We start from the raw sequence: 576,716 nt of genomic DNA, 5'->3' as shown, positions 1-576,716 counted from the left end.
ATACAAAAATTATACAATTGTTCTACAGTTACAGTTTTACAAATTAAAATAAAACATTATAATATATGCAGTGTTAAATAATTACAAAGTGTAAGACTAACAAGGGAGGTTGTCTAAGTGTCCCCTCCGATTTCCATGAAACTTGGCAGTATAGTGGGGCCCAAAGGAAGAATTAGGTGTTTCTTTGTTTCAGCTAAAAAACGGTTTTAGGGGGCAAAACCCCCTCAAATGTCAAGATGAGGACAAATTGAAGTGAGGATCTGACCCCTGTGTCTTTCCGATTTCCATGAAACTTGGCAAGTGTATAGTGGGGCCCAATGGAAGAAATACGTGTTTTCTTGTTTCAGATAAAAAACGGTTTTAGGGGGCAAAACCCCCTCAAATGTCAAGATGAGGACAAATTGAAGGGAGGATCTGACCCTGTGTCCCCTCCGATTTCCATGATACTTGGCAGGTGTGTGTATAAACGGGCCCAAATGAAGAAATACGTGTTTTTTTTGTTTTAGCTAAAGAACGGTTTTAGGGCGCAAAACCCCCTCAAATGTCAAGATGAGGACAAATTGAAGTGAGGATCTGACCCCTGTGTCCCACCCATTTCCATAAAACTTTGGCAGGTGTATAGTGGGGCCCAATGGAAGAAATAAGTGTTTTTTGTTTCAGCTAAAAAACGGTTTTAGGGGGCAAAACCCCCTCAAATGTCAAGATGAGGACAAATTGAAGTGAGGATCGGACCCCTGTGTCCCCCTCCGATTTCCATGATACTTGGTAGGTGTGTGTATAAACGGGCCCAAATGAAGAAATACGTGTTTTTTTTGTTTCGGCTAAAAAACGATTTTAGGGGGCAACCCCCCTCAAATGTCAATATGAGGACAAATTTAAGTGGGCATTTGATTTATGTGTCCCCCCCGATTTCCATGAAACTTGGCAGGTGTATAGTGGGGCCCAAAGGAAGAAATACATGTTTTTTTTTTTGTTTCAACTAAAAAACGGTTTTACAGGGCGAAACCCACTGAATTGTCAAGATGAGGACAAATTGATGTGGAGATCTGACCCCTGTGTCCCCCTCAGATTTCCATGAAACTTGGCAGGTGTGTGTATAAACGGGCCCAAATGAAGAAATACGTGTTTTTTTGTTTCGGCAAAAAATTTGTTCTAGGGGGCAACCTCCTCTCAAATGTCAAGATGAGGACAAATTGAAGTGGGGATCTGACCCCTGTGTTCCCCTCCGATTTCCATGAAACGTGGCAGGTGTATAGAGGGGCCCGAAGGAAGAATTACGTGTTTTTTTGTTTGAGCTAAAAACTGTTTCAGGGGGCAAAATCCCCTCAAATGTCAAGATGAGGACAAATTGAAGTAAGGATCTGACCCCTGTGTCCTCCTCCGATTTTCATGAAACTTGGCAGGTGTATAGAGGGACCCAAAGGAAGAAATACGTGTTTTTTTGTTTCGGCTAAAAGACTGTTTTAGGGGGCAAAACCCGCCTCAAATGTCAAGATTAGGACAAATTGCCGTGGGAATCATCTGACCCCTGTGTCCCCCTCCGATTCCCATGAAATTTGACAGGTGTATAGAGAGGCCCTATGCCCCCTGTTTCTTCCTATGCCATATTTTCGTGGTTTCGGGGTCAGATCCCCACTTCAATTTCTCCTCATCTTGACATTTGAGGGGGGGGGGGCTCTATACACCTGCCAAGTTTCATGGAAATCGGAGGGGGAGACTTAGACCTCCCTAGTAAGTGTATTAATTAATTACAAATCGCGCACGCGCGCACACACACTATATATATATATGTGTGTGTATGTATATTATATATATATGTATATTAGCAGGTAACAATATGTTATAAGCACATTCTTACTTTCCAAAGAAGCGCATGTGGGATGGCAAAACGGATCCGGATCCGGATCCGAAAATTCCGGATCCGGATCCAAAAGTACCGGATCCGGATCCGAAAGTACCTGATCCGGATCTGAAAGTACCGGATCCGAAAGTTTTGGATCCGGATCCGAAAATTCTGGATCCGGATCCGAAAGTTCCGGATCTGGATCCGAAAGATCTGGATCCGGATCCGAAAGTTCTCGATCCGGATCCGAAAAATTTTAGGATCCGGATCCTAAGGATCCGGAACCAACCGGATCCGCGAGGATCCGGATCTGGCCATCCCTAGCACAAACAACCCATTCATTTATGCAAGCACAATATCGAAATTCTTACTTATAAAATCTGAAAAATCGTCAATCTAACAAGTAGACTCCTGCACTGAAATGAAGGCGGCTCCAAACCTGACCATAAAGCTTAGGTATCAATAAAGAGCCTGAAACAGGTATGTCAGCAGGTTCACCACGACTCCAGGCATGTTAGAACGTACGCGACAAAGTTTTCTTGCAATGCTGTCATGCCTGCATCGATGCTGGGAGGATGCAATTTTGAACAACTGCTGGACCTACCTACAGGTAAAGTGGGACCAGACCCACTGTGGTAGTTTCGCATCCTGGTAAAAAGGACTGTATAGAACCTTCTACCTTCCAACAACGGTTTTGATTTATAACACTTGACTGGAGCATTTTCTGACTGAGGTCATTTATCCCTTATGTCCAAAAACAAACGGGTGCAGTCCACTAGCGCACAAAAATGTGAAAGTGTGCGGTCGTGGTATATGAAAGCTGCCACGAGCGCATAACATCCAATGCTGCGTTACCACATCTATGATTGTGTAATGGCTAGGTTAGGTTAGGTTAGGTTCGACTATGTCTCTGGAGTCTGTTGGTGTCTTCTGCAGCGATACATTGTCCGTCTTACGAGGCGGCCAAATTCTTTATGAGATAGTAAGGTTATTTAAATGGAATAGGGTGTTATGAATATAGCCATTCACATAATATGCCAACTTATAAGGGCCCAGCCGGGGTCCCTTGAAAGGCAAAAACAGTTGACACAACGCGGCAACATCGTCATGGATTTTGTGCGCTCGTGGTATACATTTTTAACTAGAAGGGCACGCAGCCTTTTGTTTGTGCGCTCCCGACCTACTGCAAACAAACAACATATCTACTAGTTTCTCAAGGTCGCGTCCTCTTTCCTTTTGAGGGGTTGCGCTACAAGTTTGTGGGTTGCATACCTTTCATGTCAGAATGGTTTTGGAACCCTTGAAACTTCTGAACGGGGCGTTTCAGGACAGGGGTTTCTTATCTCATATTGATGCTTTTGTCCCCTTCCATCAACCCTGAAAGTTTGTAACAAGATCACGGAAGCACCCTGTATATTACAACTCGAGACGAGAGTGAGACACTACCAAGAATCATCTTGTCTCGTCCGAAATAACTTGCATGAAAGGAAGAACATGTTCAAGGACTTCTTTCAGCAATGACAATATAACAGGTAAGTGATAAGGGATTCCGTGATTGCGGGCACATGTATCCGTGCGCGCGAAACAGGTGCACACACACACACAAAGTTTATTCGAGCCAGTTTCGAAATCAATTTAAACCAAATGAAACAAAAACTTGCCGTAATTCGAACGGTGTTCGTTTATGGCAGTCTTTGAGTGCCTGCGCGTCCCTTCGCAAGTGAAGGACCCCGTACACGCGCGTGAGTATGTGTGCACAGCGCTGCTTTTAACATTCAAATGAACCACGGTGCATGCTAGACGGGCACCTTGCAAGCATCACGCACGTACACACACGGTTTTTGCTCTCTCCAGTGAAAAAGTTCCCAGAAAGGGAAATATATGTGTGGTTGAGGATATTACCATTGGAACGTCTTGTTATGGATTAAAAATTAGCATCAAAGGAACACTACTATTATTACTAGGGGAGGATTATTTACACTAAAATGGCAAAATAGTCAATAAAAAGCCGAATATACTTAAATATGCACTACATTTAACTCATTTGACTGACTGATTTGTTGTTTAAAGTCCACTTTATGCACAGTAAGGCTAATTGGGACTGGACCTACAGTTGAAAGTGGAATCCGAATCACTATGTGTGGTGTTGCCCACGAGACGAGACTTTGGCCTGTCTCGTCTCGAAAATATTATTTTGTCTCGTGACACATGGTCAATCTCGTCTCGTCTCGAATTTTTAAAAGCCTGTCCCGTCTCGTCTCGTGGACAACACTAACTATGTGCCTCCACCAGGTATCGAACCCGGGACCCCTTGAATACAGAACCTACAGTTGAAAGTGGAATCCGAATCACTATGTGCCTTTACTGGGTATCGAACCCGGGACCCCCTTGATTGCAAAGTGACGACACACTAAATTTTAAAAACATAGGGAAAAAGGCATAAACAGACTTCCCGTCAAAAGAGCAGACGACATTAGGGGACAGTGTCCGCAAAACCCAACCACGTCGACGAACCGGCCTCTGTATGTAATGGCCTTCTCCCTTTACTAGCGCGATGTGGCTTGAAGTAGAATACGTATGCAACATGGAAGGTTGGCGCTGCAATGCGTTGTGTGTTGCCTAGCTTTACGGCGATAAACCGACTTCAATAGCAACTTTTCAATAGGAAGTTCTTCTATCGCTGTAGAGTTAGGCAACACACATAACGCATTGCAGCAAAGAAAGTATTTCAGGATATAGGTGACCCATTAAACCCGTGGCCCGCAGAGCCCTTTTCCGTAGCCTGTGCCCGTTTGAAAGATTAAGTACTTAACGTGAAAAACGGATTAAGCAAATAGGAGATGGAAGCGTTTTAGAGTTCTCAATACCGCAGTATAGCTTCGTGGCCCCCGGCCGTCATTGAAAATGTTGATGTGGCCCGCAGTGTTTGACGAGTTGAAGACCCTTGCATTAGGCCCTTCTAGACTCTATCCCCGGAGTCTGTGGAGAAGGGGAGATTGAGTGGACGCAGAGAAGCAGTACACGGTGCTGCGAAGTCTGTTAGCTGCAGTCGCTTCCGCCCCTCCACGCAACTCCATTCTCTCTCACGTGTTCACTGGTGGAGCCGTCTCGCGTCACTACTTGCGCAGGGACTTCTTTTCCTTGTCTTGCTCCAGAGACTCCGGGGACAGAGTGCTGTACTGCGTGGTTGCATGCATTGAGGAGGAAACCCACTCCAAGGGTTCGAAGCGTCGAAACAAGGTGTCAAAAAATTACAAAGAAAAGTTATGATCTCTGTAAGCTACGTGCAGTGCAAAGATACGCTGTGCATATTTCGTCTCGATTGATTTCCTTATTTTACTTCGCTATTCTGCCACTTTTAGCTAATCGCGACGATGAAGATGATTGATATGATGAAACTGATGATGGGACACTCACAAAGAACACCCATGCGGGATTAGAACCGACAACCCCTGACGTCGGTAGCTAACCACTCCGCCACGAAGGCCGATTCGTCTCGGTACCATCCCTAATTCAAATACAACTTTCCATAATGCACAGCTTCGATGCCATCGCCTTGTAATCAAGGGGTCCTGGGTTCGATACCCGGTGGACGCACATATTGGTTCGGATTCCACTTTAAACTGTAGATCCAGTCCCGATTAGCCTTACTGTGCATAAAATGTACTTAAACCCCAACTCAATCAAGCATAGCTTCGTATTTTGGTACAGGTTTAGAACGTTTCCTAAACACTTCTTTCATCTGTAAAAACAGAGTTGCAGGTAGTTAGGAAAAAAAGAAAGAGATGCAGAAGTATTTTCATTTCAGAAAATGTCATTACAAATTGTTGTAGGAAGACTACAGTGCATAAAAGCACCCATGGACTGCATAGTGTAATGGAACGGTCGTGCTTCCAATATGTACACGGTCACTGAATTCGCTCCCAAGGACCTTCTTGAATATGTACTCACGATAGAGGCACGCACAAACAAGTGCACACAAGTTAAAATGAGAGGTCTTGTCGCTTTCAAAGTACACGAAAATTCAAATGAAGGGTCTTCGTGTTCTTACACAAATTACCATATTACAACTTTCCAACATCTCGTCATAAAATGTAATGATGTCATTTCTTAATATGCGTGGAGTCGTGTGTGCTCCCCTGCTTAGCTGGACTGTCTCAGCTGCTTGGGACTTGGCTGTTGTAGTACGAGTCAGGTTCGCCAGAGGATTTTGTGCGGATGGACTCAAGGGCGGATGGTTTCAAGTTGACTCCGCTACGCTATTGATGGCTACAGCGTACCGCACCTCCACCACGTATCGCAATGTTATAACTGCGATGGGATCGAACAAGAACCTTTAGATTGAGTTCATCATTCATCTTTCAGATGGTCATCACTAGGGCACAGGACTTTATGTCCCATAAAACTGTAAAATATGTGTGTAATTATGTCATATAAATTGGAAAATATGTCATGAAAAATTACAAATATGTCAGAAAAAATGCAGAAATATTCCTAGTAAAGTCAAAAATATGTACAACAGTACTCTCGAATTTCTCCCATACCCGATAGAGTAGATTTGATTTGAATTTAAAATTTTGGGTACGTCAGCACTAAGGCTATTTTGTACCCGTCACATTATACGGGGTCCGGCCCCTTAACGTTACACATAACAACTCTAACGTTGCAGAACTAAAATCATAAAATATTCTGACTTTCGTTAAAACCTGAGGCTGTGAAGGAGCACTCAGCACAAATAAGGACAACACACAGGACAACACAAACAAAATTATACTGGCCATGGGGCCAATCGCCAGAGCCTCGTTAGTCTGCAGTCCAGGGTGTACTACGTGGAAGTGAGGTTGACTATTGGGTGCACTACGTGGAAGCAGCACCCCTTACACCCCCCGATAGAGTAGAGTAGGGGCTGTAATGTACCGAATGTTATTTTTACTTTTGACTGATTTTTTTGAAAAGCAAAAAAGGCAAAGAAATGAGAACGAAACTTCTTTACTTCCCGTGCAACAATGAGAGAACATTTTTCCTCAATAATGTTTGCATTGGCTATGAATTGTCGGCGGGATAAAAAAGAGTGGGGTATTATTCTTTCTGTACTAAGAAAAGATGGCATCTTTCTTCCTCCGTAATTTCCATATCCTGCCATCGACAATATGAACTATCCGTTGTGCTAAAGCTACGAAGAAAATATTATGAAATAACCGATTATGTGCGAGAGAATTACGAAATTATACAGAAATATGTCTTATTACAACAAAATTGAAGAAATATGTTGTAAAAACGCGAAATTGGTGGAATATGTCAAAATATGATTTGTCAAGTTTGTCTATATCGGCTGATTTTCATCCGATATGTAAAGATATCACCCCAATAATAGATCCGAAGCCAAATGAAAAATATGTTATAAGATAAAGTCCCGGGCCCTAGTCATCACTCGCTTGGCCTAAATGTGAATTATGCAAGAGGTTACATTTAAAGGAGTGGCGATAGAATTAACTTAAGTTAGATGTGGGTTTTGTACTCTCCATGACTGAACCGATATGGATGTTGGTAAGTAGAGGATAATACTTGCCTCATAAATAGATGAAGGTTATTTCCACACTTGTCCTCTCAATTGCCACTTGCCTGACCTTCCTGTCAGAATCCAATCTGTTCACGCACCATTGTCCAATAATCGCTTCCCTTCTCTCTCACAATCTGCCGTCCTTACTCTCTCTCGTATTCTCGCCAATTGATCTCGCTCCCTCACGATTCCAACGCTCATTCCCTAGCCGTCTCTCAAGTCAATCACCTAACGTTTGCTTAATTGCTTATTCTGCATTCCTTTCTCTGCTTCCTGCTATGTTAAGAATAACTTAAAACTTGTAACTTCTTACCCAATACCTTGGGTACGATACGACAGAGATTATTTCAGTTTCTCTCTTTAAGCTTTAATTCATATTTCTTTAAAAAAAATTCTCTCTCTATCTTCTCAGCTACTCTCTTTCTCTGCTTCTACCAGCCTTTCTTCTTCTCTCTTTTCAGGATCTTTCTTCTTTTGTTTATTTCTACTTCAGCTTCTCTCCATCTCTTCTATGCTTCCTTCTTTGATTCTTTCTTCTTTCTCTTTAATTTCTCTTCCTTTGCCCTTCTGCTTCTCTCTCAAGATCTCTCTTTTAGCCTGTTTCTTCCTCAGCTTCACTCTCTCCTCTGCACATATTTCCCTTTCTTTCTCTGCTTCTCTTCCTCTTTTCTTTTGGTTTATCTTTATCTTTTCTCTTCTTCTGTTTGTTTCTTTTTCATTTGCCTCTCTCCTTTATGTTTGTTTCTTTCTCCCTCTGCTTCTATCTTTCTCTTATATCTTTGTCTTCTTCCTTCACCCTCTGTTTAGCTTTTTCTTCCCCCCTTCCTTTCTTCTTCGGACTATCTCTTTTTCTATGTCTCATCTTTCTCTCTGCTTTTCTACTAGCTCTTTTGAAGCCAGATCTTACACTCGTAGCAATCTAGTTTTACGAATGAAACTCGGCCCTCTTGGTATTGGCAGCCTTTTTTATATTACGAAGAAAACGCAATCCCATTTCAAGATTTGCCATTTGATAGCTTATAGGCGTCCCAAGTTCTTTCCCGGTATTTTAACATTTCAGTGGTCTGAATTTCACTTTAATCTCTTTGTTTATATATTATTAACCTCTCTTTCTTTTGTTCATTTCCTTCCTTCTTCCTCTAATTAGCCGATTGTACATGTTCTAACACCTTAACCCTTCCCATTAAGAAATTTAAATAAGTTTCAGGAATTTTGTATGTGAAAAATATACGATTACGTAAAAGTATGAAAACAATTGTTCCCATCCAGTCATTCAAATACGTGCACTAAGAGCTGCTGTTATAACGTATCCAATAAATATTTTCATTTTCTTTTGTGTTATGTCTATCCAGAAAAAAATTCAATCAAGGAAGGTGGGTGCAAGGGTTAGGTTAGGTAAATTTAGGGCTAAAATTGCCATGAAGTAGATTTTTGTAAAAAATCGGGGTTTATCAAGAATTTCAGAGGGTGTTTTAGTTACAATCAAACTTAGGAAATAAAAGTAAAAATTTACAACAATTTTTATGGATATATGAGAGTTCCATATGCCCAATAATTATTGGTACGTTACAAATTTTGATGGAAGATTAACGTAGATAGTTTCGCGTAAATATACGTGTAGCGAATTGTAGCTAATATTTACGTTTCCTTGGTTACATTGAATAATAATGACAGCAGACTAGAGAATGTCAAATTTTAGTACTTTTACGTTACCGTATTCAATCTTATACAGATGATCATTATAATCAGAAGAAGTAGTTATAAACCAGCCAGATTCGAATGTGGAATCAAACAATAGCTGCGTCTAGTTCGTTGCACTTTTTGACACTAGGTGTAGTGTAGTGCAGGTGTATTCCAGTGTCAGGGTGGTGCAAGGAAATGACGTTCAACCAAGTAGACGAAAGGCGGTGTTAAGTTCAGGATTCAACAAATGCCTGTCTGCTGCTTCAAACTTTCATTTGGTTAGTTTGTACGCACCACGTGACCCTACACCAGTGATGTGCGTCTACGTGTAAACAACGATAGTCTACATTCTACACGTAGACTATTTTATACATGTAGATTACGTAATCTATGTAAACAACATGGCGAAAGGTGATAACTTAGCAAAGGGCGCTGTGGAAGTAAAATAAAATTATACTGCATATCAGTTGCTGATGTGTGAGGAGAACATTTCATACTCTTTCTTCCAAATTCGAACAATTTCTCACCTAGGAGGAAACCTAATATAAAAAATATTCCAGTGTTTTATGGGGAAAATGCCACTTTTGCCTCACGACTGCCATCTGTTGTTGTTTTTTGCATACTATTTATCTTCTTCCATAGTTGATAATAGAAGAGAAGAGAAATTTTGTTGTAAATAGGATTCTTTTTATTTCCTAAGGAACCAATATAGTTGAAAATGTCACTTTCCTTTCATGAAACCCTTGAAAATTAATATTAAGGCACTTTAGATTGTCTACGTAGTCTATGTAAACTACAACCCAATGTAATCTACGCGTAGATTACGTGTAGACAAACTTATAGTCTACGTCACATCACTGCCCTACACCCAGTGCCGAATCTACAATCCGTAAAACCCCGCAGTGCGTGGGGACCCGGAGACAAGTAAGTTTTTTGGGGGTCCTCAGCCATTGACATAGTAGAGGGTTCGCGGATATAAAAAATAAACGTAGTTACTCAGGTGTACATAAATGAATACAATATATACAGATAAAGTTAAAGTTCCCTATGCATATAGCACCGTGCCATGAAGGCACATTTAGGGAATGGGGGGGGGTAGGTCCCCACATATTTTCGATGTCGGCCATCTTGGAGGTGATATGTGATCAGCACCACGCTGCGGCCGCCTTTAGCCCCCATACCAATTGATTTGAGGCTGGGTGGGCCCTAGAGCCGCTTTATTCCGACCTTAGATCACCCAACCCGGGTTTCTCGCGTGGCAGTCAGACTAGAATCAAATTAGGCTAGAATTTCACGGGAAATGCCGGGGTAAAGATTCTTTCAACCAATCTTTAATCAGGAAAAAGTTACGACTGCGTGATTGTAACAAATGTACCTATCATTTTCCATGGTTGTGAGAAAACAGAGTGCTATGTATATATCACATAATCAACCCCCTTCCCATTTAAAATTTTTGAGTTGGGTGGGTGTAGGTAGAAGGGGGCCTTTGGTAATATTTTGCGGGGGGGGGTTAATGCTTGTAGATCCGGCACTGCCTACACCACAGATTACACAGCTCCAGAACGTAGTGCAAACGGTGCACACACCAAACACACTACTTGACACCAAACCAACGAAGTAGACGAGTCGGTGTTGCACCGTGTAACCAACCAACTAGCGAGTGCAGAGAGAGTCAAAAAGTGCAGCGAACTAGACGAGGCTATAAAGATTACTCACTAGAGTGGAATCAGAGAGTCTGTGATTACGTCACGAACTCGGGATTCGCAATTCGAAATCAGATTCCAGCATTTGTTTCTATCCTAAACGAAACATTTGCATAACGACTAGGTGTGACTTCACATGTCCGATCTCTGAAAACCATAACTTATAAGGAGGGAAGGATGCAATATCTTCGCCACTGAACTTGGCGTCAAATGAAGAAGTCGCTCAAGAGTCTCCCATTACTCAACCCGAACAAGACACCTGTTGCAATCGTCCCACAAGAACCTTCTGGTCTCGCATCAGATAAAACGCACGCAAACTCCAACACCACTGGCAACGAGTGTCTGGTCCTTTTTTCTCTCTCTTTCGGAAACAGTTATCTTCCTTTGTTCAAGGTGTTGGCTAATGCAACCGTTAAATGGAAGCATCACATTCATTTTCCCCTTCAAGATTATACGCCAATTACTTATCTAACTTTAAAAAATGCTTGTGAAATATGAAAGAGGGCAACAACAAATTGCCACGTATGCATGGGCGTATTTAAAGGGGGTTTCGACGGGTCCAACCCCCCCATCCCGCCCGCCCTTAGGTTCAGTAAAGATACCAGATTATCTGTTCTATCCGCTATGCGCAGAGACTTGTTCGTAAAAATTTCTTCAGTTCTCATAAATTACAATCGTATAGAACGGGATACGGATTGGAAATAAATTAATTCCACACACCAGATGGGACTGCAAAGTAAATGTCTGCAATTTCCTGATAGTTTCGGAATTTCTCTGGAAAATACTCAGAAAACTCTTGATATTTCACAAATTCTATAATGTCACATGTAATTTCTGCCCGAAGCAGCTGCTTGTGAACTTTAGAGCGAACATTATAATTTCATTAGAAGTTCCCGATATGGTTTGTTACCATTCAATATTTAAGTATTCCTCAGGTTCTAATTTTTTATTAATTTGAAATTTCCCAACTGTCGAAAGTCGATAAACCATTTTCCATAATTGAGATCGGAATGGGAAACTTGACCCTATTGGAGATTGTAACCGCATCTGGGTTAGCTTCAGCTATTAGTACTTCTATTCTCTCTGGGTTGAGTGGGTGTGGACTTAGAAAAAAAATAGTTGAAGGATATGATGGTGCTGATGTAATGGGTGATAGAATTAAGGGGGTGAGATAGATTCATAATTTCAGAGAAGTGTCCAAAAGCAATTTTTGTACATTTTAACCCTGGCAATTGCCCATTTCTGTGGAATTTCTGCGATATTGAGACTGTCAAATAAGTTATATTTTTTTCCCTCGAGTCTTCTCAAGGGAGCAGGCCCCCGTCGTTGGTCCCGGGATCGAAACCCGAAATAGGGCATGGGCATTTGTGGGTGTCCATTCATCAATTTCATCATTTCATCGCTCATCCCGATCTTCGGAAATTAGCCAAAAGGGGCACAAAAAGCGAAGTAAAATAATGCAAATAAATCAATCAATCTTCTCAAAGTAACGTAGTTTTAAAAAAATGCAGTGCAAGATAGCTAGGGAAGTACTGTAAGGTTCTCAAGTTGTTTGACACAAGATGGACAGAAAAGTATCAATACTCAGTAGGGTGACTTGTGAAATCGTATACACTAATAGTAGAAACTTTACTGTTGTCCATTTTTGGACCATTATGAGTAGAAATGGACCCAAGTTTCTCTGAACACAGTCAACACATTGAAAAATTGCAACAACTTATTCCAATATGAAATGCCTATTCCTCATTCATTGGAACAGTGTGTCCAAATGTTGAATGGCCTGGTTGATATTTTTTTAAATTTTCAAATCTGAATGAAAAATGTGGCAAACAGTAATTGAAAAGACATGTCCAGGGTCTGCATCGTAGGCAGTAGAAAATTGTGACAAGCTCTTGTACTCAAATATGCACAAATTGTTGGTGATCTTGGCTACACTGCCAGTTTCATCTTCAACACCCGAGAGGATTTGTTTAACATTAAGGAGGTTGAAATAATGTCCTCGCAATTCAGTGGGAGATCCTCCACTAATGGACCCTGCACTGTTAAGTGTACATACATACGAATATTAAAATAACACCGATGTTGTTATTTTCAATTTGTAGCAAGGAGGACAAGACTAATTCTAGCATTGTAATTCATTTTTAAAAAGAAGCTGGGATTAGCTTTTTCGAAAGCATTTTCTGCGCATTTTATGTAGAAAAGTTAGAAGTTCGTAGCTGAACTTAATTTAATAAATGTGTGACCTTTCATGTGGTGGCAGAGTGGATTTTGACAGGCAGATCATACCTAATGACGCTATACGCCCCGGATTTTCAGGGACAATCCCGGGATGGTATAATTTGTCCCGGTGTTCCGAATAGTTTCTTCGAGATGCACACATGTCCTGGAATCGGGTGGGAAAGAAGAAATGATTAAGACTCCTACTTTCCTGAACTTTTTTTTTATAAATTACTTTGGACGTAATTTTAAAATGCTTATTTTACAAAATAATCTAACTCTACATTGAAACACTCCCTCTCCATTACACAATAGTTAACGAGATACAGACGCTACTTCAAACATCTTTGACTTCACGATGGCGCCGCCGTCTGCTAGCAGTGCTGAATTTCAGTTATATAGTAACGTGCTTACTATAAGGAGTCAGTGCTTGGGTGCCTATCTGTTCAGTCCGCAGTTTTCAAATAAAGTCCCCACACAATGTGTGATGTAAATGACAATTATGTTGTGTGTATGTATATATAGTATATATATATATATATATATATATATATATATACACACACACACACACACACACACACACACACACACACACACACACACACACACAAACATTTGTCGGGTCCAGTCCCCCCCTTCCCTAACAACCTACTGGTCAGTAGTGTCCCGGATTGTCACTTATGAAATATAGGAACCCTAATTGAACCAAACGTTGAACCCCCCCTACGTGAGCTATATATACGCCCATGCACGTATGTACAGATACATTAAAGCAAGGCAGGTGGACGATGGTTAGCATAGCACCATGAGGCCAGAAGTCCCGATTTCGATTTCGGTGCTGGTGCGGTGCATACAAACGTAAAAACTAAATGCACAGATCCGACCATGCTAAGTTGGCACTATAGTTTTTGCAAACCTTACATTTTGCTTGCAGTACAGTTAACGTAGGTTCCCCTTGCACATTATAATTCAGCTCACAAGAACATCCAAGGCGGACAGAACGGTCGATGATTGATGTGAACAAAAATCTGGCAGATAAACGCGGCACATTAAGAAGTGCCAGAAAGCCTACGCTACAATTTTCCAAGCGTTGATAAGGCGCAGAACCGACTAACTACTCCCGAGCGGTAGTGTCAATGTCCAGGGGCAAGTTTCCGAAAAGCAGACACTTTCTTGCTACCCGTCGCAGGTTAAATCACTATAATCTCGAGTGCTGTGTTAACAAAAGAACATTAGATAAAAACGGCCATTAGGCACGTCAGGGTTTACTTGACGTGATGTCAGTGTTGCGCGGATTTTACGAAAAGATAATGAAGGTGAAATTTATGACACTATGTTTGTGGTACGTAGCACATATTGCAAGATCATGCAGTAGGTACACCAGAGTATCATACACAGCTAATTACCTTTTGAAAAAAGGAATAACTGTCTAATTAATCTGGACACTATCACCATGTTTAATACCATATTACGATATTACGTTTTTTGCTTCCATACTTAGCCTAGTCTTCAATAATTACTATATTATGGGCACACACCTGTCGCTTAGTCAATTTTACTACTCTTTTTATTAAGCAAAAAGTTAGACAAATTGTTATTAAATATGGTGAGAACCTATCAAAAGGTGTCAAGAATTGCTTACAAACGAAATTACTATCATGTTCCTGTTAGAATGAGGTCTACCTCAGCATGATTAACCATTATAATTTGACTACCAACTATATTTTGTGTTACTTTTTGTATGTGTGTGAATTGCTTATTAGAATGTGAGTGGCTAAAGATATGAAGTTAAAATTTTTTCGCGGAAATAAGTATTTACGAATGTACAGCCGTTTAAAGTTGAGATATTGTAGTTTGAAATTATTTAGTCAAAATTTCCCACAGATTCCGGGCTCCGCCCCTGGGGTTATTGACCTACCGCCCCCTACCGCTACCGCGGCCCCGCCTTTATCTATAGAGTCCCTTTTAATGGCATGTTAGAAATTGGCCGGAGTCACCTGCCCCCAACACTATTTCTCACTGTTTTCCGCATTGACACATGAAGATACCAAAAATTAAGGCTAAAATTAAACCTAAGAAGGTAACTTACCTATTTTTACGAAGGCCAGGCACTGAATTGCGGGTCGAAGTTAAATTTGTACGTCCAAAAATGAAGTAACTCCTACGTTGAAAGTCCTTGTTGTTCTTTTCCACAGAATACCACCCTCCACTCCCTTCCCATCATAAAAATAAGAAGTCGCAAATTATCCCATCCCACAAGTCATTTAGAAAATACAACCCTCCCCTTTACGGCCTGCAGTTGCCAAAAAGAAATAATTAATTCTAATTTCTGAAGTCGTATAAATGAAATCCAATGTCTGAAATGTCCAATCCGCCAATATATCACACAAATAACATATCGCAATCGCAAATGTTCCCATTGCACAAGTCAATCATAAGAAGAAAAAGAAAAAAATCAGACGTGCGCCTGTGACATGAATCCATGATCCGAAATCTTCAGACTTGAGCATGTTACATGAATCCCTCATCCGCCATCATAGAAGCACTGAAAAACCTTTTTGACGTTACACAAGGAATTTTAATTTTAAAAAAACGTAAGTTTTTTTTAGCACGTAGATCTAAAAAATTAACTTCCGCGCTATTTGTAAACACTGTTTGTTATGAGGAACTAAATATTTTCACGAAAATATTTGAAATGTACCTGAAATCGAGGGTGTAGAAAGGGATACCGGAGCCAAATTGTGCTTGAAATTTGTGGCGAAATTATATTAAATGACTCGCACAAGTAATTGTGCATGTACGTTATGCATATAAATATAACGGAGAGATTGATTTATTGTTGATCATTATTTTACATTAGTTGGGAGAAAATCATGTTAATCGAGTTTCAAATATAAAATAAATGCTCATAAACACATACTTTAATTCAGCTTGAAATTAGGTATCACTTACTAAATGAGCGAACTTAAGATTCTGTAATTGTACTGATTGTTCAGTAATGTATATATAAATTAATTAATATTCCCAACAAGGTAACTTACACTCAACCGCCCTACAAAATATTTCGTAGCTAGCCAAGTTTGCTTATTCCAACGATAATGTGAATTTTCGATTTGCTCGAAATCTTTCGTGTGTGCTAATATATTTGGTTTTACTAGACAATAATAAATTAAAGGATAATATATCGAAATGGAATTCTGTTATCGAAATACCTGCAAATCTTTTACATAACAAGCAGGAATAAAATGTGTATTGCTGGCTCTAAGCGAAATATCGAAACAGATCTGGATGAAAACAATCCAAAATTAAAACACAATGATAGTCCTACTACATTGATAGACTTACTTTAAAAAATTGGTTACATATAATGTTTTATCGAACTACTTAGTAAACGTGTTTCACCAACATAATTGATTGAGAAATATGGAAACATAGGCTTTTTATCGTTAGACTAACCAGGAGCACAATCTGCTTCTCAAATAGCACAAGCGAAGCTAATTTCTGATTGTCATGTTTGTCTTTACACATTACTCCCATGCAAATACATATACTTATGTACTTACTTCGTCACTGCTGCGAAAGTAAATATAACTGTAGAACCCTTACTTTGCATACGCATGCACATACAACTTGATTTTTTTTCCTTCTTCCAAATGTCCAAGGTGGAGTGGGTTCGTCCAGGATATTCAACGTACATGATTCGATGACGTCATTAGTTCTTTGTTATATTCTGACGTAATTGAATATTGTAATTTTAAAAGTTTAATATAATTAATTTCCAACATATGCATCAATTTGCGTTGAACAATACTTGCAGTGTTGTACAAATTTGTGAAGCCCTCCAATCCAAGATATATAAAAATTCCCATAAACATAAATCATAAAAGCATCCGAGGGTCAACCTTGTATTATAAATCTACCTCACCAAACGTCACTATTGTAGCAGATGTGCCAAGCCGATTTGGTGAAAACCCAAACCTGTCACAACATCACTTGATTAAAATATCATGAAAATTAAATTGTTTGCTATTTATCACAACAAAAGTATATTTTGAAGTACAAGAAATCAATGCATTAAATGCACCGAGTATAAATTTCGTTCATGATTTTCTTTAAAGCTTGCGCTATCCTGAGAGAAACACCGACTATTTTCCCATTTGAACGTTATTTCAGTCGTTCACCGCCAGCGTGTCGGCCGTTCGGCGGACTCTTCATGCAACAGGTCCCGGCAAATTGCGTTCAGGAAGTCCGTAACAGAAACCGCTTGTTTTGTAATGTTTCCACTTTTCACAATTACAGTTACAATTACAATAGAAATAAGCACGTACCTTGTCGCAAGGATGCTGTGTGTGTGTGGAAAAGGTGTCCTCCCAAATACAAATATTTCTGGCACCTTATTTCTGACAGAAAATCTTAGATTAGACATCGTTACTTTATCGTCAGTTGTCAGAAAGGGAAGACAGCATCCCGGCGCATAAAGCAAACCGAAAGCGTAAAATGATATTTAAAAGTAATAATAATGATGATCACTAACCTCCTGTGTTATAAGAGATGTTGAAAATGACCTCCTTTAACAGCAATACAACACGTTTCTTAGGTTCAAGAGATCCTGTCTATCGTAATTCCCTGACCACTTTTCTGCAAGAATTCGTTTTCACGTAATTATCGTATATAAAAACTCTCTGTTCAAGACTATATTTGTTTAACGACATAACTAATGAATGAATAACAATTAACACACAATAAAGCACTGGCCATGAGTAGCACATTACAATAACACAGTATAAGCAACACGTGTACTGATAAACGCAAACAGAACTGAACATGAACGTACACTGACGTCTGGTAGCCGACAGTGTTGCTAACCATTTTTCGGCAATGTCCCTACAGACGTAGTCAAAATGTCCCTACAACTGACCAAATGTCCCTACGGCAAGTAAAGCGACTAAAAAAATTATCACCTCATGAGCATGCAAAACAGAAGATAAAATATACACATTTACTTACCAAATCTTTCTGCTCGGTGCTTCCACAATTAATGAAGGAGCGAATTTACATTTGCCTATCCTAACTTAACCTAACCGTACCTGGAAGCGGCCCCGGCGCCTACCCAGCGTCGAATAACATGGGTACCTGGGGGAAACCCTGGGGGGTAAAGGCGGTCAGAGGCGTGATGCTGATCACATCACCCCCACTCACGACCGGATCAAGAAAGTGTGGGGCGTTACCCTCACACCCCCTATACGCCTTCATGGCGAGGTGCTATGCACAGGGGAACACTTAACCTTTTTTGTACCTGAATGGTTCGTGGGGCTATCCGTCAATGGTTTGTTGGGCTACCCGTTTTTCGAGCCCAAATTTTAACTATGTTTGCCTTGCCTAACCTAACTTAACCTAACCTTACCGAGAATGCTCAGTGGGGCTATTCCTGAATGGTTTTGCGGTAATTGTGATTACGAACCGATAAAAAATATTTTTTTCGTAGCACTTTAACATCATCGAAGACGCCATTTTAGTATCCTGCAATTTTATGATTGATGTAATGTTGCCAAATTTACCTGTAATCAAATCAGTTCTTCTACATCGTGATTGTCGCTGTCACATGTAAGCACGTTCTTTGGGCAATATACTGAAATGAATAAGTTTATTAATTAGCCCTCCTGCACACTCCACCTAACAATCTGTATAACATTAACAACTTTTTTACTGTTCTCTTCCGCTATTCTTACACAATCCATGCTCTCCAAGTATGAAATCAACAGAGTGGCAACGCTGTAGACAGCGTAACTAATTGTAATTTGTTCATATCAACAAATATGGCTACCATACTTGTATACGGAGAATCATTGCGAGAATTGAAATGCTTATTTTACAACTTCTACACGTTAATTAACATTTTTTCCCCCTCACCCCAACATGTTAACTTGAGATAAATCATCACGAATAATTATTTCGTGAGTATAAGACGTAGCATAGAAATTACAGAAGGGTTCGGTATTGTAAATTCTTGCCTTAATGAATAATAGGGGTGTGCGGGACAGAATTTTTTGGGTCGGGACGGGATCGGGACGGTAATTTTTTTAAATCCCGACATTCGGGACTGAAAAATTTGCAATTTCCCGACCAAGTCGGAAAATTTTCGGGACGGGAAATGTTCGAAATTTCCCGAAGCACTGGAAATCTCGAATTTTACAAGTCATTTTCACTTTAAGTGATTGTTTTTGCAATTCTAGAATAAAAACTTACAATTTTCGATAAGTTCCAGAAACTTACAAGGCAGAAAACGTCGGGAATTAACGACTTTTTAAAGTAAAGGATCCCGCACACACCTAATGAATAACGTTGAGTCGTTTACTGTTGATTATGTTATTTGAAGTCATACATGCTGCTGCTGTGCAGAGATAGATGTTGGTTGGTGATGCTGTATTTCCTGCAGTCTTTAACAATTCTGGTCCCATTTTATTTCCCTTTTTTGTTTTTGTATCACTGAACATTGAAAATATTCTTTCCGTTTCCGCTTTAGAATGTGGCAATGTTAGCACTATTTTCGCGAGAGTGGAAATGTTTTCAAAAAGGAACTTGCCTTGAAAGTTTTTGGTAACCGATAACATGTTCCAAAATTCTGATGGAGATTTGTTAGTTAGTTCTTTTTTCTCCTCTTCGCTAAAGTATCCAGATAAACTAATTCATAAAATGTCATTTACCAAGATTGAAAAAAGTACCTACGTTTTCCCTCATTTGGCAAAATCTGTCCCTACGTTCCTACGCGGGCGAAATTTAGTGAAAAGTCCCTATGCTTAGGGACATGTCCCTACGGTTGGCATCACTGCCGACACGTGCAGTATGAATCGCCCTCTCGCGGCTGACAACTCACCCAACCCCCGATAAGCTGCCGGCGCTGTCGCGACAACTGAGGATAAAGTAGCGATGTCTAATCTAAGATTTTCTGTCAGAAATAAGGTGCCAGAAATATTTGTATTTGGGAGGACACCTTTTCCACACACACACAGCATCCTTGCGACAAGGTACGTGCTTATTTCAATTGTAATTGTAACTGTAATTGTGAAAAGTGGAAACATTACAAAACAAGCGGTTTCTGTTACGGACTTCCTGTAATGCAATTTGCCGGGACCTGTTGCATGAAGAGTCCGCCGAACGGCCGTCACTCTGGCGGTAAACGACTGAAATAACCTCCCTGTAGAAACTGCACACCAAATTTCCGAGCCAAGGTAAACCATCGCATCTTGATACAAAGAATATTGAGGTAGAAGAATATGTGAGTGTGAAAAAGGGTTCTGTCAAATGTATAAGCTCTATGGTACGCAATGCTGCCATCTGTATGTAATTGGTTAAAACACACTCAACTTTGCAGCGTTTTTATATTTTTCCAAACATGATTACTGCAGAAACTCTTGGCAACATTTAACCCAGCAATTTCAAATGATTCTTTAGTCAAAAAGGTACTCTTGAGGCTAGAAATTACTTTAAAAGCAGGTTTTGTACGCGAACGAAACCTTCTGTGTCTTGGAAATAGCCGAAAAGAAAATAACCAAGGAAGCGAAATACTTAATTGAAGGCGGAATTCAACGACAAAAGAAGCCTCAGACACACCAGGAGTCTGTTTTGAAGAAAACGTCAACCTATTAGAGCTAATTATGTACTGTCTTAATTACAATAATTGCTATCACGAAGTTTGCTTTCCTCATGTACAATTTCATCTTTTGGTCCTGGAGAGGAGTGGCGATGCACCTTCATCACGTTTCAATTTCTCAGTCTGCCTGACATTTCTGCAAGAATTTTTACGTACTACACCTAGCGAAAAATTAACATTATAGATACTGATAAAACCGTGTAGGCCTATATTGAAAACTCGGGCCTTTGTTCGCACAAAACTATTTCCTTGTTATTTCCAACTCTGATTAATCAAAGTACGCGTAGCTAAAATTGAGAATAAATTTCATTGTAAATAGGGGCAAATTTCGCGTCGTGGGCCTATCAGACCCTCTCTTCGGGATATGCGTTCCGACATGACACTCATATCTGAAATAATGTTCAAGTTCAATTGGTTGGTAATGATGGTAATTTTTGTAATTATTTAAATTACTACATAACTGCATGCACACAAACAAAAGAAAGCGTTGATGCGACATTAATAGTATATGTATGTTTTTTCGAGGTTTAGTGAATGATAAAATACATGTGTGTGACACTCGTGCAATAACTATTATAATTAATGTACAACTATAACTACACATAAATAAACAACAAAGGAAGCAGTGATTCAATAACAAAATGTTTTTTTAATTTTAGTGATAAAAAAGTGTGTGTAAGTAAGTAGGCCTAAGTTTCTCGTAAGCTAGGGTTAATAAAAACCCATAATTATAAATTAACAAGTAATTTCTTACCTTGTACACGTCTACATTTTCTTGCTTATCTAGGTAGACACTTTTATACTAATACTAAACACTAGAAACCTTCCCCAGAGACTAATAAAATAAATTGAATGCCACGTAAACTGGGACATTTTTTAATAATTTGGTTCTAGTGAAATCCATTCGACTAAAAAAAACTTGACGTTCTTTATAAGTCTAAAACGGTTGGATGAAATAATCTAATCTAATATATAAAAATGGATGTACGTGTGTGTTTGTTCCGCCATAACTCTCGAACGCCTGGAGCAATTTCAACCAAACTTGGTATACATATCACTTGCAATATGGAAAGAAATACTGTGTGGGTAAGACACTCCTGGCACCCCTAGGGGTGGGGTGGGAAGGGGGTGACATGTAAAAATGATCGAAAACGACCGGTATTAGTGTGGAATCCATAGTTTTCGGGGTCGCTAAGATGAATAGTGACACTCCCAATGCCGTTCAACTCAAAGTTCATTTTACACTATAGTTAGAATTCATTATTTTCCTGTCTAATAGATAAATAAATACCCGGCAACGCCGGGCAATCAGCTAGTTTGAAATAAACGAATAGCACCTATCTATAGTAGGTCTTCGAACTGATCAACTACGAAAAACTTGTTCGAAAAAAGCTAGGCCCCACTGCGCCATATATGGGTAATGGTAAGATTATGAGATCGAGAATGTTGTGGCTTCCAGATGGGTTACGCTCGTGCTTAATAAAGTGCAAATTATTCTCGTGGAAGCATTCCACATTCCTTCTTCTTCTTCCTTTTATTGAACTTGAACAAAAGATAACGACGAGCTGCATACTGAGGGGACAGTGGAAGTTGGCGAGTGGCTGGGAGAGATTCTGTTGAACTTCTCGCTTCCGTCGCGATAACATCTCCCCTGTTCACTCGATTAATCACGGCCTATTAAGCGGTCGGACACTAATAACCTAGCGGCTGTGTTCTTTGTGAAAGATCGGATGTACGAGAGAAGCTCAGAGGAAAGTTTTGGCTTCGGCTTTGCTTAGCCAAGCCGCCTCTCGGATCTGACATGCTCATTTACAGAACAACCCCCTCGCGGTAGCAGCCTCAAGAATCGCCGCTCGCATGCTACACGGCTTTCAACATCGAACGAGCGGGCACGTTAACATGCCCTGACTTGCCGACGAAAGAATTATTTTTTCTGAAAAGAATACTTTCTTTTTTGTCGACAAACGTTAACGTGAAACCATCCGATCTTTCTATTCCAACAAAACAAGTCTCTACGTTGACAATTGTCCACAACCTAATGGTAAGATTTTTATGTATCTTTTTATTTTACGACACTCTTCTGCCCCTTTATGGCTAATCGCGACAATGAGGAAGAATGGTGATTGGATGAAATTGATGAAGTGGCACTAATAAAGGAATCCACGACGGGACTCGAACCTGGAGCACTAGTGAGGTTTGCATTTGCTTCGGTTTCTGCATAAATACATTTTTTCAGATGATTTATAACTTGTAACTCATAGCCTGTAAAATCAGATATACCAAAGTGTACACCAAATAAAATACCATTGACACAAACAAAGATTTCACTTAAAGGAAATTAAATCTTAAATTAGATTCGTATATGCCAAGAAGGATTGGAATTGCCATCTCTCAAGCTTCCCGTTATTGTAAAACCTTTCTAACTCTGTCATTATACTCTGCATAATATCAAGTTCAGTTATTCTCTCCTTTTCTTTGCATTTGCTTAGTTTACGCAGCTTTCCTCCCTCTCTACGTTGATCGCGAGGATGAGAATGAATGGTCAAGTGATGAAATTAATGTTAGAACAAGCACAAGTTGTAGGTTGGGGTGCGTAAGTATTTCAAAGCAAATTTGTCCATCACCATGCTTATTCTCCTTGTTTTACCCAATGAGAGCCTCAAGAATTGAAACAAAACGACAACGAAACTACTCACAATCTCTGCACTAGCATAAGTAAACACAGAGTCTTTAATAATACGTAGGATGCAAGATAAAAATAAATGAATATAGTCATGAACAATTTTGCCGAGTAAAACTTGTGCAACCCACTGTACAGTGGTATCTATGACTATTACCGTGCAAATTGTCCATCACCATGTTCGTCCACTTTATTTGACCCAATAAGAGCTTCAAGAATTAAAAGAAAACTCAAAAAAAGCTGTTTACAACTTTTGCACCAGCATACATAATAATCCATCGCTTAAAAACACATAGGATGTAAAAGATAAATTAATGAAGATAGTCATGGACAATTTGCCGAGCAATACTAGTGGATCCCACTGTACATGCAGGTGAGGGAACCAAGGAACGTTGATTGGTTGACGAGATAACATCAACTTGGAGGTGTGTGGGAGAAATATAACAATGATCTTTTTTTACTAAACTGAGCATGTCAAATAATATATTAATGAAACTTATGGACTAATTTTTAAAGTTAATCTGCCCGATTTTTCACACAGTTTTACAATTGTATTGTTCAAAACATTGGCGGCCAGACGTAGGCTGCTTATACTGCAATAGAATGTAGCGCATGCGCAAACCTTCTAACAATGCTCATTGTATGGGTAGGTTTTTCTGGTCTGATACTATATGCCCCTGGCTGACACTTTTGGAAAATAGCCTGTGGCAAGGAAAAAGGTAAAAGGTAAAGTGTTCCCCTGTGCTTAGCACCACGCCATGAAGGCGTATAGGGGGTGTGGGGGTAACGCCCCACACTTTCTTGATCCGGTCGTGAGTGGGGGTGATGTGATCAGCATCACGCCCCTGACCGCCTTTACCCCCCAGGGTTTCCCCCAGGTACCCATGTTATTCGACGCTGGGTGGGCGCCGGGGCCGCTTTCACCGTTAGAAAAGTTCCCGGATTTGAACCGGCCGGGGATCGAACCCGGGACCTTTAGCATGGTAGTCAGACGCGTTACCGACTGAGCCACCGCGGCCAGGAAATATAACAGTTTTTCTCCACCTAACAAATTGTATTGGTTCGTCAAAGAAGAAATTGAAAATATGTTCCATTACTGATTGTGAGTTAGCAATATAGACATATAAAGAAAGAAAAGAAGGGGAGATGGAATGAATAAACGAAAGGATGGTCTGAAGAGGGAGTGGCGAGAAGACCGATAATGACGTTGCTTTGAATTTGGAAATTATACAGTGCTTCTCGAGGCTCGAGAAAGGAGTGGATAACGATCTATCTCTCTGGTCAGCACTATAGTTGCCCGGTCAGGTGCGATGGAGTCATTAGAAGCATTCAGTTCTCCTTACAGCCAGGGTGTGGGGAGGAATGAGAAGGGGGAACGAAAACAAAAGATAGAGAAGTAAAAAAAGACAAGCGACTTGGAGGATGTCCAAGATGCCCGCCCCTTATGTACCGGCGGCAAAGATCTCTTTGTCCTTTGATGCTCAATTCGGTTTGAATTAACCCCCGCTCGCCACAGTTTGTCAGAGCGAGTCTTTCATTCCTCCCGCCGGCTGTCAAGCGGCCCTTCGCTTTCGATTACGCCGGCCGAGAGGTTGCGGCTACTGTGCTGCATCGGCAGTCATAATTCATCAACAGTCGCCCCCTTAAAGAGAAACCAACGCCCCTGAGTTACGCATCCAGACACTGAAGGTACTCGCCTACTTTGGGCAAAGCTCCGTGCCTTGCGGCGTATTGTTGAGGAAAGCACAGCAAAATGCTGACTGTTTCAGGGCATTTCTTTTTCATGCCGTAAAAGAACAATGCTAACAAGGATAACATGCATGCTACCTTTAGTACAGATTTTACTACGATTGTGAACAAAGAAGTTACTGGATAGAACCCTTGAGCATATTGCAATACATCAAAGAGGAAAGGAACCTGGTGGTAATATGTGAAATGCCATAATAATCCCCAAGCTAGTTTTAGACATAAATTACTACTACTAGTCAGTGGCGAACACTCCATTGACTCAGGGGTGTAAATGTTAACCTCTCTTCCACCTGGACTGTACCTAGGTAGTTGGCAGACTAACGAGTCTCTGGCGTCTGTACTCTCAACCAGTATAATCGTTTGTGGGGCTTGTGTCGTGTCCCGTCCATGGGTGTTCGTGAAATTGTGATGTCCTTTCATCCATTTCGAGGATCTCCGTGGCGGAGTGGTTAGCACAGCGCGTTATAACAAGGATCCCGGGTTCGAATCCGGGCCTGGGAATAGGTGTTCCTTGTGAGTGTCCATTCATCTAGTTTATCATATCATTCATCCTCATCTTCGCAATTAGCCAAAAGTGGCAGAAAATCGAAGTAATATAAAACAAGTCAATCAAAGCTGAATTACTGAATAGAGCCCTTGTGTTATTGCAACACATCAAAGAGTAGTTTTGTTTGTTGAGTTATGAGTCCACTTTTTTGCACATATAGGCTAATTGGGACTGGAGCCACAGTTGAAAGTGAGATCCGAACCATTATGGTTTCCTATCAGGTAACGAACCCGAGAGCCCTCGATTACAAGGCGACTACGTTACCACTAGGTAATCGGCGAGGCTCATCGAACCAGGGACCTTTTGATTACAAGACGACGACGTTAACATTACGCCATGGGGGAGGCACATCATAGTGAGTGTGAAAAGAAGGATAAAGTGTTATACATACATGAAATATGAAGGGGTGGGCGTGTGTGTTCTGTAGCTCCCGCTACCACTCTTTCATAGTTTCGCCACTGCAACTAACCAAAGAGATGGAAGATCTTCAAACCAACATAGTCCTCGTTGTCTCATCCAGTCAATTATATTTTCTTCCATCTTTATCCCTAACGCTCTCATAAGCGGTTTCAAGAGATTGGGCCTAATTTCAAACTGATTATATACAACACTTACTTATTAATGCTAATGTTAAAATACCGAACCAATGAACTGATTACATATAGTATGTATGCACAAATCAATTGTTACCTACGTTTTTGCCACTCCCTATTTTAATATTATTTATTCGATTTGAAGGCACGAAATAAAAATAACAGTATACTAGACACTATCTGGAAAGTTTGTCAAATATTATATGAATAAACGAATAAATCGCTTCCCTAGGTTTGCGTGGAACATTACTTCAACTTGTAGTGTTCAATATCTTCCGTAGCATCTGTGCGAAACATTCCGAAAGCAGAGTTAAATTTTTAGATTTTGCAATGACATGGTTTGATTCCCAAATGCTGCAATATTTTACTGTAAGTTGCGTGTTAGGAACATGGGAACTCCCATCGTGTACAATTCTTAAGACATTGGTCACAGCCAGTGCGTTCTAAAAGCCTCCACAAAAGCATCAAGATTCCACGATCAGCAGCGCCACAGGTGGCAAGCTCATTAAGTGATGTTTGCAGCCTACGTTCAGTGACGTCGCAGCCAACTTAAAAATTCAGAACAGAAAGAGGATTTCCTCATCTCGTGGCTTAATGCGTTGCGTGCTCACGATAATGATTTCGAAATGGATAATTAATTTGTTTTCCCTAACAGCATAAAAGGGCGAAGTTTAATCCTTACGATGGCTAAAATATTTATGGTGTTCTACACGGCTGATGTCAAACAAAAGAAACACCGAAAATGAAGTCGTAAGGATGTACGAACTTCTAGTAGGTCGGAGATAAGATGCAGAAAGGAAACATTTATAAGTGTAAAGCTCGATTATGTTTTGTATTCATACATAAGAGAGATACGTCACGCACACGAAATACAAGTAACCTTGAGCGGAGTGGACCACAGATGAGAACCTATTTTTTTTGTCCCTTTTCGCAGTTCTTTTCTCTGCTTGCTATACGTGAGCTACACAGATTGATTAAATATGGTTTCTGGGCTACATTTTACAGACGTTCTCCGTAATTCTCTTTCATTATGTTGAACTTGAACGATTTCGAATCCCGAGACCTTGATACGAACCTTTTTTTTTACATACCGTATTTTACCTGTTAAGCACTTGTAGTTTCTAATATATTGACAACATACATCGTAGAGAAATCATTTTATACTTAAGTCAGACGGTGCTTACGTTCGTCTTCACTTCCAGATTGACCTCTAGCTTCCTTAGTTCAAGATCGTGCGAGAGCTTTCTCGTCATCAGTTCCCGGCAGAATTAGAAACCGTCTTTAATCCATCCTTAATCCAATCAGAATTGGGAAACACACTGGCCAACTGAAGACAGGAAAAAGATAAAGAGCAATAGATGTTTGACTGTTTATTTCAAGGCAGCTGCTTTTTACTAAGTGACTGAGAGGAACAATTTATTCATTGAATGAAGAGTCTGCTCATTATTGTTTCACATAAATAGTCCATATGTCTAAATTTCCTATTGTGGTACTGATATTTTATTTCTACAGTAGCATACGAATATTTTGAACTGAAGAGTCACATATTGGCTACAATATGTAAACTGTGCTGTGTATAACACTTCATGAAATAAATCTGTAGTATTGCAATGATACAATATGGTTGTTTTTAAATTTTAAATACTGCCTCATTGCTTTCGAAGTAAATCTTACAAGAAGTATTTTATGACTACAGAGATGTCAATGTAATATACATGTTATAAGCTTAATGTAAACACGATAGTTTTCGAATTTTGAATATTATTGTGTAGTTTAGTTTTGTGTAGTTTATTGACTAGTTCGTATTGGGAAATAAGTTTCAAAACCCTTGTCATAATATACGGGTAAAGGTAATGAAACTTTATACTAGTGTTTCTCCTAAGTCGTATATCAAGTTGAAATAAAAAAATATACATACTCACATACACTGATACGGGCTGGCTATAAATGCTGCATTTTTCAAGTGTCAACCTTATTATTAATTTCGTTGTGGTGTTCAAAAGTTACTAGAATCTAAACTTGTAAAGTGGATATCGTAGTTGTGCAGCCTCTGTGCAGCCTTCGCGAACTGAGGATGTAAAAATTCTTAAGGTCGATCTGGAAGTGAAGACGGACCTAAGTACCGTGTGACAGTGGTTTAATCTTTTGGCTACATGATATTAGAAACCATGACCAGCGCCGTCCGTTTTTTAAATTTCTGCTCGAAGCTTGCCAGGAAAAATCGTAAGCGGCTAGCGACAGCCTTAGCAACTTGGGAGATATATGCTAACAGCAGCAAACCTGACCTCCCTAACCTACCCATGTATATGGATAGGTTAGGCAGGTCAGGTTTGGTGCTGTTAGCATGCATTTCCAAGTTGGTAAGGTTGTCGCTGGCCGCTCGTGGAAAAATCACATAGAAAGTAGAACGCTGTAAACATGAACGCGACAGGAAAATGCAATCGACAGAATATGCACCGGAGCGGAGGCGTCATAATCATCAGGTAAAAATACATAATTCGTGTGAAACAACAAATTTCAGGAGAGAACTGCAGTGTCGCATCCTGGTGTTCATGCACTGCAGTTATTACCGCGATGCACGAACTCTTCCGAAGCGAGTCGTGGGAGCCGATGATTATCTCGATAATCGTGGCTCGAGCAGTGATTGAACTGTCAGTGTTTGTTCAAACAACCGCACGACGAGAGTGATGGCAACACATTTCCTCCTTCTGGGACAAAGAGGTTGACCCGTTGCATGTACGATTCCAGAATAGCTAATCTTGTTCTGAGTAGATGTGAACTTTCATATTGGTATGATGGAGATCGTGATGGGATTCTCCCTCATTCTTTGCGGAACGATTGGAAAGCGACTTCGATCTTGACTTTATTGCCTCCAATAATAGTGTGGTAACGAAGTAAGGTTTTAGCAAGCGGGGAAGATATTTTCTGTGCAAAATGTACGTCAGTTTTGAAGGCAAAATGGATAAATGGAGATCCGCAGCATGAACTGCTACCTGCTAGATGAAAATGCCAAAGGATGGAAAAAGTGGCGTCTACATAGAATGTAGTTCTGGTGAGCTAAATTATGGGACAAATTTGTTGTACGTACCTATTAATATTCGACGCTCATTATTTCTCTCATAGTTGTACCAGTTTCTCCAAGTCTATATCTTTCTCTTTTAAACCTTGTTTCATTCCATCCTCTTTCGTTTATCTTGTTTCCTCTTTTCTCCCTGTTTCTCTATTTCCCTTTGCTCTTCTTTATTTTTCTTTCTCTCTCTCGCTCTCTCTCTCTCTTTCTCTCTCTCTGCCTTTTCTTCCTACTTTCTCTCTGTTCCTTTCATTTACTCTCTTCCTTCCCTCTGATTCCTTCTACCTGTTCCTTCACTTTCTCTGCTTCTCTATGCCTGTTATTTTTCACTACATTTCTCTTCCTATTTCTTTCCCTCCCTCTACTTCTTTCATTCTGTTTATTTTTCTATATTCCTTTTGTATCTCTATTTTTCTTTTCCTCTTTCTTTGTTATTCCGTGCTTCTTTCTTCCACCATTTTCTTTCCCTTACTTTCTTCCTCTGTCTCTATGTGTGAGAGTATGATTTTTCCTCTACTATACAATGATACTGAAAACATATCATAGTGAGCTGAATTCATTTTGAGATGGGCTAGAGCTCGCTCCCGGCCACTTGGCAATGCCCTTGGGTAGAAATTACTGAAACTGAATCCTAGTTATCGTAAAGTCAACTAAATCCTGAAATAAAATAGTTCATTGCGTATTCAAATCTCCAATCCAACATAATATAAAGGACCAATCCAACCACTCACTCACTGACTCGCCACTTCCTTCACTGTTTCCGTGGAGGAAGCCCCGGATGCAAAACAATGCTCCCCCACGAAATTGCCTGGATACAACGAGAAAATTTAAAAAATATATGACTCACCCCCTTTTTAAGGGTGAAAATGTCCAACGTCCCTCTCGAAGGGTGAAATCAGACATTTTTCTATCATATTTTTTTGCTAGAGATCAACAACACAGATGATTCAATTCCTAGTTTGAAAACGTGCATCAAACAAGAGCGCATCAAATATCTACATAGAAAAATGTCAGTCCAGAGATTACATAAACAGTTATGTACAATTTACTACTCAAAGTACGAAAACAGCTACATCGTGGCTATTTCAATGATTTGTTTAGATATGTAACACTGTCATGTATGGCATCTTTGTTGCTGACCATCGAAGCGGACATTGCTAGGCAACTTAAAGAAAGGTTATTTCCATCCAGAAAAGTACGGTAAGTGAGAGATACTTGAAAGTTTCGTATTTCAGAATTTATTACATAGGCAAGGTATGAATTTGTAAGGAATGGCAGAAAACAATTATTTTTCAATTATTTAAAAAAATGTCAAAATGACAAGAGAAGTAAATATTGCTTTATCAATTTGGTGTTGGTGCTGAATTCGTTTATAAAAAACATCTAACTATTTTGAAACGGATAGTACTTACCCAGTTTATTAAGAAAATAGACAAATATATTTTAAGTATTTGTACAATATTAGAGCATTTATGCACATAACGTTACGTTCTAAACTGTTCAAATAAGAAAACGTACGTACTCACTCGTTTCTCTTCCTCCAATCGCAGCTCGAATCTTTAATGTTGCCTGACATCGCCTCGGAACAGTAATCCGTACTAAAAAATGTATATCGTGACTATTTTTCTGTTCACTTTCGAGAGCAGAGGAGGCTCGATTCTAAACGAAAGTAGAAGCTAAGTTTTTTTGGTCCATATTACATTTAACCCCTGTTATTATGAACAGGGACAATTGGCAAATTAAGAGATTTACATATGTTACTAAGCTGTATTGTTCTTGCTTCCTTTCTACGTTAGACGTCATTACTTGTTTTTGTTACGTTAATTACACGAATGCGGCAGCTGCTGTATCCTATAACAGTTCATTTTGTTTAATTTCTGTAATTAAAATAATCAACTTTTCCTGCTGCTGTCTATAGCAAAGCTTCAAATTGTTTTTTGCTTCATGACAGTATCTTGATATTGTCTGGTAAGAGGCCCGTCTTGGAATGCTATATTTGCTTGTACGATGTTTGATGGACAAACATGGAGTACAGTTAGGCCACCACATGCTATTAGCTATTAGGTCCGTGAATGCGGTAGTGTGGCAGTTACATCTCATTTTTTATCGTATCTTTCTTTTGTTATGTGCAACACACACAATTAAATTAATTATGTGTATTCATACAATTTTGTTTCTAAACTTCTTTAAAATACAATACAATCAACAACAAGTTACTATGACAACAATATAAATTTGAAATAATGGCCGATTCAGCTAATGACTGCATACTTAAAAAAATTATGACACGTTTCTAATTACTCACGTTTCTTCATCTGTTTTTGGACACTACAAAGTACTAGACAATTCTGTGAAATCAGTTCATTATGAATATTTTAATCCAATCTCATGTCTAGAATCTTAAATTTTGTGTGTGAATTTTTTGCTGGAATGCCTCACATTCAATATATAAGATCTCATCACCCCCTACAAAAATTTCTGGCGACGCCAATACTCTCTGGTCTAAGAATCGATTTACTCATTCGATTAATACGAGCAAATTGAATGAATCATTTGATCCAAGAATGAAGAACCGCGTAAAACATTAAGGACATCAATTCAACTAAAGTTATGGAGAGTTCAATCAGATTTCTTTCCTTCTGAAGGAATCATTTTACTTATCAAGAATTTGGATCTTCAGAAATAGAACATATTTGCTTTCTCAATCACTAACAAATCATTTCTTATACTGAAATATCTTAAGACAATCATATAACATTCGTGTTCAAAAGTTGGCAGCCCTGTCCACATTATTTCTTCATCAAGAAACACCAAAAAACTAACATTTTTTCTTTCCCTTTGGTCTGGCAACATTGCATTAGAGCCAAAGCACGACTTCTGAGCTGCCTATTTGAAGTAATTTGCAGCGTCTATTTAAATTGCATACTGAAGGTACGATTGCACTGATCTCAGCACCATCCCTTAGCCTATTTTTTCACACACTACTTTTTCTGCGCACAGAATACTCTCCCCGCTTCTCGTCCTCTTCCTTGGTGTGAAACAAAATAACGAGTCACCAGACAAATTAGAGGTTTAACTTCAGGTTTGAGACACAAGAAAACGGCGGAAAAAGAAGACTTTGGCAATTAAGAGAACCACTTTCGGTTCGCAGGCGTGCACAAAGTGACCACTCATTGAGTTGCTGCACGTACCAGGTCATATTTTTTTTTGTTTGCTCTGTTGCGTGATGCAGCTCTTGTGTCGAACTGCGTGTAGACCACGCAAAGACTGAGGGAAAAAACTAGTAGACAATGAATCCTAATAAGACTAAATGATCCACTGCCTTTTTCCGAAGCAATGACAAAAATTCAAGGTCGATTTCTATAAATAAACATTTCCTTTGGTTCAGATTATATTAATGAAAGAAAAATATAAAGATTAAGCACGTTGGAACTGCGATCCTTGCGTATGGTCAAATAAGAGTCTAAGGCAATGTTTGGAAAGTTAGTTTTTAAAAGTAAGAGTTACAGTTACTTGGCTCAAAAAGTAACTCGTTTATAGTTACTACAAAAGTAACTATAGTTTTGTAGTCAGCCTACTACAAAAGTAACTAGGTTAGTTACAGGTACTACAAAAGTAAGTCAGTTACAGTTACTGGTACTACAAAAGTAAGTCAGTTACAGTTACTGGTACTACAAAAGTAAGTCAGTTACAGTTACTGGTACTACAAAAGTAAGTCAGTTACAGTTACTGGTATTACAAAAGTAAGTCGGTTACAGTTACTGATACTACAAAAGTAAGTCGGTTACAGTTACTGGTACTACAAAAGTAAGTCGGTTATAGTTACTGGTACTACAAAAGTAACTCGGATAAATTTATTGGTACTACAAAAGTAACTAAGTTCTTTTTATAGTTACTTTTTTCTGGATCTTTGGAAACAAACTACAATGAATGATCATTAATTTGAATATTATTGCTTCTCATAAAAAGAACTGCGGTAGCTCAGTTGATAGAGCATCTAGCTACCATGGGGAAGAACCGATTCGAATCCCGGGCAGCTGATGTGGACCAGGAATTTTTCATGTTATATCCCTGTTTCTGCACGGCTCTGTGGCCTACCTAACCCAGCAAGTGGGTACCCGGGGGGTAAAGGCGGCCGGGCGTTATGGTGATCACATCATCCCAACTATGGCCGAGATCAAGAATATGTTGAGCTCTATACCTCCACATCACATGGCATGTGTGTACACGCACAGGGGTACCTTTACCTTTATTGTTTCTTATAAAATCATATTTATTGGTATTTGGACGGTTCAGTGCAGTTTCATTTGTTTGTTACAAGACAAACAAATAAGCTTATGACGATTTATGTTCCTGGTATATAAGACTTCGTATGTTCGTATTACTACAAGTAATGATGGAGAAAAGGGTCAGCTCTGCTTGAACGATCATTCAATTATTTTATTTTCTGTATACGTAAATACATTTACCTTCAACACCTAGATCCTGAAATACTGGATTCCTTGAAAGGCGTTATGCGTGCTGCCTATATTTACGGCGATAAGTGGATTTTAATAGCACATTTTCAATGTCAACTTCTACCACCTCCGTAGTGTCAGGCAACACACATGACGTCTTGTAAGGAAGCGAGTATTTCAAGATCTCGGTGCCCCATTTGTATTGTCGATGACTGTACAATATCGACGCTTTCCCCAAACACATCATGTGTTCGGGGACTGCAGACAGATGATAGACAAATACACCACTTTTTAGGACGAAGACAGATGCAGTCTCTGAAACGTAGATACGAAAATAAACTTAAGGCACTGGTTAAAAGTCCAACAATTCAACATGAATCAATCACCACAAATAATAAAAGTTTCTAATCCTGCCTGGATATATTAGCCAGCATTGACTGTTAACACTCAGAGCAAAGTAAGAAGTCAATAGTGAGTATCCAATTTCGATACTTACTGGAATATCCTCGAACTAGTTTCTGGTGAAATCTTTAAAACGGACGTTTCCTACACAACAGAAAAAAAAACGTTCTACTCTTGACAGGCGTTGCTTTTCATTTTTGCGGTTGAAGGATAATTTGCTTAAGAAGTTTAAGCATCAAATCTCACTTTTTAGCCCTCTTCTTTACAGTCGGGGAATCTTACGACCATCATAAAAACATTACGCCAAATACTACTTCAGCTGGAAGTAATTAAAGGACAACAATTACTGCTCATCTCATTCTTATTGTTGACCATGCCTGTTTAAACCATGGTAACAACAGAGCAACGACTGCCCAAGACAATGGCTCTGAAATAAACAGAATGACCTCAATCTTCACCTGAACTGTTCACAGCAAAAACCGAAGCTGCAAGATTGGTGCTGTGAAGCCTAAAGTTTATAAGCATGAAGAAGATTGCCCGCGCAATTTCGGCCCCGGGTTTGAGCCAGACTGGGTGACTTCGAGGAGAACCATAAAACGTGAACGTCGTAAAGCTACGCTATCATAAAGCCCTAATGTTTGGATAGTTTTCACTCCTTTTTTCCCCAAGCAATTTACTGTTTCATCATCTGATTTTCTTTCTTTCTCCTGCAAGGTCGTTACTTGAGCTTATGGTTCAAAGCACAAGTGATAATTCCAAAACTATTCTTGCTCGTAGGAAATTTTATTTCGACTTCTTAAAGGGACATAAATAATTCCTTGCAAAAACCTTATACAGCTGTGGACAGCTTCGAGTTGACAATAAAGCATGAAATTAAAAAGTTCTTGCACATTAAGGATCGAAGAAGCAAGGTCATCCTTTAATGTCGCAAATTTCAAAATACTGAGTGCATCAATTTGTCCACTATCACAGGATCTTTAGAAGCATGGTTTGTTGGCATTTGAAATTTAGAATTTTCACTATTTATCTCATTTTCACAACAAAATTTAGCAACTTAAATGCTAAATCCGATTTTGTTACACATTCCGGAATACGACAAAAATGTACATGTTTCTCATAAGATTGCATCATTTGCAAGGAATTTAAAAGCAAAAAGATGCATAACAACAGTAGCATCCACAATAATACATTACAGATTCAAGTAGCGCCATTGGTACAGTGGGATCCATGAGTATTACCGTGCAAATTGTCCATCACCATGTTCGTACACTTTATTTCATCCAATAAGAGCTTCAAGAATTAAAAGAAAACTCAAAACAAGCTGTTGGCAACTTCTGCACCAGCGTACTCCATCGTTTAAAAACACACAGGATGTAAGAGAAAAATTAATGAAAATAGTCATGGACAATTTGCCAAGAATTACTAGTGGATCCCACTGTACATCCATTGAAATATTTTCATTTTTCCCATTTTAAATAAACACAGACATCTATTTCCAGACCGGCAAACAGGAATTCAAATATGCTGTGACATGTATTCGAGATCGAGTGTGCAGCAGGAGTTCGTTTATCTCTGCACACAAATGAAACTTTGTTTTAAATTCACAGAACATTGCTAAAATATAAAGAAATATTGACTGTAATTTACTAATCAGAACCGATCAGGTTCATTGATTGATTTATTTTATTTCGTTTTTCTGGAACTTTTGGCTAATCGCGAAGATTAGGTTGAAAGGTGATGCGATAAAATTGGTGACGGGATAATAGCAAACGTATGTGAATCCGGGCGCCAGAGCCTCGTTGGTCTGCAAAATGCAGTGCAAGCGGGTGTACTACGTGGAAGAGAAGTTGTCATTTGTATGTGTTTATAAAAGGTCTCTCCTTATACCTCCTAACCGAGAGGTGGTGGGATCCATGAGTATTACCGTGCAAATTGTCCATCACCATGTTCGTGGACTTTGTTTGACCCAATAAGAGCTTCAACAATGAAAAGAAACTCAAAACAAGTTGTTGACAACTTCTGCACCAGCATACATAAAAATCCATCGCTTATGAACACACAAGATGTAAGAGAAAAATTAATGAAAATAGTCATGGACAATTTGCACGGTAATACTCATAGATCCTACGTATGTCTGCGAAATACAGTTGTCTAATAGAATGTATTGAGAACACAGACCCCAAGTACTGTACATTGGAAATGTCAATTGACCAAATAATTTAAGGTTGGACAACTCAAACATGGCTGACGAGTGCATACTGGTCTGTTAACTTTACATCCTGTAAACTCTTGTTTCCAACAGACGTTTATGTCCTCTGCCAATACTTTCTGTTGATTTGTCAGTCATAAATTTCACACACTCCTTGCTATGTAACCAATCTAATGCTGAGATCAGTGGTTGAGAGATTTCGAAGCTTAGGAAAAACTTGCTAGTACATATTTTGTCTTAAAATTTCATTTCATGCGGGTAAGGGAAACATGGTTTCAATTAAAGGAAACACATTTCAAAGTGTGTTGAATCAATTTGAGTCTTCTTGATTATATAGGCTACAAAACAGATCAAGCTAATCGCATTTGTTTGATATTAGACTATGTTATTTGTTTTTTTCTCATTTTACTTCGCTCTTCAGCTTTCTTATTTTTTTGGCTTGGGGAAGTTGCGACCTATTATTGGCCGTGAAGAACACAGACCATTGGCGGCGAAAAAAACACGTGATCTGCTTACCCAGCTGCAAGTTGCAAAAATAGTAAGGCAAGATTTCGCTTCAAATTGCATCATCAAGAGACGATCGACTTCAGCTTTTCCGTCGCTCTAACATTTCTACACATGTTGGTACGCTTAGAACGGCGAAAAGCTGGAAACAGACAGTCGTGTCAAACGATTTCTGTTAGAAGGCAAAGGAACGCATGCTCAGTTTGCCGATGCAGCTACAACCAATCGGAAGGTGCGTCGACTATTTCCGTCACAAGTGACGTCGAAAATCGAATTGCTTACCCCAATGAATACACTAAATCCTATTTAGATATTATAAAACAACAGAAATTAACTTTTAACTTCACAACAATGTTTGTTATCGTCGAAATTCAATGCGCTTTGACATTCTTGCCTACTTATTTATTCCGCCGCTCTAAGACTCGTTGCTCCAAACGTAACCAATCGGGTCTTGAGGAGAACGAACATTTTTAAGTGACATGGTTGGCAAAACTGAAGCGGAATTTCCTCGAGCACTTACTAAGAACTCAAATGCCTGGACACTTGATGGGGATCACGAGCATGTTGCGAGTGTGTGTGTAAGGAGAGGGGAAGGGTGAGGGGAGATTGGACTTCTTGTCTGTAAACTGTGATTATTCCTGGCTGAGAGGAGCATCTCGCGTGTTGACCGGGTGGCATTCCTGGCTTCTCGGCGCACGACATTCGATGCTACCTCGCTTACGCTTCTATCAGATGTATCCTCTTTTTCATGCATGCGCGGGGAAGGAAAAAAAATACGATCCCCCGGGCCACGAGGAAAACGATTAACAAGATTTTAGCTACAAAATACAGAAGACTACCTTTTCTTTTTTATCCACACAAACTCAATTACTTAAAAGGTGTACGTATTAACATTTTATTATTATCTTAGTGATGCTTGGAGACGAAAATCGTTTCGTATCACGGTACAGAAATGTGTGAGTGACCAAATTTCAATAACTTAGGTCTATACTCTATCCAAGAACACTCCCCCCCCCATATTTCTTAGCAACACGAAATGCAGAAGTTTGAATGATTGAATTAGGTTATTTTACGTCGCTTTCCTGCAAGTTTTGGCTAATCGCGACGATGAGGATGAGTGACATGATGAAATTGATGAAGAGAGAATAACAAAGAATACCCGGGATGCCTGGCGTCGTAGCGCGATGTGATTTTCATTACCTATATGAAAACTGGCATATCCTCAAATTCGAAGTAATGTTGCGGTAAACTATAAGTATCTTCTATATACGTCATATTGTCCTCTACATGCTGTGCAGGTTTGTCCGTTATGTCCGGCGACAATAGAGGCATGTGTGTTTGTGCAGTCATGGACACTTGTCGGTTGTAGCAAAAGTTTGATTAATTGATTGGTTGGTTGATTTGGTTTTACATGGCTTTTGTGCCTCTTTTGGGTAAAAGCGAAGATGAGGATGTTTGATAATATGATGAAATTCATGAAGGGATACTCACAAAGAACACCCATGCCGGGATTCGGACTCAGGACACCTGACGTCGTAGCGCACTGTGCAGGCCCGGATTTCCCAATAGGCCTCATAGGCCCGGGCCTACAGCCCCACTTTGGTAGGGGCGGCACGGTTGTTTGTTCTGAATTTATATGGAATACCTAATTCTCGGATTGCCTCTTTTTTTCTCCGGACACACGAATGGAATGACTTAATGTAGTTGTATTGTAAATATAAGTTAACGAAGAATATTTCTTAAGAGAGATAGGCTAGCAGGGCTCGCAACTACTACTAATTTGTTGTTTTAATTACCGACGTTGTTGTTTCGAATGTACAGTATTGTGCTGAGCCGGGTCGGCGATTGCGGCAAGAACGTGGAGCCTGCCGCTTGCTTTTGAAAGACAACACCGGCTTGGCTGCGTTCCTTGTTACTACCGGCATTGGCCGCATATCAAAAGCATGTGATTCGCGTTGAATTGTTGAGTATTAAACTGTCGGCGCAAGCATTATTAAAGGGGTTTCGCGTTGTACTTAAATAAAGTAAAAATAAAAGTCTTCTCTGAAAGACAAGGTAAATGTTAAAATGTAATTTATATAATTTATGTCATATCGCTTTGTTACATTTTTTGTATGTAACTATCATTTAATTAATACTGCATGCCGTTAATAGTAAAATTAGTAATACAGAAAATAATGATTTTTTTTCATTCTTGATAAACGGTATGGAGCGGCAAAGAGGTAAATCAGGCCCTGGCACTGTGCTAACCACTCAACCACGGAGGTCGGTATTAGCAGAAGCGTCCGTGACTGTACTAAGTACTAAGCGAGTGCTAGTAGATAATCTACTGACTAGTAATAAATTTATGACGTAATATCATTTTAGGATCCAAAATGCTACAAGGATTGTAATTATAAAATTATAGCATTTGTTGACCTCCGTGATACAGTTAACAAGGTCAGCGCTCTGAGAAATGCGCATTTATTAACGACATGTCATTGGATCAGATTGTCAATGTCATTACACAACTTTATTGCAAATAAACATCTCTAACTAGAATTTCCGTGAATCATACTTCTCTCGAGGCAGAATGCGTTAACTCGGCCAAATGAAATAAAATAGGATAATGATAATAGCAATAAATAAGCAGGTAGACGTCATACAGGAATGTATAAACACGAGTAAATGTCCATTTGAGAACAGGATATTAAAATTAGCGTCAATCACTGTAATTTCATCTTGTCCTGAAAAACTAACATTGACCAGCGTTTTCACCAACGAGGACTGCAAAAATGAAACAAAAATAAACTAACCATGGGTTGTTGAGCGAGCGAGTGGGGGATAAAAAAACAAAACACTGGTAGCGAGTCAAAGCTACTGAAGCTTAGTGTGCTCAGTTCCCTACCTGCCAAACACACAGTAGCACTCAGACTGGTCGAAATGTGTTATTTTTGCAGTTTAATTACTAACTAGGTTTGAGATACGATCCCCATTACACTCGAAAGCAATTATCTACGTTCGCGGTTTAGAAAAATATTTGAAAGTGTAAAGGAACTTGCTTAATTACTTGCTATTTCTGACGTTGTAAAAAAAAACAAGAAAGGCTGGTTTTTTAAATCACGCATCATGAAGCCTTGTTTTCAAGAAACATACACACAGACTATAAACACACACACCCAGCAAACCAAGGGAAAAGATCGGTATCGTTAACATAAGCATAAATTTGCATTCTCTTAAAAGGGTCTTTTTTCTTCATTGTGTTCCGTGTGCAAGGGCAAAATGTTTATGGACGTGGCGTACACAAGTGTGTCGTTTTTCTTTTCTTTACGCCTATGGGTAACTTCACGATGTTTTACGTGCGGTTAGACACAACGATTGTATCAGAATTGATGAAACCGGTGTTATTCACCTTCCTGCGTAAGCATTGGCCTTTCGTCACATTTGTCCTCTTCTGCAGTGTGAAGAGAGGGAAAGGCGAAATTACAAACGATATTGTTGGCTTACGTTTCACAGCTCACATGGCCGACAATTTATGGAACTAATTTTTCATTTCTGCTAACAAAGACAGGTAAATGATTCTTTGTTTAGTGGTCTCATCGTTTAAGTCTCATTCTGACAATGAAAGTAACGTTTATTAATGACATCCTTTTCATGATAAGGGACGTAGCACTACATTGGCAAAAACTTACCATGAAGAGCCAGAATTTCAATCCCGGGGCCAGATGGCACCACCATCAGCTCATAATATAATATATAGGCAAATGATGTTACTCGTCTTGTATGTTCTTCTTTGCAATCCTCACATCAAAAGCTCATAAATAGGGTTCGGAAGTTGATGACCTAAAAAATCTCAAAAAATGGTCTATAGATTGTACTTAAAATTATTTAAAAGATAACCTAAAATTTCCAAAAATGAACCAGAAATAATTTTCGGTCTTCAAATGAAAGTGTTTTCTTCATAAATTACAAGAGAGTAGTTGAAAAATTCGATAAAGCCCGTTGTTTGGTGGTATAAACCACCTCTTTATTTTTACTTCAAGGCTATACATAGAGTATACACAGCTATATTTTTCTTTGTAAGTCATTAACCTCCTTTCAGAGTGGGCCTTGCACGATACAGTAGTAGATTATTTTAATTGAAATCATTGGCAATATATGAAATAATTAATTGTGGTAAATTTATTTTTTCTCCATCAAACTTAAAATACGTACTTTGAGTGAATCCGTTGAGGTTTCCCTGCTGGCCACAATTTTCATTTTAATATGTGGTTTTAAAGTAAAATGTACGCGAAACACAACTGTATTTTCAGATGCTGAAAATAATATTGTGCTCTTGCATTGACAATATTTTCAATTAATGGCATACTTGCTAAAAATACCATGTTAGGAAATATAAAATTGTAAGTAATGTTAGCAAATGAATGGAAAATTTCGCGAATCAACAGAGAAAGAGCAAAACGAAATCTAAAAATGCTAAAAAAAAGAAAAGAAACGCAACAAAAACAGCAAGAAATACTGGAAAATGACATAAAATAAAGCGAAAAATGAAAAAAAGAAAAAAGAAGAGAAAAAGAAATTCAATATCAAAACAATGTTTTCTGGTTGTAACAAGGAAAACCGACTACTCTCAGGTTTAGTATTGTCTCCAAGGTCCAGAAAAAAGACTATTTTTCATCAACTTTTTTACGAGTGATAGAAGAACCCTTCTGCGACGTCCACGCCCGACTCTATGTCTAGGTTCACAACCTTCGCAAATTAGTGGACTGACAAGTGTATCTAATGATAGCTCAACCCAACAAACATCTGACTGGTTGTGAGAGGCAAAAACCGATCAAACATAAAATGTCGACTTCTTTTCAACTAGTAAATGTGAAGATCTCAAATTTTCACAACTAAAGATCAAACAAATAATCAAATAAATTCAAGATCAACATCAAAACTATCACGGGGGTTTTGTTTAAATTTAAGTTTCAGCAACTTTGATACTCTTCCTTAGAGTTATGAAGTTTGGTCTTTTTTTTTCCTTATGCTTGATGCGTAGAAATTCTTGATGAAACACTTCTTTCACACAACTGTCGTGCTACCAGAATTTTCCCCTATGATGCATGGCAAGGTTATTAAGCAATATGTACATAAGAATCTCTAATATATGCATTACATGATACAGTCCGATACACATAGGTGTAGACCTGATCTACTTATTCTACATTTAGATGGAGTACTTAAGTAATTGATAGTATGTGAAGTTATATTTAGTTGCATATTCTTGAAGATCAAGACGCGGTATTTTGTGGATATGTCTTCTTGGCTCCCTTTGACCTATATTTTCCCTATTTTAATGGGGCAATATCATCGAAACCATTCGTGCTATAAATACGAAATTTGGCGAGTTGAAAGAAATGTGAATTATCATCTATAAATGCCATATTCATATTCTCAAGCAAATCGTCGATTTGATGCTAGAGTCAACAATCGAAAAAGTGTATACGTATCGATTTCTTAGAAGGAAACAAAATTATTGGACAGAGATAACTACCAATTACTAACTTAACGTGATAAACAGGATCTCGATCTGATTGTCTCGATCTACAGCAGTGAAACAATCGATATAACCTTCGATATCTCAGATGAAAATAAAACTACCGACATGTGCCGAAACATGTACAAAATGTCAACTTAATTCTAAAAAAAAAACCTATCGGAATGTTTCGTCCTTATGTCTACTCATGTTAACAGTTGAACTATTAGATATCTCCTGATTGCTTGAAAACTACTACAACACATGAATAACAATTATGACCTTGGTAAATCCTTCACGAATATACAGTATATACAATCAGGAGCTTAGGCTAGCTAACCTATCTCCAAAGCCTGATATCGATTAGAAATTGTGAATAAAATTGTTCAACAAGGATATGATGATGATTCTGGAGTAAGCAACCTGATTTCTTACAGTGTGTAACGTTACTGCCGTTGGCATGGCAACGTGGCTTCCTTGAAGACGCCGAGACCGAACAATGTGGGTGTGTCTAACCATCTAGACACGGCGTTTACACGGGCCTAGTCTTCTCCAAGCCTAGGGCAACGTGCTATAGTGAGATCACAAGATCTTGAAATCAGTATGTGTTACTGTGACTGTATAAGGAAGTTCCGTGGTCGGCTTTGGGCTCGGGCTAAGGGACGTTCGCTGGTTCGAGTCTAAGCTTTCCATTGTTCCTATCCGGTGCAAGTTCAATCCAGTTTTTTCAATCCTTACCGATTTCCTTTAGATCCATCTTAACGTTATCCCTCCATCTTCGTCTTGGCCTTCCTACAGCTCTCTTACCATCAGGTTTCCCAACATGAATCCTGTAAACTCTTCTCCCTTCCTTCTTTACACACACACACACACACACACACACACACACACACATTTATATATACAGGGTGTCATTTTAATGGCGCCCACGGACCACAGATTCGTATAGAGGACATCAAAACAAACAACTTTTCTCAGTAACATTTTTCTCGTTGGTGCGTCGATTCGACGCTACAGCCGTTCAAAAAAGACCGTTTTGCCGCCTGGATGCTGGCAACCCAACACAACATTTCATCGTATCTGTGACGTCATTTCCTGCGGCGAAACAGCACACGGCAGGGCTACAAGTAACACGCAAATTTTGTGAAAAATGACAACTGCCAACCACATTATTAGCTGTAAAACGAAGTGTGCGAGAAACGCGTCCAGTAGAACGAACATCATAGCCTACTAGTCAGAAGATCAGCAGTCATTTCCGGGGAAGGGAGAAGTGCACCAACGATATGAGAATGGTAAAAAAACGTATTCAAAATGAAGTGTCAATATCGGATTTTGTCTCAGCCTACGTATCAAATATCAACAACAGTAGATTTTATTGGACTTACAGCTTACATGTGGCTGTTTACGCCCAGCTACATGTCAAATATTTGCAAATCTCGTTGCAAGGTTGATATCTACAGGTTTGTATTGTGTCCAGATGCCTTGTGGTACTTTTGTGCTGATAACGGAAGTATTCGAGGTTCACATTGTTACATCACTGCTAAAACACGTACAACCACAGTAGCAATGTAATTATGAATCAGTAACAAATATACTGTCCTGTTCACAGTTGCAAACTAATACATGTGTATCCGATGCATAGATAGACACAGTCGTCGGAGAGCTTGTATCACTACTACTTATATCCCTGTATTTTCAACCATTTGCGCCACTTGCCTCATAATGCACTGAATATACATTATATTAACCTATGTGTTGCTTTTTATTTACTTATTTACATTTTACTTGGGATTACCGCTAAGCAGTTTTTCCCATATCTATATGTGTTGCTTACCTTTGGAATTTTGAGTTCTTTCATTTCTATTTTGTTATTTGTTCAGTGTGTCACAGGCAACTAGTATCAGAAGGACGAAGTGGATAAGACTAAATTGTAGATGCCAATTTGGTAACTAGATTTGCAAATATTTGACATGTAAGCTGAGACAAAATTCGATATGACCACTTCCACTTGAATTCTATTTTCTTTCTACTATTTTTCGTATCGTTTGTTTACTTCCTGTTAGGTTACAGAACGTGTTTTTCTCGTTTTGTGTTACGGTACATAATGTGGCTGATTGTAGCTATGTTATTTTTCACAGAGTATGTGTGTTCCTGGCAACCCTGGAACGCATCGCTTCACGACGGGATATGACGTCACAAATGCAATCAAATGTTGTGTTGGTTGCCAGCATTCAGGCGGCAAACCGGGCTTTTTTGAACAACTGTAGCGCCGAAACGACTCGCCAACGAGAAAAATGTTACTGAGAAAAATTGTTTGATTTGATGTCCTCTATACGTTTCCGTGGTCCGCGGGCGCCATTAAAATGACACCCTGTATAGAATTCAACTGGAAGTGGTCATATCGAATTTTGTCTCAGCTTACATGTCAAAGATTTGCAAATCTAGTTACCAAGTTCACATCTACAATTTAGTCTATCCACTTCGTCCTTCTGATACTAGCTGTCTGAGACACACTGAACAGATGACAAAATAGAAATGAAAGAACTCAAAATTCCAAAGGCAAGCAACAGATATTATAATGTATATTCAGAGCATTATGAGGCAAGTGGCAAAAATGATTGAAAATACAGGGATATAAATAGTAGTAACACAAGCTCTAAGACGACTATGTGTTTATCTACGCACCGGATACACATATAATAGTTTGCAAATGTGAACAGGGCAGTATATTCGGTACTATTCATCATTAGATTATTACTGTTGTTGTACTTGTTTTAGCCGTAATGTAACAACGTGAACCTCGGATACTTCCGTTATCAGCACAAAAGTACCGCATGGCATCTGGACACACCTGTAGATATCAACCTTACAACGAGATTTGCAAATATTTGACATGTAGTTGGGAGTAAACAGCCACGTGTAAGCTGTAAGTCCAATAAAATTTATTGTTGTTGATATTTTAGATGTAGGCTGAGAAAAAATCCGAAATTGACATCTCATTTTAAATACGTTTTTTACCATTTCTCACGTCGTTGGTTCACTTCCCCCTTCCCCTGAGATGACTGCTGATCTTCTGGCTGGCAGGCTATGATGTTCGGTCTGCTGGACGCGTTTCTCGCTTCGTTTTACAGCTAATAATGTGGTTGGTAGTTTGTCATTTTTCACAAAATTTGTGTGTTCCTTGCAACCCTGTCGTGCGCGGTTTCGCCGCAGGATATGACGTCACAGGTACGATCAAATGTTGTGTTGGGTTGCCAGCATCCAGGCGGCAAAACGAGCTTTTTTGAACGACTGTAGCGTCGAATCGACGCACCAACGAGAAAAATGTTACTGAAAAAAGTTGTTTGTTTTGATGTCCTCTATACGAATTTGTGGTCCGTGGGCGCAATTAAAATGACACCCTGTATATATATATATACACACACACACACACACACACACACACACACACACACACACACACACACACACACACACACACACACACACACACACACACACACACATATTTTAGTATATTGTAGTAACTGAAATTATGCAGATATCTGTTATGTCTGAAAAAGTTGCAAGTAAATGTAAATTCCATTTAGGCAAAGCTTTCAAATAGCCGAGTCTGGAACGAGATCGTGAGTCTCAACCTCGTCTCGATATCAGAAAGATCTGTCTCGTTTCTGGTCTCGACAAGTCCTCGAAGGGCCTGAACTCGTTCTCGTCTCGGTATCATCATTAACAGGCATAAATTGTTGAGAAGTTTGTATGAATATGTTAATTCAAAGCTTGTGCACATTATAATGTTAGCCTCTGAATAGGTGCTCTTGGCAAAAACGTGAAAAAGTTTACAAAAAAAAAAAAGAGCAACACATGTTTAGTTCGCTGCTTAGCCTGGCATCAAGGGGAACGGCCAGGTTAAGTACAGAGTAAGTGAAGAAGAAACACTGGAATAAGTTGAAAAGTTTCTTGTTTTCTCACCGAACGACATTCGTACTGAAAGCAGCGACGCTGTTCCGAAAGGTGCGCTGAAGTTCACGTGCAAACTACATGCAGATACGCATAACGAGTAAAATATTCTGATAAGCATCTCCACTGGAACTCAACCATGTTCAGCTAAGATTATTCCTTCCGATATAATTTTTCTCCTTCTCTCTTAATTTGAACCCCAAGCGTGAAATGTTCGTGTAGTTAAAAAAGAAGAAGAAGACTTGATACTCCAATTATGCTAGATATTTCTTTTGTAGCCTGTGTATAACAAGGACTTGAGATCAAACGAGGATGAGCTGATGGTTCTGTTTCAGCGATGCGTATCTGAACGTGCCATAGAAATTTATACACGCCTAATTGAAAAAGAATATTTCTTAATTTTTTTAAAATGAAAAAAGACTGTTTAGTAGATAAGATTAATTACACCTGATTAACTGATGATGATTTTCACGCGATTTGATATGTGATGTTCTGCAGTGTTTCCTGTACATTAAAAAAAGTAGAAAAATACTGTCACGGCTATGATAATAAGAACTTTACTTTTTTGTAATAGATGAAAACTTTTGTAAATTTGGAATGTGTAATGCAATTTCTTCTTCTCGAAGTGCTCAACATTGAGGTTAGCTTGAAGCTATCTTTCATTTTGAAAATATTTGCTCCCCCTTACCTCCGTTATTTTCCTACTAACTTATTTTGTTCTTTCTTGATCTCTACCAGTGTGATTTTTCTTTCAACTACTGTTTTCGTTACCTGCCCCCTACCTCCTTGGTCCCCGGACTCAAGCCATGACATGGCCAATCCTATATCTCTTGTCGAGGCCATCTTACCTCACTAATTTGCGCCACCGTACGCGTTTGAAACTCAGGTCGATTTAAAAGAAAATAATGAAACGTTTCTTGACATCATGATTATTGGATGACGTATTATGCCGACTTCAAGTATGGTTATGGACTAACCTGCTGGTACCAGGGTCTGGGAGAGATTATCGACTTTGGGTACAGTGGGATCCATGAACATTACCGTGCAAATTGTCCATCACCATGTTCGCGTGCACTTTATTACCCAATAAGAGCTTCAAGAATTAAAATAAAACTCAGAAACAAGCTGTTGACAACTTCTGCACCAGCATACATAAAAATCCATCGCTTAAAAACATATAGGATGTAAGAGAAAAATTAATGAAAATAGTCATGGACAATTTGCATGATAATGCTCATGGATCCCACTGTAAAATGTTTCACCAGGGGGCTTTCACTTGATGCTATTTGCCGAACAGAAACTGTTCTACTGTTTATATTAACAAAATATTAACATAATGAACGATGCACAAGTGGTTCATCGGAAATGAATAGGAACACTAATTTAGAAACTTTTATTAACTTTCCATAGTTCTTGCTTTTAACCTTCAACATTTTCTGCTTATTGTTTAGTTCATAATATGAAATATGTCTAAATTAATTGCTTATTCTAATAATGCTCAAATTGTGGTCACATAAGGCGCCGGTACTTCAGACTAACAAACATCGTCAATTTTGGTTAAATGCCAAGCGTATATGGTATACCCCAGGTTCCGCACTCAACTATTATTAGCCTATCTTTCTTGTATCGATTTGCCAAAATTAAAGTTAGCCTACTTGTAACCTTCTGGGAGCCGTTCGAAGCAACGGATTGTGCTGAAACCTGGTACAGGGCCTATTGAGATCACGGGGAAGCAAATGCTGACGGAGATGGCGCTGAAATAACATCAACATATGCATGAGTGTATTTATGTCATTACTGCAGTGTTCAATATGCTCTCTGTCCACGTGAATAACCCTTTGGAAGCGTAAGACAGTGTGATCAATGGTCGCACGAAGCATTTCCCGGGATGTTGTTCACTGTGGACCAGATTTCAGCGCCCTGGTGGTGAAAATTGAAACTATTTTTTGTCAGCATTTGCTTCGAACGGCCTACAGAGGGCTCTGAGTAGTGCAACATTTATTGTGACTACCTGGTATGTACAGTGGGATCCATGAGTATTACCGTGCAAATTGTCCATCACTATGTTCCTGCACTTTATTTGATACAATAAGAGGTTCAAGAATTAAATGAAAACTCAAAACAAGCTGTTGACAACTTCTGCACCAGCATACTAACAATCCATCGCTTAAAAACACACAGGATGTAAGAGGAAAGTTAATGAAAATAGTCATGGACAATTTGCACGGTAATACTCATGGATCCTACTGTACATCTCATTACGTTATTTTTCATTGTTGATATCCTGATATAAATTATTTCTGTATTTAGGATTTCTTACAAAGTAAAAACAAAATAATGACCACAGGGGATCAAACATCGCAGAAACTCATTTCAACTTCATGATGAAGCACTGCATATCTGACAAAATTAATGCTATTATTGCACTGAACGCTGCGATTGCAATTTTTGCAAGTACAATAGTCGTGCATAGAAGGCAGAAGAATGAGGTTACGATGCTTCTTTTCCTTTTCTCTTCCCCCAGAAACTATCCGACACGCATTTTATTGCCTCTCAAAAGTTTCAAGGAACCTAGAATCACTACGAGCTTTCTAATTGTCTCGGCTGGTTTGTGTGGTTCACGACCATCCACGCAAACCATTGTTTTGTAACGGTTTTAGGAAAGTAGTTGCACCGGAAGCGATCACGAATTTATCCACTTCTTAATAATGTTCTGTTCAAGTATTGTTGCAGCCATCACGAAAGTTGCCGAAACAAAGCGATTTTCTTTTCCTGGTTAATGAACAGCCAAACTGATCAGGACTGGAGGCGATTTCGTTTGAAAGATGACAGGCGATGCGATGCTCTTGTTTTTATGATACGTTTGTTCGTGAGTTTACTTCAGGGCCGCGGGAAATATTAATATAGGCTGTCGGCATCCGCAAGCATAGAGATACAACAAATGGATAATGTTTAGAGAATGAATGCGGAAACCAGTCAACTATTGTGCGTACACTTATGTAATGTAGGTGAGCCAAAGGTGGCCCTATATTTGTCCGGTTATGAATCTGGTCGAGCTCCAATTCAAGTTAAGCGTCTAGGCCAGGGGTGCCCATCCCCCGCAAGGCCCATGACGCACTCCCCCCAAAAGGTAGAACATCCGCTCCCGTTTATGCCGAATTAATTACTCAAATTATTTTTATCACACAAAATTTGCGAAAATATATAATATAGATCGACCACAAGGAAAAAAACCTTGGGACGAAAAGTTCCCGCGCAGCTTTCCCTTCTTCCCTCCACCTCGGGCCATAAGGAAGCATGGTCCACTCTCCCCCTCCTCTACTCGCGGGAGTACCGCCCAAAGGAGTCCCGGGTCTGCGCAGGTTGTTTTGCTCGTGGTTCCACTATACCAGAGGTTCAACAAAAATTTTAGTGTGGGCCGGGGGGCAAGTACCAGGATGAACGTACCAATAATAATAATAACATTAATAATGGCTTCATTACTATTATTAATAAGTAGTTGTATTTGTGATACAACCAGTGCGAGAAAGTATGAACCCCCCTCTGGCAGATTTGCCTACACTTAAAACAGGCTCAACATGCCCATATGAGCTTTTTGCTCAAGTGTGGAACCCTGCCTAATCCAAGATTTTTGTAAAAATGCCCTCGGGAATTTCCTGAGAAAGTATGACCCCCCTCAGATTGATTTGCCTACACTTATAAAAGGCACTTCTGTGAGATTGTTGTCCATAATCCTGTCAAAAATATGCCCCTCTTCATATTTTTTTTGACCACACCTAAAACTACGCCACACATACACACACACACACACACACATATTTACTTCCGGTTTAAGTTCAATTGGGCACCAGGCTCAACTTGCATATTTAATATTAAAATAATGTAATGCTTCTAGAATTGTTCTGTGACTCTCTCATTTCTTACATCATAAAGATAAGATTTTTCCCCTATGAGAATAACACTACATATGGTGTCATCAGGTAATGCCTCATGGAATTCACAGATAATTTTAATGTTTGTCCTGTCATTCACCACAACTTGTTTTCTTTTTGAAGTGTTGATTACAAACATGGGTCTCTGTGCTTTGAATTCATCTGGTGTGTAATACATGTCAGTATTGCCAGTAGTGACCCTTTTGTATGCTGTAAATGCTTCATATAATTTAAGGAAATCATCCTTGGAAATGTCTAAATTATAATTTTCTCTAGGAAATACCTCATTTCTGCCATTTTTAAGATATATGTTCTTGATGTTGCAGTTATCAAATCTACTTGAATTTTTTTCCTGATTATTGTGTCTTCCATTCTGAAACAATACCACCACAAAATCCGGCATGTCATATTGTATACTGGAGAATGAATTTGTAGCATCAAACTCATAATAAGTACCAGATGCGGGCTTCTGTACACATTGATATGTATAAAATTGTAAAGGTACTTGTGGATTTTTTATTATATCTGCTTTGTATTTAAGAGCATAACTGGCCTCATATTCAACAACTGGGATTCTTAACTCCATAGTCTGAATAATGCATTTGCCTTCATCAGGTAGGGTATTGGGCAAAGCTTCCCCTGTAGAGTTTAATGTGCTGTACCTCATCAAAGCATTATTATCATTGGCAGCTCTTCTAAATGTGATTCTTAAACCACCCTTCCACATAATATCTTTGTAATCTGAGAAGAATCCTGGCAACAGGCGCATAGGGAACAGCACTGTGTGGCTCTTAGATATAATTTTATCACCAGCTTCAAATCCACCTATTTTGTAGTAAGAAGCCTCGGTTTTGGATAATTTTAGTGTGGCCAAAGCTGTGGAGGTAATGCCGGGATAATCCACTCTGTTTATAACAACACCATGCTTTCTGATCTCAATTTCAGAGAACAGATGCGGCACAAAATTATCTACCAATCTTATATTTGAATTTGCCGGATAATCTGTTCCATCGAGCTTTACAACATCAAATTTGATGTATAGATCTGCTCTGTGGGGGTGTATAAAGCCATCCCCTACATCAAGATCAACCTCAATTTCTGTGTTGGGTTGATTTAAATTTGCAAATGTCCTCCTGTTTGGAGGGAATGATTGTAGCTCATAACTCTCAATATTTTCCATTTTCTTCTTGTATGTATTTTTATTTAAATATTAATCTCTATGATAGCAGTTGTTGTGGCTCCAGCAAAATCAACTAATTCTTTTTTTTCATTAGTGACCATCAATTCAATATTATCTATTCTATTATGGCACACAGGAAAATATAATGTTGGGGATGGAGTGTAGATGATTGGCTCCATAAATTCAGAATTAGGTTTGAATGTTGCAATGATGCCAGTTTGTTTGTGAGTGCCTATACCATTTGATTTTGTGATTATACCCTCAGCCACATTACAGTGAATATTCAGAGTCTCTATGGCTAAGAATTTAGGTATATTAATAGCAGTGTGTTTGATGGCCGCTTCTAGTTTTGTGTTGTTCTCAAAGCCTAACAGCTCTCCTATAGTACCCAGATCCACTGTTTCTGTAGCAGATACAATCTCTACTCTGTGAGTGACAGAATTTTGAGTTAATACTATACCTCTGGGTAATTGAGCATTTAGAGTGGACAGATTATACTGCCCTGGAGTGATGACAATTTTTTGAACCCCTACTGCAATTGTATTGTTGTGGTGTGTAATATTAGGGATCAAGTACATGCCATAAAATGCTCTGAGAGCTATTGTTTTGGGATACACTATATCATCATGCAATTTGAGTTTCAATATTGAATTTTGGCTGGTGACATGGAATACCCCCATGATGTTTTAAATACCACAAGGCTTTTTGAAAATTTTCAATTGATGGTTTATTTATTTGAGACATATATCTGAGAACAGATAAACACAAATGTCCGCAATTAACATCTTTGAAGTTTTGAACACGGGCATTATTGTAATAAAGATTAGTTGAATTTAGATATTTTATTAAATTTTCAGGAGGAACACCTCCAAATGAATCAAACACAAATGCCTCATTGTTTAAATATTTAAGATAACAAATCCAGTGAGTGCCCTGATTTTTGTACTTATCCAAATTAACAATACCACACTCTTTGTTGAGTGGTTGTTCTGGTAAAGAATCAGACATGTACACACCTCTAAAATTTTTGATGCCCAGTGGCTTGATTAAAGCTTCAATATCTTGGTTTGTAAGTGGCTCTTGTTTTTTTTAAACTTATTCATGGCTCTCTTAACACCTTTGCCCTGTTTCTCCATGGCCAAGTTATGGCGCTTCAATTCATCTAATTCTGCCCTATTTTTCTTGGCATCTATTACTGTTTTTGCTATGGCAGCTGATCCCCCAGCCAAGCTCCCAACAGCCCCAAGTGCTGCTAAGATGGCAGGGATAGTAAATATGAAACCCCCCACATGTGATTTTTTTCTTGATTGCTGTAATTTTTTTAATTGGGGGGTACTAAGCAACAATTTCATACCATGGCCCTTGGCAATACAAGAATTTTTTTTCTTGCGCTGCTTTTTGGTTAAAAGGCTATCAATAGTTTTAAGAGATTTAAGACCTGCATAAGGTATTTGATACATAACACCCTTGGCCTTCATTGTAGGTTTATTATATACATATTCACAACCCCCACCCCAGTTTTTGTTTGGTGTTCATAGCTATGGTGGTCCCCAATGCTGCTATTTTTTCACTCAAAGAAGCATCTTTGCTTACAAATCTACCAAATGCAGCCTCTTCTAATTTCTTGTCTGCAACATGTCTCTTGTCAAGATCAGAATGTGTGTTGTATGCTATGTCATGGTCTCTACAAGCAGCATCTAGGGGATTTACACCAGGATCGCCTCTGTTTAATCTATGATCCAATTTTGTGCCGGGACCACAATACTGATAGCCTGGAATATGTAGTTCAAATGGCAGCTTGTTTATAATGTCATTAACCAGCCCCCGACCCTCAGAAATATTCCAAAATTTAGGTGGTAGAGTATTAATAATTTTTATAAGATATCCAATCCCCTTAGGGTCATTCACTATAAAATTAGATAATTTGGTGCTTATCATGTCCATAATTCCAACCTTTTCATTGTAAAAATTGTTGTTGCCAGCATTTTCCTCCCCAGCTATCACCAATAACCTATCTACAAGTTTCCTGACATCATCAACCCAGACAAATTCTTTAGGCAGGGTGTTGTATTGTTTGATTCCACTGCCAGTCTTGATCTGTGACCATATGGGCTTGATTAAATTGTTGTATTTTGCTCCACTGCTAGACTTGACTCTTTTTTGTGTGGGATCATTGTTCTGGTATAGAGCATCTGATTTTATTAATATTTCTTTGTAGTGCTCATAATCTTGATCTGTATAGCTGCCAGGCCTTTTCCTAGTCATCAGTTCCCACAACCCAGGTGTGCCGGGGTACTTAACAAAAGCACCTTTTTCTCCGAGACGAGATTCTGAATAAACAATCAGATCATCCCCCATAAATGTTACTCTGAAATTGCCAATTCTATGTATGATACTACCATCAAGCTCTGTGTCAGCATATAAGCCAAACACCTCATCTTTATTGTCTTTAGGTGTGGTTAAATATTTTTGAGCAAGAAGACCCAATTCAATAGGATCCTGTGTAGCTTCAATTCTTCGAGGAGCAACAGGACTAGGTGTATGAATACTGGAAAGTGGGGTGATTGGATAATCTAATATGTTCCTTGCAGCTACAGGTACAAGCTCTGTGATCAAATTTTGATTTTGCTCTGTAACAGTTTTGATATTTTTACCTAATTCACTAATAGCATCAATAATAGGTTGTTCTGTTTGTTTGTGTTGTTCATAAATTCGGCGGTTCTCTGATTTCCATCCCTTAAATCTTTTTACAAGATAATCTCTTAATTTAAGATCATCAATAATTGGCCTTTTCATGTTTATTTATATATGTTTCAATGTCTAGAAAATTGTTGATTTTATTTCTGTATTTGCCACTACTGGGTTTTCTTGTCATATCAATTGTGACAAACCCATAACTGTCCTGGTTCCAGCACCTGCTGCAAAACTTGGAAAAATTATTGTAGCTCAAGTCCCCACCTACATATTCATCATGTATGTGTTTGAGGTTGGTATGATCTTGATGAAACACACATATAAAATTGCTGTTGTCTCGGATCAGCTGCTTCGGAATTTTTGAAAAAGTCTGTGCCAGGTAGAAACAATCTATGTTTTTGTGTCGGCCCTGTGTAAAGAAATTTCTAACCTTGTTTTGATTATCCAGTATAATGTCATCAAACACAACAACAGAATTATCGAGACATTCATGGAGTGGCTTAACATCTGGTTCAAAAGTGGCAATATCCAATCCATCATATAGCTTCATCAGCTGCTGATATTTTAATTGTTCCAAGCTCTTAGAAAAAACATACAAGTGCCTGTTTTTCCAGTCTAACCAGTTGGGTGCCAATAAAAAATTATCAACCATTAGTGTAGTTTTACCACAAGCAGATGGCCCAACAATAAGACACCTAATATTATCAGGCAGCAAGTTGCCATTTCTCTTATTCTGTTGTTCAGGTTCTGGCAGCCTTTTTATAACATCCCAGGTGCTCATATTATCACTTTGTCTGCATCGATCCAGCTGTGTTCTGGGAGTCCTAGCCATTTGACAAGTAACTTGTTGCCTTTTCTGCGGATGATTTTTTCTATAAGATATGTGTCAGGCTGTTTAGTTTTGCTGAGCTCTTGTTCATAGAATCTGCCTTTGACAATTTCTCCTCGATGATCTTTTATTATATATGTGTTAAGGGTCCCGGGTTTAACTTGAACCACTGTAAATAATTCAGTGCTCCAGTTTCTTGTAAAGCCTCTTTTGAATAAGTGCTTATATTTGCTGATTCTTACTTGATCACCCACCCTGTATTTGGCCTTTCTTGTTGTTGGCTGGTATCTAGGATAATAAACAGTCCTGATCAATTTTTGCTCATTAGATGAAGTTACTTCAGAGGGTTTCATGTTGATTGTGGAATGGACCGAGTTGTTATATTTATGTAGAAGTTCTGGAAGAATATTAAGCCATTTATAATTACCTTGAAGTGTAAATTGTTTATACATAAGATTTTTTAGGGTTTTGTTGAATCTCTCTACAATTGAGGCTTTGAGATCACTGTAACTCGAGTAATGTTGTATTGCCTGGCTTTTAATAAATTGTTGAAACACTGAATTATAGAATTCTTTGCCATTATCTGTTTGCAAATAGCGCGGTGATCTTCCACTCTGATTGATGATTGTTCTGATGGCTTCTGTAACACATGTTCCAGTCTTGGATTTGAGTGGCACAGCCCAGGCAAATTTTGAAAATGTATCTATTACAGTGAGTAGATACTTGTAGCCCTTGTTGATTTTGTCTAAGTTTTTCAGCTGTCCACTTGCCATTTCAATCAAGTCGCTCTGCCATAAATCATCTATGCCTTTTGTGACTACTGGCAGTCTCTTATAATTATGTCTGGCTTGTCTGTGTAATTCATCAACAATAATTTCTCTAGACATAATATGAAAACAAGAATATTGCAACTATGGGGTGTTCCGCAGCTGATACTACAGGATTTTCTAAATATAATTTGTCCCCTATTTGTATTTTAAATTCCAGAGAGCCATCATCTTCAACATAAGATGTTTCTAATGTATTGGGATCTGTAAAATCCTCCAATTCTACACTGGTGATTTTCACTTTGTTATCAGCATTTGTTATTGATAAGGTGGGGTAGTGGTGTGCCTGTGGTTGAAGCCAATATTTGATCTTGATTGGTCTCAATGTGCCCCCAACAAAAAATTGGTAATAAAATTGTGCAGGGGACAGCATATATATTTTGCCACCTGGTGTAAATGGTGAATCATATTCTTTGTTGGGGATGCTGTACAATTCAAGAATTACTGTATGTTTTGGATTCTCGATTATGCCTGTTATTTCCTTTTCTGCTGTAAGCAATCTGCTTGTTACAGATTCAAGGTGCTCATTGATGGTCCTAACAACATCATCATGGCCTGGCTTCATCTTTATGTCCACAATAAGTTTCTTGTATTGTTGCACAATCTCTTGAAGCTGGGTGGCAAAAACAGACAGAGCATTTGCTTGATTGGATTCCATGGTTCCTAGCTGTTGCTTGATATTAGCTACAATTTGTTGCAAATTTTCAACAACTGCCAATTTTGAATTTTGAGCAGTAAGATCATGGACCTGTCTTCTGATATCCTCAAACAGGGCATGCAGTTCATTAATATGTTGATTGGTTGGTAGAGTGGCCACTGTCTGAGTAAGTTGTTTGATCTCTGTCTGGATATTCTTGATATCTTCTGATTTCAATATGCGATTCACTGCTCTCTTAATATTTTTAAGTTCCTGTGATGTAGGCAGATTTGTTACAGTATTTTGAAAAGATTCAAGTGCCAATTTCACATTATTTAATTCAGAAGCATCAGCCACATTTTGCATAGCATTTTGGAGCAGGGCTATATCTGCCTGAGTGGGTGTGGATTGTTGTAAAATTTCAAGTTTTGTTTGAATATCATCAATCAAATGATGAAAATGAGATAGTTCAGATTCAGTGTTGAGGTTTTCAAGCTTTGTGATTTGGTGCTGGACACTAACAAGAGTATCTACAATACCGGGCAGGCGAGATTCTTGTACATTTGCCAAATCACTTTGCACTGCTGCTATTGTACCTTCAAGATGGGTTATGGTACTTTGAATTTTTCCAAAATCTTCATATGTTTCAAGTTGCAGCTTAATATTTGCCACACTCCGAGTTATTGCACTCAAAGCATCAGAAGATGGCAAATTGTTCATAAAATTTTCAAGTGTCTCAATTTTTTCTTTAACCTCGGCTATGGCATTGTGCAGAGGATCCAGATTAGGTATTTGGAGGGATTGAATCTGTTCTTTTAGAGTGGAAATCACTAGATCAAAATCTTCTTGTGATTTTATGCTTTTGACAATTGTTTGGAGCTGTGCCTGGACATTATTTATTTGCTCTTCCAATTGTTGTTTCAATTGCTCAGAATTGGTGGCCTGGGTCTTAAATTTGGCTTGAAGAGCTGCTACAGCTTCTTCTAAACTTTGAAAATTATCTAATGTTGCCAGATCAGTATATTTTTGAAGCAACAATTTGAGTTCAGAATCAATTTTAAGAAGAGGGTCCATGCATTGTGATTGTAAATTTGTAATTTCTAGTTGAAGACTGGCATTGAGTGTGGTTTGTAAAGCTTGTAAATCACTTCTTAATTTCTTGACTCTGACATCAAGCATCAGAATCTCATCACTGTGATCTTCATGCCTTGTATGGCCAAATATATCATTAGGCATTTTGTTTTAGTGGTTATTTATTATTGAATATCTGATTCTTAATTCTATAAAAAAAGGTATAAGCTTGTCATATGATCCCGGGACCTCAATATATAAGCAGTCACCAGCAGAAACAGTATAAACAGTGCCAGAAATCATGTTTGAGTGCTTAATTCTATAAATATTTCTCCCTATTGAAATCTTAACATTACCCTCAGGGGTTGTAATAAATTGCAATTGCCCACCTACAGGTAATTGGTAATGATTTAAATTATTGTTAAATATGTACAACGTTTTACCTGTTTCATCATCAACATCTGTAAGTATGCTGTTCAGATGAATAATTAACAAGCCACTCAGTTTAGATATTATATCAGAAGAGGGTTGTGGTGTTGGCAGGTCCATAATAGCCTGTTTTTTGAACCCAAATAAGTTCATAGGCATGTTTATTTATTTCAAATCATGCTCTGTAATTGGGCATTGATTGCCATTTTTCAAATCACAATGCCCCCAAGGTAAAGTATGTATGCCACATGATAAAATGCATCTCTTATCATCATGTGGGTCCAGAGCCACTTTTCTTACAATATTGCTAGTCAATAAGTGATCCACACTCTGAATTCTGGATTCTGATGTTTTGATTGTGCTACATGATTTGAGGCAATTTTTGTAATCTTCAAATTGGAGCTCATTTTCAACAGTTACTCTGCCAATGCCCTTGGCTTTTTTGGCAACAACACCACTACATGTTTCAAAACTGTACATCTTGGCCCTTAACCCAGCAAATGCCACAATAACATCACCAAGTGTCTCATCTTTTAACTTGCCAGGCACCTTTTTGTTGTGGTGTTTAATTTTTGAATGTTCAGTGGTATCAAAATATTTAAACAATTCAGGCTGTGCTATATCTTGATAAACATCTTCTGTTTGAATATCAAGAACAAAACTATCTGTGTTCATGTACATCAGTTTTACACGATCCTTATAAAAAGGCTTCAACACATTATAAAACAATTTTAACATGTGTAATTTGGCCAATTCCAATATCACAGCCCCTACATAAATAGGCTTATCAAACTTAATCTTTGTTTTTTTCATGTTGAAAAGTGCCATATTCTCATCATAAATTCTTCTGTAATTGAAGTTGGGCTTTGCAACCAATTTTTTGCTCAGGCTGGGGTCAGTAATTATTTTAACATCGGTATGTTTTCTAACATTTTCAATAGTTTTGCCATATACAGAATTGACCATCAATTTAAACAAGGCCTTATCAAATTGGCTCATTGCTGATGTTCGAAGCTCTGTATTTGTATCAATATAAGGCTTCAACCATTTAGAGTGCCTGAACCTCAAAACTTTGCCAACTTTGGTCACTTGAACACCATGATTCATCAGGAACTGGAGGTTTTTGTAATATATGACATATCCCTGTTTTGGCTCCAGTGTCATCATGAGCTTCTTCTGTTTAGAGCCAGGTGAGCACTTAACCTCGGGAATTGGGGGTAGATCAGAAAATGTGTTGTGTAAATCATCAGGATTTGTCAGATCAACCTCTAAGAAGAGGCCATAGTCACTGTCATCAAAATCCTGAAGATCTTCAATATTAAAATCTTCAACCCACTCAAGCCCTGCATATGGCAGTTTATCCATCATAGCATAACCATACAGGCTATTAGCATCCACATACAGTATATAATTTGATGGCCGTGTTGGATCATAATCAGGCATATATTTGTTATTTGCTCTGGCATATCTCTGAGAACATTGCACCATGCCTCCTCTTATACATTGCTCCATAAACAAGTACATATCTTGATCTTGGATTAGATCCAATTGCATTTTAGTGTTTAAAAACATTGCAGCCCATGCTAGACCTGGGGCACTGTAAAAATACATTGGGTCCAGCTCATAATTTTGCATTGATGATTTTCTGAATGCTTGAAGTATATCAGCTAAGAGAGTCACATCAAGTTTTAAATAAGCCATGTGATAATCACCAAATGTCTGGCATTTTAAATTGTTCCACATCAATTGGGCATGGTGATAATCTTCATCAGTGATTCCAGATCCTCTGACTTTGCTGTAAAATGCTTGTTGTGGTGGCAGAGAACACTCATCAAATTTAGAAAAATCTGTAACATAATCATATGGATATACACCCTTCCGCCTAATTAATTTCAGGTCCTGATTTGGAAACATGGTACATGTGATTTTGAATTGATCATCAGATAATTGAGTGGCCAGTGTAGCCAGGCTAGCTGATAAAATTCTGTAGGAATCAAGAAATCTTAAATGAATAGGAACACCATTAACTTTAATTATTTTGCTAATGGCAATATATTTCTCATCATTTTCTGCTAAAATATTTAAATTCTCCTTGTCAAACCCCTCGTACCTGATCAAATGATGAAAATCATAATTGGATGCTCCATGGCAAAATATGGGGATAAATTTTGGTCTCTTGATCTTAATATTACAGCTTTTACACAGGGCCATTAAGAATTTACCATCTGTATGAGAATGGTGTTTCACCTTGATATTTGTATCTGAAAATTCAGAATCACATACCGGGCATTTTTCTGCATTGTTGAAATCTTCAATCTGTTTCTCTGTTAAAGGCAACATAGGTTTTGATTTTAATAAGATATTAGATGCTATGTCATGGCACTCATTTTCTATTCTATGTGCAAATTTTTTGATGGCATCTGGTCCCATGTATGAATCTTTTTTACTAACAACACCATCCTGTACAACCACATAATAAAAGCTGGAAGGTTCATGTAGCTGGTATGGTGTAATTGAAGATTCTTCAGGATCTGGATTGCAGAATGCAAGAGGTTTGAGGTTTGATTCAAAATCACAGACAATATATGCTGGGTGTTCCAACAAGGCTTCAAACTTTTTGAATTTTGCTTTTTCACTTGGATTAGGCATCACCATATGAACAGGTTTATAATTTCCACAGTATTTCAGATGCTCAATTAACTTGTTTTTAGCAATTTCTGCATTCTGTTCACAAACACCATTCACCATTTTTCTACCATCAAATACAGACAAACATCTTCTGCACAACTTGAATATTGTATGAGTTTTGTCTAGTTGTGTTCTCACCAAAGCTTCAAGACTGTGTATCAGAGTGTAATGATATGTGCCTTCCCCATTAATTAAGAGCAGATCAATCGGAATTGCAAATTCATCATCAAGTGTGCTGATTCTGAGAGGATCTATCAAGCAATTGTCACGGCCAGTAGAACAAATAAATACATTAATAGATAATTGTTTGCCATTGATGTGCCTGGCCTTTTTTTCAAATTTATCAATATTCTGAACAGACATTGGATATTCTAAACCCTCCATTGCCTCATCAAAATCATTTTCATGTTGTTTATAATAAGTTATTCTCTCAGGATGCCTTGAAACTGGATACAAAGCAGCTAAAATACACCACAAAAAGCATTTCTCGTAATTATTTTTTATATTAACCACGGCTGTTTTGTTTTTGATATTGGCAGGTAATGGCACATAAGTGGAACCTTGTAATGGGTTGAATTCAGAAATATTAACATATAACTTGTGTGGAGAACCGCATAGGCTCCATCCAGACTCTTTTGCTGCAAATTCAGAGTGTTTAATATTTAATTGATCTATCAAACTGCTTATTATTTTGTCTGAATTTGCATTTGAATATACCGGTACAGTTTCTGTTATGTGGGGCTGTGTAAATTTTGTGCCATTTGGCTTCTTATATTGTGTAAACAATTTGAGGGACAGCTTATAAGAGCCATTTTGTGTATTTAGAATTGCCTGCACATCAGGATTTACACTGTTCAAAAAATTCTTAATGCCACATTTTTGCTTTGATACAAGCCGGTAATCCCTTAATTGGCCTTTAAAACTGCTATGAATAGGTGCATTGCGCGGCTGCTTTGCTGGCCTAGCATTAACAGGTGTTTCATGCTTCCTTTTCAGAGCAGATGTAGATGGTTGTGGGGGCAATGTTGATGACTGTGCAGAGCAAGTACCTTTATGTTTATATGTGAAATATTCCAGATTATATTTTCTATGGCATTTAGGGCATATTTTTGTGGGAGTTCTGCTTTTGTCTGGATTACAAATCTTTTGATGCTTAGCCCAATTGGGGCTGGATATATATTTTTTGCATTGATTACAATATTTTTGATTTGGCATTTTTGTTGTTGTTTATTATATACAATTTCTTGGGATTCAAATCAAAATTCTATGCTTAATAAATAAATATCAGTTGGGTTCAGCAGTGTGCTTTGTATGTGTGTGTGTGTATGTGTGTTAATATTTTTTGGCTTTGGTATTTATATAAAATTTCTTGGGAATCAAATCAAAATTCTATGCTTAATAAAAAATATCAGTTGGGTTCAGTGCAGACAAAAAAAACTGCATAGCTCTATGTCAATTAGTTCTTGAGATATTAATTATTTTGTATTTAGGAACCACTTTGGCCCCCCCTGCCAAAAATTGGCTTTTATTGCATCAGTGTATATTGTTTCTATGACCTTACTTGGGTTATTCCGCCAAATTATATGCTTTCAAGTCTCCTATACTTTGGTGGAGCCTGTTCAGGTTCTATCCCCCGCGATGTGGGTTCCACTGCCGATCCAGCAATGGTGAAGAATCTGCACTGTGCTCTGGTTTATATAGGTTTATAGAGCCAATAGAAACCCTGCTTATTTAAACCAATCAGAAAACACCACATCATCACATTATGTCATAACCATTTAATCAATTAATATTATACAACATGATGCAATAGAAGTGTACCGGGAAGTAAATATGTATGGATGTAGGGGGGTGGGGGTGGGTGGGGGTGGGGGTGGGTGGGGGTGGGTGGGGGTGCATCTTGGCTTAGTTTTAAGTGCTGTGTTCAAAATAAAAATATAGTGGCTGGTAGCTGTATCCAAGCCCTATTATAATTTTTGTTTCTGCATTCTGTCACTAATTTTGATCCTAGAATAATTATATTTATGGGGGTGACTCTGCATGGCCCCCAGAGCAACATACTGAAATTTTGAAAAAATCGATTATTTTATTTTTGCAATTTTCACTAGTTTTGATCCTAGGCCAGTAATATTTTATGGGGGTGAGTCTGCATAGCCCCCAGAGCAACATACTCAAATTTTGAAAAAATCGATAATTTTTTGAATTTTGATTATCTCTGGAACCATGAATCCTAGAGACATGAGGTTTGTTGCTTTGGCCTGGGCATGGCAAGATGCAACTTTTTGATCTCTATAATTTTTCAAAAATCTCTTGTTGTCCTCTAGATCTTGAATAACTTGCCTATTTTTCAAGATATCAGCATGGGGGTTGCATATTTGAAGTTTAGAAGTTTTGTGAAAAAATCGATATTTTTTTGGATTTTGATTATCTCTGGAACCATGAATCCTAGAGACATGGGGTTTGTTGCTTTGGCCTGGGCATGGCAAGATGCAACTTTTTGATCTCTATAATTTTTCAAAAATCTCTTGTTGTTCTCTAGATCTTGAATAACTTGCCTATTTTTCAAGATAGAGGCATGGGGGTTGCATATTTGAAATCTAGAGGCTGTTTAGAAGTTTTGTTAAAAAATCGATAATTTTTTGAATTTAAGATTTTTCAAAAACTATCAGTACTGGAGACTTGAAATTTTGTAGGCATATTCTAGGCATGATTCTCTACATTTTTTGTCTCTATAATTTTCCTGATATATGCAATATTTAAGCTGTAAATGCCTAATTTTTATAAATAGAATTTTCTGAAAAATGCAATATTAGCAAAATTGTTAATATTTTGAAATCTATACATGCTAGGGCACTATAGCAGTTACTATACTTAAGATATCATACAATATCAAAAAAAGGCATATTTTTGACAGGTTTATGGACAACAATCTCACAGAAGTGCCTTTTATAAGTGTAGGCAAATCAATCTGAGGGGGGTCATACTTTCTCAGGAAATTCCCGAGGGCATTTTCACAAAAATCTTGGATTAGACGGGGTTCCACACTTGAGCAAAAATCTCATATGGGCATGTTGAGCAAGTTTTAAGTGTAGGCAAATCTGCCAGAGGGGGGTTCATACTTTCTCGCACTGGTTGTATCACAAATACAACTACTTTAATATTATTACTACCAGTAGTAGTAGTAGTAGTATCAAAGACGTTATTATCCTCGTAAATTACGCAAAAAGGGGGTAGAAATCTGTGCTAAAGCATTTGTTTGAAACAAACGATTTGAAATGTTTTTTCAACACCGTGAATTTCACATTAGCTAATAATGGAAATCAAGCACACAAACTGTATTTTTGAATGGCAGAAAATGAATGATACATGTATTCCAAAGATGCATGTGTAACTTTCATGTATATACAACACATGTTTTAACTTACACATATGCAACATGGAGCGACATAAAATAGAAAATACATATGCAACAAGTTAACACTAAACTGTGTACGTATTCAAAGCTTATTCAATACAAATATACAACACATATTATTTAAATACATTACATTACAGAAAAGAAGAGGAATGCGAGCGAAGCGAGCAAGAAAATTTTTAGATCCAATTTTTGCAACTGAAAACAATAATGATTTAATACGGTGCAAATAATTTCACTGGACGCCATTGCATTCTCTCTTTTACAACTTCTTTTTTAGATCGTTCGGCGCCCATGGCCGGCTCCCGCCGCCTCTATCTACAGCTCTGAACTTGACGAAAACGAAAAACGCAGATAATGCGAGCGAAGCAAGGAAGAAAATTTTACAAAATGAATTTATATTTGCATAAAATTTGAAATCGAAGGGGTAATTGCTCCTCTGTGCCCCCCTGCAGGTGCCCTTGGCCGTAAATGTTTGTCCCTCCTCTTGCTAGACTAGAATTGACTTCCGCCGAAGGTTGGGGGAGGGGGCAATGACTCCCTGCCCCCTGTGGTTGCGTCACTGTATAATACAGACATAGGCTATTTAAACAATATATGTATACTTTAGATACTTTAGGCTCACTGCCAGGCCCGGATTTCCCAATGGCCCTCATAGGCCCGGGCCTAGAGCGGCACTTTAGTAGGGGCGGCACGATTGTTTGTTCTGAATTTATAAGGAATACCTAATTCTCGGATTTCCTCTCTTTTCCTCCGGACACACGAATGGAATGACTTAAAGTAGTTGTATTGTAAATATAAGTTAAGGAAGAATATTTCTTAAGAGAGATAGGCTAGCAGGGCTTGGAACTAGTTTACTAATTTGTTGTTTTAATTACAGACGTTGTTGTTTCGAATGTACAGTAGTGTGCTGGAATTTAGGTAAAAATGGCAACGGAAAAAATGGCAAAGTGAAAATGGCAAGCGGAAAAAATGGCAAAGGGAAAAAATGGTAACGGTTGAAATGGCAAGAATAGAAATGGGAAATGCAATATATTCTGATTTTATGTGAAAATTGAGAAATTATGTCTAGCGTTGCATCATTTGTAATTAAATATAATATAATTTTTATGTCTTAACACTGTCTTTGAAGAGATAAATTGTATTTGATGTTCCCAAAAATTATTATTATGCCGTTTAAATTCTTCATTCTTTAATGTGGTAGAACTTGCGGCTCCTATAAAATTACTATAAAATCACATTTTAATGAAAGGTGACGTTTGTGAATAATTTCAAGCATGTGAAATGAAACTTGGAGGGTAGCATAGCAGGTGTTTTAATTTTGACTGAAAACAAGTTTACATCTTGCGCGCACCTGCTGACCAATCACACGTGTTTAATACAAGTATGACTTCACCCCAACCCTTATCTACCCCCAGCACTAATTTGTGTCACTCGTTCCGCTCAGGGAGACGAACTTGTTTACTTCTTCGAAATGGAAATTGTTAGATCCCAGAAAGGTGGTGAGAAGCTCTTCTTCCTAGGATACGCGTATACAAAACAGTCTGATCTGAAGAATGTTATAAGGTGGAGGTGTGCTGACAGGGACAAATTCAAGTGTCGAGGAATGTTAAAAACAAATTCATGTAAACAAAATCCTGTGTGTTCCTATGACCATACGCATCCACCTGATTACGATGCTGTAAATATAGCGAAGTGTCGTAATGATATGAAGAATCGAGCTAAACTCACGGCCGGTGTACCATCGCAAATATATGCAGAGATTCTTCAAGGGCAAGAAGATTGTGTTCGTGCACGACTACCTCGGGAAGATACCTGTAAACGTACTATGAGAAATCAACGTCCGTGCAATCCAAGTGATCCAAGAACACTAGAAGATTTGATTTTGGACGGTAAGAGAACATTTTATTTATTTATTTATTGTAATTTCCAAGTTTCCTTGCTCCGTGTTTTATGTCTAGGCACTCTGAGGGACAGTTCGTGGAGTGGGATGCTGCATCTTACGTTTCCATTTATGACTTTATGTAGTAATTTCATATCTGCAGCGTATCTACTTGATTTTGGACACTTTCAATATACTTCAAGCTTGCCTGTTTTCTGATTATATTTCTTTATGCATTGTTTGTCTGTTAGAATATAAAGTCAGAGATTTAACGTATTTTCTTCTGTTCTTTCAGAGGAGTGGAAATTGACGAGCGGAGGAAGCAATGAAAAATTTCTCATCTACGATAATGGTGCTGACTGAAAGTCGGATCCTAATATTTGGTACGAGGGAATGTCTGGAGCTTCTTTCAAAATCCGACACTTGGTTCATGGATGAAAATTTCGCCGTTGCACCACGACTGTTCAGCCAACTGTATGTTATACTGGTTCCATTGGGAGAGAGTTCTGTTTCTGTTGTCTACGCACTACTGCAAAATAAAACACAGGCAACTTACGAGGAGCTATTTGAGGTAAACATTCATTCCATTTTAATGTAGTCAGGTCAACATAAATAGGTAATTTCAGAAGTTAGTCAAGAGTTTACTTTATGACTAGGAACACAGTCCTTTCTTAGATGATTAACAGATTCCTCATTAATCATTTTTCTATCGAAAATATGTCTTCTTGGCATTATGTTCAAAAAGTTTATTAATTCGCTCTTTTTGTTTAAAATATGTTCTTGATTATAACAAAAAATCTCTGTTATGTTTCTTTAAAAAAAACGCAAATGTTTTTTCTTGATTTTATTAATTTAATAGCAAATACAATATTGAAAGGGAATTTACAGGACAACTATTTTCTCTTTGCAGGCTTTACTGAGCAAGTGTCAGAGCTTCGGTTGCCATCTCTCCCCAGTGAGCGTTGTCTGTGATTTCTAAATTGCAGTTCATAATGCAGTGCACAACAAGTTTGGACATAGTGTTGCCATAAATGGGTGTTTCTTTCATTTGCGACAGAGTACTTGGCGAAAAATACAAGAACTTGGGCTCTCGACCATGTATAAAGAGAAGGAGCAGTTTTCTTTATTTTGTTGTCAAATTGATTCTCTGGCTTTTTTGCCATGTCCAGATGCGATCTCCGGCTTGAAGTACCTTAAAGAAATTGCTCCTTCTGAGGCCGAAGAAGTGGTAGACTACTTTGACGCGACTTGTGTATCGGGAAGTTTCAGAAGAGTTGAAACACATGTTGACAACTCGTTGAGGCTCAGAAGCGTCCCTCCACGCTTCCCTCCTCATACTTGGAACACTCACGAGGCAACGCTAACAAACAACCCTCGTACAAATAACATCTGCGAGGGATGGAACAATAAGTTTTCGCATTTGGTGGGCTACAAGCATCCTACAGTGTGGAAGTTAATCAGGTGCATCCAACAAGAAAATGCAGCAGTGAAAGCGGTTATTCTGCAGGCTGAGAGAGGACAACTGCCAAAGAAGAAAACCAGGAGAATATATGGTGATACATATTGTTAGTTAAATAATTGTAAAGTGACGAAACCTATGGTGAATATATACTATCTTTGTTACATACTGCATCAATGTTTTTCTTCCTTCCGAATTACATATGATTTGCTTGTAACAATTATTTATATTTCCCTAGTTTTGGAACCCAAACGCAACCACTGGATATGTACAATAAATAAGAATTGTTGCTGTAAACCAAGTGAAAGTTTCAGAATACGTGCCTATGACTTTTGCCTTTGTGGGTACATGCAGTCGTTCGCATTCTAAAAAGGAAGAAGAATAAGTCTGTAGTAGTCGTATTCTGATACTTTGTTACGTTCATGCAATCATGTAAGATTGATTTCGAACTGTACCACGAACATTTTATTAGGATTGGTAACCTTATTCGGTAATATAGTGTATAAATTATCATAAATTAATTTCACACGTATCAGGTATTGCATTCTTAAGAACCTGATGAATACTCTTTACAATTTACATGTGAATTAATTATATCAATTATTTATCATTTGCTTTTTGTTTCTTCTTGTCGGCATTTTTACTTTCGCCATTCTCACTTTTGCCATTTTTTCCGTTGCCATTTTTACCGGACACCGTGTGCTGAGCCGGGTCGGCGATTGCGGCAAGAACGTGGAGCCTGCCGCTTGCTTTTGAAAGACAACACCGGCTTGGCTGCGTTCCAGGAACGCCGTTCCTTGTTACTGCCGGCATTGGCCGCATATCAAAAGCATGTCATTCGCTTTGAATTGTTGAGAATTAAACTGTCGCGCAAACATTATTAAAGAGGTTTCGCATTGTACTATTCTACTGTTAGTTACTCGAGAATATTATTCAAAAAGTAGGTGGTGTGTCGCATCTCGCGTGTGTCAGTGTCCGACGTGCGTTTGTTGGGGTAAGTTTGAAACGTCACTACGCTCATTATGAGTGATCAAAGAGTAAGACTCAGTGGGTCACAATACAAAAAGAGAAAAGCGGAGAAAGATGAAAAGCAGGAAGCATTTCTGAAGAAGGTTCCGAAAATCAGTTCTTTCTTTTATACAGAATGTAATCAGGAAAAAATTGAGGAAAGTGCCGTTGATGAGCCCAGTGTGTGTTCTGTCAATTCTGTTCCGCATCCAATGAACGTCAGGCATCGGCATCAGTCATCAGTTGAGGATCATGTAATGATTCTTCAGTTGCAATGACGAACTCTGGTAAACTTGAAACTGGTGGCAGTGTTAGCGTAAGTGTTACTGAAAAAATGTAATTTATGTAATATCGCTTTGTTACATTTTTTGTATGTAACTATCATTTAATTAATACTGCATGCCGTTTATAGTAAAAATATTAATACAGAAAATAATGATTTTTTTCCATTCTTAATAAACGGTATGAGGGCGGCAGAGCTTGTTTGGACTAGGGGCGGCAAAGAGATAAATCCAGCCCTGCTCACTGTCATTGTTAGTCAACCTTATTCTACACAGTTTGTCTGCTCGACTAACCTTGTATTAATGCGAATACCACGCCCCCTCTCCATCCAAACCGATTCTAAAGGCATAAGAGGTGATGTTTCATTTCAACCCTATCGCTGACATCATCCACATGTAGGTAGAAAAACTGTACATAATAATCAAAACTAAAAATCAATAACAAGTCAATCAAACGATACGATCCCCCACATTTTTGTGTGAAGATATATAGAATTGGTATAAAATTTTATCCCCCCCCAAAAAAAATCCCCCTTTGGGCACCCCTGTTCTAGGGCAATTTACAAATCTCTAAGGAGATATAAATTTTTGAAATTAAAAGAAATAACTCCTATAGCTTAACTAATTAATTAACCACATGTACCAAATGAATATTTTGTAACACTGCTTGTCACTTAAAAAGAATAAAGAATACAAAACCGTTACATCTGTTCCCAAGATGGCCCACTGCTTATAGTTGGCTTAGAAAATGATGCTTGTGCTAAGAAAACAAATATTTATTTATTCATGTTTATTCACGAATAGTTGTCTGCACAGTCCCTATGACGCAAGGAAACCAACTGTGTCGGTTTGCCAGTAGCTATTATCCCCAAGAAGTGTAATCAAATATCTAATTAAATGTTCTGAGAATTTCAAAGCTTCTAATTTTACCGCCTTATAATAAACGAGTTCGTCTAGTAGTAATGAGGTTACAATTCCAGATTAAGATGTTGATTAGATTATCAGGCAAGAAATTTCATCAAGGTATGAGTAAATAAAGCTTGTCGGATAGTTTCCGAAAGATTTTTTCTTGCATCATTTTCAGGAATTGCAACAGCACTATTTCTGTCTCGCTTGTTCTTATTGCGTTTTTTCCTTTTCGTTATTTAGTGTTGCTTTTCTTCCATTTTCGGCTACTCGCGGCGATGAAGAGAGAAACAAAAATAACACCCATGCTCAGGCCAAATTCGAACCCGGGGCCCACGCATTCTAACGAATTGTGATAACTACTTCGTCACAAACGTCAAAAATGCGTTTCTTTTATAAAATAAATTTCAGGAATATTTGACATTTACATTACTTTGATTGTAGACGTGGAAATTCCAGTTAATTAATATTTCCGCTGAAATCTTTCCGTTAGCCCTTTTCTTTGAGTCTGAGAGACCAAACATTTCCTGCATATGGTTAAATTGATTGATAGTAAGCAACACTGCTGCTTTCCGAACACTTACTTCGGTTGTACTTCCGGCCACGTTGCTGGACTTCAACTCAAACAATTGTGCCACTTTTTGTGAACATAGGTGTACTTCACTATTGTGCCACTTTTGGCTAATCGCGAAGAAGAGGGTGATATAATGGAATTCATGAAGGGACACTCACAAAGGAACACTCATGCCCAGTCCGGAATTAGAACCAAAGACCTCTGGCGTCGTAGCTCTCTGTACGTACAAGCCATACGATTTTATTTCTTATTTTCACATAAATTACATATCATATAGATTCTCAAATTCATATCCGCCATAAGCGTAAATTCGAGAAAAAGAAACATTATATTTTCCGAGACATGGAAGAGAACAATAGGTACTTTGAATTTTTTTTTTAATTTGAATTTAAAATTTTGGCTATTTTGCACCCGTCACATTATACGGGGGCCAGCCTCTTATCATTACAAATAACAACTCTAACGTTGCGTAACTAAAAATCTTAAAATCTTCTGACTTCTGTTAAAAGCTGAGGCTGTAAACGAGCACTCAGCACACGCAAGGACAAGAAACATGACAACACACACAAAATTATACTGGCCATAGTGCCAGTCGCCAGAGCCTCGTTAGTCTTCAGTCCAGGGTGTACTGCGTGGAAGTGAGGTTGACTTTTGGGCGCTACGTGGAAGGTACCCCTTACACCCCCAACAATAGGTACAGTGGGATACATGCGTAATACCGTACAAATTGTCCATCACCATGTTCGTGCACTTTGTTTGACCCAATAAGAGTTTCAAGAATTAAAAGAAAACTCAAAACAAGCTGTTGACAACTTCTTCACCAGAATACATATAAATCCATCGGTTAAAAACACATAGGATGTAAGAGAAAAATTAATTAAAATAGTCATGGACAATTTGCACGGTAAAACTCATTGATCCCACTGTACAGAAGTAACATTTATAATTTTCAAAGCAATATTAAATATTGTATACTGCTCCCTCACCAACAGCACATACAAGATATATGACTGTGAATATCAAGCTTATGATGATTACATGCTTCTTAAGGAAGGATGGCAATACTGTTGACGTCACAATACGATTGTGTTACTGTAAGACAGTTCCATATTGTCATGCATAACTTTACAGAAATTTATTTCCTCTAAACGAGCCGACATACCTTTTCTGTAAACCTAAATCAAGCTTAAAAACAGGGCATTTACCAGCTCGCCAGCCCTTGTACATTTATTTTCTCATGTGATCGACACCTTCCTTCTGCAAGTTTTGGCGTTGGTCTGGGTTTAACAATGGGAGGAAGAAACGGATTGAATTAAGAAAGAAGCAGGAGAAAGCAGGGCTATGATATATTGTTAACAACCTGGGCCCAGCTCAAACCAGCAATCTTGTTGCAAATTTGATGCAATAAAGACTTCGGTACGTACTCACTCTTGGATTTAAAGTGGACGTTTATGATCCGGTTAAATCGCTGCCTGATGACCGCTCACTACTTTTCTGTCTCAGGTAATTGGTCATTTGCGAACCAAGGTAGAAAAAAAATACAGCGGAAAAAGCATTTCACTTCCCAGGTTCCTTCAGTCGAACCAAGATGCGAGTGTATAATTCTGCAATGTGGATGGTTAACCAGATTTGAAACACTTGAATACAAGTGATGTTCTTTTAGCTAACAAGCTTGAATGAGAATGTTTGACGGGAGTAAAGATCTTCAGTGAACGTTAGTGTTCAGAGGTGAGGTTGAGAATAGGGTCATGGGCGGGGCCTCACAATTGAACCATTGAAAAATCGAAGCAAGGTTTATTAAGGTTTAAACATTCACATGCGAACTCAGACCAAAGACATTGTACGCAATAGCACAGACTAGACTACGCAATACCGCTATATCTTTAGAAATAGCCTGAACGTCATAATACGTCAAAATTGATTTGTCTCAGACATTACATTTTCTCCAGGGGAATATATGTTGTGTTTTTCACATAACGAACAGCTAGTATAGACTCTTACTTTGAAAGGGGGGAGGAGGCAAAGGACTTTCTGTCACTTCAAAGTATCTCAATATTTACTCCAAGTTAACAATTTTTATTTTCAAGGACAGGGAGAAATGCAGGATATATAAAAATATTGGAAAAATTTTCTTCCTCTAAATTATCTATTCGTTTAAAAAATATTCTCAGTAATGTTACTCATACAGAAGGTGCTGGCCTCAATGAAGTCCAGGCAGTTATTTAAGTCTGTACATTCTTCCATCAACAAATACAATTTCAACGATAGCACAATTTTATAAAGTCTCTGACTTCTGTGGGAATATGGCGGAATGCATAAATATTAGCACGCAAATTGCCCATACCTATTTGTACATATTTAGGACATTTTAAATGATTGTAATGATACTGGTGCTTCGTTTGCATTTTGTTTCGATTCTTGAACTCACATCGATCAATACAAAGTGGATGAACATGAACGATGGGCAATTTGGCTGGTAATATTTATACATCCTACTTTACAACAAAGTGAATCACCATGGTGGGGTAAAATTTGTCCGTAATATTATGTTGCACTCGAGTTTACCATAGATTACTGTGCATGTAATACTTTGCCGTAGAAACTGTCTCTCATTTCGAACGCTCCGCCAGATGGCAGATCCATCGATTAAACGAATCATAATAACTGATTTATGAAGTACATTCAGTGGGGATTTTAGAATGGAGTTTCTAATATTAGCTTGTATATCGCATTAGAAAGTTACTGTAGCACTAAAAAGTTTGATTAAAGAGTAAATATTCGTTTGCTTGATAAATTAATGAGGTTAATGTGATTGACTGCCTGTTGTGAATGAGCTGATAGATGCCTCTAGTCAACGTCTCACACAAGTTACATATATTACTTAAGAGTTTGGAATCCAGTTTATTCTTGGGGGTTCTACAAATTTCGGAATACTCCGTACTTACTTGCGGCGCCACTTGCAGCACACGAATCCCTATAATCAGCAGGATCAAGCAATGCTTCTTGTTTGTGCAGAGACCAAGGGCGTATCCCTAAGCTACAATTGACCTTTCTACCCGTCCTGTCATAAGAAACGTTGGGGGACAGTTAATGAAGCCATTAAACTAGATCAGAGAACAGATGCAAGCAGTAACCACAGTCCACAAGCAACAATCGACACACTGCCCCGTGGTTAATTGACAACAATTAAGCTGGTGACATCCTAACAATGGTGTACAGTGCCTGTTCTTCTCATCACGCAATATAACGATCAGCAAAAATGTTTGTGTTCTTTCCGTAATCAAACATCTCCCACGACATCTTCTTGCTTCATTCTTCGAATCTCACTTTTCTTATTTTTTCCCCCGAGTTTCTTGTTTCGAGTTGTAGCAAAAAGCGTAGTGATGAAAGGATTTTTCGTCCGGTGCTAATTATTATGTAATTACTTCGTGATCAACACAACTGGTGGAAGACGTTCGACGAAAATTGACACGGTGAAAAAGTGTTACACTTTCAGCAGTGCGGAAAATATCATGATGTTCTGAGGCAATGTATTTACTGCTTCTTCCCCCTCTTTTGTAGCACCTTCTCTAGAATTTTACCTAGGTACGTTATCCATTGTATTTTACGATGATAGGCACCCATGATAAGAAGGGATTTATTGCTTTTGATCGAAAAATGTCAGAAGAAACTCCGATAAAGTAACTTTGAATGTTATAATGTAAGTTTGATTTCTTTAATGATAAAAGAGTCTCAACATAAGCGGATATTTGATGGTTTCGGCTACTGAAGCTAAGAGGGAAACAATCAAGTGCTATTGTACTTTTTATTCACAGATTTCCTTCTTGCACATGAGCCAAGCAATGGATTATAAACTTTTAGAGGAAGCAAATAGGACTAAAATACACGAAACGACAGCGAAGAAAAACGACATTAAAAAGGTCAAAAATGATTTTAAAAATGCAACAATGGAGTGTGGATATACAGTAGAGCGTCGATTATCCGAACGTCGGTCAACCGAACGACCGCTTAACCGAACTGTGTACTCGCTCACTTTCAGATATCTGTAATGAAAAAAGTACGTGACTTAGCTGCTCGTAAGCGTGTATGCTTGCTTAGACAGACCAAAATAAAGGATTTTTTTAAACGTTAATTTTGTGTACTGTGTGTATTGTTCATGCAAAATGCGTATGTAATATGTACATATTTTTGTTTAATAAACTGTACCACATACTATATATTCCTACTAAAGTTGCCTTTGTACGTTACTTTGTAATACATACTTAAAGAGATGCCTGTTTTTATGAATAAATTTACTGTACAGTACTTCTTTTTGGCAAATAAACATGTACAGTTCGATTATCCGAACAAACCAGTTTTCCGAACACCCATGTCCCCCAATTACTTCGGATAATCGACGCTCTACTGTATATGAAACAAGGGTTTTTACATTCAAAGAGGACCATAAATTACAGTGTTTGAAAATAAAATCTTACGAAAGATATTTTGACCTGAAAAAGATGAAACAACAGGAGAGTGGAGAAGGTTGCATAATACTGGGTCTCATAATCTATATTCATCCCCTGATGTTATAATAGAAGACTTCCCATGTGGTATGCATGGGAGAGGACAGAAATGCTTACAGGATCCTTGTTGGGAAACCTGATGGTAAGAGGCCTGTGGGAAGGTCAAGACGAAAATGGAATGACAATATTAAGGTGGACCTGAAAGAAATTGGTTAGGCGATAGTCAAGAGTATAGACTGAGCTTGAATATATAGAAAGAACATAATAAGTACCTACTTTAGAAAGACAAATATCCGGCCTGATTTCCACCACTCACATGACAAATTGTAATCATGAAAATGCACAGACATAAGTAACACCTTAATGGATCGGAACGAATAAAAATAATGTGAACAACAAATTTTCAAAAACTCAATATGCTGACCAAAGCAGAAATTTATTTTATTATAAAACATAAACTAAACGTAACGTTTCAACTTTCTAGCAAGGTCTTCTTCAGACTCTGCACCAAGTACAAATGTACATTGGTCAGCATATTGAGTTTTTCATATCATGGAAACAAGGCTTAATGGTGTTAAAATTTTCAATGAAAAGGGGATTTTTTTTTTTTTTTTTACAAAGTTATCAAAACTGCAGAGAAACTTGAAGATATCCGACTCACAGATTCAAGGACGTTTCAAGATGCGAGTTTCAAAGGTGTTATTGGTTTCTTCCCGACATAGGTAGGCACAGCTTCGCCATCAAATGTACTTCAGCTGGCAAACCGTTTCTGCTATACCTAGGTACATACTTCTACCTCATTGATTCATTCACAGCGCATGTCGCTTGTCGTTTGTTTTTAGTTTCGTCAGAACTAGCTCAGCACGCGTGTAAGTGGCTCAGTGCTACCTTGTTAAACGATCGTAAAATTTCCTTCAGACCTTACACACGTCCGCTATCCTCTTAAGAGAAATTACCAACAATTGCTACCTTCCACCGATCGAAAAGAAGTGTGTAATGGCTCGAAATCATGTTGTCTCCTGCCAGCAATAAAATAAAGTACATTATTACACTAACTAGGCCTTTCGTCATTAACTTTCTCTTTGCAACAGCGTATATGTTAAGCTTAATGTCGTTGATTGGTATATTGCTGCTTCTTGTGGGGGGCAAAATGATACAACCTGATTTTGGGCGGCATCGACTCGGAGGAAAATTACAGTTTTCGATAAACGCCCTTCACATTTGAAAAACTGGCAAATTGCTAGTCTTGATCATTTCAGGCTAAAAGTATTTATTAAAAACACACTGAAGACAAACTGTCCATAAGGGTGGCTCAACCAACAAGTATGAAATAGGAATCTTTATGTACCAACCTGGATATAGTTTTCAGACTCTAGAACCCGAATCAAGATGAATATGGAAGTAGGGGCCCATATATGGAAGGGGGAGGATCCACAGCGCCGGAGCTATCAAGGTGGCCACGCAAGTGACTAAATAATAATGATAATCCTTTAAAATGTCTTTGTTTCAATGATATGTTTGACTGATTTCGTTTATTTTACTTCGCTTTTCTGCCTGTTTTGGCCAATCGCGAAGATGAGGATGAGTGATGAAATTGATGAAGGAACACTCAAAAAGAACAACCATGCCCAGGCCTAAGAGCGAACCCGGGACTCCTGACGCCCTAGTCTGCTGCGTTAATCTTTCCGCCAGAGAAGTAGGCTGTGTTTCCCTTTGTTTGAACTGTTGTTTTAAGTTCACTTTAAGCATGGAAAGTCTAATTCAGACTGGGACTACAGTTTAAAGTGGGATCCGAACCACTAAGTGCCTCCACTGGGTATCGAACCCGGGACAGTATGATTACAAAGCGACGACGTTACCACTATGCCATCGGGGAGGCATGTTTCCATTTGTATGTTAGTACCTGAGCAAAGAATCCATTATCAAGGAAAAAATAGAATATTGATAGTGAGCTATTTACAAGCAGTCGTGTGGCCTCCCCGATGGCGTAGTGGTAAAGTCGTCGCCTTCTAATCAAGGGGTCTCTGGTTCGATACCTGGTGGAGGCACACGGTTGTTCGGATCCCACGTTAAACTGTAGGTCCAGTCCCGATTTGCCTATCTGTGAATAAAGTAAATTTCAAACAATATCTCAAATAAACAAGTAATCCTTTACCTTATTTGACCCGTCAGACAGCTGTGTCACTTTTACTTTACTTTCCAACAAAGTAACTCGGTAAATTTCCAGGAATGAATAATAAAAACAAAATCTCCCACACCATATAAGTTGGCTTGAACCTGAAGGTTTAATTTGAACATTAACTGAGATGCGTTCCAGCGTGTTTATGATGCAACACTGACATGTAGACCTAAAAGTTTAAAAGTAATTCCATTTTCTATCAACCTCTAAAAGCTTTTTAAGGTATATATTTTTACATCTGCCTACCATTTGGGGGCTGAGAATGCTTTAGTGAACAGTCCCTCTATTTCCGGTGCAGCATCACCGATTTAGGCAAAGGATTTGGAAGTATAACACCTGCCAATATATCTCCAGCACCTGCTATATGGGTTAACATTGTGTGTTTATTAGGAAAAACCCGACGCGGTATTAGTGCTGTACAGAATAGGACACGGAACGTTACCGATAACTTCAAAAGTTGCTTCACCTGCCGAGTCACTAGCGCCTCTGTGGCGGAAATCCAAAACGTCCATATTGAACACTTAAACCGCGACCATTTTGGTAGATACGGAGAGCCAATTAGCACCGGCCGTGGCACAACTGTTGTACAAACTGTCCAGGACTAAAGAGCAGAAATTCGTTCACAATCCCACATCATTTTGTACGTTACCTACACCAGAAGTAACAAAGCACTCATTTCCTTTTCGTTTGTTCGCCTGTTTCCGATAAACATTCTACGCAATGAAAGAAATGAAGGACGTGTCAAACAATCAACAGTGGGATGGTGCCAGTGAATGTACAATGGGGAAAGACGAACGTTGTGCGACAACAGAATGACATATGTGCTCTAGTGTCCATTCGTCTAATTGCCTCCATTCTTGACGACACGTTGTCATCCGGTATTACACAGGGTGTATCGGAACACAGGACGCGCTGAGTAATATATAGACACAATAAACGAGCAAATATTAGCTGCCGTGAAGCCTCAGTGTGTGTATGAAGTCCTTTATTGACGAAAACGCTGGGCGGATGTTTTGTGATGCTCGACGGGTTCTTGAGAAAGAGGTATCCCACAAAGCACCCTTGACTTACAGGAGTGTCCCAATGCTTGTCTTCCCTGTTCCAGAACAACGGACAGGATGATACATGGTTGAATAACGCGAGAATTTTCATTCGAATCAATAAACACCCAGTTGGATCTGGAGCATTGTCTGCTTGCAGACACTTGGTTGAAGTGTTGCAAACTCGTAGTGGTGAAAAATATCCATGCATTGCGAGATACGAACATTTCCACACACAATCACACAATTGGTTCACTCTAAAAGTGAACGTTGGATGTTTCAGAGGCTAGAAAAGAGCATGCATAAGCTAAAATGAACTCGCTATCTTCCCTTTCCCCGTTTATCTATGACAATCTACCATCGCGCAAAGCAAAGGTTGAGTAACTGTATGCCAGTCATGGGCGTCCCCATGGAAAGGACCGATGTGCGCAACCTCTTCCGATATCATGAGCGAGATATACAAGGGTGTGTTAAATGAAAACCTAAATTTGTTTTTGTTTTGTATCTAGTAGATTTCTGTATGTAGGGTTGCACAAGTTTGCTACACTTTAGCAAAAACCTATTGCTGATCTATACATATTTCCAAGTGCCTGTGTACCTCAAGAAGAATAAGTCTTTGGGGTCCACCCTTCTGCCTCCGAACTGAGGCCATTTTTGTACTTTCTCCTCCATTAGTAAACTTGCTGGTGTGGTAAGCATGCACAGAGATATTGCATTTTCATTTGCCGAGAAATTTCTGAAAATTATAGGCTGACAGAGGACAAGAAACCACCACTCTACTGGTGCAAGTGTGTAGAGGAGGCTCCATCTTTAAAATGACGAGAATGGCGTTTTGAACATAACTTGATTAGTGTTGCAGCCTTGAGGTTGTATTGTAAATAACAGTTGATAATAATAACCCGTGGCTCGACAGGCCTTGAAGGGCCTAGGCCGATCTCCCGACTGCCAGTGTCACTCCCACAAGTCTACCTAGAGCTGTGGAGATCTTCAACCGGCAATGGGGGTGACGTGGGGTCAGCACGTCGAACCCCCAGCCGTTATAGAAGATTTCCGAGACCGGGTTACGATACTTACTCGTAGCTCCCCAATTTCCTCACGATGGTGGGTTGCCACCGGTCCCATACACAGGCCGAGAACCTAGAGACTGAACCCAGGCGGACTCGAACCCATGCCGTCCCGCAGTCGGAGTTCAAAGCACAGCACCTTAGACCGTACCGCCACGGAGGAGGACAATAACAATTGATACTTCATGTAAAACTGAGCAATATTCTCCCCTGCAATTTTTATTGGAGGTTTTCATTCATTTGACTCTCCTAGTTTATTTGAGGAACTTTTGAAATGTATTTCATAGAATTTACAATATAAGAATGCTGTATGCCGACCTCTGTTGCGGAGTGGTCAGCACAGTGCTTCACTGTTCCAGGGGTCCCGGGTTCGAATTCCACTCTGGGCACGAGTGCTGCATCTACATTTGTGCATTCCCGTACTATGGATTTCCCCTCATCGTGACGTAGACGACAGTATTGTCTATAGACAACAACACTGCATGTTTTCTGAGAGAAGTTCAACGTTCTTCAAGCGTTGCAAGAGCAATAGTGCAGACCAATGCGGTATAGGCTACTCTTGAATTCTTATTATTTCCGTATATTATAAACATTACTCGCACACACACACAGACTTGAATATTCTATGAACCTTTAACGCAGGATAAATGAAATCATCAAAATAAAGTCCTGGGATACTGGTCACTATGGTACTGGGTATAGGCGTGTCTATGATGATCTTGGAATTATTTACAGGCCAGAATGTTTATCCTTGTACAGTTCCCGCCACTGTTGTCAGGGCTGTTAAAGGTCCAGGAATTGTAAATAAAATCAACAAACGTAAATTCTGGACCCTTTATCTGTAAAGTATTTCAATTCGGTCCAGGAACCTTTTCCTTTTGGATGAATTTAAATACGGTCCAGGGACCTTTTTTCCGGATGAATTTAAATACGGTCCAGGAACTTTTCCGGATGAATTTAAATACGTCCAGGAAATTTTCTCCGGATAAATTTAAATACGTTCCAGGAACTTCTCTTTTTTCGGATGAATTTAAATATGGTCCAGGAACTTCTCTTCTTTTGGATGAATTTAAATATGGTGCAGGGACTTCTGTTTTTTCGGATGAATTTAAATATGGTCCAGGAACTTCTCTTTCTTAGGATGAATTTAAATATGGTGCAGGGACTTCTGTTTTTTCGGATGAATTTAAATATGGTGCAGGGACTTTTCTTTTTCCGGATGAATTTAAATATGGTCCAGGAACTTCTCTTTTTTCGGATGAATTTAAATATGGTCCAGGAACTTCTCTTTTTTCGGATGAATTTAAATATGGTCCAGGAACTTCTCTTTTTCCGGATGAATTTAAATATGGTCCAGGAACTTCTCTTTTTTCGGATGAATTTAAATACGGTCCAGGAACTTCTCTTTTTTCGGATGAATTTAAATATGGTGCAGGGACTTTTGTTTTTCCGGATGAATTTAAATATGGTCCAGGAACTTCTGTTTTTCCGGATGTATTTAAATACGGTCCAGGAACTTTTTTTTCCGGATGAATTTAAATATGGTCCAGGAACTTCTCTTTTTCCGGATGAATTTAAATATGGTGACGGGACTTCTCTTTTTTCGGATGAATTTAAATATGGTGCAGGGACTTTTGTTTTTCCGGATGAATTTAAATATGGTCCAGGAACTTCTCTTTTTCCGGATGAATTTAAATATGGTCCAGGAACTTTTCTCCGCATGAATTTAAAAACGGTCCAGGAAATTTTCTCCGGATAAATTTAAATATGTTCCAGGAACTTCTCTTTTTTCGGATGAATTTAAATATGGTGCAGGGACTTTTATTTTTTCGGATGAATTTAAATATGGTCCAGGAAATTCTGTTTTTCCGGATGAATTTAAATATGGTGCAGGGGCTTTTGTTTTTCCGGATGAATTTAAATATGGTCCAGGAACTTCTCTTTTTTCGGATGAATTTAAATATGGTGCAGGGACTTTTGTTTTTCCGGATGAATTTAAATATGGTCCAGGAACTTCTCTTTTTCCGGATGAATTTAAATATGGTCCAGGAACTTCTCTTTTTTCCGATGAATTTAAATATGGTGCAGGGACTTTTCTTTTTCCGGATGAATTTAAATATGGTCCAGGAACTTCTCTTTTTTCGGATGAATTTAAATATGGTGCAGGGACTTTTCTTTTTTCGGATGAATTTAAATACGGTCCAGGAACTTCACTTTTTCCGGATGAATTTAAATATGGTCCAGGAACTTCTCTTTTTTCGGATGAATTTAAATATGGTGCAGGGACTTTTGTTTTTCCGGATGAATTTAAATATGGTCCAGGAACTTTTTTTTCCGGATGAATTTAAATACGGTCCAGGAACTTCTCTTTTTCCGGATGAATTTAAATATGGTCCAGGAACTTCTCTCTTTTCGGATGAATTTAAATATGGTGCAGGGACTTTTGTTTTTCCGGATGAATTTAAATATGGTCCAGGAACTTCTCTTTTTCCGGATGAATTTAAATATGGTCCAGGAACTTCTCTTTTTTCGGATGAATTTAAATATGGTGCAGGGACTTTTCTTTTTCCGGATGAATTTAAATATGGTCCAGGAACTTCTGTTTTTCCGGATGAATTTAAATACGGTCCAGGAACTTTTTTTTCCGGATGAATTTAAATATGGTCCAGGAACTCCTCTTTTTCCGGATGAATATAAATATGGTGCAGGGACTTCTCTTTTTTCGGATGAATTTAAATATGGTGCAGGGACTTTTGTTTTTCCGGATGAATTTAAATATGGTCTAGGAACTTCTCTTTTTTCGGATTAATTTAAATATGGTGCAGGGACTTTTGTTTTTCCGGATGAATTTAAATATGGTCCAGGAACTTCTCTTTTTCCGGATGAATTTAAATATGGTCCAGGAACTTCTCTTTTTTCGGATGAATTTAAATATGGTGCAGGGACTTTTGCTTTTCCGGATGAATTTAAATATGGTCCAGGAACTTTTTTTTCCGGATGAATTTAAATACGGTCCAGGAACTTCTCTTTTTTCGGATGAATTTAAATATGGTGCAGGGACTTTTATTTTTTCGGATGAATTTAAATGTGGTTCAGGAACTTCTGTTTTTCCGGATGAATTTAAATACGGTCCAGGAACTTTTTTTTCCGGATGAATTTAAATATGGTCCAGGAACTTCTCTTTTTCCGGATGAATTTAAATATGGTGCAGGGACTTCTCTTTTTTCGGATAAATTTAAATATGGTGCAGGGACTTTTGTTTTTCCGGATGAATTTAAATATGGTCCAGGAACTTCTCTTTTTTCGGATGAATTTAAATATGGTGCAGGGACTTTTTTTTCCGGATGAATTTAAATATGGTCCAGGAACTTCTCTTTTTTCGGATGAATTTAAATATGGTGCAGGGACTTTTGTTTTTCCGGATGAATTTAAATATGGTCCAGGAACTTCTCTTTTTCCGGATGAATTTAAATATGGTCCAGGAAATTCTCTTTTTTCGGATGAATTTAAATATGGTGCAGGGACTTTTCTTTTTCCGGATGAATTTAAATATGGTCCAGGAACTTCTGTTTTTCCGGATGAATTTAAATACGGTCCAGGAACTTTTTTTCCGGATGAATTTAAATATGGTCCAGGAACTTCTCTTTTTTCGGATGAATTTAAATATGGTGTAGGGACTTTTGTTTTTCCGGATGAATTTAAATATGGTCCAGGAACTTCTCTTTTTTCGGATGAATTTAAATATGGTGCAGGGACTTTTGTTTTTCCGGATGAATTTAAATATGGTCCAGGAACTTCTCTTTTTCCGGATGAATTTAAATATGGTCCAGGAACTTCTCTTTTTTCGGATGAATTTAAATATGGTGCAGGGACTTTTGTTTTTCCGGATGAATTTAAATATGGTCCAGGAACTTCTCTTTTTTCGGATGAATTTAAATATGGTGCAGGAACTTCTCTTTTTCCGGATGAATTTAAATATGGTCCAGGAACTTCTCTTTTTTCGGATGAATTTAAATATGGTGCAGGGACTTTTGTTTTTCCGGATGAATTTAAATATGGTCCAGGAACTTCTCTTTTTTCGGATGAATTTAAATATGGTGCAGGGACTTTTGTTTTTCCGGATGAATTTAAATATGGTCCAGGAACTTCTCTTTTTCCGGATGAATTTAAATATGGTCCAGGAACTTCTCTTTTTTCGGATGAATTTAAATATGGTCCAGGAACTTCTCTTTTTTCGGATGAATTTAAATATGGTGCAGGGACTTTTGTTTTTCCGGATGAATTTAAATATGGTCCAGGAACTTTGTTTTTCCGGATGAATTTAAATACGGTCCAGGAACTTCTCTTTTTTCGGATGAATTTAAATATGGTGCAGGGACTTTTCTTTTTCCGGATGAATTTAAATATGGTCCAGGAACTTCTGTTTTTCCGGATGAATTTAAATATGGTGCAGGGACTTCTCTTTTTCCGGATGAATTTAAATACGGTCCAGGAACTTCTCTTTTTCCGGATGAATTTAAATATGGTGCAGGGACTTTTCTTTTTCCGGATGAATTTAAATATGGTCCAGGAACTTCTCTTTTTTCGGATGAATTTAAATATGGTGCAGGAACTTCTCTTTTTTCCGATGAATTTAAATATGGTCCAGGAACTTTTTTTTTCCGGATGAATTTAAATATGGTCCAGGAACTTCTCTTTTTCCGGATGAATTTAAATATGGTCCAGGAACTTCTCTTTTTTCGGATGAATTTAAATATGGTCCAGGAACTTCTCTTTTTTCGGATGAATTTAAATATGGTGCAGGGACTTTTGTTTTTCCGGATGAATTTAAATATGGTCCAGGAACTTCTTTTTTTCCGGATGAATTTAAATATGGTCCAGGAACTTCTCTTTTTTCGGATGAATTTAAATATGGTCCAGGAACTTTTTTTTTCGGATGAATTTAAATACGGTCCAGGAACTTCTCTTTTTTCGGATGAATTTAAATACGGTCCAGGAACCCTTTTTCGAATGAAACAATACGCAACTTGGACAAAATTTAAATTATGCGAGAAGAAAGGTTTCGGTTCTGTTGCGGAACCCAGTAGAACCTATTAGAATGTATGCGTTCCTAGACCTTTAACAACCCTAGATGCTGTTGCCAAATGAATGTTTCGCGACAGTGCGTTTTGTAGCACAGACCCTTCGAAAGAGCAAGAACATAATAGTTATCCAAGACCTTAGAGTGCAAATTCCTTTCCTCTCTCTATATGAAATGACTGACTGCTACCCACTTGTTGGTTGCCTCCCCTCCACTGTAAATGTGCCAACTATACGGGGGTGTGTAGCTCGATGAGTGTCAACAACCTCAGTTCCGAAGTAAAAGCTGCAGGGGTAACATCGCTCTCCCGTTACAACGTTGCCAAGCGTACGTCTGATTTTGTCAACTCTACACCCCCCCCCCCTTCCGGTTTTACAGTACGTTTTGGCGATAGCCCCGTTCGGCGGGCCAGACAACTTCAAGTCGGCTTAAAGATCTTGCACGTTTAGCGTTCGGTGGACAGAAGTTGACGTCACGTCTTACAGAGTGAAAGCGTCCGGCTTACAGCCATCTTGCAGTCGGAGGAAGTCAAGTAAAAGTTGACTCGTTTCGTCTGCACAAGATCTTGCAAGATATATACGATTAGGGATAATGTTATTGCGGAGATGGCTATACTTATACTTGGCGATGTCTGACAACATTCTTTGTACTCAAGAAAAATAAATGATACTTTGAAAATGTTGAAATATTCTTTTGAAGTGAGAGAAGTTCATTGTTTTATATGAAGACCACGTTCACTGAATATCTTGTCTGCTTCAAATAACGAAGAGCGTGACTTCGACACAAGATTTGAACAATACAATCTAGGTACTTTAATGAATGCTAAGAAGTATATATCCATAATGAGACCTAACGTGGTAACATTTTTTTCTATTCTGAACAAATATTTTGATTGAACTCGGAATATTATGAAGCTGGATAAGAAAATGAACTCAAAATTGATTTTAATTACTTAAATACAATTAATCGTATGACCAAAGATAATATTTACCCCCTTTCCGAGAATAGTAGCTACTTTTTTCATTCTTTCCTAAATATATTTATTCTCCGTAATTTTCCCCTTTGCAGCTTGTATGCTAGTTGTTGCATTGACTAGTTTCATCACGACTTTTTTATCGGAATTTGGTAGTCACGTGTTTCCTCTCAGATGCATCTTGCAGTTGTCTGGCTCGCCGAATGGGGCTATTAACATTGTTTCGTCCCGCCAGCAACTTTCGGTGCCTTGTGACACAAAAATGCCCGATGTCAGTCGAAGAGATTTCGACTGACCGCTGATTCGTTGGTTCCCTGCCGCGCCAGCTGGAAACACGACCAGTATAAGGGTTCAAATTTCCCTCGCAAAGGAAATGGCGCGCTCTGCTTGGCTGAGAGCAAATCACGTGCTGTCTCCAGCGCTCCTCTCAGTGGGTGGAAGCACCCTCACTGTGCAGAGCAGATAGTAAAGCACCTAGTGGCAGGAACCGTACCAGCTGCGTGACAAAGTAATATGTTACTAACGCGTCAAGCTAAATCACTAGCGCTTTTAGAAGTAAAGTAAGTTGTGGTCCTTCCTCTTATTTTTCAGTAACTTCTCCACCACTGCCTTGGTGAAACTAAAGTGCTTTTGGAAACCCTGCCAACCTGTACGCATCGGCGACCAGATCTAACGCATTTCCTCAATGGTCTTTGTGGCGCAGCGCGACAGAAGGATCTGCCCAACGAACAAAGAGGTACAACACGCTTCAGCAACCACCGAGCGAGACTGTCGCAGAACAAGAGGCCATTAACGAAGGCATTCCATTCTGCTGGACGAGAGGAAGTTCCAGGCAAGCAGTGGGAGGAACCCAGTGGGAATGGAGAAGGGCAACTGGAGACTTGTTGACAATTTACAATTGTTTGAACAAAGCACGAGCAAAACTGAAACTTGCAACCTGAGCGTCGCCAGAATTTTTTTGTAGGGGAGGGAGGCCAGGACATTAATAAAAATAATAATATATTCATAATAACAATAGTATCATGCTTGTTATCATTATAACATAATAACTATTATAATCTAATAAAAATAAACCGGTTTTATTCCAAGCTATTATTATAAAAATATTTAAAAGTAAGGGGAAATTTTAGTCGCCATGGTGTTTATATAATTTTTTATTTTGAAAACTGGGAAACTATTTATTCTTTGTATTAAATAGCAGTATATGAAAAACATATACTGTTCCCTATATTTTACACTCAATATTTTCGATTTAACGCGCTTTTTACTTCATTATTCTGTTCGAAAACTAAATAACTGGACTGTATTTCTGTCACTAACTATAAAAATAAGAAGCTTCCTGATTTTTTTGTAACTTGAAATGTACGATACTAATTTTCAGGGGGGGCTCGACCCCCCTCCGAAGCCCATGCAGATAACTATACCCTACTTATTACAGAGAGCTCCAGTTCCAACATTGAAACTTAAAACATTGAAAGCAGCAAAGGAGGGAAGTTTGGAAGTTAGATACCTACAGACTGAGAAACCAAGTGTTAGGTAGCAGGCCCGTAGCCAGAATTGATCTCCAGGGGGGAGGGGGGGGCTCCCGAGTTATCAGGGGGAGCTTTGTAAATCAAGTTAATTTTTCAAAAGTTTAACAGTGTTAAATGAAGGTAAATTATGTGTGTGGTGGGGAGGGGGTCATTTAGTTACATAGAGTTCAGAAATATCCCACAAATACTACATTTTCTATATCTTTTAAAATATCACTTGAGGTTTTAATTGGCTGCTACTGAAATCATCCCTTACTGCACACTCCATACTACTTTTGATGATACAGATATTTATATCACACAAGAAAAGATGGACAATATTCAATCATAGTGCCTACCGTACATTCCACTCCCTGGCCGAAACAATAAAACTCCCCTTCGTTCCCAAAACTTGGGAGCTGTTAACCTTTGACGCAGATGCGGAGGGAATTTGCATAATGACATGAAAGTTCACAGATTTCTGTATAAATGGGAGATCGCAACAGGGGCAACGAAGGTACAGATAGAAACTTCCTGAAGTCTAGAGAGGAGAATCTCCTAAATTCTTGACGCTACTTAAGACTTCTTATAAATAAGATGAACGAATGTAATAGCTGCTGTTCATGCACCCTGAATTTATCTTTCACCAAAGTTGTGAGCAAAATAATTTCTGCTGTCTACATTTTCACTTTTCACTGGAAACAAATTACACAAAATAGTTTTAACTAATGTCAAGGGAGGGGGCTGACCTCAGTGCCAGGGGGGCTGACGGTAGTTCCATGGGGGGGGCTCAGTCCCCTCTGGCCCATGCCTGGCTACAGGCCTGCAGGTAAGAGAGTCAAATCCAACATACCTAATGAAATAACAATGTATACAATTACTAACATTAATAAATTTAATACTGCTAACCAAACTTTCATCATTTTCTTTAACGAAATACGAGAGTGGTTCAGCATGCTCTGCCCCTGACATAGAAGGAACCCTCGTAGGAAAACCAAATCACTGTCACTTTTCAACATAGTCCCCTGCAACATTAACACACTTTTCCAATCGGCCTTCCAGTGCTTCAGTCCCAGCAGAAAAAAATTATTTTGGTTGGTCCTGCAACCAAGCATTCACAACATCCATAACCTCGGAATCACTGGCAAAATGTTTTCCACGAAGGTGTTTCTTCATGTTCGGGAACAGGTGGAAGACACTGGGGGCCAGATATGGAGAATAAGGGGCATGAGGGACAATTTCGAACCCTGCTGCATGAATTGCAGCCACCGCAACTTGGGAGGTGTGGGCGGGAGCATTGTCACAATGGAACAACAAACCACGGGCGAACATTCCGCGGCGTTTCTCCTTGATGGCAGTTCGTAATTCTTCAATTAGGGTTGCAAAATAAACACCTGTGATTGTCTTTCCCTGTTGGAGATAATCTATCAAAAGGATTCCTTCTGCATCCCAGAACACAGATGCCATCACTCTGCCCTTTGATGGTTGAACCTTGAATTTCTTTGGGGGTGTTTCCATTGCATGCTTTGGCGTTTACTTTCGGGATCGAAGTGGTGAACCCACGTTTCATCCATTGTAACAAATCTCTTCAGAAACTTTGGCTTGTCAGCCTTTATTGTCCGCAACAGGTTCTGACTTGTCACACGACGTGTCCTCTTTTGGTTGACCGTCAGCATTCTCGGGACCCAATGTGCAGAGATATTTTCCATTAACAAATGATGAAAAATTGAATGCACACTGCCAGTTGAGATGCCACATGTGTCTGCTATATGGCGGACAGTCACTCGCCGGTCTGCCAAAATCATGTCATGCACTTTTGTAATCATTTCTGCTGTGGTCACCGTTGCAGATGAGCCACCACCATGCTCATCTTCACAGGTCTGCCGACCACATTTAAATTCACGGCACCATCTCTTCACTGGATCATATGAGGGGCTAGAGTCTCCAAGAGTTCCCACCGTATCTGCATGGATGTCTTTCGGTGTTAGATTTTTCTTGAGTAAATATTTTATCACTGCTCGGACCTCAGATTTTTCCATTGTATCACATGTGGCTACACTTCTTACTGATCATCAACGTGTAACAAAGAGAGAAATTGTTGTAAATTCTTGAAACTTTGTGGATATTAGTCTAAAGAATGAACAATGTTACATATAAAATTACAGGTCTCTACTATCAATGGAAATGGGTCAGGGGCGGAGCATGCTGAACCACCCTCGTATTGTTGTATACACACAGATAAATCCAAAAATAACGTGGAAATTTTATCATTATACCTAACATACCTATTCTAACACAAAAGTAAAATTACTAACAACACTGTAATCACGTTCACGTAAGAAACACAAATGATAACAGCACCCAGCCAGATCGGTACTGCTACCTGTTAGCATCAGACACATACGATAATCCTTTTATAATATGAACTGAAACAACGTAACCACATGCAACTTGCTTTCCAATATTCTTCTGTAAGCCATAACACACAAAATATTTTATAAGCAACACTCCAAATACCAATGCACAATACATAATTCCCCACATATAAATCATATCGCGACGAAGTTGGCAGTCAACGTAATTATGTAATAAGGTAGGTGAGCCAAAGGTGGCCATAGTTCCCAAGGTGGCCCACTTCACGAAAATCATGTTAGTATTTAACAAAGTTAACAAATGGCACCACATCAATGTATCCAGTCCCCCTCTGGTGCACTATGCAGAAAAAGAATTGTGTAGGACTGTCAGCAGCCATTTTAGGTAAGTTATTGTGTCAGGAATCGAGTAGATTAGTTGTCGCTGTTATTTTAAGTTAAGCATAAGATATGTGTGTGTGTGTACTACGTCCCTGAAATTAACGAATGTTAATATTTTATACATATTTTGAAAGCTCGTTTAATTATCTTTTTGATCACATAGTTACATTGTTAAAATATTTTTGTGTCAAAGCAACGATACCTATTTTTGTTGAAAAACGTAGTCCAGAGGCGAGTTCCTAAGGTGATCCATGGGCCACCTTGGGAACAGGTTGCACTCGCCTGTGGAATTTACACTATTTTAACATTAAAATACGTTTTATTGTTAAAGATTACATGATAATGTAAAATTTGCACAGACTTTCATGAATCACTAAGTGTTTTTAATATGTTGGTTTTGTATTTTATATACTTCAGTGACGATTTTTTTTTCGGAAGTGTTTCTTTTATTTATTTCGAAGACAATTAGAAGGGTGGAATTAGCTAAAATTTTGCTCCAACCTGGAATTAAATACTACAGATTTTTTTTCCCAGGAGTGTTCCCCAATCTTAGGACAACTCAAATCCAAAATGCCAAGAGATGGAAGCTTGGGAAATTCATTCTACATACGAGGGTTGGTCAATAAGTAACCACTCCGCCACGGAGGTCGGTTATGCATCGTTACTTTATATAATGCATGTCACCAATCAAAAATTTGAGACTAACAATTTCTCTAATAAATTATAAAAAAATGAATAAACATGTTTTCTTGAGCACAAGCAAAATTTTCTACGAAACTATAAGCAGTGGGCCACCTTTGGTACCCATGGGTCACCTTGGGTACATATGTAACGGTTTTGTAATTATTATTTTTAAAGTTACAAGCAATTTTACAAAAAAACATTATATGGTACATGTGGTAAATTAGTTATAAGAGTTATTTCTTAAAATTTCATAAATTTCTCTCTCATTGGTGATTTGTAAATTGCCCTAGAAGCTTAACTATGGCCACCTTTGGCTCACCTATCTTACATAGTAAGTGGATGCACATGTATTGCTCGGCAAATTGTCCATGACTATTTTCATCAAATTTTGTCTTTCATTCTACTTGTTTCTAATGGAGTTAAGTATACTGGCGCAGAGGTTCTCGTGAACTTATTTGGCGTTTTGTTTAAATTCATGAAGCTCTTATCTCGTAAAACAAACAATAAGCATGGCGATGGGCAATTTGCTTGTTAATACTTATGCATCCCACTCTACCAGCATAAAAGCATTAATTACTTCATGATAACACATCTCGCGAGTTGAAAGAAATATAATATTCGTAAATCATGCAATGTTTTTAACCTTTTAGCTGTGTTACGGAGGATTAAGAATACCATAAGAAGTTATATTGGCATACTGTCTAAGAACGATAAAACACATGGATTACAATTACAAACGTACCTGGTGCTTTAACAGAAGCTCCACATTGTTTCTTGCAAACCAAACGGGGGAACATGGATAACTTCGATACCGAAGCAAACTTGAAATCCAGCAGACAATCTGTGAAACCAGTTTGCTGCGAAGGGGACATCAATAAATTCTAAGAGAAAAATCGAGTATCGAAAATGGTTGACAACCCTTACAGGGTCCCGTTCTGAAGATAACTTCCGAAATCAAAGACTCGGGGGAAAAGTATTCGCCCAGCTTGCTTGATTATGTTAAAGAGCTCTTCCTGCAACCGATCTCCCTTCCACTTGATAAAGTGTTTCGGGCGCAGTCCTTATCTCAATCAGAGTCTTGTCTTGAACTTCGAGCTAAGTGGGAGCAGGTAGAAACGTACAACGGAAAAGAAAAGCGATAGGTCGAATGGAGTTCTTGCCAAATTAGCAGATGTTTCATTGGAACAGAGAATGCTCGAGAAGTGTGCAGTGTGGCTGAGTAAATGATTCAGTGATGTAGTCGTGCACGAGGTGGAAATTACGTTAAGCGGGGAATGTTTACTCAAGCCATGGTGAATTTTGCCGCCCCGTGCAATTTTACTTCTTGCCGCCCCCACCCCAAAATACGTACAAAGAAAACTTAATGTATGAACAACTAAGCTTGTTATCCGTGGCAATTCCACATGGTATAACCAATTTTTAACATAATTGCGCTCTTTTTCTCGTTTGCGTTTACGATATTCTGCACCCGATAGTTTTTTCCTTTAATCAGACATACCCTAGTTTACAATTACAAATACCACAAATAATTTTTAAATCTCTTACGACGACTTGACAAACCATTTTTTTTAATGACAGCACAAATACACAAGTCTCTCAATACATTCTCACGCTCAAACGCGTTCTCAAACAGACATACACTAACTGCACTACCGTTACACCGTCAAGATCGTAAATGAGGTGCACCCAGCAACGACAAAAACAGCTGATATTCGTACTTACTATTGCGTCTTGCGCGATTCGGCAATACCAATCATCACCACCTTTCGCGATCAACACGTTAAAGAACAATGCAGCTCTATTTCAGACTACCGAATGGCGCGCGATCAAACAATAGATAGCGTTGTAGCTTGGCACCGCACACGCATAGTAGACGTTGCTTAGCACTTTCAAAGACGAAACAATGATAGTTGCTTTTGTAAGAGGACAACTAATATATACTTTCGGCACCGCTTTCTCTCCCAGTTACTCTTTGCTTTTCTTATCAGTTTCTGCTTTGTATTTGTAATGGATTTAATTTGAATTTTCTCCGCTCCAAGAAGACCATTCTGCCTCAAATAATGCAGCTTCTATTTTTTATACATTTTGCCGCCCCCTTGAGCTTGCCGCCCCGTGCAAATGCACGTGTTGCACGTACGGTAGAGCTGGCCCTGGTGATAGCCCTTAACTTGTGAGGTGCTTATACTGGGACATACTTTGTGAGGTACGTCTCTCAGACCGCTCTGAATTTTTTCACCCCTGCCTAAACAATTTAACTTCCTGATATTGAAGAATAATACATTATGGGTATTAGTGACTGATTTGACTGCAATTAGTGCCAGAATGTAAGTTATATAGCTACTATATTGACTAGCTATCTCATCTACAAAAATTATTATAAATGTGAACATATTCATTTCACTTGCCGTACTGTCAAAAAATACACAAAAAATAACCTTTTACGATATATGTGGCAACTAGTAAGTGCAATTTAACTACTGAAAGCAAAAAGTGTTCAAAAATATTTTTGGTTTTTCTAATTCTAATAGACGACTGAGCGTCACTCGCCATAACGCTCCTTGTGAGGTACGTCAGGCAGACCGCACTTGGCAATAAAAAAAAAGCTTCACGCGATAAGCTGGCGAGAAACTGATCTTGTGAGGAGGGCCAAGGACACTATTGCGTAAGGTAGACGGAAGGTGGCGACACTAGCTTGAACGAAAGGCGGTAATCTGAAACTTCCAGAACCTCAAGCGGTCTGTGAGACAGCACCTCACAAGTTAAGGGATAGGTAGAGAGGATATGACCGATGTACCAATTTCCATTTACCATTACCATCGGTCTTTCTGCGCACTTCCCCAAGATCTCATTTTTCTGCTCTCTGAGAAAATGACAGCAGTCTCATTTTTTTGTTTATAAGGATGCATGTATAGTTTGTGACAATGAAATAAAGGAGGGTATGCCTCACAGACGACGCTAAAAGGGGGGATATTTAGACTCAATATACAATGGCACATATTCCATGTTGTTTTGTGAATAATTTCTTGTAAACTCAGATGAACACATACTTCGTAAATACGCAGTATCCATTCAAGAGTAAGTTTAAAAAGAGTACTTAATTGAAATTGTAATGAATCAGCGGCAATGAAACTTATTTTCCTTCTTAAGGTTGTCTGTTATTTCTTCTAACATATTTTTAATGTGTACATTTTACTAATTTGGCTGCAAATCGCAACAGTCGAGACAAATATAGAGTAAGCTACTATTCTGCTGTTGAGAACCAAACGATCCGATTTTCTTTCGGTACAAGTTAAGAAATTTTCAGGCCAAATACTCTGTAAGAAAGTATTCACTGCGCATGCGCGACTAATAGACCGAAAGCTCCCTAGAATAGATCAACCACGTCACTTTGTCTTAACTCTAACTTACCAGTGATTTATCTTTCAAAATAACGGGATAATTTGCTGAACATTATACTCACGTACACCCACCGGCAAAAGAAATGAGACCTAGATACTGGGATAATATGGTGAACATTATACTCACGTACACCCACCGGCAAAAGAAATGAGACCTAGATCCTGAAATACTGGCTTCCCTGCAATACTAAGTTATAGGAAGTTCTGCTATAACAGCAAAGTTAAGCAACACACATAACGTATTGCACGGAACCCAGTATTTCAGGATCTAGATCTCCCATTTTTATTGCTGGTGGCTGTACATCATACGACCATATAAACAGACAATAAACACTGAATGCCGGACCCTGTGGCCGAGAGGTTAGCACATCGCGCTGCCACGCCAAGGGTCTCGGGTTCGAATCCTACTCGGACTTGGTTGTTTGTGAATGTCCATTCATCCATTTCATCATTCATCCCCATCTTCGCAAATTAGCCAAGAGGCACAAAATGCGAAGTAAAATAAACTAAATCAATCAATAAACACTGAATGTTCTCTTACAATAACTTTTGTGTATTGCCCATCTGCCACCCATCTGAATGAATTTTCAGTAATCTAATCCACAACACATTCACAGAAAATCGTGTGGGGGGAGCGGAAATACTTATATCCGGCCCTGTCTATATGTTAACATCAAACAAAAGTAATGAATTTTAAATATTAGTTCTATGTACACCAGGAGCATATATTCTAGGCTAGCTAGGCTATTTGCGAAGCATAGAGAATAAAATACAGGAGGAAAATCGATCAGAAATTGTAAATAAAATTATTCATATCAGTGAAATGATGACGGTGATTCTGGAGTTGGCAACCTGATTTCTTGTGAGTTGGTAACCTGATTTCATATGAGTTGGCAACCTGATTTCTTATGAGTTGGCAACCTGATTTCTTAGGAGTTGGTAAACATATTTCTATTCATAGCCTAGGACCACGTGACATAGTGAGATTGCCCAGATCTTGGACCCAGTATACGTCACTGATATACACCCTAATTTTTGAAGAACGAGAAACACTACTAATATACACATGAAAATTCCCGTAGGATGAATACTTGGGAAATATATTTTTGTAAGAAAATGACCGATTCGTTACAAAGCTTTATGGCGTGTTTTAAGAAAGTCGCGCAAACCTAACTTTTATGACTTTTAACATCAAAACTTGGAGAGATATTTACATTATGAAGAGTTTTCCAGTGATGTACGTATTCTTAAATACCTTCAATCCATGAAGGAAATTCTAGAAATAATAGTTCAATTCGTGATTTTTTCTTTTTTCAGAGTGCTGATTGTGGGAAGAAAGTGGGATGACAAACAATCACAGGGTTACAATTTGCAGTTTCATGACTGGAGCCATGCTATTTCGTGGTTTGCGAGCAATGGAGGAAATGAATAGTACTTAGAGTAGGATTGAATATCAATTTTACAGAAGTGGAAACGTGATATTTTAGGGGCATATAATCTCGACAGCATGAAAAATCATAATATGAATAATTCGCATTCATCTCCTCCACAAAATAAAAGTGTGTTTACTTTAATGTACAGAAATGGATGGTAGCATCCCCTCACACTAAATAGGGCCCAACCGCGTTCCCCTATACAAGGTAGTATACAAGGTACAAAGTTTGCCAAAAGCTCGACAGAACTTGCACAAAAGCTGGCTTGGCCAGACAAGGACATTTTCCATCAGCAATGCTCAACACCTGCATCGACATGGCCTAGCTTGTGATAGTATCTGAAACAAAGGGTAATTGACTCCAATTTCCATACACGTTTAACTAAGTATTCTTGTCTTACGCGGTTTCCTTTTAACGCCTTTTTTGATAAATTGTCGTTGACGTGTTCCGGAAATTAATATTGGACGTTCAGTTCATTACCAAACGCGCGTTTCTCGTCTGTTTTTCTCGCTCAAGATGGTTATCTGTGTCTCTTCCCAGGTATTCTCGAGTCCCGTGTCAAGTATTATTATCCTGTTCCTTTTGCACACATACCTTGTAAAAAAAAAAAGAAAAAAAAAAACATAAGAAAACTGTTCGATCTACGTATATGGAATAGATAGTAAACTCTTAAGTGAGGATCTCACAATAAGACCACATTTGATACATGTTGGGATTTTCATATTTTCTTCAGACTGATGGATTAAATCATGAAATTTCCATTGAATTTTTTCGAGTTGTTGCAATACTTACGGCGATTTATCCACACACCCGTAACACGCCACGAAAATTTCTTCGACACAACTCCCCCCCCCCCCTACAATTACTCACAAAGGCCCAATTTTCGTCTATTTTGACTCTAAATTTACTCTTACAACTTATATTCTTCCAGTTGGAAAATTCTGAACAAACCCCTCTAGAAATAATGTTTTGAAGTTAAAAGAATCTGTTTCTTCACCTTTCCAAAATTTTACTTTCTGTGATCTAGCAGCAATACTTCCCGTCAAATTTTCCTGAACAAAAGACTGTCATTTCCAGCCTTTTGCCGCTCTGTCCTATTCAGAGCTCCATGATACAGACAATTATGTACAGGATTGAAACAGGTCTTACTTTGTGAAATTCTTGCTTATGTATCACGTGTGTCTTGTTGTTATGCAAGCATTATCTTCACGGAAGAGATACCGTAGTTAGTCTGGTTTGTGAAATGAAGTGTGTGTTCTCTCACTTGCTCATGACCAGTCTGAAGCTACACGAACACCAACAACCACCACCTAAGAAAGGAACAAAAAAGTCTGATGTTTCTTGTGTGAAATGCACCCATAATGCCCTTGTGCTTGCGAATTAGCTTTTCAATTCCCCAACTTGTCTCTTACCTTATCTTGTCTATTGTTCGTCCCTTTTTAAGGGAAAACAGATCACATGCTACTTATCGCAATTACACACGCCCGGATCATGCAACTGTTGTTTCCTATACTAATTGCTCATCTACCTTATTCCCTTTCCCACGTCTTCTCTTATTGTTATGCTAATTTTCCGGCTTCTGTAGTGCTGTGTTAATTAGGCAATTTCGACCTTTATTAAACAAGACGAAAGTGGAGTTCAGATAACGCTGTTTCATCGAAAATGACCACCAAGCGTTGAAGATGTAATTCACAGAGGTGAAACCAAGGTTATTAGAAGTATAGGTTGGGCCAATCCGTTGTTTACTCGTAATGACGAAACGACGGTAAGAGGTGAATGTATCCATGAAATGAATTCCAAATCTATGCGCTAGTGTTGCACTATGCAGATAGGAAACCATGCCAGAAACTGAACACACGAAATCGAGTTCACAAATGAGCATTTCCACCCATTTACATTTTGTGGCTTCAGACAAATTGAAAATAAATATAGATATGTACTTATTGTTATGCGGGACAGAATATTTTTGATCGGAACGGGAATTTTTTTTAAATCCCGTCATTCGGGACGGGAAATATTCGCAATTTCTCGACTAGTCGGGAAATCTCAAATTCTCATTTTCGCCTTAAGTTATTTTCTTTGCATTTCTGGAATGAAAACTAACAATTTCCGATAAGTTCCAGACACTTGCAATGTAGAAAACGTCAAGAATTAATACCGTTTTAAAATGACCATTCGGTATTTCTCGACTGCTCGGGATCCAGAAATTTAGGGAAGTCATTTGCTGAAGTCGTGATAGGGACGGAATTTTTCTTTCCTATCCCGGTCCCGACTTTCCGAGATACCGCACACCACTTGTTATTATTATTTATTTTAGTTCAGCACAAGATACATCTTCCAAGTACGTTGAACATAATATATACGTTTTTCAAAAGGATTCTTCGGTCACCGAGCTTTGGATTCGTGTGGAAACGCTAACGTGAATCATGCTAATGCTAGAACCTGCAGTGCGCATTTCTGCCCAGAAGATTATGTATGTAATCTGAAAAGTCAACTTTTAGGTTTACATCAAAGAAAGATCCTTAAGCAAGATACCTTCGACTCCTTATTATGAGCAGGAATGTAGGGAGTATAATCCTGGTAAATACTTCGCCTACCATTTCTTTGCCATTGGTGTACAATTCTCTTTCGCTTTTTCCCTAGATATTCACATAAAGCAATAAAAATACAAACTGCTAACTTTTCATTCCATTTTGGTTATTTATTAAACGGTACGTGTTTGTATTTATATTTGATAAATTTACTTTGCTCTTCCGGCCATTTAAGTCAATTGAGATTATGAAGAAGTGATAAAATAGATGAATGGCCAATCACAGTTCCCCTTACTTACAAGACCGACCACAAGAAAAAGAACCTTCCTCCTCTTCCGTTCAACTCGGACTATAAGAGAGCATGCTCCACTCTCCCCCTCCCCTCCACACTGGAGTACGGTGCACAGGAGTCGCGAGTCTGCGCAGGTTTCTTTGCTTGTGGTTCCACTATAATAGTAATATAAAATTGTACACTCACCTCACTTAGTTCTCCGGCAGTTTGTTTCTTTATACATCATATTTGGAGAAGATACAATTCAATCTATAGTTGTACGTACACTGTATATAACACACCTTATTACTGACTTCCTTGACCCTGGATGTACAGGGTCAAGGAAAACAAAGAAATGAGCATAATTTTCTCTTCGGTGAAGATGTTGTACCTAAACCAAAAAAAACAACTCAAATAATGAATTCGACAATGTAAATTGATGAGATTTAGTAAATCATTTGATGAAGTGAACTAATTCTGAGTGGACTAATCGCAAAGGACATAATCAGCTCAGATCCTATTACTTCTTCATGGTATGTGACGTAAAGTTCCCGCCCAACCGTTTGACGGCGTTAGTGGTTATCGCATCTCCTTTTCCATAGCCTGTAGTACACATCCTCATCTAGACATTGTTCTTGTTCTGTCGTTTTGTCATTTCACGTGACTTCACATTAAAGTGATGCATTCACTTGGCCGGTTACACGTCATCGCACGCAAAAACTTCAACCGTTACCATGGTTTTGGGCCAAGGCTGGGTGAAACCGTCCGAAATATTCGACGTGCAAGGCTAGATGGCGGTAAGTCGATTTCTCAAAATGAATCATATTACAATGACAACACTATTATGCTATTCATTTTTCACATGTGTGTTCTAATTTGTCTTGAATTATCGCTGGAAAGCCTTAAATGAATAAGATGCATTTCAGAACAGCCGTTTCCTGAAAATTTGCCAGAACCCACAATCCACAATACGTAATAAACTGGCAACAGTGGAATCAGTGCCGGATCTACAAATCTTGCCCCCCCCCCCCGCTAAATATTACCAAAGGCCCCCTATTTACCTTTACACACCCTCACACACACACATGCTGTGTGTGTGTGTGTGTGTGTGTGTGTATATATAAATATATATGCTGTTGCTGAGATGTGTCAACTGTCGTCATTTCACATTGCTATCTAGATTACTTAGATTACAAAGCTAACCGCCTATGAACAAAACGATTGCGGCTGTTTTAAGAGTTCACTGGATTTTTTTTTTACGGTTAATCTTTTAAATTGCATATTTACTTTTCTAGAATGAAGTATGTGTAATTTGTTTAAGCAAGCGTAAAAGAGGGCTTCAATATGATTATATCCTCGGTGCACAACCCTACAGGTAATTCTGCTGGCGGTCATGCTTATGGGCCCCATGAAGTGTAATATCCTTCAAGGTGGGTCCCGGACAGAAAAAGGTTGAGAACCACTGGCTTAGGGGGAACCACATTCGTGTGTTCCAAGTAGACGCCCGCCATATTAATTTGAACTCATTTTTTTAAAAATGGAAAGGGGGGTGATGTTGTATATATTTGACACTGTTTTCTCACACTTGCAAAATGATACATTTGTTACAATCATGCAGTCGTAACTTTTACCTGATTAAATGTGAATGTGAAGAAACCTTCACCACTGCTTTTCTCGTGAAATTCTAGCCTCATTTGATTCTACCACACGGGAAACACGGGCTGGGTGCCTAAGACCGGAATTTTTCCGGCTTTGTCCCCGCATAAAGCGGCTGTAGGATCCACCCAGCCTTAAACCAAATGGTACCCGGGGGATAAACGCGGCCGCAGCGTGGTGCTGATCACAAGATGGCCGAAATCGAAAATAGGTGGGGCCCTACCCCCACATATCCTAAATGTGCCTTCATGGCACGGTGCTATATGCACAGGGAACTTTACCTTCACCTGTATATATTGTATTCGTTTCTGTACCCCTGAGTAACTGAGTTTATTTTTTACATACGCATATACGAACCCTTTACTATGTCAATGGCTGAGGGCCCCCTAAATGCTTACTTGTCTCTGCCCCCCGCACTGCGGGGTTTTGCGGATTGTAGATCCGGTACTGACAAGGGAGGTTGTCTAAGTGTCCCCCCTCCGATTTCCATGAAACTTGGCAGGTGTATAGAGGGGCCCAAGGGAACAAATACGTGTTTTTTGTTTCGGCTAAAAAACTGTTCTAGGGGCAAACCTGCCCCCCTCAAATGTCAAAATGAGGACAAATTGAAGTGGTGATTTGACCCCTGTGTCCCCCCCCCCCCGATTTCCATGAAACTTGGCAGGTGCATAGAGGGGCCCAAAGGAAGAAATACGTGGTTTTTTTCGGCTAAAAACTGTTTTAGGGGGCAAAACCCGCCTCAAATGTCATGATGAAAACAAATTGACGTGGGGATCTGACCACTGTGGCCCCCTCCGATTTCCATGAAATTTGGCATGTATATAGAGGGCCCCTATGTCCCCTGTTTCTTCCTATGCCATATTTACGTGGTTTCGTGGTCAGATCCCCACTTCAATTTCTCCTCATCTTGACTTTTGAGTGGGGGGGGGGGGTTGCTCCCTAAAACAGTTTTTTAGCTGAAACACAATAACACGTACGTCTTCCTTCGGGAAGAAGAATTTTAGGATTTTAGGATCCGGACCTGAAAAATTTTTGGATCCGGATCTGGCCATCCCTACTCCATACACCTGCCAAATTCATGGAAATCGGAGGGGGACACTTAGATAACCTCCCTTGTGAGTGGAATTCCCTTACACAAAAATGATGTGACAGACCCACCTATACGTCCACCAGTACGACGACCAGTCGCGCAACAAATTAGGTAATGACATCACAGCTGTATTTAAGGTTTCGTAACGCATAAATAAAACATTTCTCTAGCTCATTCATAGTAATAAATTATTTGTTAACTTTTTCAAAGAAAACATGTTTACTGAGTTCGGATTCTAATCACATGTGACAAAAATAAATCAATTAAAAGCATCTAGAAAGTTAATAGCATTGTTGCACCAGCAAGAGGTTACAAATAATATATATTGCTCTGATTATACGAACATTAACATGTCTGGCCTTATAGTACAAGGTTGTAGCACAGCTTTCATCTAATAACCGGACATGGGGCAGTTTGCTAATTTGCAAAATTATTAAAAAGGAAGTGCAAGGGCAGAAACTGGTTGGTGGAACGTGCGTGCAAGGGAATATGCTGTAAATCGCTAGAGGCAATTTGTTTCTAAAGAAACAAAGAGGTGAAAGAAAAGAAGACAGGAAAAAAACATAGCAAAGGGGTCACATTGCTCATGTGTGCCACGAGGGACGCAATTACCTGCAATCTACAGTTTAATTATGACCAAGTAATTACACCTGCGATGCATATGTAGGATCGAGCGAATTGGAGGATAATGGATATCCCAATGCAGCTTACATGTTCACACTGAGCGCGTGTCTGCTCACTTGTAAACCGAGGGAGTAAACAACCGACGTGCTGAATAAATACGACAATATGTGTAAGGGCAAAAGTGATGGCGGTGGTACGTTTTCTCTGTCAAGAAATAACCATCTACATTTCGTATATAATCTCGCTCGTCCATAATTATAACTTAGATCTGGTACAGATGCTCTGAAAACATGCATACACGCCAGTATTGATGAGCTCTTTCCCTCCAAAACCACATTGTGACGACCAAAGTAAATAACGTAACGCCTTTTTCCTGTAGGATTATCGGATAAAAAAGTTCCTATAGTATTCTCTCCGTCGCCTTGCTTTTGTCCTTCAATTTTCAGTAAGTTTTTGAGTCTTGATTGTGCGTATTCATCAATTGGTTTTACAGGGCACAGAGCATAGTTATGTTACCTTCTTTAATTATTTTGATAAATTCAACAGTACACATGCTAACATGAAATATTTTATTATAATGCAATAATCGCAATTCGAATCCTGGCGTGGTCATGAGCGATCCTTTCTGATGCCCATCAACTTCGTCTCACCATTGCCGCTATTAGCCTAAAGATGAGAAAATCGACGCAAAATAAAAAAGTAGATGATGTGATTGATTCCCCCTACTAAAACCCAGGTAATCTCGGCAACAAAGGTAAATTTCCAATGCATTTCTGGGAAATCATGATATTTATCGAACTGTTTTGTGTAATTTATGCAAGTGTGGAGGTGCTGTGCTGGAGTTAACCCTGCTCAGCACTTAAATATCACCATACATTTTCATTGCACATTTTACCCTACACAAGTTAGGTGTTGTACAGTGGAGGCTTCCATTCTCGAGTAGTAATATTTTTATATTCCATCTACGAATATGTTGTATGTCTATGGCATGAAGGACAATTTGAAGATCAATTTGGCCACTGAGATTCTGTACAAAGAACCATCATATCTGAAGCATGTCAAATATCCATGAAGTGCTTACAGAGCAGTTTTTGCTCATTGAGCGGAGTGATCATTTAAATACTTTCTTGTGACTTGTTCACTGATCAAGCAACAATACTCTGTGCATTTCTTACAGCATGATTTCCTTTATGCAATACAATCCATAATGAGTGTTACTTGAATTTCTTTAACAACTGCGAATTTCAAACCATAAATAGCAAATACTTCTCTCTCAGGAGACAACTTGACATTTACCGTAGGGAAAAGAATCATGCAACAAATATTCTGCATCGTAATTCTTTGCTATGCTTGTAAGCAGTGCTTACTGAGCAATCACTTTGTTCACTGAGCACTCGAAAATGACGCGCTTCTGGTGATCAGTTTAAAACATTTTTGACGGACATGCAAGCTATGGAAAACCGGTTCTTACCAGTTGCGAAGTTCACATCCTGATCTTCAAGTGCAAAATGGTTAAGTCGAAGTGGGAACAGAGACGGAAAAGTAATTGCTGGAACCAGGGGTCATCACGACGCACCCCGCCCCTAACGCACATATCTTATTCTAAGACGCCACGACATTCGACAAATGACAGTGTCGGGATTAATGTTTGTTGGGATCGAACCGCACGACACTCTTTCACAGATTCCTCTGAGCTTGCAGATATTGTAGATTCTCGCATTTTTGCCCTGCGGCTTGCCTTGTTCTGTTCTCCCAATTGCTTTGCGAGTTTTCACCTTTGCTTCTTGGCATATTTCTGTACAAGAACAGTGTTGGCAGACGTCTTGTTTTTCTTTCTTTTTTCTTTTTCAAGGACGTCCATTTTCTACAATCTGTTTTTATGTCCTGTGAAAGTTGATATTATTGTAACACAACATATCTCTCCAATTTTGTCCAGAATAAAATTTGCCCATTTTCTGGGCCATTGAAGTGGCCTGCATAACTGGTAAATAGGAAATGTGCTAAATGTCATGCCTAACCTAACACAACCTAACCAAACCGTATGTTTTTCCTCCTCACGTAAAATAAACTGTTTGGACTTCTAAACTTGTTCCCGTGCATGACAGATATAATGTACATTAGAATATGTAAAATATATCACTGTTGTGTGTAATTGTAATATAATTAAGCCTTCTTTCCATATTTAAAAACACTAAGTTGCTGACCAAGGCAGTTTATTAAGATAAAAACATTTAACAGGTAACGTTTCGACCCTGTATCAGGGTCTTCCTCAGACGAAGTCAAATTTTACCTAAAATGAGTTTTTTTTTCATTTTCTGCCACTTTTAGCTAATCGAGAAGATGAAGAGTGATGTGATGTAATTGATGAAGAAACACAAAAAAAAAAAACACCGCGATACGAACCCGCGACCCTGATAACTGCAAAAGTAACTATTAATTTCGTTAGCAGTTACCTGAGAAAGTAACCGAGATATAAGTTACTCGTTAAAAAGAACAAACTAGTTCGTTAGTCGAATAAAGTAATTGTTACAAGTAAATCGTTAATTTCTTTATTGTCTTGCTTTATTTTACGTCGCTTTTCTGGAATTTTTGGCTAATCGCGAAGATGAGGATGAGTGATGAACATCTATGCCCCCAACCGGATTCGAACCCAGGTCCCCTCGCGTCGTAGCGCGTTGCAAACTTGTTAATTTCATTGTAATAGGCACGTATGTGTGTATACGAGTATTATTTGTACTGTACAGTGGGATCCATGAGTATTACCGTGCAAATTGTCCATGACTATTTTCATTAATTTTTCTCTTACATCCTGTGTGTTTTTTAAGCGATGGATTTTTATGTAGACTGGTGCAGAAGTTGTCAACAGCTTGATTTGAGTTTCCATTCTTGAAGCTCTTATTGGTTCAAATAAAGTGCACGAACATGCACTTTATTTGAACATTCCCTGAAGATGAGAGTGACGTTAGCTCTCGAAAGCTCGGAAGCCTTTCCGGAAATCACCTGGCTGATTGGCCGAGAAAACCTCTTCAATGGTGATGGATAATTTGCACGGTAATACTCATGGATCCCACTGTACTGTGAAAACCATATATGACTGCTCGACTTGGAAAAGCAAAGATGTGATCGTGAGTACAAAGCTGGGAGGTACAGGAAACTGGAGATCCATACATCATTAAAGGCACTTGTCTTGTTTTCCCATGGTCTTCTGCCTATTGGCAGTCGTGTCGACATAAATCTGCCTTGTTTTCACTTCGAGAAGAGGAAGAAAGTGGATCTGACAGTTGGTACTCATCAGAGAAAAAAAAGTAGCCAATGAGGCTTCGCTGTGCCTTCTGGAGACATAGTCGTGGAGACAATAGCAGAGTTGGGTTGTTTAGGGAAGGTGAGGTTGCGAGAATCGAGTGTAACGATCCCTCACAGGTAGAAGAATTTTTTTCTTCGTCTTCACCAGCAACGCGTCCCATAACCGTAAAAATCAGCAAACAATCGTGATCAGGAGACAGAATTGGCCTCATGTTCCACAAGTTTTGGATTAGTTCCTCCTTCCAGCCAATTTTTGTTTCCCTGAAGAAACCAGCGACATCATCCTTCAGAGAGAAAGGAAGCAGGCCACCAATCATAAGGCACGAAGTCGTCCAATCACGCGAGAGTGATTTGTGCGTAGGTGAGACCGATCCTTTGAACCGTGAATCCTACACTCAACATCACAATGCGGAATTTACCTCAAAAGGAACAACGAAATGGAAAAAAAATAATCATAATTGCCTTCAAGTCTCGCTAAGCCGTAGAGAGATGACACATGTATGACAATTATAACTAGCAGGGGACATTCGTTAAGGGTGTGCCGACTGTTGAAAAGTCCAGTTGAACCAATCGGAAAGAGCACCCTAAATGATATCATACGAACTACTTAACCTGACGTACCAGAACAAGGTAAAATTAGGCGCACAGCTGCAAACGTTCCCTCCCCAACTGTAATCTTATACGACCAGGATCAGAAAACAGTGTAGGCTAATCACCCGAACATCTGGCACCGTAATGAGAATAATAATTGGAAAAAGTGTTCTTGGCATGGTTGCACTCATGGATTAATGAAAAATCCTTCCTACTTCCAGTTAATCTTTGAAAACACATTCTGTTGTTGCTCGCAGGCAAAATCATGCACGCAGCAGACTTCTGTAAGACGATTACACGTTCATAGTTGTATGGCACATCGAACAATTTTGTGATAATTGTTATCTCGTGTTGCAAGTCTGACTAGTTCGGGTGTTCTCTACTTGGGCGCTGAAATCGACTTGCCTAAAGAGTGTTGGTTCAGGAGTGGCGTTGACAAACGAATTGAATTTTAACTGTCATTCTCCCTAAAGGAAGGACCCATAAGGTATGTACTTCCATTTTCTTACTTTAGCTAAATCCATCAAAATTCCTTTGACGTACATAATTGCTGTAAAACAAGACAATATAATTGTTTTCATAACTACCGCGTATAGTATCCATAATGCTTCAAGATCATGATAGTCCATGAAACCCTTCAATTTAGGTTACACTTTTGTGTCAAACGGAAGACATTAGATATTAGAAGCTGAAAAGGTGTAGGAGTGAATGTAAACATGAAGATAAAATCGAGTAGACGAAATAATACGTAAACACATTGTACACCCAATGGCAAAAGAAATCATAGGCGAATTATCCATCACTATTCTCCTCCAGTCGCTTTTCCACAATGTGATTGATGATTATTAAAAAAAAGTGTAAATAAAGATGGACAATTTGCTTAATATTATCTTTGCCGTTGACTGCACATTACAACACAAATCGAGTTTGTTTCTGGTATACATTATCTATCAGTTTTACGAATTTTTCAAGTTACAATACATGCTGTCCATCCCAATCAACAACTAAGCCATTTTATAACATATTTATTACATTGTTTTTGAAAGAATATTGTTAATTGCATAGTGTCAAAGGTGCTTGATATCTACTCTTACATAAGTCTTGTAAGAACTGTTCTCTGTAGATTTGATGAAGTTGGCATTGAAATATAATATGGTTGGTGATACAATATATTCACGACACGTACAGTGGGGTGTACAAATATTGCTCAGAAAATGGCCCATGACTATTTCTTGCATCCGACGTGCTTTTACAGGAACAGATTATTGCTTATACAGGTGCAGAGGTTATCGGCAACTTGTCTGACTTTGGTTTTCAGTTCTTGAAGCTCTCGTTGGTTAAACCAAAGAGAATAAACATGGTGATGGGCAATTTGCTTGGTAATACTTATGCATGAGACATTACAAAATGGTGAACGCACTAAGTTCTTGTAAAGGTGAGCTGGAGCGATTGTATGATTTAACCTGCAGCGCAAGATAGTCGTGAGCGAACTCCGGGAGACTCGAATATGCTTGAACCAGCATTCTTGTGGAATTCGTTCCCGTATGAAATAGCATGCTTTACCACATTGAAGCATTACCTTCTCTATCTGAAAGCCTGATGGCTTGCTCTGGTCACGTGACTAAACGTCAGCAACTGGAGGCGAGATAGCCGCCATGTTTGATTTGCTTCTTGGGAATCAATGTTGGACCTCTTTAGTGAATGTGGACTTGTAATGAAAATTTATGAACTGTATTCGAGTTTACATGACGTGTAAATATGCTTAAATGTACAAAAGGTATGGTGTATAAGTGTTGTGTGCTCAATTGCAGGGGCAATTATGATGAAAAAGGTAAGAGTAACGTTCACATTTCTTCAAGATGTTGAGGAAATGAGAAATGTGTAGGGCAATTCCATGTGATTCCTACGAAAAAATGCAAGTTAAGTAACAAAGGTTTCATACTCATAAATAAATAACAGAAATAGTTCATGATGTAAAGATTTCATGTGTCCGGAATAGTCATCTAATGCGAGTATACTCCTAGATTTGTCAATTTTAATCTCTTGTCAACAAGTTTTTTAGAAATATCAAATAATTTATCTAAATCTGAATTACAACGTTAAGATGCGTTGTTGCTTATGATTGCAAAATAATTTGTTTCTAGATTTAGTCAACGTTAAAATATTACGGTCATGTCTACCAAAGCAGTTGTTAGTGTAACTGTTATGCAAGCATTCGATAAAATATTCATATAATTTACACAAATTTTCAGTTTCAAAGTATGCTTAATGAATGAAAGCTGCTATACAACTTGGCCAAATTGATACATGTGTACACTTACATTCCTATTTTACTCCGCTTTTATGCTTCTTTAGGCTAATCGAAGGATAATGGAAGATACGAATATGTTATGAATTCAAATACAAGGGTACGATGTGTAACAAGAACTTTGATGAAATATTCGTGTGTAAAATTATCCAAGAATATATTACTTATGTTTCAAACACAAATGTTTCACACAGAAAGCATTTTATTACCTAGCTATGTTAATATGAACTACAAGTGTAACACATTTTATAAAATTGTTTCATGTGAACTGTTATTCTATTTTTTGTCTTTGTGAAGCTTCGATGTTCGTAAATTTGATTATTAAATCAGTGTTAATGTTTCATAATTCACTAACATTCTTCACGATTTTTTTAACAGAGTGTAAACACAGTGTAAGGAAATATTCCGAATGTTTATTTACCAAATGAACGCTAAGATCGAAATATTAACCTTTTATTTTCAATAAAAATGTTGAAACTCTGTCACATATCCTACTAACGCACAATGAAAAGATTTAATTTGTTTATTATATTTCGTTCAATAAAGTCAAAAGGGTCGAAATTACAATGTGACAAGTGATTTAGGTTTAGTCTTTATTCTTTATTCACATAAATGTAACATTGCCCTTGTACCAATTTCTTTCACATTTGATGAGAGGTTATAGAAATTAAGTTTTTGTATTGAGATTGTATAGCTACACAGAATATCTGCATTATCTGGTTGATTAATTTTGGGTAAAGTTAAAGAAAATTTAATTGATTAGGTATCTTGGCAAGTTTATGGTCGACCTAACATGCGGGATTTTGATTTAATTCATTGATTTTTACATACAAAAGTTCATACAGAAGCTGTAACGAGTTTTACTGTTGCTGACAAATATTCCGGATAATATTTTTCAATGAAATACAATGTTTAATTTTTTCCGCCAGGAAGTTTCTAACGGTTTTCAACTCTTTCTTTGTGCTATGGTAGGAATTTTTGTTATGGCCATAGTGACTTCCTGAATGAAAATTTTAGTGTAAATATTCAATATTCTACTATTTTCGTCGGAAGGGTAAATGTCAAAATTTAACATCATAAAAGAAATAAATATACCTTAATTCTCTTCAATAAAAATACGACAATGGGTTTACACGACCATTAAGACGATCGCCTACAGATGATGACGTGCTGACTAAGCGCTGCGGCCTGAACCTCGAGATGGTCTTGATTGAAGACCAGTTTTGTCCACAGATATTGCCAGGCATAAAACAATATCTTTTTAAATATATGATTCCAAAACTACCGACAGAAACTTTATTGTAAGAGGTCGTTGTATTGCTTGATTGGCTGCGTATTTTCTCAAAGTATCGTACATAGGATCCCCTTCTATGAAATAATGTTCCAGGGGATATTCCATATCCCAATGCCATTAGTTTCCGAGTCAATATTCCTACATTCTGTGTGACAGAGAATCTAGATTGGACACAGTCAAGGTTGGCCCTGTGCGGAGCATATAACAATTATTTTTAGAAGCCTGAAGAAATGAAATCGTTCTCTGTACGGGTGTTCCTTAGTCTGAAGGATAGTGTTCTACATCATCACAATACAAATATTATTATATATTTCGTATTATTACCTAAAAGCAAGAACACTTTGAAGGTTAAACTCCAGATCTATAAGAGACTAATAACAGTTTCTAAATAGAACAGCCATTTTGTATCCTGTTAGCTAATATGTGTTCTTAACTAATTTTGGCATGCTGATTTCGGATTTGTCACTCATTTTTCTCCATCACGTACCATTTTTGAGATACGCGTGACGTCATATTTGGTATAATATGGTTAATGTATGCACCGCTGAATTCCGTTTTTCTTGTAATCTGGCAACACTGCAAACTGTTTGCGTGCCAAATCATCATGTATACCTTCAGTCGTGTCTTATGTGTTGGTATGGGAGGCTTATTGTAACCCTGATTGCTACAATAAAATATATTATTATATATCGTAATAAATAAACATGCAGTTTACAGCGTTTGATTTGTGCAGTGATACAGTGTACTGTGCTGTGATAAACTATGTCGACTAAAAGAACCCCTTATCTGTGTATATCACCCTAACACCTTCTGTTACATTTGTAACCAGTGAGCTCCAAAATTGCAATGTAAAAACATCACAGATTGTGTAAAGATAGTGTACCGACTGTACTTTGATTGTCGCTGGGAGATCAAGACGGCCCATGTGTCTCACATGCTACATGTCATAGTTGTGCTGTAACACTAAGAGAATCGTTGAATGGTATTCACTCAATACCTTTTCATATATCTATGATATTTATTTATTTATTTCCCTTCAACAGAGACAAATCTCCAATTACAGAAAGGTAATATCAAAATATTACATTTTCATTTACAACTTGTATGTACACACGTACACATTCTCCCTCCTTCCTCCTTTACACACACACATATTCACAAACATACACAGATAATACATAATATATATATATATATATATATATATATATATATATATATATATATATACATATATACACATATAGACATCTTGGTGACAGATCAGGTTTACTGCTTAACTGTGACAACAGAAATTATCATATATTTACACATTTCATCTGAATTACACAAAACAAGTATCACAAACACTGGTACAATATATCATTACAACAAACTTCAATATGACAAATCCAATTCTCATAATAAATACATTATTAAGAGAGATACCCCTTTAACATATTCATAAATTTGGTTCGTGTCATGCCGAAATCTAAGTCCACCAAATGATTTGAGATCTTGTTATATTGAAGTGTCATTTTTTGTATTGGTGAACCTTTATACATTTCTGTTCTTGGGATTTTGTATGAGAGTAAACGTCTATTACGTAAATGACCCTGTCTTACATTAAACCATATTCTCTCTAGTATAGAACTACTATCAATATGTCCATTTATTATTTTATACAGAAACATTTGTTGAGAAATTTCACGTCTATTTGACAGGCTTACAAAATCAAATTCATTTAATAAATCATTGTATGGTATTTTAAGAATTATTGGCGATATTCGATACTTCTTATAATATAAAAATCTGAGAAATTTCTTCTGTATACGTTCAATCATATTTTTCTGGGACTCACAGTTTGGCGCCCATACGGAACAAGCATATTCTAATTTGCTTCTAACTAAACATTTGTAGAGCATACACAAAGAGCATATATCATTTAAACTTTTAGCATTTCTTATTAGAAATCCAAGATTCCTGTAGGCATTCTGGGTAATGCAAGAAATATGCTCACTAAAAGTCATATTATGGGTAATAATTACTCCTAGGTCTTTGATTGAATACACTCTTTTTACAAATTCGCCGTTAATAACATACTTATCATTTCGCACATTATTTCGTGCTCTAGTAAATATCATGTATGAACATTTCTTAATATTAAACTTGATATCATTCTCTACACTCCACCTATGAACCATGTTTATATCAGTCTGTAATTTCCTAGTATCCGTAATATCCCTAATTTCTCTATATATTTTAACATCATCTGCGTACACTAAACACTTTGAAAATTTGATTGTACCTGGTAAATCATTAATATAAATTGCAAAGAATAGAGGACCCAGATTTGAACCTTGTGGAACCCCAGATTTAACATCATAAAGAAAAGACTTCGCTTGTTTATAAGTTACATATTGTTTTCGATTAATAATGTAAGATTTGAAAAGATTTACATATTGTGTTGAGAATCCAAAACTTGCAAGTTTTCTTAGAAGAATATTATGATTAATTCTGTCAAAAGCTTTTGCGAAATCTATATATATTGCATGTACACTAAGTCTCTCGTGGAACGCATCATGTATATCTTGGACAAAATTTATCAGATTTGTTTGCGTTGATCTACTTGGAAAGAAACCATGTTGATTGTCACTTAAGAAACATTTTACATGATTAAATATGCGATTGTATAGGATAGACTCGAATACTTTCGCCGGTGCACAGAGAATCGATATGGGCCTGTAATTTTCTATTTTTGAACTTTCACCAGATTTTAAGATGGGGCATACACGCGTTTCCTTCCAGATATCAGGGAACATTTGTGTTTTCATTATTAAGTTATAAATTCTAAGTAGAGGATACATCAATACCTCAGAGCATCCTTTCAAAATGTAAGGTGGTATTTCATCTGGGCCGCTAGATCGTTTGCCTTTTAACTGTTTTGTAGCACTTTCATATTCTTTCTGACTAACTGGCGAAATTGCTAATGTGTATGATATAATGGACTCAGTGCGTTCGTCCATTATACATGGTTCAGATGTTTCAGCATATACGGACCTAAAATATTTAGCAAAACCATCAGAAATATCTTTTGCAGATTTGAGAGAATTTTCTTCAAAATTCATTGTGCTGTTACCAGCACCATTATTACTTTTCTTATTTCTAATAAAACTCCAAAACTCTTTAGTATTTGATTTCAAATTGCTTTCCAATTCCTTTATGTAGTTGTAATAGGCACTACTTATCATTGTTTTTACCTGCTTTCTAGTTTGCCGAAACAATGACTTATATCCTATTCTAAATTTTATATTTTTTCTGTAATACTCTTTTAACTTTATCAATTTAATTATATCATTATTAAACCAACATGGGTATTTATTTGTTGTCTTTCGTCTTCTTTTTGGGACTGTGGCAAGAAATACTTCATGAACTCTATTACAAAAAAAATTAACCGCCTGATTTACATCAGTCATATTATCTAATGCAGACCAATCTACCACTCCAAGCAAATGATACATCTGCATGAAATTGGCTTTTTTAAAATTGTAAGAATAATAAGCTTCATTTGGCCTGAACCAAGGGACCACTTGACAAATTGTTATTTTTGTTGCACTGTAATGCGTAACTATATATTGATGAATAAAAGCATGTGTAATATGCCGATGTGCTCTTCGAATTGAAGTCGGTACCACATAGTGAGGGATTCCCAATTCCTAAATCACTATCCACCCCAGTGGAATTGAACATTTCTCGTTACCAGGAAGGTTCTTTCAAATATATAATAGTGTCAGATGGAAAGAGATAGGCAGGTTAGTTTTTTGCACGATAAATTTCAAGTATTTTGTATTTTTATTTCATTTGAAAATTAATTGAATAACATCCCCAGATGTCGGCGCACCTGGCACTGACACGACCAATGTTGCCAGTACAGTTAGATTTTTTTTTAAAAAAAACAAAACATTTTTTTATGAATATGGCATAATTAACTCCATAAATCGTCTGTAATGCACAGAATTACTTTCACATCCTCTAATATGCTTTCATTGCACGGTACTACATGCACGGGGAACTTGGCCTTTTTTTTTTACTTCCTATGCATAGAATGCATAAAAATGTATCGTTCTTTTATCAATTCGATAAATACCCTTTGACCATCGACACACATACAAAAAATATTGCAAGCGACTCCATATCTGTATTTTATCCATGTTTCTCTTTCCTTCGTACAATATTATTTTTACGCCTTACAAGCTTTTATTCCATATTGAACGTTCATGCAGAGAATTATATTAATGTTTAATGTTTATAGAATATCCATATAGATAATATTAATAACTAATACAAGGTTCATGTCTTTATCGTTTTTTGTACAAAAGTTAAGAACGTTCAAATTCTCGGTCATGTGACTTTTGGAATACCCTGTATATCTCGGAAATGTGACGTGATACACAAATTTTGAGATTTTCTCTGAATGTCTCGCACCGAAATTGGTAAAGAACACGTTATTTCATCCGGGATACAGAAAAAAGAGTTGAAATTTGTTCCCTAGTGTTATTGTACAGTTTCATATCCGATGTGCCACTGGTGCGACATTCATTATATTTAGTTGCAAAACTGCGTGTGTTCAATATCAAACTATTATTTTACATAAGTGGCAATTTTAAATCATAACCAATAACATAAATCCTGTTTTGCTTACATTTCATTGTAGACGAGGGGATAAAATGGAAGGTATTAGCTTAATTGTAGAAATATTAAATTTCATTTGTTTATATTTTATTACCAAGGTGAAAATTTTATTTTAAATTTTGACACTGTAGAGAACAGTGCATATTAACTATTTTTGCCCGAAATATTTGAACACAAATTTTATGTAGATCTATCTTTTTTAAAAAATACGATTTCAGATAGTTTCGATATTTTCAAGTATGCCAAAACAATCCAAAAGTCAGGAAAAGCATATTAGTTGCTAAATTAGAATGGTAACACGATTAAGTCTTCTTTCCGTGACAGAGAAAAACACTACATATGCTGACCAACGCAGTCTATATTTCAGTAAAAAAAAAACCACTTAACAGCGTTACGTTTCAACCATTTATCAGGATCTTCCTTAGACTTGAAACCGATATTTCAGGTTTCTGTAGCAATTGAAAGAGATTCTCAATTGAAACAGATTTTTTAAAGTATGGTTTCAAGTCTGAGGAAGACCGTGATAGATGGTTGAAACTTCACGTTGTTAGATATTGTTTATTTACTGAAATATAGACTCGTCATATGTAGTGTTTATATCCTTAATTGGAAGTACTAGCGTTCTATAAACTCGAAATAAACCGTACGCAATCAATTATTTTTCTTTCCGGATGGGCACCCCAAATGCGCGAAGCCTCAAGTGCCCCTTCCTACACTCAGAAAACTAAATGCGTCATATCGATTGATGCACCAGAATGCATCGATTGATGCACTAAAGTCTGTTTTATGGCTTCTTCAAAGCATCAGATTCACATTTGATGCATTTGGGTGCATTTTTGTATGTAATGAAAGAAACACCAAAGTGCATCATTTGATTCAAGTGTGGATTTCTCTCAGTCGAGATGCACTTCAATGCATCAGTTGATGCGTTTTGATGCACCTTCCTGCATCTTTTTTGATGATGCACTTAAACGTTTTGTCTGAGCTACATACACTCTGTAGCTCAGACCAAACGTTTCAGTGCATCATCCAAAAAGATGCAGGAAGGTGCATCAAGGAACATCAACTAATGCATTGAAGTGCATCTCGACTGAGAGAAATCCTCACTTCAATCAAATGATGCACTTTGGTGTTTGTTTCACGACATACAAAAATGCACCCAAATGCAACAAATGTGAATCTGATGCTTTGGTGAAGCCACAAAACACACTTTAGTGCATCAATCGATATGATGCATTTAGTTTTCTGTATGTAGGGTACCCAGTTAACAGGGAGAGGGGTCAAAACTGAAAAGATTTACTGGATCGAGAGCAATCCTTAGAACAGTATAAACAAGCAGACATTGGGCAACAGATGTTAAGAAAGAATGACACTGTATACACCGTGAAAAAACTAGCGCAATTTGAAAACTGGTTTAGGATCGCACTTCAATCTGATAGTGTCAAAAGATACCGACACGAGAATAAATTAGGCACTCGTAATAGAAATACACTCGCACGATAGCTGTGTTAAGAGATCAAGATCCCGATGCCAGAGGGAGATAGAAGCGTATATTGTGGAGGGAATAAAGGAAGAATAATTAATCGTAATGTTGAACAGGAGTGCGGAAATGGTGAGCTCAGGGACACAAAGGGTGCGCTGATAAAATCTCGAGATGTCATTCAATTTACGCCTGTCTTTATGAATTATGATCGCCTCCTTGTGCTTAAAGAGAGCGGCACGCAACGGGCTAAGGTATAGATGGCGAACTGAAAGCTTAGGTTCTTCACTATCTTGGGTTGATGTGCGAGTCGGAATCAGAAGAGATCCATGCAGAGGTGGCAACTTAAGATAAATTTTGGGGGGCAAGGTAAATTTTGGGGGGACTAGATCGGCATAAAACAATACTTTATGTATATATACATAAAATGTGTCTTACGTAAATTTGGGGGGGGCTAAATTGCCTCCCCCCCCAAGTCGGCGCCTATGCATACGGGCCAGTGGTGAATCCAGCCACTTTCCTTCGGGGAAGGGGGGATTTGCCAACAATTACTAATAGTTTTAAATTGTCCCTTACTTCTGATATGTAATTAAATTAGGTTCAATTAACTATCATTTTAAGAATGATGATATCAGAATCAATAAAATAATATTATAGCATGTAACAATTGACATTTACGTTTAGGTTTTGTACAGTGGGATCGACTAGTATTGCTCGGAAAATTGTCCATGACTATTTTCATTTTTTTTCATACATCCTGTGTGTCTTCAAGCGATGGATTTTTATGTATGATGGTGCAGAAGTTGTCATCAGCTTGTTTTGAGTTTTCTTTTAATTCTTGAAGCTCTTCTTGGGTCAATTAAAGTGCACGAAGATGGCGATGGACAATTTGCACGGTAATACTCATGGATCCTACTGTACAGCATATCTGAGGATGGTATCATCAATGGAACCTTCTGTGGGTTCCTCGTCCCCTTCACACAAGCTTGAAGCGTATCCTGATCCATCCTATTTCTTAATTTAGCAGTTATCAAAACGGATGATACTTTAAGTGCGTCCATTATTTTGACTTTTAATTATAAAAATGACCGAATCAATGCTTAATACTACAATAAACAACAACAACACAAAACGTTCTACGTTAAAGTGAATGAAAAAGCCAAAAGTAAAGATGGTTGCCAAATTTCTTAGCTATTATCTTAAAGCCGCCCCTGAATTCATCACTCATCATTAGAGTACCGTTTACAATAGCCACTGTTATTCCAAGCATAAAAACAATGTAAAACAGAGCAATAAAAAGGTATAAAACATACAGTATTTCTTCGAATTAAGGCGTACATTTTTTTTCTGGTTTTGAATGTCGAAAATGTAAGTGCGCCTTGATTTCGATGGCGTCTTGGAAATGTATAAATATACGACGGTATTAGTGTAAATATACAATGTAGTATTTGCCAATTTCAATACGAAAGTTTGTCTCCATGTTTTACCGAAATGCCGGTATTGTTAAAAATCACCCTCAATGAAATTGACTTGTGGTAGTATTGTTAACGGTAAGTAACAATATTACAATAATATAACAACAAAGTAAATGTAATATATATATGGTATTGTTCTAATATAGTAATGGTATTTCCGGTATGTACAGTGGGATCCATGAGTATTACCGTGCAAATTGTCCATGACTATTTTGACAATTTTTTTCTTCCATCCTGTGTGTGTTTTTTTCGATGAATTTTTATGTAGTATGCTGGTGCAGAAGTTGTCAACAGCTTTTAATTCTTGAAGCTCTTATTGGGTCAAATAAGTGTACGAATATGGTGATGGACAATTTACACGGTAATACTCATGGATCCCACTGTACATTCACCGGCAATAAAAAAATGGACACCTAGTTCCTGAAATACACGCTTCCCTGCAAGGCGCTATGTGTGTTGCCTAACTAAGAACTTGACATTGAAAATTTGCTATTACAATCTGCATGTCGCCGTATAGTTAGGCAACACACATAATGCAAAATGTTCCTATTTTATTGCCGGTGACTGTATATCTAATTGAACGTAAATATTTTTTTCTCTAAAGCTGAAGCAATAATGGTACGCCTTATATTCGATGGCGTCTTGCATTCGAAGAAATACAGTTATGTTACTTTGCTGGAAAATGGTTAGTATTTGACATTTACATTTTTTAAAAATCTTTTATTTTAACTAGTTAAACCATTATAAACGATTTTCAGATTAAAAATAGCACGTCATACAATTACACAACAATCATGACAATAAGTTCAAATGGGGAATTGTACATACAAGTTGTAAAATAGAAATATTTTAAATTATGTGATTAGATTTGTTCACATTTCGTAACATGCTGCAATAAATCAATTTAAGAACGAATAAAAATAAGCTGTATTAAATAACAAAAATCTTTTGAAGTTAGGGACCGTCAGCATATTTTCTCGTCATTATAGTACCCTATCCACACCTGAAACTCGCAAATGTCGCCACTGCCTGGGTTTTTCAACCTTTAGCCCTTCTTTTTATCAGACATTCTTGGTTTACATAATGACGTTCAACAGTCCTGTACGACCTTCAGAATGTGAAAGGAGAATAGTTACGGCCATATATTTTTGTAATTTGGTTTTCATTCAATGGGGCTGGCATAAAGCATTTGGTAACTCCAGAGAGAAGTATTATAATAAATAATATTTAGTGCTTTAAATGCAGTTTCTCAAGTAATTGTGCCCTGTATGACGTTTAACTGAAGTAATATAACAATCTCTCGTTTCATAAATTAAGTCTTTCAATGTGCAAGAACAAGTTTCAAAATATATATTATTACTGAAATGAATTATTATGCGAGTTTGTAGCCTGTCTTTCGTTTCCCACTACACTAAGTTAAATACATATACTGTATATATATATATATACAGGGTGACTGGTAATTAGATGTATTCCCTGAAAGGGGTTAAAGTAGAGACAATTTGCAATAAATTTGACCATATGATACCCCGTCCGAAAATTAGTAGTTTTCGAGATAATCGAATTTCTTTTGTTTCTTTAAAAAATGACAGTAGATAGAAAAAGAGAGTTCAACGCCCGAAAATGAGGCTCGGTGAGGCTCGCCTTAATGGATTTCTCTCGTAAGGCATGAGCCTCATTTTCTGGCAGTGTTGCCAGCTCCTTACTCGAAAAAATCACCAAGGTTTTTTTTTTGGGGGTTTAACCTAGCCTAAAGCAAGGAGCTGGCAATCTTGCTTGAGGCTCGCCTTAATGGATTGCTCTCGTAAGGCACGAGTCTTATTTTCTGGCAGTGTTGCCAATATTTTACTCGAAAAAATCACCAAGGTTGTTTTTGGGGTTTAACCTAGCCTAAAGCAAGGAGCTGGCAACGTTGCTTGAGACTTGCGTTACAGTGCATAAAGCAAGGAGCTGGCAACGTTGCTTGAGGCTTGCGTTACAGCGCATAAAGCAAGGTTGCCAACCTACTGGTACTTTTGCCATAGCCTTTTACAAAAAAGAGAGAGAGGAGAGAGAGAGGAGAGAGAGAGGAGAGAGAGAGAGAGGAGAGAGAGAGGGAAGAGTTAAACAACCGACAGCTGCCAACTCCCACTCTAACCTAACCTAACCTAACCTAACCTAACCTAACCTAACCTAACCTAACCTAACCAGGTCTAACCTAGCCTAAAGCAAGGAGCTGGCAAGTTTACTTAAGACTTGCCTTAGTGCATAAAGCAAGGTTGCCAACCTACCGGTATTTTTGCCATAGCCTTTTACAAAAAAGAGAGAGAAGAAGAGAGAGGGAAGAGTTAAACAACCGACAGCCCACCTACAGCTTTTTTTTGTCTAACCTAGCCTAAAGCAAGGGGCTGGCAATTTGCTTGAGGTTTGCTTTACAGTGCATAAAGCAATTTTTGCCAACCTGCATATACTAAACAAAGAGAGTCGGCACCGCCGTAAAAGAGAGAGAGATGGGTGGATGGCAACGCAGTATGTGTGTGCGTGTGTGTGTGTATAATATGTAGCATTATTAACTAGAGTGTGTTGGCAATTTACTTACAACTAAGAAAAATAGAGATGGCAACGTTGGTGTAAGATGAAGAGAGAGAGAGATTTATGGCTGGCAACAGTAATGAGCGAATACACCATATCGTAATTTTCCAACTCCGACAATGTTTGTATATCGTGATTTTTGTAAACCTCTCTTGGGGGAACGATGTGTCACACACACACACGCGTGCGCGTGTATTGTGACGCAAGCAAACAGACAAAATAATAATAATTGTTGTTTTTTAGGATTCCTGGCCCCCTGGCGTGGTGCCCAACCAAAAAAAACGTAAAGGTTTTCCCGTACGGCCTTCGAACGTAAAATTGATTGACGTGCGGGCGAATCTCTTCCGGAATGTTTTTCAATTCGTACATCTGACCATACATGCTATTCATCATCAATTTAGCCGTGTTCTGTTTGGCGTCTATTTCGAGCAGTTTGCCCGGTGGTAAAGTCTTATTGTTTTTAAATTTTTTGATTTTTTACGCAAGGCCATGATCTTGCGTATGCACGTGGCGTTTAGCGTGTCTCGTGAAAAATACACGTGAAGATCAGCTTCCGTACAGCCGGCTGGATTTGTAACGCCGCGATAAACATTAACTTCCGTACCGGGCAGAATGCCTGTTCCGGCGGCGTGGAATTCGTGCCACTCCTAAGTTCATGTTGAAAGGGGAGAGGCCAGCTGCTATTTTGGCCATGCACATGCCCCCTTAACTTGCCCCGTAGGACACGTTCTGTTCTCTTACGAGAATTAATATAGTTTGTCATAGAACCCTCCAATTTATGACTTAGCAAAAAATCTGTTTGGTGATTCATCACGTACACCTATACGTGAGTAAAAGTATGAATAGAACCTATGTTCGGAAATCCAAAATGGCGACCGGAAGTGGGGTTATCTTGGAAACGGTAAAACTTAGCAAGAATCTGTTTGCGGATTCGTCATGTACACCTATACGTGAGTAAAAGTATGAATAGAACCTATGTTCGGAAATCCAAAATGGCGACCGGAAGTGGGGTTATCTTGGAAACGGTAAAACTTAGGAGAAATCTGTTTGCGGATTCATCACGTACGCCTATATGTGAGAAAAAGTATGAATAGAACCTATGTTCGGAAATCCAAAATGGCGACCGGAAGTGGCGTTATCTTGGAAACGGCAAGACTTAGGAGAAATCTGTTTGGTGATTCGTCACGTACACCTATATGTGAGAAAAAGTATGAATAGAACCTATGCTCGGAAATCCAAAATGGCGACCGGAAGTGGGATTATCTTGGAAACGGTAAGACTTAGGAGAAATCTGTTTGCGGATTCATCACGTACACCTATATGTGAGAAAAAGTATGAATAGAACCTATGCTCGGAAATCCAAAATGGCGACCGGAAGTGGCGTTATCTTGGAAACGGCGAGACTTAGGAGAAATCTGTTTGCGGATTCATCACGTACGCCTATATGTGAGAAAAAGTATGAATAGAACCTATGCTCGGAAATTCAAAATGGCGACCGGAAGTGGCGTTATCTTGGAAACGGTAAGACTTAGGAGAAATCTGTTTGCGGATTCATCACGTACGCCTATATGTGAGTAAAAGTATGAATAGAACCTATGTTCGGAAATCCAAAATGGCGACCGGAAGTGGGGTTATCTAGGAAACGGTAAAACTTAGGAAAAATCTGTTTGCGGATTCATCACGTACGCCTATACGTGAGAAAAAGTATGAATAGAACCTATGTTCGGAAATCCAAAATGGCGACCGGAAGTGGCGTTATCTTGGAAACGGCAAGACTTAGGAGAAATCTGTTTGCAGATTCGTCACGTACACCTATACGTGAGTAAAAGTATGAATAGAACCTATGCTCGGAAATCCAAAATGGCGACCGGAAGTGGCATTATCTTGGAAACGGTAAGACTTAGGAGAAATCTGTTTGCGGATTCATCACGTACACCTATATGTGAGAAAAAGTATGAATAGAACCTATGCTCGGAAATCCAAAATGGCGACCGGAAGTGGCGTTATCTTGGAAACGGCGAGACTTAGGAGAAATCTGTTTGCGGATTCATCACGTACGCCTATACGTGAGTAAAATATGAATAGAACCTATGCTCGGAAATCGAAAATGGTGAGTGGAAATAGGGTTATCTTGGAAACGGCAAGACTTAGAAAAAATATGTTTGCTGATTCATCATGTACGTCTATACGTGAGTAAAAATATGAATAGAACCTATGTTCGGAAATTTGAACGAAGCGAACAGAGAGATCGAATACGACGTGGACGTAGGCGATGGGTTTGTTCATCCTCACAGAGCGGACCTCTACCTTCAATTCGACGTGGTGAAGAAGGAAAGCGGAGACGCGTTTCCCGCAGCAGCAAATTTGATACTCGTGGACAACTTCGTGCCTCACCTGTTCTCGCAGGTGGAGGTGAGGAAACACAACACCGTCATCAACAGAATAGATTATCCAGGCATCATGTCGACGGCGGTGGGAACGTTGAAATTATCCAAAACGGACGCAGCATACTATCAGGCAGGAGGATTTGAAGCGGGAACCAAAATATCGACGAGAAGTCACACGGTGCTTTTTCCCATGTGTTTGCTTCCGGGATTCTTCTCGGACTACAAGGAGATCATGTGGAAGAGAGGACTGAGGGTTACGTTTCGAAGAGCTGCCAACAACAGCGACGTACTGATGCACTGATGCGACGCAGTTCAACAACATACAGTTCGACATGCCAGATTTCATCGTAGTGCTTTTTCAGACCGGGAGGGACAAAAATCAGGAAAAAGATTCCAGGAAGTTCGACGACTGCAAGATCAAGAATGTTTATCCGAAGAACAGTAGAAACGAAGTGTTCCCGCACGAGAATTACAACCTCGACGTGACCAAAGACGATTACCTCAAATTTTACGAAGCGTTCTCGGCTTACAAACGCGTGACCGAGGGAAGCGTGGACATGTACTACACGCCCAGCGAATTCAAAGCATGGAGACCCATGACCGTCATCAACACATCTAAGAGAAAGAAGGTTGTGGTCAACGATCGAACCAACATCAAGATCGTCTGCGAGTTTCACGATGCCTTGCCCGAGGATATCCTATGTAGTGGAACGTGGAGAGAAATTTTGGTGATTTTTTCGAGTAAGATGTTGGCAACACTGCGAGAAAATAAGGCTTATGCCTTACAAGAGCAAACTATTAAGGCGAGCCTCACCGAGCCTCATTTTCGGTCGCAGAATTCTCCATTTGGGTCTACTAATGTTGCCAACTCACTAGGCCGTATCAATATTGCGCGCTCAAGCATGATTTAATTTTATTATATTTTCAGATTGACCACAAAACAAGGTGTTGACAGGCAGTGTGTATATATATTGTAAGAAGATGTTTTATTATCAACCTCCACTTCTTGCAGTACATCCTGGACACAGCGTTGCAGGTTAACAAAGGATTTTTGGTTAGTATATATTTTTTTTCTTAAAACTGTTCGGTTACTCGCTCGTTCCTGGCATCATACACAAAAGTTTTCTCCGCGATGAGGATGACGCTACACAGAGTGTCGGCAGGCAAGGCATCGTGGAACTCGCACACAATCTTGATGTTGGTGCGATCGTTAACAACCACCTGCTTTCTTTTAGATGTGTTGATGAGGAACATGGGTCTGCGAGCTATGAACTCGTTTGGATTGTAGTACACGTCCACGTTACCGGAAGTCACTCGTTTGTAAGCTGTGTACGCCTCGTACAGTTTCAGGTAGTCCTCTTCTGCGATGTTTAGGTTGTAGTTCTCACGTGGGAAAACTTCGTTCCTTCCATTTTTGAGGTAAATGTTCTTAATCTTGCAGTTGTCGAACTGGCTTGAATTTTTCTCCTGATTGTTACCTCTTCCTGTCTGGAAGAGTACGACTGCAAACTCGGGCATGTCGTACCGAATGTTGTTGAATTGCGTGGTTACGTCAAATTCGAAATGATTGCCGGAAGCAGGTTTTTGCACACACTGGTAGCCATAAAACTGAATGGACACTTGAGGATTCTTCAGGATGTCGGCTTTGTACTTGAGAGCATAGTTTGATTCGTATTCTACCACTGGCACGCGCAGCTCCATGGACCTTACAATACACTTGGCAGCGTCGGGTAGTGTGTTGGGAAGCAAGGTAGCCCCGTCCGGGCCCAAAGTGCTGTATCGCATCAGTGCGTTGTTGTCGTTGGCAGCTCTGCGAAAAGTAACACGCAAACCACCCTTCCACATGATCTCCTTGTAGTCCGAGAAAAAACCGGGCAGCAGACGCATGGGAAACAGTACTGTGTGACTTTGAGTTTTGATTTTTGTACCTGCTTCGAATCCCCCTGCCTGGTAGTATGCTGCATCGGTCTTGGAGAGTTTTAGTGTTCCCACGGCAGTCGAGGTAATCCCGGGGTAGTCAACCCTATCGATGACGGTGCCGTGCTTTCTAACTTCCACCTGCGAGAATAGGTACGGCACAAAATTATCTACGAGTCTTAGGTTTGCGTTGGCAAGAAATGCTTCGCCGTTGTCTCTCTTCACTACATCAAACTTGACGTACAAATCAGCTCTGTGAGGGTGAATGAATCCATCCCCGACGTCCACATCGTATTCTATCTCTCGATTCGCTTCGTTAAGGTTGGCAAACGTGCGACGGTTGGGAGGGAAGGACTGCAACTCGTAACTTTCGATTTGCTCCATGATGGCTATTTATTATATGTTAATCTCCACGACGGCAGTGGTCGCGCCTCCTGCAAAATCAACCACCTCCCTCTTTTTGTTTGTCACTGCTAATTCTATGTTGTCTATGCGATTACGATATACAGGAAAGTATATCGGTGGGGAGGGTGTGTAGATAATTGGCTCCATGAACTCAGAGTTTGGTTTGAACGTAACGATAATACCTGTCTGCTTGTGACTCCCTGGGATGCCGTCAGAGGATTTGGTGATCATATCTTGATTATTTTTTACAGAGCAGTTCGGGTAGGTTGTTATTTATAGACCCCACCCCAATTTTTTTTTGTTTTGTGTTCATGGCGATGGTCGTACCTAATGCGGCGACCCGTTCGCCCAGCGAGACGTCTCTGCTGACGAGTCTCCCGAAAGCTGCGTGCTCTAATTTTCTGTCAGCATCATGACGTACATCGAGATCGGTATTGGTATTGTAGGCAATATCGTGATTCTTGCATGCAGCATCCAGGGGATTCACACCCTTGTCGCCTTTTTTTAGTCGCTGTTTGAGTTTGGTACCGGGACCGCCGTACTGGTAACCTGGCAAGTGCATCTTGAAGGGTAGCTTGTTGATGATGTCGTTCACGAGACCTCGACCTTCGGCCACGTTCCAAAATTTCGGAGGTAGGGTGTTGATGATTTTGATGAGGTACCCTATGCCTTTGTCGTCATTCACAATGAAGTTGGCAAGCTTGGAGCTAACCATGTCCACAATTCCTACCTTCTCGTTGCGAAAGTTGCTGTTGCCTGCATTCTCCTCTCCTGCAATAACCAACAACCTGTCTATGAGCTTGCGCACGTCGTCAACCCACACAAACTCTTTGGGCAGGTTGTTGTAGAGTTTGACGCCGCTGCCTGTTTTGACCTGGTTCCATATCGGCTTGATGAGGTTCTTGTATTTTTCGCCGCTGCTAGATTTGACGCGATTCTGCGTAGCGTCGTTGTTTTGGTACAAGGCATCCGTCATGATCAAAATTTCCTTGTAACTTTGGTAATCTTCGTCTGTGTAATCTCTTGGCTGCTTTTTTGGTGATGAGTTCCCACAGTCCAACCGTGCCGGGATACCTGTTCCAGCTGTTTTTCTCACCCAAATTGACTTTCACGTTGTCACCCTCGAACGTGACTTTCGATTTTCCGATTTTCCAAACCACGCCCTCGTTGAGTTCCAACGTTGGGTACAATCCGAAAACCTCGTCTTTCTCGAACTAAACTCAACGGCCTGTTGATCAATCAATTTTCGGAACGTTGCTCTTCTTGCTGGAACAGTGACGATTTCGGATTCGCGACGATCGACATGACGAGGAAACCCAACGACGGAAAATACAAAAACAAAATTAACGACTTTCTAAACGTTGCAACGTTGTGAGAAACGTTTTCAGGTTGTTGGTTATTGCAGGAGAGGAGAATGCAGGCAACAGCAACTTTCGCAACGAGAAGGTAGGAATTGTGGACATGGTTAGCTCCAAGCTTGCCAACTTCATTGTGAATGACGACAAAGGCATAGGGTACCTCATCAAAATCATCAACACCCTACCTCCGAAATTTTGGAACGTGGCCGAAGGTCGAGGTCTCGTGAACGACATCATCAACAAGCTACCCTTCAAGATGCACTTGCCAGGTTACCAGTACGGCGGTCCCGGTACCAAACTCAAACAGCGACTAAAAAAAGGCGACAAGGGTGTGAATCCCCTGGATGCTGCATGCAAGAATCACGATATTGCCTACAATACCAATACCGATCTCGATGTACGTCATGATGCTGACAGAAAATTAGAGCACGCAGCTTTCGGGAGACTCGTCAGCAGAGACGTCTCGCTGGGCGAACGGGTCGCCGCATTAGGTACGACCATCGCCATGAACACAAAACAAAAAAAAATTGGGGTGGGGTCTATAAATAACAACCTACCCGAACTGCTCTGTAAAAAATAATCAAGATATGATCACCAAATCCTCTGACGACATCCCAGGGAGTCACAAGCAGACAGGTATTATCGTTACGTTCAAACCAAACTCTGAGTTCATGGAGCCAATTATCTACACACCCTCCCCACCGATATACTTTCCTGTATATCGTAATCGCATAGACAACATAGAATTAGCAGTGACAAACAAAAAGAGGGAGGTGGTTGATTTTGCAGGAGGCGCGACCACTGCCGTCGTGGAGATTAACATATAATAAATAGCCATCATGGAGCAAATCGAAAGTTACGAGTTGCAGTCCTTCCCTCCCAACCGTCGCACGTTTGCCAACCTTAACGAAGCGAATCGAGAGATAGAATACGATGTGGACGTCGGGGATGGATTCATTCACCCTCACAGAGCTGATTTGTACGTCAAGTTTGATGTAGTGAAGAGAGACAACGGCGAAGCATTTCTTGCCAACGCAAACCTAAGACTCGTAGATAATTTTGTGCCGTACCTATTCTCGCAGGTGGAAGTTAGAAAGCACGGCACCGTCATCGATAGGGTTGACTACCCCGGGATTACCTCGACTGCCGTGGGAACACTAAAACTCTCCAAGACCGATGCAGCATACTACCAGGCAGGGGGATTCGAAGCAGGTACAAAAATCAAAACTCAAAGTCACACAGTACTGTTTCCCATGCGTCTGCTGCCCGGTTTTTTCTCGGACTACAAGGAGATCATGTGGAAGGGTGGTTTGCGTGTTACTTTTCGCAGAGCTGCCAACGACAACAACGCACTGATGCGATACAGCACTTTGGGCCCGGACGGGGCTACCTTGCTTCCCAACACACTACCCGACGCTGCCAAGTGTATTGTAAGGTCCATGGAGCTGCGCGTGCCAGTGGTAGAATACGAATCAAACTATGCTCTCAAGTACAAAGCCGACATCCTGAAGAATCCTCAAGTGTCCATTCAGTTTTATGGCTACCAGTGTGTGCAAAAACCTGCTTCCGGCAATCATTTCGAATTTGACGTAACCACGCAATTCAACAACATTCGGTACGACATGCCCGAGTTTGCAGTCGTACTCTTCCAGACAGGAAGAGGTAACAATCAGGAGAAAAATTCAAGCCAGTTCGACAACTGCAAGATTAAGAACATTTACCTCAAAAATGGAAGGAACGAAGTTTTCCCACGTGAGAACTACAACCTAAACATCGCAGAAGAGGACTACCTGAAACTGTACGAGGCGTACACAGCTTACAAACGAGTGACTTCCGGTAACGTGGACGTGTACTACAATCCAAACGAGTTCATAGCTCGCAGACCCATGTTCCTCATCAACACATCTAAAAGAAAGCAGGTGGTTGTTAACGATCGCACCAACATCAAGATTGTGTGCGAGTTCCACGATGCCTTGCCTGCCGACACTCTGTGTAGCGTCATCCTCATCGCGGAGAAAACTTTTGTGTATGATGCCAGGAACGAGCGAGTAACCGAACAGTTTTAAGAAAAAAAATATATACTAACCAAAAATCCTTTGTTAACCTGCAACGCTGTGTCCAGGATGTACTGCAAGAAGTGGAGGTTGATAATAAAACATCTTCTTACAATATATATACACACTGCCTGTCAACACCTTGTTTTGTGGTCAATCTGAAAATATAATAAAATTAAATCATGCTTGAGCGCGCAATATTGATACGGCCTAGTGAGTTGGCAACATTAGTAGACCCAAATGGAGAATTCTGCGACCGAAAATGAGGCTCGGTGAGGCTCGCCTTAATAGTTTGCTCTTGTAAGGCATAAGCCTTATTTTCTCGCAGTGTTGCCAACATCTTACTCGAAAAAATCACCAAAATTTCTCTCCACGTTCCACTACATAGGATATCCTCGGGCAAGGCATCGTGAAACTCGCAGACGATCTTGATGTTGGTTCGATCGTTGACCACAACCTTCTTTCTCTTAGATGTGTTGATGACGGTCATGGGTCTCCATGCTTTGAATTCGCTGGGCGTGTAGTACATGTCCACGCTTCCCTCGGTCACGCGTTTGTAAGCCGAGAACGCTTCGTAAAATTTGAGGTAATCGTCTTTGGTCACGTCGAGGTTGTAATTCTCGTGCGGGAACACTTCGTTTCTACTGTTCTTCGGATAAACATTCTTGATCTTGCAGTCGTCGAACTTCCTGGAATCTTTTTCCTGATTTTTGTCCCTCCCGGTCTGAAAAAGCACTACGATGAAATCTGGCATGTCGAACTGTATGTTGTTGAACTGCGTCGCATCAGTGCATCAGTACGTCGCTGTTGTTGGCAGCTCTTCGAAACGTAACCCTCAGTCCTCTCTTCCACATGATCTCCTTGTAGTCCGAGAAGAATCCCGGAAGCAAACACATGGGAAAAAGCACCGTGTGACTTCTCGTCGATATTTTGGTTCCCGCTTCAAATCCTCCTGCCTGATAGTATGCTGCGTCCGTTTTGGATAATTTCAACGTTCCCACCGCCGTCGACATGATGCCTGGATAATCTATTCTGTTGATGACGGTGTTGTGTTTCCTCACCTCCACCTGCGAGAACAGGTGAGGCACGAAGTTGTCCACGAGTATCAAATTTGCTGCTGCGGGAAACGCGTCTCCGCTTTCCTTCTTCACCACGTCGAATTGAAGGTAGAGGTCCGCTCTGTGAGGATGAACAAACCCATCGCCTACGTCCACGTCGTATTCGATCTCTCTGTTCGCTTCGTTCAAATTTCCGAACATAGGTTCTATTCATATTTTTACTCACGTATAGACGTACATGATGAATCAGCAAACATATTTTTTCTAAGTCTTGCCGTTTCCAAGATAACCCTATTTCCACTCACCATTTTCGATTTCCGAGCATAGGTTCTATTCATATTTTACTCACGTATAGGCGTACGTGATGAATCCGCAAACAGATTTCTCCTAAGTCTCGCCGTTTCCAAGATAACGCCACTTCCGGTCGCCATTTTGGATTTCCGAGCATAGGTTCTATTCATACTTTTTCTCACATATAGGTGTACGTGATGAATCCGCAAACAGATTTCTCCTAAGTCTTACCGTTTCCAAGATAATGCCACTTCCGGTCGCCATTTTGGATTTCCGAGCATAGGTTCTATTCATACTTTTACTCACGTATAGGTGTACGTGACGAATCTGCAAACAGATTTCTCCTAAGTCTTGCCGTTTCCAAGATAACGCCACTTCCGGTCGCCATTTTGGATTTCCGAACATAGGTTCTATTCATACTTTTTCTCACGTATAGGCGTACGTGATGAATCCGCAAACAGATTTTTCCTAAGTTTTACCGTTTCCTAGATAACCCCACTTCCGGTCGCCATTTTGGATTTCCGAACATAGGTTCTATTCATACTTTTACTCACATATAGGCGTACGTGATGAATCCGCAAACAGATTTCTCCTAAGTCTTACCGTTTCCAAGATAACGCCACTTCCGGTCGCCATTTTGAATTTCCGAGCATAGGTTCTATTCATACTTTTTCTCACATATAGGCGTACGTGATGAATCCGCAAACAGATTTCTCCTAAGTCTCGCCGTTTCCAAGATAACGCCACTTCCGGTCGCCATTTTGGATTTCCGAGCATAGGTTCTATTCATACTTTTTCTCACATATAGGTGTACGTGATGAATCCGCAAACAGATTTCTCCTAAGTCTTACCGTTTCCAAGATAATCCCACTTCCGGTCGCCATTTTGGATTTCCGAGCATAGGTTCTATTCATACTTTTTCTCACATATAGGTGTACGTGACGAATCACCAAACAGATTTCTCCTAAGTCTTGCCGTTTCCAAGATAACGCCACTTCCGGTCGCCATTTTGGATTTCCGAACATAGGTTCTATTCATACTTTTTCTCACATATAGGCGTACGTGATGAATCCGCAAACAGATTTCTCCTAAGTTTTACCGTTTCCAAGATAACCCCACTTCCGGTCGCCATTTTGGATTTCCGAACATAGGTTCTATTCATACTTTTACTCACGTATAGGTGTACATGACGAATCCGCAAACAGATTCTTGCTAAGTTTTACCGTTTCCAAGATAACCCCACTTCCGGTCGCCATTTTGGATTTCCGAACATAGGTTCTATTCATACTTTTACTCACGTATAGGTGTACGTGATGAATCACCAAACAGATTTTTTGCTAAGTCATAAATTGGAGGGTTCTATGACAAACTATATTAATTCTCGTAAGAGAACAGAACGTGTCCTACGGGGCAAGTTAAGGGGGCATGTGCATGGCCAAAATAGCAGCTCACGTCTCCCCTTTCAACATGAACTTGGGAGTGGCACGAATTCCACGCCGCCGGAACAGGCATTCTGCCCGGTACGGAAGTTAATGTTTATCGCGGCGTTACAAATCCAGCCGGCTGTACGGAAGCTGATCTTCACGTGTATTTTTCACGAGACACGCTAAACGCCACGTGCATACGCAAGATCATGGCCTTGCGTAAAAAATCAAAAAATTTAAAAACAATAAGACTTTACCACCGGGCAAACTGCTCGAAATAGACGCCAAACAGAACACGGCTAAATTGATGATGAATAGCAAGTATGGTCAGATGTACGAATTGAAAAACATTCCGGAAGAGATTCGCCCGCACGTCAATCAATTTTACGTTCGAAGGCCGTACGGGAAAACCTTTACGTTTTTTTTGGTTGGGCACCACGCCAGGGGGCCAGGAATCCTAAAAAACAACAATTATTATTATTTTGTCTGTTTGCTTGCGTCACAATACACGCGCACGCGTGTGTGTGTGTGACACATCGTTCCCCCGAGAGAGGTTTACAAAAATCACGATATACAAACATTGTCGGAGTTGGAAAATTACGATATGGTGTATTCGCTCATTACTGTTGCCAGCCATAAATCTCTCTCTCTCTTCATCTTACACCAACGTTGCCATCTCTATTTTTCTTAGTTGTAAGTAAATTGCCAACACACTCTAGTTAATAATGCTACATATTATACACACACACACGCACACACATACTGCGTTGCCATCCACCCATCTCTCTCTCTTTTACGGCGGTGCCGGCTCTCTTTGTTTAGTATATGCAGGTTGGCAAAAATTGCTTTATGCACTGTAAAGCAAACCTCAAGCAAATTGCCAGCCCCTTGCTTTAGGCTAGGTTAGACAAAAAAAAGCTGTAGGTGGGCTGTCGGTTGTTTAACTCTTCCCTCTCTCTTCTTCTCTCTCTTTTTTGTAAAAGGCTATGGCAAAAATACCGGTAGGTTGGCAACCTTGCTTTATGCACTAATGCAAGTCTTAAGTAAACTTGCCAGCTCCTTGCTTTAGGCTAGGTTAGACCTGGTTAGGTTAGGTTAGGTTAGGTTAGGTTAGGTTAGGTTAGGTTAGAGTGGGTGTTGGCAGCTGTCGGTTGTTTAACTCTTCCCTCTCTCTCTCCTCTCTCTCTCTCTCCTCTCTCTCTCCTCTCTCTCTTTTTTGTAAAAGGCTATGGCAAAAGTACCAGTAGGTTGGCAACCTTGCTTTATGCGCTGTAACGCAAGCCTCAAGCAACGTTGCCAGCTCCTTGCTTTATGCACTGTAACGCAAGTCTCAAGCAACGTTGCCAGCTCCTTGCTTTAGGCTAGGTTAAACCCCAAAAACAACCTTGGTGATTTTTTCGAGTAAAATATTGGCAACACTGCCAGAAAATAAGACTCGTGCCTTACGAGAGCAATCCATTAAGGCGAGCCTCAAGCAAGATTGCCAGCTCCTTGCTTTAGGCTAGGTTAAACCCCCAAAAAAAAAACCTTGGTGATTTTTTCGAGTAAGGAGCTGGCAACACTGCCAGAAAATGAGGCTCATGCCTTACGAGAGAAATCCATTAAGGCGAGCCTCACCGAGCCTCATTTTCGGGCGTTGAACTCTCTTTTTCTATCTACTAATGACAATTTTCCACATAAAAATATGAATTGAGAAGAAACTGCTCATCGTATGGAACTTATTTCAGCATTTTCTGATAGCTAACAAATAAGTGGTTCGTTGAAAAAAAAAAGTTTTTCCCAAATAACAATCACACGTAAGTGCCGGGTGGATCTAAACTTACAAGTGATGATAAAAAAATGCACTCTTAGTTTACTTGGCAACGTATTAATAACAAAAATGGTATGACACGAAGCGTACAAATTACTTAAATTACTTCCTTGTGTCATCAGCTATCCAACAAGGTACAAATGTTGCTAACACTCACATTTGTGTACAAGAAATAATACTTCCTTCATCTTCAGTTGAATGGAATCAATGAACAAAACAATTAAGGACCATTACACGTCTTGCTCAAAGTGGGCACCTCCGTTACGAATGCAGGCACGCAGGATTTTACGGACATTTGGTCTCGTAACTCGTGATGTGATTGTGTCCTTGATGTGTTGACCAGCTGTTAAGATCCTCTCCCTGAGCTCTTCTTGCGAGTTTACCGGTGTCTTGTCATGTGGCTCCAAATGTAAACGTCGCAAGGCGTCAAATCTATTGGGGGATCGAGCTGGGCAGCCATCATGCTGGTAAATCATGTCACGTCTTGTAGCTAGAGGCACATCGTCCAATAACATTGCCATCCCATTGCTCAAAAAATGTTCATAAGTGATGCCATTTAAGATTTGGGGCAGGAAAAATGGCTCGATCTAATGTTTGTTGATGACGCCCATCCATACTTCTGCCTGTGCGTGCAACAGTGGCTGGATGAAAATTACCCAAAGAAATGGATTGGCCGAGGCTGCCCGATTCCCTGGCCGGCTCGATGCCCCGATCGATTCGACGCCTTGCGACTTTTACATTTGGAGGCACATGAAAGACTTAATTTATAAGACACCGGTAAACTCGCAAGAAGAGCTCATGGAGAGGATCTTAACAGCTGGTCAACACATCAAGGACACAATCACATCACGAGTTACGAGACCAAATGTCCGTAAAAACCTGCGTGCCTGCATTCGTAACGGAGGTGCCCACTTGAGCAAGACGTGTAATGGTCCTTAATTGTTTTGTTCATTGATTCCATTCAACTGAAAATGAATGAAGTATTATTTCTTGTACACAAATGTGAATGTTAGCAACATTTGTACCTTGTTGGATAGCTGATGACACAAGGAAGTAGTTTAAGTAATTTGTACGCTTCGTGTCATACCATTTTTGTTATTAATACGTTGCCAAGTAAACTAAGAGTGCATTTTTTTATCATCACTTGTAAGTTTAGATCCACCCGGCACTTACGTGTGATTGTTATTTGGGAAAAAACTTTTTTTTTCAACGAACCACTTATTTGTTAGCTATCAGAAAATGCTGAAATAAGTTCCATACGATGAGCAGTTTCTTCTCAATTCATATTTTTATGTGGAAAATTGTCATTTTTTAAAGAAACAAAAGAAATTCGATTATCTCGAAAACTACTAATTTTCGGACGGGGTATCATATGGTCAAATTTATTGCAAATTGTCTCTACTTTAACCCCTTTCAGGGAATACATCTAATTACCAGTCACCCTGTATATATATATGTTTGAACATTCCTATTTTACGACGATTTTCTTACTCGAGGCTAAACGCGACAATGAACATGAATGATGATTAAATTAACTCCATTGAGACACATGTACAAAGGAGCACAATTCCCAGCACTGTATTATTCGAACCTGGAACATTCGGTGGGCGACCACCCACCCGAACACATACACACACCAAGCCAATCGTTACAAGAATGCATATTTTTTTTACTCCTTATACACATTCAAGTGATGCAGTTTGATACACAAAAATGCATCAAATTGTCTTCGGATGTGTGGTCAGAGTGTACTTGTATATTTTTCGATAAGATTGATTGATTTGATTTATTTTACTACGGTTTTTGTGCCACTTGTGGCTAATTTGCGAAGATGGGGATGAGTGATGATATTGATGAATCGACACTCACAAACATCCATGCCGAGGCAGGGATTCGAACCGGGGACCCTTGGCGTCGTAGGGCGATGTGCTAACCACTCCGCCACGGAGGCCGGTACTTCTCGATAACAGGCGCGGATTCACCTTAAATTATAAGCCATTCGGGTAATCATGTATAGTTGAAGTCCTGACTCGAACGCCAGTTTGGTATCTTTGACACAGCTTGAGAGGAAGCTGACCGGTTTCCAGCTAGCACATGTTTTTCTTCTTCTTCTTCTTCTTCTGAGAAGCACTGTTTTACTTTTAGCTGCAGTGTTTAGACATCCATTCATTCACTGCAACGTTATACTCCCAAAGTCCTCACCGCAACCTCACGTTAAGAAATCTGTAAAGAAACTGAAAGGCCAACATCTCATTATCTCCATGTGGACTTGACAAGAGCTGCCAGTTACTTAAACGGACGCTATTGGTGGAAAAGGTTTGAGAGGAGCATATACTGGACGTGACGGATGGTTGTTTTGCTCCTGTAACAGAAGGAACTGATCTTTCGGAACTTTCTTTGAAGTAAAGTGGCGTTCGAATCAGGACTTCAACTATAATGGTTTCAGTTAAAACTATGCAGTTAATCATTTAAATATGCTAGTCATAACAACAAAAAGTATCTTTCAAGGCAAATAGGCTACATATCTGGTAAGGTGTAACTTCAAGTTTACCAGGACCGAAACGACACAACATTCCGGTCTGATCTATACATCAGAGGCGTACATTCGGGGCTATCTAGTCTATCTGCGAAGCCCAGGCTCAGTGAATAAAATACAGGAAAAAATATCTATCAGAAAATGTGCAAAAAATTGTTCATTTCAATAAGAAGATGAACCTGATTTCTTATGAGTTGGAAACTTTGCCCGTTTTCTTTGAATTCGCGAGACGGCTGGCCCAGCGCTGGCGGGCAACTCCACGGAGGTGACTGGTAAGCTTGACAGGCACCCGATCAATGTTGCAAACCAATTTTTCCCAGCATGCAATTTCCACAGGATCGGGGAATTTTGTGGCCAAACTGTTACAGGGGAGAGAACAGGGTTGCATATGGCGGGGGGAAAACCCTCTGGACTTCCTCAACAGTCTGGGTCAATGTTGCAAACAATTTTTTTCTAGCATGTAATTTTCCCAGGAATGGGGAATTTTGAAGCCAAATTATCGCAGGCAAGGGGAAAGTGTGTCATATGGCAGGGACAAGAACATCATTGAACGTTTGCAGAGGAGTTGAAAAGGAGGTCGTTGACCTTCAAACAACTAGAGATACAGTGGGGAGTAGAAAATTGTTGGCTGAGCGGGAATGGTTTACCGAAATGACAAGGACAAGTTCTAGTCTAGATCGCGTCGAGTGGTCTTGGTGCGTGGAATTTATTTAGAGGCAGCGTATGAATACAGTTGTGAGTGGATTGTATTTTTGTGAATGATATGTGCTGTGTTGTGTAGTGAACTGAAATGAGGGATATAATTAACAAGCTGTCTTTTCGGCTTACGAATGACGATAAGCTCCAAATCATTGTGGATTTTTCTTGTATGTCCACTTTATGAACAGATAAGCTAATGGGGATCGGACCTACAGTTAAAGTGGTATCTAAACCACCATGTATCGCACCCGGGATCCCTTAGTTTCAAGGCAACGACGTTGTTACTGCGGTAACAAGGAGTACCCGAACTTAAAATCGTGAAAATAGGTAGGTTGAAATTTTATTTTTATTCTACATAATATTTCACAATATGTGCCTCTTATTTATGCAAATTAGAATGAAATTCTTGAAATCCTTTCCTTGCTGACAGTGTAAATTTCCATGTTTTATTTATGAGGTATATATTTTTAATCAGTCACATCACTTCAACCTGCCACCCCAAATGAATTAAAGAAACAAAAACACCCCACCAGCAATTTTTTGTTCATTCGAACACTATGATATGGTTCGATAGCCCAGGTTCTTAGCCCAGTATACGCCACTGCTATACATGCCTGAGACGAATACAACAAACTTTTACAAGGACAGCTCTAACATTATCTTCCGGGGAAATCTTTCAAATGTACGTTAACAATGAGACTTGCATTCAGTACATTAATACACCGAGATTCGATATTTACTGCAATTACACGAATAAATATGCCATTCTGGAAGTTGATCAAACACGCACAAGGAAAAAGCAACTCGATAAATCACAAGGAGACAGGCAAGGAACATACCGAGCTGTTTAACACAGTCTTTATTCACGGCGCTACCTTTGTACGGGCTGTCGTCGTGATATTGTTCGACACACTATTTCATTCACATGTGCAAAAGTATCGCTGAGAATGCTTATGTTGTAGCACACGAAACATAAAAATTCTCGAATTTGCTTTGAGTATCCTGTCATACATTTCCTTTCGTATGTTAGGAAAGAAAAACTGCATCACGTCGTGCTCAGAATCCTGTGTGTAAATCATCGAAAACGGTTGTGGAATATGCATTAACACACCATCATAACAATCTGCTGATCGTGTAAATATGCAATTATATGCACTAGAAAGCAGTTTATCTGCATTTGCAACAGCGTGAAGCACGCTTGAACCTAGCTCCACTTGTCGGAACAAATAAGAACATATGAATGTTTATGAATCACAAGCTTGCGACAAAGTTAGATTTCTCGGCACGTTTTTATACGCGGTTTAAAGAAAGAGTATACGCTCATTGCGGAAGAGTTACGTGAATATTTCTAGGATGGTCCGCAAATTAGTCCTCTAACTCAGGGGCGTAGGTAGGCTGGGGCAGCCGGGGTGTTGCTCCGAGGCCCCGAAAGGCCAGCACCACTGACATCATAAATTACAGTAATTAAAAACCCTGTCTAACTTGTACGATTGGACTATTGACAGAAAATATCCTTCGTTCGAATCGTTGATTGGTACGGGGCCTTGAGCGAGTGTCTCAGAGGGTGGGTGGAGTGATAGGCTCCAGTTTCCCTAACTCTGCAATAATGATGCACACTTTCTTTTTTATTCTACTGCCGTTTGGTAACACTGCTGAGCTTTGCTCCCAGTCAACCTTTTTGGAGCAGTCCACTGTTGATTCCTTGTAGAATTCACATTTCAGTGGATCACTACTGTGTGTGACTGTTGACAGGATCATTTTCGAGCATTATAATTACGTGTTTCTAAAAATCTGTTAAAAAAGTATGAAGTGCGGTGTGGTATTTGTAGGGGGGATTCCCCTCTCTGGATACTTGTGCCCCCCCTCTCTGTTTGATAAATGTTATTCCTGGGGGGGATAGTCTTTGGGGGGGGAACAAGAAATTATTGGCATTTTAGTTACTTTTTCCTACTTCGCCATTCAATTGCAACATTTTCTGTCAGACAACTGGAAGCTCAATTTGGCGAACACAGATGTGGCGCCATGCGCTGCTCTATTCCTGGAACTGTCAAACAAGTGGCCAGGGTTGAAGATCACTTCCCCTCTTTCATTTTCATTGTCCACGAGTTTGGCAGGAAAATGCATGTGAAAGTTAAAATTTGGTTGTCACGTGACTCGAACTTGTCACCTCAGAACGTCTCTATTTGTATGAGTGGAACAATAGTACACGAAGATAGCCTACATGGAATTTTTGACGTAAGCGCGATAGCCCTTTACGAAGTCATTTTTTTAAAGAACAGTGTACTTTTTTCTAATAATGAGTTAGATTTCATTGTGAAACTAGAATGTTAGTGCAAAAAGTGAGCATTACGAGTTCCAGACTCTGCTATGTCAGTAATCTGTCTTCAAAATTAACGAAATCTGATAAAGCTGATGGCAGTGAAGGCTGTGTTGATCAAAGAATCGGTTTTGAAAATTTGCAAGTGCATCTTGGATAAGGAGGTAGTAGTAAAGTGTTGAGTCTCTTTCTTTGTTACCCATGAAAGATTTAACAAATATAAAATTACGTGGCCATGCTTTCATTCCCTACCTAACAAATTTTCAGAATTAACAAGCGAATAGAATTTGTGTTAAGCTCCTGGGTCATGAGACGCAGGTTAATGAGTAATTTTTATGATTTCGCAAATGTAGCTAACAGTAATTTAGCAAAGTAGTATTGGGTGCTATTTTTATGTGGTAGAAAACTTTTTGATTCTGCCTCCCCCCAAAAGTTATGCCCAAGTTTGATTCAGATCCCCAAAATTTAGGTCTCAGACTAAATTTCTGGCGGTGGGTGTCAAAATCTCACTTCAAAAACTGTAGGCAAAGTCCCGATTAGCTGTTCTGATCATAAAGTGGATTTGGCCATTTCATTCTGTCGAGATACAAATTTACATCGTCAATTTTTCATCAATTATTATTAAAAATATGTTTTGTTCAAAGGTTTTTGAAAAAAGTTCAGTGACATAAAACGAAGTGCGGAGTGAACCCCGATACCAATTAAAATTGTCACCTTGTAATAAAGTGGTCCCGGGTTCGATACCAGGTGGAGGCACAGAGTGGTTCGGTTCCCACTTGAAAACTGTAGGTCCAGTCTCGATTAGCCTTACTGTGCATAAAGGTGGAATTAAAACACCAAATCAAACAATCATATAATATATATATAAATGCATACATGTGTAATATATATATATATATATATTATATTATATTATTACATATATATTATATCGGGTCACGCAACAATATATAAGCATTATCTCATGCTGTCTCTAGACAGTCGGTAGAATTCCCCCCGCCCCTCTGGAAATTTCTTAAATACCACACTGATGAAGTGGATGTGTTCAGACCACAAGAAACCTGTTTGTGAATTTTGTGTGGAAAGAGAATAATGAAAGGAAGATTCTAAGATATCCTGGTATGGATTTTTATTTGGTTTCATCGCACTGAAATGTAATTCATTAAGTCTTTCCTCCCTCCTGTAATGTCTTGAGTGAAATAACTTATAATTTTTTTGTAAGTGAACCAGAATACGCTAAGGACATTCTCGCTATAAAAGCAGATACGAGGAACATTCGAATGAAAACCTTAATTTGTTTTCGTTTTTGTTTATTTAGTAGATTTCTGCATGCAGAAGTTGCACAACTTTGCTGCATTTTAGTATCCATTGCTGATCCACATATATTTCCAAGTCTTGAGTTAGTGCCTCTATATCTCAGGAAGAAGAATCTTTGGAGAGGCCTTTCCACCAATCTGCCTGCCAACTGAAGCCACGGTCGAACCTCTCCCTCCAATTCGTAAACTTGCTGGCCTGGTAATCATACATAGACACATTGTACGTTTTAGGCTTCCATCTGGTAAGAAACCACTGCTCTTCGCTGGTGCAAGTGTGCGAAGGAGGCTCCATCTTTAAAAATGACGAAAATGGTTTTGTGAAGCTCACTTGATCAGTGTTGCACCCAGGGTGCGAAATCATTTAAGACTGGTTGGGGGGAGAAAGATCTTAATCTACAAACCCTCTGCCTTACAAACAAACATATAAATTATACGATATACATATTTATAATGTTATAAATATTAAAAATTAATTACTAAATTAAAACTATATAATTATAATAATTATTGATATTATAAAGTAGCAAACTACTTCCTTTACTAACTGGTTAAAGATGTTAATAAATTATGAAATAGTTGAAGTGGTTTTATTACCATATGTGTAAGTTTCTTAAAAGTTTTTGCTTTATGTTAATATAAATCAATTAGATTTCACAGTTATTATTGTTTTGTATTCTAGTTTTATTGTGCGTATTGATGTAGATTTGTTAATGATCTCTTGAGAGAGAAAAAGCATTGAACACTCACAACTACACTAATTTGTTTTCGATATTATTATATTATTCTTAGTACAGTATATTTGAAATTAAATGTAATTGCTTATCTTTTGTTTGTTGTAACAAAAACTCTCCCCCGCCCGAAATTTTTTTGTGGGGGGATTTTTGAGGCCAATATTGTTGGTGGGGGGAATCCCCCGTCGCCCGAGGATTTCGCAACCTCGTTGCACCCTTGAGGTCGTTTTGTAAATAACAGTTGATACTTGATGTACAGTGTGTCATATAATTTTTATCGGACTTTTAAGGTTCTAATTTGACTCTCACTCGCAGATTTTGACAAATATTGAGTAGAAACGATAATATTCGATGGATCACACACACAATGCAGTGCTAACAATAAAAAACAAATGCCAGATGTGTGAAAGATGCTGTCTGTACTACAAGAGGAGTCGTAACACTTTGTTATGGTCAGTCCATGTACGTCCCTTACGAAATTCCCAGATTCGCCACTGGACAAGTTACCCTCTTTTTGTTGCAAGGAAGAAGGTGTTACTTTGTTCGAAGAACCACCAAGCGCTGCACGAACGGGTGACAGTTGTAAACAAAACGGAACTCTTACACTTTGAGTTCACCCACAAGGCACAAATTACAAATTTAGCTTGCAGCAATAAAGAGAAAACGGTGGGCGGAGTCAGTAAAAGGGAGGGAGGGGGTAATGCACTGCAACAAGACATGCAGCTTTAGTATATAATGGTTTAGGATAGAATTACCGTGCATTTAGATGGCGCCACATGCTCTCGTCTCCAACGAGGTATGCAAATAATGATAGGCGACGAGACGACATGGGAGGGTCGAATCAAATGCATTCTTCCCGACCAATGAGATTTGTGACTTTTGGCGGTATCTGGAATGGGTTCTGGCTGGAACTAGAATTCTAAGGAGATTCCTTAAAGAAATGAACTTTTTTTTTTTGCGGTAGAATTCGAAACGAAAATAAAAGTGTATGAAGAGAAAAGTAACATGCATTTCCTGAATTAAGACTGCTTTTTATTTCCTCTTTAATATAATTTTCATTTGTTAGTATTACTCCTAAGTACTTGAATTTGGAAACTGCTTCATCAAGAAGACAGGTGGGCAGGCTATGAGGTACGAATGGGAGAGGAAAGAACAGTTTATATGAGTCTTGTTGGGAAACCTGATGGTAAGAGACCTGTCGGAAGGCCAAGGCGAATGGAGGGATAACGTTGAGGTGGACCTAAAGGAAATCGGTAAGGATGGGAATGATTGGATTGATCTTGCCCAGGATAGGGACAGATGGAAGGCTTGTGTTGATGCAGCCATAAACCTTCGGGTTTAAGAAGGATAGAGAGTTAGTTAGATAGAATCCGAAACGTAACGTTCCCCTAGGTTCTTGGTTTACCTCTTTCGTTTCGAAGAACAACCGGATATTCAGGTCTGCTCATAACTCATAACATGGACGAGATTCATAAGTGGTTGTAACGACGCGTCGTGACGGCAGAAAATTTGAAAGGGGGGCAAGAGGGGAAAGGCTGGAAGACGAGAGGTGTACAAACATTTTAAAAAGTTCGAAAGTTAATAGAAAATATTGTAATGTTAATAATAATAATGCCCTTATACATAGCCGTATATATAGAGAGTCTATACAGAAATAATGTATGGGATTCAACTTACTGCAGTCCAAGGTTTGTTGGGTTCAGTAGCGTACGCAGGATTTCATCAAGGGGGGTGTTATCTCGAAAACTTTCTACAAATTCACATTACCATTGTTTTATTATACTTTAATTAATTAATAATAATAATAAATTAATTAATAATTCTTATAATTAATTAATTAGTTTAATTACTACTAATGCAGCTGCTATTTATGAAAGAAATAGAACAAAATTACAATTCTTTTGTTTCAAAATAATTGTCTAGTCAACGGTTATTTGTATATGATAAGTGAGACATTTTAAGTGTGGAGAAAATCCATAAAAACAAGCAAATATATTAAATTTATTGAAATAATCGAAATATGAAACTCAATCAAAGAACCGCGCTGGTCTAGTCTGACAACTTCGTGGGATATCCGGGTTCGATTCCCGGAATTGGTTGGAATTTATCCAGCCTTGTCTCCGCACCCAGCCTATGGGTATCTGAGAGCAACCTTTGGGGATGAAGGCTGCCGGAGCATGGTGCTGATCACATCACCTGCAAAATAGTTCGAGATCAAGAATCTTTGGGGCCCACCACACCACTATGTGTGACTTCATGGCACGGTGCTATATACACGGGGGAATTTACATTTCCTTTACCTATGGAACTCACCCAGGGTGATGATGAAGCGCGAGAATACATGTTGCTAAATTCCACTGAGTCTATGTTTTCGTTGTAAAGTAAGTTTATAGACATTCCAACACATTTATCCCTTCTAGGTGATTCACAAAAGACTTCTTCGACATTATTTAATGATGTGGATGTAGACTCAGCATCACTTGAGAGTTCACAAGGGGATGGGAAATCAGTACCGGGAAGAACGTTTGCAATAAGGACGAAGCAAGGAATTTTCACAATTCTCGCAAGAGTCACTGCGCGACTTTTTGCAAAAGAAAATTGCAAAATTGAACTTCGCGGCCGCTTAGATTGTGTTTGGAATGTTGTGTTTTTCTTCATGCTGCATGGGAATAATAATCCAAATTATTATTATTATTATTATTATTATTATTATTATTATTATTATTATTATTATTACTGTCGCAGATCTTTGACTGTGATAAATTAGCCATTTTTAATTTTTTCTACAGCATTTTCCATAATATTTCAAGAGCTCAAGGGGGGGGGGTTTAAACCCGGTAACCCCCCCCTTGCGTACGCCACTGGTTGGGTTTGGAGTTTTTGTGCAACTAAGCTAATCGGGACTGAACCTACAGTTTAAAGCGGAACCGAACCACTATGTGCCTCTATCGGTATCGAACAGGGACCCCTTGATTACAAGGCGCGACGACGTTTCCACTATGCCACCGGGAAGGGCCTGCAGTCCAACAATGGACCCCTGTGAAGTTGGCCCGACCCATTCGCGTTGCCCACTTCAAAACTAGTCAGGACGTTAGTTCTTCGTTAGTTCTCGATAGTTCTCATAAAATTTTCGTTAGTTCCGAAAATCCATAAAAACTATTAAGGAAATAAATGGGTCGGGCCAACTTCACACTTTTTCGACCCATATTCAAATTCGAACCGAAAACCATCCAGATCCATTGATTTTCGTTAGTTCCCGTTAGATCTCATAAAATTTTCGTTAGTTCTCAAAATTTATCCAATTTATTCGCCGAACAATAAATTGAGGTAATTTGCAGTTTTCCAGTTTTCACACGGAAATTTTATCAAAAAATAGTCCGTATTGGTACAATGTAGAGAGTATGAGTCAATTTTGTTGAAACTTTAGTCATTTTAACAAATTTATCCAATTTATTAACTGAATAAATGCTTAGACGAAATGTGTTGTCCTGAACGGCCAAATTTCGTTGCCCACCTCAAACCTAGTCAGGACGTTAGTTCTTCGTTAGTTTTCGATAGTTCTCGTAAAATTTTCGTTAGTTCCCAAAATTTATCCAATTTATTCGCCGATGAGAAAATGGAAGAAAATTCAAATTTCCCAATTTTGACAAGGAATTTTTCTTAAAAAATGGTCCGTATTGGTATAATGTAGAGAGTATGGGCCAATTTTGTTGAAACTTTAGTAATTTTCTCAAATTTATCCAATTTATTCACTGAATAAATGCTTAGAAGAAATGTGTTGTCCTGAACGGCCAAATTTCGTTGCCCACCTCAAACCTAGTCAGGACGTTAGTTCTTCGTTAGTTTTCGATAGTTCTCGTAAAATTTGCGTTAGTTCCCAAAATTTATCCAATTTATTCGCCGATTAGAAAATGGAAGCAATTTGGAATTTCCAAATTTTGACAAGGAATTTTTCTCAAAAAATGGTCTGTATTGGTAGAATGTAGAGAGAATGGGTCAATTTGTTGAAACTTTAGTCATTTTATCAAATTTATCCAATTTATTCACTGAATAAATGCTTAGACGAAATGTGTTGTCCTGAACGGCCAAATTTCGTTGCCCACCTCAAACCTAGTCAGGACGTTAGTTCTTCGTTAGTTTTCGATAGTTCTTGTAAAATTTACGTTAGTTCCCAAAATTTATCCAATTTATTCGCCGATTAGAAAATGGAAGCAATTTGAAATTTCCAAATTTTGACAGGGAATTTTTCTCAAAAAATGGTCCGTATTGGTAGAATGTAGAGAGAATGGGTCAATTTGTTGAAACTTTAGTCATTTTATCAAATTTATCCAATTTATTCACTGAATAAATGCTTAGACGAAATGTGTTGTCCTGAACGGCCAAATTTCGTTGCCCACCTCAAACCTAGTCAGGACGTTAGTTCTTCGTTAGTTTTCGACAGTTCTCTTAAAATTTTCGTCAGTTCTTAAAATTTATCAAATTTATTCACGGATTAGAAAATGGAAGCAATTTGAAATTTCCCAATTTTGACAGAGAATTTCTCTCAAAAAATGATCCGTATTGGTAGAATGTAGAGAGTATGGGTAAATTTTGTTGAAACTTTAGTCATTTTATCAAATTTATCCAATTTATTCACTGAATAAATGCTTAGACGAAATGTGTTGTCCTGAACGGCCAAATTTCGTTGCCCACCTCAAACCTAGTCAGGACGTTAGTTCTTCGTTAGTTTTCGATAGTTCTTGTAAAATTTACGTTAGTTCCCAAAATTTATCCAATTTATTCGCCGATTAGAAAATGGAAGCAATTTGAAATTTCCCAATTTTGACACGGAATTTTTCTCAAAAATGGTCCGTATTGGTAGAATGTAGAGAGTATGGGTCAATTTTGTTGAAACTTTAATCATTTTATCAAATTTATGCAATTTATTCACTGAATAAATGCTTAGTCGAAATGTGTTGTCCTGAACGGCCAAATTTCGTTGCCCACCTCAAACCTAGTCAGAACGTTAGTTCTTCGTTAGTTTTCGACAGTTCTTTTAAAATTTTCGTTAGTTCTCAAAATTTATCCAATTTATTCGCCGATGAGAAAATGGAAGCAAATTGAAATTTCCCAATTTTGACAAAGAATTTTTCTCAAAAAATGATCCGTATTGGTAGAATGTAGAAAGTATGTGTTAATTTTGTTGAAACTTTCGTAATCTTCTTAAGTTTATCCAATTTATTCACTGAATAAATGCTTAGAAGAAATGTGTTGGCATGAACGGCCAAATTTCGTTGTCCACCTCAAACCTAGTCAGGACGTTAGTTCTTCGTTAGTTTTCGATAGTTCTCGTAAAATTTACGTTAGTTCCCAAAATTTATCCAATTTATTCGCCGATTAGAAAATGGAAGCAATTTGAAATTTCGAAATTTTGACAGGGAATTTTTCTCAAAAAATGGTCCGTATTGGTAGAATGTAGAGAGTATGGGTCAATTTTGTTGAAACTTTAGTCATTTTATCCAATTTATTTACTGAATAAATGCTTAGACGAAATGTGTTGTCTTGAACGGCCAAATTTCGTTCCCCACTTAAAACCTAGTCAGGACGTTAGTTCTTCGTTAGTTCTCGATAGTTCTCGTAAAATTTTCGTTAGTTCTTAAAATTTATCCAATTTATTCGCCGATTAGAAAATGGAAGCAATTTGAAATTTCCCAATTTTGACACGGAATTTTTCTCAAAAAATGGTCCGTGTTGGTAGAATGTGGAGAGTATGGGTCAATTTTGTTGAAACTTTAGTCATTTTATCAAATTTATCCAATTTATTAACTGAATAAATGCTTAGACGAAATGTGTTGGCCTGAAGGGACAAATTTCGTTGCCCACCTCAAACCTAGTCAGGACGTTAGTTCTTCGTCAGTTTTCGATAGTTCTCTTAAAATTTTCGTTAGTTCTCAAAATTTATCCAATTTATTCGCCGATGAGAAAATGGAAGCAAATTGAAATTTCCCAAATTTGACACATATTTTTTTCTCAAAAAATGGTCCGTATTGGTAGAATGTAGAGAGTATGGGTCAATTTTGTTGAAACTTTAGTCATTTTATCAAATTTTTCCAATTTATTTACTGAATAAATGCTTAGACGAAATGTGTTGTCTTGAACGGCCAAATTTCGTTGCCCGCCTCAAACCTAGTCAGGACGTTAGTTCTTTGTTAGTTCTCGATAGTTCTCGTAAATTTTTTTTAGTTCTTAAAATTTATCCAATTTATTCGCCGATGAGAAAATGGAAGCAAATTGAAATTTCCCAATTTTGACAGAGAATTTTTCTCAAAAAATGATCCGTATTGGTAGAATGTAGAGAGTATGGGCTAATTTTGTTGAAATTTTAGTAATTTTATCAAATTTATCCAATTTATTCACTGAATAAATGCGTAGAACAAATGTGTTGGCCTGAACGGCCAAATTTCGTTGCCCACCTCAAGCCTAGTCAGGACGTTAGTTCTTCGTTAGTTCTCGATAGTTCTCGTAAAATTTTCGTTAGTTCTTAAAATTTATCCAATTTATTCGCCGATTAGAAAATGGAAGCAATTTGAAATTTCCCAATTTTGACACGGAATTTTTCTCAAAAAATGGTCCGTATTGGTAGAATGTAGAGGGTATGGGTCAATTTTTTTGAAACTTTAGTCATTTTATCAAATTTATCCAATTTATTCACTGAATAAATGCTTAGACGAAATTTGTTGTCCTGAACGGCCAAATTTCGTTGCCCACCTCAAACCTAGTCAGGACGTTAGTTCTTCGTTAGTTTTCGACAGTTCTCTAAAAAAATTTCGTTAGTTCTCAAAATTTATCCAATTTATTCCCCGATGAAAAAATGGAAGCAAAATGAAATTTCCCAATTTCGACACGGATTTTTTCTCAAAAAATGGTCCGTATTGGTAGAAAGTTGAAAGTATGGGTCAATTTTGTTGAAACTTTAGTCATTTTATCAAATTTATCCAATTTATTCACTGAATAAATGCTTAGACGAAATGTGTTCGCCTGAACCGCCAAATTTCGTTGCCCACCTCAAACCTAGTCAGGACGTTAGTTCTTCGTTAGTTTTCGACAGTTCTCTTAAAATTTTCGTTAGTTCTCAATATTTATCCAATTTATTCGCCGATGAGAAAATGGAAGCAAATTGAAATTTCCCAATTTTGACAGGGAATTTTTCTCAAAAAATGGTCCGTAATGGTAGAATGTAGAGAGTATGGGTCAATTTTGTTGAAACTTTAGTCATTTTATCAAATTTATCCAATTTATTCACTGAATAAATGCTTAGACGAAATGTGTTGTCCTGAACGGCCAAATTTCGTTGCCCACCTCAAACCTAGTCAGGACGTTAGTTCTTCGTTAGTTTTCGGTAGTTCTCGTAAAATTTTCGTTAGTTCTAAAAATTTATACAATTTATTCGCCGATCAAGAAATGGAAGCAATTTGAAGTTTCCCAATTTTGACATGGAATTTTTATTATAAAATTGTCCTTATTTGTAGAATGTAAAGAATATGATTAAATTTTGTGGAAACTTTAGTCAATTTATAAAATGTATCCCATTTATTCACTGAATAAATGATTAGGCGAAATGTGTTGGCCTGAACGGCCAAATTTCGTTGCCCACCTCAAAGCTATTCAGGACGTTAGTTCTTCGTTAGTTCTCGATAGTTCTCGTAAAATTTTCGTTAGTTCTCAAACTTTATCCTATTTATTCGCCGGACAAATAATGAAAGCAATTTGCAGTCTACTCAATCAATGTAACACTTTCTGAGGACAGTAGAGTCTGTGCTGTAGTTGAGGCAACATTCTTATGAGTTAGCTTATTAAATGTATTTTTTAATAACCATAAATAGGAGGCGGTCCAACACCATAAAGTTTGTTGAACTCTACCATGAACATAAATGTCTGTGGAATTTATGTAGTGTATACACAGGAACAAACAGAAACAAGGGACGTATGAGGCCATAGTGCAGGAGATGGAATTGTATGGATATGACGTTGGGATGAAAACTTGAAAAAAAAAAAAAAGAATACTCTCTACGTACAACCAACAACCAAAAAATATAGAAAAATCAAAGAAGTCAGGTTTCTTCCTTTACATGTCCTTGTGCATTATTGTACTCATTTCTCATTAAAAAAGAACCTGTGTAACCCGTTGCAGGACCTTTTTATTCGCCAACGACGGTATCCATGGATTACGAATGGATTCAGTCTGTCAGACAGCACAAAATAACTGAAGCCACTATCGAACATATTTTTGTAACATCAAAACCTCATTTGTCAAATTTTGTACTATTTTTGTACTAGTCAAAAATGTTAAAAATAATTTTTGTATAATTCAACTTACCGTCGACAAACAAAAATCAATTTTGGGGTTACAGGGTAACGTCTCAACCTCATCATCGGTTTCGGTGAGTTATCCACATCATAATATTGTACTATTTATGTACCATTTTGTACCATTATTTAAGATTTTTGTACCCGTCAGGAACAGCCAGAAAAGAAGGCGGGAAAATTTGTACCTTGCAACATATGCTTTTGTACCGTCTCGAGTTCCTTCGTAGAATATTATGCTATTTTTGTACTAATTTTAAAAATTAAACCTTCTACATACCTACTTTGCAATAAGTGGATATCCGATTAAATACCGTTCTTAAAAATCCCCCCCAAATTTTCAAATTTGTATTTATTACTTAGAGGCAGCAATTCACGGAAAAAAATTGGACAAAATTTTATCGAATTTGTGAGGTTTATATTTGCTTAAAGTTTAAATAAAATCTTCAGAATCAGTACTATATATTAAGACCGTTTCTGATTTTTGTACCTTCACATAAAACCCGGGAAATATTGTTTTATATTCTTACTTCTACGCTAAGACACGCAGTTCACAAGAAACTATGGACGAAATATTATCGAATGTGTGAGGTTGGTATCTAAGTATTATCTAAATATAAGATTATGAATCACTACTATAAATTAAGCCCATTTTTGAATTTTGTACCGTCACGGAAAACCCGGGAAATATTTTACAATTCTTCCTTCTTTGCTAGGACACGAAGTTCTCAAAAAACTATGGACGAAATATTATTGAATGTGTGAGGCCAGTATCTAAGTATTCTCTAAATAGAATCTTCTATATCTGTACTTTCTACTAAGCCTCTTTTTGATTTTGTACCGTCACGGAAAACCGGGAAATATATAATTCTTCCTTCTTCGCTAAGACACGAAGTTCACAAGAAACTATGGACGAAACATTATCGAATGTGTGAGGCTAGTATTTAAGTATTCTCTTATAGAATCTTCTAAATCTGTACTTTCTACGTACTTAGGACCTTTTTTGATTTTTGTACCGTCACGGAAACTTGGGAAATATTATATAATTCTTGCTTCTTTGCTAAGACACGAAGTTCACAAGAAACTATGGACGAGATGTTATCGAATGAGTGAGGTGAGTATCTAAGTATTCTTTAAATAAAATCTTCTATATTTGTACTTTCTACTATTCCCCTTTTTGATTTTTGTACCATCACGGAAAACCGGGAAATATTATATAATTCTTCCTTCTTTGCTAAGACACGAAGTTCACAAGAAACTATGGACGAGATGTTATCGATTGAGTGAGGTGAGTATCTAAGTATTCTTTAAATAAAATCTTCTATATTTGTACTTTCTACTATTCCCCTTTTTGATTTTTGTACCGTCACGGAAAACCTGGGAAATATTATATAATTCTTCCTTCTTTGCTAAGACACGAAGTTCACAAGAAACTATGGACAAGATGTTATCGAATAAGTGAGGTGAGTATCTAAGTATTCATTAAATAAAATCTTCTATATTTGTACTTTCTACTATTCCCCTTTTTGATTTTTGTACCGTCACGGAAATTCCGAGAAATAATTTATAATTCTTATTTTCTTCGCTAAAACACGCAGTTCACAAGAAACTGTGGACGAAATGTTATCGAATGTATGATGTTGGTATCTAAGTATTCCTTAAATAAAATCTTCTATGTTTGTACTTTCTGTTAAGCTTCTTTTTTTATTTTAGTACCGTCACGGAAAATCCGAAAAAAAAACTCAAATTTTAGTTCTTTAACTTCGATGTACCACTTCGTATGTATAAAGGGACAAAATGTTATATTATTTTTGAGGCTTAGAGCTCTTTAATCCTTCAATAATATTTTATTGTCTAGTATTTGTATGAAAACCCGTTTTGAATTTTGTAACGTCACGGAAAACCCAGGAAATATTTTTAAAAATTCTTCATTCCTTGCTAAGGAACGCAGTTCCCAAGAATATACGAACCAAATATTATCGAATTTGTGAGGTTTATATTTGGTTAATGTGGAGGGAATAATTATACGAAATGTATACATTTACCATATGAGAAAAGGCGATTTTAGTATAAAACACATTCACGTAGTTACTCTTAGCATTTGTAATTATTTTTTTCTTCCGATTTACGTAATTGGTCGAAAATTTAATCTAATCCATCCTCGGAAGTGAATCTCGGCATCTATCATTGTTCCTGCAATATTTTCCCCCAATTATACTTAAGAAAATATAAATTCGCGCACAACTCTACAGATTTCATGTCAAATGCATGAAAATTTCGATGCGTCTAAAGCACGATGTCTAACTTCTTACGTAACAACTCCTTTCATTACCCATCCACGTATCATTCTCGCAAAGGCGTTACAAGAGAAGATAACGCGCCACATCTGTCACCAGGTAACATTCAGTAAAAGCTACAAAGCTCTATTATTTTCATCATATTTCGGGGTGAAATAGATGAAAATCCCAGCACTCCACCACGTAACATACCCTTCAGTATGTGGGATCTAACTTGGGTGATGTAGCTCTTTCATCATTCATACTGAATATTTGCTGTTCACGGTTAGCTTTAAGGTGAGTTGCGAGAGGTACTAATTACACACTTAATGGCAAAACACAAAACTTGAATTTAAAATCCCTACAGACTTAATCAGCATGGCTAAAGGAAAAGGTATACCTGTATCTGTACAACAGCTGAAGTTTGCGGAGAATGTTTATGGTCGCGACGGTACAAAGAGTCTGACTTGCTACTCGCCTCAATACGGTCTTGCCCGGTGTCGTTCTTCTCTTTCTCTTTCCACAATGTTCGTAACTGACTACTAGCTTCAAAACTAACGACTGACACCTCTATTACTATAGATATTTAATCAGATTTATTTATTTTACTAAAGAAATGCAGTAATATCTTCCTTGACTGCGATTGTTCTACGCCTGTTTACAATGCTTGCGATCAAGGAAGCCTGGCAATGTGTGACATGACATTCCTCAGATGTTTCTAGCTATTTCCTGTCTGGAGGGGTGATGGCTGGGATGTGGAGTTCTTTGTACTTAAAATATGCGATGATTTTATGGACTATTACAATTGAAGGATTAAAGAGTTCTACACCTCACCAATATAATAATATTTTATCCATGTATTCATAAGAATTAGTACATCGAAGTGAGAAAAACAAAATTTCAAAATTATTTTGGGGTTTTCCGTGACGGTACAAAAATCAATAAGGGGCTTAATAGAAAGTACTGATTCAGAATATTTTATTGAAACATTAAGGAAATATAAACCTCTCAAATTCGATAATATTAGGTTCATACGTAGTTTCTTGTAAAGTTCGTGTCTTAGCGAAGAAGGAAGAATTATAAAATATTTGCCGGGTTTTCCGTGACGGTACAAAAATCAAAAACAGGCTTAGTAGAAAGTACAAATATAGAAGATTTTAATTAAACAATACCTAGATACTCACCTTACACATTCGATAATATTTCGTCCATAGTTTCTTGTGAACTGCGTGTCTTTGCAAAGAAGCAAGAATTATATAATATTTCCCAAGTAAGAATTAAGAATATAAAATATTTCCCGGGTTTTCCGTGACGGTACAAAAATCAAAAACGATCTTAATATATAGTACTAATACAGAAGATTTTATTTAAACTTCAAGGAAATATAAACCTCACAAATTCGATACTATTTGGTTAATATTTTCTTGTGAACTGCGTGCCTTAGCGAGGAAGTAAGAGTTAAAGAAATATTTCGAGGCTTTTCCGTGACGGAACAGAAATAAAAAAAGGACTTGTTACAAAGTTATAGTCAATGAAATATTATTGAAGGATTAATGAGCTCTAAATCTCATAAATATAATAACATTTTGTCCATGTATTCATACGAAGTAGTACATCGAAGTGAAGAAACAAATTTGAGAATTATTTAGGGGTTTTCCGTAACTGTGCAAAAATGAAAAAGGGGCTTAATAGAAAGTACTTATTTAAAACATTTTATTTGAACGTTAAGCAGATATATACCTCTCACATTCGATAATATTTCGTCCATATTTTCTTCTAAAGAGTGTGTCTTTGCGAGGAAGGAGAAATTTCAAAATATTTCCCGGGTTTTCCATGACGGTACAAAAACCGGAAAGGGACTTGATACAAACTACATTTCTTTAAATTGTATTGATGATTTGAAGACCTCTAAACCTCATAAATATCATAATATATTGTTCATGTATTCATAATAATTAGTACATCAATGTAAAAAAAACAAAATTTGAAAATTATTTTCGGTTTTCATTAACGGTACAGTTATCAAAGAGGGGCTTATTAGAAAGTACTTATTCTGAAGATTTTATTTCAACATTAAGCAGATAAAAGCCTCACACTTTCGACAAAATTTTGTCCAATTTATTCCGTGATTTGCTGCCGCTAAGTAATAAATACAAATTTGAAAATTTTGGGGGGGGGATTTTTAAGAAAGGTATTTAATCGGATATCCACTTATTGCAAAGTAGGTATGTAGAAGGTTTAATTTTAAAAATTAGTACAAAAATAGCATAATATTCTACGAAGCAACTCGAGACGGTACAAAAGTATATGGTTGCAGGGTACAAATTACGTCATACGTCCCTTGTTTCTGTTTGTTCCTGTGTATACACTACATAAATTCCACAGACATTTATGTTCATGGTAGAGTTCAACAAACTTTATGGTGTTGGACCGCCTCCTATTTATGGTTATTGAAAAATACATTTAATAAGCGAACTCATAAGAATGTTGCCTCAACTACAGCACAGACTCTACTGTCCTCAGAAAGTGTTACATTGATTGAGTAGACTGCAAATTGCTTTCATTATTTGTTCGGCGAATAAATAGGATAAAGTTTGAGAACTAACGAAAATTTTACGAGAACTATCGAGAACTAACGAAGAACTAACGTCCTGATTAGCTTTGAGGTGGGCAACGAAATTTGGCCGCTCAGGCCAACACATTTCGCCTAATCTTTTATTCAGTTAATAAATGGGTTACATTTGATAAATTGACTAAACTTTCAACAAAATTAATTCATACTAATTACATTCTACAAATACGGACAATTTTATAATAAAAATTCCATGTCAAAATTGGGAAATTTCAAATTGCTTCCATTTCTTGATCGGCGAATAAATTGGATAAATTTTGAGAACTAACGAAATTTTACGAAAACTATCGAGAACTAACGAAGAAATGACGTTCTGACTAGGTTTCAGGTGGGCAACGAAATTTGGCCGTTCAGGCCAACACATTTCGCCTAATCATTTATTCAGTGAATAAATGGGATACACTTTATAAATTGACTAAACTTTCAACAAAATTGATTCATACTCTCTACATTCTACAGATATGGACAAATTTTGGAGAAAAATTAAGGTGTCAAAATTGGGAAACTTCAACTTGCTTCCATTTTCTGATCGGCGAACAAATTGGATAAATTTTGAGAACTAACGTAAATTTTACGAGAACTATCGAGAACTAACGAAAAACTAACGTCCTGACTAGGTTTGAGGTGGGCAACGAAATTTGGCCGTTCAGGACAACACATTTCGTCTAAACATTTATTCAGTGAATAAATTGGATAAATTTGATAAAATGACTAAAGTTTCAACAAAATTGACCCATACTCTCTACATACTACCAATACGGACCATTTTTTGATAAAAATTCCCTGTCAAAATTGGGAAATTTCAAATTGCTTCCATTTTCTAATCGGCGAATAAATTGGATAAATTTTGGGAACTAACGAAAATTTTACGAGAACTATCGAAAATTAACGAAGAACTAACGTCCTGACTAGGTTTGAGGTGGGCAACGAAATTTGGCCGTTCAGGACAACACATTTCGTCTAAACATTTATTCAGTGAATAAATTGGATAAATTTGATAAAATTACTAAAGTTTCAACAAAATTGACCCATACTCTCTACATTCTACCAATACGGACCATTTTTTGAGAAAAATTCTGTGTCAAAATTGGGATATTTCAATTTGCTTCCATTTTCTCATCGGCGAATAAATTGGATAAATTTTGAGAACTAACGAAAATTTTACGAGAACTGTCAAAAACTAACGAAGAACTAATGTCCTGACTAGGTTTGAGGTGGGCAACGAAATTTGGCCGTTCAGGACAACACATTTCGTCTAAACATTTATTCAGTGAATAAATTGGATAAATTTGATAAAATGACTAAAGTTTCAACAAAATTGACCCATACTCTCTACATTCTACCAATACGGACCATTTTTTGAGAGAAATTCCCTGTCGAAATTGGGAAATTTCAAATTGCTTCCATTTTCTAATCGGCGAATAAATTGGATAAATTTTGGGAACTAACGAAAATTTTACGAGAAATATCGAAAACTAACGAAGAACTAACGTCCTGATTAGGTTTGAGGTGGGCAACGAAATTTGGCCGTTCAGGCCAAAACATTTCGTCTAAGCATTTATTCAGTAAATAAATTGGAAAAATTTGATAAAATGACTAAAGTTTCAACAAATTGACCCATACTCTCTACATTCTACCAATACGGACCATTTTTTGAGAAAAATTCACTGTCGAAATTGGGAAATTTCAAATTGCTTCCATTTTCTAATCGGCGAATAAATTGGATAAATTTTGGGAACTAACGAAAATTTTACGAGAACTATCGAAAACTAACGAAGAACTAACGTCCTGACTAGGTTTGAGGTGGGCAACGAAATTTGGCCGTTCAGGCCAACACATTTCGTCTAAGCATTTATTCAGTTAATAAATTGGATAAATTTGATAAAATGACTAAAGTTTCAACAAAATTGACCCATACTCTCTACATTCTACCAATACGGACCATTTTTGATAAAAATTCCCTGTCAAAAGTGGGAAATTTCAAATTGCTTCCATTTTCTAATAGGCGAATAAATTGGATAAATTTTGGGAACTAACGAAAATTTTACGAGAACTATCGAAAACTAACAAGGAACTAACGTCCTGACTAGGTTTGAGGTGGGCAACGAAATTTGGCCGTTCAGGCCAACACATTTCGTCTAAGCATTTATTCAGTGAATAAATTGGATAAATTTGATAAAATGACTAAAGTTTCAACAAAATTGACCCATACTCTCTACATTCTACCAATACGGACCATTTTTTGAGAAAAATTCTGTGTCAAAATTGGGAATTTTCAATTTGCTTCCATTTTCTCATCGGCGAATAAATTGGATAAATTTTGAGAACTAACGAAAATTTTAAGAGAACTGTCGAAAACTAACGAAGAACTAACGTCCTGACTAGGTTTGAGGTGGGCAACGAAATTTGGCCGTTCAGGACAACACATTTTGTCTAAGCATTTATTCAGTGAGTAAATTGGATAAATTTGATAAAATGACTAAAGTTTCAACAAAATTGACCCATACTCTCTACATTCTACCAATACGGACCATTTTTTGAGAGAAATTCCCTGTCGAAATTGGGAAATTTCAAATTGCTTCCATTTTCTAATCGGCGAATAAATTGGATAAATTTTGGGAACTAACGAAAATTTTACGAGAACTATCGAAAACTAACGAAGAACTAACGTCCTGACTAGGTTTCAGGTGGGCAACGAAATTTGGCCGTTCAGGCCAACACATTTCGTCTAAGCATTTATTCAGTTAATAAATTGGATAAATTTGATAAAATGACTAAAGTTTCAACAAAATTGACCCATACTCTCTACATTCTACCAATACGGACCATTTTTGATAAAAATTCCCTGTCAAAAGTGGGAAATTTCAAATTGCTTCCATTTTCTAATAGGCGAATAAATTGGATAAATTTTGGGAACTAACGAAAATTTTACGAGAACTATCGAAAACTAACGAAGAACTAACGTCCTGACTAGGTTTGAGGTGGGCAACGAAATTTGGCCGTTCAGGCCAACACATTTCGTCTAAGCATTTATTCAGTGAATAAATTGGATAAATTTGATAAAATTACTAAAGTTTCAACAAAATTGACCCATACTTTCTACATTCTACCAATACGGACCATTTTTTGAGAAAAATTCTGTGTCAAAATTGGGAAATTTCAATTTGCTTCCATTTTCTCATCGGCGAATAAATTGGATATATTTTGAGAACTAACGAAAATGTTACAAGAACTGTCAAAAACTAACGAAGAACTAACGTCCTGACTAGGTTTGAGGTGGGCAACGAAATTTGGCCGTTCAGGACAACACATTTCGTCTAAACATTTATTCAGTGAATAAATTGGATAAATTTGATAAAATGACTAAAGTTTCAACAAAATTGACCCATACTCTCTACATTCTACCAATACGGACCATTTTTTGAGAAAAATTCTGTGTCAAATTTGGGAAATTTCAATTTGCTTCCATTTTCTCATCGGCGAATAAATTGGATAAATTTTGAGAACTAACGAAAATTTTAAGAGAACTGTCGAAAACTAACGAAGAACTAACGTCCTGACTAGGTTTGAGGTGGGCAACGAAATTTGGCCGTTCAGGACAACACATTTCGTCTAAGCATTTATTCAGTGAGTAAATTGGATAAATTTGATAAAATGACTAAAGTTTCAACAAAATTGACCCATACTCTCTACATTCTACCAATACGGACCATTTTTTGAGAGAAATTCCCTGTCGAAATTGGGAAATTTCAAATTGCTTCCATTTTCTAATCGGCGAATAAATTGGATAAATTTTGGGAACTAACGAAAATTTTACGAGAACTGTCGAAAACTAACGAAGAACTAACGTCCTGACTAGGTTTGAGGTGGGCAACGAAGTTTGGCCGTTCAGGACAACACATTTCGTCTAAGCATTTATTCAGTGAATAAATTGGATAAAATTTGATAAAATGACTAAAGTTTCAACAAAATTGACTAATACTCTCTACATTCTACCAATACGGACCATTTTTTGATAAAATTTCCGTGTGAAAACTGGAAAACTGCAAATTACCTCAATTTATTGTTCGGCGAAAAAATTGGATAAATTTTGAGAACTAACGAAAATTTTATGAGAACTAACGGGAACTAACGAAAATCAATCGATCTGGATGGTTTTCGGTTCGAATTTGAATATGGGTCGAAAAAGTGTGAAGTTGGCCCGGCCCATTTATTTCCTTAATAGTTTTTATGGATTTTCGGAACTAACGAAAATTTTATGAGAACTATCGAGAACTAACGAAGAACTAACGTCCTGACTAGTTTTGAAGTGGGCAACGCGAATGGGTCGGGCCAACTTCACAGGGGTCAACAATGGTACAATTTTAATAGTTGCAACTTATTTGGTACTATTTATTTATTATAAAAACAATCTTAAAATTATAACAATACAATTTTATCTAAACAATTTTGATGTAATATTGACCATAATATTATTGATTTTACTTTTAACGTTGTTAGAGTTATGCTTTCATTTTTAAAAACTTACTTGTGTGTGTGTGTGTGTGTTTGATATTAATATTTCCTTCAAAACATTTACAACCAATGCAGTGTTTGGATCAATTTTGAGATGTTTTATTTTATTACACAATTAGTGCAAATTGTTTACGAAACTAGTGGGAGGAGTTTGGACCCGTTAACCCTCCCCTTATATACGAATGTATAGTCAAAATACTGCCACCTCTTCCTTTAGAGTCGATATTGACAAGTGAATCGCTTTCCTTGTCTGTATTCATAACAGATAACAGGCTGGCGGTGCCGCGGAAATATGTATTAAAGAAGCTACGATATCCCTGGGGATGGGGAATGCCTCTCCCCCCCCCCCCCCCACCGTGGCTACAACTCTACCTAAGAATCGGAACCTTGTAATTTATGCTGAAAAGTGAACTTTATACGCTGTAATTATTTTTATACAGAGGAAACACTTTAATTTCATCAATACATTTACAAGAATATGGCTATGATGAGTATAGAGTGTGCTTTTAGCATGCATACGGTGCATTAAAGAAACAATAACTTACCTTAATTAAAGATGGGACAAAAACTGAAGAAATCTGAAGATCATGAAGAGTCTGCAAAGTAGAACAAAAGATGGCAGCACCGTGAGATAAATTCATAACAGACTAGAAACATAATAGTCTAAGAAGATAGAAACTGTTTTGGGCAATAAGAAACTTTTTAAAATGTGGGAAATTGACACGAACTTAAGAGTTCTCACTTATTTTGATTTTACAATGTAAGTATTACTCCACACCTTAAGTTCTGCAACTATTTTTACCACAATAATAGCTTCATGGAATATTAAAAGTGATTCTACCATACTGGCAAAATCGTTCAATCGTAAAAACTCTGATGAATATTAAATTTTTAATATTGAATTTGTGTATAATTCCAAAATATAATAATACGAATACAGCGTGCAAATCTACACGATTTATTTTAGCAAGTTGTTTATAGAATATTATGTAGAGATGAAAAAGGTAAAGTTCCCTTTGCACAGTTCACACTGTCACCAGAATATAATATATTTTAAGTAATGTGAAAAGGGCCTCCGGTAGTGGCGTAGTAGTAACATCGTCGCCTTGTAGTCGCGGGGTTCCATACCAGGTGGAGGCACAGTAGTTCGGATCACATACTAAACTTTAGGTCCAGTCCCTTTTAGCCTATCTGTGCATAAAATGGACTTAAAAATTCAAAGTAATGTGGAAAGGCATTCTTTTATTGAACTCAATACATCTTTACCAGATGAATTGAATCTAATTTATTGTATTAGTAGATCGTAACGTTACTATTTTGCAATTACTTGTATTAATATTGTTTGTAATGAAATAACGTATGATTGAATTGTAACTCTTATTAAGATAATGAAAAATAATAATAAATAATTGTTTATTAATACTTAATGCTGAGCACATCAATGGACAGATAAGATACAGCACCACATCCAATGTTTCTACAATTAGTTCATAACACATTATACTCTAAATTATATGTAAGAGTTTCTATCAGTTCACCACCGCTGTTATTTACTGAAAAAAAGGAATTATTTAGGATCGTTGTAAGCAATTTCACTATCAGTCTTTCATGATAAGAGTTTATGTACATTCCTGTTCAGATAGAGTGGCACTTTATGTAAACAGGAGTATACAAATACACTTATTTTGCTGCTCCTTCTTAAATACAGCGTTTGAAAATTAAGATATTTCAACCATTCGTCATATTTAAATGTTGCATAACAATTTTTAGTAATAATAATTATATGAGTAAGTACATCAATTATAAGAGAATTCTGCTTTCATCAATTTTCATCCATCTCTGCCAGGAATATAAGACAATCTCCAACATTGTAGTTAGAGCAATATGTCTGTTTTACAGGTGACAGATAAATATACGTATGCGCAGGAGAGAAGGAAAAGAATTGAATTATGGAAAACGCCCGAAAGATATCACACTGGCCTTCCTGTGAAGTCGAAATCATGTAAAGTCTCGCAGGCATTAGACCAAGGGACCAGAATTCACCTTCGCAATAAAAAGCTATCCGTTTGACGCCCTGCGACCGAAACCGAGAGGGGGCCTTCCTAATGAAGACATCGGCCGTGTAGCGACGAGGCCCCGGGAATTCTTCTTTAATTGCAGCCCCCCACCTGATTCGTCACCCCGCGCTAATAGCCCACTCCCGCGTTGCTATCGCGACCGGGACTTGAATTATGGCCCCGGCGTCTTACTAATTATACTTGTGGAGCTGCTCCGAAACCGCCCGTCCCATAAGCATTAACTACTGGGAGCAGCGCGCAGGGCTGCCACCTTCACCGTGTTTCGGTCTTGGCTGCTAACGGTCGAGAAGAGACAACAGTTGCCAGGTACAGGTAAATTCAGTTAGCACAAAATCAGTGGAATGGAGCTAGCTGTTTAGGCAAAGCTAATTGAAGGAGGCAGCACGATAGTTGTGTCTTTGCGCCTTATGACAGGCAACTCTTCTCCCATTTAAATGCTTGGAGAATTTAGTGATCGATGTGCTGCTATTATATTAAACTGCACCTTTAATTTGATTTTACTCCGAGAAATTTTGACGGTAGGCGTAAAAAAATATTGTCCTCAACAACAGAGGAGATATCAGAACTGAAATAAACATTAATATATTCATAGTATTTGTTTTAGTCACTTGGAAGTTAGTGTGTTAAAATAATAATAATTCAGAGCGACTGTACTTTTATATTCATGGTTGCTGTTAATGGAGATATCACAATTCTAGACATTGTGTAAAAAAAGGTCTTCCGTTTCATAAAAAGAAAGAAATTATGAAGAGAAAGTTATTTAAAATAACATCTTTTCCGCTTCTTGTCTCGTAATTTCTGTGTCGATCTTATTTACAGGGATTATAATTCTGAAAGTGTTGTAGACAAAGAAAAATAGAAAGGAAAATATATATTTAATAAAATAAGCATACGTTAATATTAAATTATTAGAGGGGGGGCATAGTGCGTACAAGGTATTCAATACATTTTTCTGTATTGTTTGGGGGTGTTCTCCGATTCCGACACCCGAGGTTGAATTACACACACCACACTTAACGAATGTTCACAATATCCACAAACAAATGTTGTCGACAGTGGCGGCGATTGGGTTCCACAACTAGGGGGGCAAGGTGCAAAAAGTGGGGGGAAGGACACTTTACTTTACCTTGGTACATAAGGTTTATCATAGTGCGGGGGCAAAAGTAGAAAGACGTTGAGGGGCAACTGAACCCCTCGCCCCCCCTAATTGTCTCCACTAGTTGTCGACATAAATTCTTGAACGTAAAGATTCTCGAAGTTCGGTTACCGAGAGATTTACCTGTTGAAGTCTCCAAAATATTCGCTGAACATTGACAACGATCAGATTCTGAACTGGTTACTACAATGTAGCATTTCTCACGAGTAATCTCTTTGGAATACGATATAAATATGCCGGCTCAAATATTGCACGTATAGCGTATTTAGCTATTAAAAGAATGCCGCGAAGACGTATCAGGTATAGTTTTTGACACTCTCTTTCAGATTTATTAATTATGAGTTTTAAGTCCACTAGGCTAATCGGGACTGAACCTACAGTTTAGAGTTGAATCGGAACCATTACATGCCTCTACCGGATATTAAACCCGAGACCCCTTGATTACAAGGCGACAACGTAACCACTACGCTATCATGGAGGTCCTCTTTGTGGTTTCATAATTAACATTTACTCCTTTGAATTCCGTAAAACAACTAAAGCACTCTTTGACTTGTTGATCGTCTAGAAAATTTACGCACTAATAATACTGTACAGTGAAGAGCGATTAACGTTATACATGCGAAAAATATACTTTTCAAATTTTTAAAGGACTGTTTATTTCTTCTAGTCCGTGTAGAATACTTGACTCTCAAGTGTTTTTGCATTTGTTCGTCTCTTACTTTATCCATGTCCAATTCATCATCATTAGGCTTCGGATAGTTATGCATTTTGCATATAACATATGCATATTTTCAGTGTCTTCAGGATATATTTCATATTTTACCGATTTTTTCTTACAAATGCATATGTTGCTGTTTCTGTCAGAAAATTTGTAGTTTCCTTTCCTTTGAAGCAATTCACAAACATGATTCAGTATGTGTTCGCGAAGAATTCTGGCTACAAGCTCCTAAAGGATATTTGCTCTATTCATGAAGGGAAACAAAGTTTGGACGATATTCCAAGTGAACTGCACGTTTCCGATTTGTGGAAATTACAAATGCGTCTATTGTTTCTTGTGATGTGGAGACACGTGTTCTCAAGAGTATAAAAGTATTCTCGTGGATAACAGGCACAAGTTTACTTTTGAGCATCTGAAACAATACGAGTTTTTAAGTGCAATAGTAACCTTTCATGCTGAGTAGAATGAGAGACAGCGGGTGAAATTCCACCTTCTGCTAATCGTGACGTTCAGTGAAGTCATAAACAGTTAGTGGACTTATGATGAAGATACATATACAAAAAACATATGTAAAATATGGTCAATTGTCAATAAGGTAAGCGAAACCATATTTTTTTACTTATGTAAACAGTGGAATTAATAAATAGTTACAAGCTATGGCTACATTTTCTGAGTTTGATGTAAATTTTTAAAAATTTCAATGCATATTTTGATCATTGAAAGATCATATTTCGAGCATTTTAATAGCATATTTGCATCCATATTTAAAGGTTTTTTAGTGCATAACTATCCGAAGCCTAATCATCATTATTGCGAATAACCTAAGTGGTTAAAGAAAACCGCGTTCCAAAATAGAAAAAAAATAATTTATTGTAATAGTTTTCAAATACAATACACTACACTCTGTCCCGGGAACATATGGAGCAAGCGCAAGCAGAATTCGAGTGTGCTCAACCAATGAGAGCGTGAAGGGGGGACGCGGCTGCAGCTACCAGCCGTTTGCAGTAGCGCACTGCTTCGTTCCGCTCACTTGCTTTCACCCATTCTCTGCCGTTATGCACGGCAGAAACTATCAAGAACAAGAAAATTGAGAAAGATACCAAAAAAGGTTGAGAATAAATGTAAGACTGGACATTTTTAAACCTCGGGATCAGACCACCCCCTTTTTTCACTTCTCGAGAAAAAAATAGGTCATTGTAATTATTTCGCTCCGTTTCCTAATTGCATTCAGAATACATCTTCAGCATGTAACCTCCCCACTTTTAAAAATTCCTGGGTGCGCCTATGTGTACAGTGCAACCTTAATATTTCAAATTTGTCAACGTTATGATTATACGTTATTGTATGTGCCTTTCGTGTTAATGAATGCCTTTAGTAACCTGTGAGCAGACGCAGTGGAAGATGATCAATGAATCATTAATAGACTATGGGAAGTCATCTGCATATACCCGCGGGCCATGCTCCCAATTCTTACGGTAGCAGCTCAATTTGAGGACAGGGACCCACCTTGTGATTCCAGGCATTAAAATAATTCCCCAAATTGCCGAATGGGAATTTATGTGGAAAATATTTTCGTCCAAAAGCTGGGCGTGGATAACGAGGTGATTACCACGTCGCGACACCCACCTGGAAAATTAATGACAATTTGTCCTTTTGGCGGCTACGTGAAGTACAAGGTATTTGGAAGCCGCGATCCCCGATAATAACTATTTCTCAGAGTGGGATCAGCCCTAATTACGATGCCACGCCCACCTGGCCCTTCTGGGCGTAAGGGATGAAGGGAAAGGTCTATTTTAAGACCGAAGTTGGGATGTGTGTCAGTATAATTCTTGAACCTAGGATCCTCGTGATTACAAGTCTATTTCAGGTAACTGCTGCGGTGTGATAGAAAATCACTCTTCTATGTGATATGTATATGATCGACGGCAAATATGAATGAGATATTTAAACGAATTGACGATAGGTGAGTATCATTTGACGTCAGGATTCTCACAGCGGGCATGTTAGCGGCAAGGAAATATAGTGAAATAACGTGAGCTTATGTTTGAAGAACCGAATACTGTACAGTGTACCATCGTAAAGAAGGTTCAAATCTCCTGCCCGTCCGCTTCCATATGTTTACAAGAGCTAGCCTCCATCGTGGCTGCTCGAAGCCACAATGCAACAGTTTGTGACGTAGGTGAAACATACCTATTAGTACAGCATTTGTGGCTGACACTAAATACGTGAATAAGAATGAAGTGAATTTTCTTACGTCGAGGTTGGTGTGTCAAGGTGCATCAATAACCGATAACGAGGAGGCATTGGTTGAGTAGCAATAGCGGTTTTAACTTGCGAATAAGAAGAACTGTACCTTCACTCGTGTGAGAAGTTCAAGCTTACTTCCTAATGTACAAAGTAAGTTATTATTATTAGTAATAATAGTAGTATTATGTAATTTCAAGATCATCAACTTAAAAGCTGGGTGGGTTTCTGGCAAACAGAGACTTTTCGGGCGGAGAGGAAGACGTTTGAAATTGCCGAGCCTTCGAATCATTTTACGCATATCGCGTAACGACCCGCCATTTTAGGATTTGTGAGGCTGGGCGTTGTCTTGGGAGAAGCGTTATATCGGGAGATTACCTTCGCATTACCTCCAGCGCTTTTCAACGGCCGATCCGCGAATGGAGATTTATTGCAGGCATCTCTCAGACTTGAAGGCATCTGTTCCAAATGAAACAGTTGAAAAGCAGCTTCTCTCTGTGTGAAAGCAATTTCCAGAAGCTACAGGTGCTGGAGAAAATCATGGGTGTGTTCAATCTGATACCATTCGCAGAAGGCCATGAAGCACATGAATCCAATGGACTCCGCACAATTTTTCCAACAAAACTCACGAGCTTTGCCAGCGAAACCCACCAGTCAGCCCACGCAAATTACCTACACGAGAAATTTTGAAGGTCATTTGTATCACACATACATACATACATACATACATACATACATACATACATACATACATACATTGAAATTTCTTAATAAGCTGGGCTTACACACTTTTGGCAAGTTTTACACACAATTGCATTCGTGCTGCCATCTGCAACACTTTATGTGAACTAATTCACACATTTCTGAAACACAGTTTATGAACATTTTCCACTGTTTGGGAACTTTACAGAATTGACTCAAAATTATACCAGGACCATTAGTTCATAGCTTTCTGCTGGATTTAGGATGCATTTTTTTGGAAAATTTTCCAGAGCTGATTTGATTCACCCAGTGGAAAGATGTGTATTGTATCGCAGTTCCCCGAAACGACCAATCTGTCATTGTACTCACACACACCGAGACAGAGAATAAAACGAGTGAGAAATAGACGAAAGGAAGAGAGAAATAGGGTGAAAGAATGAGATTAAAAGAGACGGTAAGAATATGGAAAGAAGGAAAACGAAAAGGATAGGTGGATAGAGAATTAGAGCAAGAAAGGGAGAAAGAGAGAGAAAGTAGAAAAAGGAAAATAGAGAATGAAGAAAAACAATGATCGAGGAAGGAGAGAATGAAAAGGAAAAGATAGGAAGAGAAGATAAGAGACGAGACAGAGAGAGAGGGGGAGGGAGGGAGAGAGAGAGAGAGAGAGAGAGAGAGAGAGAGAGAGAGAGAGAAAACAAAAAGAAAGGAAAAGAGAAAAGGAAAAAAACCTTAGCAACCTTGACCACTCTTTAGCCGACCGAAACTAAATTCTGTGTGACATAAGTTACTAAACTTATCGCAATTTGAAGGCCTAGTTCCAGCGTTCGAGTCCCGGCCTTGGCATGGGTGTTCTTTGCGAGTTTCCCTTCATCAATTTCATCCAATCACACACAATCATCGTCGCAATCAGCCAAAAAGTGGCAGAAATTCGACGTAAAATAACAAAAACACAACTTGAAGGAAGAATTTTTGGGCATTTTTTTTCTCATTTCGCGTCGCATTTCGCCACTTCGGCTTATTTCGACCATAAGGATGAATGATGATAACATGAATATAATGGAAGGAACACTCACAAAGGAACACCCATGAAGTAGAACTAGTTTTAACATGCACGACTGAGAATGCATTGCGAGGTTGCATATGTAGAAGGTATCCAGTGCAGATGTTCGAAAACTCTCAGCGTTGAGGTGTGTTTATCAGTGTTACCACAAGATGTGCCATGGCCCAGTTGCCAGGTCGTCTGGCTACCAAGCGGGAGACCCGGGTTGGGTTTCTAGCAGGAATTTTTCTGTCTATGCATCCGTACTCAGTCTCTTGTTAAATAAACCCTTTCATTTCTTGACGTTCAGAAGAACTGAGCTCAGTGGCGGAGTGGCTATTAGAACGTTCTACGACGCCAGAGGTCTCAAGTTCGAATCCCGGTATGAGTGTTCATTGTGAGTGTCCCTTCATCAATTTCATCACTCATTCTAATCGTTGCGCTTTGTCAAAGTGGCAGAAAAGCGACGTAAAATAATCGATAAATCAGAAGAGAAAACCATTTGGGAAAAGGGGCAAATTAGGTCTTCACAGTTTTCTTGGGTAGACTTTCAGACACCCTTGGCCTCGAAACATTTATTTTTGTTAATACTGAAGTGAGCGTATCAGAACCACTGTACGTACAGTCTATGTGCACGAGTCTTATGGGGAATGTCCCCTTATCTAATAGTCTACGAGAAAGTACTGTGATCTATTCAAGCCTTCGTACTACACGACTACTTTTAGACTACAATATCGAGACGATACTTCTAGTCCCTCGTCTCGTCTCGTGTGGGAAAAGATCTGTCTCGTTCTTATCTCGCTTTATGAGGACCATCTCGTCTCGAATCTCGAAATCAAGCAACATTCACGACGCACAGAGTTCGTTAAGGTAAAAACTTATCTTGATAATGTTCTTCAGTTAGGCCTCGTATCATAGTTGTTGCTACTGAAGCAAATTTGCAATTACGTTAAACAAAATTATAAATATATAGCCTATCTAAATATCACATAATGAAGCAATTATATGAAGAATACAAAGTCTCGGACAATAAGCCTTGAAAATTATTTTTTGTCGTTTTAAGTCCACCTTATGCACAGATAGGCTAATCGGGACTGGGCCTACAGTTTAAAGTGGGATCCGAACCAATGTGCCTCCACCGGGTATCAAACCCGGGACCCCTTGATTTCAAGGCGACGACGTTATCACTATGTAATCGGGGAGGTCCAAAAAGTCGCCTTGGTCTGGTCTGTTTTAATGAGGTCCGTCTCGTCTTTGCAAATCTCAAAAGGTCTGGCCTCTTCCTATAGGCTACTCTGTCCCCGAGAATCTTTGGGGCGAGGGATGGAAAACAAGTCTCTGTGCAAGTAGTAGTGGCTCGAGAGAGCTCGACCAATGAGGGGATTTCGTGAAGGAAGAAAAGTTACTAGCCTTTGGAGCAGCGCGTTGCTTCGCTCTGTCCACTCGCTTTCTCCCCTTCTCTACCGCTATGCGTGGCCTTGCTCCAGAAAGTCCCGAGTTATAGAAGGCCTTCTCGTTATATTCCCTTCAGCAGTGCCACAATCCGCTTCTTTACACAGCATATTTGTCCAAATTGAAGTTCGAGATTATTCGTTCGTGAAATTAGTCTTTATTTCTTATTAGTAAAAGTTAAAACATTTCTAATTAGTTTAACAAAACGAGTGCATGAAAATTGTGCTGTATAAATTGTACAGTACTACTAAATTCGTTGAGTGTACCATCTCTGTAACGATGATTATATCTCATCCCGTAGCTCAGCTCAAGTAAGGTTAGCCATATCCCGGTGATACATTTACATAATTTTATATATGGCCGAGTGCTTCTTCACGAAGGTTTCTAGGCTACTGTATGATACGCACAGACAACATATAAATGAACTTTTGCTCCGCACTGTGGTGGGTCCACGGCTGCAATAATACTTTACTGCTTCCGATAAGATACAAATCATCCCTGCCCGTGAAATTAACAGTGCTGGAACATACGCAATGACGCCAAAAAGAAAAGCGAGAATAAAAATTTATACGCCCTGCAAGAAAAGAAAACGCCGCCAGAGAGCGCGCGCATCTACAAACATGAAGTGGCAACTCTCAGCAGTTGGTACCCCTGCTGGCTTGCCGAGATTAACACTTACGTTCGAGTCTTCATTGTGATTTATTGAAGCAACACCTGTGAGAATGGCGCGGTTAGGAAAAAAATGCAGCTACTATATGCTGGTTACGATTTAACTTCGATATCAGAAGCATCAGGGTTTGCACACAAAGGAAGTGCTTGCTATGGTTCGCCGGAGCCAATCAGATATTGCCTCGCGGGCTGCTATAAATACTGGCTAAGACGTAATGGCAAAGGCCACTGCGCAGTGATTTAGTGATATCAATTCGAGGCAAAGAAGTTATGTTTTAATAAACGATAACATGGAACATATAGAGCAACAAATAGAGCTGGGCGTAGATTTATATCAGAGGCAGAGAACGTTTTTTCGTTTGCAGCTTTAATGCTCAGTGGCGGAGGGCCATTTCTGATCAGGGTGCGATTACAGTCTCATTCTCTTCAGATACGTGTAACCATAACCATGGACGTCCGCAGGATTTTTTTACAGAAAGGAGAAAACAAGGCATATCTTCTCCGCCCCTTCAGTTTGAAGTTATGTTCCTGCAGCGCCATTTTAATCATTAACATAATTTACTGCAACTGAAATAAAATTATTGTGTGAATTATATACTTTGAAAGTTGGCATTCATTTTCGAGTGGGGCCTTGCTCCACACACGCCCCCGTTACGGACGACCATGTAAATGACCATACTTCACTATTCCACGGAAACGTGCTTTTCTTAGAAAGAAATAGAAAATATTCGAATTTACATTGCAATAGTACACACAACAGAGTTGACCTACCTCGTACGGTAACGTGACAAATTGTTCGAGATTAACAAGAATGCCTTTCTTTGTGTTTATAGTTAGTCTGAAAAAAAAACACTATATATGTGTATCAGTGTACACTGTTTCCCCGCAAAAAAACAACAAAAATCACAATAAACTTCACACGCGAATGCTCAAACTAGAGCAAAATGCTTTCCTAAATCCATGTGAATCCACTTTTATCGTGAGAATCGCCATTTTGTGGAAGGTAACGTTCAATTATTCCTTCCCTAATTTTGCCTTTCGGTCCGGAATGTCTTTTTCTCTAAAGACAATCCCTGGCCTCCAAAACAACTAAGCCCGTCCCCTCCTCCCCCTTTCAGATGACGCCTAATACATAAAAAAAAAAAAAAACGTGTGATCGTAAACAAGCTTTATCCGCTAAGAAAGAGAACAGAATTCGAAGAAACAGCATCGTTCCAGAACAATGAACCTGTTAAGTTTCACACAACGAGTTACAATAAGTAATATTCTAACTCCTTGGTTTCACATGGCTTGGAAACAATTATCACAGAAACACAAAATTAGCCGATAACTTGGCACCGTCGGAGCATTCCGCCTGCTTCGTTAATGCTTTTGTGTATCCCGAGTGTCAGGAAAGAGTACAACTTAATGAGTTTTTAATGAATACCAGATTCCGCATTTATTAAGCTAAAGACAATTGTGTGACCGATTTCGCTCGCCGACAGAAATTAAATTTGAAACCGATGCACGCAACGTATGGGCTTCTGCATTATAATTAGGGCAGGTGTGGGAGTACCCCAAGCGTGGGATACAGGCTCGCTACGAATAATAATAATACAAATAGCAGGAAAAGTAAGAACAAAAAAGGGTGAATCTTTATCTGCGTGCTGCATGGAAAAGTTTGATCACGAACGTTGAAAACAAGTATGAAAAATTGTGTTGGGACTCGAACAGGCGTGCCCTTTCTCTCATCGTGTTCGAGTTATTTCCACGTCAGTTGTCTTGTTTCTAAAAATTCAGAGGGGTCAGATCAAGAATGAGAGTGGGAGAATATGAATGTGCTGTATAAGCAGTGGCTTCCCAAGTATTTCGTTCGATACATTTGCTACCAATTGTCAAATGTAATATTGGACATTACCATCAAGGTCCGTTCAGTGGCGCCGCCACAGTCCAAAATAAAAAATAACAACTCCTGTAAGCCAGCAAGATAGGTCAGAGTAATATACACTGCTTAGGTAGCAACGTTCTTTATGCTTACAATGGTTCGTTGATATTTCTAAAGGAAGTCTTCCATGGACTTTGGATTCAGGAATTGAGTGGATAGAGAATCTACTAGTGTTTCTTGTACTTTGTGTTTTAAGTTAGGAATATATACGTATAAACTGAGAGTTTAAAAAGGTAATATATAATATAATAACTGTGTGAACGAAGTGAATTGATAGAGTAGGTGGACATAAAGTGATTAATATGATATAAGTGTTTAATATGGCTCGACGCCATTAAACAAAATGAATACCCAAGTAAATGACACAGACACTTCGGAATGTATGGAAGTTTGGCTTCCTGCTAGCGTAGCTAGTCAAGACAAAAGTATGTCTCTCAGAAAAACTTGTCACAGGATACAGTAAATACACATCAAGTTATAATATCAAAAGATCATGAAACAATTACATACAAAAGTACCCAATTGGGGCCTTATGATATATTTATAAGAAGTGCAAATGAAATTAATGGAACAAATAGAGGTAATATTGGACAGCTACATATACTAAAATTAGGGAAAAAACTTCATGAAGCCAAAATAGAAGGTCTAAGACCATGGGGAAAAATCTGGCGAAATTGGAATTCAAATCTGCGAAAAATGCTAACAACTTTCTCTCTCATCCAGTTCTAAAGAACAATAACTGGTTTGCTTATGTATCAGCACATAAAGTGAGGAGAATGGGTGTAATTAAAGGAATAGATACCTCATTTACAGATGATGAGTTATTAGAAAGCATAAAACCAAATGTTTTCAACGTACTCAAAGTGAGGCGAATAATGAAATACAAAATTGACGAAAATGGAAGTCGAATTGCTGAGCCAACGAGATCAATAATATTGACATTTTATGCCCACACCTTACCAGCATATGTAACTTTATATTATTAAAAGATTGATGTAGAGCCTTACATTCCCATGGTAAAGCAATGCACAAACTGCTACTATGATGGGCATTTCAAATCTAACTGTGAGAGTAAATTGAAGTGTAAACGTTGTGGTCAAAATCATGAATTCTCAAGCTGTAATAATAATGTCATATGCATTCACTGTACACAAGAACACTGGGCAACAGACAAGGACTGTCCAGAAAAACCGCGACAAAAGGATATAGTCAAGACTATGGCGCTTGAGGGCCTATATCATGAATCTGTGAAAAAATACCCAAAAGCTACTTTAACTACTGCATCAGTAGTACCGAGTGAGAACAGAATATACAACATGTCCTACGCATAAACATGCAAGGAAACAACACAGACCCAATATAATATTAATCCAAATACTTATAAACAAGAAATCCAATACCAAACGCGTCATCACCAACTGCCTAACAAAAGAGCTTTTAATTATGCTCAACAAGTGGATCGTAACCAGGAAACAACAAAGTTATCGCAGGGAAAACGTCCAAAATCATCAGAAACACCTCAAAATCGAAAACGAAAAGAAAGACAGAAACCAGCGACAATTGACCAAACAAAACCACATTGGATAGAAAAGCAGCAGAGTGGTTCAATGAACTCGGCTATAGATCAAAAAGACAAATTACTTCCACTATCGCAGAAAATGCAAGCGAGTTCAGATTGTGGATCATCAATGAATGACCCCTTTTTAACAAATGTTTCTAAGTATCTAGCAGGAATATGCAACTTCGCCAATACATCGTCATCACATAACATGAAACAGGATTGGTCTGTTGTAGCATAAAGTATAATAAATTATCTAATTCATCACTCAGAATGTCAGGCAGGAAAAAGACAATTAGACAATGGAATATTAGAAGCATAATTCCAAATATAGACAGTTTAGAAAACATTATTCACTTTTACCCAGCAGACATTATATTAATTCAAGAAACGTGGTTAAAACCCGAATCAAAAATTAAAGCCTATGGATACAGCTGAATAAGACACGACAGAGATGACGGATATGGTGGAGTGGTGATAAAGGTAAAAAATAATTATAGGTATGAAGTAATACATTTAAGGAATATGCCTGATAATATTCAAATACGTGGAGTAACAATAGATAGTACTACATTTGTTACACTATATAATCCACCTTCGTCTAAATTACTGCATTCGTTCTGGTGTAATCTCTTCCAACATCTTCCGGCAAATACTTCTATTATAATCGGAGGGGATATTAACGCACATCATCCATTATGGGATTGTTATGGTTCAGATATATCAGGGAAATCTCTGTGCAGATACCTTCAAGAGTCAAATGTAACAATACTAAATGATGGCACTCCCACATTGCTAGTGTCGTAGAGGCTTGAGCATTTTACTTTATGCTCAGGAAATCACTATTCTACGTCACAGCAAATTATGAAATAAGAGTAATGTAAATAGTTTAAAATCACAACACCGTTCTCTGGTGAATATACTTGTTATTTGCACTAAATGAATACATTCGTTTATGCTCGATTTGAAGTGATTCGAACTACTCACAAACTTTTTTGTTATCTCTTTTCCTTTTTTTCTTACAACTGGTTGCTACGCAACAAAACAGTATGCTATAACATTTCTTTCTTTTTCTTTTACACAAGAAGTGATTATACATTTTACAATTTGAAAACAGTCACAACATATATATCTTGAGACCAAATGAAAATCCTAGTGCCCCTGACATAACACTCGTGACAGAGAATATAGTTGCAGATATTAACTGGAGAGTTCTGCAAAATCCATATAATAGTAATCATCTTCCAATTTTGATATCATTTGATACAAATATAGATACAACACTTATATCTAGTGATCTTCCGGAAAGACCAACACGTCCATACTATTCTAAAAATATTAACTGGAACGAATTTTCAAGAGAAATCAATCTCTCTACTGAAAAATACCAACAACAAACTTTAGGAAAAGATTACGAAAACTATACATCAGTAATTAAAGAGAAATTGAACAAATATACAATTCCCAGTCAACGTGACTCGAAAAGAAAAATTGCTCCGTGGTGGACGACAAACTGCCAGAAATTGATAAACGCTAGACAAAATGCATTCCTCAAATATAAAGAAAATCCAACAATGAACCATTTCTTGAAGTACAAAGAAACAGCAGCCAAAACTCAAAGGTACTTAAGGCAAATGAAGGCAGAGTTTTGGAAAAGTTTTGTTTCTCATTAACAAATGAATCATCCTTAACCACAGCGTGGAAAGTTATTAACAGAATGTCTAATGCCAATAATATTAGTAGATATCATGGAGGCGACAGAAGCAGTAAATGGATAACACAATTTCATCAAACCCTAACACCAGACTCCAGCGACTGTGATTTTAACGCCATATTAAATTCAATGAATGAATCCACACCATCAACATTGGAATGTCCATATACCAGAGCAGAATTAAGAAAAGTTATAAGTGAAAGGAAACCTTCGTCGTCACCAGGAATGGATGGCATATCATATGAATGTATACAAAACTTATCGCAACTGGGGATAGATAAATTATTAGAACTTTAACGTGATATGGAATAGTGGACAAGTTCCCCTTCAATGGAAGGAAATTGTTATAATTCCAATCCTTAAATCAGGAAAAACACCAGGATGTTCTAAAAATTATCGGCCAATAGCACTAGCGTCATGCTTATCAAAAATTTATGAACATCTTATACTTAATAGAATTACTTGGTGGATTGAATATAATAATATATTACCAAAATATCAAATGGGATTCAGAAGAGGAATGGGGACAACAGATGTTTTGACTACACTTATTTTAGACATATGGTTGTCAATTGTTCGTCGCGAATTTTGTATACTTGTTTTTCTGGATCTTTCTAGTGCATATGAAGCAGTCCTTATAGATTTGCTTGTTAAAAAACTAAAAAATCTCAATCTTCCTAAGCAATTTATTAAAAGTATAGTTGGATTATTACTACAAAGAAAAATTTATGTTCGTTACGGTCATCAACTTTCGAATGCTCGTAGAGAAAACACAACTGGCTTTAAACGAATTATGCACATGGTGTGATAAAAATGGCATAAATATTAACGTAGAAAAATCATCTGTATTTGTGTTCCATAGAAGAAGATTACAAACTCCAGTTGTGTTACACATTAATGGATCACACATAAAAAAAACTAGGACACACAAATTTCTTGGCATTATGTTGGATGATAAATTGAAATGGAAAGCCCAAGTAGAACACATGGAAGAAAAGGCGCTTACAGCGTTTAACATTATAAAATGTCTCATAGTCAAGAAAGAGTGGGGGGCAGATACTAGACTACTCCAAATTGTTCACAAGCAAATGCTAAACTCAAGATTAGAATATGGCTCTTTCTTGATTAACAATAATTTAAATTGGGCATTTGGGAAAATATCTTCAATACAATATCATGCAGGTAGTTTATGTAGAATCTTTGGTCTATGGAAAGGAACACCGAAACAGGCTACGTTTGTTGAAGTAGGAGAACCACCATTTCATCTACGGGCACAATATCTTGCGAGAAAATTCTTAATGAAAAATATGCCTTCCATATCCAGTCCTATAATACCAAAATTATCACTTTTAGAAGCCTTAATGTCATCAAACCGTAGAGCTAAATATAAATTAAATCTTCCAATCTTATTCACAGCATACAAGTTGATTAAGGATTTCATACCGAAAGTTATTAGATTTTCAAACTCCGTGCTTTACGACAGACTATTTTAAATTAGCAACAATACTTCCAGTTCACTTTCCTCCATATCCAGATAAAGATACACGAACGTCAATTCACCAAGTATGGTGAATAACATATTCATGGGATATGTACACTCTGTAGTGCATGAAGATTTTTATATTTATACAGACGCATCAAAATCCGCAGCTGATAACACTGCAGCTGCAATATATTACAATAATCTAATGGAATACAAAATCTACCCATTACCAGCAGAATATTCAATATTCACGGCGGAAGCGTTTGCTATTCGTCAAGCATTGTTGTATATACAGCAGAAAACCTCAAGAGGGTAGTGATCGCCACTGATTCAACGTCAGTCTTACACTCCCTGGGGTCGATAACAGCTGATTACTATGTAGGCTGGTACATTGTTAACATAAAAATTTTGTAGCACAAACTAACCAACTCAGGTTACAATATTTATTTTGTCTGGACTCCTGGGCATACATCCATAGAAGGAAACCACATAGCAGACGCATTAGTAAAGTACGCAGCTGAAGAATCAAGTCACCGATCGCTTCGGATTAAATTTTCTACAAAAGCACTAGAGTCGCATGCTAAAGCAGAATTGTTGAAAAGTTGGCAGAAACAATGGTCAATTACAGGGAAGACTAATGGTAATAAAAATATTCAATTCAACCAATTATACCTAAAGAACCTTGGTATCAAGACATTAACCTTTCAAGAAATTCTTTAAGAAGCCTTCTTAGATGTCGGCTAAATTACACCCTAGCTCCTAAAGACTTGTACACTAGGAAGATTGTGCAATCCCTAATCTGTCAGTGTGGTGCAACTGAAGGAACACCTGATCATAATATATTTGAATGTCGTCTTAATGTAACTACGCGCGATTATTTCTGAAGAGATCTAAAAGAAGGAAGATATAATGGCGCATACGCCTTGCCAACACTTTTGAGGAACCCAACTAAGAAAATAATATATGTACTTACCAACTATATTGTGAGAGAAAATATTGTATTATGAAATTGTAAAATTACGAAATGTAAAACAAATGTAACTGGTGCATAGCTGAAAAGCTACAACCAAATATACATTTATATATATATATAAAAAATTCTAAAGTGCCATACTATTCTTGGATAACGTGTATAATTTTAATTTTATTTCATTTCGAATCAATTTCCAGCTTGTTACAGATAGAACAAATTCTAGTACACATCTCTGAATATTGACATTGCGTAGCCTTCCTCTATTTTGCAAAATGAATTGAATTTATTATATCTCTTATTACTGATTACCCGGCGTTGCCCGGGTATTTATTTATCCAAATCTTGTATTATACAGGAAAATAATGAATTCTAACTATCGAGTAAAATTATTAAATTTGATCGTGAATGTCACCAATTAGCTTAGCGACTCCGATAAACTATGGATTCGACACTAATCTAGGTCATTTTATTTTTCACCCTCTCTCACCCCTCACCCCCATGCCAATAGGTGATGAACTTGAAGTTGAACCGCATTGGGAGTGTCACGAAAACTATGGATTCTACACTAATATCGGTCGTTTTCGCAACACAGCCTGAATGTTAGACAACCCGAGAAACACTATCGTTGTGCGGGATTGCATAGAGTCACGGATGTCTGTGTGTGTGGAATTTAATATCGGTCGTTTTGGATTATGTTTACATGTCACCCCTTCTGACCCCACCCCTAGGGGTACCAGGGGTGTTTTACCCCAAGAGTATTATTTCCAGATTGCAAGTGATACGTGTACCAAGTTTGATTGAAATTGCTCCAGGCGTTCGAGAGTTATGCCGGAACAAACATATATGCACACCCACACACACACACATGCAATAATGACCGTTCTGGTCCAGACACTGGTGGATGCGCGCAGCATTGAAATCTCAAACGCCTGGAATCATCATTTCATTCGGAATTTATGCACATTTTCGTTCAATGTCTGCTTTTAATTCATATACTCTTGCCGGTTTTCTACCGTAAACTTAATCTCTTGTGCATCCCTATACAAAAAGCCTATTGGCGTGAGGTCAGATGAACGCCGAGTGTGTAGTCTGCTGAACCTCTTCATCCAACCCACGTCTTCTACACATTTTGCAATGTACCACTAACAAAACTGCACTCTCCGGTCCGGATCATCTGTATTGACAGCATGGACTCTTCTTTGAATGTAACTTTTCCAATGCCAGTTTATTCAAACTGCAATAGACACTTGGTTTTGATATTCTTGTTAACGTATGTATACATTTTTGGGGGGCACCCTATATATTTCACTTGGTGTAAGGCCGCGGCAGCAGCAAAATTAATAGTAATAGTATGACCTCAATGTGAGATCATAAACTGAAACATAAGCATCAGTAGCCAAAGCAGGCACGTAGCCAGGGGGAGGGCTAAGGGGGCTGAAGCCCTCCCCGAAATCCTACAAATATCCAATTTAAATAGTGTATAGTGATAATTAATTTTACTTCCTTAGCAAGATTAAATATTATATCGAAAAAGGTTTAGTGTATAAAGAGCAAGCAACCAGCTTATATTTTTATCTTCTTCAATTTAATCCAAAGAATAAATGGATACACTGCAAAATCTATAGTTTTCTCTGTAAGAGGTCAAACAATATAAACTTTATGAGTAAAATTTGCTCATAACTTGTAAAGCCTTTTCTTGAACGGAATGTGTAAAAGTTAATAACGAAATACAATAACTATGAATTTCAGTACACTAACTGTACAACAATGTAAAAAAAAACAATGTCACTCATACGGTGGATCGAGTAGCAATGTCGCTCCCTCCATTTATATAATTATATTAAAGATAACAATAATTTTGGATTAAAATTGGTTTATTTTTAATAACTTATAATTGTTATTATTGTAAAATGACAATTATAACCGTGGTAATACAGGGGTCCCAGGTTGGAATTCTGGCCTGAGCATGGATATTTGTGAGTGTCCATTCATCAATTTCATCATATCATCACTCATCCCATCAAAAGTGGCACAAGAAGCGAAGTAGAATAAAGCAAGTCAATCAATAACCGTTGTAATAATTATTATTGTCATTATTATTTCTACTAATCAAGTTTTATCAATTGCCTTCCCCCTCTACAAATATTTCTGGCGACGCCTTTGCTGATAAGGAATGAGGCCCCCCCGAAATAAAATTCTGGCTACCGACCTTAGCCAAAGGACATTCATCTGCCTCAGTAACAGCACATTCCATTATTTAAAATAACATAGAATGTGTAATAACAATGATAAACAATTTAGCCTATTGTTACAATTACTATGGTAAAGGAAAAGTGTATGTCATTAGAACACCATTCCTGCAGACATGCATACTACATGATACAACAATAAAACCAAGTGTGGCCCGTTGTATGGAAAGTTTACCAAGGGGCAAGGGAGTAGAATGGACATTCAGTGTACTGGCTAAATAGCCAGCCAACACTGATACGTTGGGGCAAGAAGTACTGGATGACTTTTTGAACGCACGCCATGTGCTTTGAAAGAAGCAGAATGAACTTAGCGTAACCGCCATTACTCACACTGCAACAAGCAACACATTTAGAGAAAACAATGCCCCCAAACTATTCATATGTCATTGAGACGAAAAATAATTTGACCAATTTTCCAAACGGCCCACGACAGAAGATACCGAACTTGCCCCACAGTGCCATCTGGTATCAAGATTCTTCATTAATTTCGTGGCGCCAAACGTTTGGTGAAGGAAGCCATTTTGAAAATAGTCCCCAGCGGGTAATGTTTCCATGTTCCACCATCATTTTTTTAAAACCGAACACTAACAGCAGCTTAAGGATATCATTATTATAATAAGGATAATAACGAAAAGTGAACGTACGGAATCGGAATGGAATTTAAATTAAATTAAGTGTTTCTGGCCATAATGGTTGAGGTTTTTGTTTCCTTTATGTATTACCGGTTCCACACAACAATCGTCACTTGGTGATTGTTGCTGGATTTCTTTGTTTGCTGAGCTTCACTGCCATGGTTATCCAATTAAGTTATCTCGATAGCTGAAAAACTCCCGAATAAAAGATGGCAGCTGTTGCTTATTGGGTAAGTGTTTATTGTGGTCAATTTCGGTGGAAAGCCATCTGTATATGTGGTCACTCTGAGACTACATCAACATTGAATTCAATTTATAGAACTGTAGGGGATACTTTTTGGGAACCTCAGAACCTTTGCAAGGAATAGCATGTTATAAAAGGAATTTAAAAAGGGCATATACATTGTGATTTATCTGAAATAATATACAGGGTTACTACAAATGAAATAGACACTATCCTGATCGTACACCAAAACAGATAAATATGCAGACACCCGATGCTTGTAGTAGTGTATACTTATACAGTACGAACGAAAGTCAGTACCATTGCAGTTCATCGTGAGGTCGACATCACGTGTTCTTTTACATGATCAGTTAAACATGATGATCGCTAGTCGTGTAGTGAAAATGTCACACGCACGTTGTGGAGACTGAGATGCAGATGAGCGTTTCAATGTTCGAAACCGATAACCTCATTGGCGTTTCAGAATTCGAGACAAGAAGCAGATGGGCGCTTCAGAATTCGAGACCAAGAAGCAGAAGAGCGCTTCAGAATTCGAGACTGAGTAGCAACTGGGCTTTCAGAATTCGAGACCGAGAAGCAGTTGGGATTTCAGAATTCGAGACCGAGAAGCAGGTTTTCGCTTCAGAAGTGGAGACTGAGAAGCAGATGGTCGTTTCAGAATTCGAGACTTAGACGCAGAAGGGCGCTTCAGAATTCGAGACTAAGAAGCAGATGGGCTTTCAGAATTCGAGACTTGAGAAGCAGATGGGCTTTCAGAATTCTAGACTTGAGAAGCAGATGAGCGTTTCAGAATTCGAGACCAAGAAGCAGAAGAGCGCTTCAGAATTCGAGACTGAGTAGCAACTGGGCTTTCAGAATTCGAGACCGAGAAGCAGTTGGGATTTCAGAATTCGAGACCGAGAAGCAGGTTTTCGCTTCAGAAGTGGAGACTGAGAAGCAGATGGTCGTTTCAGAATTCGAGACTTAGACGCAGAAGGGCGCTTCAGAATTCGAGACTAAGAAGCAGATGGGCTTTCAGAATTCGAGACTTGAGAAGCAGATGGGCTTTCAGAATTCTAGACTTGAGAAGCAGATGAGCGTTTCAGAATTCGAGATTGAGAAGCAGATGGGCGCTTCAGAACTCGAAACAAGAAGCAGATGGGAGTTTCAGAATTCGAGACCGAGAAGCAGATTTCCCCTTCAGAATTCGAGACCGAGAAGCAGAAGGGCGCTTCAGAAGTCGAGACCGAGAAGCAGATAGGCTTTCAGAAATGGAGACTGGGAAGTAGAAGGGCGCTTCAGATTTCGAGACTGAGAAGCAGAAGGTCGTTTCAGAAGTCGAGACTAAGAAGCAAATAGCCTTTCAGAAGTCGAGACTGAGAAGCAGATGGGCGTTTCAAAATTAGAGACCGAGAAGCAGAAGGGCGCTTCAAAATTCGAGACCAAGAAGCAGAAGAGCGCTTCAGAATTCGAGACCGAGAAGCAGGTTTTCGCTTCAGAAGTGAACTCTGAGAAGCAGATGGGCTTTCAGAATTCAAGACTTGAGAAGCAGATGGGCTTTCAGAATTCGAGACTTGAGAAGTAGATGGGCGTTTCAGAATTCGAGACCGAGAAGCAGATGGGCGTTTCAGAATTCGAGACTGCCGGACCCAGTGGCCGAGTGGTTAGCACACCGTTCTGCGACGCCAAGAGTCCCGGGTTCGAATGCCGCTCGGGCTTGGTTGTTTGTGAATGTCCATTCATCAATTTAATCATTTCATCACTCATCCCCATCTTCGCAAATTAGTCAACAAGCACAAAACGCGAAGTAAAATAAACTAAATCAATCAATCAATCAATAAATCAGAATTCGAGACAGAGAAGCAGATGGTCGTTTCAGAAGTCGAGACTAAGAAGCATATAGGCTTTCAGAAGTCGACACCGAGAAGCAGATGAGCGTTTCAGAATTAAAAAACGAGTAGCAGATGGCGTTTCAGAAGTAGAGGACGAGTACGAGACAAGTTTCATTTTGGAGACAAGATCATGCTACTAAAGTCTCGTTACCATCCTCTGCTGCAGGACTGTTTCATTTTCGAAAGAAGACATCTGCTGAGAATTAAGACGCGATCGAGAAACGGGAAGACCAAAAAAAAAACAGAATTGAAAATTTCCATCACGCTTCGGGTATCGCTTGTGGATCAGCCTGCTATCTCCCCCAACACGAACCCTTGTTCGGAGGTGACCTGGGCAGCTCGGCACGTCTCCGCCATTACGGTCCTTCGGGAGTCATTTGTTAGCGGCTCCTCAGCAGACCTGATAAAATGGCAGATCCCGGCTTCCTGGGCTCGCGCCATTAATCTGTGACCCAGAACCCTCCATTCACCTTCGCTTGTCGATCCGCTTGCAGCGCTGTAGCACGGTGGTGATGTCTATCGAATCACAGTGATTTAGTATTCAATCGAATCACAATGACCCAGAAATCACAATCGACTCCGTGACAAAAATGGCACAATTTTGTATTTGATTTTTTTTATATTTTGCGTCGTCTTCTGAGGATAATAACGCCGATTATTATCGGAAAAACTGTGTACGAAAACAACAATTATATTAAATGGTTTATTAGGAATCAGGCGACATACTTTTTGGCACATTTTGTTTTAACGCGTTAAGCGTCAGAACACATTTCACTAATTTACTGGTCAGGATCACATGCTATTTAAGACAAATTTTAGACAAACGTTTAGAATTATTTAACCCCAAGTTATTTAGAAAATAGTACGCAGGATTTCTATATTCAATATACTTCGAAAACATAGAATATATAGTTTACATCAGTAAATGCTCCATTACAAGAGGCTTGTCACTACTGGATGCACACATTCAGGATCATACGTAAGTGTCACTGAAGTCTTCAATCTCCAGCCACCGTTTTATGAGCCTACTATTTCTTTGATTTGGTGTCGCTGTCTGCGCAGTTTGCACTACGTTCTGGAGCGGTGTACAGCTTGGCGTATGGTCACGTGGTGCGTGCGTGCTAACCAATCAAATGGACGTTGAAAGCAACAGACTGGCATTTGTTGATTCTTCTTAACTTTATCACCACAGCACCTACTTGGTTGAACGCAAAACTGAGTCTGATTTATAGTTACTCATTTTTAAAAGTAACTTAGTTACTTCAAGAATAAGCAGTTCCTTTTTCGATTACTTTGCTCTAGAGAAGACATAACTCGTTAAACTCCTCAACTATAAGTACGCTGTTGTTTCTTTAAGCTAAAATGAGCATTAACTGTAATTATAAATAATCTCCATGTTTACATATGAAAGCATTTAGATAAGTAGTTTCAAAGTAATCCAAAGTTTTATTTCCGAACCAAAAAATAAATAACTACAAGGAATTGTTTTTTTTCGATACTCGTTAATTGGAAGAACTTACTGAGTTACAGATGATTCATTTCAAGTTTTAACAGAGTTGCAGTTATTTTTTACTCTTGTAACTGATGTATAAACCCATCTTGTTTATGACAATGTGAAAATAGCAATGAACAGTTGTGGCGATTAAGTACCAAAACTTGGAGGAGTTAAGAACAGTTTATTTTCTCTTGGTAGACAAGGCTTAGCATTAAGAGACTATAGTGTGGGGACAAAATTTGGTGGAGGTAACTACCTCCCCCCACGCCCCCCCCTCCTCTCATCGCCGCCACTGGCATTGAACTGAGAACCGAAACGGTTATTCCGCTCACCCTCCACTCGAGACCATTATTATGCCAATGGAAACAGAACAAAGGGTCCTTGCATTTTACACTCACAGCCAGTAATCCAATGCTAACAATGCCAGAAGAAATCAATTTAGCAGAAGCCATTTCTCAGTAATTGGTCAAGTCAATATTGTATTTTGTTTGTTTTTAATGCTGTAGGAAAGGTGAAGCAAATAACATAGAACGTGTGGTGATTTGCAGATTTGACTAGCTCTTTGAGCCACAATTTCCTTATCTCTTTAATTTGTTTCGTGAGCTGTTTCTAGTAGTCCTGCTGTTTACGATAACACTGGCTAAAAACTCTCTACTGGCCGAAGCCAAATTATGATCATGCGGACAGGGCCAAGATTGTTATAACAGACGTGATCGTTAAGACTTGGTGGGCTGTTTGTAGAATTGTCGTGTTATTTCTGTTCAAGAAAGCTGTTTGCGGAAAATAATTTTCTCAAACGAGCATGATTTGTAGTTCTTTACTGGCGTGCTAAAGAGCTGGGCAATGCTTATGGACATTACGAAACTTCTGTTTTTGCAGTTAGTGATTTATTTTATCAATTCTTTCTTTCAGCAAAACTGTGTAGCGCAGGTACAGTTCTACTATTAATAAGTTTGACAAACTTCTGTAAAATCGAGACGAGACCGACACCTAATTATTTGGTCTTCTTCAATTTGGCAGGTTGTCTGGACCTGCAGGGCGATTCACGAAAATGACTACAAAATCGAGTCTACAACTAAGTAGTAGTTTTTAGTAGTAAAAGATGTAGTAAAGTGCGATTCACGAAACCGTCTACTAAGAATCGACTACATCTTTAATTGTCTACAGCGCACGGCTACAAGGAAAGTGGTGAACTTGGCGAAACTAAGCAATATCTATGGAAATAATCGATATTTTAATCGATTGTTGTGCTATTTCCTTGACATTATCGATGCATGTCGTACTTCGAGATTCCGAGAGTTGTTTGTTTACGCAGAATGCACAGAAAAGTTTGTTAAAACTGCGAAGTAATCGTAATGTACGCGTAACGGCAAAGTAATTTGTATAAAGTGGAAATACTCGTTGAATTAAAGCAATTGTGTGTAAATACACGAAATTTAATAACAGATGCTATGTTTTACCTTACCTTGTACTGTATGTCACTGCTGAAACATATGCGGCAGAACTAAGGAATACTATTTTTCTTATGTGTTGCAATTGAATGATGCAAAATGTAAAGGCAGCTGATTTTTCATGATTGATTGATTGATTGATTTTGTTTATTGGTAATACTTTACTATACCGGAGACGGATTTCTTCAAATTTACAGGAGAAAGTACTTACGCAAATCATTTTCTGTAGCGTTGTTGATGTTCGGGAATGTAGTTTTGATCCATTTTAATGCGAAAGCATGTGGTTTTCTACGAAAATCTATTTCCGACGCGCTATTGCTGCTGCCGCCATTTGCTTTCTGCACGAGAGCACAATACGCTCTCGTATTTTCCGTATATGCTAAATTGAACGAAAGGAGTGCTAATGGAACCTAACCTAACCTAGCAGGCATACCTCGTCCCCGTGATGGTTCGTGAGGCTATCGTGAATTTTTGGGGCTGCCCGTGAAAGTTTGTGGGAAATAAGGAACAACAGTAAAAGTAAAAAAGTAAAAAAAGAAATATACATTATTTTCGTTAGAAATTCATTATTTCACCTAAAGAAATGTTCCACAATGCAGAATAGTACGTTAGCAATGTAAAAAATTGCGAAATAAAACATTGATAGGTGTCTCCGGTATAGTAAAGTAGTACCAGTTTATTTTACTTCGCGTTTTGTGCCTCTTGGCTAATTTGCGAAGATGGAATGAGTGATGAAATAGATGAATGGACATTCACAAACAACCAAGCCCGATCGGGATTCGAACCCAGGATCCTTGGTATCGCAGTGCGATGTGCTAACCACTCGGCCAAAGGATCGGGCAGCTGATTTTTCATGCTTTGCCATTATTATCTATAATGCAGGGAGTAAGAAACCATTAAATTATCCACCCATTGAATATCTCGTGAAAACTCAATTTTCTTCTTTTTACAAATGTCAAATTTTTAGTTGTTTGGCATTACATTTTCTTAAGTTAGTCGTTCGTAGCAGGAACGTCTATGTTTTCTTAACCTGTTCAAACCCATTAAGATTAACGTTGCCAGTTTCGTACGAACTGTTTCTCTTTACTCAACTTTATGCACAAATAGCCCTTCTGAGCAGCCATCATCTTATGCTAAGCACATTACATACACATTAAAAATAATACTAAAGAAATGATTTACACCTTTAGTGTCTCTTCTGTACTGTTTTCAGTACATCAACAGGTGTTTTGAAACATCTACTGTGTGTAGATTTTCAAGCAGATATGAAAACAAATCGTTTATCATGAGGAATGACAATTTATATTTACAGCCAATATGTTAAAGAAATGGTAGGCGAGTTGTCCATAACAGTTTTTATTTGGTCTGTTCTACACAATGTGAAATTTAAATGAAAATGTAAAGAAAGTGGAGGACAATATGTGCTTCACTTCAACAGAATTCCATTCATTAAAGCAACATATGATGTGGAATGAAAAAAATGAAAAGATATGAACTATTTGCCTATTATTTTTTCTCTTTGCTGTACATTAGATCTACTGTAGGTGTTTGGTAGAAAACCATTCAGTTTCAGTAAATTTCCAAGAAAACAGTAGAGTACAATTGATAACAGTTGTAAATAGAAATTCCCAGCTAATCGGGCCACTATGTACCTCCACTGAGTATCGAACCTAGTAAAGTAGAATCTGAACAATTGGAATCACTAGGGAAAATTAAGTTCAAGGTTCACGGATTACAAATGTCACTAATTATTAGAACAAACTTTTGAATGTTTTTGTGCTCAAAAATTGTTCATGCCTTGAACTTGGCCAAACTTTTAATTGATGAATAAAATATTGTCATGTTACATGCTACATTTGTACATATGAATTTGATTTCTGACTGAATGCACATACTACGGAAACATAAAAGATAAGCCTACATGTTACTTCTTTTTTCTTTAAGGACGATTTTCATGTCCCATGTTATACTGTATGGAATTCTCAGCAGACAGTCATTCATTGTTTGTTGCCAAGAAGATGGACTAGTACTGCCACCACCTGGCAAAAAAACAACAACATACATTTGCATTATCTATAAGCAGCTAGTGACAGCAACTTGGAGTATGGTAAAAGCACCAAACCGTAACGTACCTAACCTACTCACACCTGCATCTGAGATCAGAAATAAATCAAACTTAACCAGCCTAACCTTTTCAGATGTTTGTTTTTGCTATCAGATGCATATGCTAATAGGTTTGGTGTTTTTAGCATGTAACACCAAGCTGCTGTTAGCTGCTCATGTAATATCTATGTATAAGACAACCACTCACATCACATTTGCTTACACCTCAAATTTACAAAAATTTCATTCAATGAGAATGTCAAGAAATTCTTAAAAGTTACACACATCACAATTTGATACACTCCAGAATACACCTTGCATTCCTGTTGATAACAAAAAAGAAATGTTGACATTTGTAACAATTTGGATTAGAAATCACGGAACGACTTGAGATGACCGGACCCCTCTCCGATTTTCTTCACATTTGGCATACTCACTAATTGAGGCCTCCTAATCACGAATCTGAAGTTAAAATTTGTCGGAAACGTCTAGAAATTGCAAAATAAGCTAAAATAAGGCGTTAGTTTTCGGAATGGAAACTGTCTATTTTCGAGATTTTTTTTTGTTTCACAAACAAATATAGGCTATATATTCCTGATACTACCACGACACCAAATTTGAACTATGTTTGCCTAACCTAACTGAACTAACCTAACCACGCACCAATGGTTTGCAATTATTTCCAATTTCTAGATCCTGATACTACCACGACACCAAATTTTAACTATGTTTGCCTAACCTAACCGAAACTAACCTAATCACGTGCCAATGGTTCGTGAGGCTAGCATCAATGGTTCGCAATTTCTAGATGTGACCGACAAATTTTAACTTCAGATTCGTGTTTAGGAGGCCTCAATTAGCGAGTATGTCAAATATGAAGAAAATCGGAGAGGGGTCCGGTCATCTCAAGTCATACCTAAAATCACACAATAATGAAAGAACCAACCATATGGGATTATAGATTTAAAATAAAAATGCTCTGTTCACATATTTTTTTAACCTATTTATTGATTTATTTATTGCATTGGTCTTCTGCTACTTTTGGCTAATCATGAAGATGGGGATGAGGAATGACATGTTTAAATTGACGAAAGGACACACAATAACATCCATGTCCTGGGAAGGATTTGAACCCTTAACTCCTGGCATCATAGCAAACTTTGCTAACCTCGATAACAGTTCGTTATATCGGAGACACATTTCTTCATTTTTACAGAAGAAACTACTTACAACGTTCATCGAGGTATTTTCTTTCATCCTGGAATCTATTTGACCGGGAAATCATGTATTTTTCAAGAGAAACATCTCAGCGACGCACAAGTGCCATTGCTTTCGCTACGTGAACTGGATGCTACATACGTTTGATGATGTAACCCCCTGTCAGTTTCCAACCCCCCTTTTTTTAACTATGCTTGCCTAACCTAACCTAACCTTATCAGAAATGGTTTGTGGGGCTATCCGTCAGCTACCCATGCATAATGTACAATTTGCACACGTGACGAACACGATAGTAGGTATTTTCGGTAAAGAAGGTTGGAAACACTGCATACCTACAACAGCAGTCAACCTCTGCCCACCATATTGTGTGTTACGGAAGCGAAAAAAGGAATAATAAAAACTACTCTCTATATGAAAAATTGTGTTTGTTTTTGTGTAAAAAGCATAATGGCACCTTGAACTATGTTTCACAATACACAATTGGTAAGTACGAACCATGCGAAACACAAAATATCCAATTTTAATTTGTCTCCGATATAACGAACTGTTACCCTAACCTCTTTACCTATTTACACTAGAATGCTTTGGTGCACCAAATTAATTTTAAAAAATCATGTTCTAATGCAATTTCCTCTCATTGTTTAAAAAATTACTAACCATTGTTATAACTGTATCTTTAGTCAAAACGAAAATAAATGTCTGATGAAAGGAGCGTGTGTTCTCCTGAAACGTCACAAAGAAAAACTGTTTTCTTATGCTTGTAATAACCGTAAACTACAGGAAAATATTTCCTCTCATGTATTAACTATTTTGAAAGTTATGTTGTTTTACAATAATTGCTACCACAATTTTTTAACCGTTAAAAGATAAGTAGTGTTACATAATTAAACATGAATGTGCTGAGGGGTTGCCAATAGAGGAAATATAGTGCTTCTTGTTTATAATAGTTACAACAGATTTGGTGGTTTAGTAACGGTCCGTTCCAGGATTCGGCCAGGGAAGCTAGGGGAATTTATGAGCCAAGAGCTCGACCTAACATTACTTGGTCTTGTTTACCCGTTGCAGTCACCAATGATCAGGTTCTTAATTTCTACCTCTTGCAGATAAGGGAAACAAATATAGATTTTAACATGTTTAATTAATAAAGACATAAACCTAACATACTTACACAAGCAAAAGGATACACTTGTTACACATGATTGGCTCTTATCGCCACACACGACTGTATACTTATAGCACAAAACTGTCCCGGGTTCGAACTCCCTTGCACACACTCTACCGTGTAAACTACTGGCGCACTCTCTATTCCAAGTCTCGTCACGCACTTTGGAGGATAATGTTCCTTTTCGAGCCTAGTCGCACACTGTCCTTTCTTCAAAACTGTTTCCCCAAAAACTGTGGCTTTTGCTGGATCACGTGTCCCCCTGGCCCAATCAGATTGTCCGGCGTCGTTTTGACCAAACCGTGAGAACAGCCTCTCCTGGTCATTCCCTGGATCTTACAGTTTCTGCCACATGTTACATAAATTAGACCGTGTCCAGTCGAAGGGATACAGGGCTGGCTCATTTGTCACTTCTTGCATTCCTTCGTCCTGGTCCCTCCCTGGCTGGGAAGAGAAGAGCCCACACAGGAAGAAACTTGGTTCCCAACTTTCCGAAGGAAAGTATTCTCAACTTTGAGCAACATAGAATTGCTATATATTCCCGTTCCCCCGGGGAAAAATTTCTGAACTTGTGAAGAAATTTTTCATCATTTGTCCTTCACTAGTGGAACACCCTGTATATGATGAGTTGAAACTGTTTTTCACTCGTGGAACACCCTGTATATAATCACATTAAACTTTGTTCATTCACTTGGTGACCACCCTGTATATAGTTCAGCTGGACGTTTGTCCATTAAGTTCTGTAACACCATGACATCTTCTTCTTTCTTCATTAGGTTCGGTAAATCTAACTTAATAAGGTTGAAGGGTATATTTGTCTTCTCGGTTAACAAGGATTAATAACTGCCGATGTCTTCGCAAGTCGTTGGGATGGGAAGGAAAGAAGGACGGGTTATTCTCTCTTCTTTCTATCTGGAATGCCAAACGACACTGGGTTTGGACTTCATAAACTTTTGGTGTTCTCAGGTGTCTACAGAGGAAACAACTCTTTTGTCACTTTGAGTCTATGGGGAACTTCTGGAAGCTTTTCACAATTTACACCACGGTATGTCGATTAACTGGATGTGTGGGTAAGGGACACGTGATTTCTTTCGCACCACTGATGAGAGTTCATCTCCTTGGCGAAATGTTCAGATTGTCTCCGATGAAATGTTCTATCACCATCACTTCACTTAGTGTTTGTTTAGAAAGCGCTTAATCACATGTTATTTAATGTCAATAATTGTCTATCCTAAATACTTCATCACCATGCATTACGAATATACTTGTTTTCATTTACTTCATTTTTCCAAAAATTGCAGGATATATTATACACATACATTTTACTTCTACCATTCACACATAGAGAGATAATGTTATTACACGAATCATGATTACACTTAGTAGAGAATTATCCACTCGAATATATTTATTGAAAATCAAAATATGAATGATATGACCATATCAAGTATATTAATAATATGATAATGGTGAACTCTATTAGCAATATATTATATTTCCTTACTTTATAAATGGTCATTTTGGAACCTGAAAAGTACATGAATAAATGTTGAATAAAAGAAGCAACGTGAATACCAATTGTATACAGTTAATTATAATTATCCTTCTCCTCAGCAATTACCTGACCATTACGATGATAAAATAGCGACATTTTCATAATTCTTTTTACAATAACCTCATACACGTAAACATAAAAAATGATCAATAAAATACACTAATAAGCAAATGAAATTTCAACATTTTCCTAACATCAGTAAATTCTAAGCATAACATATGGGACACTTGAATATCACTAAAATGAAATTAAAACATTTTGAACTCAATCACCTCATGAACACAGGTGTTGATTCTCATGCACATACACCTATTTGAAAATAAACAACCTTCTATTTAAGTTTCATTTTTAAAACTACCAGATAACACATTTATTTTGAAATTGATTAAAACTATGATATTGATCATAATAAACAGACAAGAGTTCAAGATGTCACCTACTCCATTTTTTCCTGAGTTAAAAGTTGACATAATACTCATATTTTCAAGACATAATTATGAATAAAATCATCTTTTCTTTCTGTTAATTAGATTTTTATATGATTCTGCACGAAAACAGAATGAAATACCAAACCATGACAATAATAAATATTTCATGCCCTTCAAAAATATAAGTTTAAAATAGATCGACAGAAGAATAAATACGTCACAATTGCATGACTTCATATTGACCTATCAACATGTTAATAGTGATTAGTTTATTTTTATTCAATAAGTTTTGCTATCGCCACTTTTTATATGTATAGTTTTTCTTTTATGATAAGCAAACAATATACGTAACAGACAAGTTTGGTCTTTGTAAATTATCGTGACCATCATTAATAATTTTTCTTTCTAAATTAATTTATTTCTATAAAATATCTCAGATATCATAATTGTTAATTGTTATTCGTACTGAAACAATTGTAATCTTTCTCAGGCAATAACCCAAAATCACACCTTAATATTATGTTGTTCACAAGTTTATCAAGAGTACTGGAAAAAAGTATACATAACGTAAAACTAAAACCTCTTTCTACCATCTATTACTTCGAAGAAAATACCTATTTTTTTATAAATTGACACATAACTAAATTTTCATAGATACGAGTACATTAGTATCTGTTAGAAAAATGTGAGTACACCTCACTCAGAATGCATTTATTAATCAATAAAAGTTACGTAAATCATCTTTCGGACTAAATTCCATAACCTCCTTACACAAATTAAGTGTTATAAATATCAAGTGTAAACACACATTAACTAATTCTCTTATATATAAGAAATGGTATTTAGAATTTAATATGAAAATTACTATGCTAACTTCTTTGTCATAAAAATGCTATAAAATTCTCTTGATCATTTGATCATTCTATCATTCGACCTAAGAATAAATTTGTATTTCTTACTTCACCTTCTCTCTCACCAATTAGTAATTAATCACGTGCAGCTCATGCTTTGAGAAACGTGTCAGGAAATGCATGCTCATTTGGCATAATGCAGCACCGGCAATGTTAGTTTCAATACAAATGTCCAGCATAATCTTATGATCAATTCCTATAACTAATTATACTTAATAACTTGTAGCAAATGCAATGAATACAATATACATTCCTATAAAGATATGAACTAATAAACAAGCAATAATAATACGCTAAGCAATCCCAATCGATACTTGTTTATAAAGTAATGACTATAGCACTACTGAAATACATTCTTCTAGCTACTACTAACTATTTTCTAGAATAACCCTTATTATTTACTTTCAAATCAAAATACTAAAATAATATGATTACCTACAAAATTAAATTACCTTCTATCTGGAATCTCCTCTCTCTCTTTTACTGACCGACTTACTGATTACCTTCTTTCCTATTTTTTCAAATTTATAGAATAAAAAAGTCTGTTCGCCAGTGAAGAACCTGTTTCTTTAACTCCTAGAAAATAAATCTGAATTCTAAACAAAAACAAATGACACTTGTTGCAACACTGAGTATAGTTAACTAGACCAGAAGAGATGTTCTTACATAATTTCCTTAAAATTAAAAAGCTAAATATGAATATCTTTATATTAAAAAAAATTAAAATAATATAGCACAATTAAAGATACTTGGATTATATATAACTATGACACTTGGAACAAGAATGCTATCCTTCGAGCCAGATGTGCTCTTCAAGGAAACTGTGTCACTAGGGTGGACCATCCCTTTTTTCATCGCTGTGACCTTCACTCCGGCCACCCCAGCTGACTGACCATTCCTACCCTTCGGGGGGAGGGGTAGTTACGAAACGGGACACTTCTCTCTTTTGCCTGAGAAGCCACAAACCTGGCCTTCTAGGACCGTGCTATTTCTTTACACACACAATAATAATAAAAATCACAAAAATAAAAGAAAGTAACTAATTATATGATAATCTCAAATATTTACTAGTGATATAGTACGTACCAACTGCGTTATATATATTTTTAACAACTAATTATCATTTCCTTTTCATGTGCTGTGAGTACGAGTGCGTTGTGAGAGAAAGAAAAACATTGACCTGCGAGGGATGGTTGCTAAAAGACCTTTCCTTCTTCCTTTCCCTTTTTCTTACCAATGTATCCAACACCTTTCTTCTTCCGAATCTTTAAATTGATATAACCTTTGTAACGACTGACAAATTTATTGGTGGACCCTAGACCTTCTTAATCTAATTTTAAAAAGTAAATTTGCATTAATTGACGCTGCATATAAGTAACTATAAAATAATTCCAACTTTTAAATTTCACTGCCGAGCATATCTCAAGCAAAGTAAAACAAATTACATTTATCTTATAACATTGTGCACTATCCAATTGACTAATAATATAATTTTCCATTTGTGACATTATAATTGAAGCACATTTCAGCATGTAACTTATTCATCCTGAAATAAAAATCGTCGTATATTCCCCATACTCTAGTAAAATATCCCTACTTAGCATCGTTCCTACCAGCGGAACTCGCACACAAAATAAACCCTTCGCTCTCTGGCGGACACAATAATAAAATTCTTCGCTCTCTGGCGGACACAATAATAATAATTACTCGCACTCTGGCGGACACAATAATAATAATTACTCGCACTCTGGCGGTACTAATAATAATAATTCTTCGCACTCTGGCGGTACTAATAAAACCAACTTCATCGCTCATTGGCGGACTTAATACAATAACCTCATCGCTCATTGGCGGACACAATAAAGTAAAAACCCATCGCCTTCCTGGCGGAACCATTTAAAAAAAAAATCATCGCTCTCTCGCGGACGCAAAAAGTAATCGCTCTTTTAGCGAAACTAATAAAATATAATCTCTACGCTCTCTGGCGGACTCAATAAAATAACTTCATCGCTCATTGGCGGACACAATATAAAAACTTCATCGCTCTTTAACTATGTCACATCACGTCGTATCACTTTAAACTTAAATTTCCTTGAATGTCACAGCATCACATTTGTCACATTACCTCAGCTTTCACAAATGAAAATGTGCACACATTTCTTAACTTTTAACCACAGTTCACTTTTTCATGTACTGAATATTTCCTTTTCACAGCGTTTAATTATCATACTGTTGGATTACGGGTCACCACTTAATAGGTTAAATCTTCATTCATCGTATAAACTGACGTATTTTAGATAACTTTTACTCATTAAACACATTACGATACTCTCACGTACACTTACTATCAATTAAACAAAACACACTAATCACTCGCTTAATACAGTATCACTTTAGCGGACGCAGTAAGCACTTAATTAATTTCACTGATGAAATAACGCAATTGGCACAGAAAGAAAATTTACACTAAGCTTAATTATCATTTTATGACATATTTACATCTCAATTGTTGGCTCCTCCATTATGACTGAAATGGGCGGGTCCTTTGGTAGTTTAATAAAGGGCTATTTCTGGCGGGATCATTATCATGGAATGGCCCACCCGATGCGTTTTCAGATATGGGCGGTTTCTGAGGTTCACTCACTGTTGCTGGCCTATGGTTATAACCACCACCGCGATCAGCCTCGTGATTTCTTGGTGGAGGGATGGGTCGCCGCTCTCTCGGGAGACCCTCATACCAATGTAAATCGTCCCATCTCCTTATCCTAGTCCACCTGTTATGTCCATCGGTTCCTTTGATATTGCTCAAATAATACTTCCTTTGTCCAATTGAACAATTCCGAATCTTCCTGTGACTGACATGTAGTTTGACACCAACTTTACCTATCTCGCAGTCGAGTAATGCAAACGTATTTGGGGTTTCTTCCTGCAAGCAATAGTAAGGGTCTTCGTAGGTATCACAATACCTTTTGGTTCTTTGATCTAGCAAGCTACTCAAGTAATGAGTCTGCGAGAAAGCCAGGGCAAGCTCTTGCATCTCAAGTCTGTATGCCCTTGATTGGATTTGTTTTGCATTTCTTTTCTTCTCTTGACACTCATTATTAGTCTCTCCCGGCTTTAATTTCCTCACAGAATGACCAATGTCATCAAGCTTTCCATTCAAACCTGGACTCTCATATTTTCCTGTGAAATTACCATGCATATCATTTAACTTGATTTCAATTTCATTGGTGTTTTTCTCTTGAGTGTCAAGTTGCTCTTCTAGCTTGTTTTCCAATGCTTGAAGCATTTCATTTTGTTGCTGAATTTTTTTATTTTGTTCCTGAATAATTCCCTTAAGTGGGGAGACGGCTGCTTCGATTTGTTCCCTAATAAATTTCGCAAGATCGGCGTCCATGGCGCGAGTTCCGGGCATAACTAATTAATAATCAAAATTTTAATTCTTCTCTAACAGTGAAAAAAAATCCTTTTTAAATTTGAAAATGTTACCACATCTCGCGAATTATTAATATTTAGAAATTTTAATTGGGTCACTCCCTATTCTCATTCCTTACTTATCGCCTGTTTTATTCCTCTACATGCTGTGAGGATGACGCGCATGCAACACTCCCGAACAGACGGCAAATTAAGACCTGATCATGATAATTACAACGGTCGAATTAATTTAGGTCCCTGTTCAAGGGCATGGCCATATACAACAGATTTGGTGGTTTAGTAACGGTCCGTTCCAGGATTCGGCCAGGGAAGCTAGGGGAATTTATGAGCCAAGAGCTCGACCTAACATTACTTGGTCTTGTTTACCCGTTGCAGTCACCAATGATCAGGTTCTTAATTTCTACCTCTTGCAGATAAGGGAAACAAATATAGATTTTAACATGTTTAATTAATAAAGACATAAACCTAACATACTTACACAAGCAAAAGGATACACTTGTTACACATGATTGGCTCTTATCGCCACACACGACTGTATACTTATAGCACAAAACTGTCCCGGGTTCGAACTCCCTTGCACACACTCTACCGTGTAAACTACTGGCGCACTCTCTATTCCAAGTCTCGTCACGCACTTTGGAGGATAATGTTCCTTTTCGAGCCTAGTCGCACACTGTCCTTTCTTCAAAACTGTTTCCCCAAAAACTGTGGCTTTTGCTGGATCACGTGTCCCCCTGGCCCAATCAGATTGTCCGGCGTCGTTTTGACCAAACCGTGAGAACAGCCTCTCCTGGTCATTCCCTGGATCTTACAGTTTCTGCCACATGTTACATAAATTAGACCGTGTCCAGTCGAAGGGATACAGGGCTGGCTCATTTGTCACTTCTTGCATTCCTTCGTCCTGGTCCCTCCCTGGCTGGGAAGAGAAGAGCCCACACAGGAAGAAACTTGGTTCCCAACTTTCCGAAGGAAAGTATTCTCAACTTTGAGCAACATAGAATTGCTATATAGTGATATCCCTAATATGTTATATGCATCGAAAGATGTTTTATGCTGGCTGATACAGGATTTGAACTGAGAAGTTTATGTACAATACACTTCCCAAGCACAAATCCCATACCGTGCCTTGCATTAATGCTCCTGAGTCTGGATCCCAGGGAAGCCAGAATGAACTTGGAACCTGAGAAAAATAAAATATATATATATAGTTTGCACGTGGTAATGAACACATAATCGTCACAACAAACTCTAAATGTTTAAATGTGTTTGTGTCAGTACAGTGTACTGTTTTGTTCTAGCCGATAATATGTGCTCTATCTACACTATGCCCTAAGTATACAACGTGCTCTATCTACACTATGTCCTAAGTATACAATGTGTAAATAAAACCTGCTGTAAAGTACAATTTTTATCCACATCTAATTTTTAAATTACATATGTTTCAACAATTTGTATTAATGCATGATCATTATAAAAATTATTTCATAATAAATGCATAATTATTGTGCTGTGAATTTTATTTATAAATTAAGTAAATGCTTAATAAATTTATGTAAAACTATATTTCACACAAATCTTGAGCACTGCACAAAGAAGAAAAATAGCTCTCATGGGACTTCATTGAAGCACATGTTAACAATTGAGACGGTTAGGTTGATTTGATTTGATTTGCTTTATTTTGCTTCACTTTTGGCTAATTTGCGAAGATGGGAATGAGGGATGATATGATGAAATTGATGGATGGACACTCAGAAACAGCCATGCCCAGGTCAGGATTCGAACCCGGGACCCCTAGCATCATAGCACGATGTGCTAACCACATCGCTGGAAATTGAGAAGGCGAATGGAATGGCATGGATAAACAACAATAATAAAAACATCATCACAACGATTGTACATAACTGGCAAAAATATAGGCTGCTATGATAAGTGGTGTGTGTACTGTGAACATTTTCGATGCATGCGTTTGTATGATTTAGTAACCTTAAGTAGCCTATCAAGAGTTTTCATTTCTTTTCAGAAATGTTTTCACTATTTACTTTTGTCCTGTTACAGCCATCGATAACCTATGCACATTTTTTTTTTTCACTTAAGTTTGTGCTGCTGCTTCTCATCCGTCTGCCTGCAAGCACGTTCGTACAAAACCAAACTGCATACTGTTGGGGCTTGACTTCCGTATAATACGATTTTGGCATGGCTTATGGGATGCATAAGATTCAAAATGAGTGGTTATTATTTATGGTCTGTAGAAGATGAAATTGCTGTTTTTAAATCGCATGAAATCCTAGGTAACAGTTCCGAATGTTTCATGATTTTTCACAAATTTTATAGGAGTATTAGGAAGTGTTTACAAAACTGGAAATGATTGTGGGAGTAAGTTAGAAACTTGGAGAAACTAATTAGCACAGTTAAAAGTTGCACAAAGTATTAATTACAAGATAAATTATGTTTTGAAATGTATTGTGCACGAGCAGGAATGCCTGCAAAGAGGTGCTAACAAATTATGCCTACCAAACTTAATCTGCTCGTGGAAGTGTATTTTCATATAAATTAGTGCAAGATATGGATAATTATTATTATTACTAACTTGCATTACAGGAGGTTGAGAGAAACAATCCTTTTGTTGGGAAAATGAGGTTCCACAATTTTGATCAATCCGGCACCTCCTGTTCAGTGACAAATTACTATGAAGATATTTTCAAAACAGAAAAAGGATTTCCGATATCTCTAAGATGTGTTTTAAGTACACGCAGATGCCCACTGTCATTTGCTTGCTTGCTTGCTTGGATTCATTAATGGCCTTCACCTGTTTTGGTGACTTTTGGCCAAGTTGAGACTCTCACTTTTCTTCTTACGTGTGTTTTTTTTTTTTTTTGTTTTTTTTTTCGATCTAAATTGTGTGTTGAGTGGTTCTGTTAGTCGTTTCTAGACGATCACACAGTTTGGGAATGTTAGTACACAGTTAAAACATTTACTATTCTTCGCTCCTTCGAGGCACACCGAGGAGTCTTCTTACTAGGTATCTTGTGCCCTGGTGGGGATGAGAAAACAAAAACATGTAGAAACTTGTATACACAGGGTTACATTTTATTACATAAATGTTAGTGTTATATATAATTTTTTTTCCTTGTTATATGGTGATTTGTGATTTCTTTATGAACTTCCTCATGCAGTTTATGATGTGTGTATTTTGGGTAAAAACTGAATGTATTTAGTTCACTGGGTGTTGGAATTTTCAATTGATTCACCATTAGTGAGTAAAGATATAACTAGCTGTATTAGTTGTTGTAAGAGTTGTCTCATTTCTGGGATGGTTAATAGTTGCTGATTTTGTAACATGGTTCCTATGAGGTTGTTTAATTGGGTTAGAGTGTTATACAGAGTATTTGATTGTACAGTGGGGAGTACAGATTGTGTAGTGTCTGTGTGTACTTGTTTTGTCTGTAATGTGTTTGGTGTTGGTTTGATGGATTTTTCCTCTTCTCTATGATGTGAGGTTGTGGGTTTTTCTTCTGATTGAATCTGTTGTGGCATACAATCTTTCTGTTGGGTGGTTTGATCTATAGATGTTGGCGGGTGTTGAAATCTGAAATTGGGTCCCCATTTTTTTATGCTTGTAGCATATGAGCGATCGGTTACAGGTGGTATGGCTTTCCAGCACGTAACATACGTATCTTGTCTTCTCGGTCTATTGTCAGTTTCTATGGGTTCTGGAGGAGTAATTTCTTTTCGTTGTATAGGACCTGTTCTACTATCCTTGCTCAGTGGGGGAAAACATGTGGAGTTATTAGTTGGTGGGGGTGCATTTTGAAAATTTGGATTGTAATATCTTCTTTTTGCTTGTTGGTATGATAGATTTTCGTACGCCATTAATCTTGATATTTCTAGTTCGATTTCCCACATGTTGCATATTTTATCATTGGCAGAGTGTACCCCCCCACAGTGGATGCATTTCTGGGTGCACAAGTATGATTCGTTGTGTTCCAGATTACCGCATCTGGGACATTTTGGCTTGCTCTTGCACTGCTTTTTTAGATGTCCAAATATATAACATTGGGTGCATTGTTTTACATTTGGAACGCTAGGTGTTACTTGCACCCTATGTTTAAGGATGTATAGATATTTAGGTAGGGTCTGTCCTTGGAAAGTTATTTTAATCATTCGGATAGGTTCATACTTTGTTTGTCCAGTTTCTGTATTGTATATGCGTCTGGTCATTCTTTCTATTTTGAGTATAGGTATTGTTGTTTCTGTTGATCCATTAATCTCGTCTTCAGAGAATTCTAAATCTATTCCATACACAATCCCTTCCCTTTGTGTGGTACCATATGGGATATGTGCTGTAATGTTACTTTTAGTTAAGAAAAGGTGATCCTGGGTGAATTGATTAGCTGTATCCCTATTCTTGAAGAAAATTTTGTATCTATTTTTTCCTACTTGTATTGTTGTATTTATGTTGTCATGGAATGGTTTTAACATTTTGCCTAATTTTAAGCCTGTGAAATATCCTTGGAATGTTGGCACAGGTTCCACCATAACTATGTATGGTCCTGGATGAGAATTATAATATAAGTTAACTGGACGTACTTGGTTTCTCTTAGTAATGTTTTCGCTATTATTGGTAGGACTATGTCCTCGTTTTTGTGCGACTCTGGTGTTACTACTGTGTGTGTCCATGTTGTTGTCTTCATCTGGGATAATGCTTAGTATTGCTTGTTTCAGTATGTCATTATTTGGGTTAAATGTCATTGTTAGTACGTAGGGAATAATATCCCCAGAATTGTGAAAATGTTATACTATTATCTATATGTATTTTAGATCGAAAAAATATACTTATCAATCCACGTTCTCTACAAATTTTTCTCTTACTTGGTACTTTCACAGTCAACGATGTGTACACGTCGTCCATTTGCCAGAGCCCACTGTCATTTCCTTCTGCTTTTCGAAAACGTGAAAACACAGATTATGGGCCATTTTGGTAGCTCTATTTTCTTCTTTGAAGTTGGATGTCATACACAAACACAGAATATGACGAGTGTAGTTCGCTGTAGTCCGCTCTAGGAGGGTTAAAAAGGGTCCTACAAGAACTGTCTACAACTGTAGCCCGATATGTAGTCGACTGTAGCCTGTAGACCGCTGTAGACAGTTTCAAGAATCGCAAATTCAGGAAATGACTACAAATTTGACCACAAGCCTGACGTGGCTACATATTAGACTACATATCGGACTACTAACAGTTCGTGAATCGCGCCGCAGGATTTTTTCCAGTCATTTCCTTGTTTCTGTACGACTCTGAGACCCACCCAGCCTCCTGGGAACAACCCTGAGGGTTAAAGGCGGCCAGGCGTGATGCTGATACCGATAAATGGATGTTAATAGTAAATTTTCAATGACAGCTTGGGCCTCCCCGATGGCGCAGTGGTAGCGTCGTCGCCTTGAAATCAAGGGGTCCCGGGTTTGATACCCGGTGGAGGCACATAGTGGTTAGGATCCCTTTTAAACTGTAGGTTCAGTCACAATTAGCCTTGCTGTGCATAAAGTGGACTTATAACACCAACTCAATCAATCAATCAAATCATTGGCAGCTTCTATCCGCCGTAGTGTTAGGCAACACACACTACGAAGTGAGTAAGTATTTCGGGATCTACAGTGTCACCGCACTATCTCCCGGCCCCCACTCGCAGAGCAGAACGGCTATTTTGACAACATCCTGTTTCCCTGCTAGCTGCTTCGGTTGGCGCTTGTTACCCAAAGAGGGTGGCAGCGGTAGGTCTAATTGGCTGTTTGACCGCAAGTTCCTTCGTAGGTAAACGCGGCAACAGAGGGTCACTGCCAGAATGGCGGCTCCCGCACCGAGAGATACGACCGTTTCACTACAGGTGTCCTATTTTTATCTCCGGCAACCGCACATGATCCATACAGCAATTGCTCAAAATTGTCTCCGTACAATCTGAATTAATGAAATGGGCGCGTCCATTCTACTATCGACGTCCACGCTTGGCGGCCATGACAGGAAAAAAACACATCCATGCTGCTAACATCATCCGCCCTTGTACCCACCCAAATGACAGTCTCTGGCGACATTAGTAGTGGTTGGAGAGTTGTAATATCCCACAACCCCCCCCCCCCCCTTTCACCTTATACTGACGCACTGCGACTAGCGAAACTCAGCCCAATCCTGCCACGGTTGACGATTCACGACTCGAAGCAAGTCATGGCGCAGAGCATGATGGGTAATTATATATGCATTTTCACAAAACTGCAAAGAGGAGATGGGAGAGATCGTTGGGCGTAAACGTGCTGCCGATCGTCCTTTTTTTTCGCGTTCCGCAAAGACAGAAAGCAGAAGGTGTGAAGAAAGAAGTAAATTAAATGACACTAATGAGGATTTCTCATAAACCCAAGCAAACAAAAAGAAGTGCCTTATCTCGTTCGGAAACGATTCTCTTCTGCCAGGTCGTATTCCCACAGGCTCGTGTGTGTGCGACCGTGTTGGTTCCTTTGTTGTTCCGCATTGCGTTTCTTCACCACGAAAAGTGGAATCTGACACGATGTTTTTATTTTCAAATCGCTAATAATAGCTGATGGTTTGTTTAATTAACATCGCTTTGATGTACCACTAGGGAATCCAGAGAACGATAGAAGGGTGGGGCACAACTTATTGTTGAATAGTCTTCACCCAAGTTTTCCTCACCAGAAAGTAAGCTGAATTCGATTTTGTAAAGAATCATTTTACACAGTAGATAGAATCATACACACACGGAGAAATAAAAAGAGAGGGGGTAGTGGTAAATAAAAAGTACAAAGAATGAAGACAGTAGGTAGAAGAATAAAGGAAGAAATATGTGGAGATAACAATAAGGATAATAATAGAAAGAGAAACAGAAGTGTGTAAGTATTCTTCAGTGATGTGCCGTAGACTATAAGTTTACGTCTACATGCGTTGTCTACACGTAATCTACGCGTAGATTACATTGAGTTGTAGTTTACATAGACTACGTAGACAATCTAAAGTGTATTAAAATTAATTTTCAAGGGTCTCATGAAAGGAAAGTGACATTTTCAACTATATTGGTTCCTAACGAAATGAAAAGAATACCATTTACAACAAAATTTATCTTCTCTTCTATCATCAACTATGGAAGAAGATAAATACTATGCAAGAAACAACAACAGATGGCAGTCGTGAGGCAAAAGTGTATTTTCCCCATAAAGCACTAGAATATTTCCTATATTAGGTTTCTTCCTAGGTGAGAAATCGTTCGAATTTGGAAGAAAGAGTATGAAAAATCTCCTCACACATCGGCAACTGATACGTAGTAGAATTTTGTTTTACTTCCACGGCGCCCTTTGCTAAGTTATCACCTTTCGCCATGTTGTTTATATAGATTACGTCATCTACGTGTATAAAATAGTCTACGTGTAGAATGTAGACTATCCTTGTTTACGCGTAGACGCACATCACTGGTTGTGTGTGTGTTTGAGATAGATAGAGAGAGAGAGAGAGAGCAAAGAAAGAAGAACGCGAGAGAAATAAAGGTATAGAGAAGATGGAAGAAACAAAGATGGAGAAATAGAGAGAGAGAGAGAAAGAACGCTGTATTAGAGATAAAAGAAAACCAGATAAGGTAAGAGAGAGAAAGACAGATACGTATTAATATTACGTAACTAGAGCCCGGATGTTCAGGCACTGAAAAGTATTAAAAATGGCAGGCAAAAAGGCAACGAAAAATTGAAAAAAAAAAGGCAGTTAAGTTTCAGAAAGAGGCAGTGAAAATTGAAAAAGAGGCATTAAAAATTGAAGAGAAGGACTTAAATTCTTCTTAAATCTTTAAAAATGTATTTACAAATAATAATTTGAATAACAAGGGTTATTGAAAAACGAAATCAAATAGAAGAAGAGAAATATAATTTTAAAAAAATGCCTTGTCGGAATGACAAAAGAGGCAAAAAAGGCAGAAATGTTTGAAAAAGGCAGCGTAAGGTGAAATAGGCAAAAAAAAGGGCAACATAAAGTATTGTTCAGAATGTTAAGAACCTTCGGATCGGTGTACTTTTGTGTTCAATTTTTGTCTACCAGCGTCGGAAAGGAATAGGCATTTTGTCTAAAATCCGGGCTCTAGTAATTACAATCCTCACATAGGAATCATCTACGAAATTTAGCGTGCCTTATCCTGTGTGTATGTAGCCGTGCACTACAGAAAAAAAGCATCGATTAAAAATGCATTCACAGTTATGCCCTCTACACGCTGAGAAAGCTTGTCTGTGCTTCATAGCAACAACACAGCAGGGGGACACTTGTCACTCCACCCCTTCCTGGAAAAGGACTACGTACGTCCCGGCGGTTTAGCCCAGTCAATAAAGGTTTATTACAAAATATAAAATACTATTGTTTAGTTCGAGAATTCTTACGAATCTTAACTCGCAGTTATTCAAGTAAAATATTATAAATCGTGATTTTTCAACAAAACTACTATTTTCATTTTTTAAAAAATTGTCTTATTGTTATATTATGAAACTTTACATAAAAAACCGAAGTTGATAGGTGCCATCGTTCCCAAGATATATCAAATCAAAAATATTCAATATGGCGAGCACATTTCAGGACGGCGGGCCGTCAGCACGCAGATGGCGATTGGCTACACGGCTGAGCATATCTTAAGAGGCATAACAATTAATTCTACCGAGCGTCTTGCTTTTATCAAAAAGTCAATGATTCTGAACTTAAACGCCGATCGGTGATAAAGACATGCCTTTTTGGTACTATCCTCCATTTGGAGACACTTTTTTATGGTGTATCTTTCATGAAAATACATTAAAACTTAAATCACTTTAATGATTATACAATGGGCTACAACTTTTATTAGAAACAATATCCTGTAATTTAATTGGTTCAAAAGTTACAAGGCAAAAACTTAAAAAAGTACTAGAAAAAAATCACCCTTTAAAGATTATTTTTTAAATTACGGCAAAACCACCAACATTCTCGAAAACGTAAACAGAATCTTTTTTGTAGCCCATCTAATGAGGATTAAGACTAAATAAAAGATCCCCTGCCTACGACCTTTGGTTACGGAGATATAGGCAGTGATGTGCGTCAACGTGTAAACAACGATAGTCTACATTCTACATGTAGACTATTTTATACACGTAGATTACGTAATCTATGTAAACAACATGGCTAAAGGTTATAACTTAGCGCCCTGGAATTAAAAGGAAATTATATTGCGTATCAGTTGCGGATATGTGAGGAGAACTTTTCATACTCTTTTTTCCAAATTCGAACAATTTGTCACCTAGGAAAAAACCTAATATAGGAAATATTCGAGTGTTTTATGGGAAAAAGACCACTCTTGCCTAATGACTGCCATCTGTTGTTGTTTTTGCACACTATTTATCTTCTTCCATAGTTGATAATAAAAGAGAAGAGAAATTTTGTTGTAAATAGGGTTCTTTTCATTTCGTTAGGAACCAATATAGTTGAAAATGACACTTTCCTTTCATGAAACCCTTGAAACTTAATTCTAATGCACTTTAGATTGTCTACGTAGTCTATGTAAACTACAATCCAATGTAATCTACGCGTAGATTACGTGTAGACAACGCATGTAGACGTAAACTTATAGTCTACGGCACATCATTGGACATAGGTCAATAACTAAGAGTCTTCGAAATTGATGTTTTGGGGGGGAGCACCGCGAGGAGGGGCGGGGTCTTTGAGATTTTGCACTACAAAATTCAGCTTTTACGGAATTTTTCCCGACATACGATATTCTTGTACTTCATTGACTGGGCTAGTTTAATATCAGTCGTGTAATGGAGTTCCTTTAGAAAAATAGAAGGAAATTTGATATTTTTAAATTTACCTTATTAACGATGTTACGTCCCTTGATTAAAGATGTAGAACTTTTATTCATTTACTATTAGGTAAGCTTTCACTTTGAGACTACTCACACTATAATTAAAGGTCAGTGTCTCAGTTACATAAACTAGTTAAGTGTCCTTTATTTGTAGTAATTATCTGGTGAACAAGTTCAAAATTTTCTTCCTTATTTATTCTGAATAAACTCAGTTAAATAAATGTGTACTGCACTGCCATCTATGAATTAAAATAATTACCTTCTCCCATAGTCTTTTATGGTAATTTTTGCCTCGAAATTTTGTGACTTTTCATATTTTTTGTAATTTTTTAAATAGATAGAATGAAAAGTAAGACAAAGGAAAAAATAATAAAAAAAGACAATAGAAAAATATGCGACAGAGGAATTTACACGTGGTAGAGTTTAGGGGTGATGGGAAACATAAAAAGTGTTCCTCGACCCTTGTTCCCACTTCATGAGGAAGCTTTTTAAGTGATGAAGTGAACCCCTAGACACTTTCCTTACGGGGTCACCACGTGAAAATAGATGTTGATGTCCCTGTTTGACCACGTCACGGAAAGATGTATATCATGAATTATTTTCTATTCAGGAGGCTGATACTGAGTCACCTTGTATATAGATACATATTTTACATTATTCTTACTTACTGACATTCTCAGCTTGCTCCGAAAAATAAAATCCTGGCAACGCTGCTCAGCTGTTATTATTATTAGTTTTATGCAATTGTTGCCACTTGCCTACTTTTCAGCCACGAGATTGTTGCCCAACAGTGAACATGATGGGGGATGAACGTACATTCGATTTCTTTTGGTCTAACGATTAATATGTAGCAATTAAGTCAGCGAGTCCAATCATAAACGCAATCTACAAATCTTTAAATATAACCTAATTTATTTCTTAGTGGTTTTTTTTACTTTGTTGCTTCAAAAGTTATAGGATGTAAGTAAATATAACATACCATGGCATATCGAAGGTAGCACATAAATGTCGGTGCTTGGTAGTGCGGGGATGGCAGACCTCAATCCTACCTAGGACGCAAAAATATCTAGCTACAGTGCTGCTATAGCCCTGAAAATATTCCCTCCATCTTACAGAGTTCACCCACACAAACCCTGCGGCGACGACGCTGACATAAGATACCACCTCAGCATCACCTGCAGCCGATTCAACACTTGAAATCTAAATTACTAGAAATAAACTCTCGACACACAGCTGCCCGCCACAATTACATTATTTTGTTTGTTATCGTCTAGGATTTTCACCAAGATTTACTTTATGGAGCTTTTGCCAGCTTATTTCCACTGGACTAAGGTTCAACTTGATTCGTGCAGGAAACTGATTTGGCCGCTCTAATGACATTTATACTCACTGCTACCAATGTGTACTAAAATATGGACGGAAAATTGGAGAAATACATCTCGAAATTATGGATAGGCAGATCCTTATAAAATTTTACCCGGATTTCAGTATCTGGATATCGGATATTCTGATATCCGAATTATCCTATGTATCAAGATATCCGAATGTGTGTATTATCCGACGAGTTTTATAGTTTAATCGTCTTTCGGACCTTCCGCGTATTCTCTTATTCGTCATGATGACCGTATTTCTACCTCACAGATTCTCAACAAATACGTCATCCAATCTGTTCGATTATTCGTCTTACGGATTCTCTGCATATTCTCAAAATGTTTACCATTTTTTCCTAAAACAGATCTCTGCATTACTATGTTAGGTACAAATGCACAATGTTTTCCGTCGTACCAAATGCGATACAGTTTAAAATATAAAATTGTCAGCTTTGTACCCGATGACCTGCAGCCGGGAACGTGGGGAAAAGAATGCTGATGGAACATACGTTCTTTATCATCTTGAACTTTATCTGGTATTATCAGAAATATTATTACCAGAATAACTTACTGATCTCGAAAAAGTACATAGACTATCAATCCGCATATACGGATGATTTGAATATTCGGAGAGCTGTATTATCCAAATATCCAGATTTTCCAGGGAGTTTACAAAAGCAGCAAATCCAAAATTATTCACTTTCTCTTGCCCCTTCTGTCGTTTTCCTTAACCATTATTTATTCGACCCCTACTTGGGTAAAGTTGGAAATTAGCAAGTAAGAAAATAAATATTTATTTAATGAAAAACCCCTCCCGAAAGGGCAGTTAAGATGAAAACTGAAGATGTATTTAACAAGACAATTAGATTTGCTTTATCTATTAATGCATCCTGGAGTGCATTTGGCAGACTAGCGAGGCTCTGGCGCCTGGACTTGCAGCCAGTATAATCTTATGTGGGGCTCGTGTTGTCGTTCCTGTATATTTGTGATTGTCCCTTCAATCATCTTATCTTGACACCATCCATCCTCATCTTCGCGATTAGCCAAAATGGTAGAAAAGTGAAGTAAAATGGTCTAAATCAACGTCATTATGATTGCAAATATTCTTGACCACAAGTATAATTTCTTGACTTTTTGACCTGCTTGTTGATATCTTTACTTTTATGACAGCTAGACACCCTGTTATCATAATTCTCTGGATATCCAGATTCTCCATTGCATCCGAAACAGATATCGGATAATTTGAAATATTGATATCCGTTATCCAGATCATGTGGCCAGACATTCGAAATACCTTGAAAATTTGACAATTGTATCAACCAAGTAACTGTTTTTGCTAGTTTAAACATTATACCGTCAAGTATCCCAAGACAAATTCACGAGTGTACACACTTCGCCATTTAGGTTTGAGCCAACGTGGACTACTTAACGCAAATCAAGAGTTTCAGCACCAGAACGAGATCAGTCGAGTTAATGTCTCAACATAGACAATGTTGCAGCAGGCTCAGCGTTGCTACACGTCACAAAGCAGTGAGGAAAGGCGGAAAGAATAGAAATCATGTTTCTTCTGTGGCTCATCTAATGAGAACGCATGCTTTCTGAACACAGCTACCGATGAAAAACACGTGTTGGTTACGTAGCATTACTAAGTACTTGGCCCCAGGTTCATGCCCTTATGATGAATGTCACAGACATTTGTGCACAGTTGCCAGGACGCAGAGCAGGGAAATTACTAGTTTCCTTAGGATTGTTTACAATTCGTCATTAATGTTCATGTGACACTGCTGTTTGCTAATTTTCTACACTGTTAAAACTAAAACAGAACCAACTATGTTGGGATTCTCGCATTTCATTAATCGGATTAATTATTTTGTTCTGATAATACGTAGTTTGGCTCTTATATTTACAAAACGTTGATGTACGGGACGTAAATTGTTCTCAAAATGTCAGTTTTTAAAGCAACCAAACTTCCACAAAACCTCACTATACCTTCGGAACAGAAAAGTATAAATACTGAAAAAGTGACAATGGATAATATAATTTCTTGAGGAAACGGACTAAGCATACAGATTACTATGCTTAGAACAAGGACAAAGACAAAGAAACCAGCACTCGGCACCGTTGGCTAGAAATCGCTTGAAGGCGGTGTGAGCCAATGAAAGAAGAGGCAGTAACCAATGTTCAATTAAATGGGGACTCTTTTCTTACGGAGCAACATTACAGTAGTAATGATAGCGGAAGGATACAGACAATGTTCGTGAAAGAACTCTGTGACTTAGTGCTGGTTCTTACTTTTGACCATTCGATTTAATTGAAGTGGTTAACTTTTATTCAGTTTCGACAAGATCGCTTTGACGGTGTAGGTAAGGTTCGAGGGTTGGCTGAAAAGTTTTTGATTGTTTGTTTGTTTTGTTTCTTATATTTAGAGTCGCTTTTCTGCGACTTTGGCTAATAGCGACGATGAGGATGAGCGATGATAAGATGAAATTGATGAGACTCACAAAGAACATTCATACCCAGGCCGGGAATCGAACACGGAACCTCTGGCGTCGTAGCGGAAAGGTTTCGAGGCTTACCATGAACGGATAGAGGACCTATATTGGAACAGGTTATTTTATAGTTGTTCAGCGATGTTCCAGTATTCAGATCACATCAGAATTTATTTTTCTTCCTAAGCTCACAAGAGAGACCTTTCAGCTTCTGCGACGTCACTGATTGAGGCGAAACTGATTCAAGTGATATGTTTTCAGTTTGTGTAATAGATGGTTTGTTATGCACAGAAAGGCTAATAGGAACTGGGCCTATAGTTTCAAGTGAGATCCAAACCACTATGTGCTTCCGGTATCGAATTCGGGACCCCTTTTGTGTACAAAGGAGCCACGTCTGGTGAAAAAGGAAGAAGTTGAACAAGTTCAAAACTGCACACTTTGGTCATGACTAGAGCTCGGATTCTACGTTTATATCCTATTTTTTCCTTTGCAGGTAAATGAGAAATAAAAAGTTACATCAGCGTTTCATTAAAGAGCGCAACAACTGATGAAGTTTTATAGTGCCTGAAATAACCTATTTTGCTTGTTAGAACCTATTTTAGGTATAGACGCCTAATTCAAACATTTTTGTAGGTTTTTATATATTTTTTTAAGGTTTCGCATTATTTTTACATCACAAAAAAGGTATTTGTTCAGTTTGGTAATGAAAAAATTCAATGACTAACATGTTTGAAACATACTCTCTGCAGATTTCCCTCTCTCTAAGTCCGTAATGTGTTTTTAAGCTCTAAACAAAACAAAATGTCTGACGCCACTGTTGCCTGCACAGTCCAAAGTGCAAATTCCTGATCCGCTTACTTTTTGTGCTCTCTAGCATTCAAATTTGCACCATTGACTAAGCATCTGTTTAAAGAACATTTTCAGCATATAAGATGATCCTCACAGATAAAAGGCGGGGTTTTGTCTGAGGATAATGTGAAAAATATTGGTATTGTGCAGGAAGTTATACATAGTTAATTTATCAATCGATAAGTAACTTTTTTCTAACAGTACAAGTATTAGTATTACAATAATTTGTGGATCATTTTGAAAATGATGCACAGAAGTAAATATTTGGTTAGAAAATTAATATTTTTGATGGTTACATATATCAAGATCTTTGAAGCATTTTAGGTTTTTTGGGACGTACTTCAGAATTTTTAAGTCTAATTTAATATTTTATAACCAATTTTAGAAATTTTAGAGCCTATTTTAGAATTTTTAGAACCTATTTTAGGATATTAGGACGTATTTTAGGATTTTTAGAGCCTATTTTAGATTTTTAGAACCTATTTTAGGATATTAGGACCTATTTTAGGATTTTTAGAGCCTATTTTATAATTTTTAGAACCTATTTTAGGATTTTTAGAGAACATTTTAGATTTTTTAGAACCTATTTTAGGATATTAGGACCTATTTTAGGATTTTTAGAGCCTATTTTAGAATTTTTAGAACCTATTTTAGGATATTAGGACCTATTTTAGGATTTTAGAGCCTATTTTAGAATTTTTAGAACCTATTTTAGGATATTAGGACCTATTTTAGGATTTTAGAGCCTATTTTAGAATTTTTAGAACCTATTTTAGGATATTAGGACCTATTTTAGGATTTTAGAGCCTATTTTAGAACCTAAAATTACATTTTTTAGAACGTAAACATCCGAGGTCTAGTCATGACAAGTGGAAAAACACCACCACATTCTCTGCTTTAATAAAGTAGAGCATGGGACAGTGGGATGCAGAAGTATTGCTAAGCAAATCGTCCATGGCTATTTCACAATTTCTCTTGCATCCTATGTCTTCGTAAGTGCTGGACTTTTAGTATGCTGGGGTGTAGAGCTTGTCAGCAGCTTCATTGGCATTTGGTTTCAATTCTTAAACCTCTCATTGCATAAAGCAAAGAAAATAAACAAACATGGTGACGGTCAATTTGCTTGGCAATACTTGTGCATCGCACTGTAAATCCCTTTAATAGCTTTACCCTAACGAAAGAATGTCCTCCGTTAACAAACCAGGTTTCGAGTTCCTGGATACCGAATTCATCATCTGTCCAGTGGACCTGCTCCCAAATCTCTTGGAACCTGGGTAGTGGGTGATTCCATTAGAGGAAAAGGTCTAAATATGCCCCCCCTTTTTTATGTTGTCATTTTCAGAGGAAAAAAATAATATAACAAGCACCTGCCTATAAAATGCATATCTATGAAATATATACTTAAATGTAATAGCATGCCAAAGTATACCGTAGAAGGTCTCATTTTTTTTTAAAAAAAAAAAGCAATTTCCACAAAAATGGTAAAATGATGTATTTCAAAATTGTGGTCTAAATATGGTCTACTAGTGGCAATATCACAAAAAGCAATTAACATTTTTTAAAAACAGTCATTTATCGCTAAAACATTATAAAATTAATATTTATGAATAATCTGTTTTGAAAATCACGCGGAATGGAAAAAATCGAAATGAAGACAAACATCCAAATATTTGTTGAAAATGTGATCTCAACATTAGACCTCATGTTATAGCCCATATTTAGACCATCACGCTATTTTTCTTCTTCAATTTATTTTCGCTCTCTGTGGTACATATTTCACGAACAAATCATGGCATTGGTAAAAGCCCACATTTGTTCATTTGTTTTATGTACCGCTAATATCATAACCTATACAAAGCAGATGAGAATTCAGAAAACGCTGAGTTAAAACATACCTGCAAAAAGTTCTCGGAGGTCGCAATTCTATAACAGCGTCCAAGGCCGAAACTAACCACCACATTCTCTTGCGAATTGACGCCGCAACCTTTGTCCTTGACAGATAACCAGTTCCAATAGCCTCTGACAGGCTGCAGCACACAGCAGCGCTGACAACTCCAAAACCCATATTTAAACCTTTGCCCATATTTAGACCTTCTCCTCTACATTAATTGAATTTGATATGTTGAAAGCAGTGGCGGAGAGAAGGTGGTCCTCAATCGGTTTGGTTCCGTACCAGTCATTAAAGAATCTTAGAGAGCAACACTTTCATTTCTTAACATAAAAAAATCCGTCTGTGAAACTTCTTTCTGTGCACGCAAAGAATGAAACTTAACATACAACATTACTAACATTGTTCAAACGAAGAAATCTTTTAAATCAAGGAAATAATTCGTTAATCAAAGGATTCGTATTTGTTTGTAGTCTCAAACAAACATGTCTGACACTTAAAAAAATTAAACCCAATTCTATGCTTTGGAAAATGATCTACGTAGCAATAGTTTCCTTATCACACCAAGTAGGGTTGAAGGTATATTCCGAGGGAATGTTTTAACATAAGCAAGTGTATACTTTACTATTTCTGTAGAGTATACGTCGCAGTTTAGATATGTTACGTCATTATTTAATTTTCGATATTTTTTTTATTAACGGCGTTCTGGTCGATTTTTTGTGTATAAACCTTACGTACTGAAAACCAGAGACAGAAGTTACGAATCTCGCTTTCTATGTGATTGGAAAATGAAAATTCATTCTACTTTATCAGTGTTTATCGAATCTAGATTTTCTATTGTTCGAAACTCGTTACAAGCATGAGAATGTTTAACTGCTTTAAATCACACATTCGTCTTGTAGGTACAGTTCGAGACCATGAACACTTTACAAACCCGATACGTGTTAATTTCTACTTGTATATAAAATTAACTACGCAATTATAGGGACTATGCGACATGGAAAAGTCGCGATGACACAGAATCCAGATAGTTCTGGCTACACTGATCCACAGAGAAGGTAACTCGTTAATACATGTACACCTGCAGATTAAGACAGATGAATCACCAAGAAGCACCACAAGAAACAAAAGAGAGAGAAAGAAACACGAGTGAATATATGAATGGACTTCATGACGAAACAAAATGCTAAGCAGTTGTTAACCAAAGGTGGCAACATGTCTTCATGCGCCAAGTTTCTTTCAGACTCCACGGGAAGAAGATGTTTGTCAATGTAAAACCCACAGCCGCCGACTTTAATATCTCCATCCGATCACTCCGAGATTTCTTTACCTTTTTTGCCTCCCTCTTTCCGTGGCGTTGATTCCGAAAGCGACCTCCTGGTGGCGACTGCGGGAAAGACTGACATTTTTCAAGCCGCTTCACCCCGATTTATCACTGTTACGATTTTCGCCCCCTTTTTTCCGCTGTCTTCATCGCCAGTTACTTACTTGGTGGCGACCGAGATGCTCCAGCCAGAGTGGCCAACTGTGGGAAATTATAGTGAGAGAAACAGCGCTGGCCAGAAACTAGCTGCTTGGTAGAAGCCAAAACTTGTCAACCGAAAGCCAGAAGCATTTTCACGCAACATGTACTTACATTTCTTCGACCTCTTCCCCCGGATATTGGCATCGCCCATTTCAAGTTACAAATTAAAGCGTCTTATTTTTATTGTTAATAGAGGAAATAAAGTTCAGTTAGTTATTGTTCAAACAGAAGAACGAACTAATAATGGATTAAATCGAAAAATTGAGTGTAAAATACAGGACCAGTTTATGTTCTATAAATTGTTGGACAGTTTTCAAAATTTCAAAAATTAGGGTTTTATGCGAGACGTCACGGATCATAAATATTACTATAGATACAATTGCCTTCTAACTTTTAAAACTTTTTCTTCAACGTGGTGTGCAAAAGTTAATAATAAAATAGATTAACTGCGCATTTCAGTACAGTAACTGTATGGAGTGTAAAAAAATAATAAATAGTTGTGCTCGATGTGCTGTTCACTCATCTGATGGATCGAGTGGCAAAGTCTTCCCAAGAATATAATACTAATAATAAATAATAATTATTTTCATTTCTACTATTGGAATTTATCAATTTCCTGACACTCCATACAAAAAAATCTGCAGACGCCCATATCAATATCTTGGTTTTGTATTTGGCGTCATACGTCGGGTTCTGCTCCTCCCTGCATACGCCCATGGTGTCACATATAAGTGTGAAAAATTCCACAATAAGTTGAATCTGTGCTGCCGCTCTGTGAGAACTCTGGAACCTTCTTCGATAATTTTACTCATGCGTGCTAACGATATTCCTTGCGCTCGTCATGAGCTTCCCATTTTAAACATTGTAATATTAATAATTATTAAATGTATTCATTGTATCTTATCACTATGCACTTAAGAGCAGCTCCATAATTAATTCAACTGCCTCTGATTCGTTCATATAACTCCAGCACGATACTCGTGGATTTTTCAATTGTTCACAGCATAGCAGCAGAATAATGATGTACCTTTCGTCATTTTACATTCTACTATATTCGCGTTTGATTGTATCTGATGGTGCTCAGAGTAAGAGATTATGATTACTTATTCCCTTGCAATCAAGAGTAGTCTTTATTTTCTATCAATGAATGAGACGTTGTATATCAACTCAATTTCTTGCAGCAATTTGGGAACAAGAATAAAAAGTTCAATGTTCTTGGGCGTAGAAAGAATTTATCATTCGAACCTTCCGTTAGATGGCAGGTGAGTCGATTAAAGAAATTATAATTACTTAATATTAATGGTCAGTACTGACCTTACACAGAATTGGAAATATTAGATTGTTGTATGGAATCAGAAAATTACTATAGCTGCTTCATGAAGTTAAACGTAGTTGGCTGCCGATTCCCATGAGAACTCCAATCAACTCTCCGAATGGTTTGGGACGATTCGGAAGGTGGCTATAGTGAAAATCTCATAAGCACAGACTATAATCAGATACGAAATGTGAGATCCCAGAGTTTATTCTTGTTCAATGTTCTTTCATTGAGTTGCTTGACTTATCCCCGTCTCCCCCGTCCTCGGAGAATCGGGCCGTCTGATCGACACATAAAACTTATACCGTAGAAGTAGCTAATTAATTAACTAATGCTACTAGTAGAAGTGTAATAAAGCAAGAAAAGAATAAACAAGGTAGTAATGAATTCATAATAAACGAAGGATGATACATAGAATATACACAGTGAAGTAGTCCCAATTTTATTCAGAGGGTATTCGCTAAGTTTCCATGAAATATATGGATGAAATAATTTAACTTCTGATATAAATGCCGTTGATGGTAGAAAGATGATAATGTGCCCGAAATTGGCATAAGGCATATTTCAATAGAGAAGGCATTTTCAAAATATGAAAAATGAAACGCATATTTTTTTTGATTGCACTTAAACGTAGAGGCTACAGTACAGCATGATATTACGTTTTATTTTCTTGTTGATATTGACTTGTTAATAACTTTAATAATATGACCAGTAACAGCAAAAATGAAAAAGTTGAAGACTACACTACTTACATTGAGCAATTAAGTCTTCTTCTCTATACTCTGTCCCGGTTATCTCTGGGGCAAGGCCGCGCATAACGGCAGAGAAGGGGAGGAAATCGAGTGAGCAGATCGAAGCAGTAAACGCTGCTACGAATGCTCTTAACTGCAGTCGCTTCCCCCTCCACGCAATCCCGTTCCCTCTTACGTGTTCATTGGTAGAGCGGTCTCGCGTCACTACTTGCAGCAATTTGGGAACAAGGGCACGATTCTACAATGAATAAGAAGCTCAAGGGACAGAGTATACCTGTCTACTCCTAAACACTCCAGAGTCTCTCTCTTGATACGTCACCACACCTGTCACAAGAGCGTAATGGTAAAATGCAGTGGCGGCGATTGGGTTCCAAAAATAGAGGGGGGCAAGGTGGCAAAACTGGGGATGCAAGGACAGTTTACTTTCGCTTGGTAGATAAGTGGCAAAAAGTGGGTGGGAAACTGCTCCACGCCCCTCCTAATTGCCGCCACTGGTAAAATCTCATAAGCATAAACGATACGCAAGTAGAGGTATACGAAAGCAGAAAGTATCTCTAATGAGTAGCTATAGGTTAACCAGAGGGTATATCTCCTTATACTTTCAAGTACAGCCCTGTAATATACACTGTTATTGGAAGGTATGAACGTATCGTTGTGAAGGATCAATTCTTGGGCTGAAGATAAGTGGTAAGAGAGAAACTTCCAACGCAAGTAACTACCTAGATACAAGGAAACTCTGCAAGTTGGCAATCCTGATTCAGCCTTAATCAGTGAGTCCCAGTGGAGGTGAGCAGCGACAAGAGTGACTACATTCAGGTGACTCATTCACTCCTCCAGATCCTTCAACAGACTGACAAGAGAAAATAAACCAAAAAACGGCAATGAAGAAAAAAAAAAGTCGAGTTTGGAAAAGGAACTCGTGCGTTGTGTTAAGACCGAGAGCACGGTGGTCCTTGAAGCTAGAGTCTGATTAAGGTAGCGACCCCAAGCATTGGTCACCAAAATGTCTGATCACAGCCAGCGAGTTCCATAAAAAGAATGGGACACAGAAGGCGGGCGGTTAATATATATCCCTTCCAGTCTGACAATTGCCGATCTCCCGAGAGTAAACAATATCTTTCACTTTGTAAACGTCACTACTGAAGAAGGAAACAAATGAGCATCAGGTTCCGAACTGAATAGATAAAGGCGCATCGAGTGTGGGGAGGGGGAAAGATGATCGGGAGATTTACCCCCCGCACACTCTAATAGATCCTCGGAGGACCTAATCTTCACGTTATACGACTCGGGAATATTGATGCCGAGGGGGAATATGTAGAACGTGCCCTAACAAGGCCCAAAGGCACACAGAGGCGAGGAAGATAACGAACATACCACGCAAACATCCATTATGAGGATGAAATTCTTCCAAATTGCCCGCTTGATCTTCTGGTTCACACGTGTGATCGATCACCGCATTAACAATGGCGGTTTGTTACTGCGGGTTTTAAAGAATGAGGTAGAGCACATTTAGCTTCTAGTTAAGGAAGCTTCTTCAGCGTGGAATGCCATCGTGGAAGTTTTGTGCGCGTTATAAATCGGCTGCTGTTAACTGTCTTGAGGTCTGATAAGGATCGCTGTGGTGCTTTCGCGGTGGATGATGATTCTGATGTTGGAAGCAAGTTTGCGCTCGCTTCTTATCTGTTAAGTATCATCTAGCTTCCTACAAGTTGGCTCTTAGGCCAGTCACACACCGGATCCGATCCGACACGAGGAGTCATTCTTGTCGCAAACCGTGTCAGGGAAGGTTTTACCATAGTCCCTTATGGGACGCCGCACACCGGACGAAACATTTGACTGTAGAGTCATTCCATACGAAATCAGCATGGCCCGCAAGCTGACCATCTCCGATTTTCATGAAATTTAGGGAGTTGAAAGTATGCATGGAACTTAGTAACTGTGAAAAGTTTGAGTTTCTCTTGAAATTCTGGCCGGATTTGATACAGTATGTAACATTCTTATTCGTACACACGGATTTTCAAAGAAAATGCTTTAATATCTGAAATTGTTTCTTTACAATTCAATAACTAATATCATTAGGAACATAAAATCTTACTCAAATTCTGTATAACCAATGACAATAATAAATTAAAAGAAACTGAAAGAGAAACATGCAATTTTTTGTACAACTTTTCTATTCGTACACTTAATAATATAAAAGAAAAAAGTATATTTAGAGCAAATTGACTGACAGTTCTAATACTTTGATGCGTATCCTTTGGCTTTAATTACTGCTTGGCACCTGTTCTTCATAGAATTAACCAGTTTCCGACATGTTTCGAAGCTTATTTTATTCCACTCGGCTTGCACAACAGTTTTCAACTCTTGTTTGGATTTGACGCCTGCTTTATGGACTCGCCTCTTCAAAATTGCCCATAAATGCTCAATGGTATTTAAGTCTGGACTTTGAGCTGGCGTTTGTAGTAGTTTGGGCACATTCCATATTAGCCAATTCATGTTAACTCGCGCCTTATGCTTTCTGTCATTGTCTTGTTGGAATCTGTAGATAGGCGGCATGTCCATTTTTTGGGCACTCTGCTTTACATTGTTCTTCAATATGTCCAAATAGACATATGCATCCATGATACCATCAATAAACTGGATGTTACCAACACCTTTGGACGACATATAGCCCCAAATCATTAATGACCCACCACCGTGTTTAACTGTTGGAACTGTGTTAATGTGATCATTGTCTTTATTTGATTTTCTCCATACCCTATTTATCTGATCTGACCCGTATATATTAATCTTGGACTCGTCTGACCATATGACACTATCCAAGAATTCCTGGTCCTTGTGATGTGCTCTTTCGCGAATGAAAGTCTATTCCTGCGATTCACCTTATTTACATACGGCCTCTTTCGTGGTATTCTGCCATGATATCCATGCTTCCACAAGGCACGTCGGACAGTTTGATCGGACATCATCTTGCCAGCAACATTTTCTTCTAACGGTCGTAACTAAGGAACACTTAGTCGGGGGTTTTCTGGCACTTTTTAAAATAAAGCGTTCATCACGTTTATTCGACCGTCTCTCTTTTGATTGCCTCGGCACATTCTGTGTTGAACCTTCCTCTCTAAATTTGTTTACTATGTATTGAACTGTGGAGTGTGATTTATTGACTGTTTGTCCAATTTTTCTTAACGAATAACCTCTAAGGGCCAAATTTATAATAACATCCTTCAGATCGGAACTAAGTTACTTCACTTTTCCTATTTCGAGCACGCTCATAGATAGACGATAGACCTACAACAATACCTACGCCAGCATTACGCTTGACGGGGAGCGCGCCTGGATGTTCAAACTTGTTACGAAGTTGCAAACTGCACGAAATTGCTCGAATAGCGGTGGCGCTGCATGCGAGGAAGATTGAAACTCTTGCCTGTACGAATAACAATGTTGCATGAAACAGCGTGTTTTTCTCTTTTCACACAAATTATATGCTCTTTTTATACACTTTGAACATACATTTTTATTGACATTTGTTGGCGAAACCTTCATTAACATTAATTTCCAGGTACATACGAAAATGATTATATTTACTAGTAGATATGACATTTTTTCCACGGAAGTTCTATGTGTACGAATAACATTGTTACATACTGTATATCACTTAACTTTCTTTTCATTGAAAATGTTTGAGTTGAATTCAATATGGCGGCCAACATTTGGCGGATCTCCACTTGACACACACACACCTATGGTTCCCAGTGGGCCTAACATGTTTCTATCTACCCAGCATAACTCCTTCACATTTTATAGGGGACGTTATGGGACTTTTGACTCACCCTAGTACATTGTAATGAGGCCTTTGGCAGTCGCATAGCTACACACATTATTTTGTATCTTCTGATCCCATCGCAGTCCCAGTTTGATTTTTCATAGGTTTTAGAATATAGCATGGTGTGCCAAATATACTTGTTTCACAATTTTTGGCGATGACGTTTTCAGATATCCAAGATCAAGATCATGTGACAAAATTGTATTTTTATCCAAAGGTAGGCTTATTACATATCATTGGAAAGATTGTTCCATTCCCTGCACAATAAACTTTATTTCAGCTTCCTAAGCCAAATAGGAGCAGGGTTATAGAGTTACTTAAAATTTTCACGGTTATTAAGTTCCAAGCACACTTTCAAGTCCACAAATGTTATGAAAAACAGAGATGGTCGGGTTGAAAATTGCACATATCTGTGTTGATTTGGCATGGAATGACTATATAGTCACTTCAAGAAACTTGAAGCCAACAATTACAGGTTGTCATTGAATCTTACATTAAATCGTTAATATCATATTTTCTAAACAATTATTTGCTAGAAATATATTCAATTCACAACATATAAACTGATACATCAATTCTACATACACATGGACACAATGATTCTGCTGTAAACTGTTATGCTTATAATGTATCGTCATGGAATCGTTACCCGCTTACCAAATTATACAAGACAGACGTAGACCTACTCTGTACATGGACGAAATCTTCTATCAGATTTTAGCCAACAAATTGACTCGTGTTGCTGCGTTGTGTCGTGTCGCGTTGATATGGGTTTGTAGAATCAGCAGATATTTTGACTGTTCATTTGAGATGAAGCTTATTTAATTACACAACAGTAAAATAGTGAACAAGACTGAAGTCGACGACAGACAGCCCTTATGCACAAACAAAAACTCTGCGAATAAGTAAGTTTTACTGAAACGTACGTACAGTGGGATCCATGAGCATTGCCGTGCAAATTGTCCATCGCCATGTTCGTGCACTTTATTTGTCCCAATAAGAGCTTCAAGAATTAAAAGAAAACTCAAAAGAAGCTGTTGACAACTTCAGCACGAGCATACATAGAAAAACACAAAGGATGTAAGAGAATAATTAATGAAAATAGTCATGGACAATTTGCCGAGCAATACTAGTGGATCCCACTGTACAATCCAAGAAACACATGCCAGAAGAAAAGTATATAAAAAGTAGATATAGAAATTAGTGATATTCAATCGAAGCACGTTTTAACTTCTAAACTCGTGAAAATATAATGCGTAGAGCAGTTTCTTACATAATGAGGTCAGGTTTGTTTCGATCTCTATTTTGTTGCCGTGCGTTTTACTACACCTGGTGATATGCAGTCGCGCGGTGAACATTTACATATGTGCGTGCCTCGAATCTTTACATATAAGCAAAAAAATGCCCTTACACACATGTGCACTCCTAGATCTCTCTTTGTGTTGTTATTAATCGATTAGAAAATCCCCCCTCCCCCTTTTCTCTAAGGCATAGGGTTGCCGTTATCAGCAGAAGTGCAACCTTTAAATCTATAAGAAAATATACCTGAAAAAGAAAGGTATGTTGAAACAAATATAGTGGTCACTCTCGCTCGAAACAGGAAACAAGGCAGCTGCCGTGTTAAGCTTTATCTCTCGTGTCGATGTATATTTTTTCCTTTCTGACAGTTTGTGACCTCCAGCTAAAATAATGGGAAACGTAGACTCTGCGAATTGAAGAGTTGCTCACGAAAAGTTTCACGAACGACCAAAGAAGTCCTGCGACCGACAGGTGACAAGTATATGCGAAGTTGGAGAAACGGACATGTTCGAAAGATTGTCAACTGTGCGCATCGACAAGATTACGAATTCCAATGCCACCTGGCGGCCGAATTGAAGCTTGCTTGTGGAAGGAACTGACCAAGGGCTAACAGGAAGCGAAGCCGCACATAATCGTATGTAAAAGAATTGATGAAATTTCTCACACAAGCAACGCTCACTGAATACTGAGTTTCTTAATGTTGAACATTTGTAACGCCAGACCAAGGTGAAATTTATGCACAAGGATCATCAGGTTTAAGGAACACGACAGGTGACGTCATCTGAATTAGAACATTGTAATTTTAACCGTTTTATGACAATTTCCTCACATGTGCGTTCAATTATCATTGGAAAAAATGTTCACGGACACACCTGCATAATATGAACCTTAGTTCCAGGCAAATAAAAAAATGGGGTTCAGTTTATGGATGAGCCGATATCGATGTATTGGTTTGATTTTATTTACATATACCAACCAATATTTTCCCCGGCATTTTGATGGTAGGCAGGGTCTGCAAAAATGCCGCGCGACACTTTCGCGAAGTTTTACATAACTGGAAGTTATGCAAAATTCGAAGTTTCCATTGATTTTGTACCAATAATAACCGTGGTGGAACAGCCTATGAGAATCAGGGCCTACCTACCTAGCGACTGCCGGCCTCGCTCCAGAGGTGGGAGATCATCCAATCAGTGGTGAGTGGTGAGCACGACGAACCCCCAGTCGTCGTACGTTTCCATGGCCGGGTTACTTACTCATTCGTAGCTCCCCAATTTCCTCACGATTGGGTGGCAACCGGTCCCATACACAGGCCAAAATCTCAGGAGGAAAGTTGTTACTCTTAATCAAGGAAACTGGTACCTGCGCGCGTCCCGTATGTGTGAAAAACTGTATTTTGTGATTACTTAACAGGCATTTTTATACTCCGATGTAATTTTTTAATAATCTGAACTTTTGGTATATCACTTGGCATTGGTGGCCTGTTCCGAGATCCTTGCGTTAGTGGTCGACTTTCGATCTCATTTCTTGTTTCGAGTCCCGTCCAGGGAATGTGTGTTATTTCACTCATTCTCCTCTTAGTGGTTTTATCAAAAGTGGAAGAAAAGCGACGTAAAGTAACAAAAATAGAAAATACAATTACGAGATTCTTGATGTAAGACCACAGGAAGAAATCACATGGAGTGAGGTCAGGCGAGCTCGATGGCCAGAAACGTTTCAGAAGAGGACCGGAAGATCCTGCCGTCCTGGTCGCTTAGCAGCACAGAGGCAACCAGTCGGCGAGAATTTCGTGCGCCACTGACGAATCGTCTTGCCTGCAGTTGTCTCTTGAAGTACGTTGCACAAAAACGTACTTGGGCCGTCACTTTTGACTCGTTTTTTGGCAACTTTCAATACATAAAACGCTTTCTGTTCATCGGTACACTCCATAATTGCGATACTGCCGCTCCTAGCGGAGAAAGGATGCAACTGCATCGAGACGAGCTTCCGCATCTAATAATAAATATTCTTCTTTCTGCCGTGTCTATCTTGGTTGGTTGCTTTGTTATTGTTTCCGGAAACAACAAAGGGAATTATGAACTATCCTGTATAGATTGTAGGGATATCAGTGTGGTTTTCAATAGTTCCATATTAGCGCCAAAGACCACGGTGTGCAACACACTAAACAATGGAAATTTTATGTAAAGAAATATGGTAAGCAGAATGTGTTCTACTAAAGTAAATCTCCGTGGGGTAACAGTCCTGTCCAGCAGATTTTCACTGGGTGAGGTAAGTTAATGTGCTGACCACTACTGCTGCAATTATCTTACTTCTTATTTCCGAGTAGATTCCAACTGTCTTAGCGACGCTGGCACCGAAATTTTCTAGCTCTCATTGTTTTTCTTTCTAGTTATTTTGTTAAAAATTCATTTTATGCGCATACAGACTAATCAGGACTGGACCTACAGTTTAAAGTGGGATTAGAACTAGGGATGTCCAAAAAATCCGGATAACGGATATCTGGATTTCGAATTATCTGATATCCGTTTCTGATGCAACGGATAATACAAATATAAGGATAATTCGAATATCCGGATAGTACAGATTTGATTTTATGAAGGATTTGTAGAAAATCCGTACTGTGCAATGTGACTTCACCTGGTATCGGACGACATTACCACTACGCCATCGGGAAGGCCAGCTCTCATTGGGGACCGAACCTGGAACCGATAGCAAGACAGCCGAAAATGAAAACCATTCAGCAACTCCCCCCCGGGAGCCCTTTTTTAAAGCTAGTCAATCTAAATATTCACCAAGCGACGACATATTATTGTAAAACAGTATGCATGCTCGTGAGTTTTTCTTGATAACAAATTGTTAATACTCCTCGCTGTTTGCTTGAAGTTGCAAATGTTGTGCATTTTTTTAAAGACGACCTACTTCTTAATCTGTTACACTTTAAAATAGGAAATAATAATTTTAAAATTACCTGATCTATTGTTAACCTTAAAGTGGTAATCACTGTAAAGCTTGGATCACATGAGTCGTACCGCGTCATCTGCCTGTAAAGAATGATCACTAGAACGTGGATTCTAGGTTTTTAACCTGTTTTTTTTCCCCTTGCAGGTAAATAAGAAGTAAGAAGTTAGGTCAGTGTTCCATTAAAAAACGTAACAACTGATGATGTTCTAGAGTCCTTAAAATAACCTATTTTGCATACTAGATATGTTTTTTAAGGTCTTGCAGGATTTTTTATGTCATGCAGAGGTATTTGCTCTGTTTGGTGACAAATTCCATGACTAACGTGTTTGAACATACTTTGTCTATTACACTCTCTCTAAGTCTATGTTTTCAAAGCTGTAAACAAAGTAAAATTTCTGGCGTCACTGTAACCTGCACAGTCTAAAGTGCAAACATCTGGTCTTGCTATCTTTTGTGTCAGTTCGGTGCTTTGTGGCATTCACGTCTTGCGAAGGAACGTATCAGCATTCAAATTTGAATCACTGACTATGTTTCTGTTCAGAGATCATCTTCAGCATGTAAGATGATCCTCACAGACTAGAAGACGGAGTTTGACTGTAGATAATATAAAAAAAGATTGTTATGTATTCAGGGTGGCCATGATAAAATTCAAGTATAATTCTGGGCTTTCAAGGAGAAGGGTACGTACAATGAATGAATGAATTTTCCTGAGTTTGTTGTTTTGAAGTATCGTTGCCTTTGCTTCTATATGTTCTTTCGCCCTTTACATTGGTGTTGTTAATATCTTGTTATGATTCCCTCTGCAACTGTCGCTTGAGGGGCGTACGTACGAGCAGATGTTTTCTCTATTTCAACCTTATGTATTACCGCTTCTCACCACCCACTCATACACATATATCGTAACAATATAAAGGGTCTGTGCGATTCCAGCGTATCCAAAAATTCTAATTCAATCAATTAAACGGTATATATATTTAAACTAAACTAACTTTCGATAATCACATATCAACCATCACAAAAAAGGCAATGCGTATGCTAGGCTCACTTTACAGATTCACCGAAATCCATAACCCAAAAGCACTTTCCATTTACTTCAAAACTTTTGTGTCCCCCATTCTAGAATACTGTTCACCCATCTGGAACATGGCTGCCCCTTCTCATACCTCCAAGATCGAGCGTGTTCTCAGCTTTTTCCTCTCCATCGTTCGATATAGAGTGCCGGCTCTGAGACACCTACCTAAGAGAGATCTGCTTCTAAACTTAAACATAAATACTCCAGAATCACGTAGATACGTTGCAGATATGAAATTACTACATAAGATAATTAATGGAAACCTAAGATGCAGCATCCCACTCCACGAACTCTCCCTCAGAGTGCCTAGACACAAAACACGGAGCAAGGAAACTTTCCACACTGCAACTCCAAGACTCTCACTCATTCAACGTTCACTATGTCATAGGCTACCAAATCAGTTCAATGTAATCTCAAACCAAACCGATATATTCAGTTCATATCAATCTTTTATCACCAACAAAGAAAAAATTGTACATAAGTAATGCTTTTGTGAAACACATCTGTTTACCTTGGAACTGTCTCGACTTGTTTATGTTTATATTTTGTTTATTTTATTTTATTTTGTTTCGTGTGTTCATTTTAACACTAGTGTACTGTTTTACTGTTGTTTCTTTCCGGTTTAAAATAGCTTCTGCTGTACTGGAAATTTCAATAAATAAATAAAATATTTAATTTAAGGTGTGGAGTTTACATTTGCCATTTCACTTACTCAGACTCGAAACACATCTACAAACTCAAGTTACAAATGTTACGGGATAAACTGATCTAGGTTCAAACTCAAAATTACCTAATCAAATTCAAGATATGCTGCAATATCTTCCGTTTATCAGATAGATTGTTCAGCAAAGACACAATTACAAAGTAAACGGATCGAGAGAATTCTGCTAAACTGTGAAAAACTTGTCTCGGAGTATTTATAAATAGTATAAATTCAATGGAATTTGAATTAATAAAAGTTGCAATTTTTCTTGTCTACCGAGAAAAATTCACGCATAATTCCTGGAATTCAAGGAATTCGGGGTGTGTAGTCACCCTGTTATTGTGCAGCAAATTATACCTACGTAATTCATTCTTCACTTCAACAAGTAGCTAACAGCATAGGTATAGTATTGCAATAATTTGTGGCTAATTTTCAAAATCATGCATACAAATGAACATCTGGTGAGAAAATTTAATGTTTGATTGTTACATGTACCTACAAAATTTCTTACGGTTCTTTTGATTTTATTTTTTAAAGACTGTACCTAATCAGTATTTTTCAGGACCATTTTGAACAACCCCTGATTATCATTTTTGTATTTGGACAACTTTTAAAACGAAGAGTAAAAATGCTAATTAGCAATTAAGAAATATTTGATCATGTATCCTTCTCAGTCTCTCCGGAAAAAAATCATGCGTACGCTAGTATGTAATGTTTATTTCATGTTTGAAGTATCGTGAAGGGCCCCGTTCATACTCTCGTCATTGGTAGTACTTCAAAACCGTTTCTTAAGTATGTAGAAGAAGATATGTGCATTGCTAATGAAGTAAAAAAGTTTCAACCAATGCCCGATGTGCATCTATCTATTTCGGCTCCAACAATTTAATTGCAGTTGTCGGTTACAAGAGAATTGGGTGGGGGCGGTCGGAAGTACCGGTTGTAAAATAAGGGGGGGGGGAGGAGACCGGAAAAAAACGAACGCTTGTAAAACCTTAGGATAACCCGCAAGCAAATGGGTTTGGCGATAAAAGCAGAAAAAGGAGGAGTATTACTCGTTTTCCTTAATTAATATCACATAAATAATCACATGCGGACGCAACACACACAAATGGATGTGTGTTCTCGTGCGAGTGGGGGAGAGAGAGAGTGGACAATGGGAAAAGGTAGGAGGGGTCATAGTGCGTGCGAGATCCTTGCTGACCGCGGCGACAGCTGTGCCTCAATCATTTCACTGTCCTGGCGACAAAACCTTCTGGACATTTTCCCCAAGAATTTGCCACTGCAGTCGCCAAAGACGTTCAGGATGCAAGACTGTGGTGGACAGCCCAACTGGTGCCGTGGCGACAAGTGGACAGCCAAACAGTGCCTGGAGGTTCCGAAATCGATGCTACTGGTGCGTTTATGGAGAATTATCGGTGGGAAAAGTGAACGTGGATAGGTTTTTCATGAACTGACAATGAACATGTCTTGCGGTGCAACCACCGTGACCGCAAGGCAAGCCGTGACAAAGGATTTGGTGCCTTTCATTGAACGATGAGCTTCAACAAAGGATGTTAAAGGTTAGTAAACACGGTCATTACTTCAAAGTGGTTACTTCGTGCGTCTTATTTGGGTCTTGTCAGTTTTAACCCGATATCATACACGCATTATCATCCAGAATATTGAAGAGTTTGGCCTTGTACATAATTGTGTTCGCTTGATTGTAGCATGGCGTTTTACACAGTGCACTGTGGAGATTTTTTTTCCGAGCAGCAAGAGGTAAACATTTTCAACTGTCTCCAACACTGTCAGAACAGAGTTAAGAATATTTGGAAACAAATATGAATTTGAAATATTTTTCACTTACGAATTCACACTTTTAAAATAATTAAAAGCAAATACATTCAATACGTGATGAATTCCAAGCAAGTGGAGATTCAGAGTAGGTCTAATTGCTAGCCAAAGATGGATTAGATAGATGGAAAAAATAGTAAACCTTAATATTCCCAAATTTGTGAACAGATTTAAGTGTATCTTAAATAAACAGTAAGAGACAACTTTAGCTGGCATGTAAACAATATTGTTTCTTTCCTAGCGATAGAAGTGATTGTGTATGCTGTAGTTTTTGGATCGGATTAGTTAATACCAAGGTCAACCACTGAATGCAGTGGATCAGACACGTAGCCAGGGGACAATTGTTCAGACCATGTCCCTGTGTAAGGCGACTCTGGAGTTCGCTCAGCCTCTAACACAATGGAATATCCCTGGAGGAAGGGGATAAAGGTGACAGGGGCGTGTTGCTAATCAATCCACAATGCCCAGATCGTGAATGTTTGGAATTCCTACCTCCATTACTTGATGCACTGTGGAGGGAATAGAAAATACGTAATACATTTAGTTACCACTTCGTTCGTTGCACTCAGTTAAAAATATAATTATTCATTCCTAGAGCACTCTGTGCAACAGCAAGGAACATGAGATGTATGCGGTCAGAAAGTGTACAGAAGGCGTTCCAAGTCAATTCAGGTACGCAGTAATATTACCCCATAATTTTTTGAAGCAAGCATATTCTGTGAAAAAGAAAGTATTTGAAGTAAACATTGCAGAAATGATTTTGGGGTCTAGTCGAGATTGCCACAAATCTCCATTCGTGTGTTGAGTTTGAGTTTTTAAGCCCACTTTATGCACAGATAGGCTAATCGGAACTGAACCTACAGTTTAAAGTGGCCGCTGTGCAATGTGCCTCCAGTAGGGTTCGAACCCGGAACTCCTTGATTACAAGGCACAATTGTGTCTTGAAAGTGTCGTGATTGTCCTTCTATACTCTCGAAAAACCTAGCAGAGGGTATGTAAGGTTATATGTCGAAAAAATGCAGATAAGTGATTCGGTAGAACAAAATTTCACACACCCTTTCATAACAAATAATTTATATATTCGCTATTGTTTTCAGTTGAGTATTGTAAATTATACGTACCAAACATGTAATCCATAGTATTTTGTTAAATTTTTTTTGTAAAGGAAAACATTATTCCATTAAAATAACGCAAGGATGAGTAAACACAACTGCAAAGAATCATAAAGGCATCTATACCTGCCTTATAATCATAAAAACCTATCCTAAAGTCTAAGCTGAACTTTAGGGCGGAAATATTCAACATTTATGTATATGTAGAAATACTACCAAACATGTCTCGTTTAAAGTACACATGCCCGTGTAATATATGTACTTACTGAACATGTGCATTACAATGTGCAAAATAGTTAATGGTGTTGCATACATGGCATTGTCTACCCAGAATGTAAACGTTGTGCAAAAATGCATGACCTTGTCAATATATTTTAGATGCATTTTTGACACAAATGTATATTCTGTGCATATTTACTTTACATATGCTACACACACTTTTGTTAGTTGTATGTCAAGGAAAACACACACGTAATAATTGCTACATATGGATATGCAATGAATTCGATAAACACAATCTGTTGCGGAACGCTACAAATACTACGTCTAAATGAATTAATAATATGTTTTCTTGTACCAATGACTTGTATTATTATTAAAAGAGCGAGAATACAAAGTATAAACATTTACGAAAATACGTTATTAAATAAAGACAAAGAAATCATTTTTAGTCTAATATATGTCTTTCAAAAGTTTTTAAACATGTTATCTAGGAACTGATACGTCTTTATATGCTCCCAATTAATTTCATAAACATATGAGCACATGCCAAGCTAACTTAGGGTTCAAATTGAACGAAATGTGGAGTCAGAAGTTATAATAAAATGTGAAGAATAAATAAAGATAAGAGAAGTTTAATATTTTTCATGAATAAGATACACGTATTAAATATATCATAATAAATGTAATGTCATTTGACAATTATTATAGACATTAACAACTCTTACAGGTATTAATATAACTAATAATTACAGCATAAATCAAAATGTATGATTTAAGTTTCAAATCACTGTTATAAAATTGTAGCAGAAAATAAAAATTTCGTAGTTGGCAAAGAAGACTACATTAATATTCGTCAATAAATCACAAATACTTTTTGAAACATGACATTCAAAAAGTACAAACTTTATTGCAATACTTTCAGAGCTGTTTGACAAGAGTCGTGAAACTTTTTGAGAATCTCATGCTAATATTAAAAAATTAACGTTCTATTGTTGCACGACATATAGGAATTGGATATTTACTGACTTAAATGTAAAGTATTTGATCCACAAATTCTAAACATACGCCAAGATAAATAAAAAAAATATTCCCCCTCCCAAAAAAAGTTAAGGAAATGCAAAAATGGCATTCTACATGAATTTCCCACAATATAACCAATGCACGTGCACGTACTTCTTGTTACTTGTTCCACGAACGTTCATATATGTAAGGGGATAATTTATATATGTGTGTGTGTGTATTATAAAACGTTATTCATACCGACATCTTTTATTCCGGTTCCTTGCTTAAAATGTTGAAAAAACGTAAATGCGAATTTCAATTTTTTTTGGACGAGGAATAACAATTTATTTACGCAACATTATGCGATATCAGTAGCCTTTGAAATACAATAACAAAATAAGTCTGGTTACGATGTAAAATGTAAAAAGGGATCAGTATGTTTCTATTATTCGTCGCTATTATTTATATTCAACATATAAGCTAACCTGACTGCTTTAACATTATAAATTCTAGAAATGGAAGCGTATTATGTTTCTAGTAATATAAACACCAAAAATTGCCGTAACTTTACGTGTATGTTTTTATCATAAGTGCAGCACTCCTCTAAATATGTATTTAAAATGTTCACGGTTGATAGAAAAACTGCAATAAGATTACAACACCGGTAAACTTCATATTTCCGAACCGGTCTTCTGTGTGAGCATGGGAATTTGCTGCATTGACTCGCCGATATAAAGCCACTTGAAACTCCCACAGAAAAGAAAATGTTCCGTAACATTTGCTCGGAACACTTCAAGCTCAAAGAAAGAACGTTTTTCCTTCTCCAAATTCACAAATATTAAAAAAAAACTATGAACTTCTCATATAGATCTACAGAAGAATAGTTTCCATAAATTTTTATGATAAATTATATTTTAACGATAAAAGCTGTAATGGAGTTACTATTCAAAGCAAAATAAAATATATATTGGCGAGATCTATTCCTATCATTTGTGAAACGAATATTAGTTACAATAAATATTTAGAGATTAATGAAACTGATTTCTATCTAGTATTCATTAAGACAAATGCCTGATTGATCCAAATACATTAGCAAGAACTTAAGTGGGTATTTCAGTAAAATCACAAAATTAATTTTAAAAAATATGTAAATTATTATAGTAGAATTGTAACACTTACATTTCAAGAGATTGCTACTTAAATATTGCTATTTGAAGTAGTAAAATAATTTTAATATTTTTTAAACAAAGTATATAAAATTCCTCTCCAAGAGCAAAGAGAGCAATTCTTCATTTATTATGATGTATTTTACTTATTCATTTGAATTTTTATTCAATAATCGGTTAAGGAGACTAAGATTAAGGCGCTTGAAAAAATTATATTGCCATATTTTCGTATCTTTGTATTATTTCCAAAGTATATTAATGTAAAAAAATAAATGAGGAAATTGAGTTTTTAGAAACTAGAAACTATATAGAATGTTAATATATGTATATTCAGCTAATAATCAATGTGTCTTAAATTACGATATAATTTATATAACCAAAAACTGCCCAATAACTGTAATTTAATTATTTTGTACTGCTTTTTTTAATATTGCATTGCTTGTTTATTAAAATCTATTAGGTCTACAATAATTTTGGAATTATAGTGCTTGAATAGGAATTCAGATGCGTTGATTAATAAATATTGAATCTGATGATCTACACATTTCGATCGAACCCAGGTGCTCTTGATTAATGTCTAAATATCTGTTAGAGCTGCTTAGTTTTGAAATTCGCTTATATACCTAGGTATGATCTGAAATGGACATCTTTCTTTACGTGGATTCTATATCACAGTATCAAACCCAGGACAAGTTGATTACAAGTATTATGCATTGGATCAATTGAGATATGAGATCTTATTTATTCTTATTACACTTATGCCCCACCCTCTATCCCTAAAAGCTGAAATAAAAATACACCATTCTTAGGTATGATAGGCTTATATATGGTTAACATTCAGTACAAATATTAATACAAAATTTACAGTAATAATATTTTTTCAATATAAGAAGCAATCTTCAATTTATATAATATTAACATATTTAAGATCGAATTACACTAGTTAGATGGTTGACAACGCTGTGGAGATACGTATAACCTTCCGGCTTAAGATTTCTTAGGGCGTTGGTCGTATTACATATTATATATATATTTGTATGTATTGCTTATGCTGACATGTCATATGTACTGTAACAAACATGTGGCTGTAAAGGACATTAAAGGATTTATTGCCCTTTCAGGAACATTAGCGTACAAAAATGTACCAAAACTCAAGCAAATATCAAATTATTGTAAATAATGTTCAAATTGAAGAAATAGTGAGATTTTCAGAATTTTTTCCCATTACCTTCCCAGAAGAAATAAATTCAAATTGTATCATTACAAAGCAGTCTTTGGAAAATTACTTTTTAACTGAGTTATAGGAGTTACTCCTTGGGAAATTTAACTCACTTACAGTTAATGATACTTTAAAAAGTACTATGTTATTTTTACAGTTACTTTATTCAAGATAAGATACACTTCATACAAAGTGTTCATACGTGAACTGCAGGCAGATCGTTCTTTTTCAAGTAATGACTGTCAGACTAAAATTAATTCTCATTAATTTGTAAACTAATATATTTAAATATTAAAATATATAGGTAATGAAAATAAAAAATAAACTTATAGTTGAACGTAATCAGTATTATTTGTTTCTGACAAAAACTATATTGAAAATTGATATTTTATAAGTATTTATATTTTTTAAAAATTAAATCATAATATTGCTTATTTCTGAAGCGCACAGAAAAGTAACTGTTAAGGTAACTAACTCTTTAATTTCGTTGCTCTGTTTCGACCATAACGGAAACAAAGTGTAAGGTATATTTTAAAAATCCGATGCCCGTTTTACATTTTAAAATGTAATTTTATATATTTAACCCTTTTAACAAAGTTTTTTTTTACATGTCAGCAATAAAAATATGATTTTTTTCATCTTAAAGAAAAGCTCCAATAGAAAATTATGTGACAGGGCACATATTCAACAGAGGAGAGGACATCTTACCATGTTAGGAATGAATTCAGAAAATCCAACCGATACCATATGTTCTGTGGGGCCACGAATGGAATAAGTAGATCAAAATTCTGAGCTCTCCCCAGGCTTTGATGTTCGGTATCATATAATAATAATAATAAAAACAACAACAACTTGAAGAAAACTTTAAATCCGTATGAAACTGCAAATTCATTTCTCGCACAAATATCTTTTTCGAGTTCACTGTTTGAAGGAATGAACTATGATGAACCAGCTTAAAATCTAATGAAATAGTTGTAATCAGTACTGAACATGCTAGGGTGGGGGTAAATTTACTCCGTAGCAAGGAGCAGACATTTAATGGCAACCTCCATCCCACCAAATTCACACCCTGGTCAGTAAAATACAGCAATGGCGCCTTCTGTCTGAAGAGACGCTCACATAATTGGAGTTAATTTAATTGATTTCGAGACACGAGCAGTTGCGTAGTTACTCTGAACACAAGAACAGACCACACCGCGCGCGGATTCTTTTTTTTTAAGGCTCCCACAGGAACCTTATTTACAGAACGAGACAGGCTTCACGTTATCTCGGTGACAAATCGTTCGACCAGAGGGCAGAAGCGGCGCTTCGATGGACAGTTGAAGCTTCTTGCGTGCACGACGCCACTCACCCAAAACATGCGTTCGTAAGAAATCCACATGGCACCGCCCGCTGTTCGTTGACACTCAGTGTTTTACCTAATTTAGTTAGGAAACACAAAGCAAAGTCACGAAAGTTAACCACGCGCGCTTCATGCACCCGTGCCAACAGTCTTAGGGAGTTTCCTAAACCGAACGTGTCTCTTGACGTAACGTCAATTTGCTATGACAGCAGTGTGACGCGGGAAGTGTAAATATTTTCAAACCCTAATAATTCAGGGGCTTATAAGTGCTACTGTATAAAACCAAATACGTACTCCGCTTTTCTGCCACTTTTGGCTAATCGCGAAGATGAGGATGAGTGATGATACGATGAAATTGAAGCATTCCACCGAATAACGCTGTATGGCACATTTCAGTGACTGCGAGAACAACGGATAAAACCTGTTGTATGTTACTGGACTACGGTAGAAACAACATAGAACCTTATGCAAACACAGTAGCAATCTTTGGGCAACATCCGACCTTGTGTCTGTCCACCTTCTAGTCTGTAGAAGCAGGGCAGCAGCATGATTTCACTGGTAACTCAGCACATTCCCAAAAAGTGCCATACAGCGTTCTTCGGTGGAATGCTTCAATTGCTGAAAGGACAGTCGCAAGAAACAACCATGCCCAGGCCGTACGAACACGGAAAATGTGGTGCTGCTACGGAGGTCGGCGAAAAAAACTAATTAAATGCTTTTCACTCCACGAAGTCCACTGTACTTTATGTTTCACATATTATTCCAAGTTTAACAATTTCAACAAATTCCACTTATTATACAGCTTTACCCGATTCCCATTCCAAAATTATAAAAGAGTAAATTCATGAAAAGTGGTAAAATAGTGAAGGAAAAACAACAATTAATTAACCAAATTTTATTTAACACCTTCAATGAATCCAACGAGTTTATTGTTTCCTTTCTTTGTAGCATATCGATTTGCTATTGAACTTGAATTTGTAGATTATACCTAAATAAGCAAATATAAAACCAGTGACACAGGATTATTATTATTATTATTTTATATTGAATTTAAGAATATTTTCAGAAATAAAAACTGTGAGGATTATTATTTATACATAACACAATATGAGTGTCCATAAAGTCACACAACCGAGACTTTGAATGTACGTAACTTTTGTACAAAAAGCGATAGACACACGAATCTTGTACTGGGTATTAACTTGGCTATGTGGATATTTTTTTTAAAACAAACAAGAAAATGGTTCTCTACATGAACGTTCAGTACGGGGGCCAAGTTAAAAAAAACACATCAATTTATAGTCATATATTTCTTGTAAGTTATAACTAGAGAAAAGATTTTAAGGTGCAAAAGGTTCTGAAAATGTGTTCAAAAGATGCTGATAAAATGCATTTAATCAATGCTCTCTTTTTCTGTGCCTTCTGTGGTTCTGCCGAATAGGTTTTGTTGAAGTTTTTGTTTTCTCTCGCGGGTTTTGCTACATTATCTCGGGAACTATTGGGGCTGCAGTGATTATATTATACCATCTTATAGCTCTAATTCTGCTCTACAAAATGAGACTATAGGATTTTATGTAGCTGCTCAAGAACAGTAAAAAACCATATATTTTTCTGTCCAATTTTTTAACAAAACATGAAAGAAAAGGAAGGGAAAAGGTACTCGAGCATCAAAGAGGGGTTAAAAAGGGAATAAATGTGCTAATCTCACGAAAAGGTCCAACAAAGTGAGTTCATTTTACTTGACTTCATGTCCTAAAATACATATCTCTAACGACCGGTATGAAAACAGCTATATTTTTGCAAAGGTGCTCCACATTAAAATCCTTTCCTATAACAACACAGAAAAAATACACAAACTGATACAATGCTCTAGTGAAGAATGCTCCTTCAACTATACTAACCAATACCCGACTGCCATTTTACAAATTACACATTTCTGTAAACCGGTATGACTATTTTTTTTTTTTTTTAGGAAAAGAGAGAACTACTGCAAAGATATGAATAAGCATATGCGGAGTTCTGTAGGGGCCAGAGGGGGGCCTGCCCCCCCAAACTTAAAAAGATTTAAAAACTTACACATGATTAAGTTAAGTTACTTATTACTATATTTTTGTTATGAAGCCATACCGCAAATCTTGACATTTGGCATGATGTCATGTGCGGTAATTGCGCCGCAATAGCGGGTCTCAGACGATTCAATTGATGTGATGTGTACAGTTTGAAGAAAGAAAAACGCAAAATGACTATGTGTTGAGTCAACAGTTAGTGCTGAGGCATCAAAATAACTTTTCAATTTAATTTTTCTAAAATTTCTGAAGCTTACTATTGTACCGTAACTTTTTTTTAAAGTAATACGAGTATTGTATCAATAAAAAATTGATGAAATGCAAAATGCAATAATCGTACTGATTTGCTTCTTTTAAAACTGAAAACCAATATACTAATTAATATTTGTTTACTTAAGCGAGGAAATTTAACATTTTCAAATCTAAAAGGCCTAGAACTCAGTGTTGTTAAGTTTTTTTTTTGTTTTTTTTTAATTTCCGGGGGAAAGTCCCGGACACCTTATAAACTAGGGGATATTCAATAACCCTCAGGTACAGTGGGATCCATGAGTATTACCGTGCAAATTGTCCATGACTATTTTCATTAATTTTTCTCTTACAGCCTATGTGTTCTTAAGCGATGGATTTTTATGTATGCTGGTGAAGAAGTTGTCAACAGCTTTTTTGAATTTTCTTTTAATTCTTGAAGCTGTTATTGGGTCAAATAAAGTGCACGAACATGGTGATGGACAATTTGCAAGGTAATACTCATGGATCCCACTGTACATCATATGCTTCTCCCAGAGTCTGCCCCCCCAAAGCAAAAGCTCAAACTCCGCCCATATGAATAAGATAATTAAACAATGCTCACATTTTCACATTATCTTGGAAAAAAGCGTCCCTAATGCCACTTCCTTAAAAATAACCTACATTTTTACATTCTCGAGTTAAATTCTTGAACGTGTACTAGAGTTTTGATGTACATAGTTTCAAATTCATTAAAAGGTTCGTCATGTCCATGTTTCATTCAGTGTTGAATTGCTTTTAAAGTGTTAAAGTGTGCAAGGGCAAATCATGAGAATCCACCAAGCAAACCAGCGAGCGCGTTCAATCATTCAGCGAGCGTATTGCATGCACTGAATGTCCTTATAAATCCACAGATTTGCTTCTAATGCGCCGTCTTTTGTGCGTGTTCCAAGATAAACGAAACCCCACTGAAGTGATAAGGTTAACATACCCTTGTGCATGAAAACTGTAACAGTACCACATTCTTGGAATCTAAACTAGAAATGCAAGGTTTACTACGTAGTATGATTCAGCACGCGGTTTCAACACTGCCCATGCTAAATTGTGTTGCTTGTGTGTGCTTAAAGAATACATGGTCAACGAATTTATACACCATAATAGTAATGCACTCGTGTTCATAACTTGTAAACTCCAGTCCAACTTCACTACAGAGAAAGAAAGGCCCCTTTGTACAAAAGAATAGAGAATATGATTTCAAAACAATCTAATAATATCAGTTAAATTCCATCTTTTACAAATGTGCTGTACATAAAGAAACGAACTGTCGTATTACCAAGTGATGCAAGTATACAGTATCAGAATAATCTATAGCCTATTAGTCTTAAATAACCACAATAAGTGTTTATTATGGAAACCATTGAACTATTTAACTATTTACTTGGCAATATTCTTGTACATTTCTGATTGATATTTCTATGCACTTAATCAAGGACGTACACTAATCCCCCACCCCCAAATCTGTGCAGTTTCTTTTAATTAAAAAAAATTAGCAGGGCCACAGCCCTCGTTACACATCCCTAAATGCAACTTATAGGGATTTATTTTTAAGAAGTATTAGACGCTGTGGATTCTTGCATACTTATTTTTCTATCATTCGCATTCTGTGCCAGCACCCAAGTGATTACCGTAGAACATTACGAACCAGAAGTTCATGTATAAACCGTTAATTTGTTGTGCAATTAATTGTAGAGCGGGTTGTTTTCTCAACGCGCACGAATAACAAACACTTAATTCCTAGATGTTACAAAATATTGTAATTAACGTTATAGCCTACATTTTGTGGTGTAACATTTTGCCAAAATTCAGCTTATCCCTATTTCTTTCAGTCATGAACCTTTCATTTCCTGAGCTATACTGGCTAAACCTTCAAGAGTTGGCTATGAATGACCGAAAAATTAAGGGAAAAGATAGGAAAGAACTAATAGTTTGTTAAGTTTCGTGAATTGGGGGGGGGGGAAACTATCCGGGGGACAGTGAGAGAGAAGAATAATGCGACCTCCAAAGATTCGCCGCATAAGAGTGGGATCGAGGGCAGGTCACGGCGTCACAGTGAAGTCACGAACTCCCCCGCCCTTTCAAATTCTATCTGAGAGGATACAAGGCTCCGAGAGGGGGTTCCAATCATGCAAGCATGCACTATTCACATTACTGCATTACATCAGATACACTTGACTAGTATACTGATTTGTGAAAAAACCCACGGTGAAGGGTTTGGGGGAAAATACACATTCTATCTGTTCTAACCTTTACGAAATCAGAGCAGCAGGATGGATCGGTCCAGGAAGGAAAAGTAATTCAAGACTGAAGAGCGTATAACGAAGCTGGTGTTAGTAGGAGCTAATAATCCGACTTACGAACGATATGGAATATAGACAAGCGAGTTGCGATTACCCAGAAGCACACACTAAAATCATAAAACGCTTTGAAGATGAGAAGTTAAAAGTAAATGATAAAATGTTATAAGGAGGCTTGCTGGATGCTGATTGCTGGGGAGGCCAAATCTCAATGAAAGCCACCCTACAAGAGAAGAAGATACACACTACATTGTGTAACAATAAAATATTGAGGTTCCAGGTATATACTAGCCACGAAAAGTCAAATGACAGACAGTATTTTACGCTTCCGAAACAGTGCCATCTCTTTACCTCTATTTGAACTAAACCAACAGCTTTACCAGATGATCACGCACTGGGCAGTGTTGTAAATCATCACTCCTATTTCTTTTCCACGAGCGTTCCGACTTGTATGCAAAACTAGTTGCAGTTGTACGTCCACCGGTTTAGCATAGGAAGAATACAAAGTGAGCTTGCCGAGAGAGGCACCTGATACTTGATATGCTTTTCGTCGCGGTTTAAGAGAGCCACCGTGTCTACACGATAAACAACTTGCTTCACACGAGCCCCCGAGCGAGCATGTTTATTGTAACTCGGGCGACCGTAGAAGCTACTGTCCATTTACCTCCGACACCAGGCCAGTTACTGGACAAAAACACCTGCTCGTGTTCCAGTACTTCGCGAGGATAGTTCGAGTGTGAAATCCTCATAAAAGTGTAGAGCTCCCCTTCTGTGTGGCATTTGTGGGTTGGTGGAAGCATGGGTGCCAATAAAACCTCAAGTAGAAGCATGGACATTGGTTGAAGGGCCTGGGGGGGTTCGTTTTCTTGTCTTAACGAAGGAACTTTACAAGCTTTTGTTCCGGAAAATGTTTTTTGGGATAAATTTCGTACGATTTCCTCTCCTACTTGTTATATTGCAACTACCTGTACTTGGTTGGTCCACCTGGCTTTGAAGCCCCAGTAGCAGGTGCATCAAAAATTAGAGGGCCATAAGATTCAATTGAGAACAGGTGAAATGGACTAGTGTTCATCGTTCGCTGGATCTGTCCACTGTCTACTCCGTACTAGCCATTCGTCATTATTCTGTTTCGCGAACATTGAAACAATGCACCTGCTTTTTCAGAGAGAGGGTTCTGAATTTTGACCTCCCCTCCCCCAAATGAAAAAAGATCCTATTCGAACACAAGGGTAACCAGGATAGACACGTAATACTTGGGTATACTCCATAGCAAAGTGTGCGAATCATACTCCTTGCTGCTGACTTCCGTGGCACAGCGCACTATGATGGTTGCAGGTTAAAATCCCTGCCTGCGAATTGGTGTTTCTTGTGAGTGTGTCTTCCTGACATGAATTTCATATCAGCACACATACTCATCGTCGCGATTAGCCAAAAGTTGCAGAAAATACGCTAAATACCAAGAAAATAAAATTAAACCCTTTGTAAAAAATAAATATGCTGACCAAGGCAGTAATTTATTTTATTAAAAACATAAACTAAACGTAACGTTTCAACCTTCTAGCAAGGTCTTCTTCAGACTCTGTATCAAGTACAAAAGTAACAAGATACAAAAACAGTACATTATATATACACAAACATTACTCCCTCCAGACTATTAGAAAGTTGTTACACCTGCTAGAAAATTCCTTAACAACTTTCTAATAGTCTGGAGGGAGTAATGTTTGTGTATATATAATGTCCTGTTTTTGTATCTTGTTACTTTTGTACTTGATACAGAGTCTGAAGAAGACCTTGCTAGAAGGTTGAAACGTTACGTTTATTTCATGTTTTTAATAAAATAAATTACTGCCTTGGTCAGCATATTTATTTTTTCATAATCATGGAAACAAGGCTTAATGGTGTTATAAACCCTTTACTGGGGAGATTACCATCTATTGATGGGATTCGCGGATCAACAGGGAATTCATGTATTTACAACCTAATGTACTCGATTATTAACACTACCTGAAACAAAAGAGGCATTAAAGTAATTAAAAACAACAAAATAAATCATTTTCTTGCCAGGTTGACTAATGGTATCCTCCCCTCCAATAGACCCAAATGTCGGTGCTAACAAGTGGGGGTTGACAGGTGTACCGGGTTTGAATCCTGGACATGATTGTTCTTTGAGAGTGTCCATCAGTTTCATCATCACTGTCGCGTTTAGTCAAAAGAAATTCGTGAAACCCTTACGCATTTTGAAACGTAAACGTTTTCGTGAAGCGAGTGTCGTTTCGTGTTTTCAAACGTCATCTGGGGAGTCGCTCCACCGACAACACACGTATTTGATTATTGTAAATCTGACCCAGCAAATTATTAAGGAAAAATAAAAAAAATATTCCAAGTATTTGCTATTGTTGACTAAAAGAAAAGAGTAATATATTAATAAATGGAATGGGAAAAGTTCGGAAGATGGGAAAACTATTGTAAACCTTGCCAAGAGAAAGTTGATAAACATGTATAGAGATCTAACTATACTCCGTCCAGTAAGAATGAAGTCGATGTACAAAAAAAGCACCTTACAACAAATAAGTGGTGCCTTGGTGCCTGTATTATTAGGAGTTTAAACTTTATCATACGTACTGTGCTGTATTCCTGTGAGCAGCGTTCACTCAAATGAACCAATAGAATATCTCGCAAAGTCACGTGGATGTGTTGACTTATTTCTTATAATGTACAGAGACTAGTGGTAATTTAATTTCAAATTCGTTCAAGAAAATGGCTAATACAGTGTTGCAAAATGTAACAATAATTCGCGAAAAATAATAATAATAATAAAAAAATCAGTGTGGACCAATAGTTAAACTGGCAAGGAAATATAGTTGGGTAAGAAAATCAATGACTTAGTTTGTAGTTTTTTGTTAATTTAATGTTTGTTTTGTTGCAGTTAGTGTTAATAATGAGTACATTTGTTGTAGATATGTACATTTCATCTTTAAACTTAAATCCTCACAAAAAGCAGAACGTTTGATTCGCACAGGAGGATATCCAAGCATCTATCGGGAAAGACAGAAGAGTTTGATTGTAGTATCTTTGAATTCTGAACTTTTCTGAACAAAAGAATTGTTCCAGTTTAATTTATGAACTACCCCTTGACATTTTATTCCAAATTAAGGCGAAACCTTCCTGGGGTAGAGTAAGTATAGTTTCATTTGTGAATCGGCAAGAAACTTTTGTGCAGAAAAACAGCTAACAGCGTTCACTTTCATTTGCGAAGCCACTCTCACAACTATCACAAAGAGAAGCCATGAAATTTATATATTATCCACCGAATTGACCTCTAATTTTGATGGTTGTTGCAGATAAATGCGACAGTTATGCCGTAATTTTTATCTCGTGGGATGGGAATCAAATTTGAGGTTTGCGCTGGGGGAGAGGGATCTAAGGCCTTGCCGATTCTCAGAAAACGACCAATTTGTCTCGAAACGAAATCCATGCATAATTTAATAATCGAGCTGTGATCGTGGCGGCTTACGCAATTGCAGCCTTTAATGCTGGCCTGGCTATGCGTTCATGCAAATTCATTTTCATGTTCGGATTCGATCGGGTGCCTCTGTTCTGCCTTTATTGCGTCTTTGTGGCGCACGAGTCGGGGCGGCCTTTAGACAAACGCCAGTGTTTGCAACTGCTCATTAATAAAATTCCTAATCCTATACGGGGTGACACCCAAATGTCATCTCCTTTTCCACGTGGTACACCCTGGACTGCATTTGCAGATTACCGAGACTCTGGAATCTAGACCCATGTATAGTATAATCACAGACAAGGGTCTTGTAACAACAAAATATAAGCAATTAGTATTTACTTCTTATGTACTTTACTAAGGATAATATCGAAAACACATAAAAGAGTGAGTGCAGAATGCTTTTTCTCTCTTTTTCTGTCTACACCAAAAATAATATGCGTGTAATAAAAGAAGAATGCAATTCAAACATAATTATAAATTATAATAGTTTTGTATTAATACAAAAACTAAACAAAAGCTTGTACATAACAAAATTAGTTCATAATTTATTGAAATCTTTAACCAGTTAGTAAAGGAATTAATTTGCTACTTTACACATATCTGGTAGGCTATAGCTATATAAAGTAACTAATTAATTACTTTTATATTTAATAACATAAATATCCATATCATATTAATTTATGTATGTATTTATATATCTGTGTATATATATATATATATATATATATATACATACACACACACACACACACACACACACACATACAGAGATATACATACACCCTGTTCATTCCCATCCTCGCCAAAAGTTGCAGAAACGCAAAGCAAAATAAGTCAGTTAATTCATTCCGAATCCTGTTTCACGTCGCAATTGTGCCACACTTGGCTAGTGGCGACGATGAGGATGTATGATGATTCGAAGAAACATCCATAACAAGGCCGGTACTCATACAAGCAGGCCCGTAGCTAGAGGGTGGGCAGGGGGGGCAACTGCCCCCCCTGAGACCATGCCTTGCCCCCCCTTATGAAAATATAGAACACATTCTAATCCGGAATTCTCACTATTCTTATATCCTATATTGCTCTAGCAACACAACACTCATTGATTTGGTGATTTATAAAGGAAGGTGTGTTGGATTACTGTCATAACAGAATTGGGGAAAAAAATCCTTTCCAGATCCAGATTTCTGAGAATGATTACCAGATTTTCAGTATCTAGAACAGTTGGGAAATTCTGAATGTCTTGTACTATTAAAGGTGTGTAATGTGCTTGGATGTTTTTTCTTGGATTTATATGAAGTTTGAAATGCTCATTTTTTTTGTTTCTCACATCTACCTTTTGGTAATAGTGATGCATGTGGTAGAGAGAGGGAGAAAGAGAGAGAGAGAGAGAGAGATAGAGAGAGAGTGGATATTTGATTTTTCTTACTTAACGTCTCTTCTGCCACTTCCAGTTAATCGCGACGATCAGAACGAGTGATGATATGAAATTGATTTAGGGACACTCACAAACAACACCCATGCCCAGGCTGTCGTCGCAGTGCATTGTGTAACCACCCACCACGGAGGTCGGCTAGTGAAAGATGTAGGACAGATTACTGGGTCAGTTATCAAACATGAAGAAAATGTGATAGTGTTTCACATTTACTATTTCTGTTAGAAAGCAATAAAAATTGTTGTGTGATATGGGTTACACCAGGTATCTTTTGGAGTGTAAATAGAAAAGGTTCTAGGAAGGTTTTGCAATACACCTTTCATTTTCAAAATCTTTGAAAATACTTTCCACCACTTCTTCATCCTTCAAAACCATTCGTTGAACCAACTCTTCCATATTTCCTTAGGGAAGTGGGTACACTCGTCATCCCACGCCCTTAGAAGGTTCTCTTCATTGAAAAATCTATTTCTTTAAGCCTGTTATTGGCGTGAGGAAACAGTGCAGAGTCGCATGGAGCGAGGTCTGCACCGTAGGGAGGATGCTCCAGCAGATTCAGCTCCGTACGTGCCAAATACTCGGTGCAAACTTTGGAGCGGTGCTCAGGAGCGTTGTCATGGTGGTAAAACTAAGCGTCTGCCTTTGAGCGTGGACGAGAGTTTTTGAGAGCTTGAACTTCTCTGGGCAGGCACTCCTCGGTGTACCACTTCGCGGTGACGGTCTTCCGTGTTAATAGCACCACGTGTTCCACAACTCCCCTTACAGTAAAGGCGGCCACCATCCTCTTCTTTACTGATCGAGATTCTTGCACAGACACGGGCATGTTTTCATCGCCGAAAACCCAGCTTTTTTTCTCAGGTAAAGCCAGGTTTCATCGCCTGTTAAGATGCTGTTGTCGTAGCGAGATGTTGCATTTTCCTCAACACGCTTCAACTTGTCACAACGTGCGACCTTCGGTTGCACCATATTGCAAGACTTTACTAAGCCGCGCGTCAGGTTAAGTTTGCAGCAGGTTTTATGTATTAATCCGCGCGAGAACTGAGCTCAGAATCTTCCGTGCCAGTCTTGCCTCAACCGCCGAGCTGCTCACATCGGAGACACTGAGAAAATCCACAGTATTGCCAACCGCAGAACACATCAAAACCCGCATGCATGTCAAGTGGAATGTATTTTTGCTTCTCTTAGTCTCCTGAAACATAAAATTTTAAAAGTACTTTCTGCGCATAGATTATTTAATAAATGTGTCATTAATATAAGAGCGAAATAACTTCTAAACATGAGAGCATGTGTGTATATTTCGAGCACGCAAAAATAAAAATAAACAAAGATAAAAGTAAACAACGATAGGCCCCTCTTGAATTTAATGACAAATTATTGCTTTTGGTTTAGAAAGAAATACATTTATGAAAAACGTGGTTGCTTCGTCCGCAATACATCCGTTCCTGTAAGACACACGCAATTCAAGTTATACCACCAAAAAAGCATGATTTGTTATTGGTGATATATACAATCAGGTGCATTGTCTGTCACTATTACTCTGGTTTCAATTTATGAATCACTTCACTAAACCAGGATTCAAATCTTGGTCTGTCCATTTCTTGCGGATAATCACCCTTCCCTTTCTTTGCGCGGAACAGTAAATATGCGCCTTCAACAAAGCTTTCATTGCCGCCAGTGGGTGAAACAATAAGCCTCCCCCTTCCCCTCATCGTTGGTTTCTTCAGCCCTGGTGGTGGTTTTGCATGGTGGTATCCTTCCATGTTTTATTCCCCCTTCCCCCACCCACCGAGTTGAAGGACGTCTCATCCAAATAATAAACATGTTTCTTCTCACTGCGATATCTTTTAATACCGCGGAGATTCTTTTGTCGTCAAAAAACAAACAATCGTTTCCTCTTGCTAAACTCAAACAGCAAATCACTCAACACCCGTGATACAATTCGTGAGCACATTGACGGCAAATCATCTCACGCCCTGTTTTACTTTGATCTTGTTGCCGCAAGGAGGATTATGCATTCAAAACAACTTGCTTGTCTTTGAAGAGCTTTTCCCTTCGGACGGAGTCCAAAATAACATTGGGGTAAAACCGCATGCTGAACAGTAGATTCAGCCATTCTCGCTGCTCTACAATAAACATAGGGTTAAAATAGTGGGATGTGCAACACTGGCATCACCGATTCCACGCGTTCTGCAACGCATTCACTCTCGCTCGACTCGCTCTAAAGTTTCAGTGTCTCTTCAACGCAATACACATTGCAGTTGGCGAATCTACGGTTCGAAGTTCGTCTGCACAGTGATTGCAACTAATTAAGTCCATACCTGCTAATGGATGTACTATTTTGTCTGTATATTACAAATTAAATAACTGTTTTCTTGCAAGTATGCAGTTGTGTCGGAATAGAACCCGTCTCAGTGGAACTATGTTCTTGCGCGCACGTTTGGATCTACATATGCTGCAAGGTTGACTTGACGAGCGGCTTTGTATCCATTTCAAATCTTGTAAATTATTTCTCTTATGCAAACTCATCAAATATGATAAGCAACATGGGTGTGTGTTATGATAAATGCATTTTATAAAGGAAAGGGTAAGTGTTGACTTGCGGCGTTTAAATGCCACGTGGGAGACCCGGGTTCAATTCCTGGGATGGGTGATCTAAGATGGAAATTTTTCCGGTCTTGTCCCGCATAAAACAGCTCCGGGGCTCATCCAGCCTCAAATGAATGGGTACCTGGGGGCAACCCTGTGGAGTAAAGGCTGTCGGAGCATGGTGCTGATCACATCACCTTCAATTTGGCCGAGGTCGAGAATGTGTGGGGATCTATCCCCACATCCCCTAAATGTGTCTTCATGGCACGGTGTACAGGAAACTTTGCCTTTTTCATAACCTAATTTTTTGGCAAAACATTCTGTCAACTCTTCTGCTGTGGAGCGGATTTTCCTAATTTTACTCATCTTAAGCCATTCTGTGACTCAGAAATCAGTATCAGTATAAAAATACCCTGATATTTGGGGTTTGTACGCTTTGGTGGTGACAGGCACCTGTGAGACCTCACGCAGCAAGGATGGAGTAAGGTGAAGGAGGCCCCTTATACACTGTATAGTTGATTTCATATTATAGTCATTAAGGAACATATTTTTCATCATGTAAAGAGCATACAAGATTCCCTTGTATGCAACTTAATATGAAATGACACCGTAATCCAAGAAGTCATTGATCAATCAAAGGGGTTCCCATTTGTTTGTCGGGTGTCAAAGAAATGTGTTTTCAACAATAGAATAATACAATTCACACATGTTTTAATGTACAAAAAACGTAACAGACGTTGTACGTTACAAATTTTTACAGTATCCATCAAAGTGTAGATAATATGTAACCATTATTATTAACTTTATTCGATTTTTATTGCTTAACACAATACATTGGTGTTATTGAATTCTTGTTAGATTCGTTTATACGTAAAAATCTTGCATACTGGAAACTAGAGGAAAACATTATGAAGCACGATTTATAAAGTTGGTACGTGTTAATCGTCTATTAACATTATCGACCTGCAATCTAGGTGTTAATCGTATATTAACATTATCGACCTGCAATCTAGGTGTTAATCGTATATTAACATTATTGACCTGCAATCTAGGTGTTAATCGTATATTAACATTATCGACCTGCAATCTAGTTGCCTCAGATACGATTTTCGGTGGCAGCACATTTAAATTTAAAGTAGATACAGTCCGGATTAGCCTATTTATCTTAAATTTTATTGATATCTGATGTTCGATTTTTTTTTCCGTTGGAGTTTCACAATATCATCCCTTTCCGGTTAGTAATTGCTTTGTGTGTGGGGAGGGCGATATTGTGTATCCCACTATATTTGCCAATGCGACACAATGTATTAAAAATTTGCCCCCTCGAGAATTGACTTTGCCCCCCCTACTAAGAATTCCTGGCTACGGGCCTGCATACAAGGAACCTTCCGAGTCTGTTATCTTTCTCAAAATGTACCAAAAGATGCTATTTAAAATATAATTACGATTACCGTTACCTTGAAAGTAAATTTTTATTGTAACTGAAGACTTACTTGTTACTTCAAAACTGTAGTGAGGCACAGAAATAAAAGTCTTGTTCTGACCTCGAAATTCGAGACTTGAACTTGTAAAATTCATACGAGACCGAGTTTTATTCTTGTAAATTACAATGTGAGATATATGATAACTCAGTTACACCAAAATTACTTCTAGACTTTCTCAAACATATTAACGAGGTGGATGTTTGAATTGATAGACATGTATACGTGTGGCGTAGTGTGCAAATATTTGCGTGCAAGTTATTTTTTTGGCATCTTAGAATTTATTGTTTCGAGATTCGACATGAGTTAGAGATTTTCCCTCCGAGACAGACACAAGAATGACATTGGAGTTGAATTACAGAAGTGAATCATTCAACAATGCAGACTATAATATCACTTGGTTAAAAGCTGTTAGAATGAAACAAAGACTTGAGAATTTTTTGGATTAAAATTGTATGTCATTTCTATATTAAGAAGCACAATTTTTGTACAGGAATAACTTTCCACTCCATTCTTTTCACGAACATTTAACAAGCCAGTTGTACAATTATTAATTTTCCCAAATTGAAATTAAGTTCTGGCGCACTGATCGTGACTGGCTGAGATCGAGAATGTGTGTGGCCCTATCTCCACACACACACACACACATATGTGTGTGCCTTCATGGCATGGTTTAATGTTCACGGGGAAGGATGGGGGAAGGTTTACCTTTTTGTATTGAACAGGATTGATGATATCAGAAGAGGATTTTTTTCTCCGGTTAGAAACAAATTTAGAAATGTGGAACCTATGAAGAATCGAACAGCGTACAAGAATTGGAAAGTGCAATACAGCGCCTAAAAGGAAAATGGAATGAAGATGAAGAACCTGGGAAGGAAAATTCAATAGTGGGGGAATTCCATGGCCCTGCTCCCCATCCTTTTAATTTGAAATATATCATACTTCGAATTATTGTCCTATTGCGTATAATTTTCAGGAAAACTATTCATATTGTACACAGATATGTTTCAAAATGAATTGTTCTTAAAAAGCTACATCTATAAAATTGCATATTACAATTTTGAATCCGAGAGATGGCATAGTATCAGTACAATTCCATGCCGTTCACACAGTACACTAGAAATCTTTACTGAAGATGTTACTAACATACTTCTATTGTCTCCATAAGTATATTACCGAAAAATATTGACACGATAATGGCTTGGAAATTACATAATAGATGAATTCCTTGCCGTACAAAATGGCTCCACGAGTGGCGTCACTTCTTCATTCATTCTACAGATATCTAGTCTCAGATTTGATAATAAAGGTTCACAGTTGGAGTCGTAAATCTTGTTTTAGTGCATTCAGGGGGGGGGGGGTGACCCATGCTGTGCAATGACACATCGCAAATCTATTCATATGATTATTAATTAAATTTCAATTTACATCAAAACTGTTATCAAAACATCCCAAGTTGAAACTGTATAATACCATTATAAAACCAGTGGTGAAAGAATGGAGTAAAACAGAGTAACGAAGAAGATAACCTCATGTGAACCAATCTCAACAAGACCAAAAGGAAGGCCAAAACTTAAATGCGAAGCTAATGTAAGAGCAATAAAGATGAAGCATTGGATAAAACGTACACAAGATAGAAGAGAGTGGATGCAAATAATTGAGCAGATCAAGATTCGCACAGAGTTGCAAAGGCAATAAAAGATGATGATTCGATGTTGAACATCGTTTGAGTGAATTTTGGCCAGATCTAACTCAGCACACTGAGCGGTCTATGCAACTTGAATGATATATAATGAAAATGTAAGTTATTGAAAATTATGCCACAATTCTGTAATTAGTTAGGGAATTCTCAGTTGTGACTTAATTATGATCACAGCTAAATAATGATTTCGCAGTGAATCTTTGTCTTCCACCCGTTGGCAGCACTAGCGAATTCCACATTTGCCTCTTCAAAGGTAAGTGTCGTATCTTGCTATAGGCCTATATTACTTTTACACATGCTGCACGGAAGAATAAGAATGGTCAAATTGACAGTCTGAAAATTAAACGCATCTCTACAAAGCATTGCATACAATCGTATATCTTGTAATAAACTGACGCTCAAAGAAATATTGAGTGTTTCTGAAAGTCTTCTGTTCAGTTTTCACATGTAACTACTGATAATAGTCAAAAAGACTTGAAGAATTGTCATTACTATTCGAGCTTTGTCATTGGGCACGACACATTTTTTCAAAAGTTTTTGCACAAGATTACAGGCATCTTCATGTCTTTGTGCATCTCATTATAGAGCTGTGAATTGATTTGCCCCGATACCCCTTTGTCCTTACGAATTCCCTTGTACCTCTGAGATCTTCCATGTGCACAGTTCCAGTAAGAATAGATAATCACTTTTAGCTAGGTGACGGTTTGTCGGTGCCTATCATTATGCTCAGTCACCGGAGAAGAAACTTTGAGGGCATTATTCAACGGGTTGTAATGAGAAACCCTTGTCAGCAAAGCGATTTTGCCCATTGGCTATCCGCGTTAATAACTCACATGCGAAAATATCATGGGAAAACGGTGAACGGCGAATCGGGGGATCGATATAAAGGGAGGTTGTGCCTCGGTGGCGTTCGTGATAGGCTAACTGTATTGCGCGATGTAATTTCCGCGTGCAAGGGCGGACATTTTGTGCGGAGCGACGAGGGCGCCACGCAGCGGAGGAGTCGTTACTCTTTCATGAGGCGGATTATACCCGATGTGCTCGGCGGCCTGTAATCACACGGCGAAATGACATGAGGGAAATTGCATTCTTACGTGCACGCCTCCCCCTTTTTCCATCTTCCCTCGAAGTCACAGAACACGGATGGCCCCGCCTGCGCTTCTCAGCCAGCGTTTTGCCATTTGTCGTCGGGGCAACCATGATTAACATTCATTTTCCGAAAAGAAGAGCGAATTCGTAATTGAGAAAATGACCAGATCCGAACCGTAATGACAGGCTGGGGAAGCGAGCGAAATGATAGTGCTCTCCTGTCGTACCAGGGTTGAAATTATCGGAATCCGGTCCGTACACAGCCAGAAGGTAGAATCGTCTGCACGTTATTGGTCACCGCGGGTAAAGGATCGGGGGAGCGTCATGGCGGAACAAACATGGACGTCGCCAGCGCACGGTCCAGTTCCTTCCCCGTACGACTTTAACCATCTCCGCAACCGCAGAGAATAAAGGTCACATCAGGGGCGTTCTGGGCCAAAGGGCATTCGCACACTGGACCGACTTCAGCTCCAGTTGTTCAAAACGAGGAAAAACAAAATGGACATCATAACTGTCGTTGTTACATTTATGCCTGAATCACACAAGGCTAGATATCCTGCTAGATTTCCCACAAGGCATTGCGCAGAGCAGACAAGCTAAAAAGATGGACTAGCCACCTGAGGATCATTCCATACATTGACGATAATAAGAATTTTTATTATCGTGTACAAATCTCATCGCTTTGCATACAATCGTAAATACTAATGACCACGAATGCACCTCATATTTTTATTTCATCGATCAGCGAACGAAAACAACCAACACTCCAAAATCACACGTCACAGCAGGCGCTCCAACCAGCCAATCAGACAAGCATGTTCTTGATATCTGCTCAAACCTCTGTGATACTGGATGCCTGAAATAACGCTGGCCATACTTTAGTGATCAGAATTTTTTACCAGAGCTGTACAAGAAAACTATCAAACTATTATGTACCCGCTCTCGGACTTTGTGCGATGTATCCCGGGTTCGATTTACTGTGGAAGCCCCAGAAGTTCAAGAGGGCATTGGAGAGATATTTGAAAAGAATTGGCGGGCATCAGTCTAGAAAGCTACATAACAGCAGCTATTGGATTCGATCCGCTAATCAGGAGTCAACAAATGAAAAGTTGATTGCCCCTCACTGGAACTGTATGGATTACCATTATGAAAGGTAGAGAAAAGATTCCTATGGTTGTATGATTGACTTTACTTTTGGGTAATCGCGAAGATAAGTAATGATGTGATGAAATTGATGAAGGGACACTGTGCTAACCACTCCGCCATGGCCAAATTGTATTCAAATTTCATTAAAAAAAAAATACTTTGTGGCGTAAAGTTATCGTGACGAACGGAAATGAAAATAATAAAGTTTTTACCCCCCATCTCCGCCCATGATGATACTGAAACTGCGTATCAAGAACTATTGGTGGGCGTTCACTAAAATATAGTTAATTCTAGAGGAGTTGGGGTCTCACATGCGATGTTTCCAGGTCTCCACTGATTAAGCCAGTACGACCCTGGGGCAGATGACCACAAAACCTCCTATCAACCCGTTTCAAAGCTGGGACGACGAAAAACATCAACAAACGGAACCCTTCAGGTGACCAGCTTGTGACAACGCTGCATCCTCGAGACTGACCACTCGTCTGCTTTTTGTCCCGATACTCGCAGAGACCACTCATTTTCATGTAAAATGGGGGGCGGAGAATGGGAAAACATAATTGTGGAGAAAAACGAACATTTCTCCTAGAAATGCAGATACCAAATTTAGATAACAACAAGAGGCACACCACTAAGAGTATAATTACAACGGATAGTAATCTAATAAAGGAAAAGAAATGTCTCCGAGCATTGTGACAGCTGCGCCCGACAAAATATAGCCTACTAAAGGCGGCGTACTGTGTTTAAGATTTCTGAGGAAAACGAAACAATAATGTGAAGGTAAAGGCCGTACCCCAAATATCCTAATTCTTTCTGGTCTGTTTTGTGTTCACTTCTCTTTCTAACGACAAAACGAACACCATGTGTGAACAGGCCTTGAAATATCAAACATGTCATCTAATATAGGCCTAAAAGAAACGAAAATGTTACTCATGTTGGAAGGTCATTGAAAACAATGTTCAACTAAGCGAAGAGAAACATTTCAATATAAACACTAAACTAAATGTAAGAATAACAAATGAAACTTTTAGGATTATTAATATTATACGTAAAACAGTGTGCTCTTGAAAAGTACAATGTCTATGATCATATTTTTATCATCAAACAATTGTAATCGCTTTGTTCAACTTTTTTTTTACTCACTTGCTGTAAATATAAGTGTGTGTTCGGAATGTAAGTTTTCAAATGTATTACAGATACTTCGTTAAGCAAGTAACTGAGCTATAGTTACTCAATTAAAAATTAACTCAGTTACAGTTATTGATACTTGAAGATTAAGTTACTTATACAGTTACTTTCAGCTGAATCGTTTTTTAAACAAGTTACCCAAATCAATGATTACACTGGGGAACAAAAAAAAAGATTTTATTTTGTGGCATAAAGTATAATAACAGTTTGAGCACACAAAACAGCTATGATTGCCAATTGTATGATTGGTTCAGTTGAATTGACTCCAGTTATAAAAATAAATACACTATGGAAAATGTAGGAGGTAAAATTACTCCACGCTTTTCTCGGTAATATCAAAATTTCATAATTGGCTGAAATTCCATAAACTTATTTATTTATTTGTAAATTGTTGCTAGGCAACTTATGAAGCATTGCTAGGCAATATATCTTTAATCTGTGGTAAAACCACAGGTAAAACTAAGCGAAATGCGTTTAATGTGAATCCATTGGAAATATGAGTTCCTCACGTAGTAAGTGTTTCAATAACCCAAATGTTTTTTGCTATATATGTGTAATATATTGTCTACCATCACAGAGAAGAAATATCACGGATGAAGTGAGAGATTTGTATCAGGCTTATTTTGCCAAAAATCTGGGACAACAGAATAAAAAATGGGTCCCATATATAGTTTCCAAAACTTGTTTGGAATCACTTCGTTATTGGAGCCAAGGCGGACGAAAAGGACTCAAATTTGGAGTGCCCATGACATGGAGTGAACCAAAAAATAATGTTAATGATTGTAATCACAAAAAGAAATAGTAAATTGTTGTTGGAAGTTCATTTATAAGTATGTCTTATGTTTCCGCCATTTTGGTTTAGTTGCATTTATTTCATAAATTAGAGCCAATTCAGGAAATATATTATTATATCATTATTCAGCAGCATGAAATCGCCCTAAATTAGCTCTCAAACACTGTGCCGCAATTTCACTGTTCCCCAGTGTTATTAATTGTAATAAACTGTTTTATTCATGTCTCTGGTACATAATATAAAAACTTCATCTATTTATATTACAATGGACTCCTTAATTCGAACTTGAAGGGGACACGATAAAGTTCGAATTATCAAAAATTCCAATTAACAAAAACATGACGTCCTTGTAGAGGGTTTCAAGAAAAAAGCTTCTGTTCGAATTACTTAGTAATTCGAATTATCCAAGTTCGAATTAAAACGATTTCACTGTATTAAGACAAGTAAATGAAGGAACAATTAGTCAGCTTTGCTTGAATGATCATACATTAAAGTCCCGCCGCCCTTAAAGCCGGCGCGGGGACCGCCTTTAAGGCAGTGACCCTCTGTTGCCGCGTTTACCTAAGAAGGAACTTGCGGTCAAACAGCCAATTAGACCCACCGCTGAGCCCCTCTTTGGGCAAGAAAGGGGCAACCTTTCAAACACTCCTCCCCGAAGCAGCCAACAGGGAAACAGGATTTTGTCAAAATAGCCGTTCTGCGCTGTGATTGGGGACCGGTTCGTACGGCGGCACTATAATATATTTAACACTCTATACACCATATGCAATGCATATATCTGAAGGCGGAGTGATTATCACAGCATGCTACGACGACAGGGGTCCAAATGTTCGAATCAGGAATTGGGCATGAATGTTTTTTGTGAGTGTTCCTTCAAATTTCATCATATCATCACTCATCCTCATCTATGGGATTAACCAAAAGTGGCACAAAATCGAAGTAAAAATCGACTAAATCAGTGGTTCTCAAACTGTGGTTCGCGTACCCCTAGGGATACATGAAAGACTTGAAGGGGGTACGCGATCAGCTCGGAAGAGAAATGTAGAGAAAACCCACACGACAGCATTTCTGCTGCAGGTGTGTAGGTGCATTGTTTCTTTATAGCTTTAACGCTCAACAGGAAAATAAGGCTTTTATCACTGACACACTTATCTTTGTTTCATGTGTTTTGAAATAAAATACTCGTTCGCTATCTATAATAGACTAAAGTTGGAGCCAAATCTCCGCTTGAAAGTTTCAAGTGCACAACCAGACATCAAGAATCTGTGTCAGGCTATGCAGGCACATCCTTCCCACTAGAAACTAAGGATTTACAATAAAAACTCGAAAATTATGCTTTACAGTTTGTTTACAAACTTATTTTTGTTCTTTTTTTTTCAACAACTCTGGAAGAAATATATGAAAATAAAGTTTCTTTATGTACTTCTTAGTAGGATATCTGTTTCACACTTGGTCATGAATATTGCAAACTTAGGAACACAATCTATATGCGTATATAAAAATGGTTGTATGTGTGTGTGTTTGTTCCGCCATAACTCTCGAACGCCTGGAGCGATTTCAACCAAACTTGGTACACGTATGCAATCTCGAAAGAAATACTGTGGGGGTGAGACACCCCTGGCACCCCTAGCAGTGGGGCTGGGAAGGGGTGACATGTAAAAGTAATCGAAAACGATATTAGTGTGGAATCCATAGTTTTCGTGGACGCTAAGATGAATAGTGACACTCCCAATGCCATTCAACTCCAAGACACCCCAGGCACCCCTAGGGCGGGGGGTGGGAAGGGGGTGACATGTAAAACGACCGATATTAGTGTGGAGTACATAATTTTCGGGGCCGCCGAGATGAATGGTGACACTCCCAATGCAGTTCAACTCCAAGTTCATTTTACACTATAGTTAGAATTCATTATTTTCGTGTCTAATAGAAGATTGGGATAAATAAATACCCGGGCAACGCCGGGAAATCAGCTAGTCTAATAATAAACGTAGGATTCTAATGTTTTTGTTTGCCATCTTTCCACATACAGCGAATGCCATTTTGCTCTATTGCGGATACGCGCTTCCAACATATCAAAAACGCCCCAACAAATCAAAACCCACAATTCGGAGAAATCCTATGATAGATGTACATCAGACTTTAGTTACGACTAAAGAGTACAATGAGAAAAAAGTTTGAGAACCACTGAACTAAATCATCCAGTCCGAGCCCCAAATTAATCCTCATCGTCGCGATTTTGAAAGGTGTCGAAAAACGACGAAAAATTAGAAAGATGCAATTACGAAGAACACAAAAGACGATTAAATTTATTTTAGGATTAGTATTGTAATTGGTATTATTCGCTGGCGTACGCAAGGAGGGGAGCTCATGGGGCTACAGCCCATCCCGAAATTTTGAGAAACTCAAAATTTTTCAAGCGAAAGCAGTAAAGAACTCTGGGAAAACCAAAATGGAAAAAAGCAAACCCACTTAAAATAGTCCCCATTACTATTTCTCTCTTCGAATAAATTTAAGTTAAGACACGGAGCGAGGACCGTCTTTAGGGCAGTGACCCTTCTCGCCTTCACGTACGAAGATACTACAGCTAATTAGGCCTACCTCTGCCCCCTGTTTGGGCAACAAGCGGCAACCTTAGAATCCCTCCTCCCCCGAAGCAGCCAGCAGGGAAACCGAAAACCGTTCTTCGCTGTGAATAGGGGCTAGGAGATATACAAGGCCCACTCTAGTATCCACCTTCACCATTCCAACCCCTTCCGAAAAAAAAAATCTTGCATACGCCAGTGGTGTTATTGTAATTTCACAATTATCACCATCACGACGGGAAGAGGGGGGAAATGGGGTGGAGACCGATACCCATGAGTAGCTAAGGGCGCGAAAAGTGCAGGCTGCTTGTTCCCATGCCGCTTCGCTCTTCCAGCACAGAACACAGAGAGCCTTCGTGACAGCTCGTCTTCACACAGACAAGAAGATGCATGTACGAAGAATGCGGAGACGTGGGGAAGGTCAAGGTCGCCAACGCCACTGCGGCTCCTTGTCACTTTCGCTCCTTTCTTAGGATCCACAGTGTTGCCAACTTAAGTGAAATAACATTGGATGCAGGCAAATCCAGGCAACTGGAGAATGAAAGGGACATCCATGCGTAAAAAAACAACAAAGGATTCAAGAAAATTTTAAAATTGTAATCTCAACTGGTGCTATGCATAGTTTCTATCGTTTCCCCACACAGCACAAATCTCCAAGGGCTATCCACAATATCCAAATCAGATCGATGGATTTTATGGATATCCGTTGGACATTATTAGATATCCAGATAGGGATATCTAATTCTACATATCCATTGGAGGTCCATGCTATATCCAAAACTGAATATCTGAAACAACCAATTCTAGATATCCAAAACGCAGCCCAAGTGTATCTCATCCAATTCTGAATATCAAATACGTTCCCAGATCTTCTCCAAACCTGGATTATCTAAAACTCATCCAATTCTCGATATCTAATAGGGAGCTAGATTTCGTCCAAAACTGGTTAACTGAAACTTATCAAATTCTGGATATCCAATAGACAGATCTTGTCCAAAACTGGATATCTAGAACTCATCCAATTCTGGATATCCAATACGTAGATAATAGAACTAGTCCAAAACTGGATATCCAATAATGGATATAAATAGGATGTGTTTCGGATATTAGAAAATGAACATATTTTTTCATACTTTATCGTGCAATTGAAGCAATAATTGTAATTAAATTAGCGTTTATACACTTATTAAACTGTCATTGTTGACACCTCAGGTTCAGCTGCATAGAAATTAACAACACTACTTCTTACTATGCGTCTAGCAAAGTCGCCTGTGGACAGTCTACGTTTTTTCAGCGATTCTAAGTTTACCGGGTGTTAAAATCAAGGGAGTCTACAAGAGCAGCAGAGGGGTTCATGTAATTCCATTGGTGAAAATGTTGCTACATTTTATTACAAATAGCCCGACCCTGTGGCCGAGTGGTTAGCACATCGCGCTGCGACGCCAAGGGTCCCGGGTTCGAATCCCGGTCGGGTTTGGTTGTTTGTGAATGTCCATTTATCAATTTCATCATTTCATCACTCGTCTCCATCTTCGCATATTAGCCAAGAGGCACAAAACGCGAAGTAAAATAAACTAAATCAATCAATCAATCAATTTTATTACAAATAATATTGCTTTCTGTTACAGGGTGTCTACCAGTCAAGAAAAAGTCAAGAGAATTTTTGCTATATATATATTTCTTTTTACAGTGAATTTATATTGTTTTATACCCGTTCTGGGATTTGATAAAATTGAATATTTGGAAATCTAAAATTGTCTTGAGTTGTGGTTAAGATGTGTTCATTTTGTTTCTTGAGAATTGTCTTGTATGCATGAAGTTTTGTAAAAATATTTAATAAAGTAATGTGGCCATTCCCCATCCAGGATGAAGTCTGAAGCATTAATATTTACGTACATTAATACGCAAGTCTAAACCTCTTGTTAAAGTACAGCTTCAATTTTTCATCTTAACCGGCCTTATGGTAGGGGTTATTAATTGAATAAAAAATATATATTTTCTTAATTTCTAACTATACCTAAGTAGGATGCGATTAAACAAATATTAAGAAAAAAGCAAAAAGGATGAAGAAAAAGTCAAGAATATTGCATTTATTATTTCGGTAGAACGTTTCATCAGAGAATTAGAATCACGTTGCGACACGATCGAGCATACTAAATTGTATTTGTTGATACACTGCGCAAATATCTTATCGTTTTTTAAACATGCAATGCACATAAATTTAAAACATGGTGTTTAAATTGTTTGAGACCTTTGTGAAAAACAGAGAAGTAGTCTACATTTTAAGAGCTCACAATAACTTGTTTAATATACCACATAATCGTTCCATGGAATTTCGTGGTTACGTTAATATCGATTCTTTTTTTGTTTACCATCGCGCACGACATCTATTGGCAGGCAGAATCCGCCTTTTGTGAGTTTCCAAACCTAATTGTTTCCCGATGTGAGCTGATTCCCTGGGGAAGCGTAGCTCGTGACAGAATAGATGAGAAGGCAGGCCACCCTAACTTTGCATGTTTCAGATGTTTTGCTTCCCGTGTTTGTAGATGATGTCGGCGATAAGGAAGCAACACGCTGTCAAAACATTTTGACAAATGAACTTCATACCGTATTTCATTGTTCGACTCCGGTGTTGATTCTTTCGCCCGACGTTGACAACATTTCCCACTTCATTCCGTACGCCATTTTGGCCGTAATGATTGCGACAGGAAGAATAGAACCGCTCCATTTGTGCGAGGATTATTGTTGTTCCTCAATATTATCCTTGCAGTGGTGCCAACTTGTGAATATTGTAACGGCCATGAGTGGCTGATTTGCCCAGATATCTCGCACAGTCCACATTTCGTCATATATTTTCAGGTGCAGACAAGTGGGGGGGGAGGTGCAGAGTGGGCAATGGCCCATTTAAAATCAGGAAGGTCTACCTTGTCAAATGTATAATAGGCAAATTGCGCGATAAAAATAAAATAAAAGTATGAAAGTAATGATTACCATGGGCAAACCATGCAAGATTTGATGGAAGATTTGAATTTGTCTCATGTGTTTTACTCCAATATTAAAAATTGGATAATTTATTACTGTTTGTAATATGTAATGCCAATGTGACTATCAAAATTGGGCATTCCAGAGTTACGTGTGCTACATTTTACACACAAAATTTAAGGTTCTAGACATGAGATTGGATTAAAATATTCATAATGGACTAACTGATTATGTGAAATAATGAAGTACTTTGTGGTGTATGCTAACAAATAAAAAAAACTTGGGTATGACGACATATAAATGTATGAAAAGCATTAAGGAAAATGTGTTACGTATGTGACGCTTCAAAAAGGTAGAAAAATTGGACTGTATTTGTCTGTAGAGTATGTAAGCTACAGATACTAATAATTTTTGTTGGTGAAATATGCAACTTGAATGCAATTAAAAACAATAACTTCCAGATTGATTCATTTTGTTATTTACATGGAGTAGAACTACATTTCCTGGAATGCCCAGTGTTGAATCCAGCCACATTTCTCCGGAAGGGGCAAACTTCACGGGGGGGGGGGGGGGGGTTATCATAGGTATCAAATTGTATTACCAATAAAATAATACTGATATTTTAAAATTGCTCCTTGCTTCTGATATGTAATTAAATTAAGTATAATTAACCATTATTTTAAGAATGAAATTATGGGAATCAATAAAATAATATTACAGCATGCAATAATTTACATTTACAGCAAACTAAGGCGTGTAGGCCTTCTATAACATATCAGTGGATGACGTCATCAATGAAACTTTCTGTGGGTTCCTCGTCCCCTTCACACAAGCTTGAAGCGTATCCTGATCCATCCTATTTCTTAATTTATCAGTTATCAAAACGGACGATAATTTAAATGCGTTTATTATTTGACTTTTAATTATAAAGAGGACTACGAAAAAACACAAAAATTAGGTGAAAAAGTGAATAAAAAGAAGCCAAAATGAACAAGGTTTGCGAACTTTCTTAGCTATTGTTGAATGCTCTGCCAGGTTACCGAGATTTTCTGGGGGAAGTGGACGTTTTAATTTCCGGGGGATTCCCTCAGGGCCACCCCCTGATGCCCAAAATGGTAAAATGTTTGGCAACCATCTAATAGCGGAACAATCCCAGAAAACGTGGTGCTGCCACTACATATTTCCCTTTGTCTGTGACGATTTTTTAAAAGGAAAATCGGAAAAAAACCCTCAGCCCGCCCACCCCCCTTCCTGTTAGCCACAGCCAACAATGACAAAGCAGAAGCAGATCGCCTGACATTAGCGACTTCAGATAAGATTTAGCATGGGAAAAGAGGAGAAAATGGGGGGGCAGAAAGTGGCAGTGTTCCGTCCAGTTGCGACTAGTCATCGTGAATCGCAACTATTTCATAGTCAGAAGTTCCCGAAAGGAAAATGGTTCAATCCTTACTGTACATGGCTCTTCAAAAGTCTTATTGACTCTGGAACCAGCATTCTGAATAACTTAAATAGCCCCAAAGGCATCCCAATGTCAACCTCTCTTATACCCTGGCTCCATTGGAAATAAAAACTGTGACTGGCTTCTACACTCACAAATAAGAAGCATTTATACATTTTCCATTGTACACGTGTTTATCAATTAACAGGGACCCTATGAGTTCAAGAGCGTTGTATACATAAATGTCAATGTTGAATTTGATCGTTTTTTTTGTTGAGCGAAACATATGTATTTAATATAATGTCCTGTGCTCTTAAATCTTCTTACAAGAGTCTTTACAAATTATCCCCTTATATTATAAATTGCATACAATTAGTTCAAACAATACAAAAATCTGGAAAAACCATTGAGTTTTCTTGGGTTAAAGCTCATAGCAATATTACAGGTAATTCTCATGTAGATGAATGTGCAAAGAAAGCAGTGTGTCTTCCAAATATTACGAACTTATCGTTATACTATACGGATCTTCTCCCTAGAGTAAAGAAGAAAATTCTGAATGAATGGTTTGATTGGTGTCGAAATGAACTTACAAAAGTTGGAGAATCGTACAGACCATTTGCTGAATTCAAAACACAAAAACCATGGTTTCATCATGTAAGTGCTACAAGAAATGTAATTGTATTAATTAATAGACTGAGAACGGGCCATTTGTGTACTAGGCAACATTTATCCAAAATTGGAATAACGAACAATAAGAAATGTGAATGTGGCTGGGAAAGTGCAGATGCACAACATATAATACTGGAATGCTCAAAATATAATAGAGAGAAAAATATCTTGTATAAAACTTTAAATAATCTAAAGGTTCAGTTTCCAACAAATTTGTTAAGTTTAGTTCGTTACAATATTCACAAGTTGGCACCACTGCAAGGATAATATTGAGGAACAACAATAATTCTCGCACAAATGGAGCGGTTCTATTCTTCCTGTCGCAATCATTACGGCCGAAATGGCGTACGGAATGAAGTGGGATATGTTGTCAAGAGAGAATTGTCAGATGTGAGAATTGGTTATAGTTTGTTATAATTTTTAAGGAAGTGTAACATATAATTGTAAAAGGCAAAATGTTCTTTAAAAAAATAATCTAATATCTGTATAATACGGGGGATGGACTGATAATTTTATTGTAAAACAATTGTGTGTGTATTGTTATGGACAAAAAACGGCATAAAAGCTGTTAGGTTCGAAATAAAGGAATGAATGAATGAATAATGTCCTGTGTGTATAACTGCAAATCGAATTTGTAACGGATTATTTCAAGGGATATAATATCTAAGAATAATGAACTACTGTATGTTTCAATTTTTGCAGCAGAACTTGTACAACATTCAAGAACCACAGCTGAGGGCTAAGGACTTGATTGTCAACTTTTAATTTGTATGAAGGCTGCTTATCGTTCGTGTGTCGTGAATTACATTTTTCAAAACCACATATTTGTCATGGTACATATTTAATCGCATGTTCCATTATATTTAGCTACACATTTATGTACGTATTTTATAAGTTGCTACATAAAAACAAGTGGCCTCACACCACTATACCCAGAATTCAATATTACTGATGATTAGAGCCCGGAAGTTTGGCAAAATGCCTCTTTTTATCTACTGCATATATTGATAAAATTTTTCCGGATATACGTTTTTTATGTTGTTTCGAATGTTTTAGAAGCCTTTTCATTTTGCCTATTTTGCCTATTTGGGACCCCAGTGCCTATTTTTAATTATAATGCCTTTTTGCCTCTTTCAATGAAATTTGACGATTTTTTAAAAAAAAAAATGTGTATATAAATTATTTTTCTCCCAAAAAACGTTGTTGGCATTTATTTTTCTTCCGTTTATTATGTGAATAATTTTCGCCTTATTTAAGTAATATTGAACTCACTCATGTTTCAACATTGCTGAAGGAGAAAAGTGTGAGGAAAAAGTGTTTCATGCTGAGTTAGGATATTGCCTTTCGGTTAACATTTCCTTGTGCATGATTGACTGCTGAAAACCTGTTGCTGAATACCTGCACATTTTCGACAGACGGTACTATTCTTCTCTGCAAGTAGTGTTGCCCACGAGACGAGACTTTGGCCTGTCTCGTCTCGTGGAGTCTCGTGGAAATGCTGTCTCGTCTCGAAAATATTCGTTTGTCTTATGACACATGGTCAATCTCGTCTCGTCTCGAATTTTTAAAAGCCTGTCCCGTCTCGTCCCGTGGGCAACACTATCTGCAAGATATGAGAAAAAATACTTTATATCTCAGCATGTGTCAACAGCAAAACATAAACCTGCAGCTGCTAAAATGATCGGACAGAGGAAGATATCCCTAATTTCAACAGTGGGTACTTCATCCAACAGGCAATGTCAGTTTTTTCTTGAACTGTGCAAAGCTTTCATGGAAGCAGGAATACCTTTCTGGAAAGTGGAAAACAAGTCACTGAGGAAATTCCTGGAGAAATACACTAAAGAAACGATGCCGTCGGAATCTAAGCTGCGGAAAACATATTTATGTGTCTGCTACGAAGAAGCTCTGCGAAGAACTCGTGCTGAAGTTGTTGGAAAGATGATCTGGATTTCAATAGATGAAAGTACTGACGCTATGGGACACTACTTAGCCAACGTCATCTTAGGAACTATGGAACCAACATGTGGAGAATCCTCGTCATTTCTTCTCATGTCAGAACAACTAGAGAGAGCCAATGGTTCGTCAATACCTCAGTTATTCTCAAATTCCCTACTTCTGCTCTGGCCAGATGGTGTACAGTGATGCAGCTCCCTATATGAAGAAGGCTGCCATAGCATTGAAAATTCTCTTCCCGAACATGCTTCATGTCACATGTGTAGTTCACGCAATGCACAGAATCGCCGAAGAAGTTAGAGTGTTGCACCCAGAAATGGATAGGTTGATTTCGAAGACAAAGAAGATATTTCTGAAATCTCCCTCTCGAACCCGAAAATTTCAGGAAGTTGCGCCTAACTTAGTTTACCTCCGCAACCAGTCTTGACGAGATGGGGAACCTGGATATCAGCAGCTTATATTATGCTAACAACCTTGAAAAAATAGTGAGGTGATCGATGCTCTTCCAGAAAATGAAGCGGCTTCAATTCGTGAAATGAAAAAACTCCTGTGCTATTCAGAACTGAAGAATGAACTGTCGTTTATTTTTGCACATTATGGTGCATTGCCAGAGACAATTACAAAGCTAGAAAAAAGAGGTGATACTCTTATAGCATCCATGAAAATCTTCGAGGAATCTATGCAGCAGATGACGAAAGTGTCAGGAGAAAAGGGGTCAGCTGTTGCGGAAAAGTGCAAACGGGTAGTGAGTGCAAAGGAGGACTTAAAACAATTGAAAACAATATGTGATATTCTAAAAGGTGAAATTGCTGTTACCGAAATTAGTCCAGCTTGTTTTATGTATGCTCCAATAACTTCTGTCGAAGTAGGAAGATCATTTTCTATTATGAAAAACATTCTCTCTGACAGACGACTATCAATGAATGTTGAGAACTTAAAAAAACTCCTTATAGTTATGTGCAATCAAAACGGAGAAAATTGAAATGCTCTTCCCAATGTAGATTTTGACATTTTGCCAGAAATTATAGATAAAAGTAAGTGACTTCCAAATGTGCCTTTTTTCGGTTTATTTTCCCTTTTTTTCATTTTTAGTGCCTATTTCCCACTTTATAAATGCCTTTTTGCCTGCTTATTTTAACGAAAATAAATGCCTGAACTTCCGGGCTCTACTGATGATCATGAATGACATCACGGGAATGCACTCTCGATTCTGCCCTCCATTGGCGCAAAGATCAAAGTTTATTTAAAGTCACTTTATACTCCGATAGGCTAATCAGGACTGGACGTACAGTTTAAAGGAGGATCGGAATCACTTGTGCAATGTCCATTGAGGATCGAACCTGCAACGTCTTGAATACAAGCCGACAACATTTCAAGCACAGCATCGCCATCATTGTGAGGCAACAACACGACAGCCAACAAGGAAGCAATCTGAAATGAATTTGTGACACCAGATCATTTACATATCACAAAGATGACAAAAAAACTTGTCCACTGGGCAAAATGGTCCCTATTAAGTAACGCTAAGTGCCAGTTAGTACATTTAACTGTTTTAAAGGTTTCATTAGCTGCTGACGCAATCAGTTTTTTGTTTTAATTATCTCCTTTTCTGTCCACTAGCAGGTGGCTACATGAACCATCCCATCATCTCCTGCCCCGATCACTCGAGAGCAAAAAAGTGTTAATTTTATTGCATAAAGAATCATACTAAGTAATTATCACAAAAAACAGCGTTAATCTTTCTGTGCATTTATTACCCTTATAATTATTAGTTATTAATTAAGGGGTTTTGTAATCGTTCCCTAAGACACTTCCCCTTCATGTTAACTCTATCTTTGTCGGGGAGCAGGGTGATAAAAAAGATCTAATTCTTTATTAGGGCCTTATCCTCGTTGTTATTGCGTTCTTTATTTTGTCTTAGATTCGTGTTGTCAATTACATACTTTCGACTTACAGACTAACTGTAATAAAGTTTTCGTTTCTTTCCTAATTTGAAATTAACAATGCTAATTTCCGGGACATTCGCCCTCCCCCCGCTCCTTCAAGACGATCAAGACCCTCATAAAAGTTTGACTTTGACACGCGCTGGCATAAGTGGCCATACAAGGCAAGATGGCATTAAGGTGATGTTATACCCTCTCTAAATTGTGTGTCGAGCCTGTGTCAGCTTACAGGGCAACTATTGATCACGGTTATCTCAAGAACCGTCCGACGAAAGATTGTCGAATTTTACCTGAGCACTGAAAAAAGATGTTTCTAGAAATCAGTGGGTTATACTGAATCCAAGATCTGGGCTATTTTACAATGCCACGTGGTCCTAGGCTATGAATAGAAAAAAATTACCAACTCCTAAGAAATCAGGTTGCGAACTCATTAAGAAATCAGGTTGCCAACTCATTAAGAAATCAGGTTGCCAACTCATTAAGAAATCAGGTTGCCAACTCATAGGATATCAGGTTGCCAACTCATAGGATATCAGGTTGCCAACTCATAGGAAATCAGGTTGCCAACTCATAAAGAAATCAGGTTGCCAACTCATTAAGAAATCAGGTTGCCAACTCATTAAGAAATCAGGTTGCCAACTCATAGGATATCAGGTTGCCAACTCATAGGATATCAGGTTGCCAACTCATTAAGAAATCAGGTTGCCAACTCATAGGATATCAGGTTGCCAACTCATAGGAAATCAGGTTGCCAACTCATTAAGAAATCAGGTTGCCAACTCATTAAGAAATCAGGTTGCCAACTCATAGGATATCAGGTTGCCAACTCATAGGATATCAGGTTGCCAACTCATAGGAAATCAGGTTGCCAACTCATTAAGAAATCAGGTTGCCAACTCATTAAGAAATCAGGTTGCCAACTCATAGGATATCAGGTTGCCAACTCATAGGAAATCAGGTTGCCAACTCATAGGAATCAGGTTGCCAACTCATAGGAAATAAGGTTGCCAACTCATAAGAAATCAGGTTACCAACTCATAAGAAATCAGGTTACCAACTCATAAGAAATCAGGTTGCCAACTCCAGAATCACCATCATCATCTCACTGATATGCATAATTTTATTTACAATTTCTGATCGATTTTTCTCCCGTATTTTATTCTCTAGATTTCAGGCTTCGCAGATAGCCTAGCTATACACTCCTGCTAGAAATCCACTTTTTGATATTTTAATTTACTGCAACAAAGGTCTCAAAATTAATTCATTAATTTTACTCTTAAAATATCGCTTTTTTTGTGGGTTCTTTTCAATGTTTCACCTCCTTTTTGGTTAAGTTTCCCTACAATAAGGAACGTCAAGTTCAATATTTTGTATTTGTCATGTACTGTCGCTTATCTGCCATTTTGACTAATCACGACGATGAGTGATGATTAGATGGAATTGATGAGGGGACAGTTGCAAAGAACATCCATGCCCATACCGGGACATACCGGGCGTACACTGTGTTTGATTAATACAATAGAAATTACATGGAAATATACAAACACATATTCATTCATTCACGTACAATACATATAACATACAACATACGTAACACATGATATATATATATATATATACACTTATCTAACATACATTTAGGCAAGAGGTTTATACGTAATTCACACGTATTGAACACTGTAAATGGTAATATTTATATTAAACAATCTATATTCTATCAGAGTTTCGTTTTCAATAGCACTTAATCTATTATTCTTTTATATCTGTCAAATGGAAGTGAAAAATCTACACATTGGTTGTTTGCAACAAGGATATTGTAACTGTGACACATTCTATTTATTGGTGAGTTTCTATATTTCTGAGTTTTTGAAATTTTAGAAGTTAGAATATTTCTATTACGCAGATTATTTTTTCTTATATTGAATTATGAAGATGTTGCACATACTATACTGCGATTGTTACAACCTGTCCAGTTTCCCGCGCTAGCGATAGCTGGAGAGTTTCGGTGCCAATGAGAAACGAGGAAAAAGTCGTCTGCTGGGCAGCGAGGAGCGAATGGAAGCCAGAATAAAGGCGCTTACGTAGACGCTGTTGCCACGTTGTAGTCTAATTCACGTGTTTTGTTGAAGAAGCTTGTTTTGTAAGCGTGGTGCTGATTAGTGTGCGTTTTAAAGTATCCACGATGGAGTTTATTCTGGTGATATTAGTTTGTGTCCTTTTTTGTGTTTAGTGTCATCTTAGCTGGAACATTCAGGAAGGGGAATTGTGTATATTTGCGCATTTCCGCGTATTTTATTCACAGCCTGGCTTCGGCTTTCCCCAGCACGGAGTTCACGCGGTCTGCAGCGGCAACGCCGCGTCGTTTCTGCTAGAAAAGCCAGCGATCAGCAAGCGCGGGAAGCGGGACAGGTTGCAACAAACGCGGTACATATGGCTGCATTACGAGACCTTGCGCACCATTTTTACAATGTTGCTGTATTACAAATGCAATTGTATTAACGATTCTCTGTATGCCGTAATAATTGTACTCAATAACGCAATGAAATTACAACAGAACAAATTCGAAATGTACATTTCGAAGTTTTGTCGAATGACAATTTGGTTTTTAGTAATTATAAGTTACGCTACAGTTAAGAAACAAAAGATTTTGTTTCAGTAAGGAGTATGGTGTTCTTTGTGAGTGTCCATCAATTTTGATATCAATACTCATTCTCACCTTTGCGATTAGCCAAAAGTGGAAGAAAAGCGAAGAAAAATAAACGAAATCAAATCAAACAAATCGTTTATTTATGGAACGAAATCATGAAGTGAAAATATTATTTTTTTGTACGAAAACCTCTGAATTTACTACAGCGTAAAAATTCAATAAAAAGTAAAGAAAAGAGAATTACGATAGAGAATGTTATTAGATATGCTTAAAAAATCCCACTTCGATAGGTAAAATAATAGTCTGTTATTGAACACGCCTAATGTCGCAGCAGTGGCACATCGGAAATGAAAAGAAACAATAATTTAGTAACTTTTATTAGCCAAGATATTATGCTTGTTGTAATAATATCCAATATACAAATTGTTAAATAATTGTAATAATTTTTATGACTTAGCATATTTTTTTTGGCAAGGGTGATGTGTTACCTAAATATATAGAAATTCATATTGTGAAGAAATTAATTAAAATGAGGTGCTCTTTAAGGGCATATTTTGGCATATTTGGCCATTTCTACGTGATAAAGCATATTTTGATGGATTTTCGGTCATATTCAGAATATTTTCGCTTTTTCAAGAAATATAGTCATTTTCCAAGTGGATTCGTTGTTACTCCCATGTTCACTCGAGAGTTTTTTTTCTTTTAACTGCAGCAAAATCTTTTTAATTTTTAATTGAAAATTTACAGAAAGTATTCATTGTGCATTTCAACTCATCAGGGCCCATAAAGTGAACTAAAAATAGTATGTATATGAAAATATTTCAGCATAAGTTGATGTTTGAAACAATCTAGTTATAAGGACATATTTTTCAAATTATAGTGCATATTTTGTAAAATTTTAGGTCATGATTAGAGGACGCCTGTGTTTCAGACTAAGGAACCAAAATCTGATTTTTCAAGTGCTCTGAAAAATGTTGGCTAATAGGCCCCGCACCCATCTAGGGCCGGCCCTGCCTCAGATAAATGTTATAATCAAGCCAACCTTCGTGCTATAAAATTCTAGGCTGATTTTATGCATGAAAGAACACGTTAAAATGGATTATCTTGCGAACTCTGAAATCAATAACGCTGCATGCAAACTCCGACGGTTAGATGTCGCCCTGATCGCACGTGGCAAGAAGTTCAGGGGATGGAAAGTAACGGCATTGTGAATGTATTTTTATGCACTTTAAATGCATTTAATGGACAGAACGAGGCCTGTAATGATAGTTTGTGAATTTGTCGTTAATGGAAACTTCTGATCAATGCTTTTAAGCAACTCAAAGAGAAAATGCACATTTTCTAGATTAACATTCATTGCGTTGTTGGGTTTGTTATCCTAACCTTTTAAGATTGATACCTACATAGCGATCTCGTTAACTTTTGACAATTTTTTTTTTAGAAATCATCTTAAAACGAAATCATGGGATAGCCATTTCTGAATGACAAATTACGTTATTAAGTTCGTTGCCTTTTAAAAGGGAATTTGACAAAGTTAGGATCCATTTTATATACATACAATACCTTATACCTCGTATTTAACTTAACCTGTTAGTTTAGTGCCATAACTCTCAGATATTCTAGACTGCAAGAATATTGATAAAGAAATTATATGAAAATAGTTCCTAAGCACATTAATTAATCATCACAGTTTATGTAACATAACGACACTAACTAATTTGCTTTATTTTACTTCGCTTCTTGTGTCACTTTTGGCTAATTTGCGAAGATGGGAATGAGTGATGAATGGACGGACACTTACAAACATCCATGCCCGGGATTCGAACCCGGGACCCCTGGCGTCATCGTGCGATGTGCTAGCCACTCCGCCACGGGGGCCGGCCGACACTGACTATACAAACGCACATAAAAATATATGGATCATCTTTAGGAAATACGTTTCTACTGACTCCAAATTGACGACATTTTTTTTTTCTTTTTAGATATTCTGAAATTTCTTGACTTCTTTACTTGATTAGAAAAAGATGTCTCACAGAAGTAAGAGTAAAGACATTTTCATATTTAAAATTGTTGAATTCTTAAAATAGTAACATGAAAAACTTCCTCAAGCCACGCAAACGTTGCCCGCATCAGAAAATTGCTTATTAAAATTCCCAAATATTTCCACTATTTTCGACATTAAAAAAATAACGTTAATAATGAAGTAACTATCAATTCCACACATATGTAGTTTCACCTTAATTTCTTAACGATATATCACATTATAGTGTTTATTTTTCAAATACATTAACCATCTTTTAAGCTTACGCTGTTTATTCTCATTTTTTAGTTCTGGTGCAGTATAACAGGGATTATACGAATTAAACAAGCAATGGCATTATTAATTGTACAATTACATGGTATTAATTTAGTATGAAATTCCCCGCAATGTGAACAGTATTCGATCCTATCGACCATCTCATGAGCGATTGTTTGTGTAGTTCGGTGCTGTCTTCAATTCATGTCCATTAAACATCAACAGAAATCGCTCATAGGGGGCAACAGGGGACATTGGCCTAAGGGTCTATGGCAGCGGTGAGTCGCCAAGAAAAAGTTCAATTTCAAAACGCAAGGTATAGGATTAAGCTCGAAATAATTATTTTCGCGCTTAATTCATTTGGCAAAATTTTCTGCGACCACTCTATACAAGACGTACGCAGGATTTTTTCGGAGGGGGCTGTGTTTTAGGGGGAAAGGGATATACAATAAAATATTTCGTAATTACTACTTTTAACCTTTGTTTTGCAAATGCACTTTTGTTTTTCTAGAGTTATTCAGTGCTCAAAATTTCGGAGAGCGCTCTAGCCCCGTCAGACACCCCCTACATACGGCAGTGTTCACACACTAGACGATATATTATCCCTACATGGATGTCACAGTAATTTAGGTCAATTATTATAAATTCGTTGAAGAAACTTGATAATTTCAGACTGAAATAGTGTATTTTGAGGGGGAAAATATTCCTCTTTTGCCCTCCCAACCTGAGAAAAATACCTTGCTTGTTCCTTCCTGGAAAAAATCATGCAGACGTCCATGTCTAGGAATCGTCCATGTATAGCAAGCTCCGATTTTTCTAGCACCTATGCAACATCGACGGCACGGCAAGAGTTTTTGCCGCGCCTGGCGAGAAAAGTCACGAGTTGGCACCACTGCTCAGGAACAAAGGCTGGTTGAACAATAATGTTCCCTGCTCAACAGGGCTGCTCACTGAGCATGGCTTAACGTCGAATGGGCGTCATAGGAACGGAAAGACAAGGCACGAATCAAGCTTCGAGTTGCACGCGAAGAAATGGCCGCCGCGCTATAAATACTTTATAGACGTGTGTCCATCCAACATGGCGCTCGTCGCCAAAAAAAAAAAAAGAAGCGCTTCAATTTCTTTGCACACGCTTACATTACACCCGTATGTATTTTACATACTCTTTGAAAGAACAAAGAGAATCATGCGAGGCGAACAGCATTATGGGAACTTTCTTCAGGGAGAGGCTAATTGAAGTGCGTGAATGCATTCCGTTTGTAGTGAAACAGGCTTTAATGTTTTAAGTTCGTTTCATGATGTTTCGAGCCTGATAGCGCCTATACATGCCTATTTTGGATAACCTTGCCTAAAAACTCCCGCTTTGACTACTTGGTTCTCGCCACAACACTTTCGGTCCGCGGAAAGCAAAACTAACTCGAGAGGGCGAGTCTACTCGTGAAAGGAGAGGTAGGCATAAACACGCACGAAAACAATACAGATTTCAGGCCAGCATTTCCTTGGTTACACAACATATCCGTAGCGTACTATAGAAGACTACAGCGGTAACCCTGAATCTATGCTGCATGCATATAGTACGGTTTACTGCTGGTTTGGAACTTCCCAACTCAGGAACTATGGAAATTCGAATGAAAACTGTACCATTTCAGGAACTGGTTTATACCAGTTCGATATTTCAGTCTTCCCAACTCCTAGTAATTATCTCTGGGGATGATGAGTTGGTGTTTAAAATAGTTGACATTACGCACACCTAATCTACCTAACCTACAAGGAAAAGATATGCAAAATATATCAGAGCAGTGGTTTCCAAAAGGTACGCCGCGAAATGTTTTCAAATATTTTCACTGAAATGATAAGATTGTTCCAAATATGTGCATATTATAGTACTTTTTGCACATAAAATGTTCCTGAATTTGAAATGCGTGTTTATCTTTTAACTTAAAGGCAAAGCAACCTAACCACACTAACTGAGCGTTGCACGTGTTAGATAGTCATACATTCTGACTTGGGCGCCACAGAAAAATCTTGAAACACTAAGGGCGCCGTGAAACGAAAATTTTGGGAACTTCTGTATTAGAGGAAAGAAGAAACTGCCCGTAAAGCACAGTACTTTTTCTGCAAATGTATATATGTACGTAGTATTTCAGTAACGATAAGAACCTCTCAAGAACCGGTCCTTGCCTCTACCCTCCCGAGGTAGCGATTCCTGAATTGACTTTTGTCATAGTTCCTGAATCGGGAAGTCCTGAGTTGAGACATGACAGGGTTATTCAAAAATTATCCGTCGGGATTCCAACTCCTGAAACATTTATACCCAGTAGATATGCATTTGGCATTAGGATGCAGGCTTTTCAAAATAGCGGGTCACAGCTCTTGGTAACACTCTACGACAGTCCTTGTATTCCCTCCTGGCGAGAATCTACAAGCCGCACCTTTCAGATGTCTAATTCTACTATCATAGACAACTCCAACTAGTTTTGACTTGAACATTTCAATGACTCCTTTTCGGAGCGGGGTTTCTTATCTCATAGGATTGTTACTTGGGTCAGTCTCATTCATCCTACCAGTTTTATTCGTCACGACAACACCCTCTATATGAATGAAAATTACGAACCTTTGAAAAAAAAACTTCCCAATTTCATTCCTGGCACACATTTGTCAGAGAAGCCCTGAACGTTGCTGGAGTATATTTTTCTACAGCGCAATTGGCTTGTGTGTGTTATTCAATAAAAACAAGACGTGTACAGCAACCCGAAAAAAGAGCCATATAAAACGACTAACTCTACCCAACACCTGCCGCCAATGCATGCAAATTCCAGAATTGGGATCATCTGAATACTCCCCCGGAATCCTAAGTCGCCACGCATTTCGGTTGAGGGTCTAAAGCAATTTCCACGCTCAACATGTTGAGAAGCGCTTCTCAGATGGGCGATAAGCGGCTGCGAAAAACGTCCCGGCACGCGAGATCCTGCTAACGCATTCTAAGTGCGTAGGCTCTTTTAATGGACATTAGCATTTACGCAATAATTACTTGACCAAAGAAGCTTACATAACGATTCAATCTAAGTGACTTTTTTTTTTCCAGTGTGAATTTCGAAAACATGTCCGTAGGGATGGTCGAATGTTTTCGTATTCCGAATGTCCCGAAAATATCCGGTGAGAACCGGATGTGGATGCTAGGGTAAAGCGGAGACGTTAATTGCCAATTGTAAATGGTTTCTGGCCGGACTCTCTGCTGCAGTGGTTAGCGCCATGAACTTAGCATAAGCACAATTCAACATTTTGGGGATTATCCAAAAAGTTATTACTTTTGCTAAGAGTACTGAACCTGACAACGAAGGTATACTGCAATGACGTCAGAACAAAAATACACACATATATATTTTATCATCTGTAAAGTTCATTAATTTTCTTGTCCTGGTTTTGTGCAAAGTAACTCAGAAAGTTTAAATGTGGGCTGGTTCACCTCAAATATGAGCACAACTTGTAGCTGGACAGATATCCCAACGAATAGTGAAGCTTGTGCCAAGTGTTGACCAGCATTTGAGGCGTTATTAGCGCAACGATACACCGTCTCAAATCACCCAAATCGTGAACTTTCCTCTTGTACACATCTTTAACGAAGCCCCATGCAAAAAAAGTCTAATGGTGTCAAATGTGGGGATCTCGCGGTGGCCAAGCAGTTTCTACACATACCTGACTCAACAGTTTAAGTGGACTGCTGAAATCTGGGATCGATGATCTATTGACTGAGTTTCACTACGAGATAATATAAGGAGTAGTTTTGGCATTATAAGCAGTTATTTTTGTGTACCTCTAGCCCGGACATCCTGTATTATTTTATGTTGCTTATCTGCTGCATTTGTCTAATGCTGAGTAGGTGAAGTTGATGGATCTTCGGTGGCAAGGAGCACTCAATGTTCTTGACCAGCGAGATGGGTCCGTGGATGTATCATTGTATACACTCCAAGATTTATTTCAGCATTAATCGTCGTTGAAAATTACAGAAGAGGGAAAAAAAAAAAAAAAAAAAAAAAGAACTTCTAGAGTGAATTAGATTAAGTTTTGTAACCTAAATGGTTGGTTTTGAAGTTTTGGGTGCTAGAATAGGCAGTAGCGAAGCGTAGTCTTACGAAGGAGGCAAGCAATGTTTCAGTACAACAAAACATGTAGTACAATGGCACGCCAAGAGGGGGATTAAAGGTTTATAGCCTCATTGGCCCGGTCGCTGGATTTGTCAAAATATCATAATAAAATGACGGTTCTAAAAATAAACCATATGATCCTCAAACGTCACATTTACTTTCGAAATTCCAGGTAACGTTATTCGTATGGTAGTAAACGTCTTACATATGTCCGCATACGACTAAAGGGGTACGTAATTTCTTATTTATTTATTAGTACTTTTATTTGTTCATTATTTTTTAATGTGGGCAAACGGTGACCAAACGGATTTAGGTAAAATAACTCATTTATTTAATTTACACTGCGTGATTGTAATTTAGGATTTGTGGGCACCCTAAAAATCGCATTCGGAGTCAAACATTAAAATAAAAAGTTAAACACAAACTTTAAAAATTTCATTTCAAACCAAAGAAACACATGCATAGACTATGTACTCACCACAATAAATTCCAAACTCCTTTACATATATAGGAAATTTCCCGCTATCGAACAATTCAACAAATCTTAGGTCCTGAAGGTTCTCAAAACGTGAAGACACTCCCACGCTCTTTCCACAACTGGAAACCATCCACGCAAGATCACTTTGGAAATCTCTGAAACGACCGAAAGTGATACCAACCTATTTCCTTAATTTTATTCATCATGGGAAGGAAAGATTATATCAGTTTGGAGATATAAATTAAGCGATGGAATCAGAATCATTACAGCAGAAAGAGTATATACATAATATTTAAGTAATAAAGTGAAATACAGAGGCGTGTCCGGGGCCGGGGAGGGTTGGCCCCCCCTTTGGCCCAGTATTCCTATGGAAAGGAAAGTCAAAGGCAGGAAAATATGACAAAATGAGGAGACTACTACAAAAAATCCTGGGAGCACCACTTGTGTCATAATAATAAAACTTAAAACATGTTCTTGTGTTCATAATATGTACAATGTATACGATTTAATTGTGCTGTGTAAATATCAGTAGAGAGTTCTTTTTAGATAGCTTTATTTTCACCCCAAGTTTTATTCAAAAGCAGTCAATTTATTGAATGTGGTTGTAAAATTTGTGAAACAGCTCACTTGAATTACTGTGTAAATAATTTGGCAGTTGCAAACACTGGTGCGGTCAACACTTTTGACGTAATTTGAGCTGGACCGAGCTGGACACAGGGTGCAGACCAAGGTCCGTCGAATCTTCCCTCCCTCCCTGGGGAAACTCTTCACGGGGGTGCAGACATTTCACTTACTGGAAACACAAACCCCCGCCCTTTACCATCTCGCCCGAACTCCCAATATCCATTTTTTTACGCGTTTTACAATTCGCGAAATCTAAAATAAATTGTAATATAAAATGATATATATATATATATATATGGAATTTAGAACAATGATAATAACTTATTTTAGTTATTTTATGACTAAGAATTATTTTTATATTCGCGATCTTGTTTACGTGTTCATGAAGACAAATATTCTTTACTCGTAGTTTTTGGTGGCAATATATTCTTCTGCTTTCGGTTGAGCTCGGCTGTTTTCGGGAATAACGCAAGCTCAGCAAGCAGAGCTTTTGGTGTAAGCGTTGTGGACGGGTTTCCACTCGAATTTCATGCTTCGCCATGTGACTCCTTCGGGTGCGTTATTTTCCCGCAGAGCAGCCGCAAGCATTGAGGCTGGTGCTTGCTACAGAGCTGCTGAGGGAGTTTGCGGCCGTAATTTTTCGCGAAATCGAGTGCGATGGAAACGAAATAAGGCTAAAACATTAAGTACATTAAATGATATTCGAATAAAGCAAGCAGTGCTTGCATTGCTTGTACTATATCTTCGCCTCTGAGAATAGGCTGAATATTATCCAGTTCAGCGCTGGAAATTTTACAAAATTAAAAGTTTCATCTCAGACTTATTTCTAGATCAGGATTTATGTCCATCCCCAGTCGATACACCAATTCTTCACATTCAAACAGAATCCCCAATCCGTCGTGATATTTTCGATATCACAGAAAATTATTATTCGTTATCATATGTTCTGGCCTCGCGGACAATTTTGCAGTCGAAAGTCCCAGGTTCGAATCTTGGCATAAGCCTCGGTGGCCCTTTGCATGAGCGTCCACATCTTTTCCAAATGGGGGCGGGGGCGAATAAAACACTGCCCCATTAAAAAAAACTTTTCCCACCATTATACGGCGTAATCAGTGGCCGCGATTGAGGAGGGGCAAGGTGCTAAAACTGTGGGCGCAAGGACAGTTTACTTTCTCTTGGTAGATAAGGTTTAGCACAGTGCGGGAGCTAATGTGGCAAAAAGTGAGTATGGGGGAGGGGCAACTGACTTCCCCTAATCGCAGCCACTGGACGTAATGAATTTCTTTACGTAATACAAACGGCAAGCCTCCTATTGTTGGAGCCAAACCAAATGTTGTATAAGGATAATGTCAGAAATGCTTGTGGAAAATTTCTAGAAATATATGTCCTGGGCAAATAATACCCACTAAGTAATAGCTTTCAAAAACATGGGTCGTTAAACCAATAAGTAGGACAATTCTGTCAGTAACCCCATTTTATACGCTGATGATACAATATCAGGTAGGCAAAATAACCAGAAAATATACATATTAACCTATATTCCATGTCAAGCCTATAGCAATCATCCAACTGTGCCTGTGATTTGAAGGATCGAAAGTTTGTTTCTCGGGAGATGAGTCACCAGTGGACATTTTGCTGTTCCCCTGCTCAGTGAGACGGAAAGCAATTTCCCCGCTGCTTTAACGAGTGATTCCCAACATCCACCATAAAATTCGTTGGCGTCTGAAGATCATTCGAGAAGCTGCAAAAAGAGACAATCAACTTTTGCTTCTTTGTTCGGGTGAATGAGTTTAGCTACACTGCAAGATTAACTAGACTCCTTCATGCAACTATAATGGTTGGAACCTCACCTGGCAGTGGTGTACAGTGGTAAAGTAGAGCCACATGGTCAAAAAAAGATCAAGATTTCGGCACAAAGATTGGGCACATTTCGAGATTAGAAACAATGTATAAAATCGCATTTCTGTGTTAAAATGGTGAAAGAAACAGAGAGGAAGAAAGTTTACAATGTACGGTTTTATAATATTGTTCAACTTGTAACACTGGCGTACGCAGAGAGAAGCTGATGGGGCTAGAGCCCCTCCCGAAATTCTGAGAAAATCAAAATTTTCAAGAACTCGGGAAAAACGAAAGTGATAAATGTAAACCCCCTTTAAAGACCCCAGATTACCATTATTGTCTTTGAACAACTTTTAAAACGGTTAAAAAGAGTAATACGGAAATATGTACTAGGGTGTCCCGCCCCTTCTAGAAACCAGTTATGTAACATCCACTCAGCACCAGCCCTTCCGAAAAAGAAATATCCTGACTGCGCTAGTGACTTGTAACTTTGAAAATCTGTAAAGGTTTATTTCATCTTAAGTAATATTACACACCAATTTCGATCTTCAAAGGGTACTTTCCCCTATTTATACTCGAAACCTGTTGTTGAAGGAAAAAGAGAAGAACAAGGATGGAAAGAAAAAGAAAAATAATCGAAGTGAGAAGGAAAGATAGATAGAAACTGAGAAAGGGGGAGAGAGAAAAAACATAATACGGGAGATTATAGTATGCGTTTATGCTATTTTAAAAAGAAAATTCAAAATAAAACAAAGGAAGAAGAAACACAGGTAGATAAATGGAAGTGGGGTAGAAACAGAGAACTCTTTCCTCTTTATGGTGATGAAAGAAACTCGACGCCAAATGCAGATGTTTAGATAAAAATATTGATCTTCGAATCATTTGCTCTAAAGTTAAGTGAAGGTTTACACCCATATGGACTGGTGTGGCTTTTCTCGCAGTTCCATCAGGCAAATACTACCGTAATGCCAGCGACCAGCTTATTTGTCTTTCAGGAGATGAGTCATCTTCGAATCTCCTACCCGACCACGACGAACCGGACATACGAAACAGGCAAAGTAACCCACACCTACGACAAAAGCCACTAATAATAACGTCTTGAAGTGACAACATGTTTACTCTCCCCCCCCCCTTTCCTTCAACTCCCACCACACGAATGTCTTATTCGTGAAAAAGAGGGGGAGAACGTGTAACGTTGTCAGAATCCTTACCAAAACCAGTGCGCGAGTCTACAAGATGAATGGCATCTGCCTTTGCTAATCGATACCTGGATCTTCACTGGTGCTGAATGATTCCAACACCAGCTTCCTCTTCTGCTAGGTTCAGCCCCGACACTGAATGTTAATGCTCCAACTGATCAGAATTCGGTGCGCGTTCGAAAAATCTCAAGGGTGCAACGAAAACGAGACAAAAAAAAAGTGACGATCGGTGTTTTCTTCCAGTATCCGAGATAAGGAAGGGCCATTTTGTCCTAATCGCTGTCAATCCACGCCTGTAAATCACTAGTCAGAATTTTTCCGTTGGTCTCTTTGTTTATTTTTGCTTCCACAGGTTTTTCTAGGCTCATAAATAGAGACCGTGGGCCGTTGTGAAGTCGAACGCAGATAATTAAACTCGCGGATCGAACGCGAGAGGGCGTCCATGTTGAATGCAAATAGAGCTCAAGGAAGGGTGTTGCGTTCTAGGCTCGCTCGCTGCCATCGCCGAACGTTTGTCGCCTTAAATATAGCTTTTAAATTCCAGATCATGTTTCCCCGAATGTGTTACCACGGCAATGCAGGCTGAATCGTAATGAGACGATAATTACTTAATGGGTATCAATAAAAGCAAACACGGACCCATATTTAAATGATTTCTTTTTACAGGTCCGCGGACCAGCCCAAGCGTGACGGATGGGATGCTTACTGTGCTTTGGCTACAGCGGCGGTTAAATTGCTCGTTAGTTTTTAATAGACTCTCTCTTAGGTTCTAGCTTCTTCGGGAGAAAAATGGCAGCCGTTTGATTTCTGCTTTTTTTTTCTCGTTGCAGGAGGAACGTCGGGGAACGAATGGACATGCAACCTGGTAAGTGATCGCTTCAGAACATTAAGATAGCTACAGCCTTACAAGCTGTGTTCAGCCTTTCTCATAAATGTCAGGTCCTAGCAGTGCAGCTTGTTTAACACCTCAATCTTAGTCTCTTCTTCTAGTTCAACGCACTTACTACATTGGCAAAGAACAAACAAGTTTGCAAAGTTTGTTGTACGTCAGTTTTCTGCTCAGATAGGCTAATCAGGACCTGTATTAGGGTTCAAGAAAGAATCTGAACCCGGGACCATGACACACAATCAGTGTTACGCCTTAGCTGAAGTGGTCACTGGCAGAATTCATCTAAATGCATCAATGCACACACTTCTTGGTGAATCAATTGACTCATCAGCCCCGTCTAGTTTGATACTACACTCTGTCCAGGGAACCTCTGGAGCAAGCAAACGAAAACAAGTGACTGGAGAGGACTCGACTACTTGTGAGGTAGAAAGCGCGGCTACAGCTACCACAGCAGCGCGCACTGTTTTGCTCCGTCCACTCGCTTTCTCCCCTTCTATGCCGTTATGCACGACCTTGCTCCACAGATTCCAGATCCCGAGTTCAGGTGCATCCCAGTGTCCGGGTGGTGCAAGAAAATTATGTTCAGCCAAGCAGACACTGTACGCAAGAAAAGCGGTGTTCATGTTCTGAAGATTCAACGAATGATTGTCTGCTGCTTTCTACCTTCATTGATTGGTTAGCGTGGTACCACGTGACCACACACCACCATGTACACGCTCCAGAACGTAGTACAAATAGTAGAAGACACCGAATACCAGAGGCTTCTCGTGAACGCATGCGGTGCATGCTGCGCATGCGTCAATTGTGGGAAAAAGGACAGCTTGCTCTCCGACGACATTCATGAGCATTTCTACATTTTGATTTCTTCATATAGGATAAGTATTTATTTTATACGAGAGCGCTCAACTAAGCTTATATTACATTTCTTGGATCTGAAGTGACGAATGCATCAATTGTGGGAAAATAATTATTACTTTCTTTCACTTCAGATCCAAGAAATGTAATATAAGCTTAGTTGAGCGCTCTCGTGTAAAATAAATACTTGTCCTATATGAAGAAATTAGAATGTAGAAATGCTCATGAATGTCGTCGCAGAGCAAGCTGTCCTTTTTCCCACAATTGACGCATGCGCAGCATGCACCGCATGCGTTCACGAGACGCCTCTGCCAAATACGCTACGCGACACCAAATCAAGGAAGACCTTCTAATTACCCCCGCAAGCCCCCGTGGCGGAGTGGTTAGCACTACGACGTCAGGGGTCCCGGGTTCGAATCCCGGCCTAGGCACGGATGTTTGTCAGTGTCCATTCATCAATATCATCATGTCATAGAGAAGTGACCACCACAGTACTTACATATTTATGTAGTGCGCATTTTTTTTAGAATTTCTGTTTTTTTTACAAACATGTTTAGATGCCGAAACCAGTTTATATTTTAGTTTATAATTAATCCTATTCATTAGGGGAGATTTAAATTTAGCACAAAGATTACCTAAACTGGACCTTTTTTAAAAATATTTATGGGCGATTGAAGAATTGAATTTTAACGTAATTTTCTCCAGTCTTTCTGAAGATTAATGTGGATTGACATGAACAAATTCACCCTTTCTAAAAAATAAAAATAAAAACCAGTGGCGTATACTGGGTTAAGAACCTGGGCTATCGCACCATATCATAGTGTTCGAATGGACAAACATTTGCTGGTGGGGGTGTTTTTGTTTTTTTAACTCATTTGGGGTGTTGGGTTGAAGTGATGTGACTGTGATTAAAAATATATACCTCATAAATAAAACATGGAAATATACACTGTCAGTAAGGAAAGGATTTCAAGAATTTCATTCTTATTTGCATGAATAAGAGGCACATATTGTGAAATATTATGTAGGCCTACATACGAGAATAAAAATAAAATTTCAACCTACCTATTTTCACGATTTTAAGTTCGGGTACTCCTTGTTACCACACTAATAACGTCGTTGCCTTGAAACTAAGGGGTCCCTGGTTCGATGCATGGTGGTTTAGATACCACTTTAACTGTAGGTCCGATCCCCATTAGCTTATCTGTTCATAAAGTGGACATACAAGAAAAATCCACAACGATTTGGAGCTTATCGTCATTCGTAAGCCGAAAAGACAGCTTGTTAATTATATCCCTCATTTCAGTTCACTACACAACACAGCACATATCATTCACAAAAATACAATCCACTCACAACTGTATTCATACGCTGCCTCTAAATAAATTCCACGCACCAAGACCACTCGACACGATCTAGACTAGAACTTGTCCTTGTCATTTCGGTAAACCATTCCCGCTCAGCCAACAATTTTCTACTCCCCACTGTATCTCTAGTTGTTTGAAGGTCAACGACCTCTTTTTCAACTCCTCTGCAAGCGTTCAATGATGTTCTTGTCCCTCCCACATGACACTTTCCCCTTGCCCGCGATAATTTGGCTTCAAAATTCCCCATTCCTGGGAAAATTACATGATGGGAAAAATTGGTTTACAACATTGACCCAGACTGTTGAGGAAGTTTCGGAGGTTTTTCCCAGCCATATGCAACCCTGTTCTCTCTCCTGTAACAGTTTGACTCCACAATTCCCTGATTATGGGGAAATTACATTGTGGGAAAAATTGGTTTGCAACATTGATCGGGTGCCTGTCAAGCTTACCCGTCACCCTCGTGGAGTTGCCCGCCAGCTGGGCCAGCCGTCTCGCGAATTCAAAGAAAGCGGGCAATGTTTCAACTTCTAAGAAATCAGTTTCATCTTCTTATTGAAATGAACAATTTTATGCACATTTTCTGATAGGTATTTTTTCTGTATTTTATACCCCGAGTCTGGGCTTCGCATATAGCCTAGATGGCCCCGAATATATGCCTCTGATAAAAACGTATACTCCTACCTACAATTCTCATCGGTCAACTGTAACCTAAAGCTTCGCCCAGTTGGCAAATGAAAAAAAAAATCGAAACGCAATTGAAATAAATTAAAATGGATGACGCGAAGAAGCAAATGAATTTTATGGCTATTTCATTTCCTCGACACCTGCCCTATATATGTTTGCATGCAAATATATGTGACACACGATTCCATGGCTTTACATCATTCTTGAAGGACGAGAAAGTGGTCAGGCGGAAGGGGTGTACCGCTCCCCTTATTAGGGTGGGGGAGAAGTTCTGGTTAAATTAAATTTTCCTGTCTTTCAGTACTACAGTGAAACGTTTAGATCCATGTAATAAGTTATACTCCTCAATACAACGAAAAGTATGGTTTTAGCACAAAATTGGTACACATTTGCTTTGTACACTCAGAGAACAAAATGCATCATATCGATTGATGCACCAGAATGCATCGATTGATGCACTAAACTGTGTTTATGGCTTCTTCAAAGAATCCGTAGCTCTGTAGATCACCAAAAAGATACAGGAAGGCGCGTCAAGGAACATCAACTGATGCATTGAAGTGCATCTCGACTGAAAGAAATCCTCAGTTGAATAAAATGAAGCATTTTGGTGTTTCTTTCATGACATACAAAAATACACCCAAATGCATCAAATGTGAATCGGATTCTTTGAAGAAGCCATAAAACACACTCTAGTGCATCAATGGATGCATTCTGGTGCATCAATCGATATGATGCAATTAGTTTTCTATGTGTATGCGCTCGTGCGTGCGTGTGTTTCCAATTTGTATTATTTTTTGGGACTCTGAACCTCTGATCAAAGACATCTTTCGAAATCCTCTCCTACGATATTCGAAAATATAAGAAATTACACCTGTTTGGAATACTTTCTACAGCTTGGTTTCTAATGGTAACACTGCTAAGCATTGTTTCCATGTTAATAAAACATTCAAATGCTGAACAAAGCAAAATTTATTGCATAAAGAAAAATATACACATAAAACGTAACGTTTCCACACTCTAGCATGGTCTTCGTCAGACAAAGATTCACACTAAAATAATGTGTGAATCTTTGTCTGAAGAAGACCCTGTAAGAAGGTGGAAACATTACATTTCTTGTGTATATTTTTCATTATGCAATAAATTTTGTCTTGGTCAGCCTTTGAATGTTTTGTTTGGTTTCTAATCTGTGGTCCGTCAAACCCTCCCAGTGGGTCGCAAAGTATTTTACTTGTTGTGGTTATCAAGAGAAAACAGACCGTCAGTTATTAAACGAACCGATTTAAATATTAACTATGTTTTACGACTTGCTATTTTATTATTATAACAAATTTGTTAATATAAAATCCACTACGTTTTTGGCAGTCAAACTGACCTCCGCGGTGGATTGGTTACAACAGTCCGCTACGACGCCAGAGATCCCGGGTTCGAATCCTAGGTTTTGTAAATAAGAAACTAAGCTACATGAAAAAAAAAGTGTGAAATATAGGATTCAGGTCAGAACTTGAGGTTTTCTTATTCTACTATTTAATCCAAAGATTGAACGCTAGCAGAGTTTCCAAAATTCCAAAAGTTAAGTTTTATATGAGAATTCAGACAATAAATTTTATGAGTAAAATTTCCCTCTAACGTTCAAAGCTTTTCTTTACAGAGGTGTGTAAAAGTTTCTACAATATCTATGAATTTTAGTTCACCGACTGTGTGGAATGGAAAAAAATAATGGAAAAACTGTTGTGCCGGGTATTCACTAATCTGCTGGATCAAGTAGTAAAGTATTTGTATAAAAATAGTAACAAAACATTTGGAATAAAATTGGTTCTTTTTTTAAATAATTATAACGATGGTAATAATTACTTCTACTAATCAAGTTTTGGCAATGGCCTGACACCCCTTACAAAAATTTCTGGCAACGCCACAGTGGTCGAACCACTAAGTATTATAAAAAAGAAGCCATAACCGTGCTATTACGTCACACCGACACTGCGCTGCCATTCATTGCAGTCGTGAAAACGAACGTCAGTCATCTATCGCTAGCTCTAATTTTGGGAAGCAAAGACATTTCTGGTTATTGACTTTCGACACACCGTGTAGGATGCATTCTCCTGCAGAACGTCGCAACGTACGCACCCTTGGCGATGAGACATTAGAAGTTCGATCAGGGAAATAGATACGGGTGACACGAATGCAGCGGGGGGAAAAAAAGGTTTCGCAGACACTTCGTTTCCAATTCCGAAGACACCCAGAATCGCGTGACCAGGAAACGCAGGTGTCACCCTCGTGGGAGCCGAGTGTCGAGAGAATTTCCACAAACAGGGAAAGGACAAAGGAGAGTGACACGCGCGAGGTACCTCAGTGTCCACACAAGTCTAAGGAACTGCATGGTTCTCCTGTACTGTGTGTCTGCACCTTCGTCTCCTGCGATGAATCGTGCGAATAGTGCTACACGGTGAGTGTAAAAACATTTTCTCCACTTTTGGGTGACCAACTCTCCCGTATTAGAGATTTTTTTTTATCCTTCCTGGCTCCCGGACAGTTTCGACTAGTGCAAAAAATATCAAGAATTAACTAGTTTAAAAAGAGATTGATTTGCTTTATGGGGATGAGTGATGACATGATGACATTGATGAATGGACACTCGCAAACATCCATGCCCAGGCCGGGATTCGAACCCGGGACCCCTGGCGTCGTAGCGCGATGTGCTGGCCACTCCGCCACGGGGCCGGCTTGATATTCTATTTCCCCCATATTTTTCATTAACAACTAAGATCGCGAAATTTCAACTCATTCAGAGTTCTGCGAGCCATACAAAACTTCAAATCCACTGCAAGACCTTCATCGTTTAACCTTTGGTTGGCGGAAGTGACGTCACAGCTTGCAGTAGTTGATTGACGCTTAGTTCTGCAGCAGCAGTGGACAAATATATATGGGTTAGGACCAGTGCCGGATTAAGGTGGGTGCTATTTATGCTGCAGCATTAGGCCCATTCCTGAAATAGGCCCAGATGAAAACACGAGAATTTTCCGAAAGCTGAACAGTTTTCTTTTGCTATATTAACCTGAAAATAAATCTTAAAATGAAATTTGGAGCCCCAATTTCGGACGCATAGAGTGGGCCTCTCTGATGGCGCAGTGGTAGCGTCGTTGCCTTATAATCAAGGGTTCCCGGGTTCGATACCCGGTGGAGGCACACAGTGGTTCGGATTCCACTTTAAACTGTAGGTCCAGTCCCGATTAGCCTTACAGTGCATAAAGTGGACTTAAAACACCAAATCAATCAATCAAACGGACGCCTAGACACAGCATTACTTATTATACAGTTATTATTATTCTTTGCGCTGTGACGTAACTATAACGTCGTTGTGTTTATTGTTCACCGAAGATTCCAAGTTAATGCTATCAATTTTACGTTAAACAGTTTACTTAGAAATTTAGCTGCGTTTTTTGCAATATCTTGTCGATTGTTGCCACTTTATTATTGTTCGGTAAGTGCGACTTAGTAAATTCTTCACCTTGAAAGTTAGTTGTACAGAAAAAAAAATCGACGTTATTTCATTGTTAGGATTTGACGTGACAGCATCAGGCCCAATTTCGTCTTAATGCGGCCCTGGTTAGGATTAAGAAATATGCAAATTAGTAAATTTTTATTCTCTATTGTGATCTGTATAGCTATTATATAAAATGCAAATTAATTATTTTGTTCAATATTATCCATTCCATAAACATTTGCTGGAGTGATGCTTTGCAAAATTTGTCGCTATTAAATCTCCCGTAAATTGAAATGTCCGAAGTAGGAAGTCTCCCTTAAATTCATGGCCGAAAGTTGGTCACCCTATCCACTATTGTTCTTTAATTTTGTCTATCCTAGAAACTGCATAGACATGGACAGATTTACGCCTATTCTCCGTCTGTTATAAGATCGATGATAATGTATACAAAATACACGTGGTTTCTGAGAAATCTTATTGGTTGTTCCAATGATGGCTGTGCAAGAATCTTGCGCGTAGAAAAATAGTGCCCATGATAAAAGCATACGACTCAACGTAGCTGCTATGTGTTGAAGTAGTAGGACCTTATATCATGAGCGGTGCAGCTATGACCAATGTATTCATGGGCGAATAACACCGGAACTGACACACAGAAAGGAACTATTTTCACAAGTCACGTGGTTTTGTTTACATTAACTTTGTTCTTGGAGCGGATGAAGAATAGGTTCAACAGGTCTGGTAATATTGTACCAGCGTAAATTTAAAGTTCTATACATGAGATTTGATTAAAATATTCTTAACGGACTTATTTAATTGAATTATGAAGCACTTTGTGGTGTCTGCTGACAAAAAAAGAAAAAGAAAAACTTGAGTATGAAGACATAGCCTGAATGCATGAAAAGCGATAACAAAAATGTGATGTGTGACGCTTTAAAAATGAAGGAAAGTTTGACTTCATTTGTCTGTGAAGCAAATAATAACTTTTGTTGGTGAAATATTCAAATTATGCATTCACAATCATTTAAACCTTAATGAAATTAATAATAATAATAATTTTCAAATTGATTCATTTTTTTATTTACATGGAATAGGACCACTTTTCGTGCAATACCTCAAAAGCACACAAGTTGCTTAAAAAATAGCGAAACTAATTCTTCAATTGGTGATATCTTTCAATCTCTTTGGCGGTTTAAATTGCTTTTCCATAACACAGCAGGGAGAAAACAATATTGTAAAAGATGTACTTAACACGACGCAAGAGAACAATCACACATAGCTTACATGCACATATTGATCTTCTAGCAATTAACACTACAAAAGTATGTTCGAGATTATCGCTCAGTTGCAACATAAATTTCAAAAACATCATGTAAAAGTAATTACAAGACAATAAGAAACTCATACATACATTCATATCTGCATACCACCAAACGATAAAACACAGTTCACAAAAGAAGTTTTTAATGCATAAAAAGTAATAACTTACCTGAATGTTGTTTTGAGAAAGGTGTGTTTGTTCGTATCTTGCAATCAGAGTTTAAATGTATAGACTGTTCACCTTTGAAGAAAATGGATATAGATTTATTATTGCAATGACACCAGTTAATATTGATCAATAGATCAATAAACAAAGAATTGGAAGAACAGAGCATATTGATTTATTAGCAGTGTGGGTTTGAGTTAGTTTTTCAGATATTTCCGAATAAATTTTGATCACTCCCAACAACTGTTTCATCTAGTGTGTTCGGTAAAAGTTAAGTCACAAACTGCGGTTTTCTGTTGGTTTTGTATACGTCACGCTGAATCAATTAAAGAAAATATTATAAGAATATTTTTATATTGACCATGTGAAAAGATTCTAAAGAGAATATATTTCAACATGTATATCATGTCTGTAATGTTTACTAGGCTATTAATAGAATGAACATGAATAACTATCTGCTATAAAATTGCATTTATTGACGTATTTCCCGAACACCCTGCTATCTTTGGTTGTGTTATCTGAAATCTCCGACAGTCGCACACTTATTTATACATACAACATACGTGGTGGCAACCAAGTGTCCTAGAAATTATAACATCAACAAATTTTAAAATTAATACGTTAATGTAACTTATAGGTATATTCATATGTAAATTAATTAATATTGCGTTGTTATTATTACATGAATTGATAAAAAAGACTAGAGACATAACAAAGTATTCATTACAGTGCTTACATGCAAAAATCGCCAAAATTTGCATAAAAGCAACTGTCCTCGCAACAGGGTGGATAAAAGACATTATTTTTATTTAAAAAATCAATTTTGATGATTTTTAAAATCTAAATCTGATTTCTAATTTAAAAAAGAAGAACACGCTTAAAATTGCTTTAATATGGATTTTGGCACCATATACATATAGATATATGTTTTTATAGAAAATATTTGAACAATTTGATTAAAGCAAATAAAAAAATATGTAAATATATATTTTTCTGTTTCTGATACTGTACATATGAACTTACTATGGAAATCTTTGTTGAGTATGTTCATGAAACTATAATTTCAGTAACTTTATCCTATATATTTTTTTTTTCATTAAAGTGATTTAAATGTGATTCTTGTTTTAAAAAGGTCACGTGATTTAAATCGCGTTATAAATCAATCCGCATTGCATTAAATAGGGTCACTACAACCCAGAAGTGTCAGTGACTGGACATAAAATGCATTTGGATGCTTTGCTTTCCCACAATTCAGCGTCGTTTAACGTGTATGTGAGCAATTCATTGCATCAAACCGTTTTCTACAGGGTGCGGCATAAATCACTTTACCGAAAATGCACGATCTATTGTATCAATAGTGGTTCATTAACAATCAACAATATTCTACATAAACTGTTCAAAGTGACCCCATTGTTATCTATAAGTTTGTGACCACGTTTAGCTACTGAATTGGAAATCCTATCTCAAAGAAACGATTATCATCAAATTCATGCAAAATCATTTTCCTTAAATGTTATAGATATCTCTGTTTCGTAGCATTTTCTTTTGTCTTTCAATATTCCCCACATTGGTGATATCATGGGCGACGGGAGGGGTCGAACGGGTGCGTCGACTCCCCCTCCCCTCCCTGTAAATTAGCATCCCGGGGTCCGAACTCCCAGGACCCCCTCCCTCTTATATACGTTATTGCCTGGAACAGAAACTACACTCACAACCCAAAACGTGTCAATTGACATATATTTTGACTCCAATAAGACATGGACGTGCATAAACTGCAATTAATGATGCACTATTTGGTGTCAAAATACACACAGAAGTGCATAAAAGGGTACTCTTATCAGTTGGTGTTCCGTGTGATGCACTAAAAATGCATCAGTTAGGAAGATCAGACAAGATCATTTCCAAGATCAAAACATTACACATTTAGCTGTGTCAACTGATGCATTAAAAGTGAAATGTTGTTATCTTTGAAATTATCTTGTCTGATCTTCCTAACTGATGCATTTTTAGTGCATCACACGGAACACCATCTGATAAGAGTACCCTTTTATGCAATTCTGTGTGTATATTGACACACCAAACGGTGCATCATTTGCAGTTTATACAAGTTAATGTGTTATTGGAGTCGACATAGCTATCTGTCAATTGACACGTTTTGGGTATTGTGCCAAAGCAAGCATTTTCCCCCCTCACTACTCCATATTGCACCCTAACAGATTTCCCCCCTTAACTTTTCACAAAGTACCACCATCTGCAAGGAATCGATAGTATATAATAACACAGCGGCTAACTTGACTTAAGCCACATACTGAGACCACAAACCCCAAACCTCCAGATGGCAAACGCGGGTAAGGAAATCAAGGAACTTTATCGGAAAGGGTTGTTTCCGGAGAAATGGCCCGACACCACCATTTACCCAATTTAAAAGGGGGAGAAAGGGAATCGTATTAATTACAGGGTGCCTCATTATTACAGGCAATGATTAGAGTGTACTGCAAGATTTTTTACGTAGGCGGTTACGAAAATGGTGCCAAATTTTTTATGCACTCAAGCAGGATTTCGGAAAAAAATTCCCAGGCGAGAGGTTGTTATTACAGACAATGGTGCAGGAAGTATTGGGTGAAAGGAGGGAAATTGTAGTGCAGTTACGTGACTTCGGAAATGCGTTTAGGGAGGGTCGAACCTGTCCGTCAACCCACGCGCGGTCGCCCGCTCCAGGATATTGACATCAAGATGTTATTCTTATTGCTAAAATCGAAAATAGAGTTCAGTGGGTTAGAATAACAAATTTTAAAAAATGCGAAAAATCGAAAAAATTGAGAGTAAAATACGGGAACCTGGTTATGCTTTTCATTTTCTATAATTTAATCCAAAGACTAAAGGGTTATACAGTTTTCAAAATTCCTAAAATTAAAAGTTTTATGTGAGAGGTCACGCAACATAAATTTACGACACAAATTTCCCCCTAACTTCTAAAGCTTTTTCTTGAGCATGATGTGTAACAGTTAATAACTAAATAGAATTACTATACATTTCAATACACTAACTGTTTAAAGTGTAAAGAACAATGAAAAAGTTGTGCTGGATCTTGTGGATCGGGTAGAAACGTCTTCTCAAGAAAATAATAATAAAAAATTGGAATATGTTAATTTTTATTAGTTTATAATAGTTATTACTGTGTAATAAAATTCATAACCATAAATAAGTAAATAAATTAACATCAGCACAGTTATGCTTCTTAAAAATATGTAAACCTCTGTTTACATACAGTGGAACATTTAATAGGGTTGAGCTGTTCAAATATGTGTCACTTTAATACATAAACAGGAGTGTACAATATAAACTGAAACGGCGAAGAAATATTTATGCAGCTCACTGTACGGTATTATGAATAGAATATTACATAGTGCAAACAATTGTTTTGTGTAATATGAAACAGCAAAGAAGCACACAACTCTGCAAGTCTTGCAGTAACGTCAGACGCAAAGTATCCATGCATAGAAAAGTCAAATGAATGTTCGCACCCAGCGTGCTATTTTTGGTTAAAACACCATTAAAGTTCTCATTTAAATAATAGTTATCCTGGCTGACGTCTTTCGTACAATAATTCCTATCAAACGGACGAAGAGGAAAACTTTCCCGCGTTTGAAAATCAAGGCAACATGCGAAAGAGCGAAGGGATTACACCACAACTACCAAAGCACGAAATAAAGGTGCACAGAATCGCACTTTCCATGTTTCAACCATTCATTTGCATGTTACAGAGTGTGACTCTTTGTACTGGTGCAGTTCAAGGGCATGGTTACGTAAGATGGCCGCCACACAGTACCAGAGAAAGGACTCGTAGATGCGACACGGTGTATGTGCATATACATATGGAAGGTTTTTTTTATCATGCCTCACGATGCAGAGGATTTGCATGAAAACGAACGGCAAAACCCGCTGAGAAGTATAGTTTAACTTTAATGCTTATCCTTAAGAGTAGTCTGTGGGCTTCTTGCTCAGTCGAGAATTATAGTTTTAACCTTGGACTTGCCACAGTAGAGTGAATCAGGCATTTCAAATGGACACTTTCTGTTGGAAATGGACGTGGGAGCCTGTGTTGATAAGAATCAAGAAATCTCAAGTGTTTCTATAATTTTAATGTTTTCAAATTATTCAAAGCGGACAAAGCGTACTTCTGTTTGTAATATAATTTGTATTCATCACCGGATTTTCCAAAGAATTTTCAACTCTGATGGTAACCATGAAGAAACACAAATATTCAAAACTTTATATTACCTGAGAAAATAATAAACCATTTTTCATTTAAGAAAATTAAAGTTATTTAGAAGGAAAAAAACTGTATAATATTTTGTTACTGTTAAAAGGCCAATGAATATAAAAATATTATTTGTTGAAAAATATTGAAATTATAATTGTAAACATTAACAACATTTTAGAAATAACTATTAGGACGAGATATATAAATCGCACATGGTGTGTAGAAATAGGTGCAAAAATTTATCGAAATTTCCTGAATACAACTTGCCTATAACTATTTGTATGTTTTGGTCCGGTTTAAAGGACAGTGATTTTAGAAGTTTTTATTTTTATGTAAAAATAAGGTTATGAACTCCCTTTCAAATAAAATTAACTTGATTTTCTTTTGAAGTTTCTTTACCTACTATGAAAGCAATCATTTTATACTAGACGTCTCTTATAATTCAGTCAATTTAAAATTTTGTTAATATTCTTATAGGCTGATTATTCGCATGATATCGACAAATGAAACTTTGCAGATTAACTACATTTTAATGTTTTATTCTTAATGACAAATCTTTAAGTTCATTAAGATGTGCGAGTTAGGGTGTGCGTAAATCATACTTAGATTAAAATTAAAATAATTTATTAGTGAAATTTTTTGTGTGATATCTGATATATTTTATTTTTGCAAACTTATTTTCAAATAAATTTCAGTTAATTCACGAATACTATAAAGAAAAAAAACTTTGTTCAGATTCCTCCCCCTTCAGTTCGAAATACAAAGAGTATACATTGAGACTATACTATTCAGATAGGCTATCTGCTTCTTAATGATTTGTAATATAATACAGTTTGCAATATGAGTATCTTTAAGTTTATTACATATTTTTTATATGTTTGATTGTAGTTTTTTATTCGGCATTATGATGTGCAGTTAATTAGCGTACTTCTCATATTTGCCTTGTTTTATTAAGAATAGAAGTTACATATACTTAGCATAATTTGATTTAAACTGAGTAGGTTACATTATTGAATTGTGTAACGTTACCCAACAGTTTAGAAAGTCCTTTCTCTCAAATTTCTTTCCCTATTTTCTTTTGTATAGAATTGTCCCTTCTTTGTTAGCATCCATTCAGATATTTTGTTTTTGTTATAAATATCATTGCTCATAGTTATTAAATTCTAATTTTAATTATCCCAAACGCGTGAGAGAAAATACTGAAATAAATTCATAGTTTTTAAATGTTTTCGGAAATAGCCCAAATATTTTTCTATTAAAAGAAGTAGTTAGTCCAAATTTCATCACATACCAATAAATTAAATACGTATTTGCAAACATTTGGATATACATAGGATGAAGAAAAATATTGGAATAGAAAATTATCCTATCAAAAATTAAGCTTTGCCTATAACACAATTCTAAATGAGAAAATAACATAAACATTGAAAATTTTGGAACTAAATCCGCTGAAGACAATCGAATGCATATTAATTCAAATTTAAATAGAAGTGCTCTTAAAATCGCCATACTTGGATAAAAGACCTTGTACGAAAGTCGAAATTTGTTGCCGGTTAGCCTATATATACATGATAAAATTACTAGGTTTAATTGCAATAAGGTATGTGCTATTGCTCAATAAATACATATTGAACAATGCTGATCAGATAGTGACATTGTTTAACTCATACATTTTATTTAAATATGTTTTTATTTACTTCGAATACACGGCAGAAACGAGATTTGAACAGTTTTTGAGAATTTTCAACGTGTCAAAATGTTTAGAGGCGCGGTACTAAAACATGACCAGATGTTATAGTTGGAAGGTGCGATTTTCAAAAGGATATCTCACCTCACCGGGAGTCAATGTTAACCTACACTTACGCTGTTTTACATAAACAATATATACTACTGTGAACAGGAACTAAGCTGACTTCCATGTTCTAAAGATTAGAGTATAGTTTTGTAACCCCTAGTTCAGGTATGGAATAGATGTTTATTCTACGTCGTTATCATACTTCCTCCCATTGCCAAGGTAAACTGAACCATCAGGTATGACGAAGTAAATAAACAAACAAAACAAACAAAAAAAATGCCTGAAGCGGGTCTCGGGTTTGATCCCCTTTCGAGGCATATTGCAGAGTGGTTCGGATCCAAATTTAAACTGTAGGTCCAGTTTCGTTCGATTAGTCTATCATGAACACAAAGTGGACTTATATAAAACTTTCAAAAAAATATTCTCGACCCTGTTAAACTTGGTGATAAAAGACAGAAAAATTGAGTTTTCACAAAAATATTAGCCATAATCCAAGACCTGGCAGTTTGGAGGCCCCGTGGATGCGCGCCTGAACATGACAGCGCCTTGAACATACTTGATTTGAGCTCTTTTGGGATTACAAGGTAATTGATTGATTTGGTTTATTTTACTTCGCTTTTCTTCCACTTTTGGTTAATTGTGAAGATGAGGATGATATGATGAAATTGATGAAGAGGTACTCACATAAAACACCGATGGCCAGGCTGCGATTCGAACCCGGAACTCCTGGCGTCGTAGCGAGGCCAGCGATTAAATGTTGAAAAAAATATCACAAAGGGTTCCGAGGCACGTTACCAAAGTTATTGGATGCGACATTCACAAGGCAAAACGATGAAGCTGCTGTTTGAATATTGGATGAGACTCAAAAAGTATGCTGCAAGTGGAACACATATGCAAGAAGAATTGAATTATTGAAGCTGTTAAAAACTCTATTCTAAAGAAACAAGAAGAAATCATTCACGTTTATAGCAATAATAGAGACATTAATATCTTTCTTGTCCTCAGGAAAACCGTTGGGTCATTAAGTACAACAGGTGCTTCTGTTTCCACTTTTTTTTTAAACTTAGAGACAGCGGAAAGGATACATGAAAGGCTAGTGATAATTAGAAAGCGGTTAAGGCGGGCGTTTTCTTATACGACAATTAAGATAACAATAAACAGTACTTTCATGTATGTACTCATTGTTGAGGAAGGTCATAAACAATCGCATTGTTGGGGAGATTTGGAGCAAGAGACGTTGAACAGTGATGTAGATAGGAACGTCTGTCATCAAGTTTGGAAAGTGATAAACTTCTTTAGATCAGATAGCATCAATCATTTTGTTGACGGAACGTCACATTATAGTTTGATAAAGGTTGTTCGTTGTTTACAAAAAAGTTGGCTACGTATACTTAATATGCCATCAGTAGCAGACTGGATAGATCAGATAGTCTCGCTGAAGCGTGCTTCTGGCCAATGTATACAGAGAGCCACCTGGTGGACAGTTCAAATATTGTAGTGCTTGTCTGTTTCGGCAGTTAACACGAATATATCTACTGTTTTGATTTCCGATTCCATCGTAAATGTTATTCAAGACTATAATTATAAACATGTACGTTACAATGTTCATTTTCTTTTATTATTTAAGCCCACAAAAACAATTGCATTATTACAAACGATGTTTAGAGCCAGCGGCCAGGTGGCGTGCCTGTCAAATGATCTACAGCGTCCATTACAGAAAGAACAGAAGTTGACAGCACATTTTCGAGATGGAAACCACAACCTACTTTTTTTTCTTATGTGACGTCATGATGTATGAGTGTACATTCGGGTGGACGAGAGCAATTTTAATGTCCCATAACTTCCGCAATTGATGCCAATTTCTATCACCGTGCAAATTTACAAGGAGGGAACTTAGCCTAACCAGTTTTCAGGTTCTTATTTATCCTTCTATGTGGACATTGAAAGCGGACAATGCTAACCAATGTCGCATATTCATGTCTCTCTCTTTTTGTAGAACCGGTTGTGTTATGGAGACAAGCCAACACGAACTTTTGAAGTTTGAGAACTGAATTGTCTACCGAATTGTAGTGAGGTGCAATGGGAAAGTGATGCGCTGAACTCTCAATTTGTAGAAGGATAAATGCAATGAGCAAGCAAAGACTATTGATCGAAAGTAAAACTTCACAAATATTGCATTTTTGTAGCGGTTCTAATAGCCATCATTCATTCACCCATAACAAGTTTAAGCATAAATATCAACCGTTCGAAGTATCGAATTCGTTGTATAGGCGCAGAGATCTGGGAAAAGAAACATGGCATAAAATAAGCAAGAAAATATGAGCCAGTGTAAAACACACAATCTGTACACAAATGGCACTATCAGCTGAGGTATTTAAAGAACTTCTACACTAACTGCTAGTAAGTTGTCGCCGCAGGATTTTATTTCGGAGGGGCTGGAATTGTAAACGTGTATATTGATTTGTTGTTTTAAGTCCACTTTATGCACAGAAAGGCTAATCGAGACTGGACCTAAAGTTTAAGGTGCGATCCGAACCTCTATGTGCCTACACCGGGTATGGAATCCGGGACCACTTGATTACAAGTCGACGACGTTAAGACTACGCCATCGGAAGGTGCATATTGAACTACATACTTCCATTTTGGAGGGGAGGATGTGATACACATCCCTTAAGTGGAAAATTTTAGCTGGCGGAATGTTTGGTCGAGCCTTGGGGTTAGCTGAGAGTATGCTTCTATGGTTTAATATGGTAACAATGATATAGCTGGGGTGATGTTTTACGAAAATTTTGCTAGCTGGGAGTACACCATTCCCCCCCGCATTCCCCTCACTTCGAGTGCTGGTGAAACATTATAAAACATTTCGTTGATTTGTTGTTTTAAGTCCACTTTATGCACAGTAAGGCTAATCGGGACGGGACCTACTGTTTAAAGTGGGATCCGAACCACTTGTGCCTCCACCGGGTATCGAACCCGGGACCCCTTGATTACAAGGCGAGGACGCTACCACTGCGCCATCGGAGAGGCATAAAATATTTCGTAAAATGGGGTTCATTTTCTTTTAGGAGGGTTACATTTTCACTTTGTTTTTTCCGGAGTTCTTTACTGCCTTAATTTGAAAATGTTTTTCTCAAAACTTCTGGAATGGCTGTAGCCCCTCAGCTCCCCCAGTGGCTGTCGCCATTGTAGGTAGCCACAATGACAAAACTGAATTTTGAAATCTTCACGCAGCATATTGGACGGGGACATTTCCATCAGGTCGACCAAACAAAACACTAACGCCATCTTATCGTGAATATCATACGAGGTCAGGCCAAGAAAAAAAACACTGCAATCTACGAAAGCATCTGCAACTTTGTTGTGGCTGCCTGAAGCGAAGTTGCAGCGAAACGTACATTAATCCTCCGTGCATTGGCGTGATCGTAAGTAATTAACATGCACGAGCAAGTCTCTGCGACAGAAATCTCATGGTCTTGCAATGAACAGGGGCAGAGCTGCTCGAACTTAAAGATAAATCCACGGGGAAGGAAACACATTAATTTGCTTAGGAAAGTGTCCAAGAGTTACAGCTTCAAGGTGAAGCATGACTGCGTCAAAAGTTAGGCAAACCGCCGTTGTGGCGTTAGTGGTACACTGCGGAACAGCAGTGCGGGTATATGAAAAGTTTGGTTCAAAGCATAGCACCACTCAGACTTGGTGCAACAGCACTCCTTCTGGTGTTATTGCGGGATTGTTTGCTGATGTTCAGCAACGTCTTTGGTGTCTTATCACACCACTGTGTTTCAAACAGCAATAAGTATAGACAATGGAGTGCACAAAGGGTTAGGCTGAGGATCTATAGAAACTAAAAGCTCTCAGAATACACAGGTACCGGAAAAAGATGTAGGCACTAAATTGATGGACATTAACCGATTTTTCATCATTTTCCAGTATTAGACACTCAAAAAGCAGTTGGGTCATTCCACGTGAAATCACCCAATTGAAAGACAAAAAGTTACTTCATAGTCACGGATTTGCTTCAATTTTTTTTGCTGATAGATTCTTGGTCCAATATGACAAATATGTAATATAGACTTATCCAACAAATAAACGAAAGTTATAAATTTTTGAAAATTTGAACATGTCATATCTCGGAAACTATGTGGAGTATTGTGATGATTTATGTATTGTTAGAGAGGAGAAGGACAGTCCTAACAGAAGTAAAAAGGTAAAAAAAAAAGTAAAATGTAAAGTGCTCCCCTGTGCTTAGCACCACGGCATGAAGGCGTATAGGGGGTGTGGGGGTAACGCCCCACACTTTCTTGATCCGGTCATGAGTGGGGGTGATGTGATCAGCATCACGCCCCTGACCTGACCCTGACACCGAAGTAGGGTGTCTTTTTTATCACAAAATATTAGTTTATTTAAAGATATTTCTACTTTCTGAATAGTTAAGAGTGGCAATATAGTTATTTTCTGTTAGGACTTTCCTTCTCCTCTCTAACAATACATAAATCATCACAATACTCTACATACTTTCCGAGATATGACATGTTTTGTGTCACATGGTGTGTTCGTTAGTCTTCCCAATTTCAGAAAATCTTCAAATTTTCAAAAATGTATAACTTTCAACATATTTGTTGGACAAGTCTAATATTACATATTTGTCATATTAGATCAAGTATCTATCAGTAAAAAAAATTGTAGCAAATTCATGCCTATGAAATAACGTGCTGTGGGTGATTTCACGTGGAATGACCCAGTTATCTTCCAAATAAGCAACAAAAGAGAGCAAAACATTAATAAATAAAAATTAAATAATAAAAAATGGTGAATTATTTTCAGAAGTAGCCCGAAATGGGATTGAAACTCAATAGTCTACATTCTCTGGATAGGGAACGGAAAAAGCATTTGGGATGCATACAGAATATCTTTAAACACAAGGCAGATGTCAGTGGCAGCAGGATGAAACTACACCCCTCGCTTGGTCGAGCCCTTTCTGTATAAACACCCAAATGTCAACCTCACTTCCACGTTACACACCCTGTACTGTAATTTAAAATAGCTCAAAGGGCTATGTGTAGGTTTTGAATAAACCTCGGATTTTAGGATTTTAACCTATTTTTTCCTTTACAGGTCTAAGTTATGTCAGCGTTTTGTTAAAAAAACGCTACAACTGATGAAGTTTTATAGGGCCTAAAAACCTATTTTGCTTGTTAGAACCTATTTTAGGTTTACGCGCCTAAATCAAGCGTTTTTATATATTTTTAAGGGTTTTACATGATTTTTATTTCACACAGAGGCATTTGGTTTGTTTGGTCACGAAACAATTCAATGACGAACGTGTTTGAAACGTACTCTCTGTCGATTTCCCTTCCTCCAAGTGGATGGTGATTTTTTCAAAGCTCTAAACAAAGCAAAATGTCTGGTGCCACTGTTACCTGTACAATCCAAAGTGGTCTGATCTGTGTGGTCTTGCTCACTTTGGCGTCACTTCGGTGCTATGTGGCATTCACACCTTGCAAACTAACATTTCAGCATTGAAGTTTGCCCCACTCACTATGCTTTGTTGAGAGATTATTTTCAGCATATAAGATGATCCTCGCAGACAAAATTGCCGAGTTTGGCTGCGGATAACATGAAAAACGATTGTCGCCTAACTATACGGCGAAGAGTGGATTTTCATAGCAAAGTTCCAATGGTAAGATCTGCCATCGCCGTAGAGTTAGCCAACACACATAACCTTATGCAAGATAGTGCGTATTTCAGGATATAGGTGTCCCATTTTCATTGCCGGTGACTATACCTAACCAGCATTTTTCAGGAATTTTGAACTATTTTAAGTTTCTTTGAACCTACTTCAGGATTTTTCGAGCCTAACTTAAGATTTTTAGGACCCATTTTCGGATTTTTAGAACCTAATTTAGGGTTTTTAGAACCTATTTTAGGAGATTTAGAGCCTATTTTATAAACCTAAAAGCAAAATAGTGATGAACCAAACGAAGAGAGATGCTTGAAGGCAAGAGACACACAGGGAGAGCACAACAAGGACCCGTTACAAGGCTTTACCACCAAGGGGACATTGTACATAATATGGTCTACCAATGACAAAAATTTAACAGAATTGTTGATTTAATCGAAATACAGCTCGCAGCATTTGCACACAACCTCTGTAATGAATTTATTTGTTTTATTTTATTTTGCATTTCCGCCGCTTTTGGCAGTTCGCAACAATGAGAATGAGCCATGAAAATATGATGAAATTGTTAAAGGGGCGCTCTGACGCACCCAAGCCCAGACTCGGACTTCAAACCCGAGACCTCTGGCATTGTAGCGCTCCGTGCTCAGGTATTGCATATTCATTTCCAATTCATAGCCAATCATCCTATCGTCTAATGTCGAGGAAATTGCAGATTCAAGTATAGATCTACACAACAGTAATTTTGAATTTTGGTATTTTTATTATTTTACAGCCGACCTCGGTGCCGGAGTGGTTAGCACCTTACGACTCCAGGGATTCAATGTTCGAATCTCGGAATCTTCATCATATCATCACTGATCCTCATCGTCGCGATTAGGCAAAAGTGAAAGAAAAGCGACGCAAAATAACAAAAATCAAATCATTTTACGCCATTTTCGGAACGACTTAAGATGACCGGACCGCTCTCCGATTTGGCATACTCACTAATTGAGGCCTCCTAATCACGAATCTGAAGTTAAAAGTTGTCGGAAACGTCTAGAAATTGCAAAATAAGCGAAAATAAGACGTTAGTTTTCGGAATGGAAACCGTCGATTTCGCGATTTTTTTGTTTGTTTCACAAGCAAATATATATATTCCTAATACTACCACGACACCAAATTTTAACTATGTTTGCCTAACCTAACCACACGTCAATGGTTCGTGGGGCTAGCGCCAATGGTTCGAAATTATTTTGCAATTTCTAGACGTTTCCGACAAATTTTAACTTCAGATTCGTCATTAGCAGGCCTCAATTAGTAAGTATGCCAAATATGAAGAAAATCGGAGAGGAGTCGGGCCATCTTAAGTCATACCGCATTTTCTTGTCACTTTTGGTCAATTGTGGCGATGAGGATGAAATGACGACGACGCTAGGATTCGAAACTGGAACCCTCGAGACAGCGAGTCGGACAATCAATGCAATTTTATCTGTGGATGTGAAATTACGAATTCTATTCTCGCCCCGTGCGTAGAAATCGCCATCAACGTCCTTTCCGAAGCGATTTTGCCCCATTCCTGAAACGTTTTCGTGATCAGCCGTCAGACAGATATTGTTGAATTGGGAAACATCACGACGAGAGATTTTTTTTATTGCCTTTTCTTTATTTATTTTTTATTTTTACTAAATTACCCCCGTGATTTGCTGCGACGGGCTTTCAGAAAACAAAGTCTATTCCTCAAGGTCGCGTTTCATGGCTACAGGTGCAGTGGGAATCACGAAGTCTGGTTAACAGGACCACACGGTCTGCACGACCACCTTCACGCAAGGGGGAGAGCATGTGATGTTATACTCCTACACATGCTGCCAACGGGGAATTCACATGTACGGTACGGACGTGAACTTCTCGACTTACTTTACCCTGGAAAATACAACTTATACGGCAATTCCGTGTTTCACTCAAAGAACATTGGTGTTCAAGACCATATTTTGGTCAATTGTTAGTGTGACTATGGTTACACGTTGGCCAAATATGGTGTGGGACCGTTATCTGTGTCGTTTAAACGCCATTCTACAGTGTATGTTTCGCCTGTTTATAGAGCAATAACGTGTGATTTTTGACAAAATATTCGCATTTAATAAAAATATAGTAAACTTTAGAGATGTCATAAATTTTGTATTAGTATTATTGCTATTCTGAGTAGCATTTCTGCAAGTTTTGGCTAATAGCAACCATGAGTAATGAGAAGTTAAATTTTGTGAAGGGACACACACAGAGAACATCCATGCTCAGTTCAGGATTGGAACCGTGACCTTTGGGTTTAACATAACCAAACTATAGTGCTGAACCGATATCAGAGGGTATAGGATGCAGGTTGGAATTTACTTACCGGTATAGGCCGATACTTTTCCGGGGATCGCAAAAACGCCGCGTGACTCTTTCGTGGAGTCTCGTTATCCTGAAAATTATTCAAAATTCGAAGTTATATTTATTTTCTGATAACGTAACGTAATTCTTGAATATTTTAAAGCAAAAAGTCTTTGTAAATTGATGCAAGAGTGGAATTCTTACACATTGTTATTAATCAATATTTTGAATATTTTTTATCATTATTACAATTTTCAATCATTAGTACCGTGAGAATATCGGCATCGGTATCGATTCAAAGTGGTATCGAAGTGGTATCGGCTCAGATATTTGGTATTTAGAATCTTTTGGTGGCACTTTTTACCAATCGCGACGATGAGGGACGATTACATGAAATTGATGAAGGTACACTAACAAGGAACGCGCATGCACAGTTCGGGATTGATACCATGGCATATAAGGGGAATGTTTAACAGTAGAAAACCATCCCATTGATTTAGTAAATATTTTGCACTAACTAAGTCACCAAATAAATAATATCTCAAAATGGATCAAAACATTACAATGGTTGAAACCATTTTGAAAATTTTATTTTCATGTACGCCCACAAGAGTATAGGTTTTTAAATAAAAGCCTAATTCTGATAGTAATAATTAAATATGAAAGCAATATTGTTATGGTTAACATTACGGCTGATGTATTGCTAGTACCGGTTGCATTTTTTATTTAGCGACACTTTTCCGCCGGTTTGATCCTTCACGGGGTCAGCACACGACATTATAGCAGATTCTAATTATCTTGAAAGTTATTTCCATTGATTTTACCGCTTTCCTCAGTTTTATTTACCCTAAATTTGTGTCCCTAGTTAGCCTATAGGGTATTTTAATACTCTGATGTGATTATTTATAATTTAAAGGAAAAGTGGTAAATTATTGCTTTTAATAGGAGTGGATCACCCACAAATATTAGAGGAAAAGGTCTAAATATGGGCCCTTCCTTTCTATGTTGTCATTTATGGAGGAAACATAATAATATATCAAGCACCTGCCTTTAAAATGCATATCTATGAAATATATAAATGTAATAGCATTCCAAAGTATAGAAGGTCTCAATTTTTTTAAGAAAAAGCAATTTCCAAAAAATGGTAAAATGATGTATTTCAAAATTGTGGTCTAAATATGGGCTACTAGTGGCAATATCGCAAAAAGCAATTAAAATTTTAAAAAAACAGTAATTTGTCGCTAAAACATTATAAAATTCATATTTATGAATATGATGTTGTTTTGAAAATCACGCGGAATGGGAAAAATCGAAATTAAGAAAAACATCCAAATATTTGTTGCAAATGTGATCTCAGCATTAGACCTCATGTCATAGCCCATATTTAGACCATCACGCTATTTTTCTTCTTCAATTTATTTTCGCTCTCTGTGGTACATATTTCACAAACAAATCATGGTATTATAAAAACCCACATTTGTTTTATGTACCGCTAATATCATAACCTATACAAAGCAGATGAGAATTCAGAGTTAAAACATACCTGCAAAAAATTTTCGGAGGTCGCAAATCTATAACAGCATCCAAGGCCGAAAATAACCACCACTTTCTCTTGCGAATTGGCGCCGCAACCTTTGTTCTTAACAGATAACCAGTTCCAATAGCCTCTGCTGTGCTGCAGCACCCTGGAGCGCTGATAACTCCAAAACCCATATTTAAACCTTCTCCTCTAATAAATATTAATTAATATTAATCAATATTTTGAACAACTTTTAATTGTTACAATTTACAAATATCGGTAAGAGTACATCAACATCGGCTTAACTCTAGTGAACATAATGGAACTCTAATTCTAAAGTCCATGGTGCGACATTCCTCTATTGGTCATGGCCTACCAGAGCGCTTTTTTCGCTGGGTGACGCTGACGCGTGGTCAGCGCGTCGAGTCCCATCGCCGCTGTCTTGTGCTTTCGAGACCAGAGTTCGCTACTTCTTTTATCAGTATCTCCCCCAATTGTTCTCACGACGCTAGGTCAATGCCGAAATTTTGGGGACTCCAATTTTGGCAACGCAGGAGCTCTTAACGTAATTAATGTAGGCCTAACGAGCTAATATTTTATCCGAATGGCTTAGCAAGAAACTTTAAGGGGATACAAATAAAGTTAGAATTATCTAAAATTCGAATTACCAAAAACATGTAGCATTACGAAATAAACTTCTGTTCGAATTAATGAGTAATTCGAATTATCCAAGTTTGAATTAAAAAGAGTCTACTGTAATTCAAAAGTCTATATTGTTAATAATAAATGAACAGTAACAAATAAGTTATAACTATTAATACCGTACCATTCTTGAGCTGCCCATCCATTATTTCTGTATATACACGGCATGATTATGGTGATATCGAAAACCAATCACTTAACGCGTTTGGCCACCGAGCCGGTAAACCATGAATTTTCCAACAAATTTTGGGCTTACTTCTATGAACAAAAATGCGTAAAAGTATTCCTACACCCTGTATTTATAACCTGAAACATTTTCTTCGCAATTATGTCCAACACGATGCTAAATAACACCTAAAATGTGATAGAAGGCAATGTTTTGACTTGTATAGTGTTTACTCTAATCAAACTATACATATAGCAGAAAATAATAGATTTCTTCAAAATGGCACACACTGTTTGATTGTTGCGTTATTTGGTTTGATTGTTTTATTACCATGTTAAATATTAATTATGAGTATCTCCTTAAATATGTAAAAATTCCACTCAAGTTACCTCCCAACAAAAATTACAAATTTTACATTTGACAAGAAAAATTTAAGTTTAGCAGCGACAAAACTTGGTTTTAAACTTGAGAATAGTTGGCCAACAAAATATCTTGTATGTGTCCTATAAAGATTTTAAAGAATTAGCAGCTGAATTAAAGTTTATTTATAACTCTTGTAACACAGAAGATGAACAGCTCTATAGCACATGAGCTAATATTCCTCGACTTACTTTAGGTTTTTTACAAGGAAAACTTTGAGAAGTGAAGTGGCCTAAATAAATGTGAACATTAAGACTTCATAGGCAATGTGAATCGTCATGCGTGTCAAGGTTTTTGTTTTTATGAAGGTTAAGTTTAAATTTACAGTCTGGAATCAATTTTTTTAAAAAAACAACAGCTTAGGTATACTACGCCGGTCTCCGGAATAGAATGACGTCAGTGGTCTGCGTTCTGGTGCTGTAAGACTGACGTAAGTTCAGTAAGAAATTCATACAGAATAGCCTTTATCGTGGGATACCATATTATCGGAACCTTTAGCCACCGGACAATGAATACCAGTAAGAGACGGATATTTGCTTGAAAGTACAAAAATAGCACTTTTAGACTTCTAGAATCCCTAACTTTTATTGACATTATTGATCATACTTTGCATCGGCTAAAATGAATTGGCTGTACCAATGGAAAAACTTTATACTCCCCAGGGTGGGGGTGAGCATTCTCCGCATTCTCCCTACTGTTTCTCCAAATGGGGAAATACACTCCCCAGGGTGGGGTGAGGATAACTCACTCAAAGGGAGGGAAACACACCCTGCTATAGGGTGAATTAAACTCACCCCTATAAGGGTGTCGTGTGTAACAATGACAAAGAACAGTATTTTGCTATTCTAAAGAAAAATAAGTGTGCAAAAATTTAAACTTCAGTAGGAGTACAACTGCAAATATATGACGCTGCATATTCCAGACGTTGAATGTTGCATAACACTAAAAAAGCAACTGTGTTTAATTCAATATAATTTATTATTATGTCAGATCCAGTAGCGGCTCGTGCCTAAAATAACAGGTGAAGAAGTATATTTATAGGCAATGAAAACAAATAGTAAGTGCCAGTGCCCCCCCCCCCCCCCAATTTAAAACGTCTTTTTTGTCTTCATCCGTCCATCTGGAAAATGGTGTCTGCAACAAATTACACGCTAAGTCATTTACTGGGTTCATTGTAGAAACCACAGCTCAACACATGAACACAACACACGGCAGGAAACGCGAAACACACACGCGGAACAAGATCTCGCGAGAACGCGAAGATTTTGCCACAAGCACTGGATGCGATGTTTTCTCCGACGAGAGAACTGCTTCATCTAGAAGGCGACACCCGTTCAAGGCCAACGCTAGGTGACGTCACCGTTGCCATGACAACCGGCTAAGTTTTCCGCAACCTAGCGGTGTTTGCTCTTGGGTTGGGACGAACTCAATACGTGCGTAGCGCCGAGCGGCGTGTTATTTGAGTATTATCGTGTGCGTTCTGCTGGGAAATAGTTTAATTTAACAAGCAAATGAAAAATGTCAATATTAATTTGAAAATTAGGTGAAAACATCTGCACTTGTTGCACTTGGCCAGCCGCCACTGGTCAGATCTTGACTCTATTTCTCCTTTAGTGCGTATGTTAAGGTGGACAATTCATTGCTTCGAAGTTTCATAATTACTATGAGTAGCAGAATATATGGAATTAAGTTACGACGTACAGTGGGATCCATGAGTATTACCGTGCAAATTGTCCATGACTATTTTCATTAATTTATCTCTTACATTCTGTGTGTTCTTAAGCGATGGATTTTTATGTATGCTGGTGCAGAAGTTGCCATCAGCTTGTTTTGAGTTTTCTTTTAATTCTTGAAGCTCTTATTGGGTCAAATAAAGTGCACGAACATGTTCATGGACAATTTACACGGTAATATTCATGGACCCCACTGTACATATTTCATTCAAGTAAATAAAGGGTGCACGTGTGCTTTTTACTTACACCGTATTGGATTTCAATATGCACTTCATTTCACAATATACTCAGTACGTAGTCTAGTCTCACCAATGTGAATGTTTACAAAATAAAAATAAATGGCCTTTTTTTTTTTCAAGTATATAACAAGATATTAAATAATAATATGAACATAGTAATCCTTAGCAAAGTGATTACTTTTTTAAGTATCATGTTAATATACGAATAATGTAAATATGTTAAGCATTCGTATCGTGGCATCCAAAAGATAATGCTAAAATCTCCATTCCAAGTACATCATTCGAAAAATAAGTTAGTGACAGAAAAGAAGCCCACATTTATGGTCATAACACGTAATATTTTTGGCGCCTTGTTCAGTTGGTAAAATGTGAGTTAAATTAATAGTTCTATAAAAGTGACTGTTTTCAATGATACATTGTGATACGAATAAGACTTAATTGATGAAAACATATGCTTTTGATTTTCTGCCATTATTAGAAATAACATTTATTAATATTATTACATATATTACCGCGATACATATTATATATATATATATATATATATATATATATATTATAACTGATATTTATTCGTAACAATTTTTAAAACACAAGCTGTCCCTTAATATATTTCAAAACTGGAAGTACAGAGAGAAATGCACAAAATGTTTTTTTTAAGCTGTTATTCCGTGTCATGCACTGAAAACGCAGCAACTGAGTACATTACACATGATCATTTCAAAGAAACCAAAATTATACGTTTAACTGTGGGAATCGCTACACCAAAAATTCGTCACCTTTGATTTGATGGATTCCGCTGAAACACGCGCACATGTATTTGCTTTTCATTTCAAACTCAATTCAACGTTTTCCTTGGTTCATTTACTAAACGAGTTGTATTTGTTGACATTTTTAAATATTACAATAGCTAATGGAAGCTTACCGCATAATTCTGCACCACAAAGTTGAGCTTAATATCTCTAGTAATTATTTTTCGCCTTACTTTGTAACTTTGCACACAGTTTATCAGAAGTTCAACTCATTCTTCTCGTAATATCACTTTCGTACATCGGCGTCGCCAGAAATTTTTGTAGGGGGTGTGGGTCAAGCAATCGATAAAACTTGAATAGTAGAAATTATAACAATAATAATCAAATTTAATTTAAATTACTATCAGGCTATGATCATTATTATTATTTTTATTGTTATTATTAATATTATACACGTATATTCTTTGGGAGAGTTTTCTAGCTACTCTATTCACCAAATGAGTGAATATCCAGAATAACTATTTTATTAATATTTGCGTTTTTCATTTAACACAGTTAGTGTACTGAAATGCATAGTTATTACGTTTTTAACTTTAACACACATCGTTAAAAAACATTAAAAGTTATATAAATTAGATTTTTATGGGAGAGGGCACACAACAAACACTAAGGATAAAATTTCTTCCTAATTTTCAAAACTGTGAAACCATTTATTATTTGGTTTAAATAGCAGAAGATGAAAAGATATATTGGTTCCTTTAACTCTCAATTTTATTCGATTTAACGCATTTCTTAACTTCGTTTTTCTGTTTCAATAAGATCTAACTGAACTTTTTTTTATCTCATTAACAATAAAATAAACTTTTCTTCTTTTGGTAACTTGAAATGAACGATACCAATTTCCACGGGGGGTCGACGGACCTGTTCAAAAAAATTGAACTTCAATAGTATAATAACTCCAAATATATGACCTTCCCTGTGTATTCTGATGCACCAGAAATACATTATTAGCAGTTTATGCACTTTCACGTGTTACTGGAATCAACATACTTGTGTCAATTCGTGTGCAATTCGCTAAAACCTGGAACGAGACAATGGTCTCTATTGTGAAAAAGCCTTTGTCTGTGCCATCAATACAGTCTAGAAAGTTGATGTAAAATTAGGCCTATAGTTTTTTCTGGATCTTGAAGGCAATGCTAAATTTGATAGTAGTCCGTTTGTCTTCAGTTACAACCAGAAAACATTGTTTATATTTTGCATTTCTTTTCCATTTTCCGATCTTTTTCAGTACTTTTCGTCGTTTTTATACCATTTTTGAGGTTTCTTGTTTCTTTCCTGTTGTTTCGTGAATTTTAAATGCATTTGCTAGCATAAATTACATATTTATATTTCCTAACGACGCCATTACTTGAAAAAAATGGTCAATTTAAAGGCACAATATTATATTTAACTGAAATCTTTGGCAATAAATTAAATAATTTCGGTAAATATATGTATTTTTCCTTCAGCAAACTTAAAACACTTTAGGTGAGGCTACAAGTTCCCTTGCTTTATCGCTTTAATCTGTAGATTAAAGTAAAATTAGTCACCATATAAAAGAAAAATGTATTCTACGCAAAAAGCAACTATATTTTGAGATTCTGGATCTCGTACTATACTGTGTAAGGCACACTCAAAGGAGGTGAATAACTTAAAAACCTTGAGATGTATTTTATGTAACCTTGAAGTGAAAGTAAAGAAAGCTACATTAACAACAGGGGCGTATATTCCAGGCTAGCTAGGCAATCTGCAAAGCCTGAAGCCTAGAATATAAAATACTAAAGAAAATTCGATTAGAAAGTGTCTGAATTAACCTAATTTTAAAAAAAAGAAGATAATGGCAATTCTGAAGTTGGCAACCTGAATTCTTAGAAGTTGGCAACCTGAATTTTTATAAGCTTGCAACTTGACTACCTTTGGGATGACAACGTGGCTTCCTTGGAGACGTTACTTCTCCCTTCCTCCATAGCCTAGGACCAGATGTCACAGTGAGCTAGTCCAGGCATTATTAGATTCATCATTCGACACTGATTGGCACCTAATTGCTTCGGTACCACTAGACAACGGGTTTTATCGAATTATTCATCTATAACTCTCTAGTAATTTATGAAAATAATCAAGCTTTCATTTTTAAAAGCAAATATTATTTTTGGGTATTTTTGGGGCTGAGCCGATACAACTTTGAACCGATATTCTAACCAATTCCCAATGATACCGAATACTTGTAAATTGTAACAATTAAAAGTTGTTCAAAATATTGATTAATATTAGTGTTTAAATATTTCACTCTGATTATATGCATCAATTTACCAGGATTTTTGCATTAAATATTTGAGAATTACATCAAAATGTTAAATTACATGTTACGTCATCACAAAATTCAGTTTTCTTTTACAAAACTGGTGCAAAATAAAAATAAATTTCAAATTTAGCATAATTTCAAGGATAATTAGATAATTTCCTGTGTTTGAGAATACTGTTTCAAGTCCTTCAAGCGATGAATGATGAACATACAGAAACATGGAATAAATGGTATGCAAGTAAATGAAGCTTGGGTAAATAGGTGGTGGCGCCTCCTTGCTGCTGTTCCAGTAAGCCTTTGTGTTGCGGAGGCCAATTACGAATCCATATAACCATGACACATATCATATCAGCGTCTTCGACAGCGAGAACTTAAAATACATCAAATCAATGAATTTTGGGGTGCATCAACTGACACAGTTAAGCATGTGAGGTTTGATTTCTTCAAAGTATCGTATCTGATGTATTTGTATGTTTAGTTGATCAATTTCAGTGCATCACACAAAACAGTAGCTAACGAAAGTATCCTTTGATGCATTTCAGGGCCAATTTTTTTGAATCATTAACAGTTTATTTATTTATACAGTAAAACCTCGTTAATCCGGAGTAATGGGTTGATAAGTTGGCCAGTTAAACGAAAGTCCGGATTAACTGAAATAACCTAAAAGAACAGTAGAAAGTGCATTAAAACTCAGTTTATAGCAACAAAACACGTTTATTATGGTGTATTTGAAGGGCATAGGTCTAAATACACAATACAGTACAGTACAAAGTCTGCGGGAAACAGAATTTCATCAGTGGTTGACTGCCTTTTCTTTGGGAAGTTCTCTTTTTGACTTCTAGCCACATTTAAAACCTTGCATTTTACTTTTTCTTTGCCTTTTGCCTGTCCGAATTAAGCGAAGTCCGGCTTATCGGGGTTCGGATTAACGAGGTTTTACTGTATATTGAACTTAACACTCCACAGCCACCGGCAATAGCAATGGGACATCTTGATCCTGAAATACTCGCTTCCCTTGCAGGGCGTTATGTGTGTTGCCTAACTCCACGGGGATAAGTGGATTTTTAATAGCAAATATCCAATGGCAACTTTTACCACCGCCTAGATAATGAATACATGCTGTGATATTTCCATTCTTATACGTCTTTTTACCTATTGATGCAATAACAACAATACATTAATTAATTTAATACATTATTTAATACATTTTAATTATAATTCAATTAATTTATTATTATTATCAATATTTCTGAGTCATTGGTTCGGACCCCCCCGAAATATATTTCTAGATACGTGCCTGTCTGCAGCTTGTCATTTAGAATACATACAGAACCAAAAACGTGTCAATTGACACATATATTTTGATTTCAATAACACGTTAACGTGCATGCAAATGATGCACCTTTTAGTGTGGCAAAATACGCATAGGGTATTTATATGAAATGAAGTTCAGTGTGATGCACTAAAATGCATCAATTTGGAAGATCAGACAAGATCATTTCGAAGATAAAAAAATTACACATTTAGCTGTGTCAATTGATGCATTAAAAGTGAAAGTTTGTTATCGTCGAAATGATCTTGTCTGATCTTCCAAATTGATGCATTTTAGTGGATCACACGGGACTTCATCTCATACAAATACCCTTTAATACATTCCTATGTGTATTTTGACACACTAAAAGGTGCATCATTTGCAGTTTATGCACGCTAACGTGTTATTGAAATCAAAATAATATATGTGTCAATTGACACGTTTTGGATTCTGTGTGTAGTTAATGGTTTGAGTGGTTAGAAAGGTAGGGTTGTGAGGGGTTAGGGTTTAGATGAGGTGAACTTATAGCTGCGCCGGGCCAGGTACCAATGTTGGACCACCTTTATGGCTGTCACCCGCTGTTAACAGCGTAAGACCTACCGATTCTTACGGTTTCCAATCCTTCGTCCACAAATCAGCCAATAGGGACAGGATATTGTCAAAATAGCCGTTATGAACTGTGATTGCACACCGATTAGCACGGAGGCGGAAGTATAGTTTAGTTTTATGACTGGTAACATCAGGCCGGTAGCTAGAATTTTATTTGGGGGGGGGCTCATCCCTTACCAACACAGGCGTCACCAGAAATATTTGTAGAGGTGGTCAGGCCATAGATAAAACTTAATTAATACAAATAATAATGACAATGATAATTGTTATTTTACAACAATAAGTTATTAAAAATATACCAATTTCAATACAAATTTATTGTTATTAAATAAATGGAGAGATTTTGCTACTCGATCCACCGTATCAGTGAATATCTAACACAATTGTTGTCCATAATTTTTCTTATATTTTGTACAGTTAGTGTACTGAAAATTATAGTTATTGTATTATGTTATTAACTTTTACACAATCCTTAAAAAAAAAGCTAACAGCGGTAAATTTTACTCATAAAGTTTATATTCTGTGACCTCTTAGAAAGAAAACTATAAGTTTTGGAAGCTGTGGACCCATTTATTCTTTGGATTAAATGGTAGAATCCTATCCTGAATCCTCTATTATATACTAAACTTTTTTCGATGTAATGCAGTTTTTACCGTAGCTATTACTTTATTTCTGGTATTAACAATAACATTTAAATTAGATATTTGTGGGATTTCGGGGGGGGTTCAGCCGCCTTACTCCTCCCCCTGGCTACGTGCCTGGGTAACATATCCAAATTTGTATACCACAACTTCCCAAAATGAAATTTGAAATACGCCACTGAGCGGACCCTCCTCCCCAAGGAAAAAGCTTAATTAAAGCTTAATTCGCAGAGTGCTTATAAGTAAGTACTCGTAAGTATTTGCAATTAAGGCGACAACTCGTGAGAGCAGGCAAAACGTTGAACTCCAGGGTAACCATACGTTTCGCATGTATGACCCTCCCAGGCGGCGCGCAAGAAACGCATGGTCGACGCTGCAAGGACCACCCTTCGTCGCATCTCCCGTGACCACGCCAAGAGCATCGCCGCTCAATGGGCGTGGTCGGTTCCTCCCCAGACAAGCCCCGCCCACCCTTCCATCGAAGCCGCGAACCTCCAATGCCATCGTGCGAAGCCCGACCAATGGCGAAGGCAGCCGTCGGAATCTGCCCACCGCACGGGTTAATTGGCGTGCCGCCGGAGGGGGCTACACCCCCCTCCCCTCGGGGGAACTAACCGCGCGCGCGCATGCTCTCCAAACCGTTCTCAGAGTTCACCTTTGGACGCCGCACAGAGTGCACGGCTGCCGAAGACCTGCGCGCCTGGAATTTGCCCACCCACCGGAAGCCGTCGAAGATTGTGCACCACTGGGATCTTCAGGACGACGGGTAACCCTACACGCAAGCTCCCTACGTGTCGAACGGTGCTCCAAGAGTGCGGGCAATGGCCAAACAGTGACGACGACCGAGCTTTTTGGTCTTTAGTGAATCGTGCCTAGGCGAACACGTGGTGGTGGACACCAAGCACCCACCCGGAAGCGGACTGGCACCCGAGCAGAGGTGCGCGGGTGAGTCGGGGTGGTGTAGGATGCTGGTGACGGACCCTTGCTGCCCTTCCGCCCTCGCCCGCCCTTCGTGGAAGATGGACCTGCCCCACAATGTTCCTCCAATACCAATACCATGTGCCGCAGGTAAGCTTTAGATCAATTCAATAAGCTTATAACTTATGGAGTCTATTCTTTTGTAGAACAGCACAGATACTTCTGTTCATCTAGTACATACGGTAATACATAAAGTACAAAAAAAATGCATCAAACATACGCCAGGGGTCCCTGATTCGAATCCCGGCCTGGGAAACCTAAAAAGTGTCAATTGACACATCTATTTTGACTCCAATAACACAATGTGCATAAACAGATTACTTTGACAGTTTCTTTCGTCTAGCCTAAATAAGGTCAATTTCCTTGTTATTTGTATGAACATTTGAAATTAATAAACCACATATGTACAAATATGAAGATACAGAGGTAAGGAATTTCAAAGCAAATCCGTATATTAAAAAAAAACACGTAAATATTCGTTCGTTACAAATGTAAGTGTATCCATATGAACAATAAAAGTTTATTTTCATTTCTTTTTGGGTGAACATATTTTTTCAAATTATTACTGTTCAAACGCACAGAAATGTAACTGATAAACAAACTGATAATTACGTTACTCGTTACCATGATAATTAACGGATTTACAACCGCAGGTACTTATTTTAAAAAGTAATTGGTTATTAGTAACGTTAGTCGAAAAAAGTAATTGTTGTAAAAGCGTTACGCAAATGTCTACTCGAAAATACTAAAAATATTCCGTGTGCTGTGGAACAATTTCGAAATAAGCTGTTGCAAGTTGCAACAACACGACAGTAAATTATAATTTGGCGCCTAAATGGAGATACCAAGTCGCCATTCTTGGCGACTATATAATTCTGACCCTTATAAACATGCTGGAAAATATGCATGTTGTTCAACTTGTAAATACGCAAAAACGGATTTTTAAAAATATTGTCGAGTGATTGGAAATGGAAAATGGGTAATATTTTTCAGACTTTGACTGATTTCGATTTTATTTGCTTTATTTTACGTCGCTTTTTGTGCCACTTTTGGCTAACTTGCGAAGATGGGAATGAGTGATGATATGATGAAATTGATGAATGGACACTCACAAATATCGATGCCCAGGCCAGGATTCGAACCCGGGACCCCTGGCGTCGTAACGCGATGTGCTAACCACTCCGCCACAGGGCCCGGCTCAGACTTTGACTGATATCGTGACGATGATGATAAAGTCATGAAAGAACCGCAAACAATCCGTTTCAACCCAGATATTCTAGCTTCTCAACCAGTCCTTAAACCGTCAAATATTGAAGTGTGACATATTCGCAAGTTTTCGAAATGCTAAACTGATCAAAAGATTAATCTTAGAATTAATGTTGCAGTCAGAAAATAAATGGATAGTTCTATTTCGTGTTCCTCCGTAGAAATGTGACGTTTGGACAATTTCACTTTTTTTGTACTAAAACCAATCTTGCCGACTAAGCTGTCAGTTCTACCGAGTGAGCCGTCAGCTTTGGCGCCAAATGACGCCTATAAATAATATCGAACTCTAGTTTCAAATCCTGGAAAAGAAAATGGTGATTACTGTGAGAACGAAATCTTAAATTGATAAGGTTATAATGTCATCATTTACACATTGTTGTTAAGTTTCGGCTGTTGGAAAGCAAACTTCTGCATATTATGAAGGGTGATGCTAATTCATGAAGATTAATTATTTTTTGATCGTTGGTTTGTTTGCATTCCAACAAATTCATCACTAACGCAGACCCTGATTTTTTCAGAACATTGTTTGGGTATCGTAACGAAAACTATGCAAACATTTTACTCCGAATCCTTGGGAGAAACAACAGGGGCACTCGCCCGAGGCCCCGCGCTTCATGGAACTCCCGCCAGACACAACAATTGTTTACGAATTTTACGGGGCGCTGGTGCTTCCAATTAAGCAACTATAAATTAATTAAAATCGGATTTTTGAGGACTTCATGGGTTTTGACATACATAAAAATATTCAAAATTACTGAAATTGTATTCAAGCTTAAAAAACCGTGTTCAAATATTTTAATCAAAGGTATTTAATATGCACTACTCGTTTAATGAAGAGTAAACAAAAGAGACTTATGAGAGTGTTACTGGATAAAATTAAAAATTACGCAAATTAATAGCTTGATATTCAACATATTAGTATTGTTATTAAATATAATGAATGTCCAGTGGCACATGGAAATGAAAATGAACACTAATTTAAAAAAACAAACTGTTATTACCCTCCCATAATTCTTGGTTTTATCCTTCAACGTGTTGCGACTGCTTCGCTTTTTTGCCACTTTTGGCTAATCGCGAAGGTTCAACATGTTATCCTTATTGCTCTTAGGTAATAATACGAATGGTAATATAATTAAGCGTAGTTCCCATATTAAAAACACTAAAGTTGCTAACCAAGGCAGTTTATCAAGATTTAAAAACACTTGACATGTAACGTTTCTACCCTCTACCAGGGTCTTCCTCAATGTTTATAAATCTTAATAAACTGCCTTGGTCAGCAACTTTAGTATTTTTAATAATAATTGTTTATTAATCGAAATAATGTTCATATTGCGATGATCATATAAGGGCACCTTCAGACTACGGAACAGAAATCTGATTTTTTAAGGCCTCTGAAAAATTTGGGTATGTGACCCGCGTATATTTTATGCCCTACACCCATAAGCCCGGATCTGTTATTATTCGTCCAAACAATGCCATGATATTACTCAGGAGAAATATCGTTTGGGCCATTTAGAAAAAAAAAAGTTTTTTAAGAACGATTAGATGTAATCAAAGAGCTTGTTTTGACATGAAAGTTACAGAACTGAATCAGTATCACGATTGTTGACGAATAACAATACGATGGATGGTTCATCCAGATCACTAGCCTGTGTGTACAACACAAATTGTATAACACCATTAAGCCTTGTTTCCATGATATGAAAAACTCAATATGCTGACCAAGGCAGTAATTTATTTTATCATAAAACATAAACTAAACGTAACGTTTCAACCTTACAAATGTTTGTACTTGGTGCAGAGTCTGAAGAAGACCTTGCTAGAAGGTTAAAGCGTTACGTTTAGTTTGTTTTATAATAAAATAAATTACTGCTTTGGTCAGCATATTGAGTTTTTACAAATTGTGTTTTTGTGTGTAGCCTACAACAAGAATTTTACATACTGTGTGAAAAAAGCCAATGTGTAATAACATTCTCCCCATTACTTGCAATGAAAAATCAAATTACCTTTCACTTCCTTTGCATAAGAGCTTAATTACCTTTTGTGAATTATATCCTAGTTATTCCGGACGGTTTGAAGTTTAAGAAAAAAATTCATTGTAATATATTGCGGTCAGCAGTTAAAAGTAACAATTCTACCTCATCTACTGGCAATATAATGAAAGTTTTTTGCGATTTATATAAATATTGTAAACATAAAAATAGTACACAATGTGAATTTGAATGTCGTATTTTCAGTATCTGATAGCTATTTCCCTCCAATCCAATGCGTCAATATGTGCATTAAATGTATTTGACGCATTAGCTTTTCGCGGAACTGATGGAGTCTACATTCAGAGGTGTTGCCTACACACAGAAAACAAAATGCATCATATGGATTAATGCACAGAATGCATCGATTGATGCAGTAAAGTGTGTTTTATGGCTTCTTCAAAGAATCAGATTCACATTTGATGCATTTGGGTGCATTTTTGGTCGTGAAAGAAACACCAAAGTGCATCATTTCATTCAAGTGAGGATTTATTTCAGTCGAGATGCACTTCAATGCATCAGTTGATGTTCCTTGATGCACCAGAATGCATCTTTGTGGATGATGCACTTAAACGTTTTGTCTGAGCTACAGAGTTTATGTAGTTCAGACGAAACGTTTAAGTGCATCATCAAAATGGATGCATTCTGGTGCATGAAAACGCATCAAGGTGCATCTCGACTGATAGAAATCCTCACTTGAATCAAATGATTGCATTTTGGTGTTTCTTTCACGACATACAAAAATGCACCCAAATGCATCAAATGTGAATCGGATTCTTTGAAGAAGCCATAAAACACACTTTAGTGCATCAATCGATGCATTCTGGTGCATCAATCATAGTTCTCTGAGTGTAGGGTGGACCAGAGTGGGTCATGGTCCCCCTTTACTCAGTCCCGGGAGTCTGTGGAGCAAGGCCGCTCATAACGGCAGAGAAGGGGTGAAAGCGAGGCGGAGCGAAGCAGTACGCGCTGCTGCTATCTGCAGCCGTATCTTCACACACTCCCTCACCCGTTCATTGGTCAAGCCCTCTCAAGTCGCTACTTGTTCAGAGGACTTGTTTCCTTTCGCTCGCTTCGTAGGTATTCCCTGGATAGACTATACATGCCAATCTATCTTCCGACCCCCATTCACAGGGCAGAACGGTTATTTTGACAAAATCCTGCTCTCCTGCTGGCTGCTTCAGGGAGGAGAGTTTCAAAGGTTGCCGCTTGTTGCTCAAAGAGCGGGCCAGCGGCAAGCCTAATTGACTATTTGACCGGAAGTTTCTTCGTAGTAAACGCGGCAACAGCGGGTCACTGCCATAAAGACGGTCCCCGCACCGGTTCTTAGCTTGGCTGTATTCTAATTGGCAAATTTTGTGAAAATAAAATAAAAGTTTCTATACCTAACGAAACCTTTGATGATTCGAACACACGGTCTCTAGTGTCGGAGCGCGTTCTGCTAACCCCTGAATCACGTATGTATCCAGTATATTTCCCATAAACACACTAAACTGTTAATTAGTTTATAATTTTTAATTATAATTAGATTGTGATGTAATCGAACCAAATAATTTTACACACCGTCATTGTAGCAATTGAATTTGCAAAATTTCTGCTCTTGGTTAATAAATCATTGTATCACGTAACAACTAGCCAATGTGAATATCAATATCAACTCACACACATATACAGGCCTACTTATATATACACACCTGCGTTCAGAAAGTTACCTGTTAAAACCTGTATACGTATAAGACTTCGTATATTTATATTATTACAACAAAAAAATAAGATTGAACAAATCTTCAAGTTCAATTAGATATGACGTGGATGTTCTAAATTTACCATTACCGAAGCCTGGCGTCCTAGTCTTAAGCGAATCCACGAAAATCCTTTCGCCCTAGCATCCAGAGAAGACATAGTTGAAATATGGTTGCCAAATTTAGCTCTTCCGCTACGTAACAAATTTTCAAGTTAACAATTTAAGCGTCGTAAAGTAACTGTTCTGTTACAAAAAAAGTAACACTGATACAGTTACAAGTAACCACTCACTTATAAAAGTATAGCTAGTTTGGCTACAAATCTTTGGAAAAAGGGAACGGAACTCATAGATCATCCGTAAGAACAGTTTAAAATGCATTTCCACCTAACGTACACACAGAAAACTAAATGCTTCATATCGATTGATGCACTAAAGTGTGTTTTATGGCTTCTTCAAAGAATTATTCACGTTTGATGCATTTGGGTGCATTTTTGTACAGAGTGTATGTAGCTCAGACGAAACATCTAAGTGCATTATAAAAAAATATGCGTTCTGGTGCATCAAAACGCAGCAAGGTGCATCAAAACTCATCAACTGATCCATCTTGAGTGAAAGAAATCCTCACTTGAATCAAATGATGCACTTAAGTGTTTGTTTCTCGACATACACAAGTGCACCCAAATGGATCAAATGTGAATCTGATTATTTGAAGAAGACATAAAACACACTTTAGTGCATCAATCGATGCATTCTGGTGCATCAATCGATATGATGCATGTAGTTCTCCGAGTGTATAATATTAACAAGAGGATATTTCAATGATCTGAACAAGATGGACAGCGAAGAGTGGTGCCAGTTTTCAGAAAGCAAACACTGGCGTATGGAAAATTTTTTTCGGAGGAGCTGAACATGTAGACTTAACATACATAGCTGCGTTTATTTGGGGGGGGGAGGGGCAGGATACACTGTAGAATATTTCGTCATTACAATTTTAACCTTCTGAAAGAGTAATCGGGTTGCATTTAACACTTTGGTTTTTGCCTAGTTCTTTTGAAAATTTTTATTTTTTCTCAAATTTTCTGGTGCATACGCCAGTGCCTACAAATAAAATAGCTCCAAGAATGAAAGCGATAGTGAGTTGCAAACTTAGGGCAGTCCACATTGAAATTTTGGAGGCCAGTGCCCCTCCGTACCCTCTTAACGACGCCCCTGACCCCAAACGACAATTGTATGCGTAAAAGGAGCCTAATTCTACCAAAGCCTCAACCGCAATTACGCGGAACGCGTTCAAAAATTCAAACAAGGTCGATATGTCTAAATCGTAGTCTTGATTAGCCGATTTTCATGTATTTCGAAGTTGGTAGCGTCCATAAGCGGATAAAAAAAGTAAGGAAATGCATACTTAGTAATCTGAACGTAATTACACCGCCGTCGGCATAAAGATGTCAGTGTAGCCATCTGCAAAAAGATAACGTCAATCATCTTATGTTTAGGTTGGTCCTTGGGGGATGAAGGCTGAATAAGCGACCGGAAGTCATGAAATGTCCCAAAATGGCGATAATATGGAGAAATTCACATAATGGCTATATGATGACAGGTTTTGTGAGAAAGACGGACGTATGGATTTGTCGCTACTTTATTGTATTGCATTTACTCATCATGAACCACGTCATTTTCCCATTTATCCTGAAGGATATATTCAAAGGTGAACGTGTTGTTTGTAAGAGGGTATAGTCGACGAATTTAGCTGTACCGTGTACAGCACAATTTAACGTTTTATAAAATTGATTAGAAAAGTTTTTTCACCTTCACTAAGAAGAATTACGCGAAGTAATAGAAAATTATTTTTTTATATAAAAACAATCGAATGGTTGGTCGAAGTGCACTTTGGACAAAAATTAATTAATTTATTGAATAAAAATTGTTGGGTGCGTCGGCACATGTGACCATTTTCCAATGTATACGGGGAAATATCCCCTTTTCTAAACTTCTTACTTAAGAAATTGAGAACAAGGGGTGTAACAAGCCTCTTGAGAAAAGTTAAAAGGTTTTAAAGAGACCCGAACAAGTCTAACACAACACATTAACAAGTAAGAAAAAAACAGTGTATAAACACAGTGAATAAACCGGGCAATTACTACAATGGGTAGTGCAAACGTGATCACGAAATCGGAAAAAAAAACCTCCGCGATGCCTCCCCCGGCCCCTCCTTGTGGTTACGCCACTGGCCAAGATGATTAACTTTTGATTTATCCTCGTTTGGTAACGTGGAATGCAATAAGACACTCCCTCTGTCCCATAATTATTGTCCGGTATGCCAAAATGGTAACATTTTATTTATGTTCTTTTGGATACTTGATCGGCCAATTTGTACTGATCCTTGAGTAATAACGTTGTATGACTCATTCCCGTGTTTCATTTTCTTCTTCTGTATACACCAATGTCACAGTTTGCATATCGGACAATTATTATGGGACACGAAACAAAAGTGTACCGGACAATAATTATGGGACAGAGGGAGTAATATGTAACACATAGGGTAAAGGAGGGGTAGTTCGCCACCAAAATGCTTTTCATTTTTTTTCCCTTCTAAACGAATTGGGGGAGAAGGACAAAATTTATACGATACAAAAAGTAGTCATTGTGAATTATGAGGAATATAACATAAATACTGTGTTACTTATACTTATGACGTAATATTAAAAATACTAAAATGAGAAAAAGTGGCGAAATTCCCGCCACATGCTGGTAAATTCGCCATATAACTTATTTATCATTTTATCGACAGTTTAAGTGTATGAAATACCAAGTTGTTGCCAATAAGTCAGTTAACAAAGTGTAAAAGACCTACAAATGACAATACGAAACTGCTTAGAAAGATACAATACAAACATGCATTGTGAACAACTTGTGTGTGAAAGATCGCCTGTAAGAAGGGAAATTCGACACATTTTCTGTTACTCTGGCGAATTTACCAGCAAATGCATAGTCGAAAGAAACCAACTTACGTTTACTTGTACATGCACGCTTTCCAAAGCAAATCTTTTCACGACATTCTTAAGGTTTGAGGTTACGATATCAATAATTAAATGGAAGAAAAATAATTCTTATCTTGCCACGAAATGACAATTTCCAACGTAGTATTGAAATTCGGCACCTTTCTTTTTCTTCTGTGCAGACGCAACTGCGCATTCCAAACTGTACTGCTTGCTTGCTAGTTCGCTCACCACACTGTAGTTTTCCGTGGAAACAAGGCACATGTTACTTGATTTTTTACAGGCATCAGTAAGTGTTTCCAACCTATAGTTTCTATCTACGATTACAAAAACCACAAGTACGGCGAAATTCCCAGCATGGCGAACATCCCTTCTTTTACCCTACTATGTGCCGATAATTATGTATGGAGCAGAGACTTGGACAATGACAGAGAGAGACAAAAAGAAAGTTCCAGGCAGTGGAGATGAAATTTTAAGGAGTACATTGGGGAAGACTAGAAGGGATAGAATAAGGAATGAGGAGATCCGACAGACAGTGGTTTGAAGCTTCAGGACAGGATAGATCAGGCACAGATGAGATGGTTCGGGCACATGAAGAGAATGGATGCAGAAAGACTACCAGTAAGAGCTTACAATGTACAAGGAGTTGGAATAAGGCCAAGGGGGAGACCAAGATGTCGGTGGAAAGAGTGGAGAGTGTTAGGAGAAGAGGACAAGATTGGAACACCGTGGAAAGAGAGGAGTAGTGGAAGACCAGGAAGAAATGGAGAGGCTTGACTTCTATGCCGACCCAGCCAGAGGCAGGAAACGTCAAAGAATGATGATGATGGTAACGTGGAAAAATGTGTATGTAATACATTAAACCCTCGTTAACACAAACTCGCTTCAGACGAACACTCGGTTAACATGAACAAAATGTTGATCCCGGCAGGGATGTATTATATCTTATAGACAGTTTTATCGGTTAACGCGAATTTCGGTTACCACGATTTACGAACTGTTTTTTAGTCCGTTGCGTCATTAGATCTCATTTAACACAAACTTTCATCAAAGTTTTTCATAATATTTTTCTGTTGGTCGTCTGTCATTCCTCTGCTAGGTATGTACGAAATCGCTCAACAATCTCTATCATCTTGTCAACAATCACCTTATATAGTATTGTAACCAACAGATTCAGATCTACAATGTGTTCAAATGTGTTCTATTCTTTAAAACATAACCAGTACGAGTAACATCAAGATTAAAACTTGGGTGCAATTGCTCGACAATCGCAATCATCGCGTCAACAATGAGCTTATACGTATTTAACCAACACATTCAGTTGTCTGTTCAGATGTGTTTTTCTATTCTTTAAAACGTAGCCAGGACGAGTAACATCAAGTTGCAAGCAGAAAGACGGAAGTCATGGCCAAGATGAAGCAGACAGGCATAGATCTGCAAACAAAACTGAAAATCCTAGAGGAAGTAGACCGTGGTGCATTGAACAAAACGACAATTGCTGAACAGTATGGAATTGCCAAATGTTGCTACATTATCTAAAATACTTAAAGATCGTGACATACATAATACGTATTGTAAATGGTTAATGTGTAGAGAGAACTGTATTGCAACAATAAAATTTGAGTCCTCGGTTAGCACGAATTTTTTAAACACGAACTCTTGATTTTTCGATCCCTTGGGATTCGTGTTAACGAGGGTTTACTGTAATTAATAACGCACTAATTCGATTCATGTTTTATACACTATATGACACTTTCCTGAAAACACAACAATTATAAACGCCAAGTCGAACGCATTGCTTTGTTTACAATTCCTCCACACCCGCAAGGCGAACTAAAATATGATTAGCGCTGGAGCAGCATCTGCTAAATCAAATGTGGATCTAAAACTTGCAAAATGCAATGCAACAAATTGATTTCTATCTCTTACAAGTCACTATTTTTTTTTTAAATATGAAAGTGAAGAATCCAGTTTCCTTTGACATTTCGACAATTTCCTTTACAACACGTCCAGTTGGAATACGTGTGCATGGGGGAGAAGAAGGTTTCTTAAGGCACAATTCGATAAAAAAGAAAGTCCGGATGGCCCTTTAGACACATCTATCTTATATATAATAACTTTGGAAAGATACTACGTTCATTTTTCCAAAAGTGGGCAGAAAAGTAGAAAGTACCTCTCTCTCATGAATTACTTTCCCAACGGGTCTTACAAATCAGTCATATTTAGCGACTTATCTCTAAAGGTGGCAACTATGCCCCTGGTCGTGCCAGACGAAAATGGGCTCGGCTGGTGTCTTATGACCAGCAGGGCGGCTCGGACCGTTTCATCTCGAGGGTATGAAACAGCTGGCGATGCCGCGAGAAGGTTGGGGCGGTCGTCAGCTTGACCAATTGCGAGATAATCTCCTTGTCTGTAAACTATCAATGTATTAATTTAACATTACTTTGGCGAGGCATGCGTTTCTTATGAGGGTAGTGCCATGGCACGGTGGATCTCCCCTTTGAGCCGCCGCTGGAATAAACTAAAAACGTCCTCATGAACAGTTTAAGAGACCAACTCTTCGTAAAAAGCTAAAAAACATTTGCTAAAACACTTTCGTTATCTCCCAACAGGGATGACAAACAGCTGGGAAGATGAAAAGCAAAGCAAAATGGACACATTCAACAAGAATATGCAGAACACTTAAAACGACATCACAGACACACTGGGGGAAAAAAATGTTGTATTAAGAAGCTAATTACGGCCCTATTAAATGAGGCAGGGTTAAAGTAACCATATCGTCTCGTATTAGACGGGACGGTCCGTTTCTTTAATTCTGTCCCAATTTTTTAACGTAAAACGAGACGTCAAAAAGTCACTTTTTGTGACAATGATTTATCGCCACAGAATGACTGCACCAACACCTTCCCTATAAGAACTATGGAATAATAACATTCAACATTTCAATGAATGACTTCTAATTCTAAAGGACTTCTTGGTTGGAGTGAAGTACATACGACACCATATTATTTAAGTTATTTACACAGCATATATATATATATATATATATACGACGAAACAGTTTTTGTATTAAAATGTGTACATTTTGACGTCCCATTTTTCTTCAGAGAATGTGATAAATGCCCTTTTTCGTTGTTTTAAAAAAAATTGGTCACCTTAGGCAGGGTGTACACTGTTAGAAGTCACAGTTACATTTACAACACTACGTTAAAATTTAATGACCTGCCTGTTCACAAACGCAACAGTTTTTTTTTAATTTAAATATTTTATTGTGCATTTACGTGCACCATAAATATATCTTGTAGGCACTGAATCATTAAAATTATATTAATTAGGTTAACTAATAATGACCATTAACACTAAAAACGGCCACGGTTATATTTTCAAGTACGGAACTGGCGCAATTTATTCAGTCATTTCTCTTTACAGTGATATAATTTTCTCACCTGAAAAGTCAATAATAATGGCAAATAAATACAACCCGAGAAGCTTTATTTTACTTTCTAATTAAAAATCATAAGAAATAATTATGCAAGAGGCTTGATATTACACAGGATACTCTTTCTGGTAAGGTGCTACAAAGATGGGAGTCTGTTTTTATTCTCTGGAATCAAAGCTTCAAATCGTGTACAAAAGCACCTAAGAAATATTAGTTATAGTTTGTTCACTACAGTTTTTAATTGTACTTTGCATTTATGTTCCCTCTATCGGTACGCAAATAAGTTCAGTAAGTTACATGGTCGTTTTTATGAACATAAATGTTAAATTTTCACTTTTCCCAATATGCATTGTTGGAAGATAACAAATTACCGTTAAAATGTAACAGCGTACCTGCTAATTTACAAAAACGGGAAGTAACCATATTGTTTTTTTAGCATGTGCGCATTCATGACGTCACTTCTCTGTACTGTGGCTTACTAGTAGTATACAGCATTTTTGTAAAATGTGGGTCGAATTGCAACTTGGGGAAAAATGCTGTATAAAGAAGAGACTTACGGCACTATTAAGCGAGACGAGTGTATACAACATTGAGACACAAAACAAGTTCAAATTTAAATTCGAATATATTCTTGCATAAAGATAATGATCAAAATTTCCTTTGTGTATATTAATATATATTTCTTGATATTAAAATTACATTAATTAGTAATATACATGGATACTTAAAAACTAACATGGTATTTTTTTATGGCAGCAGAAATTGGCGGTTTAGACGTTAATTTTTTCAGTCAACTTTTTACAGCGCGTTTGGTTGCAAAGTGCATGCAAAAGGTTCGTCATGGTCTGTTTCAAGAACTTTCTGGATAATATCTCTTGTTTCACAACTCTAGTCCTCCAAATTTGAAGATGGGTCTGTTCACATGTGTTTCTAGAGCATTCAGGTGAATCTTTGGGTGGAACGCCTCATTCTTTGGATTCTGATAACAGGGACGGAAGTTCACGTTGACAGAAAAAAAAGGTGGACAATAGTTGCTGCAATGGACACGTAGATTCTTTTGCAGAAGACCGCCAAAAGAAATTGCAGCTGAGCAAGTTATCACCTTGGTTTTCACCCTCTACATTTCAAAACAGGGTCTATTAACGGTACTTAATAATTTTAAAAAAGGAAAAATTATTTAACTCTATGACTAATTTTTATCACCGACTTGCACACGTCATTCGAAATGCATAACAACAAAGTTGCATTTTTGGTGCACCATTTGGCACAGTTAAATGTATAAGTATTGTTCATCTTTGATACTTTATCAGATGCACTAAAAATGCATCAACCGAGATGAGACAAAGCCATATAAAAAATACACGTTTAACTGTGTCAAGTGATGCACCAGAAGTGCTGATACATTTCGAGTTGTGGGTTCAGTTCTGAATTTAGCAGGGTAACAAGGGTGGAGTAGCCAAGTAATGATCGTTACTTTTGCAAAGTAACCTATCACAATTACTGTTGTAATTTAGGTAACGCAATTCTTTACGTAATCACCGAAGTGGTAAATACCTACTTGCGTTACGTTACTTCCCCGGCTAGAACAAACCAATATAATAGTCTACAATATTAACAGAAAGCTACGTCAAATAAAAGTCCTAGATATCAAGCAGGTCGAATTAAGATTTTAATCCAGATACCAAATTAATTTAAAAAACGACACTTTTATCTTAACATTTTAATCCAAAAAAACATTTAATAACAAAAATATGACACTTTTATCTTAAAATTTAACCTTTTAGCCCCTCATCTTTCGAAAGACAAGAATACCAAATTAAAATTTTGTGTCCCCTGATACAAAAGGTATATGATTATTAAAATCTTGTATTACTAAATTATTATTTTAATGATGAAACTGATACTAAAGAGAAAAATACTTCTGTGTGACATCAGCGACACACTGTGGCCATGTTCAAAAACTATACCAAACCAGATGGAATCAACAAGGGAAGTAACAAATTTGCTATAGAAGAATAAGTGTGGTTAGGATTTCAGTAATCCAGAAAGCCAAGTTCTTTTTTAGTTCGTTTTTTATTAACGAAAGTTATCATTCGGAAACAAACATTTCTTTTGGAACGCCTCAGGCATAAATTTTGGATGTTAAATTAATTGTCCACAGAACTCAAAATGCATCCAATCCAAGTCGATGCATTCTCGGTGCATCAATTGACACAGTTTTTGTTTCTTTCAAATGATTGTATCCGAGATCATATCCATTGATACATCTTAGTATATCGCACGGAACAGCAGTTGATAAAAAAGTAATTTAAAATGCATTTTACATGTATTTTGATACACTAAAAGTGCATCATTACCAGTTTATGGACTTCAAATATGGTACTGCACACAGGAAACTGAATGCATCGGCTGAATCAAAAAGTGCATCAAGACTCATCAGACAAAATGTTTAAGTGCATCGTCGAGAAAGCTGCATCAAAGTGCAGCTCGATATAGGAAAAAATATCCACTCACATCATAGGGTACACTTTGGCACTGCTCTTACAAACGATATTCAAACAATACATCAAACTGTAAATATTTCAATTAAAAAATGGTTGCTACGCTCTATTCGTTTAATTGTTGAATGAAATCATCAAAGGAAAATGTATGGAGAATGTTATTGGACATGATTAAAAATTGCCACTTTTATAGGTAAACAATAGTTTGATATTGAACATGTCCAATTTGGTAATTGAGTATAATGAAAACGTCGAACCTAAATGAAAAGGAATACTAATTTAAAAACTTTTATTACCCTCCCATAATTCTTGGTTTTAACGTTAAAAATGTTCAGCTTGTTTCTGTTAAGTAATAATACGAAATATAGTATAATTTTACTATAATAACGTATATAATGTGATGATATAGGACACCTATACTTTAAACTAAACAAATATCTCTGATTTTTTCAAACTCCAGAAACATGTTGGTTAATGGAGAGGGGTAGATAAGACTAAAAGTAATTCAGGTGCTAGAATTTTTTTTCCAAATATGGACTAAGAGAGCCATGAATCAAACTAATGTAAGCTATGAAATGTGATCTTCAAGCATTTAATTGATTAATTAATACAAGATTGGGTTAAAAGTAATTAATTCTTGAATTGGAGTGGCTTTCCTATCAACTGGTAAGAGCGTGAATAACTAACTATACAATACATTTTAATGTATGACCAACTACTATATCGTTCCAATTTTAAAAATTCGGTTAGCAACAGTGCAACAATTTATAATGGCATGTTTATTATTCTGATTTAATGATAAAGATACACATGATACAGAAAACAAACAATAAAAAACCCATACTGTACTATTTTTTTTTAAAAAAAAGGTAATGGAAATTTCTGTAAGCGAACTCTTTTTTTTTTTTTTTTTGAAAATTTAAAAATTCATGTGCCCACTGAAAATTTCAAGTCGCCATGGCGACTGGGCGCCCTACATTTTTCTACCCCTGGTTATATGAAACTAATATCCATGAAACTGGCTCAAGTGATAAGACAATGTTTTTCTTTCAGCGAGTTTATCGTCGAAGAAACTTTATTTATTTATGTAATCTAATTGTGCTTGCACATTATGTAAATAAACTCGCATAATCTGGAACAGTGTTATATCTGTACATTCGAATAGGACCTTTAAGGCGGAAATCTTCCACTACGCGCTTATTTCAACGTCCGTATGCATTAAACAAGCCAGTTTAACGTGCATACAGATGCAGAGCGTGGTTTCTCTGTCGAATTGTATGGGGCAGTTAAAACTTCGGTATAATGGCGCACTACCAGTTAAACCCATTTGTAAGTGTAGATGAAACGGGGGTACTAGATACTCCACAAGGAATTCCCTTCGCCGGAATGTCTTCAACCAGAAGATCTGAGTTACATAATGAACTAAATCCTTTATCTGCAATGGAGTTAACGTGTGTAAACTGTGGTAACACGAGTGTGTGTATAGCCTCAGGCCCCGCACCCACTTATAGGCCCAGTCCTGCATCAAATACATTTGATGCATTTAATTGGCACATTATTATTTATTAGTTCAGCACAGGATACATTTCCCATTTATGTTGAATATAATATACTGTACATAGAGAATAAGAAAAGAAGACATATATAAAATGAACATCTAACAATATACACTAATTTATGCACTTGTGCGCATGTAGATTCAGTGAGTAATGATAGCGATACTAACTTTCATATTGGAGGCAGTATTAATATCCAAAGCCCCCCCCCCCCCACCTCACCTCCTTTACAATCGCAACTGGTCGGTGATTTTATTAAGCACATTGTCATTTCGGTGCAATCAGAGAAAAGAGAGAAAATGACAACATGTCTCCAACAATGTCGGAAGAGTTATGCGGAAGATAGCACGCAGGAAATGTAGTTCTTACACGCCATGCATAAGCAGAGGTACACAACATGCTCCTTGATAAAATTAATCACAGCCATGTGCATGCGTATTAACAGAGTGGCAGAGGAAATGTGGATACATGCTACTATTGTCGTGTGAGGCTTCATTAGCAACAATCGGCGCATGTGTGTTGTGATCTGGCGACGGCTTCGTTTCAAAGCACGACCTTCTGAAATTCCGGTCAGAATTTGTTATGTATGGAATGAATATGGTTCAAGGTGTCAGGTCAGCAGTTTTTTTTTCTTTGGACTTCTACCAAATGTCACACATAAAGCTTATACGCACATAATGGTCACCAGAGCATTAGCCGGACCAGTCCATTTTTGTGACAATGACTTATTGGAATTACTGCAACAATGCACCTTCTCTGCTATTACTTAGGGCTGTGGGATTGTTGGGAGGAAATTATTTCACACTTCAATGTCAACAATGTGCCACATTCAATTTTTTAAAGAAAAATATTGGAAGTTTTCTGTGATTACCTGGAACGAATTCCCCCACTGAACGAGTCTTTTCGTATACCTGAATGGTTTGTGGACAAGTGACAAGAACACATATCAGTACAAACTTTGAAAGCTACGTTTACAAAATGCTATGTGAATAGAAGGATGTGCTGAAGAAAATCCGGGGAAATATTTGAATTAATAAATAACTTATAAATCTAAAGTATTTATTAGTTTTCAAACATAAGTAGCTTACGATGAAAGAGTTTTTGTATTACATGTGTACATTTTGCAGTTTTTCTTCAGGAAAATATGAAAAATGTCCCGTTTTGTGGTTTCAAAAAAAAAAAATGATCTAAATACATCAAATTAAAGAAGGAAAGCTTGTTATTTTGACAGTCGATACCATAAATAAAAGTTTTAATTTATATTAAAACCGAATGACGAAAATTTTGGTTGAAAATGGAGGAACCAGCACACTTCATTTGTTTTTTGTTTTTTCATATTCTACCAAATAGACGAGTTTTCAAAGTTTCAAGCGGGCCCCCGTGGCGGAGTGGTTAGCACATCGCGCTTCGACGCCAGGGGTCCCGTGTTCGAATCCTGGCCTGGGCATCGATGTTTGTGGGTGTCCATTCGTCAATTTCATCATATCATCACTCATCCCCATCTTCGCAAATTAGCAAAAAGTGGCACAAAAAGCGAAGTAAAATAAAGCAAATCAATGAAAATTTCAAAAATTGAAATTATATAAGGTAACCACAATGTAAACTTCATGACTAAATTTCTGTCTAACTTTCAAGGATTCCTCTTTAAGACACTGGCCTACCGGGGTGGCAGCTGATGGGGCTACAGCCCTTAGAGAAAATAAAGAAAACAGTAAAAAACATAAGTGGCAAATGCAATGTCTCCTTAAAATAACCTCCGATTTCCAATTTTCTTTTGGAACAACTTTTAACACGAAGTTAAAAATCGATAATTGCAAAATATTTTATAGTTAGCTCACCTCTATGGAAAGCAGCTTTGTGATATCCACTTTCACAATTCCAACCCCATCCGAAAAACCCTGCATATGCTAGTGCTTGAACCAGGTGTGAAAATTGCTTATAAAATATAATAACTATCTATTTAAGTACGTATATAAAATGATGAAGGGTTCGGGTGTAAAACATGGCAAATAATAATTGGTAATTTTTCATGTGCAAAGTACAATGTGTCATCCTTCAATTTTCGAGTGAAATTGCCATATCAATTTGCAGTGGGCTCTGTGAAGCCTTCTGAAATTGGTAAACACAACACCAAAACAATTTATCTACAGTAGGGAGCTTCTTTTAAACATTTTTTCTTAATGAACTCAGAAATGTCCACAATGTCACTTACCATGTTTTACACCCGAGTCCTTCAAATATATAAAATATGTAAAAATAAGGAATGTAAGTTACATCAAGTAGAAGTAAATCAGGAAGAACTAAACGAAAATATAAATAAATTGACAGTACAAATAACAACTTATTATCTCTTTACAATAATAAGAATAATAGTAATGGTAATTTGCTATCATCATGAGTTTATGATTCAATTTATATCAACGGTCTGCTCTTCCGCCCCTACAAAAATTTCTGGTGACGCCATGAAAAATTATTGGTGGACATGTGCAATTGTCAAGATAATCAAAAACACGTTAAGGCAAAAGTTGTGCTGGTGCCGGGCAAAACCTTTTTGCTTTTAAATAGTGCATGCTGGGATAACAACATGCTTGACTAACACTTCACACATCTCATCACTTGTTGGTTTGGCGCATAGGAAAAAATCAAAGCTTTATTATTTATTTATTTTATATTATTTAAAAAGAGTCTAATAAATATTTCATATTTGCAAAGAAATATGAATCAAGAACATGGGTATTGCCTTGGTCAAGTTATCTTCAAAATCGGAATTCTGATGTAAAAACTATATTGCATGTAATCTTGCGCACAACGCATGCGACAAAACCACGCAACCGTCTTGTGCAAATACAAGAATGCTCTTAGCAACAAAAAGCACAACTGTAATGCGGTTGTGATCCAGATGCACATGTCTATGCTTTAAAGCAATGCATTTTTATTTCAGCCTTGTGATACCAAGTTTCAAGATTAACGTTTCAAAAATTACATGTGTGTTCTTGGTTTTTTATTGATTTGTAGTTATGGATTACTTAATACACTGTTATTAATTAGGATTGCCAGATTTCTAAAATAAGAAAACGGGACATACAGATTATATAGACATGGATATAGTTAGTTATTTTTTATAACATTTTTAAACATTACAAAATCAATTGCTGTTTAAAGCATTGTGTGTTCCATTATTACAGTGTAACTAGCGCTGCGTACATTTTACGTACATGAAGAAATATATTTTTAACACAACCTCTACATCATGAAAACAAAATGGTTCTTTGTGAACATTATTTTGTTTACTTTCCTTATATTGGAGTTTCATTCTTCATTTTAAAATGTATAAACATAGTTTTATTTAACATAGAATAAAATTTGAATTCGTTATTTCTTTAGCTAAATACGGGACAAATGGGAGTCCCGAGAACATTTTCCTGGATACCGGGACATTTCTTTAAAAAAGGGGACAACCCTATTATTAATACACCAAACTGTGAAAGTATTTTCCTTTTTTACTTTTCGGTAAAGTAAACAGTGTAGTATTTCATTAGCTATTTAACATTTCATCGTAGTGGTGAAATTTGAAAAGTATGAACTAAGGTGAATATTTCAATATAAAATTGGAGGAATTGCACAGTGGTTCGGATCTCTCTTTAAGCTGTAGGTCCAGTCCCGATTATCCTATCTGGGTATAAATTGGACTTACACAAAATTCAAATCAATTCAAATTTGAGTATAGGTAAGTTTAAACAAATATCGTTTTGCACAATTTTTTGTCCTGCCTCCTTCACTACACTACATCGAAAACAGTATAATACTTGGGCAAAGTTAATTTTCATTGTCTGCATACAGGAGAGCTATTATAACTAGGCCTGAGACGATAGCATCTTGAAACGATATCCTTACCGATTCCAACCGATACCAATGCTTGAAAATTGTAACTATCAACAGTTGTTCAAAGTATTGACTAATAATACTGAGTGATTATAGGCCTCAATTCACCCGAGTTTTGTTTTGATATATTAAAAAATTACATCATAATAAAATAAATGCTTGCTATGGAATCAGAAAATATATTTTTTCACATAATTTTGGTAAAAAAATCAATGGAAACTTATCTATAAATAGACCCCGCGATCAAAACTCCGAAAAATGATTTATTTATTCATTTGGTTTATTTTACGTCGCATAACTGCCACTTCTGGATAATCGCGAATATGAGTATGAGTGATGATATGATGAAGGGACACAGAAAGAACACCCATGACCAGACCGGGATTCGAACCCAGGACCTCGGGCCTCGTAGCGAGGTGCGATAAACACTCCGCACGGAGGCCGGCTAAACTTTGATAAAGTATCGGCTCGTACAGCTACATAAAAAAAATCCAGCTGATACTTTCCCATACCGATAATTTTAAATGATTTTAGTTATTAAATAGCCAAGAACATTCGCTTTGTTCACATTTGAGAACATTTAAATAACTTTCCTGCCTTTAGTGTCGCTTCAATCGAACGAAATTGAATCGACTGAACGGTGTATGCTACAGAATCTTAGGTGGAAAAGATTGATCAATTGATTGATTAATTTGGCTTTTTAAGTCCACTTTATGCACAGTAAGGCTAATCGGGACTGGACCTACAGTTTAAAGTGGGGTCCGAACCACTATGTGCCTCCACCGGGTATCGAACCCGGGTCTCCTTGATTACAAGGCGACGACGAAGGTGGAAGAGAGATTGTACAGCTAGACATTCTTTTGTTCGAAGAAATTGAATTTTGTTATAAAAATGTATTGGATATTTTTGGGACCACGGATACTATACTGCATTGGACCACTTTCGCTCGATCATACTAAAGTGTAAGTCACCAACCCTGAGACCATCTGTAAACAAACCGTCTCACCGATTCGACGTATCACTGAATACGGAGACCTTCCCGCACGCATAGAACTCGCCATGTTGAAAGTGGCACTACTTCCTTGCTGTTCACATGATTATTTTTAGAAAATAACCAATGTTACAAAATATCATTATGTACACAAATCTCTAAGGTCATTGAAAGTTGCAATGCATATTCCTACAAAATGTTCACACTTATCTTGCCTTGCCATTTCCTCAAGTTATTTTACGAAGTGCACTATATTTGGCTGAACAAAAATTGTTATTAGGATGCTTGTCAAAGTTTCCAACCGCAATAAATTTACGAACTTTCTTTGTCTTGTTTTGATCATCATCATCAACATATTTATTGGACATACAGCATTGCATATGGCTGTTTATTCCCTTTATATATTTTATTTACATAAGATACAATTTACATAAAATCTACAAACAAATTTCAAATACACTCCTATCTATATCATCCTTAGAAATATACATTACCATGTTATGTCATTTTGTCTAAAAAAAAATGCAAGTAAAATATATTCAATTCACATGCAAGAAAGATGCCAAATTTATGGGTAATGATTACTGGTGCACGGAGTTAACCATAAAGGTGAAGCAATAAGTACAAAAGAAAGAGCATTGGGTTTAAAGTGAGACGTCATTTGTGGCAGCGTATCCCATACTACAAATTGGCCGTTGTTTTACCTTACGTAATGAATCCTGTAACAAGGCTGGATTTTCTTGTGGATTATTTTACTTCTATGAGTTTGCAATGCTTTCTGCATTATGTATTAGTAAGATAGATTAAACAACATTTTAACATGGAGATGATGAGTATTTTCACTTAAGTCAGTCTCACTGCGTCCTTTACATCATGATCCGTATTTGAGACCCCACTATTACAGGCAAATTACGGTTGTATATGACGTTTTGCCTGCTCGAGCGTTATTCGCTATAGCAAAGAAGCTGTCAATTCCGAATGCTATCTAGCGTCGTAGGTGCGAACTATTTGACGCTCGAGCAAAAAGCTCTGGCTCCAGCGCTAAACACACTGACATTGATTTGGAAAACAGGATATGGAAGTTGAATACCAGTATCCTGATTCAGAAAGTACATTTCCTTCAATCTCACGCTGATTAACTATGGGAAATATGTGTAACTAAGGCAATAATGATAGTCAAAACCAATTTCTACGTTGACCCCATGGCGGTGGTGAGAATGCACGCAAACTTAAAAACCACATCATTACACCAGACTCGAGCTTAATTTTAACTGCAATCTCGTGCTTATGGAATACTTTTCGCAACCCAAATTTGTTCATTAGCGAAGGCCTTTAGAGTGACGTAATCTAATTAATCCTTAGATCTGAGCATTTAAGGCAGCTCCGTGGAAGTGATTATACGTTGCTGACAGAACAAACCATCAATTTTCAGGAAAAAAATAAGAAAACGAGTAAAGAGAATAATATTGGGAAATGGTTATAAGGCTGCTTCAAGCACGTAAGGTGTGGAAAAATCATATACATTACGTAATTCTCTTGGCAATGAGCTAATTATTTTTGAAATATATATATAACTTAAACCTTTGCGCTGAGGAAACGTGGATGTAAAATAATGAGAATAGTCAGTCACTATTGTAGTGTTTTGTTACGATTCTTATACCTGTTTTATAATTAATTGTAATTATAGAGCGGTTAGTTTGAATTTCCCCACAAAACCCCAAGGTTTTCCAGGGAATAAATTAAATATTTTTCAAGGAAATGCTATATTTTTATAAAATGTAAAGTTGGTATACGCTGATACATGAGCAAGATGTTTATTGTACTTAGTTGAGTGTTGAGGTATTCAAAACCTGCTAACTAAAAATATGTTCAACAAATTGATAGACTACAATGCGTTGAAAATATTTTCAGCAACTGAGAATGAAAGGAATAATCCTAGAATCGGAATTATTCAAAAAAGGAGAAAAAAGGAATTCCTATAGAATTGGAAAAGAGCCAGAAAAACATCTTAAGCACTAAAATTCAGGCAGAAGTAACTTTAAAAGTAACACATACTTGCATTTTAAGTACCTACCAGTAAATGTAACGGAGTTACTTTTTAAAAATCAGTAACTTTAACTCTCAAGGAAAGGACACTGCTTGAAAAACTGTAATAATTCATTGAAATAAATATTAAATAAAATGTGATTATATTTTTGGGGGGGAATGCTCCTTTTAATGTTTTTACAATTTAATTTATGAATATGATTTCTTCACGATACCCTTTTTCATTTTCAATTGTCTTATTATTGCACATTTGAGTATCCACGTGTTATATTCGACAAAATAATATGTATAGCAATGGGTAAAGGTCAAGAACGTATTTATGGGGGTCCAGGGGGTCCGGACCCCCCCCGAAAGATTTATCAGGTATTAAAATTAAATAATGAAAAATTTATTCGTTTAGCCGTTGTTAGGCTATATAATTTCCTCTGAACTTATTGTAAGACAAGGATTATATTGGAATCATACGGCTTTGAAGGACATGAGGGACGTGTTTCGGGGGTCCGGATCCCCTGCCCGAAAGACTTATTAGGTACGAAAATTAAATAATGATAATATACTCGTTTAACATTTTTTGTATAATTTCCTCTGAACTTATTGGAAGACAAGGATTTATATTGGGATCATACGGCTTTGATCGACAGGAAGGACGTATTTAAGGGGGTACAGGGGTGCGAACCCTCCCTCCCAGAAAGACTTACGAAGTACTAAAATTAAGTAGTGAAAATATTAGCATTTGTTGCATAATCGATGGTTATTAATTTCCTCTGAACTTTTTATAAGGCAAGGATTATATTCGGATCATACGGCTTTGAATGACATTACAAAGAAGATTTATGTACACTACTACTCAAAATAATATGCATAAGATATTAATCAGAAACTTACTTTTCTCGAACTACATGTAACATAATTTTTGTTATTCGATAAATATTCAATTATTCATCTATTTGACATTAATTTCATTGCCAGGGCACTTGTTTTTATGTAAATTATTCCGATCTTAACCACAGGTAAGCTACGTAATGAATATGCGCTGTTATATCTATATTCTTATACAGTCTTTTTACCTATTCGTGTAATAATAATAATATTAATTTATGTACTGTAATTAGTATTATTTTGATTTAATATAATTATTTTAATTTAAACATTATTATTATTATTATTATTATTATTATTCCTGAGTCACTTGGTTCGGACGCCCCGAAACATATTTCTAGATACGTGCCTGGTAAAGACCATGTGTTTTTTTCTTTCGAGAAAACATATACCCTTCCAGAAACAAATCAAAAACAAGAACACACAATGCTTTCATTTTTTAAAATTTGTTACACGAACCAAGAGTGGTAATTATTGTAAAATCATTGAAAACAAAATGTTTCAACAAATCGCATTGCAAATAAAGGACGAATTCTCGCAATAGAAAAAATGCAATAAATAGCTGATCGGGAAAATACAAAAAAAAAAAAGTTGGGTCAATGAAACAGGAATCGAACCCAGAATCTTCGGGTCGTGAAACGTATACGCTACCACGGGGCCACCGGAACGCTTGAAAGTCCGACAATATCTTTCCCTCATGAAAAGCACTTGAAAATCTTCGTAACTTTGAAGCGCCTTTTCTTGGAAATGGCTGGCTAGTGCGCGCTAGTACCTTGGCATATCAATACTTACTTCTACTTGGAAGTCCCGTCCCAAACTCAAATTTCTCAACCCCGTAGCCTCTCCTTGTCAGTTACTTTTTGAAGAAAGTAATTGCAGCTCAGTTACTTCCAAAAACTAACTTCTCGAACACTGCAATCAAGTAATAGCTGGGGGCAACTTGATAAAAGAGTAAATATCACTTGAACATCTACTACCTGAATGAAACACTCAGACGCCAACAAGCTTAAAATTGCATCTAGACTCCTGAACGACAAGTGGATCAATTATCACAGACAAAAAAGGGTAAGGCGAGCTATCCTCATTCTCACCTGGCTTTATTGTTCGGTCGGGGGGGAATAGCGTTAATAAGGCTTTAATTATATGCAAACTACCAGCGTCTGATACATGTCCGGTACTTCTTTTTTTGCGGGAGACTTTTTATTTTCCTTCTATTCCAAAAAAATATTCTGCCTACTTATCATTGAATGGAACAAGCGTCAAGCATCAAGTACACCTCTATGAAGCGCAGCCCTTTTTGTGCGGTTGGGGGGAAGGGAAGCAAAATATCAGATTCTCTTTTTACGTTTTCAACGAAGGCGTAAGAAACAGAATGGCTGATGAAGGGGTGGGCAATTAAGCTGAATAGAGGCAGCTTCGGTTCTGTTGTTTCGCTTCAGTGCAGAAGGCATGTCTAAAGAGTAATTTTGACCTCATCTATACCCTGTTCAGCTACCCCTGGAGCAAGGCCGCGCATAGCGGCAGAGAAGGGGGGGGAAAAGTGGGCAGAGCGAAGCAGCATACGCTGTTGCGATGGCTGGGTAACTGCAGCTTTCCCACCTCCACGCAATCCCGTTCCCTCTCACGTGTTCATTGGTGGACCGTCTCGCCTCACTACTTGCGCAGAGACTTGCTTTCTGTAGAGATAGGCGGGGCAGAGTGCAGGGCCGCTTCTCTGTCACTTTTGGCTAATCGCGACGATGTGAAATGTATTTAAGATGAAATTGATGAAGGGATGCTCACAATGAACACCATAGAATGATGTAGTGGTAAGCAAGGTGTACCGGGTTCGATCCACGATCCACACACATTGAAGTGGTTCGAATTCCACAGAAATAGAAATGCATCAGTTCAAACAAAAACTGCATAAAATCTGTAGCTCAGATCAACTGTTTAAGTGCATCATCGAGAAATATTGAATTGAAGTACAACTCCACATTGAAAGAAATACTCACTTGCATCATATGAGGCACTTTGGCGTTACCTTTACAAATGATGTACAAATATGCATAAAACTGTAGACTGATTCTTGGGAAAGGACAAAAAACACATAAGGGCATCATCAATCGATGTGTTTCTGATGCAATTATCAGCCTGTTCAAGCATAAAACGGACGTCCATCATCTGATATTTATGAAAATTGCAATTGAATCATGAAGGAAAAACATTTTTAAAGATTAAATTGTAGCATTACCATAGGCACCAGCAGAAAATTTTGCAAAGGGGCACTCAAAATCAAAAAGAGGTGTTGAAAATCGTGTGACGTCATGGTTACGTGACCATCGTGAAATAGAAATCTTCAAAGGAAGCAGGGAGAAAGAAAAAGAAGGTGCAGCAGGATTAAACAAGGAGGTATACGAGAGTTAATAGAGTAAGAAGAAGATACAGATAAAAGTTAGTGACAAAGAGAGAGAAGAGAAAGAAGCTCGACAAAGTGAGTGAGAAGGAGAGAAATGAAAAAACGAGAGAAAGAGAGAATATAGAGAAAATAAAAAAAATAAGCTCTACAAGGAGCGAGACAAGAAGACATGTAAAAGAAACAGGAAGGTGAAAGGGAGGGAAAATATACAAGCTCTACAAAGGGATAGAGAAAAAGATAGGAAAGAAACAACAGCAAGAAAGAAGGAAAGAAACAGAAACAAGATAAGGGAGAGCGAGAGGGAGAGGAATAAACAAACTTTACGAAGAGAGACAGATAGAGAGAAAGAAAGAGAGAGAAAGGTATTTGAAAACAAGAAAGAAAGACAGAGAGACAAATTAAACAGGAGAGAGAGAAAGAGGATAGAAGAAAAGAAATAATAGAAAGAGCGAAAGAAAAACTAAACTAGTTAGAGATAGTAAATAAAGACGGTATACAAAGAGATTGAGACAGAAAGATATAAGTAAAGAAACAAGAGAGGGGAAGAAAAATATAGATAAATGGGAAAAGAGAGAGAACAAGAAATGAAGAAATGATAGAAAAAGAGAAGAAGAAGACTGCAGAAATAAGGTAGTACAAGAACTACTCAAGAAGATAGAGAGGAAGAGAAAACAAGATAACCATCGTACCAAGGAAGGCGAAAATCTAGAGAAACAAAGAAAAAGAATAAAAACATAAGAAAGTAACTATTAATAGGGGAACAAATTTCCCATATCGCAGTGGCTACCTTTGGGTGTCCATGAGCACCAACGAGAAGGGCTACACAACCGAACAAAACAAAAAAAGCAAATCTCATTGTCTGCGGTTGCTGACGTTCAACACGGGTCGAGATACACTGAACTTGAAGAAGAGTCTGAAACAATGAGCCTCTGTACACAAACAACGCCCAACGGCTTCCAAACAAATAAGAGGAAGCGGGACTTTGTTTTTTTTCATTCGCCGATCGTCATCATTGTAAACTGGACCTAACCGTGACGAGCAGAGAAGCGGGGCCCTGGACTCAAAAATTTTTGCAACATGGCTGACTTGCTTCAGAAAGTGAATGAGGGAGAGGACACAAAGGATGTTTCATTCTTGTGTGTAAGCACTACGGCCACAATGAGATGTTTTGCCCGGATATCTCAGTGTTTCCAACCTTGTGCAGTTTCCTCAAAATTTAGAGCTTTCTTCTTACCGTCGATGTCTTTCTTTGATCTCTCTTTTGTTGGTAATTTCTTGTACTACTTTTCTGAGGGTTTCAGTCCTGTTTTCTCCTTTATTCTCTCTCTCTCTCTTTCTAACTCCTTTTCTCACAAGCACATATCTAGAAGCATATTTTGCGAGGGGCCTTATCACGCTGTTTTAGGCCTACATACAATTATAATAACAATAGTTTATTGACTGATTGATTTTATTTTACTTCGCTTTTTGTGTCACTTTTGGCTAATTTGCGAAGATGGGTATGAGTGATGATGTGATGAAATTGATGAATGGACACTCACACACATCCATGCCCAAGCCAGGATTCAAACCCGGGACCCCTGGACTCTTAGCGCGATGTGCTAAACAATACTTTATTGATTGATTAATTTAGTTTATTTTACTTAAACAAAATCAATCAATACAATTTTTCTTCGCATTTCTGTTAGTTTTGGCTAATCACGAAGATAAGGATAAAAATTGATGAAGGGACACTCACAAAGAACATCCATACCAAGGCCTGGATTCGAACCCGGGAACCCTGGCTTCGTAGCGCGGTGTGATAACCACTTCACCACGGAGACCGGCTAGTTTATTTTATTTAACTAAGTGCTAAAAAGCTAAACATTGTCTCTGGAATCTGCGGAGCAAGGCCGCGCATAACGGTAGAGAAAGGGGAGCAAGCGAGTGGGCGGAGCAAAGCCAGTGGTAGCTGCAGCTGCGTCTTCCTCCCTCCATGCACTCGCTTCCCCTCTCACGCGTTCATTGGTCGAATTCTCTCGAGTCGCTCCTTGCGCAGACACTTGTTTTCGTTCGCTTGCTCCATAGACCGCCCCCCCCCCTTCCTGGGACATAGTAACTTAATTAGTCATTGTGTTTACAAGAGGATTTGTGTAAATTCTCAATTTGGCCCACAGGCGTTGTTTCGCTATTGCCAGTAGATCTACTCTCATCGGCCGCGTCGAAGAAAGGGGATTCTAAGGTTGCCGCTAGCTGCACAAACATGAAGCCAGCGATAGGCCTAGAGGTGCGTGTGTAGTGTCCTGTGCTCTATTCTGTATTCTCTTGCATGATGGTACGCCCAATCCTACTCTATGCCGGACCTGCGTGGCAACAAGCCATCTTCTATTGTTATTGCTGGTGGGCGGAGCATGAGTGAGATATATATCCTGGGTTTTGTTTGGCACTGGAATATATGGCATCTAACGTGTGGTCCAACTTTTAGTCTCTTGTACAACGTTACATTGTGATATTTGACTTTTCCCTCGATGCGTTCTTGTCTATTGTAGTTTGCCAAACACTATCGAACGCCTTCTGGAAGTCTAGGAAGAGCCCACACTTGCATATATTCAGTCACTCGAACTAATAGTTCTGTCAATCCAATCCAATTTTGTATCTTGCTGTTGGTGGGAGAAGTCCCGTTGCCTTATCTTCTATTTGATATGTTACTGGTAGTGAGTGATGTGTTGCTTGCATTGTTATCGTTGAAGACTCCCATGATGGTTGGTGGTGCTTACAAGGACCAACATTGCAGCTCTTACAAGGGCCAAATCACTCATGTATGTTCGGATGACCCTTACTTAACTTATTTAAAAACTAATACTTAAAAGACATAGGAGGATGGAATCTCTATTCTTTTCTCCTGATATGAAAAAAGCTTTCAGGAATTAATTTGAACATTTTATGCGCCATTTGTTTACGTATTAAATACTCTTAGAAGAAATTTCTTTCGTACTGAATACAGAGGTAGTCCTATACAATTTAATATTACACTGCCGCTGCCATCTACCGACAAAAAACGAATTACTAATGTATTTATCAAGTCATGATGGGACCAGGCTCTAATTGGAGAAGCGAACCTTTTCCTAGAACACGCATTGTCTTGCACACACGGATGTCCACGCAACGCAGTCACACACACGCCATTTTCCGCACTATTACGCATTCAAAACGCACATACACATTAAAAAAACTTGATTGTACGCAAGTGTAAACAGCAGCACCGGCTCATTCGATATAAAAATGCCCAGCGGTCATTTCGGGGACCCAGGATTAGCCTCCCCTACTCTCAAATGTCAAATGATTGTTGGTTCTTTCTCCGGACAAGGAGTGGAATCGGAGAAAAGGGGGGGGGAGGGGCAAATTACCGCAGACGTTAATCGGTATGTGTAACACATACGGCGGGCACCTGGCGAGAGTTCCCCTGAAACAAAAGTTACATCTAATATGCAAGAACAAATGTTTCCGTCTTTTTTATTGAACAAAAGAAGGAAAAACAATGTTCATGTGTCGCGCTTGAGTTTTCGTATTCAACCGCCTTTGCAAAAGCGCTCTTCTTCGGCCTCGCACGAACACGCAACTGCTCATTTACACTTAACGCCAATCTGGCTTGGCTTTCCTGTTTGACCAGCGCGGCCATGCCACCGAAACGTTACGCTCCTCCCCCCCCACCCCATCTCCTTAACTCGTTATTAAATGGAAATTATATACGGGGCGACCAGTAATGGTTTAATAAGAAAATTAAGGTACCGGCAGCAATGTAAGCGTAATCTTTCGGACCAGAGCAAAAACATGACCACTTGTGAGGGCGTTGTCGTGGGTCTCCCGCCGGCCTCCGTGATGTAGTGGTTAGCATAGACTGTTGTTTCGTGAGCGGAGCAGCTTTCGTGTCGTCACCTCTTATGATAAGTGAACATGAAGTTAAGGGTCCCAGGTTCGATATCCGGTGGAGGCCCATAGTTCTTCAGATCCCACTTTAAACGATAAATCCAGTCCCAATTAGCCCATCAGTGAATAAAGTGGACTTAAATAGAACATGGCGTCGGTAACCGATTGGAATATTAAGCACAGAGAGACACCCGTACATGTTGTACAGCAGGCAAAGCGTTGTTTGAAGGAATGAAATAAGTACTTATTGACTGTTTTTATTTCAATTCATCATCATCAGTCTGTGGACAACAAACTGAATGAAAATGGTGGACAATTCGTCTAATGTTTCTTTTGCCGTTGGGTGTACAGTCAACGAGTTTAGTAGTACGGTGTAATTTATACAGCACAATTACGATGCACTCATTTTAACAAAATTAATTGAAAAAAATTCGCTTTCACTAAGAAGAAATAAAAACTAATTACACGAAGTAACAGAAAATTCTAGTTGGAAAAACAATCGAATAACATCGGTCGAAATGCACCTTGGACAAATATGCTGTATAAAGAAACGAATTCCTGTACACGTAAGGTGATTGTATATATTATGTAGACCCTAGACCTATGATACAACATTGAAAAATATGAATAAAACCTTCGAATTTAAATTTGAATACTTTATCTAGCATGAAAATCGATAATTATAATTTGCAGTTACGTGCACCACAAATATATAATTTTAGAACTAAACATTTTCATGATTATAGTTACCTATGTAATAGCAGTTAGAATAATACTTAAAACACGGTCATGGTTATTCTTACTGTAGATGGACAGCAACGGAAAGTAACTCTTCTAGCCCGTCATTTCTCCACTCAAATACAGTTACTCCGGACCGGACTTACAGTTTAAAGTGAGATCCGAACAACTGAAAAGTGCCTCCGTGGGAATCGAACTCGGAACCTCTTGATTACGAAGCAGTGGACATTTCTGGCTAAAATGGACTGCGTTAGCATAGAAACTATGTCCAAATACCAATAAAAGGCACAGCCAGAATTCATTTAAAGACGCAGAAAAGCGATCATAACAACAAAATATTATTTTGTCCTGAAGATCCTCTGTAAAACTTACAAACGACTTGTTCAATGATGCGATAGTCTGTGCAAAACAAGATGCAATATAGTTTAGTTAAAAATGTAGAGTTGCATGTTCTTTGTGAGTTTTCCGAATAAATACAGTTTGTCTTGATAACACATGTGTTTGCATTGCACAACATTATGGCGCAAGTAGTCCAAACGAATTGTTTATGTACCTTCCTCTTCAAAGCTTACAAACAAATTCTTCATCGATCACCTTCTGTAAAGCTTACAAACGAATTGTTCACCGAGCACAGTCTGTAAAGCTTTCAAACGAATTGTTCATCGAGCACAGTCTGTAAAGCTTTCAAACGAATTGTTCATCGATCACCTTCTGTAAAGCTTTCAAACGAATTGTTCATCGAGCACAGTCTGTAAAGCTTTCAAACGAATTGTTCATCGATCACCTTCTGTAAAGCTTACAAACGAATTGTTCATCGATCACCTTCTGTAAAGCTTACAAACGAATTGTTCACCGAGCACAGTCTGTAAAGCTTTCAAACGAATTGTTCATCGATCACCTTCTGTAAAGCTTTCAAACGAATTGTTCATCGAGCACAGTCTGTAAAGCTTTCAAACAAATTGTTCATCGATCACACTCTGTAAAGCTTTCAAACGAATTGTTCATCGAGCACAGTCTGTAAAGCTTACACACGAATTGTTCATCGATTACCCTCTGTAAAGCTTACAAACAAATTGTTCACCGAGCACAGTCTGTAAAGGTTTCAAACGAATTGTTCATCGATCACACACTGTAAAGCTTACAAACAAATTGTTCATCGAGCACAGTCTGTAAAGCTTACAAACTAATTGTTTATCGATCACCCTCCGTAAAGCTTACAAACGAATTGTTCATCGATCACCTTCTGTAAAGCTTACAAACGAATTGTTCATCGAGCACAGTCTGTAAAGCTTTCAAACGAATTGTTCATCGATCACCTTCTGTAAAGCTTACAAACGAATTGTTCACCGAGCACAGTCTGTAAAGCTTTCAAACGAATTGTTCATCGATCACCTTCTGTAAAGCTTTCAAACGAATTGTTCATCGAGCACAGTCTGTAAAGCTTACACACGAATTGTTCATCGATTACCCTCTGTAAAGCTTACAAACAAATTGTTCACCGAGCACAGTCTGTAAAGGTTTCAAACGAATTGTTCATCGATCACACACTGTAAAGCTTACAAACAAATTGTTCATCGAGCACAGTCTGTAAATCTTACAAACTAATTGTTTATCGATCACCCTCCGTAAAGCTTACACACGAATTGTTCATCGAGTACAGTCGGTAAAGCTTAAAAAGAAATTGTTCATTTTCGTGGTGGCTCAGGGGAAAAAAATTACGAACGTGAACTCAACCGTGTCCAACTTCAGGAAATAGAAAATGATTTCTACTCTGGTCGGTTAGTAATTAGTAAAATTAAATAATGGGCAAGATTGTGGAGGGGAATGAGGAGAACACAAAGATTAGTACAAAAGAAAAAAAGGGAAATTAAAAAGCCAAACATTGCCTCGAAACAATAGTGCTAGGAACAAAGGAATAATTGATCGCTTCTGCAAGCGGTCAGCAGAATATCGCCATCTTTGATCTCGGAGAGGAAACAACAGTTGGATAAAAAAGAATAAAGAGGAGGGGTTCGAACATAGCGCAAACAAAAGACGAACTCTCCTTACAATCCATTAAACGATGTGAAATTATTCACGGTGGAAAGGGGGGAAAAATCAACCTTTTTTACATATCTGTTCGTTTCCGCTTTCCGAAGCAACGAATCGTCTTTTGTTTTTGCTCGGTTCTTGTTCGCCGGCGGAATAATTGAAGAATCGAGGCAACGCTGATAATTCCGAGAGGCGAATATATTAATTCCGTCTTGGTTATTGTCCCTCACAAGCCTGGTCACTGCCTTCGTCTTTTGTGAAGTGGTTATCTCTGCCTCGAGCCCACATCCTCCAATTTTTTTGTTGTGCTCAATGGTGGATTTTTACCCCTACTTTGCATAATTATGCTCTAATGAACTGTTCTCCCCCCTCCATAACCCAAGTTCAACATTTGATAATGGTTTTACGCTTGGGTATGCCTCGGGTGACCGAATCTTGTATGTTTCTGGACATACTTCGTTCTACTCCTCCAAGGATCTGCCTTTTTGTGGGTCTTCAACTCTGTCAGCTGCCAACTGCATATTTATCATCGAAACCCGAGGACTTCCGCTCATGGACAACTAAGCATGTGCTCCAATTCCACACACACACACTCATGTGTGTCTACCTTCCTTCCCAATGTGTACTACAACGCCGACAAGTGTAAGGAGACTAAATACCACACGCAAAATACAAGATGAGGAACAGTTCGATCTCCGTCACATTGTCTTGTTTTCTACCTATTTATTGTGTCCCGATCCTTATCTAATCGCTTCACGTTTCACACGTTATTCTTTCCTTAAAAAGGCGATATATTAAACAGCAGATCCGTGGCGATAGGAGACAATAGGAGGCTCCATTACCATAAAAGAAACCTTTTTTCGGCAACCTTCACAGGATGATTTGAGAATGAGCCTGGTCACGTCACGCGAAAATGCATAAATTTCTTGTTTGAGCAGGTGAACCGTCTCCCTCTGCCTCGGAGGGCAAGGTTTTATAGGAAATAAATTATTAGCTATATGAAATCTCTTGTTCAACGCAATTCAAGGATTTTGCGTGATACTGTTACTACTGCTATACGCAGTACAAAAGTTTGCACGTGTCGTATAAATTTCAATTTGTAAGATTAACACAAAAAATATTATTTGTAGTTTCTTCATCTGTTTGCATGTTTTATTTCGAAGCAAGATTATAGTGGACAGCACCCGGAAGAAAATAAGCAATCAGTAAATGTGATGTCAAACATCTCGCAGCTCGGGTTGAACTCTGTAAATTATAATTTGCGTCTGAAGAGATCAAGTTACATCAAGTCTGCAAATTTGTCAAGGGTAAATTATACTCGTTTTGAGTTCTTTCATGTCTAATAAATAATCTCTTTGAAATTGCTTGCTTGTCTTTAAATTTTGTCATACATTCTTTAACACAGTGTCCTGAAATAAAACTGTCAAAATTCAGATTGATTCGATTTCTGTTATGAAGGGGTTGGCGGTTGCATCCCATGACCTGACTTTGCTTTGGTAGTGGGGGGATGGGAGGAAAGTTCGCTGTGGCCCTTGGATGAGTCTGGGAAGTTGGTTGGTAAGGTGGAAGGTGGAAGGTTGGGATGGCGATAGGTCAAACTTCAGAATCGTGCTCCTTTCTTAACAAAACCGAAGCTTTCATTCTTAAGAGATAGTCCTTAAAAAATATACATCATAATGATCATTAACTTGAATCATTTTTCTTAGATGTGCTTTTAGAATTCAATTATTATTATGCAATTTATGTTAAACTATACAAATTAATCTTCTAGCTTATTAAATTTTCACGATGTTGGCGTTACTTTTGCTGTGCTGCCATCTCTGAACGAAAAATGTAACCATCCAAAAAGAAATTCATGAATTCACTGTCAATTCCGTTATATCTATCAGTTTCTATTCTATTGATTTGAAGACTATATTTAAGCAAGCCTCTGTACTGCAAGACTGTTAAGTAGAATTTTGGCTGCATATCACCATTTATTAGCGTGTGCGTGTAATGCACGCATAGTACATGCCATGCGTCTTTTCCACCCTCTGCACAACGCGTGTTCCCGTATATGAGGAATAGGAAGACTGCACCTCATTGATATGGAAATTTCGCATGTTCGTAGATCATCAGCAGCGACAACTACTGACAGATGAGCAAAACAAAAAGTTTTGTAAAAAAAAAAGAACGATAGAGGGGGGTAATTTCAACAGTTTATAACCTAAAGAGTTTGGGATCTTTACCACGGTGTGCGCTTAAGTTAGTTTTTTTGTGGCGAGTACGAGAAAAATTAGCATAAATAATGTGAATCTCCAAATGGTGGACGCAGAGCAAATCGTGAACCGTGGCGTCACGTCACATGCTCTCGCTTTAATTCCCCTATACTGCAGATGTTTTAAAGGAAAGGGTACAAATGCATTAATGAGCAGAAATTATTTCGTGGCATATATACAATGACAAAGGTTGTGTCTTTTTCAACCCTGCTGAATTGTTGTTTTGAAGCCAGTTCCACAAAACAAAAAAGAAGCACATGTTAGAAGTATTTGGGATGTAGCAGAGTTATTTGGTAAACCCAAAATTACCACCTAACCTTGAATAATTAGTATGAATTTCTGTTACCACTTTTTACTTGTCAAATATGTGAAACTACACGCTCAATAGAAACATGATTTTTACAAAAGTTGTTTACTTTTGTAAGAGGAATAAAAATGTTAAGCAAAAAATTAGGTTCCCTACAAAAAAATTTGAGTGACCTTCAAATCATCCCGTACTAAAATGCATAATAAGATTTACTTTCTACCTCAAAGTCAATCAGGGTGGATAAAAATAATGATTTTTTAAAAAAAGAAATTTTAAATATAAATCAGATTTATTTTTATTTTAATAGATTTATTTTTTTATTTTTTAAAAACCACGCTTAATATTGCTTCTATGGTTTTTGGCACCATACATATAGATAGATATATGTTCTTCATAGAAAGTTTTTTTCGCGATTTAAATCAACCTGATTTAAATCAATTCGCCTTGAAGTCAATTAACTTTTATTTAAAACACTTCTTTCTAAACGCTTCGTTTGCGAGATATGTCGCATTACCAACTTAAATGGTCCACCCTGTGTATACAATAAACTTGCAACATTACATTGTGTTATTTATTTGTTGAAACAACACACAGAAAATATGTCAATTGACACAAAATATATTGACTCCGTTAAGTGAATAAACTTCTAATAATGACCTTCTGTTGCAATAATATACAAAAATTCATCAAAAGGTACTTTTTCTCTTACGAAGATCGAATAGCTGAAAATTCATCACTCACCGATACATAGCACAACAATGTGAAGAATTTGTTATAATTTTCATTCATTAAAAAAATGCCAGTTGTGTTTACGCATCTATTGCAATCAATCGGTGTTTGATAAGAAAACACTTCATGCTTAGCAAATCCGTGATCCTCCTGTCCATTCTAGGAAATTGAAAACTTACACACCATGAAACATCTATAGGTAGAAGATGTTACACTATGGTACGCTATTCCTACCTAAAATGTCATCGGACATGTAATATTTTGAAAAATCTTTTCTTCTGTCTTAAATTTTATTTTCCTTTCTTTCTGTCTCTTCATCTCTAACTTTTTACTATTTTTTTTCATTCGTTCTTTCTGTATGTGCATGTGTCTGCATTAGGAATGGCGAAATCCGGATAATTTTTTATCCAGATATCCAAATGTGTTGCATTATCCAGATTCCGGACAGTTTTATCGTGTATCTGTTTTACGGGCTATCCACATATTCTTTTAATCACTGTGCTCGTATGTCTGATCATCCGGATATCTGAGTAACGGATACCGGATAATCTAAAACCCGGATATCTGTTATCCTGGTTTTGTAACCATCCTTAGTCTTCATGCGTGATTCTGACAGTCTGTATTTTCCTTATGGGGACTGTTCGGGAGGCTAGCCCACCCTTGCCCACCTAATGGCGACGCCCTTGCGCTTTAGGACAGGATAACCACTCTATTGATTACGATAAACCAGCAGCAGAAGCAATTGGCGACGAGGGAGGGGTCGGAGGGTACCTCTACCCAACCTCAAATCACGCGACAGGGGCTGAATTTATGCACTCGGCGGGGAACCCCTCCCAACGATTTAGACTAAATGCAATTTTCAAAATTATGCTCGCCTACGTGTTCGGACGCAGGCATGGATAATCACGCGCTCGAACTTCCGAGCGAGCGAAAGACACGTAACACGTATGCACGCACCATAGCTCGCACGAAACACATTATGGATCGCCTAATTTGTGTCGGAAATGTTATGGTAAGTGTTATCAGGACGTGGTGACAATTATCCCAACAGCTTTATAGCTCGCCCATGGAAGAATTGCTGCAGCAACTCTTATACATTAAAAAATATGCTACTATTTTGGTGAAAACGTACGTGTTGTCGAACATCTAACGGTGGTGAAAACATACACTCAAAAAAAAAAAAAAATGCTACCATGTTGCCACCAATGGTGGTGAACGTATAGCCTACTTTAAAAATATGCTAGTATATAGTCACCCAAGCTGGTGAAACGTACACATCATAAACTATTTTACTATGTTGTAACCAAAGGTGGTGAAAACGTACACTTGTAAAAATATGCTAGTATATTGCCACTGAAGCTGGTGAAAAAGTACACTAAAAAAAAAGATGCTACTATGTTGCCACCCAAGCTGGTGAAAACGTACACTTGAAAAAAAAAACATGCTACTATGTTGCTACAAAAAATGGTGAAAATGTACACTTTGAAAAATATGCTTCTGTGTTGCCACGAAAAACGCTGAAAAAATACACATTAAAAAAAGTGATAATAGGTTGCCATAAAAAGTGGTGACAACGTGCACTTTTAAAAATATATTACTATGTTGCCACGAAAAGTGGTGAGAACGCACACCTAAAAAATATGCTTCTATGTGTCAACAAAAATTGGTGAAAACGTGCACTTAAAAAATATGTTAATATGTTGTCAGTCACCAAAAGTGATGAAAAGGAATACGCTAAAAAAAATATATGCTACTACGCTGTCACGAAAAATGGTGGAAACGTACACTACAAAAACATGCTTCCGGTTCGGTGGCCGAGCGATTTAAGTGGTCGACTTTCGATCTCGTCACCAAAGTTACCAGGTTCGAGTCCCGGGCTGGGCATGCCCTTTTATCGATTTCATGTATTCATTTCTCATCCTTATAGTTTTGATTACAAAAATACACACATGGTCAAATCAACAACCCCAGGAGGAGGTTCATGGGATAGAGAAAAGCGACGTAATATAACCAAAATAGAAATAAGAGAGAATAGGTTAGGACTTTATTAAACAACGAATCCAAAATTTGTCAACTGAAAAATGTGCACAGGGTGGACCAAAGGTCGCAATACATAGGAAAAATAAATATGTTGTGATAAGAAACAATGTATTCATATAATATGCTCTACGTGGTTACCATTGGTTTGCAATACATTTCTCCCACTCTTGGTGAACACGTTAAAAAATAAATAAATATGGAAACTTAAAAACAAAAATTTATTTTCCTATGTATTGCGACTTTTGGTCCACCCTGTATATTATTTTTACTTCAGCAATAAATTGAAGTGCATAAACTGCTAATGATACAATTCTGGTGCATCAAAATACACAGTGGCGTGCCCAAGGGGGTGGTAGGGGTCATAACCTTCCTTTGACCCAGTAACTAAAAAAAATCAAAGCCAGAATACACTGAAAATACACACAGAAATGCATTAAAGGATACTTTTCTCAGCTGTTGTTTCGTATGATGCACTGAAATGAAACAATGAGTCAGATCAGACAAGAACCAAAATGTACACGCTTAACATTTACAACAGATGCACCAGGAGAATGCATTAACTTTGACTTCATGCATTTGGAGTTCTGTTACCCACTGTAATATTTATTACGTTACACTTCATGTATGTATAATTGGTTCTAGAATCGAAAAATTGTGGTGTTTGTACTTTCAAGTGAGAATAACGATAGCCACGCAGTCAGATTATTAAGTATTGTTCCGTTCATTAACATGTATTACATGTTTACAAACACACACACGCACACACAGTGTGGAGGTATTACTCAACACACTCTTCATATTGGTCACAGTGGAACAAAATAATTTTAGAATTTTTATGTATTTTCAACTTGCCATATTTGAAATTTGAATGTTTTTTTTTTCTCCTACAGTGCCGCCACCTGTGAGTGGGACTGTGGCTCCCTCATCAAGTTCCATTCCACCTCCACTCAGGGAACTTTACGGAGCTCACCCGTTGGCGTCGCTAGTGTCGCAGCAACGTCTACTGGAGCTCTCACGGTTCGGGTTACGCCACTATGACCTCGCACAGCACATGCTCACACAGCAGGGGGCTGTTACCAAGCTACTGGGTAAGTCAGTTCATCTTCCTTCATTTTCCCTCTGTCGGATATTAGCGAATATTAGCCACGAGCAAACACAAATGATCGAATGTTTTTCAGGTTGCTTTTTTTAAAAAAAATAAAGTTGCAACCAACTTCACTTTGTTATTAGAAGAATGTCACCTTACTAGTGGCTACAGAGTTAGGTGGATGAGCAGGGGAATTGTTGTATACCTATGTGGCTATGTTGCAACAGACCAGCGTTCATCTTTCCTCCAGGGGCCGTTTGTCATCCATGACCATTCCCAACAAATATTGGCACCATTTTTTTTTTATTTACGTCCATGTTGAGTGGTCTGGATGCTCCACACTATTGCACGAAATGAATCCAGAATACCAAATAGAACATTACAAAGACGAGTGCCGAACCGATGCTATACAGATTTGGGAACAGCGAAAAGTATGCCGGCCGACCCTGCTATTCTGTTCCAGAATTGAATATTTCTCCGGTAGATGCCACTAGTACCTTTAAACAAGTAAATTGCCCACATAAAACTAATATTTTGGCTTTCCCCAAGTAGGCGTTATAATATACTTAGGTATTTTAATAATATCCATAGTCATTTATGTATGGTTGCACAGATGAACACCATTCTAGGAAGTACAAATGAAATAAGAAGTACTCGCGAGTAATTTGAGTAACGTTTGCTTTATTCATTCTCACATACAAAGCTAATATATTAATAGAATCGTTATTAACGGTAGTGAGATTACTTTCGTAACATCTCTGGGTGTTCTGCATTTGCAGCTTGGGAGCGATTCAAAAGGTCCGTAGCCTCCAATCAAGAAGCGATCCGCTGACGTCATCTCAACCCGGCACCTATCGCCAACTCTCCCGCTCACGCTCTACACTGTTGGTAGGCTCGCTTGCTGGACTCGCACAGGCAACTGGAGATGTTTTGAAAGTAATCGGACTATACCTCTGTACGTCGTAAACAGTAAACATAATATACCTTGCTACTTTAAAATTATTGGGAAAGTGTGATACACCAATACACAGAAGGGGCCAGTACCTCTTCAAAAGTGAAATAAAGTGTAGGGTGTGCCTGCACATCTGAAGCCCGATAAACATCAATGAGTTCAAAATACAGCTAACGCAGCGCCAACGTAATTCCAGCACCGTGTTAACTTACTGTCTGACCACAGAAGGTGAGACTAGCTCAAGACTGTGAACAGTGCTGCTTTGTTGCGGGATTGTTTCAAGCCAACAATAAAACAAAAACGCTCTGCACGCCATTCCTTGCAACATGACAAGGCTGCTGCAACTGTTCAGACCATCGTTGAATTACGAATGGAAGTTATCCCACATCCTCCTTACTCTCCGGACTTAGCCCCTAACTGTTATTGGCTTTTCATACCTCTCTAGAAGGCTTTTTATGAGAAGGTGACACATTCCTGGTTGAGACAGCAACATGAAGAACCGTTTCCAAGGGTATCGACTCACGCTGACACTTAGGATGAGCAAGTCTCCCGTATTTCCCGGAATTTCTGGTATTATAACATTTTTTAAAAATTCTCCCGGCAAGCAAGATCGCGAAATTTCAACTCGCTCGCACTTCGGTTAGATACAAGTCTTCAAGTCGACTGCAAGATCATGCAGTTTTAACCTTTGTCTGGCGGAAGTGACGTAATCTCCCTTAAATTCATTGTCGAAAGTTGGTCACCCTACTGACAGGTACCAGAAGTACGTCGACAGAAAAAAGGCACTTCATTGAAAAATAACAAGGCAACAATTGATCATATAGTGAACATAAGTGCAACTTCACTGAAACAAGAAATAAAATAATACAGTAATAACAAGTTGTCATTGTGTTTAAGACTAAATAATAAATACTTAGAAAGAGGTGTTGTTTATCAAATGAAAACACATCGCATCCCCCATTGTAATTTTCGTAGACAAAGCCTACAGATGTTGGCGCCACCTATGATTGGTGTCGACCTCCTTGGTACACGAATTATTGAACACGCACTTCTAATTTCCATATCCGAATGCCTCATACGCATACGCTTTATATTTGCTTAGTCATTGCTAATCCAGACATTTTCAGCGTTAACATCTGCCTCTGAGAACAGTTAGACACAATGTTAATTACACTATTATACAAAGGGCAGATATTAATTTAATAACCACTTTTTTTTACTTAAAAAGTGTTTCCAATTCTGTGGCATTTCACCATTATACACCGTGTGGGTATTTTTTGTAGTTTTTTTTAATTGCGTCGCGTTGCTCTAGGATAATAATGATTAGAAGGAACAACCATGAAGGAAAAAAAAGCCCCTACTCGATCTCCAGAGCCTCCTGTGTGGAAATTACGAGTGCATTACTCAACATGTTCGGCCACTGAGGTGGCAGCCCAAATCAGTGAAATAATTTGTGTGTGCTTTTGCTACTTAGAGTCGCTTGTCTGTCACTTTGGCTAATCGCGACGACGAGAATGAACGGAAACTCACAAAGAACATTCGTGCCCGTGGCCTGGACTCGAACCCGGGAACTTCGGTGGTGAGATTGTGAGTGGCCACCGAGGTGGCTGTTTCAGAATACGAAACGTTTAAGATTATCTACTGTAGAAAGTCTTCCTTGTCAGTCATGCTGTAAGTTTAGCTTCAGGATTTTTTTTATTCTTTTCGCGACATAAAAGAAGTAAAAAAAAAAGTTTTAAAGCAACTTACCCCGGGAATCGAACCCGCGTGTCAGTGAGACGCTCTACCGACTACACCACCGCAACTCTCACATGTAAGAAGCAGCTCTCTGAAATTTATGATTAAATTCTGTATATGTTTGACAATGCGTGAGTGAGAAACAAACGTTTATCAGTGATGCATCATGTGTCTAACTTGCTGCAGCTAGAATAAATAACAGAAATTTCAAGCTTATTTACCACACTATGACAGAAAAGAAATCTACAAAACATTTTAATTTCGCAAATAGGTATCCGACGATTATGTTTTCTACGCGATAAGATTTTTCTAGCAATAATGTCGGTTTATATCTCGTATGAGTATTTTCCACCGAACTCAATAATAGAATATCATACCATCTGTAAATTCTGCCATCTAGTGTATGTTTCTCAAAGCATCATAAATTGTTTTTAAATGGATTCTAATGTCGTTTGTTGTGTTGTTTGATGAGAATGGTTTTATTTATTGTTCTTGCAAAGTTCACTATTCCCTTAAATATGAAATTATTGAATTTTGTACATTTTAACCTCTCTGCTTCACCATACATTGTTAGAAGTTATAAAAAATGTGCAATATTCTGTCGTCAAACTTCAACAGTCTGCCTGATAATTTACAAAAAACGGGAGGCGACATATTTCTTCGGGAGCGCAGGTGCATTTATGGCGTCACCTGTTCTGTGGCTAAAGCGAAAACTGAACATGGCGTCGATAATTCGCTTGAAATTTTAAACACACACATACTCATGAAATTTTGTGAGTGAGTGTTTGTCTGCGTGTGTGTGTGTACGTAAATATCATCATTCATCGTCGTGATTAGCCAAAAGTCGCAGAAAAGCGACATGAAATAACCAAGAATTGAATTCAAACTATCTGGATGCACGATCATTTATGGTCATTCGACAATACTTTGAGTAGTTCTTATGACGAACACAATAACAAACCAACTGCAAGAGTTCCAGAATCTTTCCGGAACATCATTGTATTGGTTAGTTCATATTTTTTTAACTTACAGCCAGGCCCGTAGCCAGAATTATATTTCGGGGGTGGGGAGGCTCATCCCTTACCAGCACGCGCGTCGCTAGAAATATTTCTAGAGAAGGTTTGTCCATTGATAAAACTTGATTAGTACAAATAATAATATCAGTAAATATCTAACACAACTATTGTCCATCATTTTTCTTACATTTTGTATGGTTAGTGTACTGAAAATCATAGTTACTGTATTTTGCTATTCACTTTTACACAATTGTTAAAAAAGCTTCAACAGTTAGTGTTTATTCAAAGTTTACGTAGCTATATTCTGAGACCTCTCACAAAGAAAAACTATAATTTTTGCAACCTGTGGATCCATTTATTCTTTGGATTAAATGGCAGAAAATAAAAATATACCCTGGTTCCTCTATTATAGACTGAACTTCTTTTCGATGTAATGCAGTTTTTACTGTCGTTATAACTTTATATCTGTTAATAACAATAACTTCTTCTTCTTCTTCTCTTCCATTCCCTTATGCCGTTAAGCGTCGGGTACCTCGTTCTGTCCATCTCATCCACTCCGTCCGGTCTCGACTCATTCTTCTCATTTCGTTCTTAGTTTTTCCATATTTTAATCCTATCTTTTCTATTCTATCTTCCCATGTATTTCTTGGCCTGCCTCTTCCTACTCTACCCTCAACCCTCATCTCCATCACTTGCTTGGCTTTCCTATCTTCATTCATTCTATTTACATGTCCATACCACTTCAGCTGGCGTTCCTCTACTACGTCAGTCATTGTCTTCTTTTGTTTTACCTCTTCTCTTATTCTTTCATTTCTTATTCTGTCTCTTCGAGTTTTCCCCACTGTTCTTCTAAGATATTTCATCTCTATTGCTTGAAATTTACTTAGATGTTTGTCTTGGAGTGCTAAGCTTTCTGTGCCATAGCCCATGATGGGAACTACAATTGAGTTGTAGAGTTGCATTTTTGTTTTTATACTGATCTCTCTTTTTCCCACCAAAGTATTACTCATTTGATAATATGCTGATGCTGCCTTCTTTGTCCTATTCATTATCTCTTGATCAATTTTCCCACTGCTACTTATGATAGTTCGTAAGTATTCATATGTTTCTACTTTCTCTAGTTGTTTCCCTTCGCATATTATATTCAGGGCTTCATTTTCCTTGTCCTCTTTAGTCACCCGCATGATCTTACTCTTTTCTATATTAATCTTCATGCCTTTCCTTTTAAGTTCTTCATACCATTCTTCCACTGCTTGCTGAAGTCTCTCAGGTGTATCTGATATCAGTACGATATCATCGGCATATAATAGTGCTTGAATATATACTGGCCTTAATCTCCACATACCTAACTTCGTTCTGTGTGTTCGTCGTTTGCATATTTTAGCAATTTCGTCTAAAAAGACGTTAAATAGGATTGGACTGAGGCTATCTCCTTGTTTTATGCCTTTCTCAATGTCAAATTCACCTGAGTATTCGCCATCTACTCTAATTATTCCTGCAGGATTATTATATACAATTTTTATTGCATTCAATAATCTTACTGGTACTTTCTTTGCCTCCAATGCTTCCCATACATATTGCCTAGGGACTGAATCAAAAGCAGCTTTTAGGTCTATAAAAGCTAGATATGTGTCCTTGTTCTTGGCAATTCTTTTTTCCATAATCATTCTTATAGTATATATATGATCTTGTGTTTGCCTTTTAGGGCGGAATGCTGCCTGCTCCTCCTCCATATCTTCCTCCACCACTTTTCTGAGACGTCTTTCTAGTATCCTTGTGTATAATTTATAAGCGACTGATGAGAGGCATATTGCTCTGTAGTTATTACAGTCATAGCTACTGCCCTTCTTATGTAGTGGGATAATGATATTTTTCCTCCATTCATTTGGTATTTTGTTTTCCTTCCATATTCTTTGAAACATCTTGGTTAAATTCTTAACTACTTCCATACCTCCATATTTTATTAATTCTGGATTTATTCCATCTGATCCTGCTGCTTTTCCTGTCTTCATCAGTTCTATTGCTATTTGTACTTCATCTTCCTTTATTTCCCCTTCTATATCTGAGTCTTGTACCTCCATGTATGGTCCATATATCACCCCTACCTCCTCTGCGTTATTATTTTCTTTCTGGAATTTTTCACCATAGTGTTTCCGCCATACATCCAACACATCCTTTTTTTCTGTGATCAATTTATCTCCATTTTTAATGGTTCTTATTATTTTTCCATATTTTCCTCTCAAGTTCTTTACAACTTTCCAAAATTGCCTTGTATTCTTTTCTCTAGCTTTTTCTTCAACCATATTTCCAAATTTTTCCCAGGATGTTATTTTAGCTTCCTTCACTATTTCCTTGACTTCATTTCTTTTTTCAATGTATTTCCTTCTATGTTCTTCTGTCTGAGACATAATATATTTTTTCCATGCTTCCTTTTTGTTTTTTACTTTTTGTTTCACTTCTTCATTCCACCAAGATGTTTTCTTTTTTCTTGTATCTACTATTTTCTTTCCGCATACTTCTTCTGCAGATTTTATGAGTGCCTTTTTAATTCTCTTCCATATTTCTTCTATCTCTAGTTGTTCTACATCTGGTCCTTCTGTCAGTCTGGCTGTTACCTGTTCTTTATACTCTTCCTTCTTCTCTTTTTTCTGTAACTCATTTATCTTAATTGTTTGGTATTTTTTCATTCTGGGCTTTGGTGGTCTCGTGAAGCGTGTGTCCACTATTAGTAATCTATGGTCTGTACCCAGTTCAGCACCTCTTATAACTTTAACATCCATTATGTTTCTCCTAATACTACTGGTATATATTATGTAGTCTATTATGCTTTTAGCATTTCTTCCTTCAGCCTGGAAGGTTATTTTATGTACTTCCTTATGTGGGAAGAAGGAGTTTCCAAGAAGCAACTGATTTTCTACACAAAACTCCAGTAATCTTTTGCCATTCTCATTCAATGTCTTTTCTCCCCCGTAGCTTCCCATACTACCATGGGCTACCTTCTTATCTTTACCTGTTCTTGCATTTAAGTCTCCCACTATCATTACATACCGTCCCTCCATTACTTCTTTATCTACTGTCCTCTGGAGTTGTACATAAAATTCTTCCTTATCAAGCACAGAGGCATCTTCTGTTGGTGCATATACTTGGATATATGATATTTTATATTCTATATCAAATTTAACTACAATTATTCTTGAGTTAACTGGTTCCCAGCCACTGACCTTTGTTTCATATTCCTGACTTGTTACAATTCCTACCCCTTCTTTTGCTCTTCTTCCCTGTCCAACACCTGAATATCTCAAGGTATATCCCTCCTCAAGCCTTTGTATGCCATTTCCTTTCTTTCTTACTTCACTAATTCCCATTACGTCTATCTTACGTATCTTCATTTCCTGTACTAATTCAACTTCTTTTCCTAATATAGTTTTAATGTTCCATGTTCCCATTCTCGTTTTCCTTTTCCAGTCCGGTCGTTGCTGTGTTGATCTGTCCATTCCGAGGCTCCTGTTTTTTCTCTGAATCCGTTAATACCCTTGCGTGGGGGATTGGCCCAACGCAGGGTGGATTTATTTAGGGTTTACTCCCCTAGGGCAGTTGGCTTTACCATGCCTTTTGAGTCTGCCCCACCCTTGGTTTTCTGTCAGGGTATCCTTCCCTTAGCCTTTGGGGATCCCTCCCCTCCCTGCAAGGCAGCAGGGGCAGTGCTTATTTAATGGCGGCACTTCCTCGCCATGTCACAGTGCTGTCAATGGGCTTTTCTGGGTTTTAATGAGGATGGTCCAATAACAATAACAACAACATTTAAATTAGATATTTGAAGGATTTCGGGGGGGGGGTTCAGCCTCCTTTGCCCTCCCCCTGGCTACGGGACTGCTTACAGCACAACATACAAGATCTAGAAGACTAGATTAAGTTCACTGTTCTGTTTAAACGTTGTTGTTTTCTTCTGAGAAGTAACACAATTTCACTTTTTCGATATTTGCCTTTATAATGCTCATTCCATCAACGCTTACGAGCTTAGCATGAGAAGCGGCTAACTTTGAGAGCGAATAAATAATTCATCTGTAAACATCACCTGCACACAAGCGTGCTTTTATCTCTAGAAAGTGAGCTATTGATTCATTGCTTGTGCAAAAGGATAAAAAATAAGTGGAATCTCTGTGTATGAAGAAAACTGCACGATCTTGCTCTTCAGTAAAGGCAGCCTGTTTTTCCCCTCCCTGAATCAGATCAAAACATAAGCACAACGTTAAGCAAAGTAACACTTCATGAAATAAGGTTGTTAATTCGCCAACGCACATGCTAGACTGAAATTGAATAGGCTATGGTGAGAGAAGATATATTTAGTATTGTCAAAAATATTGTACATCTGCACCTAAACATGAAACGAAAAAAGGGGGGCCGGCCCCCGTGGCGGAGTGGTCACCACATTGCGCTAAGACGCCAGGGGTCGTAACTCATCCCCATCTTCGCAAATTAGCCAAAAGTGGCACAAAAAGCGAAGTAAAATAAAGCAAATCAATCAATAAAAGCAACGCAAAAAGGGCACCAAGACTTTTATAACTGAAGATGGTGCCAAAATTGTTCATGAGACGCGTGTTTAGAATATGTCTCTTTATGTGCGTATAACAACACTGCCAAACTAAATACTACATCAGTTTTCGTAGATATAAGTTCGGCTGTTACAACGATTACATAACCAGAACAAGGAATTGGTTCAGTCAATCTCTATAGTTCTCACAATCTTGCCCATTGGGGGGGGGGGGGTTATAAAATTTGGACCCCTAGGCTATCCTTTGTTTTGCCCCCTGCCGACATTATTATTATTATTATTATTATTACATTGTTATTATGGTACTTCACTTCCACTAACTGCATGCTCTGTATTAATAACACTCGTAAACTTTAAAATATAGACACATATGATTAAAAATTATTCATTAAATTTCGATAAAACAATACACTTAGCTACATTTAACAAGAGAACACTCGCGTAAAACTGTTTCCTTCTGGTTTTCATGGCAGCAAGCAGATGATTGAAAGACTCAACGTCAATTTCTTGCAGGACATCACATTCGCTGCGAAGGATGCCAAATAGAAAGTCTGCTATCAGACACTGAATTTCTGAGGGCGGTTTTAATTCTTTTTTTTTTTAGAACGCTGAACGACCGCTCTTCACTGGCGTTTGATGTTAAAATACTCACAAAAATTCACAGAGCAATGTCAAGATTTGTGGAAAACACTGGTAAATGTTTGATGCAAGAAGTTATTTAAACGCTAGAAAATCCTCTCTTCTATCTTCTTTCATCAATTAAGCAATTAAAAGCACTTGACATGATGCTTAATTTTGCTCTTATCACAATACAAAAAAACCTCGTTAATCCGGACTAATTGGGGGGGGGATAAGTTGAGCGGCGGTTTAACGAAAGTCCGGATTAACTGAAATAACCTAAAAGAACAGGAGAAAGTGCATTAAAACTCCGTTTATAGCAACAAAACACGTTTATTATGGTGCATTTAAAGGGCATAGGCCTAAATACACTATACAGTACAGTACAAAGTCAGCGGGAAACAGAATTTCATCAGTGGTTGACTGCCTTTTCTTTGGGAAGTTCTCTTGTTGACTTCTAGCTACATTTAAAACCTTTGTATTCTGCTTTCTTTCTTTCTTTTTTGGGGGGGGGGGCCTTTTGCCTGTCCAGATTAAGCGAAGTCCGGCTTATCGGGGTTCGGATAAACGAGGATTTACTGTATTAAGGGATTTTAATGGTTGATTGTCTTTTTTCACTTCTAACCTTTCAGCGTCTCATTTTTGTGCGGCCCCTTTGGATTTGCAGCCCCTATAGGCCTAGTGGAAAATCCCCTTTGATCTCGCACAGTTTCATAAGAATAAACCAGGATCATCAACTCACTGTGTAGTAGACGTATTGTGTGTGCATAAGACTTTCACTAGAGCCATCTACCAAATCATTCCAAGCTACTTTGTTATTAAGATACGGGAACCTGCCAGACAATCACATTTAACCTCAATTAATAATTATTTAGTGTTCAATTATTTGCAAGAAATTTCTCTTCAGATATAGCAACTGACAAACATATTAATTGTGATCCCCGGCAACTAAAATACAAATTCGTTATCACAACATAATATTAAGTAATCTTTGCGATTCGGACGTCGATCGACGCGCCACCTTGTGGAGAGTTCGAAGCGAGAGACTTGCGTACGTCTAATACGTTAGAGTTTCCCATCGATCGTAATACATTTTGCTGCATGACGCATTGAATCCGTTGTGGCAAAGACATGAACATTAGATGTTCACAGAGATCGTGTTATTTGCTTGTCAACATCAGGCAACCAGGTTAATTTCAAATTCATGTCCAACAAGACGGACGTAGTCCTGCAATTATTGTCCATTTCCATCGCTACATAAAAGATAGCCATAACAGACATTTCTTAACCGTCGTGACGTACCTAACGCCTCACACAAAAGCCATTACATTCTAATGCGTGATCTAAACTTTCTAATTGGGCCAAGTACAAGAGTTGGCGGCGATTCCGACACTTTTGAGGGAATCCTGCTTTGATTTACTACCGCTAATGAGAAAATTTTTATGTTGATTCAACATTCCCAGACAGCCATAACTGACGATCTTTTGAGGAAATAAATTGGATAATTAGAAAAGGCAGTAAATCCATTAACAGCATGTCATGCATTGGAACTACATACAACGTGCTCCTGATATGATTTTTAAAAAGTGCATTTTGTTCGGAATGCTTTGATTTGCGTTATTCCTTTTGCCAATATCACGGCGAAGCACTGGCGTGCGCAGGTGGGAGTTGATGGGGCTACAGCCCGTCCTAAAATTTTGAAAAATCAAATATTTTCAAATTAAAGCAGGGAAAAGCCTCCTTAAAATGACTTCCAATGTCAACCTATCATCCACGTAGTACACCCTGAACTTCATTTTGCAGCCTAACGAGGCTGTGGCGCCTGCAGCACCACCGAGGATATGTGAAACCTGTCACACTCGATTAGGAGTTCTGTTACACCAATTGTGATGCCTATTGCTGCTGTCGCATTGGCAATTTTGTAGCATGTTTTTGGAGTGTATATAAACAAAAAGCAAAATTAGTTATTTAAAACCATGTAATTAGCTACATCAAAATATTTCAATTTAAAATATTGAAATCAAACAAGTATTTTAGTTTCCTAATTTTCACTCAGTAAAATTTGTAGTGGTTAAGAACCAATAACATACGGAGTACATTAAATAACGTTGGTTTCGGAAAGCAACCGACGCTTGAACACAGAAATTGTCTATTACGAGAAAAGCCCAAGAAAACTTGTATTTTTCTAATTTAACGTTCCTCTTCCGTCGTAGAGAAACAGCAGTACCTACCAGAGACTTGACTCGAACCCGGAATCACTCGAAGCGAGGTGTAGGCCTAGAACAATGCAGTTCGTGTGCTGTGTGTTGTTTCTAGTGTGTGGATGTATCGTCCAGACAATATATCGCGATATTGAAAAAAATATCGTTCAAGCGATATCAACTAGATGATATATCGTCACGATATTTTGGGGATATATGTCGTGCGTTGGCGATATATCGCCGATATCACGATACGGAAAAAATATCGTATAGTCTGTGACGATATTTTCTTCATATATCGCTATATCAAATTTCCGATATCGTCCATCCCTAGTTGTTTCATGTTGCGTTACTGCCACTTTGGCATATTGTGACGATGAGGATGATTGGATAAAATCTAAGAAGGAATACTCTCAAAGAACGCCCGCAATGTCCAGGACGAGGCTCGAACCCGGCAACTTTGACGTCTCAAGTCGCGCTTAGGCCACCGAACCGGCTGGTGCAGCGAGAATGAAGAAAAATCTACAAAAAGAAGGAAATCTAATGCAATAAAAATATATCATGAAACGAGAGGGAAAAAATCGTGCAAAAACTTCCAAAGAGCTACTAAACGGAAGACATGTAAGAAGAAGAAGAAACTAGTTTCCTGAAAAATAAACCTGCTGGCGTTCGCAGTTTATCAATATTAACTTGTGAAGAAAAATGGCCGACCTCCCCCCACCTTTACAACGCCAGACGTTTAAGAGAATCGGAAGGTGAAATTGAATTAAGTCGGTGGTGCCATTGTGTCGGCTTTATGGCCATAACTTATGAACCTTCTCCTGCGATGAGTGCCTCTTTTGAACTCGCACATTTACCTCGACACCCCTTTGTCGGTTGTGACCATCAACATTTAACTTCCTTCTTCCCGAACTCTCCTCGCTCTCAGAGCGCTGTACAAAAAAGAACAAAAAGAAAGGAAAGCGGGCAAGGGCATAATATGGCCATACCTGTCCTGCCTGTTGGAGGAAGAAGAAGACGACGTGGAGTAGCCTGTGTGGACATATTATATTAAAACAGATAACGCCAACAGGTGCCGCTGGGTTTTTCTTGCCACCTGTTCATTATGTATTCTTGTTCACCGCGGAACGCTTTTCCCGGGCTACATGTTGCAAACAGGGAATTTCGTGTTCAGTTTTACGTGTTTACAAATTTTTACTTGCTGTACGTAGGCGTAACTGGAAATGTTTCTGAACGTAAAAACATAAGTAATTGCCAGGGTGGTATTTGATTTGGAAGATGAGGGGAAATTGCCTCCTCTCCAACTCACATCGCCCCTCTGGCCCCAAACGTTATGGGGGAGGCGGACGATAATGAATAGAATAATTTGTATAATTTCAGTATTTGGATGTAACAGTTAATTTTGTGAGAAATTCTAACTGTAACTACCTACTATTAACACTAACCGAGTTACATTTTGCAATAAATGTAATGTTATCAATAGTTAAATTCCGAGAGTTAAATTGTGAAATTTAAATTTGTGACCTGGGGAATTTGGCAACTCTGTTCTCAACTATGTATCTTCTCTGGATGCTAAGGTGAAAGAAAGTTCGTGGATTTTCCTAAGTCAAGAAAGCTAGGCTTCTTTGCATGCTAGAACATCCACGCGTTATGGCAATTCGTTTTTCTAATTGCACTTGAAGACTTCAGTGTTATTTTCACATTTTTTCGCTGTAATAATATTAATATATAAAGATGTACATAATATACCACAGGCCTAAATAAAGCACGTTATATTATCACAATTAATGATCATTAATTCTGTGTAATTTTCAAGACAATTTCCAACAGAAAGTAATTTACAGTTACTGTAACTGAGTTACTTTTGAGAAGTTGTTTTCCGCACACTAAATCTACAACGCAATCAGTGGCGTGCCCAGGATTTTCGAAAGGGAGGGAAGCCTCCCCGATGGCGCAGTGGTAGCGTCGTCGCCTTGTAATCAAGGGGTCCCGGGTTCGATACCCGGTGGACGCACAAGTGGTTCGGATCCCACTTTAAACTGTAGGTCCAGTCCCGATTAGCCTTACTGTGCATAAAGTGGACTTAAAACACCAAATCAATCCAATCCAATCGAAAGGGAGGGGTTACGTACACTATTTTTGGTAATCATTCCTCATTTTGCCATCTTTTCCTACATTTGACATTCTTTTCTTTTTAGGAATACTGTGCCAAATGGGGTGGGGGTTATAACCCCCACAACCCCCCTCCCTTGGGCACGCCACTGAACGCAATGTATGCATTTAGAACTTTGTTAATCTTGGTAAGCTATTTGGTAGTTTAGAAACAAAATACTTTTGTTTTAGAAGAGACAAAATTAACAACTTTTTGCTATGGATGTCCTTTGGGCATAAGTTGTCCCTAGAAGAGAGATAGGATATCTCTCGCTATGGCTCTGGGGTGAAGGTAAGCAAATATTTACTGAAGTGAGACAAACAGTTTAAAATTACAAAATAATTCAGTCAAAATTACCAAATATACGTACTTATGACAACTATGCATTTATTCTCCCAAAAATTTAACCTAACATTATTCTTTTTGAAACACACCGGTTTCTATGTGTATACCTTGTTAAAATTAATTAAATATTATCCTTAGCAAGTACGACGTGTAAAGAATACATGTATTTCTAGTAGGTATGTAACACTTTTGGTTCAGTAATAAATATCCTTTGCAATAAACCATCAAGAGATAAGAAAAGAAATTACAAAACACAAAAAAGTGAAGATAATTCCTTATTTTACACCACGCTAATCTTTTTAGACCTCATCTTCTCGCACACTAACATATATATATTAATCTCTGGGTTAATGTCAATGATTACGAACCATGAAACCAGCGGCAGAAAGAAGGAAAAAATAAGAAAACGATGCGCATATTAAATGTCTTCATTACACGTACCCCCCCCCCCCCGCCCCTCCGGGCGTTTTGACTCAAATGAGGATATGATGCAGAGATAATTGCACGCTTTTTTTTCTACCTACGTTCCTTGCGAAATTTATGATCCTATTCTTCTAACGCAGCCGAAACGACCCAGAGATTAATGCCGAGATTCCGAGGACCGCGCGCTGTATAAAAAGCACCAGCGTTGTAAAAAGAAGAGAAAGAAGAAAAAGGGAAACGCATCTGTGAGATCTTCGCGGCAAATTGATTTTTTTTTCAACCCGTGCCTACTTCTCTGTGAAATATATTTTTCGCTGGTCTCTGAGGTGTTACCGATGCCTTGACTTTTTTAAAAAGGAATTCTTATCTCATCTGCGCTTCCACGATGGGGAAAAAATAATTTGAGCAAATTCTTAATTACTTATTTTGGAGATCGTTTTCTGAGAGACAGGGATCGGCGTTAACCTGTCTCTCTCACACACACAATTATGATCTCTTCTTTTAATTCCCTATTCTTAAGCTTCTTTATTTCTTCTCATTAGTGCCTTTTACAGCTCTGACACTATGAAAGACAAATATGATATGATCATACATTATTAAATTTGATTAGCCTTTTGTTTTATCAAGATTTCTAGTTGTAAAAAAATTAACTGTCTCCCTCTTTACTTGAGAGAATTCAATGCAAGAGGTGGTAACATGTAAATTCAAGCAAAACTGTTGTGCAAACGTGGCTCTGGCGACTAGAATGCGACCTACAAGCGTTTAGCCGACCCGCGTCTGAAAGTACAAATTCGTTTTTAATTACTTTGTTGTTTATACAGCCATATTTTTATTTCGAAACTCTTAATTAATTTGAAAAAAAATATGGCTAAATATGAAATTAGGCGAGTGGCAGAAGTTGGCGCTGTTGCCACGTCGAAGCACAACTCCGTGCGTTTTCGGAGGTTTCAGAGAATGAAAGATCTCGTTGTAGAGTTGGTCTTTGTAATCTATGTGATACAGACTGACAGTATTTGATTGAGATGTTAGGGATGACAACTGTATGTTCTCGCTTTGCACACACATATAAGTCGATCATGCTACAACTGCAATTTGGTAAGGGTTCAAATGAAGACACACACCACTCTGCCCCCAACATACAGTTCTCATATTCTAACCGGAACTTATCACAAACTGACAAGCATCTGCATGGCCATCTTAAGAGTTGGAACGTATACCCGAGCCGTCCCCATACACAGCGCAGAACGATTATGCTGACACAATCCGATTTCCCCGCTGGCCGCTTAGGGGAGGAGGGATTCAAAGGTTGAAATTTGTTACCCAAACAAGCTAGACTAGAAGACAATAGAATAACTGAGAAAGCTGAGGCTGTAAAGGGGCACTGAGCACATGACATCACAACCCCACAGAAGATTATACTACGTGCGTCCAAGCGACAGAGCATTGATAAACGTAGACAGGGTAAATAGAAAAACTAAAGGCCGAATTATAAGGAACTGGACTTCCTACCAGGAGCGTATATTCTAGGCTAGCTAGGATATCTGCGAAGCCTGAAGTCTAGACAATAAAATACAGTTGAAAAATAGATCAGAAATTGTAGATAAAATTATTCTCATCAGTGAGATCATGATGGTGATTCTGGAGTTGGCAACCTGATTTCTTATGAGTTGGCAACCTGATTTCTTAGGAGCTGGTAGACGTGATTTCTATTCCTAGTATAGGACCACGTGGCATAGTGAGATAGCCCAGATCTTGGACTCAGTATACGCCACTGCTTCCTACTGAAATATCTTTGTTAGCGCTGGACTTGCTACAAGCTGGAAAAGGCTGCCAGATTGGTTTTGTGACTAGACCGTGTTCTAATTGCAATTTGCTTCTCTGTTCGATGATGTGGTAACAACCAATCAGAGTGGACGTTTACGTGTGAAGATAATCTGTAACTTTGGCAAGGAAAGGCGGTTTGTATGTGGTTTTTGAGTGTTAAGTGCGATTATCTTAGTTTGTTGCTCGATAAAACACATGTGGTACATTCGACTTTTCAAATATTTACGTAATTATCCATAGCAATGACATTTGTCATTGTGCTTGACAGATGTAGACAGGAATAATGAAAATCATTATTATTACCAGTGTACTAAATGTTTGACGTATTTAGGCTCTGTCCGAATGGTACGAAGTACGTGCTTGAAGCATGGTTTTGGCGGAAGTGACGTCATCTACTGCAGTTCGAAAGCGCCAAGAGCAGGAGTACGCAAGTGCATAGCTCGCAGTGCAGATTGAAGCTGACTCGGTCACGAGATTTCCACACTCGTTGTTCGTTTGTATAAAATCGCGGAGATAGAAAGCCAGCAACACGGGTTAAATATGCGTTATGGGTCAGCAAGTTGTTGGTTAATGTTCTTCTAATGTGTGGAAACATATGTGTACAAACATTTGAAAATGCAACGTGATTTCTATGGTGAAAAACAAGTGTTTAAAACGTGGGGAAAACAACGAGTACTCAGTTTTATCTACTGATCGTATTTGGCGCTGCAGTCGAAGTGCAATTCGAAAGACTTTTACTTCCATTACACGAGTTGAAGACCGCTCTCCAAGACCATACTCGGAGGATGCTCACTTCAAGTACGGTCTTGCACCTTTCGGACACGGCCTGAGTTGAACAACAATCTATTTTATGAACGAATCTTTGGACTCTCATGTGGGAATACATAACCAGGTTTATTAAATAGCATCTTGAGTACTGCTTTCTGCTTTCGAGCCAACTTATAGCCCATAGATTTCTTTCTTCTCATTAAATCTTTAATTTTGGCAATTGCGAGGAAAATAACAGCAGTAGCTACGACGTTCTTGTCGCTCGTCCATCTTTTTAGCTTGTCTACTCTGAGCAATGCTTGATTGATTTTTGTTAACGTCTCGTTTCTGCCTCTTTTGGCTAATCGCGACGATGAGGATGAGTGAAGATAACGAGTATCGTGTAAGGCGAAAACTAGCAGGTGAGAAAGTACCACACCACTAGTCCAAGTAGCAAATCTAGCCCCGTGTGATCCAGCCTTAACATTTTCCCAAAGTGAGTTCATTTCTTGAATTGCACCGTCCTCACAGAAGATGCCAGCCACAGAACTACCAACCCAACAAAGTGCATAAGAACGAGAGACGATAATAAAGTTGGCCACAAGATTCGGCTGATATCAACAACGACAGACCACACATAACACACAATGCTAATGAAACCGCACGCAATGCTATCGCAGACAACACGACAACCCCAACAGGCAAGGTAATTTGCAAGCACAGAGAAAGACAAGGCGAACCCTGTATAAACTTCTTTATCACATCAAGGAAAGGGGGAGGGGGGAGAATGCAGTACAATGCTTCTGAATTTCAACAGTGTTCTCGGCGATACAAGTTATACGACTGTGAGGTCCTGAACATCGTACGCTCCAGTGCTTTGGCATGAAACATGGTTTTTAATACTGGTTGACCTTGTTCATACGTTACTGAGCACCTTTGTTCGTATATTAAAAACCTTACCTTTAGGGCATTTTTTTTGTTAATATAATAACCCTTGATTCATGAAACAAACATTAATGAAATATAATTTAGCAGTGTTGGAAAATCCTCATACTTTTTCGCTCAGAAGTGGAGTTTTCGTAACGTTACAAATCTTCCCCCTCTGTGTATAGCTTCTGCTATGAAAACACAAGTTCGGAGCTCAGAACGAATTACGAGCGTGTTTCCACTTGGCGAACTGGTTAAATTAGCCAGCGATTTCTTGGTTTTTTCGTTTGGTAGCTTCATTACAGTTTCGTGTGCTCACGGGAATTAACTTCTTCTGTGTGTGTGCAAAAATATGTGTTTGCGCCTGCATGATGGAAGTGATGGGGAGAGATACGTAACGTTCGGTGAAATATAGAGATATGCATTCCGAGTTCCTCGATGTGGGCGGACCTGGGAAATATATAATAAAGAAAAATCGTAAAGCAAAGGCGATAAACAACGCTACCATTGTTCTTTCATCTGGGAATTGTTGCCTTGTCTGATTAAAGCGCGGAAGATAATGAAATATGACGGATCAGAGCTAACATAATTTCCACTGAGCTTAATCCAAATAACACTATCCCGAAATAATTGTTTTCTTCTAATTCTTAAACTGTATTATTTGTTTTACAATCTTTTAAGTTTACAATCTTGTAGGGTTACTAATGTTTTAATAGAGCTAACATGGGACATGTACTTATTTAGCATCGCTTTTCTGCTTAGTTTGTTTAATCGCGACGACGATGAAATCAATGAAAGGACACACATGAAGGAGACCCATACCGAGGCCGGGATTCGAAGCCGGGACTGTCCTTTTTATATTAAAACAAGAATTAACAATATAAATTTAATAGAACTTTTGTTTTAAAACAGGCAATGGTTTGGTTCGGTTGAACTAGATTGAATAGCAATATGTAAGGATGTTCCAGTGCGAATTGTACGAAGTGGGAGGGACGCAGGGGGTGCAATCCGCCAGTTATAGTCTATTTTAGCAGCTAACTCTAGCAGCGAGCGTAAACACACTTTTAATAGATGGTCCTGGTGTGCAGAACAAATTGTTCAATAATACTTCCTTTTTGATCGCTTAGCCGCCATATTAATTGCATTTCTTTCGAGCCAGTCTATAGACCATACTTTTCTTTATCTTCTTATAAACCTTCAATTTTGGCAATTGCAAGTGAGTGAGGATCACTCACACCCACGCTCAGGCCGGACTTGGAACCCGGTACTCCTGGTGTCGTATCGCGCTGTGCTATCACTCAGCCTCATCGTCTGGATTAGCCGAAAAGCGAAGTAATATATTTACAAAAATATTTCAGTGAATTTAATTTAATATCGGCCACCAGGGGAACAAACAAAACTCGAGCAGGAAAACTATAACCTTCTTGCCAGAAGTATAAAAGACCCACATTCTGCATAGAATGTTACACTTCCTTAATCTTCTATATGTACAAAGTATGACGGTTCTGTCGATCTTTGAGTTTTCTGTATTTCTTTATGATTTTTTATTCTTTATTTGCAACCATTTAATCACTACTCATTCACTTTTATTAGTTTTATTTCGTTTTAATCGTTTTCTAGGCTCTTCTAATTGATTAATAGTCTCCTTTTTGTTTCTCCGTTGGTGCTGCCATCTATCGTCGTTTTTACTAACTAATGTTAATACGTTTACCATTGTGAAACTATCTTGCTCTCCGGGGCCCTTAGCCGACCTCCGTGGCGTAGTGGTTAGCACAACATGCTATGACGACATGGGTTGGAATCCTGGCCTCGACATATGTTTGATATGGTCGATTTTCTGACACCTTTCGCTACTTTCGACGATTAGGACGCGTGATGATATGCGCGAGCAGCCATATGCCTCATCGTCGTGCATAGTACAGCGCGCTACGACAACAAGGGTACTGGCAGGGGTGTTATTTGTGTGTGTCCCTTCATCAATTTCGTCAAGTCCTATCGTCATCTTCGCGACTAGCCAAAAGTGGCAGAAAAGCTACGTAAAGTCACCTAATTCATTCAATCAATCAATCTTCGGATCTTTAAATGTTGAATTTTTCTTAATCCTGTATTCACGTTCCGGCCTGGGCGTGTTTTCGGTCCTTTTGACTGTCAATTCTTCTTCCTCGGTGACAGGTTGCTCGTTTCCTTGCAAGGAGGACGCGGTAATGAAGCAGCGGAGAACATTTTTCGCAACGAAATCGATTAGTTTAGTGCAATTGAAGTCCTGCATAATTCCCCCCCCCCCTCACTCTCCTTCTAGCCTTGCTCTGTACTTACTAATTACGCCTTGTTCTAAGAGCACGAATTCCTTTCCTGCACTCGTCATTCTGAATTCTTCAGTTGAATTTCCTGTTCATACATCTTTCGCCAGTCGACCGTGAGACATCAGAAACCGTTACGCATGCACATGCTAGATGCGTGAGCACATGTGTGTACGCAGGGAATGCAGAATTCACAAAGCAATAATGGCGGAGGTCTAAAGTATGCAAACTGGGAATTGCCAAATGTATAATTAAGAAATTACCAGTGTCATTAACGGTTGTGTCGCGAAAAAAAAAAAAGATGCAGAAATGTTCTCATTTTACCCTGTTCTTGGGACGTTTCGTCCTCCCTGTGCTTCGAATGACGCATGCAGTGGTCGGTCATGATTGGCCGGCAGCACTATAGCTTCCGGTTTGCGTTGGCAATTCTCATTTCTGAGCAGTGTCGACTCTCTTCAGGGTCTTATTCAACAGAATCGCTAAAGAGTTACACCTCTGTGTGTGTGTGTGTGAGAGAGAGAGACAGAGAGAGATCGTGTAGCGAATAGCTTTTGAATTATTTGCCTGCCGTGGGCAACAATAATTTTTCATCAGAAATAAAAGGAAGAAAAGAAGAAAACAAAGGACAGTCGTTTGGCTCCATCGTTCATTGGCTAAGAATCGTGACGCCCCATGGAAATTCCTGAAGAGCGGAGGTTTTATTATTAAACTTTGGAGGATTTTTAACGCGGTTATGAAACGTGGCCCGCGGGACAAATGACTCTCTTCGGAAGCCTGATTCTTGCACACGGATCTTCAGAATATCCAAGACTACTCTTTATTTCAACTGTAATTGTACTGCTTTTTAAATGTGTTTGTTAGATTATACATTTATGTATACAGAAAACAGAGTTTGAGTACGTACTAAAAATATTCATACTACATTCTTGCTTGATACGTCGTCATTTCTGTGGGTATTAAAATACAATTTTCATGTGACAATATATGTATAGGGTGTCCCCGTTCAACCTGGACAAACTTTCACAAGAGAACGTAAAGACAATCAACTTTTCTCAGCCACGTTTTGCTCATTGAGAGGTGAAAGAGATAGAGGGGTAAAACGAGAGAAACCGAAAGATGGATAGAGAGAGAGAGAGAGAAGGAGAGAGAGAAGGGCAAAACAAGATAGAGAAAGGCAAAGATAAAATAAAGAAAACAAAAGAGAGGAACGAGAGAAAGGGAAAGATAAAATAGAGACAAAGGTAAAACAAGAGAGAGAGAGAGAGATATGAAATGCACTAAAAGTGAAAAGGGGACGAAACAGAAGAAGAAAAAGATAGAAGAGAGAAAGGAAAGATAAAAGAGGGAAAAGTAAGAGAGAGAAACGAAAGAGATAAAGTGGGAAAAGAAAAAGAGATAAGGAAAACAGGAGAGAGAGAAGGGGTAAGATAAAACAGAGAAGGGTAAAACAAGAGAAAGGAGCGAAAGAGAGGGAAGGGGAAGATAAAAAGGAGAGAGAGAGAAAGATCGATTGATTAGTTTATTTTACATCGTTTTTTTCACTTTTGGATAATGAAGATGAGGATGATATGATGAAACTGATTAAAGGAGACTCGCAAAGAACACCCATGCAGGAGAGAGAGAAGGGGAAAGACAAATAGAAGGATGAAACAAAAGAGAGGGGTAAAAAAGGGGAAGATAAAGCAAGAGAGGGGGACGTTTGAGGGAGACAAATGTAGAGTTGGAAGTGGTCGGAGAAAAACACCGTTTTTTTCCACCGCTTTTTTTTCGGCTTTTTTCACAAAAGTGTCTCAAATTAATGAAAACACAGGAGTTGGAAGTATTTTATTTGTTCCATTGTTTTCGTTTATCTCCCTACTGTAAAATAAGACACTCATTTCTAAATATAAAATACAATTTACAATATTAAATTCGTAGCTATATATAAACAGTGTTTTAAATGGGCTGTTCTTTCCGAGTGTTATCTTCATTATTCGGTATTCTTATTAAATATATCTATAACTAAGTAACTAACTAACTAACTAACTAACTAGCCTTCTTAAACCCGAAGGTTCATGGCTGCAGCAACACAGACCTTCCATCTGTCCCTATCCTGAGCAAGATCTACCGATTTCCCTTAGGTCCATCTCAACGTTATCCCTCCATCTTCGTCTTGGCCTTCCTACAGGTCTCTTACCATCTGGTTTCCAAACAACAATCCTGTAAACTCCTCTTCCCTCTCCCATTCGTGCCACATGACCTGTCCACCTAAGTTTTCTTGATATAATCATTCTAATAATATCTGGACATGAATACAAGTTATGTAGTTCTAAATTATGTAACCTTCTCCACTCACCTGTCTCCTCATCCCTTTTAGGTACAAATATTTTCCTAATGATCTTATTTTCAAATACTCTCAATTTATGTTCTTGTTTCAATGTAAGGGACCAAGTTTCGCATCCATATAATAATACAGGCAAAATTACTGTTTTGTATATTTTAACTTTTAGTTTCTTAGATATTGAACGAGAAGATAAAAGTTTATGAATAGAAAAGTAATATGCATTTCCTGAATTAAGCCTGCTTTTTATTTCCTCTTTAATATCATTTTCATTTGTTAGTACTATTCCTAAGTACTTGAATTTGGAAACTGGTACAAACGAGTTGTTATCAATAATTAGATTTTCATTATTACCTAACACTTGGTTTCGGCCTGTAAGCATATATTTAGTTATCTCTTTGCTAACTTTTATATCTATGTGGTATAAACATATTCACATAACTAGAGTAGTTTTATTTGTGTCTTTAATAACCTAATAGTATCATATGATTTTCAACGTTTGAATTTGTTATACGAACACATGAAGCAAAAAGAAAATACTGTTCTACCATTTGTAAATCTAGTATAAAATCTCTTTGTGTTCAGTAAAATATATTTGTACTCTGACTTTTCAGTACACCATGCATAATTTGGTAAATGGCGGCTAAACCTGGTCACGGAGCAACTAGTGATTTATTTTGGCACTTTGTTGCAGTGGTTCTCAACCTTCGTGAGACATCAGCCCAGTAAATTTATTTCTTACAAGTCGATGCCCTGATCCCAACAATTTCACTCGTAAATACATTTCTGATCTTTAAAGTTTATATGGAAATTAATATGCACCCTTAATTAATATTAATATTGTATATAACTATGGCACAATCATAGTTCAATTATGTATAGACTTGCTGTCAAATATAAAATTACGATTTAAATTAGTCGCCAACCCCTGGGTGCAACGTACCTTTTGCAGGCCTGCGGTTGAAAAAAATTGGCACTAAAACTGACGCAGAAGCAAATAAGACTGTCCGCAAATGGCAAAGAAAAATCTATTTAAGAAATCTGGACTGGACCTACAGTTTGAAATGAGATGCGAAGCACTCTGCTTCCACTGAGGATTGAACCTCAGACCCCAAGGCAACAGCATTACTTTAGTACACTTCAGAGGCCCATACCTTACGAAAGGTACTTTCTATCAAAAAGCCTAACAACATTACTTGCAACTTGTTCTCTGTTATTTACAGGCTAAATTAAATCTTAACATCTGATGAAGTAGCTAACAATCTTGTTAAGTATAGAGAACATTCAGACCGAAGCAACACATGACAGTGGGGGTGTCGGATGTGACAAGTGACCCTTCAGTATAAACAAGCATCCACCACGCATGCACAAACACGACCGAAGCAACATGATGCGCGCTATTGAAGAAGATTTCAGACTGAAGTCACAGGTAACCATCGACATAGTCTCCTTCAGTATAAAGCAAAACATTCATCGTGCATGCAAGAAACAACAGACCGAAGCGGCAAGATGCACGCCATTGAGAAAACAGTATAGTCCGAGCAACATGCAAGTGACATGTTTAGCTTGTTGTCGCACTTTGGGTCAAAACGTTGAATGGATTACCAAGGGTCTGCTTACAAGTGACACATGTCACTTATTGCTTCGGTCTAAAAGTTCCCTGAGAAAATGGTACAGGCCAAGTGACATTTACTTCTAAAGTTTGGATTCCAAGAGCCACGTGTCGCTTCCATCTCAAGGCTGTTACATTCATGTAACACGTATACTTCTGCATATGTGTTGTGAACAGTAAAGATTTTTAATTGTCCCGAAACATCGAATATTTTGATAACATTTGTTTCATATTTTATGACCTCAACATTTAAATTGAGACACAAACATGTAAAAACTTGTTTTAAGTCCATTTCATGGTCAGATGTGCTCATCAGGACTACACGTTTAGTTTTAACCATAGCTTACCCGTGCCATACAAGAAATTTACATACCGGGGGATGTCTATCAGACCTACACTTTTTTTCATCACTAAAATTCTAGAAGCCATTTTATTATTGAATCACTGCTTCCTTTACTGATTATATATGTGCAGTTATTTATTAATTATAATAATTACTATCATTAATAAAAAATAATAACGAATTATTGCATGAGTGTCCCACATATATTTTTTCATTCACTAAAACCTGCAAAATCCAAATTACTTTTTTATTAATGCTTTTTTGTTTGTAGAAGTGCAGTTGATTGTTAAATATAATAATTTCCATCATTACCAACTAATTGTACACTGCCACTGGCATGAGTAACTAGAATGAGATGTATTCAAAGATGGCGCCTGATAGACTCACCAACTGTATTTTGTCTCCTATTTACATTACATTTGTTTCTATGAACAAAAGTAATACAGAAATATTGTGAACATCCTAGGGAACCATGTAATTTATTTTCAAACAGTTGAAAAATCTAAAAAATAGAGACGGTGGGACTGCAAGCCCCCCCTCCCCCCAGTAAGCTAGGGTTAAAATTCTAGCTGAACCACTATGCAATATGTGTCCACTGAGATTGGCCAATATTCTCCTGGCTGCTACATCATGTAAAATATGTCATTACAAACCTGTAAACTCATAACAGTAACTTCAAGTGAAATAGGTTAGCTGTAATTGGTAAAAAGCCAAAAAAAGCCAAAATTTCCGTAAAGTAAAGACAAAAAGGTAAAATAGAAGCCATAAATTACAGAAAAGTTAATTAACTTCACATTAGTACCTGCCCACTCTAATTCATCAATATATGTATACCATCAGCGAACGCTCTCAAAAGTTTCGAGTGCTCTGTATAGATGGAACTCGAAACTCGATTCCTCAAAAGAACTTTGAACATCGAAATGCTTCCACGAAAGGAGTGAAATTTTCCAAAACGCTATTCCCAACTATGAGCGTGGGTCGTGACAACAGCACGACCTCCCCACTGCTGCCACCCTTGGAGCGAATTACGAAATATTATCTTTTTTTTAAATAAAAGAGAAAGACTGGATAATATTCCGTTTGCGGCAGCTGGAGTTGTGTCGTTGCAACCACGCATGCTTGCCTCTGAGACATTTAGACCCGCTCAACAATGGTCACAATTAGCCAGAAGCTGGTCAACCTACATGCTGGAAACCGCAAAGCTCATGTAAGAAGTACAAAAGCCAACATATGGACAGGATTCAGACAAAAACGGCCATAAAATGCCAAATGCTTAAACAATGGCAAAGGAAGACAAACCAACTCGACCAATGGTTTTGTTCAATTTTTTTTTCTGTTATTGTTGTTTGACGCTATCGACTGCTCGTTCATCATGGTCGTGTCCTCATTGTTGCCAACTGTACAGACATTTGCCTACACGTAGGCAAGGACGTTCGTGATTAGTACAGCGCGGTATGGCGCCACGTCTTACGGGTTCGAATCCTGGCCTGGGCATGGATGTTCTTTGTGAGTGTTCCTTCATCAATTTCGTTATATCACCACTCATCCTCATCGTTGCGATTACCCGAAAGTGGCCCCTAAAAGCGACGCTAAATAACAAAAAACAAAATAAAGCACGGAAGTCCGTAGGATTTTTCCCGGGGGTGTGGGGCAAACGAGGCATATTTTCCAACATAATAATGTTGCCCCCTAACAAAAAAAATCTCTTAAGTTTAAAGTTATATCCCTGCAATAACTACCCTTCTAAAAATTAACGTAATTAATCTGACTGAAATTAAATATATCGTCGCACCAATGTCCAAACCACGAATGTGCAAATTTTGACTTCTTTCACCTAATTCAGTTCCTAATATGCTAACTCATATGACCCAATATACAGCCATACAAGGTACATAGTATTTTGTCTAGGACAAAATTTATCCAAATGTAAAATCTGTTTTTTGTTTCCCCTGAACATTAAAATATTACATTGAATATTGAATATGGTGCGACGATATGTGAAATTTATAATTTTTGGGGTGACATTCATTCCCTTCCGTACGTTAATGCAGCAGGAACAGTACAATGCTTCTCGGTTCGCTATTTTTACATCCTTCCATAAGAAGAAATATGAGCTTTAGGTTTCAATATTGCTTATATAAAATAAATGCAAGCAAGAAATTGACTGACATCCGTAAAAAATTAAAATTAAAAATAGAAAAACAGTGCATGGTTGTAAAATATATTTACATTTTCCTGTATTTTATTATTATTATGCATTTATTTTCTCAGATACGGCTGCTTGCTGCCAAGACTGATTCAGTCCAGTTGAATCTTACTTTCAAACGCGCTGTAAGAAAATAAATAAACTGTATATTATACATCCAACGGGATAATTTTAGTGAGGAAACAAAATTTTACTTCAAAGAAAATTATTTAATTATAGCTTTGGCAACTCTTACTGGGTGTCCGGACCCCATAAATACGTTCTTGGTTAGGCCGGCCATGTTTGATGCACTTAGCATTATAATCATACATGGCATTAATACTCAGGCATAATACTCATACGTCACAAGTTAATAATACTAAGTTTGAGGTAACAGTTCGTTATATCGGAGACACATTAAAATCTGATATTTTGTGTTTCGCATGATTTGTACTTACCAATTGTGTATTGCGGAACCTAGTTCAAGGTGCCATTATGCTTTTTACAAGAAAACAAATGCAATTCTTCACGTAGAGAGTAGTTTTTGTTATTCCTTTTTTCGCTTCCCTAAAACACAATATGGCGGGCAGAGATTGACTAGCGTTGTAGGTATGCAGTGTGGAACGACTTAAGATGACTGGACCCATCTCCGATTTTCTTCATATTTGGCATACTCACTAATTGAGGCCTCCTAATCACGGATCTGAAGTTAAAAGTTGTCGGAAACGTCTAGAAATTGCAAAATTAGCGAAAATAAGGCGTTAGTTTTCGGAATGGAAACAGTCGATTTTTGCGATTTTTTTTGTTTCACAAGCAAATATATATATTCCTGATACTACCACGACACCAAATTTGAACTATGTTTGCCTAACCTAACCGAAACTAACCTAACCACACGTCAATGGTTCGTGGGGCTAGCACCAATGGTTCGTGGGGCTAGCGTCAATGGTTCGCAATTATTTTGCAATTTCTAGACGTTTCCGACAAATGTTAACTTCAGATTCGTCATTAGCAGGCCTCAATTAGTAAGTATGTCAAATATGAAGAAAATCTGAGAGGGGTCCGGTCATCTTAAGTCATACCTGCAGTGTTTCCAACCTTCTTCACCGAAAAATACCTATACTATCGTGTTCGTCACGTGTGCAAATTGTACATTATGCACGGGTAGCTGACGGATAGCCCCACAAACCATTCACGGATAGCCCCACGAACCATTTCCGATAAGGTTAGGCAAGGATAGTAAAAAAAAGGGGGAAGTTGGAAACACTGATAGGGGGTTACGTCATCAAACGTATGCAGCATCCGGTTCACTTAGCGAAAGCAATGGCACTTGTGCACCGGTGAGTTATTTCTCTTGAAAAATACATGATTTCCCGGTCAAATAGATTCCACGATGAAAGAAAATACCTCGACGAACGTTGGAAACTTTAGAGAAACTCATTTCCGTAAGTAGTTTCTTCTGTAAAAATGAAGAAATGTGTCTCCAATATAACGAACTGTTACCAAGTTTGATTTGCCTAAGTATTTAATTTACTTTATTTCTGTACTCCCACGTGATAAAACAAAAAGGTCAGACAGACATTATCATTTACTTTCGACATCATAATTCTCGTTAAAACACACGAATTAGTATCTGACTTTACACCCACCCTCAAACGCCTTCCTCATCCTGCATAAAACTTGAAAATCATTACACAATCGGATTAAAAAATAAACATGTTCATTACTGTAGCCTGTTCATTGCTTTGCAGCGCGTCACAACCCCACTCGGTGTACAAGGGCAAAGTTCTATTACAACCGTTTAAAGTCAAACAGGTTCTGTCTTGTCTCGCCGAACACACGATCAAATATGAAGACGAGAACAAAACTTACCAACTATACAATCGAACCCCAGATATCTTGATTCTACAAGGCGACTGCGTCAGCCATTACCCATTGCGAAAACCCAAGACTCATCTCGGTACCACGTCGAAATATAAAGATATTTAAAACAATGATCCATTCTGCCGATTGACGAGTTAACGTGGCTGTGCGTAATACTATTTAAGCACTATTGACCGGTTTTTCTTTAGAGAGAGCAGGGTCGAATCTCGGTAAAGTATGCCGAAACCAACACTTCTGACATCAAAACTACTAGATATTAAACGAAATTTATATCTTACCTTTTCTTGGTCTGGATTACCTGTATAGTCGAACTTAACAACAGCTTTCCCTCACAGCTCTACAGAACCGTTCGTGTACAAGGGCTAACTGATCTTGTAAAAATTCTTCACATTTTTGTCATTGTTCTACTCTTATAAACACTACACGTGTCACTTGTCGTATTTAATATTCTCTCAGGTCGCTAAACCGCAATATTTAGCGAAAACGAGGTAAAATCAAGCAAAACAAACCGTAAAAACTTACAACGAACGTTTGCAACTGTCTCGTATTTCACCTTGTGTTCCATGCGCCCCCTCTAGCGGGAAAATAGCGAAGTTTTGGCAATGTGACGCGTTCCCAGCTGACATAAGGTAAACGAGTTGGTGATGCAAGTTGCAACGGAAACTCAGAGGAAAAATGTTTGGTGTTTAGGGCTGAATTAACTTGTAGAACAGTAACACCAGAGAGAGATACATATAGCTTTAGTCATGTGTTTGAATCGAAGCCAAGACAAAAGCAACGTATAGCTATAAAAATTATAGTCGAGTTTGGACTCCAATTAAAAATTAACAAGTAAAAACGGGGTTACATCAAAATTTAGCTTATTTAATTCTGCGTTAATCTATGCTAACCAATTGTTTAGAGCACTTTTTTGTTCTCATGACGATAAAAAATTGATGTCTTCATCGTCATGAGGACAAAAAGGTGCCATTTCTTTTTAGTATTGCAACGATCGATCTCTTTGAAATTCTATAAATAGAAAAAACGGATGGCCCGATTGTAATGAAATTTTACTACGGTGCAAGAAGGAAGGTTTTAAACACAATTCTTAATTTTCAGATTTTTAACATTTGTCAAAAAACAGTTATCATCAATTTTGCGAAACAACTTTTTCTTAGTATTGGGTAGTCATACAAATTCAATATTGGTATTGTTTTGAAGCTCATTCCAGCTGCTTTTAAAATTCATTATCATTGTCAATTCACATTGCGAAGCCGATTTTATACAGATTTTTATTCAGCGGAGTAAAGATGTGCGTGGAACATGGAAACACAGCGCAGTGTGAGTCGGTGCGTGCGGTATTGCCAGGTTCCACGCACACCTTTACTCCGCTGAATAAAAATCTGTATAAAATCGGTTGTAGTAAATATGTCAACTTCTGGAGCAGACAACGAAGTTTGAGTTCCAAAAAACTGGCATGGTTTATTCCTTTGTGCATGTTTATTCGTCAATGTCATTCTCATCGTGGCGATTAACTAAAGAGGCAGGAAAAAGGACCAATTCGGCCCAAAAAATTGTCACGGAGCATAAAACCAAAAGTCATTCAGATCAATTCAAGGGTAAGAATATAGTGATCTTACTAGATCAGTGTTAAGTAAGCGTTAATGGATTAATTGAACCAAGTTTGGTTTGACATTTTTTTTTTTAACTGTGTATTTTAATTATAGGGTCCTGATTCATCAGAGTGGGTCTCAAACTTTTGCACTTTCGAATTTGTCGGAACAATTTTACTTGTATCCTCCTTCTGCTCATTGAAGTTCTATTAGGGATGTATGGTTGTCCCATTATCCTATACATATCCTGTGCATTGCGATTTTGAGTTGCATATAACATCGTGCCATGAAGGCACATTTAGGGGATGTGAGGGTAGGTGATCAGCACCACGCTGCGGCCGCCTTTACCTCCCAGGTACCCATTGATTTGAGGCTGGGTGAGCCCCAGAGCCGCTTCATGCGGGGACAAGATTGGAAAACTTCCGACCTTAGATTATCCACCCAGGACATCAAACCCGGGTCTCCCACGTGGCAGTCAGACGCCCTACCGATCATTTATTCCCCATTGTATTTCTCTTTTCCGATTCCACACTTCGTTATTGTAGAAATAGGATGAACGACAAATTTTGTCACTTTTTCAAGTTTTTCATTGTGAATAACATCACTTCCTTACCCAAGTGTCAAACCGGGAGAGCGAAAATAGTTAATTTATGTGACATGGTAAGGAAACTAGGATTCCATCAGCATAACCAAAGGGCAAGAACCGAATAAATCCAAGAAATGTGTGGTCTGACAACGCAAATATTATAACTAAAAGTTTCCCCTAACTTTACAAGTTTTCTTGGACGAGTTGTGCAAAAGATAATAACAAAATTGAATGTAATTTCAGTATATTAGCACTTATCAAATCTCAGAAAATAAAATTAACAGCTGTGCAATATTTTCACTCATCATATACGATGATCATCGCACACACACACACACTAGTATGGCCCCAAGGATATAATGACAATAACTATTATTATTATTTTATACTATTCAATGTATATGAGCGGCCTGATGGCCCTTATGGCACCCATATACCCTTGACACTGCTCGCTGCTCCATTTCTAACCATTGTTCATCGTAATGTAATTTGGCTGATTAAAAAGGAGTTTTCCAAACACTAGCAACAAGGGTTTTAATTTCGATTCCTATGCCAGGAATGGAAGTATGTTCGTCTTATTATCTATTTTTAATCCCCATTCATCCTCGTCGTCGCGATTAACCTATAGAGGTGGTAGAACCACGTAAAAGAACCAAAACTGAAGTAAAACTCTATTACTAGTAACGAGAAAGATTTCTTGTTTTAGATTTCGTTTCTGGGTTCGAGTCCTGGCCAGGACATGGTATTCTTTATGAGTGATCCTTCTAACCATGATTCCCTCTCTTCGTCGCGGTTAGCGTATTTGTATTTTTCGTAATTGTCGCTGTTGTAGCCAATTAACAGCGATCAGATGAAACGAACAGTAATAAAGAAGCTCCCGGGACTCGAACCCGGAAACTTCGGTTGCGAGATGGTCAGTCGATTCACCGAAAGCACTCAGTCACCGAGGTAGCGAGAACCTAATAGAAATTCAGGGACATTCCTGAAAACTGGTTGGCAACACTGCAGTGTCCCGCACCCCGAAGACTCGTTCGTGACTGCAGTAGGCAGTAGGAGTGGACATTTTGTCTTTGCTTTTCGCAGGAGGGAGGTACCGCGTCCGATCCACTGAATAGCCTTGTGGCCAGGCTCAGAATGAGGCTTCTATGCTCGCATTTCGACTGTGAATAACAACAGACCATTTAGAAGCAAGAAGCCCTAATTTGGAAGCAACAGAGCAATAATCAGGAGTCTTTTGTGGAAGCTTTCTTTAAAACATCGGAATCACTGGGCGTATATTACTGTTCTCTGTCCTTGTGGCGAAGAAACAGCCCTCAAGTCCTCGCCAACAGATGTCAGCACATATTGTATGAATGTCTCACTGGCCAAAGGCGGTTTCTAGAAGGACCGCTGACATGCTTGCACGCAAAATGTCCTGCACCGGGGGGCGGGGGATAATAATATGGAGGCAAAGCAGACATAAAGTGCAAAGAACCAAATGTCAAGCTGGTCTCAAGGCAAATTCCCTCGGATGAACTCTTTACTCTCCACAATAATTTTGACCCAAACTCGTAAAGTTTGTTTATACGAGTATAAAGTATATAAGCATGAAAAAACTTTTCCTATGAAACATAAAGGGCTTGTCTGCAGTCACATCTAACGTGTAAGACCCGCTATAGACGAAAGCATTTTGTCTTAACATTTATGGAATGATCAAAATGTTACCATGTAAAGTGAAAAAATCTTACGGCATTTCAGATGACTGCATATTTCATAGCATTTCTCAAGGATATGATCTTTCCTATTTCCGTTCCATAGCATAACCAATCAGTAGCGAGCTCTAGGTCACGTGTGCAATGTAATGGCGGCCGCGTGAGATGTAAACAATGCATCACTTCACATTTTTAAAAGCCGATAACTATTGAACGGAGAGGAATGACGTTTCCTGTAAACAGTTTTTATATACAAAGGAATGGCGCTGCTTAAATACATACTTTATAACGTATACAGTACACGTATAGAAGAATACCCGAACCTACATGAAATGTTTCCGTGTAAAGTACTGACTGCTTAAGATTTTTGGAAGTATTTATAGGATTTATGCTAGCAAAAATGTTAAACGAAATCCTTCCCCCTAAAGCCGGCCTAACACGTCGCGAAAATCCGTTGCTAAAACATACTGATCGAGGGTGTCAACTTTTGAGAAATATTGAGTGGGCTCAAACACTTAAGTTACAAGTTGACCCAAAAAAAATCTGATAAATCCTCTCTTCCATGGATCATGAAATTGATGCACATCAACAATGCATCCTTACTTAAAATAAAAATATGTTATTTACTGATTTCAATAAACAATCCAGCACAAATAACTATAATAGTAATAACAGGACAAATAATTGAGCCTTCATAGCCGGAATAGTCTTAATGACATCATTGTTGGGCATTCACTACATTGTACTAGCCTTCACTAATAAGTTCTTCACATGTTTCATCATAACTAGGACATAATTTCTTTCACGCTCAACTGTAGGAACAGATTAAATTCACGCCACTGGTGGATCATTGTAACGAATGCTTGTTTGCTATTGTTTACTATTTCTTGTCTTTTTCCACATTGGTAGAAGAGCGTTAGCATACAGAGAGGAAGACAGCATTGCAGACCTTTTAGAATTCATTAGTTCCTTGACTCCACTGACTTCGGTAATGGAGAGGACACAGTAGCTGCTTCCCGGCTTCTCGACAACCTCAGACTATACTAAGAAAATTTGATTTCCACTTTCAGTGTTCATTAATGTATACAAATCACTACTGCGTGGGATTTGTTCATGAGGATGCAATTTACCTCGCTTTTCTGCCACTTTTGGCCAATCGAGAAGATGAGCCTCCCTGATGTCGTAGTGGTAACGTCGTCGCCTTGTAATGAAGGGATCACGGGTTCGATACCTGGTGGAGGGACATTGCACAGTGGTTCAGATCCCACTTTAAACTGTATGTCCAGTCCCGATTAGCCTATCTGTGCATAAAGAGGACTAAAAGCAACAATTCAATTCAATTGAATTCGCGAAGATGATGATGAAGGATGATAAGATGAAGGGACAATCACAAACACGTATGTACAGGACACACACGAGCCCCACAGAGGATTTTACTGGCTGTGAGTCCAGGCGCCAGTCCCTCGTTAGTCTACAACACAGTCCAGCGAAGAGAGGCTGGCATGTGCGTGTCTTACGCCGCAGTCGAAAATTGGTTTCGAACCACTGGAAAATGTGGTTCCGAGAATCGAACCCGAGACCCTTGATTACAAGGCAGCGGCACTAGTCACTATATCGGGGAGGTCTTGTCTCTGATGATAATGATGATAATAGTAGCAGTATCTAACTAACTAACTAACTTTCTAACTAAACCCGAAGGTTCATGGCTGCAGCAACACAAGCCTTCCAAATGTCCCTCCTGGGTAAGATCAATCCAATCTTTTCCATTCCTACATATTTCCTTTAGGTCCACCTCAATGTTATCCCTCCATCCTCGTCTTGGCCTTCCTACTGGTCTCTTACCATCAGGTTTCCCAACAAGAATCCTGCAAACTCTTCTTTCCTCTCCCATTCGTGCCGCATGGCCTGCCCACCTAAGTCTGGACAAGAATACAAATTATGCGAATCCACGACTTTTGCGACACCGTCGTATGCGACACTAGCATTTCTGCCGTCATATGCGACACTGTATGGAAAATATATTCCATGACAGTTGCGACACCGTCATCTGCGACACAAAGTGTAAATAGCTTGCTTCCCTTCACACTTTATCCAGGCTTAGGACTGGCAGCATCATGGAAGCTGGTGTGTTTTTTAAAACCTTTATTAGTTTTTCTTCACACTGGCATCATGGAAGCTGGCTGTTTAAAAGCTGGATGTAGATTTATCCTTTGTCAATGACGGATTTCTTAGATCTCTTGTCAGTATAGAAGCAGACTGCAATCCCTTGTCAATGTAGAAATGCAGAATACATCGTTTCTCTTGTAGTTGAACCAACATCTTCATTCTAATTTCTGAACGTACGCCATTCTCCTCAAAAAACGCTTAAGATCTCTCTGCATTTCGTAGTCGGCAAACGCTCTTTGTATTCTCTCATCTAATGTAATGTACTGACATCGTCTACGTTTCCCTTTAAGATGCAAGCCCTTCCTCTCACATAAGTAGTCGTTGTACACATCTTCCAATCTTAAAGTCTTCACTAATTGGTACACGTTAGGACTTGACTTTTCCGTCAATACATTAACTGTATGGTTCCATCCCTCGACTGCATTGTTAGTCCTGTGCCGCTGTTGGGAGCAGTTCCACATGGAAATGTCGAAAACAGAGTTGTTCATCCACTGTTCAACGAAATAATCCAAAAATGTTCTCAATATGTCGTGGTTTGGTGCATCTTCCATCACACACAGCCATCCATCATCGACGTCAGCCACAGGGAGGTAAGCCAGAGCTGAATACATTCTTATACACAGCCGCACGTGTAGATCTGTTTTGTAATCGTTTGTCAGTCCCAACTCCTGCATCTTTCGCCACAAACATTGGTTAAAGTGATAATTACAACCACTGATCTGAGCCTCGGGAAATACTTTCTTCAGAGACGCTATTGCTGCTACACGTACGCAAATGTCGCTAATTCTGGTAAACAACTTAGAAATCGCAGGGGAAAATCCAAGCAGTGTCGCTTATGACGGGAGAAAACTAGTTTTTGCCTTAGTGTCGCAAATGACGGTGTCGGAAATGTCGGAACTCCAAATTATGCAGTTCTAAATTATGTAACCCTCTTCACTCACCTGTCTCCTCATCCCTTTTAGGTCCAAATATTCTTCTAAGAAATAGTAGTGGTACTAAACATAATAACTATAATGAAATTTACAATTTACTAAATCTCGAAAACAAATTTTAAAATTATTTTATGATTGACTTTATGGAGAGCCCCAACAACCCCCGGCGTCGCGTCTGATTATCTGAATGGTAACTTGTAAAGGAACATGAATTTCGCGCCGCGTTGCAAGTGCGTGTATGCGTGGGAGAGCATTCAAACGAGGTGTCACGCCAGCTCCAATGCGATAAGATTCTTGAAGAAACGACGCTCGGGTGTGAAACGGAACACGTGAGCGATCGTGTCTGGCAGGACCTCGTGTGTGTCATGAATGCGTTGAACCCAGCAATGGCGAGCCGAGGGATTTTTCTGGCGAAGAAAAAAATATCCGAGCCGCAGAGAAAATTCCCTCGTTGTAGAGAAAACACCCTTCATTGTGAAGAATATTCCCTCGGCGTACAAAGAAATTCCTTGGTATAGAGAAAATTTCCGGAGAATATTTTCTCGGCATAGGAAATTGGCTTCATTTCGGAGAAAATTTCCTCAGCATAGATGAAATTTACTTAATCGTGGATAATATATCCCAGAAATAAATTACATTTGCTTCATTGTGGAGAATATTTCATAGGCGTACAGATAATTTCCTTCATCTTGGAGAATATGTCCTCAGCATAGAGGAAATGTAGTTCATCGTGGAGGATATTTCCTAGGAATAAAGGAAATTTGCTTCATTGTGGAGAATATTTCCTAGGCGTAGAGATAATATCCTTCATCCTGGAGAATATTTCCTCGGCGTACAGATAATTTTCTTCATCTTGGAGAATATGTCCTCAGCATAGAGGAAATGTAGTTCATCGTGGAGGATATTTCCTAGGAATAAAGGAAATTTGCTTCATTGTTGAGGCTATTTCCCAGGCGTAGAGAAAATTTGCTTCTTCTTGGAGATAATTTCCTTCATCGTGGAAAAAATTTCCTCTGAGTACTGGAAAATTTTATTCAGTGTGGAGAATATTTTTCTCAGCGTGCAAAAGATTTCCTCGCCGTGCAGAAAATTCTGTCAGAGTGGAGAAAATTTCATTCGGTGTGGATGAAATCCTTTCCCAATAAATTAATGTCTTTGAAAGTATTGCAAAATGTTAGTAAAACATTGTGAGTACGTGCGGGAAATTTTACTAAGACAAGGAAAATTCAACACAATCAGGCAGCCTTTGCTAAGGATTTATGGTTAAGATTTACTATAAAGAGGGAGATTTTATAAGGAAATGGGAATTCTGCATGTTATGGTTACATTTACTAAGTATTTGCGGGAAATTTTGTACGAAGAGGGGAAATTATATTAAGAAAAGGGAAATTCTGTACAATGATGGGTGTGGTAAATAATCTGTTGGTTGGTTCTGTTAGAAGAAGAAGACGAAAATGGTTGTAGCAGCAATACCGACCTTACTAAATATTTGGAAGAAATTTTATTAACGAAAGGGAAATTTTGCACGTTAATGTTTACTACATATTGTGGGACATTTTGAACCAAGAGGGAAATTTTACTAAGCAAAGGGAAATTCTGCATAATGAGGTAACCTTTACTAGTTAAACCTGCGCAGCTAATGGCCCTTCCGTGATCGATCTGGGTTTGCTGGCCAGTGTCCGAGAGGGCGATTTTATCAGCCAATGGCAAAGGGGCGCTGCAGACACGGCAGCGGCGTGCTTTTAAACGCGCACGTAGAAGGGGAAGGTCATGCGGCATTCTTCGTAGCCATAGGTAAGTTGCCGCAGGGAGCAGCACCTCCCCAACGACCCTTTAAAAGTGGTTCAAATGACGGAATCGTAATCGTGACGCCGTGGGTTCAAGTCCCGTTGCTGGTTACTTCAATCGCCAAAGGCTAGAGATATAAATTACGGTCAAAGAGGAATACATAGAGGAGAAAGAGTGGATAGAAAGAAGAGCTCAAAGTAGAGAGAGAGAGAGATATGGAGATAGATTAAAGGGAACGAGAAATAAAGACGAGTGAGGCAGAAAGAAATAAACAATGAAACAGATAAGAGGAGGGGGAGGAAGATATATAGAAAGAGAGAGAGAGAGGCACAAAGAAATAGAAGAGACAACAGATGCAGAAGAGGAGGAAGAGAGAAAAAGAGATGAAAAGTGAGAAAGGAGAGGCACAGAAAAAAGAAACAGATATATAAATGGAGATTAAGGCAGTAAGGAATAAAAGAGAAAACAGAAGAGGAGAGATAAAATATATAAAAAGATAGATATAAAGGAGAAAGAGGGAGAGAGAGAGAGGAAGAAGAGAGAAAAAGAGAAACACAGAAAGAAGAAAGAGATATAATATGAAGATAGTAGAACAGAAAGAAATAAAATAGGAAGAAGTGTGCAAAGAGACAGAAAGGGAAAGAGTTAAATAGGGAGAAAGAAAATTGAAAACACAGACATGCACACATAGAGGGTGTGAAACGAAAAAAAGAGATATAAAAAGAGAGAGGCAGAAGGAAAGAAAATAGAGAAGAAACGGAGAAAAACAGGATGAAAGAACGGACCCTTTTTCTTCTGTTCTATGATCTGTAGCCTCCCGACGTCGCCATACACAAGAATGGACGTTCGCGCTACGACACCAGGGGTTGCGGGTTCGAATCCCGGCCTGGGCATGGACGTTTGTGAGTGTCCACTCATCAATTTCATCACCCATCCCATCTTCGCAAATTAGCCAAAAGTGGCACAAAAATCGAAATAAAATAAAGCAAATCAAAAGGAATGGACGAAATATTTCAGGTATGTTCCGTTCTTTTTTTCTTTTCCGTCCTCTTTCTTGTTTATTCTTTCTCTATTCTCTGTCCTCATTTTCATCTGTTCTCTTTATAACTTTCATTTATTGTCTTTCCTTTTCTATCTCCATTTCTCCCTCTACTAGCTTAACTGTTCAAGTCTCATATATAGATTATTTGGATAAGGGTATGACGATTGGCCCAAGCCCCCCCCCTCCTCCCCGCTGGCAACGCTACAACGGGGACCATATTCGTATCCAATTACCCTTAATTTCCCTCCATCATTCTTTCCCGTGACTGTTAGCATAACGGGAGAAAAAACAAACTTAGAACAATCGGAATGAGTACATTACAGAACAATAAACACATTTCTTTCTTAATTCAGTGCACTATTTGCATGTTCGCGACAAGATTAACGGCCGAACAAGAATAATATTTGTCGGCATGTAAACAGACATCATTGCAAATTATGAATACGTATACGTCTTCCTCCTTTAACAATTGTCATCTGCGTGCAATATGTCGGCTGTGACAGCCATCGCATGCGGCGGAGTGGGAAAACTCTGGCGCTGCTTTCGTTGCATATTTCCCACAGCTTGTGTCTTGTTAATTATTGCTCGTTTAATGAGGGCAAGCGACAGGCTCTCGCGAAGTGTTAATGCGCTGCCGATCCTTGCCGATAACCTTCTGTTGAAAAGGGTGCCATGTGGTGGCGCTAGTAGCAAGTTGTGCTTGAGTAGGGTTGCCAGATGTCCTGATTTTGCAGGACTTCCTGTTTTTATGGCACGTCAAAGTTTATATTATGCTATTTTAATGTAATATATAATATAATGTGTATTGGTTGCTACACATGGGTGTGTCTTGTAGATAACGTTGAAGAAGATTTTTGTTGGAAATATATTCTTTAGAAACACTCTGGTTTGGTAAAGATGGATACAAAGTTGATCTCTTTCTGTTTCATTCTTGCAATGCTTCTCTATCCCTTTTCATTTTTTTTCTATCTTCTTTTGCTTCTATGTCACCTTTTAACCTATAGCTGCTTTCTCTCTTGTTGCCCTTTTCTTTCAATTTTACTTCCATTTTTCTGTTGTTCGTTCTTCTCTGTTTTTACTTTTCTGCTTATATTTTATTGTCAGTGTTTCTATACTTCCTTCATTCGTTTTCACTCTTTTTCTCTCATTCATCTATTTTTCTTTATTTTCGTTCCTTCTTTTGTTCCTCAATCGCCTTTACTTTCTTCGTCTGTTTCATCCTTGTTTCTTTATTATTTTTCATTTCTCCTTGTTCTCTATTTCTTTCATTCGTTTCTTTCTACCCTAACTTTCTGCTTTCTTTTTCCTTCTATTCTCTAGATGTTTCCTCCATGTCTTTTGCTCTTTCTCTTCTTCTGTTTTCCTTTCAGTTTTCGTTATGTCTCTCAGTTTTCACTTTTTATCTATATTCTTTCGTTTTATCCTTCTTTCATTCTCTCCTTCTTATTCATTTCTCTTTCTTCATTTATTACTCTTACTTTCTTTTGTTTTTCTGTTACCTTTTGTCCTCTATCTAGCTTTCTGTCTACATCTTATCTCTCGCTCTGTTTATCTTCCTTTTCTCTTTGTTTCTTTCTGCTTTTGTTTTATCTATATTTCAGTCTGCCTGTTCCTCTATTTCCTTCATTCTTGCATTCAACCTTTCATTCCTTTTTATTTCTGGCCCACTTGTCTCTCAATCTATCCCTTTATTGTTTATGTGAGTATCTTGCTTATAGAAATGATCCTGAAAATTTCCCACGTAGCTTATCTCGGTGATGGGGCTGAGAATATTGCAGGGCAATGGGGTTCGGGTGGGTAGAGCTCACCCTATATGTTCTGTTCTCTTTCAGGTGAGCGAAAAAGGTTACATAATTTAGAACTTCATAATTTGTATTCGTGTTCAGATGTTATTAGAAAAATTAAATCAAGAATACTTAGATGGCACGAATGAGAGAGGAAAGAGGAGTTTACAGGATTCTTGTAGGGAAACCTGATAGTAAGAGTCCTATAGGAAAGCCAAGATGAAGGGATAACGTTGAGATGGACCTAAAGGAAATCGGTAAAGATGGAAAAGATTGGATTGATCTTCCCCAGGATAGAGACAAATGGAAGGCTTGTGTTGCTGCAGCCACGAACCTTCGGGTTTAAAAATGCTAGAGATTTAGTGAGTTACAGTAGAGCCGCTGTACTGACCGGTGTGCAATCACAGAACGGTTAATTTGACAAAATCCTGTTTCCCTATACTGGCTGCTTTGTGGAGGGGGAATTTTAACGTTGTCGGCTGTTGAAAAAGCAGTGGGCCTAATTGGCTGTTTGACCGCGAGTTCCTTCGCAGGTAAACTTGGCAACACAGCGAACTAAATGCATCATATCGATTGATAACAGAATTCATCGATTGATGCACTAAAGTCTGTCTTATGGCTTCTTCAAAGAATCAGATTCACATTTGATGCATTTGGGTGCATTTTTGTATGTCGTGAAAGAAACACCAAAGTGCATCATTTCATTCTTTCATTCAAGTGAGGATTTCTTTCAGTCGAGATGCACTTCAATGCACCAGTTGATGTTTCTTGATGCACCTTCCTGGATCCTCTTGGACGTTTGATCTGAGATACAGAGTTTATGTAGCTCAGACTAAACGTTTAAGTGCATCATAAAAAAAGATGCATTCTGGTACATCAAAACGCATGAAGGTGCATCAAAACGCATCAACTGATGCATTGAAGTGAATCTCGAGTAAAATAAATCCACACTTGAATCAAATGATGCACTTTGGTGTTCCTTTTACGACATACAAAAATGCACCCAAATGCATCAAATGTGAATCGGATTCTTTGAAGAAGCCATAAAACACACTTTAGTGCATCAATCGATGCAATCTGGTGCATCAATCGATATGATGCATTTACTTCTCCGCGCCGGTTTCTGGCCCCGGCGGAACTTTAGGTTTCTTATTATTGGACAAGAGGATAAACATTAATGAACAAAAAAAGTATTGAAATCATAACGGATTCGAACACGCGACCACCGTTTCCGCATCAGCCATGTCGTCTTCTGGACTGATGTAGAAAGCTCGCGTCTTTTCCTCCATTGTATCGCAAATGGAGGTCGAGAAACTGTTCCCGTATGCATACGGAGCAAGCGAGCACAATTGATAGGTACACACGCACACGCATGTAGCCTGCGGTCGACCATCATTAAGTAACTCCGGTGTCTCACACAAACAATTACCGAAGAAGCAGAACCGCTAATGACTCCGTTTGCAACTCCCATCACCGTCGAAATGTATATTTTACGCGTTTCCTGTCATTTGTACGGATGGATGTGTGCCCTCTGCCAGCGTGTGTCATTCTCTCATGTCACACATGTCATCGCCGAATCGATTTCTGTTCCTTTTTTCTCCCAGGCCGTTTTGTTCTTTGGCTATTGTTTCCGCGACCCATTAGCAAGAAAAGAACTCGGTTACAAGCACCGCCTTAAACATGCGAATCAAACGACGCCAGCGCCGCTAGTGAGTTTGTGCGCAATTAAATTGGAATTATACACGAGCGAACTAAAAGCACCAAACCAGACTTAAGCTAACTTACTCGCGCATGCATCTAACGGCAGAAATAATCCAATCTTAACTTGCTTAACCTATTCACATGTTTATTTCTCCTATTAGATACGTGTATAGGTTAGAAGGTCAGGATTGGTGCTGTTAGCACGTACCTCAAAGTTACTGTCGCTAGCCGCTCGTACAAATTATACCAAACGGCCCAAGAAACCATGTTTTTTTGCTGTTTACTCGGACAGAAATATTCTGACCAAAGCTGTCAACAATAATTTTAAAAACACAAGATGAGAATTCTTTAAAAAAATGATTTTTTAAAGCTACAAACGTATTTTAGTCAAGAAGCTCAATAATTTTTACATTGTAAGAATCTAAAAATTCTTATCATAATGATGAAAATTTGTGTTGATTAAAGTTTAATAGACATGTAATAAAAAAAGAGGCATACGTTTTAAACAGTTTACTTCCATATAAACAAAGAAAAGAGTAATTGAAATTATTTAAATAATGGGACTGAAAACATATTTGTGAAAAACCGAGTCATTGGTCCAACTATAATATGGGCCAAGCCCACTCAATAATTTGTTGTGTTATTATTATTATTCATGTCATTATAAGTACATTTGTTGTTCTGATTCGTGGTGGATAAAGAACAGTAAAAATCAGTAAATAACATTTAAAAAAAGGTAGGAATGCATTATTGGTGCGGATTAAAATCATGTTACATGGAAGGGAGAATTTGTGAACTTACAACTCAAGAATTAGAGCCAATCCAATCATTTTCAAAAGTTGGCACCCCTGAACAGAGGTGTATGTTCTATAGAGTCTAACCGTTTAAAACAAATTGTTTCATGTATTTTTGTGTCAAATATGCTAAGCATGATTTGTTAACAAATGTGAAGCCGTGAATGTTCAGACAGTGTTAATTCATTCTGTAACATCGCTTCTTCAAGATGATATTACGATTGAAGGTATTATGTCAAAGACTACACATTGGAGCCATTAATTCAAGACGGACATTTTCCATGCAAACGAGGCAGAAAGAACAAAATTGGGTGGAACGTCGCATATTAACATTACCTACAAATGTGATAATGAACCTCGAAATAGCTGCGTTCCGTTCGGACCCTGTTTAAAATCTTGTCGGATACTTTTTTTGTGGTCGGGAATATTTGTGTGGCACGCTTGGAGGCCAGTAAATCTGCAACAAACGACTGTTCTAAGTTTACATAAATGTGAGAAATTAGTTGCATATGAACCTATTAAAATTATAAAACTATTATCATTCAGAAAGTTAAAGGTCTCTACGTAGTGACGTCATCTAATCAAGTTCGTCGACTATTCCGAATCGGCTCACCTTCATAATTCCACCTTGGACGTTTGTCTTCTCAGCGTTTAGTAGGTCTTTGGCCAGTATATTGAGTTTTATATGTTCACTGCTTTGCAAGCAAACTTTCTACACAGTCACTAAAAGGAGTGAAACGACATTGCAGTTACTGCTGATACGATAACGATGAGTCACTGTAGCTGGCTAACGCAAAATGCATGCTCTTGCAATTGACGGAAGCTCAATCACATGTAGTAGCCTTGTAATCTAGCACCTTTGTTTCCTTTCGCGACACATCAAAATGAGAAATGTCGATTAACTTAACTAAGGAGAAGGTGACATGAGATTTCGGGAAATAGAATCCAGTTCTTACGAGAAACTTAGCGACGAAACCTCTTGCAAAATAACGACGTTAAACTTTGAACAGGTTGAGTGTCTCGCAGAGCAACTTGGGACCAAGATAATGGCCATGTGTCGTTAGGTCACTTCCGCTAGGTTACTACAAAGTATATTGTTATAATTTTAGATTACTGATATAATTTATTGTTAGTTTTGGACGTCTGGAGAGGCGATAACTTAATTTTGGAGCACAGTCCGCTACGACGTCAGAGGTCCTGTGTTCGAATCCCGACCTGGGAATGTGCGTTCTTTCTGACTGTCTCTTCATCAAATTTCACTCATCCTCATCGTCGCTATTAGCCAAAAGAGGCAGAATAGAGACATCAAATAACAATCAAATCAAATCAAACATCTCCGTGCATGATGAAATTACTTTATTTTCAAACTCCGTTAAAGAACATGGGGGTAGGGGACAGTCTCTCCTTAACATACGCATGTACACTCACCGGCAATTAAAATGGGACACCTAAATCCTGAAATACCTAAATCCTGAAATACTCGCTTCCTTGCAAGATGTTGTGTGTGTTGCCTAATTCTACGGCAATGAGTGGATTTTAATAGCAAATTTCCAATGGCAACTTCTACAACCGCCGGAGAGTTAAGCAACACACATAATGCTTTGCAGGGAAGCGAGTATTTCAGGATCTAGGTGTCCCATTTTTATTGCCTCTGACTGTACTGTCTTCGAATTATAATGACGGTGCGTAGATTATTAGCTTATTTTTTATAATAATTTATTGAAAAGTGATACCGAGATTTTGAGGGAAATAATATTGATTTCTGTTTTCTGATTTATTTTATGTCGCTTAACACAATGATGAGGATGGTGGATTAAGTCCAAACACAATGATTCGATTGTCTCTATCTTTCTATCTGGTGGCACTAACCACTATGTCATGAAGGCTTGCTCGTGAATTTCGATAAAGTACCTGACCTGCTAAATCATATGTGAAGTTTTAAAGTTTCAACCAAGTGTGCAGAAAATGTTTACAAAATCCATGGTGAGAAGGGGGTTGCCCCATTAAACCCTCCTTGTATACGCATTCCGGAGCAACACGTTTCGTAACGGACTGCTTCATGCTATCGACATAAGGAAGAAAACTAATACAGTAGTTACATGATTTTATACGCAGCTCGACACTTGAGAGAGGGGAACGAACAATTGACAAAAGGCAAACAAAAACGAAGCGAGGTTCGCCTTGGGAAGAAACAAGAAATGAAATAATGCTCAACGAAACTTCGGAGAAAAAATATAAAAGAGTTTCCATTATGAGCACCATGAAACTCGTGACTAATACGTGCTGAGGAAAACCGCAGAATTCAGGTCGGGGTAACTGCATCAAAAGCCCAACAAAAGTTCCAGTGTCCTTTCAGCATCAAGAAACTACTCTTTTCTTGTAGCTTTCGGCTCTTTTTGTAAGAAATTCGATTTTTGTTTTACTGCCTTCGCGTGACCACACTTCTCTGCTTTGCTTTAACCTTCATTGTAGATGTTTGGTTTTATTTAGCTCTCCCTTGCACACTTTTTTACTCAATTCCCCTTGCACACCCGCTTTCGCACATCGCTTTTCGGGAATTCATTACGGTTCGGCATGATTTCGAAACGGTGGCTCACCACAAGATTAATTTATAAGTTCCATAAAACTACGAGTGCATTTTGTGATTCTTTTTTATCTCACCCTCACGATCTCAATACACATCGTGTTAAGGATGATTATTTTGCTACAATCTGAACAATTCAAATGCTAGCAATGATTGTTGAAGCTTCGGACAGGGTCATGCTTGAATCATTGACGTGATATGTCTTTATTTCAAAAGTTTGGGCAAATGGATTTTTCTTTCTAAAAATAATTTCCGGTATCTATGATAATTGTATACTCGCCTCAGTTAGTATTACTGGCGAAACTCGCTCTTTTTCACAACATTTTTGTCAAAGGTGCAATTCGTTTCTTTATACAGCATTTTTGTCCAAGGTGGTTCTATTTTTTATAAAGCATGTTTTTGTCCAATATTTTGTCCGAAATCAGTCGAACTGCGCCTTGGACAAAAAAACTTTAAAAAAGAGAGAATTACGGCAATTCTAAATGAGACGATGTCATGTGAAAATGTTAAAAACTTCCTGGCCAGAGGCTCAGGAGAGATTTCGAGGGAGGAGGAGAGGGGTGTTGACAGAGGGTCCGCTGAACCCATAATATACAGGGTGTTGCCGTAAAACAACACAAACTCCTGCAGTTCGTCAAGGACATTAGGGCGAATAACTTTTCATAACGATTTTCACGGACACGTTTTTCACGTTTTCACGTTGAGAATTCGTTTAGATGGTACGAACACTCGGAAAACCGCAATTCATATTTAATATTTATCATTTCGTTTCATGACAAATTGAAATTCTATGGATTCCCGAAAAGGAATTTCTGGCGCTAATTATACTAGAATCTTTGTGCTTAGTACTGAAAATCGACGAATCACGTGTGGGTTAAATCAACCAGAAGAGATTTTTAAGGTTTTCTATTTTATTTTGTACAGCGTGTTTACCCACATATTTAGAGTGACGTCATTCCTTTGCACTGAGGATCTGTACCAAATCTAGGTATGTTGCTTGAAAATGAACGCTTAATACGTTGCATGAAATAAGCCTATTGAAGTTAAGTTTAACTGTGCAAGAATGTTTAATATTTATGTACGTTGAGAGATTTCTTGCATCTCTTTCCAGGAACCTTGCGACCTCCTGGACTCATTGGTGGGAGCAAGCCGAAGGTAGCGACACCTGCAGTTGTATCGAAAATCGAACAGTACAAACGGGAAAACCCGACGATCTTCGCCTGGGAGATACGGGAGAGACTCATATCCGAAGGTAAGACTCACAATTATTAGTCCTAGCATGCATATGTTACAGTATTTCACATTAACGAATCGCCCTTCCTGAAGTGTGAAATGTTTATCAGTGTTGCGTCCTTCAGGAACTCGATGTCATTTCTATAATGCACTACCTCAAAACTACGACGTTATTATCAAAGTTCCAATCAACGCAGTTTATCGGGTTATGGAGTTACCTGAATGTACACTTTGAAAAAGCACTTCTAAATGAGTATTACCGTGCAAATTGTCCATCACCATGTTCGTGCACTTTATTTGACCCAGTAAGAGCTTCAAGAATTAAAAGAAAACTCAAAACAAGCTGTTGACAACTTCTGCACCAGCACACAAAAAAAAATCCATCGCTTAAAAACACGATGTAAGAGAAAAATTAATGAAAGTTGTCATGGAAAATTTGCCGAGCAATACTAGTGTATCCCACTGTACTAGGCAACATTTATTCAGAATTGGAATAACGAACAATAAGACATGAATGTGGCTGGGAAAGTGAAGAAACGCAATATGGAATGAGCAAAATATAAGAGAGAAATATCTTATATAAATCAATATATAATTTAAAGGTTCAGTTTCCAAAAAAAATTGTTAAGATTATAGTTGTCAATCCGGATGTTCGGATGGGTTATAGTTTGTTAACATTTTTACGAAAGTGTAACATACATTTGTAAAGAGGAAAGTAATGTCTATAAAATAGGGGAGGAAAAACGAATATTTTTAATGTATAAAGTAATTTTGTATATTTCATATGTAGGCTATATTATAATACACAAGAAAATGCGGTATCAGTTCGTTATATCGGAGACACTTTAAAATCGGATATTTTATGTTTCGTATGGTTCGTACTTACCAATTGTGTATGTGGCGAACATATTTGAAGGTGCCATTAAGGTTTTCACACGATTAGAAACATTTTTTACACTAAAATAAGCCATTTCTCGAAGTGTTACGGAACGCACGTCATGGTGCGAGCACCACAAACCATTCACGCATAGCCCCAAAAACCATTTGGGATCGTATAACCATCCACGAATAGTCCCAAAAACCATTCCCGGATAGCCCCACGGACCATTCACAGAAGGTTAGGTTAGGTTCAGTTAGGTTAGACAAACATAAAAAACGGCGTGGTTATGTTTTCGCTTAAATTGAAGCAACGGGAATTTATTTCCGGCTGAAATAGATTAAAAGATGAAAGAAAATACCTCCAAGAACTTCGACAATGCTACAGAAACTGATTTCCGTAAGTAGTTTATCCTGTAAATTTGAACAAAAGTGTCTCCGATATAACGAACTGTTACCGAAAAGGCTTAAAGGTTAGGTCCGAAATAAAATAATGAATGAATGAATATCTTGCATAAATACTTGTATATCATAGATAATCGTTATAAATTGCAGTTGGGTGCAAAACATATGTATTTTTAAAAATAGTATCTGTTATCTATTTAGTAACCGTTAATACTTTAAAAACAGTGAAGTTCATTTTTTACGGTATAGTCTGATGGCACCGAAAAGTATTGTTTTTAGACAGTCATTTCCCCAGTCAACTTTTTACAGTATATTATGAAGCAACGATCAATATTTTAAAATAGTAACACGTTACCGTTAAGTTATAACGTGATAACATGTTACTTGAGTTACCTTCTCGCTCAACCCTGACGATACTCAACCGAGCTGTCGGCTTCTTTCTGAGGCCACAAGGAGCGATAATTAAGTAAACGCTGATTCGCACAGAACGGAATCTGAACCCGGATGTCTGGCGGGAAAGTTTTCTACTGGCGGAGTTACGTGCAGGCGCAACAATAAATCATACTCTTGATATCTTTATTGGCGGTGATTAAATGCTATGCTCAGTTAGTCGCTGACAAAGTGATGAATGAACCGATTGCAGGCGGGTACCTTGTTCGCGGTGCAAAACAGTAGCAGCGCCAGGCTGTGAGACATCAAATAAATAACGCTGCCCTGTGGTTAGCGAGAGGCTCGCCCCCGAGACCATGTTATTACGCGAGGCCCCAAAGTAGAACAGAGTTCGTTGTGTAGCAATGTCAATCTCAGTCACGCAATGCTTTGCGAGATACTTGACCTCTGGCCGAAAAGGAGTTCTTACAAACTGAGGTCTTTATGTGAACAACTCTTGTCGTTACGTACGTTGTTTGGATTTGTGAGCGCGCCAACAGTTCGCCTATCTTTTTGATTCTCTATGCATCGAGTGGGCAGAGCAAAGCAGTACACCCTGCTGCGAAGGCTGTTAACTGCTGTCGCTTTCCCCCCCTTCATGCAATAATTTCCATATTTTTTTTATTTTTTATTATTTTTAATATGGTCCTGACCCTCCTTTTTCCTTCATGGTGAACTTATGTAGCAGCCGACGTAGCTGATAGACCGTTGCGTCATGAAAGAAATACGTCATCATTGGCTGATGCCTTTAGAGCCACGACCGCAGTTGCGATTTCGAGGTGGGTTTTGTAAATAGTCTCTTCAAACTCGTATTTCCTTTATGGTGCACGCAGCAGCCGACGTAGCCGGTGGAGGTTTACGCCATGTAAGTAACGCTTTACTATTAACGGGTGTCATTAGACACGCCCACAGTTGCGATTTCCACGTGGGTTTTGTAAACACGCAATAGGGCTCGTATTTATATCACGGCGCATGTAGTAGTCGACGTAGCTAAAGGACCTTTACGTCATGCAAGAAACGCGCTACCATTGGCTGTTGTCACTAGCCACGCCCACGGTGGCGATTTCCATGTGGACTTTGTAAATAACCTCCTGGGGCACAGGATCCTCTAACCGCGCTTCTTTTGCACGGTCGTTACCGAGCCTCTGGCTTCGAACACATTCGCAACGACCTTTGCAACGCGTCACGTGACTCTGATCATTATATCACACCACACGGGGACATTTTGACAGCCCTCAGACCTCACTTCAAGAAGAAGACGCGGCAATCCCCTCTCGGGTGGATAAACAACAGATCCGGAGCTACTTCTCGCTGTCTTATAACTATTATCTCAAGAGGCATTAAGTGCCCCATAAGTCTTGCAGGACGAGGCACCAAACAGCAGGGCTGGGTGCCTCCAAGACGTATAATCAGGGGCGATTAATAATTCATGATTAAGCATTAGCTATCATCAGGGTGATGAAATACGGGCGACTGCGAGAGTAATGGAAAGACGTGGTCGGGAGGAAGGCTGGAATTTCAAGAGGTGGAAGCCGGTAGATTAGGTCTCCGGGTTGATACCGTGTTATTTGACGGACCCTGAATCATGATAAGTGTATTTGGGAATCCAGGGAGCTTGCCAGGTGTTCGGCGTGCGCATGCGTGGAGCTGAAATTGGTCTCACGTTTAACACCTTGTCGAGAAGGGGTGGTCGAATTACCGCGAAACGGATAGTTAGATTCGGATAGTAGTCTTAATCTTTCAGTCGCATCGATAGCCGAGCGTGTTGGCTACTGGACGGACGATTTCGCAACCGACGGTCCCAGGTTCGAGTTCCGGGGTGGGTATGTGAAGTTTATCAGTTTCATATCATCACCATTCGCCGGACCCTGTGGCCGAGTGGTTAGCACATCGCGGTGCGACGCCAAGGGTCCCGTGTTCGAATCCCGCTCGGGCTTGGTTGTTTGTGAATATCCATTCATCAATTTCATCATTACTCATCCCCTTCTTCGCAAATTAGCCAAGAGGCACAAAACGCGAAGTAAAATAAACTAAATCAATCAATCATCACTATTCATCCTGATCGTTGAGATTAGCCAAAATGTGATGCTAAAATACAAATAAAAAACATTCATCTTTCATTCGGTTGTCAATATTTCCCATCTTCTTCACTTTTCATTCGGTTGTCAGTACTTGCAGATAGTCCTGTCTCTTCGCCTTTCATTTAGTTGTCAATACTTTCCGATAATCTGCCTCCTTCGCCTATTCAGTTGCCAGTACTTTCCCATCGTCTGCATTTTCTCCTTTCGTTGGGTTGTCAGTATATTTTCATATAGTCTGCCTTTTCACCTTTCATTCTGTTGTCAGTACTTTCCGAGCCTGCCTGTCCAACTTTCGTTGGGTTGTCAGTATATTTTCATATAGCCTACCTTTCGAATTTCATTCCTTCGTCAGTACTATTAGAGTGATTGATTGATTTGGTTTACTTTACTTTGCTCTTCTACCACTTTTGGCTAATCGCGAAGATGACGGTGACTGATATAATATGATGAAATTGATGAATGGACACTCGCAAAGAACATCCATGCCCAGTCCGGGATTCGAACCTGGTATCTCTGGCGTCGTAGTGCGCAGTGGAAACCACTCCTTCGCGGGGATCGCCAGAACTTTCAGGATCTCTGCGTCTTCTACTTTAAATCGGTTATCAATACTTTCAGTCGTAGTAGTACCATCGTTGCCTTGTAATCAAGGGGTCCCGAGTTCGATACCTGGTGGAGTCACATTAATGATTCGGATCCCACTTTCAACTGTAGGCCCAGTCCCGTTTAGCCTTTCTGTGAATAAAATGGACTTCAAAACAAAACTCAACAACAATAACTTTCTGATAGTCTGCCTGTTCGCATTTTTTTTTATTGTCAGTACATCAAATATAGCTTGACTCCTTCCCTATAATATACGTGTTTCCGCAACCGAATATTTCGGCGCCAGATTCCGAAAAGGAGGGGGGAGGGGGGCAGGAGCTCCGTCGCCGAAATAAGCCTGTGGAGAACCGGGAGGAGCAGTTAATTCCAGGAGCTTGTCGTGGCTGAAGGTCCAGACGCAAGAGCAATCATGCCGCATGCGATCACGCATCCTCTGCTCGAGAACGCTCGTGGGGGAGAGCGTGGAAAAGAGGGGGAGGGCGGTGTGCTAGCACTAGCCGAAAAATCAGTGTTTCCAACCCCCACAATAATTTTCATACAATACTGATATTTTTAGTTAGTTCAATGTATTCACATTGAAGTGCATGCATCGATTTCCTTTAAAAACAATTATTGGTTGTTACTCCAAGGTGTCTAGCTGTCATAAACATTTAATTTGATATGGCTCCAGCATTGGGGAAATTTGGCTTTCGTTGTCAATCTTGAAACGCGCAGGCCGATATATCTCTGTTGCTGTAACAAACCAGCGTAAATTGACGGTCGTCAGTTGCGTGCCAAGGGGGAGGGGGTTTGGTGGTCATAACCCCCCCCCATTGGCCCAGTATTATTTTTAAAAAAAGAACGTCAAATGCAGGAAAACATGGGAAAAGGGGGGCTGATTGCTGCCAGAAAGCATACATAATAATATCGCAAACATAGCATTGCAATCTAAACAGCACGACAATTAAAATCAATCAGACCTCGCAAAGTCAGTCATAATATCATAAGAAGAGAATGGACAACAGCTCTCAAAAAGTTAATAATGTTTCGAAGAAAGTGAAAGTCATTAATCACCAGTTTGGAACATATCCCTAATGTACCTGAACTCAGCAACTTTGGCTAGAAATCGCAAAAATACGCGGTGTGAGCCAACAAAATAAGGAAGAAGAAAAAAAGGATATCTTTCTTACAACAAGAAGGATGTTGATTTGCTTTATTTTACTCAGCTGTTTTGACACTTTAGGCTAATTGCGAAGATGAGGATCAATTGTAGTTATGCACACATCGACAGCACTCAACACAAGTTCCACAGAGGATTGTACTGGCTGTGAGTCTAGACGCCAGAGATTTTCTCGTCTGCAAGAGAGGTTCGCTTTTGGGTGTCTTCGGAAACTGTCACACCTTACACCCCAGTAAGAAATATAAATAATTAGTTCAATTAGATTGTACCTCAAACATACATAACCAAGGATAATGTCGATTTGTGTGTGTGTTTTGGCGCGTCCATCTTTCTGACATACGCGCACACATGTAGTGCGGGGACGGTCTATATATACATGTATCGTTGCTTTTTTTACACTTTTGACTAATTCCAACGATGAAGATGAATAATGATTACATGGCATTGGTGAAGGAATACTCGCAAAGAAAGATCCATACCCGGGCTGTTTCTCTAACAGCAGAACATTCGATGGTGATTCGACCACTCAACGTCCTGGACCACCAAGGACAGCCACCAACACCATTTCAAAGATTTTCTTATCCTGTGTCCAGGCCTCAGAATGAACCGTGAGATTCTCCACAAAGGTAGAGCTTTTGGGTCTCCTGAGGTGGCAACACTGCAGAGTCTGCAAGTTGGACACGATGACCATTAGCAAGGCGCCCACCAATCATAACCACGCGCGAAATTGACTTTATAGATTTCATGCGCACATGAGTGTGGACCTGAGAGGAGAGGGAGGGGGGCAAGATGGGGGAGGGGGGACCTTGAGGAATTTTTCACAGATATTACATATTTCCAGACATCCCGAGAGAAGGATAGGGAAAAAATGTCGTCCTCCGACTCCAGGGAAGATGCATATTTGAGATGTCAGTGTGTCTGATGGCCTTGGAGGCCTCCACAATGGCGTCGATATTAATACATATTTCTAAGGTATTCAGTTTTTAGAGGAGTCTCGAGATGAATATTACAGAGGTAAATGCCCAGTGGCGATTCGTGAGCGAAATGGTTTGGTTTCGGGGGAGAACACGCCTAATTCCCTGGGTTCGTTATTAATAAAGTTGTGTAAAGGGGACTTTTTCAGAAGATATCAGACATTAACCTCTCTTCCACGCAGTACACCCTGGACATCATTTTGCAGACTAACGAGGCTCTGGCGTGGAGTTGAGTTGGTGTTTTAAGTCCACTTTATGCACAGGAAGGCTAATCTGTACTGAAACTACAGTTTAAAGTGGGATCCGAACCACTATTCTGGTGTGTGAAGTCACAGCTCGTACAGAATGTTTCAAAAGTCGCGCAACCCAAACTTTGATGGCTTATAACATGAAAACCTTAAGAGATATTTACACCAGGTTTTGTGCTTCTCCATACAGAAAGCTATATAAATTAAGAAATGGCAGTACATAGAGTTGCCACATTTGAGTGAGAAATAAGAAATGATCAAAGGGTTATAACTAGATGTCTGATGATTGATGCCATATGTTAAGCAGCGATCAATATTGGTGATGGGCAGCATTTGATGGATTTAGAACGAGCGATTGCATGGGTTAAGTGAAAAAGTGCCATTCTAGGGCCATATCACCTTAGCTGGCAACACTAGTTGGTCGAAATTTTGTCAACGGACGCAGACCACATGTTCCTAAATATTGGCTATATCCTCGTATTTGCGATTAAGACACTCAAATCCACGTACTACATCCTGAACTAACGGGATCTGGCGCCAGGACCATTAACAAGTATAATCCTCTGCGAGGCTTGATATTATGTATTTGTGATTGTTCTTTCAATCAATCATACCTCATCAGTGATGATGAGTGATGAGTCATCACCATTCTCCTCGTCCTTACGATCAGCCAGAAGTGGCAGAAAAGAAAAGCTAAATAAATCAATCAACTTCATTAATACAATATAGTATCTTCCACACATCTACCAGAACAAGGGTGTACAGTGGGATCCATGAGTATTACCGTGCAAATTGTCCATGACGATTTTCATGAATTTTTCTCTTACATCCTATGTGTTTTTAAGCAATGGATTCTTATGTATGCTGGTGCAGAAGTTGTCAACAGCTTGTTTTGATTTTTCTTTTAATTATTGAAACTCTTATTGGGTCAAATAAAGTGTACGAACATGGAGATGGACAATTTGTACGATAATATTCATGGGTACATACTTCATTCAAGTAAATAAAGGGTGCACGAGTGCTTTTTACATTCACCGTATTGGATCCCACTGTACCAAAGTTTTGTGACGTCAGCTTCAAACGCGTAGACCCATCTAGCGGCGAGTTCGAAAGCTCTCCATTTCCGACAGTTATCGTTGTCACACAATTAATGATTTGACTGAGTGAGGAAGTTGTAATTGTCAATGGAATGTCTAAACATGACTGTCAGGTAAAGGGAGTTGATGTTTTGGGTTGGGAGTCACTAAAAATATTTACCATTAAGGAAGTTGTACTCTTTCAGAGACAGCTTCGGAGAGTAATGTATCATAGTGTTCTTTCCATTTAGGGTACCCCAAATTCAGGAGAGCTTAACCGGAACACCACGTCAGCTGGATCACTCCCAAAAGACTGAATGATCGTCGTCGTTGGCAGACACTTCCCACTACAGCAGGGTTTCCCAAACTTTTTTCAATTCACGACGTCCTTAGTGTTTCAAGATTGTTCCACGGCACCCAAGTCAGAATTTAGGCCTATCTAACACTTGCAACGCTTACTTAGTGTTGTTAAGTCCCTTGCCTTAAGTTAAAGAAATAAACAGATATTTCAAATTCAGAAACATTTCACATGTAAAAAGTACTAAGTAAGCACATATTTGGTACAGTCATGGACACTTCTGGGTTGTAACGATTCCATTGAAAGTTAATGGAATTGTTATAAACCAGAAGTGTCCGTGACTGTACAATCGTGTCATTGATTGAATTTACAATTGTTATTAGTGGGACAGGTGAGCCTGATGTTCACTGCATATCTTCTCAAACCTTGGTGTCAAAAAGGACACAGCCACCCTCATTTCCTGTTCCACGTAGATTTTTTGCGCGATACTTGCACTTTATCACAGCAATCGCAGAAAATAAAGCACAAATATGACGTCGCAAATAGAATTAAGATTCGCAGAGCTTTACTGAGCAGAGGATATTCATATTTTACTGAGTTAGTTCCATGCTGCCAAACTTGGTTTCCAGCGTATTATCAGTATAGATTTTCTTCTTCTGCAGAAGTAAATTCAGATGGAGCTCTGGCTGTGAAAGAGCCTTGAATCCATGCGAACTTGTCAATATTATCTTCAAAGTACTAATTCTCAAAGCAGTTGATAAGCTGTGAAAGATGCTCTTCAGAATCAGAGTTTATGTTGCTAGAGAAATCATTACATTTCGGTGAAATTATTGAAACACTTAGCAGCGCCCCTGTAGGAGAGCCCCCAGAGGCCGCGGCGCACACTTTGGAAACCACTGCACTATGGTGTTCCGAAATACCGTGTGAAACTTGTCTGTGCGCATTTCGAAGATAATCGGCCATAGCGTACCTCGCATCTCCTAACTGCCGTGCCTTACCTCTACAAACATTGCCGGAACTACTCGAGGACAGCCGAAATTACACGATTGTGCATTTGCAGGGAGAATCGGTGAACGAACAAAACGTCAGTGGGCGATAATCTTTAAGATAACCTGGAAACTTATGACACGGGAATTCCACGCGTTTCCCTGTAGTGGGCGTTACATTATTTGCTGCGTTTCTCTGCACCACAGTGTGCGTTAAGCTCTAAGCTCCAGATTTCTGGCATGGATATTCCACAAGCCGCTTCCTAGCGCCACTGTGGTTTGGCGTTGAACCATATTGATTTGACAAAAAGCGGACAACGGAAATTCTATTCTTGGTGGTCTTAAATGTTTCTGTGTGTCCTGCTTTACAGTTGACAGAAGATCCCCCTCTCCCCTGTTCCCCTTTGAGATTATTGGCTAGGGATAATCCTTAGTTAAGTTTGTGTATTGTGGTACAGCCCTGACAAGAGAGTTCTCAGCCAAAGAGAAGTAACTATTGTACGTATCATCTTGAATCGGATTGCAGTAATGCCATTTCGTTTATAACCTTCAAGCTCGCCCGAAGAGGGCAGGGTATTTGCCGAATTTGCTTTTGTGGCTTTATCCGAATCCACGTATGTGGAATCCTCATTTTGTTACAGTCGAAATTCGCGGGTTAATAAGGGAATTAGTTGGAATGCAAGCTTTGGCCCTCTACGGCGTCACGCTCTTGTAGTCATGTTGCCACTTTCAAGTTGTATATGTAACGTTTGTTGGGCAGAGGACTCAAAAACAAAACTTGGTATGGTATGGACGCTCAGTGTAGAATTTAATAACCTCGTTACGAACACCCGACTGTTTTTAGAAATGCAGAATAAGAAATCGAATGTCACATTTTTAGTTTGAGTAGACCTAGTTAAGCACCAATCACACGGAACTGGATATTTAGTAGGAATGCCCTAGTTGGCGCTGAACTAACTTTCTAGGTAGCAATCATGGCCGCCTGGCTGACTGCTTGACTGGTTTGGAGGAATAGGACATGTTCGAATTGCTACTTGTTTTCCTCGACTGGATTCTGTGGAACAGCCAATCAGAGCAAAGTTTCGTCATGTGAAGAAAATCTGTGAGTGTGCAAAGGAGCGCTTTTGTATGTGGTTTACGAGTGTTACTCCAGCAATGTATAACGTATACAACATGAAAGGCGCGTTGAGTTACACCATCTATGCTCAGTGCACGGTGTTTACATTTGAAACAACTAAAATATTCTTCCATACGTGTACAGTAAACGTTGTAAAGTATGTATTTAAGCAGCGCCATTGTTTCGTACCTAATAACGTTTTATACGAAACGTTATTCCTCTCGGTTGAATAGTTATCGGCTTTTAAAAATGTGAAGTGATACATTGTTTGCATCTCACGCGACCGCCATTACAACTTCCCTCGTAAGGGAACAAAAGTCTATCGACAAGTACGCTGATAAGTATCGTGTGAGGCGAAAACTAGCAAATTGGTAGCCAGTCCAGCGCCAACTCGGGCATACCTACTGGAAATTCAGTTCCTTGTGATGCGGGCTTTAATGTGAGCAAAGTATTCTGACGTTAGAACCGGCACCTGGCGGAGGGGGGGGGGGGGGGACAGCAACCAGTTCTGGTACACCAAACTGCAGTAGAAACAGTAGGAAAATTGTTCATCACCATTTTCATTACACAATGTGATGACAATGAATTGAAATAATGACGTCAATAGGCAGAGAACAATGACTGCTTCGAACAAATATAGTTTCATTCGTTAAAACAACACAGGATGTAGAATAAAAAAAGTAATGAAAATAGTGGTGGACAATTTGGCCTACCATTATCTTTGCCGTTGACCGTACTATTGCATTCGGACACCTGGAACGGGGCAGGGAGGTGACCGATAAAACCAGCGTGTTTGCAGATTCGGACACCGTATGAGAAGCCGGTGTATACTCAAAAGAGTGACAAGGCAAATGATAAATCATACGAGGAGAAGAAAGATAAGCACAATAGCACCGGTCTAGTTAACTGCACTCTTTGCACTCACCTATCAAGTTGTTTACAAAGTGCAACACTGGGTTGTCTACTTCGTTGATTTGGTGTCATGCAGTAAAGGTAATTTGGTGTCTGCACTACGTTATGGAGCGATGTACAGTGTCACGTGTAGAGTGCTGCAGTGCGAAGATTTCGCTCGAGTGCCAAATAGTTCGCACGGATGACGATAGTTAGCGTACGGAATTGAGTAGTACAAGTATTTTCATAATTTGTCAATGGTACTGGGTCATGAAGTGAAAGATGCAGTGAAATTGAAACTTCAGTGAACATAGTCATCGTCTCCATGTAAACCTTTAGTTTAGTTTATCTTACCAAAACGGTGATATATGAAAATGAAACAGATGATTGTAGGCTAAAACTGCCAGGACGGATATTTTACAAATATTCCTATGTAACTACGATTATTGTGACATTAAAATGATATTCAATTGAAAATGCTCGAGCGTGGGAGACTTTATTGAGTACGAACAAGTGAAAGTGGTCCCATGCAGTACTGTTGGGAAGGCCTCGACTTCTGCAACATTACTTTCCTTATTATATATATATATATATCAGAAGAATATATTCTAGACTATCTGCCAAGCCTGAAGTCTAGAGAATAAAATACAGGAGGAAAATCGATCAGGAATTGCAAATAATATTATTCATATCAGTGAGATGATGATGCTGATTCTGGAGTTGGCAACGTGATTTCTTATGAGTTGGCAACCTGATTTCCTATGAGTTGGCAACCTGATTTCTTATGAGTTGGCAACCTGATTTCTTATGAGTTGGCAACCTGATTTATTAGGAGTTGGCAACCTGATTTATTAGGAGTTGGAAAATTTAATTCTATTCATAGCGTAGGACCACGTGACATAGTGAGAAAACCCAGATGTTGGAGTCAGTATACGCCACTGATATAACCAATCAATGAACGTTCAAAGCAGAAGGCAGGCATTGGTTGAACATAATTTCCTTTCACCATCCTGACTCTGGGATGAAACAGTGTCGAAAGTTCAACGAACTAGCGGGCTACTGAAACATCAGTTCCCAGACTGTCACTAGAACTCAGAACCTTCAACACGGAGACAAGGATTGATTGATTTGGTTTATTTTACTTCGGTTTTCTGACCCTTTTGGCTAATCGCGAAGATGAGGATGAACGATGGTATGCTGAAGTAACACTCACAAAGAACACTTATCTCCATGCTGAGATTTGAACCCGGAAACCCTGGTGTTGTACAGTGGGATCCTGAGAAATACCGTGCAAATTGTCCATCACCATGTTCGTGCACTTTATTTAACGCAATAGGAGCTTCAAGAATTAAAGGAAAACTCAAAACAAGCTGTTGACAACTTCTGCACCAGCATACATAAAGATCCATCGCTTGAAAACACACAGGATGTAAGAATAAAATTAATGAAAATAGTCATGGACAATTTGCACGGTAATACTCATGGATCCCACTGTACTAACCACGGAGGTCAGCATACAGATAAGAAGCAGAGCCATATTTTCCTACATTCGACATTCTTAAAAGAAATTATGTTCCAAAGCGACCAACCCCTTTTCAGCCACGCCACCAGGGTGGCATGTTCACATAGCCTAGCTCCGTTTCCTTCATTGAATTAACGTTACAACCACGCTTGGAATAGCTGTTCCGTAACATTGTACAACAACATACTGTTTTCCACCCATTCTTTCCGGACAGAATTCAATACGAACACTAATAACACACAATAAAAGAATAACCTTTGTGAGACATTTTAATTGAGCGGACAAGCTAATTCCTGGAAGACTGCGCTCCCTTGTAAATCTCCGCACAGGCTGTTTCGCCAGCAACTCAACACCGAAATGATAGATTGACCTCTCCCTTCCGAGGCCAGCCAAAGAACAGTGCTTATCGAGTCATACGGGTGCAGCTCTGTGTGGCTACGTTTCCTGCTTGTGTGCTACCGTTACATTAGGCCGAATCCTCCCCGTTTGGGCATAGCGAGATCGAAATTACAGCCCTTCGCATCTTCAATTCCCGGCATAGATGACCCACTACAGGTTTCTAACAGGCAGTGGGGAGAAAGGACATGTGAGCAAATGCCTGTAATCTTGCACGCTGGTAATTCCACTCGAGGGCTTCTGAAGTCAGCGGATCGTGCAGACAGGCAAAACGTACGAGTATGGTAGCTAATATGCTAACAGTGTTGCCAGCACGTGCCAAATTATTGGTACGTTCTCCATTTTTTTCCGTCTCGGAATCGTTTCAACTCCAACGGGGCTTGAACCAGTGATATGGTAGCTAGTATGCTAACAGTGTTGCCAGCACATCCCCAATTATTGGTACATTCCTATATTTTGTAAAGAGTCCATCTTACCCGGGCATGAAAAATCGCACATTGCAAAGTGATTCGGAACCCACTTTAAACTATAGATACAGTACCGATTAGCCTATCTGTGCATAAATTGGACTTAAAAGAACAATTCAATCAAAACGAATAGTTTTTAATATTAATGTGCTTTTTAAATTGTTTTTACTTCAAGATGTATAAAAAGGACATGAAAATAGGTTCGTAATATTTCACGGTAGGCCTGTGCACACCCTCACCCACCTGCCTGACACTCGCCGACGGATTGTGGGCGGGAGCTCAGATCTATTTAAACTCCAGCGAGTGACATATCACGATTATAAGGTTATGTCACTGGGGTTTGCAAAGAGGACGGAGAAATTTGTCTGAAATAGCTATTTCCTTATACAGCCAGCTGCAAATGTAACAGTAGGCAGATTGTCCATTCTATTTTCATTAACTTTTCATATCCTAAGTGCATTTTAGAATTGCCGGCGTAGATTAATCGTGTCGACGAAGACAGTAACAAACACAGAACTACACACGTGGACAACATAAAAAAATAAAAAAAATCACTTGACTTATGACAAAATTAATGGATTTGGAAACACTGACATTTATTACAAAATAAAAGCAAGTATACTGGACAGGTTTTTTTTCTGCAGTTGCAGTGAATCTACAAGGCAAGAAAAGGACAACAGACTGCAAAAATAAAATAAAAATAAACAACCGTCCACAATACACAGGCTATTCTAAGTCTACGGAAAGAAGAAGAACAAAATTATAGCTTTCATTATTTGATAATTGCACACGTAATACTGGACAGCAAAAAGCAAGGGAGTCGCAAAGCAATTAACAAACGGTCATTCAATGTGTTTCTTGGAACTGGAGCTCGTTCATCATGGAACACTTTTTTAAAGGTTTGTTCAGCTTTTTTGCTTCAATTCCTCCATTGATTTTGTCCGCGGAAGGCTGATTTTTGACCGCGGGCAAATCGTAGACAGGAGGAAATAGTCCGCGTCGGGAAATCGTCTCTACTTTTATTTTGGTGTAAACCGCAACAAGTGCGACTCAAAGAGGGGCTGGGGAAGCCAGAGACCCCCTTATATTTTACCCAAGGACACCGGGAGAAATTTCGTTCCGGTCGACATAAATGTTGACATGAAGTATATTTTAAGCATACTCCGTGACAAGGTTTGACGACCCTCGCTTCCCCTTATCTCAGTACAAACTGCAGCCATATATTTTGGAGTTTCGTAGGGCTGCTCTAGTGTTGCCAAGCTTCTGTAGCTTCACTGTTCAGTCGTGAGCGAACACCTTGCCTCTTCTCCTACATAATGATTGCTTTGGTTTATTTAACTTCGCATTTCTGCCACTTTTTAGCTAATCGCGAAGATGAAGATGAGTGGTGATATGATGAAATTGATGAAGGGATTCTCGCAAAGAACAGCCATGGCCAGGACGGGATTCGAACCCGTGACCCTGAGCGTCGCAGCTCGCTATGATAGCCACGGAGGCCTGAAGATGTTCAGAAGAGGACGGGGCCGAAGATACAGCTACACTCTGTCCCAACTATGTCTGGAGCAGACGAACGAAAACATGCATCTGCGCAAGTAGTGAAGCGAGTCGGTTCCATCCTTGAACACGTGAGAGGAAACGGGATTTCTTGGAGGGGGGAATCGACTGCGGTTATCAGCCTTCCGAGCAGTGTGTACTGCGCACTTTCTCTGCCACTATACGCGGCCTTGCTGCAAAGGTAGCCGGGACAGAGTGTAGTTAGTTTAATTAACACAGGATTGAAGATAGACAGGATGAAGCAATGCTTTCAGTAGAATGGGCTGTGCTGTCTGTACGAAAAGCAATGGAGTAGGGTCGTCTAACTATGGCAAGAACTGTTTTTGTTTTTAAGTCCACTACATGCTCAGATACGCTAATAGGGACTGGATCTATAGTGTGAAGTGCCTCCCCGTCCGTCGGGTATCGAACCGGGATTGATTTGTTCGGGAATACTTGAAGACTGCCAAGGGCTTGAATGGTCTGTTCCTGTTCCATCCTAAGTAATGCTAAGGTGTAAGGGATGACCCTTTTCTTGTGACACCCACATGTCAACATCCCTTGCAGACTAGCGATGCTCTGGCGTCTGCAATCACGACTAGTATAATCCTCCGTGGTACTCGTGTTGTGTCGTCCTTGTATGTTTGTGATTATCCATTTCATCTTATCAACATTCATCCTCATCTTCTCGATTAGCCAAAAGTGGCACGAAAGCGAAGTAAGATAAAGGTCATTCGCATTCCATATCAAGTGGCCTAAATTCAGATATGGTCCCTGCTAGACCAAACATCAAAATGAAACACAACACTTTCTAGACAACTACAGTGATGCTAACAATGACAAAATTAGTCAGTTTTTAGATATACAGCGCGTAACAAAAGTCCGGGAACACTTTAAAAAAATTATTGTAGCTAAACGAGTAGCATTGCAAAGTAACAAAGTACATTATTTCAAAGAGTAAAGATGCAAGTTTTTTTCTCATTGCAGGTGTTCCGTGTAGTTCCATATATCGTCGCTAGATTGTGTCATAATCAAGGTGGCGCTTTCTGGAGCTGGTCTTTGTCTTTAGGATATAACTTTTGCACTAACTGTAGTCTGTACGGTTTCATGTACGCAAAACACGCCATACAGTCAGTCATCGTTGACATTTCCAACTCACGTGAAGCTCTGCGTATAGATTTTCCCGGACTCCTTGTGAAAGCTTCTCTCACTTGCTCAATGTCATTTTCACTCACACCTGGCCGACCACTTACCTTCTTAACACACAAACACGCAAGTTTCAACAAACTTTACGTGCCAATTGTAGATTGCCTTCCTGGTTGGTACTGCTTTCCCGTACTTCATCCAAAATTTTCGTTGGACATCCGTTGCACTCTTTGTTTTGTCAAATTCTAGCACGCAGAAAGCATTCTCAGCTCCAAAAAGCGCCATCTTGATTATGACACCACCTATCGACGATATATGGAACTACACGTAACACCTGCAATGAGAAAAACTTACAACTTTACTCTTTGAAATGATGTACTTTGTCACTTTGTAATGCTGCTCGTTTGGCTACAATATTTTTTTTAAAGTGTTCCCGAACTTTTGTTACACGCTGTATATTATTCTGAAAATGGGTTCAAATTTATGAACTAAATATTTGGGGGGGGGGGGGGGTTAAGGATGGATAACACAATAAATATTTGAGCAGGCACGACACCATTTAAGCAGCTTTACGATCTGCCCATGGCCCATGAACTGGAGAAACGCCAGCCTGTCAAAGCAAATTCAGTAGTTATAGCTTGCTAAAGCTTGGGTCGAATTCATAGCGACATTTGTATTTACCGCGGCATTGACCTTCACAGAAAAAGCTCTGGCGCCCCAACCAAACTACTTATGAATCTGAAACTCTGCAGGTCTCCATATGGTACACGTATGCACAACCTGTAGAAGTTTCGTCAAAATTGAAGAGATTCGAACAGGGAACCCTAGGCCACTTAACATGGAATGACCCATAAACTAAATCAATCAATAACCAAGTAATACTATCGGTAATTGGAAAGTAATGGCAACCTCAAACTAGACAATGTTGAAAATAAGGAAAGTTATGTTACAGCAGTCGAGGCTTTCCAACACAGTTGATGGTAGACGGAGCACCAATTTACGTAGACTCAGAGCAACACATGTTCACAGAAATGCACCTCCTTTCATCCAAAGAAAATTACTGTTCCTTAAAGTTCCTTTGTTCGCAGCAGAAGCGAACCCGTGCACTGCCAGAGGCTTATCTTGAACATCATTGTATCCTCTCTTAACATTTACACACAGAGAGAGCGAGAGAGGTGTCCAGTTTGAGTGCGATTAGGAGGCGAAGAAAAAAAACAGCCCAGATGAATCCCAGCAACCTCAACAATGGCCCGGTCGACAATGACAATTGAGAAACTCCGGCGGAGGTCCCGATCGATGCAACAATGACACCTGTTGGAAGCCTCTTAGCAATTCGTCACGGTTGCCCGTGGCAACGAACACACGCGTTGTCTTCCTGGTCGCCGTCTCTGCTACCTTACAGGTTTCCAGGGCTCCCATTCTCTCAATGTTTTCTGCATTTCACTACTCTGGAAAGCAACCTCCTTCGTTAGCACAACGCGCTACGACACCAGGGATCCCGGGTTCGAATCCAGACCTGGGCATGGATGTTCTTTTGGAGTGTCCCTTCATAATATCATCATTTATCCTCATCATCGCGATTAGGCAACAGTGGCAGGAAAGCAACGCTAAATAGCAAAAATGATACAAGACGAAATAAAATCAATACAAGCTAAATCTATTTAAATTATCCCTTCAACTCTCTAAGCAAAGCATGCAAATCTGAAAGCGTGTGTGCGAAACGACATGTGTTATCTGCTACATTAACACGCTCCTTTCTAAGAGAGACAGGAGATTAAGGTACTTCTAGCACAACACGATACCTGCCTATGAAAGATGCTGTTTCTTTACGATTTGCCCAGATGAATCTCACGAGAACAATTCGTGAACACCTGTGTGCACATTTGAAAGAAAGCGAAACCGACACTATACACAAAAAGCACAGGTGCGGACTCTATCGGAGAAAAGAAGAAACAAAGTAAAACCGAGGAACCAGATACACGCGCTGTAAACATACAATGCCGGGAAATCTGGAACAAAATCAAAAGCCTTTGAACAATCTGAAAAACCCACACGCGCGCGAATAAGCTAGCCTATACTTCATTTTCACAGTATTACCAATTCATTTACGCCAATAAAACGCAATAAGAGCGAAAGAAGAATTAATATCCCACTCTTACAGAGACGATAGCATGGCTTTAATACAAGTGATTTTTCTTAAAGATTGGGCACACCCTTCTGATTGTAGTATATCTTCTTCCTCTTCTTATTTTATCAAATAATTAGCCAGCCTCCGTGGCGGAATGATTATTACAGCTGGCTACAAAGCCAGGGAGTCCTAGGTTCGAATTCCTGGCGTTTCAGTGAGCTTGTTCCTTTATCTATTTTAACAATTCAACTTTCATACTCATCTTCGCGATTAAGATAGATAGATAGGAAAGCGATTTAAGAAAACTAAATTAGAAATACAAGTCTGATCTAAGTTGCAAGTTTATGTAGGTTATATATTACTCTGTTAGTTTTCCAAGTGGAAGGTACAAATTTTCCTTTTTGTTAAGAAAATCGAACGTTAGCGCTTTTCATTTCACTTTTGCAGTGTAACAACCTTAGATTAAATCCAGCAACGTCGGTAGCAAGATGGCGGAATTGTGGTTAGAATATCTTGAAGTAATGAATATTTGTATTTCGTGCTTGCCCAGTTACGATTTTCCCTTTTATTGATGTAGATTAGTTATGTCAGTGTCCCCCTCCCCTTGCTCCGTTATGACGTCTTCGTTTATTGCAGCTATTAAAACAAATCACTGTAGCTTGAAGTGACACATTGCACCAATCGCACATGAGGTTGTCATATTAGATGAAAACTTTCCGATTTCAAATGCAGCCGTTCACGGAATAGACAACATTTGTTCCTATTCTTAAGAACACTTGTGCTAACAACATTTAAGATTAGGAGAAGCCATTGCACCCCATACCTTGAGTCACACACGCGCATGATTGCTCATTCTGACTGTAGCAGACTTGAAGTGTTTACTTACCAATAAAGTTCAACGAAATGGGATCATTGAACAGGCGGCGCTCTCGTGACAATACACTTGCACACAACTTGCAGTTGACTTGCAGTTGACTTGCAATTGACTTGCTTCGCATATAGAATGAGGAGAGTCTTATTTTAAAATAGAGTTGAGTTCTCAGTATCGAAATTCGTCTCGAAGACACCTGTTTATTCTCGAAATAGTGAAGTACTAGAATGTGAAAGAAATTTTATTGAAACAAACTAACACTACACGTTCTTGGTTTCGTCACGGTAAATTTTCAAACAGCCCATTCTCGTCTCGAATTTCAAGATGGTCTCAGTATGGTGTCAAATTACTAGATGCGACCTACGCTTTCTTTTAGTGCAGAATCATTCCTTCTTGTGTTCAATATTCAAATTCATTTGCATTTCTGCCCCTCGACAAACTCCTCGTAATTAATGTTATGAGTTAACTTATTCCTTCTTGACGTTCACTTTATGTACAGATAGGCAAATCGAAACTGACCGGTGCCATCAGAACAACTTTCATATGCTCCCACCGGGTATCAATTTCATCGAACGTTCAGAGGAACGCTACGAAATATCCATGTTCTATCAAAAAAGAAATGCAACACTGTTGGTCACAAAGTCACTTTCCTAACAAAGAACATGGACATTTAGTTTCGTACACTGGTACGTTCAAATCTTGGACCATCCCTAATACATGTAGAGAATACAAAATTTTAACTTGAGTAATATTGAAGTTTTTAAAGCATTCTTATGTGACGTACGTAGGTAGTGGTTAAATTGACTTCAAATATAAATTATCAAAGAGTGACTTATATTGTCATTAACCGTGTACAAAGTGTTCTAAGTTAATTGTTTTATTTTGTTTCATGACTGTTCATAACGTTGTGCCATCTGTTATTCTGAAAAGGAAATATTCAGAGCGGCACCTCGTTAGCCGTAATTACCCACCACACATTGCGTAAATAATTCCTCGGAAGGCGCTGTATATCATTTTAGACCATTGCGCTTCGTTTATAGAATATAAACCTGCCACAGATATGTTAAACTGAAGAATCATGGCCTCCCGGGGTTACGGATCTTAATCTGACATCGAGCGAACAACACGAGGTGCTTCCCCGAGGAACATATATGCAAATTCCCCTTTTATGAAGATCTCACGGGTCCATTTGGACGTCCAGAGCAATTCCAGGCCTTAATTGAGGAAGAAATAATTTGGGCCGACGGAAGAAAATTTACTCATCAACCAGAGAAAACCCATTTTCCTTGTAATGCATAATGGAGGCCTCTAAGTGTCCGGGCATTAAAGAATCAACAATGAAGGCTAATGCACGACCGCCGCTGGTCCCTGCTCGAGGGTGTGTGCTCAGCGTCATACCAATCTGCACACGTAATGCGCTTTAATATCACCATCATCATTGTTTCATGCATGAGGCGTTTTTTACCACCTTCAGCTGCTACCACCTTGATATCTTTTCATGTTTAATATCTCTTCCTCTTTCACTCCAGTGTCTTTTGTTTCATTATTGCCATAGTCTTTAAATTTGATGGGCGTTATTGATATTACATATATGTGTGTATGTATGTATATATCACCGACATCATGAGACCTTGCGTGTTGTATCTCATGATATGATGTCATTTCAGCAAATGACGCATTTATAGCAAATGGCTGCTAGCTACTAACCTGTATGTTTCATTCTTGGAGATGTGCTCGTGTGTCAAAATAAGTGCAAATAGAACTATCATCCAGTGTGTCATGGCACTGAACGGGTTCGCTACAGTGAGCGTGTTTCGCACAGAGACGTAGGGCTAAGGGGGCACATGTGGATATATAAGTAGCCCTATATATATTAATAATAATTACTATATAATGCACACATAGTTTACGTGCCATATGTTAAATGTTAAACATTATATATATATATGTCGAATCCAATATTTGAACCCCAAGCATTCGGATTCCAACACATATCCACAAAGAGAGAGAGAGAAAGTATGTGGTATGTGTGTGTATGTTCGCGAGTGCATGAGAATATAGAGGGTGTCACGTAAAATCTACGACAAAAATATATCAAAAACGAAGCCACATGTCGATGTTCTGATTTGGAGGTACAAACACACACACAAAGCATCCATAGGCGTGCGCACGGGGGGGAGAAAGGGGGGTAAATGCCCCCCCCCCCGAAATCATGGACTTCTGCAGATTTTACACTGAGGGACAAGCAAGGAATTTTTCCATGGGGAATATTACCCCGATAATAGTGTTACTCCCTCAAAAAACACAACTTGAATTTGAAATTATCGCATTCCTGCATCCCATTATAATAATTAATGTAAATTACTATGACTGAAATAAAATTACATGTGAAAATGTACTTTTAGGTTGACATTCGGTTTCTAAGGGGAGATGTGGTCATCCTTGCCCCCCTTTTCAGACGTCCATGCCCCTATATTATTATTTTCACCTAGAAATTTGGGATAGAGGAATCTTATCGCTGTTATTGAACAATATTATACTCAAAGGAAATGAAGTATTTTAAAGCCAATGAAAGTTCAAAGCAACAACGGGGGAAGGTGGTGCAGTAGCTCAACCACAGAGGGCAGGGTGCATTGGCCCCATCCTTGGACGGAAATCAATTATCGTGGGCGGGGGACAAACATGGAAGTAAAGATTAGCAGAATCTACGAGTAGCAGGACGAAAGGATACTCAAGATGGAATTAGTTTTCACGTCTTTCTTGGATTGTTTCTTCCAGACGGCCAAGAGTACCTGCAGCGGGGGCAGAGAGCTGAAATTGCCCCCTCGATTTCAAATTTTATGCAAATAAAAATACGTTTCGTAAAATTTTCTTGCGGTCTTGTGAAGTTTCGAGCCCTAGCTAGGGGTCGGCGGGATTTGGTCCTGAACGCCGAACGATCTAAATGAAAAAAAAATGAAGAGAATGCCATGGCACCCCATGAAAATTTTTGCGCCATATTGAATAAATTTTGTTGCCATTTTGTAAAAATTTGGATCTGAAAATTTTCTTGCTCGCCTCGCTTGGAATTTATTTTCTGTACTGAATTGTAAATTACCAGGGAGAGAATTGCTGCTGCTAATCGGATTTGTCTTAAATGCGTGAACAATTGTTTGGAGGAAAAGGAGCGCGTACATTTGACACAACTTATATGTTTTTTTCTGTTGGTTTGTTATTGGGCGGATTAATTGGTGTGTGTATCGATGCAATAAAACTTAAAAAGTGAGATAAAATTAAGTTCGTCTTTCCCAACTGAACTTTTATCAAGGCTTTTGCCCCCCCCTAATCAGAGGGTCTGCGCAACATGATGAAAACATCCCAAAGAACCTTGTAACCAACAGTGTTGCAACCTCGGAACAAAGTTGCATTATTTTCAATGGAACGTTAATTATTTATACATTGGAACTGTACTTTGAAGAAATCGGTAACCGGTGCTAGCATATGGCAGTGGTTCTGATCGCACTGATCAGTTTCGATTTGCCTATCTGTACACAAAGTGAACTTTAAGAGAAGGCAAATGAACTCGTAACGTTAATCAATCGGAATTTGAATTTTGTGCAAAGGATAGCAAGATTATGCACTAATATATGAGAGATTCAGAGCACAAATGGCGTAACTCCACTTTTCATGACAATTGAGTTACATGTAGCTTTAACTTAGAAGTGTGAAGTATCAACATTTCAGTGCTAGAAGAAATATCTCCTAAGTTCCAAATTCTTGCTCATTTTGTGCTCCAACAGCTAAACACAGTACTCAGTTTTTCTCAAAACAGTCTTGAATGGAGTTACGCCACTTGAACTCGGAACCCCTCATTCATGCACTGCATGTAGCTATGTATGTATGAACAATAGGGTATTTCAATGAAGAGCGGGGTACTGGTTCAATCTTTATAAAATAGAAAAAAAATGCACTTTAATTTTCTTGACTACTTACAAGAGGCGTATCATTACATTTATTTTCAACTTAGTCCAGATTCAAAGTCTAATAAGCTCTCTTTTTAATATTAAAGAAATTTTCCTCAAAGTCACGGAAAATTGGAGGAGAGGCACGTGAACGTTTCGAAGGGGACAGTGCCTCCGCCTCCCTGAATGTTAATGTTCGCATATGACCATACAAGCAATCAGTGCAATTCCACGTAAGACCCACAAAACAAAATGAGGGAAATCAGAAATTATTACCCAACTCACTGCACAGCCACGACGGACAACTTGGCAACACTGCCACAATCACGGCCAGAAGAAGGTTCTTAACCCTTTGCCTCTTTTTTTAGCTGCCGCATTACATCTCCCGCCATTTCAATTGTCGCATGCGGTAGATCATAGCAGCGTACACAAACAGGAGACCGCACACCTGCTGATGCCCAGCGCGCACAATAAGACCTGTAGAGAGAGCAATCACATTCGCATTATGGCTATTCCGTGGGGTCCCACACCCCATCGCCACCCGGGGCTTTCCCACACGAAACCATAACTCCGTCGGGATCATCCGATTACACGCATCGCCGTTTCCTTTTAATGTCTCTTCTTCCCGCTGCCGCTGGACGCCATTTTATCCGTGACTCCGCGCACAAAAGATAGTCCGCAGCTCCTCGCCGGCTAATGAGGCAGAGTGTGAAGCGATCCCGCGTCAAATTGGCGCGAAGCGAGGCTACGTTTGTGCATCGAAACAGCAGGTGGGAGATTCTAGTCTCATGGTGGGCTATGCAGGTGAATACAAGTACCATAATGGTTTGAATATGAGTACATTATATTTTCGTAACGTTTCTCGCCGTTACGCATCCGTAGCTTGGAAGCGAGTCATGCCTCCCGAAGCCTCCAATGAGCAAACGAGACGCTGACGTCATCTCAAACCAGAACCTATCTCTAACACTCTTGCTCACGGTGTAGACTCGCTAGCTAGACATGCACAGTTAGCAGGTGTTTCGAAAATAATGTGACTCAACCTTACGGTTTGAACGTGGATAAAGATAAGCTTTCTTGAAAGAACTGCAAGAAAATGTCCTGTGAAACATGCTTTCTATTATCCCGTGAGTAACGTCTCTACTCAAGTGTTGTTTGATGATATTACATCATATTAATTCATTGATCATTCACCATCTTCTGTTTTAGCAACATATAGCCTATACGTGGACGACTTTTATCGTTTTAAAGCTTATAAATTAGGCTACAACTTTTATTGCAACAATTTTAAATCCCAGAAAAAAAAATTACGGCAAAACCAGAAAAATTCAACAGAAACCCCTTTTTTTATAGACAATAGCAATTCTACATTGCTTCATATCGAAAATACTTTCCTTCGGAAAGATGGGAACTATGTTTCTTTCTGTGTGGGCTGCGTTTCTTCCCTCCCCAGCAGGGACCAGGACGAAGGAATGCGAGAAGTGACCAATGAGCACTGTATTCCTTCAACTGGACACTGTCCATCGCCACTGAACTAATTTAGGTAACATGTGGCAGAAACTGGAGAATCCAGGGAATGACCAGGGGATGCTGTTCCCACGGTTTGGTCAAAAACAACGCCGGACAATTTTATTGGGCCAGGGAGACACGCGAACCACCAAAAGCTACAGGTTTTGGGAAATAGGACACAGTGTGCAACGAAGCTCGGAATAGACAGTTCGCGCCAGGATTTTATACAAGCAAGACAAGTATGCGTTAAGTAGAGGGAGATTATTTCCGTAACATCTTTGGCAGTTATGCATTTGAAGCTTCGGAACGAGTCACAACTCTCGAAGCAGCTAATTAACCAATCGAGCCGCTGACGTCATCTCCACCCAGAACCTATCGCTAAGCCCCTTACTCAGGTTCTACACGCCCACTAGGCTCGCTAGACAGACTCGCGCAGTCCGCTGGAGATGTTCCGAAAGTAATTAGACCCTACACGAGAGTACGCCAGGTACGTATATGATAGAGCGTTCAATTGGAAATACGTTTCGGTTTACATGTGACAAGTGTATCCTTTTTATGTAAGGACTACGTTTAGTTGTTCATTAATTAAATATGTTGAAAATCTATAATTTGTTTTCCTCGTGTAGTTGAGATAGAACTTAGGATCTGTAAGCAAGACCAGGTAACGTTAGGTCGAGCTCTTGGCTTATAAATTCCCCTAACTTCCCTGGTCGAATCCTGGAATAAACCGTTAGTAACCCACCAAAACTGTTGTAAGATCATCTAATGAAGATGAAGAGTGAAAAAAGATTACATAGGTCAGGAACTGAGATTCTGCGAAACTGATGTTGGTGGGAGCACCGAGGGGAAAGGCGATATCTTTTGTTGTGTTTTTTTTTTAACAACTGTCAAAATTTCAGCTTTTACGGAATTATTCCCGACATTGGACATTTTTTCCCCCTTCATTGACTGGGCTATTAAGAGAGAGACAATCTTGACGGAATATGTCGAAAAAAAATATCGTGAACATCAGCAATAATAGTCGATAAGGACCGGAAATAGGTTACTATGTGGAGCAAAAGATAGAATCGCCACCATATTTGAGCTCTGGCGTGGTATGTCACAGAGAAGTTTGTAGTCCGCATATTTTCCGAGGGAACAGATATTCAGGAACTAGTATTGGCCTGGTTTATTATTATTATTATTATTATTATTATTATTATTATTATTATTATTATTATTATTATTATTTTTATTAACGTCTTGTTTTAAATGGCGGAGTTAAGACCGTACAAAGCCTTTTCTTCCACTCAACCATATAGGGTAAGGAAGGGTAAAGTGACCACTCTAAGGGTTGATGAATTCTTATTATACCTTTTTAATCAGCGAAATTATAGAAACATAGACCAATAGTAAGTATAATAACTTTACTTCCAATTTCTTCTTGTTGTTTAGAAATGTACACGTTACTTTTTTTTAAAAAAAAAGTACAAAGTGGCCACTTTGCCCGCCTAGGTTGGGTAAAATGGCCAGCCCCTTCCCATTTTACCTGCATAGGTAAATGAACAAATCACATTGATTCAGAGTGTGTATTTAATCAACACAAGCTGAAGTAATTCACATTAAGAATAAGTATTATGTTTTTTAAGTATTATCTTAAGTATGAAATCTTTACAAGATAAAGTAAATAGTAATTCGTAATCAATAGTCTATCAACAAAGGATTAGGCGTAGGCCTATTTGCAAAATTCGCACTCAAACTCATCATCTTCTTCGTCACAACCGGCGCACTCTTCATGTGCCCACTTCTTACATTTTAAACATCTAATCCATCCTTCATTGCCTTTCGAGTCTGTCTCTTTCGTGGCCACTTTGCCAGGAATGACGCCATTACAAAAACTGTGGTCTAACGTCTACAGTACATGACTTAGCGTTTTCAAACACACATCATTTAAAAGGTTATTTCACGCTGATCAAACAGCACAAGAGCATATAATTATAACACTTACTATTATTTAGCTATAATCAACAATTTGTACCACTTAGCTAAACTCAGACTTGCGAAAAAACAATAAAATGAATTCACATCTACAAAAGTGCAGCCTCCCGCTTCAAAGTCACAGACAACACTGACAGCATCCGTGGCGACTGTTTTGCCTGGCTCCCGTGTGGCGGAAGCGCTATACAGCGAAGAAAACTCACATGGCCACTTTGCCTGCACTGGCCACTTTACCCTTCCTTCCCCTACATAAAATACTGTCGAGAGAGAATATCGTGTAACAATATAATAGTACATGCAATATAATAATAATAATAACCCGTGGCGTGACAGCTCGCGATGGCTGCCTACACACCGACTGCCGGCCTCACTCCCATCAGAGGTGGGAGTTCATCAAACCAGTTAGTTGGTTGTGTGGTCAGCACGACGAACCCCCAGTCGGTATTGCAAGTTTTCTATGACCGGGTTACGCTACTCATTCGTAGCTACCCATTTTCTCACGATGGTGGGTTGCCACCGGTCCCATTGCACAGGCCGAGTCTCAGGGGAAAAGTTGTTACGCTTCCCCCAGAAAAACTACATGCAATATATATTTACATATTTGGACTTACATTAACTTCGGAATTAGGTGATACTTCGTTGAATGCAGCTGTTTTTACACTAAGGAAGGCTTTATGCTGCCACCACCTGTAGGCCTATATATCATCTGCGAAGAAGAGGAGAGGTTTTATTGTAATAATACTTGAGTCAGAGGTTTCATTATTGCAATGGTTGAGTCGGAGGTTTTACAATTCCAATGAATAATTGAGCTGTGAGTTGAGACAGAGGTTTTATTATTGCAATGGTTGAGCCAGAGGTTTTATTGTTGCAATGGTTGAGTCAGACGTTTTACTATTCCAAGGAATAATTGAGGTGTGAGTTGAGTCAGAGGTTTTATTGTTTCAATGGTTGAGTCAGAGGTTTCATTGTTGCAAGAAATAGTTGACTCAGAGGTTTTATTGTTGCAGGAAATACTTGAGTCTCTCCGCCTTCTTCTTAATCTACTCTTCAAGACCCCTCTTGAATGCGATTTTCTTATTTCATGTGAGAGTGCATACTAGTCCCTAACCATGAACACAGTAAAAGAGTCACTAAAAATTGTATGAATGTTAATTGTTAAAAGATCAGAACTTTTGGATCATTTGTATGATAACTCTGGGTTTCCTAATGGAAGCAATCTGTCAATGAGGTACAAAGTAATTCTTGTAGAAGTTACTTATATAGTAACAGTAGTTTTCTGTACTTACGTCTTTCATTTTGATCCAGGGCAATTTGCCACCAAACGGCAAAGACATTACTTGTAAAGAAATCAGGCCAATGCCTTCTTATAAGAAGGCGTGTGTAAAGGCAAGCAACGTCATCAATGGTAGGTCATGTACCACAACACGATATCAGCATTACAGTCCCAAATGTACTCGTATGACGAGTAGATGGAAAGATGACAAACGCAGTATTCCTTGTGTGTGCGGGTAAAGTGTAATAGTTGCAGAACACTGTGTTACGCAGGGGGGATAGGGGGACGGGGGAGCTGATGGGGCTACAGCCCCTCTGAAAGTTTGGGGAAATCAGAAGTTTCAATTGAAAGGAAATAACTGGGGAGAAACAAAAGTGGTAAATGTAAATTTACATCAAAATAACGCCCGATAACCATTTTTGTCTTAGAATAACTTTTAAAAAGAAGATTGAAAGTGGTAATTGTGAAGATTTTATTGCGTATCCTGCGTATCGTGTTGCCATCAATAACCCACCTATGATGACGTGCCATATAAACAGAGAGAGTCTGCACAGGCTTTATATACATAAGAAGGCATTGATCGGGCAGCATGTGGTTATAGGAGTCTCTTAAGGTAATCCTTAAGACATTAATATGGGTTGCAAATGACTCGAGCTTTCTCGAGATATTGTCCGACGGAGGGAAATAACCGTATCGCCTCGTCAGCCGAATTGTCCACAAGGAAGAGTCGCAGAATGATGAATGTGGGGCGTGTTTCACTGTTGCCCTCCTGATGATTCCTGGAACGGCGCTGGAGAAGAATTGGAGGAAGGAGCTGTTAGGGAGGAATTAGGGATTGATAAAAAGGTAACAAGTAGGGGAGGGGGGAATTGGAAGCAAAGCAAGACAACAATTCAACCATTGACGCTTCTGCTCGAAGATGTTCCTGTCAACCAAACAGGTTTCAAGTTGTCGACAATGACAAAAAGAGGGAAGCAACAGAGGCGAAACGTGGCAGCTGGACTAATTAATGTCGCTCAGAAGATCTGGGATTGTAGATTGAGAGAGAAGGGGAAGGGGGAGTACAATTCAAAGAAGCTGTCCATTACCTTGACGCCATGTGATTTGGGAATCCAGGATCTATTTGGAGGCGACCAGCAACTCCAGTGCCTCCAGGAGTAGCAGAAAGGACAGTCTGGGCCTATAATGACACGCCTAAGGAACGGCAGATGTTAGGCTTAATTGCGACAAGTTTAAAGATAATTAGCGTAAGGTATTCCTGTCAAGGAGGAATTATACAGAAACTGGAAATCTATAGTTTGCTGGAATGAATGAACTGCCCTAAACCAGACGCAACATTACCTACATATATCAGATATAGATGGCGTTAGTGTAGGTGTGAGCTTTATCTTCAACTTTGAACTCTCCTGCACGATATTCACCTCGATAGCAATAATAGTAATATAAATAATAAATAAACCATGATAGTTGTTTTCTGTACTACACATTGTGCTCCTCCATATGTTCCGGAATCTTCTTCCTAATAGCTTTTTATGCCACTGGACATGATATTTCAGCCATCTTAACCGTGTACACAAAGCGAATCGCTGCTCACATTGATATTAATACTATGTCATAGGCTCGAATATTATTCATGTATGTGTTTGTCCTATATGCTGTTGGGCATTTTCTGTCAATTTCACTCTTGATGAGTTTATCTCGTTTTAATAAAAGGCACTTGTTCTTTTTATTTGTGGGAACTGACCTAAGTTGAATTGTTTCTAGTGGCCTATTTCAGCTTGAGAAATAGGTAGAAATTGATCTTAAATAGTTTTCCCATTTATAACTTCACAATTCATAGTATTTCTTGAGATGAAACGAGGGATATGAATATTCAACATGCAATGTTAATTTGACATTATCTTTTGTTATGCTACTATTTCTTGTTTTTTTTTTTTTTTAGAAAATGGGACCATATTTGGTTCTTTTGTCATTTATATTAAGTATAATATAAATGACGAAAGATGGATATATGGCCCCCTCTCCTCAAAACTAGAAATAGTAGCATAACAAAAACATTTCATGCTAATGTAGATCCAGTGTAACTAACATTCAGAGAATCATTAAAGTCTATCTAACATAATAAACGTAAAGAGCTGATTCATTTTGCCCACTCGGGGAGAAATACATACTTTACGAGGGCGATTCAATAATTATTGTCTCCGGCATACTTAAAGTATATGAATTGCAATGAATGATGGGAATATTGTAGCCTAATGTCTTAGATGCCTATATGCCAAATTTCAAAACCGTAGGTGCTATAGTAAATTTATTTTTCTCGTTTTTGGTGTGAGAGGTGGCACTTAGTTTGAAAAATGGAGAAAACCGAACAACCAGCTGTCATCAAGTACCTCCAGGAAATGGGGCTAAGCCCAAAGGAGATTCATGAGGACATGGTCAGTGTGTTGGGTGATGGGGCTCCTACCTACCAGGTGGTAAAAAACTGGTGCCGCGATTTACGTTGCGGCAGGGAAAGCTCTCAACAGGCCCCTGGTGCTGGTCCTCCAACAACAGCATCCACCCCAGAAAATATTGATGCTGTGCATGACATGATTATGGCTGACTGAAGAATCACGGTGCAACAGTTAGCAGACATCATGCACATCTCTGTAGGCTCAGTGGAAACCATTGTGCATGAACACTTGGGATTCAGAAAGGTGTCAGCGCGATGGGTCCCCAAAATGTTATCCCGTGAACAACAGAAAGACAGAGTTCAATGTTCAAGGGCTGGTTTGGAGCTGATGGGGGCAGACCTGAAGCAGTTCTGTGATAGATTTGTGACAGTGGATGAGACATGGCTCCACCACTATGATCCCGAGTCCAAACGACAGAGTTTGGAGTGGCGGCACGGCAATTCACTCCCCCCCCCCCCCGCAAATTCAGGGTGCAAGCATCAGCACGCAAGGTTATGGCCACAATTTTTTGGGATGCGAAGGGTGTGCTCCTTATTGACTACCTGGTGGGACACACTGTTACTGGGGACTATTATGCAGCCCTAATCCCTAAGTTACGCGAAGCAATCAAGGAGAAACGGCGTGGGATGTTGCGGCGAAAAGTGCTGTTTCACCACGATAATGCTCCAGCACACGGAAGCCATGTTACTGGTGCCGCTGGTTTCCATGTGTTGGAACACCCTCCCTACTCACCCGACCTCGCCCCTAGTGACTTTCATTTGTTCCCGAAGTTGAAGCAGCACCTCAAGGGGGTGCATTTTCCCTCAAATGCTGCTGTTATGGACGCTGCGGAAGAATGGCTCACGGCTCAGCCACAGACATTCTTTGAAGCTGGCATAGTGGCTTTACAGCATAGGTGGAAGAAGTGCATTACTGTGAAGGGGGACTTTGTGGAAAAATAATACTGCTTATAAGTCAGGGACAATAATTATTGAACCACCCTCGTATAACACCAGACGCTGTAATCAATAATAATCAATTGAATTAAGACAAATGTAGTTTAAAGTGTTGTTGAATTGAACAGAGAGGCTGAAAGACACAGCATACTCTCAGGAGATGCCTACCTCCGCCGAAAATGAGAGAAGATGAAGAAGATCTTGTTTGGCCTCTCCGACATTATCATCATCATTATTGTTGTTATTAACAGTGTTGATGTCCTGGCATTACTTCACTTCTACTAATCGCACTCTCTGATCTGTATTAATAACACTTGCAAACTTTACACATCTGATTAAAAATTATACATTAAACTTCCCTAAAACTTCCCTTCCTTCTGTCTTTCATGGCAACAAACTGATGCATCAGAGACTCAAAGTCAATTTCTTGCAAGACATCAGCATTTGCAGTAAAGAATGCCAAACTACTACATCCTTATATCCGCCTTAATGGCAGTGGCCCTCTGTTGCCGCATTCACCTCCCTCTCCCCAAAGTAGAAAGCAGGGAAATAGGATCTTGTGAAAATAACCGTTCTGAGCTGTGATTGGACACCGGGAGATATAACGGCAGGACTGTAGGCCCGACGCTCCATTTCTCAGGGCAGTTTTATTTCGTTTTAGAACACTGAACGACCGTTCTCCACTGGAATTTGATTGTAAAGTACAGAAATTCTCAGAGCAATGTCAAGATTTGATATCACGAATAAGTTTCAAATAGCCACCAGCCGAATTCACGTTTCCTTTGCAGCCTGCCATACAGACTTGCAGCTCGGTTAAAATAAAATAGAGTTCGGTACTGAAAATTGGGTTATGATGTAAGAAGTTATTTAACGCTACAAACACCTTCCTTGTACCATCTTTCATGAAATAAGCACGTGTTGTTTTATTCTGCTATCATCACAATATTAAGGAACTTTAATAGTTGATGGTCCTTGTCACATGTGCCCCCTTCAGCGTCATTTTTGTGCGCCACCACCGCCCCCCTTCCTCCACCTGGTCTTACTGCTCCTAGGCTTTATACTAGTGCAAGCCCGTACCCGGAATTATTTTGAGGGAGGGGCAAGGAATGTACTTAGAAATACATTTGGGGGCTCCGAAAAAAGTGTATCGGAAATAATATGATAATAATAATACAGGGTGTCCGAATTGAAACGCCCTAATTTCAAATGCTTACATTTAACATAATATACAGACAAGAACAGTGTGGTAGGTGGTATATGATAAATTAGCTGTGGAAATTTGAAATAGGTAATGAATAGTAAGGAGGTTTATTTTGTATCGTTCCAGGTGGTGTAAAGTGAAAATGACAACCAATGCTGAAAAAGCACAAACTGTGTGGTGGTACGCAGAATTGGGATGCATAAAGGTTAAGACGCTTGTGAAGCACATCGTGAACTGTGGATTTTGGGAGAGCAATCTCATGTGACGCCGTACGAACGGATTTCTTGGGACTTCGTGCAAATGCATCTGCAATGCGCTGAACGTTTTCTTATGGTGTTCGTGATCGGCTACCACCATGTCTCTTAGCGACAGATCCTGTCTCTAGAAACGCTGCTTTCCACGCATTGATTCTCTTGGCATCGGGAGTCTCTGTGATACTCTGCACGAAACCGTCGTTGAACTGCAATAATGGATCCCAATTCTGCGTATCACCACACAGTTTGAGCTTTTTCAGCATTGGTTGTCATTTTCACTTTTCATCACCTGGCACAATAGAAAGTAAACGAATCCTTACTATTAATTACCTATTTAAAATTTCCACAGCTAAGCTACCATATATCAACTACTACACTGTTCTTGCCTGTATATTATGTTAAATATAATCATTTGAAATTAGGGCGTTTCAATTCGGACACCCTGTATATATGTTTAAATTAATGCATTAATATAATTTATAGGTCTATTCATAATGCTTAAATTAATTAATAATATTGCATTGTCATTATTATGTGTGCCCCCCACTGATGGCGCAGTGGTAGCGTCCTCGCCTTGTAATCAAAGGGTCCCGGGTTCGATACCACATAGTGGCTCGGATCCCACTTTAAACTGTAGCTCCAGTCCCGATTAGCCTATCTGTGCATAAAGTGAACTTAAAACACCAAATCAATCAATCAATCATTATTATGAATAGGTAAAAATAAGTTTTAAAGGATAGAGATATAGCAGTACGTTTTCATTATCTAGCTTACGTGTAGTTAAGACCGCCAAAATCGAAATTGTGGAACAAAGAGAATATACGAAATGCTGTGGGGTTCATTGAACTAGGATATTTTATGTCACTTTTCTGCCAAGTCTAATCGCAACGATAAGGATGGGTGACGATATAATGAAATTGATATAATAATTGATAATACGTATATTTTAATTTATATAGAGAACATGTTTAAATGTGAGTTAACAAAAGAAAAGAGACGTTTTAGCCTGACGGCTGCTTCGAAAAAAGTCGGGGCAGGGATGGACTGTCCCAAATGAATCGGGATGTCGTGTAGGCTTGCATAAATTGTTATGAAACTACTTAATATAACAGACTGAAGAATTCTGCCAACAAACCCTTTCATTTATGCAATGACAAAATTGAAATTTTCACAAACTTGAAAAATCGTCGATGTAATTTTGTAGCATTTTACAAGTTCACATTTAAATATTTCATAGCTCGAGGGGGGGGGGGGCATTGCCCCCATGGCTCCTACCATGGTTACGAGCCTGGCCTAGTGGCAAATCCCCTTCTGGTGAGATCAGCGAGTCACTTCGTATTGTCTTCTCTCATTCACCTATCCTCCTTCTAGCATATAGGAGTTTCTGGTGAGCGCGTAACTATTTCTGAAAAAGTCCACACGTCACTCGGAGCATGGACAGCGACACCTTGAAGGCAGGCATTGTCAAAATATTGACTTTCCGGTGGCAGGAAAGGCTATTAGCGTAAGGATAAAGGGAAGAAAAGGCGCCTTTTCAATCATCGCTTAAGAGACTCCCAACGTGGAACGAGGGAGCCCTCATTGAAATTGGCAACGATTAATATTTCGTCGCCAGCCACAAATTGTTCTTTGTTGTCATTTTAGACCCCGTGTCATTATTGGGAGGAAAATTAAATTCTGCTGGCGAAGAAAAGGTGGGGGCCATTTTGGAGAAGGGGGCTGATTTTGATTAATTGATAGGAGCAGGCACCACTGTTCTTTTGGACGAAGTAATGAATTCAGCTCGATATTCAAAGAATGGTGCTCGGAAGTCTTTTTTAAGTACCCAATTCTCACCCTTACATCTTCGTATCAGTGTTGCCATAACCTGAGAGTTTAATTTTCCCTTTCCAGGTACAAAATTTCCCTTTTAACTTCCAATGTACCCTTAATAATAGAACAATTATGATTAAAATTTCGACATCAACAATTACTATTATTATTAATCAAACATGAATTCACAAAATATATTAATATTCGTTGATTGCGTGAAAATAGGAAGAAATAACATTGATTGATTGGATGAGTTGGTGTTTTAAGTACACTGTATGCACGGGACTGGACATACATTTTAAAGTGAGATCCGAGCCACTATGTACCTCCACCAGGTATCGAACCCGGGACCCTTTAATTACAAGGCGACGACGTTTCCACTACGCGATCGGGGAGGGCATAGAAGAAATAAATTATCTTTTATTTAATGAATAGAACGTGACAAAAGTGAACCTTAGGTTTATAAGGCATAATGTGAAAGTATTATTTGTTAACAAGCCAGTGGCGTACGCTAGGGGGAGCTGATGGGGCTGCAACCACACGTGAAATTTTGAAAAATGAACAATTTCCAAGGAAAGCAGTGAAGAACTCAGGGAGAAAACCCCAAAATGGCAAATGCAAGCTCCAACCCCGATTACTGTTTTTGCCCCAAAAGAACTTTCAAAACGAACGTTTGAAATGTATTTATCTGACACACAGCTGTACAAGTCCAGCCCCACCTAAAGAAAATCCTTGGTACGCTATTTGATTGGTTGATTGATTGATTGATTGATTTGGTTTACTTTTACTTCGCTTTTCTGCCACTCTTGTCTAACCGCGAAGATGAGGATGAGTGATTATTTGAAGCAATTGGTGATGGGGCACACACAAAGAACAACCATGTCCAGTCCGGGATTCGAACCGAGGACGCCTGGCGTCTTATTGAGCTGTGCTAACCACTCCGCCACGTAGGCCGGTTTGCTTTTTGAGAAGTTGTAAAAGAAACGACGCAAAGAGGTTAAATTTCGCTAAAATATTATTTTTTAACAAAATATCCCTCCTGAGGGAAATTGTTCCTGGGACGAGGGATTTTTTCATGGAGAGAGGGAAATTTAGAATTTTCCTTCAGGTGCCACCACTTCGCACTTTGGGACCCCAAAAAAGAGGACCCATCAACTAATCTACTTAGGTCAGTCTCCAGGCGTCTCCATTGAAGGTGCCTGGCCGTACAATGGCTCCTTGGAGGATGTGCACCTGGGAAGGAGTTCGCCCAATCAAAAGACGCGAACAAAAGGCCCACAATAACTGTCTTTAATCAACCGGGGGTGCTTTGGCCACTTGAATTGAAAAAGCTAACAAGAATGTAATTATTATTAACAAATTAGTTACTTCATCAAGCGTCACGACGTGCAAGATAAGCAGCTCGCACCTTTCTTAGGTTGGCTCATTTGTCAAAGGTTTTGCTCTCAGGGAAGCAGAGAATAGTCTCTCTATGCAAAGGAAGGCCTGCTTTGTGTGCCAAATCTAATCACTAGAGTCCGGATTTGTATGTAATTACATATTCTATTCCTTTCTAGATACATACCTTGAACAGGAAAATGTCAACAAATTGCATAACTGACATGATTTTGCATAAGTTTTATGTATATATTTATTTATTTAATAGAAGATTCCAAATACAGCGTTAGCCATTTTACATTGGAAGGATTTTATAGAACATAACGACAAAAAATAATAACATAATACAACAAAATTAATAACATAGAAAAATTACATGTGGTTAAGAGACTTAGATACTTTTAGCTAACTTTCTTCTAAAACGGTCCAGATTTTCAAAAATGTCTATTTGGCTTCCTAGATTATTATATTCACTTGGCAGTCTATGGAACAGAGAGCGCTGGATGGGGCACAATCTCGGCTTCTGAGAACCAAAAGTTGAGTGCTTCTTGTTGAGCGGGCACGGACATGAAAGTGAATTTTCTGAAGAAGGCGGTCACTTCTGATGTTGCCATTCACTATTTTATGTGAAAATATATGGTCAGCCAGTCTATGTCTCTCTTGAGGAGTTAGGATATATAACATTTGCAGGAGGATGGACTTTTGCAAGTGTTTTGTGGACGGAATTCGGTGTCGAACAATGCCCAGGAAGAAATTTAGGACGGAATTTAGTCTATCTGAATTTGAGGTGCATGCCATAGACCAGATCGGAGAACAGTATTCAATTTTAGGTGACACAAAAGATTTGTAAAAGGTGCTGAGGGCAGTCAAGTTGTTTATTGCCGTGAAACGATAGAGAAGACCCAGCATACGCATTGAACCCCTTGTGACTGTAGAGATGTGCGCAGAAAAGGAAAGTTTCTCGTCAAATATGACGCCCAGGTCATTTTGTGCGGCAACTCTTTGAACACAATTATTTTTTATGAAATATTTAGTATTAAATGTGTTTTTCTTTAAGGAGAAGGTCATCATGGTACATTTTTGAGGGTTGAGTTTTAAGTTCATTTTCATACATTTGCCGGGATATTACATATTTTACATATTTGCTAATTTAAGCCTACTTTACATAAAACAACATAACATATTTTGGTATTTTTTTTCCTATCTTGATCCTTTCTTCTATGTTTTCGATCTCTGAAACTTGAAGAAAATTTTGTAGCTCATGTGATGTCATACTTTCTAATCAATGAGATTCTCAGTGTAAGCAGTGTCACCTAAAAATTGACTGTCAAGTCGAAAGACAGGCGGAAGAAAGAATAAAAACTTGAACTGGTATATATCGAAAGATGCTGTAACCCCTTTGTGGTTACATATTTTCGATTCGCTTTTAGGTTTAGTCAAAGCATCTAGAAACTTGACATCAGTGGACAAGAAAGTCACTTCCCTGTACGTAACGAGTTACACAATATGTTCCCTTGTACAAAAAGTACAAAAGTAGCTATGTATTTTCATTCGATTATTATATCTGTTGATGCATATTTTTACAATTTGTCTCGAAAGTTACAAAGAGCCCTCTAACATATTTACATATTATGCAATAATTTGAAATGTGGAAAGTAATTAATTGTTGACAAAATTGGCTTCTTAAATATGTACACGTTGCTGTGCTTTTTTTGAGTGCATAAATTTGATACAAATTTAAATTTGAACAATTTATGTCCTTAAAATTATGTTGAATATGTTCAAATAAAATAAATATATAGCAGAATTCTTGAAATTGCTTGGATACTGGATTGTTATTAATATTACATATTCTTTGATACTACATATTTAGCTACACTTCCTTTTGATAATACATATTGAGGTACATATTTTATAATTTATTGTTACATATTTTGTACTTTGATATTACATAAAAATCAGAGGTCAACGAATCACACACAGTTTTTGCCACGAATGGCTTAGTGTCGTCGAACGGAAGTTTGTCTAGGACACCTAAGGCCTTTGCACCGAGTGCATTAAAGTGGTGGTGGAACTCAGAAAAGGTAAGTCTCTGTCTCGTCTAGGGTGGGAAAGCATTCAAGCCTAGCGGGGTTGGGAGGAAGATCTTATGTATACACACACACACATATGTGTGTGTGTGAATTATTAAATCGTCGCACCAATGCCAAAAACACGAATGTTCTAAATCATAGTTTTGGGATGAAAGCATTTGAAGACGAAAAGTGAGTTTCGTACCAACTGTGCATTTATATTCACATCGTTGGAATGGGTACTGGTACTGAAAATAAACCCGACTATGTAAGAGAGTATGAATTTCAAGTTGATTTTGAAACTAGACGCGATGTTCGAAAAATATGACGAATACGTGTTTTCAGAATCGCATGCATTCCTTATGAAGGAAAAAAATCGCAGCAACTTCAAGTTACGGCTAATCAAATACAATCTTCAACGTGTCCCCTTCCGCTCATGCACTTTTTAAAGTAGATTACTAAATATATATATGGATGTATGTGTGTACATACATGTGTGTGTTTGTTTGTTCAGCAACAACACCCGAACGCCTGGAGCAATTTCAAACAAACTTGGTACACGTATCACTTGCAATCTGGTAATAAATACTGTGTTGCTAAGACACCCCTGGCACCCCTAGGGGTGGGGTGGGAAGGGGTGACATGTAAAAATAATCGAGAACCACCGATATTAAATTTCGCACAAACAGGCATCCGTGATTCTATGCAATCCGCACAACGATAGTGTTTCTCGGGTTGTCTAACTTTCAGGCTGTGTCCCGAATGGAATCCATCGTTTTCAAAGTTCATCACCTATCGGCATGGGGGGGGGGGTGACCTATATTAGATTGATTTAGTTCATTTTACTTCGCATCTCTGCCACTTTTGGCTAATCGCGAAGATGACGACGAATGTAAATGAAATGGATGAAAGGACAATCACAAACATAGAGGTGACGCAACACGAGCTCCGCAAAGGATTATATTGGATGAAAGTTAAAACGCCAGGGCCTCGTTAGTCTGCAATATACAGTCCAGGGTGACCTGGAAGGGAGGTTGACATTTGGGTGTCTTGAGACGCTTCGTTTGTTCGACGCTACGAACCCTCGAAAAAAGAATTTTTGGGCATGTTCCCATTAGCTACGCACAGAGTTGCGATTTCAACAGTGGTTTTGTAAATACGCGTCCAAATAGTTACATTCCTGTTCTGAATATATCAAAGCAGACAATTCCTCTTATTTTACATCACAATTCTTGTTGTCAACGACATGAGATCCAATTTCAAATATCATTTCCTCGTTTGTCCGTGATCCGTCAGCATTTATGAATATGGAAGGGGGGAAAAGCAAGGGACAAGTTAGCAATTTGAGAAAGCAATTAGAACCCGGATTTTCCTTTGCAAATACCTGCACGACCGTGCATATTACAGACACGGAAAAATTTGCATCTCCACAGCATTGCAATTAATCTCCAGTCGAAATGCATTATCGCTTTCGGTGATGAATACCATTTTCTCCCGGGCACGATTTATTAGCTAACCCTTCTTACGCAGGGTCGAATTTCACGTGTAGATAGCGCCACGGTGCATAGGATAGAAGGAAGGGAGACTTGATTTTTGCAGTGTTGCCAACTTGACTCTTTTGAAACTAGATCTGGTCCTTTTCTTTTGATGTTAGTTCTTGACAACGATTAGAGATGAGACAAGTCTCGTGTTGACCGAGAACGAGATTAACCTCTGTTAAATCGAGACGAGAATTTGTTTGCTTGAGTTTGTTTTCAAGTCCATTGTTATGCACGGAAAGGCTAATCGAGATTCGACCCACGGTTTAGTTTTGGATTCAAACCACCACTCCTTGATTACAATGCGACGAAGTGACCACTACGTCATCAGGGAAACACGACACGAGAACTTGTGTCCGAGACTTTGAACTGTAAAGTACACTCAATATCGTACCATGCCCTGTTCGGTTAAGAAATATTGACCCTGGCAGACCATGTCAGCTCCTGCTCAGAAATGTGTAGAATAAGCTTTCTACAGGAAATGGTAAGAACACTGGCCTTTGGCAAGAGGTGACGAGAGGCCAAGGGAGGGTTTATATACGTGCGCATGAGAGCGACACGAGGCCTTTTAATCTGGAATCATCGGAGAAGCAGGAGCTACTGGTCTTATTTCTAAACCGAACAGGGTAAGCTAGTCTACACCCATTCTGCCATTTGCATTGCTCTTCAGTCTAGAAACGAATCATGAGTCTATTTTAATGAATAGTTAGATATTTGTACCTGCCCGTTCAGGGCTGTCTCTACCATCAACTAGTACTAATCGGGAGGGGCAAGTTACATCCCTATTTAAGATCCCCACGTAGCAGAGGAACGCTACGTGGTGGATTGATGCGGTCATTTTCATTTTATTTTGGAAATGAAAAGCGTTATGCTTTGTTTTTATTCATTTATATAATTTGAAATAAACGAAAATTGAAAGGATAGGCATCGCTACGTGGTTTGAGATGCGTGGGCTTTTCATCCATTTTTACGGAAATGTGATGAAAAATTAGAGCAACGTGGTTCTTTTGGAAATGAAAAGCGTCATGCCTTGTTTTCCTAAACAGACATGAAAATTGAAAGGATAGGCATCGCTACGTAGTGGAGATGCGGATTTTTTTCATTTATTTCACTCTGAAATAAATGAAAATTGAAATTTGTTAAATAGTGACATGTCAGAATTGTTTTTCCCCGCGAATCTTTATTTTTGGGGAAAGCTGCGTAGCACGCAGTTTTAATGTTAATGATGGTTAATGTCGATAATCAGCTTTAATTCAGTCCTTACCCACCACACCCACCCAATAGGCTAATCACCCGCTGCATTAAAGCACATTACAATGCGGAGGAAACGAAAATAGAATGTTTCCTTTGGTAGCCACGGGCAATGAGGCAACAGCTCTGCGCTCTTGCTTCGTCGCGGTTTTCCGCGTCGGTGCGATGTGGCATAAGGTACGTCCGTCATTCCGCGCGCCGGAAGGTTCGATGTCGGACGTTCGAGTGTCATATTCCGCCCAGAATTTGGCCAGCCCGGGCACGTCTACCGACGAGCCCTTGTCGTTCCGCTCCTAGTAACGCCGTGGTTCGCTCGAACCCGGTACCTTCGGTCAGGCCCTGATGGCTATGACAGAACTACCACCTGGGAAATTTTCATCAATTCCCAGGATTTTATCTAAATTTTGAAAGTGGCACTTGATTTTGATGACCCTTGTTTTTGCAGTAGTCTCTTGAACAATTTGGTATTTTTTTTTAACGTAAATTTGGTGCGTGACTTATATTTCGGCTATAAACGATACGACTCAATCACACCATGGTGTGTGTACTTAGTGGGTCACAGCAGAGAGTATTGCTGAAGTTAATTGTGTTTTTAATTAATTAAAGTACTTTAAAGTTTCAATTTTATATATATTTTTAAAACAGACCGTAACTTGTTAATGATCCGAAAAGTAACGCCGTTTGTGTTATGTGTTTTAAGTTAAACTGTTAAAGATTATCGCAAGGAGGATATTAAATTTTATCACGTATAGTTTTGAAATGCACAAGGATCAGTGGTCGACTCACTCGTAATTTAAAATGACTGAAATCTCCTCGACCCGAAGATGGGAGCCTTGGTACTAATAATTGTAGTGCAAATTGATAAGGAGATAGTCGAGAGAATACACGAGTCAGTCGCAGAGCATTTTTTTTTTACCTTGTTTAAGGAATATTTTTTTTACTAAAGTAAAGTTAATATGTGAAAAAACGAAAGGCTAATTATATTTCTAGGAATAGAGGAGCAATTATATGTCCGCTACTATACGCTGGCGTAAGTAGTAAGAGTGACGCTACCATTCGGCTAGAGTATAACCCGCTCGTTGATTCAATGTTCTAGCTAAGGGATAATAATAGGTGTTTTTAGTTGTACGCGCAGAAATACCGGTAGTGAAATATAAGAGTGCGCAAGTGTTTATATATATGTTTCAAGGAATAGAGGAGCAATGATGTCCGCTACTAAAGGTAGTAAGTGTGACGCTCCCTTCCATTGGTTTTAAGGTTATGTCTTCCCCTACGAATTAATTGCGTACACAGAGGTACCCGTAGCAAGAGGAATGACACTGTCATTGTAGCGCAATGACATAAGAATGACTTAGTCTGCATGACTTTTAGTTTGTTAAAACACCATAGTTAGGCGTAAGCCAACTTGTAATGAAAAGTAGAACGAGACGTAAGCGGTTTTCAAGGCGTGGAGTATTTCACATATTAACGAGATTTTTTTGTTATTATCCATATATTTATTGTCTCCTTCAGCTATTTATTAAAGGATAGCTTAATATTCCTCCTTTTGCGTTTTCTAGCTTTGAATTTTAAATACCTTAAATTTCATGTGTATTTATATTATGATATTTATATTTCAAGTTACGGCATTCCTTAATGTTTAAATAAACACTCTTCAGCATTATTCAACAGATTTCGTGTGGTTATTTAATCGCATCGCAAATCACTAAATCACTAAATAGCGATAAAAGTTAAAAAGGTTGTTTAAATTAAGGCAAAACTGGTTGTCATTTTTTTTATTAAATAACGATGAAGTATTGCGAATAGTATAATCAATCAAGCCCTCCCTTTAGGTATAATCACGTTTCATTCCGTCAGCTTACGATAGGTTTAAACACGCAAGTTTAATCTCTGCACCGAAAGCACGATTCATTCGTTGTTTTCCTTTTGTTCCTTCGAACTCAGGATATGTGCAGTCGCAAGACTCAAGTCAAAGATTTTTCTCCCATGTAAGTCGCCAGATTTCCGTGCGGAAATTTTCACATTCGAGTTAGCGGAAGAAGCATATCTTATTTCAGTCTCGGAGAGAGAGAATTTGATGACACATTTTTTTCTTTTCGTCTAGTGTTGGGATGGATGCGGAATTTGTTGTAGATGAACTTTACACTCAGCTGGCTTCGACCGGTGTTAATAAGAGCCGCTTCAAGGGCGCCTATTTATGCGATTTTTTTCTCGTTCCTTCATTATTTTCAAAAGTTTCCCGAATGAAATTTAATTACTTCTTACAGATTAATTTCGTGTTAATCTTCGTAAAGTAGGTAATAGCGAGTAATTGTGCTTATATTTTAATCTCCCACACGTCATAGACTTTAGTTGAAGTAATATCATACGAAAGGAACGTGATAGCCAAGAAATGTTTTCTAAATCAATAACCCAGATTAGTTTTACTTTTGAATTTACATTTTTTACCTAAGAGAGACAAATGCGCCCCTCCCCCCCTATTTTGCCGACGGTTTCAGACCGGTCAAGGCAACCTCCTAGGGTCACACCCGGGATGTTTATGGTTTGCTTTGAGCAATTTTAATTTGATTTTTTTTTGTTATTATTGTTTATCGTTTTTTTCTGTTTTTTTCTCCGTTTATTGAGATCAATTGATTTTTGATGATGAAATCATCCACACTCGTAGAGTTTTAGATACAGAAATAGCTATTCGAGCAATTTCTCCACTTTTTAATACCTCTGTAAATTTTTCAAATGTAATTCTTCCTGATTGGACTGACTTTCGACTGGCCATGGAGAAACTAAATCAGTCAATCGCGAACGAACCCAAATTTCATGAAATATTTTTGTCCCATTTTCCCGTTACTATTATCCTATTACTAATTTGGAACTTCATTTTAACTGTTTATTTATGCTATACGTCAGGCGTATGCAAGCGCAAACAAACCTTGACTAGTGACCGTTAACGTTGTGTCACTATGTCGCCTTGATTTATTTATCCATTTTTATGTACTTTTGTAATTAATGATTTTAACGTCATTGGAGCCATGTCATTTACTCCTTTATTATATCTTAGTGATCCCGAATTTACTTGTGGCAAGGTCCGTTTTAACAGCTGTGACGTTACCAAATTTTGGGTTAATTATTTTTTTTTCGTCAGTTCTTCATTTTTTACAATGCTTTGACACTTCTGACATGATATTAATGGATTTCGTCGGGTTAATTTTCTGATACCAGGGGATATATTTTATACCATCTACATATTACTTTTATATATTTATCAATATTTAATTCTAGATATTTTCGTTTATTTCATTGTATATTGATCATGTCCCAACACAGGGCATTTAGTGCCATGTCATAACTTTAGTTTTATATTGCACATTATTTTATATTTTGGGAGAAGCCAGGGGCTATATATATATATACTTTAGTCAATATATACATATATTACTTTTGATGAAGTCAGATTTTCATTTTAATGGTGTTCCAGTATTAAGGCGTCAAATGACATTTTCCGCCTTTTATTTTCTTTAGCCTTCATTCAAACTTTGTTTTATAATTTATATCACTTATTGGGCAGTTTATTTTATTTTAGTTTACTTATCTTTACTCATGATTTTCACTTGCCTATAGAAGACGATTACTTTACACATTTTTATATATTTTCAATATTGAATGACTGAGAGCAATGTAGTTTTCCCATGTCCAACCTGTTTCCTTCCCTGTTCGGGAATTCCACGAGTTCAAGGAATTTCGAAAGTCGCCCAGCGATTTTTTTTTGAGGCCGGAAGAGCAACGCATTCCTGAAGGCTTTGGAGCTCACCAGCCTCCTTTGGGTTTCAGCGGTGTATGTCACGTAGCAGCACCGAAAATCCTATTCCAAGTGACATCCCAGGATCAGAAGAGCGTCAGAAACATAAGAAGAAATGTCATCTTACAGAGCAACCCCCCCCCACGACTCTAACCCCCCTTAAGAAGAAGCATGAACATCTTTCATGTACATCGTCCCCTTTTGCAGACAAAGCAGACAATTCCTCTTATTTTACATCACAATTCTTGTTGTCAACGACATGAGATCCAATTTCAAATATCATTTCCTCGTTTGTCCGTGATCCGTCAGCATTTATGAATATGGAAGGGGGGAAAAGCAAGGGACAAGTTAGCAATTTGAGAAAGCAATTAGAACCCGGATTTTCCTTTGCAAATACCTGCACGACCGTGCATATTACAGACACGGAAAAATTTGCATCTCCACAGCATTGCAATTAATCTCCAGTCGAAATGCATTATCGCTTTCGGTGATGAATACCATTTTCTCCCGGGCACGATTTATTAGCTAACCCTTCTTACGCAGGGTCGAATTTCACGTGTAGATAGCGCCACGGTGCATAGGATAGAAGGAAGGGAGACTTGATTTTTGCAGTGTTGCCAACTTGACTCTTTTGAAACTAGATCTGGTCCTTTTCTTTTGATGTTAGTTCTTGACAACGATTAGAGATGAGACAAGTCTCGTGTTGACCGAGAACGAGATTAACCTCTGTTAAATCGAGACGAGAATTTGTTTGCTTGAGTTTGTTTTCAAGTCCATTGTTATGAACGGAAAGGCTAATCGAGATTCGACCCACGGTTTAGTTTTGGATTCAAACCACCACTCCTTGATTACAATGCGACGAAGTGACCACTACGTCATCAGGGAAACACGACACGAGAACTTGTGTCCGAGACTTTGAACTGTAAAGTACACTCAATATAACAAACCAAATATCTTCACCATGCCATTTCTTCAGACATATCACACAGACCTGAATATTTATAGATAGGCCATACATTTTCTTTAAAGTGATTGCAAAGTTGGCCACGTGGTTGCATACATAATGCATGGTGTACAGGGTGACCATCATAGAACACATGCAAAAACAACTTCTCTTCTTCCATGCAGTACACCTTGGACTCCATTCTACAGGGTAATCTTCCGTGTGGCTTGTGTTGTATCTTCATCCATCCTAATACAATGAATCAATGAAGAAATATCTTTAAAATAAGTTCCACCCGTTCAGCGTTTTGTGCAAATACGATGCTCTTAGCGGGCGGACCCCGGGGAATGCTATTCACCCCAGTTAAGAAAAGTTTCATAAAGAATCCCCCAGGCAGAATAATTTTGCATAAACATCCCCACATAATACATTATTCCCATGTTAATTCATACAAGCATATCTCAGACTAGATATTTCCACTTCGAGCACCGTGCAAGGATACTTAATAGCCTAACCGTTACAGATAAGACGAAAATGAACCTACCTGTTTGAAAGGAAATCTCATTAGCTTAATAATATCATTTAGAAAATCGAATCCGATCAATATTTCCAGAGTTACTCGACAATAATAATAATAATATTAATACAAATAATAACAACACGACTTCAGGGGGTGCCGGGTTCGAATCCCGGTCCGGGCATGGGTGTTTGTGAGTCTCCATTCATCAATTTCATCATAGGTATCATCACTCATCCAAAAGTGACACAAAAGCGAAGTAAAGTAACCTAAACCACTCAATAATAATAATAACAGAGTTTCAGGGCAGCCATTTTGATGACGTCACAACTGGTTTATTGGAGATCAGGAAGAGTGTCTTCCGGTGACTGACTGACTGATATTTGTTTTAGGCTCACTTTGTGCATTTAAACTGGGATCCGAACCACTGTGCAATGCGTCTTCAGCAGGCATCGAACCCGGGACCCCTTGATTACAAGGCGACGATCCCAAAATCCCCAGGACATGGAATAAAGGCACTGTACCTAGCTCCTTGTCTCTATAGCCCATTTAGACATTTTGCAGTGCAAAAGGTTGGCAACGCTGTCAGATTTCCAAAACCACAACTTACATTGGGAGTTCTGTCATCAAGTCCTTATCTCCAATGAAAAGGAGGTAACCGGAAGTGACGTCTCCGTACAAGGCATGATTGCATAAACCATGACTGCTTCATGAATTTCGAAATTTATGGATTATGCGGTGCGCTTAAAAGCAGGAGAGGAGTAATGACGGGATGTGATATATGAATCGCCAACGTCAAGTGGGAGCATGTCGAATATTAACATGTGTTTCGGCCGCTAAATGTCTTTGACTTAATTTTTCCGGAACTTCGTTTTGGCGGTCGGCATTTGATGGCGGAAGATCTTGCCGACCTCTTTAGCAATTCTATTAGTGTAAGGGGTGGAGGGGCGTAGTTAGTGGAGGGGTGGAGGGAAACACCCTCGTTTTATTGTTCTGAAATGTTACTCCATGTTTCATTGCGGAAACAATATTTATTTTGTTACTTGTTTATAGTGTCTTCTTGGTTGGTTGATTTGCTTTATTTTACTTAGCTTTTCTGCCACTTTTGGCTAATCGCGAAGATTAGGATGAATGGTGGTAAGGCGAGATGAATGAAGTGGCAATCACAAACACAAATGGACAGCATCCAATACGAGCTTTACAAAGGATTAGCATAGCGCCAGAGCTTCGTTAGGGCGTCCTCTTGAAACTTTAGTTTGTGTGTGTGTGTGTGTGTGTGTGAGAGAGAGAGAGAGAGAGAGAGATTGATTGATTGATTTGGTGTTTTAGTCCACTTTATGCACAGTATCGGGACTAGACCTACAGTTTAAAGTGGGATCCGAACCACTATGTGCCTCCACCGAGTATCGAACCCGGGAACCCTTGATTACAAGGCGACGACGCTACCACTGCACCATCTGGGAGGCCTAGAGAGAGAAAAAAGGAATGCCCTTAGGTTTTGGTATCTTTAAAATATACCAGGAAGTCTGTCCCATTGAATATCGATTTCCCCTTTTTTCCTTTGGCGTGCTGGACATTTTATTATTTTTTTATCTTGTACATTGACTCAGTGTTGCGAGATGTATCCCCTGAACAGTGCTCCCAGATTGTGTATAAACTCATCGAACGCATGCAACTTGTTATTCACAATGACGGCAAGCATGTGGAACAAGTCATTGTGCGACAAATACACCGTACTCACAGACACGACCTCGGTCACCTTCTTTTGCCCCACCCTGTATATTAAAATTAAAAATTTAATTAAACATTTTGTTTGTTATTTAAGGATATGATATTGTAGGTTATTTAATTATGTATATGGAATTTTCTAGTTTGCTTATACCCTTGCACTAAGAAAAGATACGAATATCTAAGTGGGCTAGATTCAAATTAATATTAAGTATTATGACATATATTTTGTTCGTTCAGTTTGTCTACTTTATGCACATAAAGTATAAACCATACACCTTTACAATTTCAGCCACCTCTCGAAAAAAATCCTGCGTACGCCTGTGTTTACATCATCTTTGGTGTCATATTGCACCATTTACGGTCAAACACTCGATTAGGTGTTGCGTTACACCCATTTGGGTCTTACACCGATTTTGGTGGCAACGTAGTTGCATTTTTTTTATAGCGTGCGATACTAGGTTAAAACGGTCACCATAAAAGTGTCTGTTCCGTTCACATGCGTGGAACAAGCCTCTCACCTTCCGCCATAGCCTGTCTGCGTTACGGTGTATTAACGAAGCCGGGGAAGGTTATAATCTTCATAAATCATGATCCGTAAGACAAGCGAGCGGTTACTGGCCGCCGGAAGATTTAATTACGGGGCTTATCGTGACAGCCCCCATTACGCTGACACCCAGACGGGTTAGCAAAAGGAACGGTGTAACAAAGGAAGCTCCCGCGATGCTCTGGCTGGAGTTAACCAAACGGCTATCGCTCCCGCCTTCGGTGAGAGTGATCCCGGGTTCGATACCTGTTCGGCTGGACGTGTATGGAAATATAAGGGGGAATCAAATCAAAACGGGCAAGCCACCAAAAAGTTTCACTCACTCTCGGCCCCTGATTTTCGCTTATAAAAATCAAACTATTTGTTATAATGTAATTAAATTTGCTACGGACGTACCTTGGAGTATGAGAAGCATGGTGACGTCATTGGAGATGGCACCACAGTCTCTCTAGTCCTTGCGTGGGCATGCGCGTGCGTCTGGGCTATTCTGCCCTTAAGTGTCAATCGTAGGGACGTGTGCTTTCAGTCTGAGTTATTTGTCTGAGGTTCTGTTTTTAAGTCCACTTCATGCACAGAAAGGCTGATCGGGACTGGACCTACAGTTTAAAGTGGGATCCGAACTACTATTTGCCTCCACCAGGTATCGAACCCGGGACCCCTTGATTACAAGGCGACGACGAGTCTGAGTTCTTGGACCTGCTGTTGTGACGCACCTGATAGTGGCTCGTGTCTGTTCGGGTTCTGTTGAAAGTTCGTGCTTAAGATCAGTGGTTCGTGATTACAGTACAGTAACAAAGCAGTACAGTTATGAGTTGGTACTCAGTAGAACAGCGTGTGTTTGTCGCTCGCACGTACTGGAAAACGGAGTCCATAAGGACGTGCCAGCAACAATTTATTGCACAGTTTGGGGTCCGGAATCTGCGTGCAAATTCTTCCATTCAATATTTGAAGAAACTGGGAACAACGTGTGCAGGCATGCATTGAAGATGCTACCACTTTCAACACTAGCTTTGAAGTCACCATGCTTCTCATACACCTAGATATGTCTAGCAAATTACATTACATTATGACCAATAGTTTGATTTACATAAGCGAAAATCTGGGGCCGAGAACGACGGAAACACCCTGTATTCTATCAAAAGTAATCGCCATAACTGTTAACACATTTATCCCACAGGAAGACAAAATGGTTAAGGCGAAGAGGGACAATTACGCACTAGTTGTGTATTTATTTCAATATCGTCGGATTGGGCACTGCTATTTAAAAACGGGACTAGTATGCAAGAGAGTATGCATTTCTCTCCATGTTGCAAGTGGAAACTGTTTTTCAAATTGATTAGTAAGCTAGACACGATGTTTGAAAAATATGATTAATAAGTATTTACAGAATCGCCTGTATTTATTCCTTATGGTAAATCAACTTCAACTTCAAGTTGCGGCTAATCAAATGGGAGTTTCGACTTTTCCTGCTACTATGACATAGTTCAACATGTCCCTTTTTCGTCTATGTACTTTTCTACGTCATTGATTGTTTGATATTCCCGAGAGAACGAATAAAATAATGGTCCCATAAGCCTAATGCATTTCTCCTTGCCTCCCACAACCATCTTGGCAGTGTTGCCAAACCTGATGTGTATATAACAGCTAAATTTCACCATTAATAGAGCTAAAGATGACTTTCAAGGAGCTAGATTAACGAAGCCTGCATAAACTGCCTCCTAGGGTACTTTCAGGTGTCAGAGGGGTGAGGGCGCTGCTGATACCATTAGCTTTAAAGTGATGGCAATTTAGTTTTAGTTTTCTCCGCCTAGATTTGGCGGCAGCACCCATCTCAATAATCAACTGATGCTCATATAAAATCGAAAATAAATGATTCACAAATAACAGTATTGTCATCTTGACCTTAGCCACGGCGCTATATAAAAGTAGCTGGGGATGTAAGAGGGGGTGGGGTGACACCGCCACTATAACAATATCACGTCACGTGCAAAATGTACACTCATGGCAAAAGTTGGTCTTCGTGGGCCGGAGCCAATGGTGGCATCATAGTGGGGAAGGGGGCTGGTGCCACAGTTCACAACCAAACGACTGCACGAAAGAGCCAGATCTGGCTCCAAAAGAACGAAGTTGGCAACAGTGATCGGCAGCTGAAGCAGCGAGAAATACCTAGGGGAAATTGTTCCTCTCCCCTTAATTGTATTGTTGTAGAAGGTTGTCGGCCTCTGACGGACCCACAACTTACCCAGTCGCATACCTCTTCGTCCGACTGATGTGAAAATGTCAAAATCGCGTGGGGAAGGATCTGGAATGTAGGGAGGATGTTGAAGTGTATCCCTGCCAAGCGCAATTCTAAAAAGACTTGAAGTATTGGGCCGCACCTTGTCATGAAGCGGATCGTCTTGAACGCATCTCTCTCGGAATCTCTTATGCCAATCCATCACACGTGAGCATGACACAACACATATGAGAAGGTGAATATCTTGTCCTTCAGCACCATCAGCAGTCAAAAAAAGAATCACACCCCTCTGCTTTCTGCTTTCCATTGTGATGTTAAACGAATACACGTATCCCTAATCCCCTACGCAATAAACAAATATCGAGTGTGTACGTACGATACTTACCTTCTTCTCCACAGATGGCAGTATCTTTCGTAAACAAGAATATTACCAAATTTTGCGGGCCTTGAGTTCTTTGCATAGTGACCCGTTTTTATTTGATCGACCCTTATATATTTCAAAAAGTGGTCGTCACATGGTCATATACGAGGGGTGACTGAAAAGTTCTCGGCCTACCCATGATGCATTTATCGTAGTTGAATGTTTCTTTAGCTAATCATAATATATGCCTTTGCAAAGCCCCATACCAAATTTCATAGTACTATCTTCTTTTGTTTTTCATATTTTGATGTTTGAAGTGAAGACGGTGAGCATTTTCTGAAAAATGGATAAAGTGAGCATTCGTGTGGTTATACAATACCTCCTGAAAAAGGCATGAGTGGACAGGACATCCACAAGGATATTATGGAAACATTGGGGGAGGATGCCCCATCGTATTCTACTGTGAAAAAGTGGGTGGCGGAATTCATGAGGGGGAGCACCTCTGTCCAAGATGCACCTCGCAGTGGAAGGCCGGCAACGGCCTGTACTGAAGAAAACATCACAGCAATACAGGATCTTGTTATGGCAGACCGGCGAGTGTCAGAACGTTACATCGCAGAGAAAGTGGGGATGTTCCAGGAACGCGTTGGACACATACTAACAGTTGTGCTGGACATGCACAAGGTGTCATGTCAATGGGTCCCGAAAATGTTGAGTGCTGAGAACAAACGTCAGAGACACCTCTTGTCTGCAGCAAACTTGACGCTCCTTCAGGCTGATCCTAAGACATTTCTCCAACGTTTTGTAACCATGGACGAAGCATGGGTCCACCACTTTCAGCCAGAGTTCAAAGTGCATTCAAAACAGTGGAAACACCCCTCGTCCCCCACCCCCAAAAAGTTCAAGTCAGTGAAATCAGCTCGCAAGGTGATGGTCTGTTTTTTGGGATGCGAGGGGTGTCATGCTGGCTGAGTATCTAAAAAAAGGTGAAACGGTGAACGGTGCATATTATGCTGCTCAACTGAAACGTTTGAGGGAGGCCATCAAGGTGAAACGTCGTGGAATGTTGAAGAAGCGCGTCCTTTTCCACCAAGACAATGCACCCGCGCGCACGTCCACCATTGCAATGTCCGCCATCGAGTCCTGCGGCTTCGAACTGCTTCGACACCCTACCTATTCGCCAGACTTGGCTCCCTCAGACTTTCATCTGTTCCCTAAACTCAAGCAACACCTCGGTGGAATCCATTGTCCATCAGATGATGACATCATGGCTGCGGTGGAGGACTTTTTTGCAGTGCAGGATGAAACGTTCTACAAGGAAGGTATCATGGGCCTACAGCACCGGTGGTAAAAGTGTGTGGCGCTGAAAGGGGACTGTGTTGAAAAATAGCCATGAACGATTGAGTTCCTGGCAACCCTTCATGGGTAGGCCGAGAACTTTTCAGTCACCCCTCGTATATATATATATATATATATATATATAAATAAATAAAAGTAATGGGTACAGAAGATCAAGGATGATACAAATTTCATAGTTACAATATGAATAATAAAAAATATTATCTATAGAAAATTTGAATGCAAATCATATACATTAATTATATCAACCTTAATAATATTATCCATACTTTTAACTTTATTAAAATTGGGCTCCTATTTTTAAAACACTTAATTTGTTCGTGTGACCTTAAAAACTTTCAAAACGTTTTCAACCAAATTATGACCAAATTTAAGATTTGTTTGTTTGATTATACAATTAGTGCAAAATGGGTTACTAAACCAATGTGAGGGCTTTTGACGAGTTAAACCCTTGCCTTGCGCACAGTGATGATATTTCACTAGGTTTCATAATATTAAGGCGACTCTCAACAAATCTTGCTTCTCGTTTCTCCCGCTAGGTGTCTGCACGAACTCCACGGCGCCCAGCGTAAGCAGTATTAATCGCATTTTGAGGAACAGAGCAGCGGAACGGGCAGCGGCAGAATTCGCTCGTGCAGCGGGCTACGGCCTCTACCCGGCCTACGGGTTCCCCTGGCACCCCGCAACGGCACCTCTCTGGTCACCCCTGGTCCCGACCTCTTCGGCAAGCGCTGCTGTGGGTCTGCCACCCGGAGCGGTCGACGCTGTTGCGACGGTGACGTCAGGTGGACCGAGCGATCTTCTTGGTCCACGACTCTCAGGTAAGTTATAATTCTACTAAATTCAACTTTCCTTATCAGTCTCTTCTTCTCCTTCCTGTTCTTACTCATCCCCTTCTTCCTACTCCAGTTCTTATTATCTTCCTCTCTTTTTCGTTCTTCATTCTAGTTTTCTCACCTGACTATTCTTCCTCCTGTTCTCTTTCATCTTCATTTTTCTTTCATTGTCTTTCGTCTTCCTCTGCTTCTCTTTCTTCATTCAATGCTTCCAAATGTTATTCAACTTTCTCAATCCTTCTCCTTCCCAACCACTTCCTCTCTTTCCCATAACCTATCTCTTCTTTTCCTCTTTATCTTTTTCTTCACCTGCTTCTTCTTCCCTCAGTTGTTTCATACTCTTGTTCTCTTTCTTCATCCTATTTCCCATATCTATTTCTACTATTCTTCTCTGTTTTCTTCTTCTCGTTTCCCCCCTACTCATGGGCGTCCGGAAGGGGGGGCAAGGGGGGGCCGTGGCCCCCCCCCTGGAAAACGAAAGTCAACCAAAAATTACATATTTCACACATATAATTTAATTTCAGCCACAATAATGTGTGTTACTTATTGCACGAACATGATAAATTCAAATTTAAGCAATGTTTTTTGAAGGATGAACACTATTATTGGGGAAAATATGCCATGTTGGCCCCCCCTGGAAAAAAATACCTTCCTTGCCCCTCCCTGGAAAAAATCCTGCGGACGCCCATGCCCCTACTTCTGCTACTTCTAATCTGTATCTTGTTCTTTCTTTGCTTCCTCCAAATTTTCTTCTACGTTATCTTGTTCCCTGTGTCTCTCTTCATTATAACCCTCCTCGAATTCTTCGTCCTGTAGATCTTTCTGCATCTCTTATGGCAGTGTTTATCAACCACCTTGGCATCAATTGTACCTGGCAGCGAGAGGTTCATTAGATCCAGTGGTTGACAAGTAATATAAGCCTAATTTTATATTTGTCAAACAAGTCTACGCATAATTTATTTATTAATATTTTAACTTCAAGTATGTATATTAATTTATGTACAACGTTAAAGAATTACAGAACTATTTAGTAAATAATTGACCGAAACGAAGACTCACGAAGGTTGAGATGAGAACCACAACATTATGTCACTATAATTTCGTTTAGGGGCATCAACAGTTGGCTCTGGCTGCCACGGAACACAAGTCCACAACCAATGGCGGCGATTAGGGGGCGAGGGGGGCTAGTTGCCCCCCCCCATTTTCGCCACTTTTGCCCCAGTTTTGCACTTTCCCCCACCGATTTTGGAACCCAATCTCCGCCACTGTCCACAACTGTTAAGCACTACTTGCTGCTAGAAGCCTGATGTCCTCAAACTTTTTACCCCCTATTCACTAGTACATAAGCAGAGAATAAACCACATGCACACCTTGCATGTGTTTGTCCTTCGTATATTAACCCGATCGTAGTCAGACCACCAACATGCTATTACGTTTCTAATCGAAGCAATGTTACCTTACTTAAGACTTACAACTGCTTCTTGCACAAATACAAGGCGCCATATTTGTTTTTACATCGACGCAATGAGCAACAGATGGGATTACAGGATATAAAATGTTTATTAACTTCTTTTCCCCAGTGTTAATAACACGGTACCTACAGCATTAAGTATTAAGTGGACAACTACAGGCAGGCATAAGAGCGTCTTGATGAAGTTACGTCATTGTTTTTGCGCAGTGCCTAATGGGAATAAGATTGACGTATTGTGCTGCCATCTTTCGGCTAGACCTGCCATTAAGTTCGAGTCATCGACATTTGACTTAATCATGATTCGGCGTGCGACAATTGGTAGACACGGAGTAGCCTGTTGGACGCACGGAAAACGGTACTCAGTTGTCGTGAGGCGCTTCTTGCGTAGCCAAACCAACCGCGAGGCAATCAAGTTCATTATGACCACGGGGCGTCGGAAGCGGGGGTAGGGGGAGGTGCGTTCCCCAACTATAATCTAGATGCATGCCATTTGGATGGGGGAAGAGATGTCAGAAATAGGCCGAAATGTTGACGACGGAATCAGGATAACACCATTTATGATCGATTGCGTCTTGCAGAATGGCTAAAGTCTAACACTTGATTTTTCGCAATTCGTAATATTCCTCGAGCAGTCTCTTATAGGAAACATTTTGTTTTGAAAAAATATCAATTTAGTTTCATTTTTCAGAAACGTAGAGTTCGGTTTTATTCCAACTACCAGATATGTGCCTATGTAGTCTCTCGTTAAAAGATGCTTAAGGCAGAGCCATCTGTTGTGCTGCTGCTAAACTACTAGAAAATTAGTAGCGGGCTATGAGAATTCATACAATGCTTCCTGAGACCAACTGAATAATCTCGTATAAATGTAAACATAAACATTGGTGAGGTCTTGCCCGGTCCCCCCGGAACTTCCGGTTTAGGCCAGTCCCCGTTGTTACCAGTGCAGATTCACCGGCATAGGAAGTAAGAAATGAACGCTTGTTTTCATCAGTTGTACGACGATAGTCAAGAAAGGTATTTGTTAAAGTTCTACTATAAAGGAGTGGACGTCTAGAATCCATCGGATGATCAACTGCAGAGCAGATTATTAAAATATGACGTGTCTTTTTGGCCGCCAGTTGTATAGCATACTAGTACATACAAGTATCTCATGTACATGCACGACGAACTCAAAACGTACGAAAGTTTAGATATATTATATTATTTTGTAAATGGAGAAGTGAGGGATAGATAATTCTATAAAACTAGTGATATTATTATATTATAGAGTATGCTTAAGTGAATCTTTGCCAACAAATCTGCAGAAGTAATGAAATGACACATAACAAATGCTAGTAAATATATGTGCTTTCAACGTCGCCTTTCCGCCTGAGGGATTTAGGGAAAACCTATGATATGGCATCATGGACGTCCAGAAGGAAGGCCGTGGCCCCCTGGAAAATGAAAGTCAACCAAAAATTATGTATTTCACACATATAATTTCATTTTAGCCACAATAATGTGTGTTAATTATTGCATGAACACCATAAATTCAAATTTAAGCAATGTTTTTTTAGGGAACAACACTATTTTTGTGGAAAATGTGACTTGTTTGCCCCCCCTGGAAAAAAATATCTTCCTTGCGCCTCCCTGGAAAAAAATCCTGCGGCCGTCCATGAATGGGATGCCAGTTTCACCTGCATGAATTTACTTCAAGCAACAAGGGAGTTTTCAGACTGAAGCGACAAGCGATATCGGGATTTTGCACAGAAGCATTCGATCTAAAGTAAACCAGTCACGCTTGTGCAAGTAACAGGCCGGACAACACAATGCACGGTATTGATAAAACGGCCCATTCCGAGCGACAAGCGACACATGCAATTTGTCGTGTCTCTTTAATTCGGAAGGTGTTGTTTATTTTTGAGTGTTGGTTTCCAAGAGACACGTAAGCACGTGTCACTTGGACTGGGCTGTTGTTTTCTCAGTACCATGCATCGTGTCGCCTCGGTCTGTTGTACTCGTATGCAAAGTGAATTGTTTCCTTTAGAGTAAAGGGGCTGTTGCTTGTCGCTTCGGTGTGTAATCTCCGTGCCACTTAAAATTGAATCCTCAGTGATCAATGAAATTTTAAGAACCGATGCGACACAACAAGCTGCACGTGTCGCTCAGATTTCCAATGATGTGTATTGTGCCGCCTGAGACTTGATTTCCCATGAGCGGTAAATGCTTACTTAAAGACTAAATGGGCCTGTGTCGCTTGTCACTTCGGTACGAACCACTGCTGTTGCGTGTCGCTTCGGTTTGAAACCTCACTAAGAGGTTCACCACAACACAATACGCAGATAAACGATCAACATGCTTGTAACAAAATGCAAGTCGTACAAATCCTTTCCGGGTACCAATCCTTTCTTCGTTCTGCTTGTATCAACAGGTTTCGTCTCTCTACGTCCTTCAGAAACCTACGAAGAGATACTTGACTCAATAAATTTGTTCCCGATCGAACTGTGCAACCATATGCTACACAGCTGACACTCTATTTCCTTGTAAAAGAATCTCCACTTTGCCCTTTCATATTAACGTCCATAGCATCCTAAGCGTAACCGGATGTTCGAGGGGGACCAGACGAGTGCGCATGCTCCGCAGAAGCTCCGCCTTTAACACCGTCTATTTGAATAAGCCTTCTCAACGAACAAGCTTTCACCTGACTCAAATAAGTAGAAGGCCACAGAATATAGCGTCGCGTGTGATTGCAGCAAGGAGATTGTAAATAAACATTAGATCAGCATTGCTGATCCACTGAATACTGGATGAACCCAGATGAACAAACAATGCAACGTCTAAAGTAAACAATACATGGATTTTACTTGTAATGAGTTGTGTTCTAAAGAAAGTATTGGTGTAGAAACATGCTATTGTCTGATTGATCCCTGAGCAAAACACATAAAAGTCGTCAAGTAAACGATCAGTCCGCTCAGTGAGCGGAAATAGTGCTCGATGATCATTTAGAGCCACGCCCGAGTCCGAATTTGCATACGTGCCGTAACGTTGTTCCCATGGCTTTCATATTGTCCGAATCGAAAGGTTCCCGAGTGGTACAGTTGATATTTTTACCGCCAGGTGTCAGTTCGATCGTCACCCACCGCACTCTGGAGCGTAGGCGCGCAATTCAGAAGAAGGCGTCAACGAAACGTCATACTGTTTTGCACCTATTTACTATACTCTGTTTCTGGAATCTGTAGAGCAAGACCGCCTATAACGGAAGAGAAGGGGATAAAGCGAGTTGGCGGAGCAAAACAGTGCGCGTTGCTGCAAACGGATGGTAACTACACCCGCTCTCCTTCTTACGAGTTGATTGGTGGAGCCTTCTCGAGTCAGTTCTTGCGCAGAGACTTGTTTTCTTCATTCTCTCGCTCCAGAGACTCCCGACATTGAAATTGAAATTGTGGCATGTGATTTCCTCTTTTAGAATCCTTCTAAATACAGTGTTATCGACAAAATGTCCAGGTAGCAATAAATTACACGTGGCTTATTGAATAAACGTCGCGTCTACATAGTAAAAGTTTCAATATGGCTGCCAAGCGTTGGGTTACAGCGAGTCGAAGCGTGCACCTGTCGCGCTTTCCAGCTCTTCTCTCCTACTCCACCTACGGTGCCGGTTCGGACTCTAACGGTACGGCTGGAACGGCAGCAGCTGCCGATTCGGACACGAATTAAGCCCGGTGAACGGAATCAATGAACAGTTCTGAAAAGGTGCTGCTGCCAATTTTTCTCAAATCTCTCCCCCAACTGGGAAATGAATAGGCATCATTGTTTCGTATCTGACGCCAGGGACAGGCAAGCAATCATTCCGGGCGTTGTTGCCATGTTATTCATCGTCGCCAATCAATTGGTCCGCGGACAAAGCCTCCGATGGCCGCGAGGAATGTAATCTGCGATGTACATTGATTTCGTGGCTTTTGTTCCCCCGGCTCCTGACACACGAGCTATTATTCCACTGATCCTTCGCTGCTGGAGATTTTCTCAACTTGTCCTCCTCTGCTTATTGTTGCAGGAGGTCATGCACCTTCGTAGGAAGAAGGGCTGCGTCTGCTCTCGTGGACAATTTGCTTCGGGAAATTTCATCTTCTTGCTAATCCTCCAATATCTTTTGGTTCGTTCACGATCTTGATTGTTGCAACTTCGAGTCCTAGATCGGGCTTGACTAAAAAAAAAATCGCGCGCCATCTTGGAACGCATTGACCGACTTCGCAAAAATCCTGGACTTTGGTTGTTTTACTACGCTTTTCTGCTACTTTTTGGCTAATCGCGAAGGTGAGGATGAGTGACGATATGATGAAATTGATGAAGGGACATTCCCAATGAACACCCATAGGCTGGGATCCGAACCCGGGACCCCTTGCGTCGTAGCACGCTGTGTTAACCACTCCGCGACGGAGGTGGGCACCTCGACTTTGAGCTTTTGTTAGACGTCAATTTTATGCACCGATAGGCTAATTGGGACCGGACCTACAGTTTAAAGTGGGATCCGAACCACAATGTGCCTCCACCGTGTACTGAATCTCAGGCCTCTGTGCAGTGTGTACTCTTGCCGTTGGGTGTACTTCATACTTTAAAGGAAGCACCCAAGGGAATAATAATAACACAGAAAAACTGTTCTTCAGTTTCAGTAGTTGAATTTTCACAAACTAAATAATACAAGAGATGATACCAACGTCTATAAAACGATTTCATTGTAACCGACTATCTACAGGTTAGTCCACAATCACTTCTGAAAATACACAATTGCATCACAAATTACAAATGATTGATTGATGTATTTGGTTCATTTTACCTCGCTTTTCTGCCACTTTTGGCTACTCGCGACGTCGAGGATGAGTGATGAAATTCATGAAGAGATGCAAAGAACACTCATGCCCAGGCCGGGATTCGAACCCGGGATCTTGGCGTCATATCGCGCTGTGATAACCGCGGAGGATGGCACATGCTAGAAATGACGTCATTCAAAGAGTATTATATGTGCAGCACAGCAGTTCAAATGTTCAACAACTCAATAATGGGAAGGCTTAGCATAATCCCCCTTCCCATTTTTGTTTAACTTTAGGCCTAGTTAATTATCAGTTCCGTGTAATAAATTTAACGAAAACGGTTGCCATTGAAAAGAAATTACCGGTACGTGCATAAAGTATGACAATTCACCTGGTTTTTCGTTTCCATGTGGGTGTGTCCTCCTCATGACCCCATGGTATTGAAACTTTTTAAAATGGACAGACTTGAAGATAGAAGTGCGAAACGACGTGTACTACATATCTCATTTGGAGAATACTTTTAAAGGAACACTTAGGTATGGTACAGTGGGATCCATAAGTATTACCATGCAAATTGTCCATCACCATGTTCGTGCACTTTATTTGACCCAATAAGAACTTCAAGAATTAAAAGAAAACTCAAAATAAGCTGTTGACAATTTCTGCACCAGCATACATAAAAATCCATCGCTTAAAAACACACAGGATGTAAGAGAAAAATGCATGAAAATAGTCATGGACAATTTGCATAATAATACTCATTCCACTGTACCTGATATTTCGAACATTATGTTTCATAACAATGTTTCTTGTTACCGGATCTGAAGCATAAAAACAATTTGTTTCTACTTTTTCTTATTAAGACTTACAATTTACATATACCAAAGTGAAATATTCAATTCTCTATTATCATTTTAATATTTCACATCAAGAAGATCACCACCCAAAAAAATGTTTCTAAGTAAATATGTCGCTCCTGTATCTCTCTTGAAAGGTGTCAATGTGCATATATAATCGTATTATATTACATTATGTTAGTTTGAGTTCAATTGTAAACTATTTTACTTATCTGTTACGGTATGTCTTATCAAATGCAGGGTTGTTAAAGGTACAGGAATCCATAAATTCTAATGGGTTCTATTGGTTTCCGCTGTAGGACCGGAAGCTTTTATCTCGCACAATACAGATAAAAAGGTTCTTTACGGTCCAGGTTCTGGACCGGAATTGATTCTTTTAAAAAATCCTGGACCTTTAACAACCCTGATCAAATGTCTTGTGTGTAAATAACTTACAATTGTATGTAATATATTCATGTAAAGCTGCTGTAATAAGGTCACATGCTGTTCACAGCAGTGTAAACATCTACAGTAATAATTAATAATAATAATAATTCCTTGCAGACCCAGACGGAAAGGACGACGCGGCAAGCGTAGACTCAGCGGAGCAGCCCAAGTTCAGGCGAAACAGAACGACCTTCACCCCGGAGCAGCTGGAAGAACTGGAGAAGGAGTTCGAGAAGAGCCACTACCCTTGCGTCAGCACTCGGGAGAGGCTCGCCTCCAAGACCAACCTCTCGGAGGCCAGGGTTCAGGTAAACCACCCCTTACGCACTCTTGTTCTTTGCTGCAAGTCTACCCTAATCACAGAAAGAGTAATCGGGACTAGGCTGTAGCCTTAAGGTCTCTTCATACCTTGGTTGATTGGGCTATTTCTTCCTCAAGCATGTGCAAATCTTTGGTCACGTTTTTCTTGAGAGCTAATGGGCAGAATATTTTCAGTTTGTACCCAAGCACGGAGACGTAACTTGTCTCGCTGTTCATTGTTTAAAATTTTTATTTATTCTATTTGGTCACTATTACCCTAAGGTCTAAAGAATAGTGAATTTTCAATTTGTACCCGAGCCCTGAGAGAGAATTTGTTTCGCGATCCATTGGTTAAAATTTTCAATTAAACTATCTGGTGGCATTTTTCTTGAGAGTTAATAAAGAATATGTTTTCAATTTGTACCCGAACACTGAGAAAGAATTTGTCGCACCATCAGTGTTTAACATTTTTCAGTTATACTATTTGTTCACGATTATCCTAAGGTCTAAAGAACTGAGAATTTTCATATTGTACCCGAGCTCCGAGAAAGAGCTCTAGCAATTCTTTGTTTAAAGTTTTCAATTATACGTATTATTTGGTCACGATTATCTTGAGAGCTCTTAGATAAAATATTTTCTATTTGTACCCGAACACAGAGAGAAATTTGCCTTGAGATTCATTGTTTACAATTTTTAAATACTGCATTACTTTTGCGGAAAATAATCAGTTAAGTTTAGTCTGGGAATTTCTCTTCATATGACAAAACTGTTACAAACCAGTGCTCGCTCAATGATGTGATAGGAGAGATTCAATAACGTACATTGGAATACATAAATATTGCAAGGCTATACACCGTCATTTTTCTATTACATCAGCGTTTTTATAGAATGTAATTGAAGTACTGGTGCTGCTGCGATGAGAGACAATTTACCTGGTTAATATTTATGCAATTACCTCTAGCAAGTGCTTTTATAACAACGTTCCACAGATTTAGGCTATAAACAGTAGGGAGAATGCTTTTCGGACATTCAATGGAGAAGCTTCCGTTATTGTGATTGGAAAGTGATCGAACGTAGGTGTTTTAGAATACATACAGTCTCAACATGAATAGTTAGAACATAGAACAGGTAGAACAGGAACGAATATATATTATTCGACCTACTGCGACAGTGAAAGTATGCTGTTCTCCGCAAAATTCTAAAAAGTTCCCGCATTCGTACCACTTTTCCTTGCGTCCACTAACAAGGATACACGTGAAATAAACAATGATAAGCACAAATCTGACCTGCAACTAACATTATACATTTCTCCTTGTTTCTTGAACTTGGGTTGTGGCTATTTGTCCCTGACTAGAATTATAATAATATTTTCATTCCTAATATGTTTGGTCAGGAATTCAATTATTATGCCTACTGAAGATGATAGGAGTAATGATAAGGTATATATTTATCATATTTTACGTCGCCTTTCTGCCTCTTTCAGCTAATCGCTACGATGATGACAAATGTCATGTTCAGATCCTACTTTAAACTGTAGTCCCAGTCCCGATTAGCCTCTCTGAGCATATAGTGGACTTGAAATCAACATTCCAAACTTTCTTAGCTCGATCATCGAGATAGTTAGTTGTGATGTGTGGGATCAAAAATGTTCTTACCGTGGTCGGCGGGAGAATTCCCGTCCCGATCTTGAGATTTCCCGATTTTTCGGGACACAATCGGGAAATTTAAAGTGATTTCTAAACCTCTATAGAGGTTTTCTGCGCTATAACTGACAAAAAGTTTTTGGAAATGGTAAGTTTTTATTCCAGAAACGGGAAAGTATTCACTCTGGGGGAGAAACAGTGGGTAGAATTGGATTTCTTCACAGTGCCTGGAAAAATCCCGTCCCGACTAAATACATGTCCGTCCCTTTTACCCCATAATGTTTAATTTTACAAAAGTCGAGGGAGCTGAAATATGAGATCGAAAACGATGTTGTGCCATTTCGGTACCACGCTTTAACAGCAGCAATATTTGGTCACGTGTCGAAGACCAAACAAGCCAAAAAGAAACGAAAAAGAAAACACATTAATTCCTCGTGAGAAAGTCATTTGCGCAGTAGTTCGCAGCGCTTCAACTGAGCACTTGAGCAGAATCGCAGAGCGCTTTCTGTAATTGGTGTACAACTGGAGAGGAGTCGTCTAATTGGCCAGAATAAGAGAAGGGGCCGTCCCAAACAAAAACGAGACTCATTTCACTGGCCGCTCTTGATTGAGAGCATGGGGATTTATCAGATCCACCCCCTCCCCGCAGTGCCCCCCCCCATTTTGATATTTAATTCATCAGGAAGCGAGGACGAATTTGCAAATGGAATTGCTTTAATTGGCCCTCTCTCAAGATTGAAATCTGTAATTGCTCTAACGAAGTCGACCGCTATTAGCAAACAGGAATAAAAAATTAAGAAGGGTTATTGTTTTATCGTACGGAAAGAGGATATTATTTTTTCTTTCTTTTGTTTTCTCTGCGACGTCACGGATTGGTATTTTTGGCAAATTAAGTCTCCATGCTCCAACCCATGCCCTCTCCACTACCAATCTGCAAGGAAGCTTTGCTCTCCCATTTGTCCATCCGAGGTGAATATTTATAAGCCTAATTTCCCATAAGCCTCTCTAATCTTGCTTACGTCACTTGTCCTCCCACTTCCGGTCATTCGCATTGTCTTTCAAGCAGTCACGGCAACTTGTCCATACGCACAGGGCTAATTGCCTATGGATTCATTACTTATGCTGAATATCAAAAAGTTGTTTTCTTCGTAACAGACAGCAACGACGAGATGTTTAGAAAGGAAAAGTCCTGAGGAAAGATACGAAGGCGAGTTTAGTCTATATCTCCCGGAGAAAGCTGGTCTTTTTTCTTTTATGACCTAAACATATTTCATGTCTTGTAAAGAGGGCAGACGTCCAATGTTCCTACAAATTGATTCGTGATAGAAGCTGTTTCCTTTCGAATACCACGTTTTTTCACAAACCAGACAGTCTGTACATTTCACATAGATTGATTTCCAGGAAAGTACTACGAGGAAGAAACTTTTTGAGAATTTTCAAAGCTATGTATCTTAACATTTTAGCACTGTGATTGTTCACTATTGGCAATTTGAAAACATATAGTACTCAAGTCATCAACATAGGCGTCTGTATTGGGGAAGACAGGGGTGCTTGAGCACCCCCTAAAATGTAGAAAACACCATTAAAAGAATGAAAATAATATCCATGTTAAAAAAAATAGAAATTTCGTTTCATTTTAGATCTCTCTCTCTCTCTCTCTCTCTCTCTCTCTCTCTCTCTCTCTCTCAGAGCATATGATGTAATCACATGGCAACTACCTAAATTGTTCTCTTTACATCAACTATTGCACCTTGCCAATCCTTTTGCGAAATAATTACTTGTAATTATTAAAACACAGTGAAATTAGCATTGAAACTGAGGAATCCGCTTCCTCAGGGGAAACTCTCACAAAGTTCTGATCTAGGATATTCCACTTTGTCTCCACCAATGTAATTTTTTTTTAAAGTTTTTCAGAATAGGATCCGCACCAATGTGCAATATGCCTAAACCGGCGATTGAAACTAACACCCCTAGATTACAAGGCGACAACTTAACCAATACGTCATCGGAAGGGTCCTGGATTCGGTTTCCGGTGGCAGCCTATTTTTATTAACCTTGTTTTATTGTCTGACTGTATGTGTAGAACTATATTACTGAAGAGAGTTATTAAATAATTCTATTTTATGTTGTAAAAACATTTTTTCGTCGTTGCTAAATAGAGATATCATCACCTTTCATAATACTTACACGTGCCCCTGTCTTTGCCAATGTCTTTACCCATTAGTTATGCTGAAGCAATAAAATGTCAATCAAGAATACATTATATGGTAGCCAGTGCATTACTCAGCTAAATACCCTCCATACTCTGTTCGCTTTAAAAGTACAGTCAGTGTAAAGAATAAATAAACATGGCTAGTGAGAAATTCTATTGGTTATTCCAATTGTAACTTTGCAGAAATCGCGCATATGACTATAGTTCATATGGTAAAGCCATATCAATCCACATAGCTACTCGTATATTGAAGTTATGGAATTTTATATCATGAGCTGTAGAGCTACAACCAATACAGGACAAGCTAGGGTTTGAATTATCAAATAAGAAAGGCGCTATCTTTCAGAAGTTACGTGGTTCTGTTTACATCAACTTTGTTCTTTGAGTGGTTGAAGAATAGTTTCCCTCTAACAAGAAAGTACTGTCCGCCAAAGTGCATTAAGGATTCGGAATACACATTCCTGTCATCTTCCGTCATTCCTGCATGAGCAAGAAAATTAATATATTTTGCGATCCAGCATACATATCCGTGGTTTCAGGTTTTTAAATCCCAACATCTAAGGAAACCGAAGTATATTTAACAATTAACGAGAAATTTCCAGAGGTGCATCCGTCCGATATATTTAATGAGCACGATTACGTGAAGTCATCATGTCTTGCTGAATAATAATAACAACATTATAATTTTAACACTTTTACGCAATTAGTTTCCCAATTATGGGCGAATTTCTGTTGAATTATCCTTGGAAGGCCTTAATTTTTTTTTAAAAAAGAAATATTCCAATTTCCATTTTGTGCTAATTTGAGAGGGCTCCCGACCTATATCATACGAAAATTCCAGAATCCGAAAGTGTTTGATGGGCCCACCTATGTAAACCGCACCTTAATTTGCTATTACATACATTCATTAAACGCATTCCTTTAAAATGAATGTGGATCTCTCAAGGGGTGGTAGCGTGGTATAAATCAGCATTATCACATCCTGATGATAGTGTTGTATTTCAGTAATTTGATACTCAAAAGCATTAATAAGTGGCTACATCTCCATGTAACATATTTCTGGTTTAAATATTATGTAATTACTTTAACTGAATGATGTAACTAAATTTTATTTTTTCAAGAAATAAAATTATATTCATGCTATATTAATATGTATATGTACTAAATGTAAGGTTTTTAAATATTCATTCCGGGTCTCTTACTTTATTTTGATTGCTAGAACTTGAGAAATAAAAATAATTTGGATATACGCTGTGAATTAATTATCATGCTAAGAATAGGCTTGTGCTTACATCACAATGATTAAAGCGTAATTCATGGGAGTTGGTAGTTCTTGTAAAAAAAAAAAAAAAGTCAGTGCTGTAAAAGTTTACGCTGTTGTTGGAAAATGAGGAAAGACTTCCTAGCCGCCAGTGGCGTAATTACGATTGCATTTTTGGGGCATTAGTCTCTGTAGTCCCTAACGTAAGGATCGCAACTCTAGTTTATTTAGTTATTAATTGACTCGTACAGAGAGAAATTTCATCAATTACAGAAGGCAATATTCTACATACAATCATTACACTTAATTGTGCACACACACACGTATGTCTTACCTTCGACAGAAATTCGCTAAAAGTGATTTTCTCAAATGTGTAATTTATACGTGATGTTCATTCTAAATATTTAATAACTCATTTCACTATACGCTGCTTTATTCATACTGAAAATATTACCTTCAATACCCTCTTGCATTCAGATATTGTGTCTTAGAATGGCCATAATGTAATAATAATAATAATTTTTAAGTCGACAATTTATAATACTGTATTTATTCGTTATGGGCATATATGTGGCTCTCAAGGCGATTAGCACAGTTTAAATACACCAATGCTATCAGTGGCGGAATTAAATTATGTTATCTTAGTATTGTTGCACGCGCAGGTATGTTGAACTCGTGTACAGGTATATTTCGAATTAATTCATTTAATGATATTTGGTTACTATTTTCAAACTTCTTAAAAAAATATAGAGGAGGGTACAAACGACACTACTACTAGCCAATTGCAAAAGGTGTATAGAAATTTAATTTAAAAAAATGGAATATATGATCCAGTGTAGCGGCTTAACCAAACATAATTTGATCCAAATAATACAGAACTACTTGTGAGGTGGAGCATTCTCTTGCAAGAGGAAGCTGACGAAACTCATTATATCACGAAACTGAAAATTGTCAGAACTTCTTAGTTCATATTCAATGGTTCTATGCTATATCTGAGAGTTCTTGCCACCTAAACGTCAGAGCACGACAATATGGCGGTCAAGTAGTTAAGGCGATGGGATTCAATGGCTGACCACACTTCGTCCTATTAGTCGCGTCTCTTGGCCCTTAAAAGGCAGTTGTCTGACAAGAGTCAGCTCTCGTAGTAAGTTGCGTAATCACAAGCAGATTTTAAAATACTGAGCAAGATGAACAGATGCAGGCATTTTACGAATTATTATTTAAGTAATGTAAACATTTGAGAGGGGTACTAATTTCTTGCCATATTTCAGAACTTGTTTTATCAGCTGCTAAAGTAATGGGAAAAAAGCTTGTGCGTAATGGTAGTAGTGAAAAAATCAAGATGTTTGTTTATGGGTTTTATATTGATGCTTATCTTGATGAAACAATTCAAAAACCTTCGAAATTGTGTTACGAATTTCAAATCCTCAGTTTTGAGTACGTTACCAAAGCTTTAATGCGCGAGCATATCAAAATCTATGAACGGGGTGGGTATAAACCTTCATTTTTTTGTCCCTTCGTCATGAAACGTGTTGAGATCATTAAGGGCAGAACATTTATGACTAGTTTAGATACAATGCTCAAGGAATGGTCTCATTTTCCAATAACTGCATCGTAAGTCACGTGGTTAAAATCTCTTTGTCAGCAAAACATCAAAATGTATCTTAAGAATAACGAGATCATGATAAATAAGTGTATATTCTCAAGTTCTACCAAGCAAAACAATATATTCAAGTTATGATTGTGGTTGTATATGAAAGGCAGAGACCCGGGTGGCAAGATCAGGAACTAAAACCCGTGTGTACTTTTAACCCAGGTTTGGTTTTCCAACAGACGAGCCAAATGGAGGCGCCACCAGCGGATGAACCTTCTAAAACCCTTCAGCATGCCTGGCTCGCCGGGCGGACGTACCGCTTCCACCCCTGGCTCCCCGGAAACCAGTACGCCCCAGAAATTAGTCCCTACAGTCCAGATGGGAGGAGAAAATAGTGCGTTCACACCAACGTCCAAAGTGGCGGCCGCTTTGGGAGCATCGGCTTTGGCGGAAGGATACTCTTCGTCGTCGGACACAGAGATTAATGTCAACGAATCGGACGACGAAGACGAGCAAAACTTAGCCGCCTTCCGCCAGAGGCAGCACGTGTCTCCCCCCGATAGTCCTTTGTCTGATAGCAATATAAACGTTACCGATACAGAAAGGTCGGAATCTTGAGAGTTGGCCCAGAACATAATAAATGTGAATGTAGACGTATTTAATGACGTAATTAAAAGTGTGTTGAAGACATGAATAACGGTGCGACGGCAGTTAAAAACAAAAGAATTGTAATGTGAAATCTATAAATGACAAGTGTGTGATTTGTGCGAGTGAGTGCATGCGTTTTCCTATGGGATGGTGTACGAGCGTGCGTGTGACATCTGAAAGAAGACTTGCCAGTTTTTTTTGTGCGTGTGTTTATTTCCTGTATACCTCATAATTTTCCCATGTAAAAAATAATAATAAAAACGAACCATAGTGTAAACAGATTGTAGCTGCGATCTGACTTGTAAAAGTGCACGATGTAGATTGCTTTGCTCACGGTATGTAAATGAAACATCTAACAAGAAAAACATAGAATCAAAAATTTGCAAATTTAATTAGAATTAGTGTTAAAATTACACCCATGTGTAGTCCTTTGAGAAATGTTCTCTCTCTGTAGGGAACAAAACTGTGGATCACCAGCTTGAGAAATTTCTTGCTTTAATACTCACGAGCAGAATGGTGAAGAAAAATATCTGTCATCCTTATATTGGTTGTGTGCGTTCAGTGAACATGCATGATTGATGAATTAGAAGAAAAACTGAACTGTTTACTTGTGTCAGATACAATTACTCTGTTGCATTACGATTATGTGTGGAAATTATCTGGCAGAATTTATTTATGTACATTGCCGAACAATAAAGAACAAAACTGTTTAAAATAATTGGTTTATGACAGTGCAAATACCCTAGTAGGAGTTTGTTAGTTCTATTAGTAAGTCCTGTTCGACTATTCACCAGGTTTTGTAAAATTTGTTCATTGTTAAGCCAAAACACTTCTTTTTATTTAAATGTGTTTTAGTCATTGAAAATGCAATGTCAGTCTGTTTTATTTTAAGTTTCTTACACGAATAACAAACTTTTTAATAGATTATTTCTATCGTACAAAGAAAAAAGTTATTTCCATATTTTATTATAATTTCAAGTTGACCTTAACAACTGAAAATCAAATAAGATCACATTATATTATTCAAGATGCCAAATTAATCGATACCTTTCAAGAAACCTAATATAAAAGATTGTCTTTTAAAATTTATAATTATTGAACTAGTTAATTATATTACCGATCAAAAATTCCTTTACGTTACGAGGAATTTTTACCTACACTTGAACAGCTACCAAAAATTAACTACATTTTTTTTTAATATCGAAAACGTTGCAATATCCTTTAATTATTCATACTGTAAATGATCTTACAATTCCTTACTATTTATTTTTAATTCATTAAATAAATACTTTCATTTCCTTCATAAAACACACATACTTTTAAGTTTTCGAACGCATTTGAATGTTTATGACACACTAGGAATAAATAGTAAGTATTGGAAGAAATGAATGGCGGAACATAGGCGTAAACAATGAAGAAAGAAACAACAATAGGAAGACAAGAATCCAGAGGACCATTGTTTCAGTCGCCAATGTCTCGTTGCTGTTGCACCAGTGAAGAACAATGCAAAATGAGAGGTAACAATAGAATTCCACCCCCTCAACAAGGTAAGTAACATATTATTGTAGTTCGATATTTTTTTCAATTATTTCCAAGTCAGCAAGAGCTAAGGTTGGCTCATGCTAATAGTACACCTTTAGAATAGCCCTCCTATTGCCATAATTACATAATCAAATCAATAATTCATCAATCAATTATCTTATTTGGAAGAATTTTGAAATTTTGAAATGATTTATTTATAATGGATGATCACATATTGTTCAATTACAATAATGTTATTTTCTTCATAACTTAAGCATATTACAGAATTAGTTATGGAACAAGTATGGTGCATCAATAATATATTTCCTTGTAATCAATCTCATTGTATGTATCAATATGCACCTATTAACAACAATAATAATTGATTTGGTTAATTTTACTTTGCTTTACTGCCACTTTTGGCTTATTACGAAGATGTGGATGAGTGATGATACGGTTAAATTGATGAACGGACATTCACAATGGACACTCCACGCCGGGATTCGAACCCGGGACCTTTAATTCAGGACGCTTAACTATTGCCACTTTTCTTTCACTCTATATTCTCCCAGTCGCTGTTAATCCCAATGCTACATATTAGTCCGCCGAACAAACACATTAGCGATCCACATTGACGTGGATGTGGATTGTTAAAGAGAAGCCTGAGAAAGTAGTCCAGGAGGGGCTGCGTTTTCGCACCGGTTTAGAGGCCGCTAAACTATAAATACACGCATGCCCTTAGTGTACTTTCAAGTGCAGATGGACTTTAGCGGAGTGCACAATGTTTTAGTCCACTCGTGCTTGAAATGTTTAATGTAATAATAAATATGCAGTGTCCTACGGCAAACATCACTCCCTCCATACAACTGAGTTGTTACCAAAATGGTTGCAACAGGACACTCCTTACGGTGTTAATGCGGAATAGTGTTGTTTTGCACCATACTTTGGCGTCTCGTTACACCATTTGCTGTCAGACTATATACAAGCATAGAAGCCCTTAACACTGGATTAGGTGTTGCGTTACACAAGTTAGGGTGGCAACTTACTTGTACATATTTTTTGAGTGATAGTTTAGTGTAAAAAATTATTCTTATTTTTATTACTGATTACACTATTTCTTCCGAGTACTTATAAAGAAACGAAATATATATATTGCAAGCTTTTTAAAATTATTTCCGAAGGATTCAAACTGCATTTTCTCTCAAAGGCTACATTTCAAAATCCATTCCGAACCAAAGATACAGTAGATGTGATTTGATTTTGTTTTTTAGCGGCACTTTTCTGTCACAGTGCCAGGTGTGCCAGATTTCTGGTTATGTTATTCAATTAATGCCCAGATAAAATAAAATATTTTAAATTCATCCTACAAAAGAATAGGTTAGGTAAGTTAGTCTTGTGTATTTCCTCAGGTTGTACATACTTACTCGACACCGAGAATCTTAAAATTATGTTGCTTACGAATGATTAACTTGGGCGAACAAGCGTTCAAATTAGTAACTTCGTCACAAATTAACTCTCTCTCTCTCTTTCCTTAAAGAATGCCTGACCAAAAACCTGTAAGCCCTGTGCATTTTGCCAATAAAAAAAGGAAAAAAAGGTTTTTTCTTATTGTGTTACACGCTGAGTGGAACGAAAAGTGAAAAATCAGCCCCTCCCTGCTCTTAGAGTTCCCCCTCCCCGACCTTCTCTTGTCTTTCTCTCGCCGGTTCCATTGCGTTATCGTCTTCATCTGTAGCTGTCTCTTTAGCGGTCCCATCCTCCCAGAGGACGAAGCTTATAAGCGACGACAGGCGGCGAGTTCAAAGGGAATCCAAGACAGCTGCCAGTCAAGGGACGCCTTTTTTTCAACTTACAGTGTTGCCAATCGTGACATCGTGTCCCTAGATTTCAAGAGCGAGATTCTGTTTGTACTTGATTTGATTTTCATAGTCTGGGCACATCAGGACATAGACTATCTTTGATTTGGTTTATTTTACTTCGCGTTTCTCCCACTTTTGACTAATCGCGAAGATGAAGATGAGTGATGAAATTGATGAAAGCACACTCACAAAGAGCGCCATGCCAGGATTCGAACGCGGGACCCCTGGCGTCGTATCGCGCTGTGCTAACCACGGAAGTCGGCATACATTGCACAGTTGTGTGGATTCCACTGTAAACTGTAGGACCAATCTCGATTTTCCAGTCACGCAATACGGAATAACACAATTGAGAACTGGCCCCCGAAGAAGGAAATAAAAGGTGTATATTAAAAACTTCCTAACTCAATTTTTAAAACTAATTCACTCATTCATTACTTAAAAAAACTAAATCTCTGAGGATAAAAATATCATTACCTCAAAAGCTGGGGCTGTCAAGGACCACTCAGCACACAGAAGGACAAACACAGGACAACACGACCCCACAGAGGATTAACCTGGCCGTGGGTCAAGACGCCAGAGCCTTGTTAGCCTGCAAAGATGTACTACGTGGAAGTGAAGTTAACTTCTGGGCACCTTACCAGAAGGTCACACTTTACACCGCGGTTCTTTTGTTTAAGAAAAGGAACTGTTAATAAATAATAATCTGTGGGCTTGGGTAGAGCATGTGCTGTTTTGCATAATATTCCCATGACATTTTCTGCTTAAAACCTGAAAACACTGACAATATTAAGGGAAGTTTCGATAAGGTTTCCAAAAACCCCTACAACCTGTTGTTACAAACAGAAACCCCACCCAAAGCTTTCTTCTTGATGTTTGTCTGTCTGTGCATGCAATGTCTATTAAACAATGAAAGGCATCTTCCACAATATACTTACCTTATAATAAAGCATTCAATAAACTCTACGTTAATGCAGATATTACAAACGCAAATTTTCCATTTCAAGGAAGTCAATTCCCTAACCTCACGTTCCATAAGCCAAAGCGATGATGTACGATATTGCAACCATTGCATCAGCCACCGACAGTACCTACCATACAAATACATATTTCAAACGGATCTTCCAATAAACTAATTCACAATAACTACTAAAATCTCGACAAGGCCTTACCATAACTAATGGTGAGAAATGTAAACAGTCCAATCGCTCATTTGAGTGATGACAATTATATAATCTGTGAGTTTCATTACCACAGGCTATTCTACATTTCTCACATGTTGTTGTTTCTGAACAAGTCTTACAATTATTCAAGTGTTAAAAATAGAAATATAATTAAAGTAAAAATCTTTGTTGATTTGCATCTACAAATACCCTACACGAATTATAGTACAGTGGGAAGTACAGGTACTGCTCGGCAAATTGTCCATGACTATTTTCATCAATTTATATCTTGCGTGTTTTTAATGAACACATTTTTACATATCTTTGTGCAGAGGCTGTAAACTGCATGTTTGGCATTTTGTTTCAGTTCTTCAAGTCCTCATTGAGTAAAACAAAGAGAATTGTACATGGCGATGGACAACTTGCTGTGCAATACTTATGCACTGTACATAGAACGGTGTTCCGTCAACAATTTATGGTTGGCCATATTTCTTCTGCCCTCTAGTAACACTTTAATTTTCCAAACACGATGGTGGACAATTTGAACAATGCTTTTTCACACAGATCACTATCGTTTCTACTATTGCTGTCCCCTTTAAATTTCTTACGCTATAGGATGTTTGCTGCCAAACTTTTCCGGTGACGGCGCCAGCATAGCTGTGTTCGAAAAGATTTTCGTTCATTGCCCCAAGCTTTACATTGGAACTCGATTGAGTGTGCTATTCAAACGCCATTTTCATCGAAGTGAACAGTTTCTAGCTTAAACTGGTAATACAAATGTGTTTCGCAATACCTTTTTGGTAATACACAAAGTCGCAAGTTTCCGAAAATGACATTATTATATAATCTGAAATAATATATTAATGCGCAATGACAGAGTAGCTCTAAAGGGTTTAATATCATAAGTTTGTACACAAAGAGCACTAAACTTGACGTAAATTGGTTCGTTTCTAGTTATGGTACTCTGGTAATGTAATAATTTGTATTGAACACTATATTTTACGCTCTTTTCTGGTTGGCAAGTATGTGTAATGGAGGTGTCAAAATGGAAGAAACTCCCAAAATTATCAAGAAAAATCTATTAAGTGTAATTTGTTTGAGTCAGTTTTTAAGTCCGTTTTATGCACAGAAAGGTTATCTGGACTGAACATACAGTTTCAAGTGGGATCCGAACTATGTGCCCCCACCGGGTATCGAACTCAAGACACCTTGCTTACAAGGCGACGACGTTACCACTGCGTAATCGGCGAGGGCAGTAAGTGTCGTATGAGCATGTTATTTATTATTATACACGATGATGGCCTCTCCAATAATGTTAACATATGCCTTGTTTGTTGTAAGCAGATATGTCCCTTTGTACTTTCCTCCTATGTCAATGTTCGTTTGAGATAAAGTCCACTTTATGCCTAGAAAGACTACTCGAGACTGGATCTACAGGTTAAAGCAGGAAATGAACCACTATGTGCCTCCGCCGGGTATCGAACCCGGCGTCTCTTGATTACAAGTCGACGAGGATACAACTACGCCAACCGGGAGGCATCCTGTGTCAATTTACAACTAGCATTGCATGCTAATAATTGTCACTAACATTCAGAGCAGTACTGTATCACTAGCGCCATGGATCAAGGCACTTTCAGCCATCAGAGCTGGCAACACTGGATCACAGTCGTTAGAAGGTTACAGTAAACGGGTCCTCCGTCACCCATCTCGCTGCTAATTGCAGGTGGAGTGGGGGAGGGGAGACTCTTATCTCAGGTCCTGATGGATCCAATCACAAGAAGCTGCACGAATACTAATCTTGAGACGGAGGGACCGATTCCCATTACTTGGAGACATCGACTCCTCTGCCCTCTGGCGGACGGAGCGATTGAAACATCAAATCCCACCTTCAACATCCATGTGTTATCTGTCCATCGGCGCCCAGTGGAAGCCTGTGTATTGGAGATACTCTCTCGGGGTTACACGAGGATCCATTGAATCACTTCATCAGGTTTACCAACTTTCCAGGCTTACCCCAGAGCAGAGGCGACACGAGAGGAGGTGGAGGTCCAACGGGTCATTGTAGAAAAAAATATAACTATTTTGGTTATAGTGGTACATAAAAATAGCGTACAATGTTAATTCGACATTATTCATTGTCTAGTGCTTTTATCTATACCAGGAGCGTATATTCGAGGCTAGCAAGGCTATCTGTGAAGCCTGAAGCCTAGAAAATAAAATAGTGAAGAAACATCGATTAGAAACTGTGAATTAACCTGATTTAAAGATGAAGATAATGGCGATTCTGAAGTTGGCAATCTGAATTCTCAGGAGTTGGGTACCTGAATTCTCAGGAGTTGACAACCTGAATGCTCAGGAGTGGCAACCTGAATTCTCAGGAGTTCGCTACCTGAATTCTCAGGAGTTGGCAACCTGAATTCCCAGGAGTTGCCTACCTGACTACCGTTGATATGGCAACATGGCTTCCTTGAAGATGTCAAGAATGAGCCCAGTCTTCTCCTTTACTCCATAGCCTACTAGGATCAGGTGTCATAGTGAGCTACCCCAGGTATTAGACTCAGCATACGCCACTGATCTATGCGTACTGAAACCCTATAGACGTTTCGAGAGAGTAAGTTTTCCTACTCTTCTACGAGTACTACAAGCGCTAACCAACTACTGCACACAACCCGGGATTCTCAGGAGCATATATTCTAGGCTAACTACGCTATCAGCAAAGCCTGAAGCCAAGATATTAAATTCAGAAGAAAATTTGATTAGAAACTGTACAAAAAATTATATTTTATTGAAGTTGACCAGAGTTGGAAACCTGATTCCTTAGGAGTTGGCAACCTGTCCGAGCTTCATCAAGAAGTTGCAAAGTGAAACCCTTCATCAATCTAACTATGCCACGGGATAGTCTTCGTCGTTCTTTGAAACAGTATTGTTGACAGGAACGTGTAATTTTGGAGGCAAAAAATTACAGGAAAGGGAAAAAAAAACATCTAAAAATTGCATCTCACCCTCAACTAACCACACCCCTTCTAAGTGTGTGCATCTAACATAGGTTGTTGCCAGATAAAATACTAAGATAATGGATTTTTCATCAGTTGAGTAAATGCATGGGAAACGGGGAATTTCAAGGTTGAAAAGCGAATCGCTTTGCGTTGTTTTATATATATACGTATATATATACGTGTGTGTGTGTGTGTATATATATATATATATATAAACCTTGAACTAGTTATCCCCTCCTGAAGTACAATTCTTGTCCATTCGAACACTACGGTATTGCGAGATGCCCAGGTTCCGAGTCCAGCATACACCAGTGGAAATTCTATAAGCCTACTACTGTTTGCTCCACTTCTGCTACTATTTCCATTTTCTGAGCACAGGAGACCATCGCGAGGATGAGGATGAGTGAAAATTTGATGGGAAGGGACACTCATAAAGATCACCCATGCCCAGGCCGGAATTCGAACCCCTGACCTCTGTCATTGTAGCGCGCTGTGATAACCACTCCGCCACGGATGTCGGCCAAGCGACTTCGGAAATTACTATCTTGCAGCAGGCTTTTTCCATAGCCGCCGTTACCAGCGACAATGAAGGTTATAAAATGACACCATTGACTGTTAAATGCGGCTAGCAACAGCTGTAGCAACGTTCAGAAATATACTACCTAACAGCACCAAACCGAACGCAACTAAAAGCAGAAATAAACATGTGAATAGGTTAGGTAGATTAGGTGTAGTGGTGCAAGGGTAGTTGCACGGCAGACAAGCGACGCCATAACAGTCGCTGCTGACAGCATATCTTCAAGCAAGGTGCGAAATCCAGGGGGACGGGGGGATCCCCCATCAACGATCTTGGCCTCAAGAATCCCCCACCAAAAAATTTCGGGGTGGGGGAGAGTTCTTGTTATAACAAACAAAAGATAAGCAATTACTTTTAATTTGAAATATACTTTACTAAGAGTAATATCGACTGATTAGTTGTTTTAAGTCCACTTTATGCACAGTAAGGCTAATCGGGACTGGACCTACAGTTTAAAGTGGGATCCGAACCACTTGTGCCTCCACCGGGTATCGAACCCGGGACCCCTTGATTACAAGGCGACGACGCTACCACTGCACCATCGGGGAGGCAAGAATAATATCGAAAACACACACAAATTAGTGTATTTGTGAGTATTGAATGCTTTCTCTCTCGAGAGATCATTAACAAATCTACATCAATACGCACAATGAAAGTAAAACAAGAATGCAAAACAATAATAACTATGAAATCTAATTGATTTATATTAACATAAAGCACAAACAAAACAAAAACTTACACATAGTAAAAACCACTTGAACTATTTCATAATTTATTAACATCTTGAACCAGTTACTAAACGAATTAGTTAGCTGCTTTGCAATATCTGATATGTATAAAAGTAACAAATTAATTTCCTTTATGTAATTTATAATAATAGTAATAATAATATATTTCTAATTGAGTAATTTATTTTGACATTTAATAATACACATATGTGGAGGAGGTGGGGATTGTAGATTAAGAACTTTCTCCCCATAAAAGTTTTCAACGATTTCGCACCCTGTCTCCAAGTTGCTGAAGGTGTTTCCAATTGCTTGTCTGACGAGACATAGTTAGCTAAGTTCCACGCTAGAGGCTCTGGCAACGCTACAATCCCCCATGCGGAACACGCCAACTTTTCATGCTCGCTTATCCTCGGTTAACGTGCGTGCACAAACCATGTTCCTAACAGGCGGCCTGCCTCGTAAAAAGTGTATATTTTCTTCAAATATATAGTTTAGTTGCATTTCACCTTGTATTTTTCTTATACTACCTTCAAGGGGAGCATGGGCGCATCCAGGGATTTTCTAAGAGGAGGGGGTCAACCAAATGAAAAATATGAAATGTAAAAAGAAAATAAGCTAGATGAATTGAAATCCATACAAAAGGGTGCAACGCAGGCCCGTAGCCAGGTAGGGGTCAGGGGGGACCAGCCACCTCTGATACTGCCGTCAGGCCCCTTGACATTAGGTAAAACTATTTGTTGTATAATTTGTGTGCTGGGAAAAGTGAAAATGCAGACAGCTGCTATTACATTCATTCATCTTGTTTATGAGCCGAAGTCTAGGTAGAAGATTATCTAAACTTTACAAAGTTATTTTTTAAGGGAACTTCTTTATCTGTACCACATCTGCGTCAAAGTTCAAAGTTTGGAAACGAAGGGGAGTTTTATTGCTTCGGGCAGGGGTGGAATGTACTGTAGGCACTATGATTGAATATTGTGTATTTTTTCTTGTATGATATAAATATCTGTATCATCAAAAGTAGTATGGTGTTTCTAGTACCGGATGATGTCAGTAGAAGTCAAATAATACTTCAAGAGATGTTTTAGAAGATATAGAAGAAACTGTAGTATTTGCATGATATTTCTAAATTTTATGTTTTACATTAACTTGATGATCCCCCCTCCCACACACGTAATTTACCTTCATTTAATACTATTAAACTTTCGAAAACGGATTTGGTCTACAAAGCCCCCTCCTGATAACCCGTGAGCCCCCCATGAGATCAATTCTAGCTACGGGCCTGGTGCAATGATTGTGTCGTTCCAAGCAGTGATTGATTTCTGTAATTTGAAATTGATACAAGGATGATCCATTATAAAATTGTGGAAAAAAGTAATTTTCTGTAAACATGATGGTCCAGGAGGGGGGGGGGGTTCTGACTCCCATAACCCCCTTCGGTGCGCACATGAATAGAGGGGAGTAAGGGGTGAAGCCTTCCACATTTGGATCCAAGTATAAAAACGAAATACATATTTTCAACATTATCTACTCTAAATGTGGGAAGTAGATAAATGCATATTATTATTATAAACAAAAAAATTAAGAAAACGTCATAAGCATTACACAAAACTTCCACACATGGGCATCGCTGGGAGCAGGTGAAAAGGATCGAACTGGGCAGTGCTAGTGTAAAATTCCATTTCAATTCCAAGTGAGAAAAAAATGATAGTCAACAACATAAGTAAGTTTCAGCAGCAGAATAACCATATCATAGAATTAGATCAAAACATTGACTGTAAAATTCAGGAATTTCAGGTTTCCATATTCTTGAACTTAATGTAAGGAAAAAATGGTTCAAAGAGTTGATATTACAAAAATAAGATTTTTATGTGATTCGTGACACAACATACAATTCATAACTAAAGATTCCTCCTAAATTTGTAAGACCACTAAGCCAAAAAAACTGCTTTAATTTATGAAATACTGTTAAAGTTATTTCAAGGTATGGAGCATTTCGGTCTCATGGGGAGAGTATGAGAGACAGGGATTGATTGATTGAGTTGGTGCTCTAAGTCCATTTTATGCACAGTGAGCCTAATCGGGACTGAACCTACAGTTTAAAGTTGGATCTGAAACACTATGTGCGTCCACCGGGTAATCGATACCGGGACCCCTTGATTACAAGACAACGACGCTACCACTGCGCCATCGGGGAGGCCCGAGAGATAGGAAAACAGACGAAAAAGATAGAAAACTGACACAGGAAAATAGACGAATAAGAGAGATAGGGAAACAGAGGAAGAAGAGAGAAACAGACGAGAAAGATAGGAAACAGAAACAGGAAAATAGACGAATAAGAGAGATAGGGAAACAGAGGAAGAAGAGAGAAACAGATGAGAAAGAGACGAAAAGAGAGGGGAAAAGACCAAAAAAGAGAGGAAACAGAGATAGGGAAACAGACGAATAAGAGAGGAAACAGAGACAGGGAAATAGACGAATAAGAGAGATAGGGAAACAGAGGAAGAAGAGAGAAACAGACGAGAAAGATAGGAAACAGAAACAGGAAAATAGACGAATAAGAGAGATAGGGAAACAGAGGAAGAAGAGAGAAACAGATGAGAAAGAGACGAAAAGAGAGGGGAAATACCAAAAAAGAGAGGAAACAGAGATAGGGAAACAGACGAATAAGAGAGGAAACAGAGACAGGGAAATAGACGAATAAGAGAGATAGGGAAACAGAGGAAGAAGAGAGAAACCGAGAGGGAAAGATACGAAAAGAGAGGGGAAATACCAAAAAGAGAGGAAACAGAGATAGGGAAACAGACGAAAATGAGAGGAAACAGAGACAGGGAAATAGACGAATAAGAGAGATAGGGAAACAGAGGAAGAAGAGAGAAACAGACAAGAAAGAGAGGAAACAGAGAGAGGGAAACAGACGAATAAGAGAGATAGGGAAACAGAGGAAGAAGAGAGAAACAGAGAGGGAAAGAGACGAAAAGAGAGGGGAAAGACCAAAAAAGAGGAAACAGAGATAGGGAAACAGACGAAGAAGATGGAAATAGAGATAGGAAAACAAACATGAAAGAGAGGAAACAGAGATATAGGAACAGACGAGAAAGAGAGATAGGGAAAGAGACAAAGAACAGAGAAACAAAGACGGAAAGAGACGAAAAAGAGAGGAAACAGACAGGGAAACAGACGAATAAGAGAGAAACAGAGAAAACGAAAGAAAAGTAGAGTGGAAGAAAGCGAAGAAAGGTGAGAAACGGGGAGAGAAGAAAGGGATAGATCCACGTCAGACCAAACCTCTAATCTCAAACCTCTTGCTTGGTAATGCTTTTACGCCTTACTCACACGGGTTACCCAAGGGAATCATGGAACAGTATTACAAGAAAGCATGCGTTTCCATACGAACACGAATTACAACAGGAAGTCTCAAAATGCAACTAATTAAAGACAAATTTACACAACCATATTGGCCATGATCACGCACAAGAAGGAGTGCATACTTCTCCACGCATACATTGCAGCGAACGAAAAAACTGCATCCCGAAAACGGAGCAGCGTTCGGACGTCCAATTTACGCACAATTGCGTGTAAACGCGTGTCCGAGCTCGCTTGCGTGCAAAATTTGAACTTGGCGTGGAATACGTAAAAATGAAAACAACCCACGAAGCAACTCGAGCAGGAGCTGAGAGGCATTTGCATAAGAGGGAGGGAGGAGACTGTGGAAATTAGGAAGGAGTTCCCATTAGCATATCAGATGTGGTCGACATCTGTGTGCTTCGTTTCCGGTCAAAAGGGGAAAAAAAGTTCGGCTCGTGGAGAGGAAATTGCACGATTGAGGAAAGGGATCGGTTCAGGGGCGTAGGCAGCGTGCGGCTGAGAGGGGGGGCTCTAGCCCACCCTCGTGCCCACCGAAATGGATGACATGAGAACATAGGTGGACGGTCATTTGTTTTCTCCGTTGATTCCCTTGTACCATAGTGGCTCGTGTTGCCGCATGTAAAATTCTTTTAACTTTGCTTCAATGTCAAAAAACTTCAGCAACGTTAAACATTACGGCTCTGTTTTAGTTGTGGGCGGTTTTCACCTTCATGGTGATACGAACACTTGGCCTCGAATAAAGGTAAAAGCGATGTGCTCAAGAACGCCCCATATTTTCGCAACGTACGTGTGAGATTACACTGCAAGCAGCTGATTGCATTGCCCAAGCTCCTTTAGGGTTTAAATTTCGACGACAGGATCGGAGGGTTTTTCTCGTCTTGGTAGAATAGTAAAGATCACGCACATGTGTAGGAATAAAGCGAGAGAAGTAATTGAAAGAGGGAGAAAGGTGCAAGAGATAGAGAAATAAACAGTAAAACTGTAAAGAGAGGGAGAGACAAAGATAGACAAAATGAATTAATGGAGGTGGAAAATTAAACATAGTTAGGTAAACAGAAGAAGAAAGGAAGGGGAAAATAGAAGAACTAAAGAAAATATAGTAGAAGAAACAATGAGAGAATAAAAGAAGAGAGAAATAGAGTTAGGGATACAGGAAAAGAAAGAAATAAGGAAACAGATAAGAACGGAGGGGAAAAGCAGAGTAAGAAAACGAGAGAAGCATATGTTCCAAGAGAGAGATGAAGAGAGATAAACACGAAAAAGACGGAGTGAGGGAAAGAAATAAAGAGGTTTAAAGACGAGAGGGATAGAGAAAGTGAGAGGATAAAATAAGAAGTTAGAAAGAAGAGAAGGTAAGAAGAAAACAAGGGAGAACGAAAGGTTAGAGTGCAAGAAACAAAGAAGAAAGAGAGAGATTGAAAGTATAAGAAGAAAAGGATACAGAGAAGTGATAGAGACGCAGAGAAAGAGAATTCTCTTCGTTATTCAGTGTTGTTTTTCTGCCACCTTTGGCCAATCGCGACGATAAGTTTGAATGATGATTACATGAAATTCATGAAGGGGCATTCGCAAAGTGCGCTACTGCCCTGGACAGGATTCGAACCCGAGAATTTCACCTCCCAACCGAGATCATGCCCACCGGTATGGAACACGGATCTCTCGCATGGTCACCAGTCTCCATTGACAGTTTCTCTCTCACCCTCCTCTTGTCCCACCTCTCTTCCAGGTTCTCTAGCCCTGTAGTGCTCTTTCCAAATGTAACTGTTACGGTGAACTTCACTACGAAACCTGTTCCGTGGACAGAGCTGTAGAACACGAATGTACAAGACTTACTGTCTGAGACATAAATCACAGTTTTATCCCAAAATACCCAGCAGATTGCTACCATATTAATTGTACAGGGTGGCCCAAAAAGTCACTTAACACCCCCGGTACAAGGCCACTGCAGCGCGCAACGTGGAAATGGTGATGACCAATCGTTATCAGGCCAAGGGGAACCACATTGAAGCCACCCGCGCGGTCGGCGGCCATCTTGATGTCCGCCATCTTCAATTCAATTTCAGAATTTTAAATGGGAAGAGGGTGATATGATATATCAAATCAGGTTAGAATTACACGAGAAATGCAATGGTGAAGGTTTTTTCGACGTATCTTTAACCAGTTAAAAGTTATGACTGAATTATTGTACCAATTTGATCCTTTTCGAGGTGTTAGAAAAATGCCTTAAAATTTCTTTAGGGCATTGGTAATGCATCGAGATCAAAGTGATGTCTAGGGAGAGAAGTTCGCATGCCATTCCACACGATTTTAATCGGATACATCCACGAAGAGCTGCGCATTATGAATGGTTGTCGCGAACAATTTACAGTGTGACGCTTCCATTGAATTAAAAGTCCTTCACAGTGATAAGGCTAATGTTTATGTTCATAAGGAAGTTCATAAACACAATATGCGACCCTTGTCATCTGATAACTAACTTTGGACAGAAACTGTTTCACAACGTTCCCATAGTGTTCTGGTGTTCCTCCCTATTGAAAAAAAAACTTTGTAAAAAGTGCCTTCTTCCATAAGCAAGGATGAAAAACCTGTTTATTTAACAAATCCAAGTAGCCCTAAGCATTTAAGGTTCAGTTGATGGAAAATTGACTAACCAATCGTGTTCCACACAGCACGCCACACCATTAACTTACCAGCACTAACCATTCAGTTTTGATCTGTCGAAAATGAGTTATCAGATAAAAAGCATCGAATATTCTGTTTATGAACTTCCTTATGAACATAAACATTAGCCTTGTCACTGTGAAGGACTTTTTATTTAATGAAAGCGCCACACTGGTAATTGTTCGCGACAACCATTCATAATGCGCAGCTCTTCGTGGATGAATCCGATTAAAATCTTGTGCAATGGCATGCGAACTTCTCTCCCTAGACATCACTTTGATCTCGATGCATACCGATGCGCTAAACAAATTTTAAGGCATTTTTCTAACACCTCGAAAAGGAGCAAATTGGTACAATAATTCAGTCATAACTTTTTACTTGTTAAAGATACATCGAAAAAACCTTCACCATTGCATTTCTCGTGAAATTCTAGCCTAATTGATATATCATATCACCCCCTTCCCATTTAAAATTCTGGAGTTGAATTGAAGATGGCGGACATCAAGATGGCCGCCGACCGCGCGGGTGGCGTTCCCCTTGGCCTGATAACTATTGGTCATCACCATTTCCATTTTTCGCGCTGCAGTGGCCTTGTACCGGGGGTGTTAAGTGACTTTTTCAGGCACCCTGTAGATACGTCAGGTATACTTGCTGTTCTTCTTCATTTCCTTCTCTCTCTTTCTCCATATTTTCTTTCTCTTCCTTGCTCTTCATATCTGTTCCTCTATGTCTTTTTTTAAATTTCTGTTTTCATTGATCTCTCTCTCCCTCTGGTCTTCGTATTTCTCTTTAACTCTCTCCTTTCTTTATCGTGCTTTCGATTTCTTTATCTCTCTGTATTCCTTTATCTATTTCTCCCTCTACTCTTTTATTCATTTCTTTTCCTAAAGTCCTCGAACTTATCTTTTTCTCTCTCCTCTCCGTGTCTTTCTTTATATCCCTTTTCATTTCATTATCTCTCTCTATGTTTTGCTTTATATATTTCTCCCTCTGCCCTTTTCTTCATCTCTGTCTCTTCCTCTGATCTTAGTACTTCTTTCTCTCTCTCTCTCTCTCTCTCTCTCTCTCTCTCTCTCTCTCTCTCTGCTTACTTAATTCCTAGCTCCCTCTCTCTGCCCACCTTATTCCCCCTCTCTGCCCTCTTTATTCATCTCTCCATCTGCCAACTTTATTGCTTTCACTCTGCCCACTTTAATTCTTCTCGCTCTCTGCTTACTTTATTTATTTATTTATTTATTTAAAAGTGTTTTTAAACTGCCGAGAACAGCTTTTTAGCCTTAATAGAGCAGTATTACATGTTACACGTTACAAGGTTACATATTACAAGGTATCCAAAACCACAGTATTGGACAAGAGAGCATTTCAAAATATTTAGCAAACATAACCTAAAACTACAAGAATTTTAAAAATGCATTAAAGAATATACAATTGTTACATTTCAACTATAGAACTACGTATAAAATATTTCTTAAATAATTATCCTTATATATGAAGTTGAAATTGTTTTAACAACATCATCAATATCTATCTCACGGTATTCGAATTATAACTGTTTATGAGATACGGAACATACTTGTTATTTTTGTAGTTCTTATCAAGACATAATAATTCGCTATTTCCTCTCAAATTGTATGATTTCACCTTAAGCCATATCATACGAAGGAGTTTTGGTACCATATAATTTCCCTCTAAGATTCCTTTCATATAAGATATAATTCGCTTTTCAGCTCTGACATCAAGTCTGTCTATTTCTAGGTGATTCAGCAGGTTATCATACTCATAATAGTATTTGAATAGCTTGAATTTGTAATATATAAATGTGATAAATCTGTTTTGTATTTTTTCTATTGATTGTTTCATCTTAACACTACATGCGTAATACCAAATCGGAATATTGTATTATACTATAGGTCTGACATAAGTTGTAAACATTAAAATTATAAATTGTAAGTTATTTGAAAAACTTTATTTTTTTATAATAAAGGTACATTGCTTTCTTGCTTTATTTATGATGTGATTAATATAGTCTTTAAATTTTAAGCGTCTGTCCAAAATAATGCCCAGATCTTTCATGGATTTCACATGTTTGATGATATTATTACTGATAAAATAATTAAAAATTTTGAAGTTTTCTTTCCCAGAGAATGTTAGCACAAATGATTTTAATGAATTTATGGTCAATTAGTTTGCATTATCCCAATCATAAACTGAGTTAATATCATCCTGAAGTTCCTCATGAGAAATATTATTATCAATTTGTAAATATAATTTAATGTCGGCGTATGCAAGATATTTTGCATGTTTTATGACATATTCAATATCATTCAAAAATATATTGAAAAGTAAGGGCCCTAAGGGCGACCCTTGAGGAACACATCTTGACACATTTCCAGGGATGGAGAAACTAGACTTAAATTTTACTCTGAAAGTTCGCTGAGACAAGAAACTCTTAAACCAGGAACAGTACAAAGGAGCACACCAATAGTTTGCCAGGTTAGTTAACAGATTTGAATGGTTGACAGTGTCAAAAGTAGTGTTGCCCACGGGACGAGACGGGACAGGCTTTTAAAAATTCGAGACGAGACGAGATTGACCATGTGTCATAAGACAAACGAATAATTTCGAGACGAGACAGCATTTCCACGAGACTCCACGAGACGAGACAGGCCAAAGTCTCGTCTCGTGGGCAACACTAGTCAAAAGCTTTGGAGAGGTCTAAGTAGATTACATCTGTTTGTTTACTATTGGCAAAAGACTGAGTAAGGTCTGAGAGCAGTATTGATAAATTAGTATTCGTAGATCTTCCAGAGACAAAACCATGCTGAGATGAACTTAAAATATATTTCATGTTAAAAAGACAAAGAATTAAAAATTAACTGTTCAAATATCTTGCTAAAAATATTACAGATTGAGATTGGTCTAAAATTACAAATACTGTAATCACCCTTGATCTTTGGAATAGGTACAATCATATTCTCTTTCCACAGTTTTGGAAAAATTTCTCTATCTTTAGCGATTTATTATATATGTGACTTCATAGTGGTGCAAAGATATAGCTACAACCTTTGAATATATAATTGGGAATTTGGTGTATACCAGAGTTGCCATTAGGTTTAAGTTTCTTGAAAACTTTCATAATATCATTGTCACTAATGTTAGGTGGCACTATTGGTAAATGATGCCATTCACATGGTTCTACAGAAGCATTGGAAGAATTTTGAAAATTAGTACTAAAATATTGGCAGAAAACATAAGGAATTATATTTTCTTCAAGCTTTTCACCATTAAGGCCCAGAACATAAGGAACCTCATTTCTCTTAGAACTAATATTTTTCCAACTTAGTAAGCCGCACGGTCTGACGAAAGTAAGTCCAGTGTCGCCGAGGCTTTGAGCGGGAAATTTGAATTCGTATACATAATGGAGAAAAATCGTAACAACTCTGGCACTATGGGACCAATCTACTTCGGATAACTTTTGTTTTGCAGGCAATACATCGGTGCATGCAACCATGTAAAATTTGGATGCCCCAGCCGTGGGGGGGTCACGGGCGGGGGCTGCATCCCCCCAATTTTGAAAAAAAAATAAAAATTTGGAATTTGCCCCCTCTTCAGTAGTGTAATTGATGATACAACCAGGACGATAAATGATGAGCCCCTCTCAGGCAGATTTGGCTACACTTAAAACAGGCTCAACATGCCCATATGAGCTTTTTGCTCAAGTGTGGACCTGCCTAATCCAAGATTTTTGTGAAAATGCCCTCGGGAAGTTCCCGTGAAATGATGACCCCTCTCAGATTGATTTGCCTACACTTATAAAAGGCACTTCTGTGAGATTGTTGTCCATAAATTTGTTAAAAATATGCCCCTCTTGATATTTTTTTTGGCTACACTTAAAACTAGGCCAAACGTATTAACACACACACACACACACACACACACATATACATATTTACTTCCGGTTTAAGTTCAATTGGATACCAGGTTCAATTTGTTTATCTAGTACTAAAACAATGTAATTTTTCTAGAATTGCTCTGTGACTCTCTCATTTCTTACATCATAAACATATGATTTTTCACCTATGAGAATAACACTACATATAGTGTCATCAGGGAGTGTATCGTGGAATTCACAGATAATTTTAATGTTTGTCCTGTCATTAACCACAACTTGTTTTCTTTTTGAAGTGTTGATTACAAACATGGGTCTCTGTGCTTTGAATTCATCTGGTGTGTAATACATGTCAGTATTGCCAGTAGTGACCCTTTTGTATGCTGTAAATGCTTCATATAATTTAAGGAAATCATCCTTGGAAATGTCTAAATTATAATTTTCTCTAGGGAATACCTCATTTCTGCCATTTTTAAGATATATGTTCTTGATGTTGCAGTTATCAAATCTACTTGAATTTTTTTCCTGATTATTGTGTCTTCCAGTCTGAAACAGAACCACCACAAAATCCGGCATGTCATATTGTATACTGGAGAATGAATTTGTAGCATCAAACTCATAATAAGTACCAGCGGCAGGCTTCTGTACACATTGATATGTATAAAATTGTAAAGGAATCTGTGGATTTTTTATTATATCTGCTTTGTATTTAAGAGCATAACTGGCCTCATATTCAACAACTGGGATTCTTAGCTCCATAGTCTGAATAATGCATCTGCCTTCATCAGGTAGGGTATTGGGCAGAGCTTCCCCGGTAGAGTTTAATGTGCTGTACCTCATCAAAGCATTATTATCATTGGCAGCTCTTCTAAAGGTGATTCTTAAACCACCCTTCCACATAATATCTTTGTAATCTGAGAAGAATCCTGGCAACAGGCGCATGGGGAACAGCACTGTGTGGCTCTTAGATATAATTTTATCACCAGCCTCAAATCCACCTATTTTGTAGTAAGAAGCCTCGGTTTTGGATAATTTTAGTGTGGCCAAAGCTGTGGAGGTAATGCCGGGATAATCCACTCTGTTTATAACAACACCATGCTTTCTGATCTCAATTTCAGAGAACAGATGCGGCACAAAATTGTCCACCAATCTTATATTTGAATTTGCCGGATAATCTGTTCCATCGAGCTTTACAACATCGAATTTGATGTATAGATCTGCTCTGTGGGGGTGTATAAAGCCATCCCCTACATCAAGATCAACCTCAATCTCTGTGTTGGGTTGATTTAAATTTGCAAAGGTCCTCCTGTTTGGGGGGAATGATTGTAGCTCATAACTCTCAATATTCTCCATTTTTTGTATGTATTTTTATTTAAATATTAATCTCTATGATTGCAGTTGTTGTGGCTCCAGCAAAATCAACTAATTCTTCTTTTTCATTAGTGACCATCAATTCAATGTAATCTATTCTATTATGGCACACAGGAAAATATAATGTTGGGATGGAGTGTAGATGATTGGCTCCATAAATTCAGAATTAGGTTTAAATGTTGCAATGATCCCAGTTTGTTTGTGAGTGCCTATGCCATTTGATTTGGTGATCATACCCTCGGCCACATTACAGTGAATATTCAGAGTCTCTATGGCTAAGAATTTAGGTATATTCATAGCAGTGTGTTTGATGGCTGGTTCAAGTTTTGTGTTGTTCTCAAAGCCTAACAGCTCTCCTATAGTACCCAGATCCACTGTTTCTGTAGCAGATACAATCTCTACTCTGTGAGTGACAGAATTTTGAGTTAATACTATACCTCTGGGTAATTGAGCATTTAGAGTGGACAGATTATATTGCCCTGGAGCGATGACAATTTTTTGATCCCCTACTGCAATTTTGTTGTTGTGGTGTGTAATATTAGGGATCAAGTACATGCCATAAAATGCTCTGAGAGATATTGTTTTGGGATACACTATATCATCATGTAATTTGAGTTTCAATATTGAATTTTGGCTGGTGAGATGGAATACCCCCATGATGTTTCAGATACCACAGGGCTTTTTGAAAATTTTCAATTGATGGTTTATTTATTTGAGACAGATATCTAAGAACAGATAAACACAGATGTCCACAATTAACATCTTTGAAATTTTGAACACGGGCATTATTGTAATAAAGATTAACTGATTTTAGATATTTTATTAAATTTTCAGGTGGAACACCTCCAAATGAATCAAACACAAATGCCTCATTGTTTAAATATTTAAGATAACAAATCCAGTGAGTGCCCTGATTTTTGTACTTATCCAAATTAACAATGCCACACTCTTTGTTGAGTGGTTGTTCTGGTAAAGAATCAGACATGTACACACCTCTAAAATTTTTGATGCCCAGTGGCTTGATTAAAGCTTCAATATCTTGGTTTGTAAGCGGCTCTTGTTTTTTTTAAACTTATTCATGGCTCTCTTAACACCTTTGCCTTGTTTCTCCATGGCCAGGTTATGGCGCTTCAAATCATCTAATTCTGTTTTATTTTTTTGGCATCTATTACTGTTTTTGCTATGGCAGCTGATCCCCCTAGCCAAGCTCCCAACAGCCCAAGTGCTGCTAAGATGGCCGGGATAGTAAATATGAAACCCCCCACATGTGATTTTTTCCTGGATTGTTGTAATTTTTTTAATTGGGGGGTACTAAGCAACAATTTCATACCATGGCCCTTGGCAATACAAGAGCTTTTTTTCTTGCGCTGCTTTTTGGTTAAAAAGCTATCAATAGTTTTAAGAGATTTAAGACCTGCATAAGGTATTTGATACATAACACCCTTGGCCTTCATTGTAGGTTTATTATATACATATTCACAGCCCCCACCCCAGTTTTTGTTTGGTGTTCATAGCTATGGTGGTTCCCAATGCTGCTATTTTTTCACTTAAAGAAGCATCTTTTCTTACAAATCTACCAAATGCAGCCTCTTCTAATTTTTTGTCTGCAACATGTCTCTTGTCAAGATCAGAATGTGTGTTGTATGCTATGTCATGGTCTCTACAAGCAGCATCTAGGGGATTAACACCAGGATCACCTCTGTTTAATCTATGGTCCAATTTTGTGCCTGGACCACAATACTGATAGCCTGGAATGTGTAGTTCAAATGGCAGCTTGTTTATAATGTCATTAACCAACCCCCGGCCCTCAGAAATTTTCCAAAATTTAGGTGGTAGAGTATTAATAATTTTTATAAGATATCCAATCCCCTTAGTGTCATTCACTATAAAATTAGACAATTTGGTGCTTATCATGTCCATAATTCCAACCTTTTCATTGTAAAAATTGTGGTTGCCAGCATTTTCCTCCCCAGCTATCACCAATAACCTATCTACAAGTTTCCTGACATCATCAACCCAGACAAATTCTTTAGGCAGGGTGTTGTATTGTTTGATTCCACTGCCTGTCTTAATTTGTGACCATATGGGCTTGATTAAATTATTGTATTTTGCTCCACTGCTAGACTTGACTCTTTTTTGTGTGGGATCATTGTTCTGGTATAGAGCATCTGATTTTATTAATATTTCTTTGTAGTGCTCATAGTCTTGATCTGTATAGCTGCCAGGCCTTTTCCTAGTCATCAGTTCCCACAATCCAGGTGTGCCGGGATATTTAACAAAACCACCTCTTTGTACAAGATGAGATTCTCAATATACAATTATATCATCTCCCATAAATGTTACTCTGAAATTGCCAATTCTATGTATGATGCTACCATCACGCTCTGTGTCAGCATATAAGCCAAAGACCTCATCTTTGTTGTCTTTAGGTGTGCTTAAATATTATTGAGCAAGAAGACCCAATTCAATAGGATCCAGAGTAGCTTCAATTCTTCGAGGAGCAACAGGACTAGGTGTATGAATACTGGAAAGTGGGGTGATTGGATAATCTAATATGTTCCTTGCAGCTACAGGTACAAGCTCTGTGATCAAATTTTGATTTTGCTCTGTAACAGTTTTGATATTTTTACCTAATTCACTAATAGCATCAATAATAGGCTGTTCTGTTTGTTTGTGTTGTTCATAAATTCCTCGGTTCTCTGATTTCCATCCCTTAAATCTTTTTACAAGATAATCTCTTAATTTAAGATCATCAATGATTGGCCTTTTCATGGTTATTTATATATGTTTCAATGTCTAGAAAATTGTTGATTTTATTTCTGTATTTGCCACTATTGGGTTTTCTTGTCATATCAATTGTGACAAACCCATAACTGTCCTGGTTCCAGCACCTACTGCAAAACTTGGAAAAATCATTGTAGCTCAAGTCCCCACCTACATATTCATCATGTATGTGTTTGAGGTTGGTATGATCTTGATGAAACACATATAAAATTGCTGTTGTCTCGGATCAGCTGCTTCGGAATTTTAGAAAAAGTCTGTGCCAGGTAGAAGCAATCAATGTTTTTGTGTCGGCCCTGTGTAAAAAAATTTCTAACCTTGTTTTGATTATCCAGTATAATGTCATCAAACACAACAACAGAATTATCGAGACATTCATGGAGTGGCTTAACATCTGATTCAAAAGTGGCAATATCCAGTCCATCATATAGCTTCATAAGCTGCTGATATTTTAATTGTTCCAAGCTCTTAGAGAAGACATACAAGTGCCTGTTTTTTCAGTCTAACCTGTTGGGTGCCAATAAAAAATTATCAATCATTAGTGTAGTTTTACCACAAGCCGATGGCCCAACAATAAGACATCTAATATTTTCAGGCAGCAACTTGCCATTTCTCTTAATCTGCTGTTCAGGTTCAGGCAGCCTTTTTATAACATCCCAGGTGCTCATATTATCACTTTGTCTGCATCGATCCAGCTGTTTTCCGGATGACCTAGCCATTTGACAAATAACTTGTTACCTTTTCTGCGGATGATTTTTTCTATGAGATATGTGTCAGGCTGTTTAGTTTTGCTGAGTTCTTCTTCATAGAATCTGCCTTTGAGAATTTCTCCTCGGTGATCTTTTATTATATATGTGTTAAGGGTCCCAGGTTTAACTTGAACCACTGTAAATAATTCAGTGCTCCAGTTTCTTGTAAAGCCTCTTTTGAATAAGTGCTTATATTTGCTGATTCTTACTTGATCACCCACCCTGTATTTGGCTTTTTTTGTTGTTGGCTGGTATCTAGGATAATAAACAGTCCTGATCAATTTTTGCTCATCAGATGAAGTTACTTCAGAGGGTTTCATGTTGATTGTGGAATGGACCGAGTTGTTATATTTATGTAGAAGTTCTGGAAGAATATTAATCCATTTATAATTACCTTGAAGTGTAAATTGTTTATACATAAGATTTTTTAGGGTTTTGTTGAATCTCTCTACAATTGAGGCTTTGAGATCACTGTAACTCGAATAATGTTTTATTGACTGGCTTTTAATAAATTGTTGGAACACAGAATTATAAAATTCTTTGCCATTATCTGTTTGCAAATAGCGCGGTGATCTTCCACTCTGATTGATGATTGTCCTGATGGCTTCTGTAACACAATTTCCAGTTTTGGATTTGAGTGGCACAGCCCAGGCAAATTTTGAAAATGTGTCTATTACAGTGAGTAGATACTTGTAGCCCTTGTTGATTTTGTCTAAGTTTTTCAACTGTCCACTTGCCATCTCAATCAAGTCGCTCTGCCATAAATCATCTATGCCTTTTGTGACTACTGGCAGTCTCTTATAATTATGTCTGGCTTGTCTGTGTAATTCATCAACAATAATTTGTCTAGACATAATATGAAAACAAGAATATTGCAACTATGGGGTGTTCAGCAGCTGATACTACAGGATTTTCTAAATATAATTTGTCCCCTATTTGTATTTTAAATTCCAGACAGCCATCATCTTCAGCATAAGATGTTTCTAATGTATTGGGATCTGTAAAATCCTCTAACTCTACACTGGTGATTTTTGGTTTGTTGTCAGCATTTGTTATTGATAAGGTAGGGTAGTGGTGTGCCTGTGGTTGAAGCCAATATTTGATCTTGATTGGTCTCAGTGTGCCCCCAACAAAAAATTGGTAATAAAATTGTGCAGGGGACAGCATATATATTTTGCCACCTGGTGTAAATGGTGAATCATATTCTTTGTTGGGGATGCTGTACAATTCAAGAATTACTGTATGTTTCGGATTCTCAATTATGCCGGTTATTTCTTTTTCTGCTGTAAGCAATCTGCTTGTTACAGATTCAAGGTGCTCATTGATGGTCCTAACAACATCATCATGGCCTGGCTTGATTTTTATGTCCACAACAAGTTTCTTGTATTGTTTCACAATCTCTTGAAGCTGGGTGGCAAAAACAGACAGAGCATTTGCTTGATTGGATTCCATGGTCCCTAGCTGTTGCTTGATATTAGCTACAATTTGTTGCAAATTTTCAATAACTGCCAATTTTGAATTTTGAGCAGTAAGATCATGGACCTGTCTTCTGATATCCTCAAACAGGGCATGCAGTTCATTAATATGTTGATTAGTTGGTAGAGTGGCCACTGTTTGAGTGAGTTGTTTGATCTCTGTCTGGATATTCTTGATATCTTCTGATTTCAATATGCGATTCACTGCTCTCTTAATATTTTTAAGTTCCTGTGATGTAGGCAGATTTGATACAGTATTTTGCAAAGATTCAAGTGCCAATTTCACATTATTTAATTCAGAAGCATCAGCCACAATTTGCATAGCATTTTGGAGCAGGGCTATATCTGCCTGAGTGGGTGTTGATTGTTGTAAAATTTCAAGTTTTGTTTGGATATCATCGATCAAGTGATGAAAATGAGATAGCTCAGATTCAGTGTTGAGGTTTTCAAGCTTTGTGATCTGTTGCTGGACACTGACAAGTGTGTCTACAATACCAGGCAGGCGGGATTCTAGAGATTTTTGTACATTTGTCAAATCACTTTGCACTGCTGCTATTGTACCCTCAAGATGGGTTATGGTACTTTGAATTTTTCCAAAATCTTCATATGTTTCAAGTTGCAGCTTGATGTTTGCAACACTCCGAGTTATTGCACTCAAAGCATCAGAAGATGGCAAGTTGTTCATAAAATTTTCAAGTGTCTCAATTTTTTCTTTAACCTCGGCTATGGCATTGTTCAAGGGGTCCAGATTAGGTATTTGGAGTGATTAAATCTGTTCCTTTAGAGTGGAAATCACTAGATCAAAATCTTCTTGTGATTTTATGCTTTTGACAATTGTTTGGAGCTGTGTCTGGACATTATTTATCTGCTCTTCCAATTGCTGTTTCAATTGCTCAGAATTGGTGGCCTGGGTCTTAAATTTGGCTTGAAGAGCTGCTACAACTTCTTCTAAACTTTGAAAATTATCCAATGTGGCCAAGTCAGTATATTTCTGAAGCAGCACTTTGAGTTCTGAATCAATTTTAAGAAGAGGGTCCATGCATTGTGATTGTAAATTTGTAATTTCTAGCTGAAGACTGGCATTGAGTGTGGTTTGTAAAGCTTGTAAATCACTTCTTAATTTTTTCACTCTGACATCAAGCATCAGAATCTCATCACTGTGATCTTCATGTCTTGTATGGCCAAATATATCATTAGGCATTTTTGTTTTAGTGGTTATTTATTATTGAATATCTGATTCTTAATTCTATAAAAAAAGGTATAAGCTTGTCATATGATCCCGGGACCTCAATATATAAGCAGTCACCAGCAGAAACAGTATATACAGTGCCAGAAATCATGTTTAAGTGCTTAATTCTATAAATATTTCTCCCTATTGAAATCTTGACATTACCCTCAGGGGTTGTAATAAATTGCAATTGACCACCTACAGGTAATTGGTAATGATTTAAATTATTGTTAAATATGTACAATATTTTACCTGTTTCATCATCAACATGTGTAAGTATGCTGTTCAGATGAATAATTAACAAAGCACTTAGTTTAGATATTATATCAGAAGAGGGTTGTGCTGTTGGCAGGTCCATAATAGCCTGTTTTTTGAACCCAAATAAGTTCATAGGCATGTTTATTTATTTCAAATCATGCTCTGTAATTGGGCATTGTTTGCCACTTTTCAAATCACAATGACCCCATGGTAAAGTATGTATGCCACATGACAAAATGCATCTCTTGTCATCATGTAGGTCCAGAGCCACTTTTCTTACAATATTGCTAGTCAATAAGTGATCCACACTCTGAATTCTGGATTCTGATGTTCTGATTGTGCTACATGATTTGAGACAATTTTTGTAATCCTCAAATTCAAGCTCTTTGTCAACAGTTACTCTGCCAATGCCCTTGGCCTTTTTGGCAACAGCACCACTACATGTTTCAAAACTGTACATCTTGGCTCTTAACCCAGCAAATGCCACAATAACATCACCAAGTGTCTCATCTTTTAACTTGCCAGGCACTTTTTTGTTGTGGTGTTTAATTTTTGAATGTTCAGTGGTATCAAAATATTTAAACAATTCAGGCTGTGCTATATCTTGATAAACATCTTCTGTTTGAATATCAAGAACAAAACTATCCGTATACATGTACATCAATTTTACACGATCCTTATAAAAAGGTTTCAACACATCATAATACAATTTTAACATGTGTAATTTGGCCAATTCCAATATCACAGCCCCTACATAAATAGGCTTATCAAATTTAATATTTGTTTTTTTCATGTTGAAGAGTGCCATATTTTCATCATAAATTCTTCTATAATTGAAATTAGGCTTTGCAATCAATTTTTTTCTCCGGCTGGGGTCAGTAATTATTTTAACATCAATATGTTTTCTGACATTTTCAATTGTTTTGCCATACAATGAATTGACCATCAATTTAAACAGGGTCTTATCAAATTGGCTCAATGCAGATGTTCGAAGCTCTGTGTTTGTATCAATATATGGCTTCAACCATCTTGAGTGCCTGAACCTCAAAACTTTTCCAACTTTGGTCACTTGAACACCATGTTTCATCAGGAACTGGAGGTTTTTGTAATATATGACATAATCCTGTTTCGGCTCTAGAGTCATCATCAATTTCTTCTGTTTAGAGCCAGGTGAGCACTCAACCTCAGGAATTGGGGGCAGATCAGAAAATGTGTTGTGTAAATCATCAGGAATTGTCAGATCAACCTCTAAGAACAGGCCATAGTTACTGTCATTAAAATCCTGAAGATCTTCAATATTGAAATCTTCGACCCACTCAAGCCCTGCATATGGCAGTTTATCCATCATAGCATAACCATACAAGCTGTTTGCATCCACATACAGTATATAATTTGATGGCAGTGCTGGATCATAATCAGGAATATATTTGTTATTTGCTCTGGCATATCTCTGAGAGCATTGCACCATGCCTCCTCTTATACATTGCTCCATAAACAGATACATGTCCTGATCCTGGATCAGATCCAATTGCATTTTAGTGTTTAAAAACATTGCAGACCATGCTAGGCCCGGAGCACTGTAAAAATATATTGGATCCAGTTTATAATTTTGCATGGAAGATTTTCTGAATGCCTGCAATATATCAGCTAAGAGGGTCACATCAAGTTTTAAATATGCCTTGTGATAATCACCAAATGTCTTGGATTTTAAATTGTTCCACATCAACTGGGCATGGTGATAATCTTCATCAGTGATTCCAGATCCTCTGATTTTGCTGTAAAACTCTTGTTGTGGTGGCAGAGAACACTCATCAAATTTAGAAAAATCTGTAACATAATCATATGGATATACACCCTTCCGCCTAATTAATTTCAGGTCCTGATTTGGAAACAAAGCACATGTGATTTTGAATTGATCATCAGATAATTGAGTGGCCAGTGTAGCCAGGCTAGCCGATAAAATTCTGTATGAATCAAGAAATCTTAAGTGAATAGAAACACCATTAACTTTAATTATTTTGCTAATAGCTATATATTTCTCATCATTTTCTGCTAAAATATTTAAATTCTGCTTGTTAAACCCCTCGTACCTGATCAAATGATGAAAATCATAATTGGATGCACCATGGCAAAATATAGGGACAAATTTTTGTCTCTGGATCTGAATATTGCAGCTATTACACAGGGCCATTAAGAATTTACCATCTGTATGAGAATGGTGATGAACCTTGATATTTGTATCTGAAAATTCAGAATCACATACCGGGCATTTTTCTGCATTGTTGAAATCTTCAATCTGTTTCTCTGTTAAAGGCAACATGGGTTTTGATTTTAATAAAATATTAGATGATATGTCATGGAACTCATTTTCTATTCTATGTGCAAATTCTTTGATGGCATCTGCTCCCATGTATAAATATTCTTTACTAACCACACCACCCTGTACAACCACATAATAAAAGCTGGAAGGTTCATGTAGCTGGTATGGTGTAATTGAAGATTCATCAGGATCTGGGCTACAGAATACAAGAGGTTTGAGATTTGATTCAAAATCACAGACTATATATGCTGGGTGTTCCAACAAGGCTTCAAACTTTTTGAATTTTGCATTTTCACTTGGCATTGGCATCTCCATATGAACAGGTTTATGGTTGCCACAGTATTTCAGATGCTCAATTAACTTGTTTTTAGCAATTTCTGCATTCTCTTCCCGAACCCCTTTCACCATTTTTTGACCATCAAATACAGACAAACATCTTCTGCACAACTTGAATATTCTATGAGTTTTGTCTAGTTGTGTTCTGACTAAAGCTTCAAGATTATGTATCAGAGTGTAATGATTTGTGCCATCCTTTTCAATTAAGAGAAGCTCAATCGGAACAGCAGAATCATCATCAAATGTACTGATTCTGAGAGGATCTATCAAGCAATTGTCACGGCCAGTAGAACAAGTAAATACATTAATAGATAATTGTTTGCCATTGATGTGCCTGGCCTTTTTTTCAAATTTATCAATATTCTGAACAAGCATTGGATATTCTAAACCCTCCATTGCCTCATCAAAATCATTTTCATGTTGTTTATAATAAGTTATTCTCTCAGGATGCCTTGAAACTGGATACAAAGCAGCTAAAATACACCACAAAAAGCATTTCTGGTCATTATTTTTTATATTAACCACGGCTGTTTTGTTTTTGATATTGGCAGGTAATGGCATATAAGTGGAACCTTGTAATGGGCTGAATTCAGAAATATTAACATATAACTTGTGTGAAGATCCGCATAGGCTCCATCCAGACTCTTTTGCTGCAAATTCAGAGTGTTTAATAATCAATTGATCTATCAAACTGCTTATTATTTTGTCTGAATTTGCATTTGAATATACCGGTACAGTTTCTGTTATGTGGGGCTGTGTAAATTTTGTGCCATTTGGCTTCTTATATTGTGTAAACAATTTGAGGGACAGCTTATAAGAGCCATTTTGTGATTTTAGAATTGCCTGCACATCAGAATTTATACTGTTCAAAAAATTCTTAATGTCACATCTTGGCTCTGATACAAAACGGTGATCCCTTAATTGGCCGTTAAAACTGCTATGGATGGGTTCATAGCGTGGCTGCTTTGCTGGTCCAGCATTAACAGGTATTTCATGCTTCCTTTTCAGACCAGATGTAGATGGTTGAGGGGGCAATGTTGATGACTGTGCAGAGCAAGTACCTTTATGTTTATATGTGAAATATTCCATGCTATATTTTCTATGGCATTTAGGGCATATTTTTGTGGGAGTTCTGCATTTGTCTGGATTACAATTCCTTTGATGCCTGGCCCAATTGGGGCTGGTTATATTCTTTTTGCATTGATTACAATATTTTTGATTTGGCATTTTTGTTGTTGTTTATTATATAAGATTTCCTGGGGTCCAAATCAAAATTCTATGCTTAATAAAAAATATCAGTTGGGTTCAGCAGTGTGATTTGTATGTGTATATGTGTGTGTGTGTGTGTGTGTGTGTGTGTGTGTATGTGTGTTAATATTTTTGGCTTTGGTATTTATATAAAATTTCTTGGGGTTCAAATCAAAACTCTATACTTAATAAACCTATGACAGGTTGTCAAAAATTCTGTATATTAAATCAAATAGATTTGTAATTCAATTTATACAAATCTGCAATATTTTTGTGTTTAAAAATATGAGCAGCACTGCAACAACACACCCTTACTCTTCAACAACTCTCACAATACTGGCCGATATGCAATGCAAAATCTCTTTATATAGCCTAAACACAGACCGCATTGAAAACATCTGAAACAATACGCCAATCAGAATATAACACATCATTACATTATGTCATAAGCAACCAATCAGAAAACAACACATGTCTAATAATTTGTTGCAAAACATGATGCAATATAAATAAACCAGAAATAGGCCAGAAGTGGACCGGAAGTAGGCAAACAAGAAGTGGACCGGAAGTGGACCGGAGGTGAACCGGAAGTAAATATGTGTGGGTGTGGGTGGGTGTGTGTTAATACGTTTGGCCTAGTTTTAAGTGTAGCGAAAAAAATATCAAGAGGGGCATATTTTTAACAAATTTATGGACAACAATCTCACAGAAGTGCATTTTATAAGTGTAGGCAAATCAATCTGAGAGGGGTCATCATTTCACGGGAACTTCCCGAGGGCATTTTCACAAAAATCTTGGATTAGGCAGGGTTCCACACTTGAGCAAAAAGCTCATATGGGCATGTTGAGCCTGTTTTAAGTGTAGCCAAATCTGCCTGAGAGGGGCTTATCATTTATCGTCCTGGTTGTATCATCAATTACAAAAAAAGCAGCTACTTTCTCCTCAGCTACTTTGGGGAGAAAACCGGAACTTTTGCTTTTTTTTCAAAGAATGGACCGTCCGCAACAGAATGAAACTTGATTCATGTTCGTGGGTGCAATACAATTTGAATAATAAGGCAAAACGTAAAACTCTAGCGAATTTTAGCCAATTTGCATATTATTCATAAAATTGTTATAACTGACACTATGGGACCAATCTACTTCGGATAACTTTTGTTTTGCAGGCAGAACATCAGTGCATGCAACCATGTAAAATTTGGATGCCCCAACCGCGGGGGGGGGGGTTACGGGCGGGGGCTGCATCCCCCGAATTTCAATGAAAAAATCATAAAAATATGGAGTTTGCCCCCTCTTCTCCAGCTATTTTGGGGAGAAAACCGGAACTTTTGCTTTTTTTTAAAAGAATGGACCTTCCACAACAGAATGGAACTTGATTCATGTTCGTGGGTGCAATACAATTTGAATAATAAGGCAAAACGTAAAACTCTAGCGAATTTTAGCCAATTTGCATATTATTCATAAAATTGTTATAAATGACACAATGGGACCAATCTACTTCGGATAACTTTTGTTTTGCAGGCAGAACATCAGTGCATGCAACCATGTAAAATTTGGATGCCCCAACCGCGGAGGGGGGGTTACGGGCGGGGGCTGCATCCCTCAAATTTCAATGAAAAAATCATAAAAATGTGGAGTTTGCCCCCTCTTCTCCAGCTGCTTTGGGGAGAAAACCCGAACTTTTGCTTTTTTCGTTTGCACTTGCATCTTGTGTAGCTACTGTGAATCTATTTCTCCCTTTTGACTCGGCTCTTTGTGGAAATATGTCCGGAAGGAAACGTTTGTGCGTTAGGGAAATCGATGAGCTGTTATATGATACGAAGTGTTTATGGTGAGGCGTTTGTTAGTCCTAACAGAGGAGGGACGGAGCCTTTGCAATCCTTTCTTTTGTCTATACTTCTGGATAGACGCACGCTTTAGACTCATGCTTTTGGCCTCTGGCTATCGTCAAGCTTCATTGCATTTCTAACATAGAGGCGACAGAAAGCTGACAATGCCAAACCTCATCCAATCCCCTCTCTCCTTCCCCTAACCCCTAATCCCCGCCACTACTTCAGCTCGATCACCAGGTCTAAACACAAAGAAGAATGTGTGCCTTATTAGTACTAAATCACAGCGTTGGAAGCTTGGAGGAAAACAGCATCGTAAATACCAAGCATTTATTGTGTCTGTCAACTGAAGAGCGAACACGTGTTTGGGTGAGCCCAAACACGTGACATATTCCGAGAAACGAGGGGGTGGGGTGATTTGGAATTTTCGAAACATGATTGCAAAACATGTTCCCGAACGAACTGTCAGTGTTTCAACCTCAATATACAAATATAAGTGTGGCAAACCCTCGATAATTGTATCTAAAGCTGTTTGTAACATATGTGTTACAGCGGCTACAAGGGACATACTTTTTTTGTAACATATGTGTTACGGCGGCAAACTAAGGGTTAAGGCCCAGAACATAAGGAACCTCATTTCTCTTAGAACTAATATTTTTCCAAAACATCTTTCTGTCAGAGAAATAACAACAGTTTAGATAATTAAAGTAATTTTTCTTAGCTTGCCTAATTTCGAATTTAACCAACTTTCTTAGGGACACATATCTCAGATACCAGGATAACTTGTTGGTAGACTAGAACTTATTACAGATTTTCTCTTCTTATTGAGCAAACGTTTAATTTTACGAGTTATCCATGGTGACTGCTGAGGAAAACATTTCTTGTTAGGTGTATTGTTCCCCACATATTGTAGTACCACACTATGAAGAGACTCTACAATTTAATTTAATTCAGATGACAGATTAATGGAATCAATACCATCCTTTATATCATTATAAAGTTGAAGAAAGTTACATATTTTGAAATCATATCACTCATTTAAGGGCAGATCTGCATTAGTCTTACATGATATATGAGAAAAGCTGACATCTAAAACAAAAGGTGGATGGAATACATCAACCTTACTTACAAGTACAACACCAGTATTAAAAATAATTTCATCAAAATTGCTTAAAGCTAAATCAAGTGTGGACAATTGGTTAGATGCATTGTAAGGAATATTGTATTGATTAAAATTAAGATCACACATTTCAATAACTTTGGAACTTTTAGAACTATCTGGTTTCACAAATTCCTTGTTTGTGAAGTGACCAATCAATTTCACCAACATTAAAATCTCCCAAAATCACAATCTTATCATCAGAATTCCAAAATCTATTAATAATCACATACAAATATTCAACAAAAATATAATTTTTCATATCAGGAGGGAAGTAACTTGATTCCCCATTTCACTTTGCCCACTTTATTCCTCTGTCTCTCTGCACTTATCTATGTCTTTCTCTCTGTCTTTTGTGTTCCTTCGTACCTCTTATTTCCCCACTCCGACTGTATTTTCCTTTTACCCTCTTCCCGTACCATACACTCCCCCTCGCCACCTTTACCTATCTCTCTCTCTCTTGTTCACCGCTGCCCCTTCTCTCCGCGGGCGAGAGTTAGCCGACCGTAATAGAATAAAACTGAAGCATTACACCCGCATCGCACGATTCCTAAAGCAAGCGATGGAATCAGCAGAACCGCCCAAGGCATGTTATTAAGTTCCCAGGTGAATCTGGGCGGCTGCATCTGATTTCTCACAGTTACGATACAATTACTACGCAACCTGCATGCTATTTGCGCTCCCTTGGTACAAAATTACCATTCCGTTTACGCGCTAAAAAAAGAAAGGAAAGTTCGTATGACCGACTGCTCAAAAGTGTGTAATGATGATTTTAAATACCTTGGCATTTTATAGGGGCTTTATCCCCCTTCTCCCTTTATTGTGGTCACAGTCGCTCTGTCTTAATGGGGTGAAATTGCTCGTATAATTGCGCACAGTATATTTGCTTTTTATTAAGTCATCCTTTTGTTGCATTGTCTTTATTTAATATGGCCCTTCTCAGAGCCAATGGCCTTTTGTATCATGTGTGTAGCTGAGAGAAGCAGTTTATGATCGCAGTGGACTCTCTTAAGGACCGGTATAAGTAGCAAACTTTGCATACTGAATATACGCAACTTGTACGTTTGTACAATGTGAAGGTGCCCGTCAAATGCACCGCCATATTGAAATACGACGCCATGTTGAATTTTTTTGCATCGATATTTTTAAAGCTTTATATCTAGAGAATCAGTGGACCGATTTTGAAGATGTTTGGTTCGATGGAAAGCTAAAGAAGTGTAGATTTCTATAAGTATATTATATGTACTACAATATAAAGGCATTATATATTTATTCTTAGTTTTATAAATTCTACAGATAAAATAAAAAGTAATGATTGCATTAGTCTTTAAATTGCTTCGTTTCATTGGAAAACGTGTTCAGTAACTTTTCAAGCATGCTTGTATAAACTTTAATTTAATACATGAAAAGGTGTAGCACGAGTGCAAAGCTTTATTTTTCAGATAGGCTAATCAGCACTGCGTTTAAAGTTTAATGTGAGATTCGAACCACTGTCAAATGTGCCTCTACAGGAAATCCAACAGGGACAACGTTAACCACTACGTTATTTCGGAGGCATTGAAAGAGGTTGGGAATGACTGGTTGTGTTGACAATATTCTTACTTTTACAAGCCTTAGACATTAACATTTACTACATGTAGACAGGTCTGGATATAGGGAGGCTACAACTAAAATATTTGACCAAAATATATAAATGCTGTCAAAAGAAACACTAAATTTTTATTGATTTATTTGGTGTTTTAAGTCCACTTTATGCACAGTAAGGCTGATAGGGACTGGACCTAAAGTTTAAAGTGGGATTCGAACCACTATATGCCTCCACCGGGTATTGAACCCGGGACCCCTATTATTACAAGGCGACAACGACTTCGCGTTTTGTGCCTCTTGGCTAATTTGCGAAGATGGGGATGAGCGATGAAATGATGAAATTGATGAATGGACATTCACAAACAACCATGCCCGAGCAAGATTCGAACTCGGGACCCCTGGCGTCGCAGCGCGATTTGCTAACCACTCAGTCACAGGGTCCGGCTCTAATTGCTCCAGTAGTAAAAAGATCATAGTGATAGTACCTACCTTTACAATGGTAATCCTAAATGCTTGCAGCAATGGCAACAATTTTATTACTGCAATTATCATTCATGCTTAAAATAATATAATAGCCTTTGATTTGACATCTATTTTCAATATTGTCTAACAATCATTTGTAAGGACTAAAACTGGCTAAATGTTTCAAGAAACGAGACCAGATTTGAACAAGTAAGTTTATATTCTGTGACTTGGTGTTGTCAGAACTACAGATGGCTAAATCTTTTAATAGGGGAAGGCAGATTAGAACAACTACGTTTATATTCTGTGAATTGGTGGTGTCAAGATTACAGATGGCTAAAGTGTTTTAAGAAGCAAGGCCAGATTTTAAACAAATAGGTGTATATTCTGTGACTTGGTTGTTTTATGAAATGTGGCATTGCTGTAAGAAATGGTTAAAATGGTTATACAGTGTTATTCTTAGAAAAACGGGCATTAAAACTTACAGGAAGGGAGGGAGAAGCATCTTAAGAATAGCGAAGAATGCAAACAAGAAAAATGAAAACACAGAAGAGGAAGGGATTATCTACGAAGTGAAATGTAAAGAATGTCAGAGTGTGTACATAGGAGAAACGAAAAAGAGGATGAAAGACAGGTTGAAACAACATAGGGATGATGTACGACTTAAGAGAGAGAGAAATGCGATATTTAAACACACGAGAGAAACAGAACATGGCATAGAGTGGGATGAGGCTAAGCAGATAGGAAGGGAGATGAGAATACTAGTGAGAAAATGGAAGGAGGCCAAGGAAATAGAGAAGTAAGGTGAAGAAGACACAATGAACTGGAATGGGGGACTGAAGTTAAACAAAGAATGGAAGAAGGTGTTAGAAAAAGTGGAAAGGACAAGGGAGAAAGAGGAGAGAAGAAGGAAGAAGCATGAAGGAAAAAGAGCGTGAGATAAAGAGTCCAACCAGATTCACTTTCAGTTGAAACAGTTGACAAGGGAAAGCCCCTTGCTAGAATGTTTCAAAACAACTTTCTCATAGTCTGGACGGGAGTATTTTTGTGTATATATATCGTCCTGTTTTGTACCTTGTTACATTTGTACTTGGTGCAGAGTCTGAAGAAGGTTGAAACGTTACATTTAGTTTATGTTTTATAATAAAATAAATTTCTGCCTTGGTCAGCATATTGAGTTTTTCAGTGTTATTGTCAATAGATTTTCGATCCCTAGTGAAGTCAATATGATCGGCATATTTGTATTATTCAATTTCAACCGTTCGTTCATTTCTTGCACTTTCCTAACAGCATTAGTATTCAAGCACCCAACGCAATTACAAACAACAACACCAAAACGCCAATTAGATCCACTCGAACAATTACACCGTAATCAGACGACGCGGGGAGATTTTTGGAATAATCACTGGTCGCCATTCTCGTTCATTAGGTCGACTCCCGCTAATCATTTTATTACTTAGAGACCCTTAACGAAGGCAGACGACGAAGCAATTACACGAGCAAGCGCCTCTGTCGGAATCTCGGCGCGTTCCTCCAGATTTCCAGCAATTACGAAGTATACACCGTGGAATAGGTGTTGTAATTCGTAATTGCAAGTCTCTGAGAATATCTCACAAGGCGATGAGCTGGGATGTGTTCAGCGTGTTTGATATCAGAACAAATATGTTATTTTTCAGACGCGGTTTGCTAGTAATAATAATTTTTGTATGGATGGTTGGACTATATAAGAATGTTCATTCATTCATGTAAATGTTTAGGGATTATTTAAGTATTAAGAACTGTGAGCGCCACCTGTTGATCTGAGGTACGTTCACAAGACTTGTAAGGTTGTCACCCATCACTAAAGCTCTTCCCTTCTCATGTATGTTTCTCTGTCTCCTTTCATGTTTTTATACTTTTCCTCTCTTTTTTCACTCTTATCCTTCCTCTCGGTCCAAATCTTATCCATAGGTATGGTGTTAATTTTGTGTGTGTGTGCGTCTTTCCCCTCTCTATTTTTCTTTCTCCACGTCTCTTCCTAGTTTTCTTCTACTTTCATTTCTCTTTCTCTTATCCTCCCTCCTATCTCTCTGTCTCCCCCTCAATCTTTCCCAATCTGTCCCTTTCTTTCTTCCTCTCCCTTCCTTTTTCTCCCTCTTTGTCTTTCCTCTCTCTCTCTCTCTTTCTCCAATTTCTATCTTCTCTAATAATTTTATCTCTGTACATATCCGCTATCTCAACTCTCTCTCTCATTAGACACTAGATTTATTTCTGTCTTGCCATCCATGTCTCTTCATTATGAACTTCTGTCTTCTATTCCTCTCTCACCATCATTATGTGTTGCCATCTCATCATCTCTCTGTTTCTCTCTTTATCTCTCATTTGGCATTTCTGCCTTCTCAACTTTCTCCTTCTCCCTCTTTCTTTGTCTCTAATTATGTATTTCTCTCTTCACACCATGTCTCTTTCTTTCCCATTATGAACCTCTACCGTATATACACCTTTCTTTCTCTCTCATCCATTACGTGTTTCCATGTTATCTCTAACCCTCACACACTATCTGTATTTCATTTCAATATACATGTCTGACTTCTCACGCATGTATCTTATTCTCTTCTCTGCCTTCTCATACACGTATCTTAGGCCTCCTTGTTTGTTTTACGAACTTCTGCCTTCTCTCTCTACAATTCTCATTATGTACATCACGGTGCGTTACCAGTGAAAGATGCGCGGGGCAGTGACGTTCAGATGATCCGATATGAGAGAAAATATCTTGTCACACAATCCCAGAATGGACAGAGATAAACTCAAGCTACAAAGGAAACACAGAGGAGATATATGTTAACACATTATCAACTGATGTGTCCTCTTCCGTGCGAGTTTCGCGTTTCAACGAAAATGAAGGCAACAGGAACCATGATAAGTAAATAAAGAGAAGACTCAGCAAGTACAGAAACAAAGAGTAATCTAGTAATTAATATTATCTCGACAATAAATCAACGTATGAAACCACACTTACATGTAGACTTACCCGCTATTGCAAGTCATCTCTTCTTTTTTTCACCACACACGAAAAAAATAAAGACACGAAGATTGCAGAGCATATAAAAGGAAGTTTGAAGTCATCTACATGTGTGGTTCCGATTATGACCGCCAGAGGGGGGAGGCAGACAATGAGATACATTTCGCACAGATTGTCTATCTCGGGAGCGTTTTGTTCAATGCACCCTTTGCATGTCTGAGCAAATGTATAGGCTCGCACGCCAGCTCGGTTATGGTGGCTTCATTTTGTGGCCGCCACTTTTTGCAGTAATTGCATAAAAACACGATCGGGCTGTAAAGCGTTTTGGGTGGGGGTGGGGGAGGAATTATCGTGCGGTAATATGTAAACCATTTACGGCAGGGCAACATCACTCGTAAAAAAAACTGTGCAATACGCTACGACTGGGTTGTAAAATGACTGGATACTGAACAATCGCTTCTGCTTATACATCATCACGCTTCGGAACGATGCCTATGGCAACAGAGCATGCATTGTTACGAAGCGAGCACGACGGGGGAAAACAACAATGCGAAAAACATCAATTCTTGCAGATTTTGCATAAAATGTCGCGGTTATTATTTATTTGTTCGTACTGGAAGAGCACGATAACTTCAATGTTTCTTCTTTTTTAGCATGTTTAGACATTCATGTTATTCAAATGAAGACATGTCGTGTCCTTTTAATTTTTCATGTTCAACTGATTCCATTTACGCTTTCGCCAGGTATAATTTCCACGAGCGACGTTCCATTGTTACTGTCGCTCCAGTCGTTAATTACGATATCCGGTATTACACTTAATATTTTACAACACCTGATTCCAGGGGTGTAACACATATGCACGGGGCCACACAGTGAGCACACGCTTCTCTCAACTTCCCCAGCGACGGGGATAATTTCTAAATATGCAAATACACGGTGTTCCCGTGGTTGATTTTTCTTTAATGGAGATAATAATGAAATTATTGCTAAGCCATACTTTGTGATTTTTTGACCGGCATAATCCTCTACTTTGTAATGATGGGTTACGCTGAACCTTTCTAAAATTGGCTCGTATTTCAAATTCCACAGTTGTTACAGTACAATTCTGCTTTCGACAGACACCAAAGCTGTCACAAAAACACAGGGCTTTAGCTTACCAACCACCCAATTTCAATGTTAAGGATGATGAAGGAAGGACCTTCAGCTGAGGGATCGAAATAACTTGATGCGTTAGGCAACAATTTGCAGGATCTTTTGGAAACCTTAATATGAGTTTCTTAGATATCGACAAATCCCTTCAGATTGATTGTTGGCTCTGCACGGAAACAGGTCGATTGGGTTCATTTATCTTGTCATGGTATAATATTCGTTGGTCTATTGTTCCGTACCTTCATATCTCTGGTCAAGAGGGAGAGAGAGAGCAATGGAAAAAGAGAGGAGAAAGGGTGATACACAGAGATGGAGAAAACAGAGAAAATGAGAGATGTAGAAAGAGAGAGAGAGAGAGAGAGAGAGAGAGAGAGAGAGAGAGGGAGAGGAAGAGGTATGGAAAAAGAGGAGAAAGGATGATAGACAGAGATGGAGAAAACAGAGAAAATGAGAGATGTAGAAAGAGAGAGAGGGGGGAGAGGCATGGAAAAAGAGAGGAGAAAGGGTGATAGACAGAGTTGGAGAAAACAGAGAAAATGAGAGATGTAGAAAGAGAGAGAGAGAGAGGGGGAAGAGGTATGGAAAAAGAGGAGAAAGGGTGATAGACAGAGATGGAGAAAACAGAGAAAATGAGAGATGTAGAAAGAGAGAGAGAGAGGAAGAGGCATGGAAAAAGAGAGAAGAAAAGGTGATAGACAGAGATGGAGAAAACAGGGAAAATGAGAGATGTAGAAAGAGAAGGAGAGAGGAAGAGAGACGAGGGTGGGAGAGAGGGAAAAGAGAATTGACGTTGAGAAAGAGATTGAATGGGAAAAGAGAGGAAGAGAGAGACAGAGAGGAAGAAAGATAGAATGATAGATAGAGAGAGAGAGGGAGAGAATAATAGAATGAGCAATGCAGAGAGACAGAAAGGGAGCGAATAATGGAGAGAGACAGAAAGAGAGAGAACAGAAGGGAAAACAGGGAGAGGGAGAAATAGAGACGATGAGAGAAGGAGAAAAATAGACCGAATGGAAGAAAATGAGATATGGAGAGAGAGAGAAATTAAGAGAGAGAGTGAGGGTAAAGATAGGGAGTGAGTGGGAGAAAGAGAAAGACAGAAGAGAGGTAGACAGATATAAAAGAGAGCGAGAGATTTATTAATTACACATCGAACGTTTCAACAACCTGCCGCCGTTGAATTTACCTCTACATACTGTACCTTGGGGAGGGTTAAGCAAGGGTGCTTCACAATGGGTGTCCAGAATAAACATGTTGGGAGGGTTGACAAAGCTTCTAAAAGGTTCCAATAACCACAATATATGACAACTATGGACAGTTTATAGTTTATTATTATGAAGGGTCTTTCATTAAGAGTGATACTTTTTAAAATTTGAAAAAATATAAACCACTCAACGTATCAAAGTAAATTGTGCTTTATTTTGAAGCTTAGACATTGCAATTATGTTTACCAGGGCTTTGAACACACTGACGCACACGATGGCTCCAATTGTTAATCACTCTGCCCAACATTAGTGGCGTTATGTCTGTTATAGCCTGCCGAATGTTCGCCTCCAAATGTTTCAAAGTTCGTGGCTTGTCAGCATAGACCTGGGCTTTGAAAAAAAATCCATGGGTGTTAAATCACACGACCGTGGCGGCCAATTCACACATCCACTTCTTGAGATGATCCGGTCGCCAAACTTCTCCCTCAGCAAATCGAGCGTAGCATCAGCCGTGTGGTACGTAGCGCCATCCTGCTGGAACCACATGTTTTCAATATCTATGGTCTCAAGTTCTGGCCACAGAAATTCGCGTAACATGGATCTGTAGCGGTTGCCATTGACGGTAACGGTTCTTCTCTCATCATCTCGAAAGAAATAAGGTTCAATGACGCCGCCACGCCATAAACCACACCACACAGTGAGTTTTTCTGAATGCAATGGCACCTCATAGACCACTTGTGGGTTCTTCTCGCTCCAATAACGACAATTTTGCGTATTAACGAAGCCACTAAGACAAACATGCGCCTCGTCTGAGAAGATGATTTTTCCACTGAAATCAGGATCAGCTTCCGACTGCTGTACGGCCCAATCCACGAACTCACGACGCAATCTGTGATCGTTTGGCTTCAACTCTTGAGTCAATACAACTTTGTATGGATGCAGCCCCAAATCCTTTCGCAAGATTCGCCAAGTTGATGTCTCAGATAGCCGCAACCGTTGAGATCGTTTTGAAACTGACGCATTCGGCTCTTCCTCAATTCTGGCCGCTACTGCTGCGATATTGTCCTCACTTCGTGCTTGACGTTGTCTTCTTGGTGGCTTCTGGTCGTGTAGAGTGAAATCCCGCTCAAACGTGGCAACAGTGCGGCGTATAGCCTGAATAGAGAAACGGGGATGGCGACCCAATTCTCTGGTGAACAAACGATGAGCACCCACAACTGAGCAGCCACTTTGGTAAAAAAATTTAATGATTTCTAAACGTTCAGGAAGCATGAGTCGCTGCATGATGAAAAACTGTAAATTGTGCTGGATATTTTCACACCTGGATGCACACAAAAAAATATATTATAAACTGGAAATTACAATTTTAAAAAGTATCACTCTTAATGAAAGATCCTTTATTATTATTATTCCGAGGGTACTTCAGAGCGGTTACACGCCCCAAAACCTCCCTCGGCACCCCTTCAGTCGTTTCCACGCTACCGATCAGGCAAGGACAGCTGAAAAGACAATAAAAATGATTTGCAAAACCGATACATAAAGAAAGTGCACCACGGAAGAAAAAAAAAATAAATGAAACACAGACGGATAAAAACAAAACTTTCATTCGGGTGATTTATGCATCACGCCAATTTGCTAACGACATAGTTAAGAGCACTTTTCTTCTCCAGTTCGGGCACGATTTTTTTTAATAATCTCAGGCTTCAAAGATTTCACGTCCCCCCGTTTTCTTTTAACATCTGGCAGACGCAATCTTGATACAAGGGCATGTTAAAAGCAAAGAAGCCAGATATACCGCTATCGTTTACGTGCACATAAAACTTCTCAGGAGTGTTTCCTCTGATGGGGGATTTGCGTATGAGCCTTCGTACGTTGCTGAGTGGAAAAGACCTTAATTAATTTGGCATTAGTAGCTGGAGGGAGGCACCCATGCGTGGATAATGTAGCGGCCTCGTATCTGAAGACATTCACATAATTAGACCGTCTTTTGTGCGACGTAAATACTTTTATTTTCATGACAGGTAAATTAAAAAAAAAGGGACAGTCGCTGACTTAACGTTACCTTCTCCCCCCCCTTTTTCTTGTACTCCGGAAGTGTTCCTCTGTTGACATACAAGCAGGCTGTGCACGCAGTTTTTACCTGATGCATATGAATTACAATAGACTGGCTTTTGAGCTTTCGTACAGGGTGATTATAAAGACAGCTATTATTAGAATAATTAAATCAAGAAGACTAAGGTGGCACCAATGGAAGATAAAAGAAGAGTTTACAGGATTTTTACCTGATGGTAAGAGATCTGTAGGAAGGCCGAGACGAGGATGGAGGGATAACGTTGAGATGAAAATAAAGGATGGAAAAGATTGGATTGATCTTGCCCAGGATAGGGACAGATGGCTTGTGCTGCTGCAGCTATAAACCTTCGGCTTTAAGAAGGCTAGAGAGTTAGTTAGAGCTATGCATTTTAGTGATGACGTAACGCAATCATACATTTCTTAGTGCGTGATGTGAAACTGATTGATTGATTAATTTTTAAATTATGGCCATATCAACACATACGCTATTTTTTCCCATCACGCAATACGGGGATAAGCCCTTTAACTAAAACAAAGACCCCTAACAAAAAAATCCATTATTTTTAATTTTCCTCACTCAATTTTGAAAACTTATTCATTCATACATTACTTAACAAGACAAAAACAATGCAGTTTCCGAGGATAAAATATTCTTACCTATGAAAAGCTGAGGCTGTAAGGAGGCACTCAGCACATACAGGGATAACAGAACTCCACAGAGGATTATCCTTGCCGTGGACACAGGCGCAGAGCTTCGTTGGTCTGCAAGAAGAACATACCGGGGTATGAAAACTCAATATGCTGACCAAGGCAGAAATTTATTTTATTATAAAACATAAACTAAACGTAACGTTTCAACCTTCTGGCAAGGTCTTCTTCAGACTCTGCACCAAGTACAAATGTAACAAGGTACAAAACAGGACGATATATATACACAAAAATACTCCCCTCCAGAAAGTTGATCTGGAACATTCTAGCAACAACTTTCTAATAGTCTGGAGGGGAGTAAAGAGGGTAGCAAACTCGACAGGGCTAATGCTAACAGTAGAACAATGAAAAGCTGCCGTTTGAGCTCATCTCCGTGGGATGCCGTATGAACAGGTACATACAAGTGGACTTCACTTGGTATATCCGATGCAAGCTATTATCCATACCAGCTAACTGTAGACCAGGCGAACGAGAACAAGTCTCTGCGCAAGTAGTGGCGCGGGACGGCTCCACCAATGAACAGTGAGAGAAACGGGATTGCGTAATGGGCGACGGGAGTTACCCGATTTCCTCCATCGTTGCAAACTTTTGAAAGGGATAATACCGAACGCACATGGCAAACGGACCGTATTTTTGTCTCCAGGTCTGTACGATTGGTTTAAGAATTTCTTAGGGAAATATTAGGGATAAAACTGCAAGAGCAAATTTTGACAAGCCGTGCATTTACCGTACGGACTAAGGTCTGGACCGTACGGTTGGCAACGCTGCGCTTTCACCACTCGATTTTTCTCCTCCTCTTCCGATATGCGCGGCCCTACTCTACAGTTAGGTGGGACAGGGTATAACTCCTGGCGCCCATTCAAAGAGCAGAACGGTTATGTAGGCAAAATCCTGTTTCCTTGCTTCGGGGAGGAGGAATTCTAATGTTGCATGTTGTTGCCCAAACAAGGGGGCAGCGGTAGGTCTAATTGGCTGTTTGACCGCAAGTTTCATTGTAGGTAAACACGGCAACAGAGGGCCACTGCCTGAAACGGGGGTCTCGGGCCGGAAGAAAGATTCGCTCGACTCTAGATGGACTAACCGTGCCTCGCCATGGCTTAGGTCTCCCTGCTCACCCGACCTAACCCATTGGACTTTTTGTCTGGGGCTTTGTCAAGTGCAAGATGTACGAAGTGAATGGAAAGAACGCAGTTGCTGAGTGGACACGGTGTTTTGATTACACTAATTCTCTGTCCTATTGTGACGTATTGTGTAATAAAAGCTGTTTTTATGAAATAAATATATTGTAACGTTATAATCACCCTACATTATTATTTTTGTTTTTTTGCTTTAAGTCCACTTTATGCGCAAATAGGCTAATCGAGACTGGATCTACAGTTAAAATTGGGATCCGAGTCACCATGTAGCTTCATCGGGTATCGAACCTAGACCCCTTGATTACAAGGCGACGACGTTACCACGCCGCTATTGGGGAGACCACACCTCTGCCTGTGGCAAAGTGCGTTGAGTGCCACAGCATGATCCGGGTTCGAGACTTGGCCAGACAAAAGTGTTTCTACTTTCGCGGACAACAGGCAGAGAACCAACGCAAAACACAAACAAGATGACAGGGGCCTTCCTACCCCAATACACACTGGGTAACACGTTCTGGTCGCCGAACGCAAAACCTGGATAAGGATCTGTGTAGATGATCCCTCCCAAACCCCTTCCTCTTGAAGCACCGTGGCTGAAGACATGAGCCCGAGGGAGGACATTACTTAAGATGCTTATCGCCCTTAATTGCTTCAGAGAAACGAGCCTCCGAGGCCATTTGAGGTGTCCGCTGCCCACGAGGCGTAACAATGTGTCAAGATACACCTTAATTATTGTTGCCGGCGATAATATGCGAAAAAATCCAGCTGACTGCTTTTTTTTTCCATTTTCCAGACTCCAACTAAAGACTCGCTCGCATTCTGTTTCGTTTTTGTTTTCTAATTCCAATTTTCATCGTACGTTTTCGGCCTTAATTGTGGTTTCAAGATAACGACACCTGTGCCCAATTAGTCCCCATAATGAAAAAATAAAAGGAGTTTGTAAATGAGATATTTCCCTGGTTGATAATCCACGAAAAGTCTAAAATTCACCCCCCCCCCCACAGAAACGCCATGGCACGACATCACGTGCCGCGATAATTTAATTCAATTCGCAACGACGGCGTTGGAGCTCTGTTTATGGAAAGACTCGGTCGAATTCAAGGTGTCGCCGATCATACACTGTACACCCTGTCTCACTTCAGTCCTTATTATCGAGGACGGAATGAATATCTGCAAAAACGTCCATAGATTTTCTGCATCGTCAGTTCAGAAAGGCAACAATTTGAATTTTGAATTCTTGTTTAGTTACTTACATTGTATGTGTGTGCTGACAAAAAAGCAGTACATGGACATACAATAGACGTGACATGAGAATGGTATAACGGCCTCCCTGATGGCGTAGTAGTAACGTCGTTGCCTTGTAATCCAGGTATCCGGGGTTCGTTACCCACTTCAAGTCCATTGGACGGTGATTAGGACCTCACTTTAAACTGCCGGTCTAGCCTTTAGGTGCTTAAAGAACACTTAAATAAACAAATGCTCATACACAGAGACACTAATATGAAGTTGCATTACCCATATTAATTGAAGTATGCGAATTATGATAATAATATAAACTATTTTCCCCGTCTGACAGTGAGCTCCTTAATTCTCATGGGCAGATGAATGACCTTCAGAAGGTAAGATTTTGAGGACGGTTTCCGTTACTTCTCGTTGAGGAGGGCGAGAATGCAGGACAAGGAAGCTCTGGTACGGTCCTGAAGTAAGGAAACTGGAAGTTTATCCTGAATTCAGGCCTGAGCTAATTATCGTGTGAGACTGGCTTAAAAGTGAATTTGTAGTAGAACCATATGTAGTGCTGCAAATAACTAACACTTTGTGTAACAGAATACTTCTGGTGTTAAAGCGCAATTGCTGTTGTGCACCATGTTTGGTGTCTTGTTACGTGTTTGTTGTTATCACGTTTCGAGCGACACCATATGTGGAGGACTGCTATACTCGAATGAAGTGTTTTGTGGTGGCATGTTGGTGACAACTCAGTAGGATATATTTTAGAGTGTACACCGATGTAAACGTATCTCTCCTGAGGCTTGTGTATTTGAATTTTTCTCGTTTTGCACCACTCAAATCTTCAAGGAATACCGTTGGATATCTAAAAGGTCCAGTTGAGATACATGAGTATTACGGATAGCCATGAAGAGTCCATTATCTATCTAGTTTTGGATATCCATTGGACATCCATGGGATATCCAATACTGGATGTCCATGAGATCTCAATTTTTATATAGCCATTGGACATCCACATGATCTCCAATCCTGGATATCCGTGGAATATCCGGTATATGTCCATATGTTATCCAAAACTTGACATATTGTTTGATACCATTGAAAATATACCTTCAGTGTTTATCGACTAGCAAAATTTTTGGATTCAAACTCTGTGATACAGTATAAAATACTAAGCAGAAAAACATCAATGTCGTGCATACTATGAACATGAATGCTGGTTAGATTAAATTGATGATAAGACATTTACGAGCGTTCCTAACCTCTGCGTATGTACAGATTCACGTTTACCACCCCAATTTGGTCAAGGGCCGGGGAATGAAAAAAAACTCCCTGCCTTTACATTAATCTGTTGTGTAGTAGTCCTGATTGCAATAGATTCAGTGATTTATCCATACACTTCACAATATTTCCTCAACACCCCTCAAGTTTCTTCACAAAGGCCCAATTTATGGTAATTTTGGCTCTAAATTTACACCCCACGAACTTACATCCCTCCAGATTGAAAATTCTGGGAAAACCCTTGATATACGTCATGTATTATTGGACTGTTCCCAATCAACCAACAAAAGGATTAACATCCCCAAAATCTCCACCTATAAAGCTCCTGATTATGAACACTGAATCAGCGTCTAAACCAACTGCAAAAGAAATCTCTTCCACAAATTCTTTTTCAACGCATCATTCCTCGACTTGCATGAGCGATTATTTGGTGCAAACAAAACAAAAACAAAAAAGCATCAATGCTTCCCCCACTCTACGTCCAGTTCCTCGCCGTGGAATCAGCGTCACTAAAACCCATTGTAGAGGCGCCACTGTCGCCATTCATCAATATTTGAAGCCATTACACGGTTTGATGGGGTCCGTTCTTCTGGTTCATGGTGTCTCGGACAATGGTGGTGGGTGGGAGGAAGGCGAGAAACGTTCGTTGCATGGAAATCTCCCGTAAAATTGACTCCGGTGGTTGACGAAGTCTCCACTAGCGAGCAAATTGAATGACTAGCGGCAATGAGGCAAGCAAATGGAAAGAAGTGGATGTCATGGTTTCAGAAAAACAGCGAACGAGCTGTCTTGGCTAAAGCCAGTCTCGCACGCTACTTAGCTCAGTCCTTAACATTGAGGATGGAATATCTACTTTAAACTTCCATAGACGTTTTTTTTCATTCTCAGTTCAGGAAAGCCACAGCGAGTCTCACACGGTCCTTAAAATCGCAGTCTGAAAAATGGCGACTGTACAAACAAGATATATCACCTCGCAAGTTTAGATGGTAATAACTGTTAAAGAAAACGGAAAATAACGTTATCTCCAAGAAATAATAAAGTAATAACAGTTGCACTGTTGAAAAATTTGCACAATATATAGCTCGTAGCAGTGAATGTGACTACATAACACATTTTATTTCACGCTCACATACCACTTTACGGACACAATAGTTTACAGTTCCAATAACCTTATTACAATGAATCCTTCTCCGTATACAGATTTGAAACTTATTCCAACGAACTAGCCGAAGAAATCAAATAAATTTCACAACAATATTCATGATACGAAAACTGCAATTTTCACATCAGGCTTACCATATTTACATTACATTAGCCCCTTCTAGTTCGCTGCACTTTGTGATAGTAGGTGTAGTGCAGGGGCACCTCAAGTATCTGAGCGCTCAGCGAGCAACGCGACCGCTGCTCACTTGCTCCATGAGCAACCTTGAACCTTGTTCACCACAGGTTTGAGACACAGAATATATCATTTTTGTGTTTCAATCTTGTGAGGCAATGTGTAGAAAAGAAAAACTGTGTGAGGATGGCGGGCAATGAGGAAATATTTATGATTAACAGCTTGCGATATAGCGTAATTGCAAGGAAGTTAAAATAACAGAAGATAACATAATATTCCAGTTTTTGTAATTGTATCAAGATGAAAATGTTGTTTATTCCAAATATACACTGTAGTTTTGGAAAGTTGTGCAGGGTTGAAAATGAAAATTTCGACAGTTTTGTCCACATCAACTATTTCCATAATTAACAGCTTTTCAAACACTGAAATCTTGTCAACTTGACGCAGCCACATTGAACACAGATTATTCAAAACGCTGTTATTTTGATCAATGTGCACACAGCGTCAAGTAAATCTTGCTCAGCGAGCATCGCTCAGATACTTAACGCGCGCCTGGTGTATCCCGGTGTCAGGCTGGTGCAAGGAAATGACGTTCAACCAAGTAGACGAATATCGGTGTTCAAGTTTAGAAGATTCAACAAATGCCTGTCTCCTGCTTTAAACGTTCATTTGATTAGTTAGCACGCACCACGTGATCACACACCACACTGTTCCAGAACTTAGTGCAATCGGTGCAGACGCCAAATGCTCCCTCTGTCCCATAATTATAGTCTGGTATGCCAAAATGGTAACTTTTTATTTATGTTCTTTTGGATACTTGATCAGCCAATTTGTACTGATCCTTGAGTAATAACGTTGTATGACTCATTCCCGTGTTTCATTTTCTTCTTCTGTATACACAAATGTCACAGTTTGAATATCGGACAAGTATTTTGGGACAACAAACAAAAATGTACCGGACAATAATTATGGGACAGAGGGAGTACACTACTTGACACCAAATGAACGAAGTAGACGAGTTGGTGTCGCACCGTGTAACCAACTAGGCGCGTGAGTGCAGAGAGAGCCAAAATGTGGGGCGACCTGGACGGGGCTCGAGACCTCTTTCGTCAACGTACTTGTGAGATTGACTTCGAAAGCCATGCAGTATTTACATTCGTAGTTTCAAAACAACTTTATAGTGACATAGTGTGAGTCTATCGTGTGTGGCTAAAGTGTAATGATTGGAATATCATACGAGTATCATGATGCTGACATTGTTCATATTACTTCCTGCATATTACCTGCCACAGTAATACGTAGCCCGTAGGATATAAATCTAATGGACTATTAAAAAATAGCAACACAGTCGCAAATATGTTGCAGGCGAAAAATCGGACAATTTAAACGAAGTATGCGTCGTTGATCAATTGATTGGGTTTATTTTCCTTCACTTTTCTGCCCCTTCGGTCTAATCGCAAAGATGAGGATGAGCGATGATATGATGAAATTGATGAAGGGACACCCTGGAGGTCCGCATAGAAGTGTGTGTGGGTAAAGTGTATTAATTGGAATATCATATCATCATGCGACTGTGATTTATATATTGTGTTCATGACCTAACAATGATGACGTCAATGTAAGAAAGAACCTCTGCATGGGATTTGATATAAGAAGACATTGCCTAAGGCCAGTTCTGACATGGAAGTTCGGAATAATACAAGGGAAAGTCAAATGAAAAAACCTAATTTGCTTTTGTTTCTTATCTAGTAGATTTCTATATGTAGGGTTGTACAAGTTGGCTGCATTATATCACAGACCTATTGCTGATCTAGATGTGAGTTAGTGCCTGTACTATACCTCAAGAAGAATAACTCTTTGGGGTCCATGTGCAGTCACTTATGAGCCACCGCGAAGGCCTTTCCACCCATCAGCCTGCGAACTGAGGCCATTGTCGAACTTTCTCCTCCATTAGTAAACTTCCTGATGTAGTAAGCATGCACAGAGATATTGAATTTTCATTTGCCGATAAATTTTTGTAAGTTTTAGGCTAACAGAGGGCAAGAAACTATTCCTCTTCATTGGTGCAAGTGTGTATAGGAGGCGCCATATTTAAAATAACAAAAATGGCGTTTTGAAGATCACTTGATTAGTGTTCCAGCCTTGAGGTCGTTTTGTAACTAACAGTTTATACCTCATGTAAATTTGAGCTGCCCTACATTTGACTCTTGTAATATTTAAGGTGTGATTTTCTTTATTTAGTGTCATTTTCTGCCACTTTTGGATAATCGCGATGATAAGAATGAGTGATGATACGACAAGTGATGAAGGGATACCACAAGAACACCCATGCCCAGGCTGGGATTCGAACCTGCGACCCCTAGCCTCGTAGAGCCTTGTGCTAACCACTCCTCCACCGAGGTCGGCAAATACCGGATGTTTAAAAATATATATATATCATTTCGTAATCCAATAACGTAACCAATTCTCGTGCAAATGATCAGTATGCGTAGAAACTCCTCAAAAGTCAATGTGTAATGTTGTATGAAGACAACTTTAATACATATCTTGTTTTTAGTGGTGAGGTCACATTCCACACGAATGGCAAAGTCAACAAGCATAATGTTCGCATTTGGGACGAAGAAAATTCCCATGCCACACTCGAGCAACTGAGAGACTCGCCAAAAGTGGCTGTCTTCCGTGCCATCTCCAAGAATCATCTTCATGGCCCGTTTTTCATTGCGGGAAATATGACCGGCGATGATTATCTATCTGCAAATGCTCCAGACTGCGAGGTTTGGCAGATTGAAGATGGCCACCACGCTCACCAGACCTGATCCCTTCTAATTTTTCTTTTGGGATATGAGAAGGGCCTCTTCTAAGTCCCCCCTCTTCCTACAAGCCTAGAGGAACTCCAGCAGAGGATCACCGCCGCATGGAGACTGTTACCGCAGACATGCTGTAGCGTGTTTGACAGGAGCTGGACTTGAACACTTGTGAACAATCATTTGTGACATTCACATACCTTTGAATTCCTTTTTCTAATGTTTATGCATAAATCTTATTGAGTTGAGGATTACACCTGTGTACTTTCCTATACCTTGACTATGTAGTTACTGAGATATTTACATGTGTAATGATATAAAATTTTTGGAACACACTGTAATATTTAAGGTAAAAGAATTAAAGATGATTGTATGTATATTTCGCGATTTGTCGTTGCATATATTGATATTACATACAAATTCCGCCCTTCATGACTCTCACAATCCTTTGAAGGGAGTATTTTCTCACACACATTTCTGGGAACAGGCGAAGGGGTCCCGTCGAGTAAATTGGGTGCGTGCTTCTTCTGATCCGGGCTAAGAAAATCGGCGACTACCACCCACCAGATTCACGCCCTGTTATTTCAACCGTGTTTAGGAACATTTTGCCACGTCATTTGGAACCATCGTTCCGATTTCACGCCGAAAGCGAGGCGGGCGGCGAGGAGGAGAGGAAGGACCAGACATTGAAAAAGCGAAATGCAGAAGATAACTAAGGAGAATGAGAAGCTTGAACAGAGGCAGAAGAGCATGATGTGCCGATCAGGGTTGCCAACTCGGTTCCTTTAAAAATACCTCGCTTATTGGTGTATTGGCACACTAGGGAATAGAGCGCTGCATTGAGAGGATTTCGTTTGAGTGCCTAATAGTTCACAAGAATGACGCTAGATAGCGTACCGAATGGACTATATTAGTGTGACGTCACGCTGCAAGATTGAGTCCAAACAAAGTAGTCACGTGGTTTTAGCCTATTCAAAGGTATTGAATTTACTCCAGTTATTCTTTACCTTAACCTGTGTAAGGCATAATACATAGACGTATTCTCCGAAATCTCATCTTTACGTTGATGTACGATGCATATCATAATTGTGTCAGCCTTTGCTGTTGAGTCGATGTAATGGTCATTGCAACTCGGGCATTTAATCGAAAATTCTATTCAGAAAGAAATGTTTAAAAAATGACATGTCACATTTTCAATTAAGTAGTAAATAGATGCAAAACATAGTGATGTTTGATTAGCGTCTGCTTCCATATTGTGCGCCTGCGCTCCAGAGCGAGGTGAGTGACGTTCGAACTGACACCTAGCGGGAAAATTGACAACTGTTCTACTCGGAAACTCGTTCCGATTCGAACAACGTAATGGTGCATTTGCTGATTCGGACACGGCCCTTGTCGACAGGAGTCCGAAAACGAGACAGAAATCTCTAAAATCGAGACGCGTTCGAGACTAGAATTTATGATAAATGAAAATTGTGAAAATATATCGATTGCTGCAACAAGAATGCGGCATGCTGCATATTTTCTCGGCGCTGCTTATTCACTGTGACTTGCGTGGGGAAAAAAAATAATAAAACTGGCGCAAAAATGTAAGAGTTTGCAACCACAATCGCTCCATCTGTGGAGGGATAATACAACCAAAAGCTGGAATAAAGCGAAACCTGAACTTAACATAAAATGAACAATAAGGAAGGATGCAGAATCGGGTTGGCTACCTTGGCGACGCTTGGAGAATGGGATTTTTGACGCGAGATTGAATAACGAGACAGATATTGATGGGATCACGGTTCATCACCGGTGAAGTTTTTTTTACTTTGCTCTCGTTCACGGCTTCCAGTCCGAACTGACTGAAGAAAATCTAAACTATCATTACTCATTATTCTTCTTCAGTCCCCATTTTCTCTACGCTGGTTCTTCGCCTTCGAGCTTTACCCCATTCTTCCACGTTCAATCCAAGTCAAAATTATCTTTCGCTCTGCTCTTCTGGGAAGCCCCGTAAACGTGGAAGAAAAGAACGAGGAGAAAAAATTATGCTTTTCACGAGCAGGGTAAACATTGTTTCGAGCAGGGACAAAGAACTTCTGTTGTGTTCTACAAGAGCGGCATCAAGGTGAGTACATTCAGGTTAGTCAATGGCCACTCGTGAGTTTGTAAAAACCTTCATTTGTGTTTCTGACAAACCTGCATGAGGAAATAAAAAATTCTAGTGATCGTTTAAGTACAGCATTTCATTGGAACGCATGCTAATGTCGACATGGGGGGATTCATCCTTCATAATATCGTTCGAAGTGGATGAAATTATTACAACAGCCTATAGTTTTTTTCCTTTTCCGCCACTTTTAGCTATTCGAGACGATGAGGATGAATAATGATATAATGAAACTGGAGAACACTCGCAAACACCGATACAGGGATTCGAATCCGGGGCCCCTGTGATAACTATTACGCCACGGAGGTCACCCTATAATAGCCGTGTGGCAAAGTTGAGGTGTGTGTGATATATTCAAGATACAAATTTATAAATTGCATTACATTTTAACATTAAAAGAACCCAAATCTATTTGAGAGTAAGTAGATTAATTAATAAGACAATATTTTAGAAAAATGTTTACTCCATTACGTCAGAATTCAGTTACAACATATTGAAGATTGTAATGATTTCAGTCTGTCGTAAATGTGTTTTCATGCACAAACAATTGTATAGAGGTTCGAAAGGTATCTAAGAGGAAACCATGTAAATATATTTTATTTTTTATTCACTGTTTACTATTCTTGTTACTCTTTTAGATTATATTGTAGCATTATTTTCATAAATTTTATTCTTATGTACTTACTGCCATCTATTGTCCAATTGTGTGATAATCACCTCCGAGGTTGTAAATGAGAAGGTTCCCACTTTAATGTCTTCCCCATATGCCTTGACGGTATATTGCAATATGCAACACTATTTATTGCTTTTACCTTTTTTTATGTAGCCCCTACCATATGTTCACGTGCACTGCATTTAGCGAACGGTTTTGGTCAGCACACGAATACACTCTTAAATACGATTTACTTAGAACTGAATACAAAAATCTTTCTTGGCGTAATCGAATATTCAAAAGTGACAACGAGAATTTAGGCATTATTTTACGATCATCGTCTCGTCTGTATCCTTCCGCTCTTGCCGTAGTATTGCTGTAGTGTTTTTTCCACAAAGAGCAATTCGCACTTACCTCACTATTAGTTGCATGAAAAATCGGTAATTGTACACCACAGAACAGTTGGCTTCTTTTATCTGTTTCACGAGTTTCACAAATGGGTATCACTTATCGCACAATCCTCAAACGGGTCGCCAGTACTACGCCCGGTTAATCCGTTTCGCGGTTATTCCTGTGTTCAATTTTTGGTTTCGCGCTTAATCTGTTTCGCGGTTGTTCCTTTCGCGCGTATTCATTAATCTTTCTTCGCGGTTATTCCGTTCGCGCTTGTTCGGTTTCGCTCTTATTCCTTTCGCATTTAATCCTGTATTAAGTTTCGCGGTTGTGCTCTTTCGCGCTTAGTCAGTTTCGCGCTTAATCCCTTTCGCGTTTATTCCACCGCCCTCTCAAACAACTTTCCCGCCTTTCGCCTTCTGACGTCATCCGAACCACTTTCGTTGTTAATTTAAATCCCTTCGTTGTTAGGTTAGGCTTGTTAGATCAGTTCTCTTAGCATAAATAATACCTTTTTTGGTCAATCTCCGAAAAGTTACTGTGCATTTATGCTAAAAGAGAAGCCTAACCTAAAAACGAAGGCATTTCGCGCTAACGTCACAAGGCAAAGATCGGGAAGTTGTTCGAGACTTGTGCTATAAATGAGGCACTTCACAAACAAATATGCAAACAAACCCTAATGAGATAAAAATTTAGAATCCGATACAATTAATTACGACAATGTCTAAACAGTTAACATTCCGAAAAGAGTATCTGGATCGGATGTGAACAAAGAACTTGTGAATATATCAATTTAATCAATGTCGATTACGTCATTTTTAACTGTGAACGTGAATAACTAAAACAATAATAATGTGACAAGTTCTTTCCCGTTGGACAAATACTTATTGCTGTTATTTCATAATCTCTGTAACTTCGCACGTGATTCCTGTATCTCGTCAATATTTTAACATGTTTCTGATGATAGAAAATAGTGACTTGCCTGTATATCTTGAAAACCTGGTTGATCTAGGAATTTCGATGCGATTCTTTTTTGTTTGGCTTCTTTTTCTTGGTGTAGTTTAGAAAAAGTGAAAACTTGTTAAATTGAGACAAGTTACAATTTAGCACAAACAGTCGGTATTATTCATAGAAAGTATTTTGCTTTGGAAGAAGTGAAATATACTTATTTAATTTCGACAAAACGTGGATATTGATTTTATTTAACAATGAACGAAAAAGAATTGCTCTTACGCGAATGGTGTCTAGTGAATGTCATGGACTCTTAAGAGAATATATTCTTGTGTTTTAAAGAAATAAGGTTATTTGTTTAAGAAAAGAACGTGTTAAGTAATAACAACAGTATCCAGTGTTGAGTAGAGCATATGTTGTTTTGGAACATTCCACGGAAAGTCCTAAATGAATCAATCTGAAAATTATTATTGCTTTCAGTTGCATTAAAGTTTAAATATTTGTGAATAAATATAATTTGCATACTTCATCAACAACAGTTATTAGTATATGTGGCCAATATGCTTCACAAACAAATGAAGTCAAATTTTGCTACATTCTTAAAGCATCACACACGTAACGTAACATTTTCGTTAATGTTTTTCATGCATTCAGGTCCCCTTGTTAGCAGATACCACAAACTACTTCATAATTCTATGGAATCAGTTCATTATGAATATTTTAATGCAATTGCGTGTCTAGAAACTTACATTTTATGTGTGGATGTCACCAGTGGCCGATTCAGAAGTTGCAGTTGGGATGGACGAATTACTGTCAGGTGTCTCACTTCTCTGAGTATCTATTCTAACCTACACTTGCACTGTTTTATGTAAATATTATATAGTACCTACTACAAACAGGAATCAATCTGACTTCCATCTTCTAGAGATAGATCAACGTATTGTTTTGAGAAAGGGTTCGGACCGTAATAAATATTATCATAATTCTCGTAAACTGAACGATCAGATACATGAATTAATGTGAATACACAAGGAACAAGGAACCTCGGGTTCGATCCCTTTTAGAGGCACATTGCAGTAGGATCCAAATTTAAACTGTAGGTCCAGTCCCGATTAGCCTATCATGAACCTAAAGTGGGCTTAAATCAAACTTTAAAAAGTATTCTCGAGCCTGTTTAACTTTGTGATAAGTAGGGCTCGGAAGCTGAGGAAAAAACCTTTTTTTTTCTAGTGTCCGAAGACGAGGCCCAACATAATATATGTTCATTTTGGGTCATTGTAGGCCAGAAAGAGGTGGGTTTTATTTGTCCTTTTTTTGCCTTTTTCGGTGTTTTTTTGGCTTATTGGTCCTTTTTTAGCCTTTTTCAGGTCTTAACGGCTTTTTTTTGCAACTTCACCTTCTTTGGACTACGTTTTTACTGCCCATTCTCAATTCGAATCATCATCAGTACATCACCTCTTAAACATCCTTTCTGTAGTCAAGAAATAAAAAAATAAAAAAAATAAATAAATATATTTGAACCATCCCTGAAACGAGAAAAAAACATTTTTGGACGACTGAAATAGGATCCGAAGTCCTATTTCTGTAACCCTAGTGTGGTTAGGCCAAATATGATTCTTCAAATATGATTTTTCAAATTATGTTAATCTAAAAAATATATAATGTCTGAAAGAAGATGCATTTCATTCATATAGTTTTTTCGCACTGTGTGTTCCATACCACCAGAATTTTGATTTTTTTATTCATTAAATATGTAATTTAAACTGAAGGTATTAATTAATTTGGATCACATTTATACGTCCTTTTTTCCGTTTTAGATCCTTTTTTTATAGTTTTAGGTCATTTTATAGGTCTTCAACTTCCCAGCCCTAGTGATAAGAGACAGTTCATTGAGTCTTGAAAAAATATTATCATAATAATATAGCAGTTTGGAGGGGCAATCGCCCCTATCGCCCTCCCCGTGGATCCGCGCCTTAATGTTACACATGTAATTGAATTTTTTTGCTTCAACAGTGCAAACACTGACAATATTAAAGGAGGTTCCGGATAAAGTTTACAAAATCCCTGCAAACCAGTTGTTACGATCCAACAGAAACCCCACCCCCAAGCGAAAAAAAAAAAGCAGCATACAATCTTCATAGCGGTCGAAGCATGTTCGCCTGCTCAGCGGTCACGGGTAATGTCAGACGCAAATTGTAAAATCGTTCTTTAATATCAATTTGATGATCGAATAATCGTGTGCTGATAATACGTTGTAAAATCTAATTGAGGACGAAGCTGCATTCCTAATCGCGATTTAATTGTCCATGTGCAGAGGATATGGATGTACCAATGAATGCCGTTGCTGCAATCAGGGACAGAACGGAACATCTTTTTCGATTTCCATTCGAGAGGGGAAATTATATTTTTTGTATGCAGGGGTATGTAAAGCAGAAAAAAATGCATTATGTGTAACAACATGACGACAAGAAAAGTGGACAAAGTATAGTTGTGTTCCTGACGTCTTGATGTGTTATCCGGTTCAGTCAGGCCAGTATAAGTGGCTGGAAAAATGTTACCGTGAAGTACAGGGTGCCTCAAAAATCGCGTTACTAAAAGACTGTTCGTGGTATGAGAACAGCACTGCGCACGATTTCGTATTGGTGGTGTGCCCACTTTCGGGTGCCGACCTCATTGGTTTAGTTGTTAGCACAGCGCGCTAAGACGCTAGGGGCCACGGGTTCGAATCCTGCCCTGAGCATGGGGGTTCTTTGTGGGTCTACAGTGCTGCAATGATCGTTTTTCGCTCGAGCGGCAAATAGTTCGCACGGATAACGCTAGATACTGGTAGCGTACGGGATTGAAAACTTCTTCGCTCGAGCGAATAGCGCTCGAACAGGCAAAACGTGCGGTATACGCTCGAAGCCCAATAGTATACGTACAACCGTAATTTGTCTGTGGTAGTGGGTCCCCAAATATGGATCGTGAAGGGAAAGACGCAGTGAGATTGAAACTTAAGTGAACATAGTTATCATCTCCATGTTAAAATGAAGTGAAGTCTGTATTACCAGTACACTGATATGTGAAAATGAGTAGATGATTATGAGCTGAAACTACCAGGGTGGATTTTTACAGATATATTTATATGATTATTGTCACATTGAAATGATATTTCATTCTATACACTCGAGCGAACGAAAGTGGCCCCATGCAGTACTCTAGCGGGTGTCCCTTCATCAATTTCATCATATCATCATATATCCTCATCTTCGCTATTAACCAAGAGTGGCAGAAAAACGATTCAAAATAAACCAATAACTGGTTGCAAAGCATAGAATATTCATCTATAGTCGATAAAAGGCACAGCAATACGCTGCTGGTGAATTGAAATAAATCAGTTACGTACCTGGGCCTCCCCGATGGCGCAGTGGTAGCGTCGTCGCCTAGTAATCAAGGGGTTCGATACCCGGTGGAGGCACAAGGGATTCGGATCCCACTTTAAACTGTAGGTCTAGTCCCGATTAGCCTTATTGTGCATAAAGTGGACTTAAAACAACATATCAATATCAAAATCTTCTACGTACCTAAAGTGTGCGAAAATATATATTATATTTACGGTGTACCTCAAGAGAATGCAATCATTCAAGAATAAAAAGTTGGATGTAAGAAAGAAAACTGTTAACTGTTAAACTGTTCGGAAGAATGTGGCAAAATTCGAATGAATCGGGGGTCAGCCCCCCCTCCTCTCCCCGGACCACGCCAACTTTCAAGGCGAACCGCATTTTCCGCTCCACTCTGACAAGGACTTCATGCGCTCACTCCAATTTGGACACGAGGCTCAATTAACTGGAACATATTCATTAACGCCTCCTAAGTCTCCATTCCTCCACAGTTCCTCTTACTTCCATTAGGAATGATCATACCCCTTCAAATTAAGGTTAGAGTTGCGTTTACAGCAGGAACTGCGTGATACATTTACTAATTGAAAAGATTCCGTGTGCTCAGAACGGTTAAAAATTACAACACTTGTGCACAGTCTCTTGGGCTTGGCAAATCGCGACAATGACGATTGATGGCTAGATGAAGCTGATGAAGGGACACTTAACAAAGAACATGTTAAAGAAAAGAAGAAAGGAAGATCGAAAAAGCGAAAGGAACAAAGAGAGGAAGTAAGAAAGACAGATGAACAAGAAAATGAAGAAAGGGATTGAAAGAGATAAACGAAAACAGAAGGAAAGGGGAAAGAACGAAAGAGTGAGAAACAAAGACAGAAAGCAAGAAAGAGAGAAACAGAGAATGGAAGAAATATAGATGAACAGGAAAGGAAGGAATAGAAACAAAGAAAGGAGAAACACAAGGAAGAAATGAAGAAAGAGAACAAAGAAAAGAAGACAGAGAAACAGAAAGAAATAGAAAGGAAGAAGCATAGGGAGAAAGGGAGAGTAAGAAAGGGCAGAAAAACAAAGAAAGGGAGAGAGAGAGAGAGGAACAGAAAAAGAAAAATAGAGGAAGTAGGAGTCAGACGGAAACAGAGCAAGGAAGAAAAAGAGAGAAAGGAAGACATGCGGAAACAGAAAAAACAAAGAGGAATAGATAACGAAAGAAAGAGAGTGGTAAAGAGTGGAAGACAAATAGAAACAAGTGGAAAAATTAAGGAAAAGAAGAAAGAAAGAGAACGAAATAGAAGCAGTGAGATATGTAGTAGCCAGGACCAAAGAAACAGACCCACCGCTTCGGAAATGTGCATATTACGAAGAATGGAGCATGCTAAACGGACAAAGTAGGAAACGAAAGTGTGAAAGCAGCCTTAAAAACAATGCTAAACCTGATATCAGTCCGTTTCCCTTCAGTTAGATCCAGAAAACATTTTCATTTTGCATTTTTCGGCCATTTGTTGTAGATTAGGTCATTTTTCAGTATATTTGCCGTTTTTATTGCATTTTAAGGCTGGACTAGACGTTTGGCAGCGGTCAGGGCGATTTCTTTCAAATTTTCCTCTCCATTCTAAAAACCGCTGTCATATTCCAAAATCTGAAAAATTATATCACCTTAGAATTCCTTCTAGAACATTGACGTGAATTTTCGTGTAGTTTGCTTTCACTGTTATCGAGATATTATCAGTTGTTTAATAGACTTACGTAATCGCGAAACTATTGAGAATATCTAGTAGTGAAAGCAAACTACACGAAAATTCACGTCAATGCTCTAGAAAGAATTCTAAAGTGACATAATTTTTCACATTTTGGAATATGACAGCGGTTTTTAGAATGGAGTGGAAAATTTGAAATAAATCGCCCTGACCGCTGCCAAAGATCCAGTCGAGCCTTAAATGCATTTGCTAGCATAACTTGACATGGTCATTTTAGCAAGTTCGCCGTTAATCGAAAAAAGGGTCAATGGAAAAGAACAGTAATATATTAACTGAAATGTTTGGCAATGGATTAAATAATTAATTGTGGTAAATTCATTTTTCCTCTAGCACTTAAAATACTTTGTGTGAATCCTACTTTGAGGTTCTCTTAATGGCCTCTTAATCGCTTTAATATGTGGTTTTAAAAAAATATATATTTCTCTTGAAGTCTACGGTTATTACAAGCATAAAAACACAGTTCTTCGTTGTGACGTTTCAGGAGACCACACGCTCCCTTCATCAGACATTTATTTTTAGTTTGACTAAAGATAGTTATAACAATGGTTAACAATTTTTAAAACAAAAAAGAGAATCCGTTATTCATTGACAACATCCATTCTCTTTTTTGTTTAAAAAATTGTTAACCATTGTTATATGCATCTTTAGTCAAACTAAAAATAAATATCTGATGAAGGGAGCGTGTGTTCTCCTCAAACGTCACAACGAAGAACTGTGTTTTTATGCTTGTAATAACCGTAGCCTACAAGAGAAATAATTCTACAATGCAAGCAATGCGTACATACAAGAAAAACTAAAGTAAAATTTGTCACAATAATTTTGAAAAAATATATGTATTGTGATGTACGCGAAACACTGGCCGACTATTGTATCGTGGAAGGTCCAATCTGAAGGAAGATGAATGACTTGTACAGAAAAACCTTGGGGTGTATTTTATGTAACCTTGAATATAACACCATTAAGCCTTGTTTCCATGATATGAGAAACTCAATATGCTGACCAAGGCAGTAATTTATTTGATTATAAAACTTAAACTAAACGTAACGTTTCAACCTTCTAGCAAGGTCTTCTTCAGACTCTGCACCAAGTACAAATGTAACAAGGTACAAAAACAGGACGATATATATACACAAACATTACTCGCCTCCAGACTATTAGAAAGTTGTTCTGGAACATTCTAGCAGGTGGATTTCTAATAGTCTGGAGGGGAGCAATGTTTGTGTATATATATCGTCCTGTTTTTGTACCTTGTTACATTTGTACTTGGTGCAGAGTCTGAAGAGACCTTGCTAGAAGGTTGAAACGTTACGTTTAGTTTATGTTTTATAATCAAATAAATTACTGCCTTGGTCAGCATATTTAGTTTTTTGTAACCTTGGAGTAAAAATAAATAAAACTACATTAGGACTTAATTGTTTTTATCCCTTTGCTTCAGTAGTTTATACCAGCAAACAACGGTTTTATCGAATTATTTAACAACTCTTGTAATTTATGAAAAAAATCAAGCTTTCATAATTATTTTTAAGTCATTTTTGGACATTTTTTAGGTCATCAACATCCGAGCCCTTCCCATTATGGAAGGTCACCAGGGAGACACAAACTAGTGACAGAAGCATTGGTCCTCTGTTATTTAATTACGATTTATCGAACTGTCCTTTGGCGAGCTTCATGCTGCAAGTTAAGAAGGGACGGAAGCAGGGCCAGAAGAGGCATATAATTTCCCATTGGCCACACGCTCGTGGGAGGTCCACACATCAACCGCTTCATCATATGTGATACAGAGACGGCGCCGAAAACTGGGCATGCCCTTTGTGTCGTTATATATGGGCTTTTTCTGGAATATTTCTGCGCCAAGTCATCTTCGCAGAATTTGCCCACAAAGGTCTTCGGGGACTTTCGAAGCATATATTATTAGAAGCTCACGGTTCTATAGAGCACCTGTAAGCAGGTTGCCACGGGACGTGTAAACACAATGGGACGCGTCATATCATTCAGGTGAAGTGGGAGGCAGCCCCCTTTTGCTTGTGCGGCGATAAATCCCGCGCGCAGGTGTCATGCGTGTGTGTGTGTGTGTGAGAGAGAGAGAGAGAAAGAGCAGTGTTGCTACATTAGAAAATTCCCATTTTACAGGGAAATGTTGACTGAATTTTAAGCCAAAAAGAGAATTTGATTGGTTTGTTTTACTTCTCATTTCCGCCACTTTTGGCCAATCCCTACGATCATAGGCGGAGTTCTGGAGGGGCCAGGGGTGCCTGCCCCGCCAACTTAAAAAAAACACTAAAAAATAACACATGATTAAGTTCAGTTACTACATTTTTGTTATGACGATCTAAAAAGCCTGAAGCCAAAGACCTGCTTTCAGCTATAAAATCGTTGGATTTCATTGTATGTTTATCAGAATTTTCTGAATATCTCCCCCTCATAAATGTTTTATCCCGATCCCTTCAGAAAGCTGATACCTCAATAACTCAAAGTTCTAGTGTAGCCAACGGAGTGATAAAGGAGCTTGAGTCCCAGCGAAACGAAAACACTTGGGACAGAAAATGGAATGGAATAAAGGGTGTTGACAAAGAATTAGGTTTGAACATTTTTTAAGGTGGAGGTGAGATGAAAGAAGGCACAAATCCAGAATGGCCTAGACTGATATAAAAAAATTAGATGTTTATCTGGTTTGTTCTTCAGTTGGCCAGAGAACCAGACAAGATACATCTGCTGAAACACTTTCTACATTTCGAAGTGAAGAAAACTGGAAGAAAAAATACAAGTGTGATTTTTTTATCCATTGCTGGATATTTTGATTGACGAACTGAAAAGAAGATTTAGTGGTGAAACTTTGGAAGTTGCTGAAGCCAGTGAAAGATTTATTCGTCTGGATGAAGAAGGAGCTGCACGCTTCATTGATATTTACTCCATTCCTGTATTGATACAACAATGTTGATGGCAGAAATGACCATTTTAAGAAATGTAATGGAAAGTTCAGGTTTGAGTTTTTGATAAGTGCGCCTTTGAAGAATGTTGTTCCAAAAATACCTCGTGGACACAGTTTTAAGCAAACATACAGAAAAACACACAAATTTTAGCATTCCTCTGAAAATTGCTCTTACCCTGCCATCAAATAGTGCCACTTGTGAGAGGACATTTTCTGCTATGAGGCGAATCCACAACTGGTTGCGTTGCACAATGGGTTAAGAGAGAGTGAACAATTTAATGATCTTATACTCTGAATCAGATGTTGTTAAAAAAATTACTTAGACGATTTGATTGATGTGTACAGTTTGAAGTAAGTAAAACGTAGAATGAGTTTGTGTTGAGTCAACAGTTATTGTTCAGGCATCAAAAGAAAATTTCAATTTAATTTTTCTAAAATTTCTGAAGCTTACTATTCTACCGTAACTTTTTTAAAGTAATACGAGTATTGTATCAATAAAAAATTAATGAAATGCAAAATGCAATAATCGTACTGTTTTGCTTATTTTAAAACTGACAACCAATGTACTAATTAATATTTGTTTACTTAAGCGAGGAAATTTAACATTTTCAAATCTAAAAGGCCTAGAACTCAGTGTTTTTAAGTTTTTTTTTATTTTTATTTCCGGGGGAAGGCTTCCGGACCCCTTATATACTAGGGAATATTCAATATCCCTCAGGTACATCATATGCTTCTCTTAGAGTCTGCCCCCCCCCCCCCGAAGCAAAAGCTCAAACTCCGCCCATGCCGACGATGAGGATGAAATTGATAAAGGGACATTCAACAAGGAACACCCATGCGCAGGCAGGGATTCGACTCCGGGACCCCTGTCGTCGTGCTACTCAGTCACGTGTCTAGAAATACAGGGTTATTCAAAAAGAAAGAGCAGATTTTAAATGTTTATTTCTCACGAACTATAAAAGATAGAAACACATGCCATACATCAATGGATAGAGGAAGGTTCAAAGTTTTATTGTTGAAAGTTTTAATGTATGGACTCAACATGAGCACCATGTGTTGCCCGACAAACATCAAAACGGTACTCCACTTCTCCTGTGGCGTCGCCATTTTACCTGTAATGAAAGAAAAAACGCCGTTGCAGGTATTGAATGGAACCAACAGGCAGGATTATATAAAAAAAGAACCTTCCTCTATCCATTGATGTATCACACGTGTTTCTATCTTCTATAGTTCGTGAGAAATAAACATTTGAAATCTTCTCTTTCTTTTTGAATAACCCTGTATATTTCGGAAAGGGTCCGAACCAATGTCTCGAAAATATTAATAATATTGATGATACTACTAATAATAAAATTATAATTTAAATGTTAATTATAGTATTAAATTAATGAATATATTGTTATTATTACATCAATAGGTAAAAGTACTGTTAAGAGTTGATATAAAACAGCATACCTATTCATTATCTACCTAAATGTATTCAAAATCACCAAAATTTGTTTAACAGTAAAGCAAGGATATTAATGTCAAATGGATAAAGAACTGAATATATATTGAATAACAAAAAAGGATGTTAGATCCAGCTAACGAAAATTAAAGTTCTTGATTAATATTTTATGCATAAATCTTCTTTGATACAGGCCTTCAGTGCCATGTGATCCCAATATAATTCTTGCCTGCCAGTAAGTTCCATAGAAATAAATAATCATTAACATTACAACAAATGCTAAACAAGCACATATGCATTATTTAATTTATATAGGTGGGCAGTCCGGATCCCCTGGACCCTCCCCCTATATACGTACTTGCTGCTAACCACTCCGCTACTGAAATCTACAATAGCGATAAGGTTGTACGTAAGTGATTAATTTATTTAACATTTTTATGAATACGAACATTATTATTTTATTTTATTTTGTTTATTTAACGTCGCTTTTCTTCCACTTTTGGCTAATCACAACGATGAGGATGATGTGATAAAATTGATGAAGGAACTCACAAAATGGCTAGAGTGGGATTCGATCCCGGGGCAACTGGCGTCGTGGCGCGGTGTGTTAAACGCTATTATTATTATTATTATTATTATGAAGAGCAAAGAAAATTCTTGGTTACATATTTTTCTCATGGAAAGTTTTTCAAAAAGAAAGTACTCTAATATACGTAATATAGGATACAATAGTTCGTCCTATATGGTAATGAATTACGGTTTTTGACAGCCAAGAATTACCTTTAAATGTTGAATGAGTTCAAAAACTGATATGCACTTTCACTTTTAAAGAGTTTATAGAGAATTACTAACAGCATTATTCTGAATGGCTAACACAGTTAAAAATGTCTACCTTAGAAGACGAATTCGTGCAGAAGATTTTATATTTCCAAGTAGATAGTGAATATTTTTCTATTAATATACCATATAAAATTCCCAGACATTCTCAGTCGAATATCTGAATTCTAACGTCTGTCAAAAAGGCGAAACTTGTGGAAAACTACAATATGAACTTATGATGATGTATAACATTGTAGGATCAGTTCCATTATTTCATAATTATGTATTCAATGTTGTAATTTTGTATCACCTATTATAGCCTCCTCGATGGTGCAGTGGTAGCGTCGTCGCCTTGTAATCAAGGGTTCGGATTTTAAACTGTAGGTCCAGTCCGGATTAGCCTTACTGTGCATAAAGTGGACTTAAAACACCAAATTAATCCACTCCAATCGTATCACCTATTTTGACATCGTGATGTATCTGGTGGTCATATCGTGCACTTCACTTAAATATTATTATGTGATCTCTTTAGATGAAGGGAAAAATGAGCGAAAGGAGGGAATTTTGGGCATGAAAAGGGAAATTGTGCCTTCGGATTATGCCACACTGAGCTGAAGTTGCTGGTCATGGTGTCCGTATTGTGGGCCGGAGCGTACCCATGTCACCGAAGCTGAAAGAAAGCGGTGAACTTGAAAAGCGGTATGAGCCACAAAGAGGACCACCGGATCAACGAGAAGAGGTGCACAAAGAGGCAAAGACAGGGAAGAAGAGGAGAAGACCTGCGTTTACGATTTATACGCAATGCGTGGATGCGTGTTCGTGCGTTTTCTGTGAGGCTACTAAATCACGCGGACGTGCGATTGCGGATCCTAAGAATGGTAATGAGATTAAAATGATGAATATTTTCGGGGTCCATTACGGCCCTGTAATCCTCCAATCTTCTCCCTTGCAGGTTTTTGCTTGTGTGAGCTAACGTGATAACTTGTAGACGCTTGTATGTCTTACACACACACACACACATACATACATAGAACTGTATACATATGTGTGTTTATATACCTATAGGTTGTGTGTATATACATACAATATATATATATATACAATGAATTATGAAACTAAACACTGTTGATTAAACATAACTAACCCTAAAATATTATCCCAGATTTATAGCCATAAGTGAACTATTTTGTGTCACGATTGGGACAAAAAAACACTGCCTCTTTGCTTAATAAGAAATTTATCTTAATTTCTGTGAATTTTCAAATGATGAAAATAAATTATTTATGACAAAGAGAGAAGATAATTGACCTTTGAATATTCTAGTGAAGTTGAGCAGGAAGTGTAACAGTTAGAGGAGAAATTAATTGTTTCTTTGGTGTCACGGGTGGAACGCAAAAGAAAACAAAAGTAAATCAAAATGTTAAAATATACGAACAACATGTAAAATACCTTCTAACTTAATTACGTAAAATACTTGAATGTTTATCCAAATGACAATTTCAGATTCTTGACTGACAAGGTCACTTCGACATGGAATGTCTCACACACACACAGACGTGTATGTGTGTGTGTGTGTGTAAACACTCACGAGGGCTACTGAAATAAAGACCTCGAAAGTGCAACAAGAATTTTATACCCCAAATTTACAAGAGGTATGAACTGTTATTTATAAAAAGAACTCAAGACTGCAACCAGTGCTCGAAGTGAGGTGAATGCGGCTCAAAGGAGAAGTCCCAAGCTCATTGCCACTATGTTAAACCATAGGAGCATCATTCCACCAGCTAACCCCAAGGCTCTACCAAGCCCCCTTCCACCCAGCTAACATTTCCCACCAAGTGCCGGCTGCAACACTACTAAAATGATCTTCAAAACGCAATTTTTGTCATTTTAAAGATGGCACCTATGAAGACCAATGGCTTCTTGCCGTCCGCAGTGGTAAAAAATCGAAGAAGAATATTCAATACCAGCGCTATTACGAATGGTGGAGGAAGTGCGACAACGGTCTCAATTGCCAGACAATATGGGTGGAAAGACATTCGCAGTGGCTCATAAGTAGGGACATTGAATTTTCGCGATGCGCGAAATCGCGAAATGTAAAAGAAAGATTCAATTTTGAACATTCTGCACGTAACTACACCCCCAATGATGAAATATGCATGAGTTTTATTCGCGAAGTAATGCGAAATATGTGCTTTTCCACGAAATGAACGCTTTTTCGCGAAATAACCGTGAAATATCATCAAATTAAGTAGAAAACACGCAAAAACCGGCAATCGAGGTTGCGCGCGCAAACTGTCGATTTGTAACGAATCGTTTGCCTAAAGTTTCCTACCACTAGCAGCTGAAGAACGTTTTATCTTCGATCACATCAGGAAGACGCTGCAAATTGGGGTTTCCCATGCACATAATCTCAGTTCGAAAACTTCGCTCCCTGTCAAGCTGCATTCCTTTCTTCCCCCGAATGTCTACTCAACTTCCAGTTTCATTGAACTTGCTAGCTGTAGCAGCGATAAGATTAGTCTGTTCCCGCACATCAAGGGAAAGAATGGTGTCATTGGTGTTCAGTCATGAATGAATTTTCTATATCATCATGTGATTTTCAACATGTGTTTGTGTATGTGCAGTAGTGATTATTTTATTTGTTGGACAGCAAGGATATCCTTTAAATACATACAATGAATAAATCACTTGAGATATGCAATTTAGAAATGAAGTGATTTTGTGTTGATGTTTTCTTTTTGCTTGCACAACTAAGTACTTCTGCATGTGTACAGTATATAAAAATGAAGTAATTTATCAATTTATAGCTCTTTTGTATGTTGTTTCCTCTCATAATGAAAAAGTGTGTGCATTTTTTTTTCACCGCTGGTATATACCGCTGATCTAACATTTTATTTACCGCTCTCCTCAGTTTTTATTTACCATAAATTTGTGTCCCTACTCATAAGTGATTTGATTCGATTCATTTGGTTTATTTAACTTCGCTTTTCTGCCACCTTTGCTTAATCGTGAAGATGAGGATGATGGTACGATGAAATATATGAATGGACGCTAACACATGAGATAAAAGATGAACTGATGAAAGGACAACACGCAACACAAGTCACCATGGAGGATTATACAGGCCATATGCCATAGAGCTTCGTTAGTCTTCAGCAATGCAGTCCAGGGTGACTACGTGGATGTGAGGTTCAATTTTGAGTGCCTTACACCCCGAAGCATAAAGTGGATCTAAAACAAACTTCGTAAACAATTCTGATTACAAAGTTTGGCTACTCTAGGACCGAGGTAAAATTCAAGTACTGGGTGGGAAATAACCTTTTGCTAGCGGTCCACAGTAAAGTAACAACAATTAAGAAATTATGGTAATATTAAATGTTTACTACGACAATTGTGGTTACAAAAACAAAATTAAAAGTTAATATGTCCGCCGTTTGCTTCTCTCACAGCAGAAGACGATCAGGGTAGGAGCTCAGAAGATTCGCAAACAAGTCCGTATTCCATTCCACGTCACGGAGGACTTGTTCCAGATGGAGTGTTGCCCGGGAATAGCAATCATCGTACCCTTTCTTAAAATTGTCAGTTAGCCAACGTTCACTTCGATGCAGTTCCTTCGCGACCCATTTCGCGGTTGATGAATACTGCTCCACCTTCCATTGCTTATCGAAACGCATTGGATCTTATCCGATTTACAACTCGCCGCTCCTCACTATCACACAATAGATTCGCCATCCTGGAATTCATTCCTGAAACACATAAAAAACCTACTTTAACACACCACACTTCAAATGACTCCATGTTAACACAGTTTTCCTGCAGACCCCTAGCAAAAGGTTATTTCCAACCCTGTATAATTCCCGGTTTTTCAAGGTGAATTTTCCAAAAAAAATCAAGGCTACAAGAACATGTTTTCTCTATTTAAACTTACGTATTACCGTCTCTCACCATCCACCCACACACACAAATATATTAACAATATAAAGGATGTGTGTGATTCTAATGTATCCAAAAATTCTAATTCAATTCAGTTAATATTTGAGGTGTGAGTTGCCACTTCACATACTCAGACTCGAAATACATCTACAAACATAAGTCTGTTACGGTTTATATTCTAATCTACGAAAAATTGTTAACTGTACATGAATTTCATACGAAAGTTTACCTAATCATCTTCAATATATTTTATCTTCCATCTGTAAGATATTGTTCTGCAAACGAAACTACCAAAGCAAACGGGTTGAGAGAATTCTGTTCCTTCCTCGATAAAAATAAAAACAAAACTGTGAAAAACTTGCCTCAGGGCATTTATAAATATGTATAAATTCAATGGGATTTGGATTAATAAAAGTTGCAATTAAAGTTGCAATTCTTCACGTCAGCGGAGAAAAACTCACTCAGAATTCCCGAAGCCAATAACTCACGCAGAATTCAAGGACTTCCCGGTGAGTGGCCACCCTGGTTGACTTAAAACATATTTTGTAAGCAATTCCGAGGATAAAGTGGATCTAAAATAAACTTTCTAAACAATTCTGATCACAAAGTTGACTTAAAACCGATTTTGTAAACAATTCTGAGCAGTGTGTGGATCTAAAATAAACTTTCTAAACAATTCTGATCATAAAGTTGACTTAAAACCGATTTTGTAAACAATTCTGAGCAGTGTGTGGATCTAAAATAAACTTTCTAAACAATTCTGATCACAAAGTTGACTTAACACCGATTTTGTAAACAATTCTGAGCAGTGTGTGGATCTAAAACAAACTTTGTAAAGAATTCTGATTACAAGTTGACTTAAAACAGATTTGTAAACAATTCTGAGCAGTGTGTGGATCTAAAAGAAACTTCGTAAACAATTCTGATTATAAAGTTACCTCGAAACAAATTTTGTAAACAATCCTGAGCATAAAGTGAACTGGAAACAAACTTTGTAAACATAAAACGAACTTTGTCCACACTTTGTCGACAATCCGGGTCGACACCTCGCCAGAAGACACAGATGGGGACACACGGACGCCCAGAATGCACCGCAAAACAATGACCCGCTCTCTTGACCAAAGAAGAACCGTGCGAGGGGAGGGAGAGAACTGGTTTCTCCCCCCCCCCTCCCACCTAACAATCCACTTGATTACATTAGATCGGTGGAAGAGTGCAATCATGTCCGTGCGTGAGCCATGTTGTAATTTGGTAAGGAGCCCTGGGCGCTCGGTGAATTCCAGTAGCTGGCCGGACGCTTTGTTAAGCAGCTGCCCTGCACACTTTAGACCTCTTTACTCTCGTCTTCTTCTACTTTCCTATCTACTGGGTATTTGCCTCACTCCCCCCCAACCCACCCCCTCGAGGGAAATTAAAAAAGAACTCCGAATCCGCTATAAATATTGTTGACACGCAACACTTTATATGACTACAACGTTCTTTCTTCTTCTTCTTCTTCTTGTATTATATACTGTTGTGAAGCAGAACGGCTAATCGATAATCGATTGTAGAAAGGCATGCCCATATAATTTTACGGAAAACAAAAAAAAAAAGGTTCTAGCCAATGGCAAAGGTTGTGAAAACGGTGCTAGTTATCATGGCTAAAGAATATTCATTTTTTTGTACTATAAAATAACTCAGTCTCATGTTGTAAAGTTATTATAATCGTAATTTTCATGAAAATTGAATATTTATTGGCGTAAATGCATTCTTGGAGAATAAAACAGGAGTGGTACTGATATATACTTGTTCTGCAAGTTTTGCTGCTTTTTTTTTTTTGAGGCAGCTGGGATACTGGTTAAGAATGAACTGTCTGTTAACAGATGCACGGGAGGGAATGGTTAATGGGGAAAGGATCTGGAGAATAAATACATATCAGCTGATAGGTGTTATTCAATTAAGTGAACCTATGCTGATATGAACAGTGGGCAGACTACGATTAGAAAAGATTACATGTGACCACTGTGCGAATGACTCCTGGAGATAAAAGTTTTTGGCTATGCAAATTTGTGTATGTCACCAGTCAGTAACTGAACTTTTGCGTTGTTGTTCTAATCTAAATACCTTAGAACAGGGGTCCCCAAACCTTTTCGTTTCCCGGTACCCTTAGTGTTGCAAGATATTTCCACGGCGCCCAAGTCAAAATGTATGCCTATTTTACACTTGAAACGATCAGCTAGTGTGGTTAGCTTGCTTGCCTAAAGTTAAAAAATACACATATATTTTAAATTCAGAAACATTTTATATGTAAAAAGTACTGAATAAGCACATATTCGGAACAATCATATCATTGATTGAATTTCAGTGAAAATATTGGAACATTTTGCGGCCCCCCTGTAAGTCAGCCACGGCGCACACTTTGGGAACCACTGCCTTATAACATTGGCTTTAAGGGGATGAGGGACAATTTCGCACCAGTTGTGCATTTATTTCAATATCGTCCGAATGGGAAATGCCACTGAGGAAAAGAAGCTGGTGTTCAATAGAGTATGAATTTCTCCACATGTTGCAAGTGAAAGTGCTTTCTAAAGTTGATTATTAAGATAGATACGATGTTTGAAAAATATGATGAATAAGAATTTTCAGAAACCCATGTATTCCTTATGGGGAAACTTAAAGTTACGGCTGATCAAATTGAAGTTTCGACATTTCCGCCTGTCAATTACTACTTCAGTCTGTCCTTTTCCCGTTGATATATTTTTCTATGCCATCGGAAGTTTTACATTCCCAAGAGAACAAATAAAATAATACTTCTATATGAGCAATGCATTTCTCCTTGCCTCCTACGGCCATCCTGGCAGTGTTGCCAAACCTGATGCACATAAAAGAGCTAAATTTCACCGTAAACGGAGTAACAACTTTCAAGGGACTAGATTTACGAAACTGGATAAAGTGCCTCCTGGAGTAATTTTAGGTATCAAATGAGTGGGTGTGTGGGGGCGCTGTTATTACCGTTAGCTTTAATGTGATGTCAATTTATTCTTAGTTTTCACCGTCTACATCCGGCGGCATCACCCATCTCAATAATCCACCGATGGTCGTATGAAATCGAAAATAAAGGATTCCCTGATAACAATATTACGTCCTCTTCACGTCAGCCAAGGCGCTATAAAGAAAAGTAGCTGGGTATGTAAGAGGGGGGTGGGGCGATGCAGCCAATATAGCAATATCACGTCACGTGCAAAATGTATACTTATGACAGAAGTTGTCTATGTAAGCCGGAGTCACTATGGCATCATAGGGGGCAGGGGGCGGGTGCCATAGTTCACAGCCAAACGAGTGAACGAAAGGGCCAGAAGGCTCCAAAAGAAGGAAGCTGGCAACAGTGATCGGCAGCTGCCGAAGAGAGAAGCTAGGGGAAATTGTCCCTATGGGATTAACTCTTATAACATTTACACGTAGGCCTAATTTAGAGACACCTAGTGTGTATATATATACTAGTATTTTCTTCAAAAACCCAACTAAGTTATGCAGAAAAAAGAGATCAAATTAGTAACAGGAAACTTGACCAAATGTATATTGTCAAGTTTAAACATAATGTCCATCTAACGTACCAACCTACAAGTTTCTTGTAAACTTCTTCTTTAATACACGTAAAATATCAACGCTGTGCCATGAAAAGTTAAGAGGGAAAACAGCCTGCGTCTAGGATCGGTGGGATTTTTCAGTTAGGAGGAAGAAAAGAGAGGCAAGAGGGAGAGGGAAGAAATGAAAATGAATGTCAAAAGATGGCGTCACCAGTGAAAGAAAGTAACATCTCAATTGCTGGTCATAATGCAAACGTTTCATACAAGTTCTAATTTTATTTAGAATGAAGTAAATGTAACCGTGATTCGACTTGAATTAAATTAATGTCCCTTCACACTGTGAGGTCTATTCCTCTGTATCATTGTGTAAAACATGTAAGAAACAGTTAAGAAATGATATACTGCGTATATACTTTCAAGTCCATTATCTTTGAGGGGGAGAGAAACTTCCTTGGTAGGGATAAAAATAATTATATTTTGCCGCGGATAATTTTTGTTGTGTGTGATTGGGGGAGAGGGGAATCGTTGGCATCGCCCCGTTAATTCGCACACAATACGTTAAAAAGGCAAGGCGGCACTAAAAAACTTCCTCGGAGACAGTGGAAGGCACCCGATTTTCCCAAAAACATTACTTAAAACACTGTCGTCACTTCCCAACAACGATCATAAATTGCACGTAAATAATATAATTTTACCTCCTACTAAACTTGCATTTAAAGAAGAGTTTATATGTTTTCCACGATGATACAGAGGAATAACCCTCACAGTGTGAAGGGACATTAATTTAATTCAAGTCGAATCACGATTACATTTACTTCATTCTAAATAAAATTAAAACTTGTACGAAACGTTTGCATTACGACTTGCAATTGAGATGGTTTTTTTTTCCACTGGTGACGCCATCTTTTGACATTAATTTTAATTTCTTCACCTTCCCTCTTGCCTCTTCTTTTCTTTCTCCTCCCTCCCTCCCTCTTGTCTCTCTTTTCTTTCTTCTTCCCCTCCCTCTTGTGTCTCCCTCTATTTTGCCATTCTCCCCCTCTCTCTTGTCTTTCCTCCCCCTTCCTTTTCTCTCTCTCTCTCTCGTTTCTCTCCCCTTTTTGTTGCCTCTCCTTCCCTCTTCTCTTCAATCTTCGTCCTCCAGGGTTGCCAGAAGAAACAAAGAAAGAGAGAGAGAGAGAGGAGGAGGGAAAGAGGTAAGGAAGAAAAGAGAGAGACGTTGGAAGAGGAAGACAATGAAATGAACTAGAGAATGAAGAAAAGGGGTAAGGGGACACGGCAACTGAGCTACTTTTGAGCAAAAAGCACTGTAACAGTTACTCTCCACCTGAAACCATAGCCCCCCTTCCCCTTTAAAAATACCTGTGTACGCAACACTCCCCTAAAAAGTCAAGGCGAGAAGAAAAACACTGCAAAGCCAACCAGAGACAATAATTATAATTCCACGCCTCCTGTTATTATCTGCTCACCGGAACAAGACATGGGCACCTGAGGTAATTTATACCTCCGAACGCACACCTGATCGGGGCCATTAGTTATTTTCGAAAGGGCAACATGTGGCGAGCGTTCTCCTTCCCTTCCATAAATCCAAACCGATCAACTTGTCCGAATTCTCCGATACGAACCTAGCACTGGAAGTTAAAAAAAGGAAAAAGTAACGTATGTGCAAACACACATGCGAGCGTGTGTTTATATAGAGTTGTCACTTGAGACGGCCGTCTGTTATCTGGCAAGCAGCTAGGTCGGCCATAAACTAGATGCTTGTATTAATCTCGTTCGGCTGTGCGTTACGTAGGCCTTTATGTGCATCGGTATGGCTCCGGACAAGTATTTGCACTCTCCGCAATCTACTTCTAGGCAGTGGTGCTAAATTGCAGAAAAAATCCCTCGGTGGAGGGAAATTTCATGCAAATATTTCAGAGGAAGGGAAATTTCACACAAATATTTAATGTAAAAGGACATTATGTGGAAAGGTTGCACAGGAAAGGAAATAGTGTGTGTGGAAATATTTCACAATTAGAGCAATATATCACAGGAATTATAGTTTCACAGCAAGCGATATCGAAGGGGAATGTTTCACAAGCAGAAAAATACGTAGTATGTGGAAATATTTCACAATTCGGGGAAAGTTATAAGTACGGAAATATTTCACAATTCTGGAAATTTTATATGGAAATATTTCACAGCAAGTGAATTTTCGCATGAAAATATTTCATATAAAAGGAAATAGCGTGTGGGAATATTTCACAGGAAGATATATTTCATTAACTATTTTAGAAGTTGAGAAATGTTACGAGGAAATATTTCACAAGTAAGGAAATGTTACATAGAAGGTAGGGAAATAATATGTGGAAATACTTCGCATATGAGGAACAATTTCACAGTAAGGGAATTTTCACATGAAAATATTTTATATAAATGGAAATGGTTGATTGATTTGCATTATTTTACTTAGCTTTTGTGTCACTTTTGGCTAATTTGCGAAGATGGGGAACGTCCATGCCCAGGCCGAGATTCGAACCCGGGACCCCTGGCGTCGTAGCGCGATGTTCTAACCACTCCGCCACGGAGGTCGGCTAAATGGAAATGTGTAAATGTTGTACAGGAAGAGGAATATTATGTGGAAATGTTTCTCAGGAAGGTAAATTTTATGAAAATATTTTACAAATAGAGAAATCGTAGGCTACGATAATGGAAGGAGAATGTCTTCAGAATATTTCGGAAACATAAGAAATTTTATTTGAAGTATCGACGTTGCAAAAAAAATTTGATTGGTTCATTGATTTGGCTTATTTTACTTCGCATTTGTGTCACTTCGCGAAGATGAGGATGAGTGATGATATGATGAAACGAATACGCGACAGAACGTACCAGCGACAAAACATACCTACCACCTGGGCGGCTAACTGCGAAGGGTCTTCTAATGAGTCTTAAAATATTTAAGATGCGACAAAACGTACCACTTGATGAAACGGCATCAAAAATCATTTACCGAAATTACGATTTTACGATTTTCTCTAGTGTTGCCCACGGGACGAGACGGGACAGGCTTTTAAAAATTCGAGACGAGACGAGATTGATCATGTGTCCCTTTGACAAACGAATATTTTCGAGACGAGACAGGCCAAAGTCTCGTCTCGTGGGCAACACTAATTTTCTCTAGTTTTCCTGATTTCCATCACACTTTTTATCCAGGCTTTGGACAGTTCCACACTGCTATTGGAATTTCCGCGTTTTGCAACCAACTACTCACAAAGTAATCAAAGAAAAGAGTTAGTTTCGCTGATTCTAGGGTTTAAGAGTGTATTTCCAGCCATCCATCATAAACTTCCTCCGTTTTTATGAAGGCCAGAGCGACACGCATGCGTATATGCAAACGTCTTTCCTCATTCTCTCGATACTCGACCGAACCTAACCTAACCTAAGAGATCAAAGTCGTAATGACTAATGAGGTAAAACGAATAACCTAGCTGAGTGCTGGATAGCGCACCGTGTTGTAATGTCTGACATATCAACGGGAAAATTCAAGCGTTTTTCTTGAAGTGGTACGTTTTGTCGCGGAGTAAATATTTTGAAGTTCTTAGTGGATCCTTCACAGGTAGCTGTTTAATAGTGTTGCCCACGGGACGAGACGGGACAGGCTTTTAAAAATTCGAGACGAGACGAGATTGATCATGTGTCCCGAGACAAACGAATATTTTCGAGACGAGACAGCATTTCACAGCATTTCCACGAGACGAGACAGGCCAAAGTCTCGTCTCGTGGGCAACACTACTGTTTATCTGAGTGGTACGTTTCGTCGCGAAAACCAAGTGGTACGTTTTGTCTGGACTAGGGATGGCCAAACGGATCCGGATCCGGATCCAAAATTTAAGGATCTGGATCCGGATCCGAAAATTCCGGATCCGGGTCTGAAAGTTTCGAATCCGGATCCGAAAGTTCCGGATCTGGATCCGGATCCGAGAGTTCCGGATCCGGGTCTCAAAGTTACGGATCTGGATCCGGGTCTAAAAGTTTGGGATCTGGATCCGGATCCGGATCCGAGAGTTTCGGATCTCAATCCCATTATAATATTACCACACATTAAAAGGTATTATGATCTTCGATTACAAAGAAATTTTTCATTAGTTAGTCCTACAAGAATTTTTTTCAAGTGTTGTTCCTAAAATACTTTGCTACGCATCGGCTAACACACTCGTGCACAAATGTCAGAGGTGATTTTGTAAATGCCTTTGAAACGAATATGTATTCATTCGAATGTATTGGAAATGAAAACACACATAAATGTGAGACATTCCATTCTAGGATGAAACCTTTAACACATATAACAAGATAGAAATGTTATACAAAAATTATACAATTGTTCTACAGTTACAGTTTTACAAATTAAAATAAAACATTATAATATATACAGTGTTATATAATTACAAAGTGTAAGACTAACAAGGGAGGTTATCTAAGTGTCCCCCTCCGATTTCCATGAAACTTGGCAGGCGTATAGTAGGGCCCAAAGGAAGAAATACGTGTTTTTTTTGTTTCAGCTAAAAAACGGTTTTAAGGGTCAAAACCCCCTCAAATGTCAAGATGAGGACAAATTGAAGTGAGGATCTGACCCCTGTGTCCCTCCGATTTCCATGAAACTTGGCAGGTGTATAATGGGGCCCAATGGAAGAAATACATGTCTTTTTGTTTCAGCTAAAAAATTGTTTTAGGGGGCAAAACCCCCTCAAATGTCAAGATGAGGATAAATTGAAGTGAGGATCTGATCCCTGTGTCATCCTCCGATTTCCATTATACTTGGCAGGTGTGTGTATAACGGGCCCAAAATAGAATTACGTGTTTTTTTGTTTCAGCTAAAAAACTGTTTTAGGGGGCAAAACCCCCTCAAATGTCAAGATGAGGACAAATTGAAGTGAGGATCTGACCCCTGTGTACCTCCGATTTCCATGAAACTTGGCAGGTGTATAGTGGGGCCCAATGGAAGAAATACATGTTGTTTTTTTTGTTTCAGCTAAAAAAACGGTTTTAGGGGGCAAAACCCCCTGAAATGTCAAAAATGAGGACAAATTGAAGTGAGGATCTGACCCCTGTGTCCCCCTCCGATTTCCATGATACTTGGCAGGAATGTGTATAAACGAGCCCAAATGAAGAAATACGTGTTTTTTTTTTGTTTCGGCTAAAAAACTGTTTTAGGCGGCAACCCACCCTCAAATGTCCATATGAGGACAAATTTAAGTGTGCATTTGACCTATGTGTCCCCTTCCGATTTCCATGAAACTTGGCAGCTATATAGTGGGGCCCAATGGAAGAAATACGTGTTTTTCTGTTTCAGCTAAAAAACGGTTTTACAGGGCAAAACCCACTCAAATGTCAAGATGAGGACAAATTGAAGTAAGGCTCTGACCTCTGTGTACCCCTCCGATTTTCATGAAACTTCGCAGGTGTATAGAAGGGCCCAAAGGAAGAAATACGTGTTTTTTTTTGTTTCGGCTAAAAAACTGTTTTTGGGGGCAAAACCCGCCTCAAATGTCAAGATGAGGACAAATTGATGTGGGGATCATCTGACATCTGTGTCCCCCTACGATTCCCATGAAATTTGACATATGTATAGAGAGGCCCTATGCCCCTTGTTTCTTGCTATGCCCTATTTACGTGGTTTCGGGGTCAGATCCCTACTTCAATTTTTCCTCATCTTGACATTTGAGGGGGGAGGCTTCTATACACCTGCCAAGTTTCATGGAAATCGGAGGGGGAGACTTAGACCTTCCTTGTAAGTGTATTAATTAATTACAAATCGCGCACGCACACACACACACTATTTTAATGTGTATGCATGTATATTATATATATATATATATATATATATATATATATATATATATATATATATATATAAGCAGGTAACAATATGTTATAAGCACACTCTTACTTTCCAAAGAAGCGGATGTGGGATGGCAAAACGGATCCGGATCCGAAAATTCCGAATCCGGATTCAAAAGTACCGAATCCGGATCCGAAAGTACCGGATCCGGATCAGAAAGTACCGGGTCCGGATCCGAAAATTCTGGATCCGGATCCGAAAATTCTGGATCCGGATCCGAAAGTTCTGGATCCAGATCCGGATCTGAAAATTCCGGATCCGTGGATCCGGATCCGAAAAATTTTAGGATCCGGATCCTTAGGATTCGGAACCAACCGGATCCGGATTTCGGATCCGCCAGGATCCGTATCTGGCCATCCCTGGTCTGGACACCACTCACAAAGGACACATATGGCCAGGCCGGGACGCCTCATTTCGTACCTTGCAGTGCTAAATACACCGCCAAAGATTTTTTAAAAAATAATTTGTATTTCTCAACACCTTTCTACGGATATTCATTCCTATTTTAGTTTTTACTTTATTTTATACCTCTCTAAATTAATCGCAACGATGAAGATGAAACAAACATAGACACGTCCATACCTTATTATCCATGGATTGAAGCAAAGGTTTTAAGTAATTTCAGAACCAGTTTAAGCTTCTCTGTGTGCACGCTATAGATTTCAGCTTCCCCTGAGCGCGCAGCTGGGAAAGACATTTTACCGAGAGAGTGGCAACACTGCTTCCAGCCGGAGCATCAATCCTCCAGGCTTTCTCCAGCAACGAGGCAGGTTTTATCTTCCAGCGACCCACCGTTCCGATCGCCGTCCATTCTGGAGTGATTTGTAGGCGTCGGGAGGCGAGCCCCTCCAACACGTCTCCGGCTACCAAAGCGTCATGTCACGCCTCGCAGAACAGCGCCTCATAGCGCCTAATTTTAATGGAAACAAACTTGCTCCGTGCCTGGCATTGCCTACCAATGACGCCTCTCGAGGAGTAATGAAGATTTAATTGGCCTCCTTTGCGGCGATCGTAAATGTCCCGGGACGCAGTGGTATGGCGTAAATCTCGAATCACCTTCTCCGGATCAAGCAGTTCTTGGGCCTTGTAGCATGGTCCTGTTTCGGAAAAAGGGTTCAACAGGTTCGAACCGTTCACATCAGTTCAGTTCATGCAACGTGATTCACATGTCCGTGGCACATTTTAGAAATTCACCAGAGATAGTTGTTAAGTCTGATACCGATGGACCATATTAGTGTGACGTCACTGAGCAAGATTGTGTTCAAACAAACCCGTCACGTGGTTGTTTCCCTGTGCGATAGCATTGAAAAATTCATCGCAAGGGAGCCGGGCTCAGTGGCGGAGTGGTTACCACATCGCGCTACGACACCAAGGGTCCCGGGTTCGAATTCCGGCCTTGGCATGGGTGTTTGGGAATGTCCATTCATCATCACTCATCCCCATCTTCGCGATAGCGTAAGTGGTAGAAAAGTTAAGTAAAATAAACCAAATCAATTAACAATTCATCGCTAGGGTCAACTGTTAAAATGGTGACAGACGTTGTGAAACAAAATTGTGATGCGTATCGTACATCAATGTAAAGATGAGATTTCGGAGAATACGTCGATATATTACACATGTCTTGCAGAGGATAAGGTAAAGAATAACTAACTAACTAACTCTCTAGCCTTCTTAAACCCGAAGGTTCATGGCTGCAGCAACACAGGTCTTCCATCTGTCCCTATCTTGAGCAAGATCTATATACTCTTTTCCATCCCTACAGATGTCCTTTAGGTCCATCTCAACGTTATCCCTCAATCTTCATCTTGGCTTTCCTACAGGTCTCATACATCAAGTTTCCCAACAAGAATCCTGTGAACTCCTCCTTCCTCTCCCATTCGTGCCACATGGCCTGCCCACCTAAGTCTTCTTGATTTAATCATTCTAATAATATCTGGACATGAATCCAAATTATGTAGTTTTAAATTATGTAACCTTTTCCACTCACCTGTCTCCTCATCCCTTTTAGGTACAAATATTTTCCTAAGGATCTTATTTTCAAATACTCTCAATGTATGTTTATGTTTATGAATAACTGGAGTAAGAAAGAGAATAAAGCGAATGCCCCCAGCCAGCGTCCGATCTGGAACCGCAGCCAATAGGCGGCGCCGCTGCAGTCACGTGAGGCTGCTGGACTCCCAGCAGTCATCGCGACAGCGTCGCTGTAGGACAAGAATGGCTGGATTTTCTTTTAAAGTGCATATATATCAAGAGTAAAATTAATTAGTTAAGGAAAATAACACAAACTGGTTGGTTATCTTTCCTTCTCTCCCTATATGCGCAGTGACTCCTGGAATAGACTGTATATGTGGCGTGCGGTGACCATTTACCTAGGTAGATAGCCGAAGCACTGAATATATAATTTTTAAATAAACAATAGTACATCAAGGGGCAGGCTTGCCTTTATGAAAACACCGCACGCCACTGCTTTGCGGCATTTTAGTGTTTCACGGGCTCCTCTCGACATTTTCGGGGAGTCTAGGTATCCTGGGAATTATGCAAAATTCGAATTGAATGCCGAAGCAGTGCTTCGGTAGCTTACCTTGCATGCACGTTAGGGAATGTGAGGGTAGGGCCCCACACATTCTCGATCTCGGTCATTTTGGAGGTGATGTGATCAACACCACACATAATCTGTGTGGAACCAAATGGTATCAAACTCGGTGGCGAGGTTGTCAGCGTGCTACGAAGACAGGGATCCCGTGTTCGAATCCTGGATGAGAAAAGGCGAGAGAGAAACGGATATGAAACGAATGCCAAATAGATGTAAATAAAAACTATTCTTTTAAAATAGAGCTCTTGCTTATGGTTCCAGCAGTCCCGGGTTCAATTCCTGGCGGGGTTTCAAAATTTTCTGTTCAACCAGCATTCTGACGACAACTGGAGGAGCTATGTTAACGGAACTCTGGTCTCCAAAGCCAGAAAACAGCGACGATGGGACCCGATCTGCTGGAAGCCGTCACCGTCTACACATCAAAAGTGGCAACTTGAAAAAAAAATTACACAGACACATTTTACGACTTACCACACCTAATTTGTGACACTGGTAAGTAAAAAAAAAAGTAATGTGCTACATCTGCAGAACTACTTATTCCTAAGGGAGTTGAATAAAAATATACTGACTATTAAGATATGGTGTGCCTAAGTGTAGATTCGTCCCTTGGGCGTTGAGTCATCAGGTACCTATGCTAATAGCACTGATTTGACATGCCAAGCAGTAAAAGCCATGGAGGCAACTCCTAGCACACAGATTCGGTCACATATGCACGCACGCGCGTTGATGGTAAAGCAGTAAATAGGGAAAGAGTTGCCAGATCTATCACTAGAAAAACTCATGGTTCTTGTTCTTTCGTCTCAGTCCCGCCATGCTAATGGACTTGCAACCGCTAAAGTGTAACACTGGTTAATCAATGCACTACAGCTGGTTCTATTAAAAGATTTTATATATATATATATATATATATATATATATTAATCGCTGTGCTTGTCTGCTCAAAATGAACCGATGTTGAAACTTCTATTGAATTTCTTGGATTTTGTTTTGTGTGAGTATGCATGACCTAATATATACAGAAATAATGGGTAGGGTTCAACTTATATCAGCCCAAGTATGGCACAAATTTCATAATTACAATTCTATGTTACTGTATATTTATTATGAATAATAACTTCCAAATTATAATCAATAAACTTATATTTTCATAAGGTAGCCAATCTTTGAATATTCCAGTGGGGAAGTCAACTGAAGGTGGAAAATTGTGGATGGGCAAAATGAGATGACACATGTACACACACCGGTCTCACGGGACGGGCTAAGTATCTTTGAAGTTGGTAAGAAAATGCCTAGAACAGTACAACACAAGAAAATCTGTTTGAACTTGGCAAGAAACTGCTAAAAGAGTACAACACAAGAAAATCTGTTTGAACTTGGCAAAAAACTGCTCAGAACAGTACAACACAAGAAAATCTGTTTGAACTTGGCAAGAAACTGCTCAGAACAGTACAACACAAGAAAATCTGTTTGAACTTGGCAACAAACTGCTCAGAACAGTACAACACAAGAAAATCTGTTTGAACTTGGCAAGAAACTGCTAAAAGAGTACAACACAAGAAAATCTGTTTGAACTTGGCAAGAAACTGCTAAGAACAGGACAACACAAGAAAATCTGTTTGAACTTGACAAGAAACTGCCCAGAACAGTACAACACAAGGAAATCTGTTTGAACTTGGGAAGAAACTGCTCAGAACAGTACTACAACATAAGAAAATCTGTTTGAACTTGGCAAGAAAGTGCTCATAACAGTACAACACAAGAAAATCTGTTTGAACTTGGCAAGAAACTGTTCAGAACAGTACAACACAAGAAAATCTGTTTAAACTTGGCAAGAAACTGCTCAGAACAGTACAACACAAGAAAAGCTGCTTGAATTTGGCAAGAAACTGCTCAAAACAGTACAGTACGAGCGAAGATAAAATCCGTATACCTGGCAACTATGATAATCATTTGACGTGCTTAAGTTTCAGGACAACAGAGCCAGATAGAAACCCGGTTATGCAAAACAGCTCCCCCTCTAGGTAGCTGAGCGTTGCGTTACCAGAGGGAGCACCTTACCAGTAGAAGTTTACGTTTCACGCCCTAATGTATCTTATCGCAAAGGTTGGTCCCGGTTCCGACATCTTGATAAGGAGATGGTCCCGTGTTCAATGGTTCCGCAAGAGCAGTCCAACGAACGAGCCTATAAAAACGCTGGTAATGAGAAGGGAAGAGCGAGTCACCGCAAGATATACGCCAGTGCGAGTCTTGTCGCAGTGGGCAGACGGTAGGATGGATTTTAAGAACTCGATTGATTGATGAGGTTATCTGTGGACGTTTGTTGACTTATCGTGCACTTTTGGAGAGTACACTAAGTAGCGGGCTTGCATTCAGAGGCGGCGGGTTCAAATCCCCGAGAACGTCTCGCGTTTTTCTTTGCCAAAATTACATTTCGTCCATAGAGCTCAGTGGCGTGCCCAAGTGGACATTATAGAGGCCTTGACCCCTTATTTGGTCCAGTATTTCTAAAAAAACAGAGCTCAGAAGTAAATAATTACTTGTAATAAGTGCAAGTAACAAATAAGTTTTCTGAGTAAGTAGCTGTAACTGTAACAGAGTTACTTTTTCAGTAGAAGTAATGTTATTAACAGTTACTTTCACAGTTACTTTACGATACTTAAATTGTTAACTTAAAAATTTGTAACGTGCGGGAAGAGCTAAGTTTGGAAACCTGTCTTGCAACTATGTGCCTTCTCTGGATGCTAAGGTGACAATTTTCGTGGAATCGCCTAAGGAAAGGACGATGCTGCGAAATTTAGAACATGTACTCTTTATTGCAATTCGTAGTTTCTAAACGCGCGAGAACTTCAGTGTTTGGGGGGTGGATGTAATTCTTCATATATTTATTATATTACAATTAATGATCATTGATTTGAGTGTAATTTTCAGCAAGAATATTTCCATCATAAATTAACTGTAAAAGTAATAGGGTTACATTTCAGGTACCACCAGTGGCAGCGATTTGGGGGGGGGCTTGCCCCCACTTTTTAGCCACTATGCTAGACCTTATCTACCAAGGGAAAGTTTTGGCACCTTGTCCCTCCCAGTTTTGGTTGATTGATTGATTGATTTAGTTTATTTTACTTCGCGTTTTGTGCCTCTTGGCTAATTTGCGAAGATGGGGATGAGTGATGAAATGATGAAATTGATGAATGAACATTCACGAACACCCAAACCCGACCGGGATTCGAACCCGGGACCCTTGGCGTCGCAGCGCGATGTGCTAACCACTTGGCCACAGGGTCGGGCCCCTCCCAGTTTTGGAACCAAATCGCCACCACTGGGTACCAGTTATTTACTGCAACTGAGGTACTTTCTAAAAATTAATAACAGTAAGTTTCAGTTAGGCTACTCTCTGAGCAGTGGCGGCGTCAGGGGGGCGCGAGGGGGTGCTTGCCTAACCCTTAATTTCCTTCCGCACCCTCTTCAGCACGCCCTACGTTCAACTGAAAACACTAACCCTTAGAGTGTCATATTACGTCATGTCGTCATATTGAGCGAAGACCGTTCTTATTGTATGCAACAACCTACAGGTTAATGTTCCTTTTTCTTTTTTGCATTATTGATAAACGGTTTATTTTCCACCTACTTGTTCTTCCTCACACTGGAGAACAAATTTTAGTTGCTTTCAAGTAGGGATGTGCCGAAGCCGATTACAGATGTATGAAAATCGGCTGAAATTGACATACTAGAGTTTTTACCTTCTAATAAGTTTTATATTCTAATTTTGTAAGATTTATTGAAAATTTGGTTATGATTCGTCATTATTGTAGAGTTTTTGTAATAAAATTATTCCAAACTCATTCAGAGGATCAACCTAACTCAGAATCGGAAATAAAACAGTACATTGCTGAATCAGGATCTGCTGTTGTATTGGAAATTCAAAAATGAATATTCAAACCTGAAGCAAGTGGTGAGAAAATACTTGGGCATACCTGCTGCATCTATTCAGTGATTGTGTGTTCAGAGTTGCTGAACAGATTTGCGATAAGAGAAGAAGTAGGTTACTTCCTGAAGTGCTTCCAAATCTCGTGTTTCTGAAGTTGAATTTGGCAGAACAGGAATTCATTTTGCATTTCAAAGAACTGCTTGTGTACTAATTGTAAAATATCTTGAGAATCCATGTTCTTCTTAAAGGTTCACATAACTACCTTTTGTATATGGAAATGTACATTCGCATCTCTTGAGAATATATATGTATATACATATGATATGCAATGGAAATGTACATAGCAAATTTATTTTTGTCATGCTGAAAATAACATCCCATTTCTGTTTAATAATCTTATGTATCGGAATCGGTTAAATATCGGCATCGGTATCGGTTCCAAAAATTATCGGTGAGTACATCGGCATTGGTAAATTTTCAGTTTCGTCACATACCTACTTTCAAGGCTATCACCAAGTCGTGCTCGCGAAATTATTTATTGTGAGTTGTAACGTGAAGGGTAGTTTTCTTGTTAATACGTTCTGTGTATTTGTTCCGAGTAACCATTTCAGGCTTTCTCAAAACCCGTTAGGAAGAGGCCCAATATTCACGAAGAAATTTTACAGTTCATTGTTGGGGATAGTGCGGCAGAAGGGATATTAACGAAGACGAAGTTGCTGTGCACTTTGCGTTTTGTCCTGAAGTGTCTACGTATACAGTATATGTTGTATCTCCATGTGTTAATTCAAAAGGTTCAAGAATTGTGTTTTTAAAGAAAAGGATAATTTCATTTTGTATTTCACTACATAGTTCAATAAGACTGCAACGTGTATCTGAATGTTTACACTGTACCGACCACTTTCTTTGAGTATAAGACTTAACGGAACTTTATGTGCCAAAACACCTGAAATCAGTTTTTAAATGCTTACCTCTTAGTGAGCTATTTTTTAGAAAAGTTGCAGTGGATCACCATGTAGTTTTTTCCAAATTCTCCATTATAAATCTGTGACGATTACTCTAAAAAGCATCTTATATTGTGAGAAAGATCGCTCCACGTCACAAGAAACAATTCTTGCATATTTGAAGCACGAAATGCCACTAACGGTGAAGTTTTCCAAAGCTTCCTCTTCCACTACTTCACCTTCCAAAACACGTGCAATTTGGCACAAAGTTTGAAAAACCTTGGTTTTCCCCAAAAATTTCTGTACATTTAGACATTAGCACTTGTGCGTGAGATCCAGTGGGAGTAATTTTTTCCCCCAATAGGATCGTAGGCGACGCGCCAGAAGTCTGCCAGCGAGCGTGTTCAAAGACAAAACAAACCCAACACACTCGATATGAAAGAGGTGCGGAGAATAAACATTTTTCCTTCGAGGATTTAGAGGTAGCTGAGGTCAATAAGCGGTTTTATGTATTTAAAATGAAAATTCCAAAATATGTATTTACATACGGAAAACTGGAGAATATGTGTTTTTATGTAAAATAAAATTTGCTGTGTTGACACATAAAGCTATGATCAGAATTTTGGCAAAAACGGGGGTATCTATCTTATCGCAGAAAAAACATTTATTTACCTAAAGTTCCGTTCCTTACATATCATCATGGACGTCCAAGGGAGAGCAAGGGGGCACAGCCTCCCTGGAAAATGAATGACAATCTATAATTATTATATTTCACACATACAATTTCATTTCGCAGTTGACCCTCGCAATTTGCTATCTTTGCCCCCGCAAGGGAAAATAAACTGTCCTTGCGCCCCCTTGTTTTGGCACCTTGCTCCCCCAGTTTTGAAGGGTTGCATGCGTGTTTCATGTTTTCGTTATTTTCAGCATTGCAACCCCTAAATTTCTTTCCGCACCCCCTCAGCACCTCTAGATGATTTATCCTAGCTCCGCCGCTGTCTTTGAGCCAAGTAACTGTCACTGTAAGTCATTTACTTTTAAAAAGTAACTTCTTACAACGAAAGGTCAAATGCAGGAAAATATATCAGGGCTATAAAAAGAGAAGACATAAGCTTGGTAGAACAACCAGAAGATCCCGCGCCTCTAAAATATACGCGTTGGTATAAGTTTACTTTCTTGTGGACAAAGACAAGATGAAGGATGGCATTCAACAGTTTTACGGTGCGTCCATTCTTGGGCGTGTGTGTCGACAATCCTCCTCCTGTTTAACATTCCTCGACGCTCGCCTTCAGTGTTACACAACGATGGTTATATGGACCAGATACTCTTCAAGATGGCCGACGACCTCAACAAAACAAATGAGTACATTGTTGGTGGGAGACGCCAACAATCCGCTACCCATTCTCGAGCCAGCATGACGTCATATATCTTCCCGACACCTTCTTACTCTTGACGACATGTTGATATACAGCCGTGGATTTTGAGGACAATAAAAGAGAGGGGGGGATGAGCTGTAACCACCTAACATCAACAGCACGGCTTGAGATCTTGGCCTGATATTCAATTCTGTTATGTTCCTTCTGAGTTTTAACGCCCTGCGGGGTTCATGGTTGGTTGTGAAGACATGATGAACGATAAACTACTATTTTACACGTGTTTAAAGCTCAACTATCGTAATGATCTGAATGCAGCGCCACAGTGGAAGATTTAGGATTATTTAATAGGTTTTTATTACGCTTCAAATTAATTTTACCTGTCAAACCTTACAACAGTCTACACGGTTGGACTAACTTGAAGGATATTGTAAAAGTTGAACACAAACATAGAACTGCATTTTATAATATGTATTCAAAAGCCCGATTGAACTGTAAACTGTCCATATATTCCTTCACTATTACCAAGCAGTGGTAGCGACATGTATTTGGACTTTGCTAAGGGCTTCGACAAGATGCGACGAAGAACTGAGCCTCTGTCCGAAAGGTACAAAGTGCAGTTAGATAGAAATACGGTCTTGTCAGAAGTGACGTCACCTATACTCTGGTGCAACCTATCTTGACAGTGACGTAGTAACAGCATTGCAAACTTCCATCGTTGATACTTTCACTGTCTGCACTAAGAAAAAAGACAAACAAGGGAAATAATTTCAATAGTTTGAAATGCAAGGGAAGGAAGTCCAACATGTCGCGATGCGAGGTTTCTTTTAGAATGGAATCATGTAAAATAAAGAGCAATTAAAACGAGCACGATGTATAAATACAAGAAAATGAACGGAATCGGATAAAGAATACGGGATGGCAACGCGCCTTTGAACGGAAAGTTCGCGAGGCTTGAGCACAAAAATATAGTTCCGTAATGAAAACACGTTACAGCGTATACAGAGCATATAAATGTGTTAAAAATATTAGATACTTAAAAACTTGTTGAAATGTAGAGTATTCGGCACGATTATTTTGTTACAAGTCAAAGTTAAAATTATATATACTGTTCAGCAAAGAAGAGAAAACCAAAGTAAGTATATATATATAGTTGAGAAAGTAGCGCAGTCTTCCCTCCCGAAGCTGAAAAAAGAGGGTCGTGGGCGGTCCCAACCCTGACGTCACTCACAGGACAGGGGTGACTGTCGCTGACCTTTCCGCTTGTTATAGGATCTGCATTTGTGCGAGAGAGTGTGAAAGTGCCTTGTTTTTCCTTTTTCTGTAGCTTGTGTGATAGTGGAGAATTTTTTTTTGCAACAACAATAACATTTAAGGAAGATGCCGTGCAATTGTGCTGTTGCTTTGTGCCCGAACAACGCAAGAAATACTGTAGGTGTAAGCTACTTTTCGTTCCCAAAGGATCCGATTACGTGCAAGATATGGGTTTCAAAGTGTAAGAGGTTAGATCCTGTTAACGCCAAAACAGCGACAGTGTGCTCATCGCATTTTCTGGATGCTGATTACGAACGGAACTTAAAAGCAGAACTGCCGAGCATTGCCTGTAGACCGCAACTTAATAAAAACGCTGTACCAAGTTTAAATTTGCCTGGTTGTGTGGTGAATTGTAGTAGTGTGCAGCAGCCAAATGACATAATTGATCGAAGTGGACGTGCCAATAAACGTCAGATTAGAAAGCGAGCATTGGAAAAACTTGAAGAGTTGTCTCCTCGCAAAAGAATTTGCATTGCACATAATTCAGAGACTTTGAGTACTGGAAATATATCCAATCTGCAACAAGATAGTGAGTTCGAAACGCTGACAAAGAAATTAAAATGTGCTGAAGAACAAATAAAGAAACTGCAGACACTACATGATGAAAGTGCTAAGAAAGTAAACAAAGTAAAGAAACAATGCAATCGTTTATTACATAAAGTGAAGAATTTACAAATTAGCAATAAAAGTTTGAGGCAACAGTTAGTAAAACTTCACAAATCAAAGCAATCTGCTTTCAATGTGTCTAAGAAAGTAAGGGAAATTCTTCGACCAGTGTTTACCTCCAACCAAATCGAATGTCTTCTTAGCCACAAAAGCAGACCGAAACTGTGGTCGAGAAGTGATATTGTAAGTGCATTAGCACTTAGGCATGTGTCAAGAAAAGCTTACACCTACATGAGGAAAAATATGAAAATCCCTCTTCCAAGCATTTCCACTTTGCGTCACTGGACAAAAAGTTTCAAGTGTAGACCAGGCCTTCTGAAAAGTGTTATTGATGTTATGAAGAGTTATGGAGAATCACTTCAACCACACCTTATTATGCTTCGACGAAATGAATATATACTCCAAAGTTGCGTACGATGCTGAGAGTGACACTGTCATGGGACCGTTCAAGAATGCACAGGTAAATAATTTATTACTTTACTTACAAGTAGAATTAACAAGTTATTTATATAATGTTAGAACGTAACAGAAGTCAAATTCTAGCATAACGAATGAGCAAGTAATCATTTTCATTCATTCATCATTGAGAGCCTTTCCGATGGCGCAGTTCTGGAGTCGTCACCTTTCAATCAAGTGGTCCCTGGTTTGATTCCCGGTTGAGGCACATAGTGGTTAGGATCCCACTTTAAACTGTAGGTCCAGTCCCGATTAGCCTTACTGTGCATAAAGTGGACTTAAAACACCAAATCAATCATCATTGACTGCGGAGTTTTTCCGCTGCAACCTTCATCTTTTTCTATCTTGCGTTAGCGTGTGCGCGCGTGTGTATTCTTACTGTGTTGGAAATGTGAAAAGATATAAGGTAAAATATAAATAAAATTGCTAGGGTGTGTTCACCAAAACTCAGCGTTAATTTTTTGACTGAAGTTTTTCTAATAGAAGTAAACTACTTTAAAGTCCTTAAAAAAGTGTTACATAGCATAATTAAGAATGAAAAATACATATTAAAATTTGGAAAGACACATCTCGATAGACTGTGTTATCAGGATGAAGTACTAAATTTATTAGTAGTTCATAATGAGATTATTATCAAGTATTAATACCATAATTATTGCTCGAAACTCAACATTTTAATGACAAGATTTTAGAAAGTTTTTTTTTTTTTTTTTTTTTTTTTTACAGGTCATTCTGGTTCGCGGGTTGTACGCCCCATGGAAACAAACTGTATACTACAACTTCGACACACAAATTACTAAGGAGATCTTATATTTAGTAATATCAGCAGTGCAAAGTGCGGGCTATGAAGTTGTTGCGTGTGTTTCCGACTTGGGAGGTGGAAATATAAGGGTTTGGCGAGAATTAGGTGTCGCTTCGAGTCATCCTTCGTTTGTGAATCCGAATGATAAGGGACGGAACATTTGGGTATTTGCAGATACTCCACACATGCTTAAATTGCTAAGAAACCATTTTATTGATAAAGGTTTAGTCTTGCCATCGCAGAATGTCGTAACAAAAAAAGTCATACAGTCATTCAGTGTTAGATAAAAATGAAAGTGAACTTCATTTGCCTTTATCGATAACGGATGCACACATTTGCGTATCAGGTCGCGAGAGACAAAGAGTATTCTATGCCGCTCAGTTATTTTCTAGAAGGACAAGCAGTGCTATATGTTATTTATTCCCAAATGAAGTTGAAAGTGCAGAATTTTTCGCATTAATTAACAACTGGTTTGACATAATGAATTCATATGTTAAAGAGAATTTTGATGTTAAATTAAAAAGTGCTTTTGGAGTGCATCTTGGACATCAAACCAAGGTGTTAAATGAAATGAAGCAGGTCATCGAAAGTGTTCGCGTGAAAGGACATGGAAAATTGTTGCCTTTTCAGCAAGGAATGATACAATCTATCAACGCATTATTTGGGCTCTATCAGGATATGAAACAGAAACACAATATGAATTTTTTACTGACTGCAAGGTTGAATCAGGATGTAATTGAAAATCTTTTCTCGCGTCTTCGTGGCATGGGAGGTTTCTATGATCACCCTCTCCCTACAGAATTTAAAAACCGACTTAGGCTGCTGTTGTTAGGAGTGAATATAGGACAACTTCCCCTAAAAATGCCAACCAGGGATCAGTGCGAGAATGATGAATTACACAGTAGGACATACAATAGTGTTTTTAGTACGATGGTGTCTGACCTTTTACTTGACAAAGAGGAAGGCGAATCAAAGACGAAGGATAACACCGATGGCAGCGAACTCCAGTTTCCAACAGAGTGCAGTGACAACGAAGCCCACGACTGTTCCAAGGAAGGTTTATATTATATCGCAGGTTTCATTGCGCAAAAGTGTCGGCATTTAGATAAAGATTTGGGTTCTCGTACGGACAGTCTTCCTCCCGTTCGTCAAAAAGAGAAAAAATGGGTTGACATAGTGTCGCGTGGTGGACTGTATAAACCTACTGAAGAATTTTTCCAAATCATTGAACAAATGGAAAATGCATTTTGTTTATACAATCCTCCTGGTGATTTAAGCAGGGAATGTGGAGTAATGAAAGCAATGAGGAAATTATTACTTTTCAGGTTTGCTATGATAAAGAAGGAAATTATAGATTTATTTGTCAAAACTCGGACATACATTCGTATCAGGCATTTAAATTCGAAAATTAAACACAATCGAAGTCTGCTCAAGAAAGGTAAAAAATGGTTGTTATCTAATTAATGCCAACCTGTAGTCAGGCATGACTAACTTTGGAGCGGGAACTTGTGATCTAATTTACATTAATGTATATTTGACTTTGAGAACAAATGAGAAACAAGTACTCAATATTTTATGTGTGTTGACGCTTCACGGGATATAAAAAGCCATCTATCCAGACTCTGAAATGAAGCGTGAACAGAGCGTGAAGTGAAATAACAATAGTGTTTGGATTGGCCTCCCCATGGCGCAGTGGTAGCGTCATTGCCTTGTAATCAAGAGGTCCCGGGTTCGATACCCGGTGGAGGCACAAGTGGTTCGGATCCCACTTTAAACTGTAGGTCCAGTCCCAATTAGCCTTACTGTGCATAAAGTGGACTTAAAACAGCAAATCAAACCAATCAAACCAATAGTGTTTGGATTATTTATGTTTGCTACATGTGCGCAGTGCAGTGTGTGTGCTTTTTGTGTATTTCCTGGCGTTTTGTTAATGCTTCTATCCTGGACATGGTAAGTCACATTTATGAATTAATTTTAACTTGTGCATGGTAGTATATTTTCTTTCATTTGTATTTACATTTTGGTATTTTGATATTGTAATGTCTCGGCCCCAGTGATTTATTCAGTAACTTCGCCCTAACATTCCACACAGTTTTTAAAAAAGGACAACTTTGTGGTTATTTTGGCTCTAAGTATACCTTTTCACCCCATAAACACGAACTTACACCCCCAAAAGAGAAAATTCTGAATAGACCTCTGCTCCACCCCCGAGCCGGCTTTCCCGCTTTTCATTACATGTTAATTATATTGATAGTTAACCTTCGGCGACACAGTTTACTAGATATAGTCTGCTCTATACATATACATTTACTTACACACACACGCTAGAACATTCAATCGATTTTTAAGACAAATTTATTTCCAAAAACACGGAAGAAGTATATATGAATTCCTATGCCGTTGCTTGTGCTCGTCTTTGACATGTCCTGTGTCTGACGTCATCCGTGGAGGTTTACGAATGGTTCCGAACTTTTCCGAACGCCAGACTGCACCTCCCTGGAGAAAACACCCAGAAAATATGCGAACTAAAATCCACCCCCACCTGTTTCTGTCGCGGTGAACGGCAGCAGACGAGAATATGGGGGAAATTTTTCTTTTTCTTTGCTCTCAAATGGCACGCTGTTGCCACGATGCCTCACAGCTGTTCTCTGACAGATGAAATTCTGGTGGACCTGCCGCAAAACGCGACGTTCAGGGTGGCGCGGTCAGTGGTTGAAGAAGTATGGATAGCGTTCGTGACGATTCCCGATTTAAATAATTAATGACAATAAAATCTATTGTCATGGTTGTGATTCCAGTCTTATTTGGGAAAGTTCTGAAATTCTTCTCTTGCAACTTGCAGTACTCTGCCCAAATTACGATCCACATTTTGTGATGCAATACGACCCTTTATGATACCCCAAACATACTCAATAGGATTTAGATCGCAATGATAAGGTGGAAGACGAAGTACGGCGTGGCCGTTTTCTGCTGCAAGAGTGTCGACCCGATATTGCGGGGGCTTTTTGTTGGGTTTGATTAGCTGATATAACTAATATATAATACTATATATATTATATACTATATAATACTATATAATCCTAAGTCATTGCAAATAATGTTGCGAAGAGTTTCACGACTACCCCGAAAATTAATTTATTTCTTTAATTTCGAAAGCACTTCATGTTAAACCGTATAAAAATTACCAATAGTTCTTCTAATCAAACACTTGTCAAAGTCGTCTACAACAATTCTACTCTTTTCGGCAGACCAGTGATTACCTGGTGTCGTAAATTTCCCCCCGGAATTTCCTTCCTTTCTAATTTTCTTAATGAAAGTGTCCGACATTCGAACTGCAGACGCCGCACACTTTGTAGCTTGATTGACCGGAAACGTGTAACACCCTTCTCTTGCTTCGTTGTCAAAAAAATTAACAACATTGGAAATCACCTCTCGGCTCTCACTATGTACGGTTTTGCCCTTCATTTCGGTACAAACAACAGACGCACTCGAACTCAATGACCTTTCGTCCATGTAAGTTTGGCAACATTGAAAGGGTGTCAGAAGTCGAGCAGTTTACTACCCCTCACCTCCCACCCGACCCAACCCTCGATCAGCTGTACACAAAAACCTTCCGCTGCTCCTGTGTGTTTTCTCTGCGGACTCTGAGACACAACTGTGACGGAGAGAATCTTTCCAGTGTTGCCAACAGCACGAGAGAAAAACGGGCTAAATCGAACCCAAAATGGAGCTAAAATTCACATCCAAGGGGCTAGATTTACTAATCTTGGGTGTTTTGGTGCACAATTTCTGAAACTCAAGAACCACAACTAATCAACTGTCAAGATGAGGGGCATTCGCTGAACTAAATTAAATTTTCTTACCTTAAATAATTAATTTCCCCCGTAAATTGTGGTGCAGTAAATTACACAAAAGCATTACACATTTTCGGCATATTCCTCCTTCATATATATGCACACGCACACTCACACACACACACACACGACCGCACACACGAACTAGTCTCTGGTCGAGCCTCACTGTTACGAACGATTCGTCGATTCCGCATCGCATTTCTGTGAACTTTCAAGGACCAGATGCAATAGAACTGAACAAAGATTCGCATTTTCTGGAATCGACGCTATCCGTAATTCGCCTCGGGCTACACAGCATATCAAAACCAGAAACAAGGGGATGTGCACTTCCTACCTGCTCCCCAAGAGGGGTCGCAGGACGAACTTGCAGGTGCAGAGGAGGGTCGGTTAAGTGAATTCTTCTTTGCAGTTTACTTTACTGAAAATACCATAAAACATTTCATTACTGAAAGGGCTAGATTTGTAGCAAGATTTCTCTCTGTAGGGCTAAAAAGCCCCTTGGGGCTTTTGCTGAATTTTGGGGCTGAGTACGTACTCAAAAGGGCCAGTTCTGGCCCCAAAAGGGCTAACTTGGCAACACTGATCTTTCATGCTTTGCGCGGAGTGATACAATAGTTTCGCATCAACCTGTAGTGCGGTCCCAGCTGACGTCACTGTCAAGATAGCTTGCACTTTAGTATAGTGAAGCTCGAAAGCGTCAATTAGAGTTGGCAGGGCGCAGGACTCTACAATGCAGTCTTCTGCACTTGTTATTCACTTGTTTCAAATAGTGGAAGTCGAAAGTCGTCCAGATGTTGGTTGTAGCTCTTCTAATGTGTGGAAATGTAAGAACTTTTCAAGATGCTATGTAATTTCTATGGAGAAAAAACATGTTCAAAACGCGGGGAAAACAAGGTGTTCTTATAGTTTTATCTACCGATCGTATTTGGCGCTGCAGTCGAAGTGCAATTCGAAAGATATTCACTTCTAGTCCAAGGCTTCGAGACTGAAATGTGAGTCTATTCTCGAAGGATGTTCGCCTCGAGTACGGTCTTGTACCTTTCGGACAAAGGTCTGAGAATAATTGACATTGTTGAGAGTTCTTCTTCGAATAGAGTCACAGTTCGTGAAACTATAGTATTCTGTTGACAACATTGTTATAGGATACCATAAACCGAGAAAAAGTAAGCCATGGTTTGATAATGAATGCCATAATCTAATAGAAATAAGAAATCAGGCTTTGTTAAATAACTCTGATGATAAAAATCTAAACAATTATAATAGAATAAAGCGAGAAGTTAACCGCACGTTTAGAAGTAAAAAAAGAGATTACTTGAAAAGCAAAATTAATGAAATTGAAACAAACAGCAAAAATAAAAATATCAGAGATTTATATAAAGGTGTAAATGAATTTAGAAAGGGGTGGCAACCTAAAGTAAACTTGATAAAAGATAAAGACGGTGATTTTCTAGCTGACCCAAGCGATATTCTAAATAGATGGAAGAACTACTTTAATGACCTTTTAAATGTCCATGTAGGAGATAAATCAGAAGTAAATGAAGTACACACAGCAGAACCTTTAGTTCCAGAACCTAACTTGACTGAAGTTAAAGATGCTATTAAAAGGCTTAAGAATAACAAAGCACCTGGCATTGATTTAATACCAGCTGAGTTAATTAAATATGGTGGAAATTCATTAATATGTCAAATTCATAAATTAATTTGTTTAATATGGAATAAAGAAGAAATCCCTCAACAGTGGAAAGAATCCATAATTGTTCCTGTGTTTAAAAAAGGTGATAAAATGAACTGCAATAATTACCGTGGAATTTCTCTACTCTCAACAACATATAAAATATTATCTAACATTATTTTAACAAGACTAACCCCATATGCTAATGAAATTATAGGTGATTATCAATGTGGATTTAAACGTAACAGATCAACTACAGATCAAATTTTTCACATCAGACAGACACTTGAAAAAAAAGTGGGAATATAATCAAAATGTCCATCAGCTATTCATTGATTTCAAAAAAGCATATGATTCGGTCAAAAGAGATAAATTATATAATATATTAGTAGAGTTTGGAATACCTAAGAAGCTTGTTAGTATGATAAAAATATGCACCAGTGAAACAGAAAGTAAAATTCGTGTGGGTACTAATATGTCCGACAAATTTACAATTCATGATGGGTTAAAACAAGGAGATGCATTATCTCCATTGCTCTTTAATTTTGCCTTAGAATATGCTGTAAGGAAGGTAAAAGAAACTAAAGAAGGACTAAAATTAAATGGTGTGACTCAGTTGTTAGCATATGCAGATGATGTAGACTTACTGGGGGATGATGTGAATACAATTAAGAATAATGCTAAAATATTTTTCAAAACTGCTAAAGAGATAGGTTTGGAAGTTAACAAAGAGAAAACTAAATATATGCTTACAGGCCGAAACCAAGTGTTAGGTAATAATCAAAATCTAATTATTGATAACAACTCGTTTGAACCAGTTTCCAAATTCAAATACTTAGGAGTAATATTAACAAATGAAAATTATATTAAAGAGGAAATAAAAAGTAAGCTTAATTCAGGAAATGCATGTTACTTCTCTCTTCATAAACTTTTGTCTTCTCGTTTAATATCTAAGAAACTAAAAGTTAAAATATACAAAACAGTAATTTTGCCTGTAGTATTATATGGATGTGAAACTTGATCCCTTACATTGAAAGAGGAACATAAATTGAGAGTATTTGAAAATAAGATCCTTAGGAAAATCTTTGAACCTAAAAGGGATGAAGAGAAGGTGAGTGGAGAAGGTTACATAATTTAAAACTACATAATTTGTATTCATGTCCAGATATTATTAGAATAATTAAATCAAGAAGACTTAGGTTTGCAGACCATGTGGCACGAATGGTAGAGGAAAGAGGAGTTCACAGGATTCTTGTTGGGAAACCTGATGGTAAGAGACCTGTAGGAAGGCCAAGACGAAGATGGAGGGACAACGTTGAGATGGACCTAAGGGAAATCGGTAGGGATGGAAAAGAGTATATAGAACTTGCTCAAGATAGGTTTTGTTTGAGTTGGTGTTTTAAGTCCACTTTATGCACAGTAAGGCTAATCGGGACTGGACCTACAGTTTAAAGTGGAATCCGAACCACTTGTGCCTCCACCGGGTATCGAACCCGGCACCCCTCGATAACAAGGTAAGCTCAAGATAGGGAAAGATGGAAGGCCTGTGTTGCTGCAGCCATGAACCTTCGGGTTTAAGAAGGCTAGGGAGTTAGTTAGTTAGTAACATTGTTATTGCAGGAAATAGAATGAATTTGTCCGACAAGAGAGAACGGTAAATTCACTTTTCAATGTACACTGCATTCATTTGATTATTGTGCCGCACGACTGTGTGCCCGTGTAGCGGCTTTATTCACGCCGCTTGCCGGCGAAGTTGAGCTCGGGATAACGTCGAGTCTGTATTTCTTGATTAAATTTCTATGCTCAGAAAGGTTAATCAGAACAAGTAGAAGCACGAGGAGACGACCCGGGGCCCTTAGAAGACGACAGGTCGCTACTAAGCAAACGGTAAGGCCTCCGATTCACTCTGCCATAGCAATAATATACTTACGAGGTTAAATAAAAGTAGCTTCCCGCCCCAAAATATATTTTCAGTTACAATACTTGTTCACACATAAACACATATGCAGGTCTCATAACATGAATAAACAAACGAGTTCCAATGAGGTTGGCAACAATAGAAACTTTCCATCGTTGTTATTCGTGTTGCCATGTTGGATTGTCATTGTTGATTTTATTTGCTTTGTTATCAGTAACTCTACAGGTTCCTTACGATTACTCCGTAAAATGACTCACATGCGAGCTCACACCATGTGATTTCTCGCTTTGAGGTATTGTGAAAGATGATTTTGTTCAGAAAGCACGTGATCTGAATTAGGGATGGCCAAACGGATCCGGATCCGGATCCGGGTCTGAAAGTTTCGGATCTGGATCCGGATCCGAAAGTTCCGGATCCGAAAATTTTCCGGATCCGGGTCTGAAAATTTCGGATCTGGATCCGGATCTGGGTCCGAAAGATTCGGATCTGGATCCGGATCCGAAAATCTCGTATCTCAATTCCATTATAATATTACCACACCGTAAAGGTATTATGATCTTCGATTACAAAGAAATTTTTCATTAGTTAGTCCTACAAGAATTTTTTTCAAGTGTTGTTCCTAAAATACTTTGCTACGCATCGGCTAACACACTCGTGCACACATGTCAGAGGTGATTTTGTAAATGCCATTGAAACGAATATGTATTCATTCGAATGTATTGGAAATGAAAACACACATAAATGTGAGACATTCTATTCCAGGATGAAACCTTTAACACATATAACAAGATAGAAATTTTATACAAAAATTATACAATTGTTCTACAGTTACAGTTCTACAAATTAAAATAAAACATTATAATATATGCAGTGTTAGATAATTACAAAGTGTAAGACTAACAAGGGAGGTTATCTAAGTATCCCCCTCCGATTTCCATGAAACTTGGCAGGTGTATAGTGGTGCCCAAAGGAAGAATTACGTGTTTTTTTGTTTCAGCTAAAAAACGGTTTTAGGGGGCAAAACCCCCTCAAATGTCAAGATGAAGACAAATTGGAGTGAGAATCTGACCCCTCTGTCCCCCTCCGATTTCCATGATACTTGGCAGGTGTATAGTGGTGTCCAATGGAAGAAATACGTGTTTTTTTGTTTCAGCTAAAAAACAGTTTTAGGGGGCAAAACCCCCTCAAATGTCAAGATGAGGACAAATTGGAGTGAGGATCTGACCCCTGTGCCCCCCTCCGATTTCCATGATACTTGGCAGGTGTGTGTATAAACGGGCCCAAATGAAGAAATACGTGTTTTTTTGTTTAACCTAAAAAACTGTTTTAGGGGGCAAAACCCCCTCAAATGTCAAGATGAGGACAAATTGAAGTGAGGATCTGACCCCTGTGTCCCTCCGATTTCCATAAAACTTGGCAGGTGTATAGTGGGGCCCAATGGAAGAAATACGTGTTTTTTTGTTTCGGCTAAAAAACGGGTTTAGGGGGCAAAACCCCATCAAATGTCAAGATGAGGACAAATTGAAGTGGGGATCTGACCCCTGTGTTCCCCTCCGATTTCCATGAAACGTGGCGGTGTATAGAAGGGCCCAAAGGAAGAATTACGTGTTTTTTTGTTTCAGCTAAAAACTGTTTTAGGGGGCAAAATCCCCTCAAATGTCAAGATGAGGACAAATTGAAGTAAGGATCTGACCCCTGTGTCCCCCTACGATTTTCATGAAACTTCGCAGGTATATAGAGGGGCCCAAAGGATGAAATACGAGGTTTTTTTTGTTTCGGCTAAAAAACTGTTTTAGGGGGCAAAACCCGCCTCAAATGTCACGATGAGGACAAATTGACGTGAGGATCATCTGACCCCTGTGTCCCCCTCCGATTCTCATGAAATTTGACAGGTGTATAGAGAGGTCGTATGCCCCCTGTTTCTTCCTATGCCATATTTACGTGGTTTCGGGGTCAGATCCCCACTTCAATTTCTCCTCATCTTGACATTTGAGGGCGGGGAATGAAAGCACACATAAATGTGAGACATTCCATTCCAGGATGAAACCTTTAACACATATAACAAGATAGAAATGTTATACAAAAATTATACAATTGTTCTAGAGTTACAGTTCTACAAATTGAAATAAAAAAGTTCTGGATCTGGATTTCGGATCCGCTAGGATCCGGATCTGGCCATCCCTACTATACACCTGCCACGTTTCGTGGAAATCGAAGGGGAAGACAGGGGTCAGATCCCCACTTCAATTTGTCCTCATCTTGACATTTGAGAGGTGGTTGCCCCCTAGAACAAATTTTTTGCCGAACCAAAAAAATCACGTATTTCTTCATTTGGGCCCTGAAAGTTTCATGGAAATCGGAGGGGGAGACTTAGACCTCCCTTGTAAGTGTATTAATTAATTACAAATCGCGCACGCGCGCACACACACTATACATATATATATATGTATGTATATATGTATAGTGTAAGAAAGAAATGTGCCGTTGTTGGCTCAAATATTCAACATAATGAATAGTTCATTTTGCAACCCTCAATGCACCCCCCTGCAGTATGCTGCTAGACACAGTGGAGATGAAAAAATTAACTCCGATACGTCAAAAATGTGACTCAGGTCCCTTTCTGCAATAAGCCATTCATATGTATATTAGCAGGTAACAATATGTTATAAGCACATTCTTACTTTCCAAAGAAGTGCATGTGGGATGGCAAAAACGTATCCGGATCCGAAAGTTTTGGATCCGGATCCGAAAGTTCTGGATCCGGATCCGAAAGTTCTGGATCCGGATCCGAAAGTTCTGGATCCGGATCCGAAAGTACCGGATCCGGATCCGAAAAATTTTAGGATCAGGATCCTTAGGATCCGGAACCAACCGGATCCGGATTTCGGATCCGCTAGGATCCGGATCTGGCCATCCCTAATCTGAATCACTCGCAGCAGTTGATCAAATTATAACACCATTAAGCCTTGTTTCCATGATATGAAAAGCTCAATATGCTGACCAAAGCAGTAATTTATTTTATTATAAAACATAAACTAAACGTAACGTTTCAACCTTCTAGCAAGGTCTTCTTCAGACTCTGCACCAAGTACAACTGAAACAAGGTACAAAAACAGGACGATATATATACACACAAACATTACTCCCCTCTAGACTATTAGAAAGATGTTCTGGAACATTGTAGCACTTGTTAAATGTTCTGGAACATTTATAAATAAATTACTGCCTTCGTCAGCATATTGAGTTTTTCAGTTGATCAAATTGTCTTTCAAGCACTTGGATAAAAATCGTCATGTATTCAAACGAACTTTGAAGAGAAATATACAATAAAAGGAAGCAATCTGTTAAAATTTGGGGAAAAGCGATTTTTATCTGATCCTGTGAATATTTGCAAATGGTGGAATCGTTCACTTGCTCATCATTGTTGGCCCCTATTGAAAATAAAGCGAAACTTTGCTCAATGCGGTTGATGACAGGGTACCAAGCAGGCAAGAATTTTCCCAACCGTTCAACATTCTTTCGCAGATCACCTCTTTGTCGACGCCTGCCCAACAATGGTTTCAACAACTGTCCCAACAATGAACCCGCTACTCAGCGTGAAATAGAGAACTAATTAATCTCATGTTCGAACTCATCTGCTCCTTCAGTGGTGCGTTTCTATTAAAGCCACTCTTAATAGTCCTGGAGTTATCTTATTGTTCCCACTGGGCTGGCGTTATATTAAATATTTTATCGCCTCGACCGGGGCCTGCAGGGAATGCCACTCGGAGGGAACCATGTGTGCACAAACTGAAAAGAGACCATCGCCCCCTGACTTCCAAAGAGCTGTTTTTCATCGAGCAGCCATCACCAATTCCTAATCACCTCCACATCTTCCTCCATTGTTAGCGGCCAGGTATTCAGCGCGATCGGTAGCAACGGGTTCTTGGACTTTGCTGAGGCGTTCGACAAGGTGAAGGAAGAGCGGAGAATAAAGAACCACCAAAAAAACGCCTCGGAGGGGGAGCAGTCCCCTTTTTATTTATATATATATTGCAAGTCAGTACCTATTATCAAGGTTTTATTATGAACACAGCGGGGGACTGATCAAATCCTGTGTTGGCATGTGCAGGGGACTGTGAACATTAATTACTCCAACCTGTCTAGTTACACTTTGATTAATTTTCAATTGTTAAAGGTGATTAATTAACACTACTCAGCGACTGTCCCGCAGTTCCAGCAGCCTCTATTGTCCAGCCATGATTGCGAACTCGCCCTTTTTCTCTCTTCAACGCCTTCTTTTCATGGTATCTTTGCCAAACCTCTTTCTTCGTCTTCATTATTGTCCTGCTTAGCCACCAATACCCCTGGCCAAGGTTCTTGGAACCGCAATGGAGATTTTTCAAAGTAAATAAATAGGCCTTTCCCCTTCTTGGATGCTCCAAAGCGGGTGGACCATAATGGACGAAGAAGAGATCATGATCTTACATGGGAGTTAAACAGGAGCGTACTATCTGTGTGCCCTGGAAGAAATGTAATTGACTTTTTCAGTGCTGAATAATGCTGGTCCTTTTCCATAGACCCGTCACCCTACGCATCCCCAACAGTGATGGTAACCTTATTGTTCAGCCATTACACGCAGGGGGCCAAAAAATATCCCTCTATTAACAAAAAAGTCCCTTTTATAATGAAACATTTTCTTCATAATAATATATATTTTCTATTCAAGCGAAAGCGTTTCCCTTTCGTCACCTTTCAATCGAAAAAAAAAGAGATTTTTTTCAAATTTTTAAAGCAAAAGCTCTTTACTTTTCACTTTTGAAAGGTAAGATTTCATTTCCTCATAAAAAAATAAATACCACTTTCTAAAAGAAAAGACATTGAAAACTGTTCCCTTTTCGAAAATAAGAAGATGTTCAGTGTTCACCAGAAAATTTTTCATATTAGCGAAAATTTCCCTCTCACACAAAATATTCCCTACACTAAGATTAAACATTTTTCTTTCATTAAAATCCCACGTGAAGATGCAAAATTTCCCTTCCGTAACGCAAAAATCCCTTTCCTGATGAAAAATTCCCTAAATTTCCTTAAAGGAAAACGTCCCTTCACTAAGTTTTTTTACAAAACAAGATATTCAACGTTCACCAGAAAATCTTTCATAGGCGCAAAAATTTCCCTCACCTAAAATATTCGCTCCACTAAGATAAATTTTCATTAAGCATTTTCCTTTCACTAAAATCCCGTGCCAAGAAGCAGAATTTCCCTTCCGTAACGGAAAAATCTCTTTCCTGATGAAAAATTCCCCTTCGTAAGAAGCATTTCGTTCTCTGCCTCCCCTGAACACACGCAGGCTATCGGGGCTCCAGAGCTTTCAATGCCGGCTGAGAACAATGCCTGTCAAAGCAGCTCTTCCTGGGTGTTGTAAATTGAAGGAAATTTGACGAAGAATTTCATGAAAGGCCGTCGTAATGAGCAACCGAAATTGTTCAAGTGGTACGAGCTTCCATGATCGAAACCACACCTATCTTTTCTTCAATAATTTTTTTTTGGTTGCTTTTCAACTGTCTTTTTGTTTGAGGTAACCAATCAGATTCAATAACTATTTTTTCTACTCTTACTGGGTCTCTTGCGTGAAGTCCTTTTATCCCGTATGTAAGTTTTGAGAAGGTAACAAGGTAATGTTGCTCTTAATCTGTCGTTGAGCTGCTGGAAGTTTTATGCTTTAAATGTTCTTCCATGCATACAGAATAGGAAACCGAATTATTCAAACTTGAACTTTATATTACATATCCGAATGTTAGATCCGATATCAAATTCGGGAATCTTTGGTCGCGCTAACAAAATACAAAAAAATCTTGATCCGATATCGAAAATTTCACATCCTGGATTCACTATTCGAATCCCAAACCATGGACGGATATCCGAATCCCAAACCTTGGATCCGCTATCTGATCCCAAACCCTGAATCGGATATGCAAATCCAAAACACTGAATCCAATATCCGAATCAAAATCTTTGTTCGGATATTCGAATCCAAAACGCTGGATCCGATACTCGAATCCCAACTCCTGGATCGGATATTAAAATCCCAAACACTGGATAAGATACCCGAATTCCAAACCATGGATCTAATATTCTAATCCCAAACCTTGGACCGCTATCGGAATACAAATCCTGGTTCAGATATCCGAATCCCAAACCATGGTTGGGATTTCCAAATCCCATACCTTGGATCCACTACCTGAATCCGCCGGCCCAAGGAAACGATAGTTTAAGAATAGCTGCGAATTTTGCTTAGATTCAACTTTCCTTTATTTACTTTAATTGGAATAAATATATGCCCCGTTTCCACATCAGTGGTATTACATGTATATATATTTACGCATAAAATTATACTAAATGTATATAGAAATGGGATTTTATGGAGTAAGGATGCCACGCCCCTTTTGGGTACGTACTTAAATGTTATTTACCACGGCTACAGACATCTTAATCTCAGGGGGATAGGTTCTTTGTTTGAGAATTCCAAATAAGAAAGCGTTTTATAGCCAAGAGGATATAGTTAAATGCGGATCTATATTCTGAGAACTATACAAAATACAGAGAAAAAAAATATATATATGTATAATCGACAAGGCTTCTTCTTCTTTTCTTCTTTGATTTGATTTGATTGAGTTTATTTTACTTCGCGTTTTGTGCCTCTTGGCTAATTTGCGAAGATGGGGATGAGTGATGAAATGATGAATGGACATTCACAAACAACCAAGCCCGACCGGGATTCGAACCCGAGACCCTTGGCGTCGCAGCGCGATGTGCTAACCACTCGGCCACAGGGTCGGGCATTCTTTTCTTCTTTTATCATCAAAAGGCTTCTTCTTCTTTTAATATGGAAAAGGCTTCTTCTTCTTTTAAATGGCTTCTTCTTTTAAAAGGCTTCTTCTTCTTTTATTATCAAAAAGCTTCTTCTTCTTTAAAGGGCTTCTTCTTCTTTTAAAAGCTTCTTCTTCTTTTAATATGGAAAGGCTTCTTCTTCTTTTATTATCAACAAGGCTTCTTCTTCTTTGATTATCGTAAGGCTTCTTCTTCTTTTATTATCAAAAGGCTTCTTCTTCTTTTATTATCAATTTCTTCTATGAACAAAATATATGCATGTCTTCTTCTTTCTTCTATTTACAAAAAATAGTCATTCCCTTTTTATTCATCGCTGTTCTTATTTCCTCTATTCATATCAATTCTTATTTCTTCTTTCAGCAGCAATTCTTATTATCTTCTATATTCCGCCGAGATATTCTTATATTCTCGATAAATTCTTCTATTTATTCTTTCCGCAGCAAATCTTATTTCTTCTATTCTTCTTTGCCACTGGAAAAGAATCTTATTTCTTTCATTTATCGCAAATATTTCTCTTTACCGTATCTCTTCTCAATAATATAGACAAATCATTATGCTGCATTCCTTGTAGAGAATTGAACCAAAGCTATAGAGGATTCTTAGGGGCGTCTAATCTGACAACAGCGCCACCTCCTATTTAACGACCAAAGGGGAATAACCAGGATCGCTAATAGCAAGCGCTGCCAATGGCCCAGTGCGACTAAGAAAAAGCGCAACCGAAAAGTGCTTCGGGGCGTCTAATTTGACAACAGCGCCACCGGGGACAAACAACCAAAACACTGACGAAGTTCTCCTCGTCAGGAAAATAAAAAGAGATTGAGATACATTTCTGAATTCATTTGCTCACTTAACGGCATGGATCAAGGAAACGACTTTGCCACCCTTACGTCTGAGACATCTGGTGGTGAAACTTCCGAATTACTAGCAACCACCGACGATAGTTTCGCGAGCGGGTCCAACGCAAGACTGTGGCTTATTCCGCGACTGAATATAGTTCCCTGTTTGATTTGCATTTTCCTCCGTCGCTGCAGTTGTTCCTCTACAATTTACCTGTACTTAGTGCAACACACGAAACGTAGATGTACTTTGGCTGTATGTTATGCATTAGAATAGACAAGATGAGAAAGGTTGTTTTATATTTCGATTTAATTTAGCTAAAAGAAAAATAAAAGATGTAGTTGAATGTTTGCAAACTACTGCAAGGAAGTGTTATCGTGTTCTCTGTGTACAATGTTACCATTTGATTCCTTTCCTACAATATAAGTTAATTACTCTGTATTTTACTTACAAACAGCGAAAAATAGTATACGCTAAAATAAAACTTTCACCCACAAAATACGAAACACGTGCCGACCCTCGTTCAAGCTCCCCTCCCCAAACTTCCCGTACTGTAAATTCCTTCCTCGCAGAACATTCAACTAACACCCTCCGATTGCTTTTGTTTTGATTTTGTCTGTCCCCGAGGTAAGGTTGACCACTGAACTGAATGCCCTTAGCCAGCGACTCAAGTTGGGTTGGAATTTCCTATGTGCGATTGTTTTGGTTTTGGTGATAGCAGGGGTGGAAACTATTCAAGTGGTAAAAAAACTTGACCAAATACTGACAAATTACTGACCACTTACTCACTTATTTATTGTAACGAACCAGTCTCGTTACAAATTGTATGGGATCCACCTTTATATGAATAAGCTTTCTTAGAATCTAAGTATTGAAAATTTAATTTTTGTATTATAGTTAATATTCAGGATTGAATACAGTCTTTATAGTTCTTATTTCCTCCACTCGTCTACGCCACTTTTCAGGCCGCCTCGATAGCGTAGGGGATAACGTTGTGGGATTGTGATCAAGGGCTCGGAAACTCCACTACTCCAGTTCCGATTTGCCTATCTGAGCAACTAGTTAACCAAAAGCTTCGTCACTTTCCACGGCAAGGATAAATGGTGATCCTATGATACAGGGAATAGAACAAATGTCCTAAAATATGTAAACCATGGCCATAATTCGAACCTAGAGCCTTTAGAACAGAAGTCAGTCAGTTCTGCGCCACCGAGGTAGCAGCTTTGGAATAATAAACTCCATGGTGAAAATTTCGTCTGAGGTTCAATACCTACCGAATGGCTTATCTTTGGAGTACACCTGCTCAGCGCAACGAGTCCAATTGTTTTTATCGTGCCTACTTTCGTCACCGAATGGTTGGCACAGCGCGCTACGACGACAGGGTTCCCGGGTTCGACTCCAGGCTTGGTTATGGGCTTCCATGTGAGCGTTGTTTCATCAATTTCATAATATCATATCACTTGTTCTCATCTTCGAGATTAGCCGAAAGTGGCAGAAAAACGAAGAAATATAAACCAAATAAATAAATCGATCAAACCAATTGTTGCTATTATTTGGCATTCCAGGCGAAGCTTAATTGGCTTTCCTTTTCAATGTACTCATCATTATCCTCACGATGCTTGGCCAACACCAGACAGTTCACACCGAAAGCAACATTTGGCTACCTGGGACTGCATGTGAATTAATAATTCATTTCGTAATATTGGTATGAATATTATAAATTCGCTCACACATAAAAGATCGTTATTAAAAATCGTAATTAAAATTATGTTTCAATCTGAAAAAAATTGACATAAAAATATATTAAAGACCCACATAAATACAACGTCAAGGCAAAAGCAAAATATCTCACCAGGAAATACTGTTCTTTTTGCGAACAACAGAATAAATTACGGTATTTCAAGAACCAAGAACAGTAAAATAATACTAATAATATTAAATAATACAACCTCAGAAAGTGGAATATATCTGACTTCATTGATTCACTCATTCTGTCGTATATGTAACGAGTAGCTACTTTCCTACTTTTTGTTTACAAGACGGTTCGCGAATAGGAACTCTGATCTTTCCAAGGTTTCTGATTGTCTCGCCTGAGAGTCAACCTCCGTGGCGGAGTGGTTAGAACAGCGCGCTACGGCGACAGGGGTTCAGTGACGACGCCGGGGGGGGGGGGGCAGATGTCCCCTGGCGCTTCGCCCCCTAACCCCCAACTGAAGTTAATGAAATATCGAATAATAAGATAGTTCATTTCTAAGAGTATGACAATTTTCACAGTTTTCTAAGTGGTGTATTCTGTATGCTTTCACTTTTCCTGCTTATAATACCAACACCACTATAACAAAAAGTAATTTTGTTTTAGTATATATATGTGTGTGTGACTTTCGTTCAAGATTCCAGCGCCGACCTGGGCATAGGTGATACTCATTTATGTCCTGTAATTTTCGCAAATAATCTCAGTTTTAACCAGTTTTAAGAACTGGAAAAAGTGTTGAATTGTTGCAATCTACACTCCCTTCCATTTTGTAAGGGGTGGTCACGGACTTTTGACTCACCCTGTATATTGCAATATGTATACTTTACATATGTTTCTTCATTGAAATTCGTCCTACAGGACAACTTCAGTTAGCCAAATTAACGTATGGGGTGTGTCTTACTGAGTTTATGTTTGCGTAGCGCAACTGTAAGTGTTGCAAAACTTATCTCAAGTTCTCCAAAAATTAACTTTTTCCCAAATTTTCTTATTTTCTTCTTCTTCTTCTACAAATTGGGCGTGATGGAACCTAAATGTACTTCGTTGGAATCTGAGTTCCATAAGCTTTCCAACGAGGTGTCATTTGTGATTCTGGGATGATAGCCCCGTCTAGATGGCTGCACTTTTTGACTCGCTTTGACTCTCTTTGCACCGAAGCATCTAGTTGGTTGAACGGTGCAACACCGAGTCCTCTAGTTCGTTGATTTCGAGTCAAGTAGTATATTTGGTGTCTGCACCGTCTGCAGTACCTTCCGGACCGGTGCAAGTGTGGTGTATGGTGACGTGGTGCGTGCTAACTAATCAAATGACCGTTTAAATAAGCAGACAGGCATTTGTTGAATGTTTTGAACTTGAACACCGCTTTCCGTCTAGTTGGTTGAACGCAAGACTTCTAGTAGTCTTGGGTTGAACGTCATTTCCTTGCACCACCCTGACACTGGATACACCTGCACTGCACCGAGTCTTAAAAAGTGCAGCCAAGTAGACGGAGCTAATTAGTAGAGGTGTACAAGGGCCGCCATCATGAAGCTCTGCAATTTCCTTCAAATTTTGGCCGGGGTCTAAAGGTTGATACTATAACTGGTATTAATTCTAAATCTGAGGGTGCAGGACAAAAACCAAGTTCAGATTCGTCTTCAGCAGCTCGAAAAAAAAAAATCACTGTCGACCAGTGTTATCATTCATCCTCGTTGTCACGATTAGTCAAAAGTGGCGTAGAAGCGACGTTAAATAAGAAAAAAAATAGAGTTTCGTCTGAATAAGAAAATTCTGAAAAGTATTTCTTTTTTAATCACCGTCAATACAAGTAATTGTGGAACAACTTCTACTTCATCAAATTCTTCTAACGCTGGCGCTTTTCCTTACCCGTATAATCAAGGGTCCCGGGTTCGGATTTGGTGAGATGTAAAAGTAGATGTAAAAGAAAAACAGTTGTTTCATCCTTGCATTTGTCTTGGAATCTTGTGTCTGCCCATAATCTTCTCAATATTACATCCTGTCGTATCTTTACGGCATATTTTGTGACCCTCCCAGGAAAATTTTATGCATCCACCTATGCTTGCAGTCAGTCTATTTCGTATCTCCTTTGTCTACAATTATTTTTGTAGGATACCGTACATAAGCAGTACGGATGTCGTGAGAATACGTAAACTATCATTTGTGAAATTATTCAAGGGAAGCATCTAGGTGAAAGAAAATACCTTTACACAATAATAGAATATGCAGATTATCGTGCAATCAAAACAATAATTATTCGCACATTTTGTAGAAACCCTTTCCCAATGGAAACACGTAACGGTTTCCAAAAAGAGGAAATGTTTCTGGTTGTATCGCCTAATCACTTGGATCTGTTGTATCGTAAATAAACACACCGTTGTGTCATTCCGAAAAGTTGACCTTGACCACTCGCAAGTGAAGTGAGAAACATTTGGAGCTCGCTCCTACCGAGGGCTTCAGACCAGGTTTTCTATGACCCATGAATTTGCGGACAAAATTGTTCGCGTGACGACTGCGCAGTTTTAAATTATCTACATTACAGGAAGTAATATAAATACATATTTACATTTATCTATATTGTTTTTGTTATTCTCGCCAAATTTTCAAGTTAATTGCTCGCCTCGTCTTTCTTTTCCCTGACCTGATAGAGACAATCTTCTCAATTTTTTGGCGATTGTGTTGGTTGACAGCACTCGACGAACGTGAAGCTGCCCAACTCAAATATCCCTCCGCCTCCTGGAAGTTCCAGGAGTAATGGTAGGTGGCAGCACAATATGCTGCGAAAAAAATACGCTGCAGACTTCGAATATTATAGTAATTGCATAATAATACGCAAAGTTCCCAGTGACAAGTATACATCAATCGCAGCATAAATGTTTCCTCTAGTGAACTATTATGTTGGATTTTTAATATTCTTCTTGTGAAATAAGAAAATTAAGTGGAAAGGCATGTCAGCTGCATTTTGTCAGTTTTTTATTATTTTGCTCTCAATATAATTATAAAATTTATGCTTCGAAGTATTAGAACACAGGGGACGGTTACGAAGAACAAGGTCCTACAAGCAGATGGTCGAAGTTCCATTTCAGAGCAACGCAATTATGGTAACAATTTACCATGTAAATGAATGGGACGAATTTTCAAGATGGCGGCCGTAGTCCATCCTGTTAATAACTTTCCTAAACGTTTCATATGCGGCTATATTCTTAATTCTTCCAAATTACTATATACATCATTCTACTTACTTCTATTATAGTATTTAAACTCTTCTTTTGTATATTTCTCAATTTACTATAATATACATAATCCCTCTTCTCCGCTCCAAGTTTTTACAATGAGCTCTGATCCTCTTTATATGGCCTGCTGCCATCTCTTGTCGATTCCGAGAAACCATTCCTCCTTGCAACATTCATTGTGTCGTGTGAAACTGGCACGTAACAAGGACCAACCTAGGTATGCCCCTTCCCAGTGTTTGTAAATGTTGTTTTTCCATTCCCCCAGTAAACTTTCATCAGGATCTTTCCTCCCCACCCTAATCAAAGGTTGTGCGGACGTCTATGCCACTGTATACGTTCCTTCATACATTTCAAATACAAACAGATTGAAAATTATCTACTTACCTTCGCAAACGGTAAGATGGGTGATTCCGCCACTCCTGAAAGAAAAAAATATATTAATGTCATTTTCAATACGTCTACGATAAGACTATACTATTCCAGAGAGAATATCACGAAGAGAAAGTTTTTTATTATTATTATTTAACATACATATACCGAAGCTCAGCTTTCGCAAAATTGCAATATGCTATTTGTCTGCAGAACAGGGTATTCATGACGTCCTACTCGATGGTGCAGATCGTCGTCGCTTTGTAATCAAGGGGTCCCTGGTTCGATACCCGGTGGAGGCACATAGTGCTTCGGATCCCACTTTAAACTGTAGGTCCAGTTCCGATTATCCTTACTGTGCATAAAGTGGACTTAAAACACCAAATCAATCAGGGTTGGCAAAATTTGTGTTTTTTTTAAAAAGAGAAACAAAACAAACAGTTTTATTTTGTTTTAAACATGTTTTAAACAAATAAAACGTTTAAGACATAATGCCAACAAGACTTATTTTCTAAGAATAATGATTAATAAGCAGTGACGTATACTGAGTCCAAGATCTGGACTATCTCAATATGTCAAGTGGTCTTAGGCTATGAATAGAAATGAATTTACCAACTCGTAAGAAATTAGGTTGCCAAATCATAAGAAATCAGGTTGCCAACTCATAAGAAATCAGGTTGCCAACTCATAAGAAATTAGGTTGCCAACTCATAGGAAATCATGTTGCCAACCCATAAGAAATCACGTTGCCAATTCCAGAATCAGCATCATCATCTCACTGATAGCCTAGCTAGCCTTGAATATACGTTCCTGTTAATAAGGTATCTGTTAATCATCCAAGATGGATTCTGTTCCTATTATAAAGTAAACTCTTGACTAACTTCTTAAAATACACATTAATGATAGTCTTAAATCTCGCATGTAGGCTGATCAAGAAGCTTCAGCTAATCCACAGTTGCCAGGTCACACTGAGTCCACATGGTAGCTACTCTGTCTTGTCTTTCTTAATACATTTTATCGTGAATGCAACTAAATATTGACATTACCAACAATATGAACATTTTTCAGTGTGCTAAGTGAGGAACAAAACGGTTTCATCCATGCAATACTCAGTTTTAAAAATATTAAAACACCTATAAATTAAACATAGCCAGGTGTCTTAAACGTGACCCACGGGTATTCATCACGATATGTTTCTTTGTTAATTCAATAAAAAATCTCAGCCACTGAACAGATTTCTATGCACAATAAACAGAATCACACGCATTGAATGAAAAGGCATAGTTATAAAACAGGCAAATAACCACAAACTATCAAACACTTTGTTTTAAACGTTTTAAACATTTGTGAGAAAACAAAGCCATGTGTTTTAAACGTTTAAAACAATTTGTTTAAAACACTTTTGTTTTAAACATGCCAACCCTGGTATTCATTCATGATACTTAACTTCCATAAATAGCACATATATTTGCAAAAAATCATGGGAGAAAATAATGTTGCGAATTCATTGTGCGATAAAAGATCTGCTAATTTTTCGTTGACGCGTAGCTAAAATTGATTTCCTTGATGCAAATCTTCGCATTTTCCCTCGGCGCCCTACTTTGCAGTGATTTGCAAGAAAGGAATTCTCCGGGAGTTGGGAAGTTTGCAAATCTTAGGAATGGGAGCGAGAAGGAGGTGAGAACAGTGTGTAACCGTACATATTACCACTAATATATATTATTACTAATTATGTTAAGTATATGTATATGCATATTCATATTATTTATTTAAGATGCATATTGCTCATATCCCCGTTTAAGGAAACTTTACTTCTCGTGGGAACTAAGCAGATTATTGTCTCCCAGCTCTGACCTAAATTCCACATCTTCCTTCCAAAAGGGTGAATCTTCTGCCCGCCATCTCCCACCTTTTCAGAACAATAGTAGTGGCTATTTCGGCCCAAACTTTCATCACCACCTACCATGCTTGGCGACAGCCGCTTGGTGTTTTTCAGCCAAAATAGATCCCTCTTCTGAGATAACGTTCATCAGGTTGGGTATGTCGGTAGCCGACTGTTTCTGGAACCTTGGCCTGCATGACCCCC

General features: G+C 38.5%; 3 protein-coding genes across 7 annotated transcripts in view; 1 reads left to right on the top strand and 2 right to left on the bottom strand.

Moving 5' to 3' along the window:
- Positions 1–16,693, bottom strand: part of LOC145997326 (WD repeat-containing protein on Y chromosome-like) — a 151,710-nt gene extending 135,017 nt beyond the window's left edge. Inside the window, exon 1 of the mRNA XM_083134243.1 lies at positions 16,573–16,693. The gene's annotated coding sequence lies outside the window, so the exon portion shown is untranslated. The remainder of the gene's footprint in view (positions 1–16,572) is intronic.
- Positions 16,694–105,297: 88,604 nt separating this feature from the next.
- Positions 105,298–463,433, top strand: LOC145997331 (paired box protein Pax-6-like). Of its 5 annotated transcripts, none has more exons than XM_083134250.1 (7): positions 105,298–105,313; positions 276,147–276,181; positions 348,200–348,397; positions 394,306–394,446; positions 447,244–447,525; positions 455,196–455,386; positions 462,311–463,433. In XM_083134250.1, the coding sequence occupies exons 2-7, from the start codon at positions 276,166–276,168 to the stop codon at positions 462,704–462,706; spliced, it is 1,224 nt and encodes a 407-aa protein (XP_082990376.1). In that variant the 5' UTR covers positions 105,298–105,313; positions 276,147–276,165; the 3' UTR covers positions 462,707–463,433. The 5 variants fall into 5 exon arrangements, with proteins under 5 accessions (XP_082990376.1, XP_082990375.1, XP_082990378.1 ...); XM_083134249.1 differs by lacking the exon at positions 105,298–105,313 and adding an exon at positions 224,357–224,620; XM_083134252.1 differs by lacking the exons at positions 105,298–105,313; positions 276,147–276,181 and adding an exon at positions 281,417–281,554.
- A 40,574-nt stretch (positions 463,434–504,007) lies between these two features.
- Positions 504,008–504,934, bottom strand: LOC145996783 (uncharacterized). Its single transcript, XM_083133316.1, has one exon. It carries the CDS (start codon positions 504,932–504,934, stop codon positions 504,008–504,010), a length of 927 nt encoding a protein of 308 aa, XP_082989442.1.
- Positions 504,935–576,716: the final 71,782 nt, after the last annotated feature.

The sequence above is a fragment of the Lepisma saccharinum genome, chromosome 13, assembly GCF_977018435.1.
Source record: "Lepisma saccharinum chromosome 13, izLepSacc3.1, whole genome shotgun sequence".
NCBI lineage: Eukaryota > Metazoa > Arthropoda > Insecta > Zygentoma > Lepismatidae > Lepisma > Lepisma saccharinum.
This window is presented reverse-complemented; position numbering and strand designations above follow the sequence as displayed.

Coding starts and splice junctions, on each gene's coding strand:
- LOC145997331 (XM_083134248.1), top strand. CDS start 309,560: ATGCTGGTGACGGACCCTTGCTGCCCTTCCGCCCTCGCCCGCCCTTCG. Junction 348,398..394,305: donor GGCTGTTACCAAGCTACTGG/GTAAGTCAGTTC, acceptor ATCTCTTTCCAG/GAACCTTGCGACCTCCTGGA. Junction 394,447..447,243: donor GGAGAGACTCATATCCGAAG/GTAAGACTCACA, acceptor TTCTCCCGCTAG/GTGTCTGCACGAACTCCACG.
- LOC145996783 (XM_083133316.1), bottom strand. CDS start 504,934: ATGCAGCGACTCATGCTTCCTGAACGTTTAGAAATCATTAAATTTTTT.